The 576,716-nt window shown below is 33.5% G+C and overlaps 36 protein-coding genes and 1 long non-coding RNA gene across 64 annotated transcripts; 24 read left to right on the forward strand and 13 right to left on the reverse strand.

The window, feature by feature from the left end:
* Window positions 1-773: 773 nt before the first annotated feature.
* Window positions 774-16,034, forward strand: LOC129803580 (tetraspanin-9). Of its 2 annotated transcripts, none has more exons than XM_055850271.1 (5): window positions 774-888; window positions 8,188-8,296; window positions 12,224-12,415; window positions 15,250-15,642; window positions 15,710-16,034. In XM_055850271.1, the coding sequence occupies exons 2-5, from the start codon at window positions 8,219-8,221 to the stop codon at window positions 15,755-15,757; spliced, it is 711 nt and encodes a 236-aa protein (XP_055706246.1). In that variant the 5' UTR covers window positions 774-888; window positions 8,188-8,218; the 3' UTR covers window positions 15,758-16,034. The 2 variants fall into 2 exon arrangements, with proteins under 2 accessions (XP_055706246.1, XP_055706245.1); XM_055850270.1 differs by lacking the exon at window positions 774-888 and adding an exon at window positions 967-1,377.
* Window positions 16,032-21,914, reverse strand: LOC129803579 (transmembrane protein 272-like). Of its 5 annotated transcripts, none has more exons than XM_055850268.1 (6): window positions 21,751-21,914; window positions 21,545-21,695; window positions 21,366-21,476; window positions 21,168-21,290; window positions 20,748-21,091; window positions 16,032-16,488 (listed from the first exon to the last, which is right to left on the reverse strand). In XM_055850268.1, exons 1-5 carry the CDS (start codon window positions 21,796-21,798, stop codon window positions 20,769-20,771), a joined length of 756 nt encoding a protein of 251 aa, XP_055706243.1. In that variant the 5' UTR covers window positions 21,799-21,914; the 3' UTR covers window positions 16,032-16,488; window positions 20,748-20,768. The 5 variants fall into 5 exon arrangements, with proteins under 5 accessions (XP_055706243.1, XP_055706242.1, XP_055706240.1 ...); XM_055850267.1 differs by having other exon boundaries at window positions 16,032-16,567; XM_055850265.1 differs by having other exon boundaries at window positions 16,032-17,439.
* A 21-nt stretch (window positions 21,915-21,935) lies between these two features.
* On the forward strand, window positions 21,936-28,324 carry LOC129803575 (uncharacterized). Its single transcript, XM_055850257.1, has 2 exons — window positions 21,936-22,904; window positions 27,252-28,324. The coding sequence occupies exons 1-2, from the start codon at window positions 22,157-22,159 to the stop codon at window positions 27,746-27,748; spliced, it is 1,245 nt and encodes a 414-aa protein (XP_055706232.1). The 5' UTR covers window positions 21,936-22,156; the 3' UTR covers window positions 27,749-28,324.
* A 2,733-nt stretch (window positions 28,325-31,057) lies between these two features.
* Window positions 31,058-33,360, forward strand: LOC129803576 (uncharacterized). Its single transcript, XM_055850258.1, has 4 exons — window positions 31,058-31,481; window positions 31,542-31,721; window positions 32,444-32,696; window positions 32,756-33,360. The coding sequence occupies exons 1-4, from the start codon at window positions 31,260-31,262 to the stop codon at window positions 33,292-33,294; spliced, it is 1,194 nt and encodes a 397-aa protein (XP_055706233.1). The 5' UTR covers window positions 31,058-31,259; the 3' UTR covers window positions 33,295-33,360.
* A 1,243-nt stretch (window positions 33,361-34,603) lies between these two features.
* On the forward strand, window positions 34,604-57,686 carry LOC129803561 (uncharacterized). Of its 6 annotated transcripts, XR_008751868.1 has the most exons (7): window positions 47,881-48,305; window positions 48,385-48,786; window positions 50,384-50,835; window positions 50,899-53,399; window positions 53,478-53,900; window positions 56,416-56,867; window positions 56,943-57,686. XR_008751868.1 is itself a non-coding variant. In XM_055850218.1 (4 exons), exons 1-4 carry the CDS (start codon window positions 34,787-34,789, stop codon window positions 44,650-44,652), a joined length of 1,920 nt encoding a protein of 639 aa, XP_055706193.1. In that variant the 5' UTR covers window positions 34,604-34,786; the 3' UTR covers window positions 44,653-44,786. The 6 variants fall into 6 exon arrangements, 5 of the variants coding, with proteins under 5 accessions (XP_055706193.1, XP_055706194.1, XP_055706196.1 ...); XM_055850218.1 differs by lacking the exons at window positions 47,881-48,305; window positions 48,385-48,786; window positions 50,384-50,835; ... (2 more) ...; window positions 56,416-56,867; window positions 56,943-57,686 and adding exons at window positions 34,604-35,008; window positions 35,083-35,481; window positions 43,286-43,743; window positions 43,812-44,786; XM_055850219.1 differs by lacking the exons at window positions 47,881-48,305; window positions 48,385-48,786; window positions 50,384-50,835; ... (2 more) ...; window positions 56,416-56,867; window positions 56,943-57,686 and adding exons at window positions 34,611-35,008; window positions 35,083-35,481; window positions 39,089-39,658; window positions 39,754-40,450.
* Window positions 57,687-58,255: 569 nt separating this feature from the next.
* LOC129803562 (uncharacterized) lies at window positions 58,256-64,902 on the forward strand. The gene is made up of 4 exons (XM_055850224.1): window positions 58,256-61,382; window positions 61,467-61,859; window positions 63,328-63,782; window positions 63,850-64,902. The coding sequence occupies exons 1-4, from the start codon at window positions 61,161-61,163 to the stop codon at window positions 64,790-64,792; spliced, it is 2,013 nt and encodes a 670-aa protein (XP_055706199.1). The 5' UTR covers window positions 58,256-61,160; the 3' UTR covers window positions 64,793-64,902.
* A 2,526-nt stretch (window positions 64,903-67,428) lies between these two features.
* Window positions 67,429-94,116, forward strand: LOC129803571 (zinc finger protein 729-like). Of its 3 annotated transcripts, XM_055850239.1 has the most exons (7): window positions 67,429-67,846; window positions 67,915-68,442; window positions 68,501-68,683; window positions 91,836-91,985; window positions 92,058-92,093; window positions 92,163-92,483; window positions 93,885-94,116. In XM_055850239.1, exons 1-7 carry the CDS (start codon window positions 67,625-67,627, stop codon window positions 94,041-94,043), a joined length of 1,599 nt encoding a protein of 532 aa, XP_055706214.1. In that variant the 5' UTR covers window positions 67,429-67,624; the 3' UTR covers window positions 94,044-94,116. The 3 variants fall into 3 exon arrangements, with proteins under 3 accessions (XP_055706214.1, XP_055706216.1, XP_055706217.1); XM_055850241.1 differs by lacking the exons at window positions 91,836-91,985; window positions 92,058-92,093; window positions 92,163-92,483; window positions 93,885-94,116 and adding exons at window positions 85,621-85,779; window positions 85,865-86,149; window positions 86,223-86,443; XM_055850242.1 differs by lacking the exons at window positions 91,836-91,985; window positions 92,058-92,093; window positions 92,163-92,483; window positions 93,885-94,116 and adding exons at window positions 85,621-85,779; window positions 89,499-89,783; window positions 89,852-90,078 and having other exon boundaries at window positions 67,452-67,846.
* A 2,794-nt stretch (window positions 94,117-96,910) lies between these two features.
* On the forward strand, window positions 96,911-100,902 carry LOC129803563 (gastrula zinc finger protein xFG20-1-like). Its single transcript, XM_055850225.1, has 7 exons — window positions 96,911-97,218; window positions 97,286-97,390; window positions 97,456-97,656; window positions 97,778-98,701; window positions 98,771-98,887; window positions 98,964-99,206; window positions 100,650-100,902. Exons 1-7 carry the CDS (start codon window positions 96,976-96,978, stop codon window positions 100,800-100,802), a joined length of 1,986 nt encoding a protein of 661 aa, XP_055706200.1. The 5' UTR covers window positions 96,911-96,975; the 3' UTR covers window positions 100,803-100,902.
* A 1,785-nt stretch (window positions 100,903-102,687) lies between these two features.
* On the forward strand, window positions 102,688-108,017 carry LOC129803566 (zinc finger protein 62 homolog). The gene is made up of 7 exons (XM_055850235.1): window positions 102,688-103,014; window positions 103,070-103,177; window positions 103,244-103,447; window positions 105,938-106,762; window positions 106,823-106,969; window positions 107,090-107,347; window positions 107,811-108,017. The coding sequence occupies exons 1-7, from the start codon at window positions 102,775-102,777 to the stop codon at window positions 107,964-107,966; spliced, it is 1,938 nt and encodes a 645-aa protein (XP_055706210.1). The 5' UTR covers window positions 102,688-102,774; the 3' UTR covers window positions 107,967-108,017.
* A 60-nt stretch (window positions 108,018-108,077) lies between these two features.
* On the forward strand, window positions 108,078-117,207 carry LOC129803565 (zinc finger protein 227-like). The gene is made up of 6 exons (XM_055850234.1): window positions 108,078-108,423; window positions 108,485-108,592; window positions 110,971-111,975; window positions 116,302-116,484; window positions 116,563-116,820; window positions 116,985-117,207. The coding sequence occupies exons 1-6, from the start codon at window positions 108,187-108,189 to the stop codon at window positions 117,135-117,137; spliced, it is 1,944 nt and encodes a 647-aa protein (XP_055706209.1). The 5' UTR covers window positions 108,078-108,186; the 3' UTR covers window positions 117,138-117,207.
* Window positions 117,208-124,471: 7,264 nt separating this feature from the next.
* LOC129803590 (zinc finger protein 728-like) lies at window positions 124,472-130,021 on the forward strand. The gene is made up of 6 exons (XM_055850278.1): window positions 124,472-125,211; window positions 125,297-125,541; window positions 125,601-125,807; window positions 129,291-129,345; window positions 129,413-129,711; window positions 129,782-130,021. The coding sequence occupies exons 1-6, from the start codon at window positions 124,521-124,523 to the stop codon at window positions 129,938-129,940; spliced, it is 1,656 nt and encodes a 551-aa protein (XP_055706253.1). The 5' UTR covers window positions 124,472-124,520; the 3' UTR covers window positions 129,941-130,021.
* A 4,707-nt stretch (window positions 130,022-134,728) lies between these two features.
* Window positions 134,729-196,109, reverse strand: LOC129803591 (uncharacterized). 4 transcript variants are annotated; one of them, XR_008751874.1, is made up of 9 exons: window positions 195,212-196,109; window positions 171,257-171,458; window positions 162,162-162,345; window positions 157,997-158,059; window positions 157,497-157,795; window positions 151,889-152,042; window positions 140,049-140,604; window positions 139,956-139,987; window positions 134,729-136,219 (listed from the first exon to the last, which is right to left on the reverse strand). XR_008751874.1 is itself a non-coding variant. In XM_055850281.1 (7 exons), the coding sequence occupies exons 1-7, from the start codon at window positions 195,649-195,651 to the stop codon at window positions 140,150-140,152; spliced, it is 1,797 nt and encodes a 598-aa protein (XP_055706256.1). In that variant the 5' UTR covers window positions 195,652-196,109; the 3' UTR covers window positions 134,729-140,149. The 4 variants fall into 4 exon arrangements, 1 of the variants encoding a protein (XP_055706256.1); XR_008751873.1 differs by having other exon boundaries at window positions 134,729-139,987; XR_008751872.1 differs by having other exon boundaries at window positions 139,956-140,604.
* A 100-nt stretch (window positions 196,110-196,209) lies between these two features.
* LOC129803600 (general transcription factor IIH subunit 1) lies at window positions 196,210-207,059 on the reverse strand. The gene is made up of 5 exons (XM_055850299.1): window positions 206,913-207,059; window positions 205,618-206,399; window positions 200,154-200,938; window positions 196,555-196,730; window positions 196,210-196,480 (listed from the first exon to the last, which is right to left on the reverse strand). The coding sequence occupies exons 2-5, from the start codon at window positions 206,310-206,312 to the stop codon at window positions 196,361-196,363; spliced, it is 1,776 nt and encodes a 591-aa protein (XP_055706274.1). The 5' UTR covers window positions 206,313-206,399; window positions 206,913-207,059; the 3' UTR covers window positions 196,210-196,360.
* Window positions 207,060-209,455: 2,396 nt separating this feature from the next.
* LOC129803606 (WASH complex subunit 1) lies at window positions 209,456-211,006 on the reverse strand. Its single transcript, XM_055850305.1, has one exon. It carries the CDS (start codon window positions 210,922-210,924, stop codon window positions 209,647-209,649), a length of 1,278 nt encoding a protein of 425 aa, XP_055706280.1. The 5' UTR covers window positions 210,925-211,006; the 3' UTR covers window positions 209,456-209,646.
* Window positions 211,007-211,171: 165 nt separating this feature from the next.
* Window positions 211,172-216,874, reverse strand: LOC129803609 (neuronal membrane glycoprotein M6-a). 2 transcript variants are annotated; one of them, XM_055850310.1, is made up of 3 exons: window positions 216,816-216,874; window positions 216,645-216,705; window positions 211,172-212,763 (listed from the first exon to the last, which is right to left on the reverse strand). In XM_055850310.1, the coding sequence occupies exons 2-3, from the start codon at window positions 216,646-216,648 to the stop codon at window positions 212,015-212,017; spliced, it is 753 nt and encodes a 250-aa protein (XP_055706285.1). In that variant the 5' UTR covers window positions 216,649-216,705; window positions 216,816-216,874; the 3' UTR covers window positions 211,172-212,014. The 2 variants fall into 2 exon arrangements, with proteins under 2 accessions (XP_055706285.1, XP_055706284.1); XM_055850309.1 differs by lacking the exons at window positions 216,645-216,705; window positions 216,816-216,874 and adding an exon at window positions 214,960-215,451.
* Window positions 216,875-216,907: 33 nt separating this feature from the next.
* On the forward strand, window positions 216,908-217,973 carry LOC129803613 (ubiquitin-conjugating enzyme E2 N). Its single transcript, XM_055850313.1, has one exon. The coding sequence runs from the start codon at window positions 217,388-217,390 to the stop codon at window positions 217,841-217,843; it is 456 nt and encodes a 151-aa protein (XP_055706288.1). The 5' UTR covers window positions 216,908-217,387; the 3' UTR covers window positions 217,844-217,973.
* A 418-nt stretch (window positions 217,974-218,391) lies between these two features.
* Window positions 218,392-229,488, forward strand: LOC129803598 (histone-lysine N-methyltransferase E(z)). Its single transcript, XM_055850292.1, has 5 exons — window positions 218,392-218,658; window positions 218,728-219,435; window positions 219,499-219,659; window positions 224,963-225,796; window positions 228,959-229,488. The coding sequence occupies exons 1-5, from the start codon at window positions 218,537-218,539 to the stop codon at window positions 229,366-229,368; spliced, it is 2,235 nt and encodes a 744-aa protein (XP_055706267.1). The 5' UTR covers window positions 218,392-218,536; the 3' UTR covers window positions 229,369-229,488.
* A 177-nt stretch (window positions 229,489-229,665) lies between these two features.
* LOC129803614 (chromosome transmission fidelity protein 8 homolog) lies at window positions 229,666-235,914 on the reverse strand. Its single transcript, XM_055850314.1, has 3 exons — window positions 235,789-235,914; window positions 230,042-230,171; window positions 229,666-229,982 (listed from the first exon to the last, which is right to left on the reverse strand). The coding sequence occupies exons 1-3, from the start codon at window positions 235,806-235,808 to the stop codon at window positions 229,695-229,697; spliced, it is 438 nt and encodes a 145-aa protein (XP_055706289.1). The 5' UTR covers window positions 235,809-235,914; the 3' UTR covers window positions 229,666-229,694.
* LOC129803597 (general transcription and DNA repair factor IIH helicase subunit XPB) lies at window positions 233,083-235,704 on the reverse strand. The gene has a single exon (XM_055850290.1). It carries the CDS (start codon window positions 235,514-235,516, stop codon window positions 233,114-233,116), a length of 2,403 nt encoding a protein of 800 aa, XP_055706265.1. The 5' UTR covers window positions 235,517-235,704; the 3' UTR covers window positions 233,083-233,113.
* An 11-nt stretch (window positions 235,915-235,925) lies between the features above and the next one.
* On the forward strand, window positions 235,926-337,429 carry LOC129803599 (protein FAM117B-like). Of its 6 annotated transcripts, none has more exons than XM_055850293.1 (4): window positions 235,926-236,816; window positions 242,099-242,499; window positions 336,187-336,814; window positions 336,878-337,429. In XM_055850293.1, exons 1-4 carry the CDS (start codon window positions 236,133-236,135, stop codon window positions 337,262-337,264), a joined length of 2,100 nt encoding a protein of 699 aa, XP_055706268.1. In that variant the 5' UTR covers window positions 235,926-236,132; the 3' UTR covers window positions 337,265-337,429. The 6 variants fall into 6 exon arrangements, with proteins under 6 accessions (XP_055706268.1, XP_055706270.1, XP_055706273.1 ...); XM_055850294.1 differs by lacking the exons at window positions 336,187-336,814; window positions 336,878-337,429 and adding exons at window positions 324,400-324,606; window positions 324,668-324,733 and having other exon boundaries at window positions 235,931-236,816; XM_055850295.1 differs by lacking the exon at window positions 336,878-337,429 and having other exon boundaries at window positions 235,930-236,816; window positions 336,150-336,213.
* On the reverse strand, window positions 247,704-254,126 carry LOC129803601 (acetylcholinesterase-like). Its single transcript, XM_055850300.1, has 2 exons — window positions 252,612-254,126; window positions 247,704-248,044 (listed from the first exon to the last, which is right to left on the reverse strand). Exons 1-2 carry the CDS (start codon window positions 254,108-254,110, stop codon window positions 247,852-247,854), a joined length of 1,692 nt encoding a protein of 563 aa, XP_055706275.1. The 5' UTR covers window positions 254,111-254,126; the 3' UTR covers window positions 247,704-247,851.
* LOC129803603 (bile salt-activated lipase-like) lies at window positions 254,863-259,318 on the reverse strand. The gene is made up of 2 exons (XM_055850301.1): window positions 257,831-259,318; window positions 254,863-257,772 (listed from the first exon to the last, which is right to left on the reverse strand). Exons 1-2 carry the CDS (start codon window positions 259,267-259,269, stop codon window positions 257,568-257,570), a joined length of 1,644 nt encoding a protein of 547 aa, XP_055706276.1. The 5' UTR covers window positions 259,270-259,318; the 3' UTR covers window positions 254,863-257,567.
* LOC129803605 (esterase E4-like) lies at window positions 259,382-265,631 on the reverse strand. Its single transcript, XM_055850303.1, has 2 exons — window positions 264,150-265,631; window positions 259,382-259,705 (listed from the first exon to the last, which is right to left on the reverse strand). The coding sequence occupies exons 1-2, from the start codon at window positions 265,502-265,504 to the stop codon at window positions 259,513-259,515; spliced, it is 1,548 nt and encodes a 515-aa protein (XP_055706278.1). The 5' UTR covers window positions 265,505-265,631; the 3' UTR covers window positions 259,382-259,512.
* Window positions 271,399-276,549, forward strand: LOC129803610 (syntaxin-12). The gene is made up of 3 exons (XM_055850311.1): window positions 271,399-271,624; window positions 271,768-271,977; window positions 275,515-276,549. Exons 2-3 carry the CDS (start codon window positions 271,772-271,774, stop codon window positions 276,113-276,115), a joined length of 807 nt encoding a protein of 268 aa, XP_055706286.1. The 5' UTR covers window positions 271,399-271,624; window positions 271,768-271,771; the 3' UTR covers window positions 276,116-276,549.
* On the reverse strand, window positions 276,093-285,364 carry LOC129803592 (ankyrin repeat and BTB/POZ domain-containing protein 2). Its single transcript, XM_055850282.1, has 7 exons — window positions 284,963-285,364; window positions 282,781-284,897; window positions 280,527-280,983; window positions 280,261-280,466; window positions 280,040-280,197; window positions 279,648-279,972; window positions 276,093-276,924 (listed from the first exon to the last, which is right to left on the reverse strand). The coding sequence occupies exons 1-7, from the start codon at window positions 285,114-285,116 to the stop codon at window positions 276,697-276,699; spliced, it is 3,645 nt and encodes a 1,214-aa protein (XP_055706257.1). The 5' UTR covers window positions 285,117-285,364; the 3' UTR covers window positions 276,093-276,696.
* LOC129803604 (sodium-coupled monocarboxylate transporter 2-like) lies at window positions 330,422-333,162 on the forward strand. Its single transcript, XM_055850302.1, has 3 exons — window positions 330,422-331,027; window positions 331,095-331,722; window positions 331,790-333,162. The coding sequence occupies exons 1-3, from the start codon at window positions 330,489-330,491 to the stop codon at window positions 332,171-332,173; spliced, it is 1,551 nt and encodes a 516-aa protein (XP_055706277.1). The 5' UTR covers window positions 330,422-330,488; the 3' UTR covers window positions 332,174-333,162.
* A 3,516-nt stretch (window positions 337,430-340,945) lies between the features above and the next one.
* LOC129803607 (4-hydroxyphenylpyruvate dioxygenase) lies at window positions 340,946-349,110 on the forward strand. 2 transcript variants are annotated; one of them, XM_055850306.1, is made up of 4 exons: window positions 340,946-341,068; window positions 341,127-341,321; window positions 345,328-346,203; window positions 348,996-349,110. In XM_055850306.1, the coding sequence occupies exons 1-4, from the start codon at window positions 341,066-341,068 to the stop codon at window positions 349,068-349,070; spliced, it is 1,149 nt and encodes a 382-aa protein (XP_055706281.1). In that variant the 5' UTR covers window positions 340,946-341,065; the 3' UTR covers window positions 349,071-349,110. The 2 variants fall into 2 exon arrangements, 1 of the variants encoding a protein (XP_055706281.1); XR_008751875.1 differs by having other exon boundaries at window positions 340,965-341,068; window positions 345,328-346,500; window positions 346,563-349,110.
* LOC129803608 (uncharacterized) lies at window positions 348,906-350,288 on the reverse strand. Of its 2 annotated transcripts, XM_055850308.1 has the most exons (4): window positions 350,186-350,288; window positions 350,044-350,125; window positions 349,779-349,975; window positions 348,906-349,685 (listed from the first exon to the last, which is right to left on the reverse strand). In XM_055850308.1, exons 1-4 carry the CDS (start codon window positions 350,286-350,288, stop codon window positions 349,114-349,116), a joined length of 954 nt encoding a protein of 317 aa, XP_055706283.1. In that variant the 3' UTR covers window positions 348,906-349,113. The 2 variants fall into 2 exon arrangements, with proteins under 2 accessions (XP_055706283.1, XP_055706282.1); XM_055850307.1 differs by having other exon boundaries at window positions 348,906-349,975.
* Window positions 350,289-350,312: 24 nt separating this feature from the next.
* Window positions 350,313-351,073, forward strand: LOC129803612 (uncharacterized). The gene is made up of 2 exons (XM_055850312.1): window positions 350,313-350,691; window positions 350,750-351,073. The coding sequence occupies exons 1-2, from the start codon at window positions 350,455-350,457 to the stop codon at window positions 351,038-351,040; spliced, it is 528 nt and encodes a 175-aa protein (XP_055706287.1). The 5' UTR covers window positions 350,313-350,454; the 3' UTR covers window positions 351,041-351,073.
* Window positions 351,074-351,171: 98 nt separating this feature from the next.
* Window positions 351,172-399,953, forward strand: LOC129803594 (formin-like protein). Its single transcript, XM_055850285.1, has 10 exons — window positions 351,172-351,947; window positions 369,905-369,988; window positions 377,374-377,460; window positions 377,567-378,217; window positions 381,412-382,239; window positions 385,972-386,182; window positions 386,393-386,685; window positions 392,367-392,921; window positions 392,987-393,109; window positions 398,827-399,953. The coding sequence occupies exons 1-10, from the start codon at window positions 351,759-351,761 to the stop codon at window positions 399,037-399,039; spliced, it is 3,234 nt and encodes a 1,077-aa protein (XP_055706260.1). The 5' UTR covers window positions 351,172-351,758; the 3' UTR covers window positions 399,040-399,953.
* Window positions 399,954-400,023: 70 nt separating this feature from the next.
* On the forward strand, window positions 400,024-403,880 carry LOC129800925 (dynein regulatory complex protein 8). The gene is made up of 3 exons (XM_055845669.1): window positions 400,024-400,057; window positions 400,124-400,237; window positions 403,537-403,880. The coding sequence occupies exons 1-3, from the start codon at window positions 400,036-400,038 to the stop codon at window positions 403,878-403,880; spliced, it is 480 nt and encodes a 159-aa protein (XP_055701644.1). The 5' UTR covers window positions 400,024-400,035.
* A 69-nt stretch (window positions 403,881-403,949) lies between these two features.
* LOC129803593 (cyclin-dependent kinase 12) lies at window positions 403,950-436,534 on the forward strand. 2 transcript variants are annotated; one of them, XM_055850284.1, is made up of 7 exons: window positions 403,950-404,314; window positions 404,695-405,798; window positions 410,551-411,242; window positions 415,486-416,172; window positions 423,806-424,194; window positions 424,295-424,768; window positions 435,379-436,534. In XM_055850284.1, exons 2-7 carry the CDS (start codon window positions 404,799-404,801, stop codon window positions 435,464-435,466), a joined length of 3,330 nt encoding a protein of 1,109 aa, XP_055706259.1. In that variant the 5' UTR covers window positions 403,950-404,314; window positions 404,695-404,798; the 3' UTR covers window positions 435,467-436,534. The 2 variants fall into 2 exon arrangements, with proteins under 2 accessions (XP_055706259.1, XP_055706258.1); XM_055850283.1 differs by having other exon boundaries at window positions 403,967-404,314; window positions 404,777-405,798.
* A 4,094-nt stretch (window positions 436,535-440,628) lies between these two features.
* Window positions 440,629-483,509, forward strand: LOC129803595 (AT-rich interactive domain-containing protein 5B-like). 4 transcript variants are annotated; one of them, XM_055850289.1, is made up of 6 exons: window positions 440,919-441,187; window positions 441,942-442,061; window positions 469,266-470,183; window positions 470,253-470,490; window positions 478,838-479,259; window positions 482,015-483,509. In XM_055850289.1, the coding sequence occupies exons 2-6, from the start codon at window positions 442,050-442,052 to the stop codon at window positions 483,074-483,076; spliced, it is 2,652 nt and encodes an 883-aa protein (XP_055706264.1). In that variant the 5' UTR covers window positions 440,919-441,187; window positions 441,942-442,049; the 3' UTR covers window positions 483,077-483,509. The 4 variants fall into 4 exon arrangements, with proteins under 4 accessions (XP_055706261.1, XP_055706263.1, XP_055706264.1 ...); XM_055850287.1 differs by having other exon boundaries at window positions 440,920-441,187; window positions 482,012-483,509; XM_055850286.1 differs by having other exon boundaries at window positions 440,629-442,061; window positions 482,012-483,509.
* Window positions 483,510-490,255: 6,746 nt separating this feature from the next.
* Window positions 490,256-495,845, reverse strand: LOC129802012 (leucine-rich repeat-containing protein 4B). Its single transcript, XM_055847545.1, has 2 exons — window positions 494,897-495,845; window positions 490,256-491,161 (listed from the first exon to the last, which is right to left on the reverse strand). The coding sequence occupies exons 1-2, from the start codon at window positions 495,485-495,487 to the stop codon at window positions 490,337-490,339; spliced, it is 1,416 nt and encodes a 471-aa protein (XP_055703520.1). The 5' UTR covers window positions 495,488-495,845; the 3' UTR covers window positions 490,256-490,336.
* Window positions 495,846-499,476: 3,631 nt separating this feature from the next.
* Window positions 499,477-507,228, forward strand: LOC129801135 (uncharacterized). Its single transcript, XR_008751665.1, has 3 exons — window positions 499,477-499,952; window positions 503,611-503,699; window positions 506,436-507,228. It is a non-coding gene; the product is annotated as an uncharacterized LOC129801135 (long non-coding RNA).
* Window positions 507,229-507,664: 436 nt separating this feature from the next.
* Window positions 507,665-509,948, forward strand: LOC129801134 (general odorant-binding protein 56a-like). Its single transcript, XM_055845899.1, has 2 exons — window positions 507,665-507,809; window positions 509,518-509,948. The coding sequence occupies exons 1-2, from the start codon at window positions 507,759-507,761 to the stop codon at window positions 509,866-509,868; spliced, it is 402 nt and encodes a 133-aa protein (XP_055701874.1). The 5' UTR covers window positions 507,665-507,758; the 3' UTR covers window positions 509,869-509,948.
* Window positions 509,949-525,302: 15,354 nt separating this feature from the next.
* On the forward strand, window positions 525,303-535,865 carry LOC129800910 (toll-like receptor 7). The gene has a single exon (XM_055845647.1). It carries the CDS (start codon window positions 526,188-526,190, stop codon window positions 530,103-530,105), a length of 3,918 nt encoding a protein of 1,305 aa, XP_055701622.1. The 5' UTR covers window positions 525,303-526,187; the 3' UTR covers window positions 530,106-535,865.
* The last annotated feature ends 40,851 nt before the right edge of the window (window positions 535,866-576,716 follow it).

A 576,716-nucleotide genomic window follows, 5' to 3' on the forward strand; every position in this document is an offset into this window, starting at 1 on the left:
AGGGAAACTGGGGCACCACCAAACACGGGGTAGCACCAAACACTGCGATTTTTTAAACAGATATTCGACTTCGGAGGACAAGGCCTATACACTGAGATAAATCCGAAAAAGTTAATATAACATTCCTGAAATGTTAATTTTACCCTGCAGTATTGATCCAAAATCGGTGTAAATATTACCCTTTTTAGGTGTATTAGGGGTTAAAGTCACCCTTTTTCATGTTAATTTTACAATTAAAAAGGTGTAAAATTAACAGTAAAAAATGTTGATATATTTTTACACCTAAAAAGTGTTCAAGTTACGAGGAAAAAAAGTTAATCTCACCCCCTTTTTTTCTCAGTGTAGAAATTTATAGGCAGGAATGCTTGTCCATTGAAGAAATTGTCGAGTAGCCCAAGTATAGTTTAGAAATAAAAATTAGTGTTTCTTGCTACCCCGTGTTTGGTGGTGCCCCAGTTTCCCCTACACCTCTCCAAGCAAAATAATAGTTTATTTTAAAAATTCTTCATTTATTTCATTTCATGAAATTTTTCTTCTACACGTAACATAACATTTCGAGAACACATTTAGGAACACTTTAGCAAAGACACATAGTTTTCAATATGAATTAAAAAATGTGATCGCACTTTAGCAAAGACACAGTGTGATAATTTCAGCATTACGATCTCAAAGTACAAGAAAATTGTATTCACCTTTTGTGGTGAATATCGCATAGCCAGGTATTTTCCCGCCATTTTTCTATAAATTGGGTGCGGCATGCTAAACGATGAAGTCACCTTTTGTAGTCACGAAGGAGCAAAAGCGCGATTGCGTCTCTTCTGGGGAAGAAACAATTCAGGTGGAAATTGAAACACCATCGTGCTCTCACATTAACCCACACTGCTCCAGGTAATCCACCAATGCATCCGTTCTCACTTTCAGTTGAGAATTGGAAAAGAGACCTCACGGAAAGATGAAAACTAGTTTTATGATGCCATCACTGGTGGTCTCCCTGCCCCACTGTGTCCCCCGTCCAAAATTATTGTTACACACATCCATGGTTTTTGCGATTGTATCTCATTTCCACATTCTACGTGAGTCGTATTGAAACATAATTGTTGAATATTTTCGAGCGGCTTTTTCTCTGGCCAACCACACTTTCGAGCCCACCAAACTTGTGTCCATAGCAGACGCCCTCAGTTTGTTTGTAACGCTCGTTCCACACGGTTTCTCAGACTCTTGTTTTTTTTGCTGTTTGTGCTCAAAAAAAAAATTTAGAGGCCCGAAAAAGGGGGAAATCGTCACATTTGGTTTAGTTTACAGTGTGAACAAATTAACATTCTTTCCTACCCTTCAGGAGGATAATTTTCAAATAAGGATAATTTAGTGGAATTAAAAGTGAGTATTTTTGGTGTGAGATAGCTTAAAAATAATTTAAGCTATATATATTCTGAATAAATATTAATTAACATAGAGATGACTCCTCTCAAAAAGTGCGCAAAATGTGTAATAAAGTGAAGGCAATTTTAAACAATAAGTTATTCTGTTTTCACTGCAAAAAAAAGACAGACAATTTTTTGAGAAAACATGCAAAAATTTCGAGAGAGTGTTAAAAAAAAAAACATTTTTTTTTCATACAATCTCACTTTACGAATATAAACTGGTTTCTACCACCGAAGAATGTTTTAAAGGCGTTGACGTGCACAATCCACTCTATAAATCCAAACCACGATCGTAAAGACACTTTTTCAGTAAATAATGCTATATTCTATATAGATATATTAACAGATTTTTCATTGATCGCCAAGATTGCCTTCATCGATTCACTAAACCATATTGTTTCTATGAAGAAACATAAATAAACCGTCAAAGTACGTAATCTCTGGGTGTTCTGGATGCTCTCTACCCAGAAGCCTATACAATATTTTTCTTCATCTCCCAAATCCGCACACATGTACACAATGAGAAGTTTTTAATATTTAGTCACAGCCAAAATGGAAGGAGGATACCTTCACCCATCTTGAATTAATTCTTCTCAAGGCGTCCACTCTCAAAAGACCTCAAGACGCATTGAAAAATTCACAAAACACACACTCTTTCTCTTTTAGATTGTCTAAAAAGATGGAGTTGGCGCACATATAGTTGTAAAATTACCCATTTGTGCATTTAAATTATAGGTAATTGATAACTTGTGCGGCTTATCATCTGAACAGCAACTTTATAAAATAATATGCATCTGAGAACTTTCATGCAATTTTATCATACAAAAAAAAATTCCCTAATTTTTTATTCTAGTTTTTGATAACTTTCCGTTTTTGCTCAATTTTGGCATATTAGTGTGTCACTATGTCACCGAAGATTTCGTGCGGTTTTGCATTCTTCTACATAATTTATTAACTTTTTAATGACGTTGCGATCACGAATGCTTCATATAATAAAATGTTTTTTTTTCTTCATTCTTTTTTTTTCAATATTCAAATATTCCTTTTTTTTTTGTGAAGCATTTGAAAAAATAAAGTGATAATATCTATTCAATTTCTGTGCAGCTCTGCATAGAATGTATAACTGCCTAAAATCTGAAACTATGAATTTTTAGTGGAAGCAATAGAGGAAAAAACAGAGAATTCTAACAAAAAATATTTTCTTTTTAAGCTCGCTGCTTAGAGTTGAAGCAAAAGAATCTTAAAAATACGTATATTATAGTTTTCATACTTTACGATGATTTTTTTTTTTTGAAAATCTATAAAAAATACTATATTTATTTTAAAAAAAATAGAAAAGGTGATTTCATTTAGTAAATTCCTCTTGTCATCCTTAACCTATTTAGGGGAATGTAGGCAGGCTTCGCACGTGTGTGCTTTCAAACGATGTGAATTTTCTCTTTATTTCCAAAGAGTTGGTTCCGAATTTCTTAGCCATAAGTTAAGTAATTATGAACCTTATCTTCATTGTAAAAATAGGCAGCCAAGCCCTTCTTTCCTATGTGCTAGGATCACAAATAGAAAATTGGCCCAAAATGGGTAATTTTAATGGCACATATTTCATTTGATTTCTCATATTTAAACTCATTTCTAAAAAAAATCACTTACACAGTGGATGAAGAGTATACTAGAGATGATATTTACGTAATAACTTTTTGCATCGGAGGGAAATTATTTTCACGGTGCCGGAAAATTCGCAAGTACTACACTGTGTGTGGTTTCAAACACTGAATGTGTGAGCATTCGCATATGCATCCGGCAACTTCAGATTGAAAACCATAACTTCACTAAAGCCTCATAAGCCACAGGGAGACAATCCTGGACATTTCCTCTTCGACAGGCGTGTAGTTTCCTGCCCATCTCCATGAGACGACGTTTATTCACAGTGTGAACCGTGTGAACATGCTCACTATTAGCCTGGGACTCAATGTCACTAACTAAACTGCTACCATGCTAAAGGATATCGAAAAAATTATGAGCCACTTTAAACATTTGCAATAAGAATTAGGAAAACTAAACGTTTTACTCACAAAGCGAGTGTTACTCGAACACTCTGAAAAACACAGAAGCTTATCACCTTTCTTAATATAATTTATGCAACCTTTATGAAAACAAAACAATATTAACATAACCTCTACAATGTTCCGGCGATTCCAGCTGACCAGACGATTAATTTTGACAGTTTAGTCGATTTTCGATATTTATTTGGAAGAAAAAACAGTGCTCCAGAAAATGTGGAAAAAAGTGTTTTAAAGATCTTCTTTTAGTGCAGTGATAGTTTCCGCGGGTTCACGGGGGTACAGTATAACCGTAGGAAAATAATTCTTAATTGTGGATAAAATTTATTTCGAGAAAAAAAGCAATGACGAACCCAAACCCCCCATCGTGTGAACGCTGGCCCCGGGGGCAAGAATCGCACAAATCGTCATATTTTTTTTCATTTTCCTGTCCAGGAAAAACCAACAATTCTGTGATAGTGGACTAGGCATGCATAGAAACCTAAAGGATCAGAGATTTTTTTGGTGTAGTGCAATTTATTGCCCATTTTACAGTTTAGTCAGAAAAAAATCCTGAATATGAAGCACGAAAAAACGTGCGAAGGCTGCCTACATTCCCCTAGTAATCATAATAGACAAAAACAGAGAAAAAAGGGCTATTTTAGTAAGTAAATATTTATTCAAATATAATTTTAACTTGGTTCTTAATGGCTCCAGTACACCTTTTAGATCAGGAAAATTTCATGAAGTCGAAATTCGAATCCCTTTCTTTCTCACATGTTTTCCATATGACTATCTCATTCTTTCGCACAGCAAATTCAATTGAGCTAAATTGAATTTGGAATGATGTTTAAAAGAAGAAGAAGGGTACAATAGAATGAGATAGACATATTCAAAGCATGTGAGAAAGAAAGCAATTCGAATTTCGACTTCATGAAATTTTCCTGATCTAAAAGGTGTGCCGAAGCCATAATGGCTCCAGCACACCTTTTAGATCAGGAAAATTTCATGAAGTCGAAATTCGGATCCCTTTCTTTCTTACATGTTTTGCATATGTCTATCTCATTCTCTCGCACTTTTCTTCTCTTAAACATCACTCTAAATTCAATTTAGCTTAATCGAATTTGAAGTGCGAAAGAATGAGATAGTCATATGCAAAACATGTGAGAAAGAAAGGGATGTAAATTTCGACTTCATTAAATTTTCCTGATCTAAAAGGTGTGCCAGAGCCATAAGGATTTTAAGAATTAAAATATATTTAGATTCTTTTTTTCATTTCGTTCGCTAAAATGAATGTAATTTATATTACTAAAAAAAAATTTTAAAAAACAAAGATTAAGTTCATTTTAAAGAAAATATTAGAAAAAAAAGTGTAGGGGAAAGTGACCATGCTTGATACGATCCAAGCTTGATAATAACTATTTTTTTCTTGTGTTAATCAATAGTTGTGACTCTTAGCAATATATCTTAATAGCCGGTCCTAAGTCTCACACTTCCTGAAAAAAATAGGAACCTAGCTCTTTTTTCCTAGTTTCAGGAAGCAAAAATCAAAAATAGGTCCAAAATTGTAATTTAAATACACGATATTTTATAAGTTTTTCTTAATTAATGTCGCTGTTCAGGAAAAATACTATCATTGGCACATAGAGGGTTCATCAGTATTAATATTTATGTAAAAATATTTTTACTTGGGAACACTGTTTTTGTGGGTGGTGACAAATTCATAAATTCTACCTGTGTCCATCCTATATTTTAAAAAGGGTCCATGAATGATAATTTAAAAGTGGTAACTCTATCGTTAGATGTGATTCTTTCATAATTGCAGCTATTGTAATCCTCCAATTTTATCGACAATTGACATAGCCTTCAACCCTGTTGCCTGAATTTTAAGGTTGCAGAGTGACATTTTCATGAACTCAAAGTGAAAAAATGGTTTTCGCTAGTGCTCTAATCTCATAAAAACATGGCTTAGAAAAAATTACATAAAAGTGATTCTAAAACTAATAACCAGTCGTACAAACGATTTAAGCAGATAGATTAGAGTTTCGTCTAAATATTGATGTGCAATTTTTTGTATCCGGTGAAATTTTTACAGTGAAAATGGGCCTCCGAATTGTCGAATCAATTATTATACAGGAAGGCCCCGGACCCAACTTGTATAAAAATCGCCATTGAATTTGCATTTTCTTCTTGAGGAAAATCTAAGGTTTTTCAGGAACTATTTGAGGTGGGATTATGAACCTAATAAGTGAGAAATTTTTTTTGTCAAAGTGGAAGAATCGCTTGGGTTTGTGTGGTAATCAGAAAATAATCACAAACCTTGGAAATCATTTTACAGTATAAAGCATGGTCACTTTCCCCTATCACTGATATAATAATTTATGATAGCGAAATGTACGACTTTTATTCTAAACATTTGAAAACAAATTGCGTTAGGTGTAGAATTCAAATCCTCTCTTTAGTTCAGGAGTAATTTTTCTGTAATTAAAAATGATACTAAATTTCATTGCATCTAGGGGAAAGTGGGGCACCTTTGAATTGGAGCGGCTTTAACCCTCTATCAGGTAAGACCGTCTCAAGACGGTCTTCACAAAAGTCACATTTACTACGATTACAAAGTTTTTATTTATTTAAAAGTACTATAATGTCCTCGGTAATAGTCTTACTAACATCTTTTGAAAATTTGAACTCGTTTTGACTCTTCGTTTAGTTGCTATTCCCAATTCTGTGTGACAAGTCAGAGAAAAAGCAACAAAAAATATTTAAGTGCAAAAAAACTTATTTCCAATTTCAAGAAAAATACCGATTTAAAGTTATCTGACTAAAATAAATTTATTTTTTACTGAAAGATATGTCATTCTACTTTGTATATTTTATTTAGAAAATTTGAAAAAACTAAAAATGTGAATTTTAGAAGCAAAAAGAGTTTCAAAAAAATTTATATCTTCTTACCTAGCGCCTAAACTAAAAAAGATAATGAAGAATGGATGGTTTTTTCGACTTTATTCGATCATAATTATCCTAGAAAACATTTTCTTCCAACTTTTTTTTCGCATATTAAAGAAAATACTTTTAGAGGGTTAAAACAGAGCTTTTTTCTCCTATTTTTAAATGATTTAATATAGCTCCAAACACCATTTGTGAGCTAAATTACGTTATGGTAAGGCTGAATTTCATTTAAAAATAGGGAAAAGCACAATTTCAAAGCTACCTCAATTCAAAGGTGCCCCACTTTCCCATAATTTCATATGATGACCACATTATTATTATTATCGATTATAGCAATTTAGTTAAACTAGAATTTTACATTATTATTATTGAGAATACATCTCTGAAAATCTTAAAACATCAATTAGCCTATATTTAGCATTGAAGGGTTAATCGTCATGTCAATTTTAAAGAATATTCTCAAAAGTGAATTGATAAACATGTTTCTCGTCTCGAAAATACAGAAGAAGAAAGAACTGTTTTGTTTCTACCGCGATGACACATATTTTTGCATTTTATAATAAATATTTTTTTCACTGGTTTATCTCTATGCATCACATTCTACTCTTTTGGGAAAAAAAATAACAAAAGGCGTTAACTTTAAAAACTCACCAACTGTACAAAGAATGGAACGTGTTGTGTCAGTAGTTCAAGTTAATATTATGCACATTGAAGAGTATTATTAAAACAAATTAAATTGCAGATAATCTCGTGTGTGGGGAGCTTTTGTAAAAAAAATAGCAAGTGATTGAAGAAAAATTTGCATTCCAATTATTGTCACTTTCGAAACATTTTTTTCTCATTTAACGAACATGGAATTACAATTGATTTTTTCTTCGTCATTCTTGAACACCAAAATGTACAGTGGAAGAAGCCTGGGTGAATATTTAGTAATTCCCGAAAATTAATGGCATAAACATTTACTCTTGAGAGCTTTGATAATGTGCAGGAGGTCCGTGTCTGTTAAATATCAAATAATCTCTCTTTGCCGAATTTTGCATTAAATGCTCATGAGTTGAACAAAATATTCTCCTCATAGACTATTTTTTTTTCAAAGACTCTATAGGCAAACTTTCACTTTTTCCAGATTATGTCCAAAAGGCAACTTCTTTTGAAGTGGTTAAAACTAGAAAAATAACTATAGAGCCTATATAGTGCAATTTATTTAACACAGCAGATTTTCTTGTGAACAACACATGAGAAAATGTCTCACAGTTACAACCCATTTCAAGGATTCACATTTTTTTTGTTTTATAACTATCTGCTTGGCATTCAGAAAAGTGCAAATAAAATCATTCAGACATCTGTTGCGGCACAGACAAACATTATTTAAAGAAACTGAAATGTTAGACAAAAAAAATGTGAGAATTAAAAGAAAAATTTTTGCAGACTTCTCTAATTGTGATGGATTAATGAGAAACTTCTTTCTCATTCAAAATTATGGAGATGTTCGCAATGTAGCCCAAAGTTTTTTTTTTTAAATAATAAATAAGGTCAAGGACAATTGTTTGTTATTGAGATGAATTTCGCGTTTAGACTTTCTACTCTGCTGGTGTATATAGGTAACAAATATACTCGAGAGAGGACAGATACTCTCTGCACATGATTCTTATTTCACGTGTTTTGCAAAACAAAATAGCAGAATTTTGCGTGATCAACTTCAAAGTAGAGTCATGCATTGTAATCGCAATTTTCATGACTAACAATATGACACAATTAAATGTCTCTTTTTTCACTTTCAGAGAGCGGAATAATTAAAGAAAAGGCGGCAAAATGGGTTCCGGTGGGAGGATGGATAGCTGTGGCCAATGCATGAAATACAGCATGTTTGGCGTTAATTTTCTCATTTTTGTAAGTATTCTGCAAAATTGGTTAAAGAAATCATTACCATTCCTAATTTCTTATGCCCATTGTTTTCTCTAATCAAGATCTTTTTTTTTGCGTTTTTTTCTGCATTTTTTTCTTTTGAATTCCAACAATATGGCGCAAAATCTTGGTTCAATTTGACTCTGAAGGCGTGAGAAAAGAAACCTTATTTGTTTCTTTAGCTTCTTCACATTCAACTGTTGCTCTTGCACTTAATAAATTAGTCCTAATTCCTATTAATTATTGATAAATTTGATTAATTAATTAATTGATAATTAAACAATTGATAGTCCTTATATTATCATGCATTTTTCAATTTAAAAATATATGTTGTATGGAATCAAAATATCGCAGAGTAAGAACTGCCCTAATCAGGGGCTCATCAAGCCTAATAAAAAGTGAAGATATTTTTCAATTTTCCTTGTAAAAATTTTGCAGATATTGCACCGCGACTTAAACAAATTTCCTCGTAGTTCTTGTATTATTTCGGCGAGCATTATGAAATATGTATTTTTAGATACCTTTTAATGCACAATTTCGAAATATATTAAACTGATAAGCCAATTCTCTTTAGGAAAAAACTTACCAATAGTCTTCAGTGCGTCTATGCAAAAACGTATGGAAAAATGAAATGTCGAGAGGCCCCTGCTCTAATCTTGACGCTAATATAAGATCAATTTTTATGACTCAGAAATTATTGCGATTTTCTATGGAAGATTAACATCCAGTATACTTTTTTCCTTCAAACTGAAACAGTTTTTTTCCTGTTCATTGTATTGTAATTAAGAATGGTATAAAAAAAACAATTAAAACCGAGAAATAAAAAGCTTCGATCAAAATGTACTTTTTAGACCGCCATAAACTGTGTAAATAACACTTAATAATATAAGTTCGTAATTTAAAAATAATCAGCATAATAGATATAAATTTCTGATACGTTAAATATATTTTCGTCCAATTTATTCGACGAGACTAATTCGTCCAACTAATTCATCAAATTAATTTCGTCCAACTAATTTGTAACAATAAGATTTTTTTTTTTGTAATTCTTAGTGGAAAATTTGTCGTTCAAACATAGGGTAAGTGTGCCAAATTTCGGCATAGTTGCATGCAAGCGCCAAAGTCTCAAATTTGAAATGTAATATTTCTAATATAAATTTAATTTTTTGTTACTTTTTGGAGTGTTACTTGAAACCTTGTAGACAGTTTATCGTCTTTATTTTATCTAAAATCATTCTTAATACATTTTAAAATGAATTAAACTGTAGACATAGCGTTGGTGGCCTCTTCATCCTCATAGTTTCTTGCACTTAAGGAATTCTTCCAATACCTTTTTGAGATCATCTTGCTCATCAAAGCGATATTTTTTTCTAATTTTTGGATTGTATAATCTCTAGAGAGTATGCAAAAACTAAAAATTCATGGAAATTTGAGGAACAAAAATGTTGCCGAAATTGCAAGCTGGCCTGAATTTGGTACACTTACTCTATTATCATATTTTTGACAACTGAAGAGATAATTTCACACAGACATAACTGCAGAAAGCGTACTTTGTTTAAGGAATAACTACAGTGGTGGAAATAAGTATAATTCCACCCCATTATCCTTAAAGAAACTCAATAAAAAAAGAAGTCTAGAAGAAAAGCCATATGTAGATCACAACGTCCTTTCACGTCAATATAAAAAATCGATATTTTGATTTTTATATTCTAAGTATTATTAGAATTATATAATAAAATTTTGTTTTTTAGACTGAAAATAAGTATAATTCCACTCAATAAATTTACCGCTAGGGTATTTATTTTTGACCAATTTAAGGTTAATATCTATCAATAATTTCATGTCTAACTTTAATTAATAAATTAAATTCCATTTCATAAAGTTTTACATTAATTTTTGCTGAAATATCGTAGAAAAATTGCTTAACGAACAAAAATAAAGGAAAAATTAAAGTCTTGGTGGGGATGGATCTTAAGAAACTAAGAAAAATGACTTGGTCCTATCAGATAATTGTAAAATTTATCAATATATCCATCATTCATACTTCTTAAGGTACTCCAAAGATCGAAAGTCTTCTGTTGTTAGAGGCCAAAAGAACATTTTGCCTAACACTGTGCTTTTTAGTGAAAAAATGAAATATTCTGCCCAAAATTTAATTGTAAAACGATGCTTGTTGTTATGTTGTTTAGTCTGGTTATGTCCAAATGTTTTTGTTCCGAAATCGTATTCGTAAGTGAACTTGGGTCATCATCGCATGAAAACTAAAAATTATTACAAAAAAGGCTTTAAGCAATTTGATCAACATGACATGTTTTACGCTATTTTAGAGTTTCACAGTTAGTTTTTCAGACAAAAAACAAGCTAAAGGAAGATCTCTCATTCATTTTTATTCAAAAATACAAAATATGGGACCGTGCAAAGCATGGGCACTTTCCCCTAACCTTAATAAACATAACATATTCTCATTTTGAAGAGCTTGATTATTAAATATAAGAACTGTATTGAAACTATTGATTTCTTAGATGATTTATATGAGTATCATAAAAACAGAGAACAAAATAGCTCATTGAATTAGAACTTCGAACATACAAAATATAGAATTTAGTTGAAGTAAAGTAGGGAAATTAAGTATTTTAATTCAATGCGGGAAACAGATGGAAATTTGATAAGCAGTTTAAGAAAATTATAGTAATTAAAACGATATAAAAATTAAATGCTTTAAATTAATTTAAATAATTTTAATAAAAGAAGCAGATAAAATCTATAAATAAAAATAAACAATAGAAAATGTATGTCTCTTAAGCAATTGATTCTTCTAATTGGTTATCAGCTTAAATAAAAGCATGAAAGCCTTATTTTCAAAATTGAATTAAAAAAGGAAAATTTTTATCATACATTAAGTTTTGGTCAATCAAAAAATAAATTTGGTTATCAAAAATATTGACTTTGATCAATGAAAATCAAATTTTGTCAATAAAATGTACAATTTTGATCAATAGAACGCTCAATTTTTACAAAAAACGATTCTAATTTATATAGTTGGTATCTGTAATGTCTGCAAGAGAATTGATATTTTTTTCTTCACAGAAAAAAATATTTTGTAAAAATATTCGTAAATGTTTGTGAATTCCTATGGGGGAGTTACGAAATGCTCGTGAATCGTATAACCCACAAACAAGTTCGTAAGAGTTTGTACTTTTTTCACAGACATTTGTCGTAATATGATCACTTGACGAGCATTTTTTGTACTTTTACAAACATTTGTTCGTAAATGTTCGTAACACACAAAAAATGTTCGTAAAATTTTGTAATTTGTTCGTAAATGTTTGTTTTCCTGTCGAACATTTTACGAACAAATGACAAAATTTTACGAACACGCTAAAAATTATCCTTAAAAAAAAGATTTTTACTGGGAAAATCTACTTTTTAACACTTTTTATATGCTATGTTTATTCACGATGAAGCTAAAATATTCCGTAGAATTAAATATTTAATTACATATGAATAAGTTCTTTATTATCATTAGGAAGACATTTTTTTATCTTCAAGTGTACTAGAACCTTTCTTACTAAAAACCAAAAACTTTTCACATTTCATTATATGATTTTTTTGCATTTTTTTTTTTACAGAAAATTATGTCACGACAGTTATTTGTACGTCGTTTTTATAAAAAAAAATGCAGTTGTTTATCACAGAAAAGTCTATTTTTACACTATATAATTACTGTTATTAAAAGATAAAAGAATGCGAGAAATTAGAAAGAGAAAATGGTTTTAGAAGAGTTTTTCATGCTGCATTAATTTTTATTCACTCTCATTACCATATCTTGCTTAATATTGAGCAGGGTTCTAATTAAGAGTATGAGAATTAATTGCCGCTGTACACTAAAGTGTTTTATCTCTTAATTTTCAGTTGGGTGGTGCCATTGTCTTTGGCTTGGGCCTCTGGACACTCATCGATCAGAACTTTGCCAGCGAACTCTTCGGCACAAATTTATTCACGGGAGCCGTATGGGTTCTGGTCATAACATCTGGCATCACCTGCGTTCTTTCGTTCTTTGGCTGCATGGGAGCCGCCAAGGAAGTCAAGTGCATGCTTCTCACAGTAAGTATAGGAGAGGAAAGAGAGACATACCGATAATTTTCTATGTGATTTACTTTTAAAATGAGTGTCAATTGGTAAGACCTCACATCAAAAATGGAGATCAACTTGGTCACCACCACGTGGTTGTTTGTAATTTTTTTTAACACATTGACCCTGGCCCTGTTTTTCATACACTTCTGGCCGTGTGATCTCTCCAGTCAGTCACACAACTCTCGATTTAACATTAGTGAATTCCTAATGAATGAGCCATTTATTGACTTTTGTCAATGGCGTTAGGCAGGGTTCACAGTTTCTTTCTATCTATTCTTATTTAATAGTCTTTATATTGTGCAAAAATTATAAACAAAGATTTATAAAAAAAAATAAAAATTAAAAATCAAGAAAGGATACGTAAAGAAACACGTAGGGGAAGTCATTGGAGAGAATTTGGGGAATTTTTTTCCGCTCCAAAAATCTTGCTTGTAATTTGGGACAGCTTGTAATTTTGGACACTTTGAGGGTAAAGTTGGACACTACAAACTAATTGATAAAATTTATTGAATTTTCTTCGAATATTTAATGAATAATTTTTTTTTTCATTTAAATATTTATTCATTTGAATGTAATTTGAATTAACATTTATTTGTTTTGTACAGTACAGTGCAAAAGATCCTTTATGAGAAATATGACACGCCTTTATATTTTACTTAAAATCTTGTTTTGCAATGGAGAAGTACTAATCTCTTCGATATTTTCAAGTAATATTATTAAATATTCATTTGATATTGTATTGATTCACATTGTCAGTGATTAATTCAATAAGCCAGAAGCGCCAAAAGTGAAATATGCCTTCCGAACAACGTTTATCGTGTAAGTAATATACTATTTTGTCAGAGATTCATCACAGAGAGTGCCGGAAAGGCAAGGGTAATACGAGAAACTAAGTTAACTCTGTTTAATACTATTTTTTTTTTTTTGAAATGTTTCTGGGCTCCTTGGAACAGGAATACTTGAAAAACTTACTCATAAACAGGTAGACTTGTTAAATTGGTTATTTGAAATGAACGAAAATGTGCATCCTATTACGATAAATTAACTGTGCAAAATTACAAGCAGTGTCCGAAATTACAAGCAAGGCCTCTAAAATTAAAATTAAATTCATTTTTATATTTTTATTCATTTTTATGCCCAACGCACAATAACTTTTGTTTAGTAAGCATATTTTTGACCTTTCAATGGGAATAAGTGAGATCTAGATCTAGCCATCTCGCTCATTCTCATGGGAAATTTTGCAAACATGTTTACGGACAAAAGCTATTTTGCGCTGGTTATTAAAAGTAATAGAATTAATTTTAGAGAAAACAAAGACAATAAACTACTTTATAAGCATCCAGACAACGGGATCTGGAATCTTCGTTTTTTTTCATTTTGTTTTTTACGCTTTTGTTTTTCCCAGTTTGCCTTTGGAATCTTTGTCTTCGGTAATCTTTGTTTTTTGGAAACTTTGTCTTTGGAAATCTTGTCTTTCATACATTTTGCGGAAGTATCGATAGTATATTTTATTACTTCCCACAAATTTTTCTTTATGCTGAAAATTTCCCTTTGCCACAAAAAGGGCGAAACTAATAAATTCAAAGAAACGCCGAAAATTTCCCTTTGTCCTAACAATGGAGACTGATCATTAAAGCGCTTGATATTCAACTCTAAACATAGCCTAAATCCCTTATCTTTATAAAATTGTAAAATATATGAAAGACAAGATTTCCAAAGACAAAGTTTCCAAAAAAAACAAAGATTTCCGAAGACAAGGATTCCAAAGATAAATTGGGAAAAACAAAAGTGTAAAAAACAAAATGGAAAAGACTAAGATTCCGTAAACCCCAGACAACACTACTGGAGAGAAATCCGAAAAAGTTAAAATAACATTCCGGGAATGTTAATTTTACCCTGCAGTATTGATCCGAAATCGGTGTAAATATTACCCTTTTTAAGTGTATTATGGGTTAAAGTTACCATTTTTCATGTTGATTTTACCCTCAGAAGGTGTAAAATTAACATTAAAAATGTTGATATATTTTTACACCCGAAAAGTGTTGTTTTGGCGAAAAAAAGTTAATCGTAGCCTCTTTTTTTCTCATAATAATTAGATATCCAATAAGAAGTGTCCGATATTGCAAACTGTCCGAAATTTGGCAGAGTTTCCCTGTTGGCCACTTTTTTGCCCTCTTTGTAACTCCTTTCGGGCTAGCTTAAAGTAAAACTTAAGTCAATGATATTCTACATACATTCATGAGTTTCCTAGCGATTTTTCAAAAAAAAGCAATCTCACTCAGATTTCAATCATTGTTTAAAAGATCAACCTTCTCAATTCCGAGGCTAGGGTAAGAATTAAAGATTTTCCGAAATAAACACCAATGACGCTTAATTTACAAACTCATCTAAAACTATTCAGTTTAAAGGTCTTCCCACGATCAACTTTAACTTGGGACAAGTTAAAGAAGTTTGACATTGCAATTCCAGTTTATTTTTGGAAGATTGTCGAGTTTTCCTGCTTAAAAAGAAATTCGACACTTTAAAATGAAAGATCTTTATCGGATAATACGAATTAAATCAACTTTTTAACGGTCAATTTCAAGAATTAAAGCTTAAAATAAGCCTCTGTGAATTGGTTAGAAAAAAACATTTTCCTAACATAAATTATATTGCAAATAGGATGACTAATTCTAAATCAGCTTTTTGAAATAAATAAATTTATTTACTTCAGTGGAAAAATATTTCATTGGAATGTGACTCATTTATTTTTGCGAATGTCGATTGGAATGAATTAACTGACTTTTACCTCTGTTCAATGCCAGTACTTCATCATCCTCTTCCTCATCTTCGTGACGATGCTTATTGGCGGTATACTGGGCTATGTGTTCCGAGAGAAGGTGGGCCAAACGATGCGTCAGGAGATGCACTCATCCCTCCGGCTCTATGGCAATCGACGAACTGTGACTGATGCATGGGATCACACCCAGAGTCGTCTTCGATGCTGCGGCGTTGAATTCTACCGTGACTGGACAATCCATGGACGTATTCCTGAGTCCTGCTGCCAGGAGACATTCGGTGGGCAGAGGAAACCCTGCGTTGAGTCACCTACACCGGCCAATATCTACAACAAGGGATGCTTCAATGTCACAGCGACGTACGTTCGAGATCATGCAGCGATTGTCGGTGGAGCTGGAATTGGTGTGGCAATTCTCATGGTAAGTATCATTGATGCCCCCATGGTCTCCAATAATCATTAATATTATTCTCCAATGCCCTCCACAGATATTTGGTATGATATTCTCATGTGCACTATTTAAGATGATAGAGTGACGACAGCGGTACAACTCCCATTTTTTCAACTTGTAAGTCGGATCTGATCCCTCCTTAAGGTTGATTCATCACAATTTTATCGTCTTCTATCACTCCGAAGCCCTCCAATATTAAGAAGAAACTCAAGCACTCTTTAAATGTCCTTTTTTGTCAATCTCATTTTAATATTTTTTTTTAGATTAAGTGTAAACGCTGACCTGTAATCTCTTATTTTTTTGTAATGTGTAACGTAAAAGTCTAAGCAATAAAACAATATTATAAAAATTTTTCAATATAATTTTTATTTATTTTTATTTTGTCTTCTTAAGCCTAAATACATTTGACTTTAAATCGTTTGTTAAAAATGATAAAATTACAAAAATATTCTTTTTTTCTTTACCAACTATTAAACACTTATGGATGGGAGGAAAGGGTCAGACATTTAAATCTTGGCAGAATCAACACAATTAGGCTATTAATCTTACATTATCACAGAAATTAGAGATAAAAACAATATTAAATGTTGTGCAATAGTCACTGTACATAATCTAATATCTTTTTAATAATCCTTAATCTAATGTTACTTTTTTGCAAGTTTTAATCAAAATCTAATTAATATTTCACTTACATTAAAATTAAAAAAAAAATAAGACGTGCTTTATTTTATATCCCTGATAATAGTTTAGCGTGAAATTTTTAAAATTACTTCACTTTTCCCCGATTTGCAATTATTTGTGGTTTACTTTTAGTTTCTACAGAAATACATCGAACATCAAAATTTGTAAATGCAGATAAAAATTCGTTCTCTTAACATTTTTTTACAAAATTTAACTTGCACAAAAAAATTACCATATCAATAAAATATGTAAAAATATTTCGTATAAAATAGAAAAATAGAATGGAAATCAAGCCTGATTATAATATAGGTATTTTTCAATATCGATCACAAAATATAGTACAAGAAATTATTTGCAAAACCTGATAAATTAGAAAATCAAGAGCTCACGTACGATATAAATATTTAAAGTTAAAAAATTCTCTATGACATCTACACACAGAAAAATTTTGACTCTAAATTTAATAATATATAAGATCCTGGGAACTTAAATTGGACGTGAATCCCCGAGGCGTTCAAGTTTAGAAGCTCTGAACGAAAGAAATGAGCTAGAATCCCTAGCTCTTTCAAATTAAGAGATCGGGAACTTAAGTTCAGCATTAGCTGGAAAATGAAAAATGTCTACAGATTTGCAACTAAAACTAAATGATCAAAGGATTTAGAATTAGGGCATTGGCATTCATTGGATGGGATTTGAAATTAAATAGAATTATATGGAATTAAATAGAATTTTCCATTTTTCTGTGTGTAGGGTAAATGTCCTAATTCAAAACAATTTCCAGACGCTTTAACTTTGACAGAAGATTCAACACATTAAGTTCATATTTTTTCTGAAGAGAATTACATAAATTTGCTCCTTGACTCTTCTAAGAATGTTACTGTTTAGTGAAAATTCCTTAGTTATAATTTGAAAACTTCTTAAATAAAAGATAAATACGCGAGCGTAAAATGCTTCTATTGGAAACAATTAATCCAAATGGAGACAAAGGATGTTTCTAATTGGAGACAAACAGTGTAAGTTCTCGCATAAGCTCTCTCTCTCTCTCTCTGTATTTGTTCTTATTCCTGGTCTTTTCACCTTTTTCATCTAAAACAATAAATAAAATCTCTCCAAAAAAATCATATTTCCGGGGTTTCCTATTGAAGCATTTGCAGACACTTCAGAAAAACTCTTTTTGTTCACGAAATAAGGTAATTATTTCATTTGAAAACTTCACGTACCGTTAACAATAAAGATTAGCACTTAATTTAACTAAAATTAGCCAGAAATATGACATAAATGTTAAACAAAACGAATAAACAACAGTCACCTATTGCGCTTTTCATTGGAAAACGTGGTCGATTTATGAAAAATTCGACGGTGAAAAGGTACACTTTTAATTTTTCTGAGAAATTAACAAATTAAAATTTGTGAATATGAATGGATTTTCGCTTTATTTGGAGCAAAATTAACTAAATAATGAAACTGTGGTATAGAAAATATATAAATATAATAATTTAGTGGCCGGAGACAATAGAAGTAATTAATTTGTCATGCAATTTTTGTCGAAGGGAAAATAAAAAAAAAAGTTATCATTTTCTAGTTACAATCATCTCAGTTGTTAATAACGCTGGCACACCTTTTCATTTGATTGGAATTCAATTGATTAAAATTTTACTTTTTACTTTTTCAATCTAAAATCAGATTTGAATTGAAATTGAAAATTAAATTTTGGCTCCGGCACACTTTTCAGGCCAGGAAAATCTCAGGAAATCGAAATTCAGATTACTTTCTTTCTCACACGTTTTGCATATGTCTATCTCATTCTTTCGCACTTCAAATTCGATTAAGTAAATTGAATTTATGTGATGTTTAAGAGAAGAAAAGTGCGAAAGAATGAGATAGATATATGCAAAGCATGTGAGAAAAAAATGGATTCGAATTTCATGAAATCGAAATTCATAAATCCCTTTTTCTTTCTCAAATATTTTGCATATCTGTCCCACTCTCCCACTCAATTTCATTCTTCTTCTTCTTTTGCACATCAAAACTAATTCAATTACAGTAGACTCTCGCTCAATCGGCTCTTTTTCAATCGGGCGAAAAATTTTGTTGACAATTTACACGTTTAATTATGAAGCAAATTTGCTCAAATTCTCTGTAGTTCTTCCTATTTTATCGTGATTCTTTATAATTGAGCGCTTTTTGTGGAATTTACAAAGGCTTTGACGCCCAAATCTATCGATAAACCGGATGACACTTTGCCCCAAATGCCCAATTGAGAGAGAGACTATTATAATTCAATTTAATTTTGAGTGGAAAAAAAAACGAGTGAGGTATTTATAAATCATTTGAGAAGGGATGTGAATTCTGATTTGACGAAATTTTCCTGATCTAAAAGGTGTGACGGAGGCTTTAATTTTAATTTGACAAAAAGAGATAATTATATCTTATTTCTGTTTGAAAGGCGTAAAATATCAATCGACTGAATTTCACTTAATTGAGAGCTTCATTTTTTATAGATCTATTTTTTGTAAAAATTTAAGATTTTTGTGGTCCCGGCACATCTTTTAGATCGAGAAAATTCCATGAAAACAAAATTCACATCCCTTTCTTTCTCACACGCTTTGATTATGTCTATCTCATTCTTTCGCACTCCAAATTTGATTGAGCTAAATTGAATTTGGAGTGATGTATAAAAGAAGAAGACTGCGAAAGAAAGAAATACACATACGCGAAGCATGTGAGAAAGGGATTTGAATTCCGACTTCATGAAATTCTCCTGATCTAAAACGTGTGCCGGAGTCATTATGGCTTCGGCACACCTTTTAGATCAGCAAAATTTCATTAAGTCGAAATTGGAATGCCTTTCTTCCTTCCTTTCTTCAATTTAGCTCAATCGAATTTGGAGTGCAAAAGAATGAGATAGACATACGCAAAATGTGTGAGAAAGGGATTCCAATTTCAACTTCATGAAATTTTCGTGATCTCAAAAGTGTGCCGGAGCCATTAATGATCAAAAATCTTACTGATCAATTTTAATTTATCGCCGATCGGATAATGCCTTCTGCACGCTTTTCAGATCAGCATGATTTCATGAAATCAAAATTCGCGTCCCTTTCTCACTCAGAAGATTTGCATAAGTCTATACCCCTCTTTCGGTCTCAAAATTAGACTGAACTAAATTTAATTTGGTGTGATATTTAGAAGAAGAAGAAGAGTGCGAATGAGTAGTATAGATATAGGCAAAGCTTTAAAAAAGAACCCTATAGCCAACGGCCGCAGCGATTCCACTGGATTTCCAGCAGCCTTTTCTGCCAAGTCCGCTGATTTTACCGCTAAAAATCCGCGTGGAGTTCCCTGGATTTTGCCGCTTAAAATCCGCGTAAGCTTTCGAGATGGAATTTGACGCTAAATTTCTTGCTAGTGTTCCATGGACGTTTGCGGAACTTTGTATAGGACCGTCTAATAATAAATGTCCGCGAGTTTCCATGGACTTTTCTCTGACGAATATTTCCACGTCTTTTCCCATGGATTATTAGCGGTATAATCGGAAAAATCCTCTTTATTTCCACGAAATTCTCCGTAGAAATTTCCATCCAACGGCCTTAGAGGCTTCCGTGGTTTAATATTACGGAATTCCACTTTTCCAGTGAATTTTTTTCATATTTTTCTTCAAAATAATTCCTAAAATTGATTAAAAATGGCGTGGAATTTTCATAGAGAATTTCCACAAAAAATCATCCATAAATAATGGACGATCAGTGCCAATTGGCAACTTGGAACTTGAGAGTATTCATCTATCAGACGAACACTCAGTTGTTCTACTTTTGAGTTGACCATATCGTTCATTTGAGTATGTCTAGCTCGCAAGAATTATAGCGTTAGGGCGAAAAATAATTGCAGAATTTTCGTATTTACTTCCATGGAGTCTTGACCGGAAAGATATCAGAAAATATTCTCGGAATATTCAATGGAAATTTTGTTTCAATTTCCAGAGAATACTCTAAGATAATTGCAAGAAAATACTTAGGATTTTTTTTCAAGGAAATCCACGCGAAAAAACGCTGATAACTCCGCAGAATGCCAAGCGGAATATTAGCGTTTATTTCCCCGGAAGCTCACGCGGAAAAATAGGAGATAAATTCCAGGAATTTTTCCATTACTGTGAAACGTTGCGCCCGATCGGCTACAGCTACAGGGAGATGTGAATTTTGACTTTATGGAATTGTCCTGATCTAAAATGTGTGCCGGAGCCATCATTACCGTTTATTTTGTCTTTTTTTATTTTATCCTTAAATCTTTGTACTAAATTTTGATCGATATTGAATTTATCATTGGAACTGGAACTACTTTAAGGGTCCCAGAAGTCATAATAAGTGTAAAATACGTAATATCTACAAGAGGATATTCACCTTATGGTCAAGTGGTTGAGTCTACGTGTGGCGCTTAGCAATGACGCTTGCAACACTGATAAAGCAGAGAATGAAGAGCACAAGCCCCGTGGTAATATAAATGGAAGTGACGAGCCAGAAAGAGAAGAGGTAGAGAGATTTGTTGCAGTACTTCCCCTTGGTGGGATCATAATTGGGCTCATACTCTTTGTACACCCAATAGGACCCTATAATAAACCATCCCAGCATGAAACAGTTGAGGAGCATCTGTGTCGATGATTGTCGCATTTCCTCCTCTGCCTGATCCTCACGATTTCTCACACGTGTCGATAGATGTAGCAACTGTTTTATGACCCCGAATCCCCCTACAATCCCATTCAAATTCAATTAAATCGCAGTTAGCATTGATTAGACTTTTAGTTTGTTTCGCGAGACACTCACCTCCAACGAGAAGGTACACGGGAATGTATTCACCTTGTGGGCAGTCATACAGGTAAATAGAACCGAAGACTATCATACAAATTGGCACGATTGTCGTTGCACCGAGGATTACAGTGAAGCCCACTGAAGGGGATGGGCAAAAGGGATAATTTTAACAGGAAACTTTCAGAAGGGACATACAAGAAAATTTCTACTCACGAGTCCCCAGAAGCAAAATCACGATGTTCTTTAGGAAGTCAACGAACCCCTTGGACGATCTATGAACTTCCCGGACGCGACCAAAGAGAGAGTCATAGGAGGGCGGTGGCGCTAAAAAAATCACACGAAACCTTATCTCTCCTATATCGTCTCTAAAAAAAAACCCAAAACAAACTTACCATCCGGATCAATGGCCTCTTCATAAGTCGGAGGATCTCCCAAATTGTAATTGCTGTGGACATTTGTGGTCGAGGTCGATTGTGCTTCATTTGTCCGGGAGTTTGGGGTCACAATTGATTGCTGATAAGACGGCAATGGCATTGTCTGCGACTAAAAAATTTCATCAGAAATTCTCCTTTCAGCCACTTCATGATATATTCCTTACCTGCTGGACGTAGATTTCATTGTAACGCGAACTTGGAATTGCTGCCATTACTAATTAATTCACAAACAATCAGGAAGAATACAAGAAAACAAGCATTTTATCGGAACAACATAAATTTTATCATACACTGTCAAATGGATCAACTACGCCACTGTAATTTCGAAAAATCCAATAGGCCTTTTTTTGTACATAACCTCAAAAAGGGAAAGCCAAACAAATCAGTGTAAATGTAAACATTGCACAATTTGTAAAGGAATCTCAGAAAGTTTACCATAAAATTGAGTGAAAAGTTGTGCATTTTTTGGTATTACTCCAAATTTTAATGATTCATTAGAAATTTGACAAAGGAGATAGAGTATTTTACAAGTTTAAACCGAGACAACAATAACCTTCTGGTGAGCCAAAGATGCGGCCAGAATTGGAGTGTTTTAATCTCAAGCACAGAGTATTCCTCGTGAAAAACTACTATCAATACATGGGGGACTACTTGTGTGTGAAGACCAAGTACGAGGATCAATATAAAGATAGCATTGAATTTCCCTCCTTCTCATATGACATTCTGATGGAGATCATAAGTCTCTTTGAGCGAACTGGAAGCGTTATGAAAACACAGGAGAGACTTCCCACCGCCACAGACAGTGGAAGTAAACCTATCGAGCGAATCTTCGTGAAGCAAGAGGATGAACTCCATGTTATTGAAGAGCAAGACACCTTGAGGATCGCATCGACAAATAATGTTCAAACGGAAAAGGTCAAAGATGCCACAGAGGATGCCATGCTGTCGGATGCAGAAAATCCTTTTTCAGAAGATGAAGACTCTAATTCTATGAAAACTAACCAGTCCGGAAAACATTCTTGCACTTTATGCAAAGAATCATTCAGTGAATTTTCGGATTTGAAGAAGCATCAAATAAAAATGCATGCAATTGAAAATGAAACATCGGTTAAAGTACAAGATGATGAAAAGGGAAAGGAAAGGAGAAAAGCAACTCAGATAACACGTCCACTTTCGAAAGATTCCTGTACTAAAGAAACATCGATGGATTCCGCTTCGGCACTCCAAAATACTTCGATCTCCGATCTGGGATTTCTACAGCTAGACCAGTCAGATGATACCCACCATTCCTTGATAGGAAGTGCAGTAACAGTTTCCCGTAAGTTCATTGAAAATTTTATTTCAAGATTAATTTTCGGAGCAGAAAAAAATTTTTTTGTGTTTGATGAACACTTAAGAAGAGTGGAGTAAGCCTTTTGATCGAAAATGTTCTTTTTGGCCAAGTCACTCAATTCTAAGCAGCTTAATTTGTAGACTACAAAAAAATTATTCACTCATTTATAAATAGTTTTAATAAGAAAACCAAAACGAAAAGAAAAGTTTATTGAAATCGGTTAATAAAGTTCCAGGAGGTGCAGAATACAAAAAGTGCCGGCTTTAGTGAAATCGGATTGAAGAATTTGATATAAATTGCCTACTAACGGGAGCTTATTTAGAAAATAATTTTTAAAATGCCTCTAAATGTATGCAATTTTTTCATACGGTACATTTGAAATACATTTCTTATGAAACTTTGGCGCTGATAGCCTGAAATCAGGGTTGGGCTAATTTATTACATTTTATATAATTTTTTACATAGTAAAAAAGCCTTTAACATGCCTTAATACCCATCAAATAACAAGTTCAAATTTTTTTTTACTCAATCAAAGATTTCGCTGTAATCAGTAAAATATTTTGCGGCTTTTTGCTGTAAACAAAGCTTGTCGTCTAAAATGTATGATGAAATTTACTGACAATCCCAATTCAAATTTTCTACTACCCGGTTGAACCAGTATAATAGTAACCATCTAAAGGACAATCATTTTCGAACTTCTATTAGATGAGAACATATATTCTGTCAGTAGAAGAGGTCGAAAGTTTGGAGTGGTATATCTCAGTTCCTGATGAATATAATTGGATGAGTGAAGAGTTAAAACAGTGAGAGTTTAAACACTTATTTTCTAAATTAGAAGAACAAGTTTCTGGATGATATTGGTGTCTGAGGACGAAATGTCCGCCTTGGCCATGTCAAAAACATATCCAAAAATGGAAAGGACCGTTGGTTTACTTCTTGAGATATTCCCAAAATAATCGTTTCTGGAGGAGAAGGAGTGGGATGAGAGACAAAAGTGTGTGTTATTTCGATTCCTAAGATTGACTTTTAGGGAGTACTCAGAACAATCAAAGTCGCTAACTTTGTCTCTTTGGTCAGAGAATTGATCAGAAGAAATTCTGCTCTTCTGAACAGATTATTAGCATGTGCAAGAAGAAGAGGTCGGATGTCTTTGAGATGTATGGATGTAATGTCCGCTAGGACACTCTCTAAAACATATCCAAAAATGAAATGCATCGATGATCTGTTTCTTAAGATATTCCTAAAAAAGTGGTTTCTGGAGGGGAAGGATAGACGTGGAGATGAAATTGAAGTGACATTTGGATTCCTTGGATCAACTTATGTGGGGTACCCAAAATATTTCAAGTCGATATTTTCATCAGTTTGTCCAGAAAATGGGATAGAAGGATTTCTGTATTAGGTGAGATTCTTAACAATCTCACCTACTATAATCCTAACAAAATTTCATGTCGTCCGATCGACCTCAAACTTGGCCAAAATGTGTTTCGCCACTTCCTGATCACGAATATATATGTGGCTATTTTACGTTCCCGGCCGGCCGGCCGGCCGGCCGGCCGCTCTTTGGAGCTTAATAGCTCCTAAACTAAAAAAGATATCGACTTGCGGTTTTCGGCAAAGGTTATATATCGGGTGAAAATTGCAACTTGGTGCATTGACCCCCCACCCCCCACCCCTCCTTCCGCCATTTTGAAGACCCCCCTTTTTTGTTTTCTCAATAGCTCCGCCCCTATGGCATCGAGCGGGCTCAAATTTTATTATGTTATAGCTGGGCCTTAGAGCTTTCCATCAATACCAAACTTAAGGTCCCCCGACCCCCCTGACCATAGCTATAAGGGTCCAAAAAAAATTTCTTAAAATGGCCATAACTCCGGTTCTAATTGTCAGAATTTAAAAAGTGAGGGCTTTTTGGAAAGCTCTCGTAAAATGCCACTTCCCCTTCTAACATCGCAAGTTCATAAAACCACCGCTAGGGGCGCTATTATTAAAAATAAAATTTTTAAATCTTATAAGTTAAATAACTCAAAAATTCCATTGTGCATCGGGCTGAAATTTTAGTATGTTGTAGCCGTTGATTATACCTATCAAACAAAAAAAACCTTAAGTCGATCTAAAACCCCTGACCCGAGCTATAAGGGGTCAAAGTTCGAACATTGACCGACCTCTATCTCCGGTTCTAACTAACATAGCGACCTAAATTTTACCTTTTTGGTTTCGTCTCGATGAGCACTTTCAGATGGAAGTTCAAAAAGTCACCACAGGTGGCGCTGTGATAGCGTCAAAATTCATCGAAATTCAAAGTCACTTTTCTCAAAAACGGCATTGTGCAAGTTAATGAAATTTTAGTATGTTGTAGTCCAGTCTAAGACGTTTCCAAAATGGTGCGTATGTGCGCTGTGGTTTCAATAGAACCGGAGATATGAGGGGTCAAAGTTCACGAAATTCAAAAAATCATATCTCCGGTTCTATGTGACCGATTTTGATGAATGAGGGCTTAAACGAAAGATCTCACCAAATACTACAACTTTCTAGAATATTTGAACTTCGTGGGACCAACACCAGGGGCGCCACAGTCGAAAAACCAATTTCAATATCACATAACCTCAATTATCTCGACTGTCGCTGAACATAATTGTAGAGGACATTTGTTTCTACATTTCGTCCATACATCATTTTCCACTCAGACTACGCTATCACTCCGATTTTGCCGTTTAAGTGTGAAAAAATTGATTTTTCCCATAATAACGCTTTGAAATCACTCAGATGCCAATTTGACTGCCTCTACCCCACCAAACACTTAAAATATGGTTTTAAATGGAAAGTCCCGCAAAATACAACAATTCTTTGATATAGTTGAAGTTCAACAAATCACTACTTGGGGCACTCTGGATGAAAAAACAAGTTAAGAAACAAAAAACCTCGCTTATCTTGGCTTCTGAGTAATCGATGAGATCATGTTCTATAGGAAAATTATAGAGTACATTCTGGTCTACATTTCACCCATATATCACTTTTCTGTCAGTTCATCCAAATCCTTGATAGTTTGGTTTAAATACAAAATTTGTATAATTTCACGAATTTGATTCAAGATAACTGAATGGCGACTCACAATTTCAGCTCTAAATCGAATTTGCATGCACTCCGAGTTAGCTCACGTTAAGAATCTCACCTACATAAGCCGGTTAGGATTATCTGTCCTTTTTTTCTTTGCGTTTAACATTTCAAAATTCTTGCAAAAGTCGATGAATAAAAAAAATGATATGTCCAAGAAAAAAGTTTCTTCCACAAATTGTACCTTTTGAGTTCCTCTAACAAACAGTCCTTGTGCGAGAAAAGTGGGTCACTCCTGGTCCCAGCAGTAGATAGCCAAAAAAGACGTTGCAAAAAGTGTCTTCTTCAACATAAATGGTTCTGGATGACCATGGTTTACTCATAGCAGATTACATATACCAGATCCTGAAAGCTAATGAGCCACGCTTTCCAACAATAGTTCACTCATCAAATTATATTCATCAGGAACTGAGATATACCACTGCAAACTTTCGACCTCTTCTACTGACAGAATATATGTGCTCATCTAATATATCTACATGCTCAAGGAGTTTTTTCATTGTTCTGTGGTCTCTGCTAATCAACAATATTGTAAAAATCATTGAAATTGAGATTTTTTTCCTACTCTCATCATAACGATAATTTTTTGGGGTGATTTTGCTATATACCTTGTCTAAGACATCACATTCTAGAAAACAATGTTTATGAATAGAATCAGTGTCTCCTTGCTAACACTAATTCTGTGGTAATGAATGTTTCTGTGATAATATTCTAAAAAACCATCGCGCTTTATTACTAAAATGAAACTAACGTATTAAACAAAAATTCACACAGAAATTATGATATTATATCGATTTTTAATAAAATCTGCACAGAATCCGAGTAATAACGATCTAAATTGCTAAATGTTTTGTTTGAAAGCTGTGAGGATTTTATGTTCAATTTTAACCGTTTTGTGCTGAAACTGTGCGCTCTTTATTTGCAATTTTAACATTTTCGTGTTTAAGCTATGAGTACATTACATACAAGTGAAATCATTTTAAGCTTAAGTTGTGCTAAATTTTGTTCATGAGGGTAGGTTCTTAGGGTTCTTAGATTCCATATGAAATTATTGTGTAATGGGGCGCCTGGGAAATGAAACACCTCCCAAGTCCCAACTAACTTACTTCTCCTACTTATTTACCCTTGGTACTCCACTTTATTTTCTGCGCCATCAACTTTTTTTTTTAATAATAATGTTTTGAGATCCTAAACAGGAATCTGAATAGATTTTCTCGATTGCAGTTGATCCCTACTATGACAGAAAATTCAATGAGATCACTAGAAAATTGGATCAATTGCTGAAATTGCAAAAAGGCAATGTGGACCTCACAGGCAATGATTCTGGTGTTGATTTAAACATCACTTTTCCTGTTAGAACAAAGGAAGAGCTTGTTATCATCAACAAGAATTTGGCCGAAGATGAATACAGAGCGAGTTTTGTGAGAGAACTCAGCAAAGTAAATGGAGTTTCTGGCACCTGTGATGGCAATAAAGCCGCCTATAGGCTATGCGATTATATTTTTAACCCCTATCTTTTAAGTCTTTACAACTGGACAGGATCGTCCAAGTCTGGAATTGCTAAAGAATGTTTCAATCAATACACAAATTTAATCGATGTCTTTGGGCAGATTATAATGCTAGCAGATAACAGATATTCAATAGCTGAAAATGAGAAATTTTTCAAAGATAAAATTCTGAAATACAGTGTAATGAGGTCCAAGAGAAAAAGGTTGCATTAATGGAGCATTTTTATAGTTATAAGTATTATTGAGCCTCAATCTCTCTTTTTTTATTAAGTAATTCAACTTAAAAAGCTATGGTAAAGTAAATATTAAAGAAACTTAAATTTTAATTTGGATTGATCAATTTTTGTTCTGTAATTTGTCATAAAAAACATAAATGACGATCCTTAAAATTTTATATAAATCGAATTCTAACTAAAGTAGTTCAATATCCAAATTAAAGAAGTAAGGGAAAGCTCCGTTGCCTTCGGACGACTCAAGCTTCGACCAATTTAATTTGGTTTTTTTTTTAATGAATTTGACCTGTTTATTATATTTAAACATCTAGTCTTCTAGTCAAAAGCCTCAAGTCTTCTGAAAAGAACCGTGGATAAAATTCATTAAGAGCATAGAAAAAAAATTGAGTTGTCCAAAGTTTGAGTCGTCCGAAGGTAGCGCACTTTCCACTGTAGATCTATTTTCTAAAAAAATGGTTGCAATATAGGATTTGTAAGTAATTTACGCGGTTAAGTTCAATCAATGTAATGTTAATTTTACATATTATTAATAAAAATATAAATTGAGAAATTAAAACTTAAACAGAAATTATTTAATTTGAAGTCATCTTCTTTCTTTTTACGTTTTGGCTTACGCGGACTCAATCATGTCCATATAGCCATTTCTTTCACTCAGTTTAATTTTTAAAAATTATCCGTTTATCACCACTTTTTTTATTATATTCCCTGTTTTTTTTAATTATGATGCTCAGTTTTCTTTCTTTTTTTATCCCAGTACATCATGTACTCGTCTCTTCTCTGACTAATGCTTTGCACTGATTCTAAGCTCCATGTTCATCTATTTTTACGGTCATATTCCCTATTTTTGTGACCTTCTTGAGTTCTTCTGCTTGTTGAGCTGTTTTGTCTCTGGTAAGAATTGTCTCTACACAGAAAAAAGTATTTTATAAAAATGTTCGTAAATGTTTGTGAATTCCTAAGGGGGAGTTACGAAATGCTCGTGAATCGTATAACCCACAAACAAGTTCGTAAAGCTTTGTACTTTTTTCACAAACATTGTTCGTAATATGTTCACTTGACGAGCATTTTTTGTACTTTTACAAACTTTTGTACGTAAATGTCCGTAAACACACAAAAAATTTTCGTAAAATTTTCTCATTTGATCGTAAATTTTTGTTTATCTGACGAATATTTTACAAACATTTACGAACAAATGACAAATAATAATAATATGAAGGAGTCGTTGGATAGCCTGCTGATGCCAAAATCACACTAACTACATATACGTGCAAGCGAAGATTGTTGTTCGGAACATGCCCAAATCGGCAACATCTCCTCGGCTTCGGAACGGTAGTATCGCTCTGATATGTCCAAAATTAAACATATTTATAATTTAATATAATTTTGTGTGATTTTTATAAAATACTTTCCGTGGTTTCCATCATTTATAGAAAGTGCAACTTTCCAAAAAAAAAAAATTCTACTTCCCCATAATGCAAGGCTGAACCGTGGCTATTTATACAATTTTTGAACACTTGGGAGTTCGAAAACTTTTTTTCAATTTGTTTTAGGTTTTATACTTTCAATGTCTCTTTGTTTTTCATTTTGTTCTTTTCTGTATTTTATATCTGTTTTCTTCTTATATAAACCATTGGAGTCTATTTGACCTTTCCAAATAAGGTTATAATTCGTTCTTTTCTAGATTTCAACCATGTTTTGAACTGTTTGCACTGGTTTTTCGTCACTATATGTTGGAAAATCACTTGCCTTAACTAATTTGAATGTTATTTTTGCACAAAAAACTTAAGAAATTAGCGAAAAACTAAGAAAATGTGGGAGAATCCCGCATGCAAACAACTGAGAATTGAAAACTCGCACACTACGCAAAACCGCATCAGCAGGCTGTCATACACGCTCACTTACCTATCCATATTCAGAGCGGCAATAGTTGGACTAATGGCCTCTACACACTAGAGAAATTTATGTCCATATTGAAACAATTTTCCTATGCTTCTCTAGGAAAAACTCTTCAATATGGACATAAATTACACTAGTGTGTAGAGGCCATAAGGGAGAATGTCCTTTCTACCCGGATGTATCATACCATTATGATGAGATGAACGATAATGGTAAAGGGATCATCCATGGCACCCATTCAGAGTTATGTCTTATCTTTTTCGTGATTTTTTTTAATTAACTGTGTTTAATGTCTATTTTGTTTTCGTTAGTAAATTTGACAATTTCTTTATATTATATTTTGTAGCTATTTTATTCAAGAATTTTTTTTCAGGTTTTCTGCGTTTTCTAATGACTTATAGTTTTTTCTTGAATGTTAATACTTTTTACAGAATATTATTATATGATTTGCGTCTTCTACAGTGTTACATAATTCACATTATTTGTCGTCTTCTATTATTTTTATCATTTTAAGAAATTTTTTGTCATAACAGTGTCCTGTTCTTAACCTTGATATCAATTTTATTTCTTTTGAACTTTTAAATCACATTTTATTTTCTATTTTATTGTTTCTAATATCTCTACACTCAGTCCCGGCATTAAGTCCTTCGGGATTATGCACCTGATGGAATTATGCACACACAATTATGCAAATTTGCCTACCATCGGGGGTCAATTTATGAAATCATTTTTGAAATACGCCTGAATGCATACTATGTTGCGACGCGGGAAATTTGAAAACATTTTGCTACTTTTTCAGAACAAAATTTTAATTTCTTTTTTTAAGGTTTTTTTTTTATTATTCTAACCATTTATTGAAGAACTCTGGCCATGTACTGTTTGTTAATGCATTTTTATATTGTTGAATTAGTTGAAACATTTGAATCTTTTTGTTTGAACTACTTTTACCGACTTTTACTCTGCGCGAAATTCGTTCAACGGTCAATTTATTCAAAAGAAAGCCCCTGTAGGTATGCAAATTTTCTCGATGCATAATGCCATTTCGCGCGTTTTTTTCGGTCCCGAAAATGTGCATAATGCCGGGATCTAGTGTATTAAATTTTCCTATATGTGTTCTGTGATATTTTTATAATCGGATTCCCAATTTTTACTTAGATTTTCTAATATTTCGTTTATATCAATCTGTTCTTCTTCGAATTCCTTATAATTTAAAATCTTCAAAAAAAGTTTACAATTTTATCTTCTCCTGTTAATCTTCTACGTTTAATTGTACTTTTCTCTATGCTAAGAGACTATGGACTAAATCTTGAAGTCACCCACAGGTAAGTCAAGTCGTTGTAACCGAAGTGATACGTAAATCCGACCATCGAATAGCCCTTTTTCGAACACGGAATTTACCACATACACGCCATTCCAAAAATAGTGAAAGTTGCTGTCAGAAATATAAACAAAAATATTTTTTAAGAATATCGTATTTTTATGGTAAAATACCGACTGACAAGGGTATTTTCTTGGAAAATATCTTCTCACAAATAAATTATTCTGAAAATTTTTACTGAAAAAGTGCAAAAAGAACAAATTATAAATTAATAGGAATGAAGGCAAATCTGAAGGGTTTCTCAGTCAAGCATCGAGTATTTCTCGTCAAGAATTACTATCAATTCACTGGTGATTTCTTGTGTGTAAAAACTAAGTATGAGGACAATTATAGGGATAGTGAAAATATCCCGGAATTCTCATACGATGCATTGATGGAGATCGTCAACCTGTTCGAACGAACGGGTAGTGTAATGGAGTGTCCAGCTAAACCTCCTGAGGTAAATAGATCCCATAGCATCAGTAGAATACTGAAATTCTCACAAACATGTAATTTGCAGAGTTCTAATCAGCAAATAGAACGAATCTTTGTGAAGGAAGAAAATCCATTGGGAATGATTGAAGAACAGGACTCTTTGAAAACAAATCCTAAGAGTCAAGTGACACATAATAGAGAAACGGACACTGATGATGAGGACGACATGGGGTGGATAGATGAAGAAGATTATTTTTCACCTCAGGTACAGAGAATTTACTTTTCAAAACATTCTAGTATAATGACCTATCTACGACAAATATGTTAATAGATTTTAATAGTTTAAGTCACACACTTCCTAATTCATTGAAGGAATATGGGAAAAATGTGAAGTGTTCGAAGCCAGAATGCCTATACAAGCCTGAAAGCTTCCCTCTATCCTATCATTACAATAAAATTTTTATTGCACGAGCACGAACCACCAAAAATGCCTATTCAGTATGATATAGGGTAAATGTGCCAAATCCGACCAGCTTGCAATTCCGACCACCTTTTTTGTTCCTCGAATTTCCATGAATTTTTAGTTTTTACATACTGTAGAGATTATACAATGCAAAATAATAACAAAATATGAAGCTTCGACAAACGAGATGACGCGAAAAAGGCATTGGAAGAATTCCTGAAGGGCAAGGAACTATGAGAATGAAGGTGGCCGAAATAGGGCACCAAAGCTATGTCTATATTTTTATTCATTTTAAAATGTATTAAGAATGATTTTAAAGTAAATAAAGACGATAAACTGTCTACAAGGTTCTATTCTAAGCAACACTCGTTAAGTAGAAGGAATGAAAAAAATCAATTTCTATTAAAGATATTATATTTCAAACTTGAGACTTTGGCGCTTGCATGCAACTATGTCGAAATTTGGCACACTTACTCTATTCGAAAAATGTTTGCGAAAATTTAAATAAAATTTGTTTCTTCCAGAAACCTCCCAAAATGCCTATTGAACAGAGAAATGAATCAGGATCAGGAGCCAAATTGAAGATTCCCATGAAGAAATCAAAGCCGAATACACAATTTCCTCTCAATAAAGAAGCCAAAAAACAACTCCTAAGTAATTCAAATATCAATTGGATACCGCATACATCTAATTCTCTTCCTGACATGGGTAACCCGGAAGAAAGTTTTCAGGGCCAAGGACAGGATTCGATCAAAGAAGATGCAGTATTGTTCTCTCGTATGTTAAAATTCAACAAATCCTTCCCCATATCAATCTAATTAATTTTAATTTTTCAGTTGATCCATCATATGACAAAAAATTGGATGGAATTTCTTCAAAGATTGATAAAGTTCTAAGGCTTCTGCAGGCAAATGTATACAGAACATCAACATTTATACCTACAATTTTGGATGGTGGTATGGAATTGAATGTCAACTTTCCCATTACAAGCAAAGATGAACTAGAAGAACTAAATAACAATCTGGCGAGAAAGGATTACAGAGCAGCCTTTGTAAAAGAATTGAGCAAAATTAATGGATTTACAGGCATGGCTGAAGGTCTCAAAGCTGCTTTTCGATTGTGTGATCATATGTTTGATCGGGTTCTGCTCAATCACTACACCTGGACTGGGAACTCAAGGAATAATTCTAAAGATCGTTTCAGTCAATATGCCAATCTCATTGAAACTTTTGGCGAAATTATCATGCTTGCCGATCACAGATTTTCAACTGCACACAATGAAGATTTCTTCAAGTCAAAAATCCTCAAGCACAGTGAGGCAAGATGCAAGAATAGAATTTCTAATATAAAAATTGAAAATACATTTACTCTATAAATGTAAGTTTTTTTTTCTCGTGTAATGTCCTGTATTTGCAAATATAAAGTTTAAGATATGTAGGTACTTCATTTGTTTTTATTCTGCAATAAGTTCTTAATCTTAATCCTTTTCGGATGACTTAGGCCATTTGACTGCTTTTTTTATTAATCTATTAAATTACAGAAAATATAACTTCTAGAAAGAAATATCCAGTAAGATCTTGGAAAGTTTATATACTTAGAGAACCGCACCCAAGCTTATCAAAATAGTACATGAAACTTTTTGGCTGGAGTTATTATGACAAAATGCGGAAAAATTTAAGATGTTTTTCTATCAAGAAATAAAGTCAATGGCCGATACAGTGCCCGCTCTCTAATCCGGATCGGCGTAATCCGGACGAGTTATTGACGGTTACATTTAAAATAATTTTGAGGTTATGTATGCATGTCTGTTCACCAATGAAAATGAATTATCGTGATGTTTTTGTTTAATAAATAAAGTATAATAGCATAGGATTCTCTTTAGATTGGATTCTAGTTTACAAAAAAAAAACTTATACAGTACGACTCCAATAGAGTCAACACATTTGATTCTTATTCATACAATATTTTAAGTTATTAATTGTTCTAGTTACTATTTCACTTATTAAAAATGATCTGTGATTCTTACTTAACAAAATTTATTTAAAAGTTTAGCATTAAATCTAGAACTTTACTATTTTTTTACGGTATTTAAAATTTTTAGGGGTTGACTCTATCGAAGTCGTACTGTATTATATTTTCGAGACGTTGAATAAATTCAAAAAATCCATCCGGATTACGAAGCTGACATCTCTCATATTGTCTCCCAATCATCCGGATTACAAGCCGGGCACTGTAGTTAATGAAAAACCCCTTAATTATTCGATGGCCAAAAAATCTTTCGAGAAATTAAAAGCCTTGTAAATAAAATTGAAGATAAGTTTTACCCTTGTATTCCTGAATAAATTTAGTATGCTAAATTTTATTCTATCACTGATTGCTTTTATAACCATATTTAATTTTTATGCCAATAATTTTCCAGGGATCATCTTTATTGGCCAAAATAAGAAAATGGGTTCGAAATGAGTGGATAGCCAAAATTAATGATATAAATTGCTGTGATAAAAAACATTCTGTCAATATTTTTAATTTGAATGAAAAAAGGATTCTATATTTCTTGTTATTTTTTGTCTTTCAAATTACAAAAGGATTCAAAGAATTGAGAACAGTTGGCGAGAAAAAAAAAGAAATAATTTTTTCGAATAGGCCTTTTCTAAATTTTCGAACTTCCAAAATAACATAACCTCAACCTGAGAAAGTTTGTTGAGTTGATTGATATGTCAAAAGATAACAACATAAATGCACGAGTTCTCCATAATAAATGTTTCTTTTATAAAAATTTCAACAAAAAATACATTTTCTGAGAAGATTAATTGAATTTGACTTGTGATACTGCTAAGATTCTATAGATTAAGTGAACAGGACAAAAAATGAAATCAGAATTGGACTTTTTCCTCTTGCACCATAGAGTATTTCTCGTGAAAAACTTTTACCAATGTAATGGCGATTATTATGGTGTTAAAACAAAATATGAGATTAACTACAAGGACAGGAATGACTCCCCAAAGTTCTCATGCGACGTCTTGATCGAGGTAGTTAACCTCTTTGAGGAAACTGGAAGTGTTTTCAAGCCTCCGGAAAACACTGTTCAGGTAAGTCCATTCAAAGGAATCAGTATCCTTCGTCATGGCGTTTGGACAAATCAAGAAAGCTTTTCCTTTTACAGACAGCTTGTGAACAAATTGAGCAAGTATACATAAAAACAGAGGATCCAGAAGAGGTATTATTTGAAGATGAAATTGAAGTTCATAACCCAGTGAAATGCTTCTTCGGTCCTCCCGTATTTGAAGAGTACAATCTGACTCAAATCAGAGACTTAACTCGTGTACAAAACAGCACATCTGATTCTAATACCTCGAATGATAATACCGAGAAAGCTCCACTAATACAGGAAATTAAAACCGAGATAGCAGATGAAGAACCAAAAAAATTACATGAATTCTGCGTTTCATGCAAAAAAAGTTTGAAACGGAATCACACTGAACATCATGAGCCTGATGAAGAGTTAAGCAGTGGGTCATCATCAAGATACGAAGGACCAAAACCAGCAAAAGTTGCTAAAAAGGTAAATTTATTATATTTAAATTAAAAAAACATCCTTAACCTTCAAAGGACTGTCTTGAATTTAAAGAAATGGGATTTGTTAGAACGGTTAGGAATCTCTCAGATCTTCTGCAAGACTGAAAAAATATTTTGTCAATTTTATTATATTATAATTTAGGGTCCTCTCTATAACTCCTCGATTTTGAGTTATATTTATAGGGTAAGTGTGCCAAATTCCGGCCAGCTTGCAATTCTGGCCACCTTTTTTGTTCCTCGAATTTCCATGATTTTTTAGTTTTTACATACTCTAGAGATTATACAATGCAAAAGAATAACAAAAAAATGTAGCTTTGAAAAACGAGATGATGTGAAAAAGACATTGGAAGAATTCCCGAAGGGCAAGAAACTATGAGAATGAAGGTGGCCGAAATAGGGCACCAAAGCTATGTCTACATTTTTATTCATTTTAAAATGTATTAAGAACGATTTTCAAGTAAATAAAGACAATAAACTGTTTAGAAGTTTCTAAGCAACACTCCTAAAGTAGAAGAAATGAAAAAAATCAATTTCTATTAAAGATAGGGTAAGTGTGCCTAATTCCAGCCAGCTTGCAATTTCGGCCACTTTTTTTGTTCCTCGAATTTCCACGAACTTTTAGATTTTACGTACTCTAGAGAGTATACAATGCAAAAGAATAACAAAAAATGTAACTTCGACAAACAAGATAACGTGAAAAATATATTGGAAGAATTCCCGAAGGGCAAGGAACTATAAGAATGAAGGTGGCCGAAATAGGGCACCAAAGCTATATCTATATTTTTATTCACTTTAAAATGTTTTAAGAATTATTTTAGTGTAAATGAAGACTGTAAACTCTTTACAAGGTTCCAAGCAACACTTTCAGAAGAAAGAATAAAAAAAATCAATGTGAATTTAAAATATTACATTTCAAACTTAAGACTTTGACGCTTGCATGCAACCATGACGAAATTTGGCACACTTACCCTATTCGATTCTTCAACTTTCAAACTTTTGTTTTAAAAGAGCTCTGACATTTTATGTAAAAAGAGCAATTTTAGGCCATCCGTCTATCCACCTAGGCCTTACTTGAACTAGAGGGTACACAGATAGATATAGTATGCTAATCTATCATCCGTTTAATTCACCTCCTTGGAATATTTAATTTTCACCTTGGAATATTTACAAAAAATGTATCCATCATTTTTTTCTATTCTTGGAAATGCTGTAGTGGTTGTGTAGGCAGACATTTTGTTCATATTCAAAAATGTCCTTGAATCCTTTCTAATAACAATTTGTCAAAATCAAAGGTTTCTAATTGAATCGATCCAAGTTTAGTACTAAACAAGTATCGTGCAAAAGGTCTTGGAATCCCTGATTCTAAGACCTCTCCTACAACACTTGGCGTCATTTAGTTATTATTTAGAGCTTATATTCCCAGGCAAGATCCTGAATTTGATTCAGCCACCTTATCCTTGTCCTGTTCCGAGGTTGATGCCTCATCAGAATGACACGCAAAAAGCTTTTCCGATAAATCTTTCTCCATTCATGCGTTTAACATTTAACATGATCATTCTATCGAAGTTATGATTTCTCGACTCCGTGTCCGAGCTCCTCACGAACTCCTCATCTCGTTACCTCGTATTCGCTATTTCATTCTTTCGGTGACCAAATCCGGGTGCATTTGTTAGATTAAGTAAACAAAGGGCACCCTCTATTCCTAAAAAACTCGTAAATTGGGTGATATATCAACTTTACGAAGATTACTAGAGGTTAGAAGAAGATTGGAGGCTGGTGGATTCCCTTTCCTGTTCGCGTGAAATTCATATTTCCCGTCTTTTACTGGTGGTATAATTCTGTTGACCACCGTGTGGAGGATTGGCTGACAGGCGGCACTGTCAGGCAGTCGGTAACATGGTCTGAAAGAATTCGGATGGGGGCACATAGCCGGGTCGATTCCGAGCAATTGGCCGCGATAAACCTTGGTCTCTGAGGAATTTTTCAGGGCAAATGGCCGACAAGACTAGAAATAGCGAAAGTTGGATATTTTTATCGATCATTTATGGGTCGTCTTCAGACGATCGTTAAGTCCCTCTCCGATCGTTAAATCTTCATATCATCGAGGATCGTTACGTAGATTTAACGATCGTCTTCAGACGATCAATAAGTCCCTGTTCGATCGTTAAGTCTTCATACGATCGAGGATCGTTACGTCGACTTAACGATCGTCTTCAGACGATCGTTAAGTTCAGAAGTACGCTCTGAATTTCTAATGAGCAATTCCTGGAATTGGACGCTTTTCTGGGAAATAATATCGAATAAAGTTAGGATGTGAGTGAAATATTTTAGTATAAGAAGGGTAATTACATTCAAGAAGTTAGTTCAGTCTTGGAGGAAACTTTGCTCACTTTGCCCAGTAGTGTACTAATCTTCATCAATAAACAAGTTTCGCAGCCCAAGAATACTTTTTTGATACCTCCAAGAGATCTTCTGGAGTCGGCAGCAACGGTGAACCCTTAGGTGAACCTCTCTTTGATTTACCACAATCGTTTCGCGACGAGGGTTCTACGTCTTTCTTATCATCACTCGTGAATAACACCCCAAGATATTTGAACTCCTCCGTCTGTTTCAATATGACTCCATTAACGTGTAGGGGGTATCAGGGTATCAAGAGATCACCATTATTATTTTCGATTTAGCCATGTTCACCTTCATATTTGTTTCAGCCATCTCGCCGGCGAGTGGCCTTCATCTTAAAACCATCTTCTTGGAGAAGATGGTTAAAACCATCTTCTCACATTCACATACGGATTCGTATGGAAATTTTTCTGCACCCGTTACCGTTATGCGATACGCGTTAAAATTAAGGCGTTTCTTGTATACGAGCTGTACAAGACTCAGTATCTTGTAGAGAGTAATATACTAGATTTCTGTCTGATAAATTTAAGCTTTGTTTAGTATAAATTGGTCAGGGGGTAGATTTCATCTAAATCATCCGCAAAGAGGAGATAGCTTACTCCGTAATCCTCAATGCGAATCGTATCCTGGGTGTGAATTCTGGAATGGTGAGTTATTCGCGAGGGAAATTCTCGACCCTGAGGTCACCTTTAGAAAGCGTTTCAAGAAGCTTTCGCAAAAACTCTCATGTGATTTCTTAGGGTTTATAAGTGTATCATATCATAGGGCATTTTTTGTGAAAGCTTTATGAAACACTTACAAAAGATTATCTAAAAGTCATGAATTTTTCACGTGAAAAACTCACGATATCGGAGTTCATATTCTGATTCCGACTGCGTTTCACCATTCTGTCCATATATAAAACGACGACAGTGATAGAACACACCTTAGACGCGATCCAAGGTGTGTTGACCAGAAATATGTTCGACTTGGATCCGTTTACACAGCTACTACAGTCTCTACAATTATTGAATAACTCTCATAAATTCCTCATCAAATTTATACTCGTGCAGTACACCCCACAGTTATTATCCCGGTTTGATTTTTAGATGTGATATCAAACAATTTTGAGCAAAACTTTAAATTACTTATTTTGTGAAAAAAGTGCTTTTGTGAAATGTGAACAAAGTGTGTGAGATTTCCCTACATTCTAGATAACCAGAGAAGAAAAGACCAAGAAGAAGAACAAATCCTACACTCAAGAGCAAGTCAAGAAAGGTCTGGAAGCTCTTCGCTGCGGAAAATCACTGGGTGAGGCGTCAACTTTATTTGGCGTGCCGAAAACAACCCTTTTTAATAAGCTCATCAAGAGATATCCAGAGGAATGTACTGCAGGAAGACGCCCCAGGCTACCAAAAGACAAAGAAGATGAGATCGTTGAATGGATTTTGGGATGTACTGACAAATGGCATCCTATAACAAAAGATCAGATCCTCGACAGTGTACAACTGATGTGTAAGAAATTTAACATCGTCAATGAGTTTGCAGATGGGAGGCCAGGATATGCTTGGTTCAGGAATTTTTTGAAGAGGTACCCACAACTAAGACATCGTACACTAGATTCACGTATCACACAGACAACTGGTGTTACTACTAAAAACATCACTGAGTGGTTTGAGAAAACACGTGAATACTTAGAATCCAAAGATCTTCTGGAACTCCCTCATGATCGCGTCTTTAGTCTAGACGAAACCGGCGTAATGCTTTCTCCCGTGGGCGACAAGGTTAGTGTTCTGTTAATCTAGTGTTGATTTTAAATTCATGTTTGGTGTTATTTTGTGAAAATGAGTATGATTGAATTTCTCTTTACTTCTATCAGCTAATGGCAAGAAAGGGCTCAAATATATTTGGAAAAGTGATGGCATCTAACAAGAAAAATATTGTGACTGTGTTATTCACCATCTCAGCTGATGGAAAATTGGCTCCACCCTTGCTTATACACAAAGGTCAAAAAAATTCTAGTATTATGACTGCGGCTTGCAATGACAAAGGCTGGGTAATGGGAATATCAGAAGGTGGCTCGATGACCAGTGAAATATTTTACAGTTACATTGCAAATTCCTTTTACAACTGGCTTCTAAAACAGAACATACAATTTCCAGTTATACTATACCTGGATAGACTTGCACCTTTTATTACTCTAGAGTTGAGTAAATTTTGTAAAAGCAAGGGAATTGAGTTAATCTCTCTTTACCCCAACGCAACACATGTGATGCAACCCTTGGACACATCATTTTTCTCCTCACTGGAAGAGAAATACAAAGTGACTTTAAGTCAATGGAGCAGTGAAAATAATGGAGACAAATTGAAACCACGGAATCTCATAGGGGTATTATCAGATGCTTTGTCACTCTTAAATCTCGAAGACATTGCAAAAAGAGGATTTAGAGGATGCGGTCTGCTACCATTTGATCGTAACGGCATTGACAATGCGAAGTTTTTAACCGGATCAAAATATGACTGAATAGCTGTCGATATAACATTATTTATGAAAAATAAATATAAGTAAACTATTAGTTCTTTTTTTATTTTAAAATAAATAAAGTCGATTTAAGGCGTGAAATGATAACTTTGGCTCTCGCTAGTATCGATTCGACACAATCGAATCTCTAGTATCGTTAGATCCAAATGATGACATGAAATGAGTGTCGGCTCTTCATGCATTGTCGGCTCGTTCTTGTGACACTTTACTTATCCGGCGCTACAACCAGTTACTGGTCTTGGCCTGACTCAGGACCCGTCGCCACTCGAGCCTGTTACGCGCCACTGTGCTCCAATTTCGCACCCCTAACGAGCTGGCGTCCTGGTCCACGCCGTCGGTCTATCTGAGGCTGGGTCGGCCTCGCCTCCTCGTAGCATAGAGTCCGCCCCTAAAGACTTTCCAGGCTGGGTCGTCCTCATCCTTGCGAACCAGATGACCAGCCCACCGGAGCCTATTGAGGCGTATTTGCTTGACGACAGTTACCTCTCAGTAGCGCTCATACACCTCATGGTTGTATAGGCTCCGGAATCGTCCCTCCTCACATATGGGGCCAAAAATCCGTCGTAGGATCCTCCTCTCAAACGCGGCCAAGAGTTCGCAATCCTGTTTGCTGAGGACCCACGTCTCAGACGAATACGTGAGGACTGACAGGATCATAGTCCTATACAGCAGTAGCTTAGTCTTTATGCTTAAGTTAAGAAAACTCTTGATAGACTGAAATAGGCAGGGGGTGACATTAGCTCTGAAAAATGCGACCGGTTTTAATGTAATTTTTTCCCTGTTTTCGTACACATTTCACGAGATATCTCCAAAACTACGTAGGTTGCCAATTTAGGATTTTCGGTTGCCACTCAGTTATTAAATTGGCTTTTATCTTGTATAAGTATTTTTTGCTAATTCATTCTACAATGACAGAAAACAGCTAATAAACTCAAAAGTTTTTTCGGCTCGCTAGAAACATATGGGAAACATAGGAAATGTCATGCTCCTGGAAATAGGCCTTGTTGGCTTTCAGCAGCCGTGCGCGGACTTCTGTTGAGATGTTGTTGTCGGCTGTGATTGTTGACCCAAGGTACACGAAGGAGTTGACAACTTCAAAGTTGTAGTCCCCCATCGGGAACCCTGTTTGACCGATGCTCTCCGTAGATGTTGCCGGAGTTGCTGCTGACGAGGTCACCATGTACTTCGTTTTGCCTTCATTTATCTGTAGCCCCAGATTTCGTGCCGCATGTTCAATCTGGATGAAGGCCTCTCGTACAGCTCTGGGATTGCGTCCCATATATTGATATTATCAGCATAGGCTAGGAGCTGCGTGGACTTATTGAGTATGACCCCCCTCATGCTCACGCCGGAATCACGGATCGCTTTCTCCAGTGGCAGGTTAAAGAGGACGCACGACAGTGCGTCCCCCTGTCCTATTCCGTTGTTCACGCGAAACTCTCGTGACAGCCCATTCACCTTTACTTTGCTCCTCACTTCGGTCATGGTAATCCTAGTCAGTCTAATCAATTTGTTCAGGATGCCGAATTCTCCCATGGCTTCGTACAGTTTTACCCTGACTATGCTATCGTAGGCTGCTTTGAAATCGATGAAGAGATGCTGGAGATTGTGACACTTTGGGATAGTGAAATATAACCTCATTTTAGCTTGTTTTGATTTTGCAATTGAAGTCATTTCAGTGATTTTAATGATTTTAAGCTAAGAAAATAACCCGGCAGAAACTATTGTTCATGGAAAAAGTGATATTGGGGAAGCCCAATATACATTTTGGGCTAAAAAACGCAAAAATTGTGGGATGAAAACAACCCTTTGGAGCTTCCGGAAGAAGTGTAAAAACATTTACCTATATGAAATCTATCTAGTTACTCATATCTTTTCATTTGTATCAGATTCTTACAAAGTAATTCCCTCTGAAAAACTTGCAGCACTGTTGCTATTGAGAAAGTGGTTCCAGGAATTTCAGGAATGATATCATTCCAATAAGTTTGTGGATTCCTGATGGATTGTATAGTATTTTATTTGTTAAGTAAGGGCAAAAGCTCCGAAGCTCCGAAGTAAGCTGACGAATCTGTGGTCATCTAAGACAACTCACAAATTCGAGCTAGTTAGGTTCAATTTAACTACAAGAACTCCATGAGAGTTTTCTCCTTCAACTTCCCGGACAGTGCCTCAAAGATTGCAGCTTCAATCATCGAATATGGTATCTGCCCCCTCTGATGAACTTTTCCCTGTCGACGCAAATACATCTTTGTTGAACAAAATCAACAAAATATAAATTTCAAGATTATTTCATGCAATTCCATATTTTATGATATACCCAGAATATAAAATTTCAAGAAATTATTATCAAAATTAAATAAAAATAAATTAAAAAAACGTATTTACTTACTAAAAAAATGTAAAATGTTCACTTATTTTCCCTTCGAGAGTTCAAATCGACAGCTCCAGAGGTGTCGATAAATTAGTGGCGAGAATTATCGACACTAGCGACATAAAATGCAAGTTATCTCGATCGCCCATAATTGACACTCGACACTAGCGATGCATCAAAATGGGATAGTTAACATTTCACCCCTGAAGCCCTGAGCACCGGAAAGTGCTCTCCCTTCGAACGTTCATGCCTTCGAATAATGTGAATTTCTTTTGGTTTTCGTAAGAGATTTACACTAAATTATCATGGAATTATCAACAATTGATAAATTAGCCAATTGATACATATTTGATAGAAATGTGTAAGTCTCTTAGGAAAACTAAAAGAAAATTCACATTATTCAAAGGCATGAACGTTCGAAGGGAGAGTACTTTCCCCTATAATTAGAAAAATAGGTAGTTTTATAATAAAATTATTACATCCCTTTTATTTATGCAGAACACGGAAAAAAAGAGACTACGAGGTGAAAATAGCAGCCAATGGATAACAGATGAAGCAATCATACAGGTAGCTCTTCAGGAAATTCTTCAAGACAGGCTTAGAATAAAGGAAGCTAACGAAGTCTTCGGAATCCCGAAAACCACGCTGTATACACGATTGCAAAGGATAAAAACAGACCTGCCGGATACACAAAAGGTGTCCCTATTGATGGGATTGAAGACAAGGGATATGGTGAACAAATTTGCATCACAGCAAATTTTCACTATGGCACAAGAGGAAAATCTTATTACCCATCTTTTGGAATTCTCCAAGCACAATTTTGGTCTCACCCAAAACGCAATCCGTAAACTAGCCTACCAATATGCCGTCAGCATTGATCAGAAGATTCCACCAAGTTGGGAGACCAACGAAAGAGCAGGAGGATCATGGCCATATGCTTTTTTAAAGAGACACAGGTGACGATCTGTAACGGAGGCACATACAAAAGTTTTTTTTTTTAAGAATGATTTTTTTTTTCTTTTAGAAATATTACAACTCGAAAAGCGGAACCCCTAAAAAATTACAGGTTTACCCAAGACAATGTGGAAATGTTCTTTAAAAATCTGAAAGACATCCGGACACAACATTATTTTGAGCCATCTAGAATTTTCCGTCTCGATGAAACGGAAATTAGTACTGCTCCGCAAGTATCTACCGAAAAATCAGAGAAAGTAGTGAAATGTGTTAGGATAGAAAGGGGAGAAACTATCATGATTTGCGCATTTGTAAATGCAGCGGGACAATCACTTCCTCCAGTTTACCTATTTCCCAGAAAAAATAATAAGGCTGAGTTCATTGAAGGTTGTATTGAGGGATCAGTTGCTTTTTGTAATGGAACAGGCTCCATGGACGAAGAAACCTTTCTAAAAACTCTTGAACATTTGAAAACTCAGACTGCTGCATCCAAGGATGATCAAATATTATTAATCTTCGATTACTATGTCGCATCTAACTTGTCTATAGACGCCATGATATTCTGTAAAGAAAACGGAATACATATCTTGACTCTGCCATTGCACACGATTCATCGTACGAAACCGTTTGATCTATCAGTATTTTCATCATTTGAAACGTATTGTGCGAGTGCATTTGATGCTTGGATGTCAGCAGAAACAGGGAATCGAGTTAAAATTCACAACATTGCAAGACTCTCTGTAGAACCATTCCAAAAATGCATGACTTCCGAAAATATCAAAGGTACCTTTATGAAGAGCGGAATATATCCGATGGACAGCTCCAAACTACTTTCATTCTTTGAGACAACTGAAGGCACTTCTTCTCTAATAGATAAAGGGCTCTTGTGCGGTGTTGGGAAAACATCCTGAAGTAATACTAACGTCATCATTTGCAACGAGAATAAATGCCACAGATGCAATTTTTCAAAAGGCAAACACGAAAGAGACCGTCTCAGGAGAATAATAGTTCATTAAAATACAAAGACTTAAAAAATTACATAAAAGTGATTTTAAATTAAAACCCTCGTACACATAAGCAAGACACTAATTCAGGACGTTTTGGAATTGTACATGATCACCCTAATCACCACACGATCTACGAAAGTTAAAGTAATGGTTTGATAAATTACACGGTGCGACAAAATTTACCTTTTTGTGGGTGTCTTTGACGAGAGTGCCAAAACTTGTTAGAGAGTCATTTAAGGACCTCAAATCTGCAATCCGTTTGTCCGGGTCACCTCTAGATTTTTTTGAAAAAGCATATTTAGTTTTTTGATGTTTTATAAAATTCAAAAATTCATATCTCCGGTTCTAATTATCCGGTGGTAGTCACATAAAGCTAAACTGACGCGTAATTTCATCCTCTATAACTCTTGTGAACATATCAAGCATCTACGATGAAAATGAAGTATATTTTTTAAAGATATTTTGAAAAAGGGCACCTAAAATGGTGCATTTTTCTGTGTTTTTTCCATCTTCTAGTAATTTTCCCACTTTAATAGGGCATTTTATATGTCAAATAACTATGCCTAAAAGTTAGAGAATTTAATATTCTTTCATACCTTTTTGGTTTAAATTTTCTATCCTAATTCGTTTATTCACAAAATTTATTGAAAATAAAATGCATTATTATAAAAATAAAATCTCTTATTATATATAATTATTTGGTATCTTTGTCTAACCTACTGAAGAGCATTCCCTTTTGCACTCTCACTTACACATTTCATATAAAAAGAGGCGAAATGAAAGAAAGAGACGTATTTAGAAATAGAGAGAGAAGAATAGCTGTTATGAGTGCCAAAAAACTATTCTTCTCTCTTTATTTCTATATACGTCTCTTTTTTTATTTCGCCTCTTTTTATATGAAATGTGTAAGTGAGAGTGCAAAAGAGAATGCTCTTCAGTAGGTTAGACAGAGATACCAAATAATTATATATAATAAGAGATTTTATTTTTATAATAATGCATTTTATTTTCAATAAATTATTGTGAATAAACGAATTAGGATAGAAAATTTAAACCAAAAAGGTATGAAAGAATATAAAATTCTCTAACTTTTAGGCATAGTTATTTGACATATAAAATGCCCTATTAAAGTGGGAAAATTACTGGAAGATGGAAAAAACACAGAAAAATGCACAATTTTAGGTGCCCTTTTTCAATTACTGGAAGATGGAAAAAACACAGAAAAATGCACCATTTTAGGTGCCCTTTTTCAAAATATCTTTAAAAAATATACTTCATTTTCATCGTAGATGCTTGATATGTTCACAAGAGTTATAGAGGATGAAATTACGCGTCAGTTTAGCTTTATGTGACTACCACCGGATAATTAGAACCGGAGATATGAATTTTTGAATTTTATAAAACATCAAAAAACTAAATATGCTTTTTCAAAAAAATCTAGAGGTGACCCGGACAAACGGATTGCAGATTTGAGGTCCTTAAATGACCCTCTAACAAGTTTTGGCACTCTCGTCAAAGACACCCACAACGTGTCACACAGTGTTATTAATGATAAATTGATATTTGATAAAAAAAAAACATTTATCATGATCTTTATGAAAAGTCTTTCCATTTCTGAAATTGAGTTATAATTATTTTTTTATTTCTTATTTAATTTGTACGGTTAAAGATCCATATAGCCGAACGGTTACAAATTTATACTTGTATTTATACATTCATATTTCCTTTTGTTTTATCTGTTTGCTTATTCGTGAGTTAAATCAACGACTCCTTCATATTATCATATGAAGGACATATACAGAAGTCGCTGGTTAAATCATCCTAACTTCATTTTTGCGATTTTGAGTAGCATATACATATTTGAAATATGTGTATTTTGTCTATTAAACTCACTTGAGAAAAAGAAATTTTTAAAACCGTAACAAAAGCTATTAAACAAAAATTATCGTAAGTGTCCTTAAGTATAGTGCTCCCTCCGTTCCGAAATAAGTCGTATACGTTTTCTAGTACATTTTGTATGGAGATATGTACAATTTTTTTCGGAACAGTGAAATGTATGTATTTATTGAGTCATTATCATTTACAAATACTCATGCTGAACTCACTATACATTGCGGCCATCGCCGTCTTAGCGTTGGTGACCAACCTCCAGCGGGTGAAAACTATGGAAAACCCCTTCACAGGTTGTATATTGTCAGGTTTGCACTTTTACAATTTTTTTTTGTTGAGATTTTTAATCGTGAGTTTGTCCACGAGTGTTGTAGTGGAAAGATTTATAGCCAAGCCATGATAGCTGTATGGCAATTGAGCAACAGAGAATTGCAACAATAAAAAAGGAGAAAGTGAAATTATATCATAATCAAAGTACAATACAATAAGGAAAAAAAAAACAAATAAATCGATCGATAAAAAATTCGATGGTGAACAGCTGTTCACCATCGAATTTTTCATCGATCGACCATGTTTTCCAATGAAAAACGCAATAAGGTGATTGTTGATAGGATGAGAGTCCAAATGTGTAATTTGTGTGTTTGAATCATTTTATATTCAAAATTTGATCTATTTGTTGATAAAAAGGTAGACTTGGCCCGCAAAACTTGATATAAATTGATTTATAGCATTAATGCGAAAAATTAATGCGATTTTCTCATTAATTTTTTAATGTAAAAAATATTTGTGCTTTAGGTAAATTTAAACTTATTTTTGCAGGCCAAGTCCACTTCTTTATCAATAAATAGAAAAACCCCAAATATTAAGTGACTCAAAGACACAAATAATATATTTGAACGCTCACAAGCGACAATTAACGTGAATCACATTAAAATTTTAATGTGCAAGTGTGATAACGTCGTAACTCTTGTTAAGCCAATTTTATTCGTTTCTGCTGCCAATCTCTCTTAGTACCTTCAAAGTTAAAAGGATTTTGTAATTAACGCGAAAAAACAGTTTAATAGTTACTTTTATTGAATAGTTTCATTGAATTGATCCACTGTTCTTAGATATTTATTTGAACTTTTAATTTAGGTAAGATTGTTCAAATTTAAAATGAATTGAAGAGCAGAGAATCAGTTCAATTTTAAAACCCAGTGACAATAGGCCTTAAAATTTTCGAACATAGCATAACCTCAATTTGAGAAAGTTTCTCAAAGTGTTGTTGATGTAATAAAAATAAACATTAAATTCATGTGTTCTCAATTCTCAACAATTATAATTAAGCACTAAATGTTTATTTATGCAACTAACAGTGAGATTTCTTGAAAATGAATTAAATTCTGCTATAGTCGAGCTTGCAAAATTCTATGGATTAAGTCGATTAAGTAAACAAGACAAAAAAAATGAAATCAGAATTGGATTTCTACCTCTTGCACCATAGAATCTTTCTTGTGAAAAATTTTTACCAATGTAACGGAGATTATTTTGTTGTTAAAACCAAATATGAGACCAACTACAAGGACAGAAATGACTCCCCAAAGTTCTCCTGCGACGTCTTGATCGAGATAGTTAACCTCTTTGAGAAAACTGGAAGTGTATTCAAGCCTCCGGAAAACACTGTTCAGGTAAGTTCATTCAAGAGAAATCAGTATCTTTCGTCATGGCGGTTAGACAATCTAATCAGACAAGTCTTAACTTTTACAGACAGCTTGTGGACAAATCGAGCAGGTATACATAAAAACGGAGAATCCGGATGAAGAATATGAAGACAATACTGAAGTACATTGCCCAGAGGAATTTGGCTTGGACCCTCCCGAAATTGGAGAGAATAACGTCACTCATATCAGGGACGTAACTCAAGTACAAAACGGCTCAACTGATTCTAATACCTCGAATGATAGTTACGAGCAATTCCCACCAATCCAGGAATTTAAAAGCGAGATAGTTGATGAAGAACCTGAAGAATTACCCGAGCTGTGCTTTTTATGCAAAAAACGTTTGAAACGCAATCACACGGAGACGGAGCATCATGATCCAGAAGAAGAGTTCAGCGATGGGTCATCATCAAAATGCGAAGGACCAAAACCAGCAAAAGTTCCTAAAAAGGTAAATTTATCATATTTAAATTAAATAATGCCCTTTAATATTAGTTAAGGATAATTTAGTTAGAAATCTGTCAGATCTTCTGGGAACTCATAAGAAAATAAGATATTCGTTTCTTTCGATTTTATTACTTTAGGGGAGAGCGGGGTACTTTTAGTCAGCAAATAAGGCTTTTTTCGCGCATGATTTGTGAAAAATGATAAGGTTTGTCTAATATTTTTATGTTTCATAAGTTGCATTAGGATATTGGCTATATATTAGTGAAAAATCATCATTAGTTTAATCCCGCCACGAAAGAGTGGCTACATCTTCCCCGAGGGCTGTTTCAGTGTTTATCATTTTATATAAAAAAGAGATAATTATTATCCAAGTGAAAAATATCTCTTAATTAACTTTATTAAACCAGAAACAAAGTAAAACTATGAGATTTTGACTAACAATTTAGAAAACCAAATGCTGGGCCAAAAACTGTCACATCAAAATTACAATTTTATACCCATTTTGTAAAAATGCTTTTAAATTGTAGGACAACAGGATCCGATTTATAAATATTTCTGAGAATGTGGGAATGTATTCCTGCTTTCATTAAAAAATACTTCGCTCAATGTACTTACATTTTCAAGGGAAACGAGAAAAATCCACTGTCTACTTTTACCCGTGGCTAATTGTACCCCGGTTACCCCTATAGGTTTTTTTTTCCTCGAGAACTCATCGATTTTGAATTATTTTTACATTTCGATTCTTCAGTCTCCAAGAGATTTTTATTTAAAGAGTTCTGAAGTTTCATTAAAAAACGCCATGTTAGCCCAATTATTTGTCTGGACCTTACTAGAACTACATGCCCAGGCCAGACGGATAGATATTGCAAGTGATCTTTCATTTGTCCACTTCTCTATGTAATTGGAACATTCCAAAAATGTATTCATTTTTTATTTTAGGAAATGCTGTAATGATTATATAGGTAGATATTTCGTTTATATACGAAAATGTCCTTGAATCCTTTCTAAGAACGATTTCTCAAGGTCAAGGGTTTCTAAATCAATTGACCCAAGTTTTGATTTGGAATCCCTGATTCAAAGAGCTTTCCTACATAAAAAAATCAAGCTGAATATAATATTATATTGTTTATTAAACCAAATTAAAATGATTTACATATAAAATCCCTTCAAAGCGAATTCTCAATGTTATGTTCTAAATACGCTTACGACTTAAGCCGAGAGACGACTTAATGGAAAATGATGGAAATGCACTTTAAACATTATTTCTAATACGCTAAGCCGTCTCTCGGCTAATCCTCATGTCTGTCAAGGCCCTAAGAATTACACTTATATAGGCTGATTTAGATTTATTCCTTCCTTTTTTTTAATGATTGTCTCAATATACTGCAAAACGATCTATTTAATCCCAAAAATTGTAATGCAATTAGTAAGGTCTTAAAATTCTCTACTCTCCATGTCAAAGACACTTACATTACATTCTTATCAAAGTTTTATTAAAAATAGTTTTACTGCGGAAGATATATTGTTCCTGACGTTGAAATTTACAATAAGAAAAAACTTGATTTTGTTGTCAAAAACTAATGTTTGATTTATTTACACAGGACACAGGGAAAAACGAAGTCAAAGGCAAAAAACGCAGCACTACGGATGAATCAGTCATGCAGACAGCTCTTCAGGCAATTCTTCAAGGCAGACTTAGAATTAGGGAAGCTGCCGAAGTCTTCGGAATCCCAATACCCACATTATATTCAAGATTGAAAAAAGTAAAAACAGAACTACCAGAGTCGCAGAATGTATCGCTGATGATGGGGTTAAAAAAGAAGGAAATGGTGAATAAATTTGCATCACAGCAAATTTTCACAATGCCACAAGAGGGAAATCTTGTTACAAATATGTTGGAATTCTCCAAACTCAATTTTGGCCTCACTTTACACGTAGTACGGGAACTGGCTTACCAGTATGCCGTCAGCATTAATCAAAAGATTCCAACAAGTTGGGAGACCAACAAGAGAGCTGGAAAACGGTGGGCTAGATCTTTTTTAAAAAGACACGGGTAATACTAATGGAACTATTAATTGTATTAGTATATTTTCAATTCTTGCATCTTTCTTTTTAGAGAAATTACAATTCCGGAAGCCACTTTACAAAGAAAAAACACCTTCACTCGGGAAAACGTGGAAATGTTCTTTAAAAATCTGAAAGATATCAGGATACAACATTATTTTGAGCCTTCTAGAATTTTCAGTCTCGATGAAACGGAAATGAGTACTGTACCTCAAATATTTGTGGGAAAATCAAAGGAAGCAGGGAAATGTGTTACAACGGAAAGGGGAGAAACTGTTACGATTTATGCATTTGTTAATGCGGCGGGACAATCACTTCCTCCAGTTTACTTATTTTCTAGAAGAAGAAATAGTCCTGCGTACATGGAAGGTTGTATTGAGGAATCTGTTGCTTTTTGTAATGGAACAGGCTCGATGGACGCAGATACCTTTTTGAAAACTCTTGAGCATTTGAAAACTCAGACTGCTGCATCCAAAGATGATCAAATATTATTGATCTTCCATAACCATGTCTTATCGCACTTGTCTGTAGACGCCATGATATTCTGTAAAGAAAACGGAATACATATCTTGGCTCTGCCATTGCACACAATCCATCGTACAAAGCCGTTTGATCTATCAGTATTTTCATCATTTGAAACGTATTGTGCGAGTGCATTTGATGCTTGGATGTCAGCAAAAGCAGGGAATCGAGTTAAAATTCACAACATTGCAAGACTCTCTGTAGAACCATTCCAAAAATGCATGACTTCCGAAAATATCAAAGGTACCTTTATGAAGATTGGTATATACCCGATGGACAGCTCCAAACTACTCTCATTCTTTGAGACAACTGAATCTGCTTTCCCATCGACGATAGACTCTTGCACAGTATTGGAGGAAAATCCCGAAGAAATATTAACATCACCATTTGCAACGGCAATGAATGCCACAGCTACAAATTTTCAAGAGGAAAACACGGAAGAGATGATTTCTCAAAATAAGATTTGATAAGAAAAATTCTAGTAGAAATATTACAATAAAGTGATTTTAAGCTTTCATACAAACTATATTTAAGCAAGTCGATTGTAGTTTTATTTAAATAAACATTGATAGGCAAATTTTGTATTCGGTGAAACTTTTACGATGAAATTTAGCGTCCGAATTTGGAAACGTTAATGTTATACGAATTTAAAGACTGGTTGACTGAACCTTCGGATAATTCGTCACTAGAATTTTCATTTTCGTCAGTTGAAGATCTAAGGGGCCTTGACAGACATGAGGATTAGCCTAGAGACGGCTTAGCGTAATTATATTAGAAATAATTGTTAAAGTGCATTTCCATCCCACTAAGTCACCTCTCGGCTTAAGTCGTAAGTGTGTCTAGGGCATAACGAAAATATCAAAGGTACCTTTATGAAGACCGGTATATACCCGATGGACGACACCAAACTACTCTCATTCTTCGAAACAACTGAAGGCACTTCTTCTCTCATAGATAAAAGACTCTTGTGCGGTTTTGGATGAAAAACCTTAAGCGAAAACAAAATGCCGATGTCACGATTTCCAACGATAATGCATAGCGTAGCTGTATTTTTTTAAGCGGAAAACATGGAAGTGTCTATGTCCTCAAGATAGGATTTCATGAAAATATATTACCTAAAATTAAAGGGGTGATTTTATATTTGAACGATTTAAACCCTTGTACAAATAAGTTGGATTTGATAAATTATTAATATAATTTAAATTGTTTAAATTGGTACGGGGCTAGGTGAGGTGGGTCTACTTTGTGGTCGGTCTAGGCCGTCTAGGCCTAAACCAAAACCGATATTGCAGTCATGTAATTAATAGACAAAATCATTAAGGAACTAAATAAAATGTAAATAATAAAATAATTCATTTTTTAGATTATGCGAAAAATCGTAGTTCAGTGTAGCCCCACAGCTCAACATAGCCCCACCTTCCCCTATATACATTTAATAACTTTTTTAATAATGAAAATAATAGGAAAAATTTGTTCATTTTAAAAATGAATTAAAAATTTCCTTGTTGTCATTTTAAAAAATAGATTTGTCAAAATAAATAAATATTTCAGAGGAAAATTCGTAGTCAACATTTTTAAGCACCAAAAAATTGAATAGGCTTTTATAAAATTTTCTTTCGATAATAAACATAACCTCAAATTGAGAAAGTTTGTTGATGTATCAAAAGTATCAAAACAATAAATTGAGTTCAAATATAAGATTTTTCTTATTAAAGATGCAACAAAAATTATATTTCCTGTGAAGATCAATAAATTTGAGCAGTCAGGCTTGCAAAATTATATAGATTAAGTGAACAAGACAAAGAAAAAATGAAATCAGAATTGGACTTCTTTCTCCTGCATCATAGAGTATTTCTCGTGAAAAATTTTTACCAATCTAACGGAGATTATTATTGCGTAAAGACAAAATATGAGACCAACTACAAGGACAGAAATGACTCCCCAAAATTCTCATGTGATGTCTTGATCGAGGTAGTTAATCTCTTTGAGGAAACTGGAAGTGTATTCAAGCCTCCGGAAAACACTGTTCAGGTAAGTTCATTCAAGAGAAATTAGTATCTTTTGTATGGCTTTTGGACAATCTAATCAGACAAGTCTTAACTTTTACAGACAGCTTGTGGACAAATCGAGCAGGTTTACATAAAAACAGAGAACCCGGACGAAGAATATGAAGACAACCCTGAAGTACATTGCCCAGTGGAATGCGTCTTCGACCCTCCTGAAATTGAAGACGACAACAACGTCACTCATATCAGGGACGTAACTCAAGTACAAAGCAACTCATCTGACTCTAATACCTGGAGTAATAATCACGAGCAATTCCCACTTATCCAGAAATTTAAAACCGAGATAGTTGATGAAGAACCTGAAGAACTGCCCGAATTGTACGATTCATGGGATTACACGAATGATCCTAATTGCAAAACAACTTTGAATAGGAATCATACGGAGCATCATGATCCAGGTGAAGAGTTTAGCGATGGGTCATTATCAAAATACGAAGGACCAAAACAAGCAAAAGTTTCTAAAAAGGTAAATATTTCAGGATCGACTAATTATTTTATTGAAAGCTCTCCATCGTAAAAACGGGCTACAGACCTAAGGCTTATCCATATCGCTTTACTACTCTAATTTCTTATCAATCACAGTTTTGTGGAAAATTTAATTCAGGATTGAATTATTAAAGAAAAATGAACTGTTAGTTTCTCAAAAAGCAATAAAATTGCTCGCTATTTAAGATTTAGACACATTCGGGAACTGGACTAAACTCTTAGTCTGAAGACCGCTTAAGACAGATAAGCTTTCTGCCTAAAATCTTATGCCCTAGACACACTTACGACTAAAGTCCAGTAGGGGAATTCTGTAATTTTCGTGGCATTGTCACGCGTGAGTTCGAAACCTGACAATGCCAATCGAGCTTTTTTTGTCATATCATATGAGTTCGAAAATGCAATTCATTGATTTTTTTTTAATGAAATCCCTTTATACTTGATAATTTTATGAAAATACAGTACGTCTTGGTTGATTTGTTTAACAAAATTCATTGTCATTTGAATTGCCAGAAATCTAAAATATGTGACTTCTGACAATGCCACGTGAGCTGAAATGGCAATGTCACGGCTACAGAATCGCATTTTCGAAAAGCTCTCCTAAGATTCGAACCCAGTTTGTCATATGGCATTTCCAGAGCGTTACAGAATTCCCCTCCAGAGACGACTAAGCTCGTTCATAGCCAAGTCAGTTCCTGACACACTACAAACGAGGATTAGCATTCACTGGTATTAACAAAACATAACTTTCTTGGGTTTTTATGCAGATATTTCTACTGAAATGCAGTAATACTCCTCTGAAAATGAAACTATTTGAAAATTCATGTCTCAGTACACGTGTAATAATTATTTTTAATTACGATTATTTGTATTACAATTATTTGTAATAATTATAATCATTTTAAAAGGACTACTACAGTAGACTCTCACTCAATCGGCTCTTTTTAAATCGGGCGACAAATTTTGTTAACAATTTTCACGTTTAATTATGAAGCTAATTCGCTCAAATTCGCTGTAGTTCTTCCTATTTTATCGTGATTCTTTATAATTGAGCGCTTTTTGTGGAATTTACAAAGGCTTTGACGCTCAATTCTATCGCTAAACCGGATGACATTTTGCCCCATATTCCCGATTGAGAGAGAGTCTACTGTAGTGCATTTCAGTAGAAATATCTACATAAAGCCTACGAAATTATGTTCTGTGAGTGCCAGAAAATGTTAAGACTCGTTTGTAGTGTGTCAGGAACTGACTTGGCTATGAACAAACACAGTCGTTTCTGGACTTTAGTCGTAAGTGTGTCCAGCACTTTGCTCATTGGAAGGCATGATCACCTATAGGCTTTCTTAAAGATGCACACCCTTCACCTTCTACTCAGAGATCTAACCCTAAAGACGAGCCACTTTGTGTACCCAATTAGTCTTTAGATTAGAGATTCAAAATAGCGGCAGGGACTTTAGCCGCGGAACCGATTAGTCTTACATCTACTAAAATTTACTACACTTTCATAAAAAAATATTTAGCTTTTAAGAAATGTGTTGTAAGGGAAAGCGCGCTACCTTAAGATGACTCAAGCTTCGTACAATTCAATTTTTTCTCTGTGTTCCTTATGGATTTCACCTATAGCACTTTTCCGAAAATTTGAGGCATTATTGGACTAGCTATTAAAATATAATTGGTCAAATTCACTTATAACACATTGAAAAAATGAATTTTGCGAAGCATAAATCGTCCAAAGGTAGCGTGCTTTCCTCTAATGGTAAGAAATCTATTATAGATAACTTGGAACTTTTGAAAAGATATTACTTTGTTCGTTTCTTCTGGATAGTCCCTCGATTTTTAGATATTTATGGATTTAGAACTCCCAAGTATTTTATTTAGAATCTTGAAGTTTCGAGTAAAAAGCGTCATATTAGGCTATCTGACTGTTCATTCAGCTTTACTAGAGCTAGGTGCAGAGAGAGCGAATTATACTTTTCAAGAAATTATGTATTTATTTATTATTTATTGTTCTTACACTTGAGTCCTTTTCAAGTAATTATATGTTTTGCGTTTATGCGGCCACCGCCGTCTTAGCGTTGATGACCAACCTCCGGAGTGAAAACGGTGGAAAACTCTTTTACATGTTGTATATGCCAATCATTCATAGAATACATAGTTATAATTCTTGATATATGACATAACAACATTCCTTAAACACCGTTATGAAATACATTATTCTTCAAACCTTCGTATTTCGTATTTCGTTAACACGACCTACTTTTATATCTTATCCGTCCACTTCTACTACGAAAACATAAATTGCAAATCTATTTAGTAGATCGCAATAAGTGGGATACATTTAAAAGTTTTAGAAAGCACTTTTATATTCTATTCTAAGTCGCATTAGAATAGTTTAGTCGTAAATAATATTTATATTGTCACTAAAATAGAATTCTATAAGCGGAAAATTTTATGATTTTGCAATAAAAAACATTACATTTTATTTATTTTATATACAGAATACGGGGAAAACCGAAGGCAAAGGCAAGAGATATAGAATTATAAATGAGGCAGTCATGCAGGCAGCTCTTCAGGAAATTCTCCAAGACAAGATTAATCTCAACAGCGCTGCCACAGTCTTCGGAATCCCGAAGAGCACATTATTTACAAGATTAAAAATTGTGAAAAAAGAACTATCGGAGTCGCAAAATGTATCGCTGATGATGGGATTAAAGAATAAGGAAATGGTGAACAAATTTGCATCAGGGCAAATTTTCACAATGGCACAAGAGGACAATCTTGTTGCCCGTCTGTTGGAAGTCTCCAAGCTCAATTGTGGCCTCACTTTACACGTAACCCGGGAAGTCGCCTACCAATATGCCATCAGCATTGGACAGACGGTTCCAAAAAGTTGGGAGGCCAACAAGATAGCTGGAAGAGCATGGGCTAAAAGCTTTTTAAAAAGACACAAGTGATAACAACAGAATATTTAAATTTAAATTATTCTTTTTCAATACTTAATTCTTACTTGCTTCTTTCTTTTTAGAGAAATTACTACAATTCGAGGATCAGAAGCCGCTTCTTTATTGAGTAAAACACAGCTTTAGTCGAGAAAATATGGAAATGTTCTTTAAAAATCTGAAAGACATCAGGATACAACATTATTTTGAGCCATCTAGAATTTTCAGTCTCGATGAAACGGAAATTAGTACTGTTCTGAAACCACCAAACGTAGTGTCTACCAGAAAATCAGAGGAAGTAGGGAAATGTGTTACAACGGAAAGGGGAGAAACCGAGAAACTGTTACGATTTGCGCATTTGTTAATGCGGCCGGACAATCATTTCCTCCAGTTTACTTATTTCCTAGAAAAAGATATAGTCCTGCGTACATGGAAGGTTGTATTGAGGAATCTGTTGCTTTTTGTAATGGAACAGGCTCGATGGACGCAGATACCTTTTTGAAAACTCTTGAACATTTGAAAACTCAGACTGCTGCATCTAAGGATGATCAAATATTATTGATCTTCGATTACCCGAATCTCATCTCACTTGTCTCTGGACGCTATGACATTCTGCAAAGAAAACGGAATACATATCTTGGCTCTGCCATTGCACACAATCCATCGTACGAAGCCGTTTGATCTATCAGTATTTTCTTCATTTGAAACGTATTGTGCGAGTGCATTTGATGCTTGGATGTCAACAAACAGGGAATCGAGTTAAAATTCAAAACATTGCAAGACTATCTGTAGAACCACTCCAAAAATGCATGACTTCCGAAAATATCAAAGGTAGCTTTATGAAGAGTAGAATATACTCGATGGACAACTCCAAACTATCCCCATTCTTTGAGTCACCTGTAGGGAAATTCTATAGCAATATGACAATGTCATATGACAAATTTCCGTGGACGTATTCAGAAGCAGAATGCCATTAAAGGGTAGTAATGTATCGAATGGCTATTACAAGCAGCTCTACGAACTTCTCAATTATTGATATGAGTCACATCATCGAATAGTTTTGCCGAATTTACCACATAAAAAATCTAAATTTGTCGACAATGTCATACTGATGAGGTGTGCAACAAAACCATAATCGAACCCAATTTTTTCGAATTCTGAACAAATTATAGAAATTTTATTGTAGTTTTTACCTTAATACTTCCATTTCATCATTTGAGAAAAGAAAATTGTAATGGTTAGTCGGTTGAGTTTGATTGAGATTTTAAATTGAAAGAAATGTTAGAAAATCGTCTAACAATTCAAGTAACAAAACCATAACCACACGCCCTCTATTTGTAAAAATCTTAGATCATCTATTCTCTGAAATGTCACTGTCATTTTTATTAGCGTTTATGTGTCAAAAACGTCAAGATGGCGCACGGAAAAATCTTATCGGATTATGAAAAGGCTATATGGACCCGAGTGAGTCCAACAGCCTTACATAAAATAGAAGAAGAAGAAGAAGGATTATGAAAAAGGCCAAATAGACTTAATGAACAGTGAAAACAGTGATCGCGTTGTCAGGAATTATTTGAAGGATCCTGCGAGCTATGATTCTAACCGTGATCATGGAAGAAAAAGGAAGCTTTCCCAGCGTTCTGAGAGGAATGTGTGGCGTATGGCTTCGAATTCATCTCGTACCTGCAGGTCAATTAATGAATCATTGGACCTCAATGTATCGGTTAGAACCGTGCAAAGGACCATGGAATGTTCGCCAGACATCGTGAGAGCTAATATGTCTCCAAGACCCGCGACTAAAACCGCATCACATGGAGATACGCTTAGTTTTCGCTCGAGAGAATTTAAGGACAGATTGGACTAAAATAATGCATATGTTTTATCACTGTCTTTTTCATTGTGATCACTTTGAACTTTTACAGATCATCTTCTCAGATAAAATGAAGTTTAATCTTAATGGACCTGACTAATTTAGGTATTACTGGCGAGATTTAAGGAAAGAACCGCAGTATTTTTCTAAAATGAACTTTGGAGGAGGATCACTCATGATTTGGGGAGCATTTTGTGCGAGAGGAACCCTGGAATTACGCTTTACCTCGCATCGAATGAAGAATCGAGACTACATATCAGTCCCCCGAAGACGTTTGCTGACATACTTGGACAAGAAATTTACACATTTCAGCAAGACAACGCCAGTATTCATGTAAGTCAGGAGACGAAGGACTGGATTTCTGCCCAGGGTATTCATATTCTACCCTGGTCCGCCATTTCTCCTGACCTTAACTCTATTGAAAACATCTGGGGAATACTTGTGCGAAGTGTTTACAATGAAAATCGCCAATATCAAGACGTGGAAGAACTCAAAGTTGCGTTACTTGATGTTTGGCATAACATCCCGGAAAACACCATCCAAAATCTAATCAGGAGTATGACAAACCGGATTTTTGAGCTGATTCGTAAACATTGAGCTACCACTAAGTACTAAAAGTTCTTTTTCTGATAATTCGAGCGTTTTCTTTCATAAAATTTTAAGTGCGGTTATGGTTTTGTCATTTTGAAAAATGTGATTTTCTAACATTTCTTTCAATTTAAAATCTCAATCAAACTCAACCGACTAACCATTACAATTTTCTTTTCTCAGATGATAAAATGGAAGTATTAAGATAAAAACTACAATAAAATTTCTATAATTTTTTGAAAATTCGAAAAAATTTAGGTGCGGTTATGGTTTTGTCGCACACTGTAGAGAATTTCACCACTGAAGCTGCTGTTCTCTGAACAAAAGACTCTGGCACAGTATTGGGGGAAAATCCCGATTCGCGAATCAATATTAATAACATCATTTCCATCGAAAATGCATTCTATAATTTTTCAAGAGAATACGAAAGAAACCATTTTCTAAAATAGAACTTCATGAGAATATTTGACTTAGAAAAATTACTATTACTAAATTAATGTTAAAATATTGTACAAACAAGGTCGCTTTTAATATAGACATAAGTAAAGAGAGGCTAACGGATTTCACCTCGGACCACTAAAGCTGAGATTATAAAGAATCTCAGGTAATATCCGGCCACACAATCACTACGAATCATCACACAGCCTACCAAAGTTTAGCAAAAATTTAATGAAATCAAAATTCACATTCCTTTTATTCTCAAACGTTTTGCCTACGTCTATCTCATTCTTTCACACTCCAAATTCGACTGAGCTAAATTGAATTTGTTCTAATGTTAAAAGAAGAAAAAGAGTGCGAAAGAATGAGATAGACTTGTGGTAAATGTGCCAAATTTCGGCATAGTTTCATGCAAGCGCTAAATTCTTAAGTTTGATATGTAATATTCTTAATATAAATTGGTCTTTTAAAATTACTTCTTTCTAAGGAGTGTTGCTTGAAACTTGTAGACAGTTTATCGTCTTTATTTTCCAAGGGGTAACTCATATTGAGAAACCCTCGTCAATTATCCGAGAAATGCTTCGCGAAACCCGAGAAACCCACTTTTTGCATCGCAAAACCCGAGAAACCAGAAACCCTTGTCAGAAAAAATGGGAATGAGTTACCCCTTGTCATTTTTTCTAAAATCATTCTTAATACATTTTAAAATGAATAAAAATGTAGACATAACTTCAGTGCCCTATTTCGGCCACCTTTATTCTCATAGTTTCTTGCCCTTCGGGAATTCTTCCATTTTTCGCATCTTTTTGTTTCTCGAAGCTACATTTTTTTTGTTATTTTTTGCATTGTATAATCTCTAGAAGAGTATGCAAAAACCAAAAATTTATGGAAATCTGAGGAATAAAAATGGTGGTTGGAATTGCAAGCAGGCCGGAATTTGGTACACACCCTACGGAAATCTTTTAAAAAAGAAAGGGATTCGAATTTCGAGTTCATGAAATTTTCCTGATCTAAAAGCTGTGCCGGAGCCATAATAATTTAAATTGGTGTTTGATAGAAAAAAAACATTTACTGACAATTTTTATCATGAACAATAGATTTTTTTTTTAATTTCTGAAATAGATTGTATATTTTTTATTAAAAATATTGTGAAAAATAAATGAATTCAAAGGAAAATTCAGTTAAATTATAAAACCAAATCTTAAAAAAAATGAATAGGCCTTTATAAAATTTTCGAATTTCGATAATCACATAACCTCTACTTGAGAAAGTTTGTTGATGTATCAACACAAAAATAGGGTTTGTTTTATAAAAGATGCAGCAAAAAGTACATTTCCTGTGAAGATCATTTAAATTTGACTAGTTAGTCTTGTAAAATTAAATAGATTAAGTCAACAAGACAACAAAAATGAAATCAGAATTGGACTTCTTCCTCTTGCACCATAGAATCTTTCTTGTGAAAAATTTTTACCAATGTAACGGAGATTATTTTGGTGTTAAAACCAAATATGAGACCAACTACAAGGACAGAAATGACTCCCCAAAGTTCTCATGTGACGTCTTGATCGAGGTAGTTAACCTTTTTGAGGAAACTGGAAGTGTATTCAAGCCTCCGGAAAACACTGTTCAGGTAAGTTCATTCGAGAGAAATCAATATCTTTCGTCATGGCGTTTAGACTAGACAATCTAATCAAGAAAGTCTTTACTTTTTCAGACAGCTTGTGGACAAATCGAGCAGGTTTACATAAAAACGGAGAATCCGGATGAAGAATATACTGAAGTACATTGTCCAGATGAATTCGGCTTCGACCCTCCCGAAATTAGAGAGAACAACGTCACTCATATCAGGGACGTAACTCAAGTACAAAATGGCTCATCTGATTCTAATACCTCGAATGATAATTACGAGCAATTCCCACTAACCCAGGAATTTAAAAGCGAGATAGTTGATAAAGAATCTGAAGAATTACACGAGCTGTGCTTTTTATGCAAAAAACGCTTGAAACGGAATCACACAGAGACAGAGCATCATGATCCAAATGAAGAGTTCAGCGATGGGTCATCATCAAAATGCGAAGGACCAAAACCAGCAAAAATTCCTAAAGAGGTAATATTTTTATTAAAATTTACCACGCTCTTAAACATGAAAAATATATTGTTTTTAAGAAATGTGTTATACAGTACGACTCCGATAGTCATCCCCCTAAAAATTTTAAATATCGTTAAAAATTAAAGTTAGACTCTCTCAAATTCGGGCATTTGGGACCGAAATGTCACCCGAATAAGAGAGAAACTCGGGCTACAAAATTTTGAAATGCAACGATTTTTTTATTCATCTGCACACTCATTAAGTTTACATACTCATATTTGTTGTAAATGTCATAAAAATCCCTTAATAATGCAAAATCACATTATAAGTAAGGCAAACCAATGCAAATTTAAGCATATTTTCTTCATTCGATAACCAAGATCAAACTTGTAAAATGTCAACAAACTTTTTTCGAATTTAACTCTCACGTCATTAGGGTCATATATGACCCGGGGAAAAAAGTTGTTGTTTTTTTTAAGTATTTACATTAATTAAAATCTATCTGTTTGTGCACGATATCATAATAGAAGGATGTAAGATTCTTGGCTAATTTTCTCAAGACTCCGGATATTCAGAAAAAGAAAACATTTGAGATTAAAAATTACGAATTTCGAACTTTGTGAAATGACTTTTCTTTTTCAAAATTGTTTATGTTAATTTATTTTTTTCAGCAAAAAGTTCTTTAGAAACACAAAATAGAATAACCAAAGATTGTATATTGCATATTTTGATATAATTAACTACTCTAAATTTTCCAGAAAAGCGCGTAGAATTTTCCGGGTCATATATGACCCTATTGTCCCCAAGGGTAACAGTGTTTTCGTCCCAAACCTATAGCGAAATGTAGTTGGGACATTGTTTTTCTTTGTGAAATGCAGGTGGGACATTTTGCTCCTGGACATTTCATCTTATATCTGATGAATTATAACATATTTTGCAATATTTTAGAGTATTCTGCAAGCGTCTCATATTGTGAAATTGTATTGTGTGTGAATAAATATGTGGATAAGTTTATTTTTGCAAAATACCACTCAAAATATTGTGACAGTGACTGTTCAAGGGATTACCAGGAAGATTCCTTGAACACCAGGAGTAGTGTTCATCAAGACAATCCAGTTTGCCATGGTTTTGGCCAAATTAATAACTTCAAGCAAAAAAAACTCTTAAAAAGCCCGTGATAAAGATTATGAAAATGGTATGTACACTTCTCTTGAGGACAATAGGGTCATATATGACCCTGGGTTTTTTCCGAGTTGGAATTTAATTTTTTACCTCTGATAACTATTATATTTGATCATAAAGCATTAGGAAAAACTCAATTTTACATGAATTCATCAGCTGAATAAAAGTGTGACGCGAAAGAGTTAAAGAAAATTTCCCCTATCCTTGTAAGCAGAAGTCAGAATTTTTTAAAAAGGCAATTTTTGACGAAAATTGCTTCTAGTGTGTAGACACCATTACAATTACATTTTATTTATTTATACAGGATATGGGAAAAATCGAAGGCAAGAAAAGCAAAAGAAATAGAATTATAAATGAGCCAGTCATACAGGCAGCTCTCCAGGATATTCTCCAAGACAAGATTAACCTCAATAGTGCTGCCATACTCTTTGGAATCCCGAAGAGTACATTGTTTTCAAGATTGAAAAAGATAAAACAAGAATTACCGGAGTCGCAGAATGTATCTCTGATGATGGGATTAAAGAACAAGGAAATGGTGAACAAATTTGCGTCACGGCAAATTTTCAACATGGCACAAGAGGAAAATCTTGTTACAAATATGTTGGAATTCTCCAAACTCAATTTTGGCCTCACCTTACACGTAGTACGAGAAGTGGCCTACCAGTATGCCATCAGCATTGGGCAGACGGTTCCAGCAAGTTGGGAGGACAACAAGACTGCTGGAAGAGCGTGGGCTAAATGGTTTTTAAATAGACACAGGTGATACCAACGGAATATTTAAAAGTATTATTCTTTCTAAGACTTTTACTTGAATCTTTCTTTTTAGAGAACTTACAATTCAAAGACCGGAAGCCACTTTACAAAGAAAAAACACCTTCACTCGGGAAAACGTGGAAATGTTCTTTAAAAATCTGAAAGACATCAGGATACAACATTATTTTGAGCCTTCTAGAATTTTCAGTCTCGATGAAACGGAAATGAGTACTGTCCCGCAAATATTTGTGGGAAAATCAAAGGAAGCAGGGAAATGTGTTACAACGGAAAGGGGAGAAACTGTTACGATTTATGCATTTGTTAATGCGGCGGGACAATCACTTCCTCCAGTTTACCTATTTCCTAGAAGAAGAAATAGTCCTGCGTACATGGAAGGTTGTATTGAGGAATCTGTTGCTTTTTGTAATGGAACAGGCTCGATGGACGCAGATACCTTTTTGAAAACTCTTGAGCATTTGAAAACTCAGACTGCTGCATCCAAAGATGATCAAATATTATTGATCTTCCATAACCATGTCTTATCTCACTTGTCTGTAGACGCCATGATATTCTGTAAAGAAAACGGAATACATATCTTGGCTCTGCCATTGCACACAATCCATCGTACGAAGCCGTTTGATCTATCAGTATTTTCATCATTTGAAACGTATTGTGCGAGTGCATTAGATGCTTGGATGTCAGCAAAAGCAGGGAATCGAGTTAAAATTCACAACATTGCAAGACTCTCTGTAGAACCACTCCAAAAATGTATGACTTCCGAAAATATCAAGGGTAGCTTTATGAAGATTGGTATATACCCGATGGACAGCTCCAAACTACTCTCATTCTTTGAGACAACTGAAGCTGCTTTCCCATCGACGATAGACTCTTGCACAGTATTGGAGGAAAATCCCGAAGAAATATTAACATCACCATTTGCAACGGCAGTGAATGCCACAGCTACAAATTTTCAAGAGGAAAACACGGAAGAGATGATTTCTCAAAATAAGATTTGATAAGAAAAATTCTAGTAGAAATATTACAATAAAGTGATTTTAAGCTTTCGTACAAACTATATTTAAGCAAGTCGATTGTAGTTTTATTTAAATAAACATTGATAGGCAAATTTTGTGTTCGGTGAAACTTTTACGATGAAAATTTATCGTCCGAATTTGGAAGCGTTAATGTTATATGAATTTAAAGACTGGTAGACTGACTGAACCTTCGGATAATTCGTTACTAGAATTTTCATTTTCGTCAGTTGAAGATCAAAAGGCCTTGACAGACATGAGGATTAGCCTAGAGACGGCTTAGCGTAATTATATTTCACTCTGGAGGTTGGTCATCAACGCTAAGACGGCGGTGGCGGCATAAACGCAAAGCATATAATTGCTTGAAAAGGACTCGAGTGTAAGCACAATAAAATAAAAAAATAAATAAAAATATTAGAAATAATGGTTAAAGTGCATTTCCATCATTTTCCACTAAGTCACCTCTCAGTTTAAGTCGTAAGTGTGTCTAGGGCATAACGTTCTCTGAGTTGGGATTTACCATAGTGGAGAATCGATTCAATTTGTGTTAGAAGAATCTGCTAGTCCGTTTGTAGACTCGCCCAGGAGCGCCTTTCCCGCATTGTGGATGCTCCTTCCATGCTCCCGGAGTTGTTGGGCGTAGGCGGTGCATTATATTACGTTATTAACATATGAAAATTGCCTAAATTAGACATTCAGGATCTTTGCACCGGGCGGGACTCGAATTTACAACGGTAAGTCGAGCCAGGGAATCGATCCGCCCAAGAGCCAACGGTCTTGCCTATTGCGCCACCGATTCCCCATGTGCGGTAATTAGAAACCATTGATAAGCCCGGATAAGCTTATGGTAGCTGAGATTCTTTACAGGCGACCTCGGAATGCGCGCAAGTCGGCGTGCTTGCAACTCGGAATGCGTGAAAATTCGATTGTGAGTTGAATTTTGGGGGTAAAGAATGTATCAGCGATTGTCAGTGTTCCTCTGATCGGATGGTTCTCTGTCCCGCGTATCGCAACTCGGAACCCCTAAACAATATATGCATTTTTGAAAATTATTTCTTAGAGGGCAAGCAATATCTACTCTTGTATTATGCAACCTGCTTTTTATGAGACTGCCCGCCCCCTCAATTCTGAGATAAATCTTTAAGTCTTAAATCTTTAAATCGCCCTTTAAAGGTCGATTCGTATTCTCTGATAAAAATCTCGAATTTTAATGTGTCAAATTTATTTAAACCTTTAAGACTGTATATTTCGAAAACTATGCTAAAGTTTTACAGACTTAAAGATTTCAAACGTCTATAAATCGCCTTTAATTTAAAAGCTGCTCGATAGGACCTTTTGAACCTTTAAGTCGAGTTCAATTTGAGATTGTCAATTGTTCAAGAGGTGTGTTTCATCAAAAACATTAGTTTAATTTATCACAAAGATGAATGTTTTTCTGGAGAGTGATGTAGTTGATCATTTACATAATGTTTTTGCGGTGTTCCTCTCGGGTGGCCCCATAGAATTCAATTTTTCCGTGAGATTTAACCAAAGGGGATCATATTTGTCACTTATTGCGTCCAGAGTCCAGAGTATCTCTCTGTTCCAGGACAATATTGACGAAGCACTCCTTTTGGCTGAGAAGTGTGTTGGGGCCCTTCTTTCTTTTCTTCGGTCCAGGAAGCTCCTGGAACCATAAATTTCCCTCGTCACTTATCTACAGCCACTTCTTGTTTGAATTACTTACCACTCGAAATTAATTGACCTGAATTACTAATTTTTTGCCAGAAAAAAATCTGAAACTGGAAAATCTGTATGGGTATCTTCCTGTACCTTCTGCTGAATGGGTTTAGTCGTTTAGTGTTTGGTGGAGCAACTGCCGATATTTCGACGATAACTAAACTCTGCTTGATTTACTGTAGCGGAATTGCGACATTGAGGAGAGGAGCAACTGTGGAGATTGTTCTTTTTGTTGACAATCAATCGGAACTTTATGCACCATTAAAAAATTCGTCTTGTTTTGACATCTTGGATAATCAAATTTCTTTAGGGGCGATAAAAGCTATTTTACCCAAAATTCCTATAACTCGGAATTCGAAATCTTTAACTTAAAATCTTTAGGCTTCTTTATCTCAGAATTGTCTCGAATCTTTAGGGTTGCCTTAGCAGAGTATTTTATTGCTAAGGCAGGAAATTTAAGCTCTAACCAAAATTTGCTGCATTTTGGCAATTAGCAAGATGCATTATATTTAACATTTGAGCTTCACTTACATGTTGATGGTTTGCTAGTCGTTTTTCGTGTCTATTTGTTAACTAAATGTTGCAATACTAAATCTCTTCTGAGAGGGGAGGGTGATATCGTTCGCCATATTGATCCTCAAGTGGCACATGGTTAACACATTTTCTTCTTCCGCTTCGACATAATGCATCCATGTAGTTTTCTCCACAAATCTGTCCCAAATCTTCTGGTCTTGGTCTATCGCGTTTATCACTGGGCTGATTTTTATTCTTGTTAACGATTTTACGTTTGTAATTACAATTTTCTTTTTACACTTCTTATTTTTAAGCTTCTCCACGGCGGAGACGGAGCGATTCGTTGAATAGGCTTTCTGAATTTGAAATCCGGCATTTTCGAAAATTACATAACCTCAATTTTAGAAAGTATTATAAAATGTAAACAAAACAATGTCCACACAAAAATTGATAAAAATTTTAAGTTTTTATGCAAAACTATGGAATAGAAAATAATTTAAAGGTGAATTTTTAAAGATCAACAGGTTTTTAAGTGAAAGAACTTGTGAAATCAAAGGAAACTACAGAACAAAGCAGGAAGGAGAGATGAGGTCTGAAATAGATTTCTTCCTGTTGAAGCATAGGGTATTTCTTGTGAAACATTTTTATCAGTACAACGGAGATTCGCTGTGTGTTAAGACTAAATATGAGACCAATTACAAAAACTGCAATGACTCCCCAAAGTTCTCATGTGATGTCTTAGTTGAGATTGTCAATCTTTTCGAGCAGACTGGAAGTGTGTTCCGGCCACTGGAAAGAGCTTTGGAGGTAAGATTTCATTATTTCTTCACCCCTTAAAATGATCAGCACATTAGGCAATGGAATAATTTTTGTAGACAACGTGTCAGCAACAAATAGAGCAAATCTATGTTAAAGTGGAGGATCCAGAAGAAGAGTCAGATAATGATGTTGAAGAACTTGATTTCCTGAACTCACCACTCCCTCCTGAACATGTTCAATTGAATGCTTTTGATAACAGCAACAGTGATATTTACAATTCTTCCCAAGAAAGCATCTCTGATGCTGATACTTTGAGTAATGAAGAATTCCCCCTGATTCATGGATTTAAAAATAAGAGAGAAGGGGAACTTAATGACCTTCCTGAATGGTGGGAGAACTCAGATGATTCCGTACAAGCAACAGATTTGGAGTGGTTTGAAAATCGCCCTAATCAAGAGGGAGAATTTCTTAATAATCCAAACAATAATATCTTCCCATTCAAATGTTCATTTAGTAATTGCCAAAAAGCCTTCAAATCCTCAATAGCTCTTAAGTTGCACAGAATCTCTCATCCTGTCGACAGAGATAAAATTTACAAATGCCAGAAGTGTAATAAAGTCTTTCTCAGGAAATATGCACTAAAGGTAAATTGAACATTTTCCTGGAACATTATTCGATAAATTAATGTCGAATCTCCTTCAGAGACATTACAAACTCAAGCATCTTCCTCTGAAGTACAAATGCCAAAAATGTGGATGTGGCTTTAGACAGGATAAAAACTACCGGAATCACTTGGAGGACCATCATGGTGAGGAGGATGTAGACTTTTTTGACGAGCCACCACCGACTTCTCCAGTTTTGAGGTCTCCATCGGTTAGTAAAAAGGTAATTATATATGTACTAAAAAAAATTAAATATAATAATAGTTATTGTGAGGTTTGTAGTAGGGCCAGTCACTTCTGAGCGGTCTCATTTTCACAGAATATGTTTTGATCTCCTTTAAATGGTGCCTAGTTCATTGAAATAATGAACATATTTTTTTAGCACTTTACTGTTCTAAAGCGCTTCTGCATTATCGACTTTCTTTTCTTTGCTGTGGTTCCTGTCTCGACTGTTTTCCTCAATCCTTCCCGTATTCTAAAATTACTAAACAGTCGTGACAGAAACCAACACAAAGATAAGTCGATTATGTAGAAGCTCTTTGACAACAGTTATGTACTAAAAAAATATGTTCATATTTCATGGGAATAGCACTAAAATGTGAGTCCGGCCAACCGGTCCTTACGCAATATTTCCGCTTTAAAAATATATTTTAACATTTTTTTAAATATATTATATGATTTTTTCCATACCCGACTTATCGTCCAAGAACCTAGAACATTAAAAATGTTCTTTTTTTTTAAATTTATTTCTAACACAATTGCACATGATCTCAAATGAGTTACCTGCAGAAAAATATTATGGATATATAAGTGATAGATGACACATCCGGCGTCCAATCCGATACCCGGACGACATCCTTCTTCAGTGATTTTGACCACTCTGGGTATCTTCTTGCGTCTTTTTAAAATCTGTTATTTGGTTAAAAAGATTTAATATTTTTGTTCACTACCACAATTTTAAGAGCCCTTAGTCGAGATTTCTTAAAAATGATTTTTTTTCTATTTCTACTTATATACTATTTTTGTAATTTTTGATTTTCATTTTTTTATACTATGGTTAGGTGGGGTATGGATCATTTTCCTAACAGTGCTACTTAAACTCTTGTTTTTGGACCGATAAAATTCTTTTTTTACTTCTTCTAAATTCATAGAATTATTCACTGTTTCATTCAGAAACATAATATAAAAATAAATTATCAAAAATATTAAAGAAAATTATAGATTAGATTAGATTAGATTATAGTAAAACGGGATAATGATACCTAGGCTTGTTGAGCCCTTTGTATCTCTTGTGCATCTTCTTTATTCAGAAGCAAATTATCAAAAATATTAAAGAAAATTTATAAAATAATGATAATACAGAAATGAGTCAGCATGCACTAACTGGGTCGCCTTTTCGCTAATTCACAACCAGCTGGCATTAACGAAAATATCACTGCTAGAAAATTTTTAGTGAAGAACCCTGATGGCACAAGATTGAAATGAGTCGATTACACTCACTTATTTAATGGATAAAAATATTATTTTTGCTTTTTCTCAAACTTGAATAGTTATATTATGCTACTTTAGTGACTATATTACGGAAATAAAAATAAAAATTATTATTTTAAGTGAATTAGTCATAAAAGATCCAGATAGCGAACCGCCCGGATTAGCACACTTGACTGTACTGCCATTTAAAACTTTTTTTTTAAATGGAATTGTGATTAAAGTGCTACAACCGCAAAAGCCATGAAACAGGTTTAAATTTAAGTATATATATGTAGGTAGTTCGGCTTCAAAGCTTTCGATTTCAAAAGAAAAAAAACTTGATCTGCAGACTTTTAACTGTCAGAAATTTTTTTTTTTTTTTTTTTTTTTTTTTTTTTTTTTGAAAGTTTGTTTTATTAAAGCAATCTGCGCTAGCAAAAGGTACAGCACAATAAACTTCATAAGCGGCCAAAGTGTACAAAACGACTTGGAGGTCAACCTCAAGGGTCAACCAAAACAAAAAAAAAAAACAATCAAGACTAAACTATAATAGCATGAATAAGTCAGAAGGTCTCATCATCAGGAGCCTTCTTTCCGATCCCTCATCAATCGCCAACTGCCCTGCGAGATCATTAGGATGTCCTAGGAGTCTGTTTTTGTAGCGTCCACTAGCTGCTACAATTTCCTCTTTTACTGTAGCTACACTGAGATCCTTGTGCAGCTGATCATTGGTCACGTACCAGGGAGCGTCCGCGATTTGCCTTAAAGCTTTATTTTGAAACCTTTGCAGGATATCTATATTTGTTTTAGCGGCTGCTCCCCAGAGTTGGATCCCATAAGTCCACACCGGTTTAATTATGGATTTATAAACAAGGACCTTGTTCTCGATCGACATCTTCGATTTTCTGTTCAGGAGCCAGTACAAACTCCTCCACCTCAAGCTTAGCTGCTTTCTTTTCGTCCATATATGGCTTCTCCAGGTTAATCTCCTGTCGAGGTGAATACCCAAATATTTGGTCTCATCAGCTTGGGGAATTTCTGTTCCATTGAGTTTGACGGGCGGGCAGACTTCCCTCCTTAGGGAGAAAGTAACTTGCACCGATTTGAGTTCATTGGCTTTGATCTTCCACTTCCTCAACCAAGTTTCAACATTCTGAAGACCCACTTGTAAATTCCTGGAAGCCTCGATCGGGGAATCAGCCACTGCGAGAATTGCCGTGTCGTCCGCAAAAGTAGCCATTATATTGAGAGAATGTTTGGGTAGATCAGCGGTAAAAATCAGATATAAAACGGGGCCCAGTACGCTACCTTGTGGAACCCCAGACAACACAGGATGCACAAGCGACTTCTCACAACCCTGTTTCACAAAAAAGGTTCTCTCGCTCAAGAAGGAATTGATTATCAGATAACAATCAAATGGCAGTATCTTCTTCACTTTGTAAGAGAGGCCCTTGTGCCAAACTCGGTCGAATGCCTGGCTAACATCCAAAAATGCGCCAGTACAATATTTCCTTCCTTCAAAGGCTGTGTGTATTACATCCACCAAACGATGAACCTGCTCGATCGTTCCATGACCAGCTCGAAAGCCGAATTGATGACCAGGAATAACACCACCTTTTTCAAGAATAGGTCTCAGTCGTGTCAGGAAGAGCCTCTCGAATACTTTTGACAGTATCGGTAGCAGACTTATGGGCCTGTAAGAAGTCATCTCTTCTGGTTTTTTCCCAGGTTTGACAAAGATCCGGACTTGAGCGACCTTCCATTGTTTAGGAAAATATCCAATTTGAAGCATAGCGTTAAAGATTTTCTGGATGAAACGAATAACCTTAGGAGAGGACTCTTTCAGGATTTGTCCGGTAATGAGATCATACCCAGGAGCTTTTTTAGGACTAATGTCAGTGCAGATGACATCCACAATTTCTTTAATAGTTATTCTCCTTAAGGGAAAAGCTAACTGTCCAGGAGATTCCAAGAAGCTATTTATTTCATCATCGTCCTCATCCATTTCCGGCCATGGACGAAATACTCCAATCAAATGGTTGGCAAAGGCATCTGCTTTGTCAGAATCACATCTCGCCCAACCTCCATCATTCCTTTTAATAGGAGGAATAGCAGTTTGTGGGCGTGTAAGCTTCCTAGTGGCCTTCCAAAGACTAAAATCAGTAGCTTGAGTTGGCGTGAGGTTTCCTAGATAATCGGCGATTGACTCATTTTTAAGATTTTCCAGCAACTTTTTGAGTTCCTTCACGGCTCTGTTGAAGTTTCTTTTATCAATAGGGTGTCTCGTAGATTGCCAGATTTTTCTCAAGTTTCTTTTCTCCCGAATTTTCTCTCGAACACTTAAAGGGACTCCGGACGCATGAGCGTCCCTAAGCCTATGTGAGGTGGACGAGCGAGCAGCCCCCTGAATAGCCTCCGTCAGCCGTTCCACTGCCTCGTCAATTTCTTGGTGTGAAGCAAGCTCCACAGGGACATCAATGGATTCATCCAACTTTTCTCTGTAACGGTCCCAATTTGTAGTCCCGTTGACAAGCGAAGGCTCCCTAGTCACAGTCTTAGCCTTAGAAAGGATCTCAAGGATAATGGGACTATGATCAGACGAAAGATCAAAGGATGACATTACTTTGCACCGCGCAGGGTCCACACCACCTGTCACACAGAAGTCCAAAAGATCAGGAACCCTTTTTGAATCTGCCGGCCAGTAAGTAGGCTCCCCCGTCGACAAGAAATTCAAATTTCCACTTTTGGCCGCTTCATAAAGTTCCTTGCCCTTTGGATTAGTCAAGCGTGATCCCCAAAATGGGTGCTTAGCATTATAATCTCCTGCAGCGATGAATCTGGTACCAAGGCTATTAAAGAAATCCCTGAACTGATCCCTCCTAATGATGTGTCTTGGTGGGCAATATACCGCTGCTATAGTTAAAGGGGCATTCCAGCATTCGATCTCTACACTTGTACCCTGCAAGAAGTCCTTTTTGTATTTTTCCTTCACGTGATGTTTAATATTTTTTCTAATGATTATGGCGGTTCCCCCATGTGCAGTGCCATCTGGGTGCTTCGTGTTATAGATCACATAATTTGGAATCTTGATGAAACTCTTATTTGTAAAATGCGTTTCGGATACCAAAAGAATATCCACGTCATGGGCAAACAGATAATTTTTGACTTCTAGTGCATGATTGCACAGACCATTGGCATTCCATATAACAATTCTTAAAACTTGAGTCATCATTATGGATTCAATTTAGTGACGAGTGTAGTCAAAACGTTTAGAATTGATGACATTTGCTGTGCAAGAGTTTTCATCATATCTCTTAGCTCTGACATGTCAGTACTATGTGATGCATTGGCTGTATGCTGTATAGTGGTTGCTGGGTTCGTGTGTGTTTCCTTCACTTGTCGCAGTGTGGCGCCAGACGCGACTTCAGTGAATGACAAAGTATCATTTCGCCGTATGTTATTGTTATTGTTTATGTTTGTGGAAGATTCACGGTGTAATTGTCTTTCTTGGCGGATTCTATGTCTCAGATCAGCAACCCTCTGCTGCCTGATCCTCTGATGAGCCTCACACCCTCTATAATTAGCTGGATGATGTCCCAGGCAGTTCACACACCTGACATCCTCGTCGCGGGTCTTCCTGGGGCAATTTTCGGACAGATGTGAAGACAGGCACTTTACACATCTCGGGGATCGATTGCAGAAAGATTTTGTATGGTGAAATCTCTGACAACGAGTACACTGAACCACTTCCCTTTTCATATGTGGGGGCTCGACTTGCACAACATAGCTGAGAAGCCGGTTCACATTGTAAATTTCCTTATTGTTCGAGCACGTGATAAGCTCGATCATAAACATTGGCAAGGGATTCCTCGTGCGTCTTTGCCTGATATTGTGCACATTTTTCACCTTGTGGCCCAGTGCCTCAAGAGCCACCTTGACGTCTTCCTCCTTGACAGAATAATGCAGTCCCCTGATGACAGCCCTGAAGCCTTTGTCGCTTTTGAGCTGATATGAATGCATATCGGTGTTCTTTTCTTTCAGGGCTTTGTAAATCTTTCGGTAAGCATCAGAAGTTTTCGACTGGATTTTCACAGTCTTGTCATGAAGTGCTTTCAGAAAGTAGTCATCCTTTGCTTGAGATTCAAGTAAGGCGACCAGAGGCACCATTGATTCCACCCCATGTACGAAGATCGGTGGAGGTTTTGGCTCCCTGGGAGAATTGTCCGGAAGAGAGTTATTCTCAACTTCTGCCTCCTGGTCATTATTCATTAGCGCCGCAAAAGCATTGCTCGTCGGAACAGCCAGCCAATAGTCCGTAACACGGGTTTGTTTTTGGCGTTGTTGGCGGGATCAGGGTCTTCTCTGCTTCTTTTAGTTGAAGAGGCAGTTGGGTTGTTTTGATTTGCCATATTGCTAACTGCTGTCAAACGGCCAGAACATCAAAACGATAAAAGCTCGGAATTCGGCCTGGAAAATTCACGCATTCGATCGCCCAACACAAGAATGTTGTTTGCGTGAATCTCCTGGACCTAAAAGAGATTTGCCAGTGGCTTCCAACAGACAAATTTTAGAAAAATACGGCACAGAGACAGTAAACAAATTTGAATCACTTGCCTGCAGATGGCGCTCTAACTGTCAGAAATAGATTCAAAAATGTTTCAATAAATGTTACTACAACTTTTTAAAACATTAGGGTCTTATGTGACCACCGCTAGAGGGGCAAAAGCGAAAGTAGATTTTTGAAAATTCTAAATTACAAAAATTTCGAAAATTGGACTTTCGAAATGTATTTAAATTTGAATAAATTTTTAGGGGTAAAGGATCGTGTTGAGTAATCTGATATTGACGGTATAAAATGGATAAAATTGGCTCGACGCGATTCATTACCCCCAAAATTCAACTCCCATTCCATTTTCTTAAATGTTTTGAAGTATATAACGTGGGTTATGACCAGCGTACAATGACTTTTGTTTGTAAACATGTTTTGAAAATTTCCCATGAGAATGAGCGAGATGACTAGATCTAGATCTCACTCACTCTCATTGAAATGTCAAAAACATGTTTACAAACAAAAGTTATTGTGCGATGGTCATTATTTTTAAAATTAATAAACTAAAAAATAAATCATACACAATTTACATTGTTGATGAACAGTTTATTCTCTCCATTATTATTATTTAAGTGGATAAAATATCGTGTACTTTTGCAATAATATAAGACAATTCAAGCCTTTAAGAATTTGGTATTAAGATAAAAAATCTGCTTTCCGACACCAACTTTTTCTCTATTTTGGCTTAATGGTTTATGTCCAACGCACAATAACTTTTGTTTTGTAAATATGTTTTCAAAATGGCGTAATGCCAAACGCACTATAATTTTTATTTTGTAAACATGTTTTCGAAACTGCCAATGAGAGTGAGTGAGGTGACTAAATTTAGATCTCATTCTCTTTCACAGGAAGCTCCGAAAACGTGTTTACAAACAAAAGTTATTGTGCGCAGGGCATTATAGAGTGACTGAGATGACTAGATTCAGATCTCTTGCACTCGTACAGAAAAGTGAAAAACATGTTCACAAACAAGAGTTATAGTGCGCTGGGCATAACTTCTATTTTGTAAATATGTTTTCGAAACTATCTATAATGCCTTAGGCTTAGGGCCTTGACAGACCTGAGGATTAGCCGAGAGACGGCTTAGCGTAACTGTATTACAAATAATGGTTAAACTACATTTCCATCATTTTCCACTAAGTCGTCACTCGGCTTAAGTCGTAAGTGTGTCTAGGGCATTAGACACACTTACAACTTAAGCCGAAAGACGGATTAGTCAGAAACTGATGGAAATATAATCTGATTATTATTTCTATTACAAATATGTTAAGCTGTATCTCGGTCGAAGTCGTAAATCTGTCTAGAAGACATACGAGTGAGGGAGATGAGTAGATCTAGATGCCATTCACTCTCATAGAGATGACAGAATAGAATTTTATCCATTTCTTCTAACCCACCCTCCGTGCCGCCATGGCCGCCCGTCAAATCATTGCTCTACCTGCCGATTTTACTCGGAGGTTTTTTGAATTTTAACGGTATATTCTAGTACATTCAGAGAAAATCTGCAGATTCTCGGCAGAATTTCTCCCTAGAAAATTTGCATAACCTCCATTACTTCACAAAAATATTGTTGATTTATGAAAAAACTGTAGAAGTTATAAAGAAAATTGTATGCTCTGCTTAACAAGCATTACCGAGTACACATTTTAGATACGTAAAAAAACTGCGAGCAAAAATACTAATTTCTTAAAAATCGCCAATCGAATGATACAAAAACACGAAATTTTGGTCGACACTCTGTTTAAAGTTTTCACTTCACTTTTCTCTACTTGTAACACGGCGTCGCAGAATTCTTTATTTTATATAAACACCGTGATATCACTAAGAATAACTCTATAGAATTTTGCAAACTTCAGTGAAAAATTTTTCCATCTCTTCTGACACATCTTGTCTGGAAAGTCTGGAATGTAGAAAAAATCTACAGAATATCTACAGAAATTCATCAGAGATTCGTCATAAATCTGCCGAAATATTCTGACGAATTTTGTCCCAAGCCCAAATAAAATTCGTAAGAATATCTACAGAATTTATCTGCAGATATTCTGTAGAGGTGTAGATTTTCTCTACAGAAATCTTAAAGATATCTGCAGATATTATTTGACGGGCGTCTTAGCGTCGAGATCAACAGGGGGAGAATTCTGTAACTCTATGATCACCTGTCAAAATTGGTGAACGCTTCACGGAAGGATAGCAAAAGAGATTCTGTAACTTGCGATAGCTTCACGTGAAAGGATCAATTTGAGGTTATGTGTTTCACTTGTGAATTTTTCGGTGAAGATGATGTTACTTCTCGGTGAAGCCAGTGAAAATTTTTTCCATATTCAGCTTAAAAACCAACAATGCATCCTTCATGACACTCAATTGTAGTGTTTTTCATAGTTACTTAGTTGAAATATTGATGAAAATCTTAAATTTCCCTAAAATTTCAACACACTTCCCCTCTCGCTTTACTTAAAGTTACAGAATAACTTTTCTAGCAGTCGCGAAGGGACGGAAGCTCGTGAACCTTTCACTAGTGAAGCGTTCACATAGTTAGAGAATTCATACCCTGGTTTAATTGTACGCATGATACCATTTCTCCAGGCTCGTAGTGAGTCGAAAACGTGTTGAAGTGCACATGGCAATTGGTTGAGATCAGTGGCAAAGACAATTAGAGCCAGTGCCCCAATAGCTTAGTTGGTAGAGCATTCGCCTAGACAGCGAAAGGCCTCCAGTTCAAGCCTGGGTGCACGTAGGAGTTTTTCCTGTCTTTATTTGGGTTAAATCTGTGGATTGGGAATCACTTGTTCTGATTGTTGCTTTTTGTGGACAAACACAAAATTTCTTGCGATTACATACTAAGCGAACAGAAGTCTGTACAATCACTTTCACAACTAATCCCTATCACTTCAGTTTTATAAAAAGTTCACTATAAGTGTGAATTGGCAGAGTTAACGACACTATTTTCATTTTCACTTGTTTACAACACAAAAGTAATTCACCGTTGGGCATTACATAACAACGTTTTTTATCAGAGCTAATACTATTTTTAAGTCATACTGATCTTTATTATATTTCTTAAATTTACGTTTTTTCTATTCCCAACCACATTCCATGTTTGGGCGCTACCACAATACTTCTAGGATCTACAATAAAGGGAATTGGTGTTTTAGGGCACGTGTTAAAACGATATTTTGAAAGCAAATGAGCTAATCCGATTTTGGTCTGAAGAATACCAAATCGCATTCCCACACAATTTCTCGGACCTTCACCAAAAGGAAGCCAAGCGTAATGATGCCGGTTTCTAATGTTATCTTCAGTAAATCTCTCTGGATCGAAGTTTTTGGGATTGGGATAGATTTCTGGATCATGATGAATTCCGTAAACAGGAATATTTATAATAGTTCCCTTTTCAATAACATGTTCCGACCCAGGAACTTTGTAATCCTTAACGCAAACTCTAAACAGGTTGTCCAGCGTTGGATACATTCTAAGAATTTCTGAAGACAAAAAAAAGTAAATGGGTTATTATTACCTCACGTCTGATATTTTTTTGTCAAAAACTTACCGTTGATTATTTGATCGAGATACTTCATTTCTGCACAACCTGCATAGGAATATTCTCCATTGTATTTCATTAAAACATTGTTTATTTCCTCCCTGACTCTATCCTGAATATCCTGATGCTTAGCCAGTTCGTAAAGAGTAAATGTTATAGTAGATGAGGGACCCTCAAATCCCGCAATGAAGAAAAGGAATATTTGTGCTGCAAGTTCTTCGAATGTAATTTTTCCTAAATCTGTATCGTCACCCTCAAGTTTTCCTGTATTTTTGATTTGCAGCAAAAGTGATAGAAAATCATTCCTTTTTACATTATTCTTCTCGCGATACTCAGTAGTTTCTTTAAGGAGCTTTATGAAGAACTCTGAAACTTCTGGTTTATTGATTTTCATTCTCAGCATTCGACCCAAATTTTGGAACATCATTACGAAGAAATTGGTTAGAAATCCAAAGTATGAAAATTCAAAAACCTTCTTTCCAATTACTCGAAATTCCGTATTTGGATCTCTCAAACTGTTGCATTCAATACCAAAAGCACAATTTCCAATAACATCAGTCGTAAATCGTGCTATAATATCCCTAATTTCAATCATTTCCTTCTTCTCTGCAAAAGATTCTAAATAATTTTGCATTTCCCTGGCAACATCTACCATCGTATTGTGCATCATTTTCATTTTTCCTGATGTGAATGTAGGGCTTAGTTTATTTCTTAAGCTCCTCCAACGTGATCCTGTTAGAGCAAATAGTTGACAAGATAGGGGATCATCTTTTTCGTTAACATAGGCTCCCGAATCTTGAAAATAATTAAAATCTTTTACCAAAATTTTCTTTACTAGATCTAAATCAGTTGGTACTACAACAGGTTCAGTAAAGAAATAGATTCCTCCAAAAACATCTTTATCCTTTAGTTCTTGGTAAGCTGCCGTATAGACTTCACTTGTATGTTTAGATTTGCCTATGTCTTTTAAAATTCCAAATGGAAATTTAGGTTTCACATAAGGGACTCCTCTTTTTTCCCAATACTTGTACTTGTTCTTTACATACAAATATCCTGTTGCGAATAGAGTCACTATTGTTAGAAGAATTAAATTCCAATCCATTTTTAAATTGATTGAAAGTAGAGCAATGATTTTGTGATACACGAAACTTTTCTCGGTGACAACTCTGAATATACTAATGAAATATTCTTAATATCATTTTATACATGATTACAAAGAATTCAATGTCATTTTAGTGATTTAATACGGTCTTAAGCAATAAAATCAGTGATAAGCCCAGATAAACTTATGGTAGCTGTAATTCTCTGCAGGTGAACCTCGGAGGGTTTCCTATTTGCCCTATTTGCGTACAAATTTGATTGCAAGTTGAATTTCGAGTTTATATGAAGTTACCACTCGTCGTTGTCTATTTTAAATAATTTAGTTTGAGTACAGAAGGCAAATAAAAGAAAAAATATATAATAAAAGTAGGTTAATAAGTACTAAAAATATAATAATGCCAAGTTATTTGCACTTATACAGGGAATCCCTGGATTGTGCATATTTTCGGGATTGAAGAAAATCGCGCGAAATGGCTTTATACAAACTTTTTGAAATGCAACGATTTTTTATTCATGTGCATATAGATATTGAGTTTACACACTCATATATAACGTAAATTGCATGAAAATCCCTCAATAATGCAAAATCACATCAAACCTAAGACAAACCATGCCAAATTTGAGCATATTTGATTCATTTGATAATCATAATTAAACTTGAAAAATGACAACAAACTTTTTTCAAATGTAACCGCTGCCCGAATTAAAAAGTAGCCCGATCTTAAAAGAGCCGAATTTGCGAGAGTCTACTGTAATTCTAATGGAAATTGCAGATAGCTGTACTGGTAACATTAATCCCGCTTATTCACGGTGCCATGACGAATATTTTTGCGCCAAAAAGACATAATAGGAAGACATAAAAAGAAATTGTCTTCTTGATATCCTTGTCAGAAGAAGGGTAGCTCTTCACTACACACCCTTTTACTTGAATCTTACAAAAATACAAAGAAACTAAATGCAAATATCACATCAAATTGAAAGTTCTTAAATCGCGAGCAATGCAACTGTGAGAGAGAGATAGGGACACAAATAATTCACTTCACAAACGTCTGGCGGCGCTGCGGTTGCGAAAAATTTCTAAAATGCGACAAAATATTTTCTTCTCTAATTTATGCTTATTAGCAAGTCGTGTACCTTCTTGTAATACGTACTTTTGCATTCCTCATTAACCAAAATATTCTTGTACAAAAGGATTTTTCTCAAACCTATCCTGAATTTTGGGACAGCTCAAAAGAATATGAGGCTTCCAGCTCAAAAGCTTGTAATATCGACAAGTATTTACAATCAAGCCAAATAGCTGTATTAAACTAAATTATAAAAAAGAATTTTCTTGTGAAAATTACTATAAGGAATTAAGCAATTTTAACATTAAAAAACCTCTCATTTTCTCTACGTGAATTTTCGCGGCACTTCGAAGAATCTCAACAGGCAGCACCAAATTCACTTCGGCTTTTATTTTAGCTCAGGCCTTACATGCTCATTGCAATTATAAATTTCATGAAACCCCAAGTGAAAACCTCTCAATAATGCAAAATCACATCAAAACTAAGACAAACCATATCAAATTTGAGCATATTTGCTTCAAACTTGAAGAATGTCAACAAACTTTTTTCAAATTCAACTGCTGCTTGAATTATAAAGTAGTCCGATCTTAAAAGAGCCGAATTAGCGAGAGTCTACTGTAGTGTAAGACATTAGCTTTAATATAATAAAATTTCAGCCCGATCAAATAAATCTTGCCGAAAAACCGCAAGTCGATATCTTTATTCGCTCATTCTCAAAAAAAAAAAAAAAAAAACGGTTATATACGACTTAGCGAACGAATGGTCAGGAAAATTACTTTTTGGCGGCTTTAACGTGTATAATAATCCTGCTTTAGGAGTATCAACAAAACGTGTATGGTATGTACAAAGTTTGAGTTCAATCTGACGAGAATGAATTTTACCTCGGGGCACAGAAACTGAAATTGCAAAGAATCTCAGCTAAAAATGTAAATATTTTACAACACGTGCTGTATTTTTTGTGGATTTTAGCGAAGGATTACATTATCATTGCGATTTATCAGGTAGTTATTTTACTTTTTCGGTTCGAACCATAATTTTTTTAAGATCATCATCTTCAGAATTTAATTGTTCTCAACATTTTTTTATTGCTGAATAAGGGAATACTACAACATTGATCAAGCAAACCACTAACACTAATAATTAGATATTTAGAAGAACATAAAGGTCGTATATCTAATGAAAAATAGACACTTATTTACTGCTCGAACTCTACATTTGCTTTTTTGACGAATTTTTATTTGTTTTTTTCTTATCAGTATTTTTATTTACATCTGCGGGCTTATATTGTAGAGAAGATAAGATGTCTAGATTTTCATTTACACCATTGTCTTTAGATCCAAAGACAATGATTTACACCTAAATATCCCGGGGTCTTAAATATCTTGTCTTAAATATCTTAAAATATCTTTGTTGACAGTTGTAGTTCGTCAATTCTAGAGAACAGTCAGGCATTTCAATTCCTTTAGCTTTATCTCAGTGAAGAATGTAATCAGATCGATAGAATAGGAACTATATTGTATACTGAAATACGGTAAGAATAGTTTTGTTTAATTTACAGGTTCCATAATACAAATAATTTGCTACACAGAGAAAAATTTTGAGTTAGAAAAAATTAAGAAACGTGGTTTTGAATCAAGAGTACAAGAATTTCAAACTATTTTCCCCTATAATTGAGATATTTTGCGCTTGAATTTCTCTAAAAGAGTATGATAGTTTAAAAAATAGAATAAATTGTGCTTAATAATAGGAGAACAGTGGGTTTGAATTTAGCGAATCGCAGTTTTGAACACTGATAGAGCATACAAAAGTTTTAAAGTTAGAAGGTCATTGTTTTGATTTTAGAGTATAGAGGATTCGAGTTAAGACTATTGTGGTTTTGATTTTAGCGAAATCATGGTTTCAAAATAAGAGTATAGTAGTTTTGAATTCTATTAGACTATTATGGTCTTGATTTTAGAGTATCATGGCATTGATTTTAGAGTATCATGGCTTTGATTTTAGAGTATTGTGGTTTCGATTTTAGAGTATTGTGGTCTTAATTGTAGAGTATTGTTGTTTTGATTTTAGGAACTTATGGTTTTGATTTTAGAAACTTATGGGTTTGATTTTAGAAACTTATGGGTTTGATTTTAGAAACTTATGGGTTTGATTTTAGAAACTCATGGTTTTGATTTTAGAGTATTGTGGTTTTAATTTTAGGGTATTGTGGTTTTGATTTTAGAGTATTGTGGTTTTGATTTTAGAAACTTATGGGTTTGATTTTACAAACTTATGGTTCTGATTTTAGAAACTTATGGTTTTGATTTTAGAAACTTATGGGTTTGATTTTAGAAACTTATGGGTTTGATTTTAGAAACTTATGGGTTTGATTTTAGAGTATTGTGGTTTTGATTTTAGAGTATTGTGGTTTTGATTTTAGAAACTTATGGTTTTGATTTTAGAGTATCATGGTTTTGATTTTAGAGTATTGAGGATTTGATTTTAGAGTTTCATGGTTTTGACTTTAAACTCTAAAATCAAAATCATGATACTCTAAAATCAAAACCATGGTACTCTAAAATCAAAACCACAATACTCTAATATCAAAACCATGATACTCTAAAATCAATACCATAAGTTTCTAAAATCAAAACCATGACACTCTAAAATCAAAACCGCGATACTCTAAAATCAAAACCATAAGTTTCTAAAATCAAAACCATAAGTTCCTAAAATCAAAACCACAATACTCTAAAATCAAAACCATAAGTTTCTAAAATCAAAACCACGATACTCTAAAATCAAAACCACAATACTCTAAAACCAAAACCATAAGTTTCTAAAATCAAAACCACAATACTCTAAAATCAAAACCATAAGTTTCTAAAATCAAACCCATAAGTTTCTAAAATCAAAACCACAATACTCTAAAATCAAAACCACAATACTCTAAAATCAAAACCATAAGTTTCTAAAATCAAAACCACAATACTCTAAAATCAAAACCATAAGTTTCTAAAATCAAACCCATAAGTTTCTAAAATCAAAACCACGATACTCTAAAATCAAAACCACAATACTCTAAAATCAAAACCACAATACTCTAAAATCAAAACCATAAGTTTCTAAAATCAAACACATAAGTTTCTAAAATCAAAACCACAATACTCTAAAATCAAAACCACAATACTCTAAAATCAAAACCATAAGTTTCTAAAATCAAAACCATAAGTTTCTAAAATCAAACCCATAAGTTTCTAAAATCAAAACCACAATACTCTAAAATCAAAACCATAAGTTTCTAAAATCAAACCCATAAGTTTCTAAAATTAAAACCACAATACTCTAAAATCAAAACCATAAGTTTCTAAAATCAAACCCATAAGTTTCTAAAATCAAAACCACGATACTCTAAAATCAAAACCACAATACTCTAAAATCAAAACCATAAGTTTCTAAAATCAAAACCACAATACTCTAAAATCAAAACCACAATACTCTAAAATCAAAACCATAAGTTTCTAAAATCAAACCCATAAGTTTCTAAAATCAAACCCATAAGTTTCTAAAATCAAAACCATGATACTCTAAAATCAAACCCATAAGTTTCTAAAATCAAAACTACAATACTCTAAAATCAAACCCATAAGTTTCTAAAATCAAAACCACAATACTCTAAAATCAAACCCATAAGTTTCTAAAATCAAAACCATGATACTCTAAAATCAAACCCATAAGTTTCTAAAATCAAACCCATAAGTTTCTAAAATCAAAACCACAATACTCTAAAGTCAAAACCACAATACTCTAAAATCAAAACCATGATACTCTAAAATCAAAACCATTTTTGCTACAAATTCAAAACTATTTTTCTCTAAATTTAAGAGTAAAAGAGTCTACATTCAAAGCTACTGAATTTCAAAACCATCGTACTCTAAAATTTAAGAAAATGCTCTTATAGAAATTTTTTCTTAATTTAAGCAAAATTTAAGCAAAAAATTGCTTGGAGCAAAATCGAAGCCTTATTTAGAGTATTTTTTTCTTGAATCTAGAGGGTAATTTTTCTCTGTGTAGTTGGGAAGCATTTTCATAAATATTTCTCCTCAAAATAGACCAAAAACAAACCCTATAGATAAATTATACGATGTAGATAAATTCATTTTGTGGATCAAGTAAGGTAAAGTGCCCTCGAGTCGGCCGATTCCTCGACTCGACCGGTGGTCAATATTTGAATGTTTTAATGATGAATTTCTATAAAATTATCACTGATTCGTATTTATTTATGGAATAATTGATCTATTAATGTTAGATCATACACCAAATATTAGTGCAAATATAAAGAAATTGAATAAATAACTCTACCGATCGAATTGAGGAACCGGTCTTATTAACCGCTTTTATTTGCATTGTGAGACTTTACGAAGGTTTTCAATAGTTTACCCCATAATCTGATTTACTTCAAGCTAATCAAACTTTTTGATCTTCTTAAAGCCGCAATCTAATGTTTATCGCTAATGCAATCGACAACGATATATAACGCCTTAATTTTTTAACCCTGTAAAATTTCCACCTACCGTCTCACCAGGAGACCTGCCTTCAGTCAGGGGTGGTATGATAACTTTTCGACACTATCGAAACGATAGTATCGATAAATCTATATCTGTTGTATTAAATAAATGTCGACTTTTGACGGATTGTTGGTCTATTCCTTACGACATTCTTAAAAGAATGAAACTGTTGATAAACAGTTATATTAGTTACAGAAAGTGCAGCTATTGTTTAAATTTTTCAGAATCGACATTCGATACTATCGAAAAGAAGTTGTCATGTCACACCAAGGGTGGAATGATAACTTTTCGATACTATCGAATCGATAGTATCGATAAATCTGTATCTCCTAAATTAAGTGAATGTTGACTTTTTACGCATTGTTAGGCCATTTATTGTGACACTCTCAAAAGAATTTGACTGTTGATAAATATCTGTATCAGCTACAATACGTGCAGCTATCGTTTACATTTTTGAGAATCGACAGTCGATATTATCGAAAACAAAGAAACTAGAGAAACTACGTTTGAGGTTTCACAATTTATTTCATATATCTGAGAAGCATTATCAATGCAACCCTTTTTATACATGACTGAAAACCGTTTCTTTTTCTTAGAAAAAAGGGAGTGGGGGCAAAAGCACCTTTCGCAAAAAACGAAATTTTGCATTACAAAAAAGAATACAATTTAGTTCAAGCAGAAAACGAAAAAATGCATTTCAGAGAATCAACAAATTTTTGTACATATTACTTTTTTTCGTTAATAGTGTCCACTAAATATATAAACTGGCTTTTTGTTTTTGAACTAACAATTTGTCAATTCGTATTATCGATTTTGTGTTTGGTTTTTCAGTTGTACGTTAATCGTCCTTCCAATGAAAGATACTTTTGTGGTAACTGCTCACAAGAGTTCAATCGGAAGTTTTTGGTGTCTTCTCACGACTGCTCCAATAAGAATATGAAGCAGTGCAGTGAATGTAGATTACTAATCCTTAAAAGCGAATTAGATGAGGTATGTTTGTCACTTAATTTTCTTAGTATTTATTTATAGTATTCCTAGTATTTATTTTATTTCTTTTATCTTAATTTCTCTTTAGCATTTATTGTATCACAAACATAAGCGAATAAAGGGCAATAGTGTGGGCGAAAGTGGAATAATCTGTGACATTTGCGGCAAGTATCTTAAACTTAAACGAAGTCTTGAGCCTCATATTAGAAAGTGTCACAACAAAATCGCTCTAAAATTCAAATGTAAAGCTTTTGGATGTGACAGGTCCTATCCAAATGAGAAATTCCTAAGACGACATATGGATCGCCACAAAGGGAAGATATTCAGTTGTGCTATGTGTAATTGTGATTACAAGGACAAACAATACCTAAAGGTAATTTTAATCATACTATGGGCTTCATATCACAGAAAATTCTAAATGGTATTTTTTTTTATTCTTATTAAAGCTTCACATGGCCAAACATCATTTGAAGAGTGATGCTCCTTTTAAATGCTCAGAATGTGGGAGACCTTTTTGGTTACCAAGACCCTATCGAAATCATATGCATATAATTCACAACATAGATGTTCCATATTTCAGGAAGAAACGACAGACGACTGAAGAGACAAATAACTAATTTGTGAAAAAAATCTGTAATTGCTTGAATTGAATTAAACGAATTTAAAATAATATCTTGTTTTAATAACAAAATCGATTTAAAATTAAAATCAAACAATTGACAACACAGATTCCTTCCGGCTGTATCTCTGGATGATTACCCATCCTTTAACTTCTTCTAACTTGCCATTTTAACCTAAATTATCAAGTATATTAAAAAATAATTATTTTATTATTATATATCATCACTTTTTATGCATAAATAGACCATTGTAAACTTTAGAAATGTGCACACCATTCGCACCCACCATTTATCTCTCGAATGATATAACTTCAAAAAATAACTGGGTTAAAATAAGTTAGTTGCGTGTATTTGACCATTTTGAGTAAGTTTTACAAAAGTGTCAAGAAACTTTTGACCGATGAAAAATGAAGGTTATGTCAATTGTCGATAAAATTGGAGGATTACAATGGGTGTAATTATGATAGAGTTGCCACATTAAAATTATCATTCATCAAATATAGGATGGACACAGGTAGAATTTATGAATTTGCCACCACCCACAAAAACAGTGTCCCCAAGTAAAAATATTTTTACATAAATATTAGTACTGATGTGATGAACCCTCTGTGTGCCTATGATATTAGTTTTCCTGAACAGCGACATTAATTAAGAAATTACTTATGAAATATCATGTATCGAAATTACAGTTTAGGACCCATTTTTATTCTTGCTTCCTAAAACTAGGAAAAAAGAGCTAGGATCCTATTTTTTTTAGAAAATGTAAGGTTTAGCACCAGCCATTGAAATATATTGTCATAACTATTGATTAACATATAGGAAAAAAATAGTTATTATTAAGCTTGGATCGTATCAAACATGGGCACTTTCCCCTACATTTCATAACGTTTAAGCCAAACATTTGAGCATTCTGCAAAATACAGTAGGTGTCAAAAGTTTATTGCCTCATGTATGCTCGGGAAACCAGATGCAAAAATCGATAGAAAAAATTGCTTTTTAAAATTTTTCGTTTTGAAAATTAGTTGACTGTAATCCGTAGACCTTATTTATGTATTTCGAAAAAAAATCTTTTTTTTTCATATAAAAATAATTATTTTCCAATTTTATTTTCATTTTTCATGCATCAAAAGTTTGTTGCCTCATTTGAAAAGTTACTCAAAATGGTCAAAAACATGCAACTAACTTAAAATTTACCGGCTATTTTTTGAGTTTTTATCATTTGAGAAGTCAATGGAGGATTTGAATATTTTTAAAATTGTCTGTGGTAAATACATGTCTTATAAGAGTGATGATAAATATCAAGAAATAATCTGTTTTTTGATAATTCATAATTTAGGTTAAAATGGCATGTTAGAAGGAGTTGAAAGGTGGAAAATCGTCCAGAGATACTGCCGGAATGAATCTGCGTCGTAAATTACCAAATTTTATGGAAAATTACGAAAGGTTACACATAAAATATTCAAATATTATATTGATGAGGTACGAGCACATCTGAAAAACGCTACTGGCAGACCTAGGGTATCGACTCAGAGGGTTGATAACAGCATTGTAAGTATCTCTGATAGTGACCCAATGATGTTTGCTTAATAAATTGAAAGATAGTTGGTTACTGAAGGTACACAGGTCCTTACTGTTACAAAAACAAGCCTATTTTGAAAGAAAATGGTAAGAATGTATGGGTAGCTCGCAGTATTCCTTTAGTAAGCAAGACCAATCTGTATAAAAGGTTGTAGATTTACTTGAAACATGTGAAACAAGTAAAACTACAACCTTTTATCCAGATTATACAAACTAACCAATGGAATATTACGAGCCACCCAAACATTCTGAGCAATTTCTCTTAATTTTTATAACAGTAAGGACCTGTGTCCCTTCAGCAACCAACTGATTGTAAATTTTTGGAGTAGAAATCATAAGGTCACTATCAGAGATACAAATAATACTGTAATCGACCCTCTGAGTCGAAACCCTAGGTCTGCCAGTAGCGTTTTTTAGATTTGGTCGTACCTTATCATCATTATTTTGACGATTTTATGTATATCCTGTAGATTTTCCATAAAATTAAACAATTGACGACGAAGAATTATTCCGGCAGTATCTCTGGACAATTTCCCTCCTTTTAACTTTTTGTAATTTGCAATTTTTAACCTAAATTATAAATTATTAAAAAAAACAGATTATTTCTTGTTAGTTATCGATACTTTTATATACATATATTTACCATTGACAACTTTAGAAACATACAAACTCACCATTTGCCTCTCATATGACATAAACTCAAAATGTAACCGATTTACATAAAGTTGGTTGCATGTTTTGACCATTTTGAATTAGTTTTTTTAAATGAGGCAACAAACTTTTGATGAATCAAAAATGATCAACTTTTGGAAAACAATAATTTTTTATATGAAATAAAATTAATTATTTTCCTTTAAAATATATAAATACAATCTACAGATTACAAGCAACTAATTTGCAAAAAGAAAAATTCGAAAAAGTAACTTTTTCTATCAGTTTTTGAATCTCGTTTCCCGGTCATACATGAGGCAACAAACTTTTGACACCTATTTTACGTTTGAAGTTTCACAATTCATTTCATAAATTTGAGAAAAATAATACTCCGCCTGTCCCAAAAAAGTCATACATTCTTTCATATAAAATGAACTAGAAAACGTACGACTTTGTTCAGGACGGAGAGAGTACAATTTAGTTCAAATATCAAGCAGAAAAATACATTTCAGAGAATCAACAAATTTTTGTACATATTATTACTTTTCCTTAATAATGACCATTAAATATATAAACTGCTGTTTGTTTTTGAACCAAAAATTTGTCAATTCGTATTATCGTTTTTGTGTTTGGTTTTTCAGTTGTACGTTAATCGTCCTTCCAATGAAAGATACTTTTGTGCTAACTGCCCACAAGAGTTCAATCGGAAGTCTTTGTTGTCTTCTCACGTAAGGATGTGCGGCTCCAATAAGAAAATGAAGCAGTGCAGTGAATGTAGAAGACTAGTCGTTGAAAGCGATTTAAATAAGGTATGTATGTCATTTAATCTTCCTAGTATTATATACATTTTTTTTAATCTAAATTTCTCTTCAGCATTTATTGTATCACAAACGTAAGCGAATAAAGGGCAATAGTGTTGGCGAAAGTGGAATAATCTGTGACATTTGTGGCAAGTGGCTTAAACTTCAACGAAGTCTTGAGCCTCATATTAAAAAGTGCCACAACAAAACCGTTCTAAAATTCAAATGTAAAGCTTTTGGATGTGACAGGTCCTATCCAAATGAGAAATTCCTAAAACGACATATGGATCGCCACAAAGGGAAGATATTCAGTTGCGATCTGTGTAATTTTGATTACAAGGACAAACAATACCTAAAGGTAATTTTAATCATACTATGTGCTTCATCACAAAAATCTAAATGGTATTTTTTTTATTCTTATTAAAGATTCACATGGCCAAACATCATTTGAAGAGTGATGCTCCCTTTAAATGCTCAGAATGTGGGAGACCTTTTTGGATACCAAGACTCTATCGAAGTCATATGCATATAATTCACAACATAGATGTTCCATATTTCAGGAAGAAACGACAGACGACTGAAGAGACAAATAACTAATTTATAAAAAAAAAATCCTGTAAATATTTGAATTTAATTAAACGAATTTAAAATAATATCTTGTTTTAATAACAAAATTGATTTAAAATAAAAATCAAATAATTAAAATCAAGCAATTGACAACACAGATTCCTTCCGGCTGTATCTCTAGATGATTACCCATCCTTTAACTTCTTCTAACTTGCCATTTTAACCTAAATTATCAAGTACATTAAAAAATAATTATTTTATTATTATATATCATCACTTTTTATGCATAAATAGACCATTGTAAACTTTAGAAATGTGCACACCATTCGCACTCACCATTTGTCTCTCGAATGATATAACTTCAAAAAATAACTGGGTTAAAATAAGTTAGTTGCGTGTATTTGACCATTTTGAGTAAGTCTTACTGCGTTATCACACTTGCACATTAAAATTTTAATGTGATTCTCATTAATTGTCACTTGTGAGCGTCCAAATATGTTATTTGTGTCTTTGAGTCACTTAATATTTGGGGTTTTTCTATTTATTGATAAAGAAGTGGACTTGGCATACAAAAACAAGTTTAAATTTACCTAAAGCATAAATATTTTTCACATTAAAAAATTAAAGAGAAAATCGCATTAATTTTTTGCATTAATGCTATAAATCAATTTATATCAAATTTTGCGGGCCAAGTCTACCTTTTTATCAACAAATAGATCAAATTTTGAATATAAAATGATTCAAACACACAAATTACACATTTGGACTCTCACCAGCGACAATTAATGTGAATCATATTAAAATTTTAATGTGCAAGTGTGATAACACAGTTACAAAAGTGTCAAGAAACTTTTGGCCGATGATAAATGCTCAACTTTGGGAAAACAATTACTTTTGATATGAATACAATTAAGTTTTTTTTAAATACATAAATAACATCTACGAATTACAAGCAACTCATTTGCAAAAAAAACTGAAACGTTATTTTTTCTATCATTTTTCCATCTGGTTTCTCGAACATGGATTTGTCAAGAAACTTATGGCCGACACTGTATTTCTGATTTTCCGTTTTATATGCCCACTACCGCGAGATTCGTATGATGGTAAAAATTCTAACATTGTGCTGTTTGCTCAGTTTTGCAAATCTACAGAAAACTGTTCTTTCTGCAAAAAAATACATTTCAAAACGTTTAACCCTTTAATGACGAGACACTTTTAACGGACTGAAAATCAACAATAAAAATTAAACTGAGAAACATAATCAATAATAAGTCTTACATCTAACCTTGGAAAGTCCAACAGAGTCTGATTCGGTGTATTTTGTGCTTCTATGAACGATAGGGACAAAAATAGCCCAAAAATTTAAGTAATTTTTCTGACAATACCAATGAATAATATTTTTCGCTTTAATGAAAAATATTACGTATGAGTATTGTACTTTTTACTGCCAAAAGGGTTTTGCTTAAAAAAATTGAAAGTATAAAAAAATAAATAAAATCACTTATGAATTTGAAAATTTAAAAATTCGCCATTTTTGAGCTTAAATTTTTACTACATAGCAAATAGCTAGAGACTTGCAAAAAATATTCGAGATTCCTTCAACCTTCTACTTTACCATTAAGTACAGACATAAGAAAAAACTAACTTTAGGTAGTCAGTAAAAATTATTTTCTTTATGGGACACCGGTGTTCCAATCGTCCTTAAAGGGTTAAGCCAAACATTTGAGCATTCTGCAAATAGGTTTCCCGCTACTAATCTGGCTCACTGCATAAAACAGCTAGGATTTTAAACTTTATAACACAGCCTTTTTCTTTTCTTCATTGTAAAAATTTATTTTTTAAGGAATTGGAACAGGAGGAGGAGAGTGTCGTTAGTGAGTTCAATAGCCAAGAAGAAAGTAAACCTGAGAAAAAACTTAGAAAAAAGCGACCCGAAAAATTTAAAACTTGCGAAGTATGTGGTAAAATATGCTCAACCGCTCGTTATAGAAAGGTACTGTTCATAAATTATTTCATTTCGTTCTTAATTTAAATGATAACTATTTTTGCATCTATTATTCTTTAGCATACAATGACTCACACTGGAGAGCGCCCGATAAAAGTATGATCTTCTTTGACTATATGTTTTTTTTTTATTAAATCTGTTGCTGACAAATAATTTCAATTCAAGTGCAATATCTGCGGCAAAGGATTTATCTACAGTTCAGGCTACCATACTCATATGCAAGTGCAGCACAAAGGTATCAAGGCTAATGTAAAGCGAGCAATGTGTGAAATCTGCGGGAAGAAAGTGACGGGAGAAAAAGTTTTAGAGGCTCATATAAAGAAAATCCACGAGAGGCCTGAACAAGAATTTAAGTGCAAAGTATCAGGATGTGGCAAGTCCTATCCAAATGAGAAATTCCTCAGGAGACACATGGATCGACACAGTGGGAAAATGTTCAAATGCACATTTTGTGATATGCAGTACAAGGACAAATCACAATTGAAGGTAAAGAGAATTAGTGATATTCTAATGAAAAATAAACATGTTTTTTGTAGCACTCTACTGTTCTCACGTGCTTCTGCATTGTCGACTTTTCTTTGTGTTGGTTCCTGTCTCGACTGTTTGTTCTAATCCTTGTTTTGTTCTAAAATCACCAAACAGTTGTGACAGAAACCAACACAAAGAAACGTTGATAATGTAGAAGCACTTGAGAATAGTTTGGGTAAATGTCCTAAATCAAAACCCTTTCCAGACGCTTTAACTTTGAAAGAAGATTTAACACATTCTTTAAGTTCAGATTTTTTCTGAAGAAAATTACATAAATTTGCTCCTTGACTATTCTAGAATGTTACTGTTTAGTGAAAATTCTTTAGATATAACTTGAAAACTTCTTAAATACAAGAAAAATACGCGAACGTAAAATGCTACTATTGGAGACATATTAATCCAAATGGAGACAAGGGAATGTTTCTAATTGGAGACAAACAGTGTAAGTGAAATCGCGACGAAAGGCTTCCAAAACCTTGTTAAGTTGCTCTTGAGTGCAGGATTTGTTCTTCTGGTATTTTCACCTTTCCCCTTTCAGAAAATCTCGCCAAAAAAATCATATTTCCGGAGTTTTCTATTGAAGCATTTGCAGACACTTCAGAAAACCCCCTTTTGTTCACGAAATAGGTAATTATTTTATTTGAAAATTTCACGTACCATTAACAATAAAGATTAGCACTTAATTTAACTAAAATTAGCCAGAAATATGACATAAATGTTAAACAAAACGAATAAACAACAGTCACTTTATTGTGTTTTTCTTTGGAAAACATGGTCGATCGATGAAAAATTCGATGGTGAAAATGTACGCTTTTAATTTTTCTGAGAAATTAACAAATTAAAATTTGTGAATATGAATGGATTTTCGCTTTATTTGGAGCAAAATTAACTAAATAATGAAACTGTGGTATAGAAAATATATAAATATAATAATTTAGTTCTGTATTTATCATGAAAACAATGATGTTTCCATTTGGAGTAGCAAAAAATTTCCATTTAGAGCAGGTTTTGAATTAACTTAATTTACCCTAAGTGCAAAAAAACATGTTCCTTTTTAATTGCAACAGTACAAGAAATCTTTCTCCTGCACATTTTTTAGCCTCTTACTAGTCTCAAGTGGTTCTGCATTATCGACTTTTCTTTCTTTGTGTTGGTTCCTGCTTCGAGACTGTTTTCCTCAGTACTCGCCGTGTTCTAATATCACCAAACAGTCGTGACAGGAACCAGCACAAAGTCGATTAAGTAGAAGCACGTGAGAACAGTAAAGTGCTAAAAATCATGTTCATTTTTCTTTGAAATGGCGTTATATTTATTTATTGCTTCAATATTTAATCTTTTTTTTGGTTTTTTTTTTTAAAGATTCACATAGATAAGGTTCACTTGAAGACTGAACCTTCATGGAAATGTGAATTGTGTGGTAAAGGTTCATGGCATATCAAAGATCATCGGACTCACATGCACAAACTCCATCAAATTGAAGTTCCTTTTTTGAGGAAAAAACCACGCGAAAATACTTAATAACTGAATTTTTTTAACAATAAAATTGTATTTAGAAAACAGTCAAATAAATTATTTATTATCGATAGTAAAAGTTATAGAATCTATTTATTTTTTCATTGTTCTGTGACCTCTGTGAAAAGCAAAAGACTCGAAGATTTAACTGCAATTTCTAGGGACTAAGGATTTGAGGTTTCACGTTGATGAATGCGTTTGATCACATGGCATGTTAACTGCAATCTTATGCCTTAGACACACTTACGACTGAAGTCCAAGTGGAAAGTTCTAAGTGGAAGCTAACTCGCGACTTAAGCCAATTTAGGCGATTATAGTGAATAATTCTTATACGTGAATTGTGAAATAAATTTAACACTTCGTAGAACCCGTAGAACCCAAACTAAAAGTGTCACGGAGGGATCAAGTGGCAGCCGCTGCCATTTATCGGATTTTACAAAATATTTTGATATTTTTATATTTTTACTTATATTTTAACATTCGAAGCTTTAGTCAATTCTTTTCTGATGTCTGAATCAGAAATTTCGTCTCCTTGGTTACTGCTTATATCTAAAGATTTCTAACCATTCGATCTTTTCATCTTTATCAGGATCATAGAGTAATGCTTTTTCATCGGACATTTCACGGTTAAAGTAATTCACTGAATTTTCATTATTTTTCTTCTCAATAATTTGCAAAAACACTTTCAATTTGTTCTCTTAAGGCTTTTATACACTAATGACCAGCGCACAATAACTTTTGTTTATAAAAATGTTTTCAAAATTGTCTATAAGAATGAGCGAGATGACTAGATCTACATTTCATTCACTCTCACTAAAATGTCAAAAATATGTTTACAAAACAAAAGTTATTGTGCGCTGGGCATAACAATCAAGAAAATTACATCTGCAGGACGTCAAACTCCCATATAAAATGCATATGGCAACAACTGCCACTTGGTCCTTCAGAGTGCAGTTTTTTTTTGTTTTTGCAATATATTTACATTAATATTTATCTTTTATTAAAAATTTTATAACGAGAAAATAGACAGATAAATTATGCACGCATTCAATCAGATCTCCTAGCGAAATGATACATTCTTCATCATGAAAAATAAAATTTAAAACAAAATTGGCAGCGGCTGCCACTGGGGTCCTTCCAAGTGTTAAAAGTATTTTCATTTTCAAAGGACTACTAGTGAATTTCAGTAGAAATATCTGCATTAAAACCCACGAAACTTATGTTTAGTGAGTTCCAGCAAATGTTAAGCCTCGTATGTAGTGTGTCAGGAAATAACTTGGCTATGAACGAGCTTAATCGTTTCTGGACATTAGTCGTAAGTATGCCAGCACATTACTTACTTAAATACTTAAATGGCCACTTACGTCCCTTTAAGAGACAAGGCCTCCTGCACAACACCTCGCCATTCCACACGATTCAAAGGTTTTGAGGACATCGTCCACTATATTTTTCCATCTTGTCCGGGGACGCCTCCTCCTACTCGTCGCCTCCGGATTTCACTCATACAATTTCCTAGACATCCTCTCTTCTGGCATACGGCAGATGTGACCGAGCCAGCTCACACAGAAAAAAATATTTTGTAAAAATGTTCGTAAATGTTTGTGAATTCCTAAGTAATTTATAAAGTCCTGGGGGACTTAAGAAATGCTCGTAAATCGTATAACCCACAAACAAGTTCGTAAAGCTTTGTACTTTTTCACAAACATTTGTTATAACATGATCACTTGACAAGCATTTTTTGTACTTTTACAAACATTTGTTCGTAAATGTTCGTAAACACATAATGTTTGTAAAATTTTCTCATTTGTTCGTTTTGTTTATCTGACGAATATATTACGAACATTTACGAACAAGTGACAAAATTTTACAAACATTTTTTGTGTGTTTACGAACATTTACTTACAAATGTTTGTAAAAGTACAAAAAATGCTCGTCAAGTGATCATGTTACGAACAATGTTTGTGAAAAAAGTACAAAGCTTTACGAACTTGTTTGTGGGGTTATACGATTTACGAGCATTTCGTAAGTCCCCCATAGGAATTCACAAACATTTACGAACATTTTTACAAAATATTTTTTTCTGTGCAGTCTTCTCTCCCGAATAGAGGCCATAATATGTCGGACTGTCCATAAAACTCCTCCAGTTCGTGGTTAATCCTTATTCGGAATTCCCCTGTAGTTTCCTCATTGAAAGGCCCGTAGATTTGTCGTATGATCCGTCTCAAAGATCAGCAGCCTTTTCTGTGCGGGTCAACGGTACTGTTTCCAGATCATTCGTTATGACTAGCTTCAGTATGGTTCTGTATATTTTGATCTTTGTTGACCGCGAGACGTTTCTGGATCGAAATATCGACGAGAGTGCAAAGAAACTTCTACTCCGATCCGAATGTATTTAAAGTCCTTAACAACCTCAAAATTTCACTCGTCCAGGTGACATTATGACACGGGATCTGGATGCTGTGTCGCCAGTGACCATGTACTTCGTTTTACCTTCGTTAACCTTGAGTCCCATCCTCTCAGCTGCTGCAGATACTTCGACGAAAGTTCCTTGAGAGTGTAGACTGTGGAGTGTGGAGCGGCCGGAGCGGCACATGGTCGCAATCGGTAATCGGTAAATTTCAAAGTCTTGGTAAGGTAAAGTACCCTTACTCGACCGGGTTCCTCTATTCGACCGGTGGGTCAATTTTTGAATATTTGATGGTGAATTTCATCAATTTCTATGAATTTGTCACTGATTCGTATTATTTAAAGAATAATTGACCTATTAATGTTAGATCATACACAAAATATTATAGCAAATATAATTAAATTGAATAAATAAATCTACCGGTCGAATAGAGGAACCGGTCGAATAGGGTACTTTACCTTATTCTGTTGATAGGTTTCGGAATTTCGCGTGCTTTTGTTATTTTGTGGAAAAGTTAATGTGAGTGTGATTATGGAGTCATACAGCCTAAAGCACAGGATTTTCCTAGTCAAGCAGTTCTATCAGGAGTTGGGGAATTATGCGTGTGTAAAGGATAATTATGAAGATTATTATGGGAAAACGAAGGACAGTCCAGAATTCTCCAAAGATGTCCTCATTAAGATTATCTGGCTTTTCGAACAGACTGGCAGTGTCTGCAACCAATCTGATAAGAGTCTCCCAGAACCAAAAATACAGAATCCGAACTTACAGAAGGTATCAATTTCAACTCATTTCTCATCTCCTGAAATATTTCATTTAAATGATATACAATACACCCTAGTATCCTCCCCAGAGGAAATCAGGAAGTACAACGCCTATTCCTTTTGGGACTTCATACGAATGTGAGATGTGCAGCAAGGATTTCCTGAACCACAACAATTTAAAGGTATTGAAAAACACCCTTTGATATCTTTCCGATGGTCTTACTTTTAAGCTTATGTGTCTTTTCAGTATCACATTTTGCAATCCCATGAACTGGAGGACATTTTCAAATGTGACATCTGTTCTGTGGATTGCAGAACCAGGTTCAGGTACATTGAACATATGAGAAGCCACGGAAATGCAACACCTTTCTCAAGCTTTGGTCCGCTGACTAAAATAAAACAGTGCGAATATTGCGGAAAATTTATTTCAAACTCGATCTATGATAAGGTAGGTCACTGATATTGTAATTGATCAATAATCTAATTAATTAAATTTCTTTTTGTCTCTATCTCGATCTTGATCTCAAAATCGATTTTGAATGAGAAAATGTATTAATTTTCTGGTACAGCACAGACAAATCCACAGTAAAGAATACAGCGTATATCAATGTAATATCTGTGGAAAATCATATACTTGGGAATGTGGTTTGAAATTGCACATGGTGATGCATAATATAAATTTGAATACATATGTATATCCCACTTGTGAAATTTGTGGACTGAAAATGGGCGGTGAACGAACTCTAAAGCTTCACATGGAAAAAGCTCATTCTTCAATAATCAATGAAAGGAACTTTCAGGAAATGAATATTAAAGCAGGACCTAATAAGGAGAACCGCGCTCAGTCCATTGATATTCCATCACATCCAAACGCAGTGAATGACACAATAGACAGTATTAAACTTGAAAATACGGTAGAAATATTAACTAGTGAAGATATCAGTATGAATAATCTCTCAGAATCAGAAAACTTTGGAAATTTTCATAACCTCTCCAACATGTCTGAGACCGTTGAACCGAATTCAGGATCAATGTTTAAAACGCTTAAAACCACAGATGCAGAAATTGATTCATTAATAGATGGAGCCTTAAATACTCCAGACACTAGCGAAGCATTTGCTAATGAAAGAAATGAGGGCAGTGATGGAATCCCTGATGACTTATTCTTTACTGATATTGGAGTTGGAACTTCCACAGAATCCAAAAAAGAATCAAAAATTCAAAAAAACAAGAAATCCAGTTCTACTGTTCTTTGCCACTTATGTGGAAAAGTAATTAAAAATTATGGAAACAGTAACAAAAATCATTTAAATAACCACATGAAACTCCATAGTGATGAGCTTCAGCATAAGTGTACTGTGAAAGGTTGCTATCGTGCGTACAGATGGCCAGGATCTTTGAAGTTGCATGAAATGTCCCATAATAACGGCAGTAACGCCAAACATTCTTGCAGTTTCTGCCATAAAATTTTCGCATTTGCCTATTTATTGAAGGTAATGCTTTTTTTCTTTTATTTTGCGAATGTTAAATGCCCAACAATTTCATATCTCCTTATATTGCAGAAACATTTGAAGGAGATTCATTCCGATAAAATACATGAGTGCGAAAAATGTGGTGAAGTATTTTTGGAGGAAGAGGAACATGATAGTCACACAAAGAATTGCAACAAAATTAAAAAGGTATTTTACGAAAAATAAGTTTTTTTTTTATTTTAATATATTAATTTTATTTTATTTTCCTACGAAAACTCAAAAGAAAACAGTGACTCAATTTCCTTGTGTTATCTGTGGGAAAACATACAAAGTCTCAAATTTGCTTAAGAAACATGTGAAAATTCATGAGAAAGCCGAGGAAGCTCTTAAGTGTCCAGAGCCAGGATGTGGCAAATCCTTCCCAATTAAAAAGCACTTGCAACTGCATATTGCCACACACAAAAATCGCAAATATTACACATGCGCCCATTGCGAATGTAATTTTAAAGTTCGTCATGGATTGGTGGTAAGTTCTCTTTACTTTGATTACTATGAGATTTTTAACAATCCTACGTACTATTTTAGCTGAGATTTTTTACAATCTCAGATTTTGTGGTTCAAAATGAAATGCAAACTCGTCGGATCGGGCTCAAAATTTGTATGCACACGTTTTGACTCTCATAGATCACGAATATCACACCCACTAAAAATCGATTTTCGTGGCCGTCCGGTCGTCCGTCCCGTCGATTCTATTCTGCACAAACGCCTTTGGTGAGAGAACGGGATATATCGACAAGGGGTTTTCAGCAAAGGTTAAATATCCATTTTGGAATACCACCAAAATTTGTTTTCTGAATAACTCAATCTCTATGGCATGGATCGATCTCAAATTTTAATATGTTGTAGCTGGTCCTAAGAACTTTCGAACAGTATCAAACTTAAAGTACCGCGACCTCCCTGACCACAGAGCTATAAGTTGTTAGACGAAAAGCCACGATAAGCGTAAAATCCCTCTGCTGTGGCTTACCCATAGAGTTTACACCATAACGGTATGTCCCACACGAGCATAGCGTGCACCTCGAGGCGAGATATTCGCTCATTGCTCGGCCAGTCCCTCAGTACGTAACGAGCGCCCAGGCAGTGCAGTGGTGTCTGAGGGTCGTTCCTCAGGTGTTTGCGCCACTTAAGCCTCGATCTCTCTGATTTCGGTTAACAAAGTTTTGTAAAGCTCTCGTAAAATTCTACTACTACTTGAACAACCCCCCCCCCCATTTTCATCCGATTTGATCGTAGGTCCAATTAATCAAAAAATCGATATTTGAAAATTTTAATTGTAGCAAAGGTCGAAGGCTTTCCAATGGTGGGTCGCACTTTGCCCTCGATCTAGCCCAATTCGAACAATTAAGGAAAATAACCTGACCGGATCATATCTTCGATGTTTCTGAAGCGATTTAAATGAAATTTTAGTATTTTGTATCAGTAGTAATTGAGAATTTACTACATACACCGAAATTGACCAGACTCTATCTCTAATGTTTATTAACTGATTTCAATGAAGTTTTTTTCTTCCGCTAGCATTTTGTACTCAAACTATTTAAAATAGAAAATGACCAGTAATGAGCCCAGATAAGCTTATGGTAACTGATATTCTTTATAGGCGCCCTTGGAGAGCTTGAAACTCGAGGTGCTTGCAACTCGGAATGCATGAAAATTCGATTGTGAGTTGAATTTTGAGGGCAAAGAATTTTGAGGATAAAGAATTGCGTCGAGCCAATTTTATCCATTTTGGATGACAAGAATAATTCACTCGAAGCAATTCTTTACCTTTGAAATTCAACTCAATCGAATTTTCACGCATTCTGTGTTGCAAACTCCCCGAGTTGCACGTATTTCGAGGTCACCTTGTAAAGAATCTAAGCTATCATAAGCTTATCAGCACTTATCACTGGTTTTTCTCTTTCTATTACAGACTCACATGCAGAAAGTTCATCTCAAGGAAGAACCAATTTATCAATGCAATATATGCCCTTATAAAGTTTGGTATCGTCGACCATACCACAGACACATGAGGAAATGTCATAATGCTTTTGAGCCAATCCTCAAAAGACGGACAAAATTTTAAACATTATGTACTGGATGAAATAGAAAATTCAGATGTCTTATAAATAAAAACCAAAAAATTATTATAATATAATTTTGAATTCTCAAAAATTCATTTAAAATGACTTTTTTTTTATTTCAAAGGGTTTTTATAATCTGTTACTAAGTTACTACTACTGTTAAGTAGGGTACATCCACATAATTTTGGAAAATGTGAATTTGGATTTTATAATAAACTGAATTAATAATAAGTGGGATGCTGAAAAATACCTCATTTTTTAAGGAAATAAAAATTGCTACCTTAAGTCATTTTTGGTAAGTAAATAAGTTTAAGTCAAAAATTCAATTTAGCCAACTAATAAAATCCATTTTGGTAAGTGAAATATGGTTCGTAATTTCTTAATTTTCTCTATGTCAATAATATTTCATCACTTACCAATTTTCGTTTTCTTTTTTCTTGTCATATTTCATTTTTACTTATCACTATTACTAAAATGTTTACCAATGTACGCTATAGAACTTGGAGTAAAGTACAAGCGAAATTAGGGTCAAATTCGAAAAGGGGAATACTTAAGAAAATAGCTTAACTTCGGCAAGTACAGTGCCCGTTCTCTAATCCGGATCGGCGTAATCCGGACGAGATCGACGGTTACATTTAAATTATTTTTGATGTCATGTATGCATGTGTCTTCTTCACCAATGAAAATGAATTATCCTGTGATGTTCTTGTTTAATAATTAATCAAGATCAGTGGCAAAAAGACAGTCAGAGCCAGTGTGTCCCCATAGCTCAGTTGGTAGAGCATTCGCCTAGACAGCGAAAAGACCCCAGTTCGATCCCGGGTGGAGACAGGATTTTTTCCGGTCTCTACTTGGGTTAAAATTGTGGTTGGGAATCACTTGTTCTGATTGTCGCTCTCTGTGTATAATAGCATAAAATTTTCTAATTATGTCTTTTTATAATCTTCTTTAAAACTTTTGTTCTAATTCTACAAAAAAACCTTGCATTATAATTTTCGAGATGTTGAACAAATTCAAAAAATTCATCCGGGTTACGAAGAGGTCATCTGTCATATTGTCTCCCAATCATCCGGATTACAAAGCGGGCACTGTATTTATGGGATCTAAATCACCCTATAGAGGTAAATATTTATGGAAAAAATATTTTAATATTGTGAAATTTCAAAACATGCTAAAAAAAAAGAAAAATAATTACTATATAATATTAGCATTATAGTTTTTATCAGTTCGTATTCAATTAAAATTTCCGTACATTACGTCGAAAAATTTCTGTAAAAAGTTTCAGTTCATTTAACTTTTGAAAGATTGAAGTGGCATTTTATGCCAATTTTCTATTTTTATACACTAGGGGGATGTGCGCTACCTTCGGACGACTCAAGCTTCGAACGACTCACTTTTTTCAATATGTTTTTAATAAATTTGACCAATTACGATATTATATTTTTATATCTAGTCCAATGCCTTAAATCTCCTGAAAAAAAACCATTGGTAAAATCAGTTAAGAAAGAATATAGAAAGAAAGGAGAAAATGGAGTGGTCTGAAGATTGAGTGATACAAAGGTAGCGCAATTTTCCCTACAGTGAAAAACTATTTTTAAATATAAAAAATGCATGTGCAGAAATTTTTTTCGGCTTTATTTCTCTATTAAAAGATTAAATAAACTTTTATTTTAATATGAAATAGTGAACAAGCGATTTTTTGTCGATTCAAAGGGTTGAACAAAAACTATAAAAATTATGGATGCTTAATATGGCCACTTACAATAAATTGCGCTATACCGGTCTGCTTTTAAAAACTAGAAACGAGCACACGGCGAATAGATGTTAACCTTGGATTTTTTATGAATCGGTTCTAAAACGGTTCAACGTGAAATAAAGGGGAATTGTGCTTTTGAAAGGTTTTCTTGATAAATAATGTGACGAGATTTGTTATTTGGATTGTGCAAATCGTGCGAAATCAAGTTGATAAAAAAGATGGTTAATAATTTGGAGCATTACACCCTCAAACAGAGAATCTTCCTGATTAAACACTTCTATCAGGAACTAGGCAATTTTGCGTGCTTGAAGAAAAGCTACGAAAACCATTACGGTAACAACGAAAATTGTCCAGACTTTTCTGAGGACGCTGCAACTGAGATCATCAGGCATTTTGAGCAAACTGGATGCATCCGAATAGATCATTTTAGGAAAATTGAAAATTCACCGCTACAAGAGGTATTGTCATACCTCAAATGTACTTAAATATTAATTATTCGTTTTTTTTTTAAAGGTCCGTAAAGACAGAAACTCAGGAAAGATGGACTTGAACAATCCCACTAGATCTGAGCTCAAATGCGAAATGTGCAGGAAATCTTTCCTATATCTCAGTAATTTGAAGGTAATTGCAAATTCAATTTGAATATATTTTTTTTCTCTAAATAAGTATTTCCTTTGTATTTTTAAGCGTCATGTTTTGGATTCACATGAGTTGGAAGATGCCTATAAGTGTGATGAATGTTCCGTGAATCTCTTGAAGAAGCACACTTTCCTCATGCACATGAAGAACCATCAGGATGTTGTTGAATCGAAAGCCAAAGTGGATCATTTCCAAAAATTTAAGCAGTGTGAGGAGTGCGGAAAAATGTGCACGAACTCGACTTATTACGAGGTAGGTAACTGATATTGTTGATTTTGGATATTTATTTTTTTTTTAGATTTCAAATTTGAATTCTAAGAAAAAATGATATCGTGTAGATTTAGACGGTTTTTCTGAATTCATGCTCTGAGAAAAAAATTCGAAAATCAGAAATTCAACACTTTAGGTGTAAAAATATATCAACATTTTTTAATGTTAATTTTACACCTTCTGAGGGTAAAATCAACATGAAAAGGGTAACTTTAACCCATAATACACCTAAAAAGGGTAATATTTACACCGATCTTGGATCAATAATGCAGGGTAAAATTAACATTTCCGGAATGTTATCTTAACTTTTTCGGATTTCTCTCAGTGTGTATACGTAGTACGCAAATGATGGAAAGAGAACCACAATAATTTTAATCAAACTATTTTCTTTCAATTTTAGTCAATATTAGTCCACATTTAATGTTAACCAATTAGTTTATCGAATTCAGTTTCCGCAATACAATTTTTTATTCTAAAATAGAATAATCATACCACAGAAGCAACCTAAAGGAAGGACAATGGACGAAACGGTTCAAACTTTCTCCACGAATGAAACTTAAACCATTGAAAAGGTATTGGCAAAGATAACAATTTTTGTTCTGGAACCATCCCAAAAAAAATGTATAAAAAGAACTAGAGTAGAGCATAAAACGATAAAACATTTATGCTCAAGATACCAGTTAAATTATTTAACAAAATTCTATTCTTTATGTAAGACGAATCGGTTCCGCGGCTAAAGATCCTGCCGTTATTTTGAATTCCTAAAGACTGATTGGGTACACAATGTGCCTTGTCCCTAGGGTTAGCCCTCTGAGTGGGAGATGAAGGGTGTGCATCTTTACCGTCCAATAGTAAACATGGCTTTCGATGTGCATAAGACTATGGACATGGAGCACTCATGCCTTCCTTTGGCATAACGCTCTTGCAGACGATCAGTTGAACTTAAGCTGGGAGTACAAACGCACCCTTAACAAGAGAATCCTTGTTGGGCCACCACCACCAGTCGCGCTACTTTGCCCGATTTCCAAGACCTCGGTTATTTTAATCTCACATTTACAATAACGGTTTGTCGTACTTAGGTTGTTGATGTCAAAGAACAATTTGTAGAGGAGGACATAGGAAGATTTTCCTAGAACAAATCTTAACTCTATCTTTTCATCACTTCATTACTTTGTAATTTTCCAGATGTTTCTCATAAATCCTTAAATGTCCTTCAATTCAAATTCATAAAAAGGATTATGCATATAGAAACTTGTCTCCTATACAGAAATATCCTCCTTGGAAAAATAGTTTAGTTTTTTTTAAGATCGTGGGGTGCTAAAAACATACTGTTACCTGAAAACTTGAAATAATAAATTCACAGCAAAAATATTCTCATTAGTTCATTGTACTCTGAATTTTTTCTTTAATATTTCATGGTAACGGTACCTTTTCGATTCTAAGATCTTCAGCAGCCCCTAGCTCTTTTTTGAAAGACAATATTATTGTGAAGAAGAAAGTTCATCATAATCATTTTTAACCGCTTAACCCAACCCTATTGGGGTCGCCAGCTCATGACATTCAATTTAGCATCCCACGCTTGTCGATCCTCCGCCACTTCAGGAAGATGTTCAGGTTCGATCCCAAGGCACTCCAGGGCAAGATTCTGAATTTGATTCAGCCACCTGAATCTAGGTCTGTCTTGAGGTCAACGCCTATTACAATGGCCTACAATGGCTTGCATAGCTTTCTAGGGAATCTCTTGAAGAAGAAAGTTATTTCATGTAATCCTTTTCGTAGAAATAAAGGATATTTAAAGATTTATGAGAACAAATCATCTCTGAGGTGAAATGAAGGGATAGGAATAGGATTTGTTTAAGGAAAATGTTCCTTTTTTCTTTGCCTAGAAATCGTTCTTTATTAACAACAAATTACACATTTTTAAGAACCTTCGCCTTCATATACAGGAAACTTGACGTAATGGACTATAAGTTCCTTCTAAAGAGATATATATATATATATATATTCGAGAGACTCCAAGGATTTTGACTTAATTTTCCAAGGACTGACAATCCTTTTTGGCTCGGGTCTTGTAATTTTTAAATCATACCAATACCTACAAAATGAACCATTTCTGTTCATTGTCCTTTCTTGATAAAAGTTTCATATAGCTTACTGGTAAATGATTGGATAACTCTTCTCCTACTTAATCCAATGACTCCTTTTTAATACAGTAGAGTAAATTTGCTTCAAAATCAAGGGAGAAAGTTGCCAACAACATTTTTCGCCCGATTGTGCGAGAGTCTACTGCAATGGAAATCTACAAGGAAATCTGTTTACTGGCTCAACCTTTATTGGTTTTGCGAAATTGTCTTGCATTACTTAGAATAGAAATGATTACATTTGAGTTTTTTTTGTAAAATCTTATTTATAACATAAATGAGTAGAGGTAGATCTTTAATAATTTTGAATCAAATAAATTCCTTTTAATAGCACATTGCAACTCATAGTGAGAAGCCACAATATAAGTGTGAGATCTGTACAAGAGTTTTCACCTGGGAGTGTAACTTCAAATTGCACAGAATGAAGCATAAGGGAATAGTGGAAAAAAGAAACTGGCCCACCTGTGGGATTTGTGGGCAAGAAATGGCTGGCCAGCGAACGCTTAAGGTTCACATTGAAAAATCCCATTCGTCAGTAACAAAGAGCAAAAAATTTAATGTGATTATAGAACACAGTCCTGATCCAGAAGATTTGGAAATCAAGGTTGAAGAGAAGATTGATGATATTGAGGAAATGGTAGAAACTGTAGAATATTTGGATTATACTGAAGATCCAACCATAAATGAATTGTGTACTGAATCAGTAGTAGTCCTTCCATTGGAACTTCCTACTGAAGAGAGTAAAACTTTGGATGACCCTAGCGGTTCAATAGTATTTGAAGATGCGCCTGTGGAATTTATCATTGAAGACAGTGAGAGTAGTGATGACTTCCCGGGTGGAGATGAATTCTTTAATAATGCTCTAGCGAAAGTCACAGAACACGAAGATTCTGCTCGAACGCTCGATTTTCTTGAATTACCAGGACTCTGTGATATATGTGGAAAAATCATGCACACTAGAAAAGGATTAACCAGTCATATGAAAACTCATTCAGACGATCAGCCATTCAAGTGTCCAGTTCCTGGATGCAATAGAGCCTACAGATGGTCTGGTTCATATCAGTGGCACAAGATGACGGCTCATGGGGATAATAGGGGCAGGCATTACAAATGTGACATTTGTGACAAAACTTACGTTTATAATTATTTACTGAAGGTAAGATTTTTCATTTCTTGCATATTATTACTGCACTGAATATAATTGCTCATGTTGCAGAATCATTTGTTGGAAAACCACTGTGACGACGTCTTCTACTGTAAACTCTGCGATAGAGTTTTCACACAAGAGAAGGAATATGATTATCATCAGCGCGAATGGCACACTTCTGAAGATAACGCTCTTCTTAATATCATCGAAAGGAAAGTAAGTTAAAATTGTTGTTTAATTTTAAATGAATTCACATTGATAATTCGACAATTTCTCAAATTTAATTAAAAATGCATTTTTTAAAAGATTTGACTAAAGATAATACTCTTTTGGCAGAGAAATAAGCCGCCGCGAAAGCAAAAACCTATTTCGATATGTTTGGTTTGTGGAAAAACCTTCAAGTACAAACAAAATATGAAAGCACACATGAAATCCCATGCAAAATCAGATGAAGCTCTTATGTGTCCTCATGAAGGATGTGGAAGATCCTTTCCAATTGACAAATACTTGAAATTGCATTTGTTGAGGCACACTGATCAGAGATATAAATGTGCTCATTGCGACAAGGATTACAAGGATCGGAGTCAAATGAAGGTGATTTTCTTTGATAAAAATTTCATACTGAAGAAAAAAACTAAGTATAACGGCGTTATCACACTTGCACATTAATTTTTTTTTAATGAGATTCACATTAATTGTCGCTTATGAGCGTCCAAATATGTTATTTGTGTCTTTGAGTCACTTAATATTTGGGGTTTTTCTATTTATTGATAAAGAAGTGGACTTAGCCTGCAAAAATAAATTTAATTTTACCTAAAGCATAATTTTTTTCACATTAAAAAATTAAAGAGAAAATCGCATTAATGCTATAAATCAATTTACATCAAATTTTGCGGACGAAGTCTACCTTTTTATCAACAAATAGATCAAATTTTAAATATAAAATGATTCAAACACACAAATTACACATTTGGACTCTCACCAGCGACAATTAATGTGAATCATATTAAAATTTTAATGTGCAAGTGTGATAACACAGTAACTCTATGAATTTCAGAGACATATTAAGCAAGTTCATTTAAAAGAGGATCCACGGTATAAGTGTCATATATGTAATTACGGAGTGTGGCATGCAGGATCATTCAGGAGGCACATGAAAGGTCATAATATCGATGATCCGTTTCCGAACAAACGACAAAAACTCTACAAATAAATTTTGGAATTTGCAAAATGAATAAAATAAAGAAATCGAGCACTCACCCAATTGCTTGGTGCATTGGATTCTGTTGATGGGTTTCCAATCGGTTTTCTGCAGAACAGTTGAATGGTTTCTACAACAAATGAGGGGAAGTTGAGCTGATGGCAGGTTTCTTCAGTTGACTTAGGAGGAGAGTGTTTACGTTTTCGTCGCGTGTAATGTTGTGCTAAAAAGGATGGTGAATAATTTGGATGCTTGGAGCCTGAAACACCGGCTATTCCTGGTCAAACATTTCTACCAGGAGCTAGGCAGTTATACATGTGTGAGATACAACTATGAGGATCACTTCAAGGACTGCAAAGACAGTCCGGCTTTCTCCAGGGCTGTTCTCGATGAGGTTATCCGGGTATTCGAGGAGACTGGGAGTGTCTGGAGGACTTCACAGAATTTTCATAATTATGCCCTGAAAGATGTTAGTTACATTATCTTAATTTGTTGTGTTGATTACTAATTTACTAAATATTCACTTTCAGGTCCGGAATGACAATAGCCCTTTAAAAGAATCCCTGCCCAAGCCCACTGATTCTCTCTTCAAATGCGAACTCTGTGAGAAATCCTTTCTCAATTTCACCAATTTAAAGGTAATCCAAGAATAAGTCCATTCCTAATGCTATTAATTACATGATAAATTATTAAGAGTCCACCCATTTTTTCCGGAAGTGTTCTGTTTGACCTAATGGGAAAGAGAAATGATATAAAACAATTTTCACGTAATTTATTTTCATGACATCCTTTAACGTTTAACATAACGAAAATTTCCGATCTCAATTTCCTCATCTCAATTTTTTGTTTTCTTTAAAAAGCAGAAAAAAAATTTATTGCTAGAACTCCATAGAGAGAGTATTGTATTAGGGGAAAGCCGGTATATTTGAGACACTTTTTTAGATTTTCATTTTAAGAAGGCATTATTTCCAAAACTCGGAAAATTGTCTTGTATTTTTGTATAGCGTTTAGTATATTCACTAGATTTTAATAAAATTACCTAACTCCCTCCCCCTAAAGGGATCGTATTTTGCTTGAATTTTGGATATCTGAAGTTTAGAGTTATTTGACGTCACCCTGTTTATCCGTCTGTGTGTTCCCACCGCTATATGGGCTTCAGACCTAAGGTTTAGCTATATGGCTTAACTACTCTAATTTTTTATCAACTTAGGATTGGATTATTAAGGACAAATGACCTATTAGGTTCTCGAAAAGCAATAAAATTGCTCGCAATTTAAGATTTGGAGACATTCGGGAACTGGGCTAAATCTCTAGTCCGAAGCCGGCCTTACAGGCCAAACGGTTAGTGATAGACTTTGGATCTAATTTTCTCTCATCTCTCCCCTTCACCTCCAAGACCATGTTATTTTGGAATTTTTTGTAAACGGCATTTCATCCATATACGAAATTACCGTTGAATCATCATTCCTAATAACGGGGTTTCAAGGTTAAAGGTTAAAAAGGATTTTTAGAGAGCGAATTTCTCAACCAAATGGAGCCATGTTTAAGCTCGTTGGGAAGGTCTTGAAATTCCTGGTAAACCTGAACTGGTTCCAATACGTTTTGAACTGGCAATGAATCGATAAATAATTTTTGTCCGGAAATAACTTAGGGGGAAGTAGGGCACTTTCGAAATTGCGATTTTTCACCTATTTTCAAATGAAATTGAGCTTTATCGTGATATAAATTAGCTGTAAAAATAGATTTAGAAGCTGAATTACATTATGATATGACTCAGTTCCACTTAAACATAGGAGAAAAATCCCAATTTCAAAGGTGCCCCACGTTCCCCTATATTATCCTTAAGCTTTTCTGGATTCGTTCATTTTTGGATATGTTTTGGAGCCTAGTCCCGCTGAACATGTCGTTGTCGACACCTATCACCAGAAAAATTTCCATTCAAATTATATTATTGCAAGTTAAGTGTTCCCCTCCCTAGAGGACCTAATTTTCAATGGATTTGGTTAAATTTGGATTTCTTTTTGTAAGGTCTTGTAATTCTGAACCTGACTGCATCGGTCACAATCGGTGACGTAACGTAACAGTAATCACACTATTTTTATAATACCGTTTTCCGCTTTTTTCAGTTTTTTAGCTCATATAAAAATGAAATATTAAGAGCTATTGACTTACAGTAGACTCTCTCTCAATTGGACATTTAATCTTTTTTGCACCCAAAAATTTCTAAAAAGAATATAAAGCAGAGCTCCTTCTCGGGAGTTCGAGCAATTTGAAAGCCTCGGACGCTTAGCCACCCCTTTTTAATATCCTTATTAAATTCAAGACAAGGTTTATGTGTGAAGCCATTCTTATAATTATGAGAAACAGAGCTAATTACTCTGAGCAGTCTGAGCATTATAGAAACGTAGAATTACTATTTCTCAGAAATTTTGCACTAAAAATTTCGGATATAAATAAAATGGTTATTACACAAAATTGTTAAAAAAAATATATATATATACAAACGTTAAAAATATTAAATAGGCATATTTTTATAGGAAATTTATTCCTCTTTGTCGAAGATAATTTTTCTCTATCATAACGAGAAATGTGCTTAAATTGAGTTAATCAGTATTGATATTTTCTGTAAGCCAAATATTCCCAAAAAAAGGGCTCAAAATTTCATTATTATTTATTTTACATAATCCTTCCTCGAATCCCTTGAAATTTTGTAAATTTATGAAGGTTCATGAAGGCTATCTGTAAAAAAAATTCCATGCCTCAGTCTCTTTTATTTCAGAAAATAGTGAATATTGAAATTTTCATTTTGACAAATTTTGCCCCAGTCTCCCCTATATATTTAGTTTAGAATAAAGAGTGGTTTCCTCAATGTTCCTTCGAAGACAAACTATAAGATACCACCGGTACCACTATCTAATACTATACGTGGCTAATCTGCCCCGGTCTCCCCTATTGTAATTGTTGTCTCTTGTAGTTTTAGTCATTTGAGAATGAAATATTTTCATCCTTTTACTAGCGTCATGTTCTGCAATCCCATGATCTTGAGGATATTTACAAATGTGATTTCTGTTCAATGGATTTTCGGAAAAAATACAAATTCTTGCGGCACATGAGGAGTCACAATGAAAATATTTCGTCAACCGAATCGCGAATGAAGAGTCCTACAGAATTTAAGCGATGCCAAGAATGTGGAAAATTTTGTTCAAGTTCTACTTTGGAAGAACACTTAAAAACTCACAGAGTGGACCATCCACTCAAATGTAATATCTGTGGGAAGGTTTTTGCATGGAGATATGGCTTTAAATTGCACATGATGACCCACAGGGGTTTTCCTGTGCAGAAAAAGTGGCCAAAATGTGATATTTGCGAGAGAAAATTTGCCGGAGAACGAACAATGAAGCTTCACAGGGAAAGAGCTCATGGAGCAGGAAATTCAAATCAAGCCACATCAGCAAATATTTTGGGGTCTCAAAGGAATCCTCAAGGCCCAGAAATAGCAATAGTAGAAATGAATGAGATGGAAATTAAGAAAGAAATAACTGAACCAAACGATATTCATATTGTAGAAATACCAGACGCAGAAATAGTTTCACCAATTGTTCCAAAGTTAGAAAATACACCAATGGACACAATGGAGGATAATCCTATATCGATGGATGTACAGGATGGTGATTTTGGTGACGATAGTGAGAGTAGTAATAATTTTCCAGAAGCAGATGACATGTTCTCTCCCAATATTCCCCAAATAGAAAATAAGACTAAATTGTGCGATCCATCCGGTGATCTGGCACTCTGTGATCTTTGTGGGAAGGTACTGAGTTCAAAAGGAGCCCTGAAGACTCACATGATAACCCACACCAAGGATAAGCCGTTCAAGTGTTCAATTAAAGGATGCTACAAGGCATACCGTTGGGCACAATCTCTGGACTTTCACGTACTCACTTATCATGCCAAGGACAGAGGAAGGCGAATGAAATGCATTCTTTGCAATAAGGCTTTTGTCTACACGCACATGCTAAGGGTGAGTTTATTCTCTTTTGTAATTGGATAAAATTTTCATAATTCTCTGCTTAATATTTTTAAAACTCCCGGATACTGTTATCTATGACAAATTTGATATTCTTTGATTAGTTTCAAATTCTACCAAAGTTTTTTTTTGAACTCCCTGTGATTCTGGAAATGTTAGAGTAGGGGAAGGTTTTGCAGGTTCGTATTAAAAAAGGAGTCCAAGATTTAAGATTTTTTACTGAATGCCACACACATCGAATCAATTATATCACTATATCAAAAAATTCTCTTACTTATTGGGTTCATAATTCTGCCTCACAAAATTCCTGAAAGTCCTTGGATTTTCCTCTACAGGAAAATGAAAATGAAGCGGCTTTTTTTACGAATGTGCCCTGGTTAACTCAGCTTCGTACCACTTTTTCGCACCTCTGTAGGCCTCGTTATCCCCGAAAATATTACACCGGACACAAAAATTTGGGCATCACTACTTAGATGGAACTTTCATCTACTTATTTTCACCATTTGTAGGAGGTATCACGCATTAAAAATCAATTTTAAGCGATTTTTCTAACACATGTTTTTTCACTTTCAAGAACTGTTTTTTCAAGAAGAGGATGCGATTAACTTTTTTCTTCATAACTTTAACACATTTTAGATGTAAAAATATATCAACATTTTTTAATGTTAATTTTACACCTTATTAAGGGTAAAGTTAACATGAAAAAGGGTACCTTTAACCCCTAAAAAAGGGTGATATTTACACCTATTTTGGATCAATACTGCAGGATAAAATTAACATTTCCGGAATGTTATTTTAAATTTTTCGGATTTCTCTCAGTGTTGACACTCGGAAAACCATTTTTTCTTTGCATTCTGACAGTCAGTTAAGAGCTTGGTTAGGTATGATTCTCTCATAATCACACCTAATGTAATCCTCAGATTTTCTCTAACACCTCCAATTGGTCTTACAGAACATATTGCGGACGTAACAGATTTCAAAAATGACCAGCCACCAATTTAAAGTGAAATGTGGGAAGTTCCACTTTAAAACAAGGAAAATTGAATGAGTAATACTCAAAATAGATCGAAGTGGCAATTAAAGAATCACATCTACCATAAGCAGTCTAGTTTAATCACTGTACAAATCAGAAAGCACTTATCACACCTATTGTAATCCTTGTTTTTTCTCTAACGTCTCGAATCTGTCTTACAGAACATTTTTTGAACATCAGCGTTTCTTACGGCGTTATCACACTTGCACATTAAAATTTTTTAATGAGATTCACATTAATTGTCGCTTGTGAGCGTCCAAATATGTTATTTGTGTCTTTGAGTCACTTAATATTTGGGGTTTTTCTATTTATTGATAAAGCAGTGGACTTGGTCTGCAAAAATAAGTTTAAATTTACCTAAAGCATAAATATTTGTCACATTAAAAAATTAAAGAGAAAATCGCATTAATTTTTCGCATTAATGCTATAAATCAATTTATATCAAATTTTGCGGGCCAAGTCTACCTTTTTATCAACAAATAGATCAAATTTTGAATATAAAATGATTCAAACACACAAATTACACATTTGGACTCTCACCAGCGACAATTAATGTGAATCATATTAAAATTTTAATGTGTAAGTGTAAATAACACAGTTAGACTTACCAGTGATTAATTTAAAATAAAATATGAAAAATTCCGCTTGAAAACAAAGCAAATTGGATGAAAAATTCTCAAAACGCACCGCATGAGCAATGAAAGAATCACACCTACCATAAGCAGATTCAGGCTTAATGTTTAATTTGAAGTGAAATAAAAACATCTGATGAAGTCTCATTTTGATGGGGAAGTGCGTGTTTTCCTTCGAGATTTTAGTGAAAATTGTTTAATATCCCAAATTTTTCTTGTGAATTTATTCAGTGGAATCTCTGATGAGACAAATATCCCGAGCGGCATGCACAGTGTGACCCAAAAGAGTGAGGAATTCTTAAATTGGGTGGTCAGTAATTTTGACAGATGTTTTTACGAAGCTGCAAAATTCAATTTTCCCGAGCTGCAAGGGTGGTAATTTTTATGAATTTTCCTCCACCCACAAAAACGACCCCCTTCAAGCAAAAGATTTTCACTGTAAATATTAACCCGAATAAACCCTCTATAGCTTGTAATAGTTGCTTTTTCGAAAAGACACTTGAAGTGTGAAAAAATGCATAAAATATTACACATCAGAATTACGATTTTAGGCCCATTTTTTATTTTTGCCTTTTGGACCCAGGAAAAAAGGCGTAGCTTTTAGATTATATGTTCATGGATGAAATTCATCTAGTAACTTGGAAAAAAATCAACTTTTACGAAGCTGCAACATTACGAAGGTGCAAAACCTTCCCCTACACATGGTTTCAAACAATACTCCAAAAAAATAAGCACGGGAGACCAGGGCAGAATTAGCCAGCAAATGAAATATTTCTAGAAAGACTTTTAGAGTTAATTACTTCGAATAAATAGTAGTTTGCTCATTAATCTTCCCAAGGAAAACTAATATAGGGTGAAGTAAGTACTTTTGGCCACTTTAAGGTTTCATGTGTTTGTAATTTTTATAATCTTTATTTATATAAAATGAAATTTTGTACAAAGATACCTTAAAGCCATTTCTTTCTAATAATCCAAGAGAATTCCCAATATTTTTTGGATATTTTAGTGAAAAATGCATTTTATGCAACTATGCATGTTTCAGTACTTTTGTCCACTTTGTGAGCACTTTTGGCCACTTGTTTCCAATAGAATTTAAAAAAAATAAGGCATTGAATAAACGAGCAGTAAAAAGTCAAATTTGGTCAGCAAAAAAATCGAAATGATCAGTAAAAAATAAAAAAAGGGGAGGAAAAAGTTTAAAAAGATCAGTAAAAAATTAAAAGTGGTAAGCAAAAAATTAAACATGATCAGTAAAAAGTAAAACATTATCAGTAAAAAACAAAAAGTGGTCAGTAAAAAATAAAAAGTGGTCAGTAAAAAATTTAAAATGAGCAGTAGAAATATTCGAGATGATCAGTAAAAAGTTAAAAAGCGATCAGCAAAGAATTAAAAATGAGCAGTAAAAAATAAAAAATGGTCAGTAAAAAACAAATAGAAGAAATAGCTCTCGAAAACTTTCACAAATACACAGCACAAGTCCTATTCTTATTTAACACCAATTTTATGTGATTATTAGAGTATTTTAAACGACTTTTTGCACATTTTCTACTTGATGTAAAAATCAGTCAAAAGTCGCGATTGGTTTTACTGAAAACCGCGAGGTGCGCCAAGTGTAAGGGCAGAATCACATTGACAGTAAAATGCTCACCGTCACCGTCAAAGCCCTCACCGTATTTCGTTGATTTACGCATTTTCATTGCAATTCTTACGCAAATTTTCCATTACGATATTACCTTGTCTCATACTCGGTGGCACTAGGTGAAAATAGTATAAGAAAATTGAATAAATAAAACGAAAATGCGATAAACGGTAAGCAATAAGAAAAACTGTAGGATTTTTTTGCTACAGTTTTTCGTACAGTTTTTTGCTCACCGTTTATCGCATTTTCGTTTTATTTCTTCAATTTTCTTATATTATTTTCACCTAGTGCCACCGAGTATGAGATAATGTAACACGGTAATTGAGAATTTGCTTAAGAATTGCAATGAAAATGCGTAAATCAACGAAATACGGTGAGGGCTTTGACGGTGAGCATTTTACTGTCAATGTGATTCTGCCCTAAAATGTATGGGAAAATGAATGGCCAAAAGTACTTACACAGCCGAAAAAAGTAAGCTCTTTTAGCCACATCCGATTTTCATTTAATTTGTTAGAAAATTTCATTAGGGATGATATCACAATAAAATTTAGTTAATTTAGAAGTGGACTTTCATTGAATAACATCAAATATTTTCATCAAAAATATGAAATAATGCAAAACAATTTCCCTTAACATTTACAAGTTTCTTAAGAATCCCATGTTTTTTTTTTTAGCGATACCTTGTCGAGAATTTCTTTCAATAACTTAGAATTAATCAAGTCGATACAAAATCAAATCTGGTTTTCTGATTCGTTATATTAGAGGTCACGAAATAAGACCCATTTTTCTGTTCTAAATAAACTTATAATTGCCTTACAATGTGATTTTACTTTAGGTGGCCAAAAGTGCTTACATGGCCAAAAGGGCTGACTCTACCCTACCCCATTGTTTAATTCTATCCTTTTCTCATTCTGCCCGGTATCCCTTGACAAAAATTTTCTACCTTTTTTAAACTTAAGACTGGTGTTTACAAGCATGTATGGTGAAATTTGATACATTAATTAATTGTCCTGCAGGCTCATATGAAAGTTGATCACAGTGATGAAATCTTGGCATGTGATTTCTGCAGTCACGTATTCACTGACAAAAATGAATATGATTGCCACTTGCGTGAGTGGCATAATTTTGTGGATGGAGCGACTCAAGAGGGCGAAGGCAGTCAAGGTGCCGAAGTAGATCATAAAAATTTAATTATGCTAGTGAGTAAATTTTCTCAGTTTTTCTTTTTCTTTCATTTTAAAACAGATATTTAGAAGGTATAATAATCAATTTTGCAGAACTTGAGAGGAAAGAAAGCTCGATTAAAACCCGTAACTTGTAGTATTTGTGGAAAAGATTTCCAATACAAGTACATGCTGAAGAAGCATTTAGGATCCCATGCAAAAACAGATGAAGCTCTCATGTGCCCGGAGCCAGGATGTGGCAAATCCTTCCCAATTGAGAAGTACTTGAAGCTGCATATAGCAACACATACGGAGCGGAGATTCAAATGTGCAGACTGTGATCGGAGTTACAAGGAATTCCGAATACTGAAAGTAAGTAAGGGATAGTAGGGCATTTTCATTGGTGATAGTTTTGAATTTCTTGATGAAGGCGCTTACTTGAAATTCAGAATTCTATATAATTTCTTTAATGATCTTGGGAATTCTTTTTTTTTTACTGGTGAAACCATTTCAATCTTTTTTAAATAACTTTTCAGTGGCATATCAAGAAGGAGCACTTGAAAGCTGATCCGCCTTATAAATGCAATTATTGCACTTATACGGGTTGGTATTCTGAGCAATACAAGAGACATCTAAGAGTTTACCACGAAAATGAGATACAAATGGCACAAAAAAATGTTAAAAAGTGAAATAAATGGAAAAAAATAAATTGGAAAAACTACAAAATAAAAATAAATGCTAATAACATAAAATAAAAAAGGTCAAGATTGCTCTTTTAATTTTTTAAAGATGCATTTTAAATTCTAGGACTGGGACAATGACTATTGAGTTATTAGTGGATATTTACATATTTAGAGTGGACTGAATTGAGCCTTTGCCTGCAATCAGATAACATTTCCACATAGCAAGATTGAAAATATCCGCGAAAATTTCTTTTTTAACTTTTCTAATTTATTCAAGGGGGAGATATTAGGGTGAAAATGTGTACACCACTTCCAGGCACTTCCACAATTTGTATGGAATAGCCCTTCGCACTTCCAAAATTTCGCAATGCTCTCGAAAATGCTGCAATACTTCTAGCACTTCCTGCACTTCATGCACTTCTCATACTTAGAAATAAATAGTTTATTTAATCTGATGAGAAATCTAGTTAAGAAAACTTTAAAAAAATATCTCAAGAAATTTATTATTACGTATATTATTAACATTTTGCTTATATTTTAAATTTCTAGCGACAGATATTCTTGCATACTTATTTTGAATTTTCATAAGAGACCAGTGAAGCTACTTTTGGAAAAGAGAATTTAAAAAAAAAAATGTATTGTAGTTTGTAACAATTGAAATTGCGTTTGAAAGTCTGTATGAGACCAAAAGTACGAGTACAACAACTAATTCAACACTTTAGAAGTGTCTTAATTTTTTATTAAACTTGATTCTCTCCTTGGCTCCAAAATCCTTGAAAATTAAAACATTTTGCATTCTTGGAAAAGCTTTTTAAGAATTGCTAATTAACTTTTGCAACAAACTTGGCTATTTTTTCCAAGACCTTTTCCGTTATTGTTATATTAGAGAAATTTCTCATCACCTGTCATCAATCCAGATTCAGAAAAGGATCTTTATAGCAACATATCAGGAGAAATATGGCCACATTTATACAGTTCCTCTTATTCCTTTCCGTGAAAAATATGGTACCCATGTAGCGAGCTTTTAAACCCATCCAAGCTTTTCTACAAAGCGAAATACGATCGAAGTACTATTTTCCATTATTTTAATAATCTCTTCAACTGTTATCGAAAAAATTTCTTCCATTAGGATACTCACAATATTACCATCAATATTAGAGACCGTTTAAAACGGATTTGATGTTTCAAAGAATAAATCCCTATTACATAATTTTCAAATCCACTTTTAATCATTTTTAGAGCAAGGATTCAAAGACAATTGCAATACCTATGGCATTACAGTAGACTCTCTCAAATTCGGGCATTTGGGACCGATATGTCAACCGAATTAGAGAGAAATTAGGGCATCAAACTATTTGAACTGCAACGATTTTTTGTTGATATGCATACTCATATTGAGTTTACATGCTCATTGCTATTACAAATTTCATGAAAACCTCTTAATAACGCAAAAAAACATCAAAACTAAGACAAACCATAGCAAATTTTAGCATATTTGCTTCATTTGATAATCGCATTATCAAACTTGAAAAATGTCAACAAACTTTTTTCAAATTTAACTTCTGCTTGAATTATAAAGTAATCCGGATCTTAAAAGAGCCGAATTAGCGAGAGTCTACTGTATTTACGAGCAATTTTGAATTTGAAATTCATGTAAAAATTAAGGAAAATTATTATTCAGCTGAATATTTCCTCGGAAAAATTACTATCCAAATTAAGCTGTAATAAATTTGAGCATATTTGCTCCATTTCATTGTCATAACCGAACTTGTAAAATGTCAAAAAAATCTTTTCAAATTACACTGCCGTTCGAATTGAAAATCTCAAAAAAATTACCGTAGTTCGAAAAATACGGAATTAGGCAGAAAAAATCTTATATTTGGGCACTTCCACTTCCAAAGACTTCCAAGCACTTCATTTTCAACCGTACACCACTTCCAACCCTAATATCTCCCCCTTGAATTTATTCATATTCTTGTGTCTGACAGAGCAAGAGTGGGCTATTTTAATAAATAAAATCCATAGGAATGTCTCCTTATACAGGCTTCAAATCTAAGGCTTAGCCTAGCCATAAGGCTTAAATTCTCTAATTTCTTATCAGTCGAAAATTTCTGGAAAATTTTGACTTAGAAATGGATTATTAAGCGGAATTAATCTATTTGAATCAGAAAAACAAATTAAATTGGTTGCTATTTAGGATTTTGAGACCTTCGGAAACTAGGCTAAACCTCTAGAGGGGAAAGCTTTCAACTTTCGAACAACTCAATCTTTTTTCTATGTTCCATATGGATTTGACCCCATTGACTCTTTTAAGGAAAATTGAAGCATCGGGCTAGCTATTAAAATATAATATAGTGGGTCAAATTTTTTAAAAACATATCGAAAAGAATGAATTGTTCGAAGCTTGAGTCGTCCGAAGGTAACGTGCTTTCCCCTAGTCTGAAGACGGTCTTATTTTCTAATTGTCTAATTTTTCATGTAGGGTCGAGTCTACACATATGGACAGATTAAGGGTATAAATAACGGTTTGTAATTCGTTTTCTTTTTGACTAAATGAAATGAAATTTTAAGTGTAAGTTTTTTAATATAGCTCCTTTCGATAACCTCCAGCGAATTAATTAAAATATTCCCCTAATCCCCCCAAATAATTTGGATCTTCTGATCATATCAAATTCTCCACTTGTGGACACTTTTACACACTTATGGATGCTCATGTACACACTTATGGACACAAGTTAAAAAGTGTTAGAAATCCAAATTAATGATAATAAAAAATTTAGTGAAAGGGAATGTAAGTAAAATACTATAATTTAAATACTATAATACATATATAATTTAAATTTTTTTGAACAGTTAATTTTCTTTTGCACCTCTTTTCTTTTTTTTCTTCTTATTTTAAAGTTTTCTTCTTTCTTGATCTACTTTTCTTCATTTATTCCTCTTCTGTCTATTTCATCTTCCTCAATTTTCTTGTCTCACTTGTTTGATCTTTGAACAACTTCCGGATGCCTCCTTAAAAATCTGTAGAACGACTGATTTGATGGTCTTGCGTTCTTAAAACCCTGTTTGGAATTGCGTTACTGAAATAATTTTCTCTACTGTAGCATAGTATCATCTTTAGTTATGAGAAAGCTACACTAAGCAGAATAGAAAGTACACCTCACAATTTCCTCTCGCGTTTTCTTTTTCAAAGCACTGTGATATCATTTATGACCAGATACCTTATTCGGAGACTTTCTGTGTAGTGTGGTGTGATACAGGAATGTGCTGAGAATCCTTCGTCAAGTTCATTCCATTTTCAATAATGACCTTTAAGGCCTTCGTTACGCTCTGGCAGAAATATAGCTGGTGTTTTTTTTTTGTTTTCTTTACACTTTTAGGAGGTGTCATTGATCTTGAAGTCAAAAGTTAGGCTATGTTGAAAAATATACAAACATTAGTTTAAAATCTACAATTTTCAGAAAATCTTTAAATATAGGATTATACACAACACTTTTCCACTTTATATCAAACATTTACCTTAAATTTTACTTGATATTGTTTGCCAGAAATCCTTTTCAACTCTATGGAAAAAACTTATCACAACGATTGGGATTGACACTCCAATAATAAAATTTTGTTAGGGAGACACTCGTAAAATATTACGTCCATAAGTACAGTAGACTCTTCGATATCCAGCACTTCGATATCCGGGTGACAGCTGCCAAACACTGGCGGTTGATATATTCAAAATTATTTTCACTAAACATGAGGTTTGTCCAGAGTGAATTAAAGTATTATTAACATTGTATCGAAGTTTTTAATACATAATTGTGATAAAAAATGAAACATAAGCACACCATGAAGAAAATTCTCTTTTTCTTTGTCAGACAGAAAATAAATTCACACTGCACAAAATAGAAAAATCGTTGATCATTCAAAAAACCTAAATGTCATTTTGTCCCCCAGTCAGCCGGATATCGAAGAGTCTACTGTAATGTTAATACACCCAACTGACCAGGTGTTAACAGTTGGTAACCAGCTGTTAACAACTCTGTTAACAGAGTTGTTAGGTTGCCTAACAAATTCATCTGACTTTTTGTTCCAAAATGAGACACTTTTGCGTTCATGGTGGACACTAGTGGAACTAATAGCTAAATTTTTAGCTGTCGCTGTTAACATTCTGTTACCAGAGTTGTTACCATTTTGTTAACACCAGTGTTACTTCTGTGTTAGCAAGAGTTTTTCAAAATCGTTTTTTTCTTTTTTAAGTAATAAAACATTTTTTTAATTAAATTACATTTTATTTCATATAAAAAAATAAAGAAAATCACAATATCTTAAAAATACCGAATGAGGCAGGAATTGTTGCACTTATTCTCAAGCTGTCTGGTGCTGTTTTGTCTCTTGCCTCCTTGCCTCTTGTCACTTGCCTTTGGGATGATCTGTCGGAATTTTCTCCGTGCTAGACTTTCCCAAATCCGCTTTCAGGCCAACAGGTTCATGTGATTCATCCTCAGGATCATGTAAGAAAAAATAAAAAAAAATGATAAGTCTAATTTTTGGTTTTAAGCAGAAATGTCGGAACGGAAGTTGAAGATCCTGAAGAAAGTATTCCAAATAAGTGATGTAAAAAACACATTTTAGGAATTTGAGCAGATCTCTGGCCACAATGACGATCAACAAAGTATAAAAATTCCAAAGTCCGCGTACTCATGTAACTTCTGGAAAATTGTCTATTTTTTGGAAGAAATTTCCAGCCGAAGGTGGAAAATCGTAAAAAATATTATTCCAATAAGGGTTGTGGATTAGACATCCAATTTATTCTAGTCGATTTTTGGTCAGCGTGATAAGAACAAATGTGCAACTTCCGGAATGCGGACACTTGCATGATTTCTTGAAAATTTTCTCGTTTTGGATAGAAATTTTTAGCCGGAAGTGGAAAGTCGTGGAAAGGTTATACCAGTGAAGACCTTGGATGGGAAATCCAAGTGATTTAGGATGAATTTTTGCAAGCAGAATGCGAAAAATATATCAAAATTAACAAGCTCGCGCATTCACACAATTCCTGGAAAATTTTCTATTTTCGAGTGGAATTCTCTGACCGGAAGTGGAAAAATAGGTAGAAGGTACATCAGTGAGGGCTATTTATGATGCATCTAAAGGATTCTGGTCAATTTCAGGTCAGCAAGACGGAAAAACACGTTAAAATCTGGGAGGTTGCGCATTTGCATTATTTGTGGAAAATTTTCTATTTTTGGATAGAAATCTCTGGCCGGAAGTGGAAAATCGTGTAGAGGGTATATCAGTGAGGAGAATGGAAAAGAATTCTGGCCAATTAGGGGCAAGCAGGACGTGAAAAACACGTTAAAATCTGGGAGGTCGCGCACTTGCATAATTTGTGGGAAATTTTCTATTTTTGGGCGAAAATATCTGGCCGGAAGTGGAAAATCGGTTTGGAAGTTCATCAATCAGGGCTACTAATGCGATATTTAAGGGATTCTGGCCGATCTCAGACCAGCAGGACGTGGAAAATCGGAAAATCTTAAAAAACCACGAATCTACGCAATTTCAGGCACTTCAGAGAGTATTTCTTGAGGAAAATAAAGAAAAAACTTGCACACTGATTTAAACTTACCTTTCAGAAGAAAAGTTTTCCACTAAGATACCGCAAAAAACTAAATTTTATACATTTTCCGCGGTGGAAAATGTCCAGATGTCATCCTGAACAAGACGCGTTTTAGTTACGAAATTCGCCGTTACGCTACTCATGTGCTGTACCTTAAAAACTTGCCAGCGTTGGTAACAATTTTAGGCCAACTCAATGCTACTTTCCACTGGTCCAAAACTGTTACCAGCGCTGTTAACATTCTGGTACCCAGAGCTGTTGGTTGTTAACTTTGGTCAGTTGGGCAGTAGAGTTCCTCAAATTTGAACATTTGGGGGGTATACAGTAGACTCTCTCAAATTCGGGCATATAGGACCGAAATGTCAGCCGAATTAGACAGAAATTCGGGCGACATGTGCATATAGATATTGAGTTTACACACTGATATATATCGTAAATTGCATGAAAATCCCTCAATAATGCAAAATCACATCAAAACTAAGACAAATCATGCCAAATTTGAGCATCTTTGATTCATTTGATAATCATAATCAAACTTGAAAAATGACAACAAACTTTTTTCAAATGTAACTGCTGCCCGAATTAAAAAGTAGCCCGATCTTAAAAGAGCCGAATTTGCGAGAGTCTACTGTAGATGACATTTCTCACTCCTCAAATTTGAACAATATTTTCAAAAACATAACGGAATTCATGTGAAATTCACTTTCCCTAAATTAAGACAAACAACTTTAAAGAATATATCAATGTAATTTATTGTGAAATAGATGGAATTTGTTGCGGAAGTTAATATAATACGATAATATTGAGGAAACATCAGAGAAAAATGGCACTCCACGCAAAACTTTCTTCACATAATCTCAAATTTTACATTTTGAACTCAACCGTCGTTCAAATTTGAGGAACTTGACTGTATTGTAAATTTCCAACATTTATTTTATGTAAAAAATAGAGATTTCTACGAGCTGTCCATAAGTGTATCATCCACAAGTGTAGTCTTCACCCTCATGGTATAAGTCATAAGTACAGGTTGCAAGACCTTTCAAATAAATCCAAATTTGATCATATAGATTGAGAACCAGGAGGTTAATTTTTGAAACTCTCACTCGCACCCGCGAGCTCTTTAGTGGCCGAGAGAAATTGACTCGCACACCCCGTAGATTCAAATCCTTCTGTAACGACTTCTTTATAACATAAACTACTCGTTTCACGTACTCAAGAATCTGCGGGGTGTGCGAGTCAATTTCTCTCGGCCACTAAAAAGCTCGCGGGTGCGAGTGAGAATTTCAAAAATTAGCCCTCAGGCCTTCCAGAGAGTAATTGACCTTTGATCTTAGAAAATTCATGATTGCCATTTTTCTGGTCCTATAGGATATGATATATACATACACATATATGTATAAATACATATATACATATATGATACAAGAAATACATATAAATACATATATGTATTTATGGATGGAATGTCCGCCATATAAATGTCGACATATTCAAAAATGAAGAAAATCATAAGGTTCGATTCTGAGAAATACCATAAAAATATGATTCTGTTGGGCAAGGATGGAATGAAGCCAAAAACGAGCAGTATGCCTTATGCCCATGCCATTTGATTTTTATTCTCCTTTCAAATTTGAACAGTTTCCAATCGGGAAAGAGGGGAAGTGTACTGTTAACAAGCTTCCATGTTGATTCAAATTTGAACAGTTTCCAATCGGGAAAGAGGGGAAGTGTACTGTTAACAAGCTTCCATGGCATCTGACATGCATTGAAGTGTTTTGTTTATGTTCAGTGTTTTGAGTGCTGCAAAAAGGATGAAGAACACTTTGGAGCTGTACAGTTTGAAACACAGGATCTTCCTAGTGAAACAGTTCTATCAGGAATTGGGCAATTATGTGTGTGTGAAAAATAACTATGAGGACTACTACGGAGGCTGCAGTGATAGCCCAATATTCTCCAGAGATGTCCTTGTTGAGGTTATCAGGCTTTTTGAGGAGACTGGAAGTGTCCTGAAATGCCCAAGTATCATTCCAGTGCAAAATGCCAAGGTTGAACAATCTTCCTTTGACATAGAATTGGTTTGTGTGAAGACCGAAGAGGATACTCAGGAGGAAAAACAGGATGATGTCGATGTTAAATCTGAGACAGATGATCAGATATTTGATGATTTTCCACCCATTCAGTTTGATGAATCCCCAGCAGGCTCACCACAGGCTAACTATGAAACCCTGGAGGTGGAAGAGGAGCAAAAGGAAGAAATTGCTGATGACAATGGCAATGAAGCACAAGAAAATTCTGCTGAGGTAGCGGTTGAAGAGGACAAGGAAGATCCAACAAAACCACAGATTGATATCCTCCAGGAGACTGTAATTACTCAAAGCCTGTTTGTGGCATGTGTACTTTGTGACCACAAGTGTCTCAGGCGGGAACTAATTAAGCACATGAGGAGCCATGAGAAAAAGCGACGACATACAGGTTGGTATTGATTTCAGAAAGGAATCCGCAGGCTGTTTCATTTTTAAAGGAAATCCTTTAAATTTTCCTTGCCTTTTTCCTTCAGCTAAAAAGCTAATCTGTGAGTTTTGTGGTAAATTCTTTGCCAATTTCTCACGATTGGATCAGCATCAAACATGCCATATGGACACAAAGCGCTACAAATGTCAGTACAAAGGATGCAATGAATCCTTCAAGTGGCTATCCTCCTACCAAAGGCACAAGGAAACGCACGCAGACAAGCAAAAAGAACATCTCAAATTCAAATGCGACATCTGCATGAAGTCATTCCTTTATCTCAGCAATTTGAGGGTATAACCTCGAGCTTTTCAGCTGTCTCAGAGACTTATTTAAATAAATCTTCCTTCCAGAGACACATTGCCAATTCCCACGATACTGGTGATAGATACACCTGCGAATTCTGCTCCAAGGAGTTCCGGAAGAAGCAGAAATTGCTAACTCACATGAAGAGCCACGATGGAGGAGTGCCACTGTCTCAGGTTGGCAAGAAGCGCCCCAAAGAGTACAAACAGTGCGAAGAATGCGGGAAGATGTGCTCCACTGCAACTTACGAGAAGGTATGTAAAAGCCATAAGATTTTATTTCCTTCCAAAAAGTTTATGGAAGTTAGAGGAGTTGTGGAAAAAAATTGGTGAGAAACTGCCAAACTAGACTACAGGATGGCAAACAAAACTTTCTGGCAAACAATCCAAAAAAGTCCGAAGACTTAGTGAGAAGAAGAATTCCTTTCAAGGAGTAACATCCAAGTTAAGAACTCTTCCGACAAAGAGAAAGAGGTATTGAATCGCTTGAAAGAGTAGGGGAGACTGGGGCAAAATTTGTCAAAACGAAAATTTCAATATTCACTACATTCTAAAAGAGACTGAGGCTTGAAATTTTTATTATAGATAGCCTTCATGAACCTTCTTAAACTTACAAAGTTTCAAGAGATTCGAGAAAGGATTATGTAAAAAAAAATAATGAAATTTTTAGCCCTTTTTTTTGGGAATATTTGGCTTACAGAAAATATCAATTCTGATTAGCTCAATTTAAGCACATTTCTCGTTAAGCCATATGACTAGGACTTAGATCTGAGGCCTTAGATCTGAAAAAGAAACTACAATACTCAAACATAATATTTTTTATTAGAGTGAAAATTATCATTTATTGGTTTTGCCAGAAAAATTACTTAATTTTTAGGCTATTTTTGTCCCTATCGCTCATAGAGGTTAATAATACACCGAATCAGACTGTTGGATTTTCTAAGGGCCTTGACAGACCTGAGGATTAGCCGAGAGACGGCTTAGTGTAATTATACTCGACATAATGGTTAAACTTCATTTCCATCATTTTTCACTGTCGTCTCTCGGCTTAAGTCATAAGTGTGTCTAGGGCATAAGGCTATATGTAAGACCTTTTACTGATTTTATTTATCGGTTTCATTTTTATTGCTGATTTTCGGTCCGCGAAGACCGCGAAAACTGTTTCGTCGTTAAAGGGTTAAAAGGATTTTTCGAGAAAAGTACAAATATTTTTTTCAAAGCCTTTTTCGAAGAGGATGCATTGGGTCACTTTTGCCGATAGTGTCCAAACACCACATTTTGGCCCTAAATTTTTTGTGTACACACAATTTACGTAAATTATGATGCAATATAATTGTTTCCGGGTTATACAGTGGCGACCAATATAATAGAATCGCTTTGCAAAGCTTATATATTTTTTTAATTTTTGTATTTTTTCTTAATTTTTTGATATAATTCTGAAGTAGAAATCTTCAAATTATTCGAGACGTAGAATAAGGGTTGTTTTGGCCGCTAGAGGTCTCTATTTTACACAGAATACGTTAGTAGTGAAATTCATTTTGGTCAGCTTTATTTAAACTTATTCGATTTATAGACGACATTCTTTAATTTAAATGAAAGTGGTCCTATCGTGTTGATCAAAGCAAATTTCACTATTGATGTATTCTATGAAAAATAGAGACCTCTAACGTCCAAAACAATACTTATTTGACGTATCATAATTATTTGAAGATTTCTACAGTAAGGGGTCTCGGTAGCTCAATAGGCAAAGTGTTGGCTTTGTGACGCAGAGGCCCTCGGTTCGATCCTTGATCGAAGCGCGTCCGGTGAATAATTGGAAAACAGTTTTTCACCGTCCTTGAAAGCTACAAACTGAACGCAAAAATATCAAGAAGGAAGTATGATAAAAGATAAGGGAGCAAAAAAGGATTTGTGATGGAGCAAAAAGAAAAAATGATAAAGAGAGATGAGAGGAACAAACATATGGGAAAAAAAAGAAAAACAGATGGAACTCGTATGTAAATAAGAGTGAGCGAAATGGCTATATGGACCTGATTGAGTCTGACAGCCAAAAACATAAAAAGAAGAGAGAGAGAGATTTCTACAGTAGAGTCCCGCTATAAGCCATCGCTCTATAGTCCACAATTTATCGACCGTCGATTTCAAAACACTGATTTTAAGTTAGGTTATGTCTTTTAGTACGCGACATGCAATGTTGTCATAATTATTTTAATATTTTTGGCAAACTTTATTGAGTAGTTGTGATATTTGTGATCCATAATGAAGAGAGCGAGCACAAGTACCACAATCGCAAAGAAAGTGGAAGCCGTCAAACAATTTCAATACTAATGATAATTTAAAAAAAATGTCAAGAACCATAGTGCGAGCCAAGTGTCAAATCTGGAACCAAAAATGGACTATAACGAGACTCTACTGTATATCAAAATTATTTCAACGAATTTGAATAAACAAAAATACTAAAGGTAAAATAGTGATCTTTACGGAGATGATTCTATTTTTTGGCCGCCACTGTATAAGTCAGATTTGCATGATCACGTCCTGTGTTTACTCACATATAACCCCAATAAAGACAATATTGAACAAAATACCTAAACATATAGAGAAAATCAATAAAAAATACATCTTGTTTTAAAAAATAGCCACCAAACAAGGCGTGGGTTATATAACACTATGCAACACGGCTTTTGTCTCAGAGATCTCACTCGGTACGTTTAAACCTTTAACGACGAAACACTTTTTACGGACTGAAAATCTACAATAAAAATTAAACTGGGACACATAATCAATGATAAGTCTTACATCTAACCTTGGAAAGTCCAACAGAGTCTGATTCGGTGTATTTTGTGCCTCTATGAACGATAGGGACGAAAATAGCCCAAAAATTTAAGTAATTTTTCTGACAATACCAATGAATAATATTTTTCGGTTTAATGAAAAATATTACGTATGAGTATTGTAGTTTTTATTGCAAAAAGGGTTTTGCTTAAAAAAAATTGGAAGTATAAAAAATAAATAAAATCAATTATGAATTTGAGAATTTAAAAATTCGCCATTTTTTAGCATAAATATTTACTACATAGCAAACAGCTTGAGACTTGCAAAAACTATTTTATATTCCTTCAACCTTCTACTTTACAATTATGTACAGACATAAGAAAAAAATAACTTTAGGTGGTCAGGAAAAGTTATTTTCTTAATGGGACACCGGTGTTCTAATCGTCCTAAAAGGGTTAATAGAGTTGAGTCCCCTGATTAAGAATATGGTCTTGGTTTTGCTCAATCACGTCACAATTAGTTGTGATTCCTTCTAATCACACCTATTTTTTTAATTAATACTTTTATATTTTATCTGATTTGCCTCACATTATCTTTTATATCTCAGGTTCTAGTGAATAGAACTTAATATGTGTGGGTCCCTTGGAAAGGTCATTAGTTGTGCTTAAATTTTGATAATTACAAAAAACTTTGTAAAACCACTCATTCAGGGTGTAAAATTGGAGTTTCTCTAAAAATTGGCAAAAAATGGTCTTAGCGTGAGGTTGTAAAAAATTGTATAAAATAAACTAAACAAAATATTGAAAATCCATCTACACCAGACGATAGGCATCACTTAGGACTACAATTTTGTTCATCTAAGAAATCGCGCTCTGATTACTCTAAATGCCTCATTTGTTGGTTTTTGTCTTTTTTTCAAAAATATGAGATACCTATTTTACAATTTACCTTTTTTCTGCACAGCACATGATGACTCATAGCGGGGAACGGCCTCTAAAATGCGAACTTTGTGGAAAAGGTAAGTCAATTTCAAGTCCCGAAGAGCATTCGATGGAATTTCTTCAATTTTCCTTAAAACCCTCAAGGTTTTATCTGGAATTGCGGCTACAAGACGCACATGCTGAAGCACAAGGGAGTTGTAGTGAAAAAGAACTGGCCAATGTGCGAGATTTGTGGGAGGAAAATGGCCGGTGAACGAACCCTAAGGTTGCACATGAAGAAAATTCACGAGAGGCCAGAACAAGAGTTCAAGTGCATGGTATCTGGATGTGGGAGATCTTATCCGAATGAGAAGTTCCTCCGGAGGCATATGGATCGGCACAATGGGAAGAGGCACAAATGTCCTCTCTGCAGTGCTGACTACAAAGACAAATCTCAACTGAAGGTAGCAATGCCAACTATGATTTCTTCGAATGCATTTTTCTCTTATGTTTTTTTTTTTTGAATTCCCTCAGATTCACATGGACAAGGTTCATTCCAAGAATGATCCACCGCTGAAATGCGAGAGATGTGGAAAGTGTTCGTGGAGTATCAAGGATCACAGAGTTCACATGAGAAATCGCCATAAAATAGAAATTCCGTATTTGCGCAAGAAACCACAGCAAGTTAATTAAATATTAGAGAGATTCTGTCTACTGCAATCATCACAAAATGTGTAAGGAATATTTAAAGAAATATAGTAGTGATATTAAAAATTATTGATGTCTTTATTTTTCATCTTGAGTCTACCCACTCCACATGTGTCTTAACGTTGATGACCAACCGTCAGAGCAAAACGATGGAAAACTCCCAGTTTTTTTTTCATGGGAGATGGGCCGTAGTAGGATGGAATCATCACTTATGGACGTTATACACTTATGGACAGCTTGCAAAAATTTTAAGATTCTTATTTAAAATAGATTTCGAAAAATAGATTTCGAAATTTCACAAAATTGTTAATTAGATCATAAACTGATAATTTTTTGAAATCTGTTCAAGAACAAGATTTTTGCACGATGTCCATAAGTGTATAACGTCCATAATGCCGGCTTCAGACTGGAGGTTTAGCCCAGTTCCCGGAGGTCTCAAAAATCTAAATAACAAGCAATTTTATTAATTTTTCAAAATCTAATGAATCATTTGCCCTCATAATCTAATCCTAAACAATAATTTTCTAAGAAATCGTGCCTGATTAGGAATTGGAGGAGTTAAGCCAGATGTCTAAGTCTTAGGTCTGAAGCCCGTATAAGTTATGACTCCACCTTACTCCTTTTTGCAATACCACTACTTTTAAGAATTCTGAACATATTTAAAACTGAGAGACTTACTCAGACCTCTCTAACTAATCCAAATTTTCTCCAATTGATGGAGATGGATGATTTCTGGCACTGTTTAACTTTAGATTTAGACCTTGAAAAACCGGCGTATTTAAAGATTGCCATATTATTGTACGAAATATTTGTCCGAACAGCATTGAATTATATCCGAAAATGAAACAACATGATTTTGAAGAGGTGGGCTAAAGGCGATCTAAATGAAGATTTAATAAAAATAATAAAACTTTTATTAAATCCCTGAGCAAATAATATAAAATAAAATTAATAATAATAAACAATCAATCAAAATTCTACATACACACTAAATCTCAAAAAATGCACAAAATTCATTAAGCACTCAAAACCAAAGGCGATATTAACAAATCCTTAAAAGTTTAATAATAATACTTAATTTAATGTTTGAAAATCGATTAAAGGGGGATATACAAAAGGTATCAAGTCGCTTCTCTAATTGCAAAAATAGGCTGAAAGCATGAAAAAACACGCAAAAATCTTCACATTTTACTCTATTCACTTGTTTCCAGATCGTCTTTCCTGCTTTTCCTAAATCAGCCATGAGACTTCCTTAAAAAATACCTAACTTTTTGAAAATGACTTTTAAGTCATTTTCAAAAATGAGAAAAATTGCTTTGGAAAAGTTGTAGAGAACCTATACAAAAATTTTCTTAAGAAAAAATATAAATGAAATTAAAATTTTAAAATTTACGTGATCCATGTTAATATTAGGGGCAGTCAATGGGTCAAGTGATATATATATGGAGCTTTAAAAATCCTGAAAAGGACGAGATTTCATCGATCCTCAAAAAAAAGTTGTGCTCGATCGACGGAGTATATTCGCTTGCACGTTCATGGTCAGTTCCAGAATGTCATTTTTTCTGATAAGAAAAATTTTCAATTGAGAAATTGATGTGCAAACAAAATGATTGTGTCTATCTGAAGTAAAGCTCATACGATACACGGTAAAAAATTTCGGCACATATTTGTTCCAAAAATTAACTCGTCCACGGACACCTAATTTTTTATCACAATCTTGTTCCTTTTACGAGACTCAGGAAGATGCTCAACATTAGTGACGATTTTGTTCCAAAAATTAGCTCGTCCATGGACACCGAATATATTTGGAACAAATTTGCGCCTTTTAGGAGAAACAAAAAGACACCCAATATTAGTAACGAATTTGTTCCGAAAGCAACCAATCGAAGCGAACGAGGAGGACGCCAAATTTGTGGCATTTTTTGAGCTACAATATTTATTATCTCATTTTTTTTAATTCGAAATTCCCGAGATTCGGTTCCCCTCCTGCTGCCAGCACTCGCATATGGTTTTGCAATGCACGCGTCTGTATAAAACACTGTTGACCTTTATTTGATGTTCCTTATGAACCTTCGCCACCGAAATCCATCTCGACTGAAGTATAGGCCTTACTTGTTAGACGAAACGGAGAAATCTTCCAAATTACACAAATTTGTTCCCGACAATGGGAACAAAATGTCTATATTCGATTCCAACTTTTAGTAACAAATTTATATAAAACGCAATCGACTCAAATTTGTAGATATTCCACCGTATCAAAACGGTTCCCAAGGTTCCCAAAGAAATCTCCAAGAGAATTCTTACTATATTTCGTAACAAAACTGTGAAAAAATAATTTGAACAAATAATATTTGTACAAAGGGTTGTTATGAGTGCCAAAAACTATTCTTCTCACTCTATTTCCATATACGTCTCCTGCTTTCATTTCACCTCTTTTTATATGAAATGTGTAAGTGAGAGTGCAAAAGAGAATGCTCTTCAGTAGGTTAGACAAAGACACCAATATAATTATATATAATAAGAGATTTTAATGCACTTTATTTTCAATAAATTATTGTGAATAAACGAATTAAGATAGAAAATTCAAACTAAAAAGATATGACAGAATATTAAATGTACTCACTTTTAGGCATAGTAGTTGGCATATAAAATGTTCTACCTAAGTGGGAGAATTATTAGAAGATGGAAAAAATACAGAAAAATCACAATTTTGGGTGTACTTTTTCAAAAAATCTTTAAAAAATACATTTTATTTTCATCGTAGGTTCTTGATATGTTCACAAGAGTTATAGAGGATGAAATTACGCGTCATTTTAGCTTTATGCGACTACCACCGGATAAATAGGACCGGAGATACAAATTTTTGAATTTTAGAATACAGTAAAAAACTAAAAATGCATATATTAAAAAATTCAAACGTGACCCGGACAAACGAGTTTCAAATTTGAGATCCTTAAATTATTCTCTAACAAGTTTTTGCACTCTCGTCAGAAACACCCACAAAAACCTAAATTTTGTCACACAGTGATATTAGTTAGCTTGGTTAGCTTATTATCAACTGTTGATAATCATGTGATAATTATCTACACTAACGTTCAAAATATTAAATACACCCTTCGAAAGTTTAAATACACCTGATTTGGATTGGGAAAACGCTGTAATATCCAGCTCTATTGACTGAAATAGTTTCATATATAAACCTGAGAATAGTTTTAAACAAAATATGAGAAAATATCTGGACTAAAAAATTTATAATTTGAGGATCAGTCAAAAATTAGCTTTTTGGACAAAAATGCAAAAGTAGCCCCACATTCTAAAACTGATCTAATATTTTAATAATAATTTAATATAAGCTAAATACTATTAGTAAATATTATTAAGAGTCAGAAAAACTGAAAATAATGCCGAGAGAATATTTTTGGTACGCATTGTGGTCGGTTTCCGGTGTGATCTGTTCTGAAAAGGATTTCTTCTTTGAATATCAAAATTTCCAACCCAAATTCTACTTTTTCAAATATTTTTTATTATTTTTCAAATTGCTTCTTATTATTATAGCAATTTCATTTCTTAATATTTACTAATAGTATTTAGCTTATATTAAATTATTATTAAAAGATTAGATCAGTTTTAGAATGTGGGGCTACTTTGGTTTTGACCTTTTCGGGATTTTGGTTCTACAAGATTTTGACAAATTAAAGATTTGTGTAAGGATTTTGGATTTCAAGGATTTTTACCGGGACTTTATGTCTCAACTTTTGGCATGTAAATGTCTTAAAGGACAAAACTTGGCTTTAGAAGATAGATATTTATAATTCCCATAACAAAAAAACATACAACCTGATCAATAGTCTTTCTTTTAGTCCCGGGACATGTATCACCGAGATACGAGTTTGATTTCGTGTTCGTAGGAGATGTCTATACTCTCTGTGGAATCCTTCTTTACACTGAGAAAAATCCGGAAAAGTCAAAATAACATTTTGGAAATGTTAATTTTACCCTGCATTATTGATCCGAAAACGGTGTAAATATTACCCTTTTTAGGTGTATTATGGGTTAAAGTTACCCTTCTTCCATGTTGATTTTACACTTAGAAGGTGTAAAATTAACATTAAAAAATGTTGATATATTTTTACACCCAAAAAGTGTTAAAATTATGACGAAAAAAAGTTAATCGCAGCCTCTTTTTTTCTCAGTGTATGGAAATTTGACTTACTGTTTTTTATGGTTTTTTATTTTACATTGAAGAGTTGACCTCTTCCATGAAATCGATCTTACGGATGCGGGCTCAGGAAATTCTTCTGCTGAAAATTTGGGATAGTCACATTTCTTCATATTCCTTTGATGAGACAATGATCCAGATAAGGTCATTATGTCTCATCGGACTTCATTTCTTATTTTTTTCTGTTTATTTAAAACTAACTTTTTCTGATTGTTGCAGCGAGATCCATCCTAGCACTTTGTTTTCTAAAAAAAAAATACAATACTTTTTCTTCACTTAGACGTTTATCAATTTATTATTCAATAGTAATATTTCATTATGCTAATTGATATCATCTACTAGAATTTTTTTTTGCAATTATCATGTATAATTTAAAAGATTTTTCTTCATCATTTCTTTTATTTCGAACACATATTTCGTTTCCATTTTTTCTCTCCCTACAAATATTTTTTTTCATTTATATACTTTTTCTTTATTTAGTACTTAAAAAAAGTTTGTCAATATTAGCATTTTTTCCGTCAAATTTACCCCTTACTCCTATTATTTTTTCCTTCCTGTGAAACTGCGTGGAGATAGTGTAGATATTTAATAATTATTTAGAGTAGGAGTGTGGGGTGCAAAAATTTATAAATTTTTCTTTTTCAATAATTCAATAATACTGGAAATAATTTTGTTTTGACTAAAAAAGCAGTTTTTTTTTTGTAATGTGTTTGTTTTTTTTCTGCATTAAAACTTCTTTCACCTTATTATTAATATTTCTCGTGTTTTAATTAATAACATTTTCTCAACTATTTTAAAAAAATAGTCTTTAATCAGTCTGTTTCAGTTTTTTTCTCTTATATCATTTGTTTTATTTTTCTTCATCATCAATTAATCTAGTAAAATGTTTTCTTTTTGTAATTCTTCGTCGCTAGGTTTCTTTATTTTTGTGTAAGACTGTTTTATTTTATTTTCTTTTTAAATACCAAGAACAAGATAATTAATAATGCAATAAAAAAATAATACAAATTTTTCGGTGAATGATTTTTGTTTTTGGCAAGAATTTCATATTGAACAATGATAACATTCAATAGCATAAAATAATTTTTTTAAAATAGTTTTCTTTGAATAAAAAGCCCTATTGCCCTATGTTTTTTTTCCATATATAATTACTTATAATTCTCTGTAGTCTAATTATTTATTTTAAAAATTAAGAAAAATAATTTTCATTGGTTCCCATTTTAAATTTTTGTCAATTTTTTCAGCGTGTTTTCCTCTTAAATTCATTTCAAAGAGCTGAGCACTTTGTTATTAATTTTTAAAATGTTTCTTTGTTTTTTTTCAATTTGTAACCTTTCTAAAATCTTCATATATACTATCAATTTATTAAAAAACAATAAAAGCGTATTATTTCATAAAATTTAAAGTTTCCTTTTATAAGCTTTATACAAATTTCATTCGATAGAAATTCTTTGTCATGATAAATTTATTTCTACCTAAAATGTTTATCTTTCTAAAAAAAGGAAAAAAATATTTTAGCACATCAATATCAATTTTCTTTCATCTAATTAAAAATTACACTTCTTAGTTACGCTAAAAATTTGTTTTTACCATTATTCAGCTCAGACACTTTCTTTTTATTTCTGTTCTTTTTTCTCGACTTTTCCAAAAATGTTTCAAAAAGAACATTTTTTGTTCTGTATTCTTATAAAGAAACAGCAGAAATTACATAATTCAATAAAAAATGAATTTAAAAAGGAAATATTTTAATGTTACATAAGTTCGTTGTGATAAAAATTGTTCTTTAAATTGTTTTTTACTGTGATTATGTTTGGGTGTCTGTGGACGGTGTTTGTCGTTTTTTTTTTCTTCATGAGTCAGTTTAGATTTTTCGAAGATTTGTTTTCTTCAAAAGCATTAAATATCTTTGAACTTTTTTTTTTAATCTTTCTCTGTGTCCCCTTAAAACATTTAAATGCTCAAAAGGAATGTGATTTGTTTGTTTTTCTGATTTCACTAATTTACTGGTCAATTAATCATCTTACTTTCTTTTTGCAAGTGTATGTCTGAAAATCAAAATAAAAGAATACCATATGAAAATTCATAAAAATTTGGTGTTAAAATCTTTGACATTTTCATCAATCCAATCTTTGTATAATTTACTATATCTGTGGTTCACTGTCGGTGGGGATTTACGACTCAATTTTGGGATAGAAGAAAACTCAGGGTTTTGGAAAATGTTGGAGAAAATTAATAGTTCATTGCGAAATTCTTTTCGATAAATTTCAACTAATGATCTTTTACAGAATTAATGGGTTATACATGGGTCTCTCAGATCAAAAAAATCATTTTTTTTTATTTTATAGTACTCCCTCTGTCCCGAAATAAGTCGTACGTTTGCTAGTAGTGGAAGGTTTTGCACCTTCGTAATGTTGCAGCTTCGTAAAAGTTGATTTTTTTCCAAGTTACTAAATGAATTTCATCCATGGACATATAATCTAAAAGCTAGTCCTACATCTCACATTTCCTGACAAACTTGGAAGCCTAGGCTTTTTTTCCTGGGTCCAAAAGGCAAAAATAAAAAATGGGCCTAAAATTGTAATTTTGATGTGTAATATTTTATGCATTTTTTCACACTTCAAGTGTCTTTTCGAAAAAGGAAACTATTCCAAGAAATAGAAGGTTTATTAGGGTTAATATTTACCGTGAAAATCTTTTGCTTGAAGGGTGTCGTTTTTGCGGGTGAAGGAAAATTCATAAAAATTACCACCCTTGCAGCTCAGGAAAATTGAATTTTGCAGCTTCGTAAAAACATCTGTCAAAATTACTGACCACCCAATTTGAGAATTCCTCACTCTTTTGGGTCACACTGTGCATGCCGCTCGGGGTATTTGTCTCATCAGAGATTCCACTGAATAAATTCAAAAGAAAATTTTGGGATATTAAAAAATTTACACTAAAATCTCGAAGGAAAACACGCACTTCCCCATCAAAATGAGACTTCATCAGATGTTTTTATTTCACTTCTGTCAAATTAAACATTAAGCCTGAATCTGCTTATGGCAGGTGTGATTCTTTCATTGCCCATGCGGTGCGTTTTGAGAACTTTTCATCCAATTCGCTTTGTTTTCAAGCGGAATTTTTCACATTTTACTTTAACCCTTTAACGACGAGACACTTTTTACGGACTGAAAATCAACAATAAAAATTAAACTGAGAAACATAATCAATGATAAGTCTTACATCTAACCTTAGAAAGTCCAACAGAGTCTGATTCGGTGTATTTTTTATATCTATGAGCGATAGGAACAAAAATAGCCCAAAAACTTAAGTAATTTTTCTGACAATACCAATGAATAATATTTTTCGCTTTAATGAAAAATATTACGTATGAGTATTGTAGTTTTTATTGCCAAAAGGGTTTTTCTTAAAAAAAATGAAAGTATAAAAAATAAATAAAATCAATTATGAATTTGAGAATTTAAAAATTCGCAATTTTTGAGCTCAAATATTTATTACGTAGTAAATATCTGGAGACTTGCAAAAAAATATTCTAGTATCCGTTCAACCTTCTACTTTACAATTATGTACAGACATTAGAAAAAAATAACTTTAGATAGTCAGGAAAATTTATTTTCTCTATGGGACACCGGTGGTCCAATCGTCCTTAAAGGGTTAAATTAATCACTGGTAATTATAAGAATCACTGATGTTCAAAAAATGTTCTGTAAAATAGTTTCGAGGCGTTAGAGAAAAAACAAGGATTACAATAGGTGTGATTACTACTGTCTGATTTGTGCAGTGATGAAACTAGACTGCTTATGGTAGATGTGATTCTTTAATTGCCATACTTCGATCTATTTTGAGTATTTCTCATTCAATTTTCCTTGTTTTTAAGGTGGAACTTCCCACATTTCACTTTAAATTGGTGACTGGTCATTTTTTTTTAAATCAGTTACGTTCGAAATATGTTCTGTAAGACCAATTGGAGGTGTTAGAGAAAATTTGAGGATTACATTAGGTGTGATTATGAGAGAATCATACCATACCAAGCTCTTAACTGACTGTCAAAATGCAGGGAAAAAATGGTTTTCCGAGTGTCAAGAAAACATGTGTTAGAAAAATAGCTTAAAAATGATTTTTAATGCGTGACTCCTACAAATAGTGAAAACAAGTAGATGAAAGTTCGATCTAAGTAGTGATGTCCAAATTTTTGTGTTCGGTGTAATGTTTTTGGGGAAAATGAGGCCTACAGAGGTTGGAAAATGTGATACGAAGCTGAGTTAACCAGGACACCTTCGTAAAAAATGCCGCTACATTTTCATTTTCCTGTAGAGGAAAATCCAAGGACTTCGAATTTTGTGAGGCAGAACCCAATAAGTAAGAGATTTTTTTTTGATATAGTGATAAAATTGATTCGGTGTGTGTGGCTTTCAGTAAAAGATCTTAAATCTTGGACTCCTTTTTTAACCCATTCCTTACCATGGTATTATACATGATACGCAAATTGAGTGATTTTTGATGATTTATTTCTGGGCAATTTTTATCCGAATTGCTGTCGGGAATAGATTTTTAGTAACTTTAGTTCTTCAGTTACTTGGGAAAAACAGTCCGACAGAGATGGAAATAGATTTTGTTATTATTTTCTTGCTTCGCAGAAGGTCATGCAAAATTTTTGGTCAAAATGGCGGACGGAAAATACGACATCCCGTCGAATTTGTTAAACTTGGCCTCTTTTCTCTTTCCTGATTTGAATTCCAGTTGCCAATTGGTGTTCTTGGATAGTTACTCTATCTAAAGCAATAGAGTTTGTAATGAATTAATGCACAAAATTTAAATTCAGTGACCATTAAGACGTGTGTTTGACAGAGGCTCCCCGCGCCCCCATATGAGATAATTTTTTTTTCTTTTTAAAAAAATCATCTACTAATCTGTAGGAAACTAATCCCAAAATATGAACATTCTATCTCAAGTATTTCTGGTACATTGACTGAATGGGTTAATACGAACCTTCAAAACCTTCCCCTATATCCAAACTAAAAAATTAAATGTTTACATTTAACTTGGAATTTTGCTGTTATGAAATGATCTCTTTCTTTCAGGTTAGGTTAGGTGAAATAAAAACCTAAATTCTGGAATATTTTCTTTTACAAATTATAGAATCAGGCCTGATATACGAAAAACTAGGCTCATCAGAATTTTATCAGGAATTGATAATTTAGGTTTGATAAATTTTAATACACACCCTCAGCTTTTGTAATAATGCTTTGTAACACATTATGAGAATGATCGAAATTTCTCAATCTTCATTCACATTTTATGAAATATTAAAAATATTATTAAAAAAATGTAAGGCATTTTTGTTTTCTACATAAGAATTAAATTTGAAAAGAACTTCATTGCTAAAAGTATTTTTATATTACCTCTAAAATATTCAAAATTGCATTTAATATAATTTAAAATTGTTTTATAAAATCAATTGAAGGATTAACCCTTTAAGGACGATTGGGTCACCGGTGACCCAAAAATTAAATTTTTTCTACGGCCATCTAAAGTCATGCTTTACTCTAAAATGTCAGAAAAAGTGATTTTTTCTGACTTTCAATTTTTGACTTTCTCGTCCTTAAAGGGTTAAAGAAAGATTCCTGGTATCTTAGCTTCTCGTGTCTCCAATTCCTAAAGGAAAAAAGAACTTTGCAACAATTCCCTGCCTGAGTTTTGTCATCCCAAAATTGAGGGGTTAATCTTACAAATTTGAACATCAAGTATACATCATTTAGTAAATTTGAGATTTTTTTTTACCATATTGAGCGTCTCTGGATCGTCAATCACACCTAGAATTAAATGGTACAGGAAACAAAAGAAAAAAAATGATGAAAGAAGAAAATAATATACGGTAGAATGCGCATAAGTTGTTAAAGAGAAACGTGTGACGAATGTATCAAATTCTTTGGTGCTTTCTTGTGCCTCTGGATTTAGTGCTTCGTGGCGGGGAATCATACACGTGGTGGCTTGTAGTGATGCAGAATGGTGTCCTGTGGCGGAGTTGTGTCCATCATGACCACGTGGCAGTCCTCATTGGAATCTGTGATCATGGACACATCCGTGTCTGTGGCATCTTGAGGCGGTACATCAATTGCTGGAAAATCGCACCATTTTGCTGGTGTTATTGTAGCATCGAACGTCACTCCTTTGGGCTTCTTCAGGCGTCCCGCTGATCCCGAAGTAGTGGCATTCTCCTGGCTACCGGCCGTACTGTTGTGATGACTATTACTGGATTGCAGGCCACTGCCTGGATTATTGCGAAAACTGCCCGATCTGGAGCCATTCTCTTTGTTGCGTCTCGATGATGATCGATGCGGATGGTGGCGAGATCCACCGGAACGACGACTATTGGCACGCTTCAATTGATGCACCGACTCAGCCGAAGCGCTCAAGCCGATGTTGCCAACTGTTGATCGGGGAGGATGGTTAGACAACAGAGAGGTAAGGAAGAGAAGAAGAACATTCAGAACTCTCATCCCCAATGGAGATTTTTGGGTGAATTATTTTTTTTTGTCAAAATGGAAGCGGAATCTTTGCACAATAGCTGGGATATCTTTTTTTTTCTTCAATTCCCCTTTAGACGCTCTCCCACGACAGATAATTATTTCACATTTAGATAATATTTACACAGTGTGTGGTGATAAGAGTGGACACAATTGATTGTTGATTGCTTGATTGCATGCTAGGGCAATATACGCGATATATCAGAGACATTTCCTGCCCAATTTTCGTCTATTCTACTTCTCATTAAGATAGTAAAACAAAAGACTTTCTTTTCGCATTTATTCATCATAAATCGATTTATGCGTTTCAATCTTTCATCAAGATTTCAGCTTTAATTTGTAGTTTTTTTGTTATAAAAGGAGCCTACCTACACATACACACATTATTTTAAAAATAATCGATTAATATATTTACGAATTGTCTTCTATAATTTCCAAATACACAATATCCGCGATTATCTGTATATAATTAGTTCGCATATGGCACGTATTTTTGTGTAAAAATATCTTGCAAATATAGTTAGGATATCATGGAACTGTCCTGTTGTGCCCTACTTACGTTTTTATTATCAACTTGAAAAGTGTGAAATTTGTAGTAAAACAATTATTAAAAATTCATCTATTTCAATAAGTTGATAAATTAAAAAAGTACCTCTAAAACAATTTTGATTTTCCAAATTTCTTTTAAAAATTAACTTCAATGGAAGTTAGGATCTCTTTCGTGCTAACTTAACACGACACCTAAACCGGGTTCACATTGGAGGTTTATACAGGCTTCAGACCTAAAGCTTAGCCATGCGGCTTAACTTCTCTAATTTCTTATCAATCAAGATTTTTTGGAAAATTATCACTTAAGATTGGATAACATGGGCCAGTGATCCTTTAAATTAAAAAAAAAACAATAAAATTGGTTGCTATTTTGAATTTCTAGACCATCGGGAACTGGGCTAAACCGGTCTCAAGCCGACATTACTGATTTTTCAATAAGCAATGGATGTCATTTGGTCTTAAAATTTTATCATAAACAATTTCTTCAAAAATCTTGCTAACTAGGAATTAAAGGAGTTAAGTCGGGTCCTGGTCAAAATTCCGAAAGCCAAAATCCCAAATTCTTAAAAGTGTCATAGCTACTTCCGCGATTGCACCCGCGTTTGCTGGAGGCAAAGGGAAATCTTCTGTGTCTTGGGAAATTATTCTAAACATTTTCCTCCATATAATTTAATCCCTTTCAGGATTTCGAACATTCGGGATTTTGGCTTTCGGGATTTTGGCTACCACCGGTTAAGTGTCTAAGCTAAGTGTCATAGCTAAGTCGTTTTATGTGCTGGACACATTTACGACTAAAGTCCAGAGACAACTAAGCTCGTTCATAGCCAAGTCAGTTCCTAACGCACTACAGACGAGGATTAGCATTCACTGGTATCCACAAAACATAACTTTCGTGGTTTTATGCAAATATTTCTACTGGACCTCTTACCGATGAACTGAACTAAACCTTTTGTCTAAAAACTGCTTTATGGACCGAACATAATATCCAAAATGATTTAAAATGTTGTTTCGGATTCCCAGTTTCCATAATGTAAGTACTTTAAGAAAAATTGTTAAATATGGCTCAAGCCTCCAGATCAGATATCTAATTTTACTACTTGAACTCCAGAAAGAGAACACTATATAAATCCCTCGATTGTTTAACCCCCAAAATTTTCACCTTCTATCTCCCGGAGACAACTTTTCTGAGAAATTACGTCGATTTCGTTTGTCTGTCTGTCTGTTCGGCTGTTATCATGTCCACAGCCCAAACGGTTAGAGATAGGGTCGTAGGACCATCGGGGGACTCCCCAGAAGCCGACCCTTAGACCATTAAGATGTCCCTAATTCCCCCCCCCCATCCCTGCCCATCCCCTACAAAACTATATTTTGGGGTTACTCGAAAATGCGTCGTGCGATTTTTACACTTTTTGGATATGTTTAAGAAATTACCCAGGCAGACATTTGGTCTTTATACGAAAACGCAGTTGAATCATTCTAATAACGGTTCTTCAAAGTCAATTAAAATTAAAATTAATTAATTTTAATCCGAAATTATAGTGCATTACTTTTAACTTTTAACCCAAAGTAACAAGTTTGCAAGGGTTTAATAATATTATTATTGTATGACTTCTATACTATTTTAGCAAATATTTTAGAAAAAAAAATAATGAAAAACTACAGTAGACTCTCGCTCAATCGTTGTAGTTCCTCTTGCTTTATCGTGATTCTTTATAATTGAGCGCATTTTGTGGAATTTACAATGACTTTGACGCCCAAATCTCTCGATATTTAGATGACATTTTGCTCCATATGCAAGATTGAGAGAGAGTCTACTGTATGGTTTTCAAGTTTATTCCATTAAATTAACTTCTCAACCAAAATACTCAACGAGCAACCATTTTCAAAGCATAGCATCATAGTCGTAAGTTTAAGTATTTTGGAAAACTGAAACATTTTGCTAAATTTTTACTTTTAATTTTTACTGAACAAAATTGATTTTACACTAACCAGAATTTTCTTTTACTCTTGCTCTCTAAAAAAAATAATGCTGCATAAGAATGAGTATTTCAGCCAGTTTAGAGTTTTAGTGATTACATCAGAACCTGGAGTAAATTTGACAAGTCGAAAATTTTCAAATTGATATATCCTTCAAGTTAAAAGAGATCGAGGTTTTTTTCTTTACCAGATGGAAATACTATATAGCCCTCATGACGCTTATTAAACGTCCAAATCTAAGGACATAATAATTTAAATTAATTAAAGGATTTTCAAAGTCTTATGATTTGTTCAACAGTTATTCCTCGTCTATAGAAACTCTTTTATCAAAAATTACGATTTGGGGTAAATTACCAAAAATTTACTAAACTGTCTTAATCTTTAGTTCGCCTTTTCTGCCTTTTCTAAACTATTGAATCAATCTTTCTCAACCGAATTTATCGAGATATTTCTATTACTGTTAAGACTATCCAGTTTGGTAGATTAAGAGCTGAGTTAGGGGGAGGTGTGGCTACTTTGAGCTGTGGGGCTAGATTGTTATTATATAGGGGAATGTAGGCATGGTTCGCACAGAGTGAACCTTCAAACGATGCGAATTTTCTCTTTGTTTGCAAAGAGCTAGGTCGTCACATCTTACCCATACGATAATTGATTATTAACCTTACAAGACGAGATGAAAAATAGTAAACCAAATCTTTGCAAACAAAGAGAAAATTCGCATCGTTTGAAGGTTCACTCTGTGCGAACCATGCCCACATTCCCCTATGGCAAATTTCACGTTTTTCCGCCTATTGTAGGGGAATGTAGGCAGCCTTCGCACATTTTTCCGTACTTCATATTCAGGTCTTTTTTCTGACTAAACTATAAAATGGGCAGTGAATTGCACTACACCAAAAAGTTCTCTGATCTTTTAGGTTTCTATGCTTGGTTTTTCCTGGACAAAAATTGTTGGTTTTTTCTAGACAGAAAAATGAAAAAATTATGACGACTTGTGCGATTCTTGCCCCCGAGGGCAGCGTTCACACGATGGGGGTTTGGGTTCGTTATTCCCTTTTTTCTGGAAATAAATTTTATCTACAATTAAAAATTATTTTCCGATTGCTATACTGTACCCCCATGAACCCGCGGAAACTATCACTGCACTAAAAGAAGATCTTTAAAACAACTTTTTTCACATTTTCTGGAGCACTGTTTTTTCTTCTAAATGACTATCGAAAAATCGACTATGAACATGTTCACACGGTTCACACTGTCAATAACCATCGTCTAATAGAGATGGGAAGGAGACTATACGCCTGTCGAAGAGAAAATGACCACGAATGTCTCACTGTGGCTTACGAGGCTTTAGTGAAGTTATGATATTCAAGCTGGAGTTGTCTGATGGATGTGCGAACGCTCACACATTCAGTGTTTGAAACCACACACAGACCACACAATTATTGTATTTATATCCACAATTATTTTGTCTATCCAAATTACATCATGTTAAAACCCAGTTTCCATTAGAGATATGCGAAAAAATCGTATAACAGTATAGCCCCACAGCTCAAAGCAGCCCCACCTCCCCCTATACGAAAATAATTTTATTATAATTTGTTTCTCTTTTCGACTGCAGAGCCTATTTGACTAAAATTTTCTACTGCAATTCAGAGCATAATTCCGTTGATTACGAGCTGATTAAGCGAATTTACTTGATTTAGGATAGAGAAAAATGATCTTCAGCAAAATTATAGTACGATAAATTTTCTATTAGAGTGGTCGCGCGATTAGAAAATCTCTCAGGCCTTATAACTCAGTATAAAATTAAATGTCCGTTTTGTCTCATTTTGTACTACGTTTTTCTATGCATATCCTAAATTAAATTATTACGCATCATAGTTCCATATGATGTCAGTCTATTAAATATGCAAGATGCATACGGTATAAACTTTTTCAATGATGATCACAGAAAGATGACTTTACTGCTAAGCGCAAGGGATACAAGATTGTCTATTGCCTTGCAATAAATCTTGATCGATATCTGATTTTCTTATTACCATTAAAAATTCTCAGTATGTGATTCATCGTTTTGTTGTCTTTCCCCTCAATTTCCGCACATCTTATTGTCTCCCAAAAGACTCAAAAACATGCCAGAACGTGATAATATTTAGGTTTTTTAGAATATGTCACATACAACTTTATTTAATAAATAATTCATTAAACATTTACCTAAACGTGATTCAAGCAATTAAGATCAAGTTCATAGAGATTGAGAAAAAAATTAAACAATAGTCTTACGGGGAAAAAAATATTTCGTATAATAAATGAAAAATCTTGTAAATGTTGAATTATTGAACAATTGTTCCCATCACGAAAAAGAAACATTACGCAAAAAAAATTTTATTGCATTCTTCTGCCATGCCTCTAATTTGGGTCAATAGATCAAATTTCCGCCTAAATCCACCACCAACCCAGGCAATTAAAACGGAAATCAATTCCATTGTAAGAAAAACTGAGAGATCAACAAGTAATAAATAAGTTGAAATTAGAATTAAAAGGAGACGCAATTAAATAAACAATACACAGAATAAATCAAATGTGTGTAAAAATAAAAATAAAATTGCGCAATACAAAAAAAGAAGAAAAGCAAATTCTTTAACACTTCAATACTCCTTACCCGTGAAACAATTGTACAAAATAGAAATGTATGACTAGCAAATCAAATTCCAAATGCAATCGACACTAATCAATAAAATTTTATAAATTCCTCTTTGGAATTAAATAACTTTGTCCATTCTTAGCAACACACACACTTATCCACAATTCCTTTTCTGTCTTGCCAGTATTAAAATGTTATTTACAGTGACAATCATGTGTGAAAATGATTAACATTTGCTTGATACTTTTTTTGCCTCAGCAAACACAAATTGCAAAAATTCTTTCTTTCCGACATTTAACCTTTATTCTCTTTTCCAAATGCGAAAGCAAAAAAAAAGAAACGGGAGCAAAAATCTGCAAACTGTTCTGAGTCACGGTATTTGCGAATACTAAATAGAAACTTTGAAAAAAAAATCTTTAAATATTGTTTTTCCTCCATTGACAACAATTTTTTTCTCCTCTAATTCTCAACTGATTCAATATTTCTTTTTTTTTCCATTTTATTTATCTTTCGCACATTTCAATTACTTTCTAGAAATTATTATCATATTTATTTTTCACGCCACAACAACAAAAAAAAACTAAAGCACAGAGACACGAATTTTAGTAATTGACAGTGAAACATTGAAAAACGTTACTGACATGCTTAGCGAATTAGCACACAAACACTCAAAATCACTCGTGAATTATTTATTCAAAAAAAGATAAAGTAAATGTTTAATCAAAAAATTGGGATTATAAGATTAACTTATTAGTTAAATTAAAAATATATCTATATGAATGTCTTAGCATATACAAAATACGTGGTAGTTTTAGGAAATTTACAGTTGCGTGCAAAAAATGGTAATTCATCAATATTCTGCTGTCTTGGAAAAAAAACTCTAATTCTTCTGATAATTCACATTCTTTCAATTGCATTTTGCGAAATATAAGACAATAACAATCGATTGAAATTATTTTTGAGTTACTGTTTTCATCAGTTTTTTAGGTTAGAATTGAATTCATTTAGCATATAAATGAAGTGTTTTAAATTCCAGAAAACATTATGCCCAACGCACAACAACTTTTGTTTTGTTAACATGTTTTCACAATTTCCTATGAGAGTGAGCAAGATGACTAGACCTAGATCTCACTCACTCTCATTGAAATGTCAAAAACATGTTTACTAAGCAGAAGTTATCGTTGGGCATTACAATGTCATTTCATTTTTGCCTACTAATGTTTCAATTTTAATAAAAATTGCTCTTAGATCGGGGATTTTGAATTTTAACAGTACATAGTTTGAGGTTATGCTTGACATAACCTCAATATTTATGGTAATATTTTCAATTTTTAATTAAAGACACAGAGACTGCTTCAATGTTAAAATAAAATTCCCTAAAAATGAAATTTAATTGAAAAGTTGAAGAGCTTTGAAATTTCATAACCTTCAAGCCTTTTAAGTTTATTACAAATTGTTGGTTATACAGTAGAGTCTCTCAAATCTGAATCTCTTAAATTCGAACGACGTTTGGATTCAAAATGTCAATTGTGGGGTTATGTTAAAAAATTCATATTCTAGATGAATTAAAATCATATTTATGTGCTTCTTCTTGAATGTTTACATACATTTTGATCGTATATAATGAAAAGGAAGTATGTTACCACTAAGACTCGTGAGAAAGTACGGCACTTTGATTCAAAATACAATTTAGTCTCACATAACTTTCGTTAGTTTTGAAAAAATCGTTCGAATTTGGGAGGTGAGAAATGTCAAAAATACCTCCCGAGCGTTCGCATTTAGAAGACTCTACTGTAAAAAAACTATTTTTTCAGAATTAAAACCTCATAGAATTGTCAATTAGAGAAAGGGCCTCTACACACTAGATAAATTTATGTCTATATTGACGAGTTTTCCCTACACGAGCGTAGGGAATTTGCTTCAATATGGACATAAATTTCTCGAGTGTGTAGAGGCCATAAGTGATACCTAAATTAACGCAATTTTCTTCGGAGCGGAGACAGGAAAAAATCCTGCCTTCACTAAAGATAATCTGGGGGGGGGGTCTCTCGTAAACTAGACGAGTGCTCTACCAACTGAGGTACAATAGAGGTCGCTCAATAAATTATTCAGAGTAAAGGCAGAATCACATTAAGGGCACAATCACATTGACAGTAAAATGCTCACCGTATTTCGTTAATTTACGCATTTTCATTGCAATTTTTCGGCAAATTCTCGATTATCGTATTACCTTATCTCATATACTCGATGGCACTAGGTGAAAATAATATAAGAAAATTGAAGAAATAAAACGAAAACGTATTAAACGGTGAGCAAAAAAAACTGTAAGCGAAATTAATCGTACAGTTTTTTGCTCGCCGTTTATCGTATTTTCGTTTTATTTCTTCAATTTTCTTAGATTAGTTTCACCTATATAGTGCCCTCGAATGTGAAATAAGGTAATACGGTAATTGAGAATTTGCAAGAAAATTGCAATAAAAATGCGTAAATTAACGAAATACCGTGAGCATTTTACTGCCAATGTGATTTTGCCCTAAAAATGTGTCCTAATTTCCATGAAAATACACGGTATTTCTTTATTTGGCTATTGGAATATTAAAAGTTGTATAATTAATCGAATAAATCTATTTTAGAGCTATAAAATAAAATGGATAATAAATAAATACCTAATTAGGTCATGAAAATATTCAACAACAGCTCAGTTGTTTTAACTCGACAAACCATCTTGGTGCCTACGAAAATTTTTCAATATTATATCAAATGATCAGGTTGATAAGTCGAATTTTATTAAAAGTGCCATGACCTAGATCTATAATAGCCTTTTTTATTTATGTTTAAATTTTAATTTTTACGCAACGTAAAATTTGAGCAGGGAATTTATTCTTTAAAGAAGTTACGTGGCTCAAGAAGATTAAAAAAACAGCATATTTTTTCTTTTTTTTTTTTCAATATAAAAATATTTAATTAATGTTGTTAAGAATATAGAAGTACAGTAGGGGAAAGACTCATAATTTTGTCCAGTTTCTTATTTTGGACACTTTGAGGATAAAATTGGACACTAAAAATAAATTGATTAAAATGATGGATTTTTATTCCAATATTTGATGAATAAATGAATTCTATCTAAATATTTATTCTTTTTGGAAGATTTTAACACTAAATACGTTAAATTTTGAATAATGATTTGCGTTAAAAGTGCTTTGTTGAAAATTCAGTTATTATTAATCGTGTCGGAATACTTGAAGAAAAAATGAATAAATGAAGAACAATGGGCATCCTATTGATGCGCATTAGCTGTCCAAAATTACAACCAAAGTGTCCAAATTTAGAACCAAAGTGTCTAAATTTAGAACCAGCTGTCCAAAATTTGAGTCAAATTCACCTCTATATATCAATTCATTTTTAAACGTATTCAGACTAATTTTAGTTAAACAAACACGTTGAACGGTTTGCCAACTTTCTGAACAACCCTTCTGAAAAGAAAGTAACAAAAAATCAATTACAGTAGGCTCTCACTCAATCAATTTTTACGTTTGATTTTAAAGCAAATTTGTTCAAATTCGCTGTATTTCCCCTTGTTTTATCGTGATTCTTAAAATTTGAGCGCTTTATGTAGAATTTATAATGATTTTGATACCCAAATCTCTCGATAATTTCGATGGCATTTTGCCCCATATGCCCGATTGGGAGAGAGTCTACTGTAATATTAAAAAAAACAGTAGACTCTCTCTCAATTGGGCATTTGGGGCAAAATGTCATCCGGTTCATCGATAGATTTGGGCGTCAAAGCCTTTGTAAATTCCACAAAAAGCAGTCAATTATAAAGAATCACGAGAAAGTAGGAAGAACTACAGCAGATTTGAGCAAATTAGCTTCATAATTAGACGTGAAAATTATCAACAAAATTTTTTGCCCGATTGAGAAAGAGCCGATTGAGCGAGAGTCTACTGCATCGCACTTCAAACTTGGAAGATTGATGCTTATAAGCACCCTGTCTAAAATTATTTAAATTATGGTATTTTTGCCCATGTAAAAATTAAAATTTTCTATTTATTCCAAGACAAAAACGATGTATGCAAATCACTTGATAAAGTCATAATTTCTTAGAAAACCCTTAAAATTTTATGAGGTTGGGTAGTACCAAATTATCTAGATTTTTTTCAATTCTTCTGTGAGTAAGAACATTAAATAAATCTATGCTTACTCAGTTTATTTTTGAATAACAAAAAAGGACCTTTTCCTGTAGGGGAATTTTATAACGTTATGACAATGTCGTATGACAAATTTTCATTGTAAATCCAAGAACAGGACAACATTAAAGTCCAGTGAGCATCGAATGGTCATTGTAAGGAGCTCTATGAAGCTCTTAGTAACTGCGATATGAATCTGATTTTTGATAATTTTTTTTTTCAGATTTACCACATAAAATTTTTTAAATTTGACATATGACATTGTCATATCATTGAAGAATTGCCATCCTGGAATTTTTTTGTCATTCTCAAAGTGTTACCTTTCTGCTTAAGAATCGGTCAAGAGTTGAACTTTGGACAAAGGAAACACGGATTTTGACCTGGACTTATCCTAATTAATTAATAAAAACAAACGTTTTTTTATTAATTTTATTTTTATATATTAAATAATATTAATACTACACAAACAGTTTGTGTAGTAATAAAGGAGGATAAGTCCAGGTCAAAATATGTGTTTCCTTTTTTCCAAAGCGTTACCTTTCTTTCAATTTAAGCTGTTTAATACACCGAAAAAAATATTTTATAAAAATGTTCGTAAATGTTTGTGAATTCCTATGAGGGAGTTACAAAATGCTCGTGAATCGTATAACCCACAAACAAGTTCGTAAAAGTTTGTACTTTTTCACAAACATTGTTCGTAACATGATCATTTGACGAACATTTTTTGTATTTTACAAACATTTGTTCGTAAATGTTCGTAAACACACAAAAAATGTTCGTAAAATTTTGTAATTTTTTCGTAAATGTTCGTAAAATGTTCGACAGGAAAACAAACATTTACGAACAAATGACAAAATTTTACGAACATTTACGGAAAAGTGTTTGTAAAAGTACAAAAAAAACTCGTCAAGTGATCATGTTACGAACAATGTTTGTGAAAAAAGTACAAACTTTTACGAACATGTTTGTGGGTTATGGGATTCACGAGCATTTCGTAACTCCCCCATAGGAATTCACAAACATTTACGAACATTTTTTTCTGTGTAAGACAAATTGAATTAATAACTAGTTAAAACACCACAAATTCAATCTCTAGGCATTCCATACTCAAATAGGTTTTCTACCGTTGCTCTTGTGGCTGAAATTAAAGGGTTATTAAATTTGCCATGAAATAAATTTTGCAGCAGAAACATATTTTGCACACAACTGTAAATCTTTTCTCCAAATTCCTCAACTCGCACTAAGAATAATAAAATGCTATTTTTCAGTCATAAATTAAATAAGTAAAAACAGGACATTTGAGAACAAATTGTGTTCACTTAATCACATAAAAATAAATTTACGATAAAATGTAAAATTGGATGAAAAATGGGGTTGAAAATAAAGAATTAAAAAAAAAAATAATAATAATAATTGATTAAAATATAAAGTCGAGAACGGTGAAGAAGATCATTAGGGCACTATTTTGACGTGCAACATTCTGTGAAGTGTGTCGAGAATTGGATGATGATGGATGCACAAGGTGTTGATGATGATGTGTATGATGATGTATTTGATGGGGAGGTGGGTGGTGTGAATTAATCATTCGATTGGTGGTGCTATAGACACCCATCGTTGCTCCAATTGTAGCACCACGACCGCGCCTCCTCATCATCCGTGATGCATGTGTGGAAGATGAAGCAACATAGACTCTATCGAGAGAATCACTGCGTGCAAACTCCCCCAAATTGTTATCATTGTTATGGTTACATGTGATTGTAAGTGGTGATGATTTAGCAACAACTAGCAAAGGAGTAGTAGCATTTAAGTCATTTTTTGCATTGTTGTAGGTACCGATTGTTGCTGTTGATGGCAGTGTCGATGATTGATTGCATCCTGGACTCGTGGACTGTCGCATATGGTCCGGATGAAGTTCCAATGAACCACCACGAGCCCCCAAAAACCATTCGGAGCGTGTCCTCATGCGCGCCGTCTGTCGTTCATGGACCTTTGAAAGTGGTTTTCTTTTTTATATAATATGTTTGTTTAATTGTGTATACACATCGGCAAAAAAAAAATTAAGAAGAGAAGAAGAAAATGTAGGTCTAAGAACAGATCAATAAAAATCACACACTTTTCTTTCCTTTCTCTTTCTATACCTCTGTCTTTTCTTCTCAATATAGCCCCAACCCTCCCTCATGGAAGAAATTATCCTCTTAATCCTAATAAGAATCTCACATGTCATCGTTATTTCTTCTTTTTTTCTTTTCATTCTTCGCTTAACACTAAAAGCAAGAAGATGGCATAAGACTTGTACAATTTTATGAAAAGACTCTCTATATAAGTGAATGATGAGTAAAATATCAGAATGATCAATTAAAAGAAATGAGTAAATTAGATTGAATTATCACATTAAACTTATTTAGTTATCAGTTTCATGCAACCACCTAATACTAATTTTAAATTAAAAAAAAACCAGACAATTCAGGATTTACAAAGTTGTGAAATTTAAATTAGTTTTTATTCCCATATCTCGTAAAAAAGTAGTATTTAACTTCCTAATTAAGCACTATCCTAAAGGTAATTTTAGACCACGCCCCTTGTTCAACGTAATGCCCTAGACACACTTACGACTTAAGCCGAGAGATGACTTAGTGGAAAATTATGGAAATATAGTTTAATCATTACTTCGAATAAAAAATTATGCTAAGCCGTCTCTCGGCTAATACTCAGGTCTGTCGAGGCCCTAAGGATACTCTGACACACCCCAAAAATTTTATTATGGGCGGAGCCCAAAGACCCTGTCACTAAATATTTATAAAATAAGGAACAACCTTTATAACATTTGTTTTAAACACCCTTTTATTATTCCAGAGGTGCTATGCAAAAGACAAATAGATTAAAAACATCCTTTGTTAGTCAGGCTTTCTTATATGAATTATGTCCACTCAAAGCGATTATTCGCTGATCGCAGCGAAACTTAGTAAAATTCTTACGGATGACACATCCCCTATTAGAAGGTAATGATCGTGGACAATCACAATAGCCTGGTTTGTTCTTACAGTACAAGAATTATTCCAAATAAATAAACGACCGAATGTATCGATGCAATTAATAAAAAAAATCCGTTCTTTCGTGTTTAGTGATAGAAAATTAAAAAAAAAAACAGAAATAAGTCTGTGAAAGTACCAATTGATTTTCTTGGGGGAGTGGTCAAATTTTCAGCAGAAGGAAACCTTTAATTATCGCTTAAGATAAATTTGTAACTAAAGTTTCCATCCTTAGGGGAGACTGGGGCAAAAAGTCACAAATCGGATATATTATTTTTTTACAAGTTACCCGAGCACCTCCGAAATTTCTAATTAGCGTATTTTTATAGGAAATTTACCCTCTATAACTCTGTGAAAGTCATTTTCTTCTATTTTATAAGGAAATATATTTATCGAGCCGTTTTCTAAAAGGTAACTTTGTGATCATTCTCAAAAATGCTAGGGCAAATACTATCATGCATAAGATACTATCACATTTTGATTCGCTTTAATACGGGATTCCGTAAATTTAAGTAAAATACCTAGAGGACATATTTTCATTGGAAATTTATTCTTCTATACCTTTGTAAAACACAGTTTTCTCTATCTGAGAGAGAAAAGCGCATTTTAGGCTATTTTAGAAAAAAAACACACAAAAGACTGCAAATCGTTTGACCAATGCAAACAACAAGCGGTGAGATATGATAATGACGTTTCGTTTCACCGTGAGACATCAGAAATTGCTTCGTTTTTTTATTACTTTTTGCTCTATACCTTTTGTTACTTTTTACCCCAAGTGGTCATTTTTATTAAAAGGATTTCTGGAGAAAAGAACTTTTGTGAAATTCTAAAATAGATAGCGGATTCGTATTCAAAGAATATCCAGATAATTTGGGAAATATTCACCAGTGCATCAAAATTAAAATAAGTAGCTAATAATTGATATCTTCTGCACGGAAAATATTTCAAAAATAGGGCTAAAAATTTCGATATTTTTTATTTTCTAAATTCCTTGTTTAAATTCTAACAAACTTACAACATTTTAAAATTTTCGATTTGTGACTTTTTGCCCCAGTCTCCCCTACAGAATATTTTATTAAATAAATTACTACAACTATTAGCCTTTCAAGGGGTGTGACATTGAATTATTTTTGATTGAAGCTTACTCAAGAAGTTAAATATTTTCTTACGAAATATAGAATTTAAGAAAAAAAAAACAAGATTGCAAATTCATTTTAGGATTTGAAATTTAAATATTACCTAGCTTTTAATAATACAGTTTTCTGAAATTTTTTGTAAAAAACCGTACAGTGGAAACAGTTTGACATAAAAATATCACAGAGAATATAATCAAGAAAATAATTAATTAGTACTCATAGAAATTGATTTATTAAAAAGAGCAATAATAATATTGTAAACGAAACACTTTAAAATACAAATTAAAAAAAAGAGTGGCAATGTGTCCAATGCTTTGTGAGTGCTCGAACTCCCTAAAAGGAGCTCCGTTTAAACTTTTTTTTGTAAAAATTTTAGGTGTATGGTAAAGTACCCATACTTTGCACGGTCCCAAGCTATATATTAGATGAGCACATATATTCTGTCAGTACAAGAGGTCGAAAGTTTGGAGTGGTATATCTCAGCTCCTGATGAACATAATTGGATGAGTGAACTATTGTTGGAAAGCTTGGTTCATTAGCTTTCAGAATCTGGTATATGTAATCTGCTATGAGTAAACCATGGTCATTCAGAACCATTTATGTCGAAGAAGACACTTTTTGCAACGTCATTTTTAGTCATCTACTGCTGGGACCAGGAGTGACCCACAATTCTAACATATAGACTCTTTGTTAGAGGAACTCAAAGGGTATAATTTGTAGAAGAAACATTTTTTTGGACATCTTACTTTTTTTTATTCATCGACTTTTGCAAGAATTTTAAAATGTTAAACGCAAGGAAAAAATTACAGAAACCCTTCTATCCCATTTTCTGGACAAACTGATGAAGATATCGATTTGGAATGTTCTGATTACCCCTCCCCCCCCATAAGTTGATTTAAGGAATCCAAATGTCACTTCAATTTCACCCCAACGTCTATCCTTCCCCTCCAGAAACCACTCTTTTAGGAATATCTCAAGAACCAGACCATCGATGCATTTCATTTTTGGATATGTTTTAGAGAGTGCCCCAACGGACATTTCATTCACACATTTCAAAGACGTCCGACCTCTTGTTCTTGCATATGCTAATAATCTGTTCAGAAGAACAGAATTTTTTCTGATCAATTTTCTGACCAAAGAGACAAAGTTAGCGACTTTGATTGTTCTGAGTACCCCCCCCAAAAGTCTATCTAAGGAATCGAAAAAACACATGCATTTGCCTCTCATCCCACTCCTTCTCCTCCAGAAACCACTCTTTCGAGAACTGAAAGTCGATATCTCTTACCGTTTGATATTTATATGGGTTAAAAAACTGAAAATACCGAAAAAACAGTATTTTCAAAATAACTCTTTTACTTTACCGATTCATAACCGATTGTGACTAAAGTCGGGTTTGAAATTTCAAGACCTTTCAAATAAATTAAAATTTGATCAAATCGGTTGAAATGTACTAATTTCAGGGGTAGTTGAATTTTTACCTTGAATAATTCAAATCGGTGATTTTTTCAGTAAATGTCTGTCCAGACTACCTCCAAAACATATCCAAAAATGAACAAAATTTCCTACACCAATTTTGAGATAAGTCAAAAAATAATGTTTTTTGGAGGAGTTAAAAAGGGTGGGAGGTGACCGGGGAAAGTTGATTCTTTAATAAATCTTGACTAGTAGGGATGTCACCTAAGACCGAAACTCAATTCCTCGAACCTTTGGAAGCCAAGAGAGTTTGAGAGGTAAAAAGAGGATTATTGAGAAGTACTTTCAATTACAAAAGCCAAATTATAGGACAAGACAAATCTTAGAATATGAGAAATATAAATGGAAACATTATAATTTCAACCAAATGGTACGGCTGGAACTCTTTCCGGATTCGTATGACTTGAAACTTATTTCGCTTAATTATTTTAATTAAAATTAAGTAAAAAATTAGAAATACTGCTGTGAAAATGAGTAAATTAAATTGATTTCAAACTCTATAAATTAATTTACATCGTTATAAAGTCGTAAATTTTAAAAATAAATTATCAACGTTTAAAAGAATTATCGTTGTTGAGATTTCTACTCTTCAATTCTAAGAGTAAGAAAGCTTTAAGATATTTTAAATATGTTTAAAGATTTACGATTCTGAGTTGGAGACTAATTTTAATGATGATTAATTTATTCCAAACTTGTCCCGATTTTTTTTTGTATTTAAAGGTTTAAAAGACCCCTCAGGCCAGCTTAAAATAAAAAAAACACTTTTTTCTTTTAATTTTAAATTCAAAGCTCAAAGAAATTTGACACTCTACAATTGGAAATCTTTAGCGAAAAATATGAATCTTCCTTAGAGGTTGCTTTAAAAATTTAAAGCTTAAAGATTTATCTCAGAACTGAGGAGTTGGTAAAGAAGACTTTTAATGCATAGTCTTTGTTTTGGAAGCTAAAACTTTGAAATTTAAATTTTGATCAACCTTGAAAATTGTAAGAAAACTCAGTTAAAAGGTAAATTTATTACTTCCACAACTGGTAAAAATAAAAGGATCAAATTGATCCAAATTTGATCCTTTTGCAAAGGATGGATCAATTTTCGAACTATGAATGCAGATTTCACATAACAGAATATGTGAATTTGATCCATCCTTTGCAAAAGGATCAATTTGATCCTTTTATTTTTACCAGTGTCAAACGTCACACAAGATTTCTGCTGTGTTAAATGTTTTATGTCAAAATGTTTCCATCAGAAGTTGCATGAAACTTACCATCATTCGAATAACCTTCTTTAATTATGTGATTTCTTCTAATTGATCATATATGAACAATGAAAATATTACAGAATTTGTGTTACAAATAAAATTAGGAAGAAGGAAAAAACCTGTATACCTATGAAGAGAAAATGGTATATGTACAAGAGATTGTGTGCTTCCCCCATAAAATAAATACAGCTAAAAATAAGAAAAATAAAAATAACAGTGCAAAAAGTAGAAATCATCAATCAAAAAATAATAAAACTTGTTAGTAAAATAATAAAATCTCATTTTTAAAAAGTTATCAAATCTGCAGTCATAAAAATATTACAGAAAGAAAATCATAAAAAAATAGCAATTCAAAAAAAATACATTGTCAAATAAAAATGAAAGTAAAAATGAAGCATTTCTCGCAGTTTATTAGGGCATTAAATTCTCAATTTGAATAGGAGAAAAATAGATTATGAAAGTTGTTAATCAATTAGATTGTTAAATTTCGCACTCCTCTCAATACAAATGTATTTCTCATGGTAATGTTGAATGTTGGAAAAATTACCTGTGGCAAGTATGAGAGACTCTTTGTACTTTCAGCATAGCGATTGACCGCCCTCAGCTCCTCCATTGTCATATGATGGTGTGAGCCTGATTTTGACGAATGTCCAGATAGTGACGATGAACAGCTCGATTGATTTGTGGTGCCAGCAAAAATGCCCGGACCCTCGAGACTCACGGACAATCGTGCACATGATTCAAGAAGTGAATGTTCAGGAATTATTCCCAGTGACATTGCACTATTGCCAACATTTGGACCTCCAGCTGTCAAAAGTGCCGGCGTCGAATGAGATTCCTCTTGAACTGGAAAGAAACAGGCGCACCAGCCAAGCATGAGAGACAAGACATGAAAAAAAAAAAACAATTCACGTGTCCATGGAAGTATGTTTTTTTTTTCATATAAACATTCTACGTCAATGAATTTTTGCAGAGTGAAAGAACCGTCATCATTGTGGTCAAAAAAAAAACAAGATTAATTAATAATCTCAATGAAAATTAACTTACTCATTCCCCAGCGTTCACATTCGCACTGTAACCATGTCTTTTCCGTCTCGAGTGACAATTGAACTGAAATTAACAAAAGATTCAACTTTGAAAAAAAAAGAACACTATCTTGCTCCAAACATACTGGCTTTCGCTCTGCATTTTTGGCATTAGGCCAATTTTAAGAAAATGAACAGCGATGATAAATTACGAACAAATTATGTCATCAATTGTAACTCACGTGTCGTTAATGCTCAATATCTTTTCTATTTAAGTTTTTTTTTACCACTATTTTCACATTATATATAAAGAATATTAAAAAAAAAATATAGAAGTATATGTAATTGATCTTTCCCAAGAATACAATTTATTTTCCTTCTGCAGGGAAATAAGCTAATTCTTTTAGCATAATTCTAATTCATTTGCTTTCTCACTATCCTGTTAATGCAAAGAGGTAAATACAGTAGACACTCTCAAATTCGGGCATTTGGGACCGAAATGTCACCCGATTTATAGAGACATTCGGGCTACAAAGTTTTTGAAATGCAACGATTTTTTTTTGTCCTTTTGCATACTCATTAAGTTTACATAGGGGAGACTGGGGCACATGTAAACATTTTCAATAGATGCGAATTTGAGGTGATTTTCCAAGCATACAGTGATATTTTGGAAAATATTTCTTAGCTCATGGTTTACGTGGTTTACCCTTGGGTATAGGCAATTCATCGAGGGTAATGCGGATGCTGGAAAACAATTGAGTTTTCCATAAAAATAAAATTTGTGTCACTGTGCATTTTTCTCTTTTCACAAAATACCTGGGGTAGAAGTAAACACTTTCTCTGGGGAGGATGTTAACACCCTTTTTTCCACCCTTGAAATTAACTTTGCACCACTTTCAATTATTTTGTCACTAGATTTTTACAAAGAATAATTAAAATAGCAAAAAAACTAAAAACATGCAAATCAAAGACATTTTTCAATCGATTTTCCCCATATTTCGACATCATGTGACTTATTATTGAACACAACGAAAAATTTCCCACCATGAGATGCAGCTGTCAAACGAATGAAATGAAGAAGAAGACAAAATATTTTGTCATTCATTCTACACTCGCGACATCTACAATTACGGGGAAATTGCCTGTTTACATCTACCCCAAATGCTGTTTTCTGACCAATTATTAATTCTTTTAAAATAATGAGAATCTCAATTTCTTTAGTAAATGCATTAATATAATCCTAAAAGATGTAGGAAAGAATTGGTATTGCTACATTTCGATTATTTTACACAGTTTTAAATTTCCAGGTGGAAATCCAAATGACTAAAATAATCGAAATATCAACATTTTCGGGAAAAATGATTTTTATTTTTAAAGTATTAGGATTTTTTTGACCAATTCATCTGTGGACATACATCCCCATGGTATCTATGAATGCTTATGGGTTTTATCCTCTGCAGTCTTAAAATTAATAAAAAAAAATCACAGTGTTTACAACTACCCCAGTTTACTACTGCCCCAGTTCCCCCTACTCATATTTGTTGTAAATGTCATAAAAAATCCCTTAATAATGCAAAATCACATCATTCGTGACCTTTAGTCAAGAGAATCAGAAAATCATTACAGGTCCTTTACCGATTAGATTATTTGCAAGTTATTGAAAGAAAATTTTGACAAGGTGAACAATCACAGAAAAAATAAGGAGTTCTTAAGACATTTGTGAACGCTCAGAGAAATTGTCTTGCATTAACTTTATGTTTTTGCTGTACAGGATTTGATAATTTTTCATTCATATTCATTTGATAATAAGCCAAGAAACGGCAAAGTGGAAAACTATCTCATAGCTAATACTCTATTACAGTAGGGGAGACCGGGGTAGAATTAGCCAACAAATGAAATTTTTCATTGCGTATAATTTGTACAAAAAATGTTTGAACCAGGCTGCAAAATAGTTCAGTGAATATGAAGGGATGTGTTTGCTTCGAATAAGTAGTGGTTTCCTCAATATTTGTGCTAAAGCCGGCTATAACATCCCACCGTCCAATGGTTTGCGGAATCTTCGTTTTTTCCATTTTGTTTTTTACACTTTTGTTTTTCCCAGTTTGTCTTTGGAATCCTTGTCTTCGATAATTTTTGTTTTTTGGAAACATTGTCTTTGGAAATCTTGTCTTTCATATATTGCAAACAAGTATATTTTATTAAATAAAATAATGATATTACAATGGCGTTTTTTGAGGTTTTTAGCTTCATCATTATGGACAAAGGGAAATTTTCTGAAAAAAGGGAAATTTTTGGTAACTTATAAAACATACTTGTGCAAAATGTATGAAAGACAAGATTTCCAAAGACAAAATTTCCAAAAAACAAAAATTACCGAAGACAAAGATTCCAAAGACAAACTGGGAAATTTTTAGTTTCGTCATTTTGGGCAAAGGGAAATTTTTTGTGTTTTGGGAAATTTTTATTTTCGTCCTTTGGGGTAAAGGGGAATTTTCTATGTTTTGGAAAGTAATCAGTATCGCATGTCGGGGCAAAGGGAAATTTTCTGTGTTTTGGAAAGTTTTTAGTTTCGTCCTTTGGGGCAAAGGGAAATTCTCTGTGTTTTGGGAAGATTTTAGTTTCGTCTTTTGGGACAAATGGAAATTTTCTGAGAAGAGGGAAATTTTTGGAAAGTTATAAAGCATATACTTGTGCAAAATGTATGAAAGACAAGATTTCCAAAAAACAAAAATTACCAAAGATAAAGATTCCAAAGACAAACTGGGAAAAATTTGGGAAATTTTTAGTTTCGTCATTTTGGGCAAAGGGACATTTTTTGTGTTTTGGGAAATTTTTATTTTCGTCCTTTGGGGTAAAGGGGAATTTTCTATGTTTTGGAAAGTAATCAGTATCGCCTGTCGGGGCAAAGGGAAATTTTTTGTGTTTTGGAAAGTTTTTAGTTTCGTCCTTTGGGGCAAAGGGAAATTCTCTGTGTTTTGAGAAGATTTTAGTTTCGTCCTTTTTTGGGGCAAATAGAAATTTTCTGAGAAAAGGGAAATTTTTGGAAAGTTATAAAGCATATACTTGTGCAAAATGTATGAAAGACAAGATTTTTCCAAAAAACAAAAATTACCGAAGACAAAGATTCCAAAGACAAACTGGGAAATTTTTAGTTTCGTCATTTTGGGCAAAGGGAAATTTTTTGTGTTTTGGGAAATTTTTATTTTCGTCCTTTGGGGTAAAGGGGAATTTTCTATGTTTTGGAAAGTAATCAGTATCGCATGTCGGGGCAAAGGGAAATTTTCTGTGTTTTGGAAAGTTTTTAGTTTCGTCCTTTGGGGCAAAGGGAAATTCTCTGTGTTTTGAGAAGATTTTAGTTTCGTCCTTTTTTGGGGCAAATGGAAATTTTCTGAGAAAAGGGAAATTTTTGGAAAATTATAAAACATACTTGTGCAAAATGTATGAAAGACAAGATTTTCAAAGACAAAGTTTCCAAAAAACAAAAATTACCGAAGACAAATATTCCAAAGACAAACTGGGAAAAACAAAAGTGTAAAAAACAAAATGGAAAAAAACGAAGATTTCCGATCCCCCATCTAATATCATGCGTAGCTAATTCTACCCCGGTCTCCCCTACAGCCTTTTGTTTTACACAAAATTGTATATAAATTAGGCCAAAGGGTAATTGTCGAGAATCGAGATATCTCTTTCTAAACTGGATTAAAAGCATAATTGAGTCGCTCAGTTCGCTTTAGGATTTTCATTACTTCATAATAATCTACAAAAAGAATATATGAGTTCAATTGAAAACGCTTAATTAAACCTCACCATTACAATAACTATGGTTATAAAAAATGATACAAGCTTTATAATGTGTAAATTAAATTGTAGAAAATCATAAATCATGTAAAGTTTTACACAACATTTATCATCACTGTCCTTCCGTAATATGTATATTTGAAGTCAGAATTCAATAGTATGCTATGCAATGCACCATATACAATGCACTTATAATGCAAAAAAAAGATTAGAAAGAAGACACATAATTAACATTTTACTGTTAAATAATTTTATTGTGTAATTCCTTTGCAGCAAAGAATTAAGGTTTCACACTCATTGAATTCATGTCATCCTAAGACATACCTTTTAGGGAGTTATTCAATATACGCAAAATGCAAATTTAGAAAAGAATTTAATGATATACTTACGTGCATAGTTTTGTTGAGCGAATTTGCCCCTCGGTAGAGGTGGATATCGAAAACTAATAATCCACTCATCCTGAACACGTAACACTCGTCCCGTCACTCTTGCATAATATTCATAATTTTCACGTCCAAATAAGTTGAATGTTGTGAATTGTTCAATCATTTGTTTCATGATTCTAGTAGCAACCTAAAAAATCAGGCAAAAGAACACACTATGTATCATAATGACATTACATCAGTTTAATAAAATAATTTAATATTATAAGTAGATATATTGAATATTTTTCTTTCATAAAATCTACACAAAAATATATAGTAAACACTCATTCTTTCTAATTTCTTTCTAGAATCCAAAAATCTATATTTTTTGCAATGAATACTACGTATAATTTACGTACTACAGGAACAGACAAAGAAATAAAACTCAATTTATCAAAAAAAAAAATAATAATGAACTCTAATAAAGTAACTATAATTTATCATGATGCATTAACTTCATGGTAAACTAACATTTAGTATAATGTCTCTAAGAATTTATCGCTCTATCCAAAGTGAAATAAACTAATTTTTCTTCCAAATGTGTACAACTTCATCTCTTGTTTCTCCCATTTCTTCCTTTCTACAATACTTTCCTTCTTTATGGGCATAAAGAGTGACTTACATTAACTTCCGCCTTTAGTCGTGAAGGCAAAGAAAAAGATAAAGAAAAAACAAAAGTAAAACAAATACTTATGGAAGCCAATTTGGGGAAAAGAATAATTACACTTAAGAATTTATTATTTCTTTTTTTTTACATATCAAAGAATTCTACATTATTCCTCCTTCTCTCGTAATTATTTATACAAAATAAAAAAAAAATACTAAAAAAAAGAAAATTTTATTCAATGGTTTTGTTCAATGACCTAAAGTTTAACTCTAAAGTGAAATTCTACATTTTTATAATTCAAATGAATGAAAAAAAATTGATAAGAATGCCGCACTTATCAATGTATTTATACACATGAGAAATGCAGAATGGAATATGCAATGAAGAAAGCATTATCAGTAAAACAACGGAACTCACTTCATCAGCAAACATTTATGATAATTACACAAAATAATTTGTACATTTTATCAAATTAAATGGAATTGTTGTGTATTTATTAAACATTCTGTCACTCCTATTTATCAATGAGATTTGTTCAGTAGAGCTTAATTTTTTAAAACGCCCCAAATTTACTGTTCCGGATTTCAAATGAAAAAATCTTCTGACTATTTTAAAAACCAATCAAAAACCGTGCAAAATAAAGATATTTTTTAAAAACTGAAATGTGGCATAGAAAGAGAATATCCGCACTGCAATGGTTTGGCTGTTATAGCGAGAAATTTTATGTTAGTTACTAGTTTAAACTTTTCGAATTTGCATTTATTAGTTTGATTTACTATAAAATATGACACTGATTAGTAATTTAAACTACCAATCAGACGAAACTGGGGCACCACTAAACATGGGGTAGCATCGAACACTGATCTTTATTTCTAAAATACTTAGACTATGACGACCATTTCTTCAGTGGACAAGCATCCCTATAATAACTGAATTTATACAGGTCTCATCCTCTGAAGACTAAAATCTATAATTAAATATTTGCAGTGTTCGGTACTACCCCGCGTTCGATAGTACCCTAGTTGCCCCTACATATTCCCCAAACAAATATAAAGTACATTCAATTTTAGATTTACTACTTCTTTTCTTCATGTTTACCATACTATGTTTAACATACTACTTCTTCTTTCATCATGTTTACCCGTCCATTTATCCGTTATTAGATCTAGAATTTAAGCGAATTGAGATTTTTAAAGAATATCACAAAAATATGTAGTGGAATTCTGTAATGTGTTGGGTTTCTTACGTGGGACATTAGTAAATATTAATATGTTTGTGCTAGAAAAAAACGATTTGTAGAGAAGGACTCGAGGAAGATGATTTTAGATTAGATAACTTCCTTATGTTGTCATCTTATAATTTCTTAAAAAATCCACTCTTTCAAATATTCCTAGTAAATTTTGCTAGATAATTTCTCGTAATTCTTGAGTATCATTAAAATCGTGACAAGCATTTTGTGTGACAGCATTCTTTTCCTTTGCAGAAATCCACAATTAATGTTATACGCTATTTTGGGTATGTATTGAGGTAATTTTTTAATCAGGTAAAGAGATTTTTGTCTAGTAGATTGAGTAGATTACAGATCTACTAGACTACTATAGTAGCATTCGAGCAATAAGGAGACAAAAAAAATAGTATAGCGAAGCTAAACTTAATTGTTTCCTGTCATTTATGGACCTACTGGTGTCTTACTGGACTTTGTCATTTTGTTATACAGTCTTATATTAATTATTGCACTCTGAATCTTGTCTGATTTTAAATCTAAGATTTGTCTAAGATTTTACGGATTTTTATTTATAAAAATTTTCTGAAAAACTCAAAATAAAAAAAATTATTTAGTAGGGGAAAGTATTCTCCCTTCGAATGTTCATGCCTTCGAATAATGTGAATTTTCTTTTATTTTTCCTAAGAGACTTTACACATTCCTAATAAATATTAGTTAGCTTATTATGAATTATTGATTATGTGATAATTTTGTGTGGATCTTTTAGGAAAAATAAGAGAAACTCACTTAATTCGAAGGCAGAATAAATTTCACATTCAAATTTATTTGATTAACTAACAACATTAGGTTTAAACCCTGATTTGGATTAATATTTGGAAAATATTATAATCGTAATTCACTTGTATAAAAATCAATATTTAAAAGGAACCATTTAAAAATTATTACAAATTTAATATGAAAATAAAGAATTTATTATTAAGATTTATTGCGTATTATATTACATACTGGACAAATTGATCAAATTGATGTCCATTACTTGATAGTTTTTCCTACACTGAGAGAAATCCGAAAAAGATAAAATAACATTCCGGAAATGTTTATTTTACCCTGCAGTATTGATCCGAAATCGGTGTAAATATTATGCTTTTTAGGTGTATTAGGGGTTAAAGTTACCCATTCTCATGTTAATTTTACCCTTAAAAAGGTGTTAAATGAACATCAAAAAATGTTGATTTATTTTTACACCTAAAAAGTATTAAAGTTATGAGCAAAAAAAGTTAATCGCACCCCCGTTTTTTTCTCAGTGTGGGAAGCATAGGAAATTTGTTCTATATGGACATATATTAGGTGAGATTCTTAATAATCTCACCTACTATTTCTCTAGTGGGTAGAGGCCATTAAGGTGTAAAATGCTTCAAATAAAAAATTTGAACTTCTATTTCTAAGGAAAAAAAATTGAAGCTTTAAAATTTGATGCTCTCCTTTTAAAATATTTTTCTTTACGAAACATTTTCCAAAATTTATTATTTTCTTTATTTATTTAAACGTTAAATACAAATCCAATGTTTGTTTTAGGATTTTCGAGAGAGTTTTCCATTAAGGGATTCTTGTAAAGATTTCAAAGTCTTAAGACACTTCAATAATGACTTAAACGTCACGCTTGTATCCAGGTTGCCTATTCTGGTTTTTTCTAAAATAGCTAAGTCAGATTTCTTGATAAAAAACAAAAAACATTTTTTGAAGTGGTGAAGGAATAAATTTGCTAAAAAAATGTTAATTGGATATTAATTTCATTTTCAAAAAATAATAATAGATAAATTAATAATGCGTATCTAGAAATCCATTTGCGGGAAGGCCTAGTTCATTCATTTAATGTTATGCCAGCATTATTATTATTGGGTAAGGTTGTAGATTGGTAAATTTCTTATAAGAAAAAGCAAATTAGAAATCATTTAGTTCTTCTGGATTCTCATACGGGCTTCAAACCTGAGATTTAGCCATTTGGATTAACTGCTCTAATTTTTCAACAATAAAGATTTTTTGGAAAAATTTAACGATTGGATTATTGAGGCCAAAGGACCTATTAAATATAGTAATAAAGTAAGTTGGTATTTAAGATTTCAAAACCGTCGGAAACTGGGCTAAATCTCTAGTCTGAAGACCGCTTTACCCAAAAAACCCACCTTGTTACATTTTTCCCCGACCCAAATTAATCTTGTACCTTGTGAGTGTCACAAGCATGCTTAAGACTTTATAAAGTTAAAGAAAAATCAGCGTAACACAGCAAAGAAGTGTGAAAACAATAATAATAATAATGGTGACACAACGTTCTATAGAGGAACTTAGGTCTTCTCGGCAAGATAAATTCGCGACATCCATTATTATTTTTTATAATACAGAGATGGAGTTGTCAGTCCCAAACTCCGTGGAATCAAGTGCAGTGAAGCATACTGGATGCAATTCGAACACCTTTAACGCCCTGATGACCTAAAGTGGATTCGAACCCGGAACACTTGCATCATAAAGCGAGTGCTCTACCACTTGACCCATTGAGTGCCCTAAGTGTGAAATCACCTAATGTTAATATCTTTGACTTTAGAGATTGGTTTCCAAAGAATATTCTGAATACTTATAAGAGAAGAGCACAGCATTACAGAATTAATTATATTGAAGCATTACTAGCAATCGTTAAAGTGTCAACTCTTATTAGTCAAATTATAAAACTTTTGAGTTAAATGGTTCTGCTTTCTTTTACTGTCACTTGGTCTACATTTTCTATATTATATTAGTATTTTATTGCTCATTTACTTAGTGTAAAAAATTAATTTTATTTGAATTCTTTTCTTCCTAATCTAAGTACAAAATTGTGTCCATTTTTATCGATACACACCAAATTTAAAATGTTTATTTTTGTTATTTCTCCCAATTCCATGCTCTTCTCATTTTTTTCCGAATTTCTTACATAAGACAGCGCACTATGTGAAATTTTCCTTTTATCTCTTATCACTCATTTTACTTCTCACTTCTCACACACTCTTTAAAGCTCACTCATTTTTATGGATGTTGAGAGATATTTTGGCATTCTTTTAATTTTTTCAACACTTCAAATTCCCTTTCTTTTTATTCTAATTCTCATTTTTTTTTCTTTAAATTTCTTCTCAATAATCTTTCTTTTCTGTACGGTGAATCTTCTTCTCAACATTCCAAATACATGCATTTTAATTAAATTTGAAGAAGGAATATAGAAAGAGAGAAAAAGAGAAAAAATGTGTGAAAAATCATAGTGAAAAGAGTGAGGAAAAAAATGAACCAAGTGGAGAGAATGAAAAAAAAAGAGAAAACACACATTTCTCTAATTGAGATTTATTAAGTGTTTGTGTAATAAATAAATTACACTCTTCTATGGTTAAATATATACACAAGTCGAACCGCACTAATATAATTATTGTATTATTGTGAATTTTTATGTGATTTCTGGTGTTCATGTGTCTATAAGAATTGTATGGATGAAAATAGATTTTTATTAATGCTACAATTTAATTTTGCGCAAGGTCAATTTTTATTTCCAACAATTTTTTTTTGTCTTCATCTGAGGCCGTTTCTCTCCTTTAGCACATATAATGTCTCTCTCTCTACCTCCTTGTAACATCGTCTTGGCATGATTTTTGCAGACAATTTTATTCACTCGTAAATATATACAAAAGTATGTCTATATAAAATGTGGAATACATAAGTTTGTATATTATGTTTTCAGAAGAAGGAGAGCAATGAACTGATGAACTCCCCCAATAGTATTTACACATACTCAAACAGCATGAATACACATCCAAGAAAAAAATTAAAGAAAAGTCCATCGAGTATAAATCGAGATGTGAAAAATCAAAAAATATCTTTCTCAATGATCTTGTTCCTAATTTTACCATATATTTTTTTTTTTGCTCAACTCACACTTCAATTGACAGACACCGCGAACGTAGAGCCAGATAGACGAAAAAAAATGTGTGTGAAATATGCGAATTGGAAGAGAAATCAACTTGTTCTTCCAAGAAAATTGTTATTTAAATATGAAAATTCTAAATTGATATTTTATAGTTATGACTTGGTGGTTTCTGTAAAGGTGAACTACTTCATAAATTTCTATTTATCGTGCAACTGTAGAAAATTAAATAGTGATATGAGAATCACAAGAAACAAATATAGGTTACATGCGACTATTATCGATGACTAATATCTAAGTTCTGCAGCAAATTGTATTTTTTTAATAAATGTCTTTGCAAAATTGCTCAACAGTTGTGTTTATATTTGCATTTTGTAGGCCAATACATGGCCTTTCAAGGTCCATTGAAATCAATTGTATTCCTATACCATGTAATCAGTCATTATCGCAATTGATAAGAAATATACATTTTTTTTCACATGCGATACAGATAACTCAATTTTTCTATGACTCTTAGCAGTTAGGATATCATTTTATGAGAAATTTGATATAAATATTGATTAACAACAATCGTCAATTGAATTCTGAGTGGATGGGAAAATCTTGTCTTAGGTCATTTTGTCGACAAGATGTCTGAGATGCTTCAATCTGCAGCGGCAACAATCGTAAAAGTCTATTTAAATCACTGTTAAATTATCAAAAAGTTATTTACATTCTTAGATTAACTTTTACTGACCTTCCTAATCAATTCTAAGTGTTCTCAACGTTTCCTGCTTGCCGCATCCACAGAGAATTAATGTTTAAATGGTCCTATGAGACATGAGACAATTTCAAAGTATTGTAAGATGTGTCACAATTTGTGCATTTTATTGCTCGAATTCCACAGAAAGGGCAATAATCCCTAGATTTTTTGACCCTTCAAAATCTCACATTCCATCGCAATGTGACCTTTTTTAGACAAATCTTCTGATGGCACGTTAAATGTATGTCAAACCGTCGGTAGACCTTAGAGGCCACACGTTTAGAGATATCGCCTTGGGGTTTTCGAAGACCCCCTTGCCCATCATAAGTTCACGCTTCATAAACACGTTAAGGATCATAAACATGGCCTTAATTTTATTCCAATCTCTGCCCGTCCCCAAAAACATATTTTTGCGATATCTCAAAAGTGACACCAAAGATTTCTTTCTTTTTGGATTTTTATATCAAAACAATCCAAAAATGTTGTAATATCATTCCCTTTACGGCTTTTTCAATGTAAAAATTGCTCATTCTAATTAATTTGAACAATAAAAATTACTTAGAGAAAATAACTATTGTTTTATAAATTGCAATAAAATTTTTAATAGGGTCACTGCGCGAAAAAAATCTAATTTGTTTATGTCTTTTTGCAAATGTATATGAAACATAGTGGTTCTGATGATTTCAAATCTAAAAGAATTATATAGAAAAAACGGGGGTGCGATTAACTTTTTTTCCTCATAACTTTAACACTTTTTAGGTGTAAAAATATATTAACATTTTTAAATGTTAATTTTACACCTTTTTAAGGGTAAAATTAACATGAAAAAGGGTAAGTTAAACCCCTAATACTCCTAAAAAGCATAATATTTATACCGATTTCGGATCAATACTGCAGGGTAAAATAAACATTTCCGGAATGTTATTTTAACTTTTTCGGATTTATCTCAGTGTATAGACGTTTTTCTATAATTAAAGTTTTCTTGTTTTTTCTTTTAATTAAAAAATCATATCAACGTTTATGAAAGATTCCCCAGAAAAGCTATGCAAGCCATTGTGAGGAGACCTCGAGCTCGAGGCAGACCTAGGACAAGGTGGCTGAATAAAATTCAGGATCTTGCGTGGGAGCGCCTCGGGATCGAACCCGAACATCTTCCTGAAGTGGCGGAGGATCGACAAACGTGGGCTTCTAGATTGGATGTCATGGGCCCGCGACCCCAATAGGGATAAGCGATTGAAAATGAATGAATGAATGTTTATTACTTTTTTAAGCATCTAATGATGAAAATAAAGAACACTTTTATAAGAAGTTAAAAAAAGCATACACGGGCTTTAGATCTAAGGTTTATAGATGTAGTTTTATTATTTAAGAACGATTGGAACACCAGTATTCCAAAACAAAAATTTCCTACGGCCTTCTAAAGTTATGTTTTGCTCTAGAATGTTTTAGCTCTGGTTAGAAAGTGATTTTTTTCTGATCTCCAATTTTTGACTATCTCATCCTTATGCAAGTAATATGATGTTTTTTTTTCTGTAATCTACCTTTTCTTATAAAAAGAGATGTTCAAATTTCATATCCTAAATCGTTACTGAAAGTGTCAATAAGTATGTCATGATAAATTTTTAAAGTGTCAATAAGTGTTCCTTTCACCCTAAGTACTTATTAAGTAATTTAATAAGGTCTTAACTCAATGACTTAATTTTAAGGGGTTGTAGAACATTCAACCATTTGAAAAATATATCAAAATGAGGAAACTAATATGACATGACTAAGCCTTAATACTAAGTACTTAATTAAGGTCTTTGATAAAGTTCTCAATTAAGTAGTTTGTATTAATGACATGAAAAGTATTTTCACTAAGTACTTAATTAAGGACATTCGACTAAGTACTTTTTAAGTAGTTAACCTAATACCTATAAAACATATTTTTAATTCTTCATATACATATATTTTTCTTTAATTTCTCAATGAACAACTCGAAAATACACTTCCGCCTAATTGGCAAGATGAACACATTGCTACCAGCTCTGTTATGTTGTCCGGCACCATACTTTTTTCTCTGGTTGCAACTATGCGACTTAACATTACATCGATCTTCATGTTTGGATTGTTTTCCAGCCAGGCAAAAATAAATAAATTCCAAAAGGAGTTCCCCAAGTTTAAAATAGAAATAGATGAGCTAATTTATTAAAGTGAATGTTATCGGGATTAATCAACAATTATTTAATAGTTTCTCTCCATCATATTCTCTGCACGCTAGTCACGAAAATTCAATGCGTGTCTTTGGCTCTTCTTTTTTTTCACCTACTCTCAATTAAATCAACTAACTAAATAAATTTTAGTACACTACAACATAATACAAGTTGAAAACAGAACTATTTCCCCCTGATTTGGTGCAATTCTTATAAAGTGGTCAATGAAAGAAATATGTGCCAATGAATGAAAAAAAATCTATATGATATAGAGGACAATTTTCCTCTAGGATTCATTCAGAAAAAAAATGATTGAGATGGAAACTTTGTGTATTTGATAATGTCAAAGTGCTTACCTTAAAACGAAGAACATCCTCCATTCGTGCCGTTTTGCCATCACTCACGCACGAATGAAAGAAACTGGGTGCCACTGACACACCAAGAGCCTCACTGGTCATCCCCGTATCCGCCCTCTCGGCATTACTCGCAATCACCCGGAATGTTCCAAACAGCAGAACAAGAAGTCGCTGTGTGTAGACTGGCAGTGACATTAAAAGTCTGTAGACAAAATAGCAATAGCAATATCAATTAATAATTGTTGCACACACAAACCATATACCATTCAACCATGAATATTATTCTTCCATCTCATTCAAAAGACCACTCGAAACCACCCACATGGATAAAATAAAATATTGAGATATTGGATGTGAATTGAAAAAGGAAATTTAATCCAAATGTTTTGCAATATTACTTTTGTTTTTCTTCTACTAGGGGAAGTGCTTATAATTTTGGACAGTCTGCATATAAGCATCGATATCCTAAGTTTGAAGTGCCATATTTTCAATACTAATTGACTTTTCTTGTTACTCTCTTTTCAGAAGGATTGTTTAGAAACTTGGCAAGCTATTTATCATCTCATTTTTACTAAAATTAGTTTTAATACGTTTAAAAATGAATTGATATGTAGAGGTGAATTTGACTCTTATTTTGGACAACTTGGTTATTAATTTTTACAACTTGTCTGTAAATTTGGACAGATAATCCGCCTCAACAGGATGCCCATTGTTCTTCATATCATGAACCAATCTTACCAAGTCCTCTTCCTGGTCATGTAAGGGAAACGTGGAATGTCACAAGAAGCCCAGAAACTTTCCATATCATTCATTAAAGTGAGTTGACTTCGGTACTCCAAGTACGTGCGGATTCGCTCATTCCCTGCCCTTTCCGGGAGCCTTTCAAGGCATTTCTCACTGCATCTCTTTCGTAGAGATGATGCTCCTTCATTTCTCCAGGCATTTGTCCAACCTAGTCATCACAAAAGCTAAAACTTCACGAAATTTCGTGAGAAAAACACCTGTCCAAAATAAGAATCATCACCTCACTGGTGAATGTCTTAAAAAATTTCCCATTTTTCACACGAAAAATATAATTCACAAGGCAAATCTCACTTCAGGTCAAATGTACAAATCATCAGTAACGTGAATCAACACAATATTCAATGAATATTCAATAATATAACTCAAAAACAGCGAACAAACTTTGTTAGTACTTCACCAAAACTAAATAAGACTGAAGTAAGCCACGAAGTTCTGTCATATTTCTCGTAAGCAATTGCTCACACTGAATTTTCAACAAAGCAATTTCAACTCAAATCATATTCAAATTTTAACGTATTTAGTGTTAAAATATTCCAAAAAGAACAAATATTTAGATAGAATTCATTATTCATCAAATATTGGAATAAAAATCCATCATTTTAATCAATTTATTTTTAGTGTCCAATGTTATCCTCAAAGTGTCCAAAATAAGAAACTGGACAAAATTAGAAGCATTTCCCCTATAACTTCTTTTTATTTTTTTTTATTGTTACACAACAAATGTAACAATGCACAACCAAGTGGAACACACAAATAAAATTCTTTATTTTTTCCCCCATTATTTGTCAACAAAATGAATTTTCTAATTTATAGAGCTTAATTGATTTTAATTCAATATATTGGAAAATTAAAAAGAGAACATAGACAAAAACATCAATCGGATATTATACTTCGATGCTATATCAACTATGATATTACCGCATGACTCTTTAATAACTTTTCAATTGAAAATTCAATTTAGCATTGCATATTGTCAGCAAGAAATATTATTTAACAGAAAAAAAACATAATATTCTCTTAATTCGTTGAAGTGAAAAGAGTTTCTAACCCTTTTTTATGTGATTACTGTATTCAATTGTCGTATCTAGGCGAGGATCTTTGAACTAGAAGAGTTTTTTCTTCATATCAAAGCTCGATAAAGATTCAAAACTCGACTTATGGGGGGGGGGGGCGAAGGTTCCAAATCGCTTTATATCTAACCGTTTGGCCTATAAGCGTGGTAATAGGCGAACGGACAAACAGCGTGACGACATTAACCCTTTAAGGACGAGAAAGTCAAAAATTGGAGGTCAGAAAAATCATTTTTTTTTCTAACTTTTTAGGGCAAAGTAAAACTTTAGAAGGCTGTAGGAAAAATTTAACTTTTGGGTCACGGGTGACCCAAAAGTTCTTCAAGGGCTAACTCAGACATCGTTTAAAACGCGAAGATTTGTTGAGAAAAGTGATCTCCAGGGGTGGAAGTGGAAGGTGAAAATTTTGGTGGGTGAAAAAATCGAAGGATTAGTGCAAAATGAGGCAATTTGGCATCATTTACAACTTGGGACATTTGTCATTTTCTCACTGTTTTAGAGATTCAAAAGGTAGAAAAGCTGTTCCTTTTCTTAATTATCTTTTTCTCCTATTTCGCAGTCTTTGTTTTCTCTTTGCTCATCTGAAACAATAAGAATATCTTAAATGTCCCTAATTGTAAATGGTTCCAAATTATCTAATTTTTCCCTATACAATATAATATATTGCTCTCTCTGTGAGGTTCGAACAGTAAAATGTTTTAAAATTAATTTTTGACTATTTTACAAAATCAACTATTTTTTTCAATAAAAAAAAACAATTTATAAAACGTCAATGTTGATAAATAAATTTTATTCTTAATGTTCTAGATCTAGAACTAACTTTAAATTTATCACTGAGATTAAGGCGCATTTTTTGTGGAAAAACATCTAGCTTAATATCATAATTAAATTTTTGAATTTTTTTCAATTCAAAGGATTAATTCTTTAGCTTCTTTTGAGATTCTGAATACCCAAAACAAAATATGGATATTTTAGGTAACATAATATTTTGGACAGTTTAGAATCGATAAAAAATCAATTCTTGTGGATGATGACAAACTATAAAAAAATTTTTATGAATCCCTACTGGGGACTTACGAAATGATCGTAAATAGTATAATCTACTAAAAAGTTTGTAAAAGTTTGTACTTTTCACAAACATTGTTCGTAACATGTTAACTTAACTAGCATTTTTTGTTATTGTACAAACAATTGTTTGTAAATGTTCGTAAACACAAAGAAAGATGTCCGTATACCCTTGTCATTTGTTCGTAAACTTTTGCCTGACAAACACAATATACGAACAAATGCTTGTAAAATAACAAGAAATGCGTGTCAAGTGATCGTTAAAAACAATGTTTGTGAAAAGTGCAAACTTTTACGAACTTTTTAGTGGGTTACACGATTTATAAGCATTTTGTAAATGTCCAGTAGGAGCAATTTTTTTTTCTGTGTAAGATATTTTTGATCAAAAACCGTGAAATTAGCTTGCAGCTAATGCTGCGGTTCTTGTTTCAGTCTTTCTAAATCAAATGTTAAAAAGTACTAAAATGAATATAACGCTTACACTGAGAAAAAAAACGGGGGTGCGATTAACTTTTTTTCCTCATAACATTGACACTTTTTAGGTGTAAAAATATATCAACATTTTTTAATGTTAATTTTACACCTCTTTAAAATTAAAATTAACATGAAAAAGAGTAACTTTAACCCCTAATACACCTAAAAAGCATAATATTTACACCGATTTCGGATCAATAATGCAGGGTAAAATTAACATTTCCGGAATGTTATTTTAACTTTTTTGGATTTCTCTCTCAGTGTAGGGTGGAATAACCACTTCTCGCCAGTGACTTACTTTTCATTCCTTATATTTAAATCGTTAATTTTTCTTTGCTTATAAAATAAATTAGCAATAAAGTTTTTTTTTTAATTTCTGCCCTACTATTTATAAACAAAACAATGTTCACTTTATGGATTCTCAAATTGTCAAATCCGCATTGTTTATCAGGAGTCAGTCTAATAAGTTTAAAAATAAAAGTGTAGAAAACATGTAAAATTACTAATAAACATGATCGACAGGGAAAAGCTACGCTGAACATATTGTCTAAAATAATAGAGATTGGATCTTTTGAAGTAAATGGCGAGAAGTCGGTGCAAGGATGGCGAAAAGTGGTAAAAAGTGGCACTAAAATATTTATTTTTGTATTGAGAGTAAAAATTCTCTATACAGTCCATTAAATTAAAATTAAAATTAAATTAGTTTTTACTTTTTCATAAAAGTGGCGAGAAATAGTTTTTCCATCCTATATCACCTAACTACATCTTATCGCCAGTTGGTATCATATGAAAGTCATACGATACTAACTGATGCAAGTGACAACTTATTTTACAAAGGCAATGTTAAAGAAGGGGTAAAAAAGAGAGCACATGAAAGCAATTTGATAAAATAAAAGAATTTTCTATTGCGATCCCTGTGAGACAATCTTTCAGAGACTGGCAATTAAGTTAAATGTTCCATCAATTTATTCCTCCAGGCAGCACGTGCGTATTGATTTTTGTTTCTTTTTTCCTCACAACATTAAGTGCATGTCTTTTTCCAGTGAAAGTAACATTTGCAAAATACACATTATTTATATTTTGCCGGAAAGAAACATGCTGTAGTGAGACGTGGAAGAAGAAATATATAGACAAGAAATTGAATATTATAAAGTATCGTAACAGCATAAAACATTGCTTGAGGAAACATCAAAACAGCAAAAAAAGAACTTCATAAGTGGAAGTTTTTAACAAGGTAAATCGAGTTTTGACTTATATATTTTTTTTATTGCTACATTATGAGAAATAGTTAAAAAAAAAAAAAAAGCATGTTAAACATGGTACTGCTTTTGCACTTGCCTATTTAATTTCCGTACTACTTTTTATTTTAGAATGAGAGTGAAATAGTTGAGGTTTTATTGTATATGTTCTTCAGCAAAGAAGTATGTGAACTATTGCATTAATTAACCAACTATTTGCAAGTGAAATTAAGTCAGAGAAGAAAGAGAGCTTAAGGTTTAATAACATCACTAAAATTCCTTCTTTCATTACCATTTTAATTCAATGTGCATAACTTCACGATTCACTGAATCATCATTCTTTAACTTTTTTTTTCTCGCAACATTTTCTCTTTGAAATTCCCATTTTATATGTTGTACCCATTTATACACTTTATCCACTCCTCTCGATTGTAAATGATTTCATGTAATATCCTCTTCTTCAAGTTCAGGGGTCATACTATTATACTATTTTATTATATTGTAATAGTTTCGGATCTATAGTATATACAAAATGATTGATTTCACATTTTAAGAAAGTATATTTGAGGAAATATGATATTGTACTGTTGACACATGAATACCAAGAACAAACAAATCATATAAAAATCATTTCAATTTTTAAACCAATTCTTTTCTAGGAAAAAAAAACTCATTTTGATAATGGTATTTGTAATTTAATACATATACGTCAGGCAATTCTATTTAATAGAATTTCGGTAATAGAATTACAAGAAGAAAAACATATACTTTAACGTCAACAAGCAAATTTTTAATTTTATTTTAAATTTTTAAAATAAGAAAATACTTCCATTATCGCTGTGATTTTTCTAAACTATGAGATTTTTTTGTAATAGTAAGGTTATGTTGAATATAACCCTAAAAAACCTGATTTCTATTAAAATGAGGTTAAATTGAGGCTAGAATTTATTAAACATATTAAAAAGAGTTTAAAGTCCCAAGAAGAAATGTTTATTTTATTTTATAGCTTATAGAAATCACGTATTAAATTCTTCATAAGAAGCATCTTTCATATTCAAGCTCGCAGACGCAAATTTTTGCGAATAAAATGATTTATGAAAAATTGCATTACATTGTCGTCCATTCACCTGTCTGACAATGTGTTAAACTAGAAGTCAAACAGTTAGAGATAGTTACTTGTGGTCTTCGCCGACCCCATTATTATAGTCAATATTAACATTGACTTCAATTCTCCACTAACTCCTTTTTTCCTTTTCTCAAAATACGTTAATTAGAATTGAAGGAACACATATTGGCACTTTAAGAACTCGTGTCAGGACCTAGGGTAAGTGTGCTAAATTCCGGCCAGTTTGCAATTTCGGCCACCTTTTTTGTTCCTCAAATTTCCAAGAACTTTTAGATTTTACGTACTCTAGAGATTATACAATGCAAAATTACAATTAATTATTGTAATTATTATACAATGTAGCTTCGACAAACGAAATGACGTGAAAAAGGCATTGGAAGAATTCCCGAAAGGCAAGGAACTATGAGAATGAAGGTGGCCGAAATGGGGCACCAAAGCTATGTATATATTTTTATTCATTTTAAAATGTATTAAGAATGATTATAGAGTAAATAAAGACGGTAAACTCTTTACAAGGTTCCAAGCAACACTCTTTCAGAAGAAAGAATTAAAAAAAATCAATTTGAATTTAAAATATTACATTTTAAACTTGAGACTTTAACGCTTGCATGCAACTATGCCGAAATTTGGCGCACTTACCCTATAAGCGCCCTAATTCTACCATTTAAAGATATGAAATTTGAACATCTATTTTTAGGGGAAGTGTGCCAAATTTCGGCCACTTTGAGTGTAATTTCGGCCATGCAAATAAATTAATTAAAATTATGTATGTAATCGTCGAATAGTCAATGAATTCATTTTGCTTTTAAATATTTATTCATTTTAGGATGTATTAACACAAAGACCATTAAATTTTAAGTATAATTTGAATTTAAATTGCGTTGCAAAAACTCAGTGTGGAAAGAGCCTTACAAAAAATGTGACAGATCGATTGTGTTTCTAGCAGTCTTGTGATTTGTGATGATGTATAGAGGGTTTTCCTTCGGTGTTTTTCATTAAAATTTATTAGTTTTCATTAAAGATTGTTTCTGTTTATTTATGTTAATAGTAAATCAATCTTTAAATTTCGGGCAAAATTTCCCAGCTGGATTCTGTATTTCGCGTAAAAAAGTATATACTTTGTGAGCGTCTCTCCGGTGAGGTAATGTTGCGTATTCCGGCAACATCTTTTGCTTTCCTAAATTTCTTATTCATTTCATTTCATTTTCAATTTCATTGGAAGAGTTCAGGAAGGGCAAATTGCTACGGGAATCTGCGCGTAAATTTGAGATGCTACTCTTCAGGTCTTCAGGACAAATTACACGGAAGATCTCTGGGCTTGTGGGTCATATAAACGTATTAAACTAAATATTAAACTCGTTCCGTTTGACGTTTTGAAATTTTCTGTCCGTTGCGTCACAAAATGGCGTCAGAAAAAAGGTGGCCGGTATTTCACACAAAGTGGCCGGAATACTACCCAAAGCAATGTCCATATTTTTATTAATTTTTCAATATTTTAGGAATCGATTTAAAGAAAACAAAGATGATAAACTAATCTTCAAGGGTCCATACAACCCTCCCGAAAAGGAAGTAACGAAAATATCAATATGAATTAAAAATATTGCATTTAAAACTTAGGACTTCGTTGATTATATGCAACTATGCCGAAAATTGACACACTTACCCTACAGGAAAAGGCAGATTAATGAAAGAAAACGCAATATTACTTGCATTTTATTTGATACATTAAATGAATTTTAATATTTTAACGAAATTGTCAATATGTTTTCCCTGCCGAATAGGTGTTCCTTCGACCCTATATCATCAGAAGTTAATTAGTACTAAAAAACGTATTAATTAGCTTAATTGGGACCAGTATGGAAACATCTGACAGGTCTTAAAATCTCACATTAAAAACCACTCTATAACGAACAAGCAATGAAACATCGAAAAATTCAATTATATTAATTTTATTCGTTTTAACACAAATTTTGAGGTGATCTTAATAAAAATTGCATTAGGATGACTCAGATATTTCAGCCACAAAAAGCATATGCTATTGTTTTTGAGGTTAAGTCTAACATAACCTTACATTCCAAAAACACCTCTTGGTTACATTAGTGAATGAAATTCAACACAATTTTATAAGCCTAAACTTCCTCAAAATTTCATAAAATACCATTACCAAATCTTTATTAATGAAAAAAAACCTAGTGTTTGCAAATCAAAATTCATGAATAACCAAAAAAAATATTGCAATACAATTAGATGTATACAACACTTTGTGTAAATGAAAGCTATAAAGAAGCAAAATGCTAAAGTAACTCTAAACGCTAAGTATTAATAATATTGCACTATGTTTTATCAATTTTCCTGCGGATTTCCGCTTCAAATGTCTTGTTGCAGAAAAAAAAAGAAAAAAAAAACTAATACAGCACAAATCTTCGTTGTATTCTTTTCCAACTCTTTCATCACAATGAATCAGAATGGTGTGTAATTGAAAATGATAAAGAGAATATTGTTTGTGCTATGAAATGGCAAGTTGTAGAGTCTCTCTTCAATAGCCCGCAGACATTAATTACTTGTCCCTGATCTACAACTCATTCTTCAAGTGAATGAAAAATCAACAAAAGAGAAGGGGAAGAGTGAAGGGAAAATCAAGATTGACCTGAAGGAAAAATATAAACAATTCATAAATTGAAAAAAAAAGAATCCGAATGAAAGAGAAGCTAAAAAAGAATCATAAAGATTTTTCACTATACAGTTTTCATTTACTTGTGTTCTTTTTTTATAATAGAATGCATAAAAATGTATATAAGAAAAAAAACAATAATAGATTATTCACCCACGATAGTACTTTTTTTTCAATTTTACAATGAGTTTCTTGACTTTTAGTGATGTCACTTAGAATCTTTGTTTTTTGCAATACCATCGTAAATCATTTTCGTATCTATCAATTCTATAATATTAAATCAATATTAAAAATAGTTTCGCAATTAAAACAAAGTAAAAGTGACTAATAAAATGTGATGAAGAGTAATGATGCAATACCACTTTTTCCCTCATTATTGACCACAGAGTGGGGTCATTAATCGATAATAATGGTGCAATTTTGATGCCAAAAGCTCATCAACATTTTAATACTCTACCTATGATGGTATTTAGCTCAACAACTCCATAGAAGAGTATTAAAATGGAATAATCTATGGTTATGGACGCTATTTTGCATTTGATTTAATTAAATATTCACCCACATTCCGTATTATATTACACAATTTTACTCTAGGGCAGTGATTGTGAACTTTAAAGTGAGCAATCTCTATATATTTTTTGCAAAAATTATGCACTGTACAATTTAATTTTCAATTTGATTTTGAAATCCCACACCTGACACCAGTGTTCCAACATGACTATTATAAGGACTTTAACTTATTTGTAGTAAATTTCCGTTTACAATCTTTAAATCTATAGTTAAGGTAATTTTAGCTTGTGGGAATTGTGATTATTTCATTGCAGTTTTTACTTAAAAACTTCGTCCAAATGATTTCGCAACAAAAATTATAATTCTTAAAACGAGATACCGACTCTTGACCGATTAAGTCCGATGCAGTCGGGTTGAAAATTTCAAGATCTTTCAGAAAAATCCAAATTTAAGCAAATCGGTTGAAAAATAAGCTCTCCAAAGTGGTTAAACTTTGATGTTTGAAAATTTGATATCGAAATGGTTTTCGAACATAGGTGTTCAAGGACGAAATATTCGCCCTGAGTACCTCTAAAACATATTCGAAAATGAAAGAAATCGTAGGAGCCGTTTTCGAAATAAACCAAAAAAATATGGTATTGGGGGGGGGGGGGTACGAGGGTGATGGGGGGAAAAGAAACAAGACTATCCTAGATAATGTTGATCTTTTCAAAATATCCCAATTTTACCAAATTGATTTTGAATTAGGCCCTCTAGATCTAGCCTTTTTAAACTTTGACCTTCAAAAACTCAAGATGGCGATTATTTTAGGTCATAGGTATGTTGGGACAAAAAGTTCACCCGGCCGATCTCCAAAACATATCCAAAAATAGAAGAAATCGTAGGAGCAGTTTTCGAAAAAAAAAACTAAAAATATGGTTTTAAAGGGGGGGGGTAGTTATGATCCTTGGGTCGGTTTGAGGGGGGTTTCAAAGACCAGAAGTAGATATCTCTTACCATTTGGCCTCTAGCCGTGTCACAAGCTTTCAAAAAATAAATAAAAAAATATTTTGGAAAAAATTTTGAGAGATGTACAGTGAGTGTCAATAGTTTGTTGCCTAATGGGTGTTTGAGAAATCAAGTGAAAAAAATGATAGAAAAAAATACTTTTCCAAATTTTTCTTTTTGCAAATGAGTTCCTTGTAATCCGTAGATATTATTTATAATTTTCAAAAAAAATAATTAATTTTATTTCATATCAAAAATAATTGTTTTCCAAAAGTTGGTCATTTTTAAAAAATCAAAAGTTTGTTGCCTCATTAAAAAAACTAATTCAAAATGGTGAAAACGTGCAACCAACTTTATGTAAACCGGTTACATTTTGAGCTTTTGTCATTTGATAGGCAAATGGTGGATTTGTACATTTTTAAGGCTGTCAATGGTAAATATATAGGTGTAAAAGTGATGATAAATAACAAGAAATAATCAGTTTTTTGATAATTCTTAATTTAGGTTATAATGGCAAATTACAAAAAGTTGAAAGGTGGGATATTGTCCAGAGATACTGCTGGAAGGAATCGGCGTCGCTTAATTGCCAAATTTTATGGAAATTCATGAAAAGTTATACATAAAATGGTCATATATTATAGTTAAGAGGCACGAGTACATCTGAAAAACGCTACTGGTAGACCCAGGGTTTCGACTCAGAAAGTCGATAACCGCATTCTAGGTATCTCTGATAGTAACCCCATGATGTTTGCTTCAAAAATTCAAGGTCGGCTGGTTACAGAAGGCATACAGGCTTCAAATGCTTCGAAAATCAAACTCAAAATGAAAGAAAATATAAGAATAGGTACTTGGCTCGCAAGATTCCATTGGTAAGCAAAACCAAACTGCGTAAGAGGTTGTATTTTTACGTTTTTAGCATGCTCCAAGTGAATTTACAACCTTTTAACCAGATTGGTTTTGTTTACCAATGGAAACCTGCAAACCAAGTAATTATTCTTACCACTTTCATTAAATTGCGGTTGGTTTTGAAGCCTGTATGCCTTCTGTAACCAGCCGACTTTGAATTTTTGAAGCAAACATCATGGGGTTACTATCAGAGATACCTAGAATGCGGTTATCGACTTTCTGAGTCAAAACCCTGGGTCTACCAGTAGCGTTTTTCAGATGTACTCGTGCCTCTTAACTATAATATATGACCATTTTATGTATAACTTTTCATGAATTTCCATAAAATTTGGCAATTAAGCGACGCCGATTCCTTCCAGCAGTATCTCTGGACAATATCCCACCTTTCAACTTTTTGTAATTTGCCATTATAACCTAAATTAAGAATTATCAAAAAACTGATTATTTCTTGTTATTTATCATCACTTTTACACCTATATATTTACCATTGACAGCCTTAAAAATGTACAAATCCACCATTTGCCTATCAAATGACAAAAGCTCAAAATGTAACCGGTTTATATAAAGTTGGTTGTACGTTTTCACCATTTTGAATTAGTTTTTTTAATGAGGCAACAAACTTTTGATTTTTCAAAAATGACCAACTTTTGGAAAACAATTATTTTTGATATGAAATAAAATTAATTATTTTTTTTGAAAACTATAAATAATATCTACGGATTACAAGGAACTCATCTGCAAAAAGAAAAATTTGGAAAAGTATTTTTTTCTGTAATTTTTTTCACTTGATTTCTCAAACATCCATTAGGCAACAAACTATTGACACTCACTGTACATCAATTACGGGTACTATACCGGCTCACGACCCATTAAGTCCATTATACAGTCGGGTTGGAAATTTCAAGATCTTTCAAAAAAAAAAATCCAAATTTAAACAAATCAGAGGGCCAATTTTTGAAACTCTCACTCGCACCTGCAAGCTCTTTAGTGGTCGAGAGAAATTGACTCGCATACCCAGTAGATTCAAATCCTTCTGTAACGACTTCTTTATAAGATAACGTACTCGTTGCACGTACTCAAGAATTTCCGGTGAGTGTATTTCTCTTAGCCACTAAAGAGCTCGCGGGTGCGAGTGAGAATTTCAAAAATTGGCCCTCGCAGTTGTAAAATAGATCCTCCAACGTGGTTAAACTTTGATATTCGAAAATTGGATATCGAATTGGTTTTCGAACATAAGTGTTCAAGGAAGAAATATTCGCCCTGACTACCTAAACATATTCGAAGTAGTTTCAAAAACATGTTTACCAAACAAAAGTCATTTAAGGACCAAATATATTTTTTTAACTTTACAAATTGGTACATCCAAATTGTTTAGAAGAAAATTATTTTTACCACAATTATCTAACTTTCGAACTACATATTGTAGGTTTAAACTACACTGTGCAACAAAATGAAACTTTTTTTCTTGGGATGGAAAATAATGAGTAGTTTCTTGTTCCTTGGTATGTCGTGAACATTTCTCCCGAAGAAACTTGTGGTCCATCACGTCAAGTTTCTGAGATATCCTAAGAAAAAAATCTTTAAGAAATTTTTCGAAATATTTGACAAACAGATCAACTGGGTTTTACTTGATACAATAGATAAATGGGTGTGTTTCTAACCTACTGATAAGATTATTCATCCTTTTCTAAGATTTTCATATGAAAGGGACAGATAATCCTAACCGGCTTATGTAGGTGAGATTCTTAACGTGAGCTAACTCGGAGTGCATGCAAATTCGATTTGGAGCTGAAGTTGGGAGACGCCATTCAGTTATCTTGAATCAAATTCGTGAAATTATACAAATTTTGTATTTAAACCAAAATATCAAGGATTTGGATGAACTGACAGAAAAGTGATATATGGGTGAAATGTAGACCAGAATGTTCTCTATAATTTTCCTATAGAACATGATCTCATCGGTTACTCAGAAGTCAAGATAAGTGAGGTTTTTTGTTTCTTAACTTGTTTTTTCATCCAGAGTGCCCCAAGTGTTCATTTGTTGAACTTCAACTATATCAAAGAATTGTTGTCTTTTGTGGGACTTTCCATTTAAAACCCTATTTTAAGTGTCTTTGTGGAGTAGAGGCAGTGAAATTGGCATCTGAGTGATTTCAAAGCGTTATTATGGGAAAAATCAATTTTTTCACACTTAAACGGCAAAATCGGAGTGATAGCGTAGTCTGACCGGAAAATGATGTATGAACGAAATGTAGAGACAAATGTGTTCTACAATTGTGTCGAAGTGATCATCAAAATCGGTTCAGCGACAGTCGAGATAATTGAGGTTATGTGATATTGAAATTGGTTTTTCGACTGTGGCGCCCCTGGTGTTGATCCCACGAAGTTCAAATATTCTAGAAAGTTGTAGCATTTGGTGAGATCTTTCGTTTAAGCCCTCATTCATCAAAATCGGTCACATAGAACCGGAGATATGATTTTTTGAATTTCGTTAAACTTTGACCCCTCATATCTCCGGTTCTGTTTTAACCACAGCGCACATTTGCACCATTTTGGAAACGTCCTAGACTGGACTACAACATACTAAAATTTCATTAACTTGCACAATGCCGTTTTTGAGAAAAATTACTTTGAATTTCGATGAATTTTGACGCTATCACAGCGCCACCTGTGGTGACTTTTTGAACTTCCATCTGAAAGTGCTCATCGAGACGAAACCAAAAAGGTAAAATTTAGGTCGATATGTTAATTAGAACCGGAGATAGAGGCCGGTCAATGTTCGAACTTTGACCCCTTATAGCTCGGGTAAGGGGTTATGGATCGACCAAAGGTTTTTTTTGTTTGATAGGTATAATCAACGGCTACAACATACTAAAATTTCAGCCCGATTGCATAAAGAATTTTTGAGTTATTTAACTTTTAAGATTTAAAAATTTTCTTTTTAATAATAGCGCCCCTAGCGGTGGTTTTATGAACTTGCGATGTTAGAAGGGGAAGTGACATTTCATGAGAGCTTTCCAAAAAGCCCTCATTTTTTAAATTTTGACAATTAGAACCGGAGTTATGGCCATTTAAAGATTTTTTTTTGGACCCTTATAGCTCGGGTCAGGGGGGTCGGGGGACCTTAAGTTTGGTATTGATGGAAAGCTCTAAGGCCCAGCTATAACATACTAAAATTTGAGCCCGCTCGATGCCACAGGGGCGGAGCTATTGAGAAAACAAAAAAGGGGGGTCTTCAAAATGGCGGAAGGAGGGGTGGGGGGTGGGGGGGTCAATGCACCAAGTTGCAATTTTCATGCGATATATAACCTTTGCCGAAAACCGCAAGTCGATATCTTTTTTAGTTTAGGAGCTATTAAGCTCCAAAGAGCGGCCGGCCGGCCGGCCGGGAACGTAAAATAGCCACATATATATTCGTGATCAGGAAGTGGCGAAACACATTTTGGCCAAGTTTGAGGTCGATCGGACGACATGAAATTTTGTTAGGATTATAGTAGGTGAGATTGTTAAGAATCTCACCTAATAGCAAACGAAAATTCCATGAGTAATTTATAAAATTTAATCTAATTCGATTCTTAAAAATTCTCAAGAAAAAGAAACTTGTGTTTTTCGTAATTTACTTCCGAATTAAAGAGATTCATAAGATCTACTCTGAGAATATGAGCTCAATCAGAACATTTTTTCCAAACTGTACGATGACTGAAGATGTGACAAAAAAGTAATATCAATTTTATAATTATTCTGCATAAAGGATTTGCACATTTGCTCCAATTCCTGCACCCATAGGTATTCAATTAGAAAGTTCACCATAACTTTCCAACTGAAACATTAATTTGCCATTAGCAAAAATAACTTTATAAATTCTGCACAAACTTATTAGAACTGTTCTCCAAAATAGCAGGAAGTAAATAAAATGGCAGAAATTTGATTATTTCGTTTTTTTCTCCACTCTGTCTGCCCCAAATTACATTTATCAGTTCCCATTTGCATACAATGCACATGAATATAAAAAAAAAGTTCTTCTATTGTATATTGAGGAAGCAATGGTGGTCAGTTGATGTGATGGGGATTTTGTGTATTATACGCGCAAATGAAACCAAGTGAGAAAATGAAATGTGGAAAAAAGGGAAAGTTCACTGAGCCTCAATGACTTCATAACCCAACAGAGCTCTAAAAGTGACGGAAGAAGAGGAAGTGTGGCAGGGGTATTATAGAGAGATGGTGGCAAAAGTTGAAGGAGGAATAAGAAGAAAGTGGGTCACATTTTAGCAATAATCTCATATTGGAAAGTTTAACAGTAACATTTTTCACTTCTATCTCCTCCCTTTTGCTTTCTCAGTGTTCTTCCAAACTTAATCACAGGCATTGTTCCAAGTTTTGACCCAAAAAAAAACTACTACATCGCTCATTCGAAATTACAATGAACTAACTCGTTTTTTTTGTGATTTTGAAAAGAGACTTTTTAAGAAAATTTAATTTATTTTTAGGTAAAATTATATAAGTAACTAAATTGTATTATGCCGGCTAACACAAGGTAACCTGTTACTAGCACAATGTTGTACTTAAAGGCATCGTCTATGTTCTTAGCTTTGCCAAAGATAAGTCCTTTATAAGTACTTATTAAGTCCTTAAATAAGGATTTTTTTGGGCAGAAGTTGTGATATCTCATGGAAAAAAATGGAAACTAGAATAGAGAATACGATAGACATAGGATAGAAAGACAGAACAATTTGACATTTCAAAAAAAAAAACAACCACAACATGTTATTAACTATATGTAAAATGCATTCCCAAAGATTTAATTCTCTTTGTGATAAATCTGTGAAGACTTAAGATCAGTGAAATCAGTGAAGTAGAATATTGTATGTTTGATTGCATTTTGATTTGGTAAGTATAACTCAAGGCCCTCACATTAGTCCCAACAACTTGTAATCTGGAAATGTAATTTTGCTCACAAGTATCCCGAAATCTGTTCAATCTTTCTTTTCATGCCTTCATCTTGCGATATGACAGCGTAAATTTCCAACTATACTGCCCCATATTCTATTACATCTTCTCTTTAGCTTTTAATTCGGAAGTGTAAATTACCCACAAAATTTTCAAATTTCGACGAATCCTCTTTCTGGTGATAAGGGAGACCGGGGAGTTTTGTGACACTTTTTCATGTTCTGACTTTGAGACAGTATTCCAAAAAATCATGATATGTATTACAATTTCATGCAGTCTATAGGATATTTATGGGTATTGACTTTATAAATAGTATTCGATAGATCTTGGAAAACAAATGAGTTTTCTTGGAGAAGATAAAACATTTAACTTGACACTTTGTCCCAAACCTCCCAGACTTGGGGCAGTATGGGACGCAAAAGGGGATGTTTGGGACGCATTTTTTCTTGGATAATTTCCATTATTGAACCATGTTAATTAATTTTAAACACTATTATTGAAAAAATCGCCTCGTCCCACACTATCCCTGTCCTAAAACTCCCCGGTCTCCCCTACGTATCACTGAGCGTAAAATTAGGCAGTCAGGTGCGCCTACATTGAGAGAAATCCGAAAAAGTTAAAATACCATTCCGGAAATGTTAATTTTACCCTGCAGCATTGACCCGAAGTCGGTGTAAATATTACCCTTTTTAGGTGTATTATGGGTTAAAGTTACCCTTTTCCATGTTAATTTTACACTTAAAAAGGTGTAAAATTAACATTAAAAACTGTTGATATATTTTTACGCCTAAAAGTGTTAAAGTTATGAGAAAAAAAAGTTAATCGCACCCCCGTTTTTTTTTCAGTGTACCTTTCCTTGTGTCATATAAACTCATGCTTTAGGAGCCTATATTTTCCGAAATTTTCAATATTATATTTTTAATCGAATGTTTCATCAATGTTTTGTTCCATACGTATTTGAAATACTTCTTCTGAGGTAATTGAGACCAATAACAGTTCTGTTTGGTAAAAGTTGCAGTTTAAGAGAAAAGTGCGTGCTCGGACAATCCAACAGAGCTTATAACAAGGCTAATCTTACCAATTACTATGCATTAGGGTAAGTGTGCGAAATTTCGGCATAGTTGCATGCAAACGCCAAAGTCTCAAGTTTGAAATGTAATATCTTTAATAGAAATTGATTTTTTTCATTCCTTCTACCTTAGGAGTGTTGCTTAGAACCTTGTAGAAAGTTTATCGTCTTTATTTACTTTAAAATCATTCTTAATACATTTTAAAATTAATAAAAATGTAGACATAGCTTTGGTGCCCTATTTCGGCCACCTTTTCTATGAGAATAATAGTTCCTTGCCCTTCGGGAATTTTTCTAATTTTTTTCACGTCATTTCGTTTGTCGAAGCTACATTTTTTGTTATTCTTTTGCATTGTATAATCTCTAGAGTACGTAAAATCTAAAAGTTCATGGAAATTCGAGGAACAAAAAAGGTGGCCGGAATTGCAAGCTGGCCGGAATTTTGCACACTTACCCTAAGTATTTGTTTTTTGTTTTACTTTGAAAACTAAAAGAAATATGAGGAATTAAAATCATATGTTTTCTAGGCATTTGGGTATCTGGGGTATCTATTTAAAAAGTGCTTATTCATAAGTCCTTAATTAAGTACTTAGTGAAAAAAAATTATTGTCCTTAACAGAAACTAGTTAATTAAGGACTTTTACAAAACATTAATATAAGATACTTTTAGTGATAGTTGAGTCATTCCATATTAGTTTCGCTATTCACCACAAAGCGCTAACGTTTATCTTATTTTCATACATTTGTTCAAGAAGTTGAATGTTCTACAACTAGTTAAAATTAAGTAATTAATTAAACCATTTGATTTGGCGTTGATTACGTTAGCTGGAATATTAGAATTTTTAACAAATTTTCTTTATGAAGTAGAGGTACAATTCACGCAGGTTGCTCTCCTGTTTCTCTTATTACCGAAATATACTCAGAAATATTTAGAATTACAGGGGAATAATTCTGCTTATTTGCAGAAAAAAATATTTTGAAAGTTAAAATATGGTAAGCGTACAAAATTTCGACCAGTTTGCAATTTCGGCTACTTCTTTTGTACCTCAAATTTTTCATGAATTTTAAGTTTTTGAATATTTTAGAGATTATACAATGAAAAAAATAACAAGAAATGTCGCTTTGACGAACAAGATGATGTGAATAACTCTTTGGAAAAATTCCGGAAGGGCAAGGAACTATGAGAATCAAGGTGGACGAAATATTATACCCAAAGCTATGTCTATATTTTTATTCATTTTAAAAATGTATTAAGAAAATTTTAGAGAAAACAAAGACAATAAACTATTTACAAGGTTTCAAGTAACACTAAAAAGAATTAAGTAAAAAATCAGTTTGTATTAAAAATATTACATTTCAAATTTTACTAACTTATGCAAATATGCCGAAATTTGGTAGTTACCCTCTAAATAAAACAATTTTTGTCTAGATTTTCATTGAATCTATTATGCTGTTTCCCAAAAAAAATGCTCAAAATTAGTTGTGCCCCTGCAAAGTCGTATGAGCGATATAATACTATGTGAAGCTACTTTTTTTCTCCGAAAATTCCATCAACATTGTCAACTCTTATCACTTTTCACGCACATATTTTTTCTGTTGTCATATACATTTTCAATGGGGGTGCATTACCATTTTAAAAAATGTTTCTCTTTAAAAAAGGGGAAAAAACTAAAAATTCTCTGAACCATAACCAGGAAATAACTTCCATTTTCGTATTAGTTCTGTCTTTTTTTTCTACTGTACGTCATGTCTATGTATTATGTCCAATTCCAGTAACAAAAAGAAATAGAAGAAGAGAAAGAATAAATAAATAAGAATTTTTCTATAGAACAGAGTATTGTTCGGGTGTAATGCTACCACAGAATTTAATCTCTTACAAATTTCCTAATCTTTCTTTATACTTCAATCTCTTTTTTAAGCATTAATTTATAGTCAATTTACATATCGATAAATTAACAAGTTGTTCCCTTTTGAAATTTCTAACCACTTGAAACATTGTGAGAAATCTAGTTTAAATTTTCTGGTAAATTTAAAGTGTAGCATTAGTCGATTTTTGTGTCACCAGAAAAACTGCTTTCAAACGTTCTATTAACTCGTCAAAATAATCGTCTATTCTTTACCATCTCAAAATAGCGAAAAATTGTGAGAAAATTGGAAGCATTACAGTAATTTGGAAATTTAATTGATTTTAATAGGCAGGAAATTTAAGCTGTAGTAATTTGACCCAGAAAGATAGAAATATGATTTTTTTATTGAGCAAATCAATATGATAAGAAAATTAACGGTTAATGAATCACATTTCCCTTTTAAACCGTATTTCATAATTTTGTCAATGAACTCAATAATATAATTAAGCAAAATATGCTAATTGAATTCAAATTAAGCTACTGTTTCATAAATTAAACGTGTAGAAGACGCAAGTTGAAGGGCTCACCCTTTTAGCACGATTCCTTATGTAAAATGAACGTACTGTTAATTTAAAAAAAAACCAATCATTCAATGAATTAAGATGACCCTTTTCCTATATTACTCAACTCATCAAATGAATCATAATTCAGCAATCTGATAAACACATTACAAATTCTGAGCACAATATACCCAAGTAAATAAAGAAGTGCAAAGGAAAAGACAAATACCAATTAAAATGTGACACTCTCTAATGGACCTCACTAAGTGCTCAATGAATTTTTCTCGTTGAAATTTCACTGCAAATTAAATTACACTCTTGCTTAAGAGGCCTCTAATTAAAAAAACAAAAAAAAATAACATTTATCGCATACACATTTTCACCCATGTCAAATTGTCTAAATAGAGTCATAAAAAAAACATACTGTGAACAACGAAATATGCTCCAGACTTGTAATTTTATTTCATTTAATTGCTTCATCTCTCTTCATATCAAAATTAATAATAAAGCTATAAAAAAAAACTTTTTCGAAATACAATCTCAATATTTTCTTGAAATTGTCTAAAGTGAAATTATTACAAGTTTTCTCTCATTTCCGCAAAACTTTTATTGAATGACATGTTGTGGTAATCAAATTGAAAAGTAATTTAAACATTTTGAGCTTTACTTCCTAAATAATTAAAATCGTTAGATTTAATTTGGTGGAAAGAGGGGAAAAGGAGGATGATTTTTTATCTTGTACAAACGTTCTTGTTATCTATCTTTTACAGTACAGTGAATAAATTTGTGATGCATATAAATTCAAAATTTTCGTGCTTTTTCTCTAATTTAAATTAACGTCAAAATACAGTGGCGGCCATAATAATAGAATCAGCTCCGCAAAGATCACTATTTTAGCATGAGCATTTTTGTTTATTCCAATTCGTTGAAATAATTTTGACATAAAAATGTTCAAATAATTACCTTACGTCAAATAAGTGTTGTTTTGGCCGCTAGAGGTCTCTATTTTTCACAGAATACATCAATAGTGAAATATGGTTTAAACAACACAATAGAACCACTTTTATTTAAATTAAAGAATGTGGTATATAAATTGAAAAAGTTGAAATAAAGCCATATTTAGAAACCATAAATTACAGTTTTCCAGGTTTTTTGGCCGAACTGAATTTTACTATTGACGTATTCTGTGTAAAATAGAAACCTCTAGCCGCCAAAACAACCCTTATTCTACGATTCTAATAATTTGAAGATTTCTACTGTAGAATTATATCAACAAATTGGGAAAAGATACAAAAGTTAAAAAAATATAAGCTTTTCAAAATGATTCTATTATTTTGGCCGCCACTGTGTATGAGGTTATGTTGAAAGCAACCTAACAGTAAACTAGAAAAACTTCCGAGAATTCCTGCCACAAAAAAATGTGTTTATCAGGAAAACAAACATTTACGAACAAATGACAAAATTATACGAACATTTTTTGTGTGTTTACGAGCATTTACGAACAAATGTTTGTAAAAGTGCAAAAAATCTCGTAAAGTGATCATGTTAACAATATTTGTGAAAAAGCACAAACTTTTACGAATGAATTTGGGAGCATCTAAATGGGGGGATTTTATTTCGAAACCGATATTTTGAAACAAAATTCCCCCATTGAGCTTTAAACTGGTGCATTTTTGCCTATCTTTTGACGCGTAAAATCTCCCTCTTCGAAAGCTCCATTTGTTTATGTTCGAATATTTTGATATTTCAAGTGATTTTAAATTTTTTTTTGTCTTTTTCAAGAGATGTTTTTCTCGTGAACTATTTTTAAAGTTATCAAGAGTCGAAAAGCAGGTGAAATACGGACACGGTATCGATCACTCTTATAAAAATATCGTTTAATCTTCATTAGAATATGGATGAATTGTTAAATATACATCCTTAAATAAAAATCAAGAAATAGTTAAATAGCATAAAGTTGATTTATAGAAAAATAAATCTTAGGATATTTTCTTAATTTAGCAACAATATTGGCATAAATTCCTGCAATGGAACAGTTTTGATATAGAGAATGGGGATGGGTGCTCCATCTCCTCTTCCTTATAAAGTGTTCGTCACCAGGTATAAATATTAACTTTACTACTCTTTAACAAATTCTTTGATTGTAAAACACTAAGTGATTGACGTTTAAAACGTTTCGAAATAAAATAGAAAGTCTTCCAGACAATCTATTTTAGTTAGAGCACACTTGGAGAATTTATAAGAGAGTGTGGAGAAAATTTATCTCAGGCATGAACCACTAGGGGAGATTTCCCGAGACTCACCGGTGCATAGCACAGTGGGGTGCATTTCGAAATCCCCCCGTATAGAAGACGCCTGTAAGTACTTTTCGCCACTTATTTTTCCAAGCGTTTTACAAGTGGCGAACCTCACGGATTATAGTCGAAACAAGCTTGATTTTCGATTAACTTTTCTTTCGAATAAAAAAATGTGAAAAACTCATTTGAAATAATTATCTAGAATCGATGCTAAATATGAAAAAGTACTGTTCCGTGTATTTTTGGAAGTTATTAAAAGCTGCTATCAAAAGCTGCAAAAACAATTTAAAACAGGTGGCGAAAAAGTACACAATGTCGAAAAAGTGTTTACAAAGCCGAAAACAATTTCTTGATTCCTAAATCGTATTTGAATCTAATTTGAAATATAAATGCACGATTATCAAAAAAGCTTAGTGGGTTTATCCTCAATAAACGATAAATCGATAAACACATTACGTAAATAAGGGCACAGGATTACAATTTTTTTCTTCTACAATTTTTCAATATTATAGTGGCGTAATAAAATGTTACTTCTTCCTCTTTCTTTGTAAACCTTCTTTAAGTGAGTGCGGAAATAGATATAAATTCTTAAATGCGTTTATATGGTAGAAGGCTTATTCTACAATTTGAGGTTATGTTTGACCTAACCTCGAAAATTAAGGTTATCTTATGAAATTTTCTCGTCTGCTTTAAAATATTCTTATTTTTGTATTTTTTAAACACTCCACGAACAATATAAAAAATAGAAATAAACTATTATGTTTTCCAAGACAGAATTTGACACCTTTAAAATCTGAAATGTAAGGTTAGGATTACATTAACCTCACAATTTAAGTATTTCATTATTTAAATAGAAATCTCTTCACAAATTCATCACAATCTGTCTGTTTCTCAGATTTTTGAAATTTAACAAATTCTAACGTTCTAACCACTAACAATTTGGTTAATCTTTATCGGAGGAACTTTTCTAGTCAGTGAGGATGGAATTATTTACGCCAAATCACTGATAAAAAGTCAATTCAAAAGCAAAGCCTAATTGAATATGTAGTACAGTCTTTATCGAATGTTTTCGAGGTTATATTTAATACAACCTCAAATTTTAAAATTAAACTTAAACCTTTAGTTAATCTCATTTATATAATTTACTTATTCTCGTGAAAGGCAAACTAATCAAAGCATTTAATTATGTTCAGGGGGGGGGGGGGGTGACATTAGCTCTGAAAAATGCGACCAGTTTTAGTGTAATTTTTTTTCCTATTTTCGTACACATTTCACGAGATATCTCCTAAACTACTTAGGTTGCCAATTTGCGATTTTCGATTGTCCATTCTGTATTAAATTAGCTTTTATTTTATACTTGTAATTTATTCTAATTCATTCCACAATGACAGAAAACACCGAATAAACTCCAAAGTTTTTTCGGCACGCTAAAAATATATGGGAAACATAGGAAACGTCATGCCCCTGATATTATGTCTCAAACTCTAAAGGATAAAAAAGAAATTTGAGGTTATGCTAAGCCTAACCTCACAAATTCAGGATAATTAGTAACAAAACATCTGAAGCTATCTTCTCTGATTTCTTTTTTAATAATTTAGTCACTTGCTTTAAGAGACTTTTCTGTTCCTTGGTTATAACCTTAAAAATGAGTTTATATTCTAACCTCATAAATATGACAATTTTTTTAACAAAATGTTTAATAATTGTGAATCTTTCCTGATGGAAAAAGTGATGTTTTTTATTAAAAAAAATTTCATAATTAAAAGACAAATTCTCCCTTAGACCCTTCTAGACTAAAATTGTAGAGGTTATGTGAAACATAACCTAACATTTCAAACTAACATCTTTATTGCGTAAGAGAATGTAGGCCAAATATGTGCTTAGAATATCACTGAAACTGTGTGATTCTACTGAGATAATGGGATAATTTCTAATAGCAACTCTTGAAACTCTCGCTGCCATGGATATGGTAAACAGTATTAAATGAATTCAGTGAAATTTTGACCTAGTTTTGCACAATAGCTGAAGCTTCACCATTATCAGCATGTGCCTGTAACCCAGGGCGACTTTTTATCAGGTAATCGTATAGTAGAGACAGAGACCAAGTCAAATTTGCCATGAGTCAATAGGGAGTTAGTGGGAAATCAGTTATGGAAGCAATTCTCATGGCTTATTGCCCTGTTGGCATTAGATATTGGGATTATAACTGATGGCATTATTTATCAGTGTTTGGGCCAATTTGCGAGGTGAATGAATCAATTAGCTGAGGAATTTAAACTGCCCCCATATCCAATTGAATTAATTAAATCATAATGGGTGTCTGCGAGAGTGGGCCGATGACCCAGGAGAATGTATTGGGGAAGAAAAAAATAAAGATTATTTACCTGTGAATTCTCTCCTGCTGCTCTTCCTCATTGGGCAAGTCAATGATGGCAAAGAGCTCTGCCTCGCCCTGCCGTCCAAAGACACCGCCCGGAATTTTGCGCAGGAACTTCTTGAGGACACTGGCAATGGTGTACACGGAATAGTTATCGACATTGACAAGACGTCCTGCCTGCAGGAAGTGAATGAGCTTCTTGATGGCCCCCTGGTGACCAGGTGCCCTGAACACATCCTTCCGCAGCGGAGCCTCCTTGTTGAGCTTGAGTATGAGCACAAGGAGTGGTCCGGGGATGTCATTTTTGCACACTTCATCCAACGGAATGCCAAATTTGACCTTTTCCAGGCGATGGGGATAGGGTCCAGGTTCTGGATGGCCACAGCTGGTTACCACACTGCCCAAATTGGCAGCATGTCGATGCATCCGTGCTGCCCAGCTGCTCATACTGCACGGCTCCCCGGGGTAATTACTGTTAATCCACAAAGGTGCGTGGCCCAAAGAAATATTGGAGAAAATGACGAGGATAGGGGCAGGGATATAGAACAAATTTGCCCACAAAGTTCTCACAATGTCATTCCGACTCCTACGATTTCATGTTGCGCCTCCCTTTGGCACCTTTTTTTTCTTTCTCTCTTCTCCCAACACTAAACACCGCAATATTTATGCACTTTGGCTTTTCTAGTCAATCACATACACTACACATCACATTTTTCCATCATTCTACTTTGCAAATTGTTTCTTTTTCACAGCAAATAAACTTGAGTTTCACAGCGCGGAACTCTCGCACGTTTCACGACGGTGCCATTTACGAAGCGACTGAAGCGCTCTGCCCGACTGCTCCAACAATCATGACATTTTGTTCCGACTGCAGCGCCACATGTCGCTGGTATTGCAACTAAAAATTTCCCATTTCACTCAAAATCAAGTGGAGTGGGGGAATTTATTCCCGTAAACTTCCCCTCCTCAAATACACTGTAAAAAACTCACTATAAAAAAGCAATCTTTCTCAAAGAACGAATTTTATTCTCTCACGAAACATGCGGTTCTCTAACGTGTTTTCCGTTTTTTTTCTCTTCCTCTTTCTTTAAATAAATCCATATAGCAATTAGGTATTTTTTCTGTAATTTATTCATTATAAAAGTAATATTGAGGGCTACCGTCGCATCTTAATCTCTCGCCATTTGACGAATTTGCGATCAGCCGCTTGCAGTAATTGATTCAAATGGAGTGTTAATGAGGCACCGACCGGTGAAAATTCTCGAATGGCACGTTCCTGCAAAGATATTAATGCAGAAAAAAATTCAGTATATTTGGTAAACTTTTTAAAATTAGTTCACTCTCTCTTACCTCAAATGGTTTCAACTTTGCCATCTGAAATCGTTGCAGTGCTTCGTACATCTTGACAACTTTGGCTTCCAATTCTTGTGTTGTTGGTGGAAATGATGTCCAGAAGTGCCTTAGCAATTCTGACATTGATAAATACAAATTTTTAAGCTCCTTCTCAGCTTCTGGAGGCACTAATTCTGCAAAAAATTATGATTTTTTTGTTATTTTAGATCAATTTGGATCAAGAAAATTTCATGAAGTCAAAATTTGAATCACTTTCTTTCTCACACGGTTTGCATCTGTCTATCTCATTCTTTTACACTCTTCTTTTTTTTAAGCATCATTGCAAATTCAATTTAGCCCAGTCGAATTTGAACTGCGAAAGAATGAGACAAACATATGCAAAACGTGTGAGAAAGAAAAGGATATGAATTCCGATTTCATGAAATTTTCCTAATCTAAAAGGTGTGCCGGAGCCATTAATTTTTTTTTTGAGAGTGAGTTTCGTAGCAAACACTTATGGCCTCTACACATTGGGAGCAATTTTTGTCAAAAATTGCTTTTTTGAAGGAAATTCTCTGCAGCGTTGTAGGGGGAAACGTCAAATTTCTGTCAAAAACGCAATTTTTGACGAAAATTGCTCCCAATGTGTAGACGCCTTTAGAAAATATGAAATAAACACCATTTAAGATTTTAATATGAAAATGAATATGTCAAGCATCAAACGACTTCTCGAGGAAAAACGGCAAAAGACAGAAAACTTATGGCTTTCGGCAAATAATATCCTTTACAGGTGTTTTATGAAATCTAAGAGTTGAAATAGAGTCAGGTTGATCTTCGAGAATAATTAATCTGTAAAAATCAACACTAAAGTAATATCCCAAACTGTCAGCAGGGGGTTAGTAAGATAAGAGATTTTGCCAGAGGTCAGTTCTCCACTTCGGATTACCAATGCATCCAGGAGGGCAATTCTGTTGTACTGCTCTGGCAATGCCATATGATAAATTGGGTTCGAATCTTAGGAGAGCTTTTTTCGAAAATGCGATTCTGTAGCCATGACATTGCCATTTCAGCTCACGTGGCATTGTGAGAAGTCACATATTTGAGATTTCTGACAATTCAAATGACAATGAATTTTGTTAAACAAATCAACCAAGACGTACTGTATTTTCATAAAATCATAAAGTATAAAGGGATTTCATTAAAAATTCAATGAATTGCATTTTCGAACTCATATAATATGACAAAAAAAGCTTGAATGGCATTGTCAGGTTTCGAACTCACTCATGACAATGCCATGAAAATCACAGAATTCCCCTACAGGCCACAATTAGGCCCTTTTATGCTTTCCCGCTCCTATTCTATCTTATCCCTCGATACGGGTAGCCGCTCTATATCACAGCTCTGTATACTCATCAGTGCTACTGGTACTGCTATATCACAGAAGCCCATCTCGGTGTGTGTTTGAATCAGTGACAGTGAATATTTGTATCGACTGAACTACCACTTTCATGTCGAAACTCGTAATCGTACCAGCCTCTATTGTTTTAGGCGGTTTACTTTTTCGCCAATATGCACCATTGGCATTACTATTCATTAATTCACTGGACGAATTCAAAGCCGATAAGGCATAAGAAATCTTTTTATACTGCTGCTCAGCTTTGAACCCGAGACCTCGCAGTCATAGAGCTACTACTCTATCCACTGATCCACTTGAAGCTTAAAATGGCCATAACTCCGGTTCTAATTGTCAGGATTTAAAAAGTGAGGGCTCTTTGGAAAGCTCTCGTGAAATACCACTTCTCCTTCTAACATCGCAAGTTCATAAAATCACCGCTAGGGGCGCTATTTTTATAAAGAAGATTTTTTAATTTTCTAAGTTAAATAACTCAAAAGTTCATTTGTACGTTGGGCTGAAATTTTAGTATGTTGTAGCCGCAGATTATAGCTATTAAATAAAAAAAATACTTAAGTCGATCCATAACCCCTGACCCGAGCTATAAGGGGTCAAATTTCGAATATTGACCGGCCTCTATCTCCGGTTCTAATTAACATTTTGAGCTAAATTTTACCTTTTTGGTTTCGTCTCGATGAGCACTTTCAGATGGAAGTTCAAAAAGTCATCACAGGTGGCGCTGTGATAGCGTCAAAATTCATCGAAATTCAAAGTCATTTTTCTCAAAAACGGCATTGTGCAAGTTAATGAAATTTTAGTATGTTGTAGTCCAGTCTAGGACGTTTCCAAAATGGTGCGTAAGTGCGCTGTGATTTTAATAGAACCGGAGATATGAGGGGTCAAAGTTTACGAAATTCAAAAAATCATATCTCCGGTTCTATTTGACCGATTTTGATGAGTAGGGTTAAAATAGGGTTTTAAATGGAAAGACTCACAAAATACAACAATTCTTTGAAATAGTTGAAGTTCATCAAATGAACACTTGGGGCGTTCTGGTCGAAAAAACGAGTTAAGAAACAAAAAACCTCGCTTATCTTGGCTTCTGAGTAATCGATGAGATCTAGTTCTACTGCAAAATTATAGAGAACATTCTGGTCTATATTTCACCCCATATATCACTTCTCTGTCAGTCCATGCACAACTTTGATATTTTGGTTTAAATACAAAATTTTAATTTCACGAATTTGATTCAATATAACTGAATGGCGTCCCCCAACTTCAGCTCTAAAACGAATTTGCATGCATTCCGAGTTAGCTCACTTTAAGAATCTCACCTACATAAGCCGGTTAGGATTATCTGTCCCTTTTTTTCAGGTGGTTCTTGATGGTTCAGGAGCAAGCATAATGAGGGATAAGTAACAGCTTGACCAAAAAGGCACGTGTTGCTGACGCTGAAGTTTAGGATTTTAAGGATTTAATGAGTGAGATAGGGTATAGTGCGTATAGTGTCTCTGTATTTGGGGAAAGAATGCAAGCTTATTCTTTTTGTAAGAAATTGTTAATATTGACAATAAGATGATCCATTTTTACGTTCAAATTAAAGCCATCAAGAGTTGGAAAATTTAATTTGATAATTAGAATTTGTGATTGATAAGAACTATGAGATTTTCCTAATCAAGGACTTTAGGGATCTTGGCTTCACAATAATTATCATTACGAAGAGGATGAGTCGTTCATGAAACACTATGTGTCAATTCTTTGAGGAAAAAAGGATTTGGAACAAATTTATTGCAAAGCGATTACTACCAACATGGTACAAAACCAGTAAAGAATTTACTAATCTGCTACTACTTTTTCTGACCAGAAATATTTATTCCTGATTCTGTCTAGAAAATTTTTACTTAGAATTTTTCTCCAAGAAAACAAAACTAAATTTGCGTGTGTTCTTATTAAAAATCTCACTCAGAATTAAGTATAACAAGTAGGGGAAAGCACTCTCCCTTCGAACGTTCATGCCATCGAATAATGTGAATTTTCTTTTAGTTTTCCTAAGAGACTTAAACATTTCTATTAAATATTAGATGGCTTATCATCAGTTGTTGATAATTTAGTGTGAATCTCTTACGAAAAACAAAAGAAATTCACATTATTCGAAGGCACGAACGTTCGAATGGAGAGCACTTTCCCCTATATTAATAATTTTGATATTAAAAATGATACTTACGGGCAAGAGTTTGCTCTTGGAAGCCCGGCATTAGAGCCCCACCCGGACTCAATTCACTCAGTGCATTGACAGCTGACGTTGCACTCACGAGGACTTTGTGTGGTGTTCTCGTATTCCACGAATCTGTGAGATTAAACAGATGTATCTGAACTGAATCCAAATCTTGCATTGGTTCATCAACATCAACACTATTGCTCCCCGTAACTGGCACTGGTCCATGCAAATATCTCTCAACTTTTGTCAGATTCAGCTGCATCTTGGCACCCTGCACGGCATCAATACCATCTCCTGGACACCCCTGCAAATCCTCAAAAGCAATCTTTTCCATAATTCTGGCACGCTTGGTAACTGGTGGCTGTGGTGATTGAGATCTACTTGATACACCATTGCCATCTTTGACACCATTTGTCGTAGCGGCCGAATTATTGGCTGAGATTATATTATTTTTATTGGTGTCGACACTTTTGCTACTGCTGGCAGCAGCAGCAGCAACAGCAGAAGTAGCAGCACAGTTGATCTGTGTAGCATCAGCACAGGTTTTCAGCACCATTATTGAATGCTGATTGAAACGTTTTATCATATTTTGATGCACAATATTGCCACTATTGACAACATTGCGATCAGACGAGGCACCACCAAAACCATCCTCAAGTGAATTATCACCAAATAATCGTATATCGAGGAGTGGATCACCAGATGCTTCTGCCACAGCCACTTTAAGTGCTTGATCATCAATTTTGCCACATTCACTGAAGATATCTTTGGTTCCGGCAGTGATTCTATCCCTAAAAACATCCAAAACCAAAAAAAAAAACACCATCATTTCAACAAATCCTCCCCTTTTTCTCCAAATTTGTGTTTTTTTTTCACAAAAGCAATTTCTTTAAAACAATAATTGAATAAAAATTGTTGAAAAACAATTTAAAAAGAGAAAATGATGCAGATATTTCTGTAAAAGTGCACGTAATAAATGCCCAATCAAAAGATGATGATAGGTTTGTTCAACTGTTGCGGATACTCTCAGAGTTTTTCTTTTAAAATTCTTTAAATAAAAAAAATGCATAGTTTGCATCAAATTAAATGTGCGATTAACCAATTCAAGGTTTCATTCACAACAAAAATTTTATTTATCAGATGCACATTAAGTGCAATATGGCGATAAAAGGGTCACGATTATTGACATTAAATCGGAATAAAAGTCCAATAAACATAATCACAGAATGAAATGTTCAACTCTTATAGAACACTTCTTATCAGTCCGCACAGGAAGTGAACTAGGATGGTACTGTGGTGCACATGCCACTATTACCAATAATATTGATCGTCAGTTGAAATTCTATCCCTTCGTTTCAATTGTTTTCCAATGTATCAAATGTTTTCAACTGAAAGGAATAATCAAATATTATTAACCCTCGAATGGTCAGATATACCAAAGCAAAGGCTTAGTACATTTACGAGAAATATTAGGTGAGATTCTTAACAATCTCACCTACTGTAATCCTAACAAAATCTCATGCTCTCCGATCGACCGCAAACTTTGCCAAAAACTCTCACCATTTCCTGATCACGAATATATGGGAGGCTAAGTTACGTTCCCGGCCGGCCGGCCGGCCGCTCTTTGGAGCTTAATAGCTCCTAAACTAAAAAAGATATCGACTTGCGGTTTTCGGCAAAGGTTATATATCGGGTGAAAATTGCAACTTGGTGCATTGACCCCCCACCCCCCACCCCTCCTTCCGCCATTTTGAATACCACCATTTTTTGTTTCCTTAATGGCTCCGCCCCTATGGCATCGATCGGGCTCAAATTTTAGTATGTTATAGCTGGGTCTTAGGGCTTTCGATCAATACCAAACTTAAGGTCGCCCGACCCCCCTGACCCGAGCAATAAGGGTCCAAAAAACAATCATTAAAATGGCCATAACTCCGGTTCTATTTATCAAAATTTAAAAAGTGAGGGCTTTTTAGAAATCTCTCATGAAATGCTACTTCCCGTTCTAACATCACAACTTCATAAAACCACCGCTAGGGGCGCTTTTTTTAAAAAGAAAATTTTTAAATCTTAAAAGTTAAATAACTCAAAAATTCCATTGTGCATCGGGCTGAAATTTTAGTATGTTGTAGCCCTTGAATATACCTATCAAACAAAAAAATACTTAAGTCGATCCATAACCCCAGACCCGAGCTATAAGGGGTCAAAGTTCGAATATTGACCGGCCTCTATCTCCGGTTCTAATTAACATATCGACCTAAATTTTGGCTTTTTGGTTTCGTCTCGATGAGCACTTTCAGATGGAAGTTCAAAAAGTCATCACAGGTAGCGCTGCGATAGCGTCAAAATTCATCGAAATTCAAACTCATTTTTCTCAAAAACGGCATTGTGCAAGTTAATGAAATTTTAGTATGTTATAGTCCAGTCTAGGACGTTTCCAAAATGGTGCGTATGTGCTCTGTGGTTTTAATAGAACCGGAGATATGAGGGGTCAAAGTTCACGAAATTCAAAAAATCATATCTCCGGTTCTATGTGACCGATTTTGATGAGTGAGGGCTTAAACGAAAGATCTCACCAAATGCTACAACTTTCTAGAATATTTGAACTTCGTGGGACCAACACCAGGGGCGCCACAGTCGAAAAACCAATTTCAATATCACATAACCTTAATTGTCTCGACTAATGACCTCGAAATGCGTGCAACTCGGCGTGCTTGCAATTCGGAATGCGTGAAAATTCGATTGTGAGTTGAATTTTGGGGGTAATGGCTCGGGCATACCTTTTAGATCAAGAAAATTTCATGAAGTCGAAATTCGAAACCCTTTCTTTCTCACATGTTTTGCATAATGTCTATCTCATTCTCTCGCACTCTTCTTCTTCTCTTAAACATCACTCCAAATTCAATTTAGCTCAATCGAATTTGGTATGCGAAAGAATGAGATAGTCATATGCAAAACATGTGAGAAAGAAAGGGTTTCGAATTTCGACTTCATGAAATTTTCCTGATCTAAAAGGTGTGCCGGAGCCATAAAGAATCGCGTCGAGCCAATTTCATCCATGTCGACTGCCGAGAACAGTTTACTCGACGCGATTCTTTACCCCCAAAATTCACTTCACAATCGAATTTTCACGCATTCCGAGTTGCAAGCACCCCGAGTTGCACGCATTTCGAGGTCACCTGTAAAGAATCTCAGCTACCATAAGCTTATCTGGGCTTATCACTGGTTTATTGTAGTGTAAATTGCATATAGTGCCGAATGAAAATCCTCAACAAATTTTTAAAAGCGATGAGAGTGCATCGCATAATTTATCGAATTATCAATGGATGGCGCTGTTCCCCATAGGAACAGTCTGGAAAACTGTTCCCAATTTTTATTTTTAGGCTCAATCTGGTTGAACTTTTTCTCATAAAAGCACTCTTTTTTGGTATGGTGTTGAAAATTTTCTAACAAATTTCTTGAAAAATTTCTCAATGGAAATGGCCCATTTAATAATTCGTTTCATAAGATTTTTTTTGCGTTAACTCTTTCCGGACCACAACATATCCAGCGAACGAATTTCAGTAAAACTCACTTTATTGTAAGTCTTAGTGGTCAAATATGATACTTTCGTAGAGAAAGAATTTTCTCCGGCCTTTGGGAAATTGGAAAACTCATGGGAATTCTCATCCCCAAAAGAACGAAAAGGAGACAAACTTCAATTTTCCAAGAGCCAATAATATCAATTTTGTGAATTATTTTTGCGTGTCAAATGACTCCTTTACAATGTTGATCACTAAAACAAGAAGAATTATTGACCAGTATCTTGTGGGATGTCCAGGAAGGAAGTGCTAAAAAGGACACCCAGCTCCTGCTTGCCAACAGGTTCCTCAAAATATTTCACAGAATAACACTTTAACACACATTTCTTTCAACACGATGTTATTGTAGACACATTAAGCTTTCTCAAGAGCCAAAAAAACACTTCCTGGACAATCAGAACAGAATTCACCAAAATCAGGAAGAATAGGAAAAACTTCCCTGAAAGCAATCTCCCGCTCTGCCAAATGTCAAAATTATCGGCCATATTGGCAAAAATATCGTTCCCGCTTGGAATTTTCTTACAAGGTTGGTGTCAAAAAGCAAATGGCGGGCATTGGCGGGATAACCTTACATTTGACCTCTAGATTTTTGCGGATGAGAGTTCCCATCAAGTTTGAACAAGTTTTTTGAAAATTTAAGAAAAAATTATTTTTCGAATTTATGCAATCTGTAATTGTTAGTTATCATTCTTATTGGCCCCGAGAGGTTTTTCCTTATTCGGGTCTAGAAATATGAAAAGTCACAATATGTGCAAGGAAGCAGAAAATCGAAAATTCACGATTTTTGACCAAGAATATCTTAGCTCAGGAGTTAATTGGGATCCTGCAAAAAATATCCTAGATTTGGACATCCTTATAGTTTGTAATCATCCTCAAGAATCGGATTTTTATCGATTCTAAATAGCCCAAAAAAAATTATTTTCTTCCATGGGTACCCAGAGTCCCAAAGGAAACGAAAGAGTTAAAGGTGTTTGAATCGCATTCAATGAGCTTCACTGTCTTCGAATTATTGCTAATTCAATTTTATTTTTGGATATTTTTTAGACATTACCCAGGCGGGCATGTCGTTCTTATATGAAAATCCCGTTGAATCATTTCTAATAACGGTTTTTCAAGGTCAAAGTTTTAAAAGGCTCTAAATAAAGAGCCCATTTCTCAAGTTTATGGCATCTTTTTGGTTTCTTTGGAAAGGTCTTGGAGATGCTAATAAGTCTGACACGGTAGCAGTCAAGATTTTAGTAAAATTTTAACTTGGGATTGGATTTTAAAGGTAAATGATTTATTAGATTCTGAGAAAAACGTATGAAATTGGTTGCTATTAAAAATTAAATATATTTGGGATCTGGAATAAACCTCTAGTCTGAAGACCGTTTTACGAACCAGAGATAAACCGGTCATGAACATTTAGCTGTTCTTTTTCATTAATTTATTTTTTTAAGAAGATTAATTTTACTTATTTTATTGAAGACTTATTATTTCTCAGAATTCATGGGACTGACAAGCACGTGCCTTTTGTAGTTTTTACTACAATTTACTTCAAAGAGAACACTTCCAAGATGCAATTGATAACATTTATTTAACCCGAGTTCTCCTTCATTTGGAGACATTTGTGACAATATTTTTGTAAAATTTCCATAACAATTATCATTATTACAGCTGGCTTTTTGGAGTCTTTAAATGCGTCCAGAGCCCAATATTTGATTGGATAAACTGATAAGTCTCAAAATTTGGACATATTTTTTTTTCTGGGAAACTTGGGCAAATGTGCTAATAAAACGTGTTATCATTTCATTGGCTTGAAAATGCTTAGCTAAACAAACCGTCGCAAGGTTTTTTTTTTCTTAGGAAAGCTTTTGGGGAGAGATAGATGGAAAATTTTCAATGGTACTCACCTGTGAAAATAGTGTGACTGAAAAAACTTGGTCCAAAAATCCGATTCGGTTAATTTAGCTGGTACGTGCTCTTGGTATTTGCGCTTGACAGCTGGATATGTCTTGAAGATGCACTGAATGATGTCGGCGGTGAGATTGTAGCGCAATCCATTGCATCCATCTGTCTGTGGCTTAATATCAGCTAGAAAGGCACCAGAGACACCGATATCCTGCTTCTGTGTCGCCTGATTCTGTGTATATTGCTTGGCATGTGTAGCCCAGAATTCTTCACTGCTCAGGACTTTTGTAATCACCAAATCCCGATAGAGTTGCAGTAGATTGGGATGTTCCATTAGAATGCGATTTTTCTCTTCGAGTTCCTTATTGACTTTCTTCTTGAAATTCGGCAGAAGTTGCTGAAGGAGCTCCTTGACTTTATCCCGATCGGCAATTTGGGCTGCAGTACCGCTACGATTGACAAAGTGAAAGGTAGAACTATTGCCATCGTGCAGGACAACCTGCAATTGAACTTTGGGCTTTCCCTCGGGCGATATCTTTTGCAGTTTGATGTCATGAAAGCGATGGGACACTGCCACAGTATCCCGATGCTCAGCCATCCATGCCAGACGCTCATTCATCACGTACAGTGTCCCATCACCCTTCTTGTACTTCACTTCGCTCATCTGGAGCAGTACATCTTCACTGCTGGTCGTCATGGCGGCTCAATTTTCCTTTCCTGTGACTTTTTCACACTCTCTCTCAGATCTTTGTCACTTGCTTCAGGCACAATTTTGCAATGGACTCTGGAAGATAAAGTCCCCAACAAAAATCTACATTATCTCTCTGGCCGGACTACAGACATCCAAGCAGGCCAACTAACAAAAAAAATTCCAAGGCTCACTGAGACACTATTATTGGCAGCAAAAAAGGTCACTCAATTCTTCGTTTTTTTTTTTCAACGTGAATTGCCCACCATTCGAAACAAAAGACTCTCTCTCCCCATATTCCAGAAAGTTCTCTCTCCGCATCCCCACACTCCATCCCAAACCACTCAACCCCAACATCAGCCCCCATTTCAACCCCCCAACAGTCCAATTTCCACACAAATTCCCCCAAAATTGAATCCCAAACTTGCGGCAGAAAAATTGCCTGCAGTGATGTAATTTCACAATCGTACGCACTAATGCTGCCCCATCAAAAAATCATTTTTAACCCTCAAAATCCCACTACAGCCCCAGTTCTCCATGGCATTTCGATGCCCCACACATTCACACACACTTTTTCACAGAAATTAGAGTGAAAAATGGGCAAATTACCTTTACATTTCAGATAATTTCCACGAGATTCCCTCGAGAACGTCTGATGGCGGCCGCCATGTGCAATTTTAATTCGTCGTATTGTGTACGCCATCCCATTCCGACTCGTCTGAAAATCGCACGAAGCATAGCCTCGATTCTAGCCCGTAGTCGCGCAATCGGCTTTCCAAATGCACTTCGGCAGCGTGTTCGGCATCCAATAGGCCTCTATTTTACTTTTTGTGCTACGCCACAGGCGGCGCTGTTCAAAAGAACTATTCGGAAAACTGCCGATAAATCTGAATTTCAAGAGAGGGCTTACGTAGCTTATGGTATTTGAGATTCATTTGGAGGAAATACATACCAGTCACTACATACTGACTACACATTACAATAATTTTTTACAGGAAAAAAAAACAGAATTTTGTTTAAACTAATTTGTGTGTAGTCAGCTTTACTGTGTCATCACATTAGGATTTTTTCAATTTGGAAATTCAATTTAATTTTCAGATGAATTGATCCTATGCGTTATTTTGCATTAAATAATATCTATTAAATTTATAGATTTTCACTTACATATGTATTGATACAAAACTACACTCAGTCCCGACAGATTTTCAACAATATTGTATGAGAGTCTCTTCATGATCCCTTTTGCTTATAACTCTTTCTATCGGCTTTGGGGATTCTTCTGTATCACAGATAAGTGACTTATAGGACATTTTAACTACTATATCACACATTTTCCGGGGTCATTCACAATCAAAAATTTCGCGGCATTGTTTAAAATTGAACAGATTTCTTGCAAAAGAAATGGCGTGTGAATTTCTGGCTGTGAGAATTTTCAAGTAAATTCTAGAAATCTTAATGCTCAATTGAATTAAAAATTAAATTGTGAGAATCCTAGTATAATAACATCGTTATACAACCCTCAGTAAAAAGAAAATAGGTTTAGGTGTAAAACTTATCAAATTTTTTTCATATCTTTTTTTTAAGTTTTTAAGGGTGATTTTTTTCTAATAAACGGCAAGGTCGTCGGGTCCGTCGGATATTAAGTGGTGGGACCTCTGACTCTGACTCGACTTTCGTAGTTTAGAAGTTCAAGTCTCGCCCGGGGAAAAGCAAACGAAGCAAAAAACAGAATACTATAACTATATCTAATATCTAATAATATTTACACTCATTTCAGAGTATAGACGTAAGGGTAAAAAACATTACTAGAGCGTTATTTTAACATTTTCGGATTTCTATATCAGGAAAATCGTTTTGTTCTGGAGGTTGGCCCATCTAGCAATTTCTTCTCAATAATCAAATTGAAGAATTCTTAAAGTACAGCATATAATGCTTTTTATGAAAATTTTCTAATTTAATTCGATGATTCGTTACCATTTGACATTTTTTATTACATTGATCGTAGAATTCATGACCTTTCTGCCGTTTTGCCTTATATGAGATAGGTCTTAGGATGTCGGTCGGCAGTTATGCAATATTTAAGATTGAATGGAATTGAATTGATTTCCCTTGTAGAGCATGTAAGATCATTTCTCAAAATCAGTTTACCTTGGTTCCATAAAGTAACTCATTTACTTGTTGGATGATTCTTGATTGGTATAATTTTTATCTTTGGTCTATAAATCTGTACTGTCCTGTATATAAAACGAATTATGTTTTGAATCCTTTGAACAGATTGAAATTGCAATAGGAAATTGTGGTATCTGATCTGAATAATGGTTTATCGTATTTCGTATCATAAAATTATTTATGCAAGAGGGCTTATGGAAAGCTTTCGTAAAATACATCATCTTGAAGCGCTCTAATCCCTACCATAATTCCTGAAACCGTAAAATTTCCATAGTGAGTACGGTACACCGTACACCACAGTAATTTAATTTCGGAATTTATTTTATTTATTTTTATTTATTGTTAATAACAATGCTTTTGAGCTAGTGCTCTTGAAAGAAGAATAAAAAGGATACATGTATTAAGATATGTATAAAGTATAAAGATTTGTCAGAAAGTAATGCTTGCGTCCACCGCCGTCTTAGCGTTGGTGACCAACCTCCAGAGCCAAACGGTGGAAATGCTCTTTCTCAGATTGTATAAGTCATCTGCATCATTTGAAACAAAAAAAATCTGTCTGACGTTTAGGCTAAAGCAAACTAAGATACCACAAAAATTGAAAAGAGGGAGCATAAATTAGATATTAGAGGAACTAAACACTTTTTTCACCGCCCTTCACGCTTAAGAATGTAAGATCAATTACATAAAAGGAAAAAAATGAACTCATGAATCATACTAAACTGGTGATCTTAATATTAATAAAGTGGACATTGAAACAAAAGCATCAGACTTTTTTAATTTTACCAATTTTACCCTTGATTTCCTCAGTGGAAATCATAATTGTTCTGATCAGGATCGTGAGCCCAGGATATCCAGGTTAGCAGCTCATGCCTGTCGATCCTCCACCGCTTTAGAAAATTATAATTATTTGCACGTTATAATATTGCACCCGAAATATTTTTTATCACCAATTTCTAAATATCATAGCATCATGACGAGTTATATTTTTAAAAATTTGAAATTTTATTATATTCTCTATTTTGGTACAAATCTGCAAATACTTTTCAAATATTCGAAGTTTGTTAATTCACACTGATTTTCTGAACAGAATTATAATTTAAAAAAAAAATATTACTTCAATTACGATATCTGTGATTTATGCAAAGTCCTCAGAGCAAATGGTCAGGAAGTTTCCTTATTCCCAGTCATCGTCTTCACTGATGTCTGTGGGTGGACCAGTTGGTTTAGGAGGAGGAGGAATAAGAGCTGACATCTTATCCATCATTCCGGAAACATCCTTTGCTCCTGAAATGCCCTTCCGCCTCATGGAGAGCTTATTGTGAAGATCAGCCATTAAATCACCAGCTGCTGGGGCAGGAGTTTCCCTCTTCCCAGCAGGCTTCTGTTCAGCCGCTCTGAGCTTGGTTTTGCCTCCAGCCTGACGAATAGCCTCCATCAGATTGCTCCTTGCATCTGTCATTGGAGGTAATTTACCTCCGGGTGCCTCTTTGGGCAGCGGCGTGGAGGTGCTCGGAAGGTCAGGTAAGGGTTGTGGTGGAGGCGGAGGAGGAGGTGATGGTACATCAGGCATTTTAGGTGTCTCCTTGGGAGCATTTTCAACCTTCCGGATGGAAATGTTCAAGTCAATCTCATCATCAGTTGGCAGGAGGGTTGATTTTACTGTGTCTTCAACAGTTCGAATTTTTGATGGTCCTTCTGAGAAAGTTATATCTCCAGCGATTCCCGGAAGATCTGGCAAATCATCAGGAACTTCCAGAGCAGGTGCCTCATCGAATTGTGGAGTGTAGAAGAAGCTATCGGGAACTTTCTTGGGCTGGGCATTTCTGTTGGAAATTGACAGAGGAGCTGCTTCCATTTTCTGACTCTCATCCTCCAGAGCTGTAGATGACGAAGTCGTCCTGATGGTCCCACTCAAAGGATCAACTTTTTTGTAGTGCTCATAGGGATTTTCCGTGGTGTTGTAGAGGAGGAATGAATTAATTGATGTCATGTTATACGGAGGAGCTCCTAAGCCTTCCGGAATAGACTCAGAAGACCGATCGACAAACTTCCTTACATGATAAAAATGCAGTTTATCCTGCAGACGCTTCTGGCTAACGGGATCTAAGCTACTCTCCACGGTATAGTCATCATTTAGCCGGACACGGGGCTCCTTTTGCTCTGGGAAGGTAACCTCAATGTCCTGAATCTTGTCACCAGCTGGATATTTTGCTGGAGAGTAGATGGTTATTGCCTTCTTGATACCCACGAGACTCTCCACTTTAGCATTAGCCACTGTAATCCTGTGCTTGATGTCCTCTACCCTGGCATTATTCTTATCAATCCGTTTGTTGATTGTATCAAATATATCTGTTATCACATTTTCGAGATATTCAAAGGCATTGGCTGTCTGAATTATTGCCTCCTCATGTCTCAGATCTTGCTGAATTAAAGGAATATTGTACAAATGCATATTTTTCTTTGAAAACACAGTTTTATCGCATCTCAAAAAAAATCAACACTGTCACTTGAATAACATCAACAAACTGAATTGTCCCTGGACATTTCCATGGTTTCCATGGAAATTTAATAGGCCTTCTGTATTCCGAAATTTTAAATTTTCGAATTCGCCCGAAAATATCCGAATGATACCGATTCAATTCGGATAATCCCTCAAACTCGCCCTACTTTGGAAAAAGAGCAATTAGCACTACAATCAATAGTTTTGGGTACAAATTTATTGAATAAATTCATAAAAATCGATAATGGGGTTTTCCTTCTTACATTTTCATTGTCCACGTAAATTGCATCAATTCTAGATTTTTAATCTAATACAAATAAATTCTTACATCTCTACATCTATAAATATTTTTTAAAAATCATTTTTTGATTTACATTCAAGGGATACAAGTCTTCGATTTTTCGTCGTAATGTCTCTTTTTTTTTAATTGGTGGAAAATATATAATTTATATATAATATTGATAAAATTGGGCAGTATTTGTCGCTTAGGTCTAATTTCTAATATTTTCTTTATTTTTTCTTCAAAAATTTGTGCTTTTACTTTATATTTTATTTTCTACTAACATCATATTTTGTGGAATTTTTGCTTCACATTAGGCTGTAATTGTAATTTATATTTTTTGAGGGGAAATTCTACATTTACATTTTTATTTTGTATGTTTCCAGCAAAAATACTGCAATTATTCTTACACTTATTACAAATACTATCTTTAATTGGATGAAATACTTTGATGGAATGTGTTAATTCTATTTTTTGTGGGGTGTTTTTTTCTGTATAGTTAAAAAATATATTTTTTGTAAAAATCTGGCTTAACTGACGACCTCGAGAGAATTATGCTGAGTACTCAGAAATGATCAATTAATAAAAGTAAAATGAAACCTCGTGTTGGACGGATATGTTAGGAATGATATTTTGTGCATGCAAAAATAAAATAGGCTGTTTTGTTCTTCAAATAAAACCAAAGGGGAAAGTCTTCCAAAACAAAAGGATCCTTCAAACATTGTACTCAGGATACCCAGCATAATTCCCACGAGCCGTATCCTAGAATCTCTCTTTGCTAGCTGCACTATATTCCATATCATTGAGATTTTGCATTTCCTGCAGTTCCTGGAATTTCTCATGATCTCTGATATGAGCATAATTGGCAGCTAGACACATGAGATAGTGGACAAGACTGAGAATGATAAGGAGGCACGAGACAAAGGCCAGAATGAACATTATTTCAGCCGTTTCAACTGCATCCTTGCAGAAGGCTTTCACTTCGAACTCCTTGCACACCTTCATGCGTTCCTGTGGTGTTCCATCCGGGAACATAAAGTAGAACTGCGTGAAGTCAATGCAGGATTTGTGTGATTGGACATCAGGTGTTGAGCACATATTCCAGAAAATGGTGAAGACAAAAGTGACAATGGCCAGGAAGCACAAAATCAAGATCCACACAATATTGAGGATGTAGGTGATACCCATAAAGACTGCACATGAAATACGACCTCCAACACGCGATCTCCAGGCCCGGTATACTTTATATCGCGTTGCACCCGTGGCCAGGAATCCCACGAAGAGAATCATGAAACCCAGGGCACCCATTGATGCACCAATGATGACAAAAATCAACTGAACTGCCTCAATCCACAGCAGACGAATGTGAAATACCTGATCTAGCATTATTACCGTGAGACTTGTACCCCTGTACATTGTCCCACAGAATACAACTACGCCAATCAGGCACATCACAGTAGCAATAAGGGTAGCATAGGGGATTCGTGTCATGCATGATTTGCAGCAGTCACCTGAATTGAAGATGTTTTTGCGAACATTAAAAGTTGAAAAAAAATTCCGCTAGGGGGATTATTATTATTGAGGTTGTATAGTAAGGCGGCTCTTTGGTCTTTCAGATTAAAAGGAGGAGCTCATTCCAATCAGTTCAATGAAACTTAATATTTTTTTGATAATGGAGTTTGTCGCTTCGTCTCCTAGATCCTGTTCCATTCTGATACCTCCGACATCCATTCTTTCTTGCGAATACAAAACACAATACAAAACACACAGGGGGGGGATATATTTCGATAAGTCGTTAATCTTCGAGCATCGAGCATTCCGCGAAGTCTTCTTTATTTTCTTACTCTTCAGTTTTCCGATTTGAAACCGATTTCACCGTCTTGAATTTTCTTTTGCTCTTAAACATTCGTCAAAATAATTAAGTGATGAATATTTTTTTGGTTTAAGGTGCTTGGGAATAGGACTCAAAAATTTAAGTTAAATTTTTAATTCAGTTTGAGTTTTCGAACATCAACATTTTTGTTAAGGGGTAATATGCGAAAATGTTAGTGTTATAGGCATTTTAGCTGAGACACTTTCAAATTTCCACAATTCTTAAATTATTTTCACCTAATGGACCACATTCTTCTATTTAACAAGGTTATCCCAAGCCTAACCTTAAATAAATCAAGATATATATTTTGTTTGGCAGAATCTTATAAACTATGTTCAGGATTTTTTGGTCAATAATTTAGCCGAGACAAAAAAATCTGATCTGAAAATTCTCTAAATTTTAAATATGTATCGAAACCTAACCTCAAAAATATAACAGATTCTTTCCATTTAAAATGTTTTTAGAGTGCTTAATAATTTTGGAAATAAGATTGCCCATTTATAAAATAAAGGAGAATATAGTTAAGAAGTTTCTGTTAGAAGATGAATTTTTTTCAGGTTAGATCAAATATAACTTCGAATTCTTAAGTAACCTTTTAGCAAATAAAAAAATTTGATCAAACATCTCAATAAAAATCAATAATTTGCCATAGAATTGCAATAAAAATATGTATAAATTTAAAAATAGGTGTGATTATGAAGGAATCACACCTAATAGAAAGTTTTTCACAGATCTACGAATTTGGATAAGGACTTTGTTAATGTGATTATGACCTAACCTACTGTAACAGTTATAATTTAGCAAATTAAAAGTTTCATTTTTCTTTTTTTTTTAAAAGGGAGTAAAAGATTCAGTTACTTTAATTGTTCAAAAATTCGTTCTTTTACCATACTTTTACTAAAATATAGTATTAAAAGCGAACTATTGTCTTTATAAACAAAACAAGTGTTCTAAAAAACGTTAACATATTTTTTTCAGAAACGCAAATTTGTTTTTAAAGTTATTTATAACTAAAATGAATCAAATTTAAAGGTAAGAAATATATTATCCATAATATTTTTAGATTTTTTGTTAGATTTCTTCAAAATATTAAAGTTTGAGGTGTTACTTCTAGGTTATGTCATAACCATAAATTTTAAAATATTTTTTTTATTATTAAATGAAATGAAGAAGAATTAACGCAATTTTTGAACTTATACACTCAGTCCCGGCATTAAGTCCTTCGGGATTACGCACGTGACGGAATTATGCACATACAATTGCAAGTTTGCCGCCTACCATTGGGAGTCAATTTATGAACTCATTTTTGAAATACGCCTAAATGTATACTATGTTGCGAAGCGGGAAATTTGAAAACATTTTGCTACTTTTTCAGAATAAAACTTTAATTACTTTTATTATGGTATTTTTTTTAATATTCTAACCATTTATTGAAGAACTCTGGCCAAAAAGTACTGTTTGTTAATGCATTTCTATTAAACAATTGAATCTTTTTGTTTGAACTACTTTTACTCCGCGCGAAATTCGTTCTACTGCCGATTTTTTAAAAGAAAGCCCCTGTGGGTATGTTAATTTTCTCGAAAATGTGCATAATCCCGGGACTCAGTGTACAGTATATTTCTCAAATAAGTTTTTATAACACCTCACATTGCAACACGTAATATTTTTTATACGAAACGATATTTTATACGAAATGCAACATAACCTCCTTTATCAGGATTAAGAAAACGAAATGATTAACACGAGAATCATATTCAATATAGGGGCAAGCGCATTTATATTCTGGAAATTGTGTCAAACAGTCCCAGAGGGACTTTTTTCATGTAAAATCTACCTTTCCTTCGATTTCCATGCAGAGAAGCTGTTGAATATCGATCCACTGAATACTCGGATCGCATGGAATTTTGCCTCCTTGTGGGATTGCTATTGTTATTGTTGTACGCCCTCGTAAGGGCCCCATCTTCGTCAAAATTCGTCTCCAGTAGAATCTCTTCTCGCGGATCACGTATTCTATCGCGATTTCCACTCATTTTCTTTTGCGAAATTGCAAATATTTCACCAAAGAAAACGTCCAAGGCGCAGAGGAATTTACTCAAACAAAAACTGATGCTTCTTTGGCATCCACAAACTGTCCCCCTTTTTACAACTCACACGCTATAATTCAAGGGCTTTCAGAGATGCAACAATTACACTTGCTAGAATTAATGTGAATCACTCATTCTATATTCCCGAGAAAATGGAATTACGCGAGGCACAAGAGAAAGAAGCACATACTGGTGTTAGTAAATGCAGAAATCTCAATTAACCCTGTAATGACGCTTGGGTCAAGTGATTCTTCGAATTATCTTTTTTGTTTTTAGAATTCTTTTCTTTTGTGATATAACTTACAAAGAAAAAATTTATAATACAAAAAAATCAAATTTGTATTTTCGAAAAATTTTCATGATCATGGTTCTATGCCCTTTGCACTCAAGCTCTGAAAAGCTATAGGATCTTTTACAATAAAATATAAATCTAAATTTTTGATTTGAAATTATTAATTGTTTTTGAAATGATTTATGTTACCCGATTCGAAAAAAGTCTTAACTGAATAGGGAGCACTGTCTTAAACTTTTTGGATAATTTTCCAAACGTTAAGTACATATAAAGCTTTTTTTTTAATAAATGTGGATTTTCAATTAAATAATATTTAAACAGAAGTTTCCGAAGTTTTTTTTATTTTCTCTGGCCTCTTAGGAATTTGCGTACTCAGATTTATTTTTTGTTGTGGTACAGTAGCCAGATGTGCGCAAGAACCAAACCGAATAAACGTCAAAATAAGTTTTTTCTGGTAGCGTTTTGACTTTGACCATTGAAATGCGTTTTATTTGACGTTTATTCGGTTTTAATGGTTCTTGCACAGTTCTGCAGTAAACTCTCGCTCAAACGGCTCTTTTTCAATTGCTCAAATTCGCTGTACTTCTTCCTATTACATCGTGATTCTTTATAATTGAGCGCTTTTTGTGGAATTTTAAAAGGCTTTGACGCCCAAATTTATCGATAAACCGGATGACATTTCGCCCCAAATACCCATTTGAGAGAGAGTCTACTGTATTTATGAGAATACCATACAGAATTGGTTAAGGCAATCTCTTTAATTTTGCGATTTTCTTATTTATACAAAAAAAAGTAGCAAAGGGCAAAACCAATTATCCCGTGCATTACACCAAATCCCCTAATCCTAGACACTTTTTCCTTTTCTGAAACCAAAATTTTCGAAACGGTTAAGAAAAACCAATAAGAATTTTTTCTACGTTCCGGAATTTGACCCGAGGCCTATTGTTGGCGTTAAAGGGTTAAAAACTCTAAAAGCTATTGATCTCTGTCACACTTCCATAGTAACACATGGGGAAGAGTGGGATGGCAATAACTACAAAACCGATATGCCCCACCTTACGTGAATTCTCGACTAGATAAGGTGAATTTATCAATTTTTTCCTCACTTCTTATCACCAAAACATCAATTACGCATCTACTCACCCATTTTTGCTCAATAGAAGCGCCAAATTTATGAAAATTGAATGCAGCAACGGAAAAATACCTGTTTGGAAGAGAAACAACAATATATCGCTATAGCAGCTGCAATTGCAGGATTTTCTGGAAATTCTAAACAATAGAGCATGCATTGATGATTGTAGATCATAGAAATACCTCAATTTTGTGGATAAAATCAGTCTAAATGAGTATTTTTGTGTTAAAAACACGGGAGACACGCAGAAAATATCCCAAAACAAAATTTTGGGTCACATTCAAACGTCACTTTCCCTTTTTGGGGTACTTTTCCCGATTCAGTGTACTCTGTCAAATATAGGAGCGTTTTTACCGTTCCAGACATAGCATTGTCTCTGTCTCTGACGAGATTTTCAGTGGCATTGGCAAGAGGCGGCTGAAAAGAAGAACGAGAAGGATAAAAAGGTGACAGCCGTGAAGGCTATCGTGAGTGATTGGAGGTGAAAACGTGTCCCAGACTCCGTAAAATCCATCCTCAAGTCTTACCCAGAGGCATAACCTGGTGAGTTGGGGGCTCATTGGGTATTCAAATATTTTGGCCCAGCTGACGAAGGAATTTTGTGAGCATAATACAAAAGGGAGACCAGCAGCCAGAGAAATCTCTGGGTAAATTGAAGCAGGGGGATAGGAAAGGGACGGAGCAGTAGTCAGTGGAGTGCATCCAGGAGTTTTTGTGTAGTTGTGTGGGTGTTTATAAATTGGGGACTGCATAGATGGCGGTACTGCCAAGGCGTATCATCAAGGAGACGCAGCGTCTCCTGCAAGAACCAGTGCCTGGTATCAGTGCTGTACCAGACGAAAGCAATGCCCGGTACTTTCATGTGATTGTCACGGGTCCAGAGGATAGTCCATTTGAGGGGGGCCTCTTTAAGTTGGAATTGTTCCTGCCGGAAGACTATCCCATGTCGGCACCAAAGGTTCGCTTCATCACTAAGATCTACCATCCCAATATCGATCGGCTGGGTCGAATTTGCTTGGACATCCTCAAGGACAAGTGGAGTCCAGCCCTTCAGATACGCACTGTCCTCCTATCGATCCAAGCCTTACTCAGTGCCCCCAATCCCGATGATCCACTAGCAAATGATGTTGCTGAACTGTGGAAGGTCAATGAGGCCGAAGCCATTCGCAATGCCCGTGAATGGACCCAACGCTACGCCATGGACAATTAATTCCAGCCGCGACACCTTCTTACGCCCTTGCCCTGCTCCTTCAGTATCCATCAATTCCCCAATCCTCACTCCCTCTGCTCTCCTAACTCACATCGGGCGCTATGATAAATAAATGTAATTTAATCGATTACATTGCTATTTCATTTTCTACTTTTTTCTGTGTCAAAATCCACTGTGTTTTCTAAAGATTCTATCGGATCTAAGTGACTGTTCTGTTACTGGTTTTGCTTTATAAATCTGCAATTTACTGATGAAGTATTTTGTCTGCAATTGTAAATTAAATGTTGATTTTCCAGACCTAAAAAGCATCTCCCGACATTTTTTTCAATAGAAAATCATAACATAACCTCAAAAGAAGAGCCTCCTTTCTAATCCTTCTTAGGGGAAAATACAGTCTTTTAATCAATTAAAACTATAAGAGAATCAATTTTCATTAGATCTGGATCATCCTGTAAGCATAAAAATACGAAAAGATGCTCAATAAATAAAAATTTTCTAATAAAAAACACCGCAGAGCCAGGTAGGCATAAAATATCCCAAAACAAAATTTTGGGGTAGTTTGAATATTTTTGGGTGCTTTTCCGATTCAGTTATCATCGCGTTACCGGTTCCAGACATGCCATTGTCTCAAGCGAGGTTTTAAGTGTTTTTCTTAAAGAAATTCAAGTGTTTTGCAGTGATTTCAAGTGAAAAATGTCCAAGGGTAAAGTGACTGTGGATTGGAAGAAGAGAGTGAAGGCGGAATATGCTAAAATCCGCCAGCAAAAGCGACACAAGAGAGCCGACGAAGTGAAGAACGCTTGGTGTCGCAATCGGTAAAGTCAATGGGGACTCCTTGAAGTCAAGGATATTTTGCAAATAAACTCGTCTACTTGGCTTTTCAGGACGGATATGGTAAAAACCTTGGCTCAGGAAAACACCCGATGGAGTGAAAATGTCAATGCTGTGTGGGATCCTAAAGAAGTTGAACCGCCCCACATCAAATGCATGAAAAAGGCCGAATGTGTAAGTCTCGATGGGGATTTCCATTCAGTTCCCATCCGGACAATCAATGCTGTAACTCCTATTCCTACAATGTACACCTGGGTACCCACCCAGCAGAATTTCATGGTGGAAGATGAGACAGTGCTGCACAATATTCCCTATATGGGAGATGAAGTGCTGGACCAGGATGGGACTTTTATAGAGGAACTGATCAAGAATTACGATGGGAAAGTCCATGGGGACAAAGAGGGTAGTTTTATCGATGATGCCATTTTCATAGAGCTAGTAAATGCCCTCACTCAGTACGTAGAGAAGGATGAAGAAAAAGAATTGATAGAGAAGAAACCAGAACCACGGGAACTGAGAAACAAATCTATCAATCATGATGACAAGCTTAAAATTGAGAAAGATGCAGACATTAAAGTAAAAAAGGAACATGACCCGGAAGAACCGACTTCCTCAAGCCATGCAACAAAGAAAGAATCCCTACTGACGACATTCAAGAAAGAACCATCGGATTCTGCTACACCCTTTCCACCACCAGTGATCTTCCAAGCTATAAGCCTCCAGTTTCCGGACAAGGGTAATCCGCAGGAGCTCAAGGAAAAGTAAGTTTTGCTGAAGACTCTAAATAGTTGATCAAGAAATGAGCCTCCGCTTTCCCAAATTAGGTACATTGAGTTGACTGAGAGGACTGATCCGGATCGCCCGCCCGAATGCACGCCGAATATCGATGGGATCAAGGCAGAAAGTGTATCAAGAGAGCAGACTCTTCATTCCTTCCAGACTCTGTTCTGCCGAAGATGCTTCAAATACGACTGTTTCCTGCATCGTAAGTACCTCTTTTAGATTTTCTTTCTGTGTCATAACTCTGCTAAGATCAATGGGTGTATAACTCTGTGCTGAAACTTCATAAGAATTAAAAAAAAAAAACCTTTTATAAAATAAATCCCAATTTGTAAATTCCGTTTTGAGTGTTTTCTACTGGGATGAATTTATTTTCGGCCTTGAAAAAATGGAAGAATGTATCAATCCTGGACTAGGGCATTTTTGGAAAATTTTGTCTGTCACAAAGAGATTTGAAAATTTATATTGGGTGCAATCGCAAATTAATCAAAAGGTTCAGGAGAAAGGGGAAGGAACACGGGAAATTGTTCCTGTGACTCGAAAAAATATATGTAAATGACTCAGTGCTCTCTAACGATGGTTTGATGAACTTTTTATGTTTTCATGATTTGAGAAAAACCTAATGATTAGGGGAAGGTGGGAAAGTTTCACACAGCTGATTTTTTTTTCAAGACATTTGCTAATATATTATTCTAGTTAGAGTATTAAACATATGAAACTATACAGGATAATTGTTAAAAAAAAATGTCATCTTAAAAATGTTTATTTTCGAAATTAATGCATGCATGAAACTACTCTACCCTCCCCTATTTGCTATCTCATTTCGTTTACCTCATTTCGGAAAACCTCAAAATTAAAAACAAATAATATGTTTTGATAATACATCATTTTTTTTTGGTTTTCTGAATCATTTTTTGACACAAATTACGAAATGGTGGTCATAAGTAAAGATAGGCCTCAAGTAAAGCCACCACCCTAACGACCATATCCCTTAGCTGGTTCCTCGAAATGTTGGTTTATTTTAGACATAACTTCAGAAAGTTCCATAATTCAATAATCAATTATCTCGACATCTGCTTAACCAATTTTGATGATTCTTTCGGCACAATTTTAGAGGACATTTATATCTATATTTTGTTCGAACACCATTTTTTGTTTCGACAATGCCATCTGTCCGATTTTGTCGTTTTAGCTTAATAACGCTTTGAAACCACTCATAGATGCCAAATTAAATGGAAAGTCTCACAAAATACAACAATTCTTTGATATAGTTGAAGTTCATCAAATGAACTCTTGGGGCGCTCTAGGTGAAAAAAAAACGAGTTGAGAAACAAACAACCTCGATTATCTCGGCTTCTGAGTAATTGATGAGATCAAGTTCTACTGCAAAATTATAGAGAACATTCTGGTCTACATTTCACCCATATATCACTTTTCTGTCAGTCCATCCAAATTATTGATATTTCGGTTTAATGGAATGGCATCCCTCAACTTCAGCTCTAAATCGAATTTGCATGCATTCCGAATTTGCTTACGTTAAGAATCTCACCTACAATAAACTGATCTACGCTTATCACTAGTTTTGTTTTGTTTTCGAAATTTCGAAATCAAGTAACTTGAATGTAAAATTTCCTCAGGTTGTCATTTTTAGCTCTTGCTTATTTGAGATAAAAGGTCTTTTTAATGCTCGAACTCCAAGAGAAAGCTGTTACATAATCTGCTTTTTTCCAACTTGTCGCTGCTCTGGAGCTTAAGTGGCAAAAGATATTAATTTCTGACCTTCGGTGACCCTCCATAAAAAAATATCTGGACAATCTGGACGTTTTTTTCTTCTCCATCCCCTCCAAAACCATGTTTTTTCTGTTTTTTTTTCAAAATTGGCCTAAGCTTTTTCAATGATTTTCGGATATGATTCGGATTTCAGATAAACATTTCGTCCAAACATACATATGACCGGAAAATTCACCATTTTGAAATATTGAAGGTCACAAGTCAATAATTTTCGAGCGCTTATTTTTTACCCGTTTTGGTTAACTTTGGATTTTTTGGAGAAGTATTGAAATTTCGAACCAGTGGCATCGGTCGTCATCTACAATAAATCGGTTAAGTTACCGATAATTGAATCATTTTTTCGGAAATTATATTTTTTATTTGACCTTAAGTTTTTTCCGAATCAGAGGTCAAACGCTGAGAGATATCCACTTCCGGTCTTCGATTAGCCGCCGCCCCCACAAGTGAATATTCTCTCGGACGGTCTATTTTCCTTTTTCCTCTAATCCCATCTATCCCCTCAAAGATCATGTTATTTTGGTTTTTTTTTCAAAATTAACCCAAGCTCTTTCAATGGTTTTCGAATATGTTTAATAATAATATGGTTTATATAATAATAATATGGTAGTCCAAATGAACATTTCGTCAAAACATATCTATGACCGTAAAATTCGTCATTTTCAATTATTGACGATCAAAAGTCCTTCATATTGGAGGGCAAAATTTTTTAACCGATTTGGTTAAAAAATAAGTAAATAAATCTAATGAAACTGATAAATCGATTCCTAAATTCAAAAATTATATTGATTTAGAGTAATTGTGCCAAATTTTGACATAGTTGCATGCAAGCGCCAAAGTTTCAAGTATGAAATGTAATATTAGGTGAGATTCTTAACAAAATCTCACCTACTATAATCCTAACAAAATTTCATGTCGTCCGATCGACCTCAAATTTGGCCAAAATGTGTTTCGCCACTTCCTGATTCCGAATATATATGTGGCTAAGTTACGTTCCCGGCCGGCCGGCCGGCCGGCCGGCCGCTCTTTGGAGCTTAATAGCTCCTAAACTAAAAAAGATATCGACTTGCGGTTTTCGGCAAAGGTTATATATCGGGTGAAAATTGCAACTTGGTGCATAGACCCCCCACCCCCCACCCCTCCTTCCGCCATTTTGAAGACCCCCCTTTTTTTGTTTTCTCAATAGCTCCGCCCCTATGGCATTCAGCGGACTCAAATTTTAGTATGTTATAGCTGGACCTTAGAGCTTTCCATCAATACCAAACTTAAGGTCCCCCGACCCCCCTGACCCGAGCTATAAGGGTCCAAAAAACAATCATTAAAATGGCCATAACTCCGGTTCTAATTGTCAGAATTTAAAAAGTGAGGGCTTTTTGGAAAGCTCTCGTGAAATGCCACTTCCCCTTCTAACATCGCAAGTTCATAAAACCACCGCTAGGGGCGCTTTTTTTAAAAAGAAAATTTTTAAATCTTAAAAGTTAAATAACTCAAAAATTCCATTGTGCATCGGGCTGAAAATTTAGTATGTTGTAGCCGTTGATTATACCTATCAAACAAAAAAAACCTTAAGTCGATCCATAACCCCTGACCCGAGCTATAAGGGGTCAAAGTTCGAACATTGACCGGCCTCTATCTCCGGTTCTAATTAACATAGCGACCTAAATTTTACCTTTTTGGTTTCGTCTCGATGAGCACTTTCAGATGGAAGTTCAAAAAGTCACCACAGGTGGCGCTGTGATAGCGTCAAAATTCATCGAAATTCAAAGTCACTTTTCTCAAAAACGGCATTGTGCAAGTTAATGAAATTTTAGTATGTTGTAGTCCAGTCTAGGACGTTTCCAAAATGGTGCGTATGCGCGCTGTGGTTAAAACAGAACCGGAGATATGAGGGGTCAAAGTTCACAAAATTCAAAAAATCATATCTCCGGTTCTATGTGACCGATTTTGATGAGTGAGGGCTTAAACGAAAGATCTCACCAAATGCTACAACTTTCTAGAATATTTGAACTTCGTGGGACCAACACCAGGGGCGCCACAGTCGAAAAACCAATTTCAATATCACATAACCTCAATTATCTCGACTGTCGCTAAACCGATTTTGATGATTACTTCGACACAATTGTAGAACACATTTGTCTCTACATTTCGTCCATACATCATTTTCCGCTCAGACTACGCTATCACTCCGATTTTGCCGTTTAAGTGTGAAAAAATGATTTTTCCCATAAAAACGCTTTGAAATCACTCAGATGCCAATTTGACTGCCTCTACTCCACCAAGACACTTAAAATAGGGTTTTAAATGGAAAGTCCCACAAAATACAACAATTCTTTGAAATTGTTGAAGCTAAACAAATGACTACTTGGGGCACTCTGGATGAAAAAACGAGTTAAGAAACAAAAAACCTCGCTTATCTTGGCTTCTGAGTAATCGATGAGATCATGTTCTATGGGAAAATTATAGAGAACATTCTGGTCTACATTTCATCCATATATCACTTTTCTATCAGTTCATCCAAATCCTTGATATTTTGGTTTAAATACAAAATTTGTATAATTTCACGAATTTGATTCAAGAGAATGGCGTCTCCCAACTTCAGCTCTAAATCGAATTTGCATGCACTCCGAGTTAGCTCACGTTAAGAATCTCACCTACATAAGCCGGTTAGGATTATCTGTCCCTTTTTAATACAAATTGAATATTTTTGATACTTTTTTTTTAAATTGAGTGTTTCTTGTAACCTTGTAGATAGTTAATCGTCTTCTCTAAAATCATTCTTAATACATTTTAAAATGAATAAAAATGTAGACATAGCATTGGTGGCCTATTCCGGCTACCTTCATTCTAATAGTTCCCTGCCCCTCCGGAATTCTTCCAATGTCTTTTTCAGATCATCTTGTTCGTCGAAGCGACATTTTTTGTTATTTTTTGTATTATATAATTTCTAGAGTAATGCAAAGACTAAAAATTCATGGAAATTCAAGGAACAAAAAGTGTTGCCGAAATTGCAAGCTGGCCGGAATTTGGTACACTTACCCTAATTGGTTAAATTTCCTCGTAAAATAATGATCATTGGGATTTTTTTTTCAAGTTTCGAAATATGAATAATTGCAGTTTAATTTTTCAAGAGTTATACACCTTGCTTTTTTGTTTGATAAAGCTTTTTGTGTGTTGTAGGCTTGTTGCATTATTTTGCCTATTTTTTTTTTAATTGGACATGTTTGACAAAGTTTATATTTATTTTTAGCCAAAGCAAAATTTGCCGTAGATTTGTGTTGTCTTGTGTGTGATATTTTTTTTGTCATTGTTATTTTCTTAAATTTTAAATAATTAATGAAAAATACCTTCTGAGGAAGTGGATGAGGACATGTGTGAGTCTATCAAAAACTTCCTGAGAATGGGATCAAAAAATGAAGAGAAGAGACAAAAATTGATGTTAAAAAAAAGAAGAAATTGAAAAATCACTCGAGTAATATAAATCAAAATTTTTTATCTGTTCTTTTTATCTGTGAATGCTCTCTCCTTCAGGACATCAGCAAAACGGTGAGTGAAAGTTGGTTTGGGTAACAATTTTGATTTCTCTTTTTGGTTTTTTTTCGGGAATTTCGTAAAATATATTTTGTAGGATTTTTTTTGTTGAAGGGGCGCTTTGAGATTTTTTTTCTTTTTGGCAAAGGCTTGAAATGAATTGTGTAATGTTGGTGATTTGGATTTTTATAGGGCTTCAGGCGTGTCAACCAGGACCAAATTTGCACAAACGTCGTTATCCTGAGCTCAAGCCTTTTGCTGAGCCTTGCAGTCCCACGTGCTACATGCTGCTGGACGGAATGAAGGAGAAAATTGCTGCTGATAATAAAGAAAAGTCTCAGAATGACTCAAGCAATGATGCTAGTTCGGAGGACAGCAATGATAGCAATAGTCGTTGTTCCAAGGATTTTCAGAGTTCAAAGGATACTCCAACATTGTCAGCTGCTTCTTCGGCAGAAATCACAAGTCTAATGGGAGCTAGTAGTCAGACTGAATGGACAGGATCGGATCAATCACTTTTCCGGGCGTTGCAGAAGGTCTGCCTGACCAATTACTGTGCGATGGCTCAGATGATGCTGACCAAGACATGTCAGCAGCTGTATGAGTTTGGTCAGAAAGAAGCAGCAGATATTCCACCTGAAGATCTCAGGCAGGATTATACGCCACCGCGCAAGAAGAAGAAGAAGCATCGTTTGTGGTCTGTGCATTGTAGGAAGATTCAACTGAAGAAGGATTCATCGTCCAATCATGTGTACAATTTTACTCCATGTGACCATTCTGGTCCCTGTGACAGTAGTTGCTCATGCGTTGGTGCACAGAATTTCTGTGAGAAATTCTGCAATTGCAGCAGCGATTGTCAGAATCGCTTTCCGGGCTGTCGATGCAAGGCCCAATGCAACACCAAACAGTGTCCCTGCTATTTGGCTGTCAGAGAGTGTGATCCGGATCTCTGTCAAATGTGCGGAGCTGATCAATTTAAACTCAACAAGATCACGTGCAAAAATGTCTCAGTTCAGCGTGGATTGCGTAAGTTTTTCTTTGTATTTTCTCTTATTCATTTTTTTTACGAGAGCTTCTTCGCATTCTAATATTTTGCCGTCAATTCAAAACTAATTATTTAAATTTTATTAGAAATTTAGCCAAGAAAAATACCGATTATCTCGTACAACATCCCATTTCTCTTTAATCCCAGACACTTTTCCCCATTTTGAACGGTCAGATGAAATTATTTTCGAAAATTATATACCTAGCAAAAATTTCATGTAGCTGGAATTAGCTGAAATTTACCGTAAAAAGGTTTGTGTCTTGGTTAGCCTAAAATACGCATGGCCCGAAAAATAGCGGGTGTCTTCGCTAAACTATAGGCCTTTCCGTTATTTTTTTCATGCAACAAAAAAACAATCGCAAAGATAATTTAACAGCAAGTGTATTTTTTATTATTTCTTCCTTAATTTCCTTTTGATTTAATCAGTTTTTCAGAAAAAATACTCTAATTCTTCTAGACAAAGTTACATTAGAATTAATTCTTTTGATTAAAAACATATCTTCACTAATTAATTATTAATTATTTCTGCTCAGAAGTGAGTTGAAATCCACCGAAAAAAGGTTGGTGTCTCGACTGATCCGAAGGGCTAAACCCGAAAAATGATTTGTGTCTTGGTTATCCCAAAAGGCTTACCGCCCAAGAAAAATAGCGGGTGTCTTCGCTAAATTATAGGCCTTTCCGTTATTTTTTCATGCAAAAAAGAACACAATCGCAAAGAAATTCAATTTCACGGCAAGTGTATTGTTTTTATTATTTCTTCCTTAATTTCCTTTTGATTTAATCAGTTTTTCACTTTATTTGTTTAGAAATCACTTTATCGGTGATCAGGCGAAAAAAATTATTTCAACTGAAAAAATACTCTAATTCTTCTAGACAAAGTTACATTAGAATTCATTCTTTTGATTAAAAATATAACTTCTCTATTTAATTCAAGCGCGTTTTCATGTTTATTATTAAAATTATTACGTTGAAATTATTACTGCTCATAAGTGAGTCGAAATCCATCAAAAAAAGGTTGGTGCCTCGACTGACCCGAAGGGCTAAAACCCAAAAAATGGTTTGTGTCTTGGTTATCCAAAAAGGCTTACCGCCCAAGAGAAAAGAATTAGAATACTTTTCAATATAAAATTGCAATTTTGACTGTGTTTATCTATAAAAAAATTATTCAAACTGTGATCAGCTACAAAAAGATATGTCAACAATTGAGAATTAAAGCACTTTAATGGCAGCAAATTAAGAAAAAAAATGATTTTAATATAAAAAATTAATACGATTCTAAGTACGATTATAAGTAGAATGATGCCTTCCTATCCACAAGTAGATCTTGAAAAATTTGAAGATCCAAAAAAAGAGACTTTCTCCTTGATAATTCCGCAAGGGTACTAAGGTACATCCTGTTCGAATTTCGAAGTGCTCAAGTGTCAAAATGTGTCGGTCTTCACATTTTTGTGGGGAAAAAACAGAACAACGACGTTTACTGTTCTTGCCCCAGTATTTAATCACTCCATAATCACTGAGTAACTCATTTGCCAGCTTTTAGTGTGATATTTGATAAATTTTCCCTACCTTGCTCGAAAATTTAGTACGAAAATTCAATATTGAATTTGAATTCTTCGAACCAACGACTTTTTGTGCAAATAGAGTTCCATTTACTTTTTGTCCAAGACAATATTGGAGAATCAAAATCTACTTGTGTTTGAGCTCAGAGATATTTTTTTCTGGTGGGTCGGTAAAAAAAAACTTTTCGGGTGGGAACATCCAAGACATCAACCTTTTTTCGGGCGAGTCGGTGTCGATCGTTGATATCAGCGACTAAGTGACTTCTCAAAAAAAAAATTCTATTTGAGAGAAAAGAGAATCGATTTTGTTATTAACAAAATTATTCTAATGCTATTCTTAACAGCATTAATTAATTTAATTAATTATTTTTTACGTGCGAGTTTCCGTGATCAGCGACAGATAGCCAAGACAGAAACCCTTTTTGGGATGAGTTGCTATCAACAGCTGTATAATTTTTTCGCGCGTCGCTGGGTTTAGCGATAAAGTGACTTCTCAACAAATAAAAATGAAAAACAGATTGAATTGAAAAATAAATTATTTCTAATGTAATTCCGTGTAGAAAAATGCATTAAATTAAATTAATATTTTTTTTTGGATGAGTCGCTGTGATCAGCGATAAATATCCAAGACGCCAAACATTTTTCGGATGATAAGACTATTAGTTTTTTCGAGACACACACCATTTTTCGGATCAATTTTGCCTAATTTAAGAGCAATCCTGGACCGAACTGTTTTAAGGTTTTAGTGTTTTAGGCTCATCTCTTAAGCGAACATAATCGTTGTAAAATTCAAATTTCAGTTGAAAATTTTGGTTGACCTGTAGGGGAATTCTGTAATTTTCATGGCAATATCACGCGTGAGTTCGAAACCTGACAATGCCATTCGAGCTTTTTATTTGTCATATCATATGAGTTCGAAAAGGCAATTCTTTGAATTTTTAATGAAATCTTGCATGAAATTATTTGATGATTTTATGAAAATACAGTACGTCTTGGTTGGTTTGTTTAACAAAATTCATTGTCATTTGGATTGCCAGAAATCTCAAATATGTGACATCTGTTATTTCGAAAAAGCTCTCCTAAGATTCGAACCCAATTTGTCATATGGCATTGCCAGAGCGTTACAGAATACCCCTCCTGGAGGGGAATTCTGTAATTTTCGTGGCATTATCAGACGTGAGTTCGAAACCTGACAATGCTAATCGATCTCTTTTTTTTGTCATATCATATGAGTTCGAAAATGCAATTCACTGATTTTTTAATGAAATGCCTTAGTGATATTTTGCAAATACAGTGTCTTGGTTGATTTGTTATTTTAATTGCCAGAAATCTTAAATATGTGACTTCTGACAATGTCACGTGAGCTGAAATGGCAATGTCACGGCTACAGAATCGCATTTTCGAAAAATCTCTCCAGGGATTCAAACCTAATTTGTCATATGGCATTGCCAGAGCGTTACAGGATTCCCCCCCTGAGCCTTATCATACTGTTCACAATTGCTTTGTAAAAAAAATCCAAACTCCGCGAAGTTATTATCCTAAAATGTTGAGTTCCTTTTTGAAAATCCATATTTTTTCCTATAGATAAGCATCTCCTAATGGCGCCTTCAGATGTCGCTGGATGGGGTATTTTCTTAAAGGACAGTGCTCAGAAGAATGAATTTATTTCTGAATACTGTGGTGAGATAATATCTCAAGATGAGGCAGATCGTCGGGGGAAAGTATATGACAAATACATGTGTAGCTTCCTGTTTAATCTCAATAATGACTTTGTGGTGGATGCCACGAGGAAGGGCAATAAGATTCGCTTTGCCAATCATTCAATCAATCCCAATTGCTATGCAAAAGTGATGATGGTAAATGGAGATCATAGGATTGGGATTTTTGCCAAGAGAGCAATTCAGCCAGGAGAGGAATTGTTCTTTGACTACAGATATGGCCCTACGGAACAGCTCAAATTTGTGGGAATTGAGAGAGAGATGGAGTTCCTTTGATTGTTGGGCAGGAAGGGTTTAACCTTCTAGGATTCTTCGGATTCATCTTAAGGTTTTAAAAATTATTTTTTAATAATATTTTTATACTCAATGGAACAAAATACATTTGTACGATTTTTACACTTTGTCTTTCTTTTCCATTCCCCCCCCCCCTGTAACATAACTTTGCAGAATGACCACTTGAGGGCGCGATCCTAAAATTTTTGAAGTTAGTATTTCATCAACTGAAAAATTCATTTTTTTTATGTAATTTGTGTTCTCAGACAATTTTGAACTTCTTTGCTCTAAAATACTTAGTTCAAAATATTAAATAATTTATTATAAAATCACTTTTTAGTTACATTAGCAATAATGGGCTTCGGTCTTGCACGAAAGATAAGTTTCTTTTTAACAATGGCTTTGACAAGATATTCTGTCTTTTGTCTCGATTTATGCTCAATGGCCACAGTTGAGTCCAGAATCTGACTGTCTGAAATACTCTGATTGACGTCCACTTCCATATTTTCGTCCTCCGGGGATTTCTCAGTCGGTTTTACTATTTTTTCAAGAACAGCATAGGGCTTCTCCATCGTCACTTCTCTTCCGTGGAGAATATGATGGCCGATAATTAGAATCTGAGGTAGAAATGTCTTTAAAACAATCATTCTTTTAATAAAAGTTCTATTAAACTCACTGGCTGACCGTATTTTGTGTAATAGAGATCTCCAATAAACTGCTTGTCCATCGATTGTTCTCCTCTCACTTCGAGATCTCCCTGCAATTCAATGAAGCCCCATTCAGGGGTTCCATTGCTGTGCTCTCCACTGAAAATGGTAATTATTAAATACTAGCGTTTTTTGAAAAATTTAATATGTATTCATTTATTTCTGAAAGGATTGAAAAAAAAATATCTTCCCATCCTAACACAGAAAAATTTTAGGTTATCTTAAGGTTAACCCAAAAAATTGAAAGGATAATTAGTAAAGAATAATCTCATGATCTCTATATGATGCAGAATAATGAATTTAATCATGATAATAAATAAAAATAAAATAGATGATTAAAAACAATCACATCAAAGAATTTTAGGATTTTTTCAAATTCTAACCTAGAAAGATATTGTTTATCTTTATCAAATAAAAACGGATTTAGAAATGTTTGTAAAATTCCATAACGAAATAATTTAGATTTTTCAATAGAAAAAATCCACATGTAGATACATTGGATTCAGATATTTCCTCTTAAAAGATGTTATTTCATTTTCAAGGTTAGGTTATACATAACCTAAAATTCTAGAATCAAATCTTCACTAAAAATAGTTGATTTCGAGTCGAAAGGTAATTTTGCTAAAAAAAACTTTTAGCAAAAAAAAAACTTTTTTGCTAAAAAAAACTTAAAACCAAGAAAATAAACTACGAACAACACTCAAAAGCTTAAAATTTTTAGTAAAGTATTTTGGTAAAAATGATCAATAAAAAATTAAATTCGGTCTGTCATTCATAGTAAATTTGTTTAATTAAAAATAGTTAATTTGATCTGATGCACTTTAGGATAAGCTAAATTTCATGAAATCAAATTTTGCATCCTTTCAAAAAGTTCAAAAACACTAAAACCAAAGGCGCTGGTAACAAAACCTTAAAATTAATAATAATAATAATATTTTACTAGCGAAAGTTAATTAATTTTTCACTGATGAAAATCGATTTTTTTCTGCTAACCAAAATTGATATTTTGACAAATCAAATTTGATTTAATTCATTGACTAATTTCAATTTCTTATAAATCAAAATTCACATACCTCTATTTTTGAAATGTTTTGTATTCACTTTTATACTCAGAATTGGATTGATCTAAATTGAATTTTTTGTGATGTTATAAAGAATAATAGTGCGAAGAAGTGGGATAGACATTAGCAAAACCTTTGAGAAAGGGAAGGATGTGAATTTTGATTTCACTAAATTTTCTTCATCTAAAATTCCTATCGGAGGCTTTACTGATCAAATTTGATTTCAATTAGGTTAGTAAACCAAATTGAAATTTTTACTGGCTGAATTTAGTTTTATTGATCGTTCCAAGGCTTTTACTAACCATATTTTCTTTGACAGAAAGAGACAGTTATATATTTGGATTTTGCTTTGAAAGGCTCCGGCACGGCACGCCTTACCTTAGATCAATAAAATTTCATGAAGTCGAAAAATTCGCATCCCTTAACTGTATATGTCTGTCTCACTCTTTCACATTCCTCTTCTTATTTTAAACATCTCAACAAATTCAATTTCGCTCAATCGAATTTACAGTTCGAAAGATTGAAATACATATGCAATACGTGTGAGAAAGAAAAGGATGTGAATTTTGATTTCATGAAATTTTCCTAATTTAAAAATGGTGTACCGGAGCCATAAGAGATGAAATTTAATCGATTGAATTTTACTGAATTGAAAACCTGTGCCAACCCCATTACGAAATAAATTTTGTATACTTCTTCCGCCAAAAAAACCGATAAATAATTTTCCCGAAACAAACTATTTTTTCCATTTTTTTTTGTTTTGCGTTCATGAAATGCAGAGTGATACAACTTAGAACATTTTTTGCAAGATCAATGCGTCAATAATCAAAATCCTTTTATGGATGCCATCTTTTTTACTGCTTGAACTCCACGGAGAGAGCAGTATATATTTATATAATCCCTCGATTTATCCCTCGAAATTGCCTTTTTTTTTAAAATTCTGACGTTTCTGCCTACAAGGATAGGGGATTTTTTTTTTTAAAAAATGCATTTTTTTTTAATTTCTCCTAATGTGTAGAGGCCATTAGACGAAAATACCGTTGAATCGTTCCTAATAACGGTTTTTCAAGGTAAAAGGTTTAAGACACTAGAGAGCGCATTTTTCAACAGAATGGTATCGTGTTTGTGCTCTTTGGAAAGGTCTTGGAATTTCCTATAAAACTGACTGACTTTTCTTTTTCAATTTTTTTTATATTAATTTTTTTTTTCAGCAAAAAGTTCTTTAGAAACACAAAATAGAATATCCAAAGAATAATATAACATTGCATATGTTGATATAATAAACTACTCTCAATTTTCCAGAAAAGCGTGTAGAATTTTCCGGGTCATATATGACCCTATTGTCCCCAAGGGTAACTGTGTTTTCGTCCCAAACCAATAGCAAAATGTAGTTGGGACATTGTTTTTCTTTGTGAAATCGAGAAGGAAAATCTCTTGCTCCTGGACATTTCATCTTATATCTCATGAATTATAACATATTTTGCAATATTTTAGAGTATTCTACAAGCGTCTCATATTGTGCAATTGTATTGTGTGTGAATAAATATGTGGATAAGTTTATTTTAGCCAAATACCACTCAAAATATTGTGACAGTGACTGTTCAAGGGATTACCAGGAAGATTCCTTGAACACCAGGAGTACAGTGTTCATCAAGACAATCCAGTTTGCCATGGTTTTGGCCAATTTAGTAATTTCAAGCAAAAAAAACTCTTAAAAAGCCCGTGATATAGATTTTGAAAATGGTATGTACACTTCCCTTGAGGACAATAGGGTCATATATGACCCGGAGTTTTTTCGAGTTTTCATGCAATGGAATTTTTTTCCCTCTCAGAACTATTATATTTGATCATAAAGCATTAGGAAAAACTCAATTTTACATGAATTCACTTGGTGAATAAAAATGTGATGCGAAAGAGTTAAATTCTCAAAAATGAAAAAAATAGAAAGATTTTTCAAATAAACTTTTTATTACTGAAAAATTAGCCGCGGAATTTCTTGAAAAGCGGATGCTGATGGGCATTCTTCTTCTTGAATTCATAGTAGACAGCATCATCTCCACCAGACATGGAACTAAGGCCACCAACTCTCTTGGTCATGCCCATTCGTGAGCCACTGGGGCCTCCCTCTCCAGGCACCCTCTCATCCTCACAGTCGATATCCGAAGCTGCTAGAACTTGCTGCAGAAGATTGCCTTGTTCCTCTCGAGTCTTGTAGAATAGCTCATTGTCCCCTTCCATGCCCTCCAGATGCGTGATGACCTTGTAGCTGTAGCCCTGGTCTACGAGGAATCGCTGCCTCTTGCGTGAGTAGCTCATCTCGAGGGTGTCCTGGGAGACGAGCGTGTAGAAAAAGGCATTGTAGTCTTCGGCAAAGGCGCCTTTTTTGGCTCGCAGAATACGTCCCAGACGCTGAGCCTCCTGTCGCCTTGAGCCTCCGTGCGAGGATATTTGGATGAGGACATTGGCTTCTGGCAAATCGAAACTGGTATCCGCGACTTTGCTCACGAAAATCGTATTGACTTTGCTGTTGAACTTGAAATTCTGTAGAATCTGGATACGTTCATTCTGAGAAGTTGGTCCATAGATGTAGGGTTTATTCATCTTGATGGCATAGTGCTTGAGGGCAAAGACATTATCACTGAACACGATGGTTTTGTCGCCGCGGCGTTCGTGGTAGCGAATGAGAAATTGCGTAGCTCGGAATTTATTGGGATTCATCACGTACAGCAGCATTTTTTTGGACGTCTGGCACAGGAGGTATTCCCTGTAGAATTCTGATGTCATGGGGCACCAGACTTCTGCGCATTGGACTTTGGCAATAAAGCCCTCCTTTTGGAGTTCCAGCCAATTGGCTTCGTACAGTTTGGGTCCAATCAGGAAGTTGAGATCGGCAATTTTGTCATCTTCACGGAGAAGTGTGGCTGTTAGACCGAGTTTGCTGTGACTCTGCACAATGGTGAGAACTCTGCGGAACATTTTGGCTGGAATTGTGTGCACTTCATCCAGTACCATGATGCCCCATTCTTGATCTTGCAGCCATCTCATGGTCTGTTCAGCTTCCCAGCTGCGTTTTTGTGTATGCGTGATCATGCTGTACGTCGTGATGAGGATGCCACAGCCCATAGGCTTATCCTTTGCATCTGACGTAAAACGACAGATCATGCTATCGTCAGCTGTTGACCACATTTTAAACTGCTGCTTCCACTGTTCAACACTCACTCCACTGTTGCACAGCACAAGGGCTCTCTTCCTCACTGTACACACTGCTGTCACTCCCACAAGACTCTTTCCTGCTCCACAGGGCAGAACAATGACTCCTGATCTGGCCCTTCCATTCCCAAACATCTTCCTTAAACTTTTCTCCTGATACGGCCTCAACACGGCTCCTGGTTTCAAATCCAAATTGATATCTGCATTGACTGTATCATTCCGGAAATCATACTCTGCCAGCAATGGATGCTCAATCTCAATACAGCGCTTCTGGAGCACTTCAATCTTCTCCTGATTCACCTCAAAACTCACAGTTGTCAGATTTACATCCTCCTCCTCATCCTCATTGTCTATCTTCTCGTAGTAATTCGTGATGTCTTCCGGAACAGCATTCTCACCATTGTTGGTCCCAGTCTGAGTCTTGGGATCAGTTCCTTGCTGCGCAGCATCAGCAACTGCTGGCAATTTCGTTCCAAATGTCGTTATTCCTTTCTTTTCCTGAACCTGTGTCAAAAATCCATCATCTGTCTCGGTATCCAGCCTCTTTAAACGACACTGCTGAATAGTAGGATCCTTCAGAAGTTTCTGCAGTACATCCGGAAATGAACTCTCCACAAAATACTTATTGTGCTTCAGCACCAATTTCACCTTTCCGTACGACAGAGTACACAGCTGAATAAATTCCACAATACCCTTCGGGACACTGGTCTTACTCAGGCGATTGAGGTACTCAATGATATCATGAGTCTGCAGTCCCACGGATACAGCCGCATACAAACTGTAAGCTGTCAATTTGTACTCGTGAATGTGTTCCGGACGACAAACAGGCTCAGAGATTGCAATTAGGAAGTCATGTGCCACTTTGTAGACCGGAGAGAAGGATTCTACAAAAATGTGCCCATTGGGAGCCACCCATAGAGGTCGAGAATTGTGATCAATCTTCAATTCCATCTGGGAACGGTAATCTTTTGCCCCATATTCATCTTCCTGGATGGCATCATCATTCTTCTCGGCATTCTTCGTGGCTGCCCCTGGGATAAAATCAGCCTCCTGCGTGTCATCGTCATTCTCCACGAGGGCAGTGTATGCTTCATCCTCGGCACGTTTTTTCTTGGCAAATTTGTCGGAAAAGTTCTTGGAGTCTCTCTTGTTGCCTCTCTTCGGAGGACCCATTTTTACCGAACTGACTTGACTTTCTTCAAAATTTCTTTTTCTTCTAGTCACAGAACCCTTACTTAACACTTTCACTGCAAATTCAATTAAAATTGCTCACGATGTTCCACGGAAAAGCGATAAAATGCAAGAGACCACAATTTCACAAAAAGTAGCAATGACGTCTCATTCACAAATCCACAAGTTTGAGGTTATGTAAAAAACTAATGCAAAATACTCCGGTAATTGCTAAAAATATATTATACAATACAAAAATTATGCATTAAACTTACGTTTTTATCAAAATCGGCATTTGAAATAACTCAAAAATACCAGAAAAATGCGAAAAATAAAAGGCGCAATTTTATAGACACACTGGAGAAAATTTCCCAATTTAGTTGGCGTTTTGACAAAATATCCCAGAATATGGCAACCCCATGGGATTATGGGAAAAGTGTCTTGCATTCTCTATACTGGAGCAAAAAAGATGGACAAAGCAGTGGAAAAAAGTGTGTGAAAATTGGCTAAAATGCATGTGAAAGATTGATATTTTCTCCACAAAACTTCCTCCTTGTTATGTTAGTGCAGCACACAGTATCAGTATCCATTGATTGTGTGAGATTTTGGGTGAAAAACAATGTCGAATAGAGCGGAGCGACCCCCACCACTGAAGGCTGTTTTGCCAGTTTCCTCCCTTTTGCGTGGCTACCAGTGTCCCCCATCGGCCAGCTACTTCAGTGCATCTGCCCTGTCGCCCCCACTACGTCATATCTCTCCTGAGCACTTGATCACAGCCTCCGGACACCGCAGTCCCGGAGCCATAAACTACAAAGCTTCCGGCAAATCAATGACGCGCTCCCTGGAGCCCTGTATTCGCCGTACAGCTTCACTGGACACCCTAACTTGTCCCCGGCCAGTGTGGTCTACCATTCAGGCTCATTCATCGTGTATGCTGCATGTGGACAAGGCCACTCAGACAGAAGAGAGCTATTGCATGGAGATGAGTGGACGTTCGTCCACGGACATACTGCGCTCAGATACACCCACGGAGGGTGTGAAGATTGAGAAGGTGATCAGGCAGCGTTTGCAGCAGCGCTCCCACTCACAGCGCAGCACCGAACATTCCGTCAGCTCCCAGACACAGTCGACACTTGGGGCTACTCTGAGGGCCAGTCCTGTGACCATTCCAGCCCGGACTGGGCCTCATGGGCATCTGAGGCCCATGCGGAGCTCAGTGGAGGGGCTCAATCAGGAGATTGAAAAGCTCGTTCTCATCCCAGGGCAGCAGCATACCTGTCGGCCTGAATCCAATAGGAATTTGGTAAGTTTTCTCTCTCTTTCTGATTTTCATCTGATTTTTGTTGAATGAATTCCTCAATTATTCGAATAGGATAAATTATTGTACTCTTTTATAAATTTTATTCCATTAGGGGAAGGCTGTCAGGCTTTGGACTCTGGCCTTGCTTTAAATATTTCATATTTTTCTCATGTTCCTTTACACTGAGAGAAATCCGAAAAAGTTAAAATAACATTCCGGTAATGTTTATTACCCTGCAGTATTGACCCGAAATCGGTGTAAATATTATGCTTTTTAGGTGTATTAGGGGTTAAAGTTACCCTTTTTCATGTTAATTTTACCGTTAAAAAGGTGTAAAATTAATATTAAAAAAATGTTGATATATTTTTACACCTAAAAAGTGTTAAAGTTATGAGGACAAAAAGTTAATCGCAGCCCCGTTTTTTTCTCAGTGTAATGAATCCGACCTAATTATTGCCAGGATATGTGTGACTTAAGATTATAAAGTAGAAATATGAAGTGTCCGAAGCCAGAGAGTGTGCGAAGCCTTCCACTAGATCGGTCTTAAATTTTGATAAAGCATTTTTAAACTGTTCAATCTTTTGTTAAAAAGTTGTATTATATAATATAATTCGCTTTTAAATTAAAATATTAGAATCTCTAAACAATAAAATTTTTAGAATTTAGATTTTTTTTAACCCTTTAAGGACGATTGGAACACCGGTGCCCCATAAAGAAAATAATTTTTCCTGACTACCTAAAGTTATTTTTTCCTTATGTTTGTACGTAATTGCAAAGTAGAAGTTTGAAGGAATCTGTATATTTCTTGCAAGTCTACAGCTATTTGCTATATAGTAGGGGAGACTGGGGCAAAAAGTCACAAATCGAAAAATTCAAAATTTAATATCTTCCAAAGTAAAAAAGATAGATATCCTCCATAGACCTTCTTCAATGTCGTAAGTTTCTTAGAATTCGAACAAGGAATTTAGAAAAAATATCGAAATTTTTAGCCCTATTTTTGAAATATTTTCCTTGCAGAAGATAACAATTATTACCTTCTTATTTTCCAAAATTGATGCACTGGTGAATATTTTCTAAATAATTTAGATTTTTTGAATACGAATTCGCTATCTATTTTAGAATTTTACAAAGATTCTTCTCTCAATAAATCATTTTGTTAAGAACGACCACTTGGGGTAAAAAGTAACAAAAGGTATAGAGCAAAAAGTAACAAAAAAACAAAGCAATTTCTGATGTCTCATGGCGAAAAGAAACGTCATTATCATGTCTCGCCGCTTACTGTTGTTTGCATTGGTCAAACGATTTGCAGTCTTTTGTGTGTTTTTTTCTAAAATATCTTGAAAAGTGCTTTTCTCGTTTTCTCATATTTCTCGCAGAGAAAACGGTGTTTTACAAAGATGTAAATGAATAAATTTTCTATTAAAATATGTCCTCTAGGTATTTTTTTCAAATTTACGAAAGCCCGTAATGAAACAATTCAAAATATGATAATACCCAATGTCTGGAACTATTTGCCACAGCATTTTTGAGAATAGTCACAAAATTACTTTTTAGAAATTGGCTCGATAAACGTATTTCCTTACAAAATAGAGGAAAATTACTTTCACAAAGTTGTAGAGTGGTAAATTTCCTATAAAACTGCGCTAATTAGAAATTTTTGAAGCGTTCGAGTACTTTGTAAAAAAAATAAAATATCCGTTTTGTGACTTTTTGCTCCAGTCTCCCCTAATTTTTTAAGCTAAAAAATCACGAATTTTTAAATTCTCAAATTGAAAATTGATTTTAATTATTTTTTATACTTCCAACTTTTTTTTAAGCAAAACCATTTTGGAAAAAGAAACTACAATACTCAAACATAATATTTTTCATTAGAGTGAAAATTATCTGTCACTGGTATCGTCAGAAAAATTACTTATATTTTTGGGCTATTTTTGTCCCTATCGTTCATAGAGACAAAAAATACACTAAATCAGACTTTGTTGGCTTTTGGAAGGTTAGATGTAAGACGTTTCACAAGTTTTGTTTATCGGTTTCATTTTTATTGCTGATTTTCGGTCAGCGAAAACTGTCTTGTCGTTAAAGGGTTAATGGGGAATGATTTTTTTAAAATTTTATTAATAATTTTAATTTTACAAAAATTACAAATAAATAAATCAAACTTACCTGAGCTTGGCTATGAGGTGTTAAAATTTAATTTTTTTATATAGTTCTACATTATCCGAAGATAAGTAAAAAGGTAGTGATAAGCCTAGATCAGTTTATTGTACGTGAGATTCTTAACGTGAGCAACTCGGATTGCATGCAAATTCGATTTGAATTCTCAAGAGATTTGGGCGTAAATTCATTGTAAATTCCACAAAAAGCGTTCAATTATAAAAAAAATCACAATATAATAAGAGGAACTACAGCGAATTTGAGCAAATTTGCTTCAAAATCAAACGTGAAAATTTCCAGCAAAATTTTTCGCCCAATTGAGAAAGAGTCCAATTGAGTGAGAGTCTACTATATTTTGCCACAAAATTAAATTTTTAGGTTAGGTTTAGTATAACCTATAACTTTTCGAATGTATCTATTGAGAGTATAAGAAAATGAAATTCTTTATTTAAATTAATTAAATTTTTTGAAAAAGAAAAACACAGAAGATCATGGAAATTTTTCTGAAATATACTATTAAAGAATGCCTAAATCTAGGATATTTTTTGTAGAAGTACAATTTATTCCTGATCTAAAGATATTTTTGATCAAAAAGTCATGAAATTGGCTTGTAGCGCTGTGTTCTCGACAGAGTTAATCAGTTAGTCTTATGTTTAGTCTATTTTATATTTACATAGGGTAAGTGTACCAAATTCCGTTCAGTTTGCAATTCTGGCCACAATTTTTGTTCCTCAAATTTCAATGAATTTTTAGTTTTTGCATACTCTAGATAGAGATTATACAATGCAAAAAATAACAAAAAAAATATAGCTTCGACGAGCAAGATGATCTGAAAAAGGCATTTGAAGAATACCGGAAGGGCAAGGAACTATGAGAATGAAGGTGGCCGGAATAGGCCACCAATGCTATGTCTACATTTTTATTCGTTTTAAAATGTATTAAGAATGATTTTAGAGAATGTAGACTCCATTTTTTTTAATCAAATTAAACACTCAAAATTACTTTTGTGCTTTCTTTACTCACGTACGCTCTCTTCGGCGTCCAGTCCAAGTCTGTCGGTCCTTTGTTGTTCGTCCGTCTTCGTCATTTCTAAATGCCATCTCGCGGCAATTATTCTAAGTATCGTCCGTCCCGTCCGACCACAAGAAAATGAAGACCATAAACTGTCTACAAGGTTCCAAGAACCACTCCTTATATCCAAAAGAATTGGAATCTGTGGGGTGTGCGTGCATATGGATTTCCCTCGGCCACTAAAGAGCTAACGGGTGCAAGGTGCGAGTGCGAATGATAAATATTGGCCCTCTGTTTTTATTGAGTTATTACTTAGCAAAATTATAAAAGAAAATTAGGCTTTTCTTCTGTAAATCATAATATATTTTTTAGGAGAAATTTACTCTTCAGCAATTTGCTATAAATTGAATTAGTAAGGAGTAGAATTAGACAGCGCGGTGTTATGGTTTTCCTTAAAAAAATATTGAGCAAATTACTATTTAAGATAAAGGCTCATAATTTTGTTCAGTCTGCTTATAAGCATCGATGTTCCAAGTTTGAAGTGCGATATTTTCAATACTAATTGACTTTTTGTGTTACTCTCTTTTCAGAAGGGTTGTTTAGAAACTTGGCAAGAGTTTATTGTCTTTTTCTTTAAATAAAATTAGTCTTAATACGTTTAAAGATGAATTGATATGTAGAGGTGAATTTGACTCTTATTTTGGACAACTTGGTTATTAATTTGGACAACTTGGCTGTAAATTTGGACATAGTTCTTCATTTCATGAACCAATCTTACCAAGTCCCCTTCCTGTTCATGTAAGGGAAACGTAGAATGTCACAAGAAACGCAGAAATGATATGGAATGATATGGAATATCATTCATTAAAATGAGTTGACTTCGGTACTCCAAGTACGCAGGATTCGTTCATTCCCTGGCCTTTCCGGGAGCCTTTCAAGGCTTTTCTCACTACATCTCTTTCGTAGAGATGATGCTCCTTTGTTTCTCCAGGCATTTGTCTAACCTAGTCATCACAAAAGCTAAAATTTCACGAAATTTTGTGAGAAAAACACCTGTCCAAAATAGGAACTATCACCTCACTGGTGAATGTCTTAAAAAATTTCCAATTTTTCATACGAAAAATCTAATTCACAAGGCAAATCTCACTTCAAGTCAAATGTACAAATCACCATTAATGTGAATCAACACAATATTCAATGAATATTTAATAATATCACTGAAAAACAGCGAGTAAAAGTTGTTAGTACTTCACCACAGCTAAATAAGACTGAAGTAAACACGAAGTTCTGTCATATTTCTCGTAAGCAATTGCTCACTGAATTTTCAACAAAGCAATTTCAACTCAAATCATATTCAAAATTTAACGTATTTAGTGTTAAAATCTTCCATAAAGAACAAATATTTAGATAGAATTCATTATTCATCAAATATTTGATTAAAAATCCATAATTTTAATCAATTTATTTTTAGTGTCCAATTTTATCCTCAAAGTGTCCAAAATAAGAAACTGGACAAAATTATGAGCCTTTACGCTACAGAGAGTAAATATACCTCCCTCTTTTTTCATTGAAATATTTATCAGTCTGATTCAAATATTTTTTTCATAAGTCAGTGAGAGAAATGCCCATCGCACAATAACTTTTGTTTAGTAAGCATGTTTTTGACATTTCAATGAGAGTGAGTGAGATCTAGATCTAGTTATCTCGCTCATACTCATGGAAAATTTTGAAAACATGTTTACAAACAAAAGTTATTGTGCACTGGTCAAAATCCGAAAAAGTTAAAATAACATTCCGGAAATGTTAATTTTACCATGCAGTACTGATCGAAAATCGGTGTAAATATTACCCTTTTCAGGTGTATTAGGGGTTAAAGTTACCCCTTTTCATGTTAATTTTACCCTTTAAAAGGTGTAAAATTAACATTAAAAAATGTTGATATATTTTTACACCTAAAAAGTGTTAAACTTATGAGGAAAACAAGTTAATCGCACACCCGTTTTTTTCTGAGTGATTATAAGAAAAGAAAAAAAAAACATTTACTTGCTAAATTTGCCCCGGTCTCCCCTATTGAGAATTCTACCTACCGTAAGCTGATTTAGCATTATGATTTGTTTCAGTTTTCTCGTGGCACTCCCGATGGACATCGTGCGCCAATTGCTGAACTCTTGCATGGCGACACACGATCTGTGAACACTCAAACGCCCCTAGGGGATGTGTTCCTGTCCTCTGATGACAGCCAGAGCACGTCTCCCGATGAGTCCGGGAGCAATGCAGCTGGCTACAGAGCGACCAAGGGCACAATCACGAGTGCATCACCAAGGATCAATAAATTTTTGGCACGGGAACCTCCAGATGGATGTGAAAAAGTCAACTTGCGCCCAACGGAATCCAGTGAGCAGACAACAATCTTCAAGCCTTGCTTCGTGGGTGGCTTGAGACCATCGCTGGGCAGTGCATTTCAGCCTCTTCAGCCACTATCACCCAGCACAGAGGAACCCCCAACGACACCACCAAAAGAGTAAGTAGAAGGATTTTTAGTTGAGAATTAATTAATTGGCAACTCAATGGACTGAATATTTGACATTGGCAAAGGGCAAAGGACAAATTGTGAGAAAAAAATATTTTTTTCTCCAAATAAGAAATTCTTTGGGATACCAAATTGGCAAATAAATTAATTTTAAGGGGTAAAGATTGAAAAGGAAAAAAAATACTTATGAAATTAAAATTGAGAAAATAATGATGCAGAAAAAAAGACTTTTTGGGTGCTATTTGTTAGAAATTTCATTGGAAATGCCTTCGAATGAAGTGCAGGGAAATGACATTAAAAATGGATTTACTTAAAGAATAAAAGAAAGGGGAATTGGTAATCAATTTGAGACCAGACAGATAAATTAAAGATAATCTAAAATGATTGTGAAGATTTCTTTTTTAAATATGAAAATTGTTCATTGCAACAATTGAGAATTGACACAGTCTTTGTGCACAATCAAATTTTATTTTTGTGCCATCTTCATAAAAATATTTTGAAGAGAAAGGGCATTTGAAATGCAAAAGAAAATTATTATTAAAAAAAAAACAAAGATAACAAAAAAAAAACAGAAAATAATGAAGAATACCAGAAAAAATACACACTAGAAAGATGGAGATCTTAGTAAAAAGTGTCAAAGGATTATTTTGTTGTTAATATTGAAGTGGATTTTTCTGTTTTATTTGAAAATATTTTGTCAAACTGGATATTAATTCGACAAAAAATTTTCTAAAATTAAAAAATATATATTTTTTACTATTTCATCACCTTTAAAATTTTTTGATTAACATTTTTTACAGCAAAACTTAAAGACCTTAATCTGTTAAACCTATAAATTTTATGTCCCACGACTTTACTTAATATCAGTAGTTTATGAGACTACCACTGGCAGCGCCTAAATCGAAATATTTTCTGAACTTTTGAAGCAGCATCTATGCGTTGCCTGGACTATGTTCTTTACAAAAAGAATCAAATATTATATTTGAATTTTCAAAAAAAAAAAAAAATAATAAATGTGTATTTTCGTTCAGAAATTGGGCTGGAGTAAATTTCGCGATAAGCAATTTATTTTAGCACGGATTACTGACTTGAAAATTCGTTTTCGGATTTGTAATAGTGCTTGAAAGTAGTGACCCTTCTGAAATATATTTTGTCATTTTGTAAAATAATGTCAGCGTTACACCCGGTACACCTTTCAGATCAAGAAAATTTCATGAAATGAAAATTCACATCCCTCCCCTTCAAAATCGTTTTGTATACATCTATCCCACTTTTTCGCACTCTTCTTCTTCTTCTTTTGAATGTCACAGCAAATTCAATTTAGCTCAATCCAATTTTGAGTGTGAAAGAGTGTGCTAGACATACACAAAATGTTTGAAAGGAAAAGGAATATGATGACTTTTCCGATTCAGTCATACTATTCATATTCAAAACACTTGACAGCAATACTCCAAATAAGTCGTTTTTGAGATCAATCTCAAAAGTATGATTTTTTTTAAAAGAATTTTATGGCTCCGGCACACCTTTTAGATCAGGAAAATTTCATGAAGTCGAAATTCGAATTCCTTTCTTTCTCACATGCTTTGAATGTCTATCTCATTCTCTTGTACTCTTTTTCTTCTTTTAAACAGCACTCCAAATTCAATTTAGCTCAATCGAATTTGGTATGCGAAAAAATGAAATAGTCATATGCTAAATATGTGAGAAAAAAAGGGATACGAATTTCGACTTCATGAAATTTTCCTGATCTAAAAGGTGTGCTAAAGTCATTAGGAATAATTTATTTGGTTTTTGTTCAAAAATTGCATTGAAGGGGACATTCAACTTCACTAAAAATGCTGAATTTAGTTCTATATATTTTTTTCGAAAGTCGTTATCGAATTCCAGCTGACCCTATGTTCGGAATGAGTTTTGAGGATGATTTAATTTTTAAAATGCTGGAAGGAGCAGTATTCCTCAATTTGTAGATCCTGCCATAAGAAATTTCCGACTTTCTTTCTACGAACTTAGTTTCTGACCTTATCAGAAGATTTTCGAAAAATGACGTCACTATCTGTCCGTGTGGCCGTTACCGGAGCTAAAGGCCAAATGATTAAAGACAGTGACTTCAGGATTGCGGTTAACCTTCATGACATTAGGGTGAAAAGAACACCTATTGACACTTTAAGAACTCGTGTCAGGACCTATTGACCCTACTCTGTACCATTTGGAATACGAAATTTGAACACTTATCCTTATCGAAAAACATAAATTAATGAAAAAACGCCATATTATTTACATTTTAATAGATACTTTAAATAAATTTCAACATTTTGACAAAAGTGAGAATAGGTGTTCCCTGTCGAAGAGGTGTTCATTCGACCTTATCGCATCCTTGATTTTTCATAATCGATTAAAAATGAATTACTGGGTGCCCTCGAAATCGTAAGGTAGAGCCGTTGCAGTCCTCGGTTAGATATTGAGAGATCTACCCTGAAAAAAATTCTTCTTAAACGAACAAATGTATTTGGTCAAATTTTGTCAAAAGAATGTTATTTACCAATTTGACAAAACCTTTTCTCGAATTTTATATGGAAAATCACCCTTGTGACAAACTTTTAACAAGATCCAGTTGGCCGCTGATTTGACAAAACTTTTCCATATTCTGTATGGAAGAATATCCTTTTGACTTTTCACAAACTTGTCTTGTTAATTTGACAAAACTTGTTTTTCAGAGTCCATATTCAATCCTAAATGAACCATATCTACGACTCTAAGCATCTTTTCTTTATCTTTTTTGCTGAAGATTAGGTGGTTTCGATGTCGCTCCCTCAGACAGACGAGTCTTTAATTTTTGCACTTTTTGCTTAAAGGTTTAAAGTAATTGGGCATTTTAAAATTAAAAGATTCTTAATCGTATCCTGAATTGGTAAATCGGTTTTAAAAAAGTTGTTAACATTTTAAATATATTGAATTTTAAAGTGACATATTTCTCTCAGCCTTTCAGCTAGCAGTTTAATTTTGGAAATGCTGAGAATTTGGGGAGTACATTAGATTTTTTTAAGGTTCCGGCACATCTTTTAGATCAGAAAAATTTCATGAAGGCGAAATTCGAGTCGGGTGACGTTAGCTCTAAAAAATGCGCCCGGTTTTACTGTATTTTTTTCCCTGTTTTCGTACACATTTCTCGAGATATCTCCAAAACTACGTAAGTTGCCAATTTAGGGTTTTCGGTTGCCTCTTTGTTATTAAATTGGCTTTTATCTTGTATTAGTATTTTTTGCTAATTCATTCTACAATGACAGAAAACAGCTAATAAACTCAAAAGTTTTTTCGGCTCGCTAGAAACATAATGGTAGAACATATGCTAGAAACATACTCAAAACTGTTGAGAATCGGTAATTGAGACGAAAATTAAATTGGAATGCTTGATCAAGAGTTTTATTGCCTTTCTAGCTCTAGAAATGATATATTTTCTTTGTTTAATCAAGTATTAATTTCATGAATTTATCAAGTGTCAAATGAATTCACAGTGCTTTTTCCTTCCAAGATGCAATTTTTTATTATTGATTTTATTTGTTTATGATACACAGCGAATTCTTAAATTTCAATGGTTTGCCTTTGAAACTTTTAATAACTTTATAATCAAATATTACTGTTCAAATTCTTTTTTTTTTATTTGACACTCTCCTGGAGCTTAAATGATAAGAAAACCTCCAGAAATTTTTTTTATATTCTCCCTTACGCCCTCCAAAACCAAGATTTCTTGGTTTATTTCGAAAACGGCTTCTACGATTTCTTTTAATTTTGGATATGTTTTGGACGTGGTTCAGGTGAATATTTCGGCCAAACATACCTAACCTAAACTATGGCCATTTTGAATTTCTTAAGGGTAAAGTTTAACCTCTTTGGAGGGCCCATTTTTCAACCGATTTGGCTAAATTTGGATTTTTTTGGAAAGGTCTTGAAATTTCCAATCCGACTGCATCGGTGGATCGGATAAGTAGCCATAAATGACCTATCTTTTTTAAATGTCAAATTTTACCTTGATAAATAATTTTCGATACTATCGACTGCGGATTCTGAAATACTTAAGTGATAGCTGCGCTTTTTGTAATCTAGATGTTTATCAACAGTCATATTCTTTTAAGAATATCACAGTAAATGGTCCAAAAACACGTAAAAAGTCGACATTCATTTAATCTAACTGATACTATAGATTTATCGTTACTATCGATTCGACAGTATTGAAAAGTTATCATTCCACCCCTGTTCTGAGAATCTAAATTCGGTAATAGATATTTGTTTACCTCTTTGTTAATGAGTCGGGTAAAACTTCGTTGGATTTCCAAAATGTCTGCTTCGTCTTTCTAGTGTTGAGAAAATTGATTTCCAAATATTCAATGTACAAAACATTAGAATTAATGTGTATGAAATTTGAATTAATATGAAAAAAAAAAGATCTTTTGAAAAAGTATAAAAAATTATTATTCCATTTATTTATTACATCTTTTTTTTTAAATAAAAAAAGTAACACTTATCTGGTGCATTTGATGTTGAAGTCGGAGAAGAAAGAAGATAGACATCTCTTCTAAAAAAATAATAATAATAATTTAAGGATATCATAGAGAAAAATGTGCCTCGCCTTTGGCTGATGAAAAAAAAGAGAAAAAAGATATAAAAAAGAGAAAATATTTGAAACCAAATTAAAAGAGTTTTCAGAAAGATGTAGTTTTCAAAAAAAAAAGAGTTATCAAAATTTTTCTATACAAAAAAACCCACGTTTGAGCTTTAAAGTTTAAAGAAAAGAAAAAATCTTTTTCAATTAATAGAGTAGTGATTAAGGAGATGTTCTATCTTCTACAACTTCATTGACTTTGACATGGTAAAAGAACCAGATTTTTTTTGCACATAATATTGTGCATAAAGGTGGAAAGAGTAAAAACTCAAAAAAGGTATTCTTATATGAGAACAAAGTAATGAGAAAAAAGGCAAAAATTGTCTTTTAATATTTTAAAATATTTTTCTAGGTGTAGCTGCAAATGAAATTTAAATATTTTCATATAAATTGAACTGTATCTTATTATACAAAAAGAAAAACATGAAAGAAAAAAAGAATTTACGAGACGAAAAACATAAATAAAAATAACATTGATGAGAAGAAAAAAAATACACAAAGAATTAGGTAAAAAAACATTATAAAAGAAAGAAGAAAGTGTAGTTGTGTAATAAACATATCTATACTGTCGTGATTGACTGAAATAAAATCGTGAATAAAAAAATTCAACAATAATATCGATACTCAACAATGACAAATTATAATCATTGATCAATCATTCTTCACATTAATTCACTATATTGGCGTTATGTTATTTTGAAGAACTTATTGCAAAGGTTAAATTCCAGGCACTGCGATATTGCTTCCCAACGATGAAACTGCTCATCCTTAACGTCTTTCACCATTTTCGACTCATGCGAAATTTCCATGCGAAGACCGGTTTTAGAATATGGCACCCATTTCGTTGTGATAGCAACATCTTTTTTAGGTGTAGGATTTCTGCAATTGAGTTTTAAAAAAAGCGTCATTCAATTCTTACAAATTCTGGCCACATCAAACTACAAGTCAGCATAGTTCTTTGAAATGAAAAGGTGAGGAAGTGTTTGATTTCTTTGCTTCTTACACCCGTCAATCACCTGTTCATTTATCCATTTATTTGGTTTGCATGTAATTCGGTAATAACATATTCATAACATTTTTTTCTAATGCATAATTTAAGCTTAAAATATGGGTGAAGGTGTTGTGAAATTATTGCTTCCTAATCTAAAAACTAGACAAAGTCGATGTCTCCATAACCGTTTGACTTTCAGACTAACAGACAAACAAAAAGACAATAATTTATTAAAAGCTTTGTATCACCAGTAGAAGTTTTTTCTGGTTGCAAACAGCAGGAATAAAAAATAAAAATAAATAAATAAAAAAAGAAGCTTGATATTCACATTTATAGGGGAAAGCGCACTATCTTCGGACGACTCATTTTTTTATGTTCTTGATGGATTTAATACATGATTCTTTTCAGAAAATTTGAGGCATTTGACTAGTTATTAAAATATATTATTTAGGGTAAATTAAGCTAATTCAAAACCTGCTTCAAATGGAAATTTGTCGCTACTCCAAATGGAAACGTCACTGTTTTCATGATAAATACAGTACTAAATTACTACATTTATAAATTTTCTATAACTCAATTTCATTATTTAGTTAATTTTGTTCCAAATAAAGCGAAAATCCATTCATATTCACAAATTTTAATTTGTTAATTTCGGAGAAAAATTAAAAGTGTACCTTTTCACCATTGAATTTTTCATAGATCGACCATGTTTTCCAATGGAAAACACAATGAGGTGACTGTTGTTTATTCGTTTTGTTTAACATTTATGTCATATTTCTGGATAATTTTAGTTAAATTAAGTGCTAATCTTTATTGTTAACGGTACGTGAAGTTTTCAAATAAAATAATTACCTTATTTCGTGAACAAAAAGAGTTTTTTCTGAAGTGTCTGCAAATGCTTCAATATAAAACCCCGGAAATATGATTTTTTGGAGAGATTTTGGAGAGGAAAGACCAGGAATAAGAAAAATCCTGCACTCAAGAGCAACACAACAAGGTTTTGGAAGTCCTTCGTCGCGGTTTCACTTACACTGTTTGTCTCCAATTAGAAACTTTCCCTTGTCTCCATTTGGATTAATTTGTTTCCAATAGAAGTATTTTACGCTCGCGTATTTTTCTTGTATTTAAGAAGTTTTCAAATTATTTTTAAAGACTTTTCACTAAACAGTAACATTTTAGAAGAGTCAAGGAGCAAATTTATGTAATTCTCTTCAGAAAAATATGAACTTAATGTGTTGAATCTTTTGCCAAAGTTAAAGCGCATGGAAATGGTTTTGAATTAGGACATTTACCCTATAACTGGTCAAATTCATTAAAAACGTATTAAAAAGATGAATTGTTCGAAATTGTTCGAAAGTAACGCGCTTTCCCGCTAAGTAGTCCCGAAGGTACTACTCGTATTCAAAGAATTTATCCAACCGTTTTTAAATTTGAAGGTTTATTTAATAAACTTCGAATATACAAAAACAACTAAAAATGCTTTTTGCAAGTCACTTCTGTGGTTTACAAAAGGCAGAACTAAAAAAATAAGTTGATAATGTAAATGTCACTGTGTATTATGGATTTTATCACATTTCGGAAAATCCTAAAATGCGTAACGGTTCAAAAATAATAACTCATAAACTTTGGAGAATAATTGGTCAAAATCGATATCTCTAGTAAGGAAAATATTTTAGGAAGGTGAATTGAATTTTCAATATTTTTTACTTTTTTAAAATTTTGGGCATTTAAGACTAGTTATTTCACCTAAGAAAGAAAGTTTAATTTAAGAAAGTTTGTAAATGCTATCTATGGTACAAAGTTTAGTTCTCTATTATCTTAGAAGATAAGGGTGTAGCCAAGATTTTAGTCTTGATAAATTTAAAATTATATCAATGTATATTTGAGGAGAACATTTTTGGAGGATTATCTCCCAAAAAACGTTTTTTGAACGCAAAGACCAACAGTTTTCTCGAAAAATCGCACAAAAATAAATTTTATTCCAATTTTAATTAATTTAGGGTAAGTGTGCCAAATTTCGACATAGTTTTATGCAAACGCCAATGTTTCAAGTTTGAAATGTAATATTTTTAATTCAAAGTGATATTTTTTGTTACTTTTTTATAAGGAGTGTTGCTTGGGACCTTGTAGACAGTTTATCGTCTTTATTTTCTCTAAAATCATTCTTAATACATTTTAAAATGAATAAAAATGTAGACATAGCATTGGTGGCCTATTCCGGCCACCTTCATTCTCATAGTTCCTTGCGCTACCGGAATACTGCCAATGCCTTTTTCAGATCATCTTGCTCGTCGAAGCTATATTTTTGTTATTTTTATGCATTGTATAATTTCTAGAGTGTGCAAAAACTAAAAATTCATGGAAATTTGAGGAACAAAAAATGTGTTCGGAATTGCAAGCTGGTCGGAATTTGGTACACATACCCTATAAGCTTTTATTGAAACACTAATAAAATCCTGTATGTTAATTTTTGAAATATTTAGAAATCGGTTAATTAAGACGAATTTACAAAAAAACAGTCTCATGGATATTATGTAGCTTTTTTGGATCTAATTACGTTTTAGCTTGAGAATAATAAAAGAGATGTTCTTCAATTAGAAATGATTTAGACTTAGACTATCTTGAAAAATCGGCATATATAAATCATATTTTAATTTGTAATCTTTTAATAATGTCCCGAATAACAGGCGCTCTTCTGCAGCTGCCATTCGGAAATTTTTCCACGACGAAGGCTGAAAAACTAAGAATTCTATTTTTCTCTTCTTATTATTTATTTAAATTTACACTCCCTTTAATTTGTTAATCTTTATATTCTTTCTGTTTCTTTATTTTCTTCTTTCACAATCGTGAGGAATGATCTTATTTTAGTGAATAAATATATTATTATTAATAAAGTTTTCTTTGAAACGTCTTTTAAAAGGTAAATTATAAACTTTCGTTTAAAAGTTTTTAAAATTAAAAACTCTATTTGTAAAGTACGAGAATATATCCACCGAAAATTCTCTGGAACATGTTTGAATGATGAGTATTTCTTAGTGGAAATTCCGATTTTTTTATGTGTTTTAAAACCTATAAAATCCATTTTTAATCCAAATGAAATAATTTTGGCCTTTTTGAAAGGTTCATAAATGCCTCCAGCTATATCTTAGTGTTCTTGAATTATTTTTAATGCTATGCTTTTCTTTTTTTAATTTGTTGAATATTGCATAAGGGCGGTGGGGCAATAGCCCCTACCTGTCCATTCCTTGCTACACTCGTATTAGAAGATATTTAACTTCAGAAATTTTGGCATGTTACATTTTGCGTAAAGTTTCCTTACTATAATTAGTATATATGTAATTCTGTAGCTTAAACTTCATTTTCGAATTGAACATAATTTGTTGTATACAGTTATTATTTAAGTATTTATTTAAGTATTAATTTTTTACAATTTTCTTTTTCTTTTTTTGGCATTTATAAAGGTAGTTTAAGTATTAAACTAAAATATTTATGGTACGGAAATAGAAAACATCTTATGAGTTTTTCAAGTTTAAGAGAAATCAAAATACTATCCTATAGTGAGATTCAAGAATTTGAAAGGAGAACTTTACTCTTTTAAAACGAAAAAGTTAAATGATTCTTCTCAATTTTACATACAAGAACACAGTTATTTTTTTTTAATTCCGCATTATTAGAATTTGTTTTAGATACCCTTATTATAATTCAGTAGTATCTATCTTATAAGGCTTGAATTTAATACTTTCAAGATGATTAGACCGTATTTTCATAAAACGATTATTTTGGGTCCTTAGTCTAATTTCTAATCTTTCAATAAACAGTTTATCATCTACAAGAAAAATTGACGATTAATGGTAAAATATACTGTGAAATTCTAGACGGCTTTAAACACGAGGAGGAATATGGAAAGACCTAGACTTAATTTAATACTCAAAAGTTCAAGTATAAAATGTTTAAATTAAATAAATTAAATGGTTCTTCATATGGAAATAATTTAATTTTCCAAAGCATATTCGTTAACATATTTTCGAAAATATTTTAACGAAATTTTAATTTTTTTAATAATTTTGCAATTATAAACCTCATAAAATATTTTTTTATTCTAATCGATAAAATTTTTTAAATTGATTCTTCCTAAAGGATTAAGAGTTAAAAATTATATCGATTCTGAAAATACAAAATTAAAAAATATGTTGGTCACATTCAGAAATTGGGATTTATTGAAAAGAATGTTTAGTTGTTTTTTTCTTTATTGTGATTTTTTTCACGTTTTTTTGCTTAAGATATAACTCGCGAAATTTGTTATTTAGTTTTTAAAGCTATATCAGTCACGAAAATGAGTAACAACAGCTCCGATATTACACGACACCTAATAATTTGGCTTATAAATCTATTTAAAACTATTTAAAATAATATTTCTAAGTACAAAATAGGAATAAATGTTGGTAGGTTACTTACCCGAATTTTGCGAAATTCGTTATATATCGAACAAATCGATATCGAACTAGGGCATCTTCATAAGTTCGTTGCTTAGTTGGGTCACTTGGTATAAAGATATAAGCAAGATCATCCGTGTGGAATGCTCCAATATCATTGGAAGTATTTTTGTGGGAGAATCGATAGAGGTAGGTATCAGATATGGCTGCACCAGAGTAATAGTCAGCAAATTTCTGAACTCCAAAAGTAATAGCTGATCCTCCTATCAGTTCTTTGCTATAGTTATTAAGCTCTTTACTTTTTGACAATAAAAAGTGCCTGAGTGGACTAATTACATTTGGCTTTGTATAGGGATAGGAGTAGTTCCATTTAGCTCCTAAGGAGTTCCTATTCGCTCTGATTAAATACCAAATTTCCGAAACTGTGTATCCTATCATAAGTGGAACGTCACTTATGATAGGCTGTAGTTTGAGTTTCTGATGTCTAGACTGAACCATGGCTTTACCGAGTGGAGCGTCACCTCCGTCAAATGTTGGTACAAAACACGCCCAAGGTTCTCCAAAGTATGATACAGTCAAATTATAATTAAAATCATAAGATCCAAAGATATCCGCTGGTATTTGTTTCAGAGTATTTTTAAGTCCACCACGAGTACAGGGGATGCCTAAGTTATTACACAGGATTTTAACGCATTCCTCATTACTTCTTTGGTAGGCCCAAGGATTGAAATTTACTCCACTTAGCATTATTGCCCCATGGAATAGTCCAAGTGATGAAGGGGCTTGTAAATGATAGGCAATTGCTGCACTTCCTGCACTCCAACCCATTAAAGTTACTCTCTTTGGATCTCCTCCAAATGCAACTATATTTCTCTGCACCCACTTGAACACTTCCTGTTGATCACGTAAACCATTATTTCCAGCAATACCTTCACCTTCGCGATAGAGAAAACCTAGAACACCTAGGCGATAGTTAAATGTCACTACAACTACATCCTCATCGACCAATAAATCTGGACGATCGGCGTCAACAAAATAAGCATGTCCGTAATTAAATAATCCACCATGAACCCAAATAATAACAGGTTTTAGGCTATGCCAGTATGTAGGTTTGGTGTAGACATTGAGATACAAACAATTTTCTTGTCCTTGGTCATGGGTTATATTAATAAATACTGGATTTTGTATGCACACTGGGCTTCGGAATCTAAAGTCCCAAATATAGGAATATGCAGATAGATCTATTGGTTGTGGAGGTTCAAAACGCAATGGTCCAACGGGTGGTTTAGCATATGGTATACTGAGAAAAGAACAGAAATATTGTCCACTTGGAGCAATATTCATTGCACCAATTCCTTGAACTTGAGTGAGTCCTTGTTTCATTGTAACTGAACACTGGCCACTTGCTAAAATGCACAAATTCCATAGTATCAGGAAAACTAAGACAATTTTTTCACTTTTCATTGTACCAATTGCAACTTTGATGTTAATCCTACTAATGAATAAGATGGACTGAAACATTATCCCCACAAATAGCTCACTTTATAATATGGATTATTATAGTAAAATCCCGGACATTTCGTGATTCCCTTCCAAAGTTTTTACCCCAGAATTGTGCATTATGTAGTGACATAAGGCTTTAGTTGCATGGAAAATGCATTCAAGTGGCAAAATCACAATATTTATGGAGGCAGTGGCAAATGGTCCCACAATGTTGCAATTTCCAGTCAAAATAATAATTAAAATTGTTTGGTTTTTGTCTATAAATCACCGCAGCGTCCTGTTTGAAAGGATGTTAAAACAAGACTAATTTTATTAAAAGTCAATTTTTAAAAATTCATTTCTATATTCCATAAAAGATTATGAGAAAAAAACAAGTGTAGATTAAAGAAATATGTTACGCATAAATAATTAGCAAATGGGTAACGCATAAAGAGAAGTGTTGCATAATTTAAAAAATCCATATTACTTTCGTGAACAAGTAAAGTAGAGACTAAAGCAAAATTATGAATAAATTTAGGTGAAATTTCTAAACTGCACACTTTTGAAAAAATGTGAATTTGACTACATTTCCCAAGGAAATGATGAATTTTAGGAAAGTCTTGCTTACCTCATGTTACAGCCTTATGTAGATAAATAAGGAATTTTAAAAGAATTCAATTTTCCAGAAAAAGAAAATTGTATCACTCATAAATTTTTCGCTTTTCACAAAATACCTGGGGTACCCACAAATTCCGCAGTTCTTTTAAAAACAATGTAAAAAAAAGAATTGATGTAGTCACATTTTGATTAATTTATTTAATTTTTCATTTTCATATAAAAATCTAAAATCTGAATGATCGAAATCTCGTAATTTCAAGAAAACTTATTTTTATTTTTAAATTATTGGTTCTTGAGGAGACAAGCATTCACATCCACAGAGTATTTAAGAATTCATACAATATTAAGTCTCGTTTTCTAAAGTCTAAGATTTAATTTAAAAACGCATTGTTCGAAGCTATCCCTGTTCAATAATGCCTCAGTTTTTTTTAAAAAATATTCATAAAAATTTGCTTTACTTATGAAAATTTAAAATGAAAATATACTCAGAGAAAGATGATTGTTAGACGCTACGTGAATTTCAGACTGGGTGCGTGGTTTAACCCCAGTCCCAAACGTTTCACATTTTTCCTAATATCTCACAAAGGTTACTGATTATAGTTGGTTACCATTAAAAACCGGCGGTGAATGAGTACTATAAGAATATCCAAACACCAATAAAAATCCAATATGGATATCAGATATGCATGACTTAAAAACATAAAAGTTTGGGATAATTATAGGGTAAGATGGGTTAGAGTAAGTGTGCCAAATTTCGGCATAGTTGAATGCAAGCGTCAAAGTCTCAAGTTTGAAATGTAATATTTTTAATACAAATTGATTTTTTTATTCCTTCTTCTTAAGGAGTGTTGCTTGGAACCTTGTAGACAGTTTACCGTCTTTAATTTCTCTAAAATCATTCTTAATACATTTAAAATGAATAAAAATCTAGACATAGCTTTGGTGGCCTATTTCGGCCACCTTCATTCTCATAGTTCCTTGCTCTTCCGGAACTCTTCGAATATCTTTTTCAGATCGTCTTGCTCGTCGAAGCGATATTTTTTCTTATTCTTTTACATTGTATAATTTCTAGAGTATGTAAAAACTAAAAATTTGTGGAAATTTGAGGAACACAAAAGGTGGCCGGAATTGCAAGCAGGCCGGAATTTGGCACACTTACCCTTATTTGGAATCATTTTGGAATTTTGATGTTATGTCACTATTTCGGATGATTAAGGAGAAAAAGAAAACAACGAAGTACAAAATTTTACATTCGAGAGTACTTCTTCGTTGTTTTTTTCCCATCTAAAAGTGTTAGGAAATCTCACAGTTCCAAATTAGACATGATTTCAAATTATTCCGTCTTACCCTATATTATCCCAAAATTTTATGATTTTAACCTTTTAACGACGAGAAAGTTTTCGCTGACCGAAAATCAGCAATAAAAAATAAACCGATAAACAAAACTTGTGAAATGTCTTACATCTAACCTTCTAAAAGCCAACAGAGTCTGATTTAGTGTATTTTTTGTTTCTATGAACGATAGGGACAAAAATAGCTCAAAAATATAAGTAATTTTTCTTACGATACCAATGACTAAGAATTTTAATGAAAAATATTATATAGGGGAGACTGGGGCAAAAAGTCACAAATTGAAAATTCGAAAATTCAATATCTTCCAAGATAAAAGAGATAGCGGCTTAAAATTTTTTTTCGAGGGGATCAATTTTAATGCTTCTTAGTATCTTTGAAGCAGTATCAAAGGAATGTCAAATATCACTGGGATCACTGGGTTTCGATATAGGGAATTTTATATATTTAGCAGATTTTGAAAATTCTCATAGATCTCGGCAGACGCAGTACTAAACACTCTTCAGATTGTGTGGGAAATATTAGAATTCTGGGGTCCTCTCGTCAAAGTTTTAAAATTGAAAACTCAACAAAACCCAATGATAAATTACATCTCTCGATCACTCAGGAGGACAGTGAGAATATTGAAATCTCTGAAGAAAAGTTGAGTTTTCGATTAATTGAGTTGAAAGTCCCAGATATTGTGTTACCGCTCCAGGGCGGAGGATCTCTTCCGACTTCAGCTGCTTAAAACTACCTCACCCTTTCCTACTCATTACAACTGAACTTTTGGTTTTTTTACACTATCTCTTATGAGAGATGAGTCAAATATCATCTTTCCTCAATTTATTAAATAAGTTGTGATAGGGTGAAAGGTACACCTATTAACACTTTAAAAAGTCCTGTTAAGACCTATTGAAACCCTATTCTGTACCATTTGGACTACGAAATTTGAACACCTATCCTTATCAGAAAACGTAGAATATGAAAGAAATGTTATGTTATTTACATTTTATTAGATAGGGGAAAGTACTCTCCCTTCGATCGTTCATGCCTTCGAATAATGTGAATTTCTTTTATTTATTCCGAGAGACTTACACATAATTATCAGTAATGTATCATAAGCTAACTAATATTTAATAGAAATTTGTCAGTCTCTTACAAAAAATAAAATAAAATTCACATTATTCGAAGGCATGAACGTTCGATGGGAAAGTACTTTCCCCTACTTTAAATAAATTTCAAAATTTTGACAAAAGTGTCAATAGGGGTTCCCTGTCAAATAGGTGCTCCTTCGACCCTATTACCGGAAGGAAACTTGCTCTACAGGGGAAGTGTAAATTCGGTTTTACTCGATTTTTATTTTAACAATTATGCATTAGGAATATATATTTGCGTGCAATATTAAAGCTCATTCCTTAAAGAGTTTTTTCAACATTGTTTCCTAAACCATCTTTCTCTTAGTCCTCATTACACGAACATAATCTTTATTTTATGAAAAATATATAAATTGTTTTCAGAACTATACAGAACTTTTTTTAATCCTCACTCAGTACCACTCTGATTTCAATTTGAAGAATTTTCTGCAAATATTAAATTCTAAACATTGAGATATTGCTTCCCAACGATAATATGCATCTTCTTTGATATCTTCCACCATTTTTGAATCATGCGAAATTTCCATACGGAGTCCATTATCGTAGTATGGATGCCATGGTGTTGTGATAAGGGAATCTAATATTGGTGTTGGATCTCTGTAAAATATATTTTGTTTAGTAAAGTTTGTTATTTTTGTAACTTGGTATATCTTACCCGAATTTGGCAAAATTCGTAATATATCGAATTATTCTATCCCTGACGTTATAATCTTCATAAGTCCACAAATTATTTGGGTTATTCTGCACGAAAATATACTGAAGTCCATCACCATGAAAAGATCCAATATCATTGGAACTGTTTTTGTGAGAAAATCTATAGAAGTAGGTTTTAGAGGTAGCTTTGATACTGTGGTAGTCTGCAAATTGTTTCACTCCATGCGTAATGGAGGCATGAACCAAAATTTGTTTACTAGGATTGGCTAGTTCTTTTGTTCCCGAAATGAGGTATTGTCTAATTGGACTGATAATGTGAGTTCTAGTGTTGGGATAGGAGTAGTTCCATTTCTCAGTTAGAGTATCCATGCTCACATTGTAGTATTCCCACTGTTCCGCAACCATATGTCCAATTATAAGAGGAACATCACTTAAAAGTGGTTGAGCTATAAGCCTAGGTTGTTCATCTCGGACTATTGCTCTTCCCCATGTTGCATCGTTTTCTTCAGATGTTGGTACAAAACATGGAAATAGTTCACCGAACCAAGATATAGTTGTATTGTAATTAAAACCCTCAGTTGCGAAGATATTAGCTGGTATTTGTTTGAGAATATTTTTAAATCCACCACGATTGCAAGGAATGTTTAAGGTTTTGCATAAGGCTCTAATACACTGTTTGGTGTTTCGTTGATATGCCCATGGATTTAAGTTTGTTCCACTAGACATTATAGCCCCATGGAATAGTCCACAAGAAGAAGGGGCTTGTAAATGATATGAAATTGATGCACTTCCTGCACTCCAACCCATCAAAGTTACTCTCTTTGGATCTCCTCCAAATGCAACTATATTTTTCTGCACCCACTTGAACACTTCCTGTTGGTCACGTAAACCATTATTTCCAGCAATACCCGCATCTTCGTGATAGAGGAAGCCTAGAATACCTAGGCGATAGTTAAATGTTACTACAACAACATCTTCATCAACTAAGTAGTCTGGACGATTAACACCATTATCGTAAGGAGATCCAGAATGAAACCAAGTGCCAATTATAACCACAATTACTGGTTTTAGTTTTTCTGGTTTTGTAGATTTCGTATAAACATTCAGGTATAGGCAATCTTCCTGTCCATTAGTTAAATCCGTAAATATCGGATTTTGAATGCAAATTGGACTTTGTCTCGTGAAATACCAAAAATTTGAAGTGGTAGATAAATCCATGGGCTGAGGTGGTTCAAAACGTAGTTTTCCAATTGGGGGTAGAGCATATGGGATACCGAGAAAAGAACAATATAAATTTCCACTCTGGGTAACACTTGTTAATCCATTTCCTTGCACTTGGCCAAATTTTTGTTTCAACGTAACTTGGCATTGTCCAGCGACTAAGATACAAATATTTCCAATTAAGAAATAGAAGAATGCTGCACAGTGTTTATTTTTCATTTTCACCAACAATTGTAATGTTACTGCTGTGAGCTTTAGCGATAGACTAAGATTGCTTTAAATGAAACGACTCAATTTATAAAAAGGGCTGTGAATACCGGACAATGCATAATTTTTAGGGCATTACTTTTTATTTACTGGCACTATAACCCTGTTACATAAGTTTAATAAATATGCTGTATGGTAAATGCATTCAAGTGGAAAATGCATCTGGCTGAAGTGCAAATAAAATATAGGACACTTTCAATTTGGCACATTAATGCAATTGCCGTGGTAGAGACATTCATAGAATCCATCCCAGATTTTGTAGGTGGCATCTTCACTGAAATTCTCCATCGTCAAATTATGTCCAATGTTTAAGTACTCCCTTCCCTTGGAAGAATTAAATGGCAACCAGAGAACCTTCAGAAGAGGCTGGAGTGATGGTGTAGGATTTCTGAAATCAATTATTTGTATATGGATTTGATATTTTTTATCAAAATGAAAGAATTTATTGTCTTTTTAAAATATCTTTCGCAGCATTCCAATCATGTCCTCTTAAATAAATTACTGATGTCTAAAAATACAAAATGAAACTTGTACAAATAATGACTGTACGAACATTAAACAAGGAAAATGATAACAAATTCTGAAAGAATTTCATTGTCAATATTTAATCATTCATATTTTACTGTTGCATTTCTTATTATTGGGACTTTGAATCGTACTGATAAGTTAAGCAGTTAATTTGACATGAAAATGTTCTTGGAATGATATTCAACACTTAAAAAATTAGTTAAATAGTTTAATTCGCAAGTTGTTGGTTATATAATAATTCACTTTTCGTAACTAATTTATAAAATCAATTTACTATTTATACAAATTGTGTAGCAAAACATTTGTGTAGCTGCGCGCTATCTCTCATTTCTTTTATTGATGGAAACGAAACTGATTGCATGCGCATTTCTATAATATGTTTGATTGAAAAACAGATGTAATAATCTTGTTTTAGCTTATAGTTGATGAGATTGTTAAATTGGACTGTGTTATGGTTTTTTAGTTACCTCTGGAACCCTTAAATTAACAATTTTGGATGACATAAGAAATAGTAACCTTGAATACCCTCATCAACACGTAAAATAAGTTAAATACCTATTTTGGCCTTGATATATAATCCGTATAAGGTTCTATAAAAATGTTGTTTATGAAATTTTTCATTTGTTTTGAAGTTTCTTTTAATTGTTTTGAAGGGTTTCTTTTAATTTTATAAATCTTCATCGTCTAGATTAGGGGGATTAGGGTGATCAATTACGACTTTCGAAAATTTCCTATGTCCCTTACAACATAATAACATTTAAGTGAATTGTATAATTATTGAGATTCTTAATTTATGCAACTTTAAAATGTTGAAAATTGTTGTTACTTCATCAAGTAGTGGTTTCTCATAAATTTGCAGAATTGAAACATTTCAAGAGACATTTCTTTGGAACCCTAGCCAATGAATAGATGATTAAAATCGATTCATTTGGCTTTAAGGCTCTGCTCTATTCTATAAAATAAACAGAGCTTAAAGAGCTTTTTTTTTTAAATATTTAGTGTCGCAACATTAAAAATCTATTCTGAGTTAAGTTTACTATTTTCAGTGCAGTTTATTGCATTTTAGACTAAAGGTCTAAAAAGAGATTTTTAAAAAATAAACACATTTATCTGTAAATCCTAAACAACTCTAAAATGTCAATTTAAATACGGTAGCAAAACGTCATGGGTTTGCAGAATACATAAATTTGTGACTTAGTGGCTATACCTCAAAAATATACCTAGTTGCGTTATTTATCTAGATTTAAAAAAATGATCAAGCTTAGAAAATTATCAGATTGGTCAGTAAAAGAGATACCAAAAGCGTCTCAACTTTACATAATGCTCGATCTCACGATATTGTGACCTCACCCCCGTGAATTATCTTTCCGCACAGCTTTTTTGGTACACACTGGTTTATTGTTAAATTAAACTGGTTCACAAATTGCCATTAAATCATCCCAAAATCAAAAAATAGATGTGATTATGTAAGAATTATACATATTTAATTTTAGAAGTATTGATCTTGAAACAACCTTAATCCATTTTGTTTACAAAATAATTTTAGAGAACTTCAACATTTAACGTTGTAAAATCAGATGAAGGAAAGAATTGACGTCATTGACATTGGCAAATCTTAACGCAATTTTTGCCTAGCCTTTTCTGCCTTTGTATCTTGGGATATCATTGAAATTGGGTAATTTTTTCTACTTTTAAAAGCTATTAAGGCTTATCATAATGTATTTCAGGATCACAATTGGTTTGCCGAATTAAATTATATCATGGAAAATTCCAGTTCTGTTAAACAATAAAAAAAGAATGCCAAATTTCAAAGGTACCACATTTGAAAGGTCCCCAATCAACTTTACTATTAATTAAATAGCTGTTTTTCAAATAAACTGGAAAACATGGTCTTTTAGAAGGGTTGGGCACTAAATAAGTAAAGTTGTACAGTTTTCGCTCTATGATGCAAGTGTTCCGGGTTCGACTCCCCTCAAGGTATTCATGAATTTTCTGATATTAAAAGTGTTAGAATTGCATTCAATAAGCTTCACAGCACTTGATTTTATCGGGCATGGGATTGGCAACCCCATCGTTGTATAAGTAAAAACATTAATGCTTAGAAACATTAATAAGAACATTAATGCTTCCTTAGTTTCTCTAAGGAATGTTGTGCCAGCATTGTTTTTATATATTCTATTATAAAAAATATACTAAATAAATAAATCAATCTCATATTTCGATCAACTGTATCTACGGGCGAAATAACTGATTGAACTGCCTCCAGATCATATCAGAAAAGTCAGAAATCAAAAGAAATCCTTTTATATCCATTTACGAAATAAACAAAAAACAAGCTAGGGGAAAGTGACCAGGCTTGATACGATCCAAGCTTGATAATAACTATTTTTTTCCTATGTTAATCAATAGTTATGACTCATCGCAATATATTTCTATAGCTGGTGCTAAGCCTGACATTTCCTAAAAAAATTAGGATCCTAGCTCTTTTTTCCTAGTTTCAGGAAGCAAAAATCAAAAATAGGCACAAAACTGTAATTTCGATACATGATATTTCATAAGTACTTCTTAATTAATGTCGCTGTTCACGAAAACTACTATCATAGGCACATAGAGGGGTCATCAGTACTAATATTTATGTAAAAATATTTGTACTTGGTGGACACTGTTTTTGTGGGTGGTAACAAATTCATAAATTCTACTTGTGTCCATCCTATATTTTAAGAAGGGTCCATGAATGATAATTTTAGTATGGCAACTATATCATTAGATGCAATTCTTTCATAATTACACATTTTGCAATCCGCTAATTTTACCGACAATTGACATAATCTTCAACCCTGTTGCCTAAATTTTAAGGTTGCAGAGTGTCATTTTCATAGACTCAAAGTGAAAAAATAGTTTTCGCTAGCGCCCTAATGTCATAAAAACATTGCTTAGAAAAATTACATAAAGGTGATTTTAAAACTAATAACCAGTCGTACAAACGATTTAAGCAGATAGATTAGAGTTCCGTCTAAATATTGATGTGCAATTTTTTGTATCCGGTGAATTTTTTGCAGTGAAAATGGGCCTCCGAATTGTCGAATCAATTATTATACAGGAAGGCCCCGGACCCGACTTGTATAAAAGTCGTCACTGAATTTTCATTTTCTTCTTGAGGAAAATCTAAGGATTTCCAGGAACTATTTGAGGTAGGACTATGAACCTAATAAGTGAGACATTTTTTTGTCATAGTGGAAGAATCGCTTCGGTTTGTGTGTTAATCAGAAAATAATCACAAACCTTGGACTTTATTTTACAGTATCAAGCATGGTCACTTTCCCCTATTAGAGGGGAAGCACAAGGTGTGAGGAAAACGCTCAAACATTTTATAGATAATGTTCTACTTATAAGTGGGGAGAAGTTCAGCCAAAATCTAAAAAATGTCTCATTTACCGTGTGTTTTCAAAACCGGTGACAAATTAAAAAAAAGTTATATAAATATAAACTACTACTTGGTCCACAAAAATAGGTTTAAATATGCTAAAATAGCATAAAATATGGTTGGTCAAATATATTTGAATTGAGCAAATTAAAATGTTAAAATTGCTCATTAATTTCAATTTTATTACAGATTTTCAAGAAGACTGTATGAGAGTCGCTTTGTGAGCCCTTTCCCTACAAATCTTTCATCTGGTCTTAGGGATCCTTCTGAATAACAAATAAATGACTTATAAAACATTTTAAGTACTATCACACATTTTCTGGAATCATTCACAATTGAAAATCTCACGACACTTTTTAAGATTGAGCAAATTTCTTGCAAAATGTGTCCTGACTGAGAGAATTTTCAAGTAAATTCTAGAAATGTTAATGCTCAATTGAATTTAAAATTATATTATGAAAATTCTAGTGTGATAGCACTGTTAGATTTTTATCATTTATTGGATGTCATTTTGATACCGCATCGTAAGATAAGTCATTAAAGATTATGAGAAAAGTATGGAAAATTAAGAAGCCATAAACTATCTTGACATTGTCTATTTCATTTGAAGGTGTTTGGGATAACCTTTAAGTTTTTTAATAAATAAAATCGAATTTTTCACTGACGAAAATTAAACAATTTACTAATTTGATTTTTCATTGCTCGAACTGAAAAAGAGCAATACGTATGTACATTAATAAGTGAAGGTCTATCAATTTATTTGGTTTTTAATGCAAAATAATGCACAGGAACAATTGATCTGAATATTAAACTGAATTTACAAATTGAAAAAAATCTAGTGTGATAGCACGGTAATGATATTGCATTATCGTAAACTTACTGAAATTTTATGAAATTTGACCAAAGTTGCACTAATTTAGCACTGGTGATCTGCGATTCTTTGATTGTTGTATCCAGAGTCTTATCATTGGTATTATAAGTGGTTTCACGAAATATGAGTGACAAATCATCCCCATGATGTGCGTCACCTAATGAGAATTTGTAGAGGAAAGTGTTGGATTTCGTTCTGCTGGTGTATTCCTCTGTGAATTTCACCATGCCATAAATTAAATCTGCAGCAACGAGGAGATTAGTTCGATTGAATTCTGAGATTTGTGTTCTCACATAGTTCTCAATGATATCAAATCTATTGGAATTGGGGAAGTCGTAATTGGACAATGTGTTTTCCATATAATTGAATTTAATTTGCTGTTCAGTCTCATGAGATGTGTAACCAATCATAAGTGGCACATCTATGTTGGGCTTTCTTTTTACTAACATTTGTGGGTACGGTCCTGAAGGTACAAAACATGGAAATTCCATTCCAAAGAAGGTGATTGGAGTTAAAAGAGGTTGGTTTTTCTCAATGGCCAGCCCTTCTAAGGTTTCTCTGAGTTTTCCCTGATTTTTGCATGAAATTTGCATTTGTTCACACATGGTGGATAGGCAGGTTTGTGGAGAGGGAGCATAAGCCCATGGATTTAGGAAGGATCCACTCATCATTATGGCAGCATGGAATAGTCCTTCTGATGTTGAATCATACAGGTGGTAGGATACTGCAGCACTTCCAGCACTCCATCCCATTAGAGTTACTTTCGTAGGATCTCCCCCGAAATGTGCGATATTTCTCTGAACCCATCGCAATGCTTCCTGTTGATCCTTAAGACCGTTATTCCTGGTAACACTTTCACGTTCACGATAGAGAAATCCCAACACCCCAAGACGATAATTTAACGTGACCACAGTAATATTGTTGTTGATTAGTAAATCTGGCAAATCAGCAGAATCACTGAATCCCGATCCGAAATTAAAAGTTCCTCCGTGTATCCACACAACAACTGGCTGAAGATGTGACACCCAAGGTTTCGAGTATACATTTAAAAAAAGGCAATCTTCAGATCCATTCAGACCATTATTCTCAAAGTCGTATTGAATACAATTCTCAGATCTTTGGGTTAAATTCCAGAATTTGGCGGGAAAATCTTGTAAGTTGACTCCTTCAGGTGGACGGAATTGTCGTGATCCTCTTGGAGGTTTGGCATAGGGTATCCCGAGAAAATGGCAAAATCCTCTAGAAAATAGTCCTGTTCCATAAGTCCTATTGACCATAATTTGGAATTTGCAATCATGATTTGATTGACACGACGAGAAGCACCACGATATTGTGAGCAACAGTGCGACTCTTGAAATTTGCATCACGCGCGACTCTCCGGTTGCAACTGGTGGGTCCAAGTGGAATCATCAGTGAGTTTGGTCAAGTTTGCGTCAGTGCGGGGTGGATGGGATTGCGACCTTATGCCTCCTATTCCCACCACTGATCAATGGTGAGAAGAAAAGGATGCATAGAGTGCAATGTCGTCTCGAACGACATCAACGAAGTCACGAGCAACATCTTCACCACAATCTGTACTCTTCCCGGATCAGGCGGTCAGAGCTTCCAAGACAATGCCATTATGGGAGGGAAAAGCATTGACTTACAATGAGTTAATCGATTTGGAGTCACTTCGGAAATAGCAGCATAGCAGAAATAATGTCATCTCTAGTTGGAACGAGTGCTATGAGTGCTATTATTAATTATTAATCCTATCAGCGCTCTCCCTCCTCTGGTTGCAGAGGGTATCGGGGATGGGATTCGAGGTTCCCTTTTGTGGTTCACTCTTCATATCCCTTATCTATTGGTTGCTCTCCTCTCTCCCCTCCAGTTGTACGACTCATTCGTGGCATTATGGGTGAAATTGGTGAAATTGCTGATTAAAGAGCAGAATGCTATGAACTGTGTGTGATGTATTATGGTGTCCTAGTCAATTGGAAATTTAAGTCATCTCCATTTTAAATGCCGCGGATTCCGAACGTGCTTGGCATAGCGCTCATACAATGGCTGGTTGGGAAGACGATGGAGCAAGATACCATGCTCTGTTCGCCTCATAGAATGTGTGATGGACTCTTTCTGGGTGTTTTGTGTCTCATCCGGACGTCGGCAGGTCGCACATACAATCGCCATTTTGTCGGATTTTGCACCGTCCTGCGATTGGTTACTCGGGCATTAGATTCAAATATGAATGGCCCGACTAAGCAAAATGAATGAAAAACGAAGTCACAGCTTTCAACAGGCGTCCAGAATATCAGCTAGTTTCTGAGTTTATTGGGCATGTGTTTGTACTCTATGTTAACACATTGCCGTTCTGAATATGGATAGGGAAGTGAGCGTGTATACACGCTCACTTCCCTATCTACATTCAGAGCGGCAATGGTTAACATTGGGAATTTGGTATGTAGTTGGAATCCGTGGAATTTTCTCATTGTGACACAATCAAATTCAATATTGAACAGGAAAGCAGAAATGCAAGAAATGGCTACGCGGTGATTTTATGTTGCTCGAGCTTACATGGAGAGTAATGTCTATAATTTATCAATTTTACTAACGTATAAGTATTATTTCAATAACACTTTCTTCTGCTAGTAAAATATTTGCCATTAATATTCTGCGTATTTACGTTATTCCTCAATTATACACAAAAAAATTGTAAAAGTGTTCGTAAATGTTTGTGAATTAACTGGGGTTGTACAAAATGCTCGTTAATCATATAACCTACTAAAGAATTCCAAATTTTTGTATTTTTTTCTCAAAAAATTGTTCTTCGTATATGTTCGTCAATACACATAAAAATGTTCGTAAAATTATGTCATTTGATAGTAAAGTTTTGCCAGACAAAAAAATATACGAACGTTTGTAAAAGAACAAAAAATGCCTATCATATGAACTTGTTACGAACTATGTTTGTGAAAAAAGTACAAAATTTTACGGACTTTTCAGTAGTGTAATTCACAAACTAACGAACATTGGCCTCAATTCTGAGATCAAGATCAAGAAAATTTCAAGTTTTTGATATTCTGAAATCAAGATCAAAATGTGAAATCTATCAAATGTCTTGGAATCTTGGAATCCAAAACACATACCGTGTGGATATCAAGATTTGCAATTCTGGAACCAATATTTCAAGATTTCAAGACGTCAAATTTCTTGTTTTCTTCAGATAATTCCAAAAATCTCTCGGAGGTGCTTGCAATTTTCAAGATAGTAACAATTTGAAGAGTTTCATATGGCTATTGATGAGGAATATTTCTATAAGAGATGGTACATAAAGATAATTACTTTGAAAAATACTGTATTTGACCGTATAATTTAATCGAAATGGTACGTATTTCTAGATGTACATATCGAAGTACATTACCCTGAGGATACTTGCAAACTAATCACATCTTGCATAAGCATTTCCTGGATTATCACAGGTCATAAGTTTGGTTTGCAATTCCTGTACTCCCGTTTATGACCTCTCATTTATTCTTTAATACGTCCTATAATTAATTTTCCTATTTTATAAAACGAAATTTCAACAAATTCAACAAATAAATGAAGATATTTGTCAGAAGTGGCGTTTTGTTAAGTGTGGAAAACCTTGAAATCTTGGTTCTTAGCTATTATTATTAATCGTATCGGGATATTTTTGTTACAATGTAATCATATTATATTATATTGTTGTTGATCCCGTGTTGGGAAAATCTGCGAAGTCCATTGTGGACCGCCCAGGAGCGGCTTCCCGTTATGTGAATGCTTCTTCCATGCTCCCGGAGTGTTGGGCGAAGGCGGTGCATTATATTACGTTATTGTTACATGTGAAAATTGTCTAAATCAGACATTCAGATCTTTGCACCGGGCCGGACTCGAACTCACCACTGTGAGTCGATCCGGGGAATCTTTCCGCCCAAGAGCCAACGGTCTTGCCTATTGCGCCACTGATTCCCCGGTTCTTAGCTAATAAATTTTAAGTTCCATAAATACTTTGCGTCAGAATACGAAATCTTGATTTTAGAAATATTTGACAGCTTGAAATTTTCATCTTGATTTTGGTCTCAGAATTGAGGCCATTCTTACAGAAATATTTTTTCTGTGTACATATTTCAAAGTTCCTTAACATCTCTAATTTCTTCACATTTTTAATAATTTTTGACTTGATATAATAGATCTGAAAAGCCGTTGCAATTCCTTGTCATTTTAGAAATTGTAGATATAGATCTTTCGGAAGTGTTATAAATCTCTAGTCTAAAGACCGCTTTAGGGCCTTAATTGACTCAGACTGATCCTCGAGAATATTTAGCCTGTATAATTTAACAATAACAGATTATATAGGAAATTTATGCAAAGGATTTCTAATCGATGATCCTAATCTCTGTGTATATGAAAGTTTGGGATAAATCTTTGCTGCCAAATTTTACAGGCTAAACCAGAAATGTACAAGAACCATTGAAACCGAATAAACGTCAAAATAAGTTTGTTCTGGTAGCGTTTTGACCATTGACGTACAGTAGAGTCTCCTAAATTCGAACGCTCGGGGGGTATTTTTGACATTTCTCACCACCCAAATTCGAACGATTTTTTCAAAGCCAACGAAATTTATGTGAGATTAAATTGTACTTTGAATCAAATTCTCGTACTTTCTCGCAAGTCTTAGTGGTAACATACTTCCCTTTCATTTTAAACTATAATAATGTATGTAAATATTCAGGAAGAAGCACATATATATGATTTTCATTCACCTAGAATACGAACTTTCTAACATAACCTCACAATTGACATTTTGAATCCAAACGGCGTTCGAATTTGAGAGATTCAGATTTGAGAGACTCTACTGTACATGTTTTATTTGACGTTTATTCGGTGTCAACGGTTCTTGCACGCCTCTGGGCTAAACATTCTCGAGAATCAGCCTGAGTCTATTTCAGGTCTTAGACTCAAGAAATGAGCTGGAATTGCGTTCAGTCGAAGATTAAATTTTAATTAAAGCCACCAGAACGGGCCAGGTCTTGCAGCATTTTAAAAATAATTTTTTAATTGACATTACACTTCACGACGAAATTTTAAAATGCAATGCCAATTATTGTAATATGAATGCGAAAAAACGAGCGTTCTGCAAAGTCACTTTGAGTCTGTTACCCCTTTTGCGCGGTTAATCCTACTCTCAAGTGGTTGATATTGGATTTTTGTAAAAGGCGGAGAATGGAGAAATTGACTGGAAATAAGTGGATGTTCACATTTCCCAATTCTCTCTCTGTCATTCCCATTGTCTACAAGTGAAATTCCTACATTTCTCACTTTTAAACCTTTCAAGATTCCTCGGAATGAGCGGTCAGGAGAGAAGAGTCTTTAGCTGGTAAACCTTTGACGTCTTTGGGGATTTAAAGTGCTTTTGTGAGCACTTCTACCCATAGTACACTGCGCCACTAGTGCTCTTCTCAACTTTGCCAGCCAGGCTAACAGAACTCTTATGTCTATATTGAATGATAAATCAACATCATTATTGTACATTGTGTTTTACACATGGTAAAATAAGTGAAATCGATTTGACTGAACATGAATGATTTCATTGATATTGGAGCTTTTTCCCCATGCCTAACTTCCTTTCGTTTGTATGATAGTCTATAAACAAATTTGGCTTAATTCCTGGTGTTGTGAGATGCTGTCACAAAATTTCCAAAAAACCCATTTGGCCCATAATGCGCATGAAATAGCCCCATACAGTCATTTCAACCATTTCTGATGCTCTGGTAGATATTTTGCCATTCAAGAATCCTCTCTTGAAAAACAAGCACGAGACGTGCTTGAAAATCACCACTATCCGTGTTCCATCCGTGTCATGAATACATCCACTTTCTGTACCTACAAAGCGCTTACTGTTACTCCTGGGCAGAGTATACTCTCTTATGTGTCTTCTGGTGGGTAACTTTTTTTTTGCATTCATGGGGGGCTCTATAGCAACTTGTGTTCATTTCTGAGCTCCCCATCAATGTGAAGCATCGAAATGACAAGTATGCGATAAGAAGAATTTTCTCAGTCTGGAATTTGGCTCCCTATCTCGCTCTGGCACTGTCTCTTTAGGCAGCTACATTTACCAGCTACAACTTATGGTAGCCGGTTCAGATGCGCGAGTTATTTTCGCCGACGCGAATACTTCGCGGTCGCGATTTGACGGGTTTAATTGCCTCCCTCGCGACTTCAAATCATTTTCGCGGCTCTGTCAATTAACATAATTGATGAATTCGCGGGGGAGTCTAAAACATTTCCCTTTATCCATCCAGGTGATGGGTAGGGTTAGGTAGGATACTCACTGGTTGGCAATACATTCCTGTCTCTCCCAGGAGAGAGAGGAAATCGCTGATGCTTTTGCGTGGAAAAGCCATATAGAAATTTTGTGATGCTGAATTTCTCAACTTCAGTCCGTAACCGATTTACAGCGCTATCAACTGCAAAAAAAAAGATGCCTAAGGAAAAAATACAATATTTCGGCTCGAAGGATCAAAAATGTTTTGTCGTAAATTTTCAAGGGCATCACTTGGTAATAATTGTTGGAGGGAAATTGGCGCATTCTCTCACTCCCTCTTGCTGCCGATGAACAATGTATATGATTGCCTGGTCATTAGCGATAATGATGTCCATTAGTTTTGAATTGAAATTGAAGATCATCATCATTATTGATTGCCATGTCTACAAATTTCTCAGTGAGAATACCTCCCGGCCACATAATGGCTCTGATTCCGCTTGAAATATTGTCCCCAACACCCGGCGCTAAGATATTTGATATCATGCCCTCTGGACGGGGTGTTCTGTGTTTTGGAAGAGACTCCACTTTTCTCGTTCGAGAACGATTTTCAGAGTCGTCATTGATGCGCTGAATGACAATTAAGTTCACCATAGCACCAGGAACTCATAGTTCACAATGCTATTTTGTCATGGAAATACTACTATAAAATATGAACACTCCGCGTAAACCAATGGGCTGACATTTCAAAACAAAATTTGCCGATCAGGCACACAGAAATAGCATTTTCCGGGGATTTTCGAAGTTTAACGTGCGCCAAAACTAACCTAAAAATGGGGAAAGTGATGCCCATTTTCCCTCCGGGTGGAGCAATTGGGTGAAAATGTTGTTATGAATGGCAGAAGATTATAACCCAGAGGAGAGCTGTTTCTGTGCTGAACAAAGGATTTAAATATCCCGGGAATAAGTTCGAAAGCAAATTTCGAATATCACATACATGTACAAAAGACAGCTGATTTGACACTTTTGACATTGACAAGTCAATTTTGTGTGTGTATGTGTGTTGGAAAAAAATTATTGTGAGAAACACCAATCATTTTATTAGAAACTTTCCTTGTCCTAACCCATCGTACTCTTCAAAGTGAAATTATCCAAAAAAATAATAAGTGTACTCTCTCAACGATATTGTGTGATATCCTCGAAAGCACAGCATCGCAGTGAGGTAAGAAAAATATTAAAGTTTTAAGGTAAAAATCATGGGGTAACAATGGGGGAATTGCTTTTTGTTACTGCCCCGATTCTTGATGACTCATGTTTTGACCTCAAAATTGTGCAAGAAAATTAATGAAAACAATTCAATTGCAGCATCATGTCTCGAGGATTTAACAATAATTACGGTGCCACAAGCAGTACAACTGTGCCTGATGTGGTCTCCTTCAGTCCCACGGAATTTATCTCGCTGTGCGAGAATGTGGCGCACAATATTGGTTCCGTCAAGTCCGGATGGCAGGCACTTGAAAAGACCAACAAGATTATTGGAACTCAGAGAGACAATCAACAAACCCGGGATAAAGTGTAAGTTGGATTTAGGATCCTTTTTTTTCGAAAAGTTTGCGACAATTCGAAAATTATGATTTTCGGATTCAATTGAAATTCTAATCTGCGTATTATTACTTTAATCATAAACCAAATCTTAAACCACTTTACTAATTTAAAGAAAAGAATTACAAATGTTTTTGAGCAAACGGAAAAATTAATTTATAAGTTTAATATTCTACTATATAACATTCAATTTTCATGACATTTCGTAATATTTCGTGATTTTTACAACCAATAAGATTTTTAACCGTAAATTATCTTTATATATTAGTCTGAAACGCAAGGATGTATTGTGAAAAGTGGTAAGGGTAAAGTGGAAATTTTGAGGGGTAAAAAATTAGTGGAATTATAAATTTTGCAATCTCTCTGGAGTTCGAGCAGTAAAAAGAACTAAAGTCTCATCGGATCTCAGTTAGTTCTAATTGACCGTTTCTGATCAAGCGAAAATGAATAATCCCTCAAATTGCTTACAACTTTCTATAACTTTTGTATTTCTTAAAGGCCTCTACACATTGGAAGTAATTTTCGTCAAAAATTTCTTTTTTGAAGGAAATATTCTACACTTTTGTAGATGGAAACTTCAAACATCTGTTAAAAATATATTTTTTGGCGAAAATTGCTCCCAATGTGTAGAGGCCTTAAGATTAATGCTAAAAACGCCACAGGTGAAAAACGAATGTCTACACCTCAATTATCTCGACTGCCGTTTAACCGATTTTGATGATTACTTCGGCATTAAGTGTAGAAAGGGAAAACTTTATATTTACATTTCGTTAATAATGGCTCCGGCACACCTTTTAGATCAGGAAAATTTCATGAAGTCAAAGTTCGAATTCCTTTCTTTCTCACAAATTTTGCATATGACTATCTCATTCTTTCGCATACCAAATTCGATTGAGCTAAATTGAATTTGGAGTGATGTTTAAGAGAAGAAGAAGAGTGCGAGAGAATGAGATAGACATATGCAAAACAAGTGAGAAAGAAATGGATCCGAAATTCGACTTCATGAAATTTTCTTGATCTAAAAGGTGTGCCGGAGCCATAAGAAAGACCAGGGCAAATTAGTCAGCAAATGATTTTAATTTTGCAAAAAAAAACAACTTTGTGTAAAACTTGTTTAAATTAGGCTGATAAGTATTTCAATGAATAGGCAGGAATTAATTACTACGAATAAATAGAAGTGTGCTCAATATTCATTTTCATTTTTGGAAATGTTTTTTTTAGAGTTTGACGGTTAGAGAGTCTTTAGTTAGAGAGTCTTTGGTTAGAGTTTTTAGAGTTTGACGGTTTTTCAAGGTCAAGAGTGCATTTCTCAACCTAATGGATTCATGTTTCGGCTCGGTGGAAGGGTCTTGTTATTCCAAATAAGCGTGAACTGATTTCAATGGATTAAGAAGCGATAAACCGTTTCATAACCGATAACTAATTTTTATTCGTAATTCAGTTATATTATTCTTAAACTCTTTTGGATGATATTTTAACTGATTTATAAATCAATTCAATTTCTAGTTTCGAAAAAGAAAACAGTAGGGGAAAATTCGCTACCCAGTGGCGTATCTAGACACTTATGCGCGGGGTGCGGTTGTACGCCAAGGCGCCCTTACCAGGGTAAAAATTGTTCGAGCGGGGGGGGGGGGGGTGGAAGCGTAAACAAAAAAGACACATATTTAACTTATATTATTTGTTCCCGTCTTCAACTTAAAACCTTTACGTTTTGTCTAAAGTTATTCATCTTTGTATCAATTCAGTACACATTTTTCCTTTTTGCAAAAAAATTCCTGGCCCAGATAAAGGATATCAAAGATGGCGTCTCGTGCTTTATCCCTTGTGAATGAAAATTTTGAAGTGCTCTATCTCGGGAACGGATTAAGACTTTTTTCTTGCTCTGTTTTTATTTGAAAAGTAATTTTGTTCTGTTTAAAACTATTTAGCCAATTTTGGATTATAGTTCAAGCCTTTTTTTGTAATAGTCTTTTGACATATGTTTTTGAAAAAATATGAAAATGGTTTTTCAGAAAAACCCCATTCTTAAATTTTTTTTACCATTTATCAGTATCATTGAGTACTATATTCCTTGAAAAATTTAACTTTTAATTTTGAGTTTAACAGGTTTAATTTTGAAAAGTCAGTGAAATTTTAATTATTTTTAATAAAAGTTAAACGGAAAAGTGGAAGCTCTCCTTGATCAATAGTAAAAAAGCAAAATTTTGAAGTATGGTATTTTGATTAAGATTGTTTTGAAAACATGCACAGCTTAAGCATGAAATGGTTAAGATTGTGCTGAAAATATGCAAAACGGTTGGACTTCAGATGGTAATCGTCAAACCCTGTACAGCAGCGCGCAGCTCAAAAATAAAATGGTTAAAATTGAGCATAATCCTGCATAGCTCAAACGGCTCAAACAAAATTGAATCTAAATTTTTAACAGTTTTCTTAATCTTAATCGTTTTATGTTTAACAGCTGTGCGCGTTTTCAGCACAATATAGACCGTTTTATGCTTGAGTTATGCAGATTTCATGCACAATATCTGATAAGTACGAGTTTTATACACAATCTGAACCATCTTATACTTGAGCTATGCGTATTTTCAGCACAATTTTAATATAATATTTTGAAGTTTTTTTTTTATTTGAACTCGAAAACTTGAAAGAATATAAGGACAAAATGCGTTTCAGGAGCCAAAAGGAGCGCCAAGAAAGCTCTGCAACAAATTACGCGCTTCTAAAAAGCACCTGAAGGAATTTAAAGTGTCCCTTTTTATTTCAACCTGAAATATTGCAAAAATATAGGGGCGAAATGCTTTTTAGAGCTGTATGGGCGCCAAGAAAGTCTTTAAAACAATTGTACGCCCTAGAAAGTGAGGGAATTTAAAAAAAAACTTTTTCTTCAACGCGAAATTTTGATAGATAAGGACAAAATGCATTTTAGGAGCAAGAGGAGCACCATAGAAAGTCTCGTGAAGAAATTAAAAGTTTTTTATTTATTTCATTGCAAAATTTTGAAGAATTATAAGGACAAAATGCATTTTGAGAACTGGAGAGGCGCCCCAGAAAGTCTTTGACTGAGAAAATTAAAAGTGTTAACGCAAATTTTGGTAGATTATAAGGACAAAAGGCATTGTAAGAACTAGAGGGGCACTCCAGAAAGACTCGGAGTCTATGTTATTAAAATCTTTTTTACTTCAACATGGCAATTATAAAGAGTCAGGGTTCAGTTTGTCTAAAAAAAAAAAGGAACATCGGCGCCCTTGGAGGCTCGCGCCCTGGGCGGAACGCCCCTGCCGCACCCCCTTAGGTACGCTACTGTCGCTACCTTCGTACTTCGTACGCTTGAAACTTCGAACAATTCATTTTTTATATGTTTTAAATGAATTTGGCCCATTATAATATTATATTTTAATAGACAGAAAAGAGCTATAAGCGAATTAAATAAGGGAATAAGTAATTGCTCTTCCTCTATGATCTTCTCTCAGGTCTGGAGAGGTCTATACTTATATTCCCATTTGTTTTCAGGCACCAAGTGCAAATGTCGACAAATCAAAAGATAACAGCTACTAGCAAGGATTTACAGCGCCTTGCAGCTATTGTTCGAGGTGGAGATAAACAACAGAAGTTGCAGGTGGAAAAACTTACCTCGGATTTTAAGATTGTTGTTGAAAAGTATTCGAGTAGTCAGCAGCAGATTGCTACAAAGATGAAGGCAACTCTGTTGATGAATGCCTCCCAGAATGATGATTTGGAAAATTCTGGTGCTCAAGCTGAAACTCAGCAACTGATGCAGGTTCAGAGGAATCAGCAGATGCAGTTGCAATTTGAGCAAGAGATGCTGATTGAGCGTGAGACGAGAATGAGGGAGATTGAGGCAGATGTGCTGGATGTCAATCAAATAATGCGCGACCTGAATGTCCTGGTGAGTCAGCAAGGTGAAACAATTGATACAATTGAAAATAGCATTGAGAACACGAGAGGGAACATTGAGGAAGGTGCCACTGATCTGATGAAGGCGGCAGAAAATCAGGCCAAATACCGCAAGAAAGTGTTGATCCTCTTAATAATTGCTGTGATAATAGGCTTAATCGTTACGGGAATTATTGTTGCACGGCTCAAGAGTTAATTTTATTTCTTCCCAGTTTTTTTTTTATAATTACTTTTATATTATTATTTTTTTTATTACAATTGCTTCTTTATTTTCCTTCATTGTTCTTCTAAAAGACAGAAACAACAAATGATTGAAAAAGAAGGGAATACACAAGATGAAAAAAATACAAATTCTTTACACACATTTCTAAGAAATACAGCAAATTCTTAAATAACTACGATAATTTATGTGAAAGAAGAGGAGAACATTGTTTTTATTTTCGTTCTAAAAAAATTTCCTTTCTATTATGAAGAAGAAAAATAAACAAATCATAAAAATTAAACTCAAATGATAGACCCTACAAAAATAATTACTATAATGATATAGGAAGGATAATGAAATATAATTAAAAAATGTATTTACGAATATATTTACTCACAATTAAAATTGATATATATATATAGCAAAAATGTATTTATATAAATAATTCTTAATTGTTCCCATGTGCCCCAAGTTAACTTCCCTTATACATTGTCTTTCGCATTTTGTGCGTGCATTTGTTGTGCGGAAAAAATCTACTTTGCCAAGAAGATTGCCGAGGGAGAAGAAAAGCACAATCATGTGCGAGCTGGAACGGCAGTATGAATATTTGGTGGATTCTGGAGCGATTGGCGGCTCTTGATGCGTGTTTGAAGGGTCGACAGTAATCCACTGAGTACATCGTGATTAGGAATCTTTTTAGCGAACAAGAGGCGCTTCACAGAATCATCGTACGTTAAGAGGGCCACCATGTTCTGCAACAGGAAACCCTGACAGTATTCCATCAATTTGTGCGCATTGTAAACCTGAAAAATTTAAATATATTTATACCAAAAGTCCTCGAATTTTATTAAAAATAATTTATTTACTTATTAGTTAAAAGTTAAAAAGGGAAATTCTTAGTTATTTTACTTGTAAATCCTTACACAATTCCTTGTCTTTCAAATAAGCCCAAACTTTGCCACAAAGTCTCTAAAGCCAAAGTTTGTCTAAATTCTCTTATAAAAGACTAGAGGGAAGTAAATCCAGTTGCAAAAGATAGATATTCTTTTTTAACATTTTATTATTCCAAAAGAAACATTTCGTACTGAAACGTTGTGTTCCGCCATTCAGAGAAAATGTCACTGTGCCTCAAAGAAGGCTCCCCAGTGAGTTACCCGTATGGCCTTTGTTGAATCCTTTTCAGTTTGTTATCTGGATCTAGAACATAACTGGTCGTTCTCTCTTTTAACAAAGTGTTCCGCTCAGTTAACTTATTATAGCTTTCTCTCCCGAAGTATATGCTTAAGTGTTACTATCTTTTGAATATTGAATTAAAGAAACTTTCGAAAAGTATCACTGGGATCAACAACTTTAATCACCGAAGCGATACTTTGAGAGGATGATAATGATAATGATAATGACTCATTCGACAATTGTTAATCCAGTCGACAATCAAACAGACGAAGTGTCTGCCTAAGACACCACTGAAACATGCCGAAAAATAAAAAAAGGATAGCAAAGCGTTCCATGCTTTGCGAAGTGGTCGAATTCATGACTTATATGCTATACCTCAAAAGAACTTTTGCATCATTTAGCGTATACCGGTTTTCAATCAAATTGATTGACTCAAAAGATCGCCCAGAATACTTCAAGACTGATATAATCGATTTTAGTATAAAAATTACCGGTTCATAACCGATTGGAACCGGTTCAAACTTATCGGAAATTACAAGACCTTTCCAACGAGCCCAAACATGACTCTATTTGGTTGAGAAATATGATTTTTAGAGACTTTTTAACTTTTGACCTTGAAAAACGTTTATTAGGATTGATTCAACGGTATTTTCATATATGGACAAAATGTTCGTCTGGACAACCTCTACACCATATCCAAAAAATGAAGAACAAAATCGCACGACGCGTTTTTGAGCAATCCCAAATAACATTGTTTTGGAGAGGATACTCTAATACAGTAGAGTATCTCAAATCTGAATCTCTCAAATTCGATTGACGTTTGGATTCAAAATGCCAATTGTGGGGTTATATTAAAAAAATCGTATTCTGGATGAATGAAAATCATATTTATGTGCTTCTTCCTGAATGTTTACATACATTATGATCGTATGAAATGAAAAGGAAGTATGTTACCAGTAAGACTTGTGAGAAAGTACAGGAATTTGATTCAAAGTACAATTTAATCCCACATAAATTTCGTTTTGAAAAAACGTTTGAAATTTTGAAAAAATTGTTCGAATTTGGAAGATGTCGAAAATACCACCCGAACGTTCGAATTTAGAAGACTCTACTGTACGTCCAAATATGAAAGAAATCACACGATGCGTTTACGATCAATCCCAAAAAATATGATTCTGGAAGGGTTAGGGGAGGGGTGCAGTGAAAATTGGGAGCATGTTAATGAATTCAGGGTCAACTTATGAGGTCCTCTGGATGTCCCAAGTCTCTATCTTTAACCGTTTGGGTTCTAGGCGTGGTAACGGCCAAACAGACAGACACAGACAGATAGACAGACAAACAGCGTTACATCATTTATTTGATATCGTTTGAAACGCGAAAATATGTTGAGAAAAGTGGTGTCCATGGGGTGGAAGGTCGAGATGTTGTATACAGCACGAACTCAAAGAGAGACCAATAGCTTAATCCGCCTTTTAACTCGTTATTGGGTTTGAAATAGAATGGTAAGAGATATCAACTTTCGTTATTCAGTGACCCCCCAATAAGTGAACTTTAGTATATTTTTTTAAGTTTATAGTTTTCCTCCATCCCTTCAACTTTCCCCAGCAGCTTTTATTTTCGTATATATATTGGAAATAGCTCTGGAGAATATTTCCTTCGTAACTATGACCAGAAAATTCGAAAATTCGAGTTTTTCAAGGTCAAGAGGTCAATATTATACCACTCTGTTGTTTTTTTTAACCGGTCTGGCCAATTTTGAAGTTTTTGAAACTGTCGGTTACAATTTTTAGTGAATCCTTGAAATATTTTTATGATTTATGACTTTCTTCACCATTCTTGTTTTTGTCAGAAAACTTATTATTAAAATAGAGACCAAATGATTAAAGATATCCACTTATGGCCTTCGGTGACCCTCCATCATAAATTGATATTATCTAAAATGTTTTTTCCCTTACTATCCCTCTAAAACCATGTTATTTTGAGTTTCTTTTTCGAAATTTGATCCAACGATTTTTTTATTTGTTATATGATGATTTAAAAAAATAGAGCCTGAATTTTCTCTCCTGTTATTTTTAAATATCAAGTGTTTTAAGTCTAAAATAAAATAAGGTTGCCCTAAGGCAAAAAGTATAATAAATTTTCGAAAGTTAATTTTATTAAATTATTAAAATGAAATTTTAAAAATAATAAATAAATAATGAATATTCTTTGAGATGGAGTATTTTAAGTATTGATGTGCAAGATCTCGAAATTTCTTGTTAGTCTGTGATAGCATGTTGTTTAAGATATTGTCGGGATGAACCTCAAGAGGAAACTGTTTGAAATAGCTTTGAAAGAGCAATAAATTATTTACCTTTGCGTGAATGTACATCGCCACGACATTGTCTATGTCAATCATGCCAGAGCACCTAGCTTCCGTATAACGCAACAATCCGTCCAATTGGAAAAAACTTGCGGCTGCCATTAGCTCTAGAATGTCATCAGGCACAACATCCAGGGTGTTACATCCACCAGAATATAGGAATTGCATCACAAGTTCGAATATGTGATAGCGAATATCATTAATCTGTACAGTAGGTGTATTCCCCTCAACCAACTTAGAGCTTAGCATGTTCTGGAATCTAGGTGATGCTGTCACTAGTACAATTTTATGACCATAGAAAATTTTTCCTTCCACCCTGGAAGTAGGACAATAAAGAATGATATGGATTTGATCTGGGGCCAGGAAAGGATTCTCTGCAATACCTGAATGTCACGTCACTGAGTTCAGGATTATTCACAAATTTTGGATCAATGCGACTTCCATTTCCGGGTTGCATCACGGGCTCCTTGATAGACTTGATGGACTCCCAACCAAAACAAGTTGCGAAGATGTCAGCGAGGAGAAGGGTAGTTCCTTCCTTCTGTAGAACAAGAAATCTCAGTTGAATAAGGCAAGAATTTTAGGAAAAGGATTAAAAATGTACCTTGCTGTAGCGGAAAATGTTAAAAAGAAGTGGAAGACATTCTGTGACAAATTGTGAACTATAGTCATCGGGACAGACTTGAAGGAAATCCTGGAGTAATTGATCAATTACGGCATCTAATCTCAATTCATGAGCCGCAGCCAGAGCATGCATCCAACAATGCAGAGTCCAAGGAACTCCTAGAGTTCTCAATTCAACGGTGATGTCTAAAAAGAATTTAAAAATGTGATTTCCTTTTTATGGATATTTTAATACCATTTCCCTACCTAAGTGATTGTTCTCAGCACTGTGATACATTGCTTCCTGGAGACTCTTTATTTGTGTTTTATTGAGAGCTGGAGCTGAATCTGTTGAATGATTCCTCTCCACAGCTGTTCGTGATGTAGAATCTCCCTCAGCAAGCATTTCTTCCAGAGACAGAACTTCTCGATTACCAGGAGCCAGTGGATGTGAAAGTAATTTCCTGAGAGTCACTCTTTGACCATGAGCTGCAGCAACGGAAATTGCACTGTAACATCCGCGCTGAGCACTGCCTGAGAAGCATAAGGAGTCCTTCTGCTGAGTCGACAGGAAAGTATGAGCACCATGTGCCAACAGAAGAGCTACAATGTCCAGACATCCAGCACCACTGGCTACTTGAAGAGGTGTCAGAGTACACTTGTCCTCACTCAATCTTGCTCCACCCTCGACATGGGCTCCTCTCTCCAGGAGGATCCTAACCGCCTAAAATGCCAAAAAACCATCTAAATTCTGATAACTCTTTCGTCTCCTTTGGGACACTGGGCACCCATGGAAACAACATTTTTTTTAGACTATCTAGAATCGATAAAAATCCGGTTCTTCTGGATAAGTACAAACTATAAGGATGTGCAAATCTAGGATATTTTTTGCAGGATCCTAATTAACTCCTGAGCTTAGATATTTTTGGTCAAAAATCGTGAATTTTCGATTTTCTGTCTCCTTGGAGATATTGTGACTTTTTTGATATTTCTAGACCAGAATAAGGGAAAACCTCTCGGGACCAATAAGTATGATAACTAACAATTACAGATTGCATAAATTCGAAAAACAATTTTTTTCTTAAATTTTCATAAAACTTGTTGAAACTTTATGGGTACTTTCATCCGCAAAAATCTAGAGGTCAAATGTAAGGTTATCCCGCCAATGCCCGCCATTTACTTTTTGACACCAACCTTGTAAGAAAATTCCAAGCGGGAGCGACATTTTTGCCAATATGGCCGATAATTTTGACATTTGGCAGCGAGGGAGATTGCAGGGGTCTCGGAGGGGTCTCGGTAGCTCAATAGGCAAAGTGTTGGCTTTGTGACGCAGAGGCCCTCGGTTCGATCCTTGATCGAAGCGCGTCCGGTGAATAATTGGAAAACAGTTTTTCACCGTCCTTGAAAGCTACAAACTGAACGCAAAAATATCAAGAAGGAAGTATGATAAAAGATAAGGGAGCAAAAAAGGATTTGTGATGGAGCAAAAAGAAAAATGATAAGGAGAGATGAGAGGAACAAACATAATGGGAAAAAAAACAGATGGAACTCGTATGTAAATAAGAGTGAGCGAAATGGCTATATGGACCTGATTGAGTCTGACAGCCAAAACATAAAAAGAAGAGAGAGAGAGAGAGCAGGGGTCTCGGTAGCTCAATGGGCAAAGTGTTGGCTTTGTGACGCAGAGGCCCTCGGTTCGATTCTTGATCGAAGCGCGTCCGGTGAATAATTGGAAAACAGTTTTTCACCGTCCTTCAAAGCTACAAACTGAACGCAAAAATATCAAGAAGGGAAGTATGATAAAAGATAAGGGAGGAGAAAAGGATTTGTGATGGAGCAAAAAGAAAAATTATATGGAGAGATGAGAGGAACAAACATATGGGAAAAAAAGAAAACAGATGGAACTCGTATGTAAATAAGAGTGAGCGAAATGGCTATATGGACCTGATTGAGTCTGACAGCCAAAACGTAAAACAAGAGAGAGAGAGGTAGATTGCTTTCAAGGAAGTTTTTCCTATTCTTCCTGATTTTGGTGAATTCTGATTGTGCAGGAAGTGTCTTTTATGCTTTTGAGAAAGCTTAATGTGTCTACAATAACATCGTGTTGAAAGAAATGTGTTTTAAAGTGTTATGTGTAAAATATTATGAGGAATCTGTTTACAAGCAGGAGCTGGGTGTCTTTTTTAGCACTTCCTGGACATCCCACAAGATACTGGTCAATAATACACCTTGTTTTAGTTATCAACATCGTACAGGAGTCCTTTGACACGCACAAATAGTTTACAAAATCGATAATATTGGCTTTTGGAAAATTGAAGTTTGTATCCTTTGCGTTCTTTTGGGGACGAAAGTACCCTTGAGTTTTCCAATTTCCCAGAGGAGAAAAAAATTCTTTCTCTGTAAAAGTATCATATTTGACCACTAAGAGTTACAATAAAGTGAGTTTTACTGAAATTCGTTCGCAGGATATTTTGTGGTCCGGAAAGAGATAAGAGAACAAGTATCAACATTTAAGACTCACCTGAAAATTTCCACGACATGCCGCAAAGGTAACGGCTGTCCAGTGTTGAGTTTCCGGATGAATGGCTGGACAATGTCCGGGTACTTCAATATTTGGATCAGCTCCAGTGTCCAGAATAGCTTGTAGTGTGGCTTCGTCATTTCGTATAGCAGCAATCATAAGAGGCGTCATTCCTTGGTGATTCAAAGTATCATATCTGCTAGAAGAAGGCAGAAGTGAACTCGCCTGAAGGAATAACTCAGGCCTCCCAGTCATAATGAGTCTAAATGCCAGAGCCAACGTCGCTCTCCTGCCGCATTCATTGGGATCTTCTTGAGGTGGAGTACTATTGGAATTTGCTTGAAGAAGACGCTTTGTAGGCAACTCTTCTTCTCCGAGGATAGGCCTTGGAGGACAATCGACTCCTGGCAGAAGAAGCCGCGCGGCTTGCATAATATCATCCTTATCAATCAGAAGGGCATGACGATATTCAGCATGACTTGAAGTTACTCTCAGCCATTCAACAAGTGGAGGAAGAACTACATAGGCACGTTCGTAGCAGAGCTCCTGAACGCCATTTGTACCTCCGGAGGATCCTCCAGTCGTTGCTGAGTCACCGTGTTCCAATTGTGAGCAACGCATGAAATAGAAAAGGGCTTTGAGGGCTCCATGAGACAAGCTGACATGATGGAGTTTCTGTTGTGCTCTCAAAACCAGATCCCTCAGTTCTTGAATGCTTCCCACGCACGTGGTTAGGAGGCATGGTTCAAGAGCTTGATTTTGCTGAGAACTATTAACAGATCCCGATCCAATGGAGGACTGACTAGCCCAACGTGGCATTGTAAGAGCACCTGAAGCAATTCTACCAGCATTGAGGTGTGAATAGGGTTGCAGGAGACCCCATAAATCACCAGATCCTGCAATAGCATGCTCCAATCCGGTAGCCGTTAGAGGGATCGAAGTGTCTGATGGTAGACTCTGAATGAGGATTTCTTCAAGAAGATTCTCCAATCCTGCTGTCAGATAAACTGCAGCATATTCATGGACAAAGCGACCAAGTCGAGCATCAGCCATCCATCGATGGAATCTTCCGACAGGCAATTGTAGTCCAGCACGAGAGGATTTACTCTGTTTCAGAGCTCCATCTCCTGGTACTGCGAACATTGTAGCGGCCCTAAGGCATGCCTTAATGCAAGAATCAGCCAATGCAGGACATAGGACTATCTTAAAAGCTCCAGCAACTTCGTGCTTTGAGCACAAACCCAATGCACACGAAAGTCGTTGGATTTCTCTAGCCACTCGCACCAGGGCTCGCTGAAGCAGATATCCCAATCTCGGTACTGCTTCAATGCTGATCCTATCAGCACTCTCTCGACATCTTCCAGCACGAATCACACGAAGGATGCAATGCTGACTCCAGGGAGGGTATTGCAACTCTACAAGGCGATTGTGCGAGTCCACCCAGACGAATTCATCAGCACTGGTAACGTTGGTGTTCACCGTCTCCAGGGACGAATACCTTCCTAGACGGCGAGCCGGCTCTGAACTCTCAGATCCTGCACTGAGGCTGCTGTACGTGGAGGTGCTTGTTTGCGATCGCATAGTCAATTGCTGAATTGCTTGTTTGATGTCCTCGAGACCACTTCCGCCCCAGGGTACTTTGGCTGGCGTTGCTCGATGTCGGGACCGAGAATGGCTTGTACTTGCTCTGGATCTTGTGCTACGACTCGTGACTCCGGCAGCTAGTCTATCTTCGGGAAGGGGTCCTAGAGTTGCATTACAATTTCCACCAGGAGAGCTACTTCCGTGTCCTGTGTCAGACATACTGGCATGGCCTGATGATCGATTCTCATCTGAGGATGAGTGACACTCGGCTACCCGTTGCAGCCCACGCAAGTCATGGGCATGATGTGTTCGCAGGGATATGTTGGCCTTTGCAGGCTGATGCTGTGGTTGACCCTGACCCTGACTACCCTGCCATTGATTACTCTGCTGATGGCTCGATGTATTGGATGGTCCATTGGTTTTAGCGCTCGGGCGATTGAGCTGTGGCACTTTGTTGTGACTGTCCAGGGCTGAGCTAAGCATTGGGGGATGATACTTTACCGGAGTGCTCTGGACAGTCAGTTTCGTGGGTCCTAGAAAGTCAATAAATTATTTTGTAGGATAGCTTTGCTTGATTACTCAAGTCTATCACATTTACCAGCTAATGATCTGTGTGGCATTGGCTTACAATTTCCCGACGACACTTTACCTGGACCAGTGTCACGTTCTGGCACCATCGTGGTCACAACTTTGCTGGCTGATGCCATTTGTGATTGCCTCGCAGGACCCGAAATGGCCAAAGTGGACTCCATATAGGAATTCCCACCAACACCATCTTCACGCTTGCTCGAGTTGAACTCAGTGGTGACAGGATTGGTGGGATCAGTAGCGGGGGAAGCAGCAGTCTTTTTGTACTGGTCGGAGGCTCCCGTTGGACGTGAAGCTATCTCCTTGGGCACTCTTAGGGCCGGGGACACAATGGCAGGACTCTGAATTGGAACACTAATTGCAGGATAGGATACTGGGACACTTGATGCTGTACCTCCAGATGGTCTGCAATTGAACGGTAGAAGAAATATTTTTTAAAGAGGTCGATAAATTTCAAAAAGTTAAGAGTTTTTGGAACTGAAAAATAAGGCATCCCAATTTAAGGAATTATTTTTTAGTGTTCAAGCAAAAATGATGTAGGCTAAAATTTTCTATTACTCAATAACGCTCTGCAATGGAAGTCGAGAAGGAGGTAACCATAGACCAGACGGACCAGACTAATGGCTCTGATCAAAATTGTGATCTGTTAAAATCATCCAGATCCAGAACACTTTGTTTCCGGGCGAACTATAGTGTCTCTATGACTTTTACTTTGACCTCTACTAAGCTCTACAGTATTTCGTTTAAACGGTCTTAACCCTTTAAGAACGATTGCGTCAGCGGGGACCCAAGGATATTCTTCTTATGGCCATCTAAAATTACGTTTTGACCTAAAAAGTCAGAAGAAACTCAATTTATGACCCCTAGTTTTGATCCTCTCGCCCTTAAAGAATTAGATAAATAAAATTTATGTCCGAGTTCTGAGAAGGTGGTAATTGGTAATATAGGTTTACGAAAATAGACTAAGACGATGCCTAGCTTAGCCCGATAAACTTCGCAGTACTAAGAATTTAAGTATTAAGATACTAATCGTCGGTTGAAGAAAACTTAGCATGACTTAATTACCCTTCTAAAGACGGATAGGTCATATGATCTAAAAGAAATTGAATTAAGAAAAATGTGCACCCGCATATATTAACCAAAGGTCAATTCAAGAAAAACACCCGGCCACTCCCTCAATTTGTTGGATACGCCACAACTTACATAAATTTTATTGTGTTTGATTACCAGTTCAGCAAAACTTTGTAAATGATTTAATTTTTATAAGCATTTCTCAACATACACACAATCAGTGTATACTGATAAATTACTCGGTTTGTGTATTAATAATAATAATAATGCTGGCACAACATTCCATGAAGGAACAAGGCCTTCCCGCAAGGGGATTTTTAGACATGCATTATTATTTTTTCTTGTACGGGATGAGGTTGACAGTCTCATGTCCCATGCCCGTGGAATAAAGTGCAGTGAAGCTCACTGAATGCAATTCGAACACCTTTAACGCCAGAAAAATTCCTGGTGACCTAAAGGGGATTCGAACCCGAGACATTTGCATCATGGAGCGAGTGCTTTACCACTTGACTCATTGATTGCCCCGGATTGTGTATTAGAAAACACAAATATTTATATATAAAAAGATAAAAATCTAAAGAAGGGCAATCTTGCATATAAAGTCCAGTTACATTATAGAGTAATTTATAAAAAAAAAATTAAAATAACAATATTTTGAGATAAAATGCAGAATCTCTATACCTATAGATTCATTCAAGGGAGGGATAAAATAAGCCTTTCAATCTATTTAAAATATTTATCCTCATTTTTTTTTTAATTGTGTAATAATGGGTTGTGTGGAAGACACTTTGCACTAATGGAAGTGTCTCGGATTCGGTTCATTACTGATTCATAACCGATTGGAATAGATTCGGGCTTGTCAGGAATTCTAAGACCTTTCGAACGAGTCCAAAACACGATACCATACGGTTGGGAAATACGTTTTCTAAAATCTCGATTGATTGATTGATTTATTTTCATCTCTGTTTTTTCCGCACCCCCGTGCGGCCATTGCCGTCTTAGCGTCGGTTCCAAACTCCGGGATGAAAACGATGGAAAATCCCTTCATTCGTTGTATGTTTAGTGACGTTTGATCTATAAATCCTAAAAAACCGTTACTAAGAATGATTCAACGGTATTTTCGCATATGGAGGAAATGTTCGCTTAGCAAATTTCTAAGACTTATCCAAAATTGAAAAAAAATGCACGACGCATTTTCGAGCAATCTCAAAAAATATGATTTTGGGGGCAGGAGGAGGGTATGGGAAAATTAGGAACGTGTTAACGGTCCTTGGGTCGAGTTATGGGCGGTCACCTGAATTTTCCAAGTCGCAGTGTCTAACCGTTTGGTCTCTAGGTGTGGTAACGGTCTCACGGGCGGACGGACAAACGGATAAACCGCGTAACGTCAAAAAACTCGAAACTTCAGATTTACAAAATTCTACCAAAATATGACGCTTTAGGGTAAGAAGTCGAAAAATATAACTCAAAATCGAAGGATTATTCTGCTTTCTCTGTAGAGTTCGAGCAGTAAAAATAGTAATAATAGGGGAAAGTGCCCATGCTTTAGACGGTCCCAAGCTTCATGATGACTAAATTTTTCCTATTTTCCTGAATAAATGTGACTTCGCGATATATTTTAAAAATAAGACAATTTCTCCTAGTTTTTAAATATGGGTGCGATGAGTCATATTAATTGAAAAACATAGGAAAAATTTAATCATTATACAGCTTGGGACCGTGTAAAGCATAAGAACTTTCCCTTATGCCTCAAAATCTTATTCATGTAAAATAAAATAGTGCTTAAATATGAAAAATAATTATCGGTTATTGAGAGCATTAAAAGCAGCTTTTATTTTGTTTAGTGACAATGTTACTTATTTCACTATTCATTCATTCGTTTATTTCCAACCGCTTATCACTATTGAATTCGTGGGCTACGATACACTAAAGAAGAACAATTATTATACCAAAGCCTAAAAAAATAATAATATGCCAATTCTTAAGAAAATTATTATAACTTGAAAGAATTGCAATATCGCTCATAATTTAGGATATTTCTCACGACTGAGTACTAGGGGAAGGTTTCAGGCTTCAGATATAGTCTGGCTTTGAACACTTCATATCTTCCCATGCTCCTTTGATAAGTCAGACTTAATTTTTTTTCATACAGGAAATGTGAATCCGAGTTTGATCCAATTCAACGGAGTTAGACAAAAGTTAATATTATCGTAATTTTATTAATTTTCTTCAATATTATTGCTAAAATTCTTTTTCTATCATGGTTCTAAGTGAAATAAAGAAAAATTCTATTGATTTGGAATGGGGAAAAAAATATTTCATTAGCCCAAAAACAAGCGTTAAATTCACAATCTACAGTAGACTCTCTCTCTCAATCGGGAATATGGGGCAAAATGTCATCCAGTTTAGCGATAGAATTGAGCGTCAAAGCCTTTGTAAATTCCACAAAAAGCGCTCAATTATAAAGAATCACGATAGAATAGGAAGAACTACAGCGAATTTGAGCGAATTAGCTTCATAATTAAACGTGAAAATTGTCAACAAAATTTGTCACCCGATTGAAAAAGAGCCGATTGAGTGAGAGTCTACTGTATAAAAAGCATCGGAATTACCTCGCCTTCCTACACTGAGAAAAAAAGGGGGTGCGATTAAATTTTTTTCCTCATAATTTTAACACTATAGGTGTAAAAATATATCAACATTTTTTAATGTTAATTTTACACCTTTTAAGGGTAAAATCAACATGAAAGAAGGGTAACTTTAACCCCCAATACACCTAAAAAGCATAATATTTACACCGATTTCGGATCAATACTGCAGGGTAAAATTAACATTTCCAGAATGTCATTTTAACTTTTTCGGATTTCTCTCAGTGTATAATACCAGCTAATAAAATATATTAAAAAATATGGAGTGTTCGAAGCCTAAGTATGTGTGAAACCTGAAAGATTTTCCGTACTGAAATATTTCTATGCGAAAACCCTAATGTCCAAATAGACTCAAGCTGGTCCTCGAGAATATTCAAACTGTAGAGTTTGTCAGGAATGCTTTATCCTAACTGTTATAAACTGAGGGCGACCATTGATTAGAGGTCCTTCCTTAATTTCCTTAACCTTATACCCGAGGATCAACCTGAGATTAATTCATTAATGAATTAATTCATGTTATTATAATTTTCTTGGATAGATTAGTTATCAACTTCAAGGATTCAGGGAGATCTTAATATTTATAATTTTACTTCCTTATAAATCATTTATGTCCTTATAAGTCATTCATCATAAATGTTCCTTATAAATCCTGAATGTGTCACATATTCCTTTTCATTGATATAATTTACAGTTGAGGAAGTAATCAAACTTCCCAAAAAGTCTTACGAAAGACTTCAACGTCAGCACTTGCACGAACCTCTTCCCAAACTCGCGAGTTTTCATTTACGCACACAATGGGTAAATAAATTTCTGTAAATGATTTTCTACACTTCCTCATCATTTCCACTCTTTTTCAATTATATACATTTTTCCTCACAACAGATTCTCTGATTAAACGGTTATGAAATAAGTTGCAAGAAAAGCACTAATTAAATGTGATAAAGTGCAACGTCTTGTGGGCAATTGCTTTGCTGGAAAAGCTATCAGGTGCAGCAGGGACAAGAAATAAAATGTACCGGGTTCTCCACTCTTGAACAAAGCTCCAATCGAAGGAGTCATCATTGAGTGACTGAACATCACTCCCGGACGAATTAGTGCTGTTGGCAATACTCTTCACCAGTCTTGTGGCTTCCTCGTAATTTTCTTCTATTTTTATGTTAATCACACCATTGATGACACTCTCCACGAAATGCGGAAGTTCTCTGCCGACCTGCGTACTTGCAGAAGGTATTTCTCGCTTTTCAAATGTTTTATCATTGACTTTATCACTTTTCGGGGGAGTTTTCTCTGCCACCTTCTTTATCGCAGATTCTCTTTCGCGATTCTTCTCTTCTAGCACTGACTTCAGCTGACGCATCACGTCAGTATTATCTGTACGAGATGATTGTCTTCTGTCAGGGGCGGAGTTTTCCGGAGGAGCTGTCTCCTCTAGGAGTCGACTGGCATGGTGAACATCCGGAATGGAAGTTCTCTTTTCGTTCTTGCGCTTATTCAGAGAGTCACCGAAGTAAATGACTACTTTATGACCAGATGGGGCGTTCTTTTCGGGATTTTCAGTCAGATTTGTTGTACTCCTCACAATTCTCTGATCCTCATCCTTAAGAGGAGCCAGAAAGGAACTCCTCTGGTGGTTGAGCCGATTATCAAATTGCCCCGGAAGTTCATTGTAACTACTGGCTTTGGTCATTCTCGACCCTGACTGATTAGCTCTCTGTGGCAATTGTCTGAAAAATGAGGATCGTTTTCTGGCAAAATTCTGTCCCATCTCATTGAGGAGTTCAGTGGAGAGTCTGCGTCTCAATATGAAATTATCATTATCGACATGAGATCCCTTTTTGTCCATCTTCACTTTGATCTGCTTAAAATCACTCAACTCACGACACAGCGTACACATGCAATCCTTGGAGCAATGCATGATTACCTATTTCTTGAGCACAGCACAAAATTAACCCTCGCAACTCGTTTGATTATATTACAATACAATTGCCGTTTCTACCATTTCACGTCTTCACAGTGCCTCAATTCGCGTCCAACTGATGCCACATGAGCCATGAAAAACCAGAGTAGCCCTCCCACTTGAGGGATTTTTTTTGCTCTTGTGCGGGGGCTACCATCCGATTGTTGTATGCTTCAAATTTCAAGGCCCTCATACACATGCACCGTAATTTTCAATTTCAATTGAAAACAATGAAAACATTAAGACCGAGAGATCTTTCACACACAGCACAACTCTCATATACATAACTGGTTGATGACCAGAGAGGTGCAAGAAGATGATGAGATCCCAACTGTGAACATCCTCTTTTGCCACAAACAGAGGTGAGAGTCTATTTGGCGACTAATGCAATAGGATTATGTTTTAGCGAAATATTTGATTGGATGTATAAGACTTGTAAGTCTTCATCTGAAAACCGTATTCGTTATCCCTTTAACGACGAGACAGTTTTCACGGACCGAAAATCAGCAATAAAAATAAAACCGATACACAAAATCAGTAAAAGGTCTTATATCTAGCCTTAGAAAATCCAAGAGAGTTTGATTCGGTGTATTTTTTCCCTCTATGAACAATAGGGACAAAAATAGCCTAAAAATTTAAGTAATTTTTCTAACAATACAAATGACTGATAATTTTCACTCTAATGAAAAATATTATGTTTGAGTATTTTAGTTTCTTTTTCCAAAACGGTTTTGCTTAAAAAAAATTGGAAATATAAAAAATAATTAAAATTAATTATCATTATGAGAATTTAAAGATTCGTCACTTTTCAGCTTAAAAATTTACTATATAGCAAATAGCTGAAGACTTGCAAAAAATATCCTAGATTCTTTCAACCTTCTACTTTGCAATTACGTACAAACATAAGAAAAAAAATATCTTTAAGTAGTCAGGAAAAAATATTTTCTTTATGGGACACCGGTGTTCCAATCGTCCTTAAAGGGTTATAGGCGGACTTATTCGTACGTACGGATATAGAACTTTGTATATCTGAAAAATTTCGTACCCGAAGATTTCGTATTTGAAAATTTTCGTATATACAGATATTACGTTAACAGAAAAAATCTTTTTGTAAAAGTCTTTTTGAGGATTACATTTTTCTTCTTTACTTTTTTTTCCTAAATGCTCAAATGAAAGTTTAACAGCTAAATTTATAGTTAACTCAATTCAACTAAATTTTCCGGGTTCAATTTTTGCCAAATACGCATTTTGGAGGTATTACTTTCTGGTTGAGAAAGAGTAAGTTAATTTCGCAAAACTGTATTAGTTTTAATTTTCATCTGTTAGCTTAATAATTGCTCTTTGTGATTAAAACCTTTGTTACTAAAACATTATCGTTAATTTCGGAACACCTAAACACTTCCTTTTTCTCAAATGTGTTGAAAACTGTTTAAACACATTTTCCGTATATATACAAAAATATTCCTTATTTCCTATAATTCTTTTTTTTAATTTGAAAGGTCATGCAATATTATGCACTTTTCAAACCGATAAAACCGGTTTAATGTGATTGAACTGTTAGTAAACTGAATATCAATCAATAATTAATTTTTGTCTGAATCTGACTTGACCTACGATATTTTGAAAAACTTTTAGGTGATCTATATTCAAAACCGATTTAAAACCTAAAAGCTTTAAAAATAGTGGGTCCCGGTCAAAATCTCGAAAGCCAAAATCCCGAAAGCCAAAATCCCGAACGCCAAAATCCCGAAAACCAAAATCCCGAATGAGCCAAAATCCCGAAAGCCAAAATCCCGAATTCTTAAAAGTGTCATAGCTACTCCCACGATTGGACCCGTGCTTGCTGGAGGCAAAGGGAAGTCTTCTGTGTCTTGGGAAATTATTCTAAACATTTTCCTCCATATAATTTCATCTCTTTCAGAATTTTGAACATTCGGGATTTTGGAATTCGAGATTTTGGCTTTCGGGATTTTGGCCTTTTCGGGATTTTGGCATTCGGGATTTTGGCTTTCGGGACTTTGGCTTTCGGGATTTTGGCTGCCACCGATTTTGTTTATATACATAATATGCGATGCTGTTTTTTTTGGAGTATGATCATGAGTTCGAGTATTTCGCAAATTTGAATAACAGTTTTTCAATATAAACATCACAAAGTTTCTAGAAGGTATATTTTTCAACTGATTGGAGCAGGTTTTGGTTCATTGGCAAGGCCTTAAAATCTCTAAAAAGTGAGAATTTTCCAATCGGTTATAGACCATTTTTATTGTCTCTTTTTCTTTTAAAAATAGTGTTTCTCTGGAATCCAATTGTATTACTTTTATGCTTTTTTGGAATGTTAGGTGACCTACGGATAAAGCTGTAAACCAGTAAACGATAAAATTTACGAATCGAAAAGAGACTTTATGTAGACTTAAAACTCTCGATCTTGAGTCTTTTTCCCATTAGGCTATTGAATAAATTTTATCAATCTAGATAAGTAATGAGAATCTACATTTTGAAGTATAGCATAAAAGTTATTAGTTCGAGTGTTTCGTAGAAACACTGTGCATTTGCGACGTTTAATTTAATGGTCGCTTTACTTTGGTTTACTTTACTTTTTTTATTTTTATTAATTTTACTAATATACTTTACTATATTTGGCACTCAATGGGTCATGTGGTAGAGCACTCGCTCTATGATGCAAGTGTCCCGGGTTCGAATCCCCTTTAGGTCACCAGGAATTTTTCTGGTGTTAAAGGTGTTCGGATTGCATCCAGTGAGCTTTACTGCATTTGATTCTACGGGCATGGGACTGACAACCTCATCCCGTACAAGAAAAAATAATAATGCATGTCTAGAAATCCCCTTGTGGGAAGGCCTTGTTCCTTCATGGAATGTTGTGCTAGCATTATTATTATTATTATTATTATTATTATTTACTAATATTAGAACTACTGTTTAATGTTCGTACGACATTTTGTAGAGGAACTAGGTCATTCCGCATGCGGAATTTCTAGATATGTTTCATTATTTTTCTTATGACAGGGATGGAGTTTTTAGGGGAAAAAGGAGGTGCGATTAACTTTTTTTTCTCGTAACTTTAACACTTTTTAGGTGTAAAAATATATCAACATTTTTTAATGTTAATTTTGCACCTTTTTAAGTGTAAAATTAACATGAAAAAAGGTAACTTTAACCCATAATACACCCAAAAAGCATAATATTTACACCGATTTCGGATCAATAATGCAGTGTAAAATTAACATTTCCGGAATGTTATTTTAACTTTTTCGGATTTCTCTCACCAGTGCAGTGTTTAAATTCAGAAAAATTCTTGGTAACCCAAGGGGGATTCGAATCCGAAACACTTGCATATTGGAGTGCTCTAGAACTATAGATAATGTTTGCTTACTGACGGATTTTCAAAATATCCTTAAGGCTTGTGAAGAAAGTGAGACCTTTTCGTGTTTATAAATATTATTATATCAGTAATTATTATCTAATCCGCCCCCATTGCTCACACCTCGTGTACTCCCATCTCCCTCGATCAAAATGCCTGCGCACGTTAGAAAGTAAAACGATGAGACTTCCATATCTGCTATATTCTTTTTATCTCAGTCTCTGAATTGTCTCAGGTATGTTGAATGGGAGATACACGAGCTAACGATAAAAGAAGAAATTCTTATGTCGAAAAAAAAAAGTTGAACAGTGGGAGAAAATTATCACAATTAATGTTAGTGAAAAAACTACACATCAGGGTGAAAAACTCCCACACTTTCATCTCACTTTCAGACAATTATATTTAAATTATGTTATTTCCTCGAGATGCTCACGATCGTTTTTCCATTCGCGGGAAAAAGAATGGGAGAAAAGAAGGGTCGAGAGATGGGGAAAATTTCATTAATAACACCTTTAGGTCAATGTCTTTTATCTTGGATTTTATTTCTCTTTATACTTTTTTTGTTTAATTTTCGGTCAATTATTGTATAAGGAATTTCACAAAAATTGCAAAATAATTTCTTTAGTTCGAAAATGAGAAAATTGTTGTCATATCCGTTTTTTTTAAATGTAATTTTTCAATTTTACGTTAAATTGACATCTACAATTAAGAAGTAGTAAGAGAAGAAGAAATATAGGAAAACGTGTCTAAATCTTCAAGCAAGACGGTTTCGTGATGGTGCATTTAATTTAAATAAATCGATTAGAATCTATTCGAATTTTAAATTTTGCTACTGCTGAAAATTGCAAAATTATTGGATTACTTTCATGAAATGAAAGGGAGAATATGGAGATCATCTTTTTAACTTCTCTCTTTCATCTCTTATTATAGTTTTTCCATCGTGGTGTAATTTCAATAGGAGGGCTTCCAGAGAAGGAGATAACTTTGAATTTACAATTGAAGAAGGTGAAAAGTTCATTAGCTTCTTGTGTGAGAATTTCAATTGACTTTCTCCACCTTTTCCACGATTGTTCTCACAATCATGGTTTGTCTCTCATTTCTCCCTCAAACTATAAATATCATCTTATTTTTATCCTCCTAGAGGCAAGAGAAAAATCCCCACTGCTCACCATCAACCAATTTGATGGTAATTCTTTTCGCAGTGAAAAAATGGATCAAATTATATTTGTGAACGATCAAATGGTTGGGCACTTTGCCATCATGGGCAAAACAAGTTAAAGTGCTTCTAGCGATTAAATCCACCAGTAAGATTGTGCCTTCAATTGACCCACGGGAGATTGTGGTGCTCATGATGAAAGCCTGAAAATGAGCTCAAGATCGACTAAATCGAACAAGAAATATGATCATAACTGTTTAAAGGAAAGAAAGAAGCATAAAGAGTCTGTGAAAAAAAACGATTACCGAACTCGCGAGATGAATGCAAGAAGTTTCAGTGGCATAATAGGTTGACTTTTGGGTCAGTGCATGAACAGAGAAATCATACATTTGGAGGAAGGCTAAATTGTCGAAAATTATACATCTTTCATTTACCCAGGAAAATTGCCCAGGAAGAGCAAATTTTTGCCCGTATCTCAAGGTCATTCTCATGTATCCAAAAGTCCGAACCCATCAAAACTTGAAGTTGAAAAAGTAATTTTTCTGTACGTGATTTAAACATCAATGTGTCTTCATTATTTTCTGACGATTTCATCAGTTATTTTACCATTTACTCAGCATGCAAAATTTCTCAACAAAATAATTCTTTTCGTGGATTTTGAGATGAAGACGAATTTTTAATTTGATGTACAATAGCGTGGAATTAAATGTGAAGAGGCAATCAATTAAAATAATTATATCTGGTAGTCAAAAGTTTTTTTTTTTGTTTTCAAGAATTTGTTCATTAGTCATTAGCTAAACTTGAAATTTTGAAAGTAAAAATATAGAAAAAAATAATTAATTAAGAAAGCCACTGAAATATTATACAACAATTGTACAATTAAATGTTTGTGAACTCCAACCGGGGAGTAAAATGTTTGTAAAAGTTTGTACTTTTTCACAAATATTATTCGCAACACGATTACTTCTTGACGAGTATTTTTTGTTCTTCTAAAACATTTTTTCGTAAATGTTCGTAAACACACAGAAAAGTGTTTGTAAAAGTTTGTCATTTGTTCGTAATGTTTTGCTAGACAGACAAAAAAGTACGAACAAAAATTTGTAAAAGAACAAAAATGTTCATCAAGTGATTATGTTACAAATAATTTTGTGAAAAAAGTACAAACACTTACCAACTTTTTAATGGGTTATACGATTTACGAGCATTTCGTCAATTCCCAATAGGAATTCACAAGTATTTACGAACAATATAGAACTTTTCAAAGTCTAGTAGTTATGAGGCAAAAACAATTAATTTTATATTTTTCAAAAAAGTTTTGATTTTTGGTAAAGTGATATAAGTTAGACATAGTGTTACAAGTTGGACAATTCGCCGGTACAAGTTGGACATGGTTTTTTTCTTGATAAATACAGTACAAAATTTGTTTTTCAGCACAAGGAACCAAATTATAAAACAAAAGCATTAAAAATATACAAATAAAAGTGAAGTACTAAATTTATCAAGAAAAAAAACCCTGTCCAAATTGTACCATTGTTCAACTTGTACCACTTTACCCTATATGCATTTCACTAAATTATATAATGAGCTTCGTAAAACATTCGAGCAATAGCAATTAAATTTTTTTAAATGTTATTTTATTTTTATTTCATTTCTATTCTGTTTATTTAGCAATAAATATTTAAAGTTTATAGGCTATGATTTTAGTGTCCAAAGTGGCTTAGAGAGCAAACGATAAGAGATATCTTTATACGATCTACAACGACCCCCTCTAAAAATTATTATCTAGAGACGTTTTTTCGCCTACCAAAATACCTCCAAAACGATTTTTTTTTTAATTTTTGGATATGTTTAGGAGGTAGCTCAGGAAAATATTTAGTCCATACATATGACCCCAAAATTCGTTACTTTGAATTGAAGGTCAAAGTTCAAACTATTTTTCAATCGATTTGCTTGAATTTGGATATATTGGAAAGGTCTTAAAATTTCGAATCCAGATGCATCGGTCTCAATCGGTAATGAATCGGTAAAGTACTCGTAAATTATATATAGTTCGTTCGAATGTTTTGACATATTTTTCAAATTGTTATTGAGCTAAGAAGGCAAACTGTGAAAGATATCAACTTTCGGTCTTCAGTAACCCCCCTCCACTAAAAAAACATTATCTAGAGCAGTTTTTTTTTAGAATTTTTCCTAACTCTGGTAAAAATAGATGGATCATCAAGAATCATTTGAAAATCTTACTTTTTTAACTAAAAAATAAATGAATAATGACAATGAAAAGTTATCTTAGGTGTTCACTCTGATGAGAGAAATATATTGTGAGTAACAAGTTTATGATAAAACGTTCATTATAATAAATGTGCATTCAAAGTTTGAAATTTGATCCATCCTTTGCACAAGGATCAAATTTGGATCAATTTGATCCTTTTATTTTTACCAGTGAATCCCGTCCCACCCAAAACGTGGTTCTAGGCTTTTTCGAAAACAGCTCCAATGATGTCTTTCATCATTGAAAAATCCGCAGAGAAAATAATCATTCATAAATCATAATTAAAGTTTTCAATATTCTCATCGTGAAAAAATTCACATAAAATAAATTTTATAAAATAATCTCATAAATGATCCAGTATGTTAAAAAATCTTTAAATTTAAAACCGCTGAAGTTCTCTTAATTCTAGTTTTGCTTCCGAACGGTGAGCGAGCAAAGGAAATGTTTTGATTAACTTAACCAGCATTTAACAGGGCTTTCGGATGTCGTTTTTTGTGTTTTTGCATATGTTTTCTAATTATATTTAATTAATAACTCTAACAAATCGGATGCTTTCTGCTCATAACACACGATATTAGTAATAATAATAATAATGTTTACAGAGATCTCTGCAAATAGGCATGAATGGGCATGAATGCTTCTATTTCCAACCCTGAGTTACAAAGTATCACAGTGTATTAGTTCTGAAGATGAAGTGAGAGGTACTCAAATGCTGAAGATCTCTGGAGATGACCGGTTGATCAACAGCTCGGCTTGACAGGAGAGTGTAGCTCAGTTAATGAGCAACTGTATTTATGATATTTATCTTGTTCATTTAAACCAAATTTTGTTAAGGAGTTACATGGGTCTCTCAGGTCAAAAAAAATCAATTCATTTTTTTTTTATTTTTAAAATATTTTTTGAAAAATATTTTCTGAAAATTTCAAGTCAATCGGAGTAAAACTCTCGGAGGTAGAGTAGTTTTAGTTATGCATTCCGCCTGCCCAGGCATATTGTTGTAAAACTTTAAACGCGTTTTTCTTAAAACACCGTTTTACAATGCGATAGTCAAGATTACTCAGAGTCTACTGAACCGATCTTTCTGAAATTTTGCATACTTGTTTTGAGAAGTATTATCTAGTGTTTGAACAAAGGATTTGCACTTCCTTTAATCAGAACTATTTTTACAATACAAAAATGTGTTGAAAAATAGGGTATAAAATTGGTACTTTTCAAAAATCCTTCGTTCATCCACTGGTCCAACTAATCCTCTAACAGAGTATATTCGGTTTTTTGATTTCAAATGAACCTACTGGGAGAAATCTTACCTACCGCAAGGTCTGTTTTTTTAGGAATGGTTCCGAAAATCAGCTACCAATGGTCGCATTTTCAAAATTTTTCAAAATTTTTTTTTTTTAATTTTGTTCTAAAGTTACTCTTTCATATCCCAAAAGTTGGAATTTCTAAAATATTTTCAACACAATAAATTATTATCAGAAAAAAGACCTATTTTTTGACCTGAGAGACCCATGTAACTCCTTAAGTATTAAAAAATTAAATTGGTTTAAATAGAAATCTTATTTTACCTTTTTGATGGGTTTTATGATTACATTATAAAATTCAAAGAAAAATTCTTATATCTTTTCAAAAAATAAGGTCTCAAAAGTAGCATAGGTAATACTAGTTTTTTTTTTAATTTTTATGTTTAGGTTATGCAATTGCATTTCGGATCAACAATATCAAGTTCCTAGATTTTTGCAACCGGTTTAGACTTCTTCAGGATATGTTAAAATACTTTTCAAATTAATCTGAATTGACTCTATTCAGTAAATACTCATTAACGATAAAATTCTTGGAAGGATTTGGGGATAGCTAAGAAAATGTGTTAAGAATGAGTGAGGGTCGTGAAGGTAAGGTCCCTTCACTGAGAAAAAAACGGGTGTGCGATTAACTTGTTTTCCTCATAACTTTAACACTTTTTAGGTGTAAAAATATATCAACATTTTTTAATGTTAATTTTACACCTTTTTAAGGGTGAAAATAACATGAAAAGGGGTAACTTTAACCCCTAATACACCTAAACAGCATAATATTTATACCGATTTCTGATCAATACTGCAGGGTAAAATTAACATTTCCGGAATATTATTTTAACTTTTTCGGATTTCTTTCAGTGTTGAAAATTGGACTCACTTCATCTATTAAATTCTTTCATTAAAAGTAATTTTCTGATTAGAGTTACGGCTCTGTATTTTTTAAAGAACAACTGTTTTCTTATTCTATATCTTGTAAAATAGATGAATTTCACAATTTACTTAAAGTACTTCATTTGTGGTTGACTAGCAAACTTATATTCTTAAGTGTAAATAATTTAGAAAAAGACTCACACATATCGTCGTGGTTTTGGTCGCACGATCTCATGATTGGCATCTGTGATGCATAGAGGACTGAGTGCACCAGCCAGATGCTCCACACCAATTCGTCCAGGATCCCAGCTGTGTCGCCCGGCCAAAGACCATGCTGTTGTGGGTGTGTTGGTTTGTGGGGTGGCTGGTGTTGTGGCCACAAGTCCAGATGAGGTGGATGGAGGTGGCGGTGCTCCCTGATGAAGCCCACCCCCATTCGTGGTATGACTCATGAAGATACTTGTCTAGGCACATGGTGGCCGGACAAAAGAGGTAATGAGGACATGCCCGGGCGAGACAGTGATGGTTTCAGGTCAATCTGCAAGACAGTGTGACAAAAAAAATGATCAAAATCACGTCGAGAGCATGTGAGATGGCAAAAAATGCCAGAAGTAAAAGATCTTCGGGGCAGACACTGATTCTGTCAACACAGAACAGTTTGGTGAGAGAGATGAAACGTTATCCAAAGATGAGGAATGTGTGTATGGAGCTAAATGCTGAGATATGGAATTTTCATGCCGGATATTCCAGTGGCTGTGTCTTTTTGCCCAACGCACACACATTTTTCATTGTCGAAATGATCTTTCCATCTTGATTGTGTCTCTTCTCTTCTTCTTAATTCCTTCTTCAACCACAAACACTTCGCGTCATTTTGTGAGCTCCAGAGTATTTTAGATCAGAACATCGCAAACCACACTCACCTTGTTGCCTCTTTTAGTAACTTGAACTCACTTAATATCTTTAGAATTGGAGAATATACTATTATCGATAATCTCACATATTGGAAAAAGATTCCTTAAACGTTTTTCAAAAGTTTGATGATTGGAAACTATATATTCAGAATGCGTCCAAAGCATTGGGTCCTAGAATGTCTAAAATTCATTGGAATAGAATACAATGGGGTAATTTGGAATTTTACCTAAATTGGAATATTGAGATGTACAGACTCTGACTGTTTCAAATGGTCAAAGAGAGAAAAAAATACCATGAAAAAAGCCCTAACTCAAGTATCCTTACTTGATGATACTTTTTGCCTATCTAAAACAGTGAGAAAATTTCAAATACCTAATTTAAGGACCGATTCCAAATTACCCCATTGTACCCTACTGATCCTACTTTGAATTACACGAATTACACATAATAGTAAATGGATTGTATTAAACTAAAAAAATCATAGTCATCCTAAGATGAAAACACTTTTTTGGTTTTGCCTAGAGCTTTCGATCCTGATGGGGATCTTCTTCAGTGGATGGAAGGGCATTAAAAAATTATTTATTTGTAGTGAATTTCTTTTTAACATATTATAGTTGCAAAATAAATAATTTTAATGCCCTTCCAGCCACTGAAGAAAATCCCCATCAAGATCGAAAGCTCTGGGCAAAACCAAAAAAGTGTTTTCATCTTCGGGTGACTAACATTTTTACTGGCAATCACCAGAGATATCCCTCTAAAGTCAATTGCGCCAGTTCATCGTTGAGAGTAAAAATATCAGTATTTTTTGAGAAATAAATAAAATTATTAACATTATTAAAGCTAAATATTAGAATTATTTCTCAGCCTTATTTAAAAGAAAAACATCGCTGTCAAGTGTTTAGTAAACACTTGACAGTGAAGTTTGGGCATTTGGAATTCAAATGTTATGCGAATTACTATAAATTTCTGGCGTGAAATTATTTCAAATTCAACGATCTTTATTCATCTGTACGTACTTATAGTAAATTTACATACTTATTGTAAATTTCATGAAAAACCTTTAAAACAAACAATTAAGAAAAACTATAGCATATTTAAGCATGTTTGCCTCATGTACTAATCTTGAAAACTTTTATCAAACTTTTTTTTTCAAATTGCTGCCTGAATTAAAAAAATAGGTGTGATTAGAAGGAATCATACCTAATAGCCTGATCTTAAAAGAACCGATTTAGGTAGGGCTACTGTACTCATATGACTTTTTAATTTATTTGAATTAATAGCTTCTTTATGTGTTCTAAATTCAAATACATAAATAGTCTATTAATTTTTAATTAGTAAAAATTAATAGATAAGTAAAAAATAAAATGCATAAATAAGTTATTACAATAAAATTTGAATAAAGATGTCATTTTTTATTGTATACAGAAAAATTGCAAAATAAGGATTAAAAACAAACCTCTTTAAAAACCTGTTGTCATTTCATTTACAAAGTTATAAATTTTTAATGGGCCCTAATGGGTTTTAACAGTCCTACAGCTTAAGCCGAGAGACGGGTTAACGTATATATATTTGAAGTAATAATTAGACTACATACCCATCAATTTCTGACTAAACCGCCTCTCGGCTTAAGTCGTAAGTGTGTCTAGGACATAAGAATATATTTTATTAATTTTATAAACACAGCAAGTTCACTGAGAAAAAAAGAGGCTTCGATTAACTTTTTTTCGTCATGACTTTAACACTTTTTGGATGTAAAAAACATATCAACATTTTTTAATGTTAATTTTACACCTTTTAAGGGTAAAATCAACATGAAAGAAGTGTAACTTTAACCCATAATACACCTAAAAATGGTAATATTTACACCGTTTTCGGATCAATAATGCAGGGTAAAATTAACATTTCCTGAATGTTATTTTGACTTTTTCGGATTTCTCTCAGTGTTACGTACAAATATATAATTTCATATTGAGTACATTTTCCTACTTGATTGCCTTTCAAGTGTGGCTTAAGAAAATCTCTACTTTCTTGTAAGTTACTTAAGTAAATTTAAGTACTAAATTTATTCATGTATTACTAAAATAATTTATCATTATTTTAATAATTTTATAATCATGACAACAAATTATAAAGAAATTAAACCTCATAACTTCTTGATTCTTATTCTACGTTATGTGAATAGACAAGCACACAGTGAATGGTAGTTCCCTTTGGTCCTCTCTTTTACTCGTATTATTATTATTTTCTTCTCCCCGGGGAATGCGACGAAATAATATTAAACAGGTTTCCCAAGAACACCGCGTTCACGTTTGTGTATGAGACATAATTTCAATGACCAACGAGAGATGGAATCCCGTTGCTCGCGCAAATCGCCGCTCTTGGAGACACACACTTGGTCACTCCTTTGGAATGTTTTCCGAAAACCATCCGAGTGACTTTCTACATCCAAACTCAACTTATTTGCCTTATTTGCCATAACGGCCCCCTCACGCCTCAAAACAAAAAAAAATGATTTTTGGCGCAATTTCCCAGTACAATCGAGAAGAAAAGTCTAAATTTGCGCTTTTTGGCGAAGAAATACATTTTCTTCTCATATCAATTTCTTCGAAATAATTTGCATTATTCATATTTGAGCTCCCGACTTAATATCAGTACAATAAAAATTCCTCAGTTTAAATGCAATTGAAAGTTGCATGTGCGATATTTTCAGATTAAAATGGTCTCTATAATAAGAAATTTCAAATATTTACTCTCTCGCGCGTCTTTGAGAATCTTCAGATATGGCATCTCATAATTATAAGATTAAAAAAAAAAGAAAATTAATTACAAATTGTTGAGCTTAAGTGTTTAGTGGGACTTTTTAAGATGTTCAGCAATCTTGCTCGTGGTGAAAGGAGAGCAATTCTTTTAGTTCAACTTCTAACACAATTATATAGCCATATACAAATTCTTTCTATACATAAGCTTGCAATGAGCAATGGAACTAAAGGTCGCCAAAAGAATTCTTATGCTTTTTGCACCTTTTTAGTTGGTTTCAGAAAATTGAATGGCAATTTTAGTGTGATGTACTGCTGGGTGAAAGGTATTTTCAAGGTTCAAATATCATTTGTTACTCATGGTTATGAGTACAAGAATATGGTCATAAGTTGATTTTTTGACAAACACAAATACCGAGCTTTAGGGTTTTTTTTGGAAAGGCAAAGTTTAAAAAATAGGACGCTAACTCCTTGATGCAAAAGTTCGAATCCACTATAGGGGGAAGTGGGGCACCTTTGAATTGAGACAGCTTTGAAATTGGAATTTTTTCTCCTATTTTTAAATGGATTTAAGCCTTATCATAATGTAATTTAGCTTCGCAATTTGTTTGAGGATCTAAAAATTATACCATGATAAGATCCAGTTTCATTTAAAAATAGTAGAAAAAAGCCCAAAGATATTCGAATTACATTTAGATTGCTTTAACTGTGTTATCACACTTGCACATTAAAATTTTAATATGAATCACATTAATTGTCGCTGGTGAGAGTCCAAATGTATAATTTGTGTGTTTGAATCATTTTATGTTCAAAATTTGATCTATTTGTTGATAAAAAGGTAGACTTGACCCGCAAAATTTGATATAAATTGATTTATAGCATTAATGCGAAAAATTAATGCGATTTTCTCTTTAATTTTTTAATGTGAAAAATATTTATGCTTTAGGTAAATTTAAACTTATTTTTGCAGGCCAAGTCCACTTCGTTATCAATAAATAGAAAAACCCCAAATATTAAGTGACTCAAAGACACAAATAACATATTTGGACGCTCACAAGCGACAATTAATGTGAATCACATTAAAATTTTAATGTGATTCACTCGATTTTAATGTGTGTACTGCGAGTTATTCGTTTCTTATTCTGAGTGATCGAAATTAAAATTAAGTTGCAACAGAAAATGAGTCGTATTTTGTTAAAAATTCAAATTCTTGCAGTAAAAAACGATTTCGATGATCAATAACAAATTTGATTAGTACTAAATTTAATTAAATTATCTTCAAAGAGAAAATTAAGTTTTTTTGTCTTTAATACCATACTAAGTGCCAATGTCCTATGTCACACCTTTTAGATGAAGAAAATTTCATGAAATCAAAATTTCCAGCTCTTTCTTTTTCAAATGCATTACATATCGGCTTGTCAGAATATAAGTTGAATAAGTTAATTGTTTTGCAAAACTCATTTTTTTTGTTTTTCGGATACTCCTTTATATTCGCTACCTTCCCTGTGAATATTTTACCGGAAAGTTAATTATTCCCAGAGTTATAGGGGTTACAAATCTTAAAAATCTTATGATCAGCATGTAAAATTTCAACTTGAAATCGCTCTCCTGTAAAGTTAGCCATTCGCTACTTATTCGTCTTATATTTTGAAAATTTTTTAAATTAAAAATTAAATTAAAAATTTTTAAATTAAAAATTAAATTAAAAATTTTTAAATTAAAAAATTTTGAAAATTTTTTTAAATTTTTTCTCATATCTCACTGTTTTATACTCTTCTTCTTCTTTTGAACGTCACAACTAATTCAATTTAGTTTAATCTTTTGAATGCGAAAAAAGCCGAATGCGAAAGAAAGGGATGTGAATTTTGGATTCTTGAAGTTTTCCTTATTGAAAAGGTGTGCCAAACACATAAATGTATAAATGCAAATTATGCTAATTGGCAAAGATTTTTGCTTTATTTGACAGATTTGAAACCTATTATGAATTTTATTTTGGTCTTCAAAAAACAGACAGCAAATAATTGTGTCAATCACTATTTCATTTTAAGTGCCTATATAAAATCTATTTTAATATCTCTATTAATTTCTCTTTATGATCCATATATGTTTTAATATATTCTCATTTTTTATTGTTTAGAAAAAAAGCACTTCGATGGAAAATGTTCATGTAAATTTCCATGCATGTTCATCTGATTAGCTTATCGTGTGATATACTTTAAAATTCCTAAATGACTAGTGATTCGAATAAATCTAACGTGGAATATTTATTGACTTTCACTTTTCTACCCTTTTTGTCCACTTATAAAAATACATTCTAAGACAATGAATATTTCTCTTAAACTTTCCCTTTCCCTATCTCAAAGTCATAATTAAATTGAAGTCTATGTGATAGTGATCTAAGATTGAGTGCTTTAGTGCCATGATTTGAGTGCAAATTTGTGAGTAATAAAATTTGTAGCAATTCTCAAATCAATCTTCTATAATAAAATATTAGCTAATCAAATCAGATTAATGTATCTGCACGATAAAATAGTGAATTATTTTCGCGAATGTTTGAGCATTGGATTTTGGTGGGAAAATCACATGATGCTTTATAAAAATAAAAGTGTTTTCGTTTAAAACATTTCCCATCATTAATTATAAAAAAATGAGTTCTTTTTTTTTCGTCTCTAATGTATTAATTTAAATTTCTTTGCCTGTTCTATACCTTTCGGTTGTTTCGGTTGCCATTTAATATTTCTAAATTGAATGATACGAAATAATGTAAAACAATTGTCGGTATTAAATCGTGTGTGAAAAAAATCATAGTATTACAGCACAGCACAAAATATCCGCATTTCATTAAAATAGTCTACTTTAGGTTTGGTACAATTGATGAATTAATAGCAATAGTGCTGTTGATTGTGGGCGGATATTTGTATTTGGTATTTTGCACAGAAAAAAGACGGCGCGAAAGAAAGTGAAGTTGCCAGTTCTTTGTTGTACCTTGTTTTACCAGCCCACAAATTATTTCCATCGCGCGTCGTTGTTTCTTTTGATGTAAGACCAGCAAAAAAAAGACAGTGAAGATAACACAGGCTTTTAATGAGCCTATCATGCAGAAACTTTTCTCTATTTTTTTTTTCATGGGAAAAGAGCTCAATGATGATTAATTCATAAAAAGTGAGAGACTTAATTGAATTATTTCTTTAATCATGTTTGCAAAAGATTATCTTTAAGTTTGTGTTTTATCTAAAATGTTGCATAAAATTATTTATACGTGACTTGCTGTATCTATTTAGGAAAATTTTCTAATTTTTGTACAATAATAAATTATGAAACATCTAACATCATAACATCTACTCAGAAACTAGGTATTCTAAGTAGGGAAATCGAACCTGGAACCCCAACATTAGGGTGAAGTGGGGCAGCCTTTAAATGGGCCTTTTTTTTTTTTTTTAAAAAAAAGGGGTTTACATAAATTGTAAAAAGGAAGAATTTTATTAACACAATTTTAAGAAGAAAACTAATAGGGGAAAGTGTCCATGCTTGATACGATCCAAGCTTGATAATAACTATTTTTTTCCTACGTTAATCAATAATTGTGACTCATAGCAATATATTTTAATAGCTGGTCCTAAGCCTCACATTTCCTAAAAAAATAGGATCCTAGCTCTTTTTTCCTAGTTTCAGGAAGCAAAAATCTAAAATGGGTCCAAAACTGTAATTTCGATACATGATATTTCATAAGTATTTCTTAATTAATGTCGCTGTTCAGGGAAACTACTATCATAGGCACATAGAGGGTTCATCAGTATTAATATTTATGTAAAAATATTTTTACTTGGGGACACTGTTTTTGAGGGTGGTGACAAATTCATAAATTCTACCTGTGTCCATCCTATATTTTAAGAAGGGTCCATGAATGATAATTTAAATGTGGCAACTCTATCATTTGATGTGATTCTTTCATAATTACACCTATTTTAATCCTCCAATTTTATCGACAATTGACATAGCCTTCAACCCTGTTGCCTGAATTTTAAGGTTGCAGAGAGACATTTTCATGGACTCAAAGTGAAAAAATGGTTTTCGCTAGCGCCATAATGTCATAAAAACATGATTTAGAAAAATTACATAAGAGTGATTTTAAAACTAATAACCAGTCTTACAAACGATTTAAGCAGATAGATTAGAGTCCCGTTTAAATAGTGATGTGCAATTTTTTGTATCCGGTGAAATTTTTGCAGTGAAAATGGGCCTCCGAATTGTCGAATCAATTATACAGGAAGGCCCCGGACCCAACTTGTATAAAAATCGTCAGTGAATTTCCATTTTCTTCTTGAGGAAATCTAAGGATTTCCAGGAACTATTTGAGGTGGGATTATGAACCTAATAAATGAGACATTTTTTTGTCATAGTGGAAGAATCGCTTCGGTTTGTGTGTTAATCAGAAAATAATCACAAACCTTGGAAATCATTTTACAGTATCAAGCATGGGCACTTTCCCCTACAGTGATTTAATGTGCACAGCAGGGGAATTCTACAACAGTATGGAAATGTCCTATCACAAATTTAAAATTTTTAATGTTGTAAATTTGGAAAAAAATATTCGAAAATTCGATTCATATCCATATCAATCACTGTGAGCTTCATACAACTCTCAGTGATCCTCATTCGATGCTAAATTAACATAAAATCATGGATTTATATTTCTGTGGTGAATTGAGAAATAATTTCATTTTCTTAATTTTCCAAAAATGTACCTAAGCGGAGAAGGTTTTATTTGTTCTAAAAGCAGTTATTTAATCCGTAGTTGGAAAATTTTTACAATTGCCTGATCATTAAAAAAAAAATTTCAAGTGGTAAATGACCAAAGAATTCTTTTAAAATGACAAAGAAAAGATTGACCCTTTCTTAAAGGAATATAAAATAAGACGATCACCACAAGATCAATCACTGCAGGAAGAGTAAAGGAGGAGAAAAATACTACGTTTGAGTATCCACAATGTCAATGTCATCCCCGAGGGCAAATAAATTCCTGAGTCGCCACAGAAATGGCTGATGATCGTCTCTGCATCTTCGTTTTTCTTCTTGATCATCATCTCACTTGCAGCTCAACCTTTTCTTCTTTCTCGTGTTTCCTCGAGTCTTTTCATTGCGAGTATTTTAAATATTTTCTTCCTCATATTTTTTTTCAAATTTGCTGTAATTTTCCATCAGTCGGAAAAATTATTACCTTGTATTAACAAATAAATTTCCACTTTACTTTTCCTTTTTCTTCACGCCTCTGCAAATTGTCGTTTTTTTTTGTAACTTGTGGCGAAAATAATCGGTATTTCTGCTCAATTTGTTGATAATTGACTGAACTTTTATTATATGAAGAAAAAACCTACACAATTCTTGTGTTTTTCTTCCTCAGGCATCAATGTCATTCACTTAGATGTTTTGAGAATTCGTTTTTATAGTGTTCCCTATACAATGGTGTGTGATATATTGCCGGAGGAAACTCAAGAGTTCAACGATTTTTAGCCACCTCCAAATGACAGTTTTTTCTCCAATTTGTCTTTATGACACATTCCTTCATATTGTCGTGCGGTGAACATAAAATTTAACGACTATACGATTTCGAAAATGAGGCAAAATTTCAGGTGTGTTTTATACCTTACAACAAGACAGGTTAGTAATAAGGACTGGTAACATTGTCAGAATTAGGAAATACCAAACCGATACACATACCAGATTTCTAATTTTAACTACAAAAATCATACAGATTTTTTCTAGGATTCTAATTTTCCCGAAGAACTTATACATCTAATCGGAAGATTAAATTATTTGTGGCAGTACATAGAGGAATTGCTGTAATGGTGTGAATCTCGACTGGTTGTTAAAATTTTAACGTAATGCCCAAGACACACTTACGACTTAAGCTGTTTACACACTAGGCAAATTATTGCAATAATAACATTTCAAAGTTACATTGAAATAAAACTTCAATATTGAAGAGAATATTGAAACCAATATTTCAATATTCGCCTACACACTGAACAAATTGACTTCAATATTAAAACTTCAATAATTACAATTTATTAAAATACCATTCTAGTAAGAGATTCAGTTCCTTTCAAACATCGAAAAACTCTTGGAATTAGCATGTTTATGAACATTAAGACATCTCAGACTATCATCGTAGACAGGACCAAATATTCTGCTGTATATCCAGCTCAATTCTTCCTAGAAACTCATCTTTGTCAGGGCTTCTCTCCTACTTCCTCTAGAAAATCTCAGATCTTCCGAGATTTTCCTGCATCTTTTGTCAAGTACGCCCAGAATACTCATGTTAGTTAGAAGATTTCTTCTGGTTCCTCCAGGAAATTACAGATCTTCTGGGATTTTCTCCTGTATGTTGTCAAAAACGCCGAAAATACCAAAGTTGGTCAGAAGATTTCTCCTGGTCTCTTTAGGAAATCATAGATATTCTGGGATCTACGGAACCAGGAGAAATCTTCTGACCAACTTCTGTATTTAGCGTGTTCTTGATAAAATACAGAAGAAAATCCCAGAAGATCTGTGATTTCTTGGAGAAACCAGGAGAAATCTTCTGACCAACTTGAGGATTCTGGGCGTATTTGATAAAATACACAACAAAATCCCAGAAGATCTATGATTTCCTGAAGGAATCAACAGAAATCTTCTGACCAACTTGAGGATTCTGGGCGTATTTGATAAAATACACAACAAAATCCCAGAAGATCTATGATTTCCTGAAGAAATCAACAGAAATCTTCTGACCAACTTGAGGATTCTGGGTGTATTCGACCAAGTGCACAACAAAATTTCAAATGAACTGTGATTTCCTAGAGGAAGCAAGTGAAAGGTGCTAACCAAACTGGGTTCTTGGGAAGATTTGACAAAATATGCAGCGAAATTCCAAGAATCTGGGATTTTCTGGAGGAAGCAGGAAGAGATGTATCCTTCCTGATTTGAATTTTGATTTTGATGAACAAGGAAATCTTCTGAATGAAGAAAATTCCTGACCATTAAAAAAATATAGAAGGAAATATCAAATCAATTTGATATTTAGAATTTCTTTGAAATTTTATTTCAATGTGACTTTGAAATTTTTTATTGAGATTATTTGGTTTAGTGTGTAGCCATTCAAAATAATGAAATAAAATATTGAAAAAAAATGCTCCATATTGAAACAAATATTGCAATAATTGCTTACACAATGGAAAATTTTTCTCAATATTGAAACTTTTATGTCAATAAATCTTTGCAATGAGGAGGCAATCCTTGTCAATATTGGATATTGAAAAGAAATATTGCAATAAATTTTGCCTAGTGTGTAGCCAACTTTAGGGCAGAATCACATTGACAGTGTAAATGCTCACCGTCAAAACCTCACCGTTTTTTCTTAATTTACGCATTTTCATTGCAATTTTTACGCAAATTCTCAATTACCGTACTACCTTATTTTATACCTGAGAGACGGATTAACGTAATTTTTAATCAAAATAATGATCAGATTACTTTCTATTATTTTCTGACCATTATGGCCTCTACACACTAGAGAAATTTATGTCCATATTGAAGCCAATTAGCCTACATGACCCTTGTACACCACAGAAATTTATATCAATATTGTAACAGTTTTTCTTGCGTAAGCAATTTGCTTCTATTAGGGTAAAGTGATATAAGTTGGACAATTCGCCGGTAAAAGTTGGACATGGCTTTCTTCTTGATAAATACAGTACAAAATTCGTTTTTAAGTACAAGGAACCAAATTATAAAACTAAAAGCATTAAAAATATACCAATAAAAATGAAGTACTAAATTTATCAAGACAAAAAGCCCTGTCCAAATTGTACCATTGTCCAACTTGTGCCACTGTCCAACTTGTACCACTTTACCCTATTATGGACATAAGCTTCTCTAGTGTGTAGAAGATGCCAATTATAGTGAGACAATTTTCGAAATCAATAATTAAAGAGTGATAAGAAATATTATCTGAGTAAAAAAAAATCCTATAATTATATCGCTCATTATTATTCCGTGACATATATTGGAAGAATATTGCATGACGAGTGTTCATTAATAAAATTATTCAACAATTATTCTAATGAAAAGGGATAAGAATGCAATGCGCAAGTAACAAAACTATTGTGGGGTATTTATTTCAATAGCAAACATTTTAAAAGATTTTACCTTCAAATTGAAAAGGATATTAATCTCTTAAGATTGCGTTTCACATTGAAATTGACAAGAGTCTCCCAAATAGAGCTTCAAGAACTGATGATTTACGAAGATAATATTTTAATATGATTTTTTTTCTTTTATTTCTTTGATATACTTCCGTCAGACTTTTTAAGGAAATTCAGTAGCTACATTTTATTGGCATATTATTCGACCCACTCTGGAAATACCATCGACTTTTACAATCTTTTGTATGTTAAACTAAAGTATATTGTGTACTTATGCCATCTATTAGGTAAGAAATAGCTGAAACGCTAAAAATATGTAATTCCTGAAAAATATCACAGTTCATTATGATCAAAAGCAGGAATGTGGTTGATGGTCGAGCATTGGTATAAGAAGTTATTTTAACACTTCATATTGATTGCATGATTTTTTTTAGTATGATCTCATCTTCGAAGAGGTCAATTATGCAAAGAATTTCTTATAAGGTATTCTCTGCAGAGGCTCCATAAATAATTTCTGGAAATAACAATCGAGGTGAAACTGTTTTCATGCAGTCGTGTTAAATTTCGTGTTGTAGTACCAAAGGACAAGAAGAAACTTTCTCCTGAAAGATGAACCATCATGGAAAAAAGTTAAGACTTCGCCAAGAGGTCCATTTGACGCTAATCATGTGAATTGGAGGTGTAAATTTACCATTATGTACCTCAATGGTCTCTACTCTTAGCAGCCAATTAGTTAAAGACTGAGCCATATGAAAAAGTATAGTGATTTAGGCATTATTTCCAACAAATTGTTTTAATATAGACAATTTTGGCATTAACTACCACTTCACACTCTAATCACATAGTGTTGCTTGTCAATTGAATTAAACGAGTCAATATTTTTTTCTCTACTTCTTCATCTCCTATTGCCATTTTAAATGCAATTACACGAATTACCGTCTCGTGGCTTTTTAGTCGCTTTTCTTCCCTCTCTCCAAATAAACATTCTACTATACCCATAATATGATCAAATATAGAAAAATCTAAATGAATAATCAGGTGAATGGATTTCGGTATTTGATTCGTGTGTTTTCATCGTCTCTTTGCCAATGTTTGTTTTGGGATTAGATTCACAGATATTGCAATCGTACGGAGAAAAGATTTTTTACTAAAAGATATGCATAAATGTATAAGAAAGACTGGGACAGGATTAATCAGAGGTAGAATTAGACAGTGGGGTGTTATAGTTTTCTTTAGGAAAAAAAAATGAATAGGGGAATGTTGGCATGGTTTGCACAGAGTGAACCTTTCTCTTTGTTTGCAAAGTCCTAGTTCGTCATTTATTAGCCATAAGATAGATCATTATTAAGCTCATGAAACGAGATGAGAAATCGTAGGTCAGCTTTTTGCAAACAAAGAGAAAATTCGCATCGTTTGAAGGTTCACTCTGTGCGAACCATGCTTACATTCCCCTAAACTTCTATTTATTCAAAGTAATTATCTCCCTTCTTATTCATTGATTTATTATGTGATTCAAGCATGTTTTTCACAACTTATAGGTAAAGAAAAAAATCATTTGCTGAATAATTCTGATAATTGGGAATTACGCTTAAAAGATTTTGCACTAATTCAATGAATATAAAATAAACTAGGTACAAAGATTCTCTGGAAAAAACTTTGTCAAATTGACAAAACAAAACAAAGTTTAACAGAACTTTTTTTCAGAGTATACTCTTGATATTCTTTAGTTTTTAATTCACATTTTGGTAAAAATTTTCTTTTACATCTGTAATCCAGGAAAATCAATTTCTAATTCTTTAAAGGTTTAGTCATACGGCTTGACTTCTAATTCCTTATCAGACAAGACTTTTTTGAAAAATGTTGCGCACTGGGTTAAATCTCTAGTTTGCAACCGGTATAACAACAACTCTTTAAAACAAGCTGGTTTGATACAATCTACTCCTGAGTTTTTGAAGGATAGGATAGGGTAAAATAAGGAAATTTGGAACCATTTACAATTTGGGACATTTGAGATTTTCTAATTGTTTTAGAGATTCAAAAGATCTCTTTCTTTTCTTTTTAATCATCTTTTTCTTTTATTTTACAGTCTTAGTTTTCTCTTTGCTCATCTGAAACAGCGAGGCTATTTATACCGCCGCATTAGATTGAGATTAAACTGTCCTAAAATCGTATTTTGGGACAATTCAGTCTCAAACTAATATGGGGGTGTAATTGGCCTCAATGAAACAGTTTATATTGTCGTCTCACATTGATTCTAAATTGTCCCTAAACCAGATTTTGGGACAATTCAATCTCAATCTAATGCAGCGGTGTAATTGGCCTAAGTGAGAAAATATCAAGTGTCCCAAATTGTAAATGGTTCCAAATTACCTCATTTTACCTTAGTCAATTTAAGGAAAATTCAAAAACTGTGATCAACTTTAGAAGGTACTATCATAACTTACAATTACCAAAAATTTTAAACTTGTTGTTTTTTTGGCGAGGAGTCCTAAAAATTACTCTTTTGCCCTTCCTATTTACCTTGAGTTTTTAAGGCATTTTCTGAAAAATAGTAAAAGATTTCTTTTAAACTAAAGTAAAGTATTTGAAGGATTATGAATAGAATTTTCAATATTAGATTTCATGTCGAATAAAAGAAGACACAATTTTTAAAACTTAAAATAAACTATTCGTTCAAACAATTATCCATCAATTTATTAATTCAATTATTATTAATAATGTTTTGTTTTTAAAATAAATTGTTTTTGAGATATATCAGTTTTAACTTGCTAAAAAATCGATTTTTCGATATAGGGGAAGGTTTATAGGCTTGAGCACACATTCTGGCTTCGAACATTTCATAATTTTCCCACACATTTCAATACATCTGCACCTATCTATAGCAATATATTTTAATCTCTAGTCTTAAGTTACATATTTCCTGGAAAAATTAAGTCAGATTTATTAAAGGAATATGGCAAAAACATGAAGTGTTCGAAGCCAGAGTGTGTGCGAAATCTAAACCTCGTGTAACCTACCTCTATTAGTCGAAATATACCGCTATAAAATATTTAAATATTTTAATTTGAAAGAGGAATAACCTCTGATGAGCACCGGAAGGGCTAAAGAGAGAGCAAAAGTTGAATATTCAGTTGGTTTTCTGTTGCAAATAATCAAATGTTGGTAGATTTTGACTAACTTATGAGTATATTAGTCCGTTTCATATTTTCAAAATTCAACAATGTTTGGTAGATTATTATAAACAGTTTATTTATTTATTTAATTATTGTGCTTACACTCTAGTCCTTTTCAAATAATTTTATATTTTGCATTTATACGGCCACCGCCGTCTTAGCGTTGATGATCAATCTCCGGAGTGAAAACGATAGAAAACTCCTTCACATGTTGTATATTCTAATCAATCATAAAATGCATAATTTTCAATTCTTTCTTTTATGACTGACAACATATCCTAGACACCGTTATGCAAAATTTATCGGACTTCGAGGGATATTAGCGACTTAAATTTTTTATGTATTTTTGTGTTGTCGCTACTGAGTTCAGTAATTATTAAGTTGATCATTTAGTTGGGCTTTTATATTTAAAATCAGTATAGGGGGAAGTGGGGCATCTTTGAAAATAGGGCACCTTTGAAATTGGGATTTTTCTCCTATATTTAAATGGAACTGAACCATATCGTAATGGAATTTAGCTTCTCATTCTGTTTGCACCTAAATTATATCACGATAAGGCTCAATTTTATAAAAATAGTAGGAAAATCCCAATTTCAAAGGTGCCCCACTTCTCCCTAACGATTTTTTTGGCAAATCATCACCAAGAATTGGTCTAAAAACATAGCAAAAACCGTAAAGACGATGAACTATACCAGGGGTGTGCAAAAACCGTTTGAAACCGAATAAACGTCAAAATAAGTTTGTTCAGGCAGCGTTTTGATCATTGTCGTATAAGTTTCATTTGGCGTTTGTTTGGTTTCAAACGGTTCTTGCGCACCTTTGAACTATACGTTAACATTAGTAATCAGTTCCAACCGATTGTGAACCGATAGTGAACCGCAAATTGATTTGTTTACTCAATTCTACACATGGAATAATCTCAAAATTTTATATAAAACTCATGTTTTACAGCAATAACCGTTTTGAATTATTAATTTGGAATGTCCTGAAATTCCGCACTAATATCAATAAGTTCCATCAGATTTTAAATCGATAAACAATTTTTATCCGAAAATTATTTGTATCTTCAGCGCAATTTGGGTAAATTCTTATGTAATCTTTGAATTGGTTAAACATAAAAAATATCAAATGTTAAGAATGCGCGGACAGCTCGAATTTTTGAGCACGATTTCTTGTTTATCGAAATAGTTTTTTTTTATTCAAGTCTATTGCTATTTGGTGAGAAAATGGGAATAAACGTTGTGTCTCCAAGAATATATCTTGAGGATTTAGTAAAGTTTTAGCAGCATTTAGTCAGATATGTGACTAACGCAAAAGAATCACGCAAACCATAAGCTCTATGCCTATGGTGGTCTTCTCTTTTGGTCCCTCTTCGTGGTTCGATGGAGGAATTGGGAGTGAATGCTGCGCAAAGAGCAAAAGCCACCACTACTCTCGTGGCTGAGGCACAAAAAGACCACATTCCAATCGGCTATATAACACACAACCAACATTATTAAAAGAGATAAAATAATGTCTTGAGACTTTCTATTGCACAGTCCATAAGAACTGCCTTTTGGAAGAAATATAAAGTAACTTATATAATAACCTAAATATTCTGTGACTCTCTCTCTGCTCGTTTTTTGCTAACATTTCTTCCTTTTTTTTATTTACTTCTGCACTTGCCACTTCTTTTTTTTTGGCTCAATGGAGTATCCTTTGTGTTTTGATCTTGTGGAATTTCATTCTTTGCCATTCTTTACCTCAATGTGCGGGGTTCTCGTCCTCGGCCAATGTAGAAAAAGTGTTGGGGAATAGTTGGTCAGATTGGAAGGTTTGTAGTCATGGAACTTGATGATGTTTTTTTTCTTCTGAACTAAGGATTTTCCCAGAGGATATATCCACAATGTTATTTCAGGTGTTTCTCTTTCAACAAAGCCACTTTGTACTTTTCACACCTAGGCGTTTTCTTTCACACTCTCGGACATTTCACAATTCATCCCACTCAGTAAGAATGCACTTTTCACAGCAACTGAAAATGTTTTTCATTTTTTCTCACACTTTTCAACTGTTTAACTGGTGATTGTGTTGAAAAAAATAATCACTTGGGGTGGAAAAAGGCGCGCAAGAAATGCAATTTTTGTGAGAGCTCCAGTGGAAAACGGTGAGGAAACAGCTTCCAATGGTCCATGACTAACTCGACCGAGTCTTCGACGATTGACTTCTTCTTCAATCGAGACTCGTTCTCTTCATTTTCCATCCCAAACACCTTCCATGAGCGTGTTTGTCCTCTTGGGCTGTGCCTCTGTGTTTGTTCCTCCAAGTCGTACGATCTCTTTTCCTCATGCACACTTCGGCTCCCTATGCGGAATCAACAAGTTATCAACGTACAAAAAGAACATAAATAAAATTAAAAATTAAAATACCTTTCGTGACACAGTGTTTGTGTGGGTAAATTTACCTCTATCTCTTCCTCACCTCACGCCATGATCCCAGTTCTTAGCAGATTCCATGGGAGTGAGTGAGATCGGTGTTGAGAAATTGAGAAAATGGTGAGGACACAATCGAAGAAGAAGAATAAGAATTAAGAGAGATAGAAAGAGAGAAAGAAGCAGAAAATAGCCAGAGGGAACAAGCAATTTTCATGTGCCTGTATGCATCTATTTATCCCTTGCCTTGGTCTTCTTCTTCGCTCCATCAGTTGGGGCATTCCGATATGGAAGGAAAAAGAGAGAAAGGTGAGATTCTAAGAAGAATAAAAATTATTTATATTAAAACTCTCAACTCTTCTTCATCACTTGTCTCTTCTTCTGATGGAATTTCAAGAATTTATTGTAGCTTCAATTTTTACTACACTCTTTTTGCCCATGTCTCTACCATCTTGGCCTTTTCTAAGTCTCCACGGCTAAAATTATTGAATTTTTTTTTCTTGAAGGCGGAAGGGGTAATGATAACTCTGACAGAGAACGAAACTTAATAATTTCTCATTCAGTACTAAACTCAATATCAATGGATGATAATTTTGGTTCTCAATTGTCCGCAATCTCAAAAATCTAGGTTTCCTATTGGTCGATCTAATGATCATTGAAATTTTAAATATTTACTTTTGTTTTTCGATTCTCTCAATTAAACTTGTACTGCATCTAAGGACGAACTGCGAAATTGAAATTCAAACTATTTATATAATAATTTTAATTGCATTTTTGTTTATTTTTCTTACGTATTCTGCAATTTTAAATGTGAAAAAAATTTGTTAAATTGACGAAAGTATATAAATTTGACGAAATTCCAACACACAGAAAAAAATATTTTGTAAAAATTTTCGTAAATATTTGTGAATTCCTATGGGGGAGTTACGAAATGCTCGTGAATTGTATAACCCACAAACAAGTTCGTAAAAATTTGTACTTTTTTCACAAACATTGTTCGTAACATGATCATTTGACGAACATTTTTTGTACTTTTACAAACATTTGTTCGTAAATGTTCGTAAACACACAAAAAATGTTCGTAAAATTTTGTCATTTTTTCGTAATTGTTCGTAAAATGTTCGACAGGAAAACAAACATTTATGAACAAATGACAAAATTTTACGAACATTTTTTTGTGTGTTTACGAACATTTACGAACAAATGTTTGTAAAAGTACAAAAAATGCTCGTCAAGCGATCATGTTACGAACAATTTTTGTGAAAAAAGCGCAAACTTTTACGAAGATGTTTGTGGAGTATACGATTCACGAGCATTTCGTAACTCCCCCATAGGAATTCATAAACATTTACGAACATTTTTACAAAATATTATTTTCTGTGCAGTGTCAGCTGTAAAAACCTCTTATGGCCTCTATACATATTGATAGTAATTTTCGTCAAAAACAGTCTTTTTTAAATTTTGGCGCTGCCTACATTAATATAGGGGAAATTTTCTTTTAAAAAAAGATTTTTTTTAAGATATTGCTATCTATTTAACCTAACTAGATATTGATATATATTTAACCAAATCGGTTGAAAAATGAGTCCTCCAAAGTAATTGACTTTTGACCTTCAATAATTCAAAATGGCGAATTTTCCGGTCATAGAAATGTTTGGACGAAATGTTTGCCTGGAGTACCTCCAAAAATTATTGAAAAATGATATCCGAAAATCATTGAAAAAGCTTGGGAAAATTTTAAGAAAAACCGAAAAATCATTGTTTTTAGGGATTGGAGGTATTTTGGTCAATATTTTGGGTGATTTACACATAAATCGATTCGATCGGTTGTGAACCGGTAAACGGTAAATGATGCTAAAGTACTTTTCAGGTATAGAATCTAAAGTCATGAGTTCGAGCACTTCGCAAAGCCTGGAATGTTTTGCCACGCCTTTTAAAACTTACTAGTGTGGAAGAATTTTCGATTTATCTGGACCATACAGAATTAAATAATAATAAAATAATTAAATAATAAGGTTCAGTTGAATTTTATAATAGGAGAAGAAAGCCCTATTTGCAAATTCAGTTCCAATTTAAAGATAATCCACTTTCCCTTAGTGTAGGGTAGAGTAAGTACTTTTCGCCACCTTAAGGATTGACACCCTTATAATTCTTACACTTTTTGTCAAAATAAAATGAAATTTTGTGCACAAGTGCTTTGAAGCATTGTCAATCTATTGAACCAGGAGACTTTCCGGAAACTTTTGAATATCTGGTTGAAAAAGTACATTTCCTGCAACAATGCATGTTTCAGTACTTTTCGCCACCTTGTAAACACTTTTTCGCCATTCTGTAAGCACTTTTTCGCCACTTGTTTTTAATTGATTTTTAAGAAACAGCTGCTTTCGAAAACTCCCAAAAGTACACGGCACAGCACTTTTCTTATTTAACACCGATATTAGACAATTATTAGAGTATTTCAAATGATTTTTTACACATTTTTTATTTGCGACAAAAATCAATTGAAAATTACGCCTGTTTCAACTAAATTCCGCGAGGTGCGCCACTTGTAAAATGCTTGGAAAAATGAGTGGCGAAAAGTACTTACACAACCGAGAAAAGTAAGCCCAATTTCACCACATCCGTATTTCTTTATTTTTTGGAAAACATTTTTAAAAAATTATATTAGAACAAAGCTTAGTTAATAACGGATTGACTTTCAGTGAAAAAATATCGAATACTGTACTGAAAAAACATAAAATAATGCAAGACAATTTGTCTGAGCGTTGACAAGTTTATTAAGAACTTCATATTTTTTTGTTGACTGTTCACCTTGTCGATAATTTCTTTAATTAATTTGCAAATAATTTAGTCGATGGAGCACCAGTTATGGTTTTCTGATTCATTTGGTTAGAGGTCACGAAATAACACTCATTTCGTAGTTCCACGAACTCATAATTCTCTTTAAAATGTGATTTTAATTTAGATGGCGAAAAAGGGCTTACTGGCGAAAAAGTACTGACTCTACCCTATTTAAAAAAAAAAAAAAAACTGTATTTCGATTAGCAGTTGTGAAGAGTTCTCATATTTGGATTATATTATAAATTAGGTTACTCTACCGAATATTGTGAACATATTTTGTTATATGAAACTTACTTTAAAGACAAGACTAGCTAATTTTCCTATAACAAAATAAACCAAAAAAACTAAAATACTAAAAGTTATAGGGGAGACTGGGGTAAAATTTGTCAAAACGAAAATTTCAATATTCACTACATTCTAAAATAGACTGAGGCTTGAAATTTTTATTATAGATAGTCTTCATGAACCTTCTTAAACTTACAAAGTTTCAAGGGATTCGAAGAAGGATTATTTAAAATAAAAAATAATGAAATTTTAAATCTATTGATAATTCTTGTTCTTAAATTACGAAATAACCAGATTACTAAACTAATTTCATAATTTTAATAATTAATAGATTGCTATATATCACTAGACTCATAAATTACTAATTTATCAGATTCCTAGATTATTTCTGGATCCAAAAGAAAATAAATTTCTAAATTTTTAATCTCGGAATTAACTAGATCACGATATATAGAAATTACAAGTTTATTATTAAATTATTTGATTGCTAGATTACTGTCTTCTTATTGCGGGTTCTTTTACTCAATTATACGGAATTACTAAATTACATTATGACTAAATTACGGAATATGGTAATTACTAATTAATTACTAAATCTTTAGATAAAAACCTTATAACAATTAGAATAATATGAAAAAGGCATCATTAATATTTGAAAACGTAATTTTCGTTTATTTCCATTTTTGTATAAGAGGAAGAAGCTTAATTAACTTACTAAACACTTTTAACAGTAAAATAAGACTTTTTTGACATGCAAAATTTTTTCAGAGTTTGAACTAGGAATTAATTATCAGCTTCAATTAAATCCTTGTTTTCGTGTATATGGGAATTATATAAATGGATGAATGAATAAAAACGTTCAGGATGACCCAAAGGTACAATGGGGTAATTTTGAGCAGAATCTAAATTTAAACTTTGTCATTTCTGTGCGTTTTTTATGGGCAAACAAAAAATAAAACCATGGAGGTTTAGGGTAAACTAGGGTAGTAGTAAACATGTATTAGTTGTAAACACTGTTTTTTTTTTAATTTCTACATTACTTGGACTATATCGACCACTTTTCAGTGGACAAGGATCGCTATAGGGGGAGGTGGAGTTACATTGTTATACGAATTTTACGCCTATTTCTAAATTATGCTGGCCCTTACAATTATTTTACTAAGATTCACAATTATTTTGTGTATCCAAATTACATCATGGGCACTCAGTGGGTCAAGTGGTAGAGCACTCGCTCTATGATGCAAGTGTTCTGGGTTCAAATCCCCTTTAGGTTACCAGGAATTTTTCTGGTGTTAAAGTTGTTCGGATTGCATCTAGTGAGCTTCACTGCACATGATTCCACGGGCATGGGACTGACAACCTCATCGCGTGCAAGAAAAAATAATAATGCATGTCTAAAAATCCCCTTGCGGGAAGGCCTAGTTCCTTCATGGAATGTTGTGCCAGCATTATTATTATTATTATTATTATTATTAATTAATTACATCATGTTAAAACCCAGATTCAGTTAGAAATATACGAAAAAATTGTATAACTATGTAGCCCCACAGCTCAAAGTAGCCCCACCTCCCCCTAGTATCTTTCATGTAGGTCTCGTTTACTGTGTAGTCTAATTTGAATGTTTAATTAAAAATCACAGTGTTTATAACTACCCCATGTTTACTACTGCCACAGTTCTCTTACACTTAAAAGTAGTCGCTTTTTTTACCCATCTGAAACAATGAAGCTCAAAGTTTAAATCTAGATTTTGTTCAAAATTAGAGGAAGTGACGAATTGTCATTAATATTCTGCGAATATTACGTTTAATTCCTCAACCATATAGGGGAAAGGCTCATAATTTTTTCCAGTTTCTTATTTTGGACACTTTGAGGATAAAATTGGACACTGAAAATAAATTGATTAAAATGATGGATTTTTATTCCAATATTTGATGAACAATGAATTCTATCTAAATATTTGTTCTTTTTGGAAGATTTTGACACTAAATACGTTAAATTTTGAATATGATTTGAGTTGAAATTGCTCTGTTGAAAATTCAGTGTGAGCAATTGCTTACGAGAAATATGACAGAACTTCGTGTTTACTTCAGTCTTATTTAGCTGTGATGAAGTACTAACAATGTTTCTTCTTTCCGGTCTCGAACTGGAGGGTAAAATTGTTTGGATACATCCCGAAATTTCAGTAGGTATTACACCCAAAACCTTGTACATCTTACATTTTTAGCGAGGAGACGCACCTTTTTTCGGGATGGCTAAATTCGCTTCACAGAAAACAGGCAGTAACCAGTTAAAATTTGGTCTGGATACTTTCGTGAATTGCCCCCCAGGAATAAGAATAAATCCTGCACTCAAGAGCAACTCAACAAGGTTTTGGAAGCCTTTCGTCGCGGTTTCAGTTACACTGTTTGTATCCAATTAGAAACTTTCCCTTGTCTCCATTTGGATTAATATGTTTAAAAAAGAAGCATTTTACGCTCGCGCATTTTTCTTGTATTTAAGAATTTTTCAAATTATATTTAAAGAATTTTCACTGAACAGTAACATTCTAGAGAAAAGTCAAGGAGCAAATTTATGTAATTTTCTTCAGAAAAAATATGAACTTGTGTTGAATCTTCTGTCACAGTCAACCCTTTAAGGACGATTGGGTCACCCGTGACCCATAGAGAAAATAATTTTTCCTGACTATACCTGAAGTTATTTCTTTCTAATGTTTGTACATAATCACGAAGTAGAAAGATGTAGGAATCTAGGATATTTTTTGCAAATGTCCAGCTATTTGCTATATAAAAAATATTTGAGCTCAAAAATAACGAATTTTCAAATTTTCACGTTCGTGCTTGAATTTTAATATTTTTAATATTTCTAATTTTTTTTAAGCAAAAACCTCTTGGGACTAGAAACTATAATAACTATACATAATATTTCTCAACAAAGTAAAAAATATAGTTTATTGGTATTTTCAAGAAAGCTTCATAATTTTCATTGGTCATATATGACCCAATCGTCCCTAAAGGTAAAAAACACCGAATTTGTCTCTAGTGGATTTTCGAAGATTTGAGGTTAGACTGTTTCATGTTTTCGTTTATGTGTGCGCAAAATAGTTAATTATTCGTGTAATATTGTGTGATATATCAATTAGCTGAGATTTCCCAGTGCAATACTGACTGAAGAAGGTAATTTTTTGATAATTTATAAGATACTTCTGCGTATATGTTGTAAATTTATAACTTTTTACGCTTGTAGGTGATTTCAAAAATGAAAAAAAATTCATGATCAATGAACTTGAAATCATCCACATATTATACCCGGAAGATAGCGATGATGCCGACAATCTTGTCCTGAACGAAAGCGACATAATATATTTGGAACAAGACGTGGATGAAATGGACTTTGAAGTCTTCATCGAAAACGCATCAACTCCGGAAGAACTCCCAGATCCACAGCAATGTGCAATTGTACGTCTTAAATTCCCAGAGACAAACAACATTGCACCTACCCAATACTATCAAACATATTTTGAAGAAAACTGAGGTGCACATGGTGCTATCAGAAAAAAAGGATTATAAGACTAATTATATTTGTGAGGCATGCGACATTTATCTGTGTGTTACCAGTACTCGCAATTGTTTCGATGAATATCATAAAGAATAAAAATGAAGTAAATAATACATTTTTTCATAAAAAAATATTGTTTTTGTGTACAAGTTTTCAAGAGTCATTGAGACCAAAAATTGAATGAGATTTTTTAAAATTAAGTTTTAATCATTTTAATTTTTACTCGTACTCTAAATATTTTTTTTATTATTACGAGTATATTCAAGTTATTTATCTTTCAAAAATAACAGAGCAAACGAGTAAACTAGTCGTCTGGAAAATTTTGTGCTTTTTTACCTTTAAGGACGATTGGGCCGATTGGGTCATATATGGGTCATAGTTTTCCAGGACTTCTAGAGATGGGTAAATTTCATTTTAACTGTAAATCTCTTATTTAGGCTAAAATGTCGAGAGAAACTTGATTTCGTTGAATTTCGCTCAGCGGAAAGCTTCTCGTCCTTAAAGGGTTAAAGCGTCTGGAAATGGTTTTAAATTAGGACATTTACCCTACGATATTTTTTCTGTGTATTTCCTTGAATGTTTCACTGTAGTTGCATGCAACATGACTCCAGCTTATCAAATGTTTCACGCAACGTCCCGCCACGCAAACACCGATTATATCGATATTTTCACTCCGTTGCATTTGAAAGGGTTCTCCGGCTGGATTTGTTAGGTTTCACCGATGTCGTGTCAACCAGCTGTCACTATCAAAATTTTCTTCCTTCACATAAAAAAGTATTTTCTGGTCAAAATAGAGGAAGTAGGAATTTGTGGGGCAACGGAAGCCTTTCTCTGGAATACTGTGTGATCTCTGCCCGTGCTTGGGAATTGCAATAACAAGAATAACAGTACAATGGGTGAGTGAGAAGTGACTGAAGAAGTGTACGAAGGAAATGGCCAATGTGGGTGGTTTTTTAGGTGGACTCTTGAGCTACTTCCGCGGCCTCCTGGGCTCCAGGGAGATGCGTATTCTTATCCTAGGCCTTGACGGTGCCGGCAAAACCACAATCCTGTACAGACTCCAAGTGGGTGAGGTGGTTACCACAATTCCAACGATAGGATTTAACGTAGAACAGGTCACATACAAAAACCTCAAGTTCCAAGTCTGGGATCTCGGTGGACAGACGAGTATTAGGTGAGATGCGGATGCTGTGAATTGTCCTGAGTAGATCTCTAAGTTAGATTTATCTTCCAGGCCCTACTGGAGATGCTACTACAGCAACACAGACGCCATTATCTACGTGGTGGATTCAGCTGATCGGGATAGGATAGGAATATCAAAGGACGAACTCCTGTACATGCTGCGTGAGGAGGAATTGGCGGGAGCGATTCTTGTTGTGTTGGCCAACAAACAAGATATGGATGGATGTATGAGTGTGGCGGAAGTCCATCAAGCTCTAGGTTTAGATGCACTCAAAAATCGCACTTTCCAAGTAAACAAAAAATTCCCTCAAATCATCCTCCGGAAACCTCTAATTAATTTTTCCTCTTCCAAATAGATATTCAAAACGTCAGCAAAGAAGGGTGAAGGACTGGATCCTGCTATGGATTGGCTCTCAACGGCACTGCAATCGAGAAAATAGCCTTTTTCATAGTCCAAGAACATCTCTCCTTTCAAAACATCCCAAAACCTTTTATCTACGATTGCAACAATGTGGAAAAGAAAATCATTTATACTACATAAATTATAATTTAAAGAAAAAAAGAATGAAAATATTCAAGCATTTTTCATTTTTGTTGGCCCAAAAAAAAAACAAAGAAAATTTATTAAATAAAAAACGTTGCATTTCTTTTTCTATATCAGTGATAGATAATACAAAACGTGAGCAAAATGTTAAGCTGAACATTTTGCCAAATCCAGTATATTGTCAGAGAAAAGATAATTTTATTCATATATATTGTAAAAGTATTTGATATAAAAGATTGAAAATTAAGCTATAATAGATGTCTGATGAACAAATGAATGCATGGATTTGTTTAATATCAGCGTCTGCAGCAAGATTTTTCGTTTTTTTCTATTTTTGCAAAAAAAAAAAACGTAAAACGGGTATAACAAGTTGGTTTGCCTCGAATAAAGTTTGTGGGTCATCCTTATTCAGGGGCCATCTCGATATCTTAGCGAATTGGCGAACATTGTTGGACTAATATGATTCATCCAGGGTGAGATATTGAAAGTAAATAAAAAAGGGGTGACAAAGCGTGCTAAGCTTTGCAAAGTGCTCGAACTCATGACTTAGAAACTTAGATGCTATACCTTAAAAATACTTTCGCATCATTTACCTCTATATTTATTAAAGTTCTTTATTGGTTCAATTCACGCCCCTGGAAAGTTGTCTGAAATTTGAAGCCACTTTCTCATATTTCGATTTAAATTTATATAGGATTGTTTTTGCACTCGCGACCGTTACGCTAAATATCTAAAAAGTGAGAAGTTTTTCCGTATTATAAAATACCTTTCCGTATGGAGGGATAAATATACTACATTTTTGTTTAAATAATTTTTTTTCTCGGAGCACTGTGAGTTGAGTCCGAGATCAATTTAAGAAATTGGTTTCAAATAGCTCCATATAAAAGAATTAACTTGCCACATGCTTGGTTCAATTAATGAAGAAAAGAGTAGTGCTCCCGAGTTCAAGGATGTCGCACAGTTCTTCTTATTAAACAATTTCTTTTTAAGTTTACCGATTAAAAACCGGTTTTAATTTTGAACTGTTTTATAAATTGTTTTATAAATTACTCAAAACATCGCCCAAAATAGCTTGGGAGTAATATAATTGAATTTTGGAAAAGGTAGATGTTGGTTTTGAACCGGTTCATAACCGATTGGAATCAGTTTAGGATTATCAGGAATTCCAAGACCTTCCCAACGAGTCCAAACATGACCACATTCGGTTGATGAATACGCTCTCTAGAGCCTTTTTATCCTTTGACCTTGAAAACCCGTTACAGGAAGTTCCGGCTTGAGAGAAAACGGACTGAAAGAATTTGATATGAATTGCCTATTATTAGGAGTTCATTTATAAAATAATTTTAAAAATACCCCTAAATGTATGTAAATTTTGTTCACGTGGTAAATTTGAAATACATTTCTTATTATTATTATTATTATTATTTTCTTTATTTAACACTTGAAACTTTAGTTTTGAAGAATTTTACCAAAATATAACCCATTGAGGCGGTAAGGAGTCGAATCGAGGGATCGAGGGAATCGTAAAATCAAGGGATTACTCTGCGCTTTTTATGGAGTTTGAGCAGTTTCTTGGGGTCCTCGAACTCGTGTCTTACAAAATCCTAAAAAAATATTTCGTATTAAAGCAGTGAAGCGGTTCCATTAATGAAAAAAATTGTACTCACGAGAAATCTAGCTTTTCTCGGAAATTTATTCGTTATTTTTTATGTTGATCGGTTTACAACCGATACAGCTCCCAAGTAGTAAAAAGTGGTTCTCACAGAGTAAATTTTTAGTAAGTGTGACCTCGCTACGACACTTCGACTTATAGTCTGTACTCTACACACTCTTCATCCACAAGTAGATCTAGAAAAAATTCAAAGATCTATTTGAAAACCCAAAAATAAATATTCTTACTTCTTTATATACTTTCGCAAGGTGGCTAAAGTACAACCTTTGTTTGAAAATTTAGTATGAAAATTCGAAATTGAATTTGAATTCTTAGAACATCAAAGACTTTTTGTGCAAATAGAGTTCCATTTACCTTTTATCCAAGACACTATTGGAGAATCAAAATCTACTTGTGTTTACACCCACTAGGGGGAGGCTTTGATCGTTCGCACATACGCTACCTTCAGACACTTCATATTTCTCCCATATTCCTTTATGAATCTCACATATGGCTATATATTGTAATAGCTAACCTTAAATCCCATCTTTCCTGAAAAAATTGAGAGTCTAATCCTTTTTTCCTAGTTTCAGGAAGCAAAAAATAAAAACAGGTCCAAAACTGTAATTTTGCTGTGCAATATTTCATACGATTGTGCAGAATTAATATCACTTTTCTGAAAAACTACTATCACAAAGGGTAGAAGGGTTATTAGGAATCAGATTTATGTAAAAATCTTTTAGGCTGAACAGGCACTTTTTGTGGGTGGAACAAAATTCACAAACTTGACTCAGATTCATCGATCGCACATAGAAGACATGGCTTCTCTCACATTTTCCAAGAAACTTCATTTTAGATGCGATCCTTCATATTCACATCTATTGTAATCTACCGATTTGATCCACCACTAAAAAGGAAAACTTAAAAATCATAAAGTTGATAAACAAGAAGTAATTTGACTCAAATAGGCTGCAGTTGAGTAATTATTAAGCAATTTTGCATTTCTTTGATATAAAAATATTTTTCAAGCTTGCACAAACTGAATGTGCAATGAAAGAATCACATCTGCAATAAGCTCATACAGTTTACAACTGGTTTTTGACAATCTTTGACATAACCTCACTATTGTGTTGTTTTGCATGACAAAGAAAAGAAATTGTCCGTGAGAAGATGTTTTGTGAAAATTTTAGCTTGTTCACCTGCTGAAGCTCAATATCTGTGCTAAATCCCGATTCCTGCTGCTGCAGGAACAGCGAAATCTTCAATGATGCGCATTCAAACGTTTTTGTGCATATCCGGCTCCGTGGAGGAATGGTGGAATCTTGTGTGGTCTTCTCGCTTGCAGAGTTTTAGTCAATTTTTAGCTTTAAAAACTCATTGATTCGTGTAAATTTGGTGATATTTGGACTTTTCAAGAAAGTATTCATCAGATTTAACTGTTTCCGGAGTGAAATTCTCGTAGAATCAAGCAAAAAAATGGTTTTTAGTGTCAATAAAACATCTCTCAGAAAAGTTCCAAAAAAGTGATATTAAAATGTTTTATTCCTTATAAAAATGGTTTAATCAAGTAGATTAGAGTTCCCTTTAAACAATGATGTGCAACTTTTAGTGTCCGGTGCAAAATTTACGGTGAAAATGGAGTGTTCAATGATGGCGTGAATCGTGTGCGATAATAGAAACTTGATTCATCTATCGGACAAATCGCCATTAAATTTTCATTTTCCTCTGGAGGAAAATCTAAGGATTTCCTGGGATTTTGTTTGGTGGGATTATGAACCTTATAAGTAAGACATTTTTTTAGCATAGTTGGAGAATCCATACGGTTTGCATGGTAGTCAGAAAAAATCACTGAACTTGAACATCATTTTTGTGTGCGAAAGTTCAAAGCCTCCCCCTACTAGGGACTAGAGAAATGTATGTCCATAGTGAAGCAAATTCTCTACGCTTGTGTAGGGAAAACTTATCAATATGGACATCATTTTCTCTAGTGTGTAGAGGCAATTAGTCACAACTGAGGCTTTTGAAAGTAATATGACTGAAAGTGGGGAATCATTAAAAAAAAGTACATTAGACTTTATAACTAAGGACCTCTTCAATGACTATCGCTTTTAAATAGAATGTAGGCAGTATTGGCTATGTTTGAAAACTTTTTCCATAGAAAAAAATCTGTTCTTAATGATACTGACTCTTCTAAAATTCTTCTTTTCTGTCTATCTGAAGACAGCGAATAAACTTATCTATAGACAAAAACAGCTTTTAGAAAATATGTAACTTTAAAAGAAAAATAGCAGATAAAAATAATATAGAAACAGAAAAATTATGTCAATTTTGTCAACTGGATATTTTTTCATTTACGCGAGTACGTAGAAAAGTAAATCAATCTACCAAAAATTATCCCATGTTTGCCTACATTAACCCCAGATTTTTTGAGAAGTTTCACAAAGTCTTTCGATATTGAGAAAAATTCTAAGTACAAAAAAAAGTGAAATTATTAAAAAAAATTATTTTTAATCTATTTTGTCTCACTTTGCCTCATTTTTCGATTTTGAATTTTTTGTTCTATGAACGAAATATTCTTCGACTATCTCCGAATCAAATACAAAAATAAAAGAAAATTCGCTGAGCTAATTTTATGAAAGACTAAAAACACATGATTCTAAGCCGAAGAAAACAGAGTTAAAAGTCTGAAAATATTTTTTTATGGAAGAGGAGGTGGTCGCGGAAGACAGGAGGTAAATATTTTTTAGTGTTAATGCTCAATGGTGCCAAGTTTCAACAATAAAAAAAAATTGCGGTATTGATTCATTTAAAATCTGACTAAAACGATAATAACGTAAGGCTTATGTTAGTAGAGTTACTTGTGTTGGTAGTAATCTTTATAACGTGAAAATTACCTTTCCTTTGATTTATTTTGTCGTTTCTATCTCATGTTGTTTTATCGACATATTTGTGTACAATCGCTCAAGTAAATATAAACATTTTTTATTGAAAAAAAAGAAACTCATTTTTATCATTATCCATCAGAGTTTATTAGTATTACTCTTGATAATAATCATCTGACCCAAAGGACCCAACGGTGCCGGATAGACTTTCTAATGTGAATCCAAACATGCCTCAATCATACGCACACTCGAAAATTATAAAATGAACTATTAGAAGAAACGGAAAGTATCTAGTTATGCTCGTGCAGCATTTAGGAATTTAGTCACATTTGATCACTCTTTAGCTTAACACTGAATCAAGTTAAGATGTTCTCAAGCACTGAAGCTAACTTTTCTTTTCTGGACTACTGCTTCTTTGTAATAGTGTTTCTTGTATCCCTTGCAATTGGGGTTTACTATGCTATCGCGGCTAGGAGACAGGGGACTAATGTTGAAGACTACCTTTTGGGTAGACGGAATATGCAAGTGATTCCGATAAGTTTCTCCCTTGTGGCTTCAGCAATTTCCGGATCATCTATGCTTGGTCAGAGTACAGAAGTCTATACTTATGGTCTTCACAACTGGATTTTTCTAGTTTTTGGATTAGTCCGAACCATATTAATTCACTTCATTTTTCTACCAGTTTTCTACGAACTCCAAGTAGTATCGAGCTTTATGTATTTAGAACGTCGTTTTGACCGTACTGTAAGATTATTTGCAAGTGCAGTGTACATCTTTTCGGGATTATTCTTTATACCTTTAACCATCTACGTACCCTCATTGACCTTTCAAGAAGTCACTGGGGTGAACATTTACGCTACAGCTGTGATTATCATGATCTTGTGCATTTGGTATACGGCGGTTGGGGGCATTAAGGCTGTGGTTTGGACGGATATGTTCCAATTAATACTGATGTTGGCATCTACGTTACTGGTACTGTGTGTTGGTTGGTACAACGTAGGAGGATTAGAAAATATCTGGCAGGCGATGGATCGTGGTGGAAGGCTTGTCTTTTTTAAGTAAGGAGAAGGATTGAATATGAAAAGAGTTGTTTCAGATTGTAAAATCTGGTATTTAATTTTGCAGACTAGACTTTGATCTCGAAGCTAGAGGAACCATATGGGGATATATCTCTAGTATAATGTTCATCTCAATCTATTACATTGGGATGAATCAAAGTAGTATTCAACGATACTCATCGCTTCCAACTTTGCGGAAAGCCAAACAGAGTTTATGGATACAGCTAGTCCTTTACCTTATAATTACTTTAATGGAACTTGTAATTGGGGCAATTATGTACACAGCCTATGAAGACTGTGATCCCTACAGTATTGGACGGATTAAGAAGGTGGATCAAATTTTACCGTATTTCGTACAAGGGAGAGCATCACTTTTTCCTGGCTTCAATGGGATTTTCATAGCAGGGATTTTTGCGGCAGGACTCTCAACAACTTCAACACTCTTAAATACAATGAGTGGAACAATTTACAGTGATTTTATAGCTTCAAGACTTAAACGTATAACTGAAGAAAAGGCTAATCGTATTCTAAGAGTTCTAGTAGTCGTTCTCGGTACTATAGGGACGCTTATGATCTTTCTAATAGAAAGAATGGGAACGATTTTTACAATCACCTTCCGAAGTCTCAGCATTTTAACATCAACAATATTTGGACTTTTTATTTTGGGAATACTCATTCCACGTGTAAACAGCAAGGTATATTATGTTTTTTCTATATTTCAATTTAAAGTTTTTTTTTCTAACACGGGTTGATTGGTTCTAGGGCGTGAAGTATGGCGTTCCCATATCTGCGCTTGTTGTACTGACCTTATTGATTGGCAGCTTTAAAATGAAAGATCCTTTCCTTCCAATGAGAACTGATGGATGTCTAAAGGACGACAACCTAAAGCAGTTGTATCAATCACGAATAATATCTAACACATCAGTAGTAAACCAGCAGACAGATTTACCCTGGGTATTCAAAATTAACTATCAATATCAGACGTTTATCGGACTTTTCTTAAACATAAGTATTAGCTACTTGGTCAGTATTTTTACTGAAAAAGAAGAAGTACGAGATCAGCGACTTTTGGCAACTTTTATGAGAAAGATTATTCCACAAACTCCACTTTTGCAAAACACTAATCACAGAGCTACAGCAATGTGAAGAAATGGTTGGTTTTTGGTAGTTACAAAAGTGCCAAATGAAAATCAAATATTCTATAGGGACACCTCCTGTAATCGCCAGTGGAAATTTATTTCACCTCAAGAAGAAAAACAAATTTTCTGTCTTGCCCAGAACTTTCGGTCCGGATGTAGACCTTCTTCAGTGGTCGACTAGACTATGTTTTTTGATTTCCTGAAGTTCGTTATGTTTGGAAAAATAGAGGATCATCACCGGGGTATGAATTCTGAGATTCGTGAGTTACTCACATGAGAAATTCACGACTCTGAAATCAGCTTTAGTAAGCGTTTAATCAAGTCTTCGGAAAAACTATACTGTGCTTCCTTAGGTACTGTATGAGTTTTACATGACACTTTACTTGAAAACTTATCGAAACTCTTACAAAAGACGATTTAAAAGCCATGAATTTCTCACGTGAAAAACTCACGCATCTCAGAATTCATACCCAGTAGTAATCACTTGGGAAGGTTTTAACTATAAGATAATTACTTTTCTTGTTACTTTTCTTAATTTTCTTTTTGCAATTGTGTCTTTGATGTGATTTGATTTCTCAAGTGATTACTGCTGGTTAATCCTCTATTTTTCCAAAAATAACTAAATTCAGGAAATCAAAAAACATAGTCTAGTCGACCACTGAACAAGGTCCACATCCGGACCGAAGGCTCTGGGCAAGACAGAAAATTTGTTTTTCTTCTTGAGGTGAAATAAATTTCCACTGGCGATTTTCGGAGGTGTCCTCATATCCATCACGCCAGCTCATTGTCCAATGAAAATCAAATAGTAAATAATTTTAAACGAGATTAATTTTTTATGCAATGAGAGTGCAATATTCTGGAATTTTGGAAATATTAGAAGTTTCAATTATTTTTCTAGCTAAAATAAAAATGATTTTTACAAATGATTATTGTGTACATGTTGTTATACTTTTGTATGATTAAGAGTTTCAATAAAACAAATCATACAAAAAAAAATTTAATTAAAAATGTATATATTTTAGTCATCGAAACTCATTTTACCGCATTATCAACCAAGAAAGATGAAAACGATGTGGTTTTCTTCGGGGTGGTGGTTTATTTTCTTCGGAGATTGATTAACTAAGGAATTAGTATCTTTTATTGGGTTTACACATTTCAATCAGAAAGACATAGTTAATCTTTAATTTAAACTAAACAAAAAACATAAATAATATAAACAGAAAATTTTCCATATTGTTCTAACAGTGAAACATTTTAATTTTTGATTTTTTTACCTACCAATTTTGTTTTCTTTTACTTACCATTTTATATTTTCTCATCATTTTCGATATTTTTACTTACCAAATTTGATTTATTTACTTACCATTATTGATTATTTTACTTACCAATTTTTAATTTTTACATACCAATTTCTATGTTTTACTTACCAATCTTGATTTTTACTTACCAATTTCTATGTTTTACTTACCAATCTTGATTTTTACTTACCAATTTCTATGTTTTACTTACCAATCTTGATTTTTACTTGCCAATTTTGATGTTTTACTTGCCAATTTTGAGTTTTTTACTTACCAATTTTTAATTTTTACTTACCAATTTCTATGTTTTACTTACCAATCTTGATTTTTACTTACCAATTTCTATGTTTTACTTACCAATCTTGATTTTTACTTGCCAATTTTGATGTTTTACTTGCCAATTTTGAGTTTTTTACTTACCAATTTTTAATTTTTACTTACCAATTTCTATGTTTTACTTACCAATCTTGATTTTTACTTGCCAATTTTGATGTTTTACTTGCCAATTTTGAGTTTTTTACTTACCAATTTTTAATTTTTACTTACCAATTTCTATGTTTTACTTACCAATCTTGATTTTTACTTACCAATTTCTATGTTTTACTTACCAATCTTGATTTTTACTTACCAATTTCTATGTTTTACTTACCAATCTTGATTTTTACTTGCCAATTTTGATGTTTTACTTGCCAATCTTGATTTTTACTTGCCAATTTTAATGTTTTACTTGCCAATTTTGAGTTTTTTACTTACCAATTTTGATTTTTTACTCAACAAATTTGCTTTTTTTATTTCCCATTTTTGATGTTTTTACTTACCATTTTACCAAAATACTTACCGTTCTGCTGCAGCCTTAGCAATAGAAATTATGGATAACGCAATACATTACATACCTTTTTTTATCGCACGTTTCGAGAATGATTGCTCAGTAATAAACATTATTATGAGTTAAAGCCAGTGATAAGCCTAGATCAGCTTATAGAGGTGCGATTCCTTCATTGCAAATTTGGATTGTGGCAAACTCGAACGATATTTATACATAAATAATGCAAATTTCGTTTAATAATTATTCTTAAACTGTATGTAACATATTATCGTTATTCATCATTCATTTTCAACCGCTTATCCCTATTGGGGTCGCGGGCCCATGACATCCAAATTAGCAGCCCACGCTTGTCGATCCTCCGCCACTTCAGGAAGATGTTCGGGTTCGATCCCGAGGCGTTCCAAGGCAAGATTCTGAATTTGATTCAGCCACCTTGTCCTAGGTCTGCCTCGAGGCCGAGGTCTCCTCACAATGGCTTGCATAGCTTTTCTGGGGAATATATCGTTATAAATAAGTAAAATTGAATGAGAAATGCATAAAAGTGTCTGAAAATCTTTAAAGTCGATTATCTCGGAAACTTCGCGGAATTTCACGACTCGCGAAAATCCGCGTAATTTTTCGCGACCCGCGAAAATTCGCGAAAAATTTCGCGGCCCCTGAAAATTCTCGAAAAATTTCGCGAACCGGTTTTTCAAAAAACTAATAGCATAGAAATCGTCGTACGCGCGAGTAGATATATTTAAAATAAAATGATGAAGATACTTATCTGTTTCCAAATCGGAGATATTGCGTACTACGGACGGACGGCCGGCCGGACCCGAAAATGGCGGACTACCATTTTTGGCATCAGGGATGTTCAAAACATATACCCTGTGAATTTCAGCTCGATCGGAGAAAATCGAAAGTTTAGTTAGTTAGAAAATCGGAGTACCACAATAGGTGTGATTATGAAGGAATCACACCTAAAAAATGTCTAATATAATTATTTGTATGTTTATAATAAAGTTCTTCATTAACTTTAGACGCAAGTAGGTAATTAAAATGAAAAGAAAAAGAGTTGAAACTTTTATCATTCGCAATTCCCTCAGTTTCTGTCTACCACTCTCACGGAGTGAATCAAAATGTTCTCAAGTGCTGAATTTCATTTTTCACTGTTAGATTACTTTTTCTTCGTATTAGTTTTTGTTGTATCAGTGGCAATTGGGATATATTATTCCATCAAGGCTAAACGACATGGGAGCAATATTGAGGATTACCTCCTAGGTGGAAGAAATATGCAAGTTCTTCCGATAAGTTTCTCCCTTGCATCTACTGCAATTTCCGGATCAACTATGTTAGGACAAAGTTCTGAAATCTACGCTTATGGTGTACATAGTTGGATTTTTCTATTACTTGGAGTTTTTCGTCTTTTAATGGTTCAATTTATCTTTTTGCCGGTTTTCTATGAACTCCAACTTGTGTCGAGTTTTACTTATTTAGAACGTCGTTTCGATCATACAGTTAAAATCTTCGCTGGTGTCGTTTTCATTCTCTCGGGTTTTCTGTATGTACCATTAACTATTTACGTGCCTTCCTTGGCATTTCAGGAAGTTACTGGTGTGAATTTGTACGTAATCGTGGTTATTGTAATGGGTTTGTGTGTTTGGTATACAGCTATTGGTGGGATTAAGGCTGTGGTTTGGACTGATATGTTCCAATTAATACTTATGGTGGCGTCTGCATTAGTGATATTAGGTGTTGGCTGGTATAACGTAGGAGGATTAGAAAATGTCTGGCAGGCGATGGATCGTGGTGGAAGACTCATCTTTTTCAAGTAAGGATAAGAGAGAAATGGATTGAATCAGAAAAATGTGTTTCAGATTGTACAATCTCTACAATCTGCATTGCATTTTGCAGATTAGACCTTGATCTCGAGGCTAGAGGAACCCTATGGGCTTACATGTTTAGTATTATGTTTGCATCAGCTTACGGATTGGGACTGACGCAGAGTTGTATCCAACGATATACTTCCGTTCCAACTATAAGAAAGGCGAAATATTGCATATGGATCCAATTTTTTCTCATAAATGCCTTAATTGGAATTGAGATTATTATAGGGGCAGTTATGTACACAGCCTATGAAGACTGTGATCCCTATAGTATTGGACTGGTGAGGAAGGTGGATCAACTTTTAGCATTCTTTGTGCAAGAGAGAGCATCACTTTTTCCAGGATTCAATGGAATATTCATAGCAGGAGTCGTTTCTGCTGGACTTTCATCAACATCTTCCTATCTCAATACCATGAGTGGCACCATTTACAATGATTTTCTTGCTAAGAAATTTAAACGTGCATCTGATGAAAAAGCAAATAACATCATGAAGCTAATTGTAGTGATTTTGGGTGTCATTTCAGTTCTTTTAATATTAATTATTGAAAGAATGGGCACAGTTTTAACCATCACCTTTCAAAGTATTGGCATTGCAACTGTGACAATCATGGGACTCTTTATTTTGGGAATGCTCTTTCCAAAGGTTAACAGCAAAGTAAGTCTTTAGTAGGACTACAAAAAAAAAACATTCTTTCTTCTAATTTTATCAATTTTTTAGGGTGTTAAATTTGGAGTGATTGTATCACAACTTATAATGATAACCTTAATGATTGGGGAATTTAGGAAGCCCAAGGACCCTTACCTGCCAATGCGAACCGATGGATGTCATAAGAATGACGGTCTTGAAAGTTTTATGCAGAATCATCAATTTACCAATGTGTCTACTACTGTGAACCAAACTTCAGATCTTCCTTGGATATTCAGACTCAACTTTCAGTATCATACTATTATTGGGCTTTTCTTTAATATGTGTATTAGTTTCTTAGTCAGTTACTTTACAGGGGGTGAAAAGGTTCTAGATCAGCGGCTATTAGCAACATTTTTAAGAAAGAAACCTCCACAAGAATTACTTATGAAAGATTCTGAATCTAGAACCAAGACTTGATTTCTATTTTTATTATCTTGATTTCTTTCTCTATTGCAATAAACATAATAATACACAAAATGTTTCAATCAAAACTTGAATTGACGCCATAAAATTTTGTGAACAATTATTATTTGTTTGTAATAAATAAAATCATTATAAATAAAAGAATCAGTAAAAACGTTACATATTATGTGTTCTATAAGTGTGTTCCGCAAGAATTTAGTTTCAGACCAATTTTTATATTTAATTGTATGTTTTCCGTAAAAGACCACTAATGATGAAGAAAAGTTATTATAAATCTGAGCCTACGAATTTTCTACTTACCATTGTTTTTCTTATACTACTTAATGATTTACTATACATATTTTAAGAGCCGAGTAAAAAATCTGTTTAATGTTTAAAAACAGGGGGGTGACATCAGGTCTGAAAAATGCGATCAGTTTTAGTGCAAATTTTTCCCTGTTTTCGTACATATTTCACGAGATATCTCCAAAACTACGTTGGTTGCCAATTTGGGGTTTTCGGTTGCCTATTCTATATTAAATCGGCTTTCATTCTGTATTTGTATTACAGTAGACTCTCTCAAATTCGGGCATTTGGGACCAAAATGTCACCCGGATTAGAGAGAAATTCGGGCGACAAATTTTTTGAAATGCAACGATTTTTATTCATCTGAATACACATATTGAGTTTACATACTCATATTTATAGTAAATTTCATGAAAATCCCTTAATGATGCAAAATAACATCAAAACTAAGACAAACCATGGCAAATTTGAGTATATTTGCTTCATTCAAGGGGATATATCAGGGTTGGAAGTGGTGTACGGTTGAAAATGAAGTGCTTGGAAGTCTTTGGAAGTGGAAGTGCCCGATTATAAAGTCTTTTCTGTCTAATTCAATATTCTTCAGACTACGCTACTTTTAGTTAATATTTTTAATTCGAACGTCAATGTAATTTGAAAAGATCTTTTTTAACATTTTACAAGTTTGATTATGATTATGAGATGGAGCAAATATGCTCAAATTTATTACAGCTTAATTTGTGTTGTAATTTTTCCGAGGAAATATTCAGCTGAATAATAGTTTTCTTTAATTTTTACAGTTATTTCAAATTCATATAGCTGCTCACAAATAATGACATAGCTATTGCAATTGACTTTGAATCAATTTGATATATATATTATATATATATATATATATATATATATATATATATATATATTTTAATAATTTATCGCAATGTATTGGATGATTGCATAAATTCGTGGGACTTTTTCGCAAATGTAGTCAAGGGGTATCCCATAGAACACATCCACCATTTTTTTTTGTTTACATTTTTGCATATGCTGAAAAAGTTTTAGTTAGTGTATTACGTCTCTTCAAAAGTTTTCTTCAAAAAGGTCGATTTGTGCTTTTGAGTACTTTTACAAAATGAGAAACGAAATGGAACATTTGTAATATTTAATGTTTACGTAATTTGGAATGAAACTAAGTGATGGACTTCCGTAAAAAAAACATTTTGTAGGTTTATTTCTTGGAGATTGTGTCCTTGCTCTAAATAAAGATGATTAAAAGTGTCTTTGAACATTTCGAAATAGTGGTCTATTCTTCGAAATATCAATTCCATTTTAAACTGCCTCTAATATTGATGGCTATATTGTAAGTATCCCAATGTAAGAAAATTTTTCGATAACAATTGAAGAGATTATTAAAATGTTGAAAAATAATTTCGGAGAAATTTCTCTAATACAACAATAACGGAAAAGATCCTGTAAAAAATAGCTTGTTGCAAAAGTTAATTAGCAATCACTAAAAACCTTTCTCAAGAGTGCAAAACGTTTCAATTTTAAAGAATTTTGAAGCCAAGAAGAGAATCAAGCTTAATAAAACGTGAAGATACATCTGAAGTGCTGAATTAGTTGTTGCACTCGTACTTTTGGATTCTTACAGGCTTTCCAGCACAGCGTCAATAATTGCAAACGACAATACATTTTTTTAGAGACTCTATTTTCCAAAAGTAGCTTCACTAGTTTCTTAGGAAAATTCAAAATATGTTGATAACCCCTTCGTAAAACAAAGATAATATTAAATTACTGAAAGTATGCAAGAATATCTGCCGCTGCAAAATGTTAGAAATATGCGGAATAATAAATTTCTTCAGCTATTTTTTAGTATAGATTTCTCATAAGATTAAATAAATTATTGATTAGAAAGTGTAAGAAGTGCATGAATTGCAGGAAATGCTGGAAGTATTGCAGCATTTTCGAGAGTGTTGCGAAATTTTGGAAGTGCGCAGGGCTATTCCATGCAAATTGTGGAAGTGCCTGGAAGTGGTGTACATATATGGGAATCATAGGAAACGTCATGTCCCTGTTTAAAAATCATAGGCCGAGGAGGAGTCACCGAAAGCCGATGGGGGAAATGCATATATACATGGTTAAAAAGCCTTCCATAAACCTTGTTCCCATGCCAAGTTTCTGATATCTATTTCTCTTCAGAGAGGAGTTATGATAGAAAAAGTCCACATTTTGCATGGGGCCTACTGAATGGAGGGGTGGGGCAGGGGGTAGTATGCATGGATTAAAAGCTTAAATCGTCAACTAACTCCATATCGAACTTCAGAAAGATTACTATAGCTAATCTTGAGTAATACGATTAGTATTTTTTTCAAAAAGATAAAAAGCGTTTTTACAAGGACTTACGACGGGTCTCCGCGGTTTTTTCATATACATTGCCTATAAAATGCGCCTAGTCCTGACTGTAGACGCCACATAGACTACCTCCCATACATATTTGCCCATTCTTCTTTCAGTGCAAATAGATTTAACTCTAGGACGATTGGGTCACCCGTGACCCAAAAATGAAATGTTTCCTACGGCTTTCTAATGCTGTATTTTGCTCTAAATAGTTAGAAAAAATTATTTTTTCTGACCCTCGATTTTTGACCTTCTCGTCTTTTAAGGGTTAAACCACGCTTAAATGGATAATTTATTTGAATTCTTGATTTAAATTCACTTACCGATTAACTACTGATTTATTACAGATTCATTCCTTTTTCCTAAAGATGGAAGATTTTAAGTTGATTCATCACCATTCACATGTTGTTTGAGTGAAAAGCACACCAAGAACTTGTGGATGAATATTGTGAAGATTCTTTTTTCAATAAAACGTCGCTTCGCAACAGATTTAAGTTAAAATACGTAAGAGATATCAAATGGAGGCAAATACTTAATAATGATATTCAAATGAAATCGAAAAATTGTGGAAAGCCAGTTTTTCCTCACCGAGGGGCTCGTCTCATTAATTCATTCTTGTGAGATAAACAAGAATTTGTTTATCCGATAGATGTTGTTGTTATTGGACACAAAATCACACCACTGAAGATTTTTATGTGACAACTGATCATGTCTCTTGCACGTGCAGAAGGATTTTTCATAGAATTTTTGCCTTGGCATTAATATCCTTGACCCAATTATTCAACATTTTCACTACACAATCCACGGTATACTGGTTCCCGGACTTTCCCCCCAAATTCATGCAGGATTTGCTATTGCAGCAATTGAAGAACTTTGTAACTATTTTCCTCGTGTTGTGCTTGTTGCGCTTCAAAAGTGATTTCCGTGGATAATTTATTGATAGAGACTCTGCGCGAGATCCAGAAACTCGTCTGATCACTCAGGTTTACTGGACAGTATAAAAGCCACTGTTAATCTGAGGACGACTTGTAGTTTGTTCTTAAATCTCGCAAGTTAAACTTCAGAGTGATTTTTTTTTTGTATTTTTTACCAGTGCCAAGTTATATAGAATTTGTGAAAATGGTAAGATTTTTCTAAAGTGTGATCTTGGAAGTTTGCTAACTTGTGGATTGTTCTGCAGACCTCCTACACAGATAAAGGCCCTAAGCCCGATGGAGGACGTTTCTTGTGCTTCGATCACATTACATTTTGGGTGGGAAATGCCAAACAGGCTGCCAGTTATTACACCACTCGCTTAGGATTCCAACCACTCGCCTATCAAGGATTGGAGACCAATTCCCGCAAAGTTGTGAAGCACGCAGTGAAACAGAATAAAGTGAGTAGTCTCTTTTGAAGAGTGTAATAAGTAGATTTTCTCAAGTATAAAGAGCAGCTTGGTGACGTGATTCTGTTTCCAAGGTTTCCAATCATGAAAAATGTTTTTTTGTCCGTTTCTGTTTTTCTACTTTGACTATTGCGATTATGTATGTGAATGTAGTATGATTTCGGGAATCTTGGCTTTGTGTATATCCTGTATATCTAATATTTTTCTAAATTCCGGAATTGACCCGTGGTTCTCTTCAGGTAAATTTGAAGCATTGCACAAGCGATTATAATGGGTCAGATTAATTAAAAACATATTGAAAAAATAAGTTCTTCGATGCTTGATTCGTGTGATGGTACCGCGGCGCTTTCCCCTAATTAATTAAATGTAATTAATAAGTTTATGTTTTAATAAGTTCTCTGTAACTTTTCTAAATATGAAAAAGATTTACGGTAAAATTTAAGGTCAGTTTTGGAGCCCTCATTAAAAAGTACATGCCTTCGAATAATATGAATATATTTTTAGTTTTCTTAAGAGACTTACACATTTCTATTAAATATTAGTTAGCTATCATCAATTATTGATAATTATGTGATAATCATGTGTAAATTTCTTAAGAAAAGTAGAAGAAGTTCACATTATTCGAAGGCATGAACGTTCGAAGGGAGAGTATTTTCTCCTACCATTGATAACTTTAGAAATATAAAAACTCACCATTTGCCTCTCAAATGACATAAACTCAAAGTATAACCGGTTTGCATTAAGTTGGTTGCATGTTCTGACCATTTTGAAATACTTTTTCAAATGAGGCAACAAACTTTTCTCAAAAATGATCAACTTTTGGAAAACAATTATTTTTTATATAAAATAAAATTATTTAATATTTTTTTAATATATAGATAGGATCTACGGATTAAAGCGAACTCATTTGAAAAAAGAAAAATTTGGAAAGGTAATTTTTTCTATCATTTTTTCCACTTAGTTTCTCAAATACAGATTAGGTAACAAACTATTGACACCCCCCACTGTATTATATTAACCTTCATGAATCTTCTTAATCGTAAAGTTTTAACCCTTTAAGGACGATTGGAACACCGGTGTCCTATAAAGAAAATAATTTTTCCTGACTACCCAAAGTTATTTTTTTCTTATGTCTGTACATAATTGTAAAGTAGAAGGTTGAATGAATCTAGAATATTTTTCGCAAGTCTCTAGCTATTTGCTATGTAGTAAGTATTTAAGCTGAAAAATGGCGAATTTTTAAATTCTCAAATTCATAATATAATTGATTTTATTTATATTTTATACTTCTAATATTTTTTAAGCAAAACCCTTTTGGCAATAATAATTACAATACTCATACGTAATATTTTTCATTAAAGCGAAAAATATTATTCATTGGTATTGTCAGAAAAATTACTTAAATTTTTGGTCTATTTTTGTCCCTATCGTTCATAGAAGCACAAAATACACCGAATCAGACTCTGTTGTACTTTCCAAGATTAGATGTAAGACTTATCATTGATTATGTTTCCCAGTTCAATTTTTATTTTTAATTTTTAGTCCGTAAAAAGTGTCTCGTCGTTAAAGGGTAAAAGGATTCCAAAATTCGAAAAATTTTGGATATGAAATTTTGGGCCCTATTTTTAGAATATTTTCCTTTCAGAAAATATCGATATAGATGATTAATTCAATTAAAGCACATTTCTTGTTAAGACAGAGAAATAGCCAGGATAAGCTTATGGTAGCTCAGATTCCTCAGATTCTTTACAGGTAACCTCGAAATGCGTGCAATATTCGGTTTGCTTGCAACTCGGAATGCGTGAAAATTCGATTGTGAATAAAATTTTGGAAGTAAGGAATTGCGTCGAGTAAAGTGTTCTCACCATCAGATACGGTTAAAATCGGTTCGACGCGATTCTTTACCTTCAAGATTCAGTTCGGCTTAGAGAATCTCTATAAAATCAACTTTTAAAAAATAACTCGTAAAGCATATATTCTATCGAGGGAGAGAGTACAGTAGATTCTCTGAAATTCGGACATTTGGGACCGAAATGTCACTCAAATTAGAGAGAAATTTGCGCGACAAACTTTTTGAATTTGGTTTTTATTTTCCAGATGAACGAATTTCGAGAAATCTTGTCTACCTTAAAGTATGTTTTTTTTTTGAAAAAGTTTCCAAAAATCAAGTCCCACAGGATAAATTTTTAAATGAAAATTTCAGGAAATATAGTTTGAATATTGAACTTTTATATGCGCAAGAGCTTGAATGAATTATATTTTTTATTATGCCGAAAAGAAATTAGAACAAAATCTGCTGTTTTTTTGTCAATTTTGACCCACGTAACCACCTAAGTATATGTATCGACGAATTAGAATAATATATTTTATTTTTAAAATTTGTCATTTTGATTTTTTTGTTTTACCTCATTCACTTCCATTCAAGTGAAGTGGGACGGAAATCTACTAATCAAAATAGATCAATCAAAAATTTTGATAAATGCCCTACCTCTAATTATTGATGCCCTACCTTTAATTCAACTCTAGCAACGTACCTGTGACAAACCATGCCAAATTTGAGGATATTTGATTCATATGATAATTATTATAATCAAACTTGAAAAAACGAAAACAACTTTTTTCAAATGTAACTGCTGCCCGAATTAAAAAGTAGCCCGATCTTAAATGAGCCGAATTAGCGAGAGTCTACTGTAGTCTTGAGAAGAGTTGTAGAGCAGTAAATTTCCTATACGAATATGCTGACCTATGTTCTGAAAGCTCGTGAAAAAATAAATATCCAATTTGGCAATATTTGCCATAGTTTCCCACAAAACGAAGAATAGAACCAACCCCTAAAAATGTTAAACACACCGTTCTTAACTTCTTGACGATCTTGTGACACATTTAAGATTCATTTGAAGAGGAAGAAGAAATTAATACGTAGTTTTTTAAGATATAATTAAAATTCAGCTCCAGAAAATATTTCAGTTCTATATCGTCCTTTGATTGGTTTGAGCTTAAAAAAAAAATTATACATTAGAAAATGTTAGCCAATCAGAGAGCGGTAAGCGGTCTTCAGACTAGAGATTTAGCCAAGTTCCTGAAGGCCTCAAAATCCTAAATAGCAACCAATTTTATAGTTTTTTTCAAAATCTAATATGTTACTTGTTCTTAATAATTGAGTTCCAAGTTAATTTTTCCAAAAAAAATCTTGATTGATAAGAATTTAGAGGAGTTAAGCCATATGACTAATACGGGTTTCAGACCTAAGCCTTAACCATGTGGCTTATCTTTTGCAATATCTGATCAGTCAAGATTTTTTGGAAAATTTTGATTTATAATTGGATAATGAAGGCCAAATTGCCTATTAGATTTTAAAAAATCAATAAAATCGGTTGCTGTTTAGGGTTTTGGGACCTTCGGCAACTTTGCTAAACCTCTAGTCTGAAAACGGTCTAAGGCGGTCTTCAAACTAGAGGTTTAGCCCAGTTCCCAAAGCTCTCAAAATCCTGAATAGCGAGCAATTTTATTGTCTTTTGAGAATCTATATGTCACTTATCTTTAATAATCCAATCCTAAGTTGAGTTTTTCCAAAAAATTGTGATTGATAAGGAATTAGAGCAGTTAAGTCATATGACTAAGTCTTAGGTCTGAAGCCCGTATAAGGCAGTCTTCAGACTAGAGGTTAAGGCTAGTTCCCTAAAAGGTCTCAAAATCTAATAATAAGCAATTTTGTTAGTTTTTCAAAATTTAATTAATCATTTAGCTTTAATATTCAATCCTAAATTTAAAAAAAAATCCAAAAAATCATGATTTAAAGAATCTAAAAAAGTTAAGCCATATGGCTAAGCCTTAGGTCTGAAGCCCGTGTAAGTTTTAGATCTGAAGCCCGTATTAACCGGCCAAAATATTTTATGGAATTACATATTTAATTAAATGTTTAAAGCTTATTCCGATCAAATTTACTACATTTTCAGTATAAGTGAATTTTGCATTCCTCCCTTTTTTAATTGTGCAGATTGTTTTTGTATTCGTTTCCGCGTACGAGCCAGACAACACCGAAATTGGGGATCATCTCGTGCGCCATGGAGATGGAACAAAGGACATTGCATTCGAAGTAGATGATCTCAATGTAATTGTGCAGAGAGCTAAGCAACGTGGAGCTAAACTCATCCGAGACATCTGGGAGGAGCAGGATGAGTATGGAAAGGTGCGTTTTGCTGTTGTTCAGACCTTTGGGGATACAACACACACATTTGTGGAGCGTTCTCAGTACCGTGGTGTCTTCTTGCCGGGCTTCAAGCCACCCATGGATGGGGAGGATCCTCTGCTAAAGCATTTACCGCCAATTGGACTCAATTTTATCGATCACACCGTTGGCAATCAGCCAGATCTTCAGATGGAAAGCGTGGCTGCTTGGTATGAGAAAACTCTAATGTTCCATCGCTTCTGGTCTGTGGATGATTCGCAGATCCATACGGAATACTCAGCTCTAAGGTCCATTGTGATGACCAATTATGAGGAGACAGTGAAGATCCCAATCAATGAGCCCGCCAATGGGAAGAAAAAGTCTCAGATTCAGGAGTATGTGGACTACTACGGTGGTGCTGGTATTCAGCATATTGCCCTCAATACGAATGATATTATAACGGCCATTAGGAATTTGAGAGCACGCGGAATGCACTTCCTGACCATCCCAGACTCCTACTATGAGATACTCAAGAAGAGACTCCAGGAAAGTGGTGTGAAGATCAAGGAGGATCTTAAGATTTTGCAAGAATTGCAGATTCTCATTGATTATGACGAGAATGGGTATCTTCTGCAAATCTTCACCAAAAATATGCAAGATCGTCCCACTCTCTTCATTGAGGTCATCCAGAGACACAATCACAATGTAAGTGAATGAAAAATTGTTTTTGAAAAATTCGCAATCTTGAATTTTTCAAGGTCAAAGTTTAATCACTTTAGGGAGAGCTTAGTACTCAACCGATTTGATCAAGAATGAATTTAATTGAAAGGTTTTGGAATTTTCAACGCGGTTGCATCAGTTCCAACTGATAATGGAGTGGTATTTCCGGTATTTCTGTAACATTTATGTTTTGCTTGTATGAGTATGAGATATCAAGGGGTACTCAAGTAATCAGATTGACTCGAATTTTTACTTCCCCGATATGTTATATGGGTTCCCCGAGTTTACTGAAAAACTATAATGACTTTTCCGATTTTCTTGAAAAAAACAAATGGGTTTCCCAGGTCCCCTGAAAAAAAATGAGTTCCCCGTGACTTTCCTGAAACATGCGATCCCCGGATTCCACAAAAAAATAATGGTTCTCTGGGTTCCCTGAAAAAACGAATCGGTTCTCCGTGAGTTCCTTGAAAAAAAAATTATAGGATCCCCAAGAATTTTATGGGCTCCCTGTGAGTTCCCTAGAAGCGAATGGGTTCCCCGTGAATTTCCTAAAAAAAATTTATGGGTTTCCCGCGTTACCCGGCTTCTTGGGTAAGAATGGTTCTAGTACCCCGAAATAAGTTGCCCCTTGTAAAATATCGACTTTCGAAGTTCAATGACCCTTTATAAGAACGGATTTTGAATCTTTTTTTTTCTAATTTTGTTGCGTTTTCGGATAAGTTTTGGAAGTAGTACAAACAGTCCGGGTGGATAATTCAGCTCGTCCTGAATAAAAAACTTTGTAACTTTGTAAAAAAATGGCAAAACGTCCCGTCTTTGCGGAATGCTCGAACTCACGAGAAAGAGCTATCCGTGTATTGAATTTTCGTATGGTTTTTGGTACATACGGCTTTAGTACCGATTAAATTGATTGATAAATTAAAAAAAAACATCCCGAAATGACGAATTGCAAAACAAAAAATAAGTTTTATTATATTTCAGCATGAATAACGAGCTTTCGAACAAATAAAACAGTAAATTCGAAAAAGGTAAATCTTGGTAACTATAACGACTCATGACGAATTAAGTCCAATGCAGTCGGGTTAGAAATTTCAAGATCTTTCAAAAAATCCAAATTTAAGGAAATCGGTTGAAATATAGGCCCTTCAGTAGTTAAACTTCGATCTTCTAAAATTCGATATCGAAATGGTTTTCGGACATAGGTGTCCAAGAACGAAATATGCGCCTTATTTGACTACCTCTAAAATCTAAAACATATTCGAAAATGAAAGAAATCGTAGGAGCCGTTTTCTAAATAAACAAAAAAAAACTTAGTTTTGGAGGGGGTAGGAGGGGGTGGGAAAAAAGACTGTCCTAAATAATATTGACTTATGGGGGGTCGTCGAAGACCGAAAGTCGATATCACTTACCGTTTGGCCTCTAGCCGTGTCCCCAAGTTGAAAAAAAGTGGATTATATAACTGCTCTCTCTCTCTCTCTGAGCTGGAGCAGTAAAAAAAAATAACGACTGAATTACTCACTCTGACTCTATTTACGCAGGGTTCTAATTTTATCTAATTTTATCACCAACTTAAAGGAAAAATTCACTTCCATTTTTTCTGACAAGGGTTTCTGGTTTCTCGGATTTCGCGATGCAGAAATTGGGTTTCTTCCGTTTCGCGATGCAAATCTTAGTTCTCGGGTTTCGCGATGCAGACATTGAGTTCCTCGATGCAGAAATAGGGTTTCTCGGGTTTCAGGATTCAAATCTTGGGTTTCTTGGCGCGGAAATTGGGTTTCTCGGGTTTCGCGATGAAAATCTGGGGTTTCTCGGGTTTCGCGATGCAGACATTGGGTTTCTCGATGCAGAAATAGGTTTTCTCGGGTTTCGGGATCCAAATCTTGGGTTTCTCGGTGCAGAAATTGGGTTTCTCGGGTTTCGCGATGCAAATCTTGGGTTTCTCGAGTTTCTCAATGCAGAAATTGGGTTTCTCGATGCAGAAATAGGTTTTCTCGGGTTTCGCGATGCAGACATTGTGTTTCTCGGTGCAGAAATAGGGTTTCTCGGGTTTCGGGATGCAAATCTTGGATTTCTCGGTGCAGAAATTGGGTTTCTCGGGTTTCGCGATGCAAATCTGGGATTTCTCGGGTTTCGCGATGCAGACATTGGGTTTCTCGATGCAGAAATAGGTTTTCTCGGGTTTCGGGATGCAAATCTTGGGTTTCTCGGTGCAGAAATTGGGTTTCTCGGGTTTCGCGATGCAAATCTTGGGTTTCTCGAGTTTCTCAATGCAGAAATTGGGTTTCTCGATGCAGAAATAGGTTTTCTCGGGTTTCGCGATGCAGACATTGTGTTTCTCGGTGCAGAAATAAGGTTTCTCGGGTTTCAGGATGCAAATCTTGGGTTTCTCGGTGCAGAAATTGGGTTTCTCGGGTTTCGGGATGCAAATCTTGGGTTTCTCGGTGCAGAAATAGGGTTTCTCGGGTTTCAGGATGCAAATCTTGGGTTTCTTGGTGCAGAAATTGGATTTCTCAGTTTTCGGGATGCAAATCTTGGGTTTCTCAGTTTTCACGAAGCGTTTCTAGAACAATTGACAAGAATTTCTCAATATGAGTTACCCCTTGACCAACTTAAATTCCAAACTTGATACTTTCCTTTTTCGAATTGGATCACAATAAGAATCTCCCATTCCATGAAATAAAACAGCCTTTTCATTGGTTTTTCGTAATTTTATAAGAAATATATAATTTGTACAATTCATGGCAAATCGAATAAAAATATTTTTTTATCAATTACAGGGCTTCGGAGCTGGAAACTTCAAATCACTGTTTGAGGCCATTGAGCTGGACCAGGCCAAGAGGGGAAATTTGTAAAGATTTAACAGGATATATCAATAAAGTTGCTTGTAGATCAGGTTTAGGATTTTTTCCTGGGACGTTTGCATAATCGGTCGCTCGGTGATGCTGGTTGTGTTTTTGCCGTGGGCGGAAAATCGAGATCCCAGAATCCATCTGGGGTCAAGCAAGGTCGTCCAATGTCCGGAGACTTGATTTTTTCTGGCTTATCAACTTTCTGTGGAACTTTTGGGGGACTGAGGAACTTCTCTTGGGAGTCATCGATGAAAATTGTATCTTCCGGATGGATTTGCGTAATGTCATCTTGGAGGCTTGTCTTACGGTCTAGAGGTGTGTCACCCAGCTGATTGCCCCTGCTCCACAATTTTGGCTGAGTAACTTTTTCGGGCGTAGCATTGACCAGTTCCTCACAGAATGTCTCATCTCTGTCGACTCTGCTAAAGTTCAGGGTCGTCTGGCGCAATTTGAGTTTTTTCTCACTATTGGGCGATGAATCAGGAATTTTGGAGCGGGAGGGCTTGATCATATCGAGAAGTTTGGAAGGCACTGTGGGCTTTTCTAAGGCAGAAATGTTCTTGGACGTCATCGTTTCATTGAGGGCTTTTCCACTAGAGTACCACCGAACAGGACTAACTTTCGATTTTGGACGTACGGGGAGATTATCCACAAAGATATTGTCTTTCTGAGGAGACAGAGGCAATCTACTCTCCTGTTTTTTGGACTTACTCTTCCTCCTCGGCGAATTCTCCTTGCCAAACGCTTCGTCTGTCCCCACCAAAAAGGCATCATCCCAGTCAGATCCTTCAGCTGTTCGATCCTCATCCTCTGAAAATATAGGCTGGGTTTGCAGAATTGAGCTAGAAGACTCTTTCCTTGAAACTTTCGGCTGAGACGGTTGGGACGGACCGAATTTCATCCGGCACCTATAGCATAAATTTTTTTTTTTAGCAAAATCTGAATAATGATTTTATGATCTATTAGTAGAACTTACTTCTCTGCTGCCTGGAGGATGTCTATTTCATTCTTCAGGGCTTCTTTTTCCAAGGAAACTCTCTCAAAATCAGCCTTCAAATCTGTAAGTACAAAAAGTAAGGTTAGTTTTGGTTTCAGGCTGCTAACATCACCTCCCTCACCTGAATGATGTTTCCAGAGTTGTTTCAGGAGGCTGATGAATGAGTTACTTCCTTCCCCTATTGCAGGATTTTCCTGGGTTTTCTCACAGAACAAACAACCCATTTTTTGAGCGGAAAAATTTTACAAGCTTGCGAAACTTGTGTTATGGCACATTAATCCCACTTTGCTATAAAAATATCCCATTGTTTACGTTTTGATTTTCCGGGCATTCGCATTTGAGAGAGTGTTTTCTTTGAGGAAATTGTGAAAAAAACGAGAAAAGATCACAATGAACCGATCATTTTACTTTGACAACAATCGCCGGAGTCAAGGGGACAATGGTCAATCGAATCGTAAAAGTTTTTCACCCTACAACAGTCCAAATCAGGGTCAGGGAGGCAGTGATCAGGGATTTCGGGGCTTTCAAGGGAGAAATAGATTCAGACAGTCCTTTCAGCAGAATCCCTACAGCAAGTCGTATTCCCCCAATTCGCCACAGAACAACTTCAGAGGCAGGAATAGCCAGGTAAAAGGCAGGAAAACATGTTTTTTCTTCGAATCTGTCATTTAGTTTTATTTTTCAGAAATTCTCTTCGAGAAGAGATAATTCTATTGAGCAGTACTTCCATCCGTCGATGCTTGAGGATCCCTGGGCAGGTTTGCTGGGGAACCTGGGGAAACAGAAGCAGGAAGCGGAAAATGATGAAAAGACTTTGGAAGAAGACTCTCTAACGGGGAAGTTTTCTCAAGGCGAAGAGAGGCAATCAGATGATACAGAAGATGCCCAAGAGAGTCAAGAATCAGAATCATTGGAAGAAGCAGTGGAAAATGTGGAAAATGATGAGAATTTTGAAAAAATCTCTGAGGAAAAATGATAATAAAAAGGATCTTGGGTTTATGTCTTGAATAAAATTTCCCTCCACCGGACGAATGTCCCATCTCTCCATGGAGAATTATAGGAAATTTCCCCGAAGAGGGTGGCGGAAATTTCCGATATTTCCATGAATAGAAGAAATTTATAGCAGTTGGATTGCGGCAGTCAAAGCGTAAACATCGTGTGAACATTCCCGTGCTGCCTCTTCATGTAACAGTCCATATTTCCCTTGAAATTAAACAAAAAGTGCTCCCAAAGGTGTTTCAGTGACCCCATGAGGTGCCTTCATGTGGTGGAGAGTGGAAAATTGTGAAATTTGGGGCCGACCTGTTGATATTAACGCCATTGTTTCAGGAGGAGAGTCGTAGGAGGCTCTGGAGTGCGTCCATTGGAATTGTTTTAATGTCGCTCAAAAGTGCTCAAATCTTGTGATTTATATTTTGTGTTGTCTGTAATTATTTGATATTTGCTATTAAATTGCTCTGAGAGCCCAGACCATTCCGATAGGGACTATCCGGTTTGGCTGGGGCGTGTGTTGGGGTATAGGAAAGAGACGGGACAGGAGACAGAGGAAAAAATTCTTTTGGAGGAGCCAACTATGGAGCATGTCTGTGAACAAAGGCGAGAGACGTTCATGAGTCATCTCGCAGACTTTTGCCACAGCGCGTGATGTGCATTCGTGAAAGTGAAATTTGCAATAAATTGCCAAAGTGCTGACGATGGGTATTTCGGCGTCTAGGACGCCCGATGGGCACCAATCTGTGGAGACCACAACAATCCATCGGGATGAGATCAGCTACATGAAGCACCACCACAACAGTCACCACATCCGCCAGCCCAGCGTCCGACGAAGTTGCCAGCCAATGCCGGATCGCAATGAACTGGAGAGGAGATTCACCAAAGTTCTCGTAAGTATTTCTTTCTCCTAGAAAAAAAGACAATCTCAATCCCAGCATCTGCACCTTCTCCAATATATTGGAATCACAGGAGAGAGGAGGTGCAGATGAGAGAGCCTCAACATGAAGTACAATTCGAATTTTTAAGTGGGTGTTTGTCGCACTCAGATTCTTGCTCTTCCACTTCTTTCCCTTCCTTCCACATTCTTCGTGTGGCATTCTCCCGTGGTCCCAGACACTACGATTTCTCCTCACTCTCTGTGCCCAAGAATGCAGTTTCGTCTCTATTCCATGGGCGTCACTAAGGGTGGATTACTCCATTCAACACACAGACATCCTCCAACAAAAAACCCATCCTCTTCTCCAGCATTTTTCCACTGAACTCTAGGAGGACTCCACTCTGGTGGCACTCCGTAAACATATGTCTTGTGGCAGAAATTACCCAAAAAAAATGTGATAATGATCAGTTTAGGAAGAGAAAATTTGCTGTTTCAGCCACAAAATTTTGATAAACATTTTAAGTAACAAAAACAAGTCACAAAATCTCAGTCTTTCCAACGTCCCAAAAAAAATATTGATAACAGTCTTCTACGCGAGAAAAAAATTTAATAATTTTATGGTTTCTGAGCACTTCCACTTCTGCTGGTAGTAACAGTAATTTTTATTGCTTTTAATTTGAGATTTTTGTTTAAAAAGATTTATGTATAAATTCCGTTGGAATTATTTTAGAAGTGTGGGAGGCATTCTTGAAAGTTAAACTTGTTTATGGCCAAAGATTCTTACAAGAATTTACTACCATTTTACCTCTTATTAGACAGTTTTAGTAAATCTTTTTTATGACTTATTAGAAAAATGATGTTTTGTGGTTTTCCTGAAGATTAAGGGTCATAGAGGTGTGTTCAAATTAAATTCAGTTAGAATTGAATAGTTTCTATCTTACTCTGAATAAAAAAGTTTTGCCAAATTAGCAAAAAAAAAAAATCAAAAGTTTTGTGAAAATGATAAACATCTTTTGACAAAATTTCAAGAAGATCCATTTGCACGTTCAAAGAAGATTTTTTTTAGATTAGCAATGATAAGTTATGATAACTTAAAATAACAATTTTATATGTAGAAGAAAAAAATTCTCTACATTTAAATAATATATTTTCTTTAGTTTTACTAAATATATGGTAAAGGCTCATAATTTTGTCCAGTCTGCTTATAAGCATCGATGTTCCAAGTTTGAAGTGCGATATTTTCGATACTGATTGACTTTTTTTGTTACTCTCTGTTCAGAAGGATTGTTTAGAAACTTGGCAAGCTACCTATCGTCTTATTTTTACTAAAATTAGTTTTAATACGTTTAAAAATGAATTGATATGTAGAGGTGAATTTGACTCTTATTTTGGACAACTTGGTTATTAATTTGGACAATTTGGCTGTAAATTTAGACAGCTAATCCGTCTCAACAGGATGCCCATTGTTCTTCATTTCATGAACCAATCTTACCAAGTCCTCTTCCTTTTCATGTAAGGGAAACGTAGAATGTCACAAGAAGCCCGGAAACTTTCCATATTATTCATTAAAGTGAGTTGACTTCGGTACTCCAAGTACGTGCGGATTCGCTCATTCCCTGGCCTTTCCGGGAGCCTTTCAAGGCATTTCTCGCTACATATCTTTCATAGAGATGATGCTCATTTGTTTCTCCAGGCATTTGTCCAACCTAGTCATCACAAAAGCTAAAACTTCACGAAATTTCGTGAGAAAAACACCTGTCCAAAATAAGAATTATCACCTCACTGGTGAATGTCTTAAAAAATTTCCCATTTTTCACACGAAAAATTTAATTCACAAGGCAAATCTCACTTCAGGTCAAATGTACAAATCACCACTAACGTGAATCAACAAAATTTTCAATGAATATTCAATAATATCACTCAAAAAAACGAAGAAGCATTGTTAGTACTCCACCACAGCTAAATAAGACTAAAGTAAACACGAAGAACAGATATTTTTCGAAAGCAATTGCTCACACTGAATTTTCAACAAAGCAATTTTAACTCAAATCATATTCAAAATTTAACGTATTTAGTGTTAAAATCTTCTAAAACGAACAAATATTTAGATATAATTCATTATTCATCAAATATTGGAATAAAAAACCATAATTTTAATCAATTTATTTTTAGTGTCCAATTCTATCCTCAAAGTGTCCAAAATAAGAAACTGGTCAAAATTATGAGCCTTTCCTCTATTCACTAAAAATATCTTTCTTAAATTTGGGAAAGTGCATTTCACATGAACACCGTTACGTTTTTGAAAATATTGTTCAAATTTGAGGAGTAAGAATGTCACTTATACCCCCCAAATGCCCCAAATGTTCAAATTTGAGGAACTGTACTGTATTAAGGGATAATCTGCTTTATGTTACATAAAACAACCCTAACATTTTCATCACTTTTTCTTACATAAATAAATAAAATTATGGAAATATTTATTTTGTCTAAAAAATTGTAGATTGTTTGAACAATTTGGTAGACTATTTATGAGAAATTATGTTATACTGTTTGTGTACCAATAAGGAGACATAAAGGCCAAACGGTTAGAAATGAAATATTTGTGGTGTCCAGAAAAGAAGCGGAATTCTGTAACGATATGACAATGTCATATGATAAATTTTTATTGTAAATTCGTAAGCAGGACAACAATAAAGGTCTGAGTACCAAATCTATATTGCAGGGATCTGTTTGAAACTGATATGTATCGTTGTCTTCATTTTATCGAATAGTTTTCCAGAATTCACCACATTAGAAATTCTAAATTTATCATATGACAATGTCATACGGTTACAGAATTCCCATACAAGAAACCTCCCATAAGTCAGTCTTTGCATTGAAAGCTCTGTTCCTTTTCAAAACCATGTTTTCTCGGTTATATCTCGAAAACGTATATAATACTCTCCTTTTTATGTCTGATATATTTATTTCAAAGTTAATCTCGGCGAACATATTGGAAAATGAACCTGAATTGTTTCTTACAAGGTTTTTTCACGGTTGTTCGTCTGTCCGTTTGGGTTTCGCCAGATCTAGAGACCAAACGGTTGTGACCTTCGGGATACTCTCATAAATCGACCCAAGGATCGTTAACATGGCCCTCATTTTCCCCCACTCCTCCCCTTCTACTCCAAAATCACGTTTTTTGGGGATTGTTCGAAATTTTTTTTCTCATTTTTAGATGTATTTTAGAGTAGGAATGAGCAAGAACCGCTTGAAACCGAATAAACGTCAAAATAATCTTGTCCAGATTGTGTTTTGACCGTTTTGACTTTGACGTACAATTTTCATTTGACGTTTGTTCGGTTGGAAACGGTTCTTGCTCACCTCTGTTTTAGAGATTACCCAGGCAGACATTCGTCCTTATACGAAAATACTGTTGAATAATTTCTAATAATGGTTTTTCAAGGTCAAAGGTCGGAAAAAGCGCTAGAAAGCGTAGTTCTCGCCCAAATGGTATCATACTTTGGGCTCGTTGAAAAGGTCTTGGAATGACAGACACGAACAAGAATTGATTCGAATCGGTTATTAACCGGTAATGAACTGAATCCGATACTCTCGTTCAATTATAGAGCAAGGTCTCTTCCATATAACCCATTATTACACAATTAAAGAAGAGGACGAATATTTTTTTCAAACAGAAGGCTTATTTTATCCCTCTCTTGAATAAATCTAAATAAATATTCTGCATTTTATCTCGAAATAATGAGTTGCTTAATTCTTATCTTGGGCTCATTGGAAAGGTCTTGGATTTTCGAATAAAACCGATCCGATTCCATTCATTCGGAACCGGTTCATAACCGACAACTTATTTTTATTCGAAATTTAATTATATTACTTCTGAGGTGTATTTTGAGCAATGTTTTGAGTGATTTATAAATTGGTTAAATAATCGGTTGTGAACCGATAAGTAATTTTTGTCTGAAAATAAATTCTATTGACTAAAAAACCAAAATTGTAGGTAAAAATATTTTATTTTGATCATTAAAATAACTCAAAATTGACCATAAATCACTTAAAATTATATTTAACTTTTCAAGATAAGTTCGATTATAAAATTTCCATTTACCAAGAAGTTTTCGTAATTTTGTTCTTTTTAAACTTATCATAGTTTTTATATTGAGCGGTTACAAAAAATTTTTGTCTCCTAATATTTTTTTAACATTCAAACCAGAATAATATAAAGGAAGTGAAGTACCGACCATGAAGGTTAGTTCTGCATCCCAAAATAAAATGATTTTTTTTTTTGAAAAGTGATCGTTGCTTTTCACTATTTTTTTAATTTTTTTTTGTAAAATATCTTCCATTAGTTATTAATGAAAAAATAATGCTAGAGATGTTTCGTTAAAAGTGACGAATAATTAAAAAAAAAACATTTTCGGGTGACGATCTAACTCTCATGATCGATAAATATTTCAAGCGTTTCAAATTTCAATTACCTTATCCTAAAATAGTAGCAGAAAATAGTAGAGGAAACTGGGGCACCACCAAACATGGGAAAGAACCAAAGTCTCATTTTTATTTCTAAACTGGACTATCCCAATCAAGTGGACAAGCATCCCTGTAATTCATATTAAATTCTATAACTCTTGTCCTCTAAAGTTCTTGTTTTTGCAGTGTTTGGTGCTACCCCGTGTTTGGTGGTGCCCCAGTATCCCCTATTCGCAGTTTATTTTTAGAAATACCTCACCGGTGATTTATTATTCCTAAATATTTTAATCATTATTTATAATAGTTGTTTTATTTCTCGAACTCACTACTAAGTTACTTTTATGTTATTGTACTTTTACCATTGTTTGCTGTTTTCTCAAGTTTGTTGTAGTAATTTTCTTACAATATTTTCCTCAAGTTTACAAGAAAAATATTTTGTCGTCGACTTTGCAACCATGAAAAGTTTCTTCTAAAATATTATTCTTATACTGTATACTGTTAGATGTTACACACATGACAAATTTTCATTTGAAAAATCTGTATTTAAGTAGGAGGTTTTTTTTGCGCATTTTAATCTGGAGATTTGCAAATTCTTTTGGATGTTGAAGCTCAAATGAGTCACTACTGGGGGGATTATGATGCAATGCTTATTGATTGTTTAAAATGGAAAAAAAATTGTCGTGCATTTCACGGAATTTCTTTATTACAAACAATGGGAAAGCGTCTCAATTGTGATGTATAGTAAGTTTTTTTTATGAAGTAAATTCTTTGAATTTCCCTTGAGAGAGCGTGTAATATTATCTTTATTTTGTGGTAAAGGAAAAAGTATTTTAAGGGGGCAAGTGTCTCGCCTTTTAATTATGAAATGTGGGTTTTCTCACAACACCACACATTTCCATATGTGACAATTTATTGTGGATTCTTATATTAGTTGCGATTGGGTGAAAAATAGAATGTGGGGAAAGAAGATGGGTTTTTTAAATAAAAATAAGGAGGATGACATAGAGATAAATACTCTAAAATAAAAAAAAGAGTTCAAAATTATGTAAATAAGGCATGAAAATAATTCTCTGGAGTGACGCCTCTATGGGTCTTTTTTCCTTCATGAATTTATTCCATCATGTGTTAGTGCGTATTTTTATATATTATTCATGGCAGGAAAAGTACAAAATACACATTATTGAGAGGAAAAAATAGAAGTAAAAAAAAGAGGAGATGCATTTTGAGAAAGAGGGAGATTTTTCTCAAGTTGTGCGCGCCTCTTGTCTAATAACCAGTTTTCTTGGGTGGTGTTTTGTGATCAATCGTTTTGGTGCCACTTTTGCTCTGTGGCATTTGTACACATATTTAAAACTTGGTGTAAGAAGCTAAAAGATGAAGTTCTGCTGTGGGTATGATATTGAATGATGCTGAAGAGGGGACAGAGATGAAAGGCAATATCAACCAAAGTCTTGTTGAATTGGAAATTCAAGTCTGTGTAATTTATAAAATGCATTTGGAAACTAAATTCAATTGAATAAATGGAAATTTCATTAAAAAAAACCATTTCAGTAATATTTAGAGTAAAATATAATGGATGTATTGCAAAAAGTTGACGAAATGCTTGTCAAGAAACCAGAAAATCAATCAAAAATGACAGAAAAAAAGCATTTAGACATAATATTAACTTGCGAAATTTGCAGGGAAAAGAGAATTCCATGAAATTTGTAAAACTAACTCAGGAGACATTAGCGAAAAAACATATTGCTGTGCATTAAAATGCAATTAAGAAAGGGAAATCTATTTTGACAAAAATATACTTTTATTTTCTGTAGCCCTCAATACAATGAAATATTACCTGGAAATACTTCTTTATAGTTAAAAAGGTTTGTCAAGAAGAAAGATACTTCGCTTACTGCTGTAAATGTCGACTTCGATTTTATGTTTTGCTGATTTTCCGCATTTGTTTTTTGCATTAAATTCTTCAGGAGGGGGCAATGGGGTCATTTTAAAACGGACGAAATTGGAATTTTTAATCAATTAATAAATAGTAACAACTGTAAGAAGGACAACTGAATTTTAATAGTTAGAACTGTCTTATCACACTTGCACATTAAAATTTTAATATGATTCACATTAATTGTCGCTGATGAGAGTCCAAATGTGTAATTTGTGTGTTTGAATCATTTTATACTCAAAATTTGATCTATTTGTTGATAAAAAGGTAGACTTGGCCCGCAAAATTTGATATAAATTGATTTATAGTATTAATGCGAAAAATTAATGCGATTTTCTCTTTAATTTTTTAATGTGAAAAATATTTATGCTTTAGGTAAATTTAAACTTATTTTTAAAGGCCAAGTCCACTTCTTTATCAATAAATAGAAAAACCCCAAATATTAAGTGACTTAAAGACACAAATAACATATTTGGACGCTCACAATCGACAATTAATGTGAATCACATTAAAATTTTAATGTACAAGTGTGATAACGCCGGAAGGTTTATTTACCTTTACCCTTGCCGTACCATCTCTAGTCGAAATTTTGTGGAAATGTCGCCTGCAATAAAATTATTGAAGATAAACCTCAAATTTGAAAAAAGCCTTCATAATGTCTTCTGCATACCTTTTAGTCAAGAAAATTTCATAAAGTCGAAATTTACTTCTCTTTCTGCCTTAAAAGTTTAGCAGATGTCTATCCTACTTTTTTGCACTCTTCTTCTTCTTCTTTTGAACATCACACCAAATAAAATTTAGTTCAGTCCAATTTTGAGATCGAACACACAGAAAAATGGAAAATTCTTAAACAGAAACACCCAGGAATTTAATTTCAAATCCCATCCAATGAATGCCAATGCCCTAATTCTAAATCCTTGATCATTTAGTTTTAGTTGCAATTTGCAAATCTGTAGTCATTTTTCATTTTCCAGCTAATGCTGAACTTAAGTTCCCGATCTCTTAACTTGAAAGAGCTAGTGATTCTATCCCATTTCTTTCGCTCAGAGCTTCTAAACTTAAACGCCTCGGGGATTCACGTCCAATTTAAGTTCCCAGGATCTTATATATTCTTATATTTAGAATCAAAATTTTTCTCTGTGAAAGAATGGGATACTTATGCAAATCTTTTGAGAAAAAAAAGGGACGCGAATTTTGATTTCATGAAATTATACCGATCTAAAAAGTGTTTCAAAGGCATAAGGACTAATTTTCGGCAATTTTAATCGGATGAGGTTGAACCAGGCTCCGTTATACGGGCTTCAGACATAAGGCTTAGTTATCTGGCTTAACTCCTCTAATTCCTCATCAAGCATGATTTTTTAGGAAATTGGTGTTTAGGATTAAATATTAAGGGCAAAAGATCCATTAGATTTTGAAAAATCAATAAAATTGCTTGTTATTTAGATTTTTGAGACCTTCGGGAACTGGGCTAAACCTCCAGTCTGAAGCCGGTATTAGACCGATAAGGCGTGGACTTGGACACCAGTTCACTAGCGGTTTCGGAATTGAAGTGCTGTGTCGTATAATAGGTTCGTAAAGCCGAAAATAGACACAGGAAGCGGCTTAGGGATCAGCCCGAAAAATGAGGATTGTTGTCGATACACTCACGAATCAGCCCATAATTTTGAGGATCAGGCTGATCTTCTAAATTCATGAGGTCTAGTGAAATTACGGGGATTAGGCGACATCAGCGCCAGTAGTACTGAAAATAAAAAAGCTTCACTTTGGGTGTTTTTGGGTGCTTTTCGAAATGTCAATTGGGTTAAAAAACATGGAGAGTAATGGTACGCAATGTTGTAAAATCTTAAAATGCATTAAGATTGGAGCGATTGGAGTAATGGAAAGGTCAGAATGCTCCTTTCTGTACGAAAAATCTATTGATATTGCACTTAAGAAATCTTTCAGCAATCAAAGTGTGCAAATTTAATAGAAATTTATGCTGAAAACGCTAATCCTTAATCGTAAATCCTCAGTGTATGATAGTTTGAGCTGATACTTTACCGCCAAATTTTTCGAGCTGAGTATTCTCTAGGATCAGCCTGTGTCTATTTTCGGCATAAGGGCCAAGTCTTAAATCAGTCCAAGACCTGCACAGGATTGTAGCACTGTTTAAGAAAAGTAACGATTCTATGATAAACTTATAATGGGGTTCCCTAAAAAGTCCAAGTCGCTATCTCTAACCGTTTGGCGTGTTAATCTCACAATGGATAATTAGATGAAGAAAAATGTCTGATGGAGATTTTGTACAGATATTGAAGAATATACGGCTTATAATGATGCTCTTGTCTTGTAGAGATTGAGCAGTAAGATCAACACTTCAATTTATTGGTTATCATTTGTCAACAATCTCTATCTGTACATTTATATATACTTCCCAAGAAAGAGCAAAAAATAATATATTACAAATTACAAACTATTAATAACACTTCCCTCTCTTTCACTGTCAGTTTAAACTCTTGAGAAAATTAATTTGCAACCCCCTTGAACTTTTTTTTTCGGTGTGAAGAATTGGAAGAAATGACGCCAGTCTGGAGTTAAGAAATAACATTATAATGGTTTCGTAAATAGAATAATCGTCATCACTGTCATTTTCAAAGAGAGTGTGAAGAGAGAGAGAAAGAAACGGAAGAGTAAGAGAAAAGAAAGGGGGGAAAAGTGAGTGATAGATTTGCAAAACCTTCTGACCGAACGACGTGATAAATAACATGATTAATTGACGACGGAAATGGTTAAGAAGAGATAATGCACTTCTCATAACACAAGAACTTTTATTGCACTCAAATGCCAATTTATTGAGTGTCTCAATGAAACATCAGCACAATTGACAAGCAGGGAAAGTCTCGGTTGAGTTCATTGATTGTGTGTCTATTCTACAATTTGCCAAGATAAGCACTCATTAGCAACTTCCAGTCACTGTGAATGTGTGGTCTGAAAGAAATAAAAAAGTTGTGTTGAAAATATTGAAGAGTAGTTCAAGTATGATTTAGCGAATTACATCACTGTTTTATCACATTAGGCTTTTTCATTCACTTTAGTTCTCCATAATTTGCTATTTTCTTTCTTTCTATACTTATTCTTAAACTTATAATCAAAGCAATTTGTAAATTGAGTATTCTTTTACTATTCATCCATTCTTGTGTTTCTTTTTTATGATTACCTGAAATATAATTTTTAATCTAATCGTCAGGGATAGAGTTTTACGTAGCAAAATCATAAAAGGAACATACATTTCACGAAAGGGAAATTTCTGGATATGGATTATTTTCCAGAGAAGTTTATGTGATAGGTCATTTTAGACCAGGCCCCTCCACGACTTACGTCTAACTGAAGTTTTTTTTTAACTTTTTTTTGTTTAATAACTGATACTCTAGACTCAATCTACTTTCCCGTATTTAATTGTAGGTGTAGCCGATATAGCCCAAAGAATTTTTAAATATTTACTAATAGATTAGCCCAACCATTTGTAAAACTTGTCTAGAGAAAAAAAAATTATTTCAAAAAGTCACTCAGCGACAACCCTTATGCCCTAGACACGCTTACGACTTAAGCCGAGAGACGACTTAGTGGAAAATAATGGAAATGTAGTTTGACCATTATTTCTAATAAAATTACGCTAAGCCATCTCTCGGCTAGTCCTCAAGTCTGTCGAGGTCCTTACATACATATTATGATCTATCCATGTTGACAACTGTCAAATGGATTATATATCTGAAGATCACAATTATACAGTGATGGAAATAAGTATAATTCCATCCCATAATCCTTAAAGAAACTCATCAAAAAAAGAAGCCTCGAAAACACTTCTCATGTTGAAAATAACGTCCTTTCTTGTCAATATTAAAATCCGACATTTTGATTTTTTAATCTAAGTATTTTTATCTAACTAAACTGGATTAATTTCTTACGACTACAGGACATTGGCAAAAATGGCTAATAAATCAATTTTTAAATGTTATATAAAACATTTTCATTTCATGAAATAGTACAATATTGTTGATTAAAGAAAAATTAAGAAATGGGCTTAGATATGGTTCTGACCCGATGGCAGCCAAAATACCGAAAGCCTAAATTCACTGAAACACTGAAAATTTTCTTTTGCTTCAAGCAAGCATGGCTACAATCATGGGAGTGGACACTTAAGAATTCCGGATTTTAGTCCTTCGGAATTTTGGCGTTCGAGATTTTGGCTTTCGGGATTTTGACGGGAATACTTCTGATCAATTCAAAAGCTTTGGGATATAGAGTAAGCCTGTAGTCTGAAGATTGCCTAAGTTCATAGGCTAGCTAGGACACTTTCTGATAAGGAGAAACCCAACTGCGGCTGTAAACTGGCAAAATATTCGCTTTTTATCCAAATCTTTTTTTTTTATAAGACTTCGTTTATTTGTTTATTAATCGTTTAGTCCTCGCCTAAGATTAAATTTATGATAGTACTTGTTTGCATGGGCGAACAGCACTGTTTTTTGATCCTTATGGCTCCAGCTCCGTATCCAGCACACCTTTTAGATCAGAAAAATTTCAAGAAATCAAAATTCAGATACCTTAGTTTCTTACGTTGCGTTTCATACTCCAAATCGATTGAGCTAAATGAAGCTTGTTGTGACGTTTGGAAGAAGAAGAAGAGTGCGAAAAAATGAGATAGACATACGCAAAACGTGTAAGAAAGAAAGGGTTTCAAATTTCGACTTCATGAAATTTTCCTGACCTAAAATTACACCACAAATTGAGTCTCAATCAAACTTGAACGCTCGTAACCTTCGTAACAAATACACTACTTTTTTTATAATATTTTTACTATTTTTAGCCTGGGACACTGGAAAAATGAAAGAATCAAATTGGATTATTATTTGATCTTTTTCAAAAGGATGGATTATAATTGATCCTTTGAAAGGATCACTGTATCTTGAAATTTTCTATGCACATTTATCACGTTAGATTATGTTTTTTCGTAAACCTATTTCTCGTATCATATTTCGCTTATCTGAGCGTACACCAAAGATGACTTTTTCATTGTTTTTAAATGTTTATTCCGGAGTTAAATAAGAGTCAAGACGGGGATACTTTCAAAGGATCGTCGGTGATCCTTTCATTTCTACCAGTGGATGCTTATGTTTCTAAATAAGTCTTTTAATAATCATAATAAAATTTATAATATTAATTAATTTATATGTTTTTAAGTTCAAATGACAACCAACCATCTTCACTCTGAAATCGAACCATTTTATTTATTATTATACGAATGTACATAAAGAAGTAATGTTTTTGCTTGAATTTTGCAGAAATATTAAAAATAAAGACAAATAAAACTGCTTCTGTGAGCACTGAAGATCTTTAATAACCAGTTACCGTATCAATAATTGACACATCAAGTTAATTGACAGGAGTGAGATATAAGAGAAATCAATTTTGTATGCGTTCCATATTGAAGAATTACTCACTTTTTTTTACTAATATTGAAATTAAAAAGAATGAATATTCAGTTATTCAATGAAGTCTCAAGCTTCTTAAAGTAATTCAGTGATAATTGAAAATGAAAATTAATTCCATAAATATGTTTATTTTTACATTTTTAAAAATTGTCATAACTAAACACACGAAAAGGTGTGAAATAATTTTATGATTTTTTATTCCGTATATTACTGATTCCTTACTTGTGATAATCATTGCGGGATATTAAATTAGTAATTTATGCAAAGTTAATATTTGATTTTTAAGATTGACACAATGGATAAACAAGAGAAAAAGTAATTAGGAAGTGAGAAAGTGAAATAGGAGGGAAATGGGTGAGAAAGGCTATAAAAAAAGAATAAGGTAGCAAAATATTATGTTGACGAAGGGGAAAAAGCGTAAATGTCTTTCATTGGAAATTTCAATGGGTAGTGTTCATTTACGTTTTTAACTTAGCATTCTATCACGTTCAATATTTTTCGTCTTTCATTGCGTCCATGGGTGAAGTTCTAACAACACCTATTCTACTAACTATTTAAATGCATTTCCTTTTTCCGGTGACCCAAAATTTATATTATTTACTCTTAACAAGTGTACGCCAGCTCCTGACCATTGTTATGTTTATGTTAATTGCCAAAGTTTTTTTTTCGGCAATTCTGGAGGAGAAATTCCAACTTTTTTTTCCTTTCAATTTTTGTCTGACTGCGGGAAAGTTGCTCTCTTAAATATACAATATTTTTTCCGAAAACAGGCAATGAACGAAAAATAAAATCTTTTTTCTTCTCTCAACTCTCGGGCATAACGCTAAAAATAAAACTAATTAAATCTAATTGAACAATTTCAATAGATTTGTGAAAGAGATGCTGGTGTTTTTCCTAACACAAACACATACTTTTCATGACCTCATTTGGAAGTATTCTAAACTTCCATCACTTTAATTTTGTAAATGGATTTTTACTTCGCCGGTGTAGACTAGAAAAAATAATAAATTTAACTTACAAGACATGCTGAGAGAGAATCCACGATTATCCCAATTTGCATGCTAAAGTTGAATTTACCAATTAAATAGAAAGGGAATTCAAATAAATTTTCTAACATACACACAATGTTTTGCTGTTTTTTTTTTGCATGTAGCATGTGGAAGTTTTGTGTAACAAAGAGTGACTTTGTATTCTGTATAATACGGCTGGGATCCCTAATGGCAAACGCAGCGGCAAAATTGATAATATTGTTGATGTAGGCCTATCAACTATTTTCTACCCTCAGTCTATTTAAACACACTTCGCATGAGATGTTGCGACAATCATGAGTTCCCTCTCTCATGAAATATTACTTCTCTATTTGGATTAATTTGTGGTTCTCTCCATCTGTATATTTACATTATGTGCTATTCTGTGAATAGCAGGGTGATTCACTACAATTTTCATGTAGAAAATGTTAGGTCAGATTATCGAGAAACTCTCCTTAGGGGAAGTGCTTATAATTTTGGACAGTCTGCTTATAAGCATCGAAGTTCCAAGTTTGAAGTGCGATATTTTCTATACTAATTGACATTTCTTGTTACTCTCTTTTCAGAAGGGTTGTTTAGAAACTTAGCAAGCTATTTATCGTCTTATTTTTATTAAAATTAGTTTTAATACGTTTAAAAATGAATTGATAAGTAGAGGTGACCTTGGCTCTTATTTTGGACAACTTGTTTATTAATTTGTCCAACTTGGCTGTAAATTTGGACAGCTAATCCGCCTCAATAGGATGCCTATTGTTCTTCTTTTGATGAACCAATCTTACCAAGTCCTCTTCCTGTTCATGTAAGGGAAACGTAGAATGTCACAGAAGCCCGGAAACTTTCCATATCATTCATTAAAGTGAGTTGACTTCAATACTCCAAGTACGTGCAGATTCGCTCATTCCCTGACCTTTCCTGGAGCCTTTCAAGGCATTTCTCGCTACATCTCTTTCGTAGAGATGATGCTCCTTTGTTTCTCCAGGCATTTGTCCAACCTAGTCATCACAAAAGCTAAAACTTCACGAAATTTCGTGAGAAAAACACCTGTCCAAAATAAGAATCATCACCTCACTGGTGAATGTCTTAAAAAATTTCCCATTTTTCACACGAAAAATATAATTCACAAGACAAATCTCACTTCAGGTCAAATGTACAAATCATCAGTAATGTGAATCAACACAATATTCAATGAATATTCAATAATATCACTCAAAAACAGCGAACAAACTTTGTTAGTACTTCACCAAAACTAAATAAGACTGAAGTAAGCCACGAAGTTCTGTCATATTTCTCGTAAGCAATTGCTCACACTGAATTTTCAACAAAACAATTTCAACTCAAATCATATTCAAAATTTAACGTATTTAGTGTCAAAATCTTCCAAAAAGAACAAATATTTAGATAGAATTCATTTTTCATCAAATATTGGAATAAAAATCCATCATTTTAATCAATTTATTTTTAGTGTCCAATTTTACCCTCAAAGTGTCCAAATTTAGAAACTGTCCAAAATTATGAGCACTTACCCTATATTATCTCCTATATTACTTAACCTGATTCTTTTATCATAGCAGAAAGGTTATATTTTTGGTATGAAGTATGTAAAACAGAATTTCCTAAGATCTGTCTAAAAATTATTAAAACACTGTAAGCAGATCAAAAAGAAAATCATAATTAAATGAATACCGAAAAAAATTTTGAGTACCGATATACTTCTTGGTTGTTTGATTATATGAATTACTTAAAATTTTTCATCTTGTGTAAAAAATCTCAAGATTATTGTATTTAAAATTACCCAAAACACTTTATTTCAATTTTAACTTAAAAAAAAACACTAAATTTTCTTCGAAAATTACCTAAAACACTAAGCTTTCCTTTAAAATTATACAGAATATTAAATTTCGTTTTGGAAATACACTGAAATACATTTTTTTCTTTAAAATTCCCCAAATTAAAATTACACATTAAAATTACAATTACACAACTTGTCATTAAAATTACACAAAACGCTACATTTCCCTTAGACATTACACAAAAAAGCTAAATTTGACTTAGATATTATCCAAAACACTAAATTTTCCTATAAAGAAAAAATTATTATGCACAGTGGTGCATTTTTGATTAATTGTAATAGTTTGGAAGATCTCCTCTAGTGGTTTGTAACGGAGATAAAATCATCTTGGCATTCGTCATAATTCCCTTATATTTTGTGTTAAATTCACCTCTTCGAAAGATTTTATCCTAACCAAAATTACAGTGCCCGCTTTGTAATCCGGATGATTGGGAGACAATATGACAGATGTCCTCTTTCTAATCCTGATGTATTTTTTGAATTTGTTCAACGTCACGAAAATATAATACAAGGGTTTTTCTCTAGAATTAGAATAAAAGTTTTAAAGAAGCTTAAAAAGACATAATTAGAGAATTCCACGCTATTATATACTTCATTTATTCAACAAATACATCACAGGATAATTCATTTTCATTGCTGAACACACTTGCATACATAACCTCAAAATTAATTTCAATGTAAAATTATTTTTAATGTTAAATTTATCGCGACTGATTAATAGCTGATTCTAGAAAGCAAGGATTTTATAAAATATTTCACATAGGGAAATTGCTTGTTATTTCGGACAGGGTATATATAAGCACCAATGTTCTAAATTTGAAGTGCAATATTTCAATACAAATTCAACTTTTTTGTTTCTTCCTTTTCGGGTCGGGAGTGTTCTTTGGAATCTTGACAAGCTGTTTATCGTCTTTGCTTTGTTTACTTTCTAAAATCAATCAATACGTTTGAAAATGAATAAAAATGTAGACATTAATTTGACTGTAATTTTGGACACCTTGCTTATAATTTTGGACACTGTGTTTGAAATTTTGGACAGCTAATCAGTAGCAATAGAATGCCCATTGTTGTTTGTTTCAAGAACCTAACTTACCAAGTTCTCTTCCTCTTTATGAGAAAGAACCACGGATGTTCCAAAGGGCCCGGAAGCCCGGAAATTTTCCATATAACTCATTAAAGATAGTTGACTTGTACAACAAGTACACGCCGATTCACGCATTCCCTGGCCTTTTCGGGACCATTTTAAAGCTTTTTACACTGCATCTCGTTTTTAAAGATGATGCTCCTTTTTCTATGTATTTATAAATTCTAATCATGACAAAAGCTAAAAAATAAGAAAATGTCAAGAAAAAAATCACCTTTCTAAAATTGAAATATCACCTCACTATTGGTGAATCTCTGACAAAATTGTTCATATTTCACAAGAAAAGTAATTCACAGGGCTGATTACACTTCAGGCCAAATGAACCAATTACTAACGTGAATCAACAAAATATTCAATGAATATTTAGTGATATCACCTAAAAATATCGAGGAAAAAATTGATAGTCCTGCACCACAGCTAAATAAGACTAAAGTAAACACAAAGTTCTGTCATACAGTAGACTCTCTCAAATTCGGGCATTTGGGACCGAAATGTCACCCGAATTATAGAAAAATTCGGGCGACAAACTGTTTGAAATGCAACGACTTTTTGTTCATCTGCATACTCAAACTAAGTTTACATACTCATATTTATGGTAAATTTAGTGAAAACTCCTAACTAATGTAAAATCACATCATAACTAAGACAAACCATGGCAATTTTGAGCATATTTGCTTAATTTGATAATTCTAATCAAACTTGAAAAATGACAACAAACTTTTTTCAAATGTAGGGTAAGTGTACCAAATTCCGGCCAGCTTGGAATTCCGGTCACATTTTTTGTTCCTCAAATTTTCATTAATTTTTAGTTTTTGCATGCTCTAGAGACTATTCACTGCAAAAAATAACAAAAAAATATCGCTTCGACGAGTATGATGATCTGAAAAAGGCATTGGGAGAATTCCGAAAGGGCAAGGAGCTATAAGAATGAAGGTGGCCGGAATAGGCCACCAATGCTATGCCTACATTTTATTCATTTTAAAATGTATTAAGAATGACTTTAGAGAAAATAAAGACGATAAACTGTTTACAAGGTTCCAAGCAACAGTCCTTATAAAAAAGTCACAAAAAATCAATTTGTATTAAAAATATTATATTTCAAACTTGAGACTTTGGCGCTTGCATGCAACTATTCCGAAATTTGGCAGACTTACCCTAACTTCTTCCCGAATTAAAAAGTAGCCCGATCTTAAAAGAACCGAACTAGCGAGAGTCGACTGTATTTCCTGCTCACACTGAAGTGTCAATAAAGCAATTTTATTTGAAATCATTTAAAATTTAACGAATTTAGTGTTAAAATCTTCTAAAAAGCATAATTATTTAGACAGAATACATTATTCATTAAATATTAGAAAAAAATCATAATTTTAATCAATTTCCTCTATTAACGTATTGCATAAGACAGTTATTTAACAATCGAATCTTGATTCCTGAAAAATTGTTCAGATTGAGTTTGTGTCCCCTGTAGTTTCCAAAGCGCAAAGAATTTTTCCACGGCTATTTACTATAAAGATTCATAAATTTAAAAATTAGAATATAAAAAAAATCTTCAACAGATTTGGAAGTAAAGATAATCATAATTTAATACAGAAAAAATAAATCAAACGATTTATTTTGAAAATTTTCTATAAACTTTCGATGCTTTAAGAAGAGATTCTTTATCAGTAAAAGAGTATTTCGTTTTTTTTTCTTAAAGTATTTAAAACTATCTGATTAAGTAAGAGAAAGACTTTCGTTTATAGACAATTGTATTTTATCTTATCAAGTTACTTAGTAAAAGGTATAATTAATAACTATCATTCATTAATAGAGACTCTTGCCTTATCAGTTGTCTGAGTTTATTGGCATTGTAAATTTCTTATCATTAATCACAATTGCTGAAAGACTGATTTTTTTTAAGTAGAGTGGCTTGCACATGATAATGAATACAAATATGAAAATATTAATTACTAGAAGAGTACTGAAATATAAAAGAATACCCTGTGTAGTAAATCACTTCTCTTGTTTCCTATATTCACTTTCAAAATGAATTATAAATTGAGCCTAATAAATTTGTTACTCTTTCATAATTGCAGGCATCAATGGATTTACCACCGGATAAAGCGAAATTGCTGAAGAATTATGATGATGAGAAAAAATGGGACATTATATGTGATCAGGTAATTAATCCAATTTTCTCATGCACGTTTTGTGAATATTATATTACTTATATATGCTGATTAATTAAGCTGTTTGTGATGGTGGTGAAAGAGAATATGGAGGAGGTGAAAAAAAAAGTTCAATGAGCTTAAATTTGTTGCTTCAGAAGATTAAAAAATAGGCATTGGTTGTAGTTGAGGAAAAAAAAGAAGAATATTTTGTGTAGAATTTATTTTGTTACTCTATTCTTTCTCAATTTTGTTCTCTTGTGAGAACTTCCAATTGTTTTGGGGGGTGTATGCGTGAGTAATGTTGAGTTGTTTTATGAAGAGATTTTGCCTCTCTATATAGTATCAATAATTAATTGTCCAAATGACATCATTTCTTCGAAACGGTCATTGAGCACGGCAAATAATGTGAATAAGCACGCCCGAATAATAATAATAATAAATTACACTGTGATTTCTGTCTTGTATTCTGTGCTGGGCTTTTTGTCTTCGAAAAAAAAAAAAAACGTAAGCAAAATATCATACAAGATTACTAAATGGGCAAGCATAGCGTCTAGTAAATATTTTTTTTTAAGAAAGATATGAAAAAAATGGTGAATCATCATTCTGTAGAGTTTATTTGAATAATAGGAAAAAAAACAGCAATAAGTAGTGGGAGAGATAAAATTTCCTCCTGCTGAGTTTTAGCATAAATTCATCAACATTTTTTCATGTATAAAATTTTCTATGTGCTCTCTGGAGTGAAGATTAAGAGATTTAGCACTACATAGAAAATAAAGTATGGTGAAAAAAATGAGCATTCACATCATAAACATCTTTTGAAGGTTTATCGTTCAGTAACCTTCAAATGCAAATTACTTTTTCAGCTTATATGACAGCCAAGTGTTAATCTTTCACATTGATTTGAATATGAAAAAAAAAAGTTTAGATAGTGCGTAGAATATTACTTATGAAATATCATTTTGTCAGACAAACATTTGGTGGAGATTGAATGAATATGTGGGGAGAGATAGCAGGAGGGGTTGGAGTGAGACAGAAAGTGCCAAAGGTTCCGGCAGTCAAGTCAATTGACTTCAATAAAAAGGCAACTTTGTGCTTGAGCGTGACACAGAAAATTTAATGTAACTATACATGAAGTGTACTATGTATATAAAATATCCAGGGGGGACATCATTGAGTGGAAAAAAGAGAGAGAGAGAGACAAGGAACATGATGAGAGGGAATTTGATTACAAATTTTTATTAATAAAATGAATGAACATGAACGATTTTGTAAAAGAAGAGAGTGTATAAATTACTCTGCCATTTAAAGCCACTTTATTGGCTTTCTTCAGACGAACTTCCTAAAATCAGTGATAAGCCCAGATAAGCTTATTGTAGCTGTGATTTTTTGAAAGCGATTTTAAGATGCTCATAATTCGGAAGTTGTGATAATTTGCCAAAATATATTAAATTGCCTTAGTTCGATTCTTTAATCCGTAATTTTAACTTGGGATCAATTTTCATATTTTTTTTACTGATAAGTGAAGACCGAAAGGAAAGTTCATATTCATAATTACAATGGTTTAATATGGATTTGAAAATGGACATTTAGCCCAAAGTCAAAATCCCGAACGCCAAAAGCCCAAAAGTCAAAATTTAGAAAACCAATATTCCTAAAGCCAAAATCCCAAAAGTCAAAATCCAGAAAACCAAAATCCCTAATGCCAAAATCTCGAACATCAAATCTGGGAAAGCTAAAATCCCGAAAGCCAAAATTCCGAATGGGCCAAAATCCCGAAAAGTCAAAATTCCGATAGTCAAAATAATGAAAGGGACAAAATTATACGAAGGATAATGTGTGAAATACTTTCCCAAAACACTGAAATATCCCTTTGCCTCTTCCAAGGGCGGGTGTAATCGTGGGAATAGTTATGACACTTAAGAATTCGGGATTTTGGCATTCGGAATTTTGACGTTCCAGATTTTAGCTTTTTGAGATTTTGGCCCAATCGGGGTTTCAACCCATTCGGGATTTTAGCTTTTACGATTTTGACCTTTTCGATGTTTTGGCCTTTTTGCGATTTTGACCTTCAGGATTAAGGCTTCCAGGATTTTACCCGGAACCCATTTTCCCATGTTATCTAATTCCAAGGCAAAATTTTCCTGAAAAACTTACCTGATAAGTTATTAAAGTAGCTTCCTAAAATTTGTTTTTGGATGAACTTGCCGAAAATTCTAAGATAAATATGTATTAACTTACGTGGCATAATTTGAGACATTTTGATTCAATATATTAGGAGCCCGAGTAATTAAAAGGAATGCCCTGTTGACTTATTTAAATACGACATTTAATCCATTTCTACAATTTTGTCACAGACTGTTATTTACCAAAAACTGTTTTACGTAAAAGAAGTGTTTTTATTTGTTTAAAAAGAAGCAGAAAAGGCGAACTGGACCATAATGGATCCGGTACATGTCATTCACTTCAGATCTTCGTTACTTTTTACACTGATAATTCTTTTTCGATAAAAGAGTTTCTGTAGGAAAATTCTTTGAAATATCCTAAATCGGACAACGGATTTGTATTTAGCGGAATCAAAGTGTTCTGAAAACATCCACTAATGAATAAATTTGGGTAAAACCTTGAACAAAATTTGGCATCTTTAATAAGGAAATTATTCTAAAAATTGCCCTTGATTACTGAGGTCTTTCAAGTTAATTTATGAGAGCGGTCTATGGTTAAAATTTAAATCATTTCAATCCTCGTTTTTGAGAAGATAACATATTTTTAATTTTCTTATTTGCCTCATTTTGTCTCAGGTTTCCTTACTATAATTTTAACAAAATCGAAAATGGGAATTTCTAGGATTTCTGGATCTTCGATATCGAAATTTAGAAATAGATTTTGCGATACCTTTCATTCAAATCATTTTAAGACTTATTTTCAAATACTCCGTATCACGGTAAAGGGGAGGGGCCAGATGAATTCAAATCCGTTTTTGAGAGAAAGTCCAGATCTTACTAGAGTACTAAATTTACTACTAAAATCTGAACATAGTCCATGGTAAAAAGGATCTAGTAACGCTATCCTATATCGTCTATTTAATTATTTCCAAAAACCACAAGTCATTAGCTTTCTCCATATTCCTTCCAGATACGTTATTATATTCGTGTTCTTATTAGGATGTAATAGTATTTATACAATGTTTTGGTTTTGCCTGATCGCTCGTGGTCGGGTTTCACCTCATACCACAAAAGCTGACATTGTAAAGAATCTCAGCTTTAAAAACAAGATTGTATTTTACCATTTGAACATTTTATCTCTTATCACTGGAATTTTTTTTTTAAAATTATATACAACAATGCTCCATTATGGGATTTATGGTTATATTTTTTCCTTATTTTCTCAACATCCGTCCTTCAATTGTTTTATGATCATTTGAAATGTAAAGTTTCGTGACTCAGTAAGAAAGAAAAAAAATATTTGTTGTGCATGTTAACACGGAGATGGAGGGAAAAATATTTATTGCAATGGAAATTGTATAAATAGCAGTGACGGATTTAACGCATTCATTGAAGATATTTTGGCAATTGGCAAAGAAAAAAAAGAGGGACCAGTCAAAGTCAAGTATTTGATTTAATCGAGCTTATGAGTCATTTTGCAAGAGAATCATTCCACAATAATTCGATATGAAATTCTTAGAATTATTCTCTTGAGAGTTGATAACATGGATATTCGGGAGAAATATGACCAAGACAATGAATGTGTGATTAAAGAAATATATAGAACAATAATAAAGAAAGCCTTTGAGTCACGGTATACTTCTTATCTTAGATCAAATTTGTCATTTTTCTTTGCTATTCAGATTTTTAGTTTAGTTATGTATTGGTAATGTAAATTTCTTATAATTAATCGAGAAATGATTTGTTATATTCAAGTGTTTCTTCAAAATGATATAACCTATTCTTGTAAATACAAGTGGCAAAATCTCTACGAGAACTGAGTACTCCTAGATGTTGAGTCTTAAAATCAGGTTGAATTATACAAAAACTTGTTCTTTTAATGTCCGAACACTAAATTTAGTGCAATTTATATAATATAATCTTTATAGTAGACTGTGTACCATCCCTATTCCTCCTGTCTTACTCTAGCAACGCAAATTTTTAATAAATCTTTAATAAACACACGACATTTGCGGTCAGTTTCCCGTATGACCTTTAGTAGAACTAGATTAGAATGAAAGGAATAACTATTCACATTTTAAGAACTCGTGTCAGGACCTCTTGAGACCCTATTCTGTACCATTTGGGAAATTTGAAAATCTTTCTTTTTAGGGAAAGATTATAGAAAATACGTCATATTCCTTAAATTTTATTAGATACATTAAATAAATTGGAATATTTTGACATAAGTGTCAATATAGGGGTTCCCTGTTAAAGAGGTTTTCCTTGTTCCTTCCACGGTACACGATTAGAGAAAACGACTTAGGGCAGAATCACATTGACAGTAAAATGCTCGCCGTAGCCACACCGTATTTCGTTAATTTACGCATTTTCATTGCAATTCTTATGCAAATTCTCGATTATGGTATTACCTTATCTCATACTCAGTGGCAGTAGGAGAAAATAATATAAGAAAATTGAAGAGATAAAAGGAAAATTCGATAAACGGTGAGCAAAAAGAACTGTATGAGAAATTAATCGTACAGTTTTTTTGCTCACTGTTTATCGAATTTTCGTTTTATTTCTTCAATTTTCTTTTATTACTTTCACCTAGTGCCACCGAGTATGAGATAAGGTTATACGGTAATCGAGAATTTGCGTAAGAATTACAATGAAAATGCGTAAATTAACGAAATACGGTGAGCATTTTATTGTCAATGTGATTCTGCCCTTAAGTGGGCATCAGATCTCAGGTTTAGTTGAATGGTTTGACTGCTCTAAATCTTATTATTAGTCGCAAGATTTTTTTTTTAGAAACAACTCATTGGATATTAAGGGTAACTATTAGATTATTAAAAAAAAACCGATAAAATTGCTTCTTAATTTGGATTTTGAGACCTCCGGGAATTGGGGTAAACCTTTAAGTTCTATGGTCGGTCTTATAGTCGACAATTTCCGCCTTGTGGCCTCCTCTCGCCGGTATTTTTCGCAAACGCACCGTATCTAGGCGGGTGTTTTGCCAATATACGAAAATATCCTTAAATATTTCTTATAACTGTTTTTCAAGGTCAAAGGTTGAAAGTGCTCAATATAGCATATTTCTCAACCGAATGTGGCAATTCAGGATTTTTTTTTTGAAAAGGTCTTTGCAGTTCAAGCACGTCTAAATCAGTTCCAAGCGGGTATAAACCGATTAAGAATGGATTCGAGCTACTAATTAATTTTTAAAAATTATTTTAAATTGTAGGGGGCAAGTGGGACACCTTTGAATGGGGGCAGCTCTAAAATTGGTTTTTTTCTCCTCTTTCAAAATATGGAACAGAGCCTTATCTTTACGATTCAGCTTTACAATTGGTTTGGGGAGTCAAATTATAATTATGATAATGTCCAGTTTCACTTAAAAGTTCGAGAAAAACCAATTTCAAAGTTGCCCCAATTCAAAGGTGCCGCACTTCCCACTGCCTGTTTTTTTTTTTTAAATAATTTTTCAAGTCAGTTCAAATTAGTTGTGAACAAAAAACTGGCAAGCAAGTGAATTCATGTAAAATTGAGTTTTTCCTAATGCGTTATGATCAAATTATAATAGTCCTGAGAGGAAAAAAATTTTCCATTGCGTGAAAACTCGGAAGATCTCTGGGTCATATATGACTCTATTGTCCTCAAGGGAAGTGTGCATACCATTTTCAAAATCTATATCACGGGCTTTTTAAGAGTTTTTTTTTTGCTTGTAGTTATTAATTTGGCCAAAACCATGGCAAACTGGATTGTCTTGATGAACACTGTACTCCTGGTGTTCAAGGAATCTTCCTGGTAATCCCTTGAACAGTCTCTGTCACAATATTTTGAGTGGTATTTAGCAAAAATAAACTTATCTACATATTTATTCACACACAATACAATTGCATAGTATGAGGACGCTTGCAGAATACTCTAAAATATTGCAAAATATGTTATAATTCATCAGATATAAATGAAATGTCCAGGAGCAAGATATTTTCCTTCACAAAGAAAAACAATGTACCAACTACATTGTTGGCACGAAAACACTTTCATAAACTTTTACCCTTGCCGACAATAGGGTTATATATGACCCGGAAAATTCTACGCGCTTTTCTGGAAAATTGAGAGTAATTTATTATATCAAAATATGCAATATAAAACCTTTGGATATTCTATTTTGTGTTTCTAAAGAACTTTTTGCTGAAAAAAATAAATGAATATAAAAAATTTTGAAAAAGAAAAGTCATTTCACAAAGTTCGAAATTCGTGATTTTTGATCTCAAATATTTTCATTTCCTGAATATCTGGAGTCTTGAGAAAATTAGCTAAGAATCTTACATCTTTCTATTATGATGTCGTGCACAAACATAGATTTCAATTAATGTAAGGTAAAGTGCCCTCGCTCGACTGGTAGAGTTATTTATTCAATTTATTTATATTTGCTATAATATTTTGCGTATGATCTAACATTAATAGGTCAATTATTCCATGAATAATACGAACCAGTGACAAATTTATAGAAATTGACGAAATTGCCCATAAAGGCGTCTACACATTGAGAGCAATTTTTGTCAAAAATTTCGTTTTTGACAGAAATTTGACGTTTCCCCCTACAACGCTGCAGGGAATTTCCTTCAAAAAGCAATTTTTGACAAAAATTTCTCCCAATGTGTAGAGGCCATAAAACATTCAAAAATTGACCCACCGACCAGTCGAATCGAGGAACCCGGTCGAGTGAGGGTACTTTACCTTAAATGCTCAAAAAAAAAAATTTCCCCGGGTCATATGACCCTAATGACGTGAAAGACGTGAAAGAGTTAAAACAGAAGCAACCATTGTACGAATATAAACGCAGGTCCATTATTTTTAAAACCGATGTACTAACAGTTCGGATGCTACATTTATTTAAAAAAAAATCTAAAACCAAACAAAATTATAAATTAAAAATGGAAATCGTGTTTAACAATATAATGATAATTAAATTTCATGGTAACAGGCTTACCAATAATTATTTATGCTGCAGACGAAAAGTGGAAAGAAAATTTCCAATTCAATGCACAGATAGCATATTGGCCCAGTACATCACTGGTGTGGGTGAGAAGAAATGCAGGACCTTGAAATTACACTGTAATTTTCTCTCTTTCTCTCAGATTGTAGCCTCTATCACACAAAGTCAAATATCATTTATCATGTTTAGTTGGTGTTTACATAATATTTGCGTTACTCACGCTTTTCCCATGCTTTCTTCAACAGGAAATGGTCCATGCAAAAGATCCACCGTCACACTATTTGACCAAATTGAGAACATATTTGGATCCAAAAGCTTCACGAAGTCACAGGGTAAGTCTCAAAAAAATGTTTTACATTTTGAATATATAGTAATTTATGAGGTTTGAAAGAAAAAAATGTAAATGGGGATTATTGTTGGGGTTTGTTTGTGGTGCAGAAGAGAAAAATTGTGGGTGAGTCAACGTCGACACAAGTTTTGAGAGATTTGGAGATATCACTGAGGACGAATCATATTGAGTGGGTGAAGGAGTTTCTTGATGAGGAGAATCAGGGTTTAGATGCACTTATAGACTACTTGAGTTTTCGTTTGTCCATGATGCGCCATGAGCAACGAATCCAAGAGGCGAGGAATGAGAGTGAAGAGACATTGAATACAACGGTGAACTCGGGTATGCTATCGTCAACATCAAATGCTGCCGGGAGTAATGAACTGACGCCTACAAGTGGAAATTGTGGTGGTAGTCGGCAGCAGCAGCCACAGCAGCCGAATGGCTTCATAAGGCCTGGATTGGGAGATTTGATTGATAGTCCAAGTATCAAAAGGCGTTCTAGGCACATTGCAAAGCTGAATATGGGCGCCTCCACCGATGACATTCACGTGTGCATCATGTGTTTGCGTGCAATAATGAATAACAAGTATGGCTTCAATATGGTTATCCAGCATCGTGAAGCAATCAACTGCATCGCTCTAAGTCTCATTCACAAGTCACTGAGAACGAAGGCACTTGTGTTGGAACTTTTGGCGGCAATTTGCCTCGTCAAGGGTGGTCACGAAATCATCTTGTCGGCTTTCAACAATTTCAAAGAAGTAAGACATTTCTTTCTAACAGAATAATTTTTTGAAGATTGACTCTTATCTTTACATGTCGTAAATAAGTTTCTTTTGGAAACCCTGCTATTGCAATCTCTTGTACAAAAAAAAATAGTTTTTGTACAAGAAGTTTGACATAAAGAAGTTTTCGAATTCGAGGATCAAAAGAAGTACAGTAGAGTCTCGCTATAGGCCATCGCTCTATAGTCCACAATTTATCGACCGTTGATTTCAAAACACTGATTTTATGTTAGGTTATGTTTTTTGTACGCAACAAGCATAATTATTTTAATATTTTTGGCAAACTTTATTGAGTAGTTGTGATAATTCTGATTCAGAATGAAGAGAGCGAGGACAAGTACCACAATCGCAAAGAAAGTGGAAGTCGTCGAGCAATTTCAATACTAAAAGTCATTGATAATTTTAAACAAATTACATGGGCTATAGTGCGACCCAAGTGTCAAATCTTAAACCAAATATGGACTATAACGAGACTCTACTGTATTAGGTGTTATTAAAATGAGAGGTTATTAGGTGAGGTTATGATGTGTTTAACCTAAAAAAGTCGTACACTTTATAAAGATTACCGAGAAATCTTTTGTGAGTCCAATTTTTATCACGCACTATCGCGTGTATTTTTAGATTAAAGGATAGTAATTTATTATCTCAATATGTTTGGTGAAAAGCTACTATGGAAATTTGTCTTGTGTTGCCCTAACCTAAAATATATCCGAAATATGATTGCAATGCCAAAAATATCAAATATTCTTGTTTTTCTCTAAATTGAGTTTTTTTTTAAACAAATAAAACAATTTGGTTAATTTTTATGGAAATATAGAACACTGTCCTGCATTTAAAATTGTATTAAATCGTAACCTTACTTATTTTTTCTGTTCAATGAAATTGATCAAATAGCTAAAAGTTCGATAAAATTTTGGAGCATAAATCATGTCAATAAATTCAATTTTCAAAATTTATTGTAAACACATATTTGATTTTGTCTCTTTTAAAAAAATATCTCTTAAATATTGAGGTTAGATATGACATAACCTAAAACTTTTCGAATCAATTTATTACCTATATCCATTGTTTTTTTGTCTGACACGAAATGCAAAATTTCTCTCTCATATTTTACTAAAAGAATTAAATATTTTAAGGTTAAAGTAAGCTATTATTTGGAATACAAAGACTTAATTTTGTTTTTAATTGCTTGAATTCAGCAGAGTCTTCTCAATTTTTTTATACAGGTTTTTGACGCAATTTGCTCAGTGGCAGAAAAATTGCGTCAAAAGAGGTTATGTCCAGCATAACCTCACATTGTTAATAAACTTTTCAATTAAGTAAAAAAAATAGTCAAATCGCATATAAATAACCAAATAAATAATAAAATAAAAATTAAATAAGTAAAAAAAATGTTGATTATTTGAAGTTAGGCACAGCACATCCTCAAATTACAGAGAAAAATAGGCAAATAAAAAAATGAGCCCATTTACAATGAGAAAAAGTTCTTTGAATGAATATGAAATTTATCGTAAAGTGAAATTCTGTTCAGAAATAATGTAGTTTATTCATTTCTATCTGCCGAAAATGATCGTAACATCAATTTAAAATTTGATCGTCCTTTCGAAGATGATCGTTGTACAGTTAGCAGTTGGCATTGATGTCAAAGTCTAATTTTATATACAGTAGAGTTCCTCAAATTTGAACGACAGTTGAATTCAAAATGTAAAATTTGAGGTTATGCGGAGAAAGTTTTGCGTGAAGAATGAATCAGAACAATTTTTCTCTCCTCAGTATTATCGTTTTATATTAACTTCCGCAACAAATTCCATTTATTTCACAATTAATGACATTGATAATATTCTTTAAAGTTATTTTTCTTAATTTAGAAATACAGTAGTAGAGCCCCGCTATAGACCATATATTTGGTTTCATATTTGACACTTGGAGCGCCCTCTAGTCCATGTCATTTTTTGAAATTATCAACGACTTTTAGTATTGAAATTGCTCGACGGCTTAAAAATTAAAAAATTATTAATTTTTAAAAATTAAAATAATTATGATAACATTTCATGTCGCGTACTAAAAACCATAACCTAACTTAAAATCAGTGTTTTGAAATCAACGGTCGATAAATTGTGGACTATATAGCGATGGCCTATAGCGGGGCTCCACTGTAGTGAATTTCACATCAATTCCGTTACGTTTTTGGAAATATTATTCAAATTTGAGGAACTGTACTGTATTAGAAGCAATTTTTTTATTTAACCATTGCAGTAAAATATTTTATGGTTAGAATTCAATGTTCTTTTTAATAAAAAAATACTTTAAATTGTTTAAAATCTCTTGAAATATATTTAAAATTATTTTATTTGTCTTTTAAATTAAATTATTTGAGAAAATAACTGTTTAGATTTGAAGGATTTTTAAAAAGTTATTCAATGCAATATTTGGAGGTTATGTGCAGCATAACCTCACATTACTTACCAACTTCTTAGTTATAAAAAAAGTTATAAAACCATATTGAGTTTGCTTTGTGTACAGTCAAGTGTGCTAATCCGGGAGCTTCGCTATCTGGATCGTTTATGACTAATCCACTTAAATAATATTTTTATTTCCGTAATATAAATATACCTAACTATTCAAGTTTGAGAAAAAGCAAAAATAATATTTTTATCCATTAAATAAGTGAGTGTAATCGACTCATTTCAATCTTGTGCCAGCTGGGTTCTTCAATAAAAATTTTCTTGCAGTGATATTTTCGCTAATGACAGCTAGTTGATTGAAAACATTTATTGTTTTTTTTTCTTGTGAAAAAAGTATTTTAAATGCAAAGGTTTAATTAACAGGGAATTAGCGAAAAGGCGACCCAGTTAGAGCATGCTGACTTATTTCAGTATTATCAATATTTTATAAATTTTCTTTAATATTTTTGATAATGTTTTTTTGTATTATGTTTCTGAATGAAACAGTGAATAATTCTATGGATTTAGAAGAAGTAAAAAAGAATTTCATCAGTCCAAAAACAAGCGTTTAAGTAGCACTGTTCGGAAAACGACCCAGTTACCCCACCTTACTATAGGGAATTCCAAATGTGAATCTCAATTTCCTATAAGCTTTTCAACATCCATCAGCGTTTGTCCATCTCACTAATTCTCTTTAATTTTTTGTCTGTCTGATTGTGTCTGCAGGTTTGCCATGAGACAAAACGCTTTCAGACCCTAATGGAATATTTCATCAACTATGAACTCTTTAATATTGACTTCATGGTAGCATGTATGCAATTTGTAAATATTGTTGTACACTCAGTTGAGGATATGAACTATCGTGTTCATCTCCAATATGAATTCACTGCCCTGGGACTCGATGGGTATTTGGAGAAGTTGCGACTGACGGAATCGGAAGAGTTGCAAGTCCAAATATCGGCATATTTGGACAATGTGTTCGATGTGGCTGCCCTGATGGAGGACAGTGAGACGAAGACGGCGGCCCTTGAGAGGGTGCAGGATTTGGAAGATGATTTGGGTAGGGCATTGGATCGTGTGGCAGAGACAGAAAGGGAGTTTATGTACAAATTGGCCGAATTGGAGTCGGAATTGGCGAGGGTGCGCAGTGAATGTGACGAGATGCAGCAGAAAGCCCGTCAGACGGATGAAGAGGTGTCGACGCTGCGGAAAGTGCTGAAGCAGCGTGAAGAAGAGTCACGGATAATGCAGAAGTGTCAACAGGAGATTCAGCAAAAGATGCCATCAGCTGAGGCACCTCAAGCACCACCAATTCCTCCACCGCCACCGCCTGCTGCCCTTACGCCTCCACCGCCAATTGCACCACCCTGCCCTCCGCCTCCGCCACCAAGCAACGTGAGAAATGTTGGCAGAGCCTCACCCTTCATCCCGTCACCACCGCCTCCGATTGCCGGACAAATGCAGGCACCCGATGGCGCGATGACAATCAAGAGGAAGGTTCAGACGAAATACAAACTCCCCACGCTCAATTGGGTAGCACTGAAACCAAATCAGGTGAGTAGTTTCCGTTTCTATTCACTGAACACTCTCCCTCATTATTTGCTTCTTTTTTTCTAAGTAAATAATTTTAAATATTTAATTAGATATAGAGATTGTTTAGATTTAGATTAGATGTTCAGAATCTTAGCTTACATGGACCGATCTCGTTTAATTTGGCATAAACTTTGCAGGAAATGCTTTGAAATTCACAAATCAAGTATATAATAGGGGAGTCCGGGGAAGAATAATCAGGGATTGAATTAGAAAATGCGATGTTAGAGTTATGCTTAGAAAGAATATTGAACAAATTATCATTTATTTAGATGACCTAACTCTCCCTTCCAAACATGTTTTTCACAAATTATAAGTAAAGAAAAAAATATTTTGGTGGTTAATTCTGCCCCAGTCGCCCCTATTTGCTAAAAACTAATTTTTCGGTTGTTTGAGAGTTTTCCGATTCTGAAGAGAAAATCGAAAAAGGCATTATAATTGAGAAGCTCAGAGCAGAAGTGGACTGTTTGAATAGGGAAATGCATATAAAGGAGACCACTTCTGCTCTGAGCGTCTCAATTTTAAATATCAGAAATTATTATTTTAAGACTGAATAGGGGAAAGTGCTCTCCCTTCGAACGTTCATGCCTTTGAATAATGTGATTTTTTTTTGCTTTTCGTAAAAGATTTACACTAAATTAACACAGAATTATCAACAATTGATGATAAGCTAACTAATATTTAATAGAAATGTATAAGTCTCTTAGGAAAACTGAAAGAAAATTCACATTATACGAAGGCCTGAACTTTAGTGAAATTTTGTAGTGACTTTGTGGAACCACCGCTAGGATCGCTAAAATTGTCTTTAGCAATTTTTTCCTAATGCGTTTAACTCACTTTATAAATCAGTGAAATTTCAAAAATCAAAATTCATATCTCTCTCTTTTTCAAATATTTAGCATAAGTCTATCTCAGTCTTTCACACCCAAAATTAGCCTGAGCTAAATTGAATTTCTTGTGATGTTTAAAAGAATAAGAAGAATCCGAAAGAGTGAGATAGGTATGCAAAGCTTTTGAGAAAGAAAAGCATATGAATTTTGATTTATGAAAATTTTCCTGATCTAAAAATTCGGAAATTGATTTTTCTAAATGTCGATGTGTAATATTATGAAAATCTCCATTTCTATTTCGATAAAATTTTATAATATTCGATGAATTATTATGATGGTCCTTCTACCCTCACTTTCCCCTGAGCCGAGATATAGAGCATTCAGAAATGATTTTTTTTCTAATAATTTCTGTTCTCTAATTGTTCGATTTGATAATCGATGGTGCAAGGAACAGTTTCCTGAACTGACCCAATTCTTTAGAATCTTACTGTGCTATCACACTAGGATTTTTTCAATTTGTAAATTCAATTTAATTGAATTTAATTTAAAAAGCAATTGAATTGATAGATCTTCACTTATATATTAATAAAAAACTAATAGTTGGTCGAGAAAAACCTGTTTAAATATGAAAAAATAGCATAAATGTGGTTGCTCAAATAAATATGAATTCAGCAAATTAAATATTAAAATTGCTCAATAATTTAAATTTTATTGCAGTTAAGTAAGTAGTCTTTTGAAGAAAATTATTTTTATTAAATTTATTGACTCGTAATTAATATTAATTGTGGTCAAAAAATAAGTACAGTAGAGTCTCGCTATAGGCCATCGCTCTATAGTCCACAATTTATCGACCAATGATTTCAAAACACTGATTTTAAGTTAGGTTATGTTTTTTAGTATGCGACATGCATAATTATTTTAATATTTTTGGCAAACTTTATTAAGTAGTTGTGATAATTGTGGTCCACAATGAAGAGAGCAAGGACAAGTACCACAATCGCAAAGAAAGTGGAAGCCGTCGAGCAATTTCAATACTAAAAATCGTTGATAATTTTAAAAAATTACATGGACTATAATAGTGCGACCCAAGTGTCAAATCTGAAACCAAATGTGAACTATAGCGAGACTCTACTGTAAGTACAGTATTTTAGATGATAAACTTGCATGAAGTGAAGCTTGAGTATCGGGTGTAATTCATTAAGTTCCTTCAAAGTCATTCGAAGGAAATTGATGTGTTAAGAAATCTCAGTTGGGAGTTAGAACGACTTCATACAGATTTTCAATAAGACTATAACTGCTCTCTCTTTGAGTTCGAGCAGTAAAATCGAACGACTTTTTGAGAAACAAAATAAGCAATCTTGAGTGTGGATCTTCTGTAAAATAATTTGTTTAAATGATAGCAAGATTGATGACTCATTGACAATTTTTTTGATTAATCGACAAAGCTTTATTTTTTCGCTAGCCATTACGAGCAACATTAAATATCCTTTTTCTTTTATTCTGATTTTAATTAAAAAATAGATCAACTTAATTTAAAAAATCAGTACACAGAAAAAAAAAATTGTAAAATTGTTCGTGAATGTTTGTAAATTCCTATGGGGGAGTTACAAAATGCTCGTGAATCGTATAACCCACAAACAAGTTCGCAAAAGTTTGTACTTTTTCACAAACATTGTTCGTAACATGATCACTTGACGCGCATTTTTGATTCCTTTACGAACATTTGTTCGTAAATGTTCGTAAACACACAAAAAAATGTTTGTAAAATTTTGTCATTTGTTCGTAAGTGTTCGTAAAATATTCGTCATATAAACAAAGAATTACGAACAAATGACAAAATTTTACGAACATTTTTTGTGTGTTTACGAACATTTACGAACAAATGTTTGTAAAAGTACAAAAAATGCTCGTCAAATTATCATGTTACGAACAATGTTTGTGAAAAAAGTACAAACTTTTACGAACTTGTTTGTGGGTTGTTATACGATTTACGAGCATTTTCTAAGTCCTCCATAGCAATTCACAAACATTTCCGAACATTTTTACAAATTATTTTTTTCTGTGTAGGGTAAGATGGGCTAATTTGGAATCGTGTCTAATTTGGAATTTTGAGATTTCTTTACAGTTTTAGATGGCAAAAGAAAAAAATCAACAAAGAAGTACTATCGAATTTAAAGTCTTGTACTTCTTCGTGGTTTTCTTTATTTCTCTGACTATCTGAAACAGTGAGAAAATTGCAAAATTCCAAAATAGACGTGATACCGAATTATTCCATCTTACCCTAAAACATGTGAAAGGATATTCGATTTTTTTCCAACAAAAACCAAAAACATAGGGTAAGTGTGCCAAATTTCGGCATAGTTGCATGCAAGCGTCAAAGTCTCAAGTTTTAAATGTAATATTTTAAATACAAATTGATTTTTATTATTCTTTCTTCTTAAAGAGTGTTGCTTGGATCCTTGTAAAGAGTTTACCGTCTTTATTTATTCTAAAATCATTCTTAATACATTTTAAAATGAATAAAAATATAGACATAGCTTTGGTGCCCTATTTCGGCCACCTTCGCATTCTCATAGTTCCTTGCCCTTCGGGAATTCTTCCAATGTCTTTTACACGTCATCTCGTTTGTCGAAGCTACATTTTTTGTTATTCTTTTGCATTGTATAATCTCTAGAGTACGTAAAATCTAAAAATTCATGGAAATTCGAGGAACAAAAAAGGTGGCCGGAATTGCAAGCTGGCCGGAATTTGGCACACTTACCCTAACACTCTTTTCAATTGTTAGTCATTGAAAGCAGATTAAAAATCCAAGCATTAAATTTTCAAGCTTCCTTGTTCTAAAATGATTAATTGATTGTCTTGGCAGGTGAGAGGGACCATTTTCAATGATTTGGACGACGAGAGATTGTACAAACAAATCAATTTTGTGGAATTTGAGGAAAAGTTCAAAATTGGCCAAGGGGGACCATATGCCAATGGCAATTCAGAATTGGATGGTCTCACGTCATTTCCCAGCAAACGCTTCAAGAAGCCTGAGAATGTTTCAGTTCTTGAGCACACAAGACTACGGAATATCGGTGAGTTTGTGTAGAGTTAGAAGAGAGAGAGAAAAAAAATTGCAATCACTTTTATTTTTCTTCACACTGAATTTCCGCAATATCAAGGTTTTCACTTTTTTCTCGTGTGCGTGCTGCAGATGTATTAAAAAAAAACACCTTTAATTTATATTAATATAGTGTTGTATACAAGAAGTATGACGTGATTTGTTGTATTATTTTTTTTTGCAGCAATTTCACGGCGAAAGCTCGAAATGCCCGCTGAAATGGTAATTAGAGCTATAAATAATTTGGATTTGAAGCAATTGTCGCTGGAAAATGTGGAAATACTGCAGAAGATGGTACCAACGGAGCAGGAAGTTAAGGCCTACAGGGAGTACATTGGGGAGAAGAAGGACTTGAATCTACTGACGGATGAGGACAAATTCATGATGCAATTGGCAAAAGTTGAGAGAATATCCTCAAAATTGTCCATTATGAACTACATTGGAAATTTCTTCGATAGCATTCATCTAATAAGTCCGGTAAGTCTTTTTTTTGTTGATATATCTTTTTACAATTAAATTTGGCTCGAGTATCTATATTTCGATCAATTTTCCGTTTTTTCAATTACCTTTAAATTTTGCATTTTCGATTTTTCTTGATTTTCTATTGATTTTTCCTGCATTTTGGAGACTTTTTTATAAGGGCAATTTATTGAACAAAATCAAGATTTTTTTAGTCCGAAAAAAAAATCATTAAAAAATGGATATACTACAAAATAAAATAATTGTTTTATCACAGTTGAAAAATTTACATAAAAGCGTTTTTGTTTGTTGCGGCGAATGCGGAAAATATATTTTTTTTATGTTATAAAAAGTTTTATATTTTACAAGTGAAATAAATGTATGATCCGTGCACGATGCATATGCATAATGTATATGCTACATTTTTCTATTTATAAATTTTCGATTATAAATTTTCTGAAAACTACTCTTATTATCGTGGTAAAATAACAAACCAACAATTATCGTTTTTTAATACTGTACGTATTATTTTTAAATGAAAAATTTATTCAATTTGATGATTCATTTTTTAAATTGAAATGATATGCATTTATATTTTTTAGAAGAGAGTTTTTAAATACATTTAAAGTCAGGAAAATATGCTAATTTGTTGGAAATCATTTGAAATAATTTTAAGTAGACTGTGTATACCATTAAATAAAAATGATACAGGCTCTAAATTCTATATGTTCATGATCTTCTTGGTATTTCCATGAGGTTCCGAAGTTTTTTCAATATTTCTCGAATTTAGAATTCATTAAATATTAAAATATCTTGAGAATTCCCAAGAATTTCTTGGGTTATTAATTTTCTAAAATCACAGCGGACAAGAATTCTTGGCAATGCAATTTTAATTTAGGTGTAGTATATTTTTTTTAATAAATGAATTCACAATATTTTTTGATAAAATTATACAAAAAAAATTTATTTGTCGGAAAAGGTTTAAGAATACATATTACTCAAAATATATTATAAATATGATTTTTTTAAAATTTTTGTGAATTTTAAATTTTTTGCTTTATTTTTTAATGTGAAATGTGGTTATTGTAAGAATCATAAAATTGTAATAATGGAAAGGGTTAACCTTAGCTTCTACTCAATTCCGGCAAACTCAGCAAAGACAAAAACCAAGTGCATTAAAGTCTCTCACTCGATTGGGGAAAAAGTATAACTGCGACTAATTACCGCTACGATCGCTAGTAAGGGAAGTGTACCACGGATCGGAATGTTAAGAGCCGTGCTCCATATTTAGTTGAATATATGAGTTCCAAAACACTATTTTGTATATTTTTACATGCCAATTGATATATTAGCGATCCATTTAACAATTTTCGTGTATTAACACTTTTGCTAATTACGGAAATTAATAATATATAGGTGTAATTGTAAGAATGCAATGCGTTCCGCGGATCGGAAGGTACTTAATCAGGTGTTCCACGGATCGGAAGGGGGTGAGCCACGGATCGGCAGACGTTTTGATGAGGATTCTCCTTCTTTCTTGGCATCTAAATCACTCTAGAAGGCTTCATTGAAGCTTTTTTGTCATTCTTACACTATGTACTGTGTATTCACATGATACAACTTCTAAAATTGTTAAATTTAATGAAACTTTCACTGGTAAATTGTTCTATCACAACAAAAACGTCTAATAATGGCTGTGACGATGATAGCTGAGCGCGCTGAGCGCAATTTTCCATGATAAAACTGTGCCGATTCGAGAAACAGATGAAAGAAAACGTACTTGTTCGCAAAAAATAATTTATTTTCAATATTCTTTGCCAAAACAATTAAAAAGTGTATTGATAGTGAAATTAGAGTCACTGAATATTCATTTTTTAATTAACACAGATTTGTAAATCATTTTAATCAAACATAATTCTTCATATTTTTGCAGACAAATTCTCGCGTGAAATATTAAGAAAGTGATGAATGGCGGATTTTTTGCTAAGACTCTGATACAGTAATTCAATAAATTAGGTAAATAATAGCAATTTTGTTTAAAACTCGACGAGAAAATTGGTTCTGTAGATTAAATATGAACTAACGTGATGCATCTTGCTAAAGAAAATTACTAAAATACAGTGAATAATTTTCAAAAGTACATTTAATTTTGGGGTTCCGATACGCGGGACAACCTTCCGATCCGAGGAACACTGACGATCGCTGGTACATTTACCTTATAACTTCGAGGTCAGCAGAGCTCAGCTGAAAAAATATGTTTTCAGCTGATTTGAAAAAGTTTAGCATTTGGTGCTCGCTGGGTCGGACATTCCTGACTCGAGCTATAAGGAGTCAAAATTGAAAGGTTGAGCGGCCCTATATCTCTGGTTCTGATAAACATTTTGACTTAAATTTTTGTCTGTGATTTTATCTGGATGAGCACTTTCAGATGATAGTTCAAGAAACCATTGCATTGTGCTTTTGATCAAATTTTAGAATGTTGTAGCCCAGGCTGAGAAGTTTCCAAAAAGTCATGTGGGTTCACTGTGCTTAAAATAGAACCAGAGAAATGAGGAGTCAAAGTTCACGATATTCAAAACACCATATCACCGGTTCTATTTAACCGTTTTTAATGAGTATGGATGCAAATTAAAGGTCTCGTAAAGCGCTACAATTTTCTAGATTATTTAAACTAAGTAGGGCCAACGCTAGGGGCGCTACAGTAAAAAACCAATTCATATTACATAAACTCAATTATCTCGAGTCTTGCTCAGCCGATCTTGATGATCACTTCGGCATAATTATAGATAGATTATGCCATCTCTGTCCGATTTAGTCATTTTACTTAAAAAAAAAGATTTTTCCCACAATGACGCTGCGAAAGTACGCAGATGCTGATATGACCGCTTTTATTCAACTACGTTATTTAAAATAAGGTTTAAGCGAAAGTTTTCGCAAAATTCAATCATTTTTTTTGATTCGGTAGTTCGTCACATGGACACAAGGGGCCCTGCGGTCCAAAAACGTGTTTTAAAGGTCATCATCATAATCATCATTTTCAATCTCTTGGGATCGTGGGCCTATGACACCCAAATTAGCAGCCCACGATTGTCGATCCTCCGCCATTTCAGGAAGATGTTCAGGTTCGATCCCAAGGCGCTCCAAGGCAAGATTCTGAATTTCATTGAGCCACCTTGTCCTAGGTCTGCCTCGAGGTCGATGCCTCCTCACAATAGCTTGCATAGCTTTTCTGGGGAATCTTTTTCATGATTTTTTTTAAAGGTTTTAAAACAAATAAATTGAATTATCTCGAAAACCGAGCAACCGATAACATCAATTTTGGGGCAAAGTTATAGAGGACATTCTTGTCAATATTTCACCCACAAATCATCCTTCTTACAATTCATTCAAATCCTAGACATTTCTTCAAAGTTCCCCTTTTGATACATATAAATCAGACCTGGGGTGACATGATAACTTATTTTCGATACTATCGACTGTCGATTCTGAAAAATTAAAACGATAGCAGAACTTCCTCTAACTAATATAGATATTTATCAACAACCAGATTCTTTTAAGAATGTCTCAATGAATTGCTCAATAATGTGTAAAAAGTCGACATTCACTTAATCTAACAAATATAGATTTATCGATACTATCGATTCGATAGTGTCGAAAAGTTATCATTCCAGCCCTGTGCTCGTTAAAAGTCGTGTAATTTCGAAAATTTTGTGTTGATAATTTTATTGGAAAATACAGATAGCCATACTGGTAACACTAATCCCGCTCATTCACGGTGCCATGATAGATATTTTTGCGCCAAAAAGACATAACAGGCATAAAAACTCATATAGAAAGAAATTGTCTTATTGATATCTTTGTCGGAAGACGGATAGCTGTTCACTACACACCTTTCTACTTGAATCTTGCAGAAATACAAGGAAATTAAAGGCAAATGTCATTTCAAATGAAAATTTCTTAAAACGCGCGCAATTTAACTCGAGAGAGAGATACAGACACAAATAACTCACTTGACAAACGTCTGGCGGCGCTGCGGTTACAAAAAATCTCTGAAATGCGACAAAATATTTTCTTCTCTATTTCATCCTTATTAGCAGGTCGTGTCCCTTCTTGTAATATGTACATTTGCATTCCTTATTAACCAAAATAGTGTTGTACAAAAGGGTTTTTCTCAAACCTATCCTGAATTTTGGGACAGCTCAAAAGAATATGAGTCTTCCAGCTCAAAATTTCATCCCAATGTTTTTGTTGTAATACCGACAATTATTCACAAGTAACCCAAATACTTAACTGTATTCAACTAAATTATTAAAAGGATTTTCTTGTGAAAATGACTTAACTCTAAGGAATTAAACAATTTTCACATTAAAAAAACCTCTCATTTTCTCTGCGTGAATTTTCGCTGCATTTCGAAGAATGCCAACTGGCACCACCAAATTCACTTTGGCTTTTCTTTTAGCTCAGGCCTGATATAAATTTATATACCAATGCGTAGAGGCCTTTATGGTCTCTACACACTTCAGGAATTTATGTATACATTGAATCCAATTGTTTGCTTTCTTGTATTAGAAAACTGTCAAATATGGACACAAATAATTTCTCTAGTGTGTAGAGGCCTTTACGTACACAGTAAAAAAATTTACAACCACTACGATTGGTAATTTTTGCACGAGCGCTATGGTTGTAAATTTTGTGTATTGGAAATGTTGTGTATTGGCAAAGTTGTGTATTTTCAATTTTATAAAATGGCTTTCTGTCTATAATTTTGATTGTAGAGCAATTTTGTTCGGTTTATTTGTATTATCTGTGATATATCTCGGTATTAAACTAAGAAAAAAAAGATAAAAAAAATAAAAAAAGGAAAAAAATAAGATTGAATCTGAGACTTGAACCCATAATCTTTGCGTTGATGGTCTCGTGTTTTCTGCCTGCGCTACCGACTTGCTTACTTCTCTTCAGCAAATGGCCAAGAGTTGCATCGTCAATTTTTCTAATTTACATGATGCTTCCTCTGTTTTCTGTTATTACATAATTATTCCTAATTTTTCACGACTGAGGCACATTTTAAGAATCCAATGAATGATTCCAGAAGACAATTAGGCAGTTAAAAATGCAAAATCTATCTGAAATCTTAGAAAAATTGCAATAGTAAACAATGGAATTTTGACAGTTCTCACACAAATTTTCCAATACACAAATTTTCTTACACAATACATAATTTTACTAGCATTATGTTAGTATCGTACCACCACTATGATAGTAATTTTACAATTTACAACCATATTGCTTGTGAATTTACACAACTTTTCAAATACACAACTTTATTTCTCACACAATTTTTTACTGTGTACATACACACACACGTTTGCTTCAAAATTCTTTATTTGACGAAAATTTTTACAAAATATTTCTTGGAACTGATTTTGAAATAGAATTTCAATATTAATTTGTTGATTTAGAATTCAAGCTCTTTGGAAATGGGGTAAACCATTGGTCAGAAAACCATGTCTTAATGCCTTATCGTATAAAACCAGATTTTTACGAATTTGGCCCACCATTCTGTAAAATGCTGAATTTTCAAAGGTTTTGAAATTATCAAAAAAGATCAAAAATCAAATTTAAAATAAATATTTTAAGTAATATTTCATAGAGATAGTTTGCGTAAAGTAGTATAAAAGAATCTTTTGGGAAATTTTCAGCAAATCTATGCGATTATTAATGCATCGAGTTCAGTGAAGAGTTCAAAGAAGTTAAAGGCAGTTTTGGAGATTATTCTGGCTTTTGGGAATTACATGAATAGCAGTAAACGTGGTCCTGCGTATGGATTCAAACTTCAGAGTCTCGATACACTGTTAGACACAAAATCCACAGATAAGAGGACATGCCTTTTGCACTATATTGTGGCTACGATGCGACAATCATTTCTGGATTTGCTCAATTTTGACACTGAACTCTTTTGCATTGACAAAGCGGCTCAGGTGTCGCTGGAGAATGTCATAACGGATGTTCATGAGCTGGAAAAGGGAATGGAAGCGGTGAGGAAGGAAGCTGAATTGCGTGGAAAGGGACCACATAATCATGTTCTTAGGGATTTTCTCAATAATTCAGAGGAGAAATTGAAGAAGATTAAGATTGATGCAAAGAGTGCTCAGGATTCCTTTAAGGAATGTGTTGAATTTTTTGGGGAATCTTCAAGGAGTACAGATGCCAATACTTTCTTCTCGTTGCTTGTACGTTTTGTCAGGGCATTTAAGGTACATCTTTTTTTTAAAGTGTTCTTTGTTGTAGTTTTAAAGGTAATTTTTTGATGTTTAAATAGACGGCAGATCAAGAGAATGAGCAACGGAGACGATTGGAACAGGCAGCAGCTCTGGCGGCTAGCAAGAAGGAGAATGAAGAGGTCGTCCTACGCAATAAAATCAACAATCAGAAGAAGCAACAGGTACGCCCTGAAATACGTCTATCAAGATCATCCTCTAATTTTCTGCACAGCATAACGTTAGATTTGTAGCATGTGGTTTTTTTTGTTAACGAAATCTCGTCCAAGTGTTTTATCACTCATCTTCACTCTCTCCTCATGTTCAAGAACAACAACAAAAAAAAGACAGTAATTCCTTTCTCTCATATTCCTCAAGTAATGGTTAAAGTTACATTATACAAACATCCCTGCCTACAAGATTCTCTTTTAGATGGCTTTTTGTGTTAATTCCTGTGGTTTAAGTTTAGCTTTGTTTTTCCTTTTCACGATAAACAATTGTAAATAGAATTTTTTAGAACAATTTTAGACATTTTTTCACATTTTATTAAAAAAATATACCTAAGTGTTTAATAAAACGCTTCAAATTGGTGGATGGATTTTTTCTTCCATTTTTTTTTAAATATTATTTACATGTTTTTCTGTGCAGAGAGAATAGAAACATTTTTTTGCACTTCTTTTATGGTAAATAATTTTTATTTCTCAATGTTGTGTATACATTTTAATTTAATTGCTTCTATCTCTAATTACATTTAAACACAGATAGAGAAAATAATTTCACGAGAATATGTTTATTAAAAAAAAAAAAACAGTTTAATTTCAATGTTTTCTTGTGCTAAAATGGGTGTAAAATGGCAAATGGAAGTATATACACTGATACAGTAGCACTTTGCAACATCTTCTTTATGCTTTGCTAAAGCAATTCAATGTGGAATTTTTATGCACATTCCAGCAATGTTTGTTTTTTTCTGATATTTTATTGAGTTTCTTCTCTTCAAATGGTTTAGAAAGGGAGATGCAAACATAAAATTTCCGGTAATTCTGTATTAAAGATACGAAGGCGGATCAAATTTAATTTTATTTGATTTCTATTCGTTTACTTAAGACAGAAAAAAAATCAACCGGTTTAACTGCGTCTTTGCTTTGCGAAATACTCAAACTCGTAACTCTAATGGGCTTTATCCTGAAAATTTTTTGCACATTAGTTGTTTCGATGCAGAAAGTTTGTTAACAGAATGAAATAGAAAATGGATCATGCTCGTGAGTTTGAGCTTTCCGCATTTTGTCATTTTTTTTAAGTAATATTTATTGGCTTTTTACCGGGTTTTCCATTACCCAGTTGAAATTTGTACATACTTCTCATCCTGGATCGTAAGACCTTTCAAATGAATCCCTACTTGCCCTGATCGGTCGCAAAATAAACTTTCTAGAAGTGATTATACAGTGACCTTGAAAAATCGTTTGAAGGGATAATTCAAGGTCATTGTATACAATATACAGTGAGTGTCAATAGTTTGTTGCCTAATGCATGTTTGAGAAAACAAGTGAAAAAAATGATAGAAAAAATACTTTTCTAAATTTTTCTTTTTGCAAATGTGCTCCCTGTAATCCGTAAACCTTAAAAATGTACAAATCCACCATTTGCCTCTCAAATGACATAAGCTTAAAATGTAATCGGTTTACATTAAGTTGGTTACATGTTTTGACCATTTTAAATTAGTTTTTTAAATGAGGCAACCTTTTGATTTTTCAAAAATGACCAACTTTTAGAAAACAATTATTTTTGATATGAAAAAAAAAATTATTTTTTTGAAAAATATAAATAATATCTACGGATTACACGGAACTCATTTGCAAAAAAAAATTAGAAAAGTATTATTTTCTATTATTTTTTTCACTTTATTTCTCAAACATGCATTAAGGCGTCTACACATTGGAAGCAATTTTCGTCAAAAATTGCGTTTTTGACGAAAATTTGACGTTTCACCCTACAACGCTGCAGGGAATTTCCTTCAAAAAGCAATTTTTGACAAAAATTGCTCCCATTAGAGGCCATTAGGCAACAAACTATTGACACCCACTGTAAGTGTAATAGGCATTCTAAGGTGTCAAAAATCTAGGCATTTTATTGCTCTGTCTGCAAAGGCCTCTACACATTGGGAACAGTTTCTGTCAAAAATTGCATTTTTGACAGAATTTTGACGTTTTCCTGTGCTGACGATTTCCTTAAAAAATGCAATTTTTAACGAAAATTGCTTCCAAAATGTAGAGACCTTAAAGAAACAAATCATAATTGATTTTTACAAAAAAATCGATTGATGGTCTTTTAAAATTTTGTGTGACATTTTTGTCTATGAATCAGAAAAGCTAATTGTCTTTTTGACAGAATTTTGACGTTTACTCCCTATCAGGCGATTTCTGTCAAAAAGCAATTTTTCGACTAAAATTACTTCCAAAGTGTTGAGGACTTTGGGCGTCTACACATTTAGAGCCATTTTCGTTAAAAATTGCTTTTTGAAAGAAATCTTCTACACTGCTGCAGGTGGAAACGTAAAAGTTCTTTCAAAAATGCTATTTTTGATGAAATGTGTTCCCAATGTGTAGAGGACTAGCGAGAAATTCATAATTAGAAATAAAACTCGAATAAAAAGAGATGGTAAAGCGTCCTACCTTTGCAAAACGCTCGAACTCACGAGATAGATCTCTCCATGAATTATTTCTCGCGTGATATTTTGTGTATATCGGTTTATTACCGATAAAATTGATGCGAAAATTAGAAAACAATTCTGAACTAGAAAATTGGTTAAGAAGTATGCAGGTTGGATTGTTTTTGACATTAATGAAAAGCTTACGCACAAAAATAAAAAGAACAGTATGGAAAATAAATCAATTACGATTGCTTGATCAATTTAACACCGATTGGAACTGATATAGTCGGATAAGAAATTTTAAGACCTTTAAATTTTAAGCTAAGACGCTTTGCCATCTCTTTTTATTAGGTACTTTGGTCCTCTAATCACGTATAAAAAATCTGCTTCGTGGAAAATATGTAAAGTTTGTGTACAAAATTATGCACAGAATATTTAGCATCGCGTCGATTATGATAATCTTTTCCTTTATTCTCTTGCCTGACTTGAATTTTGGGTGACAAATTCTTTCCTTAGATTTACATATAAATAAATGTATTTGTAATGATTAAATGTAAAGAATGCAAATTCAACGATCGTTGCTCCTTGCTTCTTAACAGATTTTTTTCTTTTAACAATAATCTTTTCTTAATTTATAATGAGTTCGTTTTAAAATATGAACATCCTGTCTCCAGTAATTCTAGTAAACAGAGCTAATGAGTTATATTATCGTAAAAAAAGTTCAGAGGTGTGGTATGTTTTTTTCAAGTATGTGATCGTTATAGACAAAGAAATTGAAAAAAAATCCGAAAGAATAAAAAACGCAGTTTTTTATCCAAAATTATTTTTTTTAAATATTAAGGCAGATTTAGAAATATTTTTCATCAGTAAATTAGCAGTTTTAACTTTTCAAAAAAAAACGACAAAACAAGTTTTGTCTTGAAAAAAAAATGGTCGTGGTAAATAAAGTCGAACTGGTCAAAATCTCGCTAAGGAATAGCACTAGTTCCTCTATAAGTTATAATAATGTGCTCACATTATTATTTCTTCATTTTTGAATATCTTTGGTTGGACTCGTTGGATTAGCAACTTGGCTATCTGGACTTGTTGTAAACTACTACGCAACTTTTGAGCTAGTTTAAGTCATTCCATTTTATGGACTTTCATGTTTAGAGTCAAAGACTTCTAGAGTATTTATTTCTTAATTGACTTGGTCAATATTAGTTTTATTTAAAAGTTCTAGAAATGTGTATCAAATCTGAATTGATCCACATCAGTAATTAGTTTTTTTTTAATTTTATTGCATACAATTTTAATGTACAAATATGGAAGTTATGGTGCTATTTTTTATAAAAAATTAAAAAGGGAAATCATTCTCCTGAACAGTTTTTTAAAGCAACTTACTGTTCTCAAGTGCTTCTGTATTATCGACTTTTCTTTGCATTAGTTCCTGTCTTGAGTATTTTCTCTAGTCCCCGCTGTGTTATAAAACCACTAAATAATCGTGAAAGGAAATAACACAAAGAAAAGTAAATTATGCAGAAGTATTTGAGAACAGTTTTGTACTAAAAAAAGCATGTTCATTTTTCATTGGAATAGCATCATTAAGTATTTGGTTAATGCTGATATTCTAATGAAAAATGAATATGTTTTTTTTTAAACATTTTACTGTTCTCAAACGCTTTTACATTATCACTTTTTCTTGTGTTGGCTCTTGTCTCAATTACTTTATACAGTCCCTGTGTTGTAAAACCACCAAATAGACGTTACAGGTCGATTATATAGAAGCACTTGAGAACAGTATAATGCTTAAAAATATGTTAATTTTTCATTGGAATGGCTCAATTACGTATTCTGGCTAATGATGATATTCTAATGAAAAATGAACATGATTTTTTTTAGTAGGGTAAATGTCCTAATTCAAAACCATTTCCAGACGCTTTGACTTTGACAGAAGATTCAACACATTAAGTTCAATTTTTTCTGAAGAGAATTACATAAATTTGCTCCTTGACTCTTCTAGAATGTTACTGTTTGATGAAAATTCTTTAGATATAATTTGAAAATTTCTTAAATACAAAAAAACTACTCGAGCGTAAAATGCTTCTATTGGAAACAAATTAATCCAAATGGAGACAAGAGAATATTTCTAATTGGAGATAAACAGTGTAACTGAAACCGCGACGAAAGGCTTCCAAAACTTTGTTGTGTTGCTCTTGAGTGCAGGATTTGTTCTTATTCCGTGTCTTTTCTTCTCTCCCATCTGAGACACTAAGAAAATCTCTCCAAAAAATCATATTTCCAGAGTGTCCTATTGAAGCAATTGCAGACGCTTCAGAAAAGAAACCCTTTTTGTTCACGAAATATGTAATTATTTCATTTGAAAACTTCACGTACCGTTAACAATAAAGATTAGCAATTTATTTAACTAAAATTAGCCAGAAATATGACATAAATGTTAAACAAAACGAATAAACAACAGTCACACCTCATTGTGTTTTTCATTTGAAAACATGGTCGATCGATGAAAAATTTGATGGTGAAACGGTACACTTTTAATTTTTCTTCTAAATTAACAAATTAAAATATGTGAATATGAATGGATTTTCGTTTTACTTGGAGCAAAATTAACTAAATAATGAAACTGTGTCGTAGAAAATATATAAATATAATAATTTAGTACTGTAGTTATCATGAAAACAATGACGTTTCCATTTGGAGTAGCGAAAAATTTCCATTTGGAGCAGGTTTTGAATTAGCTTAATTTACCCTATTCTACTGTTCTCAATTACTTCTGCATTATCAACTTTTTTTTGTATTGGTTGCTGTCTCTACTATTTTCTCCAGTCCTCGGTCTGTTGTAAAACCACCAAAGAGAGTCGCGACAGAAACCAATGCAAAGAAAAATCGATTATGTAGAATCACTTGAGAACAGTAAAGTGCTAAAAATATATTTTTCATTGAAATTGGAATAGCACCATTAAGTATTCTAATTAATTTACTTTTCTATGAATTTACTTACTTAGTGTGTGATTTTCTTTCCCTGTCCTGTACTTTTCCGACTTTGTAGAAGCCTTTTCACTTCCCTTTTTGAAGTAGATTTTTTTTGTAAAGAACCATTTAAGAGAAGAAACTCCCGCAAGAATAGAAAACAAATAGATTTTGCTTGAGAAAGTTTGTTGCACAGTGTGACTGAATCTTGTGTATGTTGCAATTTTCTTGTGGGCTAATGAAGTAGAAGATGGACGAATTATGATGTGTCTCTTGACAAAACAGGAGGCGGTAATAAATGAGTTGAAAAGTAAGACAAATGCTGTGCGCGAGAAGAAACTCCTGCAGCAGGATGAAGTGTACAATGGGGCTCTGGAGGACATTCTGCTGGGCCTCAAGAGTGAACCATACAGAAGGGCAGATGCTGTGAGGCGCAGTCAACGTCGGAGGATCGATAGTCATCGTCTGTCTCGGACAATGGAAGAGATGGATGTGTAAATTGTGGCTAATTGGTATTCTCTGGAGGGGGAAGAAGAATGGAAGAAAAATTCCTTTGAAAAAAAAAAAATGTGCAAAATCCATTCCAAAATCAATATTATAACTCTCCAATATTTCAACGATGGGGCCTTGGATGAAAAGACAAAGAATTTTTTTTTTACAAAATGCAACAAAAACTTTTTGATAAAGATTTTGCCAGACTCTAAAATGAAGAATTCTCAATTTTTTTCGCTGAGAATTGAAGAGCACCTCTTGATATTTCTTTTCTCAAGTGTTTTTTTTTATATTAAACAATTTATACAATAAAAATTATATTTATTATATAAATTTTTATACTATGCGCAATTTACACCAGATGAACAAGCAAGAAAAAAAACGCACCTATTGAACCATGACAACAAGTGTTTTGACTTTTTACACGTAACTTTAATGATAAGGCATTAAAGTAGATGAAAAAGCATGTAAATGTATCGCTTAGGTAATTTCTATCTCAGTTTAAGGGATTTTATTATTAATTTAAGATGTTTAGTGAAATGGCGAGACGATGGTGGGGAAAGTGAGTTGAATTTGGTGTGAGATGAAAAATAAAAGAATTACAAGGAATATTGTTAGTGTGTTAGATGAAAAAACAATTGAAAAATGAATGTGATAAAAATGATACGAGATATTTCATGAAAGAATTTGTTAAGTAAGCAGAAAAAAAAGTTAATTTTTTGATTGAATGGAGAAGAAAAAAAATCTGCAAAAAGTAACAATTATCAACTCTGTAGTCGCATATTTTTTATAAGCATTATAAATAACTCCACCTTTATTTCTCGCAAGAAGCATATTTTTTACATATAGAATAGACTGGTGCTTTATAGTGGAGAAAGAATATTGCAGTGAATAAAATTATTGCTGGAATATCGATCAAATTTGTTCTTAATCTTTTTGTTTCCTAAATCGCAACTTTGCTCAGAATGTTTTGTCGATAGATTTATTTTATTATCCAGCAAAATGGAAGAAGCTGATATTCCGGGTAATTTTTGGAGTTGGTCACTTTATTTAATTTTTCTATAATGCTAATTAGATTGAATAATTTCAGTGAATATTACAAATGATCTGGAGAGGAAGATTGCTGATGCTTTTCTCATCTTCGATCACCATGGAAGCAAAGTGGTTGATGTAAGGGAAATAGGCACAATTCTCAGATTTTTGGGTGAGTTTAAAAAATTTTAGGGGATAATAAATAGCAAAAAAACTCCTTTTTGTAATATTGTGTGTGCCCAAAAAGTTCAAAATTTCCTCACTGAGAAAATTAAGGGGGTGCGATTAACTTTTTTTCCTCGTAACTTTAACATTTTAGGTGTAAAAAAATATATCAACATTTTTTAATGTTAATTTTACACCTTTTTAAGTGTAAAATTAACATGTAAAAGGGTAACTTTAACCCTTTAACGACGCGACAGTTTTTGCGGACCGAAAATCAGCAATAAAAATGAAACCAATGTACAAAACTAGTAAAGGGTCTTATATCTGGCCTTCGAAAAGCCAACATTGTGTATTTTTTGTCTCTATGAACGATAGGGACAAAAATAGCCTAAAAATTTATGTAATTTTTCTGACAATACTAATGAATGATAATTTTCAATCTAATGAAAAATATTATGTTTGAGTATTGTAGTTTCTTTTCGCAAAACGATTTTGCTTAAAAAAATTGGAAGTATAAAAAATATCTAAAATTAATTTTCTTATGATAATTTAAAAATTCGTCATTTTTTAGCTTAAAAATTTACTACATAGCAAATAGCTGGAGAGTTCCAAAAAATATCCTAGATTCCTTCAACCTTCTATATTGCAATTATGTACAAATATAAGGAAAAAATAACTTTAGATAGTCAGGAAAAATTATTTTCTTTATGGGACACCGGTGTTCCAATCGTCCTTAAAGGGTTAACCCATAATATACCTAAAAATCATAATATTTACACTGATTTCGGATCAATAATGCAGGGTAAAATTAACATTTCCGGAATGTTATTTTAACTTTTTTGGAATTCTCTCAGTGCTGGATTTTCTATTTATTATTATTATTTTATTCCACTCAGGTACTTTTGATTTTCTATTTAAAATCGTTCTATTTGACCCTTAAATGCGCAATATTTGAATATACAGTAGACTCTCTCAAATTCAGGCATTTGGGACCAAAATGTCATCCGAATTAGAGAGAAATTCGGGCGGTACAGTGTTTGCAATGCAACGACTTTTTGTTCATCTACATACTTATGTCAAGTTTACATACCAATATTTAACTTCAATTCCATAAAAAAAACTCTTAATAATGCAAAATAACATCATAACTAAGAAAAATCAGGGAAAATTTGAACATTTTTGCTTCATTTAACAAGAATATCCAAACTTGAAAAACAAAGTTTTTTCAAATGTAGGGGAAGGTTTTGCACCTTCGTAATGTTGCAGCTTCGTAAAAGTTGATTTTTTTTCCAAGTTACTAAATGAATTTCATCCATGGACATATAATCTAAAAGCTAGTACTACATCTTACATTTCCTGACAAACTTGGAAGCCTAGGCCTTTTTACCTGGGTCCAAAAGGCAAAAATAAAAAAATGTGCCTAAATTCTTAATTTTGATGTGTAATATTTTATGCATTTTTGCACACTGCAAGTGTCTTTTCGAAAAAGCAACTATTCCAAGTTTTAAAGGGTTTATTAGGGTTAATATTTACCGTGAAAATCTTTTGCTTGAAGGGGGTCGTTTTTGTGGGTGGAGGAAGATTCATAAAAATTACCATCCTTGCAGCTCGGGAAAATTGAATTTTACAGCTTCGTAAAAACATCTGTCAAAATTACTGACCATCGAATTTGAGAATTCCTCACTCTTTTGTGTCACACTGTGCATGCCGCTCTGGATATTTGACACATCAGAGACTCCACTGAATAAATTCACAAGAAAATTGGGATATTAAATAATTTTCACTAAAATTTCAAAGGAAAACACGCACTTCTCTATCAAAATGAGACTTCATCAGATGTTTTTATTTCACTTCTGTCAAATTAAACATTAAGCCTGAATCTGCTTATGGTGGTTGTGATTCTTTCATTGCCCATGCGGTGCGTTTTGAGAATTTTCCATCCAATTTGCTTTGTTTTCAAGCGGAATTTTTCACATTTTACTTTAAATTAATCACTGGTAATTCTAAGAATCACTGATGTTCAAAAAATGTTCTATAAGACAGACTCGAGACGACTACTTTCTGATTTATGCAGTGATGAAACTAGACTGCTTATGGTAGATGTGATTCTTTAATTGTCACTTCGATGTATTTTGAGTATTTCTCACTCAATTTTCCTTGTTTTAGAGTGGTACTTCTCACATTTCACTTTAAATTGGTGGCTGGTCATTTTTGAAATCAGTTACGTCCGAAATATGTTCTGTAAGACCCATTGGATGTGTTAGAGAAAATCTGAGGATTACATTAGGTATGATTATGAGAGAATCATACCTAACCAAGCTCGTAATTGACTGTCAGAATGCAGGGAAAAAATGGTTTTCCGAGTGTCAAAAAACATGTGTTAGAAAAATAGCTTAAAATTGATTTTTTAATGCGTGATACCTCCTACAAATGGTGAAAACAAGTAGATGAAAGTTCCATCTAAGTAGTGATGCCCAAATTTTTGTGTCCGGTGTAATGTTTTCGGGGAAAATGAGGCCTACAGAGGTGGGAAAAAGTGGTACGAAGCTGAGTTAATCAGGGCACCTTCGTAAAAAATGCCGCTATATTTTCATTTTCCTGTAGAGGAAAATCCAAGGACTTCCAGGAATTTTGTGAGGCAGAAATTATGAACCCAATCAGTAATAGATTTTTTTTGATATAGTGCTATAATTGATTCGGTGTGTGTGGCATTCAGTAAAAAATCTTAAATCTTGGACTCCTTTTTTAATACACTCGACTCTTCGTTATCCGGCTGACGTGGGGACAAAATGACATTTCGGTTTTTCGAATCTGGTCAACGTTTTTTATATTTTCTTTTGTGGGAATTTGTTTTCTGTCGAAAAACAACAGAATTTTCTTTGTGGTACGTTTATGTTTCATTTTGTAGCACGATTGTGTGTCAAAAACTTTGAAAAAAATGAAAATAACACATTAATTCACTCTGGACAAACTGCATGCTTCGTAAAAAATCGTTTTGAATACATCAACCGCCAGTGTTTGGCAGCTGTCACCCGGATAACGAAGTGCCGGATAACGAAGAGCCGTGTGTACGAACCTTCAAAACCTTCCCCTAGGTAGACGGTAGAAAGTAAACAATTATATCATGATAAGGTCCAGTTTTATTTAAAAATAGGAGAAAACAAGCATAATTTTAAAGCTTTCTCAAATCAAATGTGCCCCACTTCCCCCCTGACTAAACGAATACGACCCAATTATTAAAGTAAAAATAATATACTAATAATTTGTTATTGAGAAGCCCCTTTTAGAAAGTTGCGAAATTTGCAGGATGCGTTCCATCTGAGAATGAAATTAATGAGATAATCTCTGCCACGGAGTTTGAGGATTCCAATGGGACTGTGCATTTGGCCAAGTTCCTTCCACATGTTCACCAGTTGCTCCTGGAGCGTCGAATGGAACCAGCAGCTCCGGAGAAACTCCTCAAAGCCTTCCAGATGCTCGATCCCGAAGCAAAAGGCTTCATTCCGCGTGACTATCTGGGTAAGCTGATGATGGAGGAGGGTGAGCCCTTCAGTCAGGATGAATTGGATGAGATGATGGCTATTGCTGTCGATGGGCAGACTAATAAAATTCCATACGAATTGTACATCAATCAATTGATGGTTGAATAAAGATGAAATTATGAATATTCAAAAAGTCCCTAGTCTTGTGGCCAGTGGTAGATGTCGCTGTTCAGTGGCGGAAGTTGGTGTTTGGGTGATTTGACGGCAAGAGGCGCTGATGGTGTTCCTGTTCGGTCATTTTGGAACAAATTTTCTATGCGAGACCTCGCGATGAAATAAAATGATTTAATGGAAATTGCGTAAAGGAAAATAAATCTAAATCAATGTCCGAGTACCCATTGAAAGGATATTTGGATGGAAATCGTGCTGAATGATTAAGAAGACGGAGAAATAGTTGAGAAATTGCGGATCAAAGTAATATATTGTAAAACAAGTTTTCTCATTCAAGTATAAAATGTTTGATTAAAGTTTTTTCTGTGAACAATGTGAGTTATTTGGTTAATTATTAAGGAATATCAGTGTGGATGTGCTCCAGAAAATGGGTGAGTTGCTCTTTTTTTCGTTTGCATGAGAAATTTTTCCACCTTTTGACGTTTCCATGGGCTGGGAAATGGGGGCTTCTGTGAATCATGAATTTTTCTTCTATATTGAGGGTGTTTTCCCTGAATTTGATGTGCTTTGCAATGAAGGAGGATCCAGGGAAGTTCAGGGAGGGAAAATTGTGAGAGAAAGTGTGCAAAAAGTGTGTTTTTTGGCTGAAAAATCGTCCCTTGTACACATAACCTCACTTTTTGTGTGTCCGGGAATGTTTTGGAAAGCTTCAATTATTGTGTTTTGCGGGGATTTTTTGGATTTTTTGCCAAGGGAGGATGACGAAAGGACAGTGATTCGTTAGTAAACGGTTGGTTTTTGTGCTTTTCAGCCTGTTTCCGTGTTCCGGGAATGTGTTAGTGAGCCTCCACACAACTCAAGTTCCCTCTCTGCATTCATTCCCCATCCCTCAGCTTAGGCCCCTTGTGAGGTATCATGGATCGTGATCGTAGCATGAGGCACCAGCGTAAGAAGTCCAAGAAGAGCGGGAAGAAGTCAAAGAAACGCCATCGTTCGCGCGATGAGATGCAGGAGGATAAGAATGGCAATGACACGAGTACCAGTCAAGCCAATGTCTCACGGATTGTGGAGTACTCAGATGTTAGTTCGGAGGATTTTTCCGCTCCAGAAGCTGGTGAAATCCAGACGGATGAATCCGATGGGGCATTCAGCTTTGCCCAGAGCACAAATTCCAGCAGCAAGAGGCTGGAACCTAGCGAACTGAGGGGTTCCTTCATGTCCACATCCACGTACAAGCGTGAGGTGGTGATTAAGCCAGCCATCAGTCATCTGCCCGAGACCACGACTAGAAGAGTGATTATCGGTTCACCTATTGGTTCATCTTCCACATCATCCCTCTCCAGGCGCTCCAAGCGTTCACCGGAGTATGTCCATGGGAAGATTCAGCATGTGGTGTCATCGCCAACACTGGCGGAAGAATTTGATGATGATGATCGTCCAAGGAAGCGCTCCAAAAAAGAGAAAAAGCACAAGAAGACCAAGAAGACGAAAAAGAGGAAAAAACGAGCACGCCACAAATCCGTGAGCAGTGTAGAGAGTATCTCGGAGAATGATTCGGTGCTGGATGTGGACAGTCTCACGCCGCCCCTCAAAGCCAACGAGGAGGAGGATGAGGAGGAAGCTGTGGAGATGGTGAGGCAGCCTCACACACCTCCAGTTGTCCGGGAAGCAAGTCCTATTTCCCCATCGACGCCCCCACTGAGATCCGACAGCCGGCAGAGTGGATATTCGGACAGGCACTGCCCTGAGAGTGTGAAGAAGCGTCCGGATACCTTAATAGCCTCGCCACATACTCCACCACTTCACACCCGGAAGTACCACAGCCCAGAGGATGAAATGCCACCATCGGTCAATCACCTTCATCACCACGGCAGCCACAGGAAATCCGGCAGCAATGAGAGTATTAAGTCTCCAAGTAAGTCCCATTCTTTTCTCTTTTTTTTTCTTCTAAAGACATCTCCATGACAACAGAAAAGTCGCATTTATTTGCTTTTTGTAAAGGAATTCTACGAAATTCTCGCAACAGGGACAAGAAGGTCCTTAACCCTTTGGCAATTTCAATTTCCGTAGAATTTTATGAATGCCCTGATTTGCTGAGATTCTATTACAAAAGAGTCTTTCAATGAATTATATCTTTCCTGATTAAAAAATCCGACAAAGTCTCCCAACTTTCCAGAATACCCGAACTCGAGATATTCATGGTTTTCCTAAAAAACGATATTGTATAAAAATTAATTATCTCGATGGTAATACAAGATGCCAGAAAGACTAGCTCCTAGATTATTGAAAGATCCAAAAAAATTGTGAAAATTATTGTAAAGGAACCCCAATAATCTCCAAATGCCCTAAATAATCTTGACAAAAAATGAACAAGCTTTACAGAAATCATTTAAAGACTTATCACTGATGAAGGTTTGAAGACTGAGCAGAGAGCTCTAGAAAGAGTTTAAGTGTTATTCCTTGAGTAATACAGTGGCGGCCAAAATAATAAAATCAGCTCCACAAAGACCACTATTTTAGCTTTAGCATTTTTGTGTATTCCAATTCATTGAAATAATTTTAATATAGAAATGTTCAAATAATTACCTTACGTCAAATAAGTATTGTTTTCGCCGCTAGAGGTCTCTATTTTTCACAGAATATACATTAGGCCATAACAACCCGTATTCTACATTTCTAATAATTTGAAGTTTTCTACTTTAGAATTACAGTGGCAACAAGATAAATAGCACAGTTTCGGACACTGTAATATATGCTTTGTTTTTCGAAAAATTATTTTTAAATGATAAAAATAATAATAATAAATAAACTTGTATATAAATACATTTTGAATATGAAGAAAACATTTGAAAGTTCTATCAAGAAATTTAGTACGATCAAAAAGTTCTTGAAATGACACATATTAAGAGGACAATATAAATAGCACACCCTATAAGAAGTGATAATTTTCGACTTCTACTGCTATTAATAACTTACGAATTCTATTTGAAAATTAAATTTGGATTAATTAGTACTTAGTTAAATAACTTTTCGAAAAAATGAGCGCTTGACAACGGAAGGATCATTAAGGAAATCAGCATTTGACACTATTCTAAAGTGATTGTATTTAATGTTCATTCGAGAGATTTATCTTGTGGTCAAGCTTATCCTTTAAATTCAATAGGATTGAGGTCCTTAGACCGTCTTGGCCATTCCAGAAAACCAATTTTGTTCTGATTGAACCATTTTTAAAAACTCTTGGCAGTGTGTTTGGGATCATTAGCTTGATTAAAACTTAAAAACCAAAAGCAAATTCTTTTCGATATTGAAGTATACATGTTTTGTCCAAAGATATTCTTGTAAAAAAATTGGTTTCTATTGCCTGATATTCCATGTACAAATCATACGCCACTTCGCAAAAAGTAACCTCATACTATAAAATTACCACTGCTAAGCTTTACGTTCTTAATTATGTATCAAGGACAAAATTCTCGACTTTTCGGACATCTAATATTTTGTTATGTCATATCCTGTGATATTAAACAGTAATACATCGGTTGAAAGAATATTATTCCAGAATTTCAGGTCCTTCTGCATATGCTCTTTAACAAAAATCAAACAACAGGTACGGTTTCGTTTGAATACTAACTCTGTACGTCTGGCAACATTTTTATTTATCGGGTATTTTTATATAATTGGCTTTCAGTAATGCTCACATCAGTTACTTTGTCAAATTTTGTTCAATTTGTTCCTTTATTTTCGGCACGGCGGCAAATAAATTAAGTTTACTATAAGAGCAATGGCAGAATCTTCTGTAGAAATCGTAATTCTTTCTCGAAATTTTCGAGTTTTTGCGTGATTTGTACGTTTTATCATAATTTTTTTTTGATTTGATGGTTATCTTCCTTGAACAATATAATTTACAAAAAAAAAAATCTTAGTGATCCTAAACTCTTTTAGGTAAAGCCTGGAAATCTGCAAAAAAGGCCCTATTTACATGATTTTTCAGTTCTCATAACTTTATTTTACGAAAAATTTGTAGCAATTATGCCTATACATGATCAACAATATAGAAATATAATAAATTTTAAAATAAAAATAAATTTCAGGTAATATTTTCAAAGAAAATGAAAATGTGCTATTTAAATTTGCCACACGGATTTTATCTAAACTCATAAAATGACAAAAACACATGGTTTTAACAGATACAAATATTAAATAATTATCATTTTTATTTATGATGGGCATTATGACCAGCGCACAATAACTTTTGTTTGTAAACATGTTTTTAAAATTTCCCATGAGAATGAGCGAGATGACTATATCTAGATCTCACTCACTCTCATTGAAATGTCAAAAACACGTTTACTAAACAAAAGTTATTGTGCGTTGGGCATTATATTTTCTAAAAATAAAACATGATCAGGTATTGATACTGTATCATAAAACATCAAAATAGGAAAATCTCTGAAGTTGTGCTATTTATCTTATCGCCACTGTATATCAACAAATTGGGAATAAATACAAAAGTAAAAAAATATAAGCTTTGTAAAGTGATTCTATTATTTTGGCCGCCACTGTATACACTTCCTGACGATTTACAGTGATCGAATTAAAAAGGGGTGTAGAAGTAATACAATTGAATTTGAGATAAAATTTGTGACAAAGCGGCCTAGTCTTTCCAAAGTGCTCGAAGTCATGACCTAGATGCTATATCTCAAAAGTGATTTTGCATCTTTTACCATTTTTCGGTTCTTAACCGATTTGACCCGATTTATAAATTTCTTAGAAGATCGTCTTTAAGAAAATGTTGCTTAATTGATTTAGAGTCGGTTCATAACCGATTGCAATCGGTTTATAATTTTCATAAATTCCAAGACCTTTCCAACGAGTCCAATCAAGACCCCATTCAGTTGAGAAATACATTCTTTAGACAGAGCCTATTTAACTTTTGACCTTGAAAAACCGTTATTAGGGATGATTCAACGATATTTTCGTAAGTGAACGAAATGTCCCACTGGACGACCTCTAAAACATCCAAGAATTAAAACAAAACGCACAAGAAAATAAGGGACATGTTAAAGGTACCCCAGAGTCGATTTAACCTTTGGGGGGGGGGGCGAAGCTCCTACGTCTCTACCTCTAAGTGGTGAGATGAGATCTTTTTCTATAGAAAGGAAAAGTTAGATTGCAAAAAAAATGTCCTACTAGGGGAAGGTGGGGCATCTTTGAACTGGGGCAGCTTTGGAACTGGGCTTTTCTCCAATTTTTTAATAGAAATGAGCCTTATCTTAAGGGGATAAGTGGGTTTGACATAGGAAAAACACTTCAATTTTGTCCATTGTTTTAATTTTAGAACTATAAAATTTCGTAAATTCAGATTTTCGTCTGTCTGTCACCGGAAAATTTTTGGAAATTTTTTTTGTTGTCACGTTTTTTCTAGCAGCTTCATCTTAAATCCATAAAACTAGTATTTTCTTTTAGGATATGAATGTGGCTCGTGCTTAACAGAAGGAATTTTTTTAAACTTTTTTTTCGATTTTTGGCACAACTTTTTTCAAAAAAAAAATGATAATTTTCAGCCACTTTTCAACATATTTTATACAGAGTTCAAATTAGCCCCACCTCCCCCTATGCAAAAATACCACTCTTTTACTAATTAGATATTAAGAAAAACGTCACTTTTTATTGCAAACAATCAACAACGGGTTGGAAAATCTAAAATTACGGAAAATCTTCATTATAAACTTTTCGATATAAAATCGGATTCTAAAAGTCTACAAAATTCTCTATCTGATTTCATAATAATCAAAAATATCTTAAAATGTCACTCAAATTACGGAAGTGCAATATACTGCTGTCTTGGAAAAGTTCGAGCGAGTATAGTAAAATTGTGAAAATAAGTCCTGCCAAATGGGAAATATTACATACTATACAGAAGACCTGATGGCAGGACCCATTTTACTTCAATATAAAGTAGTGGGGTTATCAAAGATCTATTTGGGACAAATAATAGATAAATTATTAACAATTTGGGACCGTAGGTCAAAGATCCGATTTGGGTTTTACAATTTTAACAATTTGAACAACAAAGACAATATTCACGCATTTCAAAGTAGATCACAAAATTATCCTACTATCCTTTCTTGTCGAATTGAACGGAACCAAAGTGTGACACGCTTATTTATGAGTAGAAGAGGTCATTGACATTTGTTACATGAACCTTGAACTTTCTTATCATATTTGTAATTGAAATGCTTATACATATAGAACAATTATAAAACATTACAAAAATATTTTCAATAGCTAAAACGAATTCTAGTTACCTTATTTCGTAGTATTACAAGCGAGTAGTAGGATTTGGGTTCAAATCAAAGTAGTTTATGGAAAGAAAAAAAAACATATTTTTCTCGAAACTCTGTGAAAATGTTCAGGAGAAGATACAGGGAGTATTATGCAAGATATGGTAAACCTTTATTATCAATAATCAAAGAAGATATTACAAATTAAATAGTAATATAGTTTTTTTTTGTTATTTCAATTATTGTTCCGTGGTTAATGTTGAATCGTTTCCCTGCAAGTTAGGCAAACCCTCATTTTTAGCAGCTGTTTTTCTCTCCTTTTCTGTTGTCCGGTTGCAATGGAAACGGTAAAATTGTTTATTTTGTTTTGTCTTCTTGGACAACAGACCATCATCACAGTAGTCATTCAATGTATTCGTCACCGGTGTCAAAGCGTTCTCGGCTTTCCAATGTGCACCGTGAAAGATCAAATGATCGCAATGATTACAAGAATCGGACCACATCCACCTCATCATCATCGATGAGGAAAGACAGAGACTGGGATCGAAGACGGGACTCACGGAGACGAACCCCAAGATCTCCCAGAAGATCCCCTCCGCGTCGTTCACCCCGTCGATCACCGATCAGGAGATCTCCTCATCCGAGTAGTATGTCTCCTTCGCATCGTCGAAGATCGTCGTCACGCGTGAGGAAGCGCCCCTACAGCCCACCTGGATCACCACCAGCAAAAGCAACCCGTCTGCACTCGAGGAGTCGAAGTCCAAGGGTTTTCCGTGGAGGCTCACCGACGGTGAGAAAGTCCAAGGCAGTCACGCCGACACGGGAGAGTCGTTCGAAAACCCCGCCAATCTCCATCAGGAAGATCGATATCAAGGAAAAGATCAGCGATACGAGTCTTTTTGCAGAGTTGGTCAAGGACAAGCACAAGCGCGAGAAAGCTCTGCAGGAGATTCTGGAGAAAAAGGACGATGATACAGCAGGAGGGGCAACAGCTGACAATTCTGCGGGGGCAGATGGTTCCGCAGAGTCAGTCACTTCCAATGGTATCAATGAGAGTGGCAACAATAATCAACATGTGGTGAGTACAGTTTTATTACGTTCTAATGTTGATTTTGCAAAAAGATTCCCTTCCATATAAATCAGAAATACTTGACACATTTCACTTGCTAAAAAAAAAATATTTTAATTTTTGGTTTTTCGTAAAAAAATACAAAAGTTAAATTGCCAAGTAAAATATACAAAATTGGTTTTCAAATCTTATTTTTTTAATAAAAGTAAAAAAAATGAAATTGTTATACAATATTGGAAAATAATGGTAAAGCATCCCTCCTATCTTGAATCCTAGATTTTAATACTGCACTTTAGAAATTATTTGTGATAAATTTATGCCATGAAAATTATATAGATTTTTTGTGGTTCTACTACTGGAAATGTAGTAGTGCTCATGATTTTCAATTTCTCTTTGATTTTATTTTTTTTATCGGTTCTGAATTACTTCAAAATTTGCTTAATATCACTTAGAAGTAGTAAAATTCAATTTCTAGCAAAAATTAAATATCGTAAACTATCGATTTATAAATCGATGAAAACTGGTTAAGGCGCATTTTGACGGGATTTAATTTAAAATGCTCCATTTTGACAAAAAGAAAAATTACACAATAGAGCCCTTAAGGTGATTGATCTCTAACCTCGAGGAATCGTTCAATGGCTTGATTCAAGGTCATTGTTGTATATACGAAAAAATAAGGGAGACCGGGGCAAAAAGTCACAAATCGAAAATTTAAAAATTCAATATCTTCCAAGATAAATAAGATAGCGGCTTAAATTTTTTTCCATAAATAGCTTCCATAGACCTTCTTCGATGTTGTATGTTAGAATTTGAACAAGGAATTTAGAAAATAAGAAATATCAAAATTTTTAGCCATATTTTTAAAATATTTTCCTTGAAGAATATATCAATTATTACCTACTTATTATTCAAAATGTATGCACTGATGATTATTTCCTAAATTACATGGATTCTTTGAATACGAAGCCGCTATCTATTTTAGAATTTTACAAAGATTCTTCTCTCAAGAAATCTTTTTATTAAAAACGACCACTTGGGGTAAAAAGTAACAAAATGCCATGTGTCGCCGCTTGTTGTTTGCATTGGTCAAACAACAAGCTGGTTTGGGTTGGTTGGGTTTTGTGTGTTTTTGTAAAATAGCTTAAAACTCGGTTTTTTCGCTCAGATAGAGAAAACGGTGTTTTACAAAGGTGTAGAGGAATAAATTTCCTATAAAAATATGTTATTTAGGTATTTTTTTTAATTTACGGAACCCCGTAACAAAACGAATCAAAATGTGATAATATCCCATGTCTGATAGTATTTTCCCCAGAATTTTTTAGAATGGTCACAAAATTACCTTTCAGAAAACGGCTCGATAAATGTATTTCCTTACAAAATAGAAGAAAATTACTTTCACAAAGTTGTATAGCGGTAAATTTCCTATAAAACTGCGCTAATTAGAAATTTCTGGAGCGTTCGAGTAGTTGGTAAAAAAATAAAATATCCATATTGTGACCTTTTGCCCCAGTCTCCCCTACTCAATAAATAGTGGCGCTCAGTTTGCTTGATTGCCGTTTCGACCTTAATATGGAGGGTAAAAAACAATCTTAGTAAAAAGTTGTACATGGACGAAAATGTAGCTAGTAAAATTCTCTATCAAACCCACAAAATAGATCGTTAAGGACAGTTTTAGTTTTCGAGATATATTTTATTAAATTTGCTAAGGTTGCTAAGTCCGATTTTTCCATGTTTTCTGACATTAAATTTTATAATTATTGTTGAACACAAATAGGGTAAAGGCTCATAATTTTGGACAGTCTACTTATAAGCATCGATGTTCCAAGTTTGAAGTGCGATATTTTCGATACCAATTGACTCTTTTTGTTACTCTCTTTTCAGAAGGGTTATTTAGAAACTTGGCAAGAGTTTATTGTCTTTGTTTTTACTAAAATTAGTCTTAATACATTTAAAAATGATTTGATATGTAGAGGGGAATTTGGCTCTTATTTTGGACAACTTGGTTATTAATTTGGACAACATGGCTGTAAATTTGAACAGCTAATCCGCCTCAACAGGATGCCCATTGTTCTTTATTTCATGAACCAATCTTACCAAGTCCTCTTCCTGGTCATGCAAGGGAAACGTAGAATGTCACAAGAAGCTCGGAAACTTTCCATATCATTCATTAAAGTGAGTTGACTTCGGTACTCCAAGTACGTGCGGATTTGTGCATTCCCTGGCCTTTCCGGGAGTCTTTTAAGGCTTTTCTCACTACATCTTGTTCATAGAGATGATGCTTCATTGTATCTCCAGGCATTTGTCCAACCTAGTCATCGCAAAAGCTAAAACTTTACGAAATTTCATGAGAAAAACACCTGTCCAAAATAGGGAGTATCACCTCACTGGTAAATGTCTCAAAAAATTTCCAATTTTTCACACGAAAAATCTAATTCACAAGGTAAATCTCACTTTAGATCAAATGTACAAATCACTAACTAACGTAAATCAACACAATATTCAATGAATATTCAATAATATCACTCAAAAAAAGGGAGGAAAAATTGAGGCGCTCAGAGCAAAAAAACTCTAAGCCTAAGTCGTATGCATTTCCCTATTAACTCTCTAACGGTGTTTTCTTTAATATGCGAAAAAAAAAGTTCTAAAACAATGTTTTCTAGGATAATTATGATTTAATAAAGTCGAAAAAACCATCCATTCTTCATTATCTCTTTTAGTTTAGGCGCTAGATGAGAAAATATAAAAAATTTTTGAAACTCTTTTTGCTTCTAAAATTCACATTTTTAGTTTTTTCAAATTTTTAAATAAATTATACAAAGTAGAATGACATATCTTTTGGTAAAAAATAAATTTATTTTAGTCAGATAACTTTAAATCGGTATTTTTATGGAAATTGGAAATTAGTTTTTTTGCACAAATATTTTTTGTTGCTTTTTCTCTGACCTGTCACACAAAACTGGGAATAGCAACAAAACGAAGAGTCAAAATGAGTTCAAACTTTCAAGAGATGTTTATAAGACTATTACCGAGGACACTATAGCACTTTTAAATAAATAAAACCTTTATTGTCGCAGTAAATGTGATTTTTGTGAAGACCGCCTGGATGCGGTCTTACCCGTTAGAGGGTTAAAATAGCGTTTTTTTGCTCTGAGCTCCTCAATTCTTAGTACTACACCACAGCTAAATAAGACTGAAGTAAATACGAAGTTCTGTCATATTTCTCGTAAGCAATTGCTCACACTGAATTTTCAACAAAGCAATTTCAACTCAAATCATATTCAAAATTTAACGTATTTAGTGTTAAAATCTTCCAAAAAGAACAAATATTTAGATAGAATTCATTATTCATCAAATATTGGAATAAAAATCCATAATTTTAATCAATTTATTTTTAGTGTCCAATTTTACCCTCAAAGTGTCCAAATTTAGAAACTGTCCAAAATTATGTGCTCTTACCCTATTAGGAATGATTCAACGCTATTTTCGTATAAGGACGAAATGTCCGCCTAGGCAATTTCTGAAACATATCCAATAATGAAAAAAAATTGCACGATGAGTGTTCGGTCAATTCCAAAAAGACATGGGGGTGGTAAGCGGGGGTAAAATGGTGGGTATGATGATGGTCCCAGAATCGATTTATGGGGAAGCCCCCGAAGGTCTCAAGTGTCTATCTCTAGCCGTTTCGCCTGTATGTTTGGTAACAGCCAGACGGACAGACGGACAAACAGCATGACATTATTTCTCGGATGTCGTCTGAAAAGCGAAGATTTATTAAGAAAATTGGACTCCAGGGGGTGTAAGGTGGAAATTTTTGGGAGTAAAAATATCGATGGATTATATACTGCTCTCTCTGTGGAGTTCGAGCATTAAAATATTTTGTTTTGATCAGTAAAAATTTTAAATTGTACAGAGGCCGTTTTAATGAACACTTTTTCTTGCCATGATTGTTCAAAACTTCTTAATTTTCCTTTGTCAAGGAAACTTTACAACTTTTAGGCGTTAAAAATGTTATTTCAGACTGCCTTTTAATTATAGTTACTTAAAAAAATAATTTTCCTAATCACTTTTATCGAAATATCTTCCCAAATTAGCTGCAGGCTAATTCAAATGACTTTTTTACCAAAGTCTCTTTTTTTTTACCAAAGTCTCACTGCATTAACAGAAATACATTGAATAAGCGAGAAAAGTCCCCCAGAGCGTGAGTTCATTTTTTTAGTTTCTTGTTTTTTTTTCGTTGGATTTTTCTTGGCAGAATATGGACATTGTGGACATTCCAATTCCAAATTTGTCATCATCAACAGTAACAACAAAGAATGAAACACTTGATCCAACAGTCAAAGTACCTTCAAATTCGGCCAGTATGTCATCAAATGATGGTAAAGTGCCATCATCGTCGGATTCATTGACCGAGGGAGGTCGCAATGCCGTGGCAGTGAATAATGTTTCACTGTCAATGGTAAAGAATAGTGATGCAATGACTAAAGTGACGTATACGCCAAATTTCGCCAAATCAAAGAGTCTCACGAAATTGCCAATGCCTCCGGGTGTAAATGTGTCTGAATTGGCTGATGCTAAGACACCGAGTCCACCGAGAAATGTTACGCCACCACCATTGCCGCCGATGCCACCAAAAACATCGTCGTCGGCCAAGGTGAAAGTGGCTCCGAATTCGGGAAAGAAGGGAGTCCTGACACTGCCAATGCCACCAATTGTTGGTGGTGTGGATGATCTCAGTGGGGACGATGAGCAAACACCACCGAGAAATCGTCAGGGAAGAGGATCGTCAAAGGGAGGAGGAGCCTCCACAGTTAGACGGAAGCGTCCAAAAATACTCAATAGACGATCATCACGCACCAATCTTATCAATCGCGATTGGGGCGAACGCAGTGTTGATGTTTTTGAAGTTATTGCACAAATTGGCGAAGGGACTTATGGGCAGGTGAGTCTATTTTTATTATTATTTCCAATTAAAAAAAATCAATTGCATTGCATGAATTCCAAGGAGATGTAAATAATTTACAATTAAATTGGATTTTTTTTTTATAATACTTCTTCCTTCGTATACGAGTGTAGAGCAATTTTCTTAAAAGAATCAATGCTCTTGTTAAAAATTGTTTCTTGTGTAAAAGAGATTTCCAGGGTGAAGTTCAATGATGTGTTAGAAATAATTAGAAAAACTTTGGAAGATATAAAATTTCTTACAAATTCTATATACAGTGAAATTTTAATTAATGAAAAACATTCGCATTATTAATTATTATTGAGATTGTGATTGGAATTTTGCCTCATAAATTATTTTAATTTAATTTTGAACTTTTGAAACTTAAAAAAAAATTAAAGGGTTCACTACTAAGAAATCACATTACAAATGGTTGGCAAGGTGTTTCATGCTTTGCGAATGCTAGAACTCGTAATTTAGATGTTTTACCTCAAAAGCACTTTAGTACCATTTACTAATTCACCACCTATTTAAACCGATTTATAAATCACTCAATGGATTGTCCAAAACAGTTAAAAACTAATAAAATTGAATTTCTGAAAATAATTAGGAATCGGTTCATTACCGGTTCATAACCGATTGGAACCGGTTCAGGCTTGTCAAGAATTCCAAGACCTTTCCAACGCGCCCAAATATTATACCATTCGGTGAAGACATACACTTTGTAAAGCTCTTCTATCATTTGACCTTGAAAAATCGTTGTTAAGAGTGATTCTACGGTATTTGCGAATAAGGATAAAATTTCCGCCTGGGTCGCACGACGCGTTTTCGAGAAATCCCAAAAAACATGGGTTTGGAGTGGAGGGGGACAGTTGGGGGATAAATGAGGAGTATATTAATGGTCCTTAGATCGATTTATGAAGAGGTCCCTCAAAGGTTCCATGTCGCTATCTCTAATCGTTTGGCCTGTACAGCTGCCGAAAACTGGACGGACAGACGGACAAACAGCATGTCGACGTCCAAAAACTCGAAATACCAGACTTCCAGATTTCCACAAAAATCGAAAATGACTACCTCCAAAACAAGTTCGAAAATGAAAAGAATCCTAGGAGTCGTTTTCGAAATAAACCAAAAAACAACATCGTTTTTGGAGGGAAGCGGGGGATGGGAGAAAAAGAAAAAAGGCTGGCCCCGACAATGTTGACCCATGGGGGGAGGGGAGTCGTCGAAGACCGGAAGTCGATATCTCTTACCGTTTGGCTTCTAGCTATATCACAAGCTTGCGCATAAATAAAAAGTATTTTTGAAAAAGATGCATTAATTTACGGATATTGTACCGACTCATGACCGATTCAGTTGGGTTGGAAATTTCAAGATCTTTCAAAAAAATCCAAATTTCAGCAAATCGGTTGAAAAATGGGTCCTCAAAATGGTTATACTTTGATGTTCGAAAATTCGATATTGAAATGGTTTTCGAACATAAGTGTCCAAGGACGAAATATCTGCCTTGACTACCTCTAAAACATATTCAAAAGTGAAAGAAATCGTAGGAGCCGTTTTCGAAATAAACGAACAAAACATGATTTGTGGAGGGGTAGAAAGGGGTGGTGGGAAAAAGAAAAGGCTGTGTTAGATAATGTTAACTTAAGCGAAAGGGGGGGGGGGGGGTCGTCGAAGAACTCAAGCTATGTCATAAGCTTTCGAATAAATAAAAAAATATGTTTGAAAAATTTTATGAGAAAGATACATTAATTTACTGGTATTGGACTGACGGTACTGACTCATAATCGATTGAGTCTAATGCAATCAGGTTTGAAATTCAAGATCTTTCATAAAAATCCAAATTTAAGCAAATCGGTTGAAAAATAGGCCCTCCAAAGTGGTTAAACTTTGATCTTTGATAATTCGATATCGAAATGGTTTTCGAACATAGGTGTCCAAGGACGAAACATTCGCTTTGACCACCTCTAAAACATATTCGAAAATGAAAAAATCTAGGCACTGTTTTCTAAATACAGTAGAGTCTCAAATTCGGGCATTTGGTACCGAAATGTCACCCGAATTAGAGAGAAATTCGGATGACAAACTGTTTGAAATACGACTATTTTTTGTTTATCTGCATAAAGTTTAAAGAAAAATTAAGTGAAAGAAAAAAAACTCATAGAAATTGTTGACTTATAGGGAGGGGGAGGGGGGTCGTCGAAGACCGAAAGTATCTATCTCTTACCGTTTGGCCTCTAGCCGTGCCGCAAGTTGTAAAAAAGTGTATTATATAGGGTGAAAGGAACACCTGAGACTCTTAAAGAATAGGGGTTCTTCCCTGTCGAAAAGATGTTTCTTCGACCCTAACTGCTCTCTCTTTGAGTTCGAGCAGTAAAAATTAAAAGCCTTGACTTATGTCCAAGATATTGGAAAATGATTTTTGGAAAAGTTGTAAAACGGTAAATTTCCTGAGCAGAAACCTCTCAAGTAAAAAAATATAAATTCCGTCACATTTTGCCCCAGCAGGTTCCTCTATTAAATATTATATGAAGATTTAATAGTTTTTTTTACGATTTTTCAATAAAAAATCAACTCCGTAGGGCAACCAGATATCCTGCTTAGCTGTAGAAGTGTTAAAAATATATATAAAAAATATCATGTAATTTACGGCAAAATTTTACATTTCCCCGTTGCAAAACGAATGTGACAAATTCAGCTATACAAAAAAAATCTTCGTGGAAAAAGTTTCTCAGTAAATCAACTTCTGGAAATCTATTCCACAGCATAATTTGAATTTATAGTGAATTCCTTTTCCCATTTTCTGCACATTATATGTATATTCTGTATAATACAAGTGCAATTGTTGAACAAATACCATCCTTTGTGATTATGTCTATTGCGAAATTCACATTTCCTGACGCTCAAACTAATATCATTATAAATTTAGAGACAGGCAAAATTGAAAATTACATTTATGTGCAATATATTATTATATTTTATCTATGCAATTGGAGAATATTACATAAAATTAAAATTAGTACATAAATTTTTTAAGAACAAATCACTGCAACATGATATTTCCGAGAAATTGTACAAAACCCAGGAATTATGTATTGAACAATAATTAAATTTGCATTATATATTCATCTGCATTGTATTTATGAAATTCAACCTGCAAATTGAGAAACATTTATATTGATCGTGTGTCGGGGAAAAGTATTGCATATGGCCATTTTAAATACCCTTTATGATGACCCATTAAAAACATTTAATTAATTCAGTTTTCAATACGAATAATTAATTTTGATTTTCTTTGATGAGTATTCACAAAAATTAAGATAAATATATTGGTCAGTAAAAAACTAAACTTGGTCAGTATAAATAAAATATTAATCATGAAAATACATAAAAATTGTGAAATATTATTGTCAAAGAAAACATTAAGTAGTTATAAACATATCTTGGCATTGTCAATCATTTTTTATTTTTTTTTTTTTATTGACCCGAATCAAACTTTTAACTAACCATTTTGATTTTTTTGCTGACCAATTTGCAAATTTATATACTAAAAATGTATCTTCACATAATTCTTATTAATAATGAGCCATTTCCATTGAGAAATTTCTTAACAAATTTGTTAAAACATTTTCAACTCATAAAAAAGAGCGCTTTTGTGAAAAAGGGTTGGCAAAACGTCACAGGCTTTGCGAAGTGCTCGAACTCGTGATTTTTATGCTATCCCTCAAAAGTACTTTCGTGTCATTTACCCTTTATCGGTTTTCAACCGATTTAAACCGATTTGTAAATCACTCGAAAGATCCTACAAAATAATTTTAAGAGCAATAAAATTGATTTTCGGACAAAAATTACTTATCGGTTTATAACCGGTTCATTACCGGTTCACAACCGATTTGAACGGATTTATAAATTACTCAAAGCATTGCACAAAATAACAATATAATAATAATATAATTGAATTTCGAATAAAATTTGGTTATCGGTTTTGAACCGGTTCATTGTCAGTTCAAAACCGATTGGAACCGGTCCAGTTTTGTTTGAAATTCCAAGACATTTCCAACGAGCCCAAGCATGATTCCATTCGGTTTATAACTGCACTCTCTAGGGTTCTTTTTAACCTTTGACTTTGAAAACCCGTTATTAGGAATGATAAACGGTATTAGGTGAGATTCTTAACAATCTCACCTACTATAATCCTAACAAAATCTCATGTCCTCCGATCGGCCTCAAACTTTGTCAGAATGTGTTTGGCCACTTCCTGATCACGAATTTCGTCAGTTAAATCAGCATTTGTCGTAATTTCTTTTTGACACCATTTCAGGAGACGAAATTTTCAGTTCAGCATTATTTTTCTTAAAAATGAGCCCCGATTGCGATACTTTTGAGTCAAAATAATAAAACTGGCACTAAAGGCCTCTACACATTGGGACCACTTTTCGTCAAAAATTGCATTTTTGACATAATTTTGACGTTTTTACCTACACTAGTGTAGACAATTTCGTTCAAAAATGCAACTTTTGACGAAAATTGCACCCAATGTGTAAAGGCCTTAATAAACTGTAATTTAACTCGAGGAAATTATTATAAAATTATTTGAAGCTGAGATATTGAGATATATGTTCGATGAAACACAATAAGATTTTATCGAAACTTCCATCCTTTATAAAGCCGTAATTTCTAATGTATGGAGATCTTGGAAGTTACGACAATTTTCAAAAACACATTATATCAATTTTAATTACTCTAGTGATAATGAGTGCCTCTATTTCACTAAATTAGTCAATTGAACTCTTATTCCTGTCCCTAAAAGCTTTTATTTCATAAATTTTATTGAATAATTTTGCGCGCTGTGTTGTTTGTTTTGTTTTGAATTAATGACAGTTGGGCAGGGATTTTTCTAACTTTTTTTCTCACAAATATTGAATTAAAATGATTTAATATTGCATTATTCACACTGTCTTTGGATATTTGGAAGACTTTGTGTTTGTGAACGTATTAATGAGAAATATTACATTTTTGCTGCAAATTACAAGCCACGCAAACGAGCAAAAGAAGTTATGGCAAATGTTGATTAGAGAAAATTTTCTATTAAAATTTGTCGTAACTTCTCCAAAAATGGAAGTTACGACGAATTCTGTTAAATTTTTATTAATTGAAGTTTCCAAAAAGTGGCGTGGGTTCGTTGTGGTTATAATAGAACCGGAAATATAAGGGGTCAATGTTCACGAAATTCAAATCACTATATCTCCTGTTCTATTTGACCAATTTTGGTGAATGAGGGCGCAAATCAAAGGTCTCGTAAAGCGCTACAACTTATCAATTATCTCGACTGTCCCTTAACCGATTTTGATGATTACTTTGGCATAATTGTAGAGGACATTTGTGTCTACATTTCGTCCATACATCATTTTTTGTTCAGACTACGATATCTCTCCGATTTTGTCGTTTAAGTGTGAGAAGAATTGACTTTTTCCATAATAACGCTTTGAAACCACTCAGATGCCAATTTGACTGCCTCTACTCCACCAAGACACTTAAAATATGGTTTTAAATGGAAAGTCTCACAAAATACAACAATTCTTTGATATAGTTGAAGTTCAACAAATGACTACTTGGGGCACTCTGGATGAAAAAACGAGTTAAGAAACAAAAAACCTCGCTTATCTTGGCTTCTGAGTAATCGATGAGATCATGTTCTATGGGAAAATTATAGAGAACTTTCTGGTCTACATTTCACCCATATATTACTTTTGTGCCAGTTCATCCAAATCCTTGATATTTTGGTTTAAATACAAAATTTGTATAACTTCACGAATTTGATTCAAGATACATTAGACTCACGCTCAATCGGCTCTTTTCCAATCGGGCGAAAAATTTTGTTGACAATTTTCACGTTAAATTATGAAGCTAATTTGCTTAAATTCGCTGTAGTTCTTCCTATTTTATCGTGATTCTTTATAATTGAGTTCTTTTTGTGGAATTTACAAAGGCTTTGACGCCCAAATCTATCGATAAACCGGATGGCATTTTGCCCCAAATGCCCAATTGAGAGAGAGTCTACTGTAACTGAATGGCGTCCCCAACTTCAGCTCTGAATCGAATTTGCATGCATTCACCTACATAAGCCGGTTAGGATTATCTGTCCCTTTTGGTAGAATTTTGAAAATCTGAAGCTTCTATATTTTTGTCATCACGCTGTTTGTTCGTTTGTTCGTCCGACTATCACTCTAGAGGCCAAACGGTTGGAGATAGCGACTTGGAACCTAAGGGGAACCACCTATAAATCGATTCAAGGACCATTGACATGCCCTTCATTTTTCATCCACCCAATTACTTCCCCTCCAAAATCATATTTTTGGGATTGTTCGAATACGCATTGCGCGTCGTTTTTTCATTTTTGGATATGTCTTAGAGGTTATCCAGGTGGACATTTCGTCCTTATATGGAAATCCTGTTGAATCATTTCGTGGGGTCTATTCGTCGCTTCCTTGATGGAGGGATTCCGGTTCTGCATGACATCCTGTCTTCGAGATATGTGCATTGAAGAAGTTCCTTGGTGAAATAGTGATTTGTGAACTTTCAGAACTCTTATAGTGTTTTTTTTTCTTTTGACTTTCTAAACTTTTGATATTGTTTCACTCCTGACTATTTTTTTCTGTTTTTTTTTTGACTCAATTATGTAGCGATTAGTTTGACTTGCTAGTAGTTCTTTGATATTGTATTTTTTGTAGTTTTTTTATTTAAAAAAAACACCCACTCTTCTGAACAGCCTTTGGCTCGGAAGTGGTCTTTCCCTCTCTCAATTCTGTCTGGCCTATTCCCAATGCAAATGTAACGATGATATTGTAACAAACAACATACAGCCTGCGAAGGGACATTTCCATCGTTTAGTCCTGGAGGCTGGAATCAACGCTAAGACGGCGATGGACGCATGGGAAGTGGGTAAAAAAAAAGACGAAATGAGATGAAAATAAATTGAATTGAATAATGATTCTTCAGGGTTAAAGTTAAAAGGCTCTATAGAACGTAGTTCTTTAACCAATGGGGTCAGTTTAGGATCGTTGGAAAGGTCTTGGAATTCCTGACAAGCCTGAACCGATTATGAACCGGTTCATAATCGAAAATTATTTTTTTTATTTTATTTTATTTATAATTTTTTTTTTATTTTTATTTAATTTTAAATTAATTTTATTAATTTGAGATATTTTGGACCTTTTTTGAGTGATTTTTAAATGGTTTTAAATTGGTTGAGAACTGGTAAACGGTAAATGATGCGAAACCATTTTTAAGGTACAGCATCAAAGTCACGAGTTCAAACTTCGCAAAGCATGGGATGCTTTGCCACCCTTTTTTTGTGTAAAAAGAATAATGCATGTCTAGAAAGCTCACTTTCAAGAAAGAATAATTACTCTCTGCAGGATATTTTTCAAGCATTCTTTTTATTGGATTATAGGCTTCAAAGGAAGTCCGTTTGACCGTTTGTACACTTTTTGCTTAACTGTTTGAGGATTAAGCATATATATTTCTTGAATATATTTCCCTTGGAATATCTCTGACATTATTTTGAAATATGTTGCCTTTGATATTGTAATAATTTGTTGTTGTTTCTCTTTTATGTTGTGGTCTGTGGCAGGTATACAAGGCACGTGATAATCATACAAATGAATTAGTTGCCTTGAAGAAAGTGCGCTTGGAGAATGAAAAGGAGGGTTTTCCCATAACGGCGGTGCGTGAAATAAAAATCCTTCGGCAGCTCAATCACAAGAATATTGTGAATTTGAGGGAAGTTGTGACAGATAAGCAGGATGCCTTAGAATTTAGGAAAGACAAGGGATCATTCTATTTAGTATTTGAATATATGGATCATGATTTGATGGGACTCCTTGAGTCGGGAATGGTGGAGTTTACGGAGGAGAATAATGCAAGTATTATGCGACAACTGCTGGATGGATTGAACTATTGCCACAAGAAAAACTTTCTTCATAGAGATATAAAGTGTTCAAATATTCTCATGAATAACAAGTGAGTTTATTTTGGATGTTTTATTGATTTACATCGAAAACAAAAAGAAAAGTTCTTTATCTATTTTTGTGACATCGATTTTTTTTTTTTGAACTAAAAGGGGTGAAGTGAAATTGGCAGATTTTGGACTTGCACGGCTCTACAATGCTGAAGATAGGGAACGTCCGTACACGAATAAAGTGATAACATTGTGGTATAGGCCACCTGAATTGCTGCTGGGCGAAGAGAGATATGGGCCGTCAATTGATGTTTGGAGCTGTGGATGTATCTTGGGTGAGTTGTTCCTGAAGAAGCCACTGTTTCAGGCAAATGTCGAGGCACTGCAATTGGACCTGATATCACGATTATGTGGTACACCAACTCCGGCCGTCTGGCCGACAATCATCAATTTACCAGGGTTTCATACACTTAAACCAAAGAAGCAACACCGAAGACGTCTCCGTGAGGAGTTCATCTTCATGCCAGGCACTGCACTCGATCTACTCGATAGGATGCTCGAATTGGATCCCGACAGGAGAATTACAGCAGAAGATGCCCTGAAATCCAACTGGCTCAAGAACTGCAATCCCGAACAGTAAGTTGATTTTATGATAATTTCAATTTTATTTATTTATTTATTTTTTTGAACTTGGATGAAATCGTGATGCTTTAGAAAAGAGAAAATACAACATATCTTTTTTTGCTATAAAATTTGAATATTAGATAATATTTTGTAGGGGAGTGCAGGGCTGTCCAGACAACTTTGTTTTTTCACAGCTTTTTCAGAATGAATTTGAATAGTATTTATTCTACTTCTAATTCAAACAGCATATCAATATTAAATTCCATATTTTTTACCTGTTAAAAATAATATACTGCTAAAATAAAGATAATTTTCTTGCAGTAGATTGGGCAATATTTTGGTAAAAAAAAAAGTCTGCAGCCAGTAAATAAATAAAATCGATTATCATCATTTGCAAATGCTTAAAAATATTAAAATAATCCTAATAATGGGAAAATGAAGAAGTTTTTCCATTTTTTGAAAGTTCTTTAGCATTTTCAGTTTAATTTAATTGTTATTATTTATTCAACATACCCAACCCTCCCCATAATACAGAATAGGCGCTTTTCACCATATCGTGCCGTATAATTTTTTATAAACAATTTTCAATGAATAAATAATTTTAAATAATAAAGGAAAATGATGAAAAACAATATTTACAATTACAGTTCATTTAAATAATTTAATTCGTTAAAGAAACTGACCATATTCAGTGTATCCATCACCGAGAAATTTAAATATTCAATTGGACTTTTTGTCCCAAAATGACTTACTCTTATATCGTCTAAGAAGTACTCGCAGTGCAAAAAGGATATGTGGGATAGTGAGGGAGTTAGAACAATTGGGGCATATGGGTTGAGGATCTCGGGACATGTAATGCACTGAGAGAAAAGAGGGTGCAATTAACTTTTTTTCCTCGTAACTTTAACACTTTTTAGGTGTAAAAATATATCAACATTTTTTAATGTTAATTTTACACCATTTTAGTGGTAAAATCAACATGAAAAAGGGTAACTTTAACCCCCAATACACCTAAAAAGGGTAATATTTACACCGTTTTCGGGTCAATACTGCAGGGTAAAATTAACATTTCCGGAATGTTATTTTAACCTTTTCGGATTTCTCTCAGTGTGAGAATGGGTAAGGCGGGTGTGACCAATTCGGAGCCGGGCAATAAGGGTGCACTTTCTTCGCGAAAGTGAAGGATGTACTAAGGGCTTTTTTAGTTCAGAAAATATTTCTTTGATGAGTCCATGTACTTCATTTTGAAACCATTTGTTTTCTAATTTTTTTGAAGTATTTTGTAGATTTTATATGTACTTCGTACTGAAACTGTAGGTAAAGGAAGGTTATGGGATAGGGCTATAGATTTGGCTTCTGCATCTGCTTTTTCATTGCCTTGGATAAGTCGATGACCAGGAATTCATAAAATAGGAACAAGACCTTGTTCAATTAACTCTTTCGCGTCTTTAGGGTCATATATGACCCGGGGAAAAAAGTTTCTTTTTGGCTATTTACATTAATTGAAATCTAACTGGAGTCTTGAGAAAATGAGCCAAGAATCTTACATCCTTCTATTATGATGTCGTGTACGAACAGATAGATTTAAATTAATGTAAATACCCAAAAAAAACTTTTTTCCCCGAGTCATGACATTACCCTAAAGACGCGAAAGAGTTAAGAGAGTTCTGATTCTATTAATAATTGGAGTTCTATTACCCAGATTCTGAATACCATTCAATACACTTAAGCCATCAGTTGCTATAATCCAACTTTCATACCTATCTTCTTGATTTTTAATATAAAGGAGGGAACTAAGAACTGCCTTAGCTTCCAATTCAAAAGATGATGTGGGGCAAGAACATTTCTCATTTATGATTAATTGATCCAATGAGGTAACCGCAAATCCCGCATTTGCACCTTGTAAAGATCCGTCGTAAAAGATGACCGAATTATTTGGGTTAATCCTATTTATGCATAGGTCAACTTGACGATTTAATTCATCGTTTGTCATGGTTTTAAATGGGCACTTGGCAATGTAGGAATTTTAAGAATCTAAATTTAGAAACCATGGAGGAAAATATTCCTGAAAATCTGATTCCAGGGTAAGGCCATTTAAAATATCTGCGATTGCTTGACCGCCTATTGAAAAGAAACTTTTCGTATCTTTACGTGAAGCGAAAGATACTATATCCGAATAACCTGGAGTTCCAGGTATTAATAAAAGACGCATAGCTGATTTACTAATTTGAGATTTGAATCTTTGAGGGAGCGGACCTACACCAGCTTCAGCTAGTAGGCTGTTGACTGGCGATGTCCTAAAGGTTCCAATGGTCTAGTGCTTAACCGGTACCCAACATTATACAGAGGGTTTAAACTATCCAGTCTAGTTGTGGTAGAAGCGGGGTAGTAGATTTCACAGCCATACAAAACCTTTGAAACAACTGTGGCTTCATGGACTCGAATTAGAGCATCATTATGTGCTCCCCAATTTAATTTAATTTAATTTATAAATTTTTTTGTTTTTTTCTGCCCGAAATCCAACTATTCATTTAAATTATTAATAGTTTGCCCCATTTTGAATTGTAGACCAATATAATTTTCTTTTATTCACTAACCTGCTACTTGATTGTTAAAAAAAGTAATTATCGGTTTGTTTCTTATTTAAATCCGGATGAAACCGTTTTAGACTTCTCGGGGAATCCCCTCAGGTGAAGGATAGTTTATTATGCGAAATAAAATTTGTTTAGCAAACAAAAAATTTCATCGAAAGTGAATATTATTCGTACAAGTGACACCAACATGTAACACGGACTAAGAAATTGATTTAGGGGAGAGTGCCCATGCTTTGCACTCGTTTTTAAATCATCAAATCGTTTTTAAAACATTTTAAAATGAGTAAAAATATAGACAAAGCTTTGAGTAATATTTCGGCCACCTTGATTCTCATAGTTCTCCCTTTATAGTCCCTTTCGGAATTCTTCCAAAGTCTTTTTCAAAGCTTTCGTCAAAGCGACATTATTTGTTATTTTTTGTATTGTATAATTTTCCAGAATATAAAAACCTAAGAAATCATGGAAATTTGAGGAACAAAAGAGGTGGCCGAAATTGCAATCTGGCCGACATTTTGTAAAGTTAGCCTATGTATTTTCACAATTGGTTTGTGGAGCTAAATTATAATCATGATAAGGTCCAGTTCCATTTAAAAATAGGTAAAAAAGTCCTATTTTAAAATTGCCCTAATTCAAAAGGGCCCCACTTCCCCCTATTGATAAAATGGAATATGTTTAATCGTAAAGAAAATAATTAATAGAATATACCGTCCTCTATGTATCCATGTCACAATCTTATTTTTTAATTGTTTGCAATCTAGATAAATCGAAAAATCTTTCACAAGTTTAACCCTTTAAGGACGTTTTGAATGGATTTTCTGTCTGATGGGATGTAGCAGATAGTACACGGAAAAACAGAGCTCTATTGATTTTTACTCTTTAATTCTTCGCGACGTCTCGAGGATGAATGTCATCTTCATCAGGTTTCGAATTGGAGAAAATCACGTACAGGTGGAAAAATTTGCTGCTGCACTTCACTTGGACTTTTTCACAATCTTGCATTGAAATGTTCACCATCCAAAAGTATTCTGTGTGAGCCTTTTGGATAGTGAACATCTCAGTGCACAATCGTGGTAAAGTCCAAGTGAAGTGCAGCAGCAAATTCGCAATTCAGTCCCAGTTCGGCTTTTACCTATCTGATTCAGGACCGACCGCATCATACGCAATAAGCTAATTTCGCATTTGTTTGTTCAAAAAATATCTTAGATCAGGAATTATTCAAACTTCGGTTAAAAATCCTAAATTTGGATATCCTTATAAGGGCAGAATCACATTGACAGTAAAATGCTTACCATATTTTGTTAATTTATGAATTTTCATTGCAGTTCTTTCGCAAATTCTCAATTACCGTATTATCTTGTACTCTGTGGCACTAGGTGAAAATAATATAAGAAAATTGAAGAAATAAACCGAAAATATGATAAACGGTGAGCAAAAAAACTGTACGATTAATTTCTCGTACAGTTTTTTTTGCTCACCGTTTATCGCATTTTTGTTGTATTTCTTCAAGTTTCGTGTATTATTTACACCTAGTATCACAGAGTATAAGATAAAATAATACGGTAATTGAGAATTTGCGAAAGAATTGCAATGAAAAAGCGTAAATTAACGAAATACGATGAGGCTTTGACGGTGACGATGAGCATTTTACTGCTAATGTGATTCTGCCCTAAGTTTAAAAGCATACACAAGAATCCGAATTTTTATCAGTTCTAAATGATTAAAAAATATATATGTTTTTCTTAGTAACATCTTTATTTTCTTTGGGTATTCAGAGTACCAAAATTAAGGAAAGAGTTAATCGAAAGGAGGTGTAACCGTACTATCAGTGAAAAAGCCCGATCGTTTTCACAGAGGGTAGCACATTTAAAAACAAAACTTTGAGGGTGCTACGAAAGTATCATGTGTTTCTTTCTAATTAGTATCAGGCAGTAGTAAACATGGGGCAGTTGTAAACACTGTTTTTTTCTAAATTAGATTTTAGGCTCCAGAAGACGAGATCTATACACACAGAAAAATAGAAAATTCTTAAACAGAAACACCCAGGAATTTAATTTCAAATTCCATCCAATGAATGCCAATGCCCTAATTCTAAATCCTTGATCATTTAGTTTTAGTTGCAATTTGCAAATCCGTAGATATTTTTCATTTTCCAGCTAATGCTGAACTTAAGTTCCCGATCTCTTAACTTGAAAGAGCTAGGGAAAAAGCTTGAAATTCATCGTTTACAACTACCTCATGTTTATTACTGCCCCAGATTCCCCTATGCATATTAAATGAGATGAGAGATGACCGAATTAAAAAAAAAATTTACCATCAACTTATACGAAAATTGTTATTACAATCGGCTGATTTATCCCTTGTCATTGAAAACCAAACAAAATATAAATTACATTTAACATTTTTATACAGTAAACTTTTATTTAAAATATTACTTATTCTTCCAGACAATGGAAAGGTCATAGTTCTGTGACCTCATTGAAAACTTTATTACACACTAATTTATTTGTATTATGAATGGAGAAAATTGTAAAACTTTTCTCCGTCATTTTATTGATTTCTACTGAAATAAGCAAAATTCACTCCACGCCACAATAAGCTCAATGCAATATTTCGATGTTACTGACATTTCAATGAAATTTAAGTCAATATATCATCAATTTATTAAACTTATAAAGGTAACCGAATTTCATTCAAATTGATCTCAGAAACACAAAAATACCATAAATAAATAAAAATAAAAATTATAAATTGTGAATTTCCGTAGAATAACAATTATTGCATCATATTTGAATATTAGTGAAAAATTGAGTCATTTTGAAAATCTTCAATGTATTGCTAACTTACAGAATTTAACACAAAGAATTTTTTTTTCTTAAATATTTTATCGCCGTATTATCGAATTGAGAGAAGTTTAAGTGGTCTTTGTGACTTCCACTTCAATCTTTCTAAACTTTTACATAATAACCATGAAACTAAAATCTGATGCTTAATCAACAACATAATTTACCATTAAATCATGAAGCAAAACTTTATAAATCGCAATAACTCGTAATAAAACCAATCGCATCAAAATTTCGTTTAGAACAAATATTGCATTACTTGCGGAAATCATTAATGATGCAGTAGAAATGTAATGCTAATGGATGGACCTAATAGTAATTATTCCTATAAACAGGAAGGTATTTGCAATTGATTTGGTTTGAATATAAGGTATATGTTTAGGGAATTATTGCAATGTTCAGTCCTCCATTTTTGCTTTATGTAATAGACATAATAACATGTCGAGCGGTTCTATGATTTAAATAATATAGAAAATAGGGGAAATTGGGATTTATAGAAACATTAATAACATTAATATTGTTTATTATTTTCAAAGGTGCGAATTTCACTTGATATTCCAACAATACGGAAAGTTTTATAAAAATGGTACATAGTAAATGTTTTATCCTTAGATATCGGCTAAAACATCAAGAATAATCCGGATACTGAACAATTATATAGTTTTCTAGAAAAATAAAAAGCGCTGAAGCAGATAAGCCCAGATAAGCTAATGGTAGCTGAGATAGGTAACCTCGAAGTGCTTACAATTTGGAATTCGTAAAAAGTCGATTGTGAGTTGAATTTTAGGGGTAATAGCTCTGGCACACCTTTTAGATCAGGAAAATTTCATGAAATCGAAATTCGAATTCCTTTTTTTCTCACACGTTTTGTATATGTCTTATGTCTTTCGTACTCTTCTTATTTTAAATATCACTACAAAATCAATTTGGCTCAATCGAATTTGGAGTGCGAAAAAGTGAGATGCAAATTTTCCTCATCTAAAAAGTGTACCAGAGCCATAAAGAATCACGTCGAGTAATCTGTTCTTGTCGGTCGAAATGTATAAAATCAGATAAGGGTACATCGAAGGAGGAGTGCGATCTATCTTTGGAAAGGGCCCGACCTAAGCTACAGCATACTAAAATTAAAAAAAAAAGCATTGTCTAGTTTTCGAAATATTCGAAATCGATATTTCGAAAATCGATTTTTCGATTAATCGGACCTTCGAATTAATGGGATGAAGTTGGGTGTGAGAAAGGTTGTAGTACTCTACGAGATCTTTTTAAAAGATCAAATTTTTTTTCAAATTCTCAGAATTAGAACCGGAGATATAACAATTTGAAAATTAAATTTTTGACCCCTTTCAGCTCGAGTCAAGGGGGTCAAGGGGGTTATTTTTTTCATTCAAACTAGAAGCAATTTCTTTAAAAAATGCCCTTTTAACCCTTTAAGGACGAGAAGATCCTAAATCGAGGGTCAGAAAAAATTATTTTTTACTAACTTTTTAGAGCAAAATACAGCTTTAGAAGGTCGTAGGAAAAATTTGAATTTTGGGTCACGGGTGATCCAAACGTCCTTAAAGAGTTGAAGAAAATTTGCCCTCTCCTTGTAGGCAGAAACGTCAGAATTTAAAAAAAGGCAATTTTTGACGAAAATTGCTTGTAGTGTATAGACACCATTAGGCCTAGCTATAACATACTAAAATTTGAGATCGATTCCATTATTGAGAAAACAAATTTTGTGGGTGTTTCAAAATGCCGGATGGTGGGGGGGGGTGATCTGACATCATCAGCTATCTACCTATCGACATTTAACTCATTTAACCTTTGCCAAAAACCGCTTGTCGATATCTCTCCGTTCTCTCTGCAGAAGCGTTTGTACTCCGGACGGGATGGACGAGACGTCCACGAAAATCGATTTTTAGCACACACGATATTCGTGATCTATATTAGTGTCAAAACGTGTAAAACCAAAATTTCGGCCCGATCTGACGAAGTCAGATTTCATCTAGGACCACAAAAAGGCTGAGATTGTAAAGGTGGAAGTTCAATGTTGTTATGATAAAACCGAGGATATAAGAGGTCAAAGTTAACGAAATTCAAGAAGTTTTTGTTTGGACTCGTTCACTAAGAAAAAACCTAAAAAGTTAAAACAACTCTATGGCAGAGTTGAATTAACTCTACGAATATTGCTGTAATTTTTACTCTTTTTCGTTGAAAATTTTAGTAAATTTTAGTAGTTGAAACAACTCTTCGTGCGAGTTGAATTGATTCGTTGGACATCGATGTAATTATTACTCTTTTTCGATATAAAATTTCATCTCCACTGAAGTATATGCTTAAGTGTTTTCGTTTTAAGAATATACTTCAGTCAAGAAGATTTTCGTGTGACAAAGTTCATAAGAAACATCAATTAGAAATATGCCTAACAGTGTTTCATGAAAACATGTGCGCGTAATCATACGTGATATTTCACTCGGAACATAGAAAACTTGAGGTCAAGAAAATATTAATTAAGAAAATGATAAAATAAAAAAAAAACATAAAATTGCAAAACATATTTCTTTTGGGATTTGAAAGGGTTATTCTAACTCTAAAAAAAAGATTTTTTTTAACTCTTGAAACGAGTTATTTGCAGTCTTAAAAAGAGTTATTTACACTCTTTTGTCATGTAAATTTTAGGAAATAAAAGTTAAAATAACTTCCGAATATTACAAGTAACAAGTGAAATGAAATCAACTCTAAAATATAGTTGATCGAAAATCACAACGAAAAAGAGTTAATTCAACATTGATTCGAGTAAGTTTTACTCGATTATTTTTCTGAGTGTTGGAAAGGTATTGGAATTCCTGACAAGACAGAATTGGTTTCAATCGATTATGAACCGGTTCATAACCGATGACTAATTTTTATTTCAAGTCGATTTATTTCAATATGATTTTTTAATCGGTTCAAATCGGTGATTCCCCAGAAAGGCTATGCAGGCCATTGTGAGGAGGGGTCGACCTCAGGGCAGACTTAGGACAAAGTGGCTGAATAAAATTCAGAATCTTGCCTTGGAGCGCCTTGGGTTGGGAGCGAACCCGAACATCTTCCTGAAGTGGCGGAGGATCGACAAGCGTGGGCTGTCAAATTGGATGTCATGGGCTCGCGACCTGAAATAGGGATAAGCGGTTGAAAATGCGGATGATGATGATGGTTCAAATCGGTTGTGAACCGATTATAAACTGATTAGTAGTTTTTGTCCGAAAATCAATTCTATTACTCTTAATTATATTTTGAATGGGGTCATGTTTGGGCTCCTTGGAAAGGTCTTGGAATATCAGACAAAACTGAATCGGTTCCAATCGGTTTTGAACCGGTAATTAACCGGTTCATAACCGATAACTAATTTTTATACGAAATTCAATCAAATTACTCCTGAGGTGTATTTTGGAAAATATTTTGAGTGATTTATGAACCGGTTCAAATCGGTTGTGAACCGGTTATGAACCGATAAGTAATTTTGTTTAGAATATATAATTTTTGTTACTCTTTAAACTATTTTGTGGAATCTATTGAGTGATTTATGAATTGATTTAAATCGGTTGAGTACCGGTAAACGGTAAATGATGCGAAAGTACTTTAGCAGTATAGCATCTAAGACACGAGTTCGAGCATTCCGCAAAGCCTGGGACGCTTTGCCACCCCTTTTATTACTAATTATTATTTTCATTGCAAATATTAAAGATAATAGGGTAAATGTGCCAAATTTCGGCATAGTTGCATACAAGCGCCAAAGTCTCAAGTTTGAAATATAATATTTTTAACCCATTCAGTCAATGTACCAGAAATACTTAAAATAGAATGTTCATATTTTGGGATTAGTTTCCTACAGATTAGTAGATGAATTTTTTGAAAGGAAAAAAAATTACCTGTTATGGGGGCGCGGGGAGCCCCTGTCAAACACATGTTTTAACGGTCACAGAATTTAAATTCTGTTCATTAATTCATTACAAACTCTCTTGCTTTAGATAGAGTAACTATCTAAGAAAAAAAATTGGCAACAGAATTCAAATCTGGAAAGAGGATGAAGGTCAATTTTAACAAATTCGACGGGATGTCGTATTTTCCGTCCGCCATTTCGAGCAAAAATTTTGCATGACCTTTCGTAAAGCAAGAAAACAATAACAAAATATATTTTGATCTCTGTCGAACTATTTTTCCTAAGTAATTGAAGAACTAAAGTTACTAAAAATCTATTCCCGACAGCAATTCGGATAAAAATTGCCTAGGAATAAATCATCAAAAATCACTCAATTTGCGTATGATGTATAATACTATGGTAAGGAATGGGTTAATAGAAATTGATTTTTTCTATTCCTTCTACTTAATGAGTGTTGTTTAGAACCCTGTAGGCAATTTATCGTCTTTATTTACTTTAAAATTATTCTTAATACATTTTAAAATTAATAAAAATGTAGACATAGTTTTGGTAGCCTATTTCGCCACCTTCATTCTCATAGTTCCTTGCCCTTCGGGAATTCTTCCAATATCTTTTTTCATGTCATCTCGTTTGTCGAAGCTACATTTTTTTCATTCTTTTGCATTGTATAATCTCATAGAAATTCGAGGAATAAAAAAGTGTCCGGAATTGCAAGCTGGCCGGAATTTGGCACACTTACCCTATCAGTTCAAGTCGAAAAAGGATATTAAGAATGAAGTATTTATCTTTATAGCCCTTTACCTTTAAATGTTTAAATTTTGTAGCTGAATATACTTAGTTTGCAGTAGGGCGTGAAGAGTGTAAATTTTGAAGGCTCATAAAATGGAGAGAATATTGTAACGATTCGAAGTTTGTGAATTTTAAACATTGGCGTATAGCCGAATGGGTATACTCGATATACTCGACCGTGTATAACTGATCGGAATTAAGTCGAAGATTAAAATCGACAGCGTGTGTTTCAATAAATGAGGGTATACGTTAGGTTTTGTTGGATTGTTTTTGGTGATCATTTCAGAATTTATTTACAAATTGTCACTCCACGAACTTTTCAAATAACCTTTCTGTAAAACACTTATTGATTATCACCGTTAGATAAAGTGTGTTAATAGCTTAGAACTAAAGCTATCACGATTTTCTGTCTATATATTTTTGCAGAAAGTTTACGTACTATTTTTAAAGCAGAATTTTAAAAATAGTTTTTGCTGTCTGTTTTTTTTTTCTTAGAATGCCAATACCACAATTGCCCACCTGGCAGGACTGTCATGAGTTGTGGAGCAAAAAGAGGAGAAAACAATTGAGAGAACAACAATAATCCCATCAACTGATGTTCCTGGTGGATTTTTGATGGAACCTCTTTTGTGTGGTGATAGTGAAATGCAATGAGAAAAAAATTAGTGAAGGTGAAAATCGCCAGAATTATGTGGATTAATTTAAACAAAGTGAAAAAAGGAGGTAGAGGACAAAGAACTTGAACAAAAAAAATGGTGAGATGTGTTTTTCCTTTTTTTTAAATTAATTTATTCATTTTTTTTAAAGTGAGGCAAAAGTTGATTGGGACAAAAAGACAGTGTTTTGTGTCTCTTTGAATCACTATAAGTGCATGAATGGTTTGTGTTGAGAAGAGTGAGTGATATGGTAAAATAAAGAGAGAAAAAAATCAAGAGAAACACGGTAAAAACATTGGTGAAAAAAGGGGTGAAAGAAAAACACTTTGGCAGAGGAGAAAGAAAGAAAGAAAGAGAGAACAGTGAATAGGCAAAGTGGTAGTTTAAGAAGAGGGTAAAAGAGATGTTTAATACATGTAAATTCTGAGCCTTTTTGTTATATATATATATACACATATATATATATCGGATATAAATAAGAGACAATGAAGGAGAAATTAGAGAAATACATAAAGAATTACATGAAAGGTGTACATTAATTGGTAAATAATTCATTTTTAGGAATACGTTTTCTGCATTATGTTACTTTTTTTTTTTAAAAAAATAATTATTCTATCACACGAGCATAACTTGTAGGATAGTTCTTTAATTTTTGTTTGGCTCAAAATAGAAAGACGAAATTGCTGTAAAATTAGTATTTTGGAGATTATTGTGCTTAGAGGATTTTTATTTTAAAAAATTTCTTTTCTTAAATTATCCAAAACTCAGTGAACAAATTTTAAAAATGGACCTAAGTGGTATTTCCTTTTTTTTTTTAAATAATCGCAACCTAAATGAACCAAACACTGTATTGGAATTGTTGAGTAAATTGAAGAGTTTTTTTCAAAGTTTAAAAGTAAAAAAAAAGAGAGAGAGAGCAACTTTAAAAAAGAAATTGTACAGAAGACGAAAAATGACATGGAGGAATGATTAAATAAAAAAAATCACTAACAGAATCTAAAGATACTTTTATATAAAATAAATTTAAAAAAAAATAAATAAATAAAAAAATTTAAAAATAGCATTATACAGAAAATAGAAATAAAAATTATATGCAAATGATAATTGAGAAATAATGAAGAAGAAAAAAATCACAATGATGAAACAAAGTGAAATAATACGAGAATGAGATATGGAATAAAAAAAAAAGAAAGATATATAAAAATATGTCTTTTTTAAATGGGCGTAAATGATGAAAGTTTGACGAAAAGTATTTTGATATCGTTCTTATTTCTCTGCTTGTTCAACTTCCTTCATTACACTCAAGCAGAATATTAAAAAAAAAAAGATGATGAAAAAGATTCCACGACATACGAACTTGGGAGAAATGGCAAAAAACATGGAATATTTACGTAATCGTGAAATACAGTAAAACGGAACTTTTGTGTCTCGAAGAGAGACACACTAAACAAAATAATTTTGAATCAATTAAACAGCACGTTTGAACCAGAAATTTTTTCTCAATTTTGCGACGTTTGACTAACAGCTGAAAAAGAGAAATTCATTCTTTATTACTTCATTTTATTGAAAAAAATTTTTCAGCTGAGAAAAGCACGATTGCGAACAATAAAATATGAGAGAGAGAGAGAAAATTTCCTGCCATTATTCATATCGTTTGCAATGAGTTTTTCACTTGAGCATAATTACTATTTAAATTTCTTTCACCTTTTTTTTCTGCTATCAAAGCAAAATCCATTCAATGCTTAAGTGACGTTAGCTTAATCTGCTGTAGCATACGAGGTAATCTAATGTGCCAAACAAGATTCAAATGAATTCTCTGCTCTTGGAGGGTTTATCAATTCAGCAAAAGAAGATATTTCAATTTTCTGAATTGTTTCTTTTTTTCTGAATTTTCAGAATAATCAAAAAAGCTCAAGATATGTGTTCGAAGGTTGTTTGATATGGATAATAAGAAAAACAAAGAATCAATCCGGTAAGTACAAAAATTGAATTTTTGAATAGATTTTACATTCGATTTCTTCAATTTTAATAACTTACATTCGTCCTTGGAAGAAATCATGGAAAGGGCAAGTAGAGCATTTTTTCTAAGGACCAAGTGAAGCAACTCAAAAAATCGCATGAAAGCAAGTGTTCCGAATAATTTATCTGGTCATTGTTCTTTAACTCTTTAAGGACGATTGGGACACCGGTGTCCCATAAAGAAAATAATTTTTCCTGACTATCTAAACTATTTTTTTTATGTTTGTACCTAATTGTAAAGTAGAAGTTTGAAGGAATCTAGGATATTTTTTATAAGTCTCCAGCTATTTGTTATATATTACATTTTTAAACTAAAAAATGACGAATTTTTAAATTCTCATATTAAAAATTGATTTTAATTATTTTTTATACTTCCAGTTTTTTTTAAGCAAAACCGTTTTGGAAAAAACTACAATATTCAAACATAATATTTTTCATTAGAATGAAAATTATCAGTTATTGGTATCGTCAGAAAAACTACTTAAAATTTTTAGCTATTTTTGGTCCTATCGTTCATAGAGACAAGAAATACATCAAATCAGACTCTGTTGGCTTTTCGAAGTTTAGATGTAAAACATATTACAAGTTTTGTTTATCGGTTTCATTTTTATTGGTGATTTTCGGTCCGCGAAAACTGTCTCGTCGTTAAAGGGTTAATGGCTCCGATCAGTAATGACGACTTTTCGAAAAGACAAAACCAAGAAAAAACCTATTCGAAAATCTACCGGAAGCCTAAAATGCAGGTTCACCTCTTCGCTGCTTTAGCGCTGATTGTTTGTCATTTCGAATTTCGGTATTATTGACATTTCAATCGTCAATAATGTCAACAATAGTGTATAAACGTTTGCTGTAAAAAGTGAATTTTTATGAAGTTTTGTGTAATTTCAGTATTGTAACGGTTTAAACGTTCGAACTTCCAATGGGTTTTTAGGTAAGTTTCTGTTGCAAACTGTAGATCGCCTATCCAAAATTCTTTCTCCGAAATTTCGTGTTAGTGGATGTTTAATCAATTCCTATTTTAGTGAAAAAGAAGCAATATACTCGGGAGTTTTCACAGATAGGGTGGAGTAACCACTTATCGCCTTGTTTTGGAAAAACGGGAATTAATTTTATTATAACTTTTGGACCTTTATTACAAGATAACTCAAATTTGACACAAAGTTACTTAGATGTATTCGCTGCAGATTCGTGAAAACAATAGTCCTCCAATTTAACCACGAATTACTTAAAAAACTTCTTTTTATTAACAATGCAAAAATAACAACTTCGTCGCCACTTTTTACCACTTTTCGCCAGTTCAGTAACCACTTCTCGGCACTCACTTGAAAAACTTCACACTATTATTTTGGACAATATTATGCAAAGAATACATTCGGTATTTCTTTTTCCTCATGATCACCCTATTATTACTCAATTTAAACGATTTTTCCTATCTTCATAAATTCATAATTGATTGGAACCACTTCAGATTTGTGAGATATTTCTTCAATACCTTTCCATCGATGCCAAACATGGTTCCTTTCGTGAGAATTTTGCGAACTGTGTTCAATATCAATTGTCAATAGAGAATTGTCAATCGGAGCAATTGACACTTAACCCTCTATCAGGTAAGACCGCCTCAAGACGGTTATCGCAAGAATCACATTTACTGTGATTACAAAGTTTATATTAATTTAAAATTGTTTTTTTATTTAGTTTTAAACTTACTGACATTTCTTCTGAAAGTAAATGTAAATAAGCGCAGTAAATGTAAACATAAATAATAATAATAATAAAAATTTTTATTCAAACTCTACATATCCCACCCTCCCATGCGTCTGCCGCCGTCTTAGCGTTGATGACCAGCCTCCGAAGCCAAACGGCAGAAATGCTTCTTCATCCTAGTTCACTAGCTCAATTCTTTTTGATACAAGACTTATGGAAAATAAGTGACAAAACAATCTAGACTATTTCTGAGGATAGGGAGAAGTGGGGCACCTTTGAATTGGGGAGCTTTGAAAATGGGCTCTTATTTTCCTATTTTGAAATGAAACTGGACTTTACTGTGATATGATTTAGCTTCACTAACCAACTGCGAAGCTAAATTACATAATTATTAGGACTCAGTTCCATTTACAATTAGGATAAAAACCGGATTTCAAAGCTGCCCCAAATTCAAAAGTGCCCCACTTCCCATTGCTTGATCCCATTATAATCATTGAATACAAGAAATATTAATTTGTAGTACACAATACCCTCAATAACGATTTTTTCCCAAACGTTAGACTTTTTCGGAACTGAGGGAATATATTTTGTTTTAATGACGAATAAAAAAAAAGAAATAATGCCGAACTGTTCTTACACTGAGAGAAATCCGAAAAAGTTAAAATAACATTCCGTAAATGATACTTTGACCCTGCAGTATTGATCCGAAATCGGTGTAAATATTACCCTTTTAGGTGTATTAGGGGTTAAGGGTACCCTTTTTCATGTTAATTTTATCCTTAATAAGGTGTAAAATTAACATTAAAAAATGTTGATATATTTTTACACCTAAAAAGTGTTAAATTTCTGAGGAAAAAAAGTTAATCTCCCCCTCTTTTTTTTTCTCAGTGAATTGAATCCATACTTGTCTGAATCGATTGAGAAAGACGCTTTTATTAAATGGAAAATCCGTTGAAAATCCATTAACTCTTTCGTCTCTTTTGGGACTCTGGGTACCCATGGAAACAACAATTTTTTTAGACTATTTAGAATCGATAAAAATTCGATTTTTTTCTCAGTGTAGTTAATAAAATTTTATGGTCATACATTTATATTCCCTATAATGTTTTGGAGTTTGAGTTTTAACAAATAATATAATAATTATATGTATGTAGTGCCAAAAGGCAAAACAGAATATGAATATAGGGGACTTTATATGAAGGTTGATAAACCCCAGTGATTATTTAATGTACTTAGTAAAGAAGTGTGTCTCTGTTTCTCAGCCATTGACTTTAATGTTTTTGGACATGTGTAAGAGCGAGATAGTAGAGGTCACATGAAAATCTCCGTGTTGATTAATTTCAGTTGAAATGAGAACGCACGTTTACAAATATTGCGAATAATGCGGCAGTGGTGCGTTTTTAGGCGGGCGATAGGGTGGCTGATCTTGGAGCACCGGAGAATCATTTTGTGGTATCCAAGAATCTTTTTGATTCGGCTCCTAATGAGACAAAATTACTGAGAGGGAGATACGTGTGTGTGTGTGTGTGTGTTTTGCTGAGAGGGGGCGCTGAGAGAGGGCGTCCGCGGTAGCCGATGTAGCATTCGGATGAGCCGAAGATGGTAGCCGAAGGAAACTTTGGGTCTTTTGGCCTCCCAACAGCGCACAGTGATGCTCATAGAGAGTTTAGTCTTCTCACAGTTGTTGAGCTACGGAGTTGGATGTGCTACATCTCAGTTTAGTGAGACAGAGAGAGAGAGTGCGCAAGTTTAAAAGAGCGAGATAGAGAAATAATCGCTTTTTTTATATACTCAAAAAAAAAATCACACGAATTTCATATCATTTTGATATTTTCACAAAATAGCACACATACGCTTACTACGTTAGGCAGCACGTCACCAATACACACTGACAGCTCATTGAGTGTTTAGTGTGCCTTTAATGTGTGAGTGAAAGCGCAATAGAGTGTGCGAGAGGCATAAGTTGATAAATAGCCCTATAAACATATTTACTTGTGATTAGTAGTCAGTGGATTTTTGCACTACAAAACTCCTCGTTGTGCTTCAAATAACGTGTTCGAAGTGAAGAAAAAAAGAAGCCCACATAGAGTGCAGTTACATTTTTTTTATTGATTAAATTTATTTCAATATCTCAACTTTTTGTTGCTCTTACATGACTTTGTGGTTACCCTGTGAAAGTTAATTAATTGAGATTTTTTTTGGATTAAATTTGGACAAAACAAATTTCATCGATTAATCGTTGAAATGATCATAATTTTCCATCGAATTGATTTTTCATCGATTTTTTATTTTGTTAATCTGAAAAGTATGTTTTGAGTGAGGAACTGCTTTTGCGACTAGTTTAAGCCGTTTAGTCGTGTGACGTGTACAGTGTACATCTTTACAAAGTGAAGAAAAATTTATATTTTCTAAAAAAAGGAAATATTTCTCGACATAAAAAAATAATAACAAAGATTTAAAAAAAATAATATTCCAGTAAAAATGCAAAGATAAAAAAATAAAATAATAGAAAAAAGTGCTAAAATTGCGCATAATTTTTTTGTGGCTTACAATTATTGAAATAAAGAGAGACTTGTAGTATACGACAAACATAATAATTTAAAGAAGGCAGTTGAGACCGAAAAATTCTTCCGTCTCACTCTTTATTTTATTTTGCCATGGTGTTTGTGTGATTTTCAGCTGTATTTGCCGTTGGTGTCAGCAGAAAAACGAGAAAGACTAGTGAAGAATAATAATAAAAAAAAACACCACATCAAGTGAAATTAAAATTATTACATTTTACATGTAATGGAAGTGAAGGTAATTTAATTACTGTACTGAAAAATAATTTATTTTATTTTTTTTTTAAATCAATTTCTAACCTTGATATTTTTAAATTATCGCACAATATTTGAGATTATTTTAGGATTTAAAAAAGAATATTCAATGCATACTGCGATGAATAGTGAAAAATATATTTTATTTTTCTTTTTTCGAGTCATTCCTCTTTGTCGCATTCTAAATTTAATTGAATGTGTCCCTCAAAAATAGCATCGTGTTTTAACGTCACCGTAAACGACGGGAAAAAAGGTTAAAGTTAAAACAAAGAGATTATGTTTATTGATTTAACAATTGAACAAGTTTTTGAAATAAATACAAAATCTACCACGTCATTATCACTATGGGATTTTTTTTCTGTATTCATTAAATACAAGATAGTGGAAAACAAACTGGTAAATATTTTCAACAAACACACATACACGTATATTTCAGAGGAGAATAGCAAATAAAATTAAATACAATGACAAATTTATTAACAATTTGGTTGGTGGAGAGAAGAAAGAAACAGCAGAGAGAAAAATCCATTTGAAAACACCAATATGTGGAGATAGAGGAGAAAAACTTGACAAATGGAGAGACAGAGAGGGAAAAACGAGAATATTGAGATTTCTTTATAAAGTCTCTTATCGCCCTTTTTCGATAGAATGGGCATAACATGTTTGAAAAGATTCTTTTTGAGGACACGCTGAAGCTTTTAACTTTGTATTATTATTGATATTTTTATTATTACTTTATTTAAAATTATACAAAAAAAAATTAATTTATTTATTCTCAAGTAAAAGAGACGAATTGGTGTCACAGATAAAGCAATCGTTAGACTAATGGTTTAGCCCAGTTCCCGAAGGTCCCAAAATTTTCCAAAAATGATTGATAAGAATTTAAAGAAATCAATTTGGCTAAGCCTTATATGCTAGACACACTTACGATTTCAGTCGAGAGACGGCTTAACGTAATTATATTCAGAATAACTATTATACTACATTCGCATCAGTACCTTACTAAGCCGGCTCTCGGCTTAACTCGTAAAGCCCAAAATAGACACAGGGATCGACTTAGGGATAAGCCCAAAATTTGTAGGATCAGGCTGATTTTCTAAATTCATGAGGTCTAGTGAAATTAAGGAGATTAGGCGACATCAGCGCCATTGCTGAAAATAAAAAGCCTCACTTTGGGTGTTTTTGGGTGCTTTTCGAAATGTCAATTGGGTGAAAAAACATGGAGAGTAATGGTACGCAATGTCTCAAAATCTTAAAATGCGTTAAGATTGGAGTAATGGGAAGGTCAGAGTGCATCTTTCTGTACGAAAAATCCATTGATATTGCACTTAAGAAGTCTTTCAGCAATCAAAGTGTGGAGATTTAATAGAAATGTACGCTGTAAACTCTAATCCTTGATCCAAAATCCTCAGTGTATGATAGTTTTGGCTGCACCTTTAACGCCAAATTTTTCGAGCTAAGTATTCTCCAGGATCAGCCTGTGTCTATTTTCGGCATAAGTCTGTTTAGGGCATTAGGTCTTACTGAAGCCTGCATAAAGTCCCAGCCATTAAGATTAAAATTTGTCTATGGGTCCGTTATATTCCTTTCGGAACCGCTGCACGTAGGCCACTTGTTTGAGCCTATTATGCACTCCCCATTCTCCTGTTCTATATTAACCCCCAAGGTGGGTAAACCTGCTCTACATCACAGTGCTCTGTGTGTGTTCTGATAATCACATTACTGATTTATATCACGGTAGACCAGTCTCGGTTTGTGGATCTGGAGGGGAATTCTGTAACGCTCTGGCAATGCCATATGACAAATTGGGTTTGAATCTCAGGAGAGCTTTTTCAAAAATGCGATTCTGTAGCCGTGACATTGTCAGAAGTCACATATTTGAGATTTCTGGCAATTAAAATGACAACAAATTTATTTAAAAATATCAGCCAAGACGTACTGCATTTTCATAAAATCTTCAAGTAAGGGATTTCATTAAAAAAATCAATTAATTGCATTTTCGAACTCATATGATATGACAAAAAAGCTCGATTGGCATTGTCAGGTTTCGAGCTCACGCCTGACAATGCCACGAAAATTACAGAATTCCCCTACTGGGCAGTGAATGAGTATTTGTATTCGACTGAACTCTGCATGTCGAAACTCATTTCTTATACCAACCTCTCTTTTTTTTAGGCACTTCATTGTCAATGCATTGGCATTACTTTTTTCATTTATTCACTGGACGAATTCGAGACTATTACAGCAGCTGAAAAATCGGCAGCTGCCCAGTCTCGAACCCGAGACCTCACAGTCACGGAGCTACTACTCTATCCACTGATCCACTGAAGCCCCAACCATAGTATTGTGTATTTCTAGACTAATTAGTCATACAATGTGCATTGTCCCTAGGGTTATTAACTCTAAAATTTAAATTTAAAGGTCAAGGGTTTGGATCTTTAAAGTCTAAACAGCCTATACACTGAACATATCTTCCGATGAAATAAGACTCTTAATAAATGAAATAAGTGAGGTCTTCGAAAATTGTCCAGTTGATCCTGAGCTGTAAATTGTGAATACGTAAACACCCCATTATTTATCAAGAATGATATTTGTTGGTTCACCAGCACCAGTAGTGCCACTGTATTCAATTTTCATACCTCCGGTCGGTTTTGTTCTCACAAATACTTTCTATTTTAAATTTCTTCACAAAGTTGACAGCTGTCAATTTTTTCTAAATAAAATATGGAAGCAAAAATGCTTTTCATTGATTTAATCTGAATAAAATCTTTTTGAAAATATCGTTTGAACTGTAGATCTAGTAATCTTGCTCACACTCATAAGCAGTTTCGAAAACATGTTTGCATAACAAAGGTTATTGTGCGTTGGGCATTAGAAGAGTGAGCGAGATGACTAGATTTAGATCTCTTTCACTCTCTCAGTAAAATGTCAAATACATGTTAAGCAATTTTACTACTAATACTACAAGCAATTTTCTCCAAAAATTGCCTTTTTTAAAAAAAATCTGACGTTTCTGCCTACAAGGAGAGGGGAAATTTTCTTTAAAAAGGCATTTTTTAAAGAAATTTCTCCTAGTGTGCAGAGACCATTAGACATTATGCTCAAAGCATAATAATTTTTGTTTACAGGTCAAGTGAATGAAGTCATCTGAGGTTTTTCAGAATTGAGGGTGAACTTAAATAAAAAAAATCCGCGTGGGTATTTTCGATTGCATAGGTGCTGTATTCCTTATGAGACCACCATTAAAATTGTGTAGTAGATGATAAACACTTTTTGTCAACGGCATAATAACTAGAAAATATTTTATTGACCTGAAAGAAACCTATGAAAAAAAAACTTGATTTGAAACATCTTCTGCTATCTCTGAATTCAACTTTACTGCAAAAAAGAAAAACTTTAATTAATTTGCAAATGACGCAATGAAAGTTGCAGAAGAAACTCTCTAGCACCTTTTCTTTCAAATTGAACGAAACATGCACACGATCCACACGATATTGAGCGATAAATACGAAATATTCGGGTTCTTTTTTCTGTTTCTTTTTCCCTCCTTTTGCGTTTTTACAGTGGCCTCCCTCCCATAAAACGTTTTGAACACACTCGCACAACAGTTCACGGTCTCACAATTATACATTATATTTTTTTCATAATTGTATGTGAATGATCGAAGCGAAGACGTGCAATAATTGATGATGTTTTACTTAACTCCGTTAAAAAAAGTCACTCGAGAAAGGCAAAAGTGCCAGAGGGGAGACAAAAAATTGTTATAAGCTCAGAGAAGGTCATGATAAGATGAATAAGTATATATTATCGAGAAATATGCGCCAAAGAGCGTCTTCAAAGGAAGTGATTTACTTTCCAACACTTTGTTCCAAATTTATCACACCAAGTGACAAAACAAAATCTTTTGTTCTTTCGTCAAAAGTTCTTTTCGTCAACGGTAACGTTTTTTTTTTACTTTCCTGACGTGTAAAGACTGCAAAGCACACAAGGATGTTCTTTAGAGTATGTTTTTCTCAGTCAGTGCAATGAGTTGAAAAGGAGATTTTGAGTGAAAATTGCCATCTGTGAAATAATGCGCTTCTCATGCGAAAAGTAATATTTTAGGTATGTGGTATTTTATTTTTTGGAGAAAGTTCTCTCATTTCTCTCTCGAAATAAACAAAACAGTTACAATTTGTTGTGTTTTTTTTCCAAGCAGATGAAACGCCAATTGTGCTACTAAAAAGACGACAAAAATTTAATTTTGATAATGAGAAAGTTTTCCAAGCATATGGATAATTCGTTGCATAACAATTTGGTAAACTTTGAAAATTTTTTGGGTGAAACCACACCTATGAAGAGGCGGAAATTCACTAAAATAATGAAGTTCGTAATATGATAGTGTCGTCTTATCTTAAAGTCTGCCTTCTGAATTGATGAAGACTGAAAAATATCTATTCAAAGCTCTACAGTTCTGTGAAAATTTTTAGACACATCAAAATTTTCTCACGCGACGGTATAAGAAATTAGGAAAGGAAATTAGGTAAAGGTACAGATAATGTTGTTCAAAAATCGAAACATGTTGAGGGGAGGTGGGTATACGTTGAGCTGTTGGGCTAGATTTTTATACGACTTTTCCGCCTATTTATAAGTTAAGCTTGTCCTTAGGGGGAAGTGGGGCACCTTTGAAATTGGGATTTTTCACCTATTAAATAAAATTGGGCCTTATTGTGATATAACTTAGCTTCTCAATATGTTTGTGCAGCTAAATTATATCACTATAAGGTTAAGTTTTATTTAAAAATAGGTGAATAATCCCAATTTCAAAGGTGTCCCACTTTCAAAGGCGCCCCACTTCTCCCTACAATTATTCTATTTTGATCCACATTTTTTGTGTATCCAGTTTAAAGCCCAGTTTCCATTATAAATATGCGAAAAAATCGTATAACAATGTAGCCCCACAGTTCAAAGTAGCCCCACCTACCCCTATATTAAAAGTGTATTGACCTCCTCAGTCGTTAGGCTTAACGACTTAGGTTACTTTTTCGTAACCAGTATACGATGAATCCTTCCGCTGCTAATTTCCAACTATTAAGAAATTTTATAGAGGTTTGATAGGTTTGATACCCTGTTATACTCTCTTCCGTTGGGTATAACAGTTGTCAAATTACCAAAAGACTTAAGATACTAAATAAAATGTAATTTTATTTGTTTTTAAAATATAATATATATAATGGAGCATTTACCCTTAACATCCAATCAGTCAAAATTAAAAAAAAAAAATTGACTGATAAGAATTCTGAGAAACTAACCATATAGTCATTCGAGGAGAGATGGAACACCTTTTTTATATTCAATATTGCGGATACGTTTTGAACAACAATATTTGTGTAACAATAATTGTGGTATAGAAACAAACCAATAATTATCGTTGTATTTTTTTTTTACTGTGAACTAACTTTTAGGAATTTAGCATCCATACACCTCTCATAGTCATCCTTTTCATGATCTTCATAATTTAAGTGTGATACCACGGCCCAGGGTGATAACTTGGCTACGTAGATGAAAAAATGCACGATGATGCTCATTTTTTTCACTTTTACATTTCGTTGTTGTACCGTCACACAAAAAAATGTTTCAACCAAAGTTTCAATTAAAATTTTGTTAAACATAAAAACTGTAGAGTAGAGTAAGCCCTTTTCGCCACCTTAAGGTTTGATACTCTTGTAATTCTTCCAATTTTTGTCGGAATAAAATGAAATTTTTGGTACAAATGCTTTGAAGCCTTGTCTCTCTATTGAACCAGGAGACTTCCCGGAAATTTTTGGGCATCGAGTTGAAAAAATACATTTCCTGCAGCAATGCATGTTTTAGTACTTTTTCGCCACTTGTTTTTAGTTGAATTTTAAGAAACAGCAGCTGTCGGAAACTCCAAAAGTACACGGTACAATACTTTTTTTTATATAACACCGATACTAGACAATTATAAGAGCATTTCAAATGATTTTTTCACATTTTTTATTTAACCAAAAAAAAAAACGATCGAAAATCACGCCTTTTTCGACTATAATCCGCGAAAAAAAGCGAAAAAGTAAGCCCTTTTCACCACATCCGAATTTCATTAATTTAAAAAAAAACATTATTAAAAATGATATTACAACAAAGTTTAGTTAATAAGAGATTGAGTTTCACTGAAGAATATCACAAACTGTACAGCAAAAACTTAAAAAAATGCAAGACAGTTTCTCTTACAGTGTTGACAAGTTTCTTAAGAACTCCATATGTTTTTGATGATTGTTCACCTTGTTGAGAATTTCTTTTAATAACTTGGAAATAATCTAGTCGGTAAAGAGCCTGATATGGTTTCTTGATACGTTAGACTAGAGATCATGAAATAATACTCATTTCGTAGTTCCATGGGCTCATAATTCTCTTAAAAAGTGATTTTATTTGTAGGTGGCGAAAAAGTGCTTATTGGCGAAAAAGTACTCACTCTACCCTAAATAAACTTTTTGTTTTACTGTGTAGGGGAAGTCCTTCATGTTTCACATCAACTCTGGCAATATATTTTAATAGCGTCGAAAGAACACTGCTTCGACAGGGAACCCCTATTGACACTTTTGTCAAAATGATGAAATTTATTTTATGTATCTAGTAAAATGTGTTAGGTATAGGTATAGGTATAGCATGACAAATTCTTAAAGTGTCAATAGGTGTTCCTTTCGCCATAGGTAGTCTTAAGTCACACATACAAAATCAGGCCAGATTCATTAAAGAAATATGAGAAAAATATGAAGTGTTCGAAGCCAGAGTATGTGCGAAGCCTGAAAGACTTCCCCTACTGTCAGTATGCTATAAGTTTATTATTTTATTTGAAGGGTATAATACAGCTGTATTTTCATATTCCATCACTCTATTTATTTACTTACTGTTATTCAATATTTATTTATATATTTTGATATTACTTTGTTGAGACGTTTTTGACAAACAGTGAATGTTTTTAAAATTCAGTAAAAATAAATAAACCTGTAATTATATACCAATAAGCTTATAAATTGAAAATTGACTATAATTTTTAAATCTAATGTTTTGTTTCTGAAAGACAGTCAAATATAGTTCATTCTCACAGAAATTTTATAAAAATTTACCTTGGTAAAAAAGTTTTAGAAATTTCTTGCGAAATTTATAGGTTGAGCCAGATACTCTACAAAAACTTTAGTTAGATTATTTCCCACTCATTCCATATTACACACACGTGAAAAGGTTATTAAATTACACGAAATTTTGCGACAAAGACTTCTCATTTTTTTCACAGATAAATAATTTCTATTTTATATGAATCATGTTTGATTCAAAATGAGATATAAAATTATTAATAAATTTTAAGATAGAAAATATGATTGTGTTTAAAATTTCTACAGCACTGTTCCAAGGACGGAGTTTCAATCGAATTTCAAAAGTCTGCTTATAAAGTGCTTCATTATTCGCTTTATTGAAACTTTATTTTATAGTTGACTTTTGTTTTGGATTTAAACTCTATTTATGTATTGTGTTTAATTACTCAAACTTGAAATTAGAGAACACGACTATGGATGTGTCACGAATTTTCCATTAATTTTACAATTGTATGCCCTTTGCGTTTTACTGGCAAATGTTCTTCCATTTTGTTTTTATTATAAATGCTGTTTTTAAGTAGAGTGATAGGAGGAATTTACTGATAAGATTTTTTTTGCGTTATATAGATTTTTTTTTTTTGAAAATAATTTTTCAATCAATGTCAAGTGGGAGAGAGACACTGCGACATAAAGTTAAGAAAACATGTTAAATGATGTGTAATATGTATATATTGAATACATATATGGCAAAGTGTTTTTAAGTCTTTTAAGTATATAGAAAAACAGCAAAAGAGGGGAGCTTGAATGCAAGGGAAGGGAGCGGTGTTGGAGGGAGGGGGAGGGTAAAGAGTTTGTAAGGAATGAAAATTCATTCCTGTTCTTTTAATAAAATTGTATTTACACCATTTACACCCATGTATTAAAAAGTATATATATATATATATATGTATTTATATATTTATAATATATATAAGTTTTGTCTATATAATATGTAGTATGTACGTAGTTATAATGTTATTTAAATGTTGGAATTGAAAGAGTGAGAAGAAGAATATAGAGATATAAACTTTGATTTCTTATTCTCTCATTTTCTCTTTCTCTTTCACTCGCAAGCTTTGAAGCTTCGGGAGTGAAAGAGAAAGGGGGATTTAGTGAGAGAATGAGGTTTTTCAATTGAAAGAAAAAAGAGGCAACAAGCATAAGAGAGGAGCTTAATGAAAATAATACAGGGAATACAAGTTCAAACAAACATTGTGAGAGAGAGAGAGAGAATGGCTGATAGAGAGCAATTGGGAGAGAATATTCATGCATTTTGTGGACAAACGCACGAAAATGTGAGAGAATAGTACTAGAGGGTGGGGGATGTAAAGGATGATAAAAGGGAGAAAGAGCACATTGTATTTCTATAGAACTATATAGGTATATAGGGTATATGGTATCCTATAATAGCGTCTCTCTCACTTTCGGATTTCTCCCAATATCACGGAAAATAGCAAAAAGTAGATAACAGGGATCTACATTATAACATAGCACCATAGTACCGTATAGTATATATTAAAATTCCATATATGCTATGTATTCATAAATATATATATTTATATATATATATGTCTATAGAAAAAGGAGTCACAATCTTAATACTTTTATCCATTTATTTTTTCTCTCTCATGGAAATTTTATTTTGAACACGAAATGGTCGAAGCAAAAAAGAAAAGAAAAAAAAATAGTGAAAAAATAACATCCTATTCTTTGAATGTAATTTTATGTTGAACACAAAAAAATATAGAGTCAAAGAGAAGAGACTGAGAAACAGAACACAACGATATATACAAGAATCGATGGACTAAAAACGATATAGAAAAATAAATTTCATCTTGAATTAAATTAAGAGGAAATATCAGAGAGAAATTTGTTAATTCACCAAAATACTTCTTTTTCGTCTCTTTTTTTTTGCTTCTTTGTTCGTCAACCATTTAAGAGGATGTTCAATCTCGTTTCTTTTTACAACAATGAACAACAAATTATTACCACTAGAAAGATGTTTCTTCAATTACAGTAAATGTAAAGAAGAATCTCATTGCTTAGTCAGTTGTTTTGCCGTATTTGACCCCTTATCAATTTCGTTCATTTCTTCAGTGCGTGATTTTCTTCCTATCGCCCAGAGTTTATTTTTGGCAACGCAATCGAGTGGACTAAACTGCTTAAGATAACTGCCTTAGCGACATTGATCTTTTTTTTCTGGTCTTATTCATTTGATAATTACTGTTATGTCTTTCGGAATACTGTGTTTTTTTCTTCTGTTTTGGACTGTGGTTTTAAATTTAGAAACGTTTATGATAATTCATTATGTGGTAAATTATGTTTGTCAATTTATGTTAAATTCAAAATCGGTGGATGATTAGGCCCTTGTTAAGCAGTTGAACGCTCGTTTCCTACGGTTCGAGTCTCCTTTAACGCCTTTAACCTTTAAGGACGATTGGGACACCGGTGTCCCATAAAGAAAATAATTTTTCCTGACTACCTAAAATTATTTTTTTCTTATGTTTATATGTAATTCCAAATCTAGGATATTTATTGTAAATCTCCACCTATTTGTTGTATAGTAAATTTTTAAGTTCAAAAATGACGAATTTTTAAATTCTCATATTGAAGCATATTCTCATATTCTCATTTTTAAGCAAAACCGTTTTGGAAAAGGAAACTACAATATTCAAACATAATATTTTTCGTTAGAGTGAAAATTATCAGTCATTGGTATCGTCAGAAAAATTACTTAAATGTTTGGGATATTTTTGTCCTTATCGTTCATAGAGACAAAAATATACCAAATCAGACTCTGCTTTTTGAAGGTTAAATGTAAGACGTTTTGCAAGTTTGGTTTATTGGTTTCATTTTTATTGCAAATATTCGGTCAGCGAAAACTGTCTCGTCGTTAAAGGGTTAAATCAGTAAATAAAATGGTTAGTCATTATTTTTAAGTTTTTTCTCCACTTTAAAAGCTTAACAAAAACGTTCCAAACGAGAAAGAATACAATGTTCAATTAGTAGGAAAATATCTGCAAAATGTCTTCTATGGTCTACTCTTCTACTTGAAGGTCTGCTGAAATGAAGATAAATGTTACTCATGTTACTAGTCGTTGTAAATGCTATATCGACTGTCCAAACACTTGAACTTGGCAATCTCAAAAGCCTCACTTTTTATTGTGATTGCAATCTTTCGGATTATAAATCTATTTTTATTTTGACAGAATATGCGATTTTCTTTTAGGATAGTGTTCTACTTAATTTATGTTACTTTACCTTGATTAGTATTTTTCTCCAATATTATTATTATTAGAATTTCAATTTAGATGTTGCAATTTTTAAATATTGGAATTTTGAAAAAAAGTAATAGAATTTATTATAGGTGGTATAAAATGAAGCATTAACATTTAATCAGTGGTACCTACCCTAAATGCTCATTTTGAAACTTTGTGTAGAGATAGTAAATCACTGTATGTAAAGCAGAATGAGCAAAACTATAGACGCTGGTCCAACTTTATTACTATGACCCAGATAATGATAAACGATGGTAGTAAAAGTCTACACCCAAGTGAAACTAACTGGACTTACACTGGTTTTAGACTGGAGGTTTATCCTAGTTCCCGAAATCTTTGAAATTTTAAATAACACAAAAATTAATTAATCTTCCGGCATGACATAAACTTGAAATTGAATTGAGTTCATATTAGTATTTTTTTTTTTAATTTGATGACTCATTTATTTTTAGTATTTAATCCTAAGTCAAAAATTTTCCAAAAAATCATGATTAATAAGAAATTAGAGTAGATAAGCCATATGAGTAATTCATAGATCTGAACCCCGGGTTTGGTAGTTATGTACGTTTGTCAAATGAGTTCCAAAACAACTTCAATTCTTTTAATATACTTCACTATCCAATACAATATTATTGTAATATTTTAGAACTAACCTAACTAGTGATTTTTTGTCGATTTTGTACAGGAATTTAAGGGCAATACTAAAGAGCATGGACATTTAAATGAGCTAATAAATTAATCTGGGGTCACATAAAAACTGTTTTTCGATAGTATTGACTGTCGATTCTAACAAATTGGAAGGATAGCTGTACTTTCAGTTGCTAATATAAATAATTATCAACAGTCACATTCTTTTAAGAATGGTACATGATATAATTTTACATGTCCGTTATTTACTAAGTCTAGCAGATACCGATTTATCGATACTATCGGCTCGATAGTATGTAAAAGTTATTTTACTATTTACTAATTTTCGATAGTATCGACTGTCGATTCTGGAAAATTGAAATGATAGTTCTACTTTTTGTAGATACAAAACAACTGTGTCTAAACAAGTCTTGTGCTCAATCAATAAATTATTATTATTATTATATTATTATATACTGTAAATATTTATAAATATTTTATAAATATTCGCAATATTTTAGGAATGATACAAAAAACGGTCCGATAATACATAAAATGTCGTCATTCACTAAATCTAACAGATACAGATTTATCGATACTATCGATCCGATAGTATCGAAAAGTTATCATTCCACCCTAGTTTTTTGCAGCAAATGTTTGCACACTGTTGTTAACATTGTTGAGTTGACGATTGAAGTGTCAATAATATCTAAATTCGAAATGGCAGAACAATCAGCGCTACAACGGCGAGTACGTGAACTTGCACTTTAGGCTTCCGGTAGATTTTCGAATAGGTTTTGGATTGGCTTTGGAGTGGCTTTGTGTCTTCGAAAGGTTATTAGTTATTACTGAACGGAGCCAATGAGTTTATTATTACCCTTCTTATAAATAGGATGCAATGGGGTAAAATTTACCGACTCGAATATTTAAATTATTTTATATTTAAAATGTCTTTTAAGACTATAAAGACTGAATTTTCAAATTTAGATACTCTTCATGAATTTCCTTAAACGTTCAACGTTTTATGGAATTCAAACAAGGAACACGAAAAAAAATGTTAAGCCCCTTTTATTTAGAATATTTTCCTTAAGGCCTAAACATACTATAAGAACTTTTCGTCAATACTTGGAATATTGAATCAAATTTCGCTTTTTTTTAAACAAACCGTTAAAATTTCTTCAATAATGCCATAATGGGTATAAGTTTCTCTAGTACGTAGAAGCCATTTTGACCTCTACATACTAGAGAAATTTATGTCCATATTGAAGAGTTTCTTCTACACGAACATAGGCAATTTGCTTCAATATGGACATAATTTTCTCTAGTATGTAGATGCCATTATGGCCACTACACACTAGAGAAATTTAAGTTCATAATGAAGCAAATTGCCTACGCTCGTGTAGAAGAAGCTCTTCAATATGGACATGAATTTCTCTAGTGCGTAGAGGCCATTAGAGGCAATATCAATATTGACTAACTTTAATTAAAGTACTTTTCTCGTCTATAGATGGAGAGAAACGGTCTTAAATTTATTTTAAGAATAAAGAGAGATAAAGGGAATTGGTCTTTAGATAAGCTGTAGAGCAATAAATTTCTTATAAGATGTTCATCAGTTTTCTAACATTTGGCCCCATCTTCTTTATAGAAATTTTAATTAGGAGAAGAATATAATAAAGTGTCAAAATTCAATTTAATGAAACTTATTACAAAATTCATGCTTTAACGTGATGACTATGCCAAATTTGTTCTGACGATAAGGTGTTAATGGTAACTTTTGCAGTCATTAAGCATATCTTGCTGTAATTTATAAATGCAATGGTGAATAATGTTTCAAATTAATTTACTTCGAATTTATATATTGAAAATCACTCAACTTTATAATATAATAACACGGTAACCCTATATGTGTATTGTGTATATTGTATTCCTTTCATGCTTATCACTCCTAACATTTCAATCCCCTTTTACTGAATTTATGCGCCAATGATCCGCATTTCTGTTAAATCTCCATCCTTTCATGGCGCAAATCGCACTCAATGCAGAGTCTTCCTGCCTCTGTCAGGTTTCTCTTGACTGTTATTTTGGTATTTAATCGATAGCCTTGTACTTGTTTTTTATTCTTCATTTTTTTTTCACTCAAACTTTTGCTTCTATGCGTTATTTTAAGTGAGCATTAAAAGAGTAATATATATAATACTTTTGTTCCTTAATTTCTATTTCTTTTTATCACTTTTTTGTGAGCTTTAGTTTGTAAGTATACAGGTGTGAATGAGAGAGAATAGTAAAAGGTCGATATAGGATGGAGGGAGAAAGAAAGAGGGAAATGTTTCATTTACTTGTTAGTTGCACTACTTTTATCAATTTCCTCTTTCAATTTTCTTCTTACTTTAGAGCTATTGAGAAATGGGTATAAACAAGCAAAAGGTAGAAAAAAAAATTGTGAGTGGAACAGCGCAAAGAAATGTTTTTCATTACTCGGATAGTTTCACATGCAAATATATTTGTAGAAAAAAAATGTTATTATATTTTGTATTATTCAACAATTTTAGTTTTATTTATTCTTTTTTGTATGTGCAATTGAGGGAAAATGAAAAAGATGTACATAGAGGTAAATAAAACCTGTAAAATTTATGTAAAGTTCAGAGCTTATTTTTTTCGTGGTTGGAATGAGGCAGAAGAAAATTTTCTTGAAATATCACATTTACATTCAAACTTTTGCGCTACATAGGCAAAATCACACAAAATGTTTTATGTATATGGCATAAAAAATAATATTTTCCATCTCTCTTGCACACCTCGTTTTTTTCCAGTGCATATATACATATATATTTATATATACATGACGCTTTTGGAGTTGTATGTAATGAAGGAGAATTACAATTCAGATTCATGGTAACTCTCATGTATTCATTAAATATTATATTATGTAAAGCACCATTAAATATTTACTTATTGTTTTAATTAATTTATAACACAGCAATTACACAAACACATGTACAGGCTCTTTGAATGGGCTTAGTTTTGAAATACTTGCTAATAATATGTATTATTTCTCATAATAGAGATCTGTTTTATTTTCCTCTTTTTTTCATGCTTCTCAATCAAACACCTTTTTATCGGGGAATATTTTATGAGCACGGCTTGGGTGTATCATACAATGAATAGAATCGAAACGATATGGAATATTGTCTTGATAGCTACAGATGAAAAACGAAAATTTAATAATTTAGTGTACATAATGGAACTATACATGCGTATTAAATAATGCTATGTGTATGCGATGTTTGTGCTCAATGAGGGGAAATGACTGTGCAGAGAAAACTAGTGATAACGACATAAACTTGTTATATAACATGAGGAGATTCTTCAGTAACCCAACATATCGTCGGTTGCCTCAGCAACTGTGCTAACTGCATTTGCTCGGTGTCAGCATTCGTTGTAAGCAACGCATCGCTGCGCGGCGTTTGCAATGAATGCAGACACAAAGCAGATGCAGTTAGCACAGTTGCTGAGGCAACCGACGATATTTTGGCCAAAAAGTTGTAATATTTTATAAAATGTGGTAAAAGTCCTCTCAGAATACTGTAGCTTTTTTTGCCAGCTCAGAGATGCTTTATTTGTAATTTATCTTGAAGTTTAATATTCCAAGAATGCACACCATTGAGAATTTTTCCCACTTCAAACTCTTAATTTAAATTAATTAAGTTGAATCTACAGAAAGTAAATAAAATGTTCCGTATGATTTTTTTCTACATCGATCAGTATTTAATTAATAAAGTAATGAAAGGTTTTCAAGAGTTTTATGTATACAATATAAATGTGAAGCCTGTGAATAATTATAGAGGATTTCATGAAATGTTGTGCTCATGCACAAATATAAATTTATATTTATAGCATTATCATGACTGCTTGCAGGATTACAAAATATTCTTTTTCAACTTTTATTAACTGCAGAAATTGTTTAATTTTATTATATTGATAATACAAACTCCTAAAAATTAATTATATCGGATTTATTGTGTTGTGGTATATATATTCAAAATATCAGAATAAAGACCACAGAAAAGATATTAGATTATGGAATCTGTGCTACTAGAAAGAACGAAAATATAACAAACATATTTTATTTTTCTCGATTTCTACAAAAGATTATATCGATTTCTAATTTGCACATTCTTACACAAAATTTTTCTTTCTAAAATTTTGTTTACACTGTTTTCTATCTCGGGAAATATATTATTTCGGATCATTATCAAAAAATTATTTTGTAGGATAGGATGTGGAATTAATTAGAAACCCACCCCATAATTCATAAAAGAATTGAACAAAAATGAAAGGCTAGAAAAAATTTATATTAGTACTTAATGGTATTTTACCAACTTAAACAATCGATATTTTCATTCTGTAGTCTTAGTATTCTCAGAACTGTAAATAAAATTTCTTGTTTTAACCCTTTAAGGATGTTTATTTTTATTGTTGCTTTTCGGTCAGTAGTGAAAAGCATCTCATCCTTAAAGGGTTAAGTTGGAAATAAGAATTTCTCGTTATGATTTGTCTTGGAGTCAATGGGTCTTATAAACCAAAATATGCCCATCCACCATGCCTGTATCTTAAGCAACTCCAAAGGCAAAAGCCTTCCGTTGTTAGAGGTAAAAAGGAACTGTTTGTCTCTAACAGTGTTTCAGTTCAGTAAAAAAAAGACTTTTCTACTGAAAATTTGGCTTAAAATCGAGTTCGTAATACTGGCTTCAGACCTAAGGGCCTTGACAGACCTGAGGATTAGCCGAGAGACGGCTTATCGTAATTATATTCGAAATAGTGGTTAAACTTCATTTCCATCATTTTCCACTAAGTCGTCTCTCGGCTTAAGTCGTAAGTGTATCTAGGGCATAAGGCTTAGCCATAAGGCTTAAGTTCTCTATTTTTTTATCAGCCGAATATTTTTGGAAAATTTTGACTTAGATATGAACTATTACGGGGGATTAACCTATATTTGAATCAGAAGAACAAATTAATTTGGTTGCTACTAATAATGGTTGCTATTTATGATTTTGAGATCTTCGGAAACTAGGCTAAACCTCTAGTCCGAAGACGATGTAATGCCCTAGACGCACTTAAGACTTAAGCCGAGAGACGACTTAGTGGAAAATGATGAAAATTTAGTTTAACCATTATTTCTAATATAATTACACAAAGTCATATCTCGGGTAATCCTCAGGTCTGTCAAGGCCCTAAGGGACTTAGGGTCATCGTGGCATAAAAACTAAAAATCACCACAAGGAAGGAATTCGACATAATTTTTCGCCATTTGAGTTTTTCAAACTCATTTTTTTCGGACAAAAACAAGCAAAAGCAAGTTCTATCAATATATTTTTTTTATTTAAAAAAATAATAACTGAATCATTAAAATCAACCATCTTACTCTGATAAAAATCAATCGCAAAATAATTATAAGATCTTGTTTCTATAAAAGTAACCAGATGCTCGGCTAGCACTATCGCCATGGGATTATTGTAAAATGTTTTCATTTCTATAAGACATCTTTTTGATACCGGATTCAACACAACTTTTATTATTAATGTACAAGATCTTGGAAAACATTTGTCATTAATTTTTTTATTCATCAAAAAATGACGATTTTTAGTCAAGAATGGTCTCTAAAGTCCTATTTGACAAAATAAAACAACCAAATAAAACATAGAGTAATTGTTATTAGGAGAGAGCCTGCATGTTTGAAACGCAATGCAGTCAATTATTCTTTGATTATTTAAATAATATGACAAGAATTCTAATCGAGTTATTTTAATAAAGTCAAAGAGCTATACAAAATTTCAAGATAATTTTCTGAATTTTGGAAATTGTGCTTTAAAGCCAAAAAATAAAAATAAGTGTCTCAACATGTCGGCTCTCTCCTACTACTTCCACCAAATTGATAAACAATTTCAGATAATATATTTCAAGACGATTTTGAGAGGAAGAGATAGAAATGAAAGAGAAAACTATTTATTTTGCAGTGCCATCTGTTGAGAAATTATCATAAAAACCAGATGATGAGAAAACTTTTACAAGATTCTAGTAATTAATCTTGGTGGATTTGGTTTTTAATAAGATATATTGTTAAAAATGAAGATTTTACGAGAATCCTTATAGCGGCAGGGATAGTCAAAAAGATCGTTACTTTTCCATATGAATCAACATATTTTACAATTTTTTTACGAGATATTTTTTTTTCAGAGTAAAAGATACAATCTGCTAAATTAAATGCAATAAAGTTGTAATCGTTGATTTTATACCATTATTGTTTTATTTTAAAATGAAATTTTTTTATAGTTGATGTTGGAACGTCTGTATACTATATTTTCTTATATGAGCTCAGTGTCAAGGGTCAGAATATGTTGGAATAAAACTACTTTGTGTACTTAAAATATAGTATGAAATGGTTGGAAATTTTTACATTAGTTCATCAATTTTGAAATACATTTATTTTTTGAGACTGCTTCATTGTTATTACACGACTGATTTAATTATAAAAATATCAAGAAAATTTCTTCTTTATGCGTAATTATCTCTTTAATATCATATTCCATAAACAGAAAATAACACACACACATACTTTTAATTAACTTACTTTAATGGGTTTGACTTTAGAAAAAAAAAAACTATTTCAGAGTTGAAAAGTTACATTGTTATGTGTAGAGTTGTGTATAAGAAGGGTGAGAGAGTAAGAGGAAGAATGCTAAAAAAAGTAAATGAATGATGAATACTTGAATTGAAACTCGCAAGGTTTTACCATTTTTTATTGAAAAAAATTTGTACAAAGTTGATTGTGAATTATTCATTATCACTTATTTATATAAATTTATTCATAGAACATACAAGTCGTATGACGTGAATGGTAAAATATCATAAGATATTTTTATTTATACTTTTAAATTCATAATTTTTTATCAACGTATTTTCAATTACTTAGAAATTAAAAGGAACACGATTTAGAGCATGAGAAAAAAATTATTGTTGAGTAAATGACACGTAAATGTTTTATTACGAATGCTTTGTCACATATTTCATAAAAAAGTTGTATGGAAATATCGTTCTTCATCGAGTTTTTATAATATTTTTTTTAATCAAAAGTACGAAAACATGATATTCATTGTTTTTATTAACTTCTAGTTATCAACATTATGTATTTTACTTTGTTAGGAGTATTGAAGGAACAAATTGTCTAGATGTTTTCCAGGTTATTAATTTAAAAACCTATAGGGGGTAGTGGGGCATCTTTGAATTAGAGCAGCTTTGAAATTGGACTTTTTCTTCTACTTTTAAACGAAAGTGCGGATCTTATTATTATGTAATTTAGCTGCACAAACCAATTGTGAAACTGAATTGTATGGTGATAAGGTTCAGTTCTATTTTAAATTGAGAGAAAAAAGCTCAGTTTTAAAGTTGCCCCAATTCAAAGGTGCCCCCCCAAGCAGCAATTTTTTCTTAAAGTGGTCTTGTAGAATTCCCTAAGTGAGGCACTATAGAACTAAAAATCTTTGTATTAACTTATAACGCTCTTGCTTCCATTACTGAGATTACTATAAGTAAAGTGGCGCACTCTTAAGGATCTTAAGAGCTGCTATAAGAATTTCAATAGAAAATTTTCACTTTAAGTCTTTTAAAAGTGCACTAAAAGACTTGTCTAATACTTGGTTCTATAAGGCAGCTATTTTGTTTCTTGGGCCCCTTCCTCTATTATTGATCACTGAGAGAAATCCGAAAAAGTTGAAATAACATTTCGGAAATGCTTATTTTACTCTGCAGTATTGATCCAAAATCAGTGTAAATATTACCCTTTTTAGGTGTATTGGGGGTTAAAGTTACTCTTTTTCTTGTTAATTTTACCGTTAAAAAGGTGTAAAATTAACATTAATAAATGTTGATATATTTTTACACCTAAAAAGTGTTAAAGTTATGAGGAAAAAATGTTAATCGCACACACTTTTTTTCTCGGTGATTGCACAAACGTCTATCTAATCAACCAAGCAATTTTAAAATCCAAAATTTTATTATTTGAAAGTATAACAACAATAACTGATAGAGCCCAATAATAAAAATTACCAAAGAGTGAGTTTTTGCATAAATTTATTTGATTTTAATTAATTTTCCGGTAATTAAATTTAAAATTTTGATTTAACGAAATTTTCCTAATCTGAAAGATTCGGCCGGAGGCATTTATGTAAGTTTACAAATTTAAAAATTGTATATATTTAGGTAGTTGTGAAAGTTAATTTTTTTCTACACTATACTTGGACTTATCTCGATAATTTTTTTATGCGATAAGGATCCCTGTGATATTTTTGTAAATTCACTTTTTCCCCATGTTTACTAATGCCCCAGCTTCCCCTAGTTTTTTAGGTGTGATTCCTTCTAATCACACCTATTGTAATCCTCGGATTTTCTCAAAGTGCTCCGATCGAACTGAAATTCACAGGGTATATGTTTTGAACATCCCTGATGCCGAAAATCATTAGCCGGCAATTTCGGGTCCGGCTGCCGTCCGGCCGGCCGTAGTTACGCAATATCTCTGGTTTTTCAATGTAATTGATCCAGTATCTCATAGGTTTTGGAACACATTTTTCTGGGGAGTAAATAGAAGTGTTTTTGGTAATATTTATTGTCAAGGTGGTTCATAATTTTTATGTTTTTCCTTTTGCCAAGAATACTTAATTTTTTTCAATTTTCTAATTATAAAATTTTGTTTTGTACTGCAAGTGCGTGTGACTTTGTTCTCTGCGGGTGACTGTGACATCCTCCTGTTCGTAAGCTTTTCTTTACTTCTAAAACTTAAGGATGGTCTTTACTGATCCGATCTACCATGTCTGTTCGGTGAAAACTGTTCTTAAACATTAGAATTAAAGAAAAGCTTACGAATAGGAAGGTGTCAAAGTCACCTGTAGGGGACAAAGTGACCTGCACTTACGGTACAACTAATTTTGTTAAAATATTTCCTGAACTGGTGATTGATGCCACATAGATTTTTTTTTAAACATAAGGTCAATATTTTGTAAATTTGCGCAATAAATTTTCATTATACAAAATTCAAAGATTATAATTTTAGGAAGTGGGGTTTACAGGGTTTACCAGATCCTCTCTTATCCTTAGATTAGATCCTTAAAGAGATTCTTCAGTTACTTGTCTTATATAAGTCTTAAATTCTTCTTCAATTGCTCTATCTTTCATCGTTAAAATAGAAAAGAATTCAAAGAAAATGCCGAATTTTCATGCATGATTTCACTTGAGGAGTATGGTGAAAAAAAAAGTGAGCTCATTTGCGAAGAATGAACGATAATTCATTATCATTTAAACAAACATTTCGTGGAAGCTCTTGCTGTTTTTCTACTAACTTATTCATGTAACTCATTTATATCCTATTTATATTCAAAAAAAAATTATTTGGAAATTCTTATTTTAATTGAAAGAATCCTAAAATAATCGTATTAACCACTAATCACAAATTTGCGTAACACTCAATGATTGAATTTATTCATTTGATTTATGTGCCTCCATAACTGATTTTTTCACAATTCCACTCTTCATCTATTAGTGTGCTAATTACAATAATAATATGGTTTAATTAAACATTCATGCAATTGAACTGTTTTGACACAAAGTCTTTAATATATAAATACCAATTTCAACCAATCATTTTTATTGGTTTTATAATTTAACAATAATTGTCAATGTGACAAAATTAAACTTTGAAATTCAATGAATATTCATCAACCAATATTTTACTGCACATCATCAAACCCGTGGAATTTATTAGGGTGGAATTACCCCTTTTTTGCTAGATCCTATTTTTGGTTACAGTAAATAACTTTTTAAAGATTAAAAATTTTTATTTGAAACTGATTTATCTCATTTGGAAGATTTTGTTGTAAAAAGCTCTACAGAAACACCAATGATAAAATAATTAGATGGGTGCTATGCACAGAAATCAGCTGATTTATCCGATTTATCAATGAGCACATAAGAAAATGAAACCCAGGTATGCATAGAAACCAACTTAGGGGAAGGTGCCCATACTTGATATCATTGGAAGCTTCGTAATGACTAAATTTTTCATATGTTTTTCAATAAACGTGACTCCGCAATATATTTTAAAAACTGGCCACTTTCCCATAGTTTTTAAAATATGATTGCGATGAGTCACATATATATTGTGAGACATAGAAAATTTAGTCATTACGAAGCTTCCAATGGTATCAAGCATGGGCACTTTCCTCTACTGAGTAGCATCACTGTTAAAATTTTAATTTTAAATTTATAAGTACAGTGGGACCTCGATAGGATAACCCCCGATAGAGTCAATCTCCAGTAGAGTCAACAGGCCTGAAAATAATTAGTTGACTCTATCGAGGTAGCACTGTATTTTTTTCACAGGACTTAACATTTTATTAAGAAATGAAATTTTTGATTTAAAAAAAATTGGAATTGAGGTTTAATGATTTATTAATTAATATAATTGATGTGGTTCCTGTGCAAAGTACATGTACTATTCATCCGTCCGTTTGCACTCGATATACTTAACATCAGGAGGCAAAACGCATAGAGATTGCGATTTGAGGGCTTAAAAGTTAATTTTCTTTGAAAAACCTGTCTTACACAAATTTTCACACAATTTTTGTTACAAATTCACATAAATGTGTAATTTTTGTGTAATTATACGTTTGTAATTGTAAAATCTATATATTTTTATGCACGAAACGTATGACTACACTGTAAAAAAAGTTTACAAGGATAATCGTTGGTTTTCTTCTTTACCACGATTATTTTTGTAATGTTACCCAAATATGTATTTCAACAAAATGCGTAATCTGAAAATGTGTAATTTAAATTTTATTATATGTAATGGTAAACTGTCCAACTGCGAATGATTACACAGTTATGTACATTTTCTTACATATTTCGTGGAAAATTACACGCTTTTCAGACAAAGACACAAATTTCAGACAAATTACACAATTGTGTATCAGTACACACTATTACATGTTTCTGTAAAATTTAGAATGAAAATCATGGTAAAGCAGTTGAAAATTTTTGCTGTGTAAGATTCTTTGGTATTCTTTTTGAGGTATCAGTTGGTGTTAATTCGCTAAATTGGGTATCTTGCCCTATGCATTCAATTTCAAAGTGCTAATTGTAAGTGTAAAGATATTGTATGGAAAAATTTAATGCAATGTGCTTTCAAATGATATTGAATTATCGTTCAATGTCGTATAGGATGTCGTTGCGGAGAAATCGATTATTCTATTTTTATTATTCACCACATTATCTCGTTCTTCTACAACAGATTTTCACACTTCCGACGAGGAATTTAATTAAATTTAAACAGTGCTATGTTGACTATTTTAGCATCTTTCTAATCAATACTTCACGTGAAGCAGCTTTATTTTGAAGTACTTTTGAAAAGAAATAAATAATACATTATATTCTTTGTTTGCCAGGAGAATAGAACTGCAAAAAGGCAGTAAATTGAAAATTATTAACTTGTCTTTCTTCGAATGTGATGCAGAGTATATTGCTCTCCTACGCTCTAAAAGGTGTTTGACCTAAAAAATTTCTTCCGATTGTGTCATATTATTCACTCATCGGTTAAGAATTTTTATTCAACAATATTTTCTAAAACACATTAAATAATTTAAATATTCACTGTTGAATTTTTCTCAAATGCTATGGCTTTTTTTAATTAGAAAATTTGTTGATAGAAAGTTCTTGAAATAAATATCTCGTAATCATAATTTTATATAGTATTTTCAAATGAGGTTTATACCTAATTTCATTGCCATCCATGGCTTTATTTTATTTGTACAATAAAAAAACCTTCCTTTAGCTTGTGCTGGAAATTACCTGCATTTTATGGCTATTTAGCCAACATGGGGCTTTTGATAAAAACATTAATATTTATGGTGGAATCGTTTGGCAAGTGCCCAGAAAATTACGTGGATTAGTTACTGGAGGCATATTTGGGAGACATTTAACTCAATTTTCCATCGTGATATAATTTATCAGTTAAATGCGATAATAGTGCAAAATACATTTACAAAATTTTTGTTTGTTTATCAACTCACAATGGATTTGATAAGAATCCCCCATAAAAACAAATGATTGAAAATATTTTCATTTGAAATAGATTATCTGCAATAGAGTTTAGTATTTTTTTTTGCTATCGTTAAAACATTATTATTGTAGGATGTGTAAATATTAACCTTTCTAGAAAACATATATATCCGTCTAGATTTCACAATCGTGATTCTTTTGCATTTGTTGATAGTGCATATTAAGTCTCTATTGTAACACTTTCATTACCTTTGAAATTTTTCACTCAACATTGTGCAATGACGACTGAATGGTTTTTGATACAAATGAAAGTCGTTTTAAAGCTATTTTTAGCACTACTGATGCTTTTCGTATCATGTTTTGTGTTATTCTTCAAATCTTGAATATTGATCAAAATATATTTTTGGAAGAGTTCAGTTCAGAGATTATTTCTAAAATATTGCTAACAAGGATTTGCAACAAAATAAATAATTATGTTTATTTTATTGACAGGAAGACAGAATTGCATTGAAGTTTAAATTAGAATTATTGATAATTTAACATTTATGAAAGAAATATAATGACGAATTTAAATTTATTAGCTCGAAATGGGGTGTAGGGCAGTTCAAAAGATTAATTTAACATTTTAAATGGTTTCATTTATGTAGATTTTTTTTTATACTCATAATGCTTTTCAATAAAGTTGCTGCAGAAAATGAACAGTAAAAAATTATTGGGTCCGCAAAAAATTAAATTGGAGCAATACTCAATTTATTAAACCTTCAAAAGCAGTGACATTAACATGACAGTATCCCCAAAGAGAAAATAAAGAAATTTTCTTGAAACCATCTCAGGTGTTAAATATTTAAATTTATGCATAAACTTTTTAAAGGATTAAAATATTTATTGTCGAAAATATTTATAATATTGTACAGGTTTTGGAATCATTGAAAAGTGGAAAGAGCCCATGCTTAATACAGTCCCAAGCTTTATAATGACTAAATTCTTCCTATATTTCTCAATAAATTTGACTCATCGCACACATATTTTAAAAACTAGGGGACAATCCTCTGCTTTTAAAATATATGTCGGTGTAATATTTATTCAGAAAAACAGGAAAAAGTTAGTCATTATGAAGTTTGGGACCGTGGAAAGCATGAGGACTTTCCCCTACTAAAATTTTTCATATCGTATATTAACGAAATGTCTGGGTAATCTCTAAAACATATAAAAATTAAAAAAACGTACAATGAAAGTGATGTTAAAAATCCTAAGAAATAATGGGGGGTCTCTCAAAGATTCAAAGTCGCTATCTCCAACCATTTAGCCTCTAAGTATGGTAAAGAGGAAACGAATTAAATAGGTCAGAAGGACGGACGAAAGGACGGGAAGACAGTTAATAAGCGTTACATTAGAAACTCGAAACTTCAGATTTTCAAAGTTCTACCAAAAAAATCTCTTGGAAAAGGGATGAAAATTGTAAATTATAACTCAAAATCGAAGAGTTATGGGATGCTCTCTCGTAGAGTTCAAGCTGTAAAGCATAATTTGTCTGCACTAAGAATAAACCTGTAGAGTTGAAACAGCTCTATCGCCGAGTTTAATTAATTCTAAGGATATTGATGTAATCGTTACACTTTTCCGTTGTAAATTTTAGTAAATTAAAGTTGAAACGAATTTACATGTGAGTTGAATTAACTCAACGGATATCGGTGTATTTATTCCTCTTTTTCGATGTAAAATTTCATTTCGACTGAAGTATATGATTAAGTGTTGTGGATTTAAGAATATACTTCAGACAAGATGATTTTCGTTTGGCAAATATCTTATGGAACACCAAAAGAAATATGTCGAACAGTGTCTCATGAATTATTTCAATTTTTAAAATGAGTTATTTTAACTCTTAAAACAAGATGCTTTAACTCCTAAAAGGGTTAATAAAATTCTTCTTTTCCATGTAAATTTTAAGACAAAAAGAGTAAGAGATATTCTAAAAACAAGTTGAAACAACACTTCTGAATTTTACACCTAATTAGAAGTATAATCAATTCTAAAATATATTGAATCAAAAATCACAACGAAAAAGTGTCAACGAAAAATCACGAGGCTGCGATTAACTTTTTTCATCATTACTTTAACTTTTTTTGGGTGTAAAAATATATCAACATCTTTTAATGTTAATTTTACACCTTTTAAGAGTAAAATCAACATGAAAGAAGGGTAGCTTTAACCCATTATACAGCTAAAAAGGGTAATACACCGTTTTCGGATCAATACTGCAGGGTAAAATTAACATTTCCGGAATGTTATTTTAACTTTTTCGGATTTCTCTCAGTTTAATTTAACATTGACTTGAGTAAGTTTTACTCGTATTTTTTCTGAGTGGAAATTTCGTTTGCAAGAAGGTCTGCCATGGGAGATTTGACAACTTTTGTATGTTCTAAAAATTTGTATAGTTTAACCATTTAATTATTTTTTGTTAATTTGACAACCATAAACCGTCCATGGTTTTAAAGGTACGACATGAACATCTCTAACGTTGAGTGTAGGGACCTTGTCTATTCCATAATGTTGTTATTAATATTTTATTGAGGATCACGTAGTGCAGTTTGAAAGAGCGTTGGTTTTTAGACGAATTAATCTCTGGCTTGATTAACAGTTTGTTAGTTCGAGTCCCGCCCGGTTTAAAGATCTAATTGTCTGATTTAGATAAATTTCATATATAATAAAAGCATTTGTGGTGATTTACCTAAATGAATCACAATAAAGTCCAAATCATATTAAGGGATTCCGGAAATCGTCGGGAAACTAACAATCACACAGAGAAATACATCAACTATCTCCAGAGCTTTCGGCTCGGATAACAAACCTTCATCAGTGGTCAAGTCTTGTAAATTTCTTATCTGAGAATCATTCAGTATTCTGGTCAGGATTGCAACAGCGCATGAAAAGTAACGGGGCACTACGGGGGATTTCGCTGAAAATCCAAGAAGAGAAAAATATTAAAAATTGTGCCAAGAATTGAACAAAAAATTGTTTAAAGACAGTGCAAAGTAGTGCCCCGTTCTCTTTTATGTCTTATTCTAATCCTGATCAGAACCCTGAACGAGTCTCAGAGGAGAAATTTGCAAGTCTTGACCACTTATGAAGGCTTGGAGACCGAGCCGAAAGCTCTGGAGATAGTTAATGTGTTTCTTTGAATGATTGTTAGTTTTCCGAAGACTTTCTGAATTTCTTATGTTGATCGCATATCACGTTAGTTTATTCCTACAATAAAGTCTAAAGTTTAGCAGATTCTTTCACTATGGGATATGAAATTGCAAAAATTATTATCTTGTAGTACAAATATCTCGGTATGATGAATAATACTGTTGCACTCAACGCGGAATATTGGGCGAACCAGTTTGGGAGTTTGGATTCAATTCTAGAGTACTTTTAATATTGTTTTAGCCAGGGCAGACCATTCTCATACATTTTGCGTACAAAAATGTGGTATATTTTTTCTTAAGTGGTTTTTTAGTTTTAGTATAAAACCAAATGCTATCATTTTAAAACTTTTACCAAATGAAAGAGTATCTAATGTTATGTTATTAGCACAAAATTTATAATGATTGCACGAGGATAATAGTTCCTAAAGCCTTTATGAAAAATGCGTAAAATTCGCAATTTTTTGAATTTTCCTAACAAATTTTCTATCTGTAACTCCAGTAAAATTTTTAATTTAGTAAAAATATATTCTCTGTATATGTGGCTACCATTTCGTGTTTTATTTATTTTTGTGGGATCTAAAGCTTAAAAATTATAAAGAATTTAAGAAAAATATACCATTTGTGAATTAAAATGCTCCATCCGTTAGTTAATCATCCTAGGTTTTAGCTGGTATTCTTTACAATCTCATTTAATTGACTTCATATCAAATTTGAAGAGAGTTGTCTGCACTCTCAATTTCATTTGTCCGGATAATTTTACGATATGAATTTCTTTAGATAATCAAATGAGAGAAAATGCCTACATTAATTTCTGATATTTCTGACTAAAATGCGATTATGTTTTAATTGTTTGCAGGCTTTTGGACCAGCAACCGCTTATCATGGACCATACACATTTTACAGTCAGGTGCAAATTGTATCTTTTGTGCCATCATCGAGTGGTGTCTCGTCACCGCCATCAGGTTCCAGTTCTCCAACATTTATCCTACCCCACGATATAAACCCAAAACCTGTCCACAATAACAATGTTAATACACGGCGGAAGAATGTTCCGCGTCGGAGTGAATCTATTGTGTCGAATGAGGAACATCGGAGTATATCCGTGTTGAGATTGGGAGACTGTGTTCCTGTACGTCCATGGAGTGATCAGCCTATTGCCTGCCTGGCTGAGATTCGGATGGTGTGGCGAGATAGGAATGAACAGTGTCTGCTTATTGGACTGCGTCTATATTTCCTGCCCGAGAATACACCCACAGGACGCACTGGTCAGGGTGAGGATGAGGTTGTGGCCATTTCAGATCGTGTTGTGATCAAGGGGGATGATCTTCTGTCATGGCTGGATGCTAATCTTGAGTGGAATTGGGGCTTTAGGGTGGACAGAAGAGACATGAAGATGTATCCAGAACCATCAGCTTTTGTGCCTCGTGTATCCGTGGTCAGTTTTTCCAAATACTGCCGCTTCAGGGCGCTGATGAAGCGCATGGAGAATTTTGAGAATGGCTGGCTGAAAAGCCATCTAATTGATGCCTTGGGGGGTAGTGCTATTGAGTTTTCCTGCAATCGCATTATGTTCTGCAAGGAGACCTTTGACTATCCCGAATTGGAGACACATGAATTGCTTTGCAATCATTTGGCTCCAAAATTTAAAGGAAGACCACGTGGCAGGAGAAAGAAGATTGTGTCTGAAGCTCAGCATCAGGGTGTCAAGTATGAGGATTCTAGTGATTCGGAGTCAGCTGCCGAGTCAGAATCTTCGAGTTGTTCGTCAAAGATGGTGAGATATTTATTTGAAATTATACGTTATTTTTTTTTTATCTTAAATAAATATTTCTTGTAACACTAGAATTTTGCCAAGGCAAAACTAGAGGTGCAACAGCATTTGAGATTCAGTCAAAGAAGTCAACGGGTTAGGCTGAAAACGGAACAAAGTACGGAAACTACGGAGAATGATAGTGAGATGAATGAAGAGAAGATAAAGGCTAAGAAGGAGAATGAGAGGAAATTTCTCACGGATCTTCATCAATTTATGGTAGAGAGGAAGACACCTATACCCAAGGTTATGTGGCTGAGCCTTAGGCGAGGTGAGTAGAGAGCATATAAATGTTATATCTATCCCATAAACACCATCTTTCCCCGCACAAAATGAGAAGAAATCTACCAAATATGAGATTAATTGAATTTATATTCACAATTTCTGGATATCAATAGTACAATTTCTCTGGTTGAATGGCTTTTTGGGGGCGGCAGAAAAGATTGAAACTATGGGGATGTGAAATGAAGAGATAAAGTATCTGATAGTACACACCAGTAACTTGAGAAGGCAACACACATTTGATTATTGTGTCTTACTCCATTCGCATTCTGTATATTGAAATTGGCTTCTCTGTTGCTCATGTCACCTCATGAAATTCCACTTTATTTAACGATCTGATTAGATTACTGACCCTGTTATTTGATTGGCTGTGAAAGGGGAGAATTTTGCATTCAATTTGGTTTTGCTTTCAATGAATTTAATCAGATTGAGATTGTTAGGGCTGTGGAGATCCTTATTGACTTAACTGACTTTAGTTTTAGCCAGTTAAAAAAAAGGTTCGATACGACATCAAGCTTTCCACAAAGTTCATTTTCATTTTGCCAATTAAAAATAAATTCAGATAAAAATGACCGATTGCTTAAATACCGAATACCAATCCGACAAAACCAGCTTAGACTTGTATGAAATACCAAGAGCTTTCAATCACTGAGAGAAATCCGAAAAAGTTAAATTAACATTCCGGAAATGTTAATTTTGCCTTGCAGTATTGATCCAAAATCGGTGTAAATATTACCCTTTTTAGGTGTATTGGGGGTTAAAGATACCCTTTTTCATGTTAATTTTATCCTTAAAAAGATGTAAAATTAACATTAAAAAATGTTGATATATTTTTAGACCTAAAAAGTGTTAAAGTTATGAGGAAAAAAGTTAATCGCACCCTCTTTTTTTCTCAGTGAATTGAATCCATACTTGTCTGAATCGATTGAGAAAGACGCTTTTATTAGGGTAAGTGTGCCAAATTTCGGCATAGTTGCATGCAAGCGTCAAAGTCTCAAGTTTGAAATGTTATATTTTAAATACAAATTGATCTTTTTTTATTCTTTCTTCTGAAAGAGTGTTGCTTGGAACCTTGTAAAGAGTTTACCGTTTATGTTTACTGTAAAATAATACTTAATACATTTTAAAATGAATAAAAATATAGACATAGCTTTGGTGCCCTATTTCGGCCACCTTCATTCTCATAGTTCCTTTCCCTTCGGGAATTCTTCCAATTGCTTTTTCACGTCATCTCGTTTGTCGAACCGACATTTTTTGTTATTCTTTTGCATTGTATAATCTCTAGAGTACGTAAAATCTGAAAGTTCATGGAAATTCGAGTAACAAAAAAGGTGGCCGAAATTGCAAGCTGTCCGGAATTTGGCACACTTACCCTAAATGGAAAATCCGTTGAAAATCCATTTACTCTTTCGTCTCTTTTGGGACTCTGGGTACCCATGGAAACAACAATTTTTTTTAGACTATTTAGAATCGATAAAAATCCGATTCTTATGGATGATTATAAACTATAAGGATGTCCAAATCTAGGATATTTTTTTCAGGATCCTAAGTAACTCCTGAGCTTAGATATTTTTGGTCAAAAATCGTGAATTTTTGATTTTATGAGGACAGACGGTCAAAATGCGTGACGACATTTCTCAGAAATCGTCTGAAACGCGAAGATTTGTTGAGAAAAGTGGTCTCCTTGGAAGGTGAAAATTTTGAGGCGGGTGATAAAATCGAGGGATTATATCGCTCCTTGGAAATTACAAGGGGTCAACTCATTTTTTTTGCGATTTTGAGATTCTAATGCACTTAGAAAGACAATTTAATAAATTTTCAGATGATATAAGTCATTAAATTTCGTTATTAGAAAAGTTTTTCAAAATTTTAATCTTTTTGATTACTTGCATAATTTTGTTTGAAGTAAAGGGGCACAAAATATATTCATCATTCAAATTTTTGTGGAACAGGGGACTAACTTAAGCAAGTTGATCCCTTGTCATTCTAATTTCAGCAAAATTTGCACATCATTTATAACGACAAGGAGCTAACTCATTAAAAAACATATTTTGAAAGGTAAAAATATAAAAGTTTCGATGTTTATATTAGTGCTCATACAAATAGAAATGAAATAATTTTTTTTGTTCAGTCATTAAATTGAGATACTTATTTACACAAAGTTGAATCTTTCATTCTGTCTCCTGAAAAATGGCCGAAAATTAGTTGGCCCCTTGTAATTTCCAAGGAGCGATATATAGGTACTGCTCTCTCCGTGGAGTTCAAGCAGTAAAACAGCCTTCGAAAGGGGTAGCGGGGTGAAAATGGTTTCGTAGAGTCTTCTAGTTCATGAGATTTTTTTTATTCTTTAAGGGTAGGTCTTAAGGGTATGTAGGTTGAAAAGATTAAAACAAAAACAGCATATTTTTCTGTAATTTTTTTTAAACATTGTAAAAAAAATATTTCATTCAATCTCTTAAGCATATAAAAGTGCAAAATTCAAAGTATATGATTTCTAGAATTTTCATTTAAAAATTTTAAAAATTCAGTCGCTGGGACCTGCTTTTCGGATGACTTTTTGGAAACAAAACTCACCTTTGAAATGATCTAAACTAATACTTGAACGAAGGATTTTATATTTCCTTGATTACAGTTTATTTTACAATTCCTCTTATTTTATTATCTCAGTTACAGATCAAGTTTTGGGGCAAAATTTTAGAGGAGATTCTGGTCTATATTCCAGTATCATCTCTCTGTTATTTCATTTACATCCTAGATATTTTGATTTAAATAAAAATTTTGAAATTTTTTAGAAATTTGATTCCAAATTGCTGTACAATATCTCTCATCTTTAGTTCTAAATCGAATTTGCGTGCAATCCGAGTTTACTCACGTTAAGTTTATCTATATTTCTAAAAAGCCTTTGAATTAAATTTGAATTATCTCTGAGAATATTTGAAATATTTGGCAATTCTCTAGGCGTATAAAAAATTTTTGTTTCAATAATGATTTTAATACTACTAATAATAATTATTTTTTCTTTTGGGAGGAAATGAAGTAAAAACTGTATTGGAGTAGTGAATGTCCAAGTTTGGAAAATATTTATTTTCCATTACTTTATTTCATTTTCCAAATTAAAGTATTTGTAAGGCTTAAACTTTGATAATTCTGAAATAATGTAAAAAATAAATTTTAAAAAGTTTTATATATAATTAGCTGATTTATGTTATCAGTTAATTTAGTTGTATTAACAGATTAAGTGAATATATTTTCTCACATTTGGAGGAATTTGAAGTTTTTTTGTGTTCGAAGCTTGCATAGATTTAAAAGGTTATGTAAGTGTAACTTTTAAGCTGTATAACGGCGTTATTACACTTGCACATTAAAATTTTAATGTGATTCACATTAATTGTCGCTTGTGAGCATCCAAATATGTTATTTGTGTCTTTGAGTCACTTAATATTTGGGGTTTTTCTATTTATTGATAAAGAATTGGACTTGGCCTGCAAAAATAAGTTTAAATTTACCTAAAGCATAAATATTTTTCACATTAAAAAATTAAAGAGAAAATCGCATTAATTTTTCGCATTAATGCTATAAATCAATTTATAGCAAATTTTGCAGGCCAAGTCTATCTTTTTATCAACAAATAGATCAAATTTTGAATATAAAATGATTCAAACACACAAATTACACATTTGGACTCTCACCAGCGACAATTAATGTGAATCATATTAAAATTTTAATGTGCAAGTGTGATAACACAGTAAGACAGATAAGACATTAATAGATTTTAAGGTTATTTATGACCCAGAATGCAGCTTATAACGTATTATATGTTATCAATTTTACAGTTTTGCTTATACGGAGAATATTTCTGGTATCATACATGAATGCATGAGGGGTTATGTTTCAATGGTGTTTACCATAACCGTAGAAAGGTTAATTTAATATGCAAAAAGGTACTAAAATTTGCACGAAAGTATTCGAGTTAATTAAATTAGGGCTCTGTATTACATAATATTGTGTTGAAGTCATCAGGATTCGGGGTTTTGGAGACCATTTCCAAAATATTACTTTGCAATATATATATTTTTTTATCCATTTTAGGAATCTATTGTACTAGATTAAATTCTATTTGATATGAAATTATTTGCTATATGAAAGATACTGAACTGTTTACTGTATTTTCTGCGAAAGACCTCAATTTTTCACGGTCATTGCTATTACTGTTTGTATGACTAACAGGTATTTATTGTGGTTTAACTATATTTAGTTTTTTAAACATATTCTACTCTTTAAGCAATTAGTGAATAAGAAATAGTGATGAATTTTGGACATATTTCTATAACTTTCATTTAGATTTAATAAACTTGTTTTGCTTATGCCAAATATGTTTAAGATAATTGAGTTCATGCCATTTATAAAATGGTTTTATCTGACGTACACTTTCGACTTGAGGAAGATAAGAAATATTGCCTTATTTATTTAATTTACAGCTGAGTGGAGAACTTAAAGTTATAAACGAATATTAGTTAGTATGAAAATATTAAAAATCTCATTTAAAAACGCTTTCACATTTTTTTTACTTAACAATTTTATTAGCAATGTTAACAACGCTTCAAGTAAAATTTCAAAGTATTTTATAGTTTGTTTGTATTGTAAATAATATACATACATATTGTGTCGTTATTGAATAAAGTGCAATTTCTACGAAAATTTTTAAGTGGTGGGAAAATGCAGATGTCACAAGTTGATACTTTACGCAAAGTGCCATTTTAGAAAGAAATTTTCGCGTAATATTTTATTCACTATACCGATAAAAAGTTAAGAGAAAAAAATGTCTGAGAATATTTACATTTGGCCGTGAGAGCTTCAGGTGTTTCAACACATTGCAGGAATTGAACATGTAACACATTTAAGAAGTATTCTTACGGTATGATTTAAAATTTGTGTTTTTTTTTTTATTCCATCGAGCTTCAGCTTCACACGCAAGAAAGCAATTTACTTTTAATTATAATTAAAAGTGGAAAAAATATTTACTGGAACAATTAGTTACATTTGGTACGCTAGAAAATTTATTTGCCGTCACTTTCCTACAATTAATTGATGATACTAAATACGTTTAAATTGATTTATTGAAAAGAGTGACATTTTCAGTTAAGAAATCGGAAGAAAGATATTACTTTTATTAACATTATCTGCAGTAGAATCTTAACAAAGAATTTTATTGAAGTTTTCTTCCGTGCAAGATTTAATGTACTTCATTGTTGTTTTTCGGAGAGTCAGACTCTGTTTTCAGGTCACAGTGGTATCCCACATGAAGAAAATGAACGGAAATTTTATACATAGAACTTCCTTGTGGATTCTGAATAATTTAAATGTCTCTTGATTTGCAACTTTCATTGGGACTTTTGCATTTATGCATTAAATATTGTGTTTTTTGATAGAGAATCTAAATGGAAATAAATGAAAATATAAATGTTAATGTTAACGAGATTAAATAATTAATTACATGATTTGTAGTGACTTTTGAAATACAATTTTAGTAATTGTATTTACTGATTAAAATATTAATGCTAAGTAGTGTTGTCATACAAGCTTTTTAAAATATTAATGCAATTCGTATTAATTTTCGCTAATAAACATTCTAAAGTGCAATTTGTGTCTTTGAATCACTAGTGGTTTGCTTTTGAATGTATCAGTCTTTCAATGTATCAGTCTTTGAATATTTTAATTTTTCTTTTATTCCCCTAAACAAAAATCGTGTTCTATAAACCATATTTAATAAGGTGGAGTAACACATTATGGTCATGAAATCAGTAATTATTTTCGGTCACCTAAAGTAAAACGACTAATTAAAGATATTTAAGAATAAGAGTAACTTCAACACGCACAATATGCTCTATTCTAATATTCTAACGGAGTTGTTACATCTCTAATTAATTTAAATTCAATATTAAAACAAATGGCCAAAAGTATTGAAACAAACATAATTGAGGATAATGCATATTTTTCTGTTCGAAGTTCGAACTCAAAGAGAGAGAAGTTTATTGTAATTCGCTTTTTCTTTATCACAGCTATGGAGCTTAAATGGTGAAAGATATCAACTTTCCGATCTTCAATAACCCCCAATAGAAAAACATTATCTCCAAACGTTTTTTCCTTTTTCCATCCCCTTCAAGATCATGTTTTTTTTGGTTTATTTCAAAAACGGTCTACCGATTTAATTTATTTTCGAATATGTTTTAGATTATGGGTAGCCTAGGCGAATATTTCGTTCAAACTTACCTGGAAAATTCGCCATTCTGAATTATTGAAGTTCAAAGGCCAATCATTTAGGAGGGCTCATTTTTAACCGATTTTCTTCAATTCGGATTTAAAAAAAATGTATTGAAATTTCGAAGAAGAGGTCAGATACTATCGCAGAACCTTTGCGTTGACAGTCGCGCGTTTTCCGTTGCGCCCCGAACTCGTTTTGTCAATAAAAGACTTTTTTATTTAAAAATTTAAAAAAAAATTTAAAATGCGAGTTCTTAAAATTTTGATTTTTGAATTGTTTATAAGTTTTATGGTGTACTATAGTCCCTGAAAAGTTAAACTAATAATTTCTAGTTTAACAGGTTTGTTTAATTTTGAAAATGTTGTAAAATGTGAATTATTGAAAAAAAAAATTAAAAACGTGGAAGCGAGATTTTTGAGATTTTTTTTTTTAATTTTTTCAAACAAAGTTCAAAAGGCTATTATAAAAAAAAAACTTGATCATATAACCCAAAATCGACCATTTTCCCATCTGGATTAGCGCACATGATTTACTTTAATAACAGCTTTTCAAGATGAAACGTTAAAATAACTCTAAAAACGTGTTTCTCCATGGATTAGAACAAGTTTAGATTTCTTGCAAAGATTTTGGAATCCGATGAATCGGTAGGTTATGAACCGATTTATTTAATTTATTAACCGAATTATTTAATTGCGATCTGTGTAAAATTTCTCACTGTTATAATCATAAAAATTTTTCAACAATATTTCGTGATTTAAAAGTTGTTGAATTTTCAAACAAAAGTTGTTGAATTTTTAAACAAAAGTTGTGTAAAAATTGTTGAATTTCCAATTAAGACTTATACTTCAGTCGAGATGCTTTTCATTGGGCAAAAGTCATATAGAACATCAAATATTTATATGCGCAATAAGTATATCGTGAAGATCCGAGCATCAGATGTAATAATTTCGCATTAGGGGGGATCCCGAGTACAGGAAAAAACCAATAAAAATGTCTAAAAAGGCAAAAAATCAAAATCTTCGAAATGAAAAGAAAATTCAACAATAAACAAAACTCAACAATTTTTAAATTCAACAATTTCAAATTCAACATCATGAAATTCAACAACTTTAAATTAAACAATTTTAAATTAAACACTTTTTCCAAATTTAACACTATAATAGTGGTGTGAAAGATTACACACTATAATAGTGTTAATTTTTTTTTACTGTGTACCACTGTCTAATACTATATATGGCTAATTCTGCCCCGGTCTCCCTTAATTAAATTTATCCAAAACTAAGTTGCGTATTACTTTAGCATGTTGTAAAGTGTTTTTTACTGTTTTACTTTTTAATGTTTGATTTAAAAGCCTTGTCAACGAGTTGAGAAATGTGCTCTGTAGAAGAGCATGATTGACTTTGGAGATCTTGAAGAAAACGTCAATAGAAATGTTTCTAGATTATCATCGGCGTAGACAGCAATCTCTAAAATATTTTCGGAAATAAGTGAAATTGCACTACACGTTTTAAGGATCTTCGAAAAATTTTGAAAATTATTTTGGAAAAGTAAAGGTATTGTAATGATGCAATTTCGACTTATGGAGAGCCCCTTAAATACACCAAGCCGCTATCTGTAGCTGTTTGGTCTGAAGAACTTAAAACTATACTTTTCATCAAATTTTACTGGACTACATTAAATTTGATAAGATTTTTAATTTTGGGTAGTGCGAAAGGGGTTCAAAGTTCAAATCGCTTAATAATTGTGTTTTCTCCAAAACATTTAAAATCAATATCATTTACAAATGAGTGTACGGAGTGTATAGTGACTACTCATAACATTTTATTCACAAGATTGTTATTACTTATTATATAATACAGAATTATTTTCACGTGAAGTTGCAAATTTATGTAGTTATACAGTAACCTCAGAGGAAAACTTTTAGTAAGACGTCATTAGCAGAATAAAGTTTTTGATGGCATTACTTAATTTTCATGTTAATTTGCGAGAAAGAGTTAAAAAGCATTTCACATCCTTGTCGTAAGAATCCACAAGACAGAGAGTTAAACTAATGGATAACTCTTTTATTTTTTAGTGAATTTGTATGATATCTACACGAGGGTGCAAGAGTTCGGAGGGTACGAGACTGTGAGTGTCAATCGTCTGTGGAAGGCTCTGAAGAGAAATAGTCCGGGATTGACGCACAAGAAGTACGAGAAGGTGCTGTTGCCTTTTGAACTGCACCAGCGGAGTCTGCAAGAATCCGATGAGACTTGCAAGCGGGAAAAAGTAGCAGAAGATGATCATGGATGTACTTTGGCCAATGGTCAAATTGTGTCATCACAGAAAGGCATTAAAGTGGAGAAAATTGAGCCAGAATTGAGTCGAGAGCAGATGACGGAGATTCAGAATAAGGTGAAGGCCAAGGAGCTCAAGCAGCATGAGAAGGAGCGCCAGAAGATGCAGGTTTCCGTTCCAGTGACTGTTATTGTTGGTTCATCTCCTGGCCACGAAGAGGTGAGTGAGTGAATTTTTCCAAAATATTTTTCATTTGATTTAATAACTTTCAAGCGGACGGGCACGGGATAGATTGTGAGTTCAATAGTTGGTAATGGGTACATTTTTTATCCAGTGTAAATTTAATTAAAACTTGCTGCCAAATCTGATCATCTTATACAGACTTTAGATGTAAGGTTTATTTATACGGTTTTACCTTTACAATTTCTTATAAAGCAAGATTTTCCGATAAATTTTGGTTTAAGATTAGATATAAAGACCGAAATTTCATTTAGATATTGAAAGAGCACTAAATATGCTTAATATTTAGTTTAGAATCTACAAACATTTGGCAGCTTGGTTAAACTCCAGTCTGAAACGTTATAATAACTAATCATCCGGATAAAGGAGAGCTTAATGTTTTACAAGCATTTGTACATACCATTTTCTTGTCTAATCTAAACTTTCGATTTTAAAGGTTTGAATGTGAGAATTGAACCCAAAATCTTTGAATTTTAAAGCCACTACTTTGTCAATTTAGCGACTGAGAAACCCAGTTTTTGCATGATGAAATCCGACAAACCCAAGATTTGATCTCTAGTTAGACCAGTAAGCACCAAAATGTCATGCGAAAAATTAATACACGGAGAGATCTATCTCGTGAGTTCGATCATCCCGCATAGCTGGGACGCTTTGCCATTTCTTTGCATCACGAAGCCCGAGAAAACAGAAATCCTTGTCAGTAAAAATGGGAACGCGTTTCCCTTTGGACCTACGGATTAGCTTTACGAGTTAACTTTTCTATTTTTTTTTAAAAACGACATTTATTTTTTAAGAAATAGACAATACAGAGACAAAATCCCGAATGAGTCAAAATAAAATCCTAAATGGATCGAAATCCAGAATAACCAAATTCACGAAAGTTAAAATTCCGAACGCCAAAATTCCGAAATGGCCAAAATCGGGAAATCCAAAATCCCAAATGGTCAAAATTCGGAAAGGAACGAAATTATACGGAGGATAATGCGTAAGATAATTTCCTAAAACAAGAAGTTTTCCTTTGCCTCCAGCAAGAGCAGCTGCAATTGCGGAAGCTATGACACTTTACGGAATTCGGGATTTTGGATTTCGGATTTTTCTTCCTTGCGAGATTTTAACGTCTGCGATTTTGGCGTTCAAGATTTTGTCCCTTCGTGATTTTGACCCATTTGGTATTTCGATCCGTTCAGAATTTGGTCCATTCGGAATTTTGGGTATTCAGGCTTTCGACCCATGCGGGATTTTGGCGTTCAGGACTAGTCCCCGGCGAGTGGCCTTCAAAGTTGAAGCCAATTTATTACTTTCACATACAAATGCGTATGGGAATTTTTCTGCACTCGTGATCGTTATGCTAAATATTTAAAAAGTGAGAAGTTTTTCCGTATTATAAGATACCTTTCCGTATGAAGGGATAAATATACTAAATTTTTGTTTAAATAAATTTCTTCCTTGGAGCACTGTGAGCTGAGTCCCAGATCAATTTAGGAATTGGCTTCAAATAGCTCCATTAAGAAAGGCCAACTTGCCAGGCGCTTGGTTCAGGATTTTGACTATTCGAAATTTAGGCTTTCGGAATTTTGAACGAGACCCGATTTATCATTCATCGAGGAAGTAAATTTTATAATACGATAATAGTGAGGAAGCACAAGAGAAAATTAGTTCTAATTCAGACTTTACGCAAAACTATCTTCATTTGAACTCAAAGTTCTTCAAAAGGAATGCAATAACCTTTCCTGTAATGATCTTTACACACTAGAGAAATTCATGTCCATATTGAAGGGTTTTTCCTACACAAGCGTAGGGAATTTGCTTCAATATGGACATAAATTTCTCTAGTATGTAGAGACCATAAGAGCACTTTCATATTGACAAAATTCTTTATTCTTAAAATTATCCAAAAAATATATTTTATTTGTAAAAAATTGTAAAATTTGCACAGTTTATTAGACCTTAACCCTTTAACAACGAGACGCTTTTTACGGACTGAAAATCAACAATAAACATTAAACTGAGAAACATAATCAATGATAAGTCTTACATCTAACCTTGGAAAGTCCAACAGAGCCTGATTCGGTGTATTTTGTGTTTCTATGAACGATAGGGACAAAAATAGCCCAAAAAATTAAGTAATTTTTCTGACAATACCAATGAATAATATTTTTCGCTTTAATGAATAATATTACGTATGAGTATTGTAGTTTTTATTGCCAAAAGGGTTTTTGCTTAAAAAATATTAGAAGTATAAAAAATAAATAAAATAAGTTATGAATTTGAGAATTTAAAAATTCGCCATTTTCGAGCTTAAATATTTACTTACATATCAAATAGCTAGAGACTTGCAAAAAATATTGTAGATTCCTTCAACCTTCTACTTTACAATTGTGTACAGACATAAGAAAAAGAAATAACTTTAGGTAGTCAGGAAAAATTATTTTCTTTATGGGACACCGGTGTTCCAATCGTCCTTAAAGGGTTAAAAATGTTGGCATACGGGATATTTTTTAACCTGCCTGCTTGAAAGTTTGATCGACCCAGTGGTCCTTGAAAAAAAAATTGAATATTATTTTAGATAGTGATATAGTATTGGTACGAGTTATCAATATTCATTGCCAATTCACTATGTTTAAAACAAAGTAGCTCTTGCGATGGGTTTTATTCACTGACTATTGCATTTTGTTTGATAAATTGTATGGAATAATGTTATTAACATTGTCCCTTTAACTATTTTCTTTAGCAGACTACAACATCATCGCAGCAAATTCAAATACAGCAACCACGCACCACTATTACGGTCCATCAGACAACTATTCACCCTCAGGTGTCTGGCAGTGGGAATGTGACGAAGAGTAGCAGTCAACAGATCACCAATCAAATTCAGATAACCAATGAGATAAAGATACAGCAGATAACACTCCCCAAGGGCACCAAAGGGAGCGACTCCAGTGACAATGGTGATGAGAATGGGGGAGGTGGTGGGAAGGTACCATCACTTCGGCATATCCGTGTTAAAGCAAATGGACGGAAATTCCCAGAGAATGTGCCCACGATTGATTTGCGCGGTGACAGTGATGAAGAGGTGACGGTCAGTTCGAAAATTAGTGCCATGTTTCCGCTAATTCGCAAGAGAAAGCTGGATATTTTGCGTGAAGGTGGCCTCGAGGTGACACCAATTAGATCCAAGGATGTTGGTCAACCACTGAAACAGCCCCGTTTGGCGCCAAATCAGGAGCAAAGTGTATTCCGGAAGGTGGAGAATATCCCAAAATTTCAGTCCAAATGCATGTTTACGCAGTCTGGAAAGGTTTTTGGGAATCCCAAGGAGAATGTCTCACAGAGAATGGTCAGTAGTGTGCCTAGTACTAGTAGTGCTACTGAGGTGCTAGATCTGACAGCTAAGAAACCCAGTGGGCGTTCCACACAGGGTCAGAGTGGAGGAATGGCCAGCATTATACCCAATTTTCCTGCACTCACCAATCCCAATCTCATGATATCTTTTGTGCCACCAGCTCTGCCACCTAATTTGGGGGATACAAAAGCCCTGGGTTATGGGAATTTTCTGCCACAAGTGCTGTCAGATGCACCTAGATTGCCGGGATTTGGGCTGTCTGGATCTAGTTCGAATGCTGCAGCAACTCATCCACAGCTGAACTTCCCACAATTGCCACCCGGACTGACAATTGCCAATTTGGCCGAACTGAATGCCAACATGAATCCCTATTTCCTGTCCTACATGTATGGCTCTGAAGGCTTCCTACCGCCCTCGCAGTTCTTTGACGGTGGTGCCAAGAATGGCAAGTAGCTCCCTCTCGTGTCCTAGTGATCATACTGTGATACGACATAATGTGTCTGCCGGGTTAGCGATGCATCAGGCATACCGGGTTTGTACAACATCCCCTTGTTGAAAATGAAAGAGAAAACCCGTTGGATTTAAACGAATAACCACCTGTTTTTTTGTAATAAAAAAAAAACAAACAAAATCTTCATGTAATTTTTGCTGGTGTCAAGATATAAATCTGGATAGTTGTGTGTGTGCTTTCGTGTTAAGCGATAGAAAAGATAAATAGAAGTAAAATGAAGCAAAGAGATAATTTAGTGGATATGATGAGGTCACTTTTTGTGTTAAAGTAATATTCATGAATATTCTAAATTTACTGTGTAATCATTGTGAATAATTGTGGAATTATTTTCGAAGAAACAATACAAAGAGAGTAAAATAAATTAGTTTAAAACCATTTTTGATATTTTTTCTTGTAGTTGGTGTATAATATTTTAATATTTCCGGAAATACTGGTATTACAGGTTGAACGGAAAGTATATGTATGTGGAGCGGTAAAGAAAACAACAATGCTTGATTCCAAAAATGATCATTTTACGCTTGAAAGCATAAACAACAACAACAACAAAATTCACAAAATCTCATGTTCTTCGATCGGGCTCAAACTTTGCCAAATGTGTTTTCTCGTGGTTCTCATGATCACGAATGGGTGGCTGAAAAATTACTCAACCGTCTAATTATTATAGTTTAATAATTTCGCCCCTATGATGGCATGGATCGGGCTTAAATTTTAGTATGTTACAATTGAGGCCTTAAAATTTTCAATAAAATAAAAGGAAATTGATCCTTAAACCGAGCTATAAGAAAACTAATTTAAATAGTTATGGCTCTATTTTAAATTGTCACAATTTTATCATCCAGATCCAGATTCTATTTTTTTCCAAAATCGTTGCATGCACGAGAAGCCCATAGGGTCAGATGGGGTAATTCGGAATTATTTTGAGATTTTCTCACTGTTTCAAATGATCAAACAGAAAAAGAAAATCACGAAGAAGTACTAGTACTTCATCGTTGATCTTTCCTTTTGCCATTTAAAACTGTTGGGAATTATCTCAGTTCCAAATTAGACATAATTCCAAATTAACCCTTTTTACTCTACTGATGATGATGTTCATTTTTTTCAGTGTTGTAATCTAAGTTAAGTAATAATTAAAAAGCTTAGTGAATTCTTCGTGATTTCAGTAGAACCGTAGGGGATCATAGTTTACGAAATTCAAAACTCTGTACCTTAGGTTCTACTCGACCGATCTTGAGTAAAACCGTGGCAAATTTGAGCATACAGCAGACTCTTGCTCAATCGGCTCTTTCAATCGGGTGCAAAATTTTGTTAACGATTTTCATATTTGACTTTAAGGGCAGAATCACATTAACAGTATAATGTTCACCGTATTTCGTTAATTTACGCATTTTTATTCCAATTCTTACTCAAATTCTCGATTACCGTATTACCTTATCTCATACTCTGTGGCACTAGGTTAAAAATAATATAAGAAAATTAAAGAAATAAAACGAAAATGCGATAAACGGTGAGCAAAAAAACTGTACGATTCATTTCTCTTAGAGTTTTTTTGCCCACCGTTTATCGCATTTTCGTTTTATTTACCGTCGTTGCGGGTGACTTTGCACGTTTTTTCGCTGTTTTTCAACTTTACCCTCTAAAAGTGGATTGTTAAAGTGAAAGGAGGGGGGTGCATGAGTAAAATTATTTGTATTCAGTTGTTAATGAATGGATTTTGTGCCACTAGCATTAATTTCATAAAATTTTACTATGTTTAAAAAAATCAAGAAGAAAAGCTTGCACTTGGGATAAGGTGCGGGTGACTTTGCACTTTTTAATAAATACTAAAAAATCAACAATTTGTGATAATAAACGACAATGAAGATCTTCATATCTAAGGGTAAGATGCACGAGATCTACAAGATGACGTGGTCGCCATCTTGATTTGACATTTCTGTCCACCATTTTGAATAACTGTCAAACCCTAAAACTGGTCCGATTGGGTTGTAATTTTAGTATGTTGTAGCTGATGTAAAGACCTTTTCAAAACGTATTTATGTTCCAGTCTACGTCAAGTATTTACCTAGATACAGAGGCTCAAAGTTTAAAATTTTGTAATACTCATATTTTGGTGGTCTTTATTTATTAATTTTTAATATTTGAAACCTAAACGAAATGCCTTAGTAACCATTAAAAATGGTTGAGGTATTAATTTTATATATTTATTTACTCTAATATAATTAAAAAAAATAAACGAAAAGTGCATTTAATTAATTTTGTTATTTTTCATCTTTGCGAAAACAATTTTTAAGATTCTCAAATAATACGCTGTTATAAACAAAAACATTACTTTTCTTTTTGTTTGTTTGTTAGATCTCATCGCCTAACGATGGCGCTGTCTTTTTTGTGATAGTTTTGATAAAAGAAGCTCCCTGTAGATCTGTATTCATGAAAATGTTAAAATTTTGAACTTGGAGCCCCTATATCTAGGCAATCGCTTGATCCAGGTCGGATTTTATATATGTTCTGAAAAGTCCTTGACATCAGTTACAACATACTAAAATTTCAGCTCAATCGGATAAGTTTTTTGTTTTGACAGTTATTCAAAATGGCGGACAGAAACGTCAAATCAAGATGGCGACCATACCATCTTGTAGATCTAGGTCATTTTATCTTAAGTTCGCACAAAATTGGATAATTTTTAGCCAAATACTTCTATAATAAAGCTTTAGAAAGACCAATATATGCAATTTTATAACATAAATCATGTGTTCTTAGGAAGATAATAGGAAAAAAAAATATTTTAATAAAAATAATCAACAAAATCGAAGTGGATTATTCTAGCCAGATAAATTTAGATTGGATTTGGGCAATTTACTACTCTGAAATCGATTTTGGAATTGCACCTTCAGATAACTTTTTCACGGAGGCATTTTTTGACAAAATACCTATATTAGCATTTCATTGACTATTAGTGAAACTACAAGAATCCTTTTGGGGATCATTGTACCTTACTTGGTACATAACATATCCCTATATACTTTGACATGGTAGACCGGATCGGCGAAGACCATCAATAAGTGCTAGAATTTATGAAAGTCTTACGAACAGCAGAGTGCAAAGTCACCCCCCGAGTGCAAAGTCACCCGCAACGACGGTATTCGATTTTCTTATACTATTTTCACCTAGTGCCACCGAGTATGAGATATAGGTAATACAGTGATGGAAAATTTGCATAAGAATTGCAAAGAAAATTCGTAAATTAACGAAATACGGTGAAGCTACGGCGAGCATTTTATTGTCAATATGATTCTGCCCTAAAGCAAATTAGTTCAAATTCGCTGTATTTCTCCTTGTTTTATCGTGATTCTTAAAATTTGAGCGCTTTTTGTAGAATTTATAATGATTTTGATGCCCAAATCTCTCGATAATTTGGATGATATTTTGCCCCATATGCCCTATTGAGAGAGAGTCTACTGTATTTGCTTCAGTCGAAAACTTGAAAAACGTCGATGTGCTCCTATGAAATTTAACTGCTGATCGAATTAAAAAATCGTCCGATCTTAAAAGAGCCGAATTAGCGAGAGTCTTTGTAATATCCATAATAAATTTATATGGATACGCATAAATCATTCCATATTTCAGGTTCCATAAAAAAAACCTCAATGTGTAAAAGAACAAGAAAATTGACAAAACCACAGAAAAATTGAGCATATTTGCTTTATTTAACAAACATAATCAAACGTGAAATATGGAAATATTCCGGGTTTAAAAGAAATGAATTACCAAGAATCTATTGTCTGCCTTTCTAGTTAGAGCATTTAAACCTCATAGGAGCAACGCTAAGTGAAAAACGAATAATTTCCAGAAAATATAATCACAATTATTTCGACTCTTGCCTAATCAATCTTGATAATTATTACGGCATGTAGAAGACTTTTATGTCTGTATTTCGTCTAAATACATCATATCATTCCTAGATCACGCCATCAGTTCGATTTTGCCATTTTAGTGTAAAAAATTAATTTCGCCTTATAATAACGATAGCAAAATAAGCAGGTTTAAGAGAAAGGTTTTATGTGTTGTATGCACCTACGACTTAAGCGTAGAGACGTCTTAACGTAGGGGGAAGTGGGGACCTTTGAAAGTGGGGTACCTTTGAAATTGGGATTTTTCACCTATTTTTAAACAAAATTGAGCCTTATCGTGATATAATTTAACTATTTAATTTAATTTATATATATAATGATATAATTTAACTATACACAAACATATTGAGAAGCTAAATTACATTACGATATGGCTCAGTTCCACTTAAACATAGGTGAAAAACCCAAATTTCAAAGGTGCCCCACTTTCAAAGGTACCCCACTTCCCCCTAATTATGATCAAAATAATCATAAAATGTTAACTTTGTTTCCTGGGGGGTCCGTGGTGTAATTGGTAAGAGCGTTCGACTCTTGGGCGGTGTGACCCCTGGCTCGACTGTCACAGTTGTGAGTTCGAGTCCCGCCCGGTGCAAATGATTGAAGCGTCTGAATGGACATTTTTCACGAAACATTGTAAACTGAGTAATAAATTTGTAAACTGAACAATGTACAAAATGGCAATAAAAGCCCGGTACATTAAAATAAAATAAATAATAATAACTTTGTTTCCCAATTATTGTTTACTAATGGGCCACGGTATCTCGCGGAGTTTGTGGTGACTGGATCGTCCACTAGGGCTTCGTGTCTCCGTGTGCCGAGTTCAGGGTGTGTCGCATTCTCCGCAACTCCCTGTTTGTAGAGGGAATTATTTTATGGAATAGCTTACCTCGTCAGCGGAAGAGGGAGCTTATCCTCAGATTTGTGATTGCGACGCACTCCTTAAATCCCAGACAATAAATTGAATAGGGACAATTATTGTACAGAGGACGGTTTGTCCTTATTTGCTTATTTAATAAATTGAATTGAATTGAAATAATGATTGGACAACATTTCCATTAGTTTCTCACTAAACCTTCTCTTGACTTAAGCCGTATATCTGTCTAGGGCATTATGCCCTAGACACACTTAAGAGTTAAGCCGAGGGGTGGCTTAACGTAACTATAATCATAATAATGATTTAATTAAATTCCCGTCAGTTTCCCACTAACTAAGCCGCTTCTCGGCTTAAGCCGAGACACGGATGGAAATGTAATCTGAACATTATTTTGATTTTAATTACGTCAAGCCTTCTCTCAGCTTAAGCCGTAAGTCTGTCTGGGACATTACGTTCTATTGTGGTGCTCTGGTCGAGAAAACTATTTTTTTCGACAAATAACGTCAAATCAGATTCTGAGTAACCAAAAATACCATTTCTTTCGACAAGATTATGGAGGATGCGTTGTATTTCCCACATATATTCTGTTCTTCGATATCCGGCTAATTGAGGGACAAAAAGACTTTAAGGATTTTTGAATGTGTTCAGCGGTTTTTAGGTGTGATTCCTTCTAATCACACCTATTGTAATCCTCGGATTTTCTGAAAGTGGTCAGATCGAGCTGAAATTCACAGGGTATATATTTTGAACATCCCTGATACCGAAAATCATAAGCCGGCAATTTCGGATCCGACCGTCCGGTCGTCGGTACTACGCAATATCTCTGGTTTGGAAAGAGATAAGGTAAAGTGCCCTCGATCGACCGATTCCTCGTTTCAACCGGTAGATTTATTTATTCAATTTCCTTATATTTGCTATAATATTTTGCGTATGATCTAACATTAATAAATCAATCATTCCATGAATAATACAAACCAGCGACAAATTCATAGAAATTGCCGAAGCATGAAACATTCAAAAATTGACCCACCGGTCGAGTCGAGGAACCCGGTCGAGTGAGGGTACTTTACCTTATCTTCATAATTTTTTTTAAATATATCTACTTGAGCGTACGACGATTTCTGTGATTTTATATTTTGTGTTATGTGAAATTATTTTCTGTTGAAGAACATCAGAATTTATTTATCAATATCATGAAGAAATTTTAATGATAAAAGGAAAATAACACTTTAATTTACGCTGGACGTTTGATCAACCGCCATCGCATCAGTGGGTTTAGGAAGGTGTCAGCCGGATAACACACAAATAGATGTGTGTTTTAATTAATTTTTCTGTTAGTCCATCCGAATTTTACATAATTTTGTTTAAAATACAAAATTTACATTTATTTCAGAAATTTGATTCAAAATTACTGTATAATATTTTCTGACTTCAGCTTCAAATCAAATTTTTATGCATTTCGAACTGTACCACATTAAGAATCTCTCATATACAATAAGCTGATTTAAGCTTATCGTTGATTTTACTGTACTAAAGGATCTTGTACAAAAGTTTTGGATCTGTGTTTTTTATTTAATTACTCAATTTGGTATATTTTTTGAGAATCGTAAATAAATAAATACGATAATTGCATTTTCAAACAAATTTGAATAATGTTACGTTTGAAAAACAAATTTAATTAAGAAGGATTACTGGAATGCTCAAGCATCATTCTATATTCTTGTAGTTATATTCATAGAGTTCATAGGACCAATTAAGTTATTAAAATTGTTTGAAAAATTCTTCAATTTTTGTTTTATTAAGGCTGTATAATTTGTAACCATTTTGATAAAAGTGATAAGTAAAAATGAAAAATGGTAAGTAAATTAGCAAATTTGATAAGCATAGTGAAATATAATAATAAGTAAAAGAAACATTAAGGAGTTATGAGCTATTGTCAAATTTTACTTATCAAAATGGATTTTTTTACTCACCCAAATTGATTGTTTTACTTACCAAATTTACTAAATAACTTACCAATTTTCCATATCTGATAAGGTTGCTGATAAACGTTTATATTTTAATGTATTTAAAACAATTAAAAAATCTGAGACTTTCTGTATTGTTTTGTAAAAGAGGTCCATCCGGTTCATCCTGGTTCATTATAAAAACGATTCCATAACTTGAAGGGTTAATTTGTTCGAAAAACATAATTTTAAGTGTCTTCGCTAAAAATCGGTTAAATGTGTCTCAGTTTTTAGCGCCAAAACTCTCCCATTCGGATTCATCGAAGACTCATTTAGATTTCCTTGAGAGAATTCCAAGATAAAAGAAGCATTATGAGATTAATAGAAACGTGTAAATTTTGGTGTAAACTAAATTCGTTTATTGGACACTTATCGTACAAAAAAGACAAGACAATTGTGTGAAAATGCAGAGAGGAATCACAGATGTTCAGCTCGATTGGGCTGAATTGTGACTCTGGCATAGGGGCTGCCGAGGGCTAGTTTCTGAACCACATGACGCCTTGAGGGTCTTAATCTTACAACGAGGAAATAGATGGCCACTCCACAGAGACATAGTAGCAGAAATACAATCAGTCCATTAAGGATTGTGTAGAACCAGGAGCGTACTGTGTCGCAATGGAACTGATCCATGTCCAGTTCTGACACCTTTGTCCCCCGTAGTATCACAGGGAGACTGCACTGGGCTCCAGTTTCTTCCTCCAGGCTGTGAATCCACTCCACATTGCAATCACAGATAAGTGGATTCCCCGCCAAATGGAGTTTTGTAAGGTTTTCTGCTCGTTGCAGAAATATTTCGTTGATCTTCCTCAAACGGCATCCTCTCAAATTGACCTCCTCCAGGCTTAATGGATTGTCCTCTCTAGTTCCATTGCCAAAAGCCAAAATATTCAGAATGGTCAGGTTGCGACAGCCCTCGAGACTGATTTTGCGCAATTTATTTGACACTGAGAGAAATGAGTCTTGTTGGATGCTCTTCAGAGGAACAATGTTATCCAGCAGCAACTCTTCGAGGGCCGGCAAAGGCGGGAAGGTATCAGAATCGATGTGTTTGAGAATATTCCCTCCAAAATCAAGATGATTCACAGAAACGGGAATATCTGGGACGCCTTGGAAAGCATTAGACCGTAGTACAAGTTTGGATATTGACCAATCTTCGTCTAGGTGGATTTTGGTCAAATTGCACTTGGCCACTTCGAGAGTCTTGAGGTCCTTAGTAATGCCCGTATAGCTGAACAAATTTTCCTGAAAAGAGTGAGGAAAAGATTTTCTTTAAATTGTTTATTTTAAATTTTAATTTGTTAAAGATGAATTATGTAAATTTATAAAAAAAAATCTTTAATTATATTTAAAAATCATTCAGAAGATTAAAAATTTTGAATAAATAATTGTACGTTTTCTTAATAAATAAATCATATCAAAGAATCACCGAAGGCCTGGAGGTTGATATCATTTATTGTTTGGTTCCTAAAGGTGATGAATTGCTTAAACACAACCTGTCGTCTTTGTTAAAGGGTTGCGTAGGTCAAAATGACTGGAAATAGGAGACTGGGACAAAAAGTCACAAATCGAAAATTTCAAAATTCAATATCTTTTAAGATAAAAACGATAGTGGTTTCATTTTTTTCATAGGTAGCCTCCATAGACCTTCTTCAATGTCTCAAGTTTCTTAGAATTCGAACATGGAATTTAGAAAATAAAAAAAAATTGAATTTTTAGCCCTGTTTTTGAAATATTCTCCTTTCGGAAGTTATCAATTATTGCCTACTTGTTTTTTTTCAAAATTGATGCACTGGTGAATATTTCCTAAAAGATTTGGATTCTTTGAATACGAAACTTCTAGGGTAAATTAAGCTAATTCAAAACCTGTTCCAAATGGAAATTTTTCGCTACTCCAAATGGAAACGTCATTGTTTTCATGGTAAATACAGTACTAAATTATTATATTTATATATTTTCTATACCACACTTTTATTATTTAGTTAATTTTGCTCCAATTAAAGCGAAAATCCATTCATATTCACAAATTTTAATTTGTTAATTTCTCAGAATACTTAAAAGTGTACCTTTACACCATCGAATTTTTCATCGAACGACCATGTTTTCCAATGAAAAACACAATGAGGTGACTGTTGTTTATTCGTTTTGTTTAACATTTATGTCATATTTCTGGCTAATTTTAGTTAAATAAATTGCTAATCTTTATTGTTAACGGTACGTGAAGTTTTCAAATGAAATAATTACCTATTTCGTGAACAAAAAGGGTTTTTCTGAAGAGTCTGCAAATGCTTCAATAGGAAACCCCGGAAATATGATTTTTTGGAGAGATTTTCATATTGTTTTAGATGGGAAAGGAGAAAAGACCAGGAATAAGAACAAATCCTGCACTCAAGCGCAACTCAACAAGGTTTTGGAAGCCTTTTGTCGCGGTTTCACTTACACTGTTTGTCTCCAATTAGAAACTTTCCCTTGTCTCCATTTGGATTAATATGTTTCCAATAGAAGCATTTTACACTCGCATATTTTTCCTGTATTTAAGAAGTTTTTAAATTATATCTAAAGAATTTTCATTAAACAATATTATTCTAGAAGAGTCAAAGAGCAAATTTATGTAATTCTCTTCAGAAAAAATATTAACTTAATGTGTTGAATCTTCTGTCGAAGTTAAAACGTCTGGAAATGGTTTTGAATTAGGACTTTTACCCTATCTATTTTAGAATTTTGCAGAGATTCTTTTCTCCAGATATCCTTTTATTAAAAACGATCACTTGGGGTAAAAAGTAACAAAAGGTATGGACCAAAAAGTAACAAAAAGCCGATGCAATTTCTGATGTCTCCCGGCGAAAAGAATCGGCATTGCCATGTTTTGCTGCTTGCTGTTTGCATTGGTCAAACGATTTGCAGTCTCTTGTGTGTTTTTTTTAGCTTGGAAAGAGTTTTTCTCATTCAGATAGAGAAAACGGTGTTTTATTAAGGTATAGAGAGAGGAATAAATTTTCTATGAAAATATGTCATCTGGGTATTTTTTAAATTTACGGAAGCCCATAATAAAGCGAATCAAAATGTGATAATACCCCATGTCTGGTACTATTTGCCCCAGCATTTTTGAGAATGGTCACTATACTAAATTATTACTAAACTTATTATTACTAATTATTACTAAATTTCCTTACAAAGATGAGGAAAATTACTTTAACAAAGTTCTAAAACGGGTAATTTCCTATTAAGCTACGCGAATTATAAATTTCTGGGGCGCTCGGGTAGCTTGTAAAAAAATTAAAATATCCGTTTTGTGATTTTTTGCCCCAGTCTCCCCTATATTTCCTCTATTTCTTCAAGATAATAAATCTTTATTTTAACTCTCCGGACCGCAACATATGCTGCAAGCCAATTTCATCATATTTTAATCAAAAATATCTAAGCTCAGGAATTAATTGAGGTCCTACATAAAATATCTTATGTTTGGATATCCCTATGGTTTGTAATAATCCACAAGAATAGAATTTTTATCGGTTCTGAATAATTAATAAAACATTGTTTTCATTGAATATATTCATATACTGATTTGGGTACTCAGAGTCCCAAAAGAGACGAATGAGTTAGGGTAAAATGGTACAAGTTGGACAATGGTATAATTTGGACATGGCTTTTTGTCTTGATAAATGTAGTACTTCATATTTATTAGTATATTTTTAATCCTTAAGTTTCATAATTTAGTTCCTTGTGCTTAAAACCAAATTTTGTACTGTATTTATCAAGAAAAAAGCCATTTCCAACTTGTACCGGCGAATTATCCAACTTGTAACACTAATTCCAAATTATATCACTTTACCCTAATCCAGTTTCTCAAGAATATAAAAATACAACATTTAAACTGTATTTTCTTAAATTTGCTTTTAAAAATCTTGAAAATTCAGCCATTGGGGCCTGATTTTTGAAGACTTTTTAAGAAATAGAAACTTTACTTTGCGATTTCTCAGAGTTTATTTACCGAAAACAAACAAATATTTCCTGTTGGTTAAACTCGTACTTGAACGGAATATTTTTTAAAATGAAATTTGAATTTTTGAAAGAATTTTATACAATACAAATGCAGTTTTTAGTGGATTTTACACCACGTTTCATCTTGTAAAATAAATTGTGATCAAAGCAAAAAAATCCACCGTTCAAGTATGAGTTCAATTCGTCAACTAATAGGAAATATTTAGTTTATATTTTTAAATTTTAGTTGAATAAATCTTATCCATCGAAAAGTAAGTTTTTTTTTAAAAACCGTCTCCAAAAATCAGGTCCCAATTGGCTGAATTTTTGAAGTTTTTATATGAAAATTTCAGAAGATATACTTGAAATATTGTATCTTTATATGCATAAGAGCTTGACTTAAATATATTTTTTTATTATGTTGAAAAGAAATTGAAAAAATGGATTGTGGAAACTACTCTCTCGTGGAGTTTGAGTAGTTAAAAGATGTAAAAAAATCTTCTGTTATTTAATCTGCGCGTTCCATAATAACCCCTTAAAAATCAAAAACAAAAATTGAGAGTGTCCCTTCGGTAACTGTCCCATACTCCCCTATAGAAAAAACTCATTCCTTTCTTATTGACAATAAAAAACCCAATCGTTCTGTAAGGGTTAAAACAGTGCTTCGCCTTATTTTAGAGTTATTACAGAATTCTATTTTAACCAATTTTTTTTTTTAATTTGTGCTGCGTAAGTTAATTTCTTTGTAAATTTTTATAGATTTTGTATTCCATCAGTATTCAAATAATCCGATTAAACAACATTAATAGGAAAAGGAAATTAATAAAATTATGGTGAAAATGAATGAGACAGATTTCCGTTGCAAAATGATTGAATCCATCGTATATTTCATTTTTTCCGTCCCCTTGATTTGTCATCAACACAAGAACTCCTTATCACACCTCGAAAGTATTTGCGAAAGATAAGCATTAAACTGTTCGACAAAATATTATGCCTCACCTGCGAGAGAAAGTCCGCAAGGGGATTCTCAGAGAGGATGAGTTCCTGCAGTACCAGAAGTCCTCCGAAGACATTGCTGGGTAAACTTATGAGGTGATTGTGAGAGAGATCGAGGTGATGAAGATGTACGAGGCCATCGAAGGCGTCATCGCTCACCGTCGCGATGTCATTAAAACTGAGGTCCAGAAGTCTTAAGTTAGCCAGGTGGACAAAGGGCGCACCATCGAGGGTGACAATGGCATTGTGGGCAAGGCGGAGGGTGGTGAGGTCTTGGCTGGTGGCTAATGTGGGAGCGCTGGTGAGATTGTTCCAAGCCAGCGTGATCTCCACAGCGGCCAATGGGAGTATGAGGTCGTGCGGCAGGTCGTCGTTGTGCAATTCCCTGCTCTGGCAATCGATGGTGATTGTGGGGAGGCCCCAGGGGGCCGAGTGTGCCATGTGGCAATCACAAAAGGTGGCTGGGGTGTCGTCATTGTCCACGGAAATGGGCACGATGTTCCTGTCGGGTGGACAAAAGGCAGAAATTGCTGCACACTGTGCCACCCAAATTGCTTGCAAAGTCACAACGAGACGAACAACAATTTTCCACATTTTCCTCCCTTTCGACTATTGTCTCAACACCACACAATTTCCCAGGAAGTCCTTTCTTCACCTGCCACTCACACTCAATCACCTTTTCCCTATGCTTATCACTCACGGACTTTCCACGGACGGAAAATAATAAAAGCTTTTTAATTGCACTTTTGCCCAGTCTACAATTGAATTATTCACAATATACCAACTGATCATCTATATATAATTTCTGACCGGAAGAGGCATATTTAGGTGATTAGTTCACCTTCGGTTGCCAAGAGAAATATCGGAAAATTAAAATTGAACAGATGTGCTCAGAGAGAGAGAGATGCAACTTGCACAACTTGCCTGAGTCTTCTATTTTTCCAAACCAATCCACAATGGAGAAGCTCATAGGTCTTATCGAATTTTGGCCTTATCTTATCAAGACATGACGGAAGAGTGGGACAAGCTTATACCGAATTAGATATTTGGCTGGAAAAGTGTCTTATACGCAATTGAAAATTTCCAGCAATATTTCAGACACAAGGAAATGAGGCCATAAACTTTACCATTTTCTTGCCGTAATTTAGATTTTAACACCGCCAGAGGTATGCGAATTTATTTTGAATTTGCTATGTACATTCCTAATGCAGTGAAATGTTTTACACCTGGTGATTTTTTATGATAGTACTCTACCCTCAATAAAACATGTTCATATCAGTATATTAGTTCTTAACATTTGTTGAAAACAATTTTTGTGTTTTTTATAAATGCTGCAACAATTAACCACTGTTAGGATAATTTGACTGAAAATAATGGTTAACAATGGCGAAGGAAAAATCACAAATTATATTAATATACAACACTTTTATTACTCCAACAAGTTTTTGTCTACCGTGCGATTTGCCTGAATTACCTAAAGCTACAAGGGGTCAAGGATTGATAAACTTACTGTATGGGAGACTGGGGCAAAAAGTCACAAATCGAAAAATTCAAAATTCAATATCTTCCAAGGTAAAAAAGATAGCGGCTCAATTTTTTTTTAGCCTCCATAGACCTTCTTCAATGTCGTAAGTTTCTTAGAATTCGAAGAAGGAATTTAGAAAATAAAAAATATCGAAATTTTTAGCCCTATTTTTGAAATATTTTTCTTGCAGAAGATAACAATTATTACCTACTTATTTTCCAAAATTGATGCACTGGCGAATATTTCCTAAATAATTTGGATTTTTTGAATACGAATCCGCTATCTATTTTAGAATTTCACAAAAGTTCTTTTCTCCAGGAATCCTTTTATTAAAAATGGCCACTTGGGGTAAAAAGTAACAGAAGGTATAGAGCAAAAAGTAACAAAAAAGCGAAGCAATTTCTGATGTCTCACGGTGAAAAGAAACGTCATTATCATGTTTCGCCGTTTGTTGTTTGCATTGATCAAAATTGTTTGCATTGATTGAAAAGCGCTTTTCTCGTTTTCTCACTTTTCTCGCAGAGAAAACGTTGTTTTACAAAGGTGTAGATGAATAAATTATCTATGAAAATATGTCTTCTAGGTGTTTTTTCAAATTTACGGAAGCCTGTTATGCTGCGAATCAAATTATGATAATACCCAATGTCTGGTACTATTTGCCACAACATTTTTGAGAATAGTCACAAAATTACCTTTTAGAAATTGGCTCGATAAACGTATTTCCTTATAAAATAGAGGAAAATTACGTAATTTAAGTGAACTATAATCTACAATGATTAATTGAGATGCTCAGAGCAAGAGTGGTCTCCTTTGTATGCATTTCCCTAATAATACGGTCCACTCTTGCTCTGAGTATCTCAATTAATAATGATTAATAATTTGGAAAATTTTTGTAATATGAGAGTTAAGCACGTTAACACTATTGGAGTCATAGGGGGTAGTGGGGCACCTATGAAATTGGATTTTTTCTCCCATGTTTAACTAGAACTGAGCCATATCATAAATAAACAGCTATAAATTATATCACGATAAGGCTCAATTTTATTTAAAAATAGGTGAAAAATTCCAATTTCAAAGGTGCCTCACTTTCAAAAGTGCCCCACTTCCCCCTACAGTAATTTCAAATAGTTATTGTACAATACATGTCCAAGAGAAATTATGCGGACTTATTTAGCCAAATATAAACCATAAAAGTTTGGAAAATTAATTTAAGAAAAGGTCTGGATGACTGAATTATCCCACCCTTCCCTATTATAATCGAACTGTCTTATATTTTGGTTTAAACTCACTAGCTTTTATTAACAGAAGTTCAAAACTCATAGTAATAAATTTATCGGTTATTTAAATTGCACGAATGTTTGTACGGGAAAATAGAAAAACTGGGGTAGATTCATACAATTTTTAATTGTTGAATTTGACCTTATTTTCTAAGAATCCATTATATTTTTAAAAAATGTTTAATATAGTTCACGTTTTATATTTAGGTAGGATGGAATTTAGAAAGGCAAACATTTAAGAAACTGCTCAACTTCGTAAGTATTTGTGTGCAGCGGAGGCACCCAAAATCCCAGAAGCCAAAATCCCGAAAGCCAAAATCCCGAATGCCAAAATCCCAATTGTTCAAAATCCTGAAAGGAATGAAATTATAGGGAAGATAATGTGCAGAATAATTTCCCAAAACACAGAAAATTTCCCTTTGCCTCCAGCAAGCGCGGGTGCAATCGTGGGAGTAGCTATGATACTTTTAAGAATTCTGGATTTCGGCTTTCAGGATTTTAGATTTCGGGATTTTGACCGGGACCCGTGTGCGGAGAGTGCCTTTCCTGTCGGTGTGACCAACTTTCAACGCTTATAGATAAAGCCTATGCACAAAGACTAATCAAGATATTCAAAATAAAACAGATTTCCAGGAAAATAGAAATTGTCTTGTTTTGAATTTTTAAGTTGTCCCCAAATATCTGGGGTAGATCCACATACTTCCTGGGGCAGATCTGTAGACATTTTTTTCTCATATGTGAAATGGGATTAAAGAAGGAACCTCCACGTGTGTTTAGAGATAGGTTTTAGAGCTTAATCGGTGCTCCTGGACAATCCCTTGGATTGACTAATCTTTCCACCACGAGGCTAAAAATAAGAGTGTCTTCAATTTACACAAATTAACCTTAAACACTTATGAAATTAATTTCAGTATTTCTTCATAGGAAATACTAATTTATAGTAAGTAATACATATTGAAAGCATGTGCACTTCTAAGAAACACTGTAGGGGGAAGTGAGGCACCTTTGAAATTGGGATTTCTCACCTATTTTTGAATAAAATTGAGCCTTATCGTGATATAATTTAACTGCATGAACAGATTGATCTGTCTCAGTTCCACTTAAACATAAGTGAAAAATACTAATTTCAAAGGTGCCCCGCTTTCAAAGTTGCCCCACTTCCCCCTAATATTTAAAATGAACAAATAAAACACACCTCCTGTGTTCTTAAATTATTAATATTTTTCTGAGGCAATTTTTGTACCTTCGTGATAAAATTGTGATTTATAGTATTAACCTGAATTTTTTGACAGTGTTGAAGTCATATAGTATTCCTTGGTCTTGAATTTTGACTGAATGTAAGGGGTGACATGGACAAATCTATTGAAGACTTTAAGTCCTTATTTCCAAGTGTTGGACTTATTACTCTGGTAATAGCTAGATGGACGCTAAGACAAAGAGTTTAAGTTCACCAAACTGATGATATAAATACTCTAGTATAGTTAAAAAAAAAAAAAACAAAATGCAACCCAAGTGGCAAAACCTTATCTTTAAGACGGCGTAAATTTTGTAGGCTTGACTTATTGCCTTGGTCATATCAATGTTCTTTGGTAGTCATTCGTCTTACAGTGAGTAATCGTGAAGAAGATATTCAATTTTAGAAGCCTAAACAGAGGGTTATTACGGTCACTTTATCTTTTATCTGCCTCATTTCAACTCTGGAGGCAAGATATATTCCCACTCTAATTATTCGGGAAGGATCCCGTTGGATTGTCGATGTGTGTGCCAGTTCTGTGCTGTCCAGCTCCCGATCTTTTTCCCTTCCCATCACTTTGTGATTAGTCCCATAAGTGTACATTTGTTCTGTGAAGTATTGTGCCAGCAGGGAAGGGAGAATTGTGCCTTGGGAGCCCTAACTTTGGGCACTCCAGCAAGGCGAAGGACTTAAAGGCTCTAACGAGAGCCTCCAGCATCAATGGGAGGCTACCCATTTATCCTCCCGCATTCGAAACCCCGCACTGAAGACATCAACCGTCAGGACAATGGATTTTCATGAATGATGTGGAGATTTTCCCTCGTCGATGATGGGCCCCAACGTGATCAGCACCTTGTAGGATGTATCGTCGCCTACGTGGGAGGCTTGTTGCCCCTTAGGGGGAATCGTCGAGGAGAATTCTGGATTGGTAGCGGTCTCACATACTACAGCTCCGCAGGAAAAGAGGCTCAAGTCCCAAAGATCTCAAATAGAGGTTGAGGATGTACCCACTGGCACTGTATTGTAAGCTTTTTTGGTCTAATTAATGTCCGGGTCAATTTAATAGATTTTCGCTATAAAACATAGTTTTTGCAATAAGAGTTAAAGTTAATTCTAATAAAATTTCCTTAAATTAAAATTTCGGAGTTCTATAATAAAGCAAGTTATAGGGTTTCTATAATGACTACGAATTTTAAACTGAATCTTCTCACACATAAATACAATTAAAAGCGTGTCTAATACGTTTAACAGTTTTTTTCAAAATTATTTTTTATGATTTTTTTTAAATTTCAAATATGTCTCTTTGTCTACGTTATTTCACATCATTTATCAAACCTAGAATTCAAACGGTTAAAGATAACGACTTGGATAGAGATAACTCGGAACCTTCAAATAAGTTAACAATGGCCGTTAACATTATCTTCATTTTCCTCTATCCCTAAAAAACCTTGTTTTTTGCGATTAAAAAAGCTCTAGAATGTATTTCTTAACCAAATTGGGTCATGTGTGGGTTCTAATTGGCTATGACCAGGTAATGAATCGGTCATAAACCGATAAGTCATATTTTTGTAGAATTAAATTGGATTTTATGTAACCCATTTTGGGCGATTTCTGAGAGATTTATAAATCGCTCAAAACCGTTATGAACTGGTAAATAATAACTGATCCGACAGTACATTTGGGGTATAGTATCTAATGTGCTGGACAGACCTACGACTTAAGCCGAGAGACGGCTTAATGCAATTATAATCAAAATAATGAGACTACATTCTCATTAGTTTCTCACTAAGCCGTTTTTCGGCATAAATCATTAGTCGTCTGTTTAGGGCATAAGTTACGAGTTCGAGTATTTCGTAATACATATGGAACGCTTTCTACTTTTTTTTATATCTTGGCATGATTTTTGTAAAAAGAAAAGTTTGTAAAACAATGCAACTTTTGTATACTTATTTAGTATAAAATCGTGTCAAGAAGCCTTCTATCGCATTACTCCTGAGGTTGGTCATCAGCGCTAAGGTGACGGTGGTCATTGAGAGCTTCAATTTATACTCGTCTTGTTTCCTCTTTCGTATTGCATTTTATAAGTTGAAGATGAAGAAAATGTCTTTTCTATTTATCTAAAAATTTATTTTGATTATTTTTTGCCTCTTGTAACGCAGATAAACTTGTTATAAACTAGATAAAATAAAGAGTAAATAAATAAAATGAAAGAGGAAACACATATTTATATATAGTAAAATTTTAGTTATTATGATAACGTAGCGTTTAAATAAGTTTAAGTGACGTCTACATATTTAATGTTTTGCCTTTATGCGTTTTCGTTTCGAATATTTTAAATAATTTTAATTTGACCTTGATTTCAATGATTTAAATGATTTTTTGGCATAATTTTAGCGAATAAATACTAACGTGTATTCTATTTTGTTATCTGATTTAAAGTCAGTATTTTAATACAAAAACTGCATTTATTTGCAAATTTGAGTGCATAGTTATGTATTATTTACATATCTCAATTTCAGCCTTATATTAATTCTGCAGATATTTTGCATTGGTCCATATTTAGAATTCAACATACAATAAGCTAATATAAACTTATCATTTACATAGTATTATTTTAGCTTGTATCATAAGTATTATAAAGATGTAAAAATAATTTAATTATTGTCTGGGGGAATGAGAAACTGTATGAAAAGTACTCTCTCAGCAATACACGTGCCTTTGCAATTAAAATTGTAAAGTTCTGGCGAGTGTTTAATAGTTATTAAAAGTGACATAAATAGTATTGAATGATGTAGAATGGGAAAAAGATTATTGAGAACGTGCATAAATTAGTGAGTATCAATATCCCCAATATTGCTTATTAGAATTGTTAATTTATTTTCTACCAGCCATAATGTTTAAATTTGTAACTCTATAGTGGTAATTTGTTGATGGTCATTAATTATATAAATACTGTAATTAAATTATATTCCATCGATACATTGTGTCACATAGAGTCTCATCACTTGCTATATGTGCATCAATTTAAAACCAATTTACATCTTTATTGACAGTATTGATAAAAAATTAATTATACCAAATTTTTCATTATATTTTTGAATTACGGATTAGTTAACAAAGCGGAATTAAAATTTTAATTTAATTACAATATTAAATAATGAATGAAGTGAAAATACTCAGATTAATTATTTCTGATTTCAACATTTATTAAAACCAACTATTGGAATGGCTTTTTTGCCTGAGTTTACCCAAAGTTTAATAAGATTGATAATCTCTAGAAATTTTGTGTATTAAAATCCCGAAAAACGTGAGCATTAAAAAATTCAATTTCATTAAATTTAAGTTGAACAGTGTTTTGTTCTTGCAAAGAGAGAAAATTGCAATTTCATGTCAAATGAGAATTGATTCATTCAAAATTTAACCAATTCTATCAGGAAGTTCAATAGAATCGCTGAAATGTGAATCTCTTTGGAAGTTCTGGGTGTATAACTAACTCGAGTGTGAAGTATTTTATTGGCTGAATTAGACGAAATTCTATGAATTTATTGGGGAATTTGTGCAGAAAAATCTCTTTTTTCGGTCATTTTTATTAGGTTTATCCTCCACATTGCCACAAAAACATATTATTTGATCCTTACGTATTGGTATGAGGAATATTAACGTTATCCAAGTGAATTCGTTAAATGCTCAATATTTCAAGATTATTCAATTCTCCAATTGGATTGAGGAAATCATCTGGAAAAATTCCCCAAGAAGCAATTTTCAAAAAGAGCACTTCACTTCTCTTAAAATTTATTTCATATGGAATCAATGTGACAATTGTTATTATTTGAGTTTGGAAGTGAATAAGAAACTGAGAAACATAAAATTATCTAAATCTGAGAAGTACTTCAGGCTCTATCTACAGCTCCTGATGAATTGAATTTTCCTAGATTTTTTTGAGTTTAGAAAATAAAGACACGTTAAGAGGTACAAATGATGGGAATAGCATAATTCACAAGTTTAAGGATTTCATAAACTTTTAAATTAAATAAATTTTGAATATTTGTCCATGCAACCTCTAATACAATGTCATGAAAAAAGTTTTAGAGGCAAAGGAAAGGGATGGTGGAAAGTTAAAAAGATGTTCATCGTCCTTGGATTGACCTACAGAGCAGGGCTCTCCGAAGGTTCCAAGTAGCTATCTCTAATCGTTTGGCCTCTAGAGCTGGAGACGCGGAGTTGACAAAAACTTGAAATTTCAGATTTCCAAAATTGTACCAAAAAATGATCCTTTAGCGGCATTTATAGGGGGGAGTTTTGATTCGAAACTGTTCTTTCGAAATAAAAATATCTCACTGAGATTTCTCGCCGTGTCATTTTGCATATTCGCAGGCGCACAAAATATCGCACTGAGCTTTCTCTCACTCAGTGACAATTGCCTACCTTCTGGTGCACAAAATATCGCACTGAGCTTTCTCAGTGGAAATTGCCTATTTTCTGGCGCACAAAAATAACTCTTCGAAAGCTCAATCAGCTGTTTTTTTGTTATTAATATAAAGAGCTGTCCGTGCAGATTTTTGAAGAGTTTTCACACCTTTCATCAAGGATATCTTTAAAGAATGCCTAGTGTTACAGTGAAATTGTTTAGTGAATTTAATTTTCATTTTAATAGATTGTGTCTCTATTTTTTTAATAACAGTGCCACAGCATACATGAGGAGAAGATCTGTTGAGTAAAATCTCCAAAAAAATGAAATATTGCTATCGAGAGACCACAAGGAGTACTAAGGTAAGATGAAGGTTTTCAGAAAGTCTAGCTATCATGAATTTATATAAAAGAAAACTAAACGTTAGCTATTGTAAAGCAACTTCATTAGCAAAACGTTTTCGGATTGTAAAGCAACTGACGATGTTTCCTTAAATTCCTGGCAACATGTTATAAAACCCTGCGGTGAGACGAGTTTGATGCAATATCTTTTTTAATTTATTTTTCATCAACACTGAGAGAAAACCGAAAAAGTTAAAATAACATTCCGGAAATGTTAATTTTACCCTGCAGTATTGATCCGAAATCGGTGTAAATATTACCCTTTTTAGGTGTATTATGGGTTAAATGTACCCTTTTTCATGTTGATTTTACCCTTAAAAAGTGTAAAATTAACATTAAAAAATGTTGATATATTTTTACATCTGAAAAGTGTTAAAGTTATGAGGAAAAAAAGTTAATCGCACCCTGTTTTTTTTTCTCAGTGAACCAATAATATTTACCTGGTAACCCTTTGACTTCTATTAAATTATTGCCAATACCACGTACCTCAAAGCAAGTTCGAAACGTTTCGGAATAAAATAGAAAGTCTGTTAGACTTTCTATTTTAGTCGAGACACAAATGGGAGTATTGTAACATCTAACTGGGAGATTTTATTCAGACACAAACCACAAAAGGGGAGATTTTCCAAGACTCGTCGGTGCATAGCACAGTGGGGTGCATTTTTAAAATACCCTAGTCTAAAAGCAGGCTTAGTGGTTAAAAGGAATCGAAATATCAATATTGACGGACTATATCAACCATTTTCTCGGCAGAGTTCGAGTAGCAAAATTTATTAGAATTACTATATTATTCAACTTCATACTAGCGACTGTTTGATGCTTCACTCTATAAAGTTAGATCAAAATTGATAAAAGAACAATTTAACTCATTTTAAACAAATTCGTGGCTTTTATTAGCAATGTTTTCGAACTTAAAACCTTGATTTTTTTTGTTGTGGTAAAATTTATTTGAGGTTTTTGAGTTGACAAACTATATGACTCATATGAAGTAATATTAAAATTCATATGTATTTTTCATAAAATAAGTTTAAGCTTTCAGAAAAAAAGTAATTAATTTTATAATATTCGCAACAGTGCATCATTTCTTAGAACTTCGAGCATTTTCCGTGAATTTTAATTTTCTATTCGGAATGGAGAATACAATTTAAACTTCCCAATTATATCCAAGTTACACAAAACTTGGACTTGCAAGAAAAAATCAGAGGCAAAACAATTATAATTTTAGTGGAATCTTTCCTTCACATTTTCAATTCCTCTCTCCCTTCTCTCGAAAAAAAACTTTTCCATTAACTTTTTTTTCTTCCTATTGAATTGCTGATAAAAGTGATAGGAACTATTTCCCAGCAATTGATGTCATTTCAGATTCTCCGTGTGAATAATTGCCTTTTCATAATTGATCATTAATTATAAATAAAGTCCTAAATGAGCTTTATTAATTCCAATGGTTGCAGCACATTATAAGCCATGTGAGGAGATGAGATATGTTTGCAATCGGAAGTGAAAAGTTAGGCAGTTAGGCAGTGGCGGAATGTCGAGAATTTCAACTGTGATACAAATAAACCAAGTTCAAGTATTTTTAAATTGATGAGTTTAGATGGTAATCGCTATATGCACACAACTGGATTACTTTGCAATCATATTAGTTTCAAACCCTGTGAGACGATGAACTTGAATTGTGAGGAAAAGAGAAAAAAATGTGCATATAATGAGCATTTGGCATTGACCGTGTTTAGTTAATATTGTTAATTCTCGTAGAATATCTTCACATTTAGCGTGATTTTTCTCTTAGGGGTTAAGTGTGGTTAAAAATGAGGTAAAACGAATGATGAGTTTATTATGAGGTACTGTTTTTGATGACAATTGACCATTAGGTGTCCCATTTTGATGAAAGTCTTTGAAGATTAAACATGAGAGATAAGTAGACACAACTCAAGTTTTTCTTGCTTAAGAAGGTTTATTGCAAGGGGCAGACAATTTAAATTTATCCAACTCAAAAACAGAATCCTTCAATCATTTTAAATATTCATACACTGAGAAAAAAACGGGTGTGCGATTAACTTTCTTTCATTATAACTTTAACACTTTTTGGGTTTAAAAATATATCAACATTTTTTAATGTTAATTTTACAACTTTTTAAGGGTAAAATTAACATGAAAATGGTAATTTTAACCCCTTATACTAAAAAGCATAATATTTACACCGATTTCGGGTCAATATTGCAGGGTAAAATTAACATTTCCGGAATGTTATTTTAACTTTTTCGGATTTCTCTCAGTGTACATATTATTTATATTATTATTTTGATGATTGATCGTTTTTTCGTCTTGTTCAAGAATGAGAAGCTAAATGGTAAAATGTATTATCTTCAAGTCTTCGGTGACTACCATAAGGGAAAATAGGGTACGAATTGGGGCATTTTTGGAGTATAACTTTTACTTCTATTCTTAATGGAATTGAGCGTTATTATGATTTAATTTAGTTTAATATTTGGTTTGTGGGTGTAGATCATATCATGGTAAGGTTCAGTTTCATTTAAAAATAGGGGATAAAAGCCATATTTCAAAGATGCCCCACTTCCCCCTAAGTGAAAATTTTCCAGTGAATTTTTTTGCTGAATTAAAATACTAACAACTAATTCCTTGAAACATCATAAACTAACAAAACATAAAAATAAAACTATCTATTTCATTGTGGAGGGACATTTCCATCGTTTTGGACCTAGAGGCTGAAATCAACACTAAGACGGCGATGGATGTATGGAAAAAGGGTAAAAAAGACGAAAATGAGATGAAAATAAATTGAATATCTGACAACTTAAAGTAGATTCGAACTTGGAACACTTGTATCATACAGCAGTTGCCCTTTTAAAATGTATTATTGGTTTCTTCTTTAAATTAAATACAAAATTTAAGATATTTTAAGTTAAAAAGGGGTAGTAAAACAGATTCTTTTCATTGTTGGTCACAAAACCATGCAAATTAAAAGCCTCTATTGATATTTCTATTCACAGAAGTTAATTTAATTAAATGTATCTCACATCTAATTATAAATTTTCTTTATGCTCTTACATTTTTCTGCACTTCATTTTGTCACTTTGTGCTGATTTCATTGATTATTTCTGTGTCTTTTTCACATTGATTGTTATCCTCGTCAAATCGTATGATATTGTACATGGTAAACGAGTGAGACTCAATGATTAATTGCATTAAAGTCGCTCTGCAACCTCTAACCATGGTTAAATCTCTGCAGAGAAAGAGATTTTGAGAGAATTATTGTGTGTCTAAAATTAGAATTAGTAGTTCAAGAGAACTTTTATTACTTAATTATGGTTATTTGCAATTATTGAAAATACCTCTTTTGCATTTAATTGCATTTACGCAGATTTTTCTCTAAAAGCTGATTCAATTATTTACGTTTCCCATGAGAATATTACAAAATTCTCAATATATAGTTTTGAGGGCTTATCTTTAGGTTAATTAATATAAAATAAAATAAAATAACAATTATGTTATGTAAATATTTAAGATGATTAGGTACATTTGAAATTGATTGAACTTTGCTTCGGGGATTTTTTGCTCAATACGATAGTCAGTTCTCAAAATTCAATTTTGTTATGCAATAATTCTAATAATCATGACTAAGAGGCTTTAGAACACAAATTCAAGAAAAAAAAATAATAGAAATGGAAGTGCTTATTGTTGAGGTCTTTTTTTGCCCAATATACATTTTTGTAATCATTTATGCCAGGAAAAAAAAGTTTAATGCGTGATTTTAATGATGTCAGTAGCATTTGATGGTTGCAGAAAATTTAGAATAATGGTGGGAGGTAAAATTCTAAAGTTCAGAGATTGAAGGGGGAAATCTCTAGCTAGAGAATAACTCTCACACCTGGACTGGGTATAAATAACGCAGGTAAATTTTCCAGTGAGCAGTGTCAGTATTTCAGTGATTGCTAATACAAGTGCTAATCTTAAAGTTCCTCGAATTACCTGTGCTTGTACCAGATAAAACCTCTCAAAATGAAATTCACATCAGCATTTTTCCTCTTTGCCTTCGTCACAATTGCCACAGTAAGTATATCATTCTAACTGATTGTTACTATTTCTTCAGAGCTTTTAGTAACTTAAATTTTTTTGAAGTCTGTCAGAAATATTTATTATTAGATATTTTATTTAACATCAAGGAAATTTATCTATAGAAAATTAAAAGTTGTAATGTGCTATTTTATATATTTTTCTGAATATTTGAAAATGATAAAATTTGATTGATTAATTGCTAATATTAATATAAAGACCTGTTGAATATTAAAATTGCAACTGCGATAACTATCTAAAATCGGGTTCAATTATGAACTATCTGTTTAGAAATATTTTTAATTCAAATTAAGAGAACTATGATATTGTATCATCTATTGTATATAAGATTGAGATTTAGATTTCGTGTAGTCTTTCAATTAGAAAATTAACGAGACTTGCTTGATAACCGAATAAATGGTCGATAGTGGATATTGAGTGTTTCATTGTTAATTAACAGATTAATTGTGATATTTCTGTGAGAATGCAATTAATTTCAAATCAAATCAATTATAATTTAAATATTCTATTTGAAAACCTCAGCTAATTACTAAATAAAATTAATATACTGGCATTTTTCATGTCCATATGGACTAAAACTTTGATCAATTTTGAATTCGATAAGAAGCCAAAATCGTAATCATTGATTAATTTTATCAACATTTTTGTTATGCTTTATTTTTCTTTATTTAACTTTCAAAAATCTTTGTTATCCCTAAACTTATTTGTAAAGTTTCTGATAAAATATTGATTACCGTAATATACTAATTCTAATTGATTTTTTAAAGCAAATTAAATTGCGATTGGAATTCCTCGTATTTATAGGGAGCGAAATTCAAATAGGGACGGACCTATAAGTGAATGGTGTAGGTGGTCCGTAAGTCGGATCGTTCTAATATTTTTTTGGATAATATTGGCCTATCCAACAATACTTTTTATGGTAGTGACCCACGTGCATTTGCATTCGTGCGTGCATGCCAGTCAAAATATCAATTTTTTGGGTGATTTTTGAGCGAAATTCAAAAAGGGATGATGCCGATTTTTTAAATAAAAGTGAAAAAATCAGATAAATGAGAATTATTTTAATAATATGGACTTGATATCTTTTTCTTTGTGGTAGAAAAGTCTTTTAGACATAACTAAGACCAATAAAAAGCAACTGATAGAATTCTTGAGCTCCTCCACACTACTGTATGATACTGCTTAACTCTTGTGTTAATTTATCTTGCCAAAAAAATTTATGACAAAAGAGATGGAAATACGATGGAACGATCCATAACTGGATATTTGAAAATATACAGCACAAATCTTATATTTATTTATTTATTTATTATATAAATAATAATTATATTATATAAATAATTATTTATTTAAAACGGTGTTTTTCCGAAAGTTTAATGCGTGTAACTATTCCATACTCTGCCATACGTGATAATTCTAGAAAAAACCTAGAAAACTTTTCTGTCACCTAGATTTTATTAATACCGTAGAAGGAACAATAATTTAACAATTTCTATATTTATTATACTTAGTGAACTAAACCATCGTGAAGTTATTAGTCTTAATTACATATCTTGGGGATTTATGCCCAGTACAGAAGATTATTTTGCCTGAAACAGATGATTTTTCTATAAGAATTGTGTTGTCATTATGGATCTTAGTTTTAAAAATAATTTATTATTTTCTCATTTGTGATTATTGCCAGGCCATCACTGAGGAGCAGAAGAAGAAGGCCCAGGAACATATGCAAGCATGCAGTCAAGAAATTGGTGTTTCTGCCGATAAGGTGGCCAATATCAGGAAGGGTGACTTTTCGAATTCCGATGAAAAGACTCAATGCTTCGTAGACTGCTTCTTCAAAAAGGTCGGCTTCATGAATGGCGATGGTGCTTTCCAGGAGAAAGTTGCCATTGAAAAGCTGTCTCAGGGTGATACTGATCGCAGCAAAGTCGAGCAGGTGGTCAACAAATGCAAAGGTGAGAAAGGTGCTGGAAAGTGCGAGACAGCCTACAAAATCTACAAGTGCTCCTACGAAGCTCGAGCTGAGCTTTTGTAAAACCCACCACCTACCTAACTTTACGGCGATTGAAGAGCGAAAATGTTACTGTTTTCAATAAAAAAGTTCATTGATTGATACATTTTCTCTTTTATTGAAATTCCTTCATGTTGAATAGTAGAGATATTATATCGAGCAAAGTAAGATAATCACACCTTATTCTCTTTTAGAAAATATTAATTACCGACTGACTGAAATGTTAACCTAGAAGATAATATTTGGAAAACAAAATTAGAAATACTGTTATCTGTTCACACGTAGTAGGGTGGAGTCTATACTTATGGACGTTTATGCACGTTTGGATAGCGTGCAAAAATCTTAAATTCTTACGTAAAACAAATTTCGAAAAGTTATAAAATTATTAGTTTATGATGCAATTAACATTTTTTTTGATTTTTCGAAATCTGCTTAAAACTTAAGATTTTTCATAAGTGTAAAAGAATATCTATAAGTGTAGACCCACTCCACCACTGAGAGAAATCCGAAAAAGTTAAAATAACATTCCGGAAATGTTAATTTTACCCTACAGTATTGATCCAAAATCGGTGTAAATATTACCCTTTTCAGGTGTATTAGGGGTTAAAATTACCCTTTTTCATGTTAATTTTACCCTTAAAAAGGTGTGAAATTAACATTAAAAAATGTTGATATATTTTTAGACCTAAAAAGTGTTAAAGTTCTGAGGAAAAAAAGTTAATCGCACCCCCGTTTTTTTCTCAGTGACCCTACAGTGATCTTAAATCTCAGTTGATCTCAGCTAAAGGACAAACTTGTAGTTTTTGTGTACAAAACGTAGATTATGTTTAAAAAATTATTTTTTGTAAAATAGTTTTGAAAATTTGTATAATATTTAAAGGAGGTAGGGGATTATCTAGGGGAAAATAATATGATAGGATATTAAATAATTTTATAGGTTTAGTATTCCCTACGGCAAAAAGATGATTGCACTGTTACTACTTCGAAATTCGAAAAGGAAATCATAGCGGATTAAACGAAAAAATCATAAAAGTGACTTTACAACTGATCAGATTATTAATTAAATTAGAGGAACCTGTAGGCAAAAGTTTTAAGGCTTCGCACATACTCTAGAAAACACTTACCTTTCGAAGTAACTTTAGTATCGTTATAAAGCTTTTATTCCTAGGAATATGTTTATGAAATTTATTATAAATAAATTTCTAACTTGTAAATTTTCTTTATGCCACAATGTAGAGCATTTTGCATTGATTTTTTTTTATTTTCTCTCCATGGTATATTTATTTCAAGTGCCTAGAGTGTAACTCATGATTTATTCTACGAGCAATGAGGAGGAACATTCGATTCATGCTCAAAGATATTAGATAAACAGAAACAGTCTATAACGTCGAAGAATATTGACCATTAATTTCCAATGAGCAAAATTTGCTTTTGAATTTATACCTGTGCTATTGTCGCATAATAAATCTAAAGTCCTACCGAATTTACATGATTTATTATAGTGTTAGCCATTGAAGTAGCATTTATGCATGGGGAAACTATATATTTCAAAACAAAGATTGATAAATTTTAGGGTGTTGTCGTACGGTGCACCTTTCCTCACTCGCACGTTTGTCTTCTAACATTCTGCACTTATGACATGCCTTAGTTACAATATCATAAGAACATTGCTTTTTTAATAAAGTATTTAAAGCTGATTTTATGATACACATGGATAATAATTTTAAGAAATGAATAGAATACAAATTGAGAAGTGAAATTCATTGAAAATGACGAACTACATTCTCAAGAACCAATTACAAATCATAACAGAGAAAAGAAAATTGAAAATAAAAAAAATGGACAGGTACAAATTCAATAACGATGAATTAATGCAAGAAATAATCAATATAATAATATTTAAAATGCAATATAATGTTGAACACTGCCAGACACGACTTGAAATTATGACATGGTTTAATGAAATTCTCAAAAACAAAGATATCGAAAGAGAAGGTAAGATTTAAAATCAATTTAAAAACAATAAACATATTCTAAATTCCTCTAACTTTAGTTGCAGATGCTGTTGGTATACGTAGAATGGCAAAATTGGCTTCGAAGGGAACTTTCTGGAAAGTTCTATATACAGTGGCGGCCATAATAATAGAATCAGCTCCGTAAAGACCACTATTTTACTATGATCATTTTTGTTTATTCCAATTCATTGAAATAATTTTGACATAGAAATGTTCAAATAATTACTTTACGTCAAATAAGTGTTGTTTTAGCCACTAGAGGTCTCTATTTTTCACAGAATACATCAATACTGAAATTTGGTTTGAACAATACAATAGGACCACTTTTATTTAAATTGAAGAATGTGATCAATAAATCAAATAAGTTTAAATTAGTCATATTTAGAAACCATAAATGACAGTTTTCCAGTTTTTCTGGCCGAACTGAATTTCACTATTGACGTATTCTGTGTAAAATAGAGATCTTTAGCGGCTAAAACAACCCTTATTCTACAATTCTAATTATTTGAAGATTTCAACTGCAGAATTATATCAAGAAATTGGGAAAAAATACAAAAGTTAAAAAAATATAAGTTTTGCAAAATGATTCTATTGTTTTGGCCACCACTGTATAAAAGTAAAAAGTGTAGGGGAAAGTGGTCTGCCTTTGAATGGGGCAGCCTTTGAATGTTATAATTTTTCTCTTATTTCTCAATGTAAAAATTCTATTTTGTGAACTATAGTTAATACTATTATCTATATCTTATTAACTTCGATTAACAAAATGGAATTTTAGCTTTGGGAAATAAGAGAAAAATTGAAGCATTCCAAGGCTGCCGCATTTAAAGGCAGGCCACTTTCCCCTATCGTAAGTGTAAAATGTAAATAAAATGACTATTAAACAAAAGTTATTGTGCGTTGGGCATTAGCATGCTCTCATATTTAATGAAAATTACTTTTATTATTGTTTGTAAATTGTTATGATTTACTGATTTGATTTCATTTTTGATTGAAAATGATTATTATTAATCTATCGTAATGTTACAACTAAATCATGTTGCAATGCCGTATATCCCATGTTGGGGATCCCATGTCACAGTGAAAATGTCTTTTTCTAGACATTCAGATTTTTGCACTGGGCGGGACTCGAACTCAGAACACTGTGAGTCAATCCGGGGATCTATCCGTCCAAGAGCCAACGGTCTTGCCTATTGCGCCACTGAGATCCTCTAATGAAAATGATAGAACGAATAATATATAATATGCAACTCCTATTAATGTTCAATTAATATGATGCTTTAGGGATATTCAAAATTATGTTTGAATATCTATTTAAAATTTTCCCTTGTTCTGTATTGTATACGCATTATATACGTTCATTGTATGTGCAAGCCACAGATATGGTGGGTGGACTACCCAACTTGGCTTGGTGACCTTAATATTTGATTGAAAACGGGGGGAAAGACTGAGGCACTATTTGTTCCACACTCAAAGGGAGTTTTGACCAACTCAGTTTAGACCAAATTTTCATCTCAGCAATATTGAGGCATTCTCTTTGTCATTGTCGTGATGGAGCTTTTGATACGATCAAACAATTTTACAATGGGCTTTAGTTTGACACCGACTTTTATTTTAATTAAAAAAAGGGGTGGTAAGGCGCTCCAGTCCTGCAGAATGCTTAAAATCGTAACTTAAGGTATAATGGATTAATTGAAAATCAAACCTAAATTATAAAATTTTGAGATTTTCTTAGTGTTTAAAATGGGTAAAGAGAATAGTAAGATTATGGAGAAGCGCAAGCCTTATATTCAAGAGTTCTTCTTTGTAGTATTTTTCTGCCTATCCGAAACAGTGAAATTAAATTAATCTTATTTTAAAAATCTTTTGAAAATCTTAAATTATAATTCCATTTACAGCCCGATTCCAAATAACCCTATTGAAGAAATAGTAGGTCGTGCTAGAAGTCCTTTAAGGGTCTAAATCTAAAATCTGAATTCCATTTATTTCGGTTACGTTCTGTATTTTTTAATATGTATTTCAAGTTTTTTTTAATTTATTTCAAAATTTTGAACTCTATAACCCAATTTATTAATGTGGTTTTAATTATCTCGCACTTAAATACCTATACATATCTTCTATAACTCTTTTGAACATTCAAAGGACCCAAAGATGACATTAAAAGAAATTTTTTGGGAATTTTTGAAAAACTGTCTGATTGGTTATAGATGTCAAGTTTTCAAGACTTTTCCAATGAATTCAAACTTATCCCAATTGATTGAGAAGTACACTAATATGAATCTCTTCCATTTTTGACTTTTAAAAATTATTTATCCGACTAATTCAAGGGCATTTTCCTACGAGAACAAAGTTTTTGTACGGGCAATTTATAAAATAATTCAAAATAACTCTAGGGGAGACTAGGGCACATGTAACCATTTTCGATAGATGCGAATTTGAGGTAATTTTTCAAGCACACAGTGATATTTTTTAGAAAATCTTTCTTAGTTCATGTTTTACCCTTGGGTATAGGCAATACATCGAGGGTAATGCGGATGTTTGAAAACAATTGAGTTTTCCATAAAAATAAAATTTGTGTCACTGTTCATTTCTCTCTTTTCACAAAATACCTGGGGTAGAAGTAAACACTTTTTGGGGAGGATGTAAACACCCTTTTTTCCACCCTTGAAATTAACTTTGCACCACTTTCAATTATTTTAATTACGTAAGAGATATATAAAGACTCTATATTTTTCAAAAAGTCACTACACTTTTTACGAAGAATAATTAAAATAGCAAAAAACTAAAAGTTTGCAAATCAAAGACATTTTTCAATGAATTTTCCCCATATTTTGACTGATATTAAAGAACTGATATTACTACATTTCGATTATTTTACACAGTTTTTAATTTCAAGGTGGAAATCTAAATCGCCAAAATAATCGAAATATCAACATTTTCGGAAAAAATGATTTTTATTTTTAAAGTATTAGGATTTTATTCCCCCTATGTGACGCTAAGTAGCTTTACCTGACTGCTTGGCTTGTATGTTTCATAATCAAGCCAATAAACATTCTCAAAGTATAATAATGAATAAACAAAAATTTTAATCGGGTAGAATAACCTAATTCAGACTCTGATCCAAATTGGAATATTTTTAATTAAAACTTATTATTACGATAGGAATTTTGTTTATTCTTCAGTGCACATAATAAGATAATGAAATTGTGATATATATATATATACATATATATATATATATATATATAATATATAACATTATAAAAATTTAGTAACTGCCTGTGGCTTGAAAAAATCGTATATTCACAGATAATGTTGTGAAGAATTCCCATTTGGATCATGTTCTGAATTAAATTATTCTGCCCTAGAGTGCAAAGCTTTTGCAAAAGCATCGTATAGGAAGAAAAATACGGGTTAAATTTTGTTAATTAAAAATGATTTCTCTATCCGTGAATCTTTTGTTTAAAACTTCGCAGGTTAGTCTGAAAATGTTTTATTCAACCATTGAAGAATAATATTTAATAATATTAGTAGCAACTCTAAGCTCTTGCATCAACATTTACATAAGATTAATCTCTATTTTTGAAAAAGCTCTCCGTCAAACTGAAACTTCCCATTTACTGTACAAATACACTTTTTTATCAGAAACATTATGCATCTCTCGAATAATACCACCGCATAAATTAAAGCCATTAATATGTATAAAGGATTCTATACTCGGTTATTCATTCAGAAAAAAATCCTAGTTTTAATGATAAATTCATTTAAAAATAAATGCAGATCCTTTTTAAATGGAATACTCATGTATAGCAATATAACTCGATGATAGTTTTTCTTCGTTATTGCCGCTATTACTTATTATCTGACCACGGAAATGTGTATAATTTTATACAAAATCTAAACTTTATTATTAGTCAAAATTGTTACTTTTCATTGAACTTACCAAATCTTACAAGAATAGCACAGAGTAAGAGTTAGTCGAATTAGTGATGCTATTCTAATTTTGTTTTATTTTTAGATGTTCCAGATATGTGTATTTTTAATTATAGTTACTAAAATTCGCAAAAATAGAAAACTCTCCGTCAACGGTTTTAGCTGAGTCTTTTATTCCCGTTTTCTGCTCAAATTCCGAATTTGCGTTAGATTTAAATAAACAATCGAGAGACTTTTAATTGAAACATGGTATCTTTGAGCGCTGTACAAACCTCTTGTGGGTGAAAATACACAAAATATTCACTTTGATCCAACAAAGGTGTGGACGGGGAATGAAGGGAGTGATGGAGGTTTTCAGATGAAGTTGACCATGTATCTTTAATTTGGGTGAGAAAGGGTTTGTATTGAAGAGGTATGAGAAAAGACACTTTGTCACAGATGGAAATTGAATCTAAATTTTTAATGGGTGCAAATTGATGAAAGGATACCATCAATTCCCAACTCGGAGCAAATATTGCTAACATCCTCAACTTTAACTCTAATTGAACTTTATGAACAACACACGAGCACTATCGTGACCACTCTATGTGGCACCTTCGTTGAAAACATACAATAAAAGTGTCATAAAATGATACAAAATTTCTGAAACAATGCTCTGAAATTGAGCGCAAGGTGTTGGTTATATCTCGATAGAATAGTTACTTAGACCTATTTTGTATATTTTATATGTCGACGATTTAAGCTCCTTAAACCTATTTTTTGAGTGAACATTTAATTCAATATGCTTATCAACAGTTAGAGACCAAACCTTAAGAGATATCAATTTCCGGTCTTCAGTGACCCCATCTAAAAAAAAGTATCTAAAGACGATTCACCCCTTTATTCCCTTTTCGTCCTACTCTTTCCCCTTAAGCCTCCAAAACCATGTTTGTTTCTCGAAAACTCCTCTAATGATTTCTTTCATTTCTAGATATGTTTTGGCGGTAATCCAGCTGAGCATTTTGTCCACGATCGGAAAATTTGTCATTAGACATTTTCTAAGGTTAAACTTTAACCAGGCTGGAAGAGCTATTTTTCAGCCGATTTACATGCATTTGGATATTTTAGAAAGGTCTTGAAATACAAATACAATACAATTTCCAGCCCGCTTGCATTAGTTTCAATTTGTAATGAATCGGTAAAGTACTCGTAAATTACTTATTTTGTTCGTATGTATCTATAGGGGAAACTGGGATAAAAGTCACAAAACAGATATTTTATTTTTTTACAAGCTACCCGAGCACCTCCAAAATTTCTAATTAGCACAGTTTTATAGGGAATTTACCACTACAACTCTGTGAAAGTCATTTTCTTCTATTTTATAAGGAAATATATTTATCGAGTCGTTTTCTAAAAGGTAATTTTGTGATCATTCTTAAAAATGCTGGGGCAAATAGTATCAGGCATGAGATACTATCACATTTTGTTTCGCTTTATTACCGGATTCCGTAAATTTAAGTAAAATACCTAGATTACGTATTTTCATAGGAAATTTATTCTTCTACACCTTTGTAAAACACTGTTTTCTCTATCAGAGCGAGAAAAGCGCATTTTAAGCTATTTTACAAAAAACACACAAAAGACTGCAAATCGTTTGACCAATGCAAACAACAAGCGGCGACACATAGCATTGACGTTTCTTTTCACCTTGGTACATCAGAAATTGTTTCGGTTTTTGTTACTTTTTGCTCCATAGCTTCTGTTACTTTTTACCCCAAGTGTTTGTTTTTAATAAAAGGATTTCTGGAGAAAAGAATCTTTGTAAAATTCTAAACTAGATATCAGATTCGTATTCAAGGAATATCCAGATAATTTGGGAAATGTTCACCAATGCATCAAATTTAATATAAGTAGCTAATAATTGATATCTTCTGCACGGAAAATATTTCAAAAATAGGGCTAAAAATTTCGATATTTTTTATTTTCTAAATTTCTTGTTCAAATTCTAACAAACTTACGACATTGAAGAAGATCTATGGAGGCTATTTATGGAAAAAATTTTAAACCGCTATCTTATCTATTTTGGAAGATATTGAATTTTAAAATTTTCGATTTGTGACTTTTTTCCCCAGTCTCCCCTATATTGATCGTATATATTTTTTTGACTTCCTGTCTTTGGTTACCCGCAATAAGTCTATAACTTCTAAAGGAGTTTGTCTTCATTTTTTCCCCTACCCCATTTCTACCCTTCCAAAAACTATGTTTTTTGAGTTTTTTTTTACAAAACGGCTCCAATGATTTCGTTCGCTTCCAATTTCCAATGATTTCGTTTTACTAAGGTCTACATTTGGTCCATACGTGATCGAATCATGCAATAAGCTAATTCTCATAGAGTTTCAAAATCGTGTGTTCGAGCATTTCGCAAAGTCGAAACGCTCTTCCATCTCTTTCAATTAATTCATTTGTAGAAAATTTAATTAAATCGAACTGATGGTCAAAAGCCTAACTTTTCTTCTTTTATATAGGTCGGTCAATAGGAAGAATGTTGTGTTCCATCAAGACAACTCCAGGCCACACACTTCTTTAGCGATGATCCAGAAGCTTCGAAAGCTTGGACGGGACGTTCTATCGCACCTATTGTTTAGTTCATACCTGATACCAAGCTATTTTCATATTTTAAGGCATTTGTTAAATTTTCTTGATCGTACAAAACTATCCCCAATCCAGTCGTAGAATTAGGGGAGACTGGAGCAAAATTTGTCAAAACGAAAATTTCAATATTCACTATTTTCTAAAATAAAAGTGACTGAGGCTTGAAATTTCTTTTAGATAGCCTTCATGAACCTTCTTAAACTTACAAAGTTTCAAGGGATTCGAGGAAGGATTATGTAAAATAAAAAATAATGAAATTTTGAGCCCTATTTTTGGAATATTTGCTGGCTTACAGAAAATATTAATACTGATTTTATGTCAATTTAAGCGCATTTCTCGTTAAGATAGAGAAAAATTATCTTCGGCAAAGTTGTAGAGGAATAAATTTCCTATGAAAATATGTGTATTTGATATTTTTAACGTTCGCGAGAGTAAAACGTCACAAATTATCCGAAGACTGACAAAATTTGCCCCAGCAATATTGAGAATCTCTACAAAATCGACTTTTAGAAAATGATTCGAAAATCACATTTCTTTCGAAATAGAGGAAAATAGTCTTCTCCAATGTTGTAGAGCAGTAAATTTCCTATAAGAATATGCTCATTATAAAACGTTTAAGTTTTCCCAGAGCTCGTGAAAGAATTAAATATACGTTTTGACAAGTTTTGCCCAAGTTTCCCCAATAAAATTGCCTTTAAAATGGACAAAACTTATCAAACAAAACTTCGCATATTTGATCACAATCCTAACTATGTTAATTTCATCTTAAAAATCAAGCTTAAAAGCACGCAAGACTTTTTGCTTGACCAGATACATATTTAAAAAAAACTTAAAATTGCAAAACCATCTATTTTTTGTCTTTCTAATAATATCTAATCTATTTCGAAAAATATTTTGTTTTTTATTTTTAAAATTTACTAATTTTCTTTGAATTTTTTATACTTCTTAGTAATAGTTTTCCTAAAATTCCACAAAATTGTCTTATTTTTCTCTTTGGAAGTGCATTGGTACTATTTGTACATGGACTACAATGGCAATGAAGGTAATGATATTAGTATGCATGGCTCTCAGGACCTATTTAAGTAGTTTTTAGAAGTTATTGCTTACTTTTTTTCAAGAAAAGTAAGGAAAAACATAAAAAATGAAACTGATCTATCCTTAAAACGCCTCATATTCTCCTACTTCTTATTAAAATTTTTAAAATCTGCATTTATTTCTTGAATAAATATTTGTGCATTTTAACTCTCCGAACTGCAGCATTAAATAAAATCCACAGGCTTTCCGAATTAGTATATGCGAGACGTTAAAATAACTTATTCATTGTTTTTTGTATCACTTTTCAATTTAATGTGATACTAAAAGAGATTTTCCACTCAGTTTTTCGCCTTTTTAATCTTATTTTGCAGTTTTTCTCGTGGACTGTACTATAGAGAAATGTGGAGCTTTTACCATAAATTTGGAATACTTTACTATGTATTTTTTTGCCAACTTTTAAATATCATGCCACAATCGCATTTTTTCGTGTTAATGCATTTTTCAATAAAGTTAATATTTTGTGAGCTGATACAAAGCTTTCATAAAATTAATGGGAAAATTGGAGTACCAAAATTTTCTCTAAGTTAGAATTGCAAGTTTAATTGAGCATGTGAAGAGATTCTTGGTAGATTTACATGTTTGTTACAGAGAATACACACCTTTTCACGTTTTACATTAAAAAGCTATTTTCCACCCCATTTGAAAGTATGCTTGAAGTTCAGAACAAACCTTATATGTTATCCATATTGTGTTCCTGTGTACCTAATACATATTTGCTCTTTTTGTGTGTTTGTGGAGGAGGTAAATAAGAAAACCAAAGTTTTCCTGAGATTCCTTATCTTTTTCGCATATGCGAAATGTTAAGAAGAGGAAGTTGATTTTGTATCTCTGTTGCCTGAAGCCAATCAAAAATTACAAGATCTTCAATATATATCTTTTCACCTAATATGTAGGTAGAAACCCAATAAAACAGAAAGATATTTCCTGTACAAATTTAACCTATGATAAATTTTCTTAATGAAATTTTCTCTCTCCTGCTCTCTCCATCATTGGAAAAATATTGCTGTCATATATAAAGGCGAAAGATAAATAATTACAAACAGGATGAAAAGCTTGAAGGAGAACTTGAGCATTTGAAAATTGTTGGATAGAATAATTTTGTGATGAAGGAAAAAGGCAAGAGTTTCCAAGGGGAAAATTTCATCTAAAACTTTCACATGAAAACTCACATTTTCAGACCATCTCAATTTTTTGCCTATTTTCCCATTCCCTTTCCCTAAAAAGCCCCATCTCATTTCGGCTCATTCTTCTATTAGTACATAAACTTTCACCAGACGTATAGTAAAATGGAACTTTATAGATTGGATTATGGATTACTCTCTCTCTTTTTTTCTATTTCTATTTGATACGAGAAAAAGAGGAAAGTTTATGCCAAAACACACATATATGGAGGACCAGGCGAAGGACCAACCAATTCCATGATTTAACAAGCATCATAAGATGTGAAAGGCACATCCTAAGAGGATGAGGAGATGGATGTCGAATGCGAAAAAAGAGGCTCAAAGCTCCTTTCCTCCTTTTTATGTTACACTTCTTGGTGCCCCTTCCCTCCTGCAAGTCACCCATTGTTCGTGAGCAATTCTACTTATTGTATCTTAAGGCAACACCAATAATAAGCCAATAGACCATCAATGGTATATAAAAGTTGAAATGAAGAAGCCAATCTAATTAGACTCTATCGCCTCGGTCTTAAGCTCCTCTCAACCACTCTGTTTTGGTACTTTTAGTTGTAATTTTCTGTTTAATGGACAACAGATTAAGATGCATCTCAAGAAGTTTACAGTTGTTGTTCTGCATCAGCAGAGTGATAAAATATTAAGATATGCTTTAATAGAAATAGCATTTTTTCTTGTTTATTCTTCTATTCATTTTATTTTCAATAGTTTTATTATTTACTTTCTAGTTAAACACTGATGAGAATCTTTTAAGGCAACTTTCTATTTTGCATAGTATTATTTTTTATATTAAGCTTTTAGTGTATTATTTGAGAAATGTTCTATTCTATTTCTAAAGCAAAGACAGAGAACAAAAAAACCTATAGTATTCGATTTTCACTTAGCACTACCTTAAATGAGATTTTCAAAAATATCTTATCTGCTTTTTACAAAATTTCATGTCTTGTAATCGACCCTACACTGCCAAAATATTTCACGTAATTACCTAATCACGATTATACAGGGGCTATAAACTTTCCATACCGGCCGGCTTCAGTCCTTCAAGCTGAATAACTCCCAAATTAAAAGAGTTACTGTATTATGAATTTTGAAAAAGATAATCGGGTAGTCTATTGACCTTCACCCTACCTTTTGTTCGTCATTTTGAAAACTCTCCATTTTTTGTTTTTTTTTTTTTCAATATCTCTACCCCTATGGCATGATTAGGAATTAAATCTTATCATATTGTAGCTTCCAGAAAAGCTATGTAAGCCATTGTGAGGAGGCAGACCTAGGATATATAAGGTGGCTGTATCAAATTCTGAATCTTGTCTTGGGGCGCCTTGTTATAGAACCCGAATATCTTCTTGAAGTGGCGGAAGATTGACAAGCATGAGCTGTCAAATTGGATGTTATGGGCGCGTGACCCCAATAATCAGACAAACATGACACATAACATTAGACAAACCTTATAATTTTTTCACAAATCACGCGCAATACTTATATCACAATACTTATAAACAGTTAAAAAATCAAAAATTTTCGATCTCCCGTTTTTGAATTTTTTTTTTGATTTTGAAATAAAAATGCACTTTATTGACAAAAATAAAGCTTTAAATCATATTTAATAAATGTACTAATTATGTTTTTTTGTTTTCTTTAAGTTTCTCGAAAAATTTTTTTTGAAAACTTTTGGATTTTTTTGAAAAATTAAAAAAAAGAATTTATTCTAGGTTAAAAAAATTCAACATTTTAACACGTGTATTAAATGTAGCTTATGGCCTCTACACACTAGAGCAATTTATGTCCATATTGAAGAGTTTTTCCTACACTAGCGTAGGGATTTTGATTCAATATGGACATAAATTTCTCTAGTATGTAGACGCCATTAAAGTTGTAAATTTGTCAATAAAAGGCATTTTTATTTGAAAATAAAATTTTTTTTTCAAAAACGGGAAATCGAAAATTTTTGATTTTTTAACTGTTTATAAGTATTGTGGAGTACTGTATTCCCTGAAAAGTTGAACTCAAAATTTTGAGTTTAACTGGTATTTTTTCTTTTTTGAAAATGTTGTAAAAATTTTATTTTTTTTAAATAAGCGCGAAAGTGGAAGCTCGCCTTTTTAGGGATTGTAGTACTCAATGTTACTGATCTACAGTAAAAAAAATAAAAATGTTTGAGAATGGGGTTTTTGAGAAAAATTAATTTTTAATTTTTTTCAAAAAAAATTCAAAAAACCGTTACAAAAAAACTTGAGCAGATAATACGAAAACTTGTATATCGTTTTAAAGAGTATAAAATTATCTTTCAAATATAAAAAAAGAGTAAGAAGAAATCTCAACCCGTTCGCGAGATAGAGCATTTTGAAATATTTGCCGAAAATCTCATTTGACGAATGAAGCGCGAGACGCCATCTTTGGCGCACAGGAATTTTTACAGGAATTTGGACAGGAATTTTTTTGGGCAAAAAAAAATAGGTGTATATTATTTGATCGTGTTTTTTAACATATGTCCCTATACTATTTAAAGGGTAAATGGGGAATTGAGACTGTCACACCTTTATTTCAACTTCCTAAAAATGAACTGTCCACATCGACTGATGCTCATTCATTGAAGTACTGGTATTAATTACCATGAGCAGCATGAGCAACATATAACAACCTTCAGTACCCTCCTGGGGTACTGAAGGTTGGGGTGGGCGGGTCAAAGGAATAAAGGATTAGGATTGGTGGAATAAGGCCGTCGAATGGGTTGACATGTGTCGAATAGACCGTACGCTATACACAAATATTGAAAGATTAGGATGGTATCGTCTTTAAATTTTGGACTGAGAAAATTGTGCCAAAACAGCTAAGATTTTTAAGAAGGTGTTCTAACATGTTAAGAAATGGAAGGCTGGGCGAAGATTTATGCATATGTGTAGTTACCACCAAAATGAGGATTTATTTATATTGATCCGACTTTCAACAAGAGCTGTGACAACATCTAAAGAAAGGAATTGAGAACTTCAACTAGGAAAAGGCTTGGTTCTCTGGGTTTTTAGAAATTTGGAACACTTGAGGTTACTAATAGTTTGAATAAACCACAAGTCTGCTAAGTCTGCAAATAAGTAACTGTAGGCAAGATTAGACTTTCTCCAGATTGCACAGGACAGATTTGTGCAGAAATGTAGATGAAATAGTCTTTGGAAGGCACATGAAAATTGAAAGAGTATGAGGGGGTCTAAAGACAAATTTGGACGTGTGGTTTGGAGAGTTGAGGTTGTAATTAAAAAGTTTCCCTAAAATACTTTGCCTTTTAGTATATATAACTCTCCACTAAGTTTGAAATGGAGAACCTGAAAGTTGCGGATTGAAATGTGGCCTACAAGTTTCTCTTAAATCATAATTTCTCTTTGGCTTTTCCCATTTAACCACCCACTCACCAATTGTTCATATAGGATGGTGGACCTTTCAGGAGGCCTCTTCAATGGGTGAATTTATGTGGAATGGCAGAGGAAGGAACTGGAGTAATACTCACATGGTGCCGTGCTTCAGAAGGAAATAGCGGCGTGGGAATTGAATGGAAAAATTATAAAATATGAAAATACGGAGAATTTTTTTGTGTGCTATTTCCTTCTCATTTTTTTGTGCCCGACTCTCACCATTTCGAATGGTGCAGAAGAGAGAAAGGATTTAACGATTCAGCAATCTCTGCCTTTATTTACGGCTTCAATATGATTACATTTTTCCCAATTGGAATAAAAGGCTGATGGGTGGCTTCTTGAGGGGTTGATTCAGTAGCACTGCTGGCGATGCTGAAGAGGCACTTCTTGGGGGTTGAGGCTGTTTTTCTGTAATACGATTGCGTTTTATTACATATTCAGCATCCTTGAAACTTGTTGGTGGAAAAGTTCCTTTCTCCCTGAGTCCGCTTTCTTCTCCGCCCCATTTTTTTGTGTGCAAACCATCCCATACACCCTGCCCTAGGGCATCGTCGTGGTCGCGCTGAGACAGATGGGGGCCACGATGGCGGGGTTGAGAGGTGAAAAAGGGCATCGTGAAAGAAATGCAAACGATGCTAAAATCAAAAATTGAGGAGTCTTTTTTTATTATGCTCATATTATAATTTATTGTTATTTGAGTATAAGTCTCTCTGCCCCATTTTCATCATTAAGTTAAGGAGCTGTTTAGTGGGAAATGCTTGGGGGGATGGGAAAATTAAAATTTTTCCAACTCATCTTCATGTGGTGAGTCAATTGTGGAGGATTTTTCTGCCAATTCAGTGAGAATTTTCCATTTATTTCCACTCCCCCTTCCAGATCATCACGCATTTCTTTTATTTGGCGCCAAATTGCAATTGTAGTAAATTTGTGGTTCAATTTCGTGGGTTGTGTGTGTGCCAATGAGTGTGAGAAGATACGTGGTACGTGCATTTAGAATGTGGTGAATATTGTGCTGCTTGAGGGGTACTAGAGGACACGAAGGTGAATTTATCTAAAACCGAAGTTATCTTCGGCACAACGACGCATGCATCGAGCATATGCACGACGACAGAAAAATTATTCTATCGGATAGCTCGGCATTTCTCCAACAACCACCGACGAGTCACAACAGTTGGAGTTTGTCCGTCTACCGATGCAGACGTATTTCAATCGTTCTTGCAACGAAAGACTCTTTTCGCGCGCGTACACAACAATGTCCCAAAGTGCTGTGACTGTGTTTAGTAGAAATGTTGATCTGTGACCCAAGACAAACACTAGTTCTTGTGATTAAACTACATTATAGGATTTAATTTGACATTCATCAGTGATTTTCACCACATCAATACACCAACCAAGGAGAAATTTCGTTCCATTTTTCTTCGTTCTTCATTACGTCTACCCACCCCAAAGGAACTCTTCATTATTTTTAAATTTTTGGGAAAAAAGTGCTCTCGAAAGTTTGTCGCTGTTCTCTCAATATTTGCCAAACTGCAAGAAGGCCACAAAAGTGTCGATGGCGGAAGAAAGAAAGAGTAATTAAATAGTGTTTGTGTTTCTTGTTGGAATTTTTTGTTTTAAGATCTGTGCCCAGAGAAAAAGAGTTACTGTCTACTTAGCAATTGTGTGTTCACTATAAAGTGTGCGCACGGATGTGAGATTAATTAAATTAAGAAAAAAAAGTTAGAGGCACATAAAGTTGCGTCGTGAGGAAGAAGTTGAGGGCAAGAAAAGGGAGCCCTAGTGTGTCACTATGTGTGAGTGAACGTGAAGAGATTGGGTGGTCAAAATAAGTAAAAAGTAAAAGAGAAATAGAGACACCAACCAATGGTTGTTAATGAGAAAAGTGTCAGGGAATGTGTACAATGCCGGAAATATGTAGTTAAAATGAGTCTCTTACAGAGACCTGTGTGTGAGCAAGTTATGAATTGAGGAGGATTTTGCAACGGAAGTCCCCATCTAGATCATATCAAATAAAGAAATCAACTTGAAAAGTATAAGTGGAAAAGAAGGCGGGAATAGTTAATCCCGATAGTGAAGGATTTTACCTCACCACGATGCCCCGGTATTCGACTGTGGCATGTTTTGTCGTGGTTATCGTGCTCCTTGGCCGAACTACTGATGTAGTGGCACAGTGCTCGTGGGAGTATCGAAACGGGAGCGCCGTGACGTGCTCCATACGTCGCCTTGAGCGACAAGGTGTAGATCTGGCCGGTGCTGAAGGCACAACAAGACTCGATATCATATGCAATGAGCAATTCCTCTTTGAGTCCCAGCTGCCCGTACGAGCCTTTGGTCGCCTCCAGACACTCACTGAACTGACAATGGAGTCGTGCAAGCTCCTTCAGTTGCCAGTGCACGCCTTTGCCGGCTTGTCCAATCTTAAACGACTGACAGTGCGAACCAATAACTACGCGTGGGCACCCAGCAAAACACTCGACATCCGGCCAGATGCTCTCGTGGACCTCAAGGATCTCCAGCACCTTGATTTGAGTAACAATAACCTACGAAATTTGCTCGATGGTGTTCTGTGCTCTCTCAACAATCTCCAGCACCTCAATCTCTCTTCCAATAGAATACGTGCTGCTGAAAATCTTGGCTTTGCCACTGTGTCCCAGTGTAATGGTGGTGCAGATTTGCATGTTCTGGATGCCAGTTACAATGAACTCCAGGCAATTCCTGAGGGATGGGGTGTTTCAAAGTTGAGAAGATTGCAGCAACTATTTCTTCAACACAACAACATCACAGAATTATCAAGTGAGTGTCTCATTGGTCTCAGTTCCCTCAAGGTGCTCAATGTGAGTTTCAACCACCTGGAAACTCTGCCTGAGGGTGTCTTTGCTGGGTCGCGTGAACTGCGCGAGATACATTTGCAAAACAATGAACTGTATTCACTACCACGTGGTACATTTCATCGTCTTGAACAACTTCTAGTGTTGGATCTGAGTTCAAATTCCTTGACTAGTCATCATATTGGCAATGGCACCTTCGCTGGTCTCATCCGGCTCATCATCCTGAACTTGGCTCACAATGCCCTTACACGTATTGACAGTCGCACGTTCAAGGAGCTGTTCTTCCTGCAAATATTGAATTTGCGCAACAATTCAATTGGACACATTGAGGAGAATGCATTTCTGCCACTGTACAATTTGCACACACTCAATCTTGCCGAGAATCGTCTGCACACCATCGACGATAAACTGTTCAATGGCTTGTATGTGTTGTCTAAATTGACACTCAACAACAATTTAATCACTGTGATTGAAGTGAATGCATTCAAGAACTGTTCAGATCTCAAGGAGCTGGACCTTAGTTCAAATCAATTGCTGGAAGTACCACAGGCTCTGCAAAATTTGTCAATGTTGCGTACATTGGATTTGGGTGAAAATCAAATATCATCCTTCTACAATGGTAGCTTTCGCAATTTGGTGCAACTCACTGGTCTACGTCTGATTGACAATTTGATTGGAAACATAACAAGAGGTATGTTTTGGGATTTACCACGGTTGAGTGTGCTCAATTTGGCAAAGAATCGGGTACAGAGCATTGAAAGAGGTTCTTTTGAGAGAAATACCGATCTCGAGGCTATTCGTTTAGATAGAAATTTTATCAGTGATATCAATGGTGTCTTTGCCACCCTTGCATCCCTACTGTGGCTGAATTTGTCGGAAAATCATCTTGTATGGTTCGATTTTGCATTCATTCCGAAGAATCTCAAGTGGCTGGACATTCATGCCAACTACATTGAGGCACTGAGGAATTACTACAAACTCCAGGAGGAGATTCGTGTCAAGACCCTCGATGCGAGTCACAATCGCATCACGGAAATCAGCTCAATGTCCATTCCCAATACTATTGAGTTGCTATTTATCAACAACAACCTCATTGAGACCATCCATCCGAATACATTTGTGGACAAGACAAATCTCACGAGGGTAGATCTGTACGCTAATGCTCTGACCACACTGCAGATGCACAATATTCGACTGGCACCTGTACCCGAAAACCGCCCCCTTCCCGAATTCTACTTGGGAGGCAATCCACTGGAGTGCGATTGCTCAATGGACTGGCTGTATCGCATCAACAACCTCACGACACGCCAACACCCCAGAATAATGGACTTGGCAAATGTGGCGTGTGTGATGCCCCATGCGAGACGTGGTCCTGCCGTCAGATCTGTGGCCACCCTGACATCCTCGGACTTCCTCTGTCGCTATGAAACCCACTGCTTTGCCCTCTGCCACTGCTGTGACTTCGATGCGTGTGACTGTGAAATGACATGCCCCAACAATTGCACCTGCTTCCACGATACCACTTGGAATGCCAATGTTGTGGACTGTGGGGGCGGTGGTAGACGCCATGGACGGGAATTGCTCAAGAAGGTGCCAATGGATGCCACAGAGCTGTACCTAGATGGTGCCGATATCGAAGAATTGCAGAATCACGCATTCCTCGGCCGCAAGAATCTCAAGGTGCTCTATCTCAATAACTCCAATCTCGCCCTCATGCACAATCGCACCTTTGCTGGCATGTCGGCCCTCACCATCCTCCATCTCGGAGACAATCAGCTCCGTTCACTGCAGGGCAGTGAATTTGATGATCTGGTGAATTTGCGTGAGCTGTATTTGCAAAATAATCGCCTTCGCACTGTGACAAATGCCACACTTGAACCATTGAGGGCACTTCGGGTGCTGAGAATCGATGGGAACCAACTGGTGTCTTTCCCCCTATGGCAATTGCAGACACCCCAATTTCAGCACCTTCATTCCCTCACTCTTGGTCGCAATTCGTGGAATTGCAAGTGTCGAAATCTGCAGGAACTCACGTCTTTTGTGGCGGATAACGCTGTAATTATTCAGGATTCACAGGACATCTATTGCGTTGATCCCACTGGGGTTAAGCGTGAACTCGACCTCAATGCCACATCCATCTGCAGTGATTTCTATGCCATTGGGTCTATGATGAATGACAACGTGTTCAGCAATTACATTCCATTAATGATTGGGTGTGCTGTACTGACCATACTCATTCTCTTATTGGCTCTCATCTATATCTTCCGCGAACCCGTGCGTGTGTGGTTCTTCACCCAATACGGCGTCCGTGTGACTGGGGCGCGATGTGAAAAGACAGAAAAGCTATATGATGCCTTAGTATTGCACAGCACTAAGGATAGTGAATGGGTCACGAGAGAGTTGACACCAGAACTCGAACGTGGCCGTCCGGGGTTGCGACTATGCGTACAGCACCGTGATCTCGTGCAAGAAGCCACATATCTCCAACTACTGGAAGCTGCTCATGCCTCCCGTCGTGTGGTCATCGTACTGAGTCCCAATTTCCTACAGACCGAATGGAGTCGCATTGACGTGCGCCATGCGGTACATGAATCCGTTAAGGGACGCCCATATAAACTGGTCATTGTGGAGGAGAGTGATGTGTTCCTGGATGCGGCAGCAGATTGTGAACTTTTGCCGTACCTCAAGACTACGAGTGTGCGGCGAGTGAAAAGGCTGGAGCAGCAATTTACAGAAAAACTTAGGTATGCCCTACCTGCGGAAAGTGTCAACCAGAGGCGGGGTAATAATTACACTCTGGATCACCATGAGAGAATAAAACAGCCTGCAAGTCCAGGTGTTGTCTTCCGACCGGCTCCACCACCAGCCTACTGCCCAGATGGTGATGATCCCAACTATTCATCTGCTACTACTGCTACCCCAAGTCCGCGACCGATGCGGAAGAATCTTCTTCACCATCCACATCATTTGCCAAACGGCGTTCTCCATGCCATGCACTCAGGGGCTGATGGGGCGTCACATCGACCACCATCAGAGCACATCTATTCCAGCATCGACTCCGACTACAGCACGCTCGATCGTGAAAATATGGTGGTGGATGTTCATAGACTTACGTGGCGCAGTAGCAGCAACCACAGCCATCATCCACCCCATGATCACCGGGTGCAGGCGTATCTCGTGTGAAGACCACCCAAAGGCTTCCTCAGACAGAGCCCAAGGTAAAGACTAATCTCATTTCGAAGCTCATTTCAATATAACATTTTACCTTCTCAATGGTCTATGCGACCCTCAGCACAAAAGACATGCCAACAGGTGAAAAAAAATGTAACAAGTTTGATAAGGCACTAAAAGACAATTTTTGACTCAGTATTCAGTAATTTGTGAATCGGAAGTGGCACAGTCATGTGCCAAGATTAACGGAGCAATGATTTGATTATAAAATTCACAAAAATCTTTCGAAAAATGACCCCTTTAAATATGATTAGAATCTTTCAAAACAGATTCCAATACATTTTCTTAGAGAAAAAACTTGTGTTCCATAAATTTTGGCACGTGACAGTAAAACGAATTAAATAGCTATTTTTCTGAGCGACAATTCCACGTGTAATTTTGTAAATAGCGAGACAATTTGGACATATGAGAGAGCTATACCTTCATTAATACAATAATAGACCGAAACAAACTGGGAAATTGTAAGAGAGAAAAAGAAATATTTAAAGTGGTAATTAAAATTAAGCAAAAGAGAAGTCTATTGACGAAAAAGTCATAGACACTCACTGTTGTAAAAAAAAGCTCTTATTTCACTGAAACACCTTCATTTAGAAGCATTACTTAATGGCAGAGAGAGGTAAAAAGGCGTGAGAAATTGCATTTTGAAAGAAACTGAAATGAGTGAGAATGAAAGAAAAAAAGATACTGAGGATGGTGTAAGAAAGAAAAACCAATATATTTATAGAGAACAAGAACACGAAGAACATTATACTGTAATTTAAATTAATTTATTTGTACCGAAGGAAAAAAGGAATTAATAATTGTGATAAATAAATTCTTATTATTTCCTCCTTATTTTTCCATTCTTTATCAAATTGGGATGGGGATACTAGCGCGGGATACGACAAGGGGTTTAATTTTTAATTTAGATAAAGTACGAAATTTAAGAAAAAAATCAATTGTGTATGTTTGAGAATGAAATTAATGAATGTCGGCGAGAAATAAGACAAAGCACATAAAAGTGAATTGTGTGAGACATTACAATAATACCGATATTATGTATTTGCTATGATATTAAAATCTTACGCAACATATCAATTTTGAGCCAATCTCAGAGATAGAATCATTCACAAAAGTATTGCATTTGAAAGAAGTCACAACCATCAGCAGTGAAATAATTACAACATAGATGAAGCATTTGAGAGAAAATGCGAGAAAGGTATTTTACTTGAATGATGGGAAAATCGAGGTCGTGCCGTAGGGATGGATTAATACAAGAAGTGTAAATGGGAAAAACACTTGCATGTATAACATTTGCATACATAATCTATGAGATTTGTGTATTTAATTCAGACAGGAAATCAATAATAAATTTTGGTGTTTGCATTAATATTCCATTAATGTGCTAGATGAGGGTGCCATTTGGTACGTATGCAGGGCTTTATCCACGGTATGATGAATGCGAACAGGGCCTAATGTGGTTCACTGATGATGGCGCAAAGAGAGCAAACTGGATATTTTCCATTCAATTTGATTCATTATTTAAAAGAGTTCAGTAATTCCAACTCTTTTATTTTCAATACTTGTCATAGTACAATCATTCATATTTCAAATAATTTATGAAAAAATATTTTTAACGATAAAAATAATTGAATTTTTCTGATTTTGTTTTATTTATTGAATACGATCATGCTGTGAAACCCTCTTAACTTTTTGTTCTAATTAAATTCATCTGCGCCAAAAAAATTTATATTGATTTTATCACATTATAGCAAACTTTTTAAAAATTTACCTTACCGCATTGCAATCATTCCAACACTCTATTTCCACTGAAAATATCATATTTTGACTTAATTTCCTTTTCAGTGAATAAATATTTAATAACCTACCATTTTTTTTGTTTCTCTATAATATTAAATCTTTTAATGCTGTGAGAAAATGATTTGAAGTTACTAAAGGGTTTCATTAAAAATATCCTTTCTGTTTATCTTAATTAACCCTTTCAGGGCTTTCAGGGCAAATAGGAATTCAACAAGTCAGTTCATCAAAGAAAAGCTTTTAAAAGAAAGCTGAATATTTAATGTCGTAATTAATGACTTTTAATATAGGACTTCTTGACAAGTAAAAAAAATGTACACATTTTTATTGGAGATTGTCAAGTATACTATTTTCTAAACTGAAAATTCAAAGAAGTTGAACACATTTACAAAGAAAAACATTGTAATTAGAAAATACAAATTAGCTTTCAAAGACCGGCTTAATAATTTAGAGCTTAGGGATGTCTGGGGCAAGTTGTAACAAAACGGATCTTTCATGTTTTTACAATTTCTCAGCAGGTTAGAGAGATTTCTAATCAGAATGTTCTTTCGGGAAATTTATCTTTTACCTCGAAAAGAAAGGTGTTCTTCGAGCCATTTTTAAAAATTGGTTTTGCGAATTTTTAACATTTTAAGGCAAATTGTGATAGATTTGTTGTTATTTTTAATATTTCGATTTGTTTCACTGAGAAAAAAACGGGGGTGCGATTAACTCTTTTTCCTCATAACTTTAACACTTTTTAGGTGTAAAAATATATCAACATTTTTAATGTTAATTTTACACCTTTCCAAGGGTGAAATTAACACGAAAAAGGGTAACTTTAATCCCTAATACACCTTAAAAGCATACTATTTACACCGATTGCGATACTGCAGGGTAAAATTAACATTTTTGGAATGTTACTTTAACTTTTTCGGATTTCTCTCAGTGTTCATTTCAAGCTCTTGCAAATGAAAGAAATAACTTGTAGGAAATTTCCGTGTAATGGGATGTAGCAGACAGTGGCCGGAAAATTAGACCTTTCTTGATTTTTCTCATTAATTTAAACGTCCGTCGTGAAGAATTAAATAGAAAAAATCAAGCAAGGTTTATTTTTCTATCCACTATCTACAAGATATATCCATTTGACTTAAGTTTTTTGAAAATATTTAGAAATATGATTTTCAAATAATTTTCTGAAAAGAATTTTTATTCAAAAATTCCCTTATGCAGGACAGACAGAAAAAGCGAAATGGATAAAAAGTGCGCTAAATAAATGTTAGTTTAAAGCATAGGGGAAGTCGGGCACTTTTGAAATTAAGATTTTTTTCTCCTATGTTTAAGTGGAACTGAGCCATATCATAATGTAATTTAGTTTCTCAATCTGTTTGTGCAGCTAAATTATTTCACAATAAGGCTCAATTTTATTTAAAAAAATAGGTGAAAAATCCCAATTTCAAAGGTGCTCCACTTCTCCCTATGCCATTTTTCCCCAATTGGATTGAAAAAATTAATGACAAAAATTTGTGTCCTTATTCCATGCTAATCTTGGCAGATATAGTATTTTGAATTTTTCGGTTTTGTACAATTTGCTCCATGTTTCCTTAATATTTCAAAATAATAAAAAAAAAACATTTTTTTATTATTTTTGGGAAATTAAAAGATTTTTAATTTATCTTAAAAAATTTCTTTACGACGAATATTCTGTTCTGTGTGATCTACTGTTCTTAAGATTCTGTTTAATTCTAGCACCCAACGATCTGATATGTGGCAGATCAGTATGAAGATTATCCACACGTTAAATTTAATTATAAAATCCAGACATTAATTTTCAAATTTTTGCACTATTTGCCGAAATTTATCCAGTTAAAGAAATTCATGGTTTTCAGTCTTTAAACTTTAGTGAAACTTTACAACGATAACCTAAAATTGATAGAAATATTTTCTTGGATTTGGTGATCCTTGAAATATGTAGCATAATAAAAAATATAATGCATAAGTAAAGACTTGCTATAGATGATCCAATCGTCCTGAAAGGGTTAAGCTAATATTGTGAAAAAGTTAGGTGAGATTGTAAAAAGCAAAATTCGAATTATGCAAAAGTTTCTTTATAATTAAAAATGGTGGAAACACAACATTACCATTTCATTCTCACCCTTTATTGCACACAAAAAAGAAACTCCATGAAATTTTTACTATACTCCGTATGGGCAAAGTTTTTATTTGTTAAACAGAGAATTGTTTTATTCTGTCCAGTTTAAATTATGGTAAAAGGGATGCAAGTATCAAAATTTAATCAAAAGTTACAAGACTTCCTCATTTCACTCATTCTTAAAGCATAATAAATGGAATGAGTGCAACAGGAGAATTTTATGTGAATAAGTTCTATGCGGATATTGTGAGGAACTTTAAAAGCGCCTTGTAACTATGATAATCATTGGATTTGTTTTGCATAATATTTCTGCTGTGAGTATGGGAAAATATGAAGTAAAATTTTATTGCAAAAAAAAAATGACTTAATGCCGAAAAAACCAGAACATTTTAAACAAAAATTACATAACGGGGTAAAGTTAAAATTCTATAGGGACGGACCGGGTAGTTTCAAGAGTATGATTTTATACAATATATACATTATGTCTAATAAACAGAAAAATGATTTATGTATTTTCAGATAGCCAAAAAATGTAAAACAACCAAGTTCAGTTGAGATAAGTTTAAATACAGTTTATATTAATTTCGTAAAAAAAGTCGTTAACGTAGCTGTATGGTACTGCCTCATTGTCCCTTGGATATTTCAGTTGTTGTACATATGTGTGATTTACAACAAATATATACCTACTTCATTTATTGGTTTTATTTCACAAACAGTGCAATTTCTCTTTTTATAACTTTTTTTGATAAAATATAAAACAAAATAGGGAAACCGTAAATCTTTAATGAGTATATTAGCAAAATATGTTTGAAACTTTGCTTTTTGCAACTTACTAAAACTCAGAGATCGTTTATACTGAAATTATACGAAGCACCCATTACCAAAATTTATGATTTTCATTAAAGAAAATAAATTTAAAATGTATGAAAATATATTCGTTTGCGATGATTTTCCCTTCGGATGCGCTGGATATATAGCTATACAATTACATACATATCAGTTTTCAGTAATTTTGCTTAATTGATGGATGAGATGAAATATTTTCTTTTTTTTTTGTTACTTTGTTGCTCTGTTAAATATGTCTGCAATATTTATTTCATAATATTTTCCAGGAAAATACATTATAAAATGAATATTTCTCCAAAATAGATACTAAGTGAACCAATTAACTGTGCCGATATTCAATGGAAGAGAATTACTCCATGTTAAATGTGAAAAAATAAAAAAAAAAACAGTGTAATAGTATTAAAGAAATAAAAAAAAATGTAACTAATTGAATTATCCAAAAAAATAAAAACAAGAAAAAAGTGAATTAAAACAGAAAATGCATAAGAAAAGCAAGATGTGACATATTCAATTGACTGATAAATTACATTTCATTAGACATTACTTTTAATAAATGTGGTGAATGTTGATGGAGAATGTGAGCTAAAGTGAAAGAATAAGAGAATTTTACGGGAATGATTTGATGATTGAGGAAAATGTGTATAAAATTGTGTATAAAGGCTTTCCTAAATTACCTGTAAATAGATAAAAGAAGAAAATAATTCATAATGTAATATAGATAATGAAATAGAATTGGAAGAAGAAAGAAAGAAATTAAATAAAGAGATGAAAGAGAAATTATTTAGGAATCTCTTATAGTTTTTAATTGAAACTTTCAAACAAGACATTGTAAGAATTTACTCATTATACATATTAAATTACTCAAGTCTCCTTTATTGTCTCTAATTTTTTTTACGACATTATACATTAAAATATATTTACGGTATATCTGAAATCAAGATATGATTTTTCTTATATTCAACATCCTGGCTCCTGGGCATTTTATGCCACTTCACATCCTCTGTTTTGATGGAAATTTCTGCTGTTTCTTGTGATTTTTTTTTATGTGGTGGTTCGCTGCAAAAAGGGGGTTTGTTGCTGCAATGGTACCCACATTTTTATACACTGCTGACAAAACACAAATATTATTCCAGCTTCAATATTGTGGCTAGTTTATTTAGTAAGAGATGCGGAAAATTTATGGATGACATAGTAAATTATATTATACCACGAGAGAATATGAAAAATTCACGTGGAAAATTTCTGCATGACAGAATGCTTTTTTTCCCGTCATCTTGTTAGTTTTTACTGTGCAACATAAACTCTCCATTGAAAACCTATCGTTATCTAATTGAAAACTGAAGCCTGGCGGTGTTTATTTCTAAAAAATTTAAAATATAAAACACTCGACTTTTATACTCCACCCAATATATTGTGAAATAAAATACTCAGCTCTATTTTGCATACAAATCAAATCAAATGATAATTTATTATTTGATGAAATCATATCTCAATTTGTGGGTGTAATTTTATTGGGTAGCTAATTTGAGGTGGTTGTATGTGAACAATGGGTACAAAAGTGCCTTTGTATGAGCACATTTATGGGAAATAGCTGAAGAGCGCAGTCTCTCAAGTGTTAATTTGATTATGTTGAATTTTAATTGATGAAAATGACCATCGGAGCCTGTGTGCATGAAGAGTTTTAACATACATTGCTATCACGTACAGTGAAATGGTAAATAAATTCATATCACATGATTCTCAATGGTTGAGCATTTGCCGCATTCGCACACAAATAATAATGGAGTAGCGTTGGGGGTTTAGCTGAGGGGTTTAATATAGAATCCTGGGGATGAGGATTGAAAGTGTTTTTTAAAATATCACTCAGGGAATAGTGAGGTATCGAATCTGCTTGGTGGGCTATTTGAATGTGTGGGAGCACAATGAGCCGTTCATATGAAAAAAGAACATATGCATAAGGCGCACATGGAACACCAAAGTGATATAAGTGAGAAAACACGCTAAGGATTAAGGAGTTACACGAACTTCGAAAAGTAAAATTTTTTTTATTTTTATTTTTTATTCGTATTGTGAGTTTTTATAATTGACTCTAACTACAGAAAATAGTTTATTACTTAAAGAATATAGGGCGAGGCTCTGAAATCTCGGATGACAAAAGTTTCATATTAATATTTCGTATTTCTTCCTACTCCTTAATAAATCTGATTCATTGTAATATATACGCATTCAGCGAAATTCTGATATGCTCCCTTTATATGAAGTTTACTTCCTGAAGTTCGCATATTCGAATTTCGCGGAGTATATTTTAATAGCACATTGAGAAAAAAAAGAGGCTACGATTAACTTTTTTTCGTCATAACTTTAACACTTTTCGGGTGTAAAAATATATCAACAGTTTTTAATGTTAATTTTACACCTTTTGAGGGTAAAATCAACATGAAAAAAGGGTACCTTTAACCCCTAATACACCTAAAAAGGGTAATATTTACACCGATTTCGGATCAATACTGCAGAGTAAAATTAACATTTCCGGAATGTTATTTTGACTTTTTCGGATTTCTCTCACTCAGTGTAGGTCGTATGTTTTACATTTTCTGAAAAGGACCAGGGGTAAAATTCATTAAGGAATATAGAAAAAATCGAGTGTATTTTTTTTTAAAGTGATTTATTAAAAAATTAGCTATCGTGCATGATTTTGGGAGACAAAAAAGCTCTACATCAGGGGTGTACAAGAACCGTTGAAACCGAATAAACGTCAAAATAAGTTTGTTCTGGTAGCGCTTTGACCATTGACGTACAAGTTTCATTTAACGTTTGTTCGGTTTCAAACGGTTCTTGCACACCTCTGCTCTACATCGTAGTCAAAGTATCTCAAGATAGTATCTGAAAGAAAACTAATTATTTTTTTTGCAAGTGGGTAGAGGATAGGTGGACCTGTATCGAAGCTGGGATTATATTGAAAACGGAATTTTTCGTATATTTTTAAAGGCTTTATTGTAATGCAATTTAGGCATACAAAACAAAAGTGCATCTAAATTAAATTCTGGCTAAGACCAGCTTCCGTTAGAAATAATCCGAAAAATAGAGTTTTCAATGTATAGCCCCAGCTACAATATAGCCCTACCTCCCCTTATAGCTACTGAAGATTTAAAGAAAGGACCAAATTTGGAATTTTGGTAGATTTGTATATAAAAAATAATTTTACAAAGTCCGAGCCAATATTTCAAAGAATAAGACTTCCAACTTTTATGGAAATCCTTTCATCATTTTTTTCAGAAATCGTGCCCACGAATTTAAGAAAAGTTTTGATGATTTCTAATGATTCATTCAATATGACCTGAAACACGAGAGAAAAAATTTAAAAATCTTTAAAGAAAAACATGGATTTTAAGAAATAATAAAATTTATGTAACCCCTTGAGAGCAAAATAATGCATCTTTGCTTCGGGTTAGCAAAATCTAGTTATAGTTACACAAGAATTTAAACTTTAAACAGAGTTAATGCTGCAAACACCATTATGCAATGGAAACATTAGTATCCAAATGAGTCATAAAAATATGAATATTTCTGATCTTTTCAATAAATTGCTTCATTATATGAAAATGAACCTAATAGGACATAGGATTTGATAATAATTGAACTTGAAATTTTCAGAACTTATACATTGAAATTCCTGATTATGTTTTTAAATGATGACTTAGAAACATCAGAAGGTCAATCTTAAACCTTTAAAGTATAAAAATAAAATTCTAGATGAGGAAATTCCATAATGTTTTGAGGTCTAAAGAAGATTATAATAAGGCAATGAAAAACTAATTTTTTTAAAATAAATATATTTACAGGTGTCTAAAAGATTCTTTGAATAGACCTATAAAAATTTATAGAAAGTAATTCAGGAAGTAAACTGAATAATTATTTATATGAGTGCGTATATGATATACTACACAGAAAAAAAGTCGCAAATGTTTGTGTATTTTTGTTGGGAGCTTACGAAAGGCACATAAAACGTAAAATTCACTAAAAACTTAGTAAAAGTTTGTATCTTTTCACAAAAATTGTTCGTAATTTGTTCACTTGACGAGCAGTATTTGTTTTTTTTTGTAAATATTTGTACGCAAATGTTCGTAAACACACAGAAAGATGGTGGTAAAAATATGTCATTTGTTCGTGAATTTTTGTCAGGCAAACTAAAATGTACGAAATACGAAGAAATATTTAGAAAAGAACAAAAAAACGCTCGTAAAATAATCATGCTACGAGCAATATTTGTGAACAAATATAAATTTTTACGAACTTTTGAGTGAGTTACGATTTACGAGCATTTTGTAAGTCCCCAGTGGGAAATCACAAATGTTTACGAACAATTTTACGAAATATTTTTATCTGTATTATAAAGAAAAAGAATTCATGATCATAGACTGAATTAAATATAAGTTCTGTCAGTTGGATAGGTGAGACGTGAGATTATTAAGAATCTTATATAATATTTGTGGAAATTTTATTATTGTGATATTCTTTTATTGCATAGGTATTTTCCATAATCTTAAAAAAAATCCATGAAAATTTGAAAGACCTTAAAATTCATTGCTTTGGCTCGTTTAAGTTCTCCGGAAAATTAATGGGAAAACGGAATATTTTTTGATTTTCATTATTCTCTTGAATGATCCTACGACTTTTCCCACTTTTCTGCCAATTTTCTGCTACATCCCATCGATGCGAGATTCCGCTCAAGCTAATTTTACGATTATAAGTAATATGCTCTCATGAAGTATATATTACCAAATCAAAAACTTAATAAGTTAATGAATTGTCAAGTTTTGAGTATGTCCAAAGTTTTGTTCAAACTCCAAATATTTATTTATTCTCTTTTAGGTTCATTTTCCAAAAAGGAATAAAAACTGCGTTAACGACAAAATATATTCGGTTCTCATGTTCTTTGTGTATCTCCCAGGGGCCCATCAAACCTATTAAAAAGTGAAGCTATTTTTCACTTTTCCTTGTAAAAATTTTGTTATGCACCACGACATAAACAAATTTGCTCGTAGTTTTTGCATTATTTTGGCGAATATTATGAAATATGTATTTTTAGATAGTTATTATCGTATAATATCGAAATATATCATACTGATAAGTCAATTCAGTTTAGGAAAAAGTTTTCCATTAGTCTTCAGTGCCTCTATGTAAAAACGTATGGACAAACAAATGTCCAGAGGCCCTTGATATCACCTAATTAAAAATTTTTAGTTCAATTCTTAAATAGGGTAAAGTGGTACAAGTTGGACAGTCAGTGGTACAATTTAGACAGGGCTTTTTGTCTTGATAAATTTAGTACTTCATTTTTATTTGTATATTTTTAATGCTTTAGTTTTATAATTTGGTTCCTTGTACTTAAAAACAAATTTTGTACTATGTTTATTAAGAAAAAGCCATGTCCAACTTGTATCGGCGAATTGTCCAACTTGTAACACTAATTCCAAATTATATCACTTTACCCTATCTAGATTTTTGATAAAGAGTGCAATCCTTCAACACTATGCTTGTGTTCGTTTATTTATAATGTAATAAGCTGGCTTCTGTATAGATTTTCTCGATAACAAGGTGTTATTCCAGACTCTGATTTAAGTAATTAAACTGTTAATTAATAAGACACTCAAAAAGGATGGTCAAAAGCTGGCAATATTGCTTTTACTCCTCGAACTATGCAGAGAGAACAGTATATATTTTACCTCGATTTTGCCTTATAATATAAATTTTGAATTCATAATTCTTACCTCTTAAAAGGTCATATTTTGGTAGAATTTTGGAAATGTGGAGTTTCGAGTTTTTTTGACGTCATGCCGTCTGCCCGTACTCTAAAAAGCTCTAAAAAGAGCTTAGAATTTGTGACAAATTTGAACTGATTTCCATCGCATATACATAATGAACGTGTTACGTTTTTTGATTGATTTGTAAATCGGTTCAAATCGGTTGTAAACCGGTAAACGGTGGGTGCATCAAGCATTTTGCTTAACATTGGGCATTTCGCCATCCCTTTTTATTGACAGCTGGAATTGTTACTGCGTCTACCGGGTAAAAGCAGTAAGGGAGACCGGGAAAATTATCCAGAAAATGAACTTTTTCATCATCTAAAATATATAAAAAACATGTTTGAAAAATATTTCATTGAGTACGGAGAGACTTAATTACTCTGAATAAACAGTTGTCTACTCAATATTTTTTGAAAGAAAATTATAACACTACACTGTGTAATTCTACCCCTGACTAATTCTGCCCCGTCTTCTCTGCAAGATTTTTTTCTACTTTATTTCTACAAGCATTATTCTCTCAAAATTTATTATTTTTAACGGGAAAGTCGTGGAGTTTCGATTTTCAAATCAAACTAAGAATTTCTTAGGTGTAATTTTTGTGTATTATAATCATCAAAAATGATTAACTTAGTAGATTGTCATTAAGTTTTATTGAGTGTATTTTTTTTTACATTGTATGAAAGTGCTATGCTCTTCCTCGCTTCATAAATCTTTGATCTTTTTGATGGTTTTTTTTTTTAAATTTTCTATCTGACTGGTTTCTAACGAGGAATTTTTCGATCAATACACAATTCCCATTTGGTTGATTTGTTTAAAGTGGAGGATGATGTATTCAATAGAACAAAGTACCTTGTGCCACTAGTAAGGATCTTGAGCGGTACGTCCTGCCAAAGAGTGTGTATATTGAAGTTGGGCTGGAATGGGTGTCCTAATAGTGTTCCAGGGTGGTCCCTTCAGCAGCAGCAGCAACAGAAAAAAAAGAGAGAAAAGCACTGGGCACCCCAAAAAGGGGGCGTGAGGAGCAGAAAAAAGGAGATCCATGTGGAATTGAAAGTCGTTTTTTTCGTCTCTCGTCTTCGCCTCAAGAGTGGGTGGTGAGAACTACACCATATGGCGATGCTACCCCACATTTTCACACCCATCGTCCCCATCACGTCCATTGTCTATTTTTATCTCACTCACTCATTCATCCTCTCACTCATACAGTCATGCACACATTTGTTCAATACAAAAGTATTTAAGTTTCACGTCCTGGGTGAGTAAAAGTTTTGTATTATCCTTAATACAAAAGTTTTGGCATTTCCCCAGCAACAGACATTTTTGCTTCAATATAACACATGATGATTTAATGGAATGGAGAGAAGTGAAAAAATTTATTAAGCACCATCACACAAGTTAAGTAAATAAAAAACCGTATATAAGGCATAAAGGACCTTTTTCCTGGTTCCTCTAGCACACTCTCGACAGACCAATAAAATACCGTCAATATTTTTTCGCCCTAATTTGCATACATTGCAGCTCCATGAGGCAAAAAGTTGTTGTTTGTAATTGAAGGGGAGGGTGGATGAATTTGGAACAAACTTCCACATTCTCACCCCCTTTTAGATATTACCATTTTTATGGCACAACATGGGTCTACGAGAATGGAGGAAAAGTTTCAAAATCACAGAGAAAGATATTTCTGCTGAAAACGTGTATTTATTCCATGGAGACTAATTTGCAGTTTTGTACTTTCTTCTGCTGATGGCATCGATGGAACACAGAGTTTGGAGGTATTTGGAATTTTATCATGCACATTTCGATACAGAGAATCAAAATCAATGTTACTTTTATAGAGAAACGTGATATTTTCAACAAATTTGTCTCATGGGGAGAGTATTATTTTCGTAAGTACAGTTCAAGGCAGCCAAAGAAAAACCATTAACGTCTTAAACACTGTTTATTTATAGAACACTTTTCGCCCCCGTTAATATTCCCGTTTAATTTAGTTTTAACTAATGTAGGTTAGGAACTGATGATTTGAATTTGAAATCAACCAAATTTTCCTCTGCCATTTCACGCATAATTATTAAGTTTCCGCTAACATGCAATTACAAATTTGTTTGCATCCCATTTGTTTTGCTTAATGATTGTATATTGAGTAATTTGTATAAATACAATAGTATATTAGCGAATTTGGATAGACCTGTCAATATCCATATAGGAGTGTTAAATAAAAGTCAAATATTTAATTGGTGTTAACAGCGGAACAAAGTGATTTTTCATTTTTATTTGACATGTATGAGTGATTACACATTGCTGATTATCTCTTTATTTTATGAATCACATTTTGCAATATTCAAAATTCGTTATATTTTGAATATAAATTATTATTTATAAAATATATAGATTAAAGACCCATTCAAGTGACGAATATTCGTTTGAAAGTTTGTGTGAAAATTATCAACACCATTATACAGGCTGAGATATATGTAGGGGAGACTGGGGCAAAACTTGTCAAAACGCATATTTAATTCTTTCATGAGCTCTGGGAAAACTTAAACGTTTTATAATGAGCATATTCTTATAGAAAATTTACTGCTCTACAACACTGCAAAAGACTATTTACCTCTATCTCAAAAGAAATGTGATTTTTGAATCATTTTCTAAAAGTCGATTTTGTGGAGACTCTCAAAATTCCTGGGGCAAATTTTGTCAGTCTTCGGATAATTTGTGACGTTTTACTCTCGCAAACGTTAAAAAGGGACAGATAATCCTAACCGGCTTATGTAGGTGAGATTCTTAACGTGAGCTAACTCGGAGTGCATGCAAACTGAAGTTGGGAAACGCCATTCAGTTATCTTGAATCAAATTCGTGAAATTATACAAATTTTGTATTTAAACCAAAATATCAAAGATTTGGATGGAGTGACAGAAAAGTGATATATGGGTGAAATGTAGACCAGAATGTACTCTATAATTTTCCTATAGAACATGATCTCATCGATTACTCAGAAGCCAAGATAAGCGAGGTTTTTTGTTTCTTAACTCGTTTTTTCATCCAGAGTTCCCCAAGTAGTCATTTGTTGAACTTCAACTATATCAAGGAATTGTTGTATTTTGTGGGACTTTCCATTTAAAACCCTATTTTAAGTGTCTTGGTGGAGTAGAGGCAGTCAAATTGGCATCTGAGTGATTTCAAAGCGTTATTATGGGAAAAATCAATTTTTTCACACTTAAACGGCAAAATCGAAGTGATAGCGTAGTCTGAGCGGAAAATGATGTATGGACGAAATGTAGAGACAAATGTGCTCTACAATTATGTTGGAGTAATCATCAAAATCGGTTCAGCAACAGTCGAGATAATTGAGGTTATGTGATATTGAAATTGGTTTTTCGACTGTGGCGCCCCTGGTGTTGGTCCCACGAAGTTCAAATATTCTAATTTCAAATATTGTAGCATTTGGTGAGATCTTTCGTTTAAGCCCTCATTCATCAAAATCGGTCACATAGAACCGGAGATATGATTTTTTGAATTTCGTGAAATTTGACCCCTCATATCTCCGGTTCTATTGAAACCACAGCGCGCATACGCACCATTTTGGAAACGTCCTAGACTGGACTACAACATACTAAAATTTCATTAACTTGCACAATGCCGTTTTTGAGAAAAGTGACTTTGAATTTCGATGAATTTTGACGCTATCACAGCGCCACCTGTGGTGACTTTTTGAACTTCCATCTGAAAGTGCTCATCGAGACGAAACCAAAAAGGTAAAATTTGGGTCGATATGTTAATTAGAACCGGAGATAGAGGCCGGTCAATGTTCGAACTTTGACCCCTTATAGCTCGGGTCAGGGGTTATGGATCGACTTAAGGTTTTTTTTGTTTGATAGGTATAATCAACGGCTACAACATACTAAAATTTCAGCCCGATGCACAATGGAATTTTTGAGTTATTTAACTTATAAGATTTAAAAATTTTCTTTTTAATAATAGCGTCCCTAGCGGTGTTTTTATGAACTTGCGATGTTAGAAGGGAAAGTGGCATTTCACGAGAGCTTTCCAAAAAGCCCTCACTTTTTAAATTCTGACAATTAGAACCGGAGTTATGGCCATTTTAAGAATTTTTTTTGGACCCTTATAGCTCGGGTCAGGGGGGTCGGGGGACCTTAAGTTTGGTATTGATGGAAAGCTCTAAGGCCCAGCTATAACATACTAAAATTTGAGCCCGCTCGATGCCATAGGGGCGGAGCTATTGAGAAAACAAAAAAAGGGGGGTCTTCAAAATGGCGGAAGGAGGGGTGGGGGGTGGGGGGTCAATGCACCAAGTTGCAATTTTCACCCGATATATAACCTTTGCCGAAAACCGCAAGTCGATATCTTTTTTAGTTTAGGAGCTATTAAGCTCCAAAGAGCGGCCGGCCGGCCGGCCGGCCGGGAACGTAAATTAGCCACATATATATTCGTGATCAGGAAGTGCTGAAACACATTTTGGCCAAATTTGAGGTCGATCGGACGACATGAAATTTTGTTAGGATTATAGTAGGTGAGATTGTTAAGAATCTCACCTAATATCAAATAGACATATTTTTATAGGAAATTTATTCCTCTACAACTTTGTCGAAGATAATTTTTCTCTATCTTAACGAGAAAAATGTGCTTAAATTTAGCTAATCACTATTGATATTTTCTGTAAGCCAAATATTCCAAAAATGGGACTCAAAATTTCATTATTTTTTATTTTACATAATTCTTCCTCGAATTCCTTAAAACTTTGTAGGTTTAAGAAGGTTCATGAAGGCTATCTATAATAAAAATTTCAAGCCTCAGTCTCTTTTATTTGAGAAAATAGTGAATATTGAAATTTTCGTTTTGACAAATTTTGCCCCAGTCTCCCATATGTACGTTTAGACCAGAGGTGTGCAAGAACCGTTGAACCCGAATAAACGTCAATATAAGTGTGTTCTGGTAGCATTTTGATCATTGACGTACACATGTTTCATTTAACGTTTATTAGGTTTCAACGGTTCTTGCACGCCTCTGGTGTAGCCTCATATAATAGGGGTAACTGGGGCAGTAGTGAACACGGGGTAGTTGTGGACATTACGATTTTAATTAGATATTACACTTTAGAGTACGAAACTATATGATCCTCCTTTTTATTATATTTTTTAAGCTACTTAGAGGGAGGTGGCGAAACACTGATCTGGGGCTACATTGAAGGCATTATTTTTCCGCATATTTCTAAAAGAAATTAGACCTATTCAAAACTTAATTTAGATTCTTAATGTTTTCCTTAATTGCTTTAGAAATACGCGAAAAATAGCGTTTTCAATGTAGCCCCAGCTCTATATACCTTAACTTTCACCTAAGCATTTAAATTTTCTAATTATGGCTTATTGCACTTTACACATTATTTATAGCTCATAATTAGTTCTCAGTTTTAAATATTTTGACCTTTTAAAATACCTTTGCTCTATATCTATACTAAACTTAATGATTCGTCAAATTTTGTTTTTGTTTTTAATTAAAATTGAATATTTCTGATTCTGTGAAGAAGAAGAAGAGTTCTCTGATGAGTTGAATCAGTTAGAGTTAATTGGATTGGATACATAGATAGATAGATATTCATCAGCAATGCTTTTAAGGAACAACACAAGAGAGGTAAAAGTATGTCGTAGTTTTTAGCGGCCACCGCCGTCTTAACGTTGATGACCAAGCTCAAGAGTGAGGAAAACTCCATCACAAGTTGTATATGCCAATCATTTTTTATATACAAATTTACAGTGTGCCATCAAGAAGGAAAAAAAAGAGTTAGGGTTGAATCATCACTTCTCGCCAGTGCCCCACTTTTCGACACTTACATATATTGAAATCGTATTTTTTCCATTATTTATGAAATAAATTAGTTGTAAAATTATTTGTATCTCCACTGCTGCTATTTGTAGAGTCGAAAGCCACTATTTTTTTTGGTTTTGAATTTAAGTCATAAGCATAAGTCATAAGCATTTTTTAGAGCAATATTTTAATTAAGTGCATGGAATCCAATATTTCTTACTAAATAACTTGAATGAAACTTTTATCGAACAAAATTAACGTTTTTGGATAAATAATTTGTATATTGAACATTTAACTACATTTAACGAAAGCATAAAATTTATATTTAGTTAGTTAATATTTCATTTTATATTACTTTTATATAAAAGTGAGCCATGGCAGAAAATGGTGATATTCTGAAATTGATTTACCACCTGTCGCCATTGCTTTAAATAGGTGACGCTAACTTCAATTCATAGATTCTCAGTTGTCAAATCTGCTTTGTTTACTTTCTGCTGCAGTCTAATTCCCAGCGCACAATAACTTTTGTTTGTAAACATGTTTCCAAAATTTGCTATAAGAGAGAGCGAGATGACTAGATCTAATTTCACTCACTCTCATTAAAATGTCAAAAACGTGTTTACTAAACTAAAGTTATTGTGCGATGAGCATAATAATTTAATTTCTCAAACAAAAGTGAAGAAAAATCATTTAAAGTGAGTAATAATAAAATGATCATGAGGATAAAAAAAATGCTGAAATTATTCCTTTCGTAACATTGGTTAAAATAATCGAATTTGGACCTTTCCAAGTGGGTGGCGAGAAGTGGTTACAAAACTGGCGAAAAGTGGTTAAAAATGGCGACATTGTGGTTATTTTTGCATTGTTATTAAAAATCAATTTTTTAAGTAGTCCAGCGTTAAATTAGAGGATTATTGTTTTGACGAATCTAGAGCCAATACACCCAAGTAACTTTGTATCAAATTTGAGTTGTCTTAAAATATGGGGTCAAAAGTTATAATAAAGTTTATTTCACTTTTTCCTAAAAGTGATGAAAAATGGTTACTCCACCCTAATACTGTTTTGAGTTATGATGTCCTAACAAACATTGTGAGAGGGAATGGCTAGCTCTTACTGAGTTGTGAGTCATTGATTGGGACATCATTGTATACATTTATAGGGGGGACTAAGGCAATAGAAAACATGGGGCAGATACAAACACTCATTTTTATTTAACTACATGGACTATATCGAACATTTTTACAGCGAATAGATCTCGTCGTCTGAAGTGTAATAACTTATTAAGAAAATCTCAATGTTTAAAACTATCCCATTTTTAATACTGCCCCAGTTTCCTCTAGTACAGTCCATAAAATGTGACATAACTTTATTGATCTTGTTCCAATCCTCAAGTAGGGGAAAGTGCGCTACTTTGGACGACGCAAGCTTCGAAGAATTAATTTTTTTGTCAATGAGTTTTAAATTATTTTGGTCCACTATAATGTTGTATTTTTACAGCTGGTCCAATGCTTCAAATTTGGGGAAAAGACCTACTGGTGAAATCCATTGAGTACATACACTGAGAGAAATCCGAAAAAGTTAAAACAACATTCCGGAAATGTTTATTTTACTCTGCAGTATTTATCCGAAATCAGTGTAAAGAGGTTATTAGTTACCCATTTTCATGTTAATTTTACCATTAAAAAGGTGTAAAATTAGCATTTAAAAATGTTGATATATTTTTACACCTAAAAAGTGTTAAAGATATGAGAAAAAAGTTAATCTTAGCCCCGTTTTTTCTCAGTGTAGGAAGAAATTTAGTTGTCTGATGCTTGAGTCGTCCGAAGGTAGCGCGCTTTCCCCTATTTGTCTCAGCTAAAGTTTCCTATTTTGGTAGATAAAATAATGCAAATAGAGAAAACACGGAATTTCAACTTGGTTCTTCTCCTCCTTTATTCTCTAGCCAACGTTTCGGAGCTGGATGGATCTTTCATAGTTCCGAATCGTTGGCTAGAGAATAAAGGAGGAGAACTAGGTCGAAATTCCGTGTTTTTTCTATTTGCATCAAGTTATCGGCCGAATTCCATATGATAAATTAATATGTTCTACTTGTAATATTGATAATGATAAGATATGCATGGATAGTATATCGCTTTGTATTCTAATTCAAGTTATCAGTTCGAAATTTAAATTAAGGCAATTGCTGTAACTGGAAAACCGCGGTGTTATAAAGAGCGAAGCCAAAGGTACTTTGACACTGTACAGGAGCTGAGATATAAATCTCTTTTGTCTGAAAGGGAATTTTTCGGTTGGTAAATAGAGGGTCATGTGAACGAAAGGGGTTAGAGTTGAATGATAATATGTCACTATGTGGCTGTATGAAAAATGTATCTTTACAATTGTTCTCAAAGTCATTTTTTGATTTATAGATAGGAAGAGCATTTAGATGGATGATGGCTGAAGATGTTCTTTTGTTCAATTGTCAAAATTTAAATTATAAAGTTGCTTTTAAGAAAATTCTTTGATAGAAATATTCAGAATATCAACATAATTGGTACAAAGTGGCATTTCTTTATTCAATGAAAATTCACCGGAGGTTGTACAAAAGGTATGAGACGGCAAAATGACAAAGTGTTACACAGGCGAAGAATTATTGAGTGTCTCATAAATCTCGAGTGACAATTGAGACAACGATTTACCGACAAAACTGGAGACCTTCAGAAGTGTTCTCATTAGATAACACCAAGGCTATACCAGTTGCTACAAGAACTTTTCAATCGTGATATTTAAATTGAGATACAGGGTGATTTATGTGATAATTGTTTGTCGCCTTTTCCTTTTTTTTCTTTACCATTTACGTCACACTTTCGAGGTATCTCACTTTCAAAAGGAAGATTCTTCGTGGTGGTAAAGTTTAACTTTCTAATTGGAACAAATCTCCAGAGCATGAATAGTCAAAATTCTAATATTTCAATTGATTCACTCACGTTGAGAACTTTAGAAACTTGTTCTATTAAATGTAATGCAGTGGCAGTGTATTAGAGAAAGGCTGAGGTACCTGATTGTGCAGTTTTCCAGCAATCATGTATTACCTCATGCAGAATTTCAAACTGAAAATTGGGGAGTGTTGAAATTAATTAAACAAATTCATTTCACAGAACATGAATGGTAAGTAGTGTGAAAATTTCACTTGAGGTTGCTGCATGAAACATACTTGAAAGTGCTGCCAACCAAATTCTCCAGCCATCAGATGAATAAATTGTTGACGAGTTTTCTATGAATGAATTTGTTGTAAAATGAACATCACTATAACTATTTATACAGTAACATTACATATTGAAATGTCAGTGTATATATTTATTGGAGTGCAAGTGATTGCAAAAGTTATTTAAGTCACATACAAAATAATTTTCTGGAATTTCAATTTTATCAACAGCTCTCTTTGTGCCCATGTATATCAAAACTCGGTTATATGATGCAAAATGCAACACTTTGCATCATTTCCCTGTACATATTGAAATGAAATTGTAATTGATTCAGTCAAAATTATTTGCAATGTTGTATGCAATAATACATAAATTTGTTAGAATCATTTAATAAAGTCAGGTGAGGAACGGGTGAATGGAAAACTTTTTTACGATTGAAATATTCAAAAGTTCAATCATTATTTATTCAATTGAAAACTATGTATAAGGATATAATGGATTGAAAATGTGGTTTAGGGTGGATTGAGGGACTACATCACAAAAGGGTAGGCATTTACATGCCCATGAGAAAGTACTATTGTATGCCTAAGGGGTGAATAATTCTAATGATTGAGTAACAGACAAAATAAATTAACTGTGGAAATACAATAACACAGCAGGGAATGGAATGTTGAGATAGAACTTTAATTTTAGGATGTTGAATCGCTTAAACTAATTTGAAATATTTACGCTAAGAAAGTTTTCACTCGATCACAACGCCATCTGATATCCAGTCACAGTGGTATGAGCTGTGTAAACTGATCCATCGTAGTGTGAATTGGCATATTAATTTCCGGTTCGGGAATTTTATGCAAGTATTTCATTTGTTCTTTTCATCGGAAGCTCAGGTAATATTTCTATCCTGTGTGACATCACAGATCCTTCAAAAACAATTCAGTTTTATTTACTGTGGTCACTGTACTAAGCATACCAGTTTTACCGATCAAAACCTAATTAGGGGGAAGTAATTTGAATTGGGGTACCCTTGAAATTGAACTTTTTTCTCCCATATTTAAAAAGAATTGATGCTTATTATAGTATAATTTAGCTTAACAATTAGTTTGTGGAGTTAGGGGAAACTGGGGCACCACTAAACACAGGGTAGCACCAAACACTAATTTTTATTTCTAAACTACTCGGACTATCTCGACCATTTCTTCAGTGGACAAGCATTCCTAGAATGCCTATAAATTTTTTTAAGTCTTGTCCCCTGAATTCGAATATCTGATTAAAAAATCGCAGTGTTTGGTGGTACCCAGTGTTTGGTGGTGCCCCGGTTTCCCCTATATCATGGTAAGGTTCAGTTAAATATAAATATAGGAGAAAAAGGATAATTTAAAAGCTGCCCTAATTCAAAGGCGCCCCACTTACCCCTAACTTTATTTCACAAACTAATGTCCAACGCATAATTACATTTGTTTTGTAAATATGTTTTTGTATAGTCCTACATGTTACTTTCTGTATCCTGGGCATGAACCAATAAACTTATTATTATTATTATTATTAAACTCTGCGGGAGAGTGAACGAGATGACTAGTTCTAGATTTCATGCTCTCTCACTGAAATATCAAAAACATGTATAGGGAGAAGTGGGGCACTTTTGAAAGTGGGGCAGCTTTGAAATTGGAATTTTTCTCCTATGTTTAAGTGGAATTGGTGGGAATTGGGCCATATCATAATGTAATTTAGCTTCTCAATCTGTTTGTGCAGCTAAATTATATCACGATGAGGCTCAATTTTATTTAAAAATAGAGAGAAAACCCCAATTTCAAAGGTGCCCCACTTTCAATGTCGTCCCACTTCCTTTTACACATAGAAATATCTATCTATATGTCTATTCATCTATCTAAATATCTAAATGATTTATATTTTCTAGTAGGTTCTTATTTTGACCCGCTGAAATCAACTTTTTGTATTAATGTATGTTACGGAGAACGTTTTTTGTCAGTTGAATGTGGAGGCTATTTGTAAGACGGCGGAGGCGGCGGTGGCGGCGGAGGCCGTCGTCGTTTATTTACCAGTATCAAGGTAAGTACAGAACTTTGGTTCTTAAAAGGATTCGTAAAACCTAAACTTTAGACGAAATAATAAAGATATTTATTTTAACTATATAGGTCCACGGGGTCCATGTGCTGAAGAATATGGTATCAGTAGTGCGCAGATCGAATCGGAATGAATTTTTCATGTAATTTTCTTATAAACACAGAGTTTCTTTTAAGATTGAGCGCCGTCATGAGATTGACTTAATAATTTTAGCATATACCTTTAATTCAGTGATTTGATCACCCCTTCGTACATGTATGTTCATTTTGATAGAAACACTCTATGCACAGATACACACAATATATTTTAATATAATGCCAAGGGGTTTGGTTTTAGAGGGCTACCGTTGCATACAACATCCAAAACGAAGATAAATTATTTTTAAATTTTCACGTGGCTCGTAAATGTGATAAATGGCACATAATCCAAATTGAAGTCTTCTTTCTTCCTCATGTGACATCTTTCTTTCCTATTATCATCTTTCTTCGGGAGGCCTTCAGTGTACCTTCTCCCTTTTGTCGGGGATTTGAGAATTCTATTCATACAGCACCCTTCTCAGGGACCCTACCCTCCGACCATTCGATACGATAAATAAAAGACGACGGTACAAGAGATGCTCCCTCTTTTCACCGTCTTGATATGATGAAGTGAGGTGAGAACGAAAATTCCAATCAAACAATTTCACACAAGATCATTTTTCTTCGTACACCTTTCCGCGAAAGGGCCTCATTCTTCCCCCATCAAATCATCTTGAACACTCGAAGATGTTGATGGCAAGAAAAGAAATCCATAAACATGAAAACTTTATTTGATTTGCATAGAAAGAATGTCTAAATAAGGTAAATACGAACAACATCAAAATGTGAAACGATATGCTCCAGAATTTACCATCATCATCCATTTTTCTTCTGCATCATACACAAGTGTTTCACAAAACTTTGTTGCGGCTAAGAAACTAGAATAAAAAAGAAACTAGAGTGATGGGGAAGCATCCAAAGAGCCATCTTTTTGTAAGTGAAATTGAGTGAGTGAGATGATGGAAAAAATTCTATGTGGATTATCTATTTTGATGCGTTCATCTTAAATTTAAATTGAATAACGGTGTCTCGCACTCGCCTTAATATTTTATTTATTAAAAAAAAGAATTGGTTCTCTCTCAATATTATTTTTTTTTATAACCTTTTTCAGCCTTCTCGTCGGCCAAAAGTCTCTCTTTAATTCTCTAATCTTTTAATTTACCTTCACTGAGAAATATTCCTGATCAATTCATTAGAATGAATCGTTTATTTTTTGCGTGCTTTGATGGTGCGTGAGTTATGCACATACATACGTATATGGCAGAAGCTAGTAAAACGGGTTATAAAATCAACATTAATGGGTGGGGGTGTTGTATTTCTTTTAAATTGCCATTAGAAACATAAAGAGCAGAAAATATCTGAGAAAAAGTGAAAAGGGTTGGTAAGGCGTCTAACTTTGTAATATACCGGAGCTCTTTAATGATATTCATTTAATATTGGTTGCACTTTAATTATCTAGGTGAAAAAAGCTGTTTAATGATGCAACTTAAAGGTAAAGAAATAATGCTTTCGAGTTCCGCGAGATTCTTCTACTTTTAATCATTTTATTTAATTATTTACATTACATATACCGAGGGACAAAAGAAGGGTTAAAGATGAGTATTATTTTAGTAATATAATGATCTTCGAACACCAAAAGTCACTATCCCTAATCGTTTTTCGAGGGAAAGCAGTGGGAAGGGAATGCCTTGTATTCCGTTTTCAACCTGAGTAGCATTTCAAAGACCTAAAACTAACATATATATCTTATTGTTTGGCTTAAAGGGTTGATAAAATGTATTCAGACGGCGCTATGTATTTTTTTTAACTTTAAAATGTTTAAAATAGTAAAACTATCTTGTAATAGGGTATACTAGTGTCATTCTGAATAGAATCTAGTTCTGAATTTTGAGATTTGATCATTGTTTCAGGTGGTCAAAAGAAAAGATCAAATTGAATTATTCTTGATTGTATAGAATTCTAAAATGAAACACGAAATATAGCAAATCAATGGACAGCTTGACATTGCTGCCAGAGATTGTGCTTTAGCAAAATATTGAATTTTGAAATATTGCGAAAAAAAGACTTCATGAATTTAGGACATAGAGGCCTAAGCCTCTCTCTTTGCTGATCCAACATAAGTTTTCTTTAAAACCCTTTTTCTTTTCATCGCAACTTCCTCTCTCCTCAATAAAATTGAGTTTTTGGTTTATTTGGAAACTGATCTAGCGATTTGTTTATTATTCAAATAGGGTAAGTGTACCAAATATCGGAATAGTTGCATGCAAGCGCCAAAGTCTCAAGTTTGAAATGTAATATCTTTAATAGAAATTGATTTTTTTCATTCCTTCTACTTTAGGAGTGTTGCTTAGAACCTTGTAGACAGTTTATCGTCTTTAATTACGTTTAAATTCGTTCTTAATACATTTTAAAATGAATAAAAATGTAGACATACCTTTGGTGCCCTATTTCGGCCACATTCATTCTCATAGTTCCTTGCCCTTCGGGAATTCTTCCAATGCCTTTTTCACGTCATCTCGTTTGTCAAAGCTACATTTTTTGTTATTCTTTTGCATTGTATAATCTCTAGAGTATGTAAAAACTAAAAAATCATGGAAATTCGAGGAACCAAAATGGTGGCCGGAATTGCAAGCTGGCCGGAATTTGGCACACTTACCCTATAATCCTTTCGAGCTAAGTGTAGTTGACTATTTTCTTCAAATTCCATGAACTGAATATTAGTTTGAATTCTCCATGGTCAAAGTTGAACCCCTCTGTAGAGGGTTTAATTCTCAAGCGATTTGGTGAAGTTTGAATTTTCAAAATCAGTCTGATTCCGATTATTTCTATAGTAAATTTTTATATTATCCCTTAACGTTTTTAAATGATTGTTTTTTAAAGAAAGGATAATACTTAGTGGTATAACGTTTCATACTCTGAAAAAAAAAATATCTCGTAAATAATCTCGTAAAAAATTTGTAAAATAAGTCAATTTATATGGAAAAGAAACAAGATGTTTGGCTACCCCTGTCGCCATAGGGATTCTCGTAAAATCTTTTCATCTTCAACAAGATTTTTTGTAAAAACCAAATCCACCAAAATTAATTAACAAAATTCTTGTAAAAGTTTTCTCAAAATCTGGTAATCATGGGAATTTCTCAATAGATGGCGCTACAAAATATATCGTTTTCTCTTTCATTTTTATCCCTTTCTCTCAAAATGGCCTTGGAATATTTTCTGTCAAATTGTTTATCAATTTGATGGATCTAATATTCACGATTTTCATGCTTTTTCTTATATATAGCAATTATACGTCGGTATGCTGTCTGCAGGAAATGGTTAAATAGAGACCATTTCCGACTACAAAATCGTCATTTTTGGTGAATAAAAAAAAGAATACTGACATAAATTTTACAAGATTTTGTATATTATTAGTAAAAAATGTGCAGTATCCGGTATCAACAAGATATCCTGTTGAAAATGAAAAGATTTTACAAAAATCCCTATGGCGACAGGGGTAGCCAAACATCTCGTTACTTTTCTATATGGGGCAACGAGATTTTACAATACTTTTATGAGCGATTTTTATCAGAGTAGGGGAACTAGGTCTGCTCACAAGCGACATTTCCAAGACATAATATATTATTTTTTCTTAAACCAGGGACCTATCAAGCCTAATAAAAAGTGAAGCTATTTTTCACTTTTCCTTGTAAAAATTTTGCAGACATTGCACCGCGACTTAAACAAATTTGCTCGTAGTTCTTGTATTATTTCGGCGAGCATTATGAAATATGCATTTTTAAATAGCTTTTAGTGTACGATTTCGTAATATATCAGACTGATAAGTCAATTCTCTTTAGAAAAAAACTTGCCAATAGTCTTCAGTGCCTCTATGCAAAATTAAATGTCGAGAGGCCTCTGCTTAAACAGTGCTGGGAATGAGAATATCTGTCCCATACTCTTGTGAAATCAAAATGTACTGAGACAAACTGGATGCAATTCGATCACCTATAATACCAGAAAAATTGCGAATGATCTAAAGCGGATTCGAATTTGAGACACTTGTATTATAGAGCGAGTACTCTATCACTTACTTAACCCATTAAGTGTTTTAACCGTCTAACGTTTAAGAGTCACTGCAGGGTAGCATCATAAAAATCGCATTTACAGCGACAATAATTGATTTAATTATTTAAAAGTTCAATAGTGTTCTCGGTAATAGTCTTACTAACTAGAGAAAAAGTAGGAAAAATTTGTTGTGCAAAAAATCTCATTAACAAATTTAAGAAAAATACCTACTGATTTAAAGTGATCTGTAATAACGTTCCGGTAAAGTTAAATTCACCCTGCAGTATTGATCCGAAATTGGTGTAAATGTTACCCTTTTTAGGTTTATTATGGGTTAAAGTTACCCTTTTTCATGCTAATTTTACCCTTAAAAATGGGTAGTTGATATATTTTTACACTTAAGAAGCGTTGAACTTACGAGGAAAAAAAGTTTATCGCAGCTTGTTTTTTTCTCAGTGCACTATTTTATTAACAAAAAAAATTACTTAGTGACCTAAATGTTAATTTATAAACCAAAAATTTTTATGTCAATATTTTGAAGTCCTGATCTATCCACTTAGAATAGTGTGAAAAGGAACTGGTGATTTAGTAATAAAATTACAAAAAAAGAAATGTGAGCAGTGACCCCGAATCAAATGATAATTTTAGAAGTGTTTTTTTTTGTTGTATTTTGACAAAATTCTAAATATTTATCCAAATAAGATAGCATGTGACTCGTTTACCGGAGTCATCGAGACTTGGCAATCAGTGCCAAATTGAAGATGAATGAATAAGAAAGGGGCAAGAAAGGTGAATTTAATGAATGAAATAGGAATTTTTCTGTAATCCAACCACACAAAACGATGAATCGTGGATTTCTACTTGTTAGATGTCTTGTGATTGACCGCCATCGCATTTACTTGGACAATTGTCACAATTTTAGTCGCATGTACCGAAAATTTTTTTAAGAGACTACAGTCATGTTTTGTGTGATTGGTACAATGGTTATTAGCGGAGGGAGTCACATTACTCATAATGTTTGAATTTAGTCTTAAATAGAAAGAAATTCGTGTATTAACAGTTAATCTTGGCACCAGCTAACAATGCAGAGCAGCAAAAGTCTTTCACGATGCCACAATGAATGGAAAACATTGTTTAGGAATCTCCAGTGCATAAACTTCGAGTCATTGCCTCTCTCAAAGTTGAAGAAAAAAAAATCTTCGGCTGTCTTTCTTTCACTCCTTCTTTGCCGTCCTATTGAAGTGTTCCAAAAAACGAAGAGGGAGCAAAGAGATTACAATAAGAAGTTTAATAATAGCAGACGGCAATCACGCAGATATTGGGATGGTTAAGAAGTAGAAAACGAACACTTTGTCCAGTGCACTTGGCTCTCGCGCCGTTGGAAATTTATATCTTGTACCAGAATGTCTTACCTCTCTCTTCCACCAACATAAAGTCCAATAGCTACGACATTCTCATATGTAGTGCTTCGTATTTAATGGGAATACCTCAGTGGACCGTAGAAATCTAATGTAGATCATAAAGTGGGTTACAGAGCGAATTACTAACAGCAATTTCCTCTCGCTCTCACCACTCTTGTTTCACTGGAATGTTGCCATAGACACAGTCCAAAAGTTGTGACCGTAAATTTCAGTTTTGTTTATAATAATCCAATAATTTATATCACTTTGTGAACAATATTCCATCCATATTTTCTCATATGATCTCCTTTCTTGCACTCTTTTTCTTCTCAACAACCTTTCTCCCTCAAGCTGAACACTTTGTTACAGCTACAAAGAGAATGCTTGTTCTGGATATATTTAAGACTTGTGCAAAGACCTAAAAAAAATATCAATCACAATTTAATCTAAACGATGATGTTGTTTACTTAGCAGAATGATCACGATGAGGACAATTGTCTCTTTGATTTATCAAAATTTCCAATCAACATTTCGGGTCAACAATTCATCTGCAATGGTTTTCCCAATACATTTATCCTAAGTCTTTCCCCATCGAAAAATTGGTCCAAATAGCAGTTTTGAGAGAACAATAACATCTTTCATTTCCTCATTTCTATGCCCTTTTTCCACGCCTGCAGAAGAGACTTTCTTTACAAATAATCAACGAAAACATCGCGGGGAAATTTATCTCGCATTGATCAAAATTTCCCTTCTCTTTTGTTCTCCTATGACATTTCATTAAACAATATTAATACACAATTATTATCATTTGATATAACAAAGTACTGAAATAGTGACACAGTTTTATACAAAGTTACAATGACAATATAATAAATGTTTAAAAAAGGGTTGAGAAACGTCTCATGCTTTAAGAAATGCTTGAACTTGTGACTTCGATGGTATATCTCAAAATATCTACTGGTTACCTGGTTCACGGGCGATTTGACTTTATTATTAGCAATTCTTTAAAGGTTCATAACCGATTTGAACAGATGCAGGCTTGTCCAAAAATTTAAATTCTTTAAAATGAACCCAAACAGGACGCTATTCGGTTCAGAAATAAGATCTGTTATGCCTTTTTAGCTTTTGACTTTGTGTCTTAGATGCTATACTTCAAAAGTACTTTCGCATCACTTACTGTTTACCGGCTTACAACCGATTTATTGAACAGATTGAATCGTTCAAAAGGTCGCCCAAAATAGCTTAGAAGTAATATAATTTAATTTTGGGTAAAATTAGTTATCAATCAGATATGAACTGGTTTATTACTGGTTCAGAACCGATTGGAACGGAGTCAGTTTTATCGGTAATTTTGAGACCTTTCAAACAAGCTTAAACGTTATACCACTCAGTTCAGAAATACGCTCTCTGGAGACTTTTTAAGTTTTGAGTTTGAAAAACTGTTATTAGGAATAATTTAACTGTATTTTTGTATAAGGACGAAAAGACCGCCTATGTAATCTCTAAAACATATACAAAAATGAAAAAAAATTGCACAACGCGTTTTCGAGCAAGCCTAAGAACATGGTTTTGAATGGAAGGGAAAGGTTGCCCAAGAAGTAAAACAGCTGCCTTATAGAACCGATTTATTAAACAAGCCTTGTAATGTACTTTTAAAAGACTTAAAGTGGGAATTGTAGACATATTATCTCAACTCCCGTGAAATTCCCAGCGTGGAGAAGTAGTTTTGACTTCGGTCCAGAAGCAGGCCTAGGTGGGGTACGGCAGAGTATAACAGTGTAGTAACGTCAAGTAGGTAGAGGTCAGTAGTCGGAGGACATTGGTCGGAACCGGTTCTTCTGATTTAGGTTTTTAGAGTAGTAATAAAGGGTTTATTGTGCATCAGAATTTTGTGTTGAAATTCCTGTAGAAACTCTTGAGATCTTTAAGAGTGCGCCACTTTACTTATAGTAGTCTCAGTGACGGAAGCAAGAGCGTTATAAGCAAATAAAAAGCATTTTGATTCTATAATGCCTTACTTAGGGAATTCTAGAAGACTATATTAAGAAAAAATTGCTTTTTGGGGTGGCAAGAAAACGAAGGGAATATTGATGAATCTTGGGGCGTTTTATGAGGGGACGGTCCCCAAAAGGTCCTACGTCTCTATCTTCAACCGTTTATTCTCCGGAGTTGTCGACAATCAGGCGAACGGACGGACAGACGGATAGGCGAACAAACAGCTTGACGTCATATCTATGAAATTTTCGTCAAAAAATGCTTTTTTGAAAGAAATTGTCTGCAGTCAGGGGCCTATCAACATTTCATTTTTCCGTACGTTTTTGCATAGTGGTATTGAAGACTGTTGGCAAGTTGTTTCCTAAAGAGAATTGACTTATCAGTCTGATATATTTCGAAATCGTTCACTAAAAGCTATCTAAGAATACATATTTCATAATGTTCGCCAAAATAATACAAGAACTACGAGCAAGTTTGTTTAAGTCGCATTGCAATATCTGCAAAATCTTTACAAGGAAAAGTGAAAAATTGCTTCACTTTTTATTAGACTTGATGGGCTCCTGTCTGGAGTTGTACATAGGTGAAAACGTCAAAATTCTGTCACAAATGCAATTTCACGAAAATTGCTCCCAATGGGTAGATGCCTTAACTCTGCCGAGAAAGGTTTGTGATAAAGTTTTTGATATCTTTGAAGTTATAAGTCATTTTTTAAAGTAAATATTACCATATTGGCATTGGAATAGTTGTATTAAAAGTCTTTTTGTGTCACATCATTAGTATTTGTGTCATTGATTTACCTTACTTGTCTCTTTTGTTGGCACTAATTTTTCTCCGCATAGAAACCACAAAGGAAAAAATACTACATTTAATAATTCAGTATTGTTTTGCAAGTGAATATTGCGATGAGAGAATAAGTTAATTTATCTCATTGTTTGTCATGTGAAATTGTGCACGTAATACTGAGGAAATAGCTCCACAATTGACTAATTGGAAGCATTTACAAAGTATATTTGCAAAAAGGTCTGGTTTTTTCGGAAAATGTTTCACAGCTTTACTAACATGTACCATTCCATTTGGTAATGAGAATGTGAGAATGTAGGATGGATTTATAGAGGAATTTGTGGTTAATTTTCAAGAAATTCTTAGCAATGTAAGTTTTTAGAGCATGATAGTAATAAGTATTTTATATTATTTTGAAATCAATTTCAATTTGACGTCAATTCTTGTGGACCTTTTTTCTCCTTCGTTGAAACTTTACCGCAAATCAAGACAAACCATCCACCTTTGCAATAAATTTCTTGCAGATTCTTTTTCGCAAAAACACCATATATGAAGAACTTGAATGTGGTTTTGGAGTAAAACGTATGCATGAAAAATATCAACGGAAGAGATCATTTGAGTTCATTCCAAAAGTGTTGAAAATTTTTGGATCAATCTGTCAATCGCAAAAGGTAAGTTAATTTATAGTCTCGAAATTTACTACGTTTTGCTTTTAAAACAGTTCATAATGAATATCAATGGCTGATGTAAGATTTCTCAAAATAGCTCCAAATCTAATATTTAGAGGAGTGTTTGACTATAACTAATTTTGTGCTCAAAACTTAATGAGATTCCCGATTTTAGATCAAATTGACAAGTTTGTGAGAAGAAGATTTATTGGAACTATAAAGTGTATCCAATTAAAATTTGGGATCAAAATTTTGCTTTTCAACTTAAATCTGATGTGATTACAATAAAAGGAAAAAAATGAAATTATTTTAATCTAATCATGTTTTTTTGTGTATTGTACGTTTTATTTTTCAAACTCCCTGTTAATAATATTAAGGTATTAATATATATTAGATGTTTAAATTACAATTGAGCAGATAACCAGTTGAATTAGATTTTACACAATAATAATTATTTTCTGTTGTCACAATTCAGCATATTTATAAATTAAAAAACAAATTGTGGACTCGAACTATTTGGATGCAAGAAACGAAATTTAAAACACCGTATTTCCGGTTCTATTTCTATATGACCAGATTTGGTGAGTAAGGACAGAAATGGAAGCTTTCACAAAACACTACAGCGTTCTATAACATTTAAACTTCGTAGGATCAATGCTAGGGGCACCAAATTTGAAAACAAATTTTCGTATAAAAAAACATAATCAATTATCTCTGTTTCTGTTTAACCGATTGTAATGATTACTTCGGCATAATTGTAGGGGACACTTATACCTATCTAAATTTTAATTTTTTTGTCTTACAACAACCCAAAGAGATGTAGCCTGTGGAGTTGAAACCAAATCTTACATACAAATTCATATTCATATTATTTTTTCTACACTCCCGACTGATACGCGAAAATATCATAAAAGCAAGGATGTTCTCCTATTATACAGGTCTGATCTCTCTCGAGGGATAAGTAAACCTACATTTTCGTATAAGAAGGATTCACGACAACTTTCCGAGAATGGTGAGGAAAACTGAGATATTTTACCCAGAATTTTAACCTCGATTTCCCTGGGAAATGTTCTATATAATGGTCTGGAAAAGTCTAAGACTTTTCTTCGAAAAATTTGAGGGAATCCTCTAGGAATAGCCACAAAATTTTCTCAATCACTACGAGGAAATTTCACCTTTAAATCCCCAAGAATTCCTGTAGAAACTTCTTCATAAAATTTTTCTTTGAATTTATCGGGAATTCACTGGGAGCCAGCGAAATTTTTAAATTGAATTTAAAGGGATCTCTTTGGAAAATGTCGACACCTCAGCGGGGTATTTTTTCCAGAGATTCTACCCTAATTCTCGTTGTTGAAATCATCGGAGTTTTTAGGAAAAAAAACCCTTACGTAAATATTGAAATTTCGGTGGGAAATACTAGAGAACGATAATGGAAATTGCATATAGAAATTTCTCTAGGAATTCCATTGAAATTCCCTGGGAAGTTACCATGTTTTCCGAAAGAAGAAAATTCCAATAGAAACCCCTATGATCTACTTGGGAAATTTCCACTCTTTAGTGGGTAATTTGTCGAGCAATTCCACTCGAAGTCATATGATGGGTAATCTTGAAGACTTGCGGAGGAAAATTCCTTTAATACCTGGTGAAATTTCTATAGAGAATCCCCTGATGAAATTTCCTTCGGGAGGATTCTTTTTATGGAGTTGGCTTCAAATAGTTCCATATAAAAAAGACATCTTGCCATGGGGGTGTTTCACAACATTTAACAATTCTTTGATATGGTTAAAGTTCGTCCCATCGACACTAGGGGCGTTCTAGAAATTAAATCAAAAACAAGAAATACCCCTGCTTCCAAGTTAACCGATGAGACCAAGTTCTTTGGCAATATTGTAGAGAAAAATTAAGGAATGTTATGCAAAAATAATCAATTTTTTTTAGTCCAGTTTAATCTTAAATACAATATATCAATTTTACTGCTCGAACTCAAAGAGAGAGAAGTTATATAATCGACTTTCTTTTGACTTGTCATCGTCCTGGAGCTTAAACGGGAAAAGATATTAAGTTCCGATCTACGATGACCCCCAATAAAAAAACAATATCTCCAGAGGTTTTTTTCTTTTTGCCCCACCTCCTTCTCCCTCCAACCCCATCAAAATGATGATTTTTGATTTATTTAGAAAACAGCCCGTACGATTTTCTTTAGTTAATACAAAATTTGCATTTATTTCGCCAATCTGATTCAAAATAATTGCATTACGTTCTTCAAATTCAGCTTTAAATTGAATTTGAATATATTTCGAGTTTGCTCCCATTAAGAATTTCATCTATACAAAAACTGGTCTATGCTTATCGTTATCACTAACTTTAATTACTTGTGGACAATGTTGATATAAGCAGTTAATGAAAAGCTTAATTTTGTCTATCAAATGTAATGAGTCTAATTTATATTAGAAACTAAAATGAAATTTTCTAATTTCCCTTTGTTTGATTTAATACGATAATTTCATTTCATTTAAAGTTTGTGAATAAATAACAATGATCTAAAATCATTCTATTTCAATATTCAATGTCATTGAAAACAAATTTTGAGAGAAGGAAGTGAGAAATGCAGTATTATCTATACTTCAATAAAATGATTTGAATTTAAATGAAACAGAGGTTGATCCTCAAATCGAAATACCAGAATAAAATAAGCAAATTCCAATTTAATGCAACGTCAGTGTGCAGAAAATGTGTGAAATGTATTCAAAATGAAATATTGATGCTTCCTGGAAAATACAAATTGCAGGTACAACGTTTTATTTCAAAGAGGATTTGTTTGTGACATTCACAAGATTTGTGAAATATTCAATGCTTTTTCTGAAAAAAGGGTGTCATTAATCGCAATTACATAAACAAGAAGAATTTTTTAGTTGCCCTTTGAAAAGGTGTATCGTTAATTGTTATATTTGTCTCTTGGTGCAATTGCAAAATTTATTCAGATCAATAGGTATGAATTTAAATTATTTATATTGGTGTACCACAGCATTTTGATGAAGAGTTTAATTGCAATTTATTGTTTACTGTTTGTCAATGTATCACGTTGATTGTGGTTAGGAGTAGACAATTTATTGCAATATTTTGCAATTTCACTTAAATGCTTTTTTTACAGTGGATATTTTTCTGCTGGACGCCTAACATTCCCCAAGGTGAAAATAATAAAACTTTGCAAGAGTTTAGTTTCTAGAAGAAAGTCCATGCAATAGAAGACGAAAAAAAGTCACAGTGCAGTGAAAAATTGAGCGAGATGGCATTTTATTATTATTCAGATAATGTCAAAGGATTGGAAAAGTCTGCACAATAGTTTACATTCCTCTTCCCATAAGCGGAAATACTTTCATATTGGCGTCAATTTCTTTCAGCATTCCTCACCATGCGAATAGAATTCCTCATCCAAAGTTGTGAGAAACATCTATTTTCAGATTGAAAAGCTCAAAGTGATAGAGAAAATGCACTAGGAAAATTCATGGCAGTCACACATACTTTTGCTAAAATTCAGACTTATATTGTAAAGTCAAGTAAAAATATTTTTTATCGCAATTTTTGTGCTCCAGATTTCTTAGAGCAATTTCTCTCTCACCTCTTTGTACGCTTATTTCATATGCAATACTGCATATTTTTGCATCGTGACAAACTTTCTAGTAGGTGTCGTTATTCCTTCAGCAACTTCTTTTTCTCCTCAATCTCTCACATATTGGCCCAACATATATGACTATGTGTATTTCTTCCACTGCATAATATCAATGTTGGATCTCGCTTCAGTTGCACGGTAAGTAGAGAATAGGTGTAATTGATCGACTTGTCTATGATCACCATCATTAATTTATTCACGTATACGGAAAATCAAGGTAAATTGCAGGGGAACACTGAATGATGCAACCATTTCCCTTTTTATTTACTCACAGACAAGATTCCTTCCCTGTAAGCAATTAAAGAGTTCGAGTTTTGTTCGACTGGGGTAAGAACTGTCGAATAGGGCGTACGCTTTATAGTCTGTAAGTTGTAGTTAATTTAAAGACCTTTCAGTTATATTTCATTTCATCGATTTATGATATTTGGAAGTAAATTTAAATAATGACCCAATTTATTTAATATACATGCCAGGTATTATAGTCAAGTGTGCTAATCTGGGCGCTTCGCTATCTGGATCGTTTTTGATTAATCCACTTAAATTTTTATTTTTATTTTTATTTCTGTAATATAGTCACTACAGTAACATAATATAACTATTCAAGTTTGAGAAAAAGCAAAAAAAAAATATTTTTATCCATTAAATAAGTCAGTGCCTGGATTAACACACTTGACTGTAATCGACTCATTTCAGTCTTGCACCAGGTTGGTTCTTCACTAAAAATTTTCTAGCAGTGATATTTTCGCTAATGACAGCTGGTTGATTGAAAACATTTATTGTTTTTTTCTTTGTATTTTAAATCCAAAGGTTTAATTAAAAGTGAATTAGCGAAAAGGCGACCCAGTTAGTGCATGCTGACTTATTACAGTATTATCATTATTTTATAAATTTTCTTTAATATTTTTGATAATTTTTTTTATATTATGTTTCTGAATGAAACGGTGAATAATTCTATGGATTTAGAAGAAGTAAAAAAGAATTTCATCAGTCCAAAAACAAGCATTTAAGTAGCACTCTTCGGAAAACGGTCCGGTTGCCCCACCTTACTATATTACTTCTGAAAATAACAGGATTATAAATAATTGCTGAACATAATTGGTACTCATTAAACACTAATTAAAATTTTTAGTTTCCGAATAATGATGTCTGTTATGCACAAATATTCCAAAATGTCATTTAACTTTACAGTGCCTTTCTCTCTTGCAGGAACCCCAGTATTTCATATCTTCAATAAGTTCCGTCTTCAAGTAATTTTATTTTTTTTTAATTTAATTTAATTTAAATTAATTTAATTTGCGAAATATTATTAGTCACAAAATCTATTTTTGAATTCTCAACATTGAATTTATTACAATATTGCAATTTATTTTCTTAATTATCTCAGTAAGAAAATAAATTTGATCAGTAAAAATTGATTTCGGTTAATAAAAAAATTGTGTTCATCATTGAACCAGTAGGTAGTCGGGCACCTTTGAATTGGGACACACTTTGAAAAAGTTTTCTCTAACCTATTTTTAAATGGAACTGGACCTTGCCAATGATATAATCCAGCTCTGCAAACCAATAATAAAGCTGAATTACATTATGATGAGGCTCAGTTTAATTAAAAACAGGAATAAAATTTAAATGAGACAGATTTAATTTTAAATGTATCTCAATTCAAAAATGCTTCACAGATGGTTGATTAAATAAATAAAATTTGTACGGTAATCCATGAAATTTTTGTTTATAATGGATCCGCCACACCTTTAAGATCAGGAAGATTTTATGAAATCAAAATTCACATTCATTTATTTATGCCTCTGGCATACCTTTTAACTCGGAATAATTTCATGAAATCAAAATTCGCTTCCCTTTCTCAAAGTATTTGCATAAGTCTATCTCACTCTTTAGCTTTCAAAAGAAGAAGAAGAGTCCAAGTGGGATAGACATATGCAAAGACTTTAAGAAAGAAAGGGATGTGAATTTCGATTACACGAAATTTACCTGATTTAAAAGCTGTACCAGAGCCAAAATCACACTTTTTGCATATATCTATCTCTTTCTTGTGCACTCTAAATTATATTTAGCTAAATTTAATTTGTTGTGGAAGTTTAAAAGAGAACAATGCGAAAGAATGAGTGAAATACAAAACCTGTGAGAAAGGAATCCTAATTTTGACTTCATGAAATTTTCCTGATGTAAAAGGTGTGCCGGAGTCATATTCATATCATTTAGATTGCACGAAAAGCAGAAAAAAACTTTATTATTTCTTCACTATATTCCTCTTTTAAGAGTTCTTAATCGAGCACTGATCCAAATGGTTTTCTAGTGGTTAAATTTTAATTATTTATTGACTAAAATTGATGTTATACCGATCAAAATCGATGTTCTAACTAATTTAAGTCAACTTTTTAAGATCAAATTTGATTTTTATTGATCAAAATTAAATTTTATAATAGCTTGAAAAAGATTTTTTATTAATATTTGTGTAAAATCGATAATTTATAAATTTAATGTGTCTTTAATTTAATCTTTTATATCAGTAGAATTTAAAGAAAACAAAATTCACATCCTTTTCTTTCTCAAATGTTTTGTATATAGCTGCTCCACAAATTGAAAAGCGAAAAGATGTGAATTTTGATTTTATGAAATTTTCAAGACCTAAAAAATGTGTAAGAGTCATTACATACAAAAGTCATTTTATTCCGACTAAATTGAATTTCTACCGCTCTATTTAAATTGATAACTACTCGTTTTTGTTTTTAACCATTTCTTGCCATTTTATTGGACAAAACTATTTTTTACTGAATAATTTTTCTTTAGTTTACATACAAAATTTGATTTTTTTCCGATCATTTCTACAAAAACTCAGGTTAATCAGTTTTAGAAGAGCACAAAAATTCTGGAATATTGAGCTTGTAAGGGATAACTTCATAGCTGTTCCATGTTCCCTTAAATAAACTGTTCTAATTTTTTACAGGAAGTGTGTGACGTAATACTGGCTATTGAAATATATTGCCATTAGGTCAGATTCATTAAAGGAATATGAAAAAATATTAACTGTTTGAAGCCAAAAAGCCTTACCCTACTTCTTCGAGGTATTCTTTTTCATATTGTCCGAAACAATAAGTAATTGTAAAAATTCCAAATTAGAAAAGATTCTAAATATTTCTGAAGTAGCTCAATTTACGATGTGGGAAGGCTTTGAGGCGGGTCCCGGTCAAAATCCTGAAAGCCAAAATCCCGAAAGCCAAAATCCCGAAAGCCAAAATCTCGAACGCTAAAATCCCGAATGGGACAAAATCCCGAAAGCCAAAATCGCGAATTCTTAAAAGTGTCATAGCTACACCCACGATTGCACCCGCGCTTGCTGGAGGTAAAGGGAAATTTTCTGTGTCTTGGGAAATTATTCTAAACACTTTCCTCCACATAATTTCATACCTTTCAGAATTTCGAATATTCGGGATTTTGGCTTTCGAAATTTTGGCTTTCAGGATTTTGGCCCATTCGGGATTTTGGCGTTCAAGATTTTGGCTTTTGGGATTTTGGCTTTCGGGATTTTGGGTGCCACCGTTTCAAGCTTATATACTATGTGACAAAATTTGGAAATCGGTCTTGATTTCTTGTTCTGCAACAAGTAGGCCCTAAGGAAGGTCCCAACCAAGGACAGAAAAGTTGGCAAATAAAAACCTTTTGCAGAACAAGAAATGAGGATCGATATTCTAAATTTTGTTGTAGTACATATCCTAACGGTCGACCTCCAACATTGCTTACAGGTTTTGTACACACTTTGGCTTCGAACAGTTCATATTTTTTCCATATTCCTTTAATGAATGTGACCTATCTATGGCATTATATTTTAATATCCAATATTCAGTCACACGTTTCTAAAAAAGATAGGTCAGATTCATTAAAAGAAGATGGGAAAAATATGAAATGTTCTATGCCAGAGTATGTGCGAAGCCTCAAACCTATTCCTAGGGGTGATTTTGCTACAAACTTTAAAATTGAGCCCTAGTGGATATTGATCAAATGAACACAGTCCATTTTGTGAGTGTGCTGCAAAGTTTCTCAGCATACCGCAATGTTTTTCATGGAACAATCCCAGAAGCAATTGTTCCAAATGCTCTCAATAATTTTATAGTGTGGTCTGCAAATGTTCATAGAAAATATTGAATTGCAATGGATATTTTTTTAGTTCCTTTCAAAAAGATAAATTTCATTTTGAATGGTCACCGTGTGTGGGTTTTCGAGAAAATTGCAAGAGAAGGGATTTGCATATGACGATGTTTGTAAGTTGGTTTTCTTGTGATGTGGATATATTGGACAAAATTGCACGGATATGTTGTGGACTACATAGATATGGCTGAGGGTATAACACCAAGTGTACAAATGACTCGATATAATGCAACATACATAAATGCAATGCTAAAATGAGAAGGTATAAATTTAAATCATGTTGCCAGGTTGCGGGACACAAAACACTGGCGAGGGGCTGTGAGCAAGAGTGAGTGAGGAAGAAAATATTGTAACCGTAATAGTGTTGCATAACTCTCTAAAACTTATAAATTAAACTGCTGTTCTGCACCTGCATCTGTTTAATGTGTGGCACTCTGGATGGATGGAAGTGCACTATGTTGGGTCGGCTGGGTTAGTGAGAAAGAGACAAGGCGACGAATTCTCCGAATAGTGCTGGGCAGAATATTCTTATACCAAGCACCAAAAACAAACATCCAACTGTCCAGTGAAATATGAAAGGAGCAGTGGAGTGGAGATGCTCTGGATGCACGACATGGAAAAAGACCTGGATGAAAGTCACTGGAGAATGGTTTTGATTTTTTTTTCTCTACTCTACACTATTTCACTCACTTCCCCAAACTCCCCATACATCCAACCCTGATTCTCCGGCTCGAAATGTCACTCTAAAAAATTCCCTGTGATTTATCGTTGTTTCGGAATGACAAACATGCAAAATATACACCACAATGTTGCACGTGTCTGTGTTTATGGTCCAAGAAAAATTATTCACCTCCTAATCCCTTAATTTAAGCATTGATTTATCGTTCTGAGTGATTTTCGGGCTCCGAAAAGAATGCTCATTTTGACACTAATGACAGATGAAAGTTAAAATGTTAATTGTCAAATTTAACACAGGGAAATCGAACCGAAGAATGCAATTTCCTTCGTCTATATGGAATTTAACCCAGGAAATGAGAATTAATACGAAAATTTATTTCACTTTAAGGGGAACCATACTTTCGTCAAAACTAATGACATTTTAATATGTTACAGATGTTAAAAGATAAACACATCCTCATTTTGTTATTCTCAGAAAATACTTCACCTCTAATTGATTCCATGAAATTAAGATTCAGGTAAGCATGTTTCTTTTACCTATCAGTCGAAATTTGAAATTCACTTTATAAGATAATTTTTTGTCATTCAAAAGACATGCAAATTCGGTATAAAATAAAATCTGAGGGGTGTCTTAGGGGAGTTTTCTTTTTAATTTATGGATAAACGGAATAAACACAATTTTATTTCACGAACGCAGATAAAGTGCAATGAATATAAATTCGTCGTTTCTTTACTTTTGTTGACATCTTAATTGAAATTTTATCGTGTTTTAATATTAGCGAATTTTATTGTCCTATAAGAATGTTATTTTACAATGAGACTCTAATTATCCTCCATTTATTTAATTTGATTCATTTAAATATTATAGAGTTTTAAGCATTCCGGCCTACAGTGTAGTCAATTATGTTTCAAATTTTTTCCTTGTATAATTTTTTAGAGTTTTTAGTACACAGTATTTGATAACCTTCAATTGGACGTACATTTCCATTATAAGGGGGTTGTGAGAAATACTTTGACAATGTTTTAGGCGAATCATAAGCTACAAATATTATCATACAGGCCATTAGCACAGAGTACAGCTGAAACTATTGAGGATTTCATCCTACTGTCCTATTCTGAATGATAAAAATTACGTATTTCATTTGAGTCTTTCTAGGCACGTCACCTTCAATGTGATCGAATGGCAAATAAAGTGGTAAATAATTTCATTTAATTATTCACAAACTGAAGTGACTAAAAATTTGAATAATTCCCAATTATATCGAATAAATATGGCCAACAATTGCCTCTGATAATATAAAATCAATGAGTCTATTGACTGCATTTTAATAAGACTTTTAATTCGAGTGCAGAGCCAATTTAAAATGACTGACTCGGTAATGTCGTTTCAATCATCTTGTGTCGTATAAACCTTTAGTTTTCAGGTTTAGGTTTTCAAAATGTTACTCTTTTCGATTGTTTGCGCAATTTTGTTTGAATGGGGCATAATATAAATTTAACCATTATTATTATTATTATTATTATATTATTATTATGTTGGTTATCAGCCTGTTCATCCGGTCATCATCAGACATAGATGCTAAACAACTAGAGATAGAGACTTGAAAGCTTCAGGGAACCCCCGTATAAATCCATCTACGGATCGTTAACATGGCCTTCAGTTTACTCCACTATTAAATGGTAGGGGAGACCGGGGTACAATTAGCCAGGGAGCAGAAGTAGACAGTGGATTTTTCTCGGTTCCCTTAAAATGTACCTTGAGCAAAGTATTTTTTAATGAAAGTAGGAACACATCCCCATATTCCCAGAAATACTTATAAGTCTGATCCTCTTATCCTACAATTTAGAAGCATTTTTATAAAATGGGTATAAAACTGTAGTTTTGATGTTTCAGTTTTTGGGCCAGCATTTGGTTTTCTAAGTTGTTAGTCAAAATCTCATAGTTTTACTTTCTTTCTGGTTTCATAAACCTAATTAAAAAATATTTTTCACTTGGATAATAATTATCCAATTTTTTATATAAGATGATAAACACTAAAACAGCCCTCGGGGCAGATGTAGTCACTCTTCTGTGCCAGGATCAAACTATCAATGATTTTCCACTAATACATGGATAATTGTTAGATGAAAAAATACTATTGATATTCCAAGCAATATTGCCATTCGGATGAGCAATTTGTGAAATAGATTTTTTCAGGATATTTTCATCAATTTCGCCGCAATTACAAAAATGTTGTAAAAAAGTCGGCTAAAGCCTTTTTCATTAGGTTTAAGTTACATATTTAGTATCAGTGGGCTTCAGTGTACCAAAGCGAAACAATATTTGGTATCTCCAAATCATCTGGTTTAAAATTTCGTCTGGAAAACTGGTGGCAATTAGCACCCCAAAAGTGGCTAAATCTACCCAGGTCGGGGCAAGTGTAGCCAATGTGTCATACTTTTTTCATTATCCTCTCTAGAAAAAGCCAAGGATTTGAGAGCTCTGAACTATACGGTTTTATACAGCCAATATCCTGATGCTACTTATGAAACATAAAAACATTAGACAAATTTTATCATTTTTTCACAAATCATGCGCGAAAAAAAAGGTTCATTTGCTGGCTAATTCTACCCCTGTCTCCCCTACTCCCTCCGTCCCAAAAAAAGTCGTACGTTTGAGACAAATTCTTGTCCCAAAAAAAGTCGTACGTTTGGAAGAAAATCGCTAGGAAGAGACGGCGTAAAGTAAAAATGCTGTGTATTGGAAATATATTATGTACATACTATCCTCCATCTTCAATGGGTAATATGGAGGTCCACCTACGATTGTAAGATAAGAAAACAATGTCTTAAAAACATCATTCTTTTGAATATTTTTAGTAAGATTTAAGTACCAAAAGGTTGGAGATAGAGGGTTGGCACCTTCGGCGGCGCCCCCGGAAGTCGACCTTGGCATCATTACCCTACCCCTCATTTACCCCCCTCCCTTCCCCTCCAAAAACCATATTGTTTTTTGGGATTGCTCAAAAACACATAGTGCGATTTTTTTCTGAGGAAGAGGAGGGGCGGGAGGAACCTAGGAACATATTGAAAATCCAAAAGTTGACCTACGGAGGGTGGGGGTCGTCCAAAGACATCAAATCTTTATCTCCAACCATTCAGCACTCTATCACAGAACGTAGAAAAAAAGAGCAAGATTGGTTTTATTGCCCTTTTTGTGAATTTAGACCCATTGTTATGGCATAACGAAAAGAACTATAAATCCTTTCTTTGGTGCACTAAATTTTTAAATGAAATTCTAGTTAACAACGTTAATTGCAGTAGAATTTTCAAAAGTTACATATCGACCGGAGCTCTTCGAAAAAAAGTGAAAAAAAATAAATCTTCAAGACACCAGTTCCTTATCTTACCGTGGTAGATGGACCTCAATATTACTACTGAAGATGGAGAATAGTTCATACGTAAGATATTTACTATTAACAAAAACATTCCGTAAAACAATTCTTTAATCCCTAATTTTTCCCCAAACGTACGACTTTTTTTGGGACGGAGGGAGTAAATGATTTGAAAGCATTTTTGATATACGGCGCCTAAGTTACGATTTCAAACATTTCACATTGGTATGAGACGCTTTGTCACCCTTTTCGTCTATGCGAATAATGAAATTTCGGGAAGCTGTGAATTATTCAATTATCCAGTGCTTTTGAATTGACAGGTGTAAACAATAAATGCAATATTCAGTGAATTTTGCCACACTTGCAGTTACATGTAGAGGTCTAATTATATTGTACATAATGCAAAATCCTTTTAATTGTGACTTAAACACCCCATGGATAATCAAGTAAATTGTGGTCCACTTGCTTAATGTCAATCAGACTTTGCAAATTATTTGAATTTGTGACTTCGACGGTAAGCCCATAAATAATTCAAATTGGTTTTTTTTTCATTAACTTTTGGAATAACAAAAATTGTTTATTATACGCAGTAAACATTATACTTATGTGTTTGAGTATTCTGCGAAATTTGAAATACTTTCCATCATCGGTGTACTGTACAATTGATTAACAAAATATTTTTGAGAATCTGTACTACTCTGAATCATCTGATAAAATTAATCAACAATTGAAAAAAAAATTTCTCTTTATGGTTTGTTTATCTTCAGATATGTAATTATGAAATTATAACTTACATTGTTTCAATTGAATTGATTTTAATGGGGAGATGGGGCTACATTAAACCTGGGGCTACATTGAAAACTCAGTTTTTCGTATTTCGTATTTCGTATTTCTGAAGGAAGCTGGGCTTTAACGTAATGTTAAATCGTTAGATGTAAAATCGTTTTAGATATACAAAATGAATGTAGAAATTAGCGAAAAATGACGCTTTTGATGGAGCCTCAGCCTTATCAATGCCTCAATTATCCCTATATAGAAAGTCCTCCAACTCGAAATCGAGTTGACCAATGAAACTTGATTTCAACTTGGTGATTTCGAGATTTTGTTGTTCATCTTACATGGCAGGATCAAAAAGCTCTAAAATACATGCTAAAGATACGGTATAGACGCTAAGTGGTGAGAGATAGTATCTAGAAATGTTGGATCCTAGAAATCGACATATGATTTTAATATTACCCCACCCTTCTCTTCTTTTCTTCAACGATGTTTTTTCAGGATATCTTTAGAACGAGTCATGGGATCCTGTTTAATTTTGACATATGTTTTGGAGAGGTCCTGGTCAAAATCCCGAACGCCAAAATCTCGAAAGCCAAAATCCCGAATTCTTAAAAGTTGCAGAGCTACTCCCACGATTATACCCACGCTTGCTGGGGGCAAAGGGAAGTCTTCTGTGTCTTAGGAAATTATTCTAAACATTTTCCTTCATATAATTCCATTCCTTTCAGGATTTTGAAAATTTGGGATTCTGGCTTTCGGGATTTTGGCGTTCGGGATTTTGGCTGCCACCGGTTTTGGAGTACCTAGCTGGCATTTCGTATATACATATATCCTGGAAAAATTCCCCTAGTGGTTCATATCGAAGATCAAATTTCATTGTCATCCGTTATAATTCCTCGAATTGTATCTTGACTGACATCAAAAGTCAAACATATTTTCTAATTTCAAAACAATAAATCAATCAAAACCATTTTTGATCTGAACTCTTTCATGTATGAAAATGATTTTGATTAATTATTTTTTTTCGAAATTATACAATCTGATTGATTTTTGACTTCAGTCGAGATGTAGTTCAAGGGATTATAACAGATGTTAGGAAAATTTTATCTCAGATATGAACCATTAACTAGGGAGAATTTTCCAAGAATTTTTAGTTCATAAACAGTTGAGTGCATAAATCATGTTTCAATGGGTCCTAGGGAGGTATGTATAGTTATACAGTTCTTCTGTTTAAGTTAGTACGATTAGAAATTTAATGTTGGAATTCATCTTCCTCTCTTTTCAAGAGGATGGCAACAGGATGTTCAGAGAGGGATCTGTCTGGAGGGATCTGGACTCTTATGAGTGTATAATTGGTTATTCCAGGGCCCAGGACGCAAGTAAACTTTTAAATTATTGTGCTTTTACTCTTATTTATCAATATTTCAATGTGATTCTTACTTTTTTTTTTAATAAGAAATCATGTTTATATTATTATGTTTATCTATTTAAATATTTTTTACCGGTAAAGTCTTCCTTATCAATAAATGGATCAAATTTAAAAATTTAGTGATTCTAAAACACAAATCACAAATCACACATTTGAACGAACATTAGCGGCATTTAATGTGAATCGCATTAAAATTTTAATGAGCAAATGTGATATCACTGTAGTAATAAAATCAATATTAAATGTTCATTTTATTCATCCAGAATAACACTTTATTTGGCTGAAAATTTTTGAACAGCTGGTTAAAGCTAATCAAGCGACCACGGCATCGTTCAAGTAGATTTATTTTATTAATAAAATTGCAGCCATGCTAATTATTCTTTTGCAGTGTTCAATTTCAGCCAAATGCCTCCTTTTAGCATGTGATGCTCTTTCACTTGTGCACTGTACCATAAAATACAGATGCCACAGAATAATTGTGAATTGTTATTAAATGCTAGACCAAAATTAATGGACATTGCTATACCCGGAACTTTGAAAGTGTATCAATTGTACATGTGTGCTAAAGTATGCATTTTAACTCTGGGAACCTGAACCAACTGCAAGGCAATGTGTAGTTCAGATTTAAATTAGAGAGTAGAATTGGACACACAAAGCAACTCCACCATACACTTCATTCTAGAATGGGAGAAATATCTGATGACTAGTCATCCAAAAGGGTCAGTGTTTCTTTGGTTTTGTGCATCGAAGTTGTGGTTATTGTATTCAATCTCTTAAAAGTTGTGAATTGTGTCCACCAAACCCCCCCCATCCATACCCCCACACCGGATGCATTCATTTAAGATAGGACAATCGTAAATAGTTTTCCAGCATTTCTCTTCAAGTACTTTTACAATATTCGCATCTCATTGCTATATTTTGAAGGTGACCGCTCCTTCTCGACCTCAGGAGGTAAAGTTTTGTCATATGTTCCTTTACAATGGTATGATCTAATGATTAGGATGAGAAAAGAAAGGAATTGAGTGATGATGGTAAGAGGAAATAACATAAAGAATATGGTCGGAAAATTTTTCAGAATACAAATAACCAAAGGAAAGTCAGATACTCCAATTTCAAGTCCCCTTTTGGAGATGGAAATTTTTCCGCAAATTCTATTCTATAGGGGAGCAGTGTAAGTGGTTTTTGAGTTGTTTGACAAAAGTTTTGTCTTCAGGGGTTCTTGTCCATGAACTACGAAATTTTATATTACTTAAAGTCCACGAGGAGGGTAACATATTCGATGGTTTCATTCCATATTTTAACTTTATCAATTCTATTTTTTATAGACTTGCAAATTTTCAACAAAAAAGTATCTCGTTGGCGGAATAATTTATTATTACCAATTTTGCACCTATTTGTAAGAGTTAAGTCCCAGAAATAACATATTATGCAAGTAAAACTATTTTAAATCCGTTTATAATAGAATGGAATGAAGCCGACCAATTAAACTTTTTTTTCATATCTATCGATTTTAGTTTTTTATCACAATGGGATGATACCAGATGCTTATATAAATGGTTCCATTCTATACTGTTGTAGTAGGACAGTTGAGCCTAGAGGAGTTGGAGGCCGAAAGCCCGTCCTGATGAAGACTCTTCTAAGCCAACGGTACCAATCACTGTTCAGCTGGGGTGGTGACTTTGAGGGGTGCTAACGGCGGCTAACTTGAAGTTACGATATCGCTGTGGTTTCGTTACATGGGGTTGTGAGTGCTCAATGTAATATTCCAAAGCTACAATCGAATCGGCTGCTAAGTCGGTCTTCACCAGTGAAGCTGTGAGAGGACGTCGGATTCGTGG

This window comes from Phlebotomus papatasi, chromosome 2, assembly GCF_024763615.1.
Source record: "Phlebotomus papatasi isolate M1 chromosome 2, Ppap_2.1, whole genome shotgun sequence".
Classification (NCBI taxonomy): domain Eukaryota; kingdom Metazoa; phylum Arthropoda; class Insecta; order Diptera; family Psychodidae; genus Phlebotomus; species Phlebotomus papatasi.

What these genes read in the sequence shown, in the direction of transcription:
- LOC129803562 (XM_055850224.1), top strand. Translation starts at nt 61,161, where the DNA reads ATGAAATCAGAATTGGACTTCTTCCTCTTGCACCATAGAATCTTTCTT. An exon ending in CAGCAAAAATTCCTAAAGAG is followed by an intron (nt 61,860 to 63,327) that starts GTAATATTTTTA and finishes TTATTTATACAG; the next exon opens with GATATGGGAAAAATCGAAGG. An exon ending in TGGTTTTTAAATAGACACAG is followed by an intron (nt 63,783 to 63,849) that starts GTGATACCAACG and finishes CTTTCTTTTTAG; the next exon opens with AGAACTTACAATTCAAAGAC.
- LOC129803575 (XM_055850257.1), top strand. Translation starts at nt 22,157, where the DNA reads ATGCGGCCAGAATTGGAGTGTTTTAATCTCAAGCACAGAGTATTCCTC. An exon ending in AAGTGCAGTAACAGTTTCCC is followed by an intron (nt 22,905 to 27,251) that starts GTAAGTTCATTG and finishes TCTCGATTGCAG; the next exon opens with TTGATCCCTACTATGACAGA.
- LOC129803601 (XM_055850300.1), bottom strand. Translation starts at nt 254,110, where the DNA reads ATGTTTCAGTCCATCTTATTCATTAGTAGGATTAACATCAAAGTTGCA. An exon ending in ACGAATTTCGCAAAATTCGG is followed by an intron (nt 248,045 to 252,611) that starts GTAAGTAACCTA and finishes ACTCAATTGCAG; the next exon opens with AAATCCTACACCTAAAAAAG.
- LOC129803607 (XM_055850306.1), top strand. An exon ending in ACGCAGTGAAACAGAATAAA is followed by an intron (nt 341,322 to 345,327) that starts GTGAGTAGTCTC and finishes TTAATTGTGCAG; the next exon opens with ATTGTTTTTGTATTCGTTTC. An exon ending in TCCAGAGACACAATCACAAT is followed by an intron (nt 346,204 to 348,995) that starts GTAAGTGAATGA and finishes TATCAATTACAG; the next exon opens with GGCTTCGGAGCTGGAAACTT.
- LOC129803565 (XM_055850234.1), top strand. Translation starts at nt 108,187, where the DNA reads ATGGTGAATAATTTGGATGCTTGGAGCCTGAAACACCGGCTATTCCTG. An exon ending in ATAAAAATTTAATTATGCTA is followed by an intron (nt 116,485 to 116,562) that starts GTGAGTAAATTT and finishes TCAATTTTGCAG; the next exon opens with AACTTGAGAGGAAAGAAAGC. An exon ending in AGGAATTCCGAATACTGAAA is followed by an intron (nt 116,821 to 116,984) that starts GTAAGTAAGGGA and finishes ATAACTTTTCAG; the next exon opens with TGGCATATCAAGAAGGAGCA.
- LOC129803606 (XM_055850305.1), bottom strand. Translation starts at nt 210,924, where the DNA reads ATGCATTTGTACAATATTCCTTTAATTCAGCAAGATCTGAGACATGAG.
- LOC129803591 (XM_055850281.1), bottom strand. Translation starts at nt 195,651, where the DNA reads ATGAGCAGCTGGGCAGCACGGATGCATCGACATGCTGCCAATTTGGGC. An exon ending in AGGATGTTCTTCGTTTTAAG is followed by an intron (nt 162,346 to 171,256) that starts GTAAGCACTTTG and finishes CTGATTTTTTAG; the next exon opens with GTTGCTACTAGAATCATGAA. An exon ending in CGCTCAACAAAACTATGCAC is followed by an intron (nt 158,060 to 162,161) that starts GTAAGTATATCA and finishes TGTTAATTTCAG; the next exon opens with TTCAATTGTCACTCGAGACG.
- LOC129803579 (XM_055850268.1), bottom strand. Translation starts at nt 21,798, where the DNA reads ATGGCAGCAATTCCAAGTTCGCGTTACAATGAAATCTACGTCCAGCAG. An exon ending in AGAGGCCATTGATCCGGATG is followed by an intron (nt 21,477 to 21,544) that starts GTAAGTTTGTTT and finishes TGATTTTTTTAG; the next exon opens with CGCCACCGCCCTCCTATGAC. An exon ending in CGTGTACCTTCTCGTTGGAG is followed by an intron (nt 21,092 to 21,167) that starts GTGAGTGTCTCG and finishes ATGGGATTGTAG; the next exon opens with GGGGATTCGGGGTCATAAAA.
- LOC129803571 (XM_055850239.1), top strand. Translation starts at nt 67,625, where the DNA reads ATGAGGTCTGAAATAGATTTCTTCCTGTTGAAGCATAGGGTATTTCTT. An exon ending in TCAGGAAATATGCACTAAAG is followed by an intron (nt 68,443 to 68,500) that starts GTAAATTGAACA and finishes AATCTCCTTCAG; the next exon opens with AGACATTACAAACTCAAGCA. An exon ending in AGGACAAATCACAATTGAAG is followed by an intron (nt 92,484 to 93,884) that starts GTAAAGAGAATT and finishes TTTTTTTTAAAG; the next exon opens with ATTCACATAGATAAGGTTCA.
- LOC129803594 (XM_055850285.1), top strand. Translation starts at nt 351,759, where the DNA reads ATGGGTATTTCGGCGTCTAGGACGCCCGATGGGCACCAATCTGTGGAG. An exon ending in CTTTCAACAATTTCAAAGAA is followed by an intron (nt 378,218 to 381,411) that starts GTAAGACATTTC and finishes TTGTGTCTGCAG; the next exon opens with GTTTGCCATGAGACAAAACG. An exon ending in CACAAGACTACGGAATATCG is followed by an intron (nt 386,183 to 386,392) that starts GTGAGTTTGTGT and finishes TTTTTTTTGCAG; the next exon opens with CAATTTCACGGCGAAAGCTC.
- LOC129803604 (XM_055850302.1), top strand. Translation starts at nt 330,489, where the DNA reads ATGCAAGTGATTCCGATAAGTTTCTCCCTTGTGGCTTCAGCAATTTCC. An exon ending in GGAAGGCTTGTCTTTTTTAA is followed by an intron (nt 331,028 to 331,094) that starts GTAAGGAGAAGG and finishes TTAATTTTGCAG; the next exon opens with ACTAGACTTTGATCTCGAAG. An exon ending in TTCCACGTGTAAACAGCAAG is followed by an intron (nt 331,723 to 331,789) that starts GTATATTATGTT and finishes GATTGGTTCTAG; the next exon opens with GGCGTGAAGTATGGCGTTCC.
- LOC129803603 (XM_055850301.1), bottom strand. Translation starts at nt 259,269, where the DNA reads ATGAAAAATAAACACTGTGCAGCATTCTTCTATTTCTTAATTGGAAAT. An exon ending in ACGAATTTTGCCAAATTCGG is followed by an intron (nt 257,773 to 257,830) that starts GTAAGATATACC and finishes TATATTTTACAG; the next exon opens with AGATCCAACACCAATATTAG.
- LOC129803608 (XM_055850307.1), bottom strand. Translation starts at nt 350,288, where the DNA reads ATGGGTTGTTTGTTCTGTGAGAAAACCCAGGAAAATCCTGCAATAGGG. An exon ending in ACTCTGGAAACATCATTCAG is followed by an intron (nt 350,126 to 350,185) that starts GTGAGGGAGGTG and finishes TTGTACTTACAG; the next exon opens with ATTTGAAGGCTGATTTTGAG. An exon ending in ATCCTCCAGGCAGCAGAGAA is followed by an intron (nt 349,976 to 350,043) that starts GTAAGTTCTACT and finishes TTTATGCTATAG; the next exon opens with GTGCCGGATGAAATTCGGTC.
- LOC129803576 (XM_055850258.1), top strand. Translation starts at nt 31,260, where the DNA reads ATGAAGGCAAATCTGAAGGGTTTCTCAGTCAAGCATCGAGTATTTCTC. An exon ending in AAGATTATTTTTCACCTCAG is followed by an intron (nt 31,722 to 32,443) that starts GTACAGAGAATT and finishes TGTTTCTTCCAG; the next exon opens with AAACCTCCCAAAATGCCTAT. An exon ending in AGATGCAGTATTGTTCTCTC is followed by an intron (nt 32,697 to 32,755) that starts GTATGTTAAAAT and finishes TTAATTTTTCAG; the next exon opens with TTGATCCATCATATGACAAA.
- LOC129803605 (XM_055850303.1), bottom strand. Translation starts at nt 265,504, where the DNA reads ATGCAAATTTCAAGAGTCGCACTGTTGCTCACAATATCGTGGTGCTTC. An exon ending in TCAAATTTCATAAAATTTCA is followed by an intron (nt 259,706 to 264,149) that starts GTAAGTTTACGA and finishes AATTGATTTCAG; the next exon opens with AAATCCTACACCATCACTCC.
- LOC129803609 (XM_055850309.1), bottom strand. Translation starts at nt 215,155, where the DNA reads ATGAGTGGAAATCGCGATAGAATACGTGATCCGCGAGAAGAGATTCTA. An exon ending in GCATGGAAATCGAAGGAAAG is followed by an intron (nt 212,764 to 214,959) that starts GTAGATTTTACA and finishes TCTTCAATTCAG; the next exon opens with GTGACTGCTGCAAATCATGC.
- LOC129803600 (XM_055850299.1), bottom strand. Translation starts at nt 206,312, where the DNA reads ATGACGACCAGCAGTGAAGATGTACTGCTCCAGATGAGCGAAGTGAAG. An exon ending in CCAAGAGCAAACTCTTGCCC is followed by an intron (nt 196,731 to 200,153) that starts GTAAGTATCATT and finishes AATTTTTTGCAG; the next exon opens with AATTAGTGCCTCCAGAAGCT. An exon ending in CAAAGTTGAAACCATTTGAG is followed by an intron (nt 196,481 to 196,554) that starts GTAAGAGAGAGT and finishes ATATCTTTGCAG; the next exon opens with GAACGTGCCATTCGAGAATT.
- LOC129803566 (XM_055850235.1), top strand. Translation starts at nt 102,775, where the DNA reads ATGGTTAATAATTTGGAGCATTACACCCTCAAACAGAGAATCTTCCTG. An exon ending in AAAATTCACCGCTACAAGAG is followed by an intron (nt 103,015 to 103,069) that starts GTATTGTCATAC and finishes TTTTTTTTAAAG; the next exon opens with GTCCGTAAAGACAGAAACTC. An exon ending in TATATCTCAGTAATTTGAAG is followed by an intron (nt 103,178 to 103,243) that starts GTAATTGCAAAT and finishes TGTATTTTTAAG; the next exon opens with CGTCATGTTTTGGATTCACA.
- LOC129803593 (XM_055850284.1), top strand. Translation starts at nt 404,799, where the DNA reads ATGGATCGTGATCGTAGCATGAGGCACCAGCGTAAGAAGTCCAAGAAG. An exon ending in TGAGAGTATTAAGTCTCCAA is followed by an intron (nt 405,799 to 410,550) that starts GTAAGTCCCATT and finishes CTTGGACAACAG; the next exon opens with ACCATCATCACAGTAGTCAT. An exon ending in AATATTCTCATGAATAACAA is followed by an intron (nt 424,195 to 424,294) that starts GTGAGTTTATTT and finishes TTGAACTAAAAG; the next exon opens with GGGTGAAGTGAAATTGGCAG.
- LOC129803592 (XM_055850282.1), bottom strand. Translation starts at nt 285,116, where the DNA reads ATGGAGTCCACTTTGGCCATTTCGGGTCCTGCGAGGCAATCACAAATG. An exon ending in GCCACACAGATCATTAGCTG is followed by an intron (nt 284,898 to 284,962) that starts GTAAATGTGATA and finishes TTGACTTTCTAG; the next exon opens with GACCCACGAAACTGACTGTC. An exon ending in TGCTGAGAACAATCACTTAG is followed by an intron (nt 280,467 to 280,526) that starts GTAGGGAAATGG and finishes AATTCTTTTTAG; the next exon opens with ACATCACCGTTGAATTGAGA.
- LOC129803612 (XM_055850312.1), top strand. Translation starts at nt 350,455, where the DNA reads ATGAACCGATCATTTTACTTTGACAACAATCGCCGGAGTCAAGGGGAC. An exon ending in TCAGAGGCAGGAATAGCCAG is followed by an intron (nt 350,692 to 350,749) that starts GTAAAAGGCAGG and finishes TTTATTTTTCAG; the next exon opens with AAATTCTCTTCGAGAAGAGA.
- LOC129803590 (XM_055850278.1), top strand. Translation starts at nt 124,521, where the DNA reads ATGTTCAGTGTTTTGAGTGCTGCAAAAAGGATGAAGAACACTTTGGAG. An exon ending in GAAAAAGCGACGACATACAG is followed by an intron (nt 125,212 to 125,296) that starts GTTGGTATTGAT and finishes TTTTTCCTTCAG; the next exon opens with CTAAAAAGCTAATCTGTGAG. An exon ending in CCACTGCAACTTACGAGAAG is followed by an intron (nt 125,808 to 129,290) that starts GTATGTAAAAGC and finishes TTTTCTGCACAG; the next exon opens with CACATGATGACTCATAGCGG.
- LOC129803598 (XM_055850292.1), top strand. Translation starts at nt 218,537, where the DNA reads ATGTCCAAGGGTAAAGTGACTGTGGATTGGAAGAAGAGAGTGAAGGCG. An exon ending in AACGCTTGGTGTCGCAATCG is followed by an intron (nt 218,659 to 218,727) that starts GTAAAGTCAATG and finishes TTGGCTTTTCAG; the next exon opens with GACGGATATGGTAAAAACCT. An exon ending in CCGCAGGAGCTCAAGGAAAA is followed by an intron (nt 219,436 to 219,498) that starts GTAAGTTTTGCT and finishes TTCCCAAATTAG; the next exon opens with GTACATTGAGTTGACTGAGA.
- LOC129800910 (XM_055845647.1), top strand. Translation starts at nt 526,188, where the DNA reads ATGCCCCGGTATTCGACTGTGGCATGTTTTGTCGTGGTTATCGTGCTC.
- LOC129803613 (XM_055850313.1), top strand. Translation starts at nt 217,388, where the DNA reads ATGGCGGTACTGCCAAGGCGTATCATCAAGGAGACGCAGCGTCTCCTG.
- LOC129803580 (XM_055850271.1), top strand. Translation starts at nt 8,219, where the DNA reads ATGGGTTCCGGTGGGAGGATGGATAGCTGTGGCCAATGCATGAAATAC. An exon ending in TCAAGTGCATGCTTCTCACA is followed by an intron (nt 12,416 to 15,249) that starts GTAAGTATAGGA and finishes GTTCAATGCCAG; the next exon opens with TACTTCATCATCCTCTTCCT. An exon ending in TTGGTGTGGCAATTCTCATG is followed by an intron (nt 15,643 to 15,709) that starts GTAAGTATCATT and finishes TGCCCTCCACAG; the next exon opens with ATATTTGGTATGATATTCTC.
- LOC129803597 (XM_055850290.1), bottom strand. Translation starts at nt 235,516, where the DNA reads ATGGGTCCTCCGAAGAGAGGCAACAAGAGAGACTCCAAGAACTTTTCC.
- LOC129803614 (XM_055850314.1), bottom strand. Translation starts at nt 235,808, where the DNA reads ATGCCGATTTTGATAAAAAC. An exon ending in ATGCCGATTTTGATAAAAAC is followed by an intron (nt 230,172 to 235,788) that starts GTAAGTTTAATG and finishes TACCATTTTCAG; the next exon opens with TGGAGAGCACAGCAATGGAA. An exon ending in ACACAAAATACGGTCAGCCA is followed by an intron (nt 229,983 to 230,041) that starts GTGAGTTTAATA and finishes TTTCTACCTCAG; the next exon opens with ATTCTAATTATCGGCCATCA.
- LOC129803610 (XM_055850311.1), top strand. Translation starts at nt 271,772, where the DNA reads ATGTCTCGAGGATTTAACAATAATTACGGTGCCACAAGCAGTACAACT. An exon ending in CAACAAACCCGGGATAAAGT is followed by an intron (nt 271,978 to 275,514) that starts GTAAGTTGGATT and finishes ATTTGTTTTCAG; the next exon opens with GCACCAAGTGCAAATGTCGA.
- LOC129802012 (XM_055847545.1), bottom strand. Translation starts at nt 495,487, where the DNA reads ATGTGGAAAATTGTTGTTCGTCTCGTTGTGACTTTGCAAGCAATTTGG. An exon ending in TTGCGGACTTTCTCTCGCAG is followed by an intron (nt 491,162 to 494,896) that starts GTGAGGCATAAT and finishes CACTCTTTTCAG; the next exon opens with GAAAATTTGTTCAGCTATAC.
- LOC129803599 (XM_055850293.1), top strand. Translation starts at nt 236,133, where the DNA reads ATGTCGAATAGAGCGGAGCGACCCCCACCACTGAAGGCTGTTTTGCCA. An exon ending in CTGAATCCAATAGGAATTTG is followed by an intron (nt 236,817 to 242,098) that starts GTAAGTTTTCTC and finishes GATTTGTTTCAG; the next exon opens with TTTTCTCGTGGCACTCCCGA. An exon ending in TTCCAAAGGTTAACAGCAAA is followed by an intron (nt 336,815 to 336,877) that starts GTAAGTCTTTAG and finishes TCAATTTTTTAG; the next exon opens with GGTGTTAAATTTGGAGTGAT.
- LOC129803563 (XM_055850225.1), top strand. Translation starts at nt 96,976, where the DNA reads ATGGAGTCATACAGCCTAAAGCACAGGATTTTCCTAGTCAAGCAGTTC. An exon ending in AGAATCCGAACTTACAGAAG is followed by an intron (nt 97,219 to 97,285) that starts GTATCAATTTCA and finishes AATACACCCTAG; the next exon opens with TATCCTCCCCAGAGGAAATC. An exon ending in ATTGCAACAAAATTAAAAAG is followed by an intron (nt 98,888 to 98,963) that starts GTATTTTACGAA and finishes AAAACTCAAAAG; the next exon opens with AAAACAGTGACTCAATTTCC.
- LOC129801134 (XM_055845899.1), top strand. Translation starts at nt 507,759, where the DNA reads ATGAAATTCACATCAGCATTTTTCCTCTTTGCCTTCGTCACAATTGCC. An exon ending in CCTTCGTCACAATTGCCACA is followed by an intron (nt 507,810 to 509,517) that starts GTAAGTATATCA and finishes GATTATTGCCAG; the next exon opens with GCCATCACTGAGGAGCAGAA.
- LOC129800925 (XM_055845669.1), top strand. Translation starts at nt 400,036, where the DNA reads ATGGAAGAAGCTGATATTCCGG. An exon ending in GGAAGAAGCTGATATTCCGG is followed by an intron (nt 400,058 to 400,123) that starts GTAATTTTTGGA and finishes GAATAATTTCAG; the next exon opens with TGAATATTACAAATGATCTG. An exon ending in CACAATTCTCAGATTTTTGG is followed by an intron (nt 400,238 to 403,536) that starts GTGAGTTTAAAA and finishes CGAAATTTGCAG; the next exon opens with GATGCGTTCCATCTGAGAAT.
- LOC129803595 (XM_055850286.1), top strand. An exon ending in GTGGCTGAGCCTTAGGCGAG is followed by an intron (nt 470,491 to 478,837) that starts GTGAGTAGAGAG and finishes TTTATTTTTTAG; the next exon opens with TGAATTTGTATGATATCTAC. An exon ending in CATCTCCTGGCCACGAAGAG is followed by an intron (nt 479,260 to 482,011) that starts GTGAGTGAGTGA and finishes TATTTTCTTTAG; the next exon opens with CAGACTACAACATCATCGCA.
- LOC129803561 (XM_055850218.1), top strand. Translation starts at nt 34,787, where the DNA reads ATGAAATCAGAATTGGACTTTTTCCTCTTGCACCATAGAGTATTTCTC. An exon ending in CTCCGGAAAACACTGTTCAG is followed by an intron (nt 35,009 to 35,082) that starts GTAAGTCCATTC and finishes TTCCTTTTACAG; the next exon opens with ACAGCTTGTGAACAAATTGA. An exon ending in CAGCAAAAGTTGCTAAAAAG is followed by an intron (nt 35,482 to 43,285) that starts GTAAATTTATTA and finishes TTATTTATGCAG; the next exon opens with AACACGGAAAAAAAGAGACT.